At 43.1% G+C, this 443,432-nt stretch overlaps 4 protein-coding genes across 16 annotated transcripts; 2 read left to right on the forward strand and 2 right to left on the reverse strand.

The window, feature by feature from the left end:
- Positions 1 to 37,825: 37,825 nt before the first annotated feature.
- On the forward strand, positions 37,826 to 106,916 carry LAMC2 (laminin subunit gamma 2). The gene is made up of 23 exons (XM_061160883.1): positions 37,826 to 38,000; positions 59,409 to 59,597; positions 66,184 to 66,319; positions 69,272 to 69,370; positions 73,323 to 73,459; positions 74,260 to 74,382; positions 75,963 to 76,152; positions 79,396 to 79,508; positions 82,384 to 82,602; positions 83,241 to 83,423; positions 84,287 to 84,532; positions 86,829 to 86,974; positions 90,486 to 90,642; positions 90,942 to 91,147; positions 94,231 to 94,310; positions 96,063 to 96,212; positions 96,733 to 96,877; positions 97,568 to 97,717; positions 98,254 to 98,368; positions 99,775 to 99,974; positions 101,620 to 101,778; positions 101,872 to 101,971; positions 104,958 to 106,916. The coding sequence occupies exons 1-23, from the start codon at positions 37,922 to 37,924 to the stop codon at positions 105,209 to 105,211; spliced, it is 3,576 nt and encodes a 1,191-aa protein (XP_061016866.1). The 5' UTR covers positions 37,826 to 37,921; the 3' UTR covers positions 105,212 to 106,916.
- A 6,294-nt stretch (positions 106,917 to 113,210) lies between these two features.
- Positions 113,211 to 322,946, reverse strand: NMNAT2 (nicotinamide nucleotide adenylyltransferase 2). 6 transcript variants are annotated; one of them, XM_061160894.1, is made up of 15 exons: positions 322,809 to 322,946; positions 319,808 to 319,940; positions 318,308 to 318,391; positions 314,515 to 314,568; positions 269,320 to 269,465; positions 146,242 to 146,330; positions 145,367 to 145,434; positions 143,106 to 143,184; positions 139,353 to 139,479; positions 138,024 to 138,104; positions 136,843 to 136,887; positions 131,887 to 131,963; positions 116,416 to 116,517; positions 116,211 to 116,278; positions 113,211 to 113,564 (listed from the first exon to the last, which is right to left on the reverse strand). In XM_061160894.1, the coding sequence occupies exons 3-15, from the start codon at positions 318,328 to 318,330 to the stop codon at positions 113,462 to 113,464; spliced, it is 1,062 nt and encodes a 353-aa protein (XP_061016877.1). In that variant the 5' UTR covers positions 318,331 to 318,391; positions 319,808 to 319,940; positions 322,809 to 322,946; the 3' UTR covers positions 113,211 to 113,461. The 6 variants fall into 6 exon arrangements, with proteins under 6 accessions (XP_061016877.1, XP_061016878.1, XP_061016880.1 ...); XM_061160895.1 differs by lacking the exon at positions 322,809 to 322,946 and adding an exon at positions 321,244 to 321,485; XM_061160897.1 differs by lacking the exon at positions 314,515 to 314,568.
- Positions 322,842 to 401,401, forward strand: SMG7 (SMG7 nonsense mediated mRNA decay factor). 8 transcript variants are annotated; one of them, XM_061160885.1, is made up of 23 exons: positions 322,842 to 322,973; positions 362,675 to 362,706; positions 365,071 to 365,188; positions 366,785 to 366,917; positions 375,148 to 375,319; positions 376,464 to 376,535; positions 377,350 to 377,500; positions 377,856 to 377,991; positions 381,866 to 382,028; positions 382,381 to 382,537; positions 385,447 to 385,517; positions 387,156 to 387,216; positions 388,367 to 388,486; positions 389,167 to 389,593; positions 391,479 to 391,623; positions 392,094 to 392,476; positions 393,337 to 393,708; positions 394,450 to 394,599; positions 396,581 to 396,661; positions 397,129 to 397,288; positions 397,940 to 398,110; positions 398,226 to 398,371; positions 398,985 to 401,401. In XM_061160885.1, the coding sequence occupies exons 1-23, from the start codon at positions 322,945 to 322,947 to the stop codon at positions 399,096 to 399,098; spliced, it is 3,564 nt and encodes a 1,187-aa protein (XP_061016868.1). In that variant the 5' UTR covers positions 322,842 to 322,944; the 3' UTR covers positions 399,099 to 401,401. The 8 variants fall into 8 exon arrangements, with proteins under 8 accessions (XP_061016868.1, XP_061016874.1, XP_061016867.1 ...); XM_061160891.1 differs by having other exon boundaries at positions 322,844 to 322,973; positions 362,679 to 362,706; XM_061160884.1 differs by lacking the exon at positions 322,842 to 322,973 and adding an exon at positions 353,438 to 353,568.
- A 1,000-nt stretch (positions 401,402 to 402,401) lies between these two features.
- On the reverse strand, positions 402,402 to 433,936 carry NCF2 (neutrophil cytosolic factor 2). The gene is made up of 15 exons (XM_061160893.1): positions 433,523 to 433,936; positions 430,804 to 430,886; positions 424,295 to 424,403; positions 418,672 to 418,806; positions 417,761 to 417,868; positions 417,415 to 417,474; positions 415,731 to 415,774; positions 413,764 to 413,905; positions 413,475 to 413,543; positions 412,213 to 412,288; positions 410,082 to 410,107; positions 409,503 to 409,654; positions 409,280 to 409,391; positions 405,333 to 405,510; positions 402,402 to 402,879 (listed from the first exon to the last, which is right to left on the reverse strand). The coding sequence occupies exons 1-15, from the start codon at positions 433,694 to 433,696 to the stop codon at positions 402,776 to 402,778; spliced, it is 1,572 nt and encodes a 523-aa protein (XP_061016876.1). The 5' UTR covers positions 433,697 to 433,936; the 3' UTR covers positions 402,402 to 402,775.
- Between the last annotated feature and the right edge of the window lie 9,496 nt (positions 433,937 to 443,432).

Below are 443,432 nucleotides of genomic sequence, written 5' to 3' on the forward strand. Positions count from 1 at the left end.
CACGGTGTCCATTACAGCTGCTCTGCTGTTGCACCTGGAAGGAAGCCGGGGACAGTCTGTAAACAAGCGCATGGAGCCATGGTCCCGGATAACTGTTTACAGAAACAGGCCCGGGCCTGCGGGCTGGAGCTTACCCGACGCCCTGGTGTCATCTCAGTACTTGATTAAGTACTTGATTGATGACTATCGAGGACTATTTTCAAATTATTTGGGCTTCCTGAATTAGCAGATGTATATAAAGAGTTGTCTTTCCACCTTTCAAATACGCACATCTTCAGCTAAAGGTACACTCTTCAGACGATGAGAAACGCTGTCAAACATAAGGGAAGAAAGAGTGAGTAAGGTGCTGGACCAGCGGGCCATCACAAGGGTTGATGGAGCTGGAGTAACTGAAGACCAGGTGAAGAAGCGTGGAACCACAGAGACAGCGGGAAGCTTTGCTGTGCTCTTCGGCTCTTGTGACCCTGAGGCCCTGTGGATGGCATGCCGCCTTCCCAGTCATTTGTTGCTGTTTAGTCACTTAAGTCGTGTCTGACTCTTTGAGACCCATGGACTGTAGCCCATCAGGCTCCTCTGTCCATGGGGTTCTCCAGGCAAGAATGCTGGAGTGGGTCACTATGCCCTCCTCCAGGAGATCTTCTGACCCCGGGATCGAACCTGAGTCTCCTGCGGCTCCTGCATTGCAGGCGGATTTCCCAGTCGTATGGATCATTAAAACTGATAACCTGTGAAGGAGAACCTGTACTCTTCTCTTTAGACTTCTTCAGAGAGAGCTTTAGAGGGCACTAGTTACTAGCTTTCTTACATACCCTGTTCTTAACCCATTTGTATGGATATGATTAAGATGCAGACAGACTTTGGTAGTTGTTAGGTCAGAGTGATTAGAGGGATTTTTTTTTTTTTTTTTGGCTGTTCTGGGTCTTCACTGCTGCATGGGCTTTGCTCTAGTTACAGAGCCCGGGGGTGACTCTAGCTGCAGCGTGTGGGCAGCCTTCTCATCTTGGTGGCTTGTTGCAGGGCTTGGGCTCTGTGGCGTGCAGGCCTCAGTAGTTGCGGCACGTGGGCTCCGCAGTCTCCGTTCCCACGCTCTAGGGCACAGGTTCCGTAGTTGGAGCACACGCTTCCCGGACCAGGGGTCCAACCTGTCTCCTGCGTGGGCAGGTGGATTCTTCACCTCTGAGCCACCAGGGAAGCCTTGAGTGGGATTTTAAAAATGTGTTCTTACTCCTTTTGTTATTTCAGAGTCAGCAGTTTCTCCAAAGTTGGTATCAGCATAATCTGATTCAGTGAAAGTGAAAGTCGCTCAGTCATGTCTGATTCTGCGACCCGATGGGCTATGCAGTCCATGGAATTCTCCAGGCCAGAATATTGGAATGGGTAGCTGTTTCTTTCTCCAGGAGATCTTCCCAACCGAGGGATTGAACCCAGGTCTCCCGCATTGCAGGAGGATTCTTTACTAGCTGAGCCACAAGGGAAGTCCAATAATATTGGAGTGGGTAGCCTATCCCTTCTCCAGTGGATATTCCCAACCCAGGAATCAAACCGGGGTCTACATTGCAGGTGGATTCTTTACCAGCTGAACTATCAGGGAAGCCAATCTGATTCAAAATATCCCGAAAGCTTTATGTCTTCAGTAAGCATTCTAGCCCCTTAATAAATCTAAACTCACCAACTCCACTTCCATTAAGCTCAAAATAGAGTGAATGTCCAGAGAAGACAGGACTCCCGGTGCCTGGGAGAGTCATGAAGTACAGTAGTAAGTCAGGTGGTCCCTTCCACCTAAGGCGAGCAAGTTTCCACCCAAGGAAAGATCAAATCTCTTCAGGTCAATCGTTTATGGGAACAGAAATGAGACAGCTGTAAATGGCAGGTATTTTGCCTGTTAACACTAAGGAGTTTTAGCTGAAAGTTGATAGTTGGAGTGAAAAGTAAGGATTTTCCATAAGGAAACTCTCAGAGTCTCCAGTTGGTCAGGAGTCAACAACCAGAGTGTCTTCTGTTTGTATGGTGTCTCCTAGAATAAATGTAACAGCTCTATGTAGATAAATGAAATTCTAAATAAAAACCGTACACTTAAGAAGGGGAAATATTTATCCAAAGACCAAAGGAAAGCTGAAAGAAAAGTAACCTCAACATTTTGAGTCTTGTTGTAAGACCTCCATGTCTTTGTTTTAACTTTTCTCTGCCCAGAATGTTCTTTCTTTCCCCTCCCCAGTACAGGAAAGACTAAGGTCAAGGTGTTACCCCATCTGTTGAAACAGGACAGGCTTCCCTTGTGTCCACCACCCACCTTGACATAGTACTGGCTCCTGGTATGGCCCTCGGGCGTGTGTTTATTAGTCAGGGGTGTCTCACCCACCTTCCCCTCCCCGCTCTCTCCTAAGAGGGTCTTGGTTATTCACCTTCACATCTTCAGAGGTAGGAGGTGGACAATAGTCACTCGTGTTGTTGGACAGGTGCGATCAAATCAACCTTTCTCGTCCTGCTCTCCCACTGGTCACTTTTTCCCTGCTGTGAGCAGAGAGGGAGATTTATGGATACTCTCTTTCTCTTTGCATCATCTCTCTCTCTTTGCCCCTTCCCCATCCAGTAGCCTCCTACTCCCTCAACACCCCTACCTAAGGGTGGATTTGCAGAAAATAACAGAAACCACTGTTTTCACCAGATGGCACAGCACAGATCACTCTGGGCTAGACATTCTGCAAGCAGCTGGTGTGATCTGGTCCACAAGGCCTGGGCCTCTGCGTTCCCAGCCTCACGCTGGTCATTCGCAATGCCATGGATGTGTGTCTTTGAATTTACCCACACGCCCTTCTGTAGATATCTCTAGTCCTGGCCCAAGTTATAATGTAGATTTTTTTCTTTTTCTGTAACTCCTGGGGATGGTCCCAGTAAATTTCAACTGACAGGTTGGTGTTTTATTGTTTTGTAATATAGGCCACAGAGGGACTGCTTATGATGAGTTCAGTATAGTTTGTATTTATTTCTATAAAAAGTTGAGCTTCAGGCCCTTGATCAAATCAGAATGTAACCCTCTGTTACAGCATTTTTCCTGTGAATTTGTCCATGTCAGTGGAAGTGGTTCTCTGTGAAAGGCCCCTGGTCATACCTTTGAGGGTCCCCCTTCCATACACCTATGATCCTTTCCCACCATGATTAGTAACAGAAGGAGAAGAGAGAGTCAGAGGATAAATGGCTGGATGGCATCACCGATGCAATGGATGTGAACTTGGGCAAACTCCGGGAGATGGTGAGAGATAGGGAGGCCTGGCCTGCTGCAGTCCATGGGATCGCAAAGAATTGGATATGACTGGGTGGCCGAACAGCAACAAATAACAGAAAATTCTACTTGAGCCTCAGACTGAGACTTTTGGGGCCCATGAACATGGTGTCTGCTCTAACACCAAGATCATCTGTCATCTTGGTAACTAAAGGCAATCATCATCAAATTTTGTGCCATGGCAACTCGTGTTCACAATTTCTAGTGTGATTTCATGCTCAATATTCAGTCCCTGGTTTCTAGGATGTGAATGAGCCTGATTTTCTGAATTTCTGTTCACTGATCCCACTCACTTCTCATGAGCATGGTTTCCAAGCTGAGATTAGTACAGAGTAAGCACAAGTGCAGCCGGGAGCAGAAATGTCTGGAGAAGGTGTGCCGTCCTGATGTGGATTACACGTTCTTGGGCTGCTGAGCCAGCGTCCAAGATAAAGTCTCGGGAGAAACAGCTGTGATTTGGGTGATTACATGTTTAGCATGGTCAGAGAAGTTTGTGTTACAACTTGCTGATCCCTCTTGGCTCAGACAGTCTGCTCTCTGTGATGTCTCAGTTGGGCTGATACAGAGGCACAGACCTGGCCAGAGAGATGAGTTTTTGCTATGAAGATTTCAGACAGGCTGTCTGCCCTCTTTAGGTGTCTGAGGGCTCAGGCAAGACTAGTTCTATCAAACTAACTCACATTGCATACCATGTTTTAAAGGGCACTTTCATAATTGATTTCTTTCATTTGCCCCTCATGTGATGAAAGTCTCCATTTGACCACTGAAAAAATCCATGGTTTGCTGCCGCATCACCCTAGCCACTGTGTTAGCTGTTGCCTCATTTTCTCTCATAATTTTGATCCATTTTCCTTTTAAGAGCCTCTATTATATATAGGCATTTTATTAAAAGCTTCCTTAGATCCCTTTTTTGGAGCAATCAAGGCAGGATTTAAATAAATATATGAGTTGCACAGTATTAAGGAACCAGTCAGTGGCAGAATAAATACTTGGAACTTGATTGTCCTCAAGCAACCTGGGCCTTACTCACTTTGCAGCTCACACTTCTATGCTCTTGGCTTTTCCCTCCCTTTCCCCCACAGAGGCTCAGGGATATATATGTATGTATCATGAGTCACCTAACTTTACCCTCCCCTACCTTCCTAATGTTATTAATAACATCTGATATAACCACACTACACTTATCAAAGCTAAGAAATTAATATTGGATGAATACTATAAATAGAACAGTCTTTTGTCTACTTTTAAATACCTTTTCAAGACTCCATTTTTAAAGTAATGCTGAATTTTAAGACAGAGAATGAAAATACTCAATGATATCCAGGCTCTAGGGCAACAGGAGTATAAGTCCAAAATAATGGATTTTACCTTGATAATATACTCAAGACTGCCCAATACATAATCTATTCATAGTTAATGGCAAATAAGTCATTAAGCAACTTGCTAAAATGACCCTAATGTTTCAAAAGAGATTTTTAAAATATGCATCAGAATGAAAATATTATTCATAATATGACACGAATTTAAGTATTAATTAAAATAAGGAAGTTTACTCATAAAGACTACACTAAAAATTTTTGCCCTTATTACAGAATTTCGGACTTAGAGAAAAATTTTCAAATGCTCTTTGTTCAGATTCCACCAATGTTAATTTATTACATTTGCTTTTTCACTGCTCTCACTCTTGCTCTCTGTGGAAAGAGGGAGAAAAAGAGAAAGAACTCTTTCAAGTTGCAGACGTGATATCCCTTTACCCATAAATACTTCAATGTGTATTTCCTAAAGACAGGAAACTTTCTTACACGAGGACAGTACAATTGTCCAAATCAGGAAATTCCCACTGATGCGATGCTGTTAGCTAATCTACAGCCCTATACAGATTGCTCCACTGTGGTAGGCAGAACAACGGCTGCCCTAAAGATGTTCAGGTCCTAATCCCTAGACCCTAGGACTGGGTACAGTTACACAAGCAAAGTGGAATTAAGGTTTCTCGTGTAATTAGGTTGTGAATCAGCTGATTGTGAAATTGAGAGATATTCCTGGATTATCTGGTTGGGCCAAAGTGATCATAAGGATTCTTATAATTGAAAGAGGGAAGGCAGGAAGGGGGGTCAGAGTGATGCAATGTGAAAAGGCCGTCACTGCCAGCTTGAAGATAGAGGAGGTAACAGGAGTCAGGGTAGGTGGGTGGCCTCTAGAAACTCAAAAAGTCAAGGGAATATTTCTCCCTAAAGAATCTGCCTCCCAAAGCAGGAGACACAGGAGATGTGGGTTCGATCCCTGGGTTGGGATGATCCCCTGGAGAAGGAGATGGCAACCCACTGCAGTATGCTTGCCTGGAATATTTCATGAACAGAGGAGTCTGGCGAACCATGAGGTTGCAAAGAGTCAGACACAACTCAGCGTGTGAGTGTACATGCACGCACACACACACACATTTCTCCCCTACAGCCTCCAGAAGGGGACAAAGCCCAGCTGATACCTTGATTTTAACCCAGGGAGACCCCCATCAGACTTCTACAGAACTATAAAATAAGAAATTTGTGTTGCTTTAAGTCACTAAGTTTGGAGTAACTAATTACAGAGTCACAGAAAACGAATACACTATTTGTCTCAGTAACGTCCTTTATAGAAAAAGAAAATCTGAAATCATGTGTTCAGTTGTCACATCTCTTGCATATTCTTTAATCTGGAACAAATCTGAGTCTTTTTTTACATTTTGTGACCTTGATACATTTTGTAGACTGTTCCTCAGTTTGGTCTGTCAGATGTTTTCTTTTGATTGGATTCAGGTTGTGCACCTCTGGCAAGGAGATCATAGAAGTAATGCTGATTTTTTTTTTTAGGAGGGACCTAAGTAATTACTGGGCTTCCCTGGTGTCTTAGAGGTTAAAGTGTCTGCCTGCAATGCGGGAGATCTGGGTTCGATCCCTCGGTCGGGAAGAACCCCTGAAAAAGGAAATGGCAACCCTGGCAATATTAACTTTGATGTTTTTTATTTATTTATATTTTTAAATCAGAGGATGATTGCTTTACAATATTGTATTGGCTCCTGCTGTATATCAACACAAATCAGCCATAGGTATAAACGTTGATGTTTGATTGGGCTAGTACCCTCTAGGTCTCTCCACTATAAAGTTGCGCTGTTAACCTTGTATTGATAATTACCAAGTATCTCACAAGGAGACACTTTGAGACTATGTAAATATTCTGTTACTTCTTATACATTTACCCAGTGATGTTGGCTGCCAAGTGGAGATTTTCTAATTCCATTATTCTTTCTATATTTATTGGTTGGCATTAATATTGTGAGGTAGAGCATGTCCATCTCTTCCGCTTGTCTAATACTGTATCTATTTGTTGTTGTTCTGTAGTCATGCTCAGTCGTCTCCAGCTCTCTTGCAACACCCTGGACTATAACCTGCCAGGCTCGTCTGTCCATGGGATTTCCCGGGCAAGCATACTGGAATGATAGTAGTCATTTCCTTCTCCAAGCTGTCTTCCTGACCCAGGAATCAAACCTACTTCTCCTGCGTTGCAGGCAGATTCTTTACTGCTGAGCCACCAGGGAACCCCATCTGTATCTCTATTCATATATATTTCTATTACTTTATTTTTTTGGTCACATGATACTGCTTGCAGAATCTTAGTTTCCCAACCAGGGATTGAACTTAGGCCATGGCAGTGAAAGCAGTGTGTCCTAACCACTGTACCACCAGGGAATTTCTGATTTCTATTACTTTAGATTTCTGGATTCCTATTTTATTTAATATTTTGTTCTTGATATTTATTTTGATCTTAAATGTCCCTTACTTAGCCAATGGGGGTACTTGAAAGCTGGCCTCTTACTTTCTGACACATCCTCGTCATCCTTTGAGCATTGCCTTACTTTTGGCACATCAAGACATTACAGGCTCACCTGTACTTTCCCTGTCCTGATCCTAAACCAGCCACTTCTCCAAGGAGCAAAATTAGGTTTTTGTTCATTCTCAAAATGCCAATAGCCAACAATGATAACAAAAATAGGTTGCTCAAATGAATGCAAAAACACTTGAAAATGGTGCTGAATTTTAAGCAAATTGTCCATGAGGCTATTGGCTTTGGGATACATGGTCTGTTCTCTCTCTGTAGGTGGTTGCCTATTTTATGCATTATCGACAAGTATTTTTGGAATACTCATTGCTTGCATAGCCTACCTAGTACTGGTATTCACGGGTTTTATCATGTGACAAAAGCAATTATCACTACTTTGGGAAATTTATTTAAGTCAAGGAGGCAGCAAAAAGCAAAGCATAAACAATATAAGCAAAAATAGAGGAAGATCTATTTCTATAAAGTAGGAATATGTGAGGAATGTGGGCCGATGCTTAGGAACATTATATATGTGTGTTTGTGTGTCTGTGTGTGATCAATGAATGCTCAGGACCATTTATTATGGGAAGTCTTTGAAGGACAAATACTGTTTATATGAAAAGGTGTGTAGTTTTTAGCTGTGTTGGAGTGAATACAATCCAGAAAATGAGCTTGGGAACACTGACTCAAATATGAAAATGCAGGGACAACAAAGTCTATGATGTGTAGCTGCATAGTTGAGTTTTCTGCCCATCCATTCCTCTCTGTGTCTTGGAGATGTTTGGGAAGCCCACTATGGTCTCTAATTCCAAGGAAAGCTCATACTATGTGCTCGTTTTCCGTGTTCCAGTTTTTAATCGATTATTGTTGGCTACTCCCATGTGTGATGCTATCATTTCATAAGACCAACAACAACATGGCAAACTATTTGGTTATTTCGAACTCTCGCCTATTATTGGAGGCACTAAAGAAGTGCCTAGGGACTTCCCAGTGGTCCAGTGGTTAAGAATCCACCTTGCAATGTAGGAGACTCAAGTTTGATCCCTGGTCTGGGAACTAAGATCCCACATGCTGTGGAGCGCCTAAGCCCCCAGCCACAACTAGAGAACCTGTGCGCCACAACAAAGGATCCCGCATGATACAACAAAGATCCCACGTGCTGCAACTAGGTCCCAACACAGCCAGATAATTTTTTTTCTAGAGTGCCTAGTCATTCATCAGGGCCCCAACTAGAAAGACTTTGCCATATTGAGATCAAAAAGGGTAGATATCAAACCATTAGTAGTCTATTGATGTCTTATTAGATTCTAAGAAAAGGCCGGCAAAAACTGCTATGGGCTTAATCTTCTGTTGAGTGTAATGAGGGTTAAAGAAGTAATATGATGAAGTCTGTACTCACGTAGAATTATGGACTGCAACTGTCTCCTAGAGCAATGGTTCTCACAGTGAGGCCCTGGGACCAGCAATATCTACTTTGCCTGGTAGCTTCTTAGGAAAGCACATCCTCAGACTCTACCCCAGACCTACTCAATCAGAAACCCAGGGGTCGAGGGGTGGGGGATAGTCTGTGTTTTAAGCCCCTTCTAGGGGATTCTGGTGCTGTCTAGAGCATCAGACAGTGCTATGCACTGTTCTCACAGTTTTCCCCCTTGTGTTAACCCTTGTTCCTGGTATATCCTGAGTGTCTGTCTGCATATTGGAGCCAACCAAGCATCACCTTGACTTTCAGCTCTCCTTGCTAGAAAAAAGGCTGTAATTGGGGAGGGAGATGTTCAGAATAAGCCTCTGCTAATTACAATGTTAGAGACAATGTTAGCTCTTTTCTGTGCTTCTTAAAACTACTGAGAAACTCTAAGTTCTTTATAGTAATGCTGAACTGGTTGATTAATCAAGATTTTTCTCCCACAGAGTACAAAGGCCTTCTTAAAAAGTAGGCAGAGACTGATGTATCTATTTTTAAAATCCTTTAATATAAGAATTTATCTCACAATTGATTCTCCACTTTTCGTAAGATCTTCTAGTCATTTCCATCCACTAGGTGTGAATAGGCCAAGAGATTACAGGCTAGACTTTTTATGATTCATCATTACCATCAAATACCGTGAATGTGGTGAGCTTGTTCTGAATGAGTCTGCAAGTTATAAAACAAACAGAGCCAAGTCATTTAACATGAGTGATGCATTTGAAATTTGATAACCAAAAAATACATGTAAAGGCATCAAAAGAAGCTCAATGTAAACCTCAGGCCCTGCATAGTGGCCACAGTTCATGGACTGTTTAGCTGTGTACTCTTGCTAAGCCTCTCACCCTGCCAGTGTTTACTACAAATGGAGGCAACACAACGTTACAGAGTCATTCACATAGTGGGTAAGTATATGACACTATACAAATTCAGGATAATCAGGTAGGCTACATTTTTGTGGGACCTGAAGTGTGTGCAATTTGGGACCTTCTTATATCTATTAATATATACATTTATATATTTACATATTATATACATATGTGTGTGTGTTAGTCATTAACTTGTGTCTGACTCTTTACAACCCCATTGTAGCCCACCAGGCTTCTCTGTCCATGGAATTCTCCAGGCAAGAATACTGAAGTGGGTTGCCATTTCCTTCTCCAGGGAATCTTCCTGACCCAGGGACTGAACCCACATCTCCTGCATTGCAGGCAGATTCTCTACCATCCGAGCCACTAGGGAAGCCCATACACACACACACACACACACACACACACACACACACACACACACACACACACACACACACACACATATGTATATATGTGATCACAAATGCAAAAGTAAGTATAGAGCTGCTCAGAAGAGGCCTGTGAGCTCCCTTGCCTCCCGGGGAAAGCCACTCTGTGTGGTTACTGTATTTATTTTAAGCCAGGGGACGGCAGCAGTTGCTTCCTCTCTGTCACTGTGTCATGGGGCGTGTGCATGACTGTACTTCCCTTCCACTGCAGACACCTCAGCGACCGTCTGGCCAGGAGAACCTGTTTGGTGTGCTCACTGCATGACGGCAGTGGGTGCGGCTGGGAGGGGAGTGCCAGCCTCCACAATGTGCCCTGCGGCTGCAGAATCAGACTTGCCAAAGAAAGAAAGAGCACCCTGAGGCAGGTATTCGCTGAGGCCAGGGTGGACGGCTTGACGGGACAGAGCCAACACTATCTTCAGTAAACCTTTTAATCTCAGAGGTGGATAAGGCTGAACTCAGTTCTTAAAGATCACTTCTTAAAATAGAATTATGTCCACTTCCATCCTCAGGGAATTATATACCAGAGACAGTCCAATACTGGAGTCAGGCCCAAGCCTGCTCTAAGCATTCACCATACAGAACAGAACATGAACTCTGGACAACAAGGACTCAGACCTTGACGTTTCAACCAGGACTCGGTGCTAGGTTATTTTTATTAAAGCAAAATAAAATTGCACAACAAAACCAATGCTATTTTAATGAACTGAAAGATCTGAACTCCTAAGTTTACCCTTCTGAGCCTTTCTGGAGCCTGTGAGATGGTAAAGAATAATAATAGTGCCCTTCAAATTATTTAGGGAGCCCATTTCACTGGGGACCCCAGAGTATCCTGTGGATATCTGCTCACTTATGCGGCATTGTGAAGAATACTCTAATCAGAAAACATTGAGCAGAGCTTCAGTGTAGGACTTGGACACCTGTTAGTGCCCTTTTATCAAAGGAAAATGATTTTTGATGGTTATTGATCTAGTACTAAGATAGAACCATTGCACACCCACCTAGAACCCTGAAAGTCTATTTTGTAACTTTCTAAAATAATCTAGGAGAAAGGCTTGTCACCCGTGAGTGATGAACACAAATGTATCTAGGCCTAGATCAGCATCTGCAATCAGGAACTCTAGCTTTTGTTCATATGACATCATTAGGTTGGTGGTTTAGTCGTTAAGTCGCGTCAGGCTCTTGTGACCCCAAGGACTGTAGTCTGCCCAGTTCCTCTGTCCATGGGGTTCTTCAGGCAAGAATACTGGAGTGGGTAGCCGTTCCCTTCTCCAGGGGATCTTCCCAACCTAGGGATAGAACCCAGGTTTCCCACATTGCAGATGGATTCTTTACCAGCTGAGCCTCCAGGGAAGCCCTAACATCATTACATTAAGGAAATTTTTAGCAAGTTTTCCTCACTGACTCTTGAGTATCTCAGGAACTCATTGCACAGGTAGACAATGAGACCCAACTCTGGATGAGCCCCTGGACTGGGTGGTGGGGATGGAGCCGTGTACAAAACAGACAAAATGCCTCCCTTAAGGAACTCACCTTCTAGTGGGGGAGGCGTAATAAAGAAAAGGCGGATGAAATATGTGTTAGTCGACCACGGAGCATTTCCTATGGTCCAGTACCATTCTAAGAACTGTACAAATAGGAAGCCTACGACCTGATGAGGTGTGTACTATTAATATTCCCATTTTATAAATGAGAAAAATGGACAACAGCGAGATTTCATCTTGACTACCTGGTAAGTAACACAGCCTGACCTTGAACTCAGGCACACGGACCCCAAGGACATACCTGCATCTCAACCACCACATTATCCCGCCTCTAGGTGACACAGTGATGTCTAGTAGGGTAGAAGGGAAATGATTCTCTATGGAGAAAAAGAAAACTGGGAAGAGGGGAAAGAAAATATTTAGGAGATAGGGTGGAGCTTGTGGTTTTAGGCAAGCTGGTCCAGAAAGCCTCACTAAGATGCCTTTGGAGTAAAGACCTGGATTGCATGGCTTTCTGGAGAAAGCACTTTCTAGGTAGAGGCATGGGGGTGGGGTGGGGGGCGTGCAGAGGCCCCAAAGAGGAAGCAACTATGAGACTGCGGGTGAGTGAGGAGGGGGTCAGGGAGGGAAAGGGGATTGAAAGGTGGCCAGGATGCACTGTGTAGCATCTTGAAAACATTACAAGGACTTTGGCTTTCAGAGTGAGATGGAATGCCACTAGAAGCTTCTGTAACAGGGAGCAACGTGGTCTGAGTTATGCTGTAATAGGAGAAGGCTGGCAGTGGTGTTAAGATAGAAGAGGGCAAAGGCAAAAGGAGGGAGGCGAGATGGAAGGGGATCACAGTCATCTGTGCAAAAGATAAGGTGGCCCAGGACCACCCCTGGTGGTCTAGGGGTGAAGAATCCACCTGCCAATGCAGGAAGATCCCACATCCCACGGAGCAACTAAGCTCATGTGCCACAACTACTGAGTCCGCACACCCTAGAGCCCATGACCTGCAACAAAGAGAAACCACCGCAATGAGAAGCCTGTGCACTGCAACTAAAGAGTAGCCCCCGCTTGCTGCAACTAGAGAAAGCCTTTGTGCAGCACCAAAGAGCTAGCACAACCAAAAATAAATAAATAAAAAATTTAAAAAAGATTCGGTGGTCTGGGTTAAGGAAACTGCAGTGGGAGTGATGAGAAGTGATCCAATGCTGGTTATGCTCTGAAGGCAGACCAGGGCAGCAAGATCTACTGTGAGAGGAAGGGAAGAGTCAAGAATGACTTTAAGGTGCTTGGTGTGTGTGTATGGCAAGAATACTAGAGTGGGTTGCCATGCCCTCTTCCAGGGGATCTTCTCAACCCAGGGATTCAACCCAGGTCTCTGGCATTACAGGTGGATTCTTCACCATCTGAGTCACCAGAGAAGCCCTAAGGTGCTTGAACCGAAGGCCAAAAGGATGGGAAGACTGAGGCAGAAGGGGAGAAGGAGGCAGAATAACAGGAGCTCAGCTTTCTATTATGCCAGGGATTTTGCTATCTATCCCAAATGGAGATTTCAGTTAGGAAGTTGAAAGTGATCTTAAAAGTTCATGGGGGGCTGTTCAAGATGGCTAAAGATATAAACGTGAATGTCGTCAGCTTAGAGCTGAGACTAGCTGAGAAAACCAAGGGAGTGAGTACAGACAGAAGCGAGATGGGGAGCAAGACCTGATCCTTGGATGGTTTCTGCTCCATTAGGAGAGAACTTTCGTATTAAGAGGTCAGAGAGATGAGGAGCAATCAGCAAAGGAGACCAAGAAGGGGTGATCTGTGAGGCAGGAGAAAAGCCACAAAAGCACACAATGTCCTAGAAAGCCAAGAAAAATGTTTTAAGGAGAAAGAAAGGAATGGTCAGTTAAAGGAAGCTGAAAGACACAAGAAATGAGGGCTGAGAATTGGCCACTGAGTTTTACACCGTGGAGGTCCTGGCCTAATCATAGTGGTTAGAGAGGTTTCTTGAAATCTAACTGTTTCAAATGAGACTGGGGAGAAAAACCAGGGAAGGCACTGATGGACAACTCTTCTGTTGTCCACACGGGAGACAACTGTAAAAGGTAGCAGAAGACAAGGGCAGAAGCTGAATGTAACCTGGGTTCCAGGGACCTATTTTCAATATGGGAAAAATTCAGAAGAGAACGGAAAACCAATGACACAGGAGAGAGGATGAAGGTGGATGCGGTCCTTGATGAAGGAAGGGAGGAGCCCTCCTGCTGGCCTGAGATGGGGACCGTGACAGCAGGGCGGGGGAAAGAGGGCAGGTTGGATGCAGCAGGACAAGCGGTGGTACAGGCTATCTTCCAAGGGCTTCTCTTTGCTCCCTGTCCTAGGAAATAGGTCATTAGCAGAGACTGGCATGGGGAGGAGGTGTGAGAGGTTTGGAGAAGGAGAGAGAGGCAAATAGACTTCGAGGAGAATGGAAAAACCAGCAGCCTAGGGAAATGGAACCTGATTGCTCACAACCCCTTGAGGTTAATGAGCATGAATTCAAAATGTGACTGTAAAGTGTGCATGGAATTCTAGTGGGACTCTAGGGGAGGGATACTAATGACTGATCGTGGCATTTTACGTGGGTGAAAGGGACTGTGGTGGCAAGAGGGTGGGGGGTGGAGTATAAATGTGGTGGGTTCAGTGGATTACAGGTTCTAATGGGGTTGGGGTATTATTAGAGTCTGGCCACTGGAGAGTCTGACCTCCCAAAATCAGAGGCAATGATAAGGGACTGGTGCTTGCAACTGAGGCTCTGGAAGAGGTACTGTGACTTGGAATGGCAAGGTCTGGATGTGATTGCCGGAGAGAGCAGCTGAGTGAGCATGTTTTACTAGAGAGTTTACTTGGTTAAGCATCACAATTCTCTCTCTCTTTCAATCCTGTCCCAGTGGAAGGCACCTCACTGCATTGTGCAGAAGTTTACTTTTCAAGTGAAGCTGAATGAAATCTTTGTTTACTGGCAGTTCCTAAGCCATGAGTGAAAAATCACAATTCATAGATACCATGACTGTCTGAATCCTGAGCTTGGACACGTGACTGGGACATTTGGTAGAAATGGAGGGGTTTGAATCTCAAATGAATATTAGCGTACATACTTGGGGTTGATGAGGTATACTTGAGTCATTTCTGTGAAGCCCATGGTTTAAGTAGGGGTATTGGATTTGCTCTAACCAAATATCAGATTACTGCATTTCCTTTTGTGGTTGCCATGTGCATTCTGCAAACTTGCCTTCTTTGAAGTGTTCCCCTCTAGGCAAAGAATTTGAAAACCATTTATCCAGAAATCCTTAATCAGAACCCTTAATTGGACTGAATTTGTTTCAGCAATTGAGTTAACTGAAAAGAAAAATATCTCAAGAATAGAAGCTCATATCAATCATCTCATGAAAAAAAAAGACAGAACTATGAAAAATTTCCAAGTGAATTCAAAGGATGAGAAAAAAAATCGGCGTTTCACTGTCTATATTACCTATAGTGCTGAACAGTAAAAAAAATAAGGATTAAGGATGAACAAGATCCACACTGTGTGCCTGCAAGATGAAGAGTATAGAATGTCTTGTCCTAATAAGTCATGATTATTCCTGTTGGTTATTCAAACTGGGAGTAATGTTGGTGGTTAACCATATGTCCCCCCAGAGGAGGCTGCTGGGGTGGGGTTATCTATCAAAGACCATCAGGATGTGGCCCCCAAACCCTCGGGAGCTGACAATCTCCTGCTTGCTTTCAAGAGTGTGTAGTCATTTTTCAATTTTGTATGGATTTTTTAAAATAAAAAAATGTTATTGAAATATATAAAAAAAGAATGAATAAGATCCAAAATCTTCCAGGAAGATTATAATAATCATGCTTTAGGCAATGTGAGTGACACAGAGAGGGCACCTAAGTGTTTTAATGAAGCCATGAATGCCTTAATCTGTAAAGTCAAAGTACCAAACTTCAGAAAAAACTGTTAGCAGGGACTTAGTGAGCAATAAACCATATTCAACCCCACCATCTCCTTTCCTGAGCTTTCTATTTGATCAAGGATTCTCCATTTGCTGTGTATAGAAAATTGAGGAGGCTCTGAACTGACCAGGATAATTCTCTTAAAAAATCTTCACCATGATTACAGTAAAACTGTTCAAGGGCTTTTCCCCTTCTGCTCATCTGAATGGCCTGAGACACTAGATCAAAATGACGGCCTGTTTTCTGGAGTTTGTGAAAGCACATCAGAACAGGATAAGACAGGAACCCAGGCCTCCACCACTGGGCAACAGATGCTTCTATATGCCATGCAATGGGTGGGTTTCCAAAGAAATGTGTCAGAGCCCTGGAATGCTGTGAGTAGGGCTGTGCCTGACCTGAGCATGTTAGAGGTCTCTCTGTCTTGGGGCTCTGAAGTAATGAAAAAACTCACCTATTTCTGTCACAAGCTGGAAACAAGATTGCCTGCTGGGGAAATATCAACAACCTCAGACATACAGATGATACCACTCTAATCAGTTCAGTTCAGTCACTCAGTGGTGTCCGACTCTTTGTCACCCCATGGACTGAGGCATACCAGGCTTCCCTGTCCTTCACTATCTCTCAGAGTTTACTCAAACTCTTGTCTATCGAGTCAGTGATGCCATCCAACCATCTCATCCTCTGTTGTCCCCTTCTCCTCCTGCCTTCAATTTGTCCCACTCTAATGGAAGAAAGCAAAGAGGGACTAAAGAGCCTCTTGATACGGGTGAAAGAAGAGAGTGAAAAAACTAGCTTAAAATTCAACATTCAAAAAACTAAGAATGTTGAGTCCCATCACTTCATCCAGTCCCATCCAGGATCTTCTCAACCCAGAGATTAAACCCATGTCTCCCGCATTGCAGGCAGATCCTTTACCAGCTGAGCCAGCAAGGATACCTCTCTAGTCCTATCACTTCATGGCAAATAGATGGGGAAAATGTGGAAACCTTATAAACTGGTCCAACAATTATCTTTCCCCATTTTCTTTCAGATTAACCCCAAACATATACTTTTCAGTTTTATAAGAAGTCTTTCCAGGTGGGAGGGAGATTCAAAAGGGAGGGGACATGTGTGTGCTACACCAATGGCTGATTCACGATGATGTATGGTAGAAACCAACACAACACTGTAAAGCGTGTCCTCCAATTAAAAATAAATAAATTTTAACAATATCAAAACTATGATTCTATCATATAATAGCATTCTGGAAATGACAAAAATACAGAAATGAGAGGGGGCATAAATTAGGAGTTTGGGATTAAAATATAATACTACTGTACATGAAATAGACAACCAACAAAAAAACTATTCTCAGTGCCTTGTAATAACCTGTAATGAAAGAGAATGTAAAAAAAGAATATATATGTGTTTATTATCTATGTATGGCTGAATCACTTTGAAACTAACACAGCATTGTAAATCAACTATACTTTAATAAATATTTTTTTAATTTAAAAAAAGAAAAGTCTTTCCAAGGAGAAGTTCAAGTGGATTTTCAGCCACTCAGCCAATTATTCTAATTCTAAGACATGGAATTATTTCCTTTCTTTTTTTTTTTTTTAGAATTATTTTCAAGTTGTTTGGTGGTGTGTGGTAGGTGGTGAGGGGTGTGTGTGTGTGTGTATGATTTTTAAGAGCATGTTAATACTAGATCAATCTAAAGAGAAAAGAAGCTTCCTTCTGGGGAAGGGACAGGATTCATGCCCACAAAGGGAGCCTAATGGGGTGGAACACTGAGAGCATATTTTCAGGACATGCTGAGGTAACCAGTTTAAACTTGCCAAAGGATGCTTTTCCACTTGGCTCACAGCTCTTCATTCATATTGGCTCTGGCCATCCCACTCATTTTATTTTTAATTCCTTGTTCATTTTCAGATCTTTCCATATAGGGTTACTGAGGAATTGCTCATTCCAGACCTGCCCTTGGTGACACTCAACTAGAAGATTGTCAGCTTTTAGAAATCTTGTTTTTGTCACATTTCCCCCATGCCCAGGGTAAGAACACTCCAAATATTAATACTTAATTACAGAAAATGGTGACTTTTGAGAATATCAATTTGAAGGAAGTTGACTTTAGACTATTTTCAGTGGCATTTGGTAAAAATAATTCATTCGAATGAAGTCTAGACTGGAAAAATTAGTTGAGGAGGAAAAAATAAATCCCCACACAGAAGAATTCCAGATACCTCAAGGAGGTGAAGGGTAGCTCCCCACCCTTTATGTGTGGGCAGCATGTTGTGACTTCCTTCCAAAGAGAATGGCATGAAAAAGGGGGGAAATAATAACTTTACAGTGAAGAAACCTGCCAAATATGACCTCAGCCAGGTCATCAAGGTCAACATCAACAGTGATAAGTCATGTTGACAATGTGTATCCTTGATACAATTAAATGGCACTGGCCCTTGTGGTCACTCCCCCTAAAAACACACAAGCGTAATTTAATGATGAGAAAAACAGACAAATCCTAATGGAGGGACATACTACAAAACACGTAGTCAGTACTCCTTAAAACCATCAAGGTCATCGAAAACACAGATAGTCTGAGAAACTGTTACAGCCAAGAGGAGCCAAAAACTAAATGCAGGGTGGTGTCCTGGATGCTCTCCTGGAACAGGAAAAGGACACCAGGTAAAAACTTGGGAAATCTGAATAAAATATGGATGCTAGTTGAAAATAATGTATCAGTATTGGCTGGTTAATTGTAATAACATAACCCTTCTAATGTAAGATTTAATAGGAGAAACTGGATATATGGTTTATGGGAATTACCTAAAATATATACTAAATTTTTCTATAGATCTATAACTTTTATAAAAAATAAAATCTATTTTATTTTGACTGACACAAAAAGGAATGAAATAATGCCATTTGCAGCAACATGGAAGGACCTACAGATTATCATACTAAGTGAAGTGAACCAGACAAAGACAAATATCATATGATAATGCTTATATGTAGAATCTTAAAAAAATGATACAAACAAACTTAACAGAAACAGACTCGCAGACTTAGAAAACAAACTTTATTTTGTAACCAGAGGGGAAAGGTAGGAGGGGCATAAATTAGGAGGTTTGGGATTAACATATGCACACTACTATAAATATAAATACAATAACCAACAGGACCTACTATATATAGCACAGGGAACTGTACTCAATATCTTGTAATAAGCTATAATGGAAGGAATTATAAAAAAGAATATATGTATTTGTACATATATATGAATAACTGAATCGCTTTCTTGTACAACTGAAACTAACATGACATTGTAAATAGCTGTATTGCAACAAAGATATTTTTGGCTGAAAGATAAAACTCACTTCTCTCATAGAGTCAGTCTGGTGCAGAATGTCTAACTGAATTGGGCATTTCTGGGCAGTGGGAACCCTGTGAATATGATCTACAAAGGCCAGCAGTGCTGTGACGAGAAGTATATTCTGAGGCTCCCAACTTCCCCATTCTGCACCGCTCCCCTCATAGAGATGACAGCTGATACTTATTCTACCTACTCATTGCTTTCCACCTGCACAGCGGCCAACATGATGAAGTAGGTGAGTGCTACTATAATCATTGTTTTATCCATGAAGAAGATGAAACCTAACAAGTTTAAGGACCCAAGATCACCTTGCCTGTAAGGGTGAAGCTCGAGATGGGATAAAAATCCAGGCACTTGGGGCCCAAGAGCCAGAGTTCTTTTTTTAATTGAAATATAGTTAATTTATAATATTGTGTTAGTTTCAAGTATACAGCATCAATCATACATATATGTTTTTTCATATTACTTTCCATTGTATTAAGAGGTTTAGTTCCGAGCTATATAGTAGATCCCTGTTGCTTATCTATTTTATGTGTGGTAGTTTGTGTATTAATCTCATACTCCTCATTTATCTCTGCCCCCTCCCTTCCACTTTGATAACCATAAGTTTGTCTTTTTTGCTTGTGAGTCTGTTTCTGTTTTGTATATAGATGCCTTTGTGTTATTTTTCAGATTTCACATATAAGTGATATCATTTATTATTTGTCTTTTTCTGACTTACTAAGTATAATATTCTCTAGGTCCATCCACGTTGCTGCTGCTGCTGCTAAGTCACTCCAGGCGTGTCCGACTCTGTGCGACCCCATAGACGGCAGCCCACCAGGCTGCCCTGTCCCTGGGATTCTCCAGGCAAGAACACTGGAGTGGGTTGCCATTTCCTTCTCCCATGCAAGAAAGGAAAAGTGAAAGTGAAGTTACTCAGTCATGTCCGACTCTTAGCCACCCCATGGACTGCAGCCCACCAGACTTCTCCGTCCATGGGATTTTCCAGGTGAGAGTACTGCAGTGGAGTGCCATTGCCTTCTCCGCATGTTGCTGCAAATAGCAATGTTTCATCTTTTTAATGTAGAGCCAGTGTTCTTTTAACCTCTATTTGTGGACTTCCCTCCCCCATTCATCCCTTCTCTCCCAGCGACCCGGGGGCTCATACAATCTTCAACAAGAATTATCCATACGAATGGCCGAATTCGTTATGACCCAAGGTGTCAGCAATACCGTGGACTCGACAGAGGAATAATGGAGGAGGGGTGGGAGCTGGGAGCAGGGTGGAAAGCATTGCTCTCTGAAGTTACGCCTGGTTTCTAATTACCACGTTGGCTCCGATCCCATGCTCAGATCCCCCACACGGACACGCAGTGGTACTGAATCCCTTCCTATAGTTGATTCTAGCCCTAAACCTAACATTGTGCCCATCTGATGTCTTGGAAACAACCCAACCTTGGGGCATTTTCAAGTGGTTTCTGTAATAAGCATTAGTGAACCCACAGGTGTGCCTAAGTGAGGATTTGTGAGGCTGAGCCTACTTTCCCACCCTGTATTTCACAAAGGTTCCTTCCCTTTTATTTACCTAATAAGGTGAAATTGTATACACCAGCCCAAACGAAGAGCAGTAGGTGCTCTTTCATGTTTGCAAAAGCGCCTAAGACTCTGAGAGAGTCATTTAAACAGCAACTTCTCAAGCTCTGCTCTTTTCCATAAATTTCCTTAAATGGTCAGAAAGTTCAAAACTTAATAAAGACCCTTAGAAAGGCTAGTCAAAGAATAGACCCATTCAGTAAACTCCATAAATATAGGGAGCTAAAAAAAATAAAATATTCCACCATGACTTCCTGTTGGAAAAGTCAAAGTTAGTTCAGATCACTTAGAGTGAAGACCTCACCTCTAGAAAATGCTGTTTGTTTTAAAAGTTCCCTGGGGTGTGGGATGGTGACAAGTTTTCTTTTTTTTTTTTTTTTGCCCCCTATTTTGGTTATCTGTGTTTTCTAATGTTCCTCCAGTGGACTTGTATTGTTCCTGTCACAATAGAATTAAACAGTAAAGCTATAAAAAAAAGGGCAGATGGCTGTTTGGGCAGGAAAGGGCTCACCTGGACAATCATGATGTGAAGGTGCCCTGGAGGTTCTTCCTGCGGCCGAGCGGGCATTGCAAAGCAGTGCCCTGGTTTGAGGGAGGTTTTGTCTAGCGTGTCAGCACTCTGGGGAGTGCCGTCAAGCACTGTTGGCGGATTGAAGATCTGGTAGAGAGTTCAAACATTCTGGTTCCATGGAATGAACCAATAACTTGAAGACAACTCAGAAAACAAAACAAACAAAACCACACATGGCTGAGATCGGAACACAGACCAACATAAAGGCTTCTCCTAGGCTCAGTGGTAAAGAATCCACCTCCAATGCAGGAGACGTAGCAAGAGCCACAGTTTCGATCCCTGGGTCGGGAAGATCCCCTGGTGGAGGAAATGGCAACCCACTCCAGTATTCTTGCCTGGGAAATCCCATGGAACCTGGGAAATCCCATGGAAAGAGGAGCCTGGCGGGCTATAGTCCATGGGGTTGCAAAAGCATCATACATGACTGAGCAGCTAAACAACACTAATCCAACTGGAAGAGAGGAATGAGGTTAAATCAATGGACTTCAGAAATTAAAGCTTTCCTTCTGAAGTTAATGTATTGTTTTCTTGTTTAGCTCTGCTCAGAAAAGAACACGGGAAAAAATTGATTTAGATTGACATATGAGGACCTTTTATCAACCTCATTTAGTCCAAGTTTAGCTCATCGTATAGTTGAGTCATGATTTAGGGGACTGGACTCAGCTCCAACGTGGGCCCATGTTATCCAAGCCAGGGGTTGGCAAATTTTTTCCATAAAAGGCCAGATAGTAAATACTTGAGGATTTATGGGCCCTATGGTCTCTGTTAGCAACTACTGAACACTGCTGTTTTATGAAAAAGTAGCCAGGAGTGACTGTTCTAAAACTTTCAGAAACAGCTAGTAGGCAGCATTTGACCCACAACCATTGTTTGCTGACCCCTGGCCTAAGCCAATCATAGTCATCCATCACTCTTGCTAGTGATTTGGGTACCCAAGCTTAAATCAGTCAGCAAAAACCATTTTCCTGGTGATAGTCACTGGTTCAGAGAAAGACATATGACCTAAATTGGCCCAATCAGGGAGGAGAAAAATTTTCACTTGAGATCTGGGAGAGGAGAGACAGGTTTGATTCTCGAACACTCATGTGAATGAGGAAGCATACAACCCTGATTGTTACTGGCAATAACACCTATGACTCTACAACAACGTGGGGAGCCAGGCTTCAGATGAAGCGGGCTCTGGATGACAGAAGAGAAAGATAGAACTTGGATCCTTGATGGTATCATCAGCCACAGCATAATTTAACCCTTTTTCCCAACTGACCTCTGAATTTTCAGTTCTACATTTGTTTATTATAAAACCCACTTCGAGTTGGGATTTCTATTATTTACAGCTAAACACATCCCAGCTGATGGGGAATTTTAAAATAAGTATAAAGGCTCTCCAAGTTTTCAAACCCTGAAAAGACCTGACATTTTTTTCCTATAAAATTTCCTTTCTGTCTTTATAAATAAATGTAGAAAAATAGGGAATAAAACTACTATAAATCTTTTTAATTGTCTAGAGTGGTGATAGTGTGTCTTCCAGTGGGTTAGAGAAGGTTTACCTAAAACGGCCTTTAACTTATGGAACTGTGGCTTGTCTAGGTGGGAGAACACTTTCTCTGTTATGAGACTAGGAGGATGGATGCAGAGATGCCCTTAAGGATCTGTTCTTTCTCTCTGTCTTCCATTCACACCCTTGATTTTTTTTTTAATTTAATTTTTTTCCCATTTATTTTTATTGGAGGCTAATTACTTTACAATATTGTAGTGGTTTTTGCCATACATTGACATGAATCAGCCATGGATTTACATGTCTTCCCCTTCCCGATCCCCTCTCCCACCTCCCTCCCCATCCCATCCCTCTGGGTCTTCCCAGTGCACCAGCCCTGAGCACTTGTCTCATGCATCCAACCTGGGCTGGTGATCTGTTTCACCCTTGATAGTATACTTGTTTCAATGCTCTTCTCTCAGAACATCCCACCCTCGCCTTCTCCCACAGAGTCCAAAAGTCTGTTCTGTACATCTGTGTCTCTTTTTCTGTTTTGCATATAGGGTTATCGTTACCATCTTTTTAAATTCTATATATATGCGTTAGTATACTGTATTGGTCTTCATCTTTCTGGCTTGCTTCACTCTGTATAATGGGCTCCAGTTTCATCCATCTCATTAGAACTGATTCAAATGAATTCTTTTTAATGGCTGAGTAATATTCCATAGGGTATATGTACCACAGCTTCCTTATCCATTCGTCTGCTGATGGGCATCTAGGTTGCTTCCATGTCCTGGCTATTATAAAGAGTGCTGCGATGAACATTGGGGTACATGTGTCTCTTTCAGATCTCACACCCTTGATCTTAAGTGCAGATCTCTTCCCTTCTTCATCTTCAAACTCTGAACTTAAGAAAGTACTTTACATAAGTAACATCTCTTTTTGAAGTTTATGTTACTTACACCATTTTTGTTAAAGTTATTTAGGTAGCGCTAGTGGTAAAGAGCCTGCCTGCAAATGTAGGAGACTTAAGTGACGCGGGTTTGATCCCTGGATTGGGAAGATCCCCTTGGGGAGGGCATGGCAACCCACTCCAGTATTCTTGCCTGGAGAATCCCATGAAGAGAAGAGCCTGGTGGCTACAGTCCATAGGGTGGTAAAGAGTAGTATGCGACTGAAGCAACTTAGCATGCGTATTCATTTTAGCCTCTTTCATTTGTATGAATTTATAGCTTTGGTAATCTGTGAGATTATCTTAATAAAATAAGAGAACTTGAGTTTTAGAATTGTTTTTCTTCTAAGCAGGTCAAGTCTGTGTAGTATTAACTTAGTCATCTTCCTAACATTCTTAAGGAGTAATTTAGATAAGATATATTTAATTTCCCTCATTATATTAATATTTAAATTCAGATATAGAAAGGTGAAAGGTGAGCAAGTTCAGTCTCGCAAAATAAGTACTAAACATTATTACTCATTCAAAAATATATTGCTAAGAGCCTACTAAGAGCTAGGCACTGCTCTAGACCTTGTTACAACACAAAGTCCCTGAGGTCCTGGAGCTTGTATTTTAGGAGAGAGAGATGAAAAAACACATAAATTTTAAGTTAGGTGGTAATAAGTGGGAAGAAGAAACAGAAAGCAAAGGAAGAAATAGAGAATGATTGGGCAGGGGGGAGAGGCGGCATCTGATTGTGGCCATCCTCACGTGGGAAGGCTCGGTGCTGGTTGGGCTCCTGGTTTGAGATACAGCAGAGGGGCAGGATGGCTGGAGCAGAATGAAGGAAAAAGAGGACTACAGTGGACGGGTTGGAGGGTGGGGAGGGGCATAGTGTATGCAGACCTTAGAGGCTGCATAACCACTTTGGATTTTATTCTGAGAAAGATGGGAATTGCTAGGGAGGATCATTAGCCTACAGACACTTTGACAAACCTGTATGTCCCCAGCAATACCAAAACAGTACCATCAAGAATTCTTACTGTTCATCAAGCTGATTTAAAGTCTTTACAAGCAGTTGAGTAGCTATTTATTAGATAAATGGAAGGGATTAATTCATCACCCTCTTTCAGTGCCACTTATTCTACCAGGGTGTCTTTGAAACTCTACTTCATAATAATATTTTCCCTTTTGGGTCCCTTCATGCTTGGTAAATTGTATTTCTATAGCACTTGTCTTCTCATTCTTTTCCCACAGATTATATAGAATGAACTATATTATTTATCCAGACTGGTAAATAGTAAGTATTTACTGGTAATAAATAGTATTTACTGGTAAATAAATAGTATTTACCACCCTGCCTGGTTCATAGGAGATGCTCAAAAAAATTAATTCAACAAGTAAATGAAAGAATGAGCACAGAAAAATATTTTATTGTGGTAAAGGATTCGCTATATAAACTATTTCTATAAAATCAATTTCTCAGAGTTTAATATGAAAAATCTAACTTAGGATCACTGAAAAAGACAGATTACAAGCATTTCTTTCATCTTTCTTACATCATATTTTTTTCTTTAAAAAAATCAAATCATAAAATCAAAATCTGCATTGTGGTGACAGTTTTTGTAGGTAAATTCCATTTGTAGATGATGACAACACCTAAGTTTTCAAAAGTGCTCTAGAAACAAATTCAAAATACATTTTTGGGGAATTTTACACGTGCTATTATTTCATTTCCCATAGAGCATCCTTCAAATATAGCAATGTGAATACCTTACTTTACAATTGTGAAAACAAAAATATGTGCACTTCTCCAAATTTTAGACTCAAGAAGGTAAAACTAAAGGAGCATGAAACTTACACCCCACTTCCAGGCACCTAGTTTGAAAGTGTCATTCACTCAGTCATGTCCAACTCTTTGTGACTCCATGGACTATAGCCCACTAGGTTCCTCTGTCCATGGAATTCTCCAGACAAGAATACTGGAGTGGGTAGCCATTCCCTTCTCCAGGGGATCTTCTTGACCCAGGGATTGAAACTGTCTCTTGTTGCATCTCTAGCATTGCAGGAAGATTCTTTACCATCTGAGCCATCAGGGAAGACCATCTAGTTTATAGGATTTTATTAATATAAAAGTGATAGCTGCCAGTAGAAATGTAGGGTTAGAGAAGTTTAATAACACATAGGATAAAATTTCTTCTGGGTAAAATTTTAGTAGTCAAACAATGAATTACTAAATGTTTTCTTTCAAAGAAGTTTTTTTTTTTTTTTTCCTTTTCATCAGAACTGATTCTGTCCACTCCCTAATTTTGCAAGAACTCAAATTCTGGAAATACTGGCCATAAGATACAGCACTTAGGTACAAGTGACCACTGTGAAGGAGGTGCTTAGTGAGACATCCATTTTTTAAAAGGTTACCAGAGAAGGTCTTGGACCTGTGCTAAGTAGGCAATATAGTAGCCACTTGCCACATGTGGCTATTTAAATAAAATTAAATAAATGAAAAAATAAAAGAACCTCAGTTGCACTAGTCACATGTAAAAGGCTCAATAGACAGGTGTGGTGAGTGGCTTACCTCGTTAGGAAACTCACATATAGAACATTTCTATCTCTGCAGAACTTTCCACGTTTCTATCTCTGCAGAACAGCACTACCTTAGAAAGTGCAAAGAGAGGAGTCAGGCTGATGAAATCTTTAATAAAAGTAGGTGAACAACTCACTCTTTGAAAAGGAAACATGGATTCTGGGGAAAAGGTATCTTATCACACTGGAGTGGCTCTTTGGGAACAGACGAGTTTCCAGACAAGATCGAAACAACAGTTATAGAAACAACAGTTGTTTGTTTGGATGTTCAGAAATGTTACTAAAATTCCACACCAGAAATTATTTTAAAACTTTCCTTACCCTGGAACCAGAGGCAATATTTTGTTATACATAAGGAACTTTCTTAGAGACAAAAATAGGCAGCTTTTCAGATGAAAGAAAATGTGCTAAGAGCAGTATCCTCCAAAGATTGGTGTGGTCAGCAATGTTTTCTAAAATGATTGTAAGTTACCTGGAAGACATAATACATGGTTTACTCTTCCAGGTGGTATTTTGCTGAAGTTTGGTGCTAACTATCAAATCAATGGAGACAGAAGAAACTTTTTGGGGAAAGCTCACAGGAACTGGAGTGAGCAGAAAGGTGAAATGTGAAATTCAATGAAAACTGATGTTGATTATTGTATTTAAAGGAAAATAATGCACATCAGATGAACTAAATGATGGTCTCTGAATTCAGCTTCATATCTAAGCCAAAATCAAGAAATCATGTGGACTAATCCTTTGGTTCCCATTTTTTGCTTATGGCTAAAAGGAACCCCTCTGGGCAGACCGAGAAGAGAAAGTTTTCCTTCCTTTGGCTGGATGAAGGCCTGTGCCAGGGTATGTGGTTTGGCAGGAGAGGCTCTGTGCTGGATTGTAGTATTGTACTCCTTCCCGACCCCTGCACACTTCCTTTGCCAGATGCTGGTGTCTGAGCCATAACCATACAAGGTGACCCCCAAGGGGTTCTTCAGCCAAAACTGTTATGCTGCCAGTTTTGCAAGCTGTGATGTATCCAAATGTAAGATGCTTTTACAATCTGGTCTCTCTTTGTCAATGCATCCATGGGAAAGCTTGAAAATATCCTTAATAAAGCAACCAAAAGCATCACTAGGGAAGACTACTACATGAGCCTAAAAATGGGATTTTTCATCCAGGGAAAGCAAAGAATGTGTGGATAAAGCTAATAAAGTCATAAGGGATTGAGAAATGACTCCTGTTTAGCAAATCCTCAAGCTAGGAACAGTTGAGAGATCCCTTTAATAAAATAAAAGAAGGTTGATTTTATATGGCAGATCAGAAACTTCTAGAAAATACAGATATTTAAAAGAGAGAGTTGATTAAATTTACAGATGGTAATTCCATAGCATGCTAATAAATAAATTTTAGGAAATTTTGGACTGTTTTCCTAAATATTTAAGGTTAGTATTATGGAGGCAACCCACGCCCAAAACATCCACTGGTGCTCTGGTGAGGTCCAACCTAGCTCTGTGTGAGGGCATGGTGACCTGAATCAGCATGGCATTTTGTGTGTTATCATTCTTGGCTCTGTCTGTGTTCCAGAAGGAAAGTCAACTTTGTGGTTGACCGTTTAGACAATCAGTTCTGATCTGATTCTAAAAGGAAGCTCATTAAATTAATTTTTATTAATGTAATGTATTTATGAAGTTAGTAAAAATCCTTCAGAAAATTTTAGCAAGAAAGAGTAGAATGTAGATAATATTAGGACAGTTACCTCAAAGATGGGTTTTCTGTCAGGCCCTGAGGGTGGAAGGTTTGGAATTGCCGTTTTCTTAGAAATATCGAATGTAAGACTAAAACCTGAACACCAAACAAAAGCCCACACATTTTACTCCAAAGAAGATTTTTCTGGAGGAGGGCATGGCAACCCACTCTAGTATTCTTGCCTGGAGAATCCCGTGGACAGAGGAGCCTGACAGGCTACAGTCCATGGGGTGACAAAGAGCCGGACACACCTAAAGCGACTTAGCACACCACAGAGCTCAAGTAATACCTATCTGTGTGCGTGTGTAGAATTTTTAGCATAACTATAATCCATTTTAAATTTACTGAGACATGTAAAATATATTCAATTTCATATAAACAAGTCTGCTGCAAAACCAAGTAGCCATATGCTGCTTTTACCATGACTTTCTGACTTACTTTCCAGGGCTGACTTAATAGAGGACCCTGAGATAAGAAACTGACTCATCTCACAGGCTAGTAAAGTAATGCTCAAAATTCTCCAAGCCAGACTTCAGCAATACATGAACTGTGAACTTCCAGATGCTCAAGCTGGCTTTAGAAAATGCAGAGGAACCAAAGATCAAATTGCCAACATCTGCTGGATCATCAAAAAAGCAAGAGAGTTCCAGAAAAACATCTATTTCTGCTTTATGGATAATGCCAAAGCCTTTGACTGTGTGGATCACAATAAACTGTGGAAAACTCTGAAACAGATGGGCATACCAGACCACCTGACCTGCCTCTTGAGAAACCTGTATGCAGGTCAGGAAGCAACAGTTCGAACTGGACATGGATCAACAGACTGGTTCCAAATAGGAAAAGGAGTACGTCAAGGCTGTATATTGTCACCCTACTTATATGCAGAGTACATCATGAGAAATGCTAGGCTGGAAGAAGCACAAGCTGGAATTAAGATTGCTGGGAGAAATATCAATAACCTCAGATATGCAGATGACACCACCCTTATGGCAGAAAGTGAAGAGGAACTAAAAAGCCTCTTGATGAAAGTGAAAGAGGAGAGTGAAAAAGTTGGCTTAAAGCTCAACATTCAGAAAACTAAGATCATGGCATCTGGTCCCATCACTTCATGGAAAATAGATGGGGAAACAGTGGAAACAGTGTCAGACTTTATTTTTTGGGGCTCCAAAATCACTGCAGATGGTGACTGCAGCCATGAAATTAAAAAAGGCTTACTCCTTGGAAGGAAAGTTCTGACCAACCTAGACAGCATATTAAAAAGCAGAGACATTACTTTGCCAACAAAGGTCCGTCTAATCAAGGCTATGGTTTTTCCAGTGGTCATGTATGGATGTGAGAGTTGGACTGTGAAGAAAGCTGAGCGCCGAAGAATTGATCCTTTTGAATTGTGGTGTTGGAGAAGACTCTTGAGAGTCCCTTGGACTGCAAGGAGATCCAACCAGTTCGTCCTAAAGGAGATCAGTCCTGGGTGTTCATTGGAAGGACTGATGCTGAAGCTGAAACTCCAATACTTTGGCCACCTCATGCAAAGAGTTGACTCACTGGAAAAGACCCTAATGCTGGGAGAGATTAGGGGCAGGAAGAAGGGGACAACAGAGGATGAGATGGCTGGATGGCATCACTGACTCAATGGACATGAGTTTGGGTAAACTCCAGGAGTTGGTGATGGACAGCGAGGCCTGGTGTGCTGTGATTCATGGGGTCACAAAGAGTCAGACATGACTGAGCAACTGAACTGAACTGAACTGAGATAAGAAAATAACAAAGGCAGCTTTGATAAAGCAATTATATCTTGCTTTGTTGGGTCTTCCTGCAGTAAAAGGTAAGACATTGAAACAATAATTCAGATAATTCAGGCCTGAAATATATTCACCTAAAATAGCCAGATAGTTGGGATAAGTGTGTCATTTTGGTTTTTTGGTTTAAGTTGTCTGAATCACTGTATTAATTCTTCCATTTAATCTAAGTAGACACATTGAGGCTGTGAGAAATATTTAGCTTAGTGAGGAATGTCTCTAGATTTTTCTGTGATTATTTGTAGCTCTTCCCATAATTGCAGTGATCTCACAGTTTTACCTTTTAACCAAAGTCTAATCCAATCTTCAAGCTTCCCGCTAAAGAACCACCCAGGAATGTTTGGGGATTTCTGTGTAACCAGGCCCTAGGAAAGTTGAACCCAGGGAGACAGCTACTAAATTCTGGAACTCTTTCAGGCTGTTCAGATTCACTACACCATGCTGAAACTAATTTCCAATTATCCTAAGGAGTTCAAGAGTTGAGTTATTTAATAAAGAGCTCTTATACCTGGATTAAGGTATTAGGCCAAGAGAAGACCATCAAGACCCAACTGGAAGATACAAAAGGATTTTGCCTAAGAATTGGAAGTCATTCCACACTGAAGAGTTACAAAAGGTAATGTGTAATGTGAGGGAACCTGGGTAACCTCAATGTGAAAAGGAAAATATATCAGCAAACCTTTATTGCTGATCTACAGGAGGGGAATCTCTAGAATATAGTATAGTTTATAAAGACTAGGTATTTAGTAGGTCAATTATAGGGCTTTCATGGAGTCTCAGTGGTAAAGAATCTGCCTGCCAATGCAGGAGCTAAAGAGACTTGGGTTCAATTCCTGCGTCGGGAAGACCCCCTGGAGGAGGAAATGGCAACCCACTCCCATATTCTAGCCAGGAAAATCCCGTATTCTTTCTGGGAAAATCCCATGGACAGAAGAGGCTGGGAGGCTGCAGTCCATGGGGTCTCAAAGAGTTGGACACAACTGAGTGACTGCGTACGCATTCACAAATAAACAAACTCACAGGAAAAAAGATCAGATTTGTGGTTACCAGAGGCAGAGGTTGAGGGGAGGATGAATTGGATGAAGGCAGTGAAGATGCACAAACTCCCATAGTAAGATAGATAGGTACTAGGGATGTAGTGTACAACATGGTAAATATGATTAACTCTGCTGTGTGTTATGTATGAAAGCTGTTAAGAGAATAAATCCTAAGAGTTCTCACCACAAGGAAGAAAAAAGATTTGTTCTATTTCTTTAATTTTGCATCTGTACATGATGATGGATGTTCACGAAACTTATTGTGGTCGTCATTTCAATGGTGTATGTAAGTTAAAACATGCTGTACCCCTCAGACTTATACAGTGCTGCCAATTCTATCTCAGTAAAACTGGGAAAACATTCCCTCAGCAAAAGTGAAAATAAATAAAAAGATTAGACATTTCATTTTTTATTTGAAGCTTCAACTCAGCGTTTTGGTTTTTTTTTTTTTTTTAACTGGAGAAGGATGTGTTTATCCAAGGGGGAGGCTTAATTTGTTTTTACACTGTCATTGAATAATAACTCCAGAGTGAGGCATTGGCATGGATTTGTAAGGGAGCCTGGGTAACCTCAAATTGAGGATAATAATAGCACCTGCTTCAGAGGGCAGTGGTGAGGAAAGAATTCCAACACCCCTGCAATGCTCCCAGCACCGAGCTGGGTGCATGCAGAATATTCAGTACAGCTTTGCCGTCAGTATTGTAGTGGTCAAAGCTCTTATTAAATGTTTAAATGCATCCAAAATGTCCTAACTAAAGGTGGAGGATTAGATCTAAACGCTACTGGGTTTTTCAGGCTTCACAATTTAAATTATTAAAGGTGGGGAGTTCTAGACTGAAATTAAGAGGCACATTTAGAAACATTGTTTCTTGAACTTGCTTTTTGCTTCCACAAGGCAAGAGTGAGGACCTCTGATCCAATGTGGCCACCCGCCTCTTTGGACTTCTCTTGTCATGCCTGCAGCCCTAACCCCCACCAAGGCATTCCAGGGGAGAACGTCAGTGCAGGGGGCTCCTTCTCTCTCACTCGGTTCTGAATATCTTTGGTCCACATACAAGCAAGAGTGAGGAATCGAGGGTGGCATTTAATATGTTAATACTAATGGATACTTCACGCCTGAGTAGATGACCAAATTTCATGCACAACACAAGAGCTGTCACCACCCTCTGAATCTACTAGAGTTCCCTCACAGAATCTTTCACCCTTGCTTTTATTTTTTCTTTCTTTTTTGTCTTTTTTTTTTTTTTTAAGCATGTGTCCTTCTCCTCAGTCCTTTCCACTCTTTGTATTGGTTAAACAAATGATTGATGTGAATATTTCTGCCTGTGATAACTACATCAAAAAAGATACAAGTGAAGTTCCTCTTTGGGATCAGCTCTTGATTTCCCATCACTTCCCTGGTCCCAGGTGCATTACCAGCCAGCTACAGAAAAAAGGATCATCTCTCCTTAAAAGGGTTCCCTAGTAGCTCAGTCGGTAAATAATCTGACTGCAATGCAGGAGACCTGAGTTCGATCCCTGGATCGGGAAGATCCCCTGGAGAAGGAAATAGCAACCCACTCCAGTATTCTTGCCTGGTAAGTCTCATGGATAGAGGAGCCTGGCAGGCTACAGTCCATGGGGTTGCAAGAGTAAGACACGACTTAGTGACTAAACCATCACCAGCTTCTCTTTAAACAGCTAAAGGTGGGGAAGGGAGAGATAAATTAGGAGTTTGGGATTAACAGACACACACTACTACACAAAACAGATAAACAAGGACCTCCTGTATAGCACAGAGGACTGTATTCAATATCATGTAATAACATACAATGAAAAAGAATCTAAAAAAGAATATATATGTTTGTATAGTTGAATCACTTTGCTATACACCCAAAGATAACACAACATTGTAAATCAACTATACGTCAATTTAAAAAAGGTAAAAGGTATTACTTGAACTCTGGTCTGGCTTCTACTGCTTCCTAAAAACTAGCTGTGGGAACACCATATACATTTCTGCGTAAGAAGCAGCTTGCCACTTCAGCCTGGGTGCTTACTTCAGAGAACAATGTTCTCCTGGAGTCAGGCCAGTCTCAGAGAATCTACCCAGCTGATCCAGGAAACAGCGAACCATTTCCATTTATGGACATTTTCCTTTACCAATTAAGAACAAAGGGGAGTTGTTGGGATTTTTTCCACCTGATTGCAATATTTTGCCTTTAAAATTTTTATGCAAATGATGATGTAACTAGAACTATCTGCGGCAGATTATAGGCTTAGAACTGAGCCCAGCAGCCCTGTCTGTTGCTGGCATGTTAACAACCAGTGCTTCAGTTTTTATCATAAGTGAGTTTGAAATCGGGTGACATGCCAGACATTCCTTCTGAAAGTTAACTAAGGTAACCATGGAACTCATGGCAGAAAATCAACATGTCATCTGCAGTTCTATTTGGGAGGTTGGGGTGGAGAGATGACAGTTTTGTAAAGTGATTTACACAGCATTGTAACAAAAAAAAAAGTCCCCAGGCCTATGACAGTTGCAAAAGAAACAATGGACAAAGGGGACTTCCAAGGCTTCAGCCTTGCTGGCCACGCCCTGTGGGAATGCACAAGTACCTTTCCATCTCTGATCAGAGAACTTCTGCACAAAACTTTATCCCCACTGATACAGGGGTTCCACTCTAGATGAATGCGACAACTTTAGAAATGAAAAGAGGAAAATTAGAGGGCTGATTTCCTAGGACAAAAGTCCAAGACAGGCTTGACATTCATGGTCCTAAGCAAACGTTTCAGAAAGGCATCTCTTAGCTTTTGTCAACTGCTGAAACAGATCTCCAGAAAAGAAACTCCTAAATCAACTACACTTTAGTAAAATAAATTAATAACAACAACCACCAGAAGAGGGATATCCCTGCAATTCTTGGGTGGTATATGGGCCTGAAGGCCTGAGATGCCTTCCACTTGAAGCTCCTTGGAGAGTATCAGAAACAGCAGAACGTCAGGCTGAACTCTGTGCTCTGGCTTTGTCACTATTTACGCAGATGCTGGTATGTCTCTAGTTCTGGGTTTAAGTTTGCATATTTTAATTAAAGTATCATTTTAACTGGGCTTCCCAGGTGGTGCTAGTGGTAAAGAACCCGCCTGCCAATGCAGAGACAGGGGTTCAGTCCCTGGGTCAGGAAGATCCCCTGGAGGAGGGCACGGCAACCCATTCCAGTATTCTTGCCTGGAGAAACCCATGAACAGAGGAGCCTGGCAGTCCACACAGTCGCAATGAGTCGGATGTGAATGAAGTGATTTAGCATGCACTCACTCATTTTAATTATCAAATAGCTTTTTTTTTGAGATTTTTCTCTTATTTTTTAGTACTAGTTTTATTGAGGAATAATTTACATACGATCGAATTTACCTGTTTTAAGTGTTTGATTACTTTTGACCACTCTCATATTTCTGAATATGTCTTACATCCCCCAAAATTATCCTTACACACCATTGCAGTCAATTCCCTACCCCTACTGGTAACTACTGATCTGTTTTCTTTTATTGTAGTTTTACTTTTTCTAGAATTTCATATAGATGGAATCATATAGAACCTGGTCTTTTGTGCCTGGCTTCTTTCACTTACAACAACGCTTTGAAATTTATTTATGTTCCTAAGTATCAGTAGATCATCCTGTTTTATTGCTGAGTAGTATCAAGATTATTTTTTTACATTTTTGTGTAAAAATATACACAACATAAAATTTTCTTTCTGTTTATTGTCTGAAGTTGAGAAAATATTCATTTGGGTCACATGGAAAAGCAAATAGATTTTTGTTACTTTTTTGAAAAACACATGTTAATTGAAGTTCATCATAAGGATATATATTCAAATGCAAAATTTTTGAAACATTAGCCAGGTGAATCTGAATGTGAAGGAGATTTCCAGATAATGCAGCAAAAATACAAATTAATTAACAACTTCCAAGTAAGTGTAATCAGAACATGAACCTGGATTACACCAAGCATTTCACAGAAGTTTAAAATTGTGATGGAATAATCAATTAGTAGAAGGATTAAAGCAAAAAACAAACAAAAGAAACCCTTCTACCTTTCTCATATATTTTTTAAGATTTTTTTTAAAAAGTGGACCATTTTTAAAGTCTTTATTGAATTTGTTACAACACTGCTTTTGTTTTATGTTTTGTTGGCCTCAAGTCATATGGGATCTCAGCTGCCTAACCCAGGATCCAACCCACACCCCCTGCACTGGAAGGAGAATTCAACCACTGGACCGCCATGGTGTGTATGCTTAGTCGCTCAGTCGTGTCTTGACTCTGTGCGACCTCCTGGACTGTAGTCTGCCAGGCTCCTCTGTCCATGGGATTCTCCAGGCAAGAATACTAGAGTGGGTTGACATGCCCTTCACCAGGGGATCTTCCTGACCCAGGGATTGAACTCAGGTCTCCTGCACTGCAGGCAGATTCTTTACCATCTGAACCAGCAGGGGAGCCCAGACCACCAGGGACGTCTCCTCATATGTTATTTGTGACTAATTATAACAAGGAATAACTGATGGTGCCTAGTGACAATAATAGCAACAACAACAATTATTATTATCATGGCTTACTTGTGTAGTGCATATTGTGTGCCTGGTACTGCACTAAGCACTATATAGATGATTGTGATCGCTCACTTCAGTCTTGTCCGACTCTTTGAGACCCTAGGGACTGAAGCCCACCAGGCTGCTCTGTCCATGGGATTCTCTGGGCAAGAATATTGGAGTGGGTTGCCATTTCCTTCTCCAGGGGATCTTCCCCAACCAGAGATCAAAACCACCCACACCTCTATTATATCTCCTGCATTGGCAGGTGGATTGGCAGGTGGTAAACAATCTAGTGGATTGTTTACCACTGAAGTCACCTGGGAAGCCCATATCTGTGATTAACTCAATTTTCCCAACAAACATACTAGGTAAGTATTCTATTATTATTGCCATTTTACAAAAGTGAAAAAATGGAGACTTAGAGAAAACTAAGTAACCTGCCTAGATGAAGCAGCCAAGATTTGGCCCTGGGAATCCACTGGCTCCAGAGCCTTGACCTTTGACCTCTAGCACACACTGAACTGCAACAGTGTATTACAGAAATATTCAAATTGGCAAAGGGAGTTGGTATGGTCTCTGAGCAAGATATGAATGAAATAAAGCCAGAGCAGACTGATTGTTTAGATGTATGAGGAGACCCAGAATAAGGCAAAGAGAAGAGGGAGGAACTGAGAAACAGTGCAGTATTCTGTTCACATCCAAGAGGCTACTATTGGCCTGGTACCCAGGAGCCTGCTGCCCATTTTCTACCCCAGGTCCAGGTGACCCCTGGGGTCCTTTCAGAGCTAACATGTTAGGAAAATCAGAAGTATTTGTTCAGAGTTCATTGTGACTTGGCTTTATTGATGTGGGCCAAGAGTCCACAGTCTGGTTGGCTTAAATGGAGACGTTGATAAATCACCATGACCTGCACATTGAATTCATTCAATATTGTGAACTTGTCTATTTTTATGATGCTTTTTAATCTGGTCTAACAAAGGGTTGTGGACTTGGAACTAGATTGCCTGACTTTGAATCTTGGTTTTGCCATTTATAAGCAATGGGACTTTGGGCATGTTACTTGATCTTTCCATGCCTCTGTTTTCTCATCTGTGAAAGGGGAAATTAGTAATCCATCTGTTTTGTAGCATTGTTTTGAAGACTGAAGGGTTATGTATAAAGCATTTACAGCAGTGATGACAAACAGGTACTGTATTTTTGTTAGCTATTACTATTACTATCTAAAAATTATGATAGGTGGAAATATCTTCTCCTGAGATATTATGAACTTCTGAGATATAATAAACTATAGTAATCTGTACTAAAATGAAATTACCTTCAGGAGTTTATTTTGCAGGGCTCTGCTCCTTGTTTCTGCAGAGCATTACCTATCACTGATGAATAGATGCACAGGGAATAGACAACTCAGGGACATGATTTCAGCTGCTACAACGTACCAAATACTAGAAGGGAAAATTCTAGATACCTGATCTCTGTGACCTGAAACTTTAACAGTGATCAGATACAATGAGTTTGGGGAGAGAAGAATCTTTACATTATTTCTTTGAATCCTGGACAGAGTAAAAGAAAATCAAGCTTGGGATAAGAAAACCGGAGCTTCATTTCTAGTCCTCATTTTTTGTTGCTGGAGATTTTAGAGCAGGTGCAGTAATCTGCCTCGCTCCTATGGTTCCTTGGTGCTGTATTCAGAACCCAGGTATCCATGAACGCCTGGTTCATACTCCATGGTCTGCACAAAGTCATCCCTAGCTGTCCAGGCAGCCCACTCTGGTCTTGATTACCATAAACTGAAAATTCCTTTGATACACTCTTGCATTATTGGTTGCCTTATGTTGTTAATCATTTATCAAACTATCTATGTTGTTAATCATCTATGGAACTATCTATCTACCTCTGACAATTTAAAAATCTCTAGTAGGAACCAACGCCTTCTCCTTGACAGCCAACTCCTTGAATTATGGACCTCAGACTCCCTGGGGAAAGTGACAATATAAGATATACCACTTGCTGTTTCTAGACACCACTCACCTAGGACATTGAACTTGGGTGATACTCAAAGTTGGACTCAACATTTTCTAAAGGGCTTATTGAGAGTGGCACAAGAAATATGTTGTATGATGTAAAAGGCATATGAAATCTGGATCCTCTTATTCAATCCAACAGAACATCTACTGAGCACCAACTATGTGCTAGATACTATACCAGTTGTTATGGATACAAAGCGGTACTTAGCCTTCATAAGGGAGGCCCACCAGTCAACAGATGACTTAGTGATCAGGATGTTCTGGGGACCCAGGAGAGGAACCCTGGTCCAGCCAGGTGATGGTGAGGGAAGGAATGAGATGTCAGCAGAGTGGGTAGGCTGGGGTAGGGTTACTGTATTTCAGAGAGAGATTGAGCCTAGGCCAGAGGGTGAGGGGACCTTGTTGTGACTGTTGAACTGGCCTGTTTTCCTTGTTGACTTTTAGGCCAGGGCTGATCAGAGCTGCTGACTTATTTGAGTTTGCAGCACAGGAGACTGGGCCTCCCAGCTGGAGGAGGGGGCGGGCTGCTAGCTACCTCCCAGTGCTGCTCTGGACCACCCTGGGAGAGGAGGGCTCTGGGGGACCTGGCACATTCCTCCCGCAAGATCCCTGGCCGCAGCCTCTGCACCACGCCCTCGGCCTAGGCCAGGTGTGCGCCCTCCTTGCGGCGAGGGGGGGCCCGGCAGCCGGGGTGAGCGCTTTTACAGCTCCGAGTGTGCCGTGTGTTTGTCTGCCTCCCGAGGGCTGGGTCCTCCTTATTCACAGGTGAGTCACACCCTGAAACACAGGCTCTCTTCCTGTCAGGACTGAGTCAGGTAGAAGAGTCGATAAAACCACCTGATCAAGGAAAAGGAAGGCACAGCGGAGCGCAGAGTGAAAAGCTCCCAGCGGCGAGGCGCCGGGCAGCTCCCCTGCAGCGGCGGACGGCGCGGCCCGGCCCGGCCATGCCCGCGCTCTGGCTCAGCGGCTGCCTCTGCCTCTTGCTCCTCCTGCCTGCAGCCCGGGCCAACTCCAGGACGCCAGGTGAGTCCCTTCCCGGAAGAACAGCGCAGCCCTGGGCCGGGAACTGGCCTTGCCCTGCAGACCGTGATGGCTGCACGCACCTCCGAGGAGCCCCGCTTTGCAAGAACCTCCTCGGAGCGCCCTCCTCCTCCGCCCTGTGGGGCTCCTCCAGAGGGTGCTTCACAATAGTATTATATACTATTTACCAATACTATGTAAAGCTGTCTGATTTAAAATGTGAAGCCAATGGATTGTGCCAAACCAGGGTTTTCTTCCCTTCAAGAACCTGCCTTCTTGAGTGTTTATATATTTATTTATTTTTGATCAAGGGGCTCTGGTTTAATCAGTAACACGTGGGTATATAAATTCTTTTCCCACAGTGTGTCCCCACCCCCCACAGTGTATTTTTATTGATGGAATTTTGGTGGGAATATTTTCTGTGACCTTGAACCCCATGAAGGTTGAAAAGGCACCTCATCCCTCTGGAATTCCCATTTCTTTGGGATGGAAAATGAGCCTTAAGAGTCTTAACAATGCTTTTCCTTTTGCATAGTGTTACTTTTTATAGTATTTTCACATAATATTTATTCAACAGGCATTTATTGGGCACCTATGTCATAGACCATTTGATCTTATCTAGAGCACCCAGTGGCTGTCACGTCGTGAGAAGTTCAACTCCTATAAACAAAACTTCCTGGGCACCTAGCAACAGTATACTGTATGCATGCATCAGCCTTGACAACACATAATGGGTGTTTTTTTTAAGTTTTAGTTAGTAGTCACTGAATTTTACCAATGATATTTGCCTAATTACCTCAAATTTTGGGGTTTATTTTTGCTTCTTGTATCTGATGGCACTTTGAGAATTATCTCAATACAACCAATATCCATTTTCACACGTGTGAACATGAGATCAAGTTCATGGGTACATGGAATTATCTTAGATACTCCATGTATTACTTCACAGTCTGGGTGATGCTAACTTGAATTGTACTTGAATGGCACAAATGTTTTAGCATGTATTTGAATGCATTTGATTCAGTCTTTTTTGTCTAAGATAATCTTGAAATTAACTTCCAGGTCATCATCCTTGATTACCATTTTAAAATCACTTATGAAAATGACCATGTAGGTTAGATTCCCTTAGAATAAATAGCTTTCACCTAGTGAGAAATATCCTAAAAGTAAGAATAGTCTTTGAGTATAAGAATTCAGAGAGACTGCTTATGGATCAACTCTTAGAATCCCCTGACTTAATAAATGAAAATATGGAAATGGATTTGTGCAACGCTACAGAAGCAGCTACTAGCAGAGACACATCTGAAATTTGATCTGTGGGTTCTTAGACTGGAGCTTTGGGGACCATTATAAAAGTAATAAGGGAACAGGTACATATGTTTTACATAGTAATTGTTGATACAGTTTCCCTTTTGGCTATAGTTGAGTGTATGTGTGTGTGTGTTAGCATTAGATAAAAGAAACAAATATGTAGGGAGATACCAGTTGTTTTGTGCTCCTCCTGTAGCTCAGCGGTAAAGAATCCGCCTGCAATGCAGGAGCCATAAGTTCTATCCCTGGTCTGGGAAGATCACCTGGAGAAGGAAATGGTAACCCATTCCAGTATTCTTGCCTGGGACATCCCATGGACAGAGGAGCCTGCCGGGCTAGGGGTCTGAAAAGAGTTGGACACGACTTAGTGACTGACCAACAACAACATCAATTGTTTAATGAAATTAGAGTCAGGAGGACAGAGTTTAGACTCTAACTCCTCAAGTATGGAGAAGCTCAGAGTGTCTAGTAAGTCAGAAGGACTTAATGAATTGTTAAGTCAGAAGCAGTGTTTAGGCTCATTTCCAGACTTTCCCCTTTTTAAAAGACAGACCATTTAAAAATGTTAGGCTGTCTCCTCAAAGGGCTTCATTTGGGGTTCAACAAGAGTGTGAAAAGTTAGTGTTAGGCTAGAGCACACGGTGGCTCAGACGGTAAAGCGTCTGCCTACAATGTGGGAGACCTGGGTTCAATCCCTGGGTTGGGAAGATCTCCTGGAGAAGGAAATGGCAACCCACTCCAGTATTCTTGCCTGGAAAATCCTATGGATAGAGGAACCCGGTAGACTACAGTCCATGGGGTCGCAAAGAGTGGGACACAACTGAGCAATTTCACTTTCACTTTCAGAGCATACATGCTTTTCCATTTATGAGATGCTGGGATCTTGTGGGAGTTGGACTGAAAGTATGGTGCTTGCCATCTCCCAAAGTGACCCGCCTCTGTGCACCTCTGAGAGCCTAAAGCAAGAATATTGCTTCCTGGGTGCTACCTTGCAGGTGAAATTATAGTGTTAGATATAATCAGAGTTGGTTTCAGTTAAAGCACATGTTTTAGAGTCAGTCTGATCTGACTTTAAATTTTTGACTGCTTTGTTTACTAGTTCCTTATTAGTAACCATTCAGGCACCTCAGCTGCCTGGAGCCGGCTCTTTGCCTGTTAATTGGAGGCAATAGTGCTGTGTAACCTTGCAGGGATGTTGAAAGGAAGAGATGTTATTGTGAAGAACCTTAAAATGCCTAGAACTACATTTTTTTAATGTAGTTAAAAAACAGTGCAAGTGTAGTGAACTTGGATGCTTAGAGATCATTAAGAAAGTTAAAGATTCCCCCCAGGAGCTCACAGTTGGTGTGAATGTGGCTATAGCTCCAGTGGTCTGCATCATAGTTCCCTTGAGGAGGTGTGACTGGAGAAGGGAGGTAGGAATGCCACTAGAAATGTAGCCAAGAATCTGGTGGTGAAGAGCCTCACGTGCCAGGATCACGATATGCAGTTAGGTTAGTGCCCTGTGGCAAAGAAGGGTTGCAGAAGGTTTTTTTTTTTTTTTTTTTCCAGAGAAGGAAGGATTTATAATTTGCAGCAAGTAAGGAACACTTGATTTTCCAAAGCACGGTCACCAGGTTGCAGGTGGTTTCTAAGAAGAGTGGACGTGGGAAAGGTCACTCATTTAAGGGCTTAAAGGATGGAATTGAGCTAGGAGAGGCAAACAAATGGCCATTGAAATAATGCAAATGAGACTTGATGAGGGTTTTCTTCATGGTCATGAAACAGCAAAGAGGAAACAGATCACAGAGACATTTAAAAGGTGAAATTGGAAGAATCTGATGATCCAATGGGTGTGTGCATTAGGGATAATAGTAAGGGGAGACTGTGAGAAATAAGAAAGAGTCCAAGATGGGTTCAAGGCTTCAATTTCATGTAATTGGTTAGGCAGTGATGCCATTAAAGGAAATGAGGACTTTAACAAAAGGGTCAGATTTGAGAGCAAGGTTGGCAGTAGATGAAGAGAAGGAAGTGAGCTTCCATGGAGATATGTTGAGTTTGAGTTGCAAGTGGACATGTCCAGTGAACAGCTGGAACTATAATTTTGAAATTTAGAAGAAATTAAAACAATATAAAGTTGGGAGTCCAACAAAGCCTTGAAAATAGATGAGACTACCTGGGTTCAGTTCAGTCGCTCAGTTGTGTCCAACTCTTTGTGACCCCATGAACCGCAGTATGCCAGGCCTCCCTGTCCATCACCAACTCCTGGAGTTTACCCAAACTCATGTCCATTGAGTCGGTGATGCCATCCAACCATCTCCTTCTCCTCTTCCCTCAATCTTTCCCAGCATCAGGGTCTTTTCAAATGAGTCAGCTTTTCACATCAGGTGGCCAAAGTATTGGAGTTTCAGCTTCAACATCAGTCCTTTCAATGAACACCCAGGACTGATCTCTCCTTTAGGATGGACTGGTTGGATCTCCTTGCAGTCCAAGGGACTCTCAAGAGTCTTCTCCAACACCGTAGTTCAAAAGCATCAACTCTTCGGCACTCAGCTTTCTTTATAGTACAACTCTCACATCCATACATGAACACTGGAAAAAGACTACCTGGGAGAAAGAGGTAAAAGAAACATCAATACTTAACAAGGAGATGGAAGAATAGTGAAGGAACAGGAGGAAGGGGCATTGAGGCTAGGGGAGAATCAAGAAAGAGGAGAGTTTTTTTAGAGCAAGGAAGAGTTTCAACAATATCGGAGTCATACACAAATGAACCTATCTATGAAACAGAAACAGAATCAGGGACATAGAGAATAGACTGGTGATTGCCAAGGGGGAAAGTAGTGGGAGAGGGTTGGATTGGGAGTTTGGGGTTAACAGATGCAAACTATTATATATAGAATGGATAAACAACAAGGTCCTACTGTATAGCATAAGGAAATATATTCAATATCCTCTGATAAACCATAATGGAAAAGAATATGAAAAAGAATATACATATATATATATGTTTAACAGAGTCACTTTGCTGTTAACACAACATTGTAATTGCTGTTAACACAACATTGTAATTAACACAACATTGTAATTCAATTATACTTCAATTAAAAAATGTGAGAGTCATAAATTTCTACTTTAGGAGTCATAATTTCTACTCAGAGATAGAAATATGAATACACAAAAGATGAAGGCTAAGATGACACTATAGGATTAAGCCACTAGGTCAGTTTTGAACCACTTGTTCTAGAATGGTGAACTCAGAATCCAAAATTATTTAGATCACTAATTTAGTTTCTCCCATAGCCTGATGCTGGAAAAGAGGTACTTAGGATTGTGTTGTGATTAGTGGAAAGGGCCCCTGGAAAGATTTATACTCTCGTAGATTCTGTTATTTAACTTGTGGAGTGGTGGGCTTCCCAGATGGCTCAATGGTAAAGATTCCACCTGCCTATGCAGGCCGTACAGAAGACGTGGGTTTGATCCCTGGGTTGGAAAGATCCCCTGGAGAAGGAAATGATAACCCACTCCAGCATTCTTGCTTGGAAAGTCCTGTGGACAGAGGAGCCTGGCAGGCTATAGTCCATAGGGTTGCAAAGAGCTGGACACAACTGAGTGACTGAGCCCACACACAACTTGTTGGAATGGAATAGCATCCTGCATAGAGGTCCAGGCTCTATAGTAAGGTTGTGTTTATGTGTTCATGTGTGCTCAGTCATGTCCAACTCTATGTGACACCTTGGACTATAGCCCACCAGGCTCCTCTGTCCGCAGAATTTTTCAGGCAAGAATACTGTAGTGGGTTGCCATTTCCTCCCCCAGGGGATCTTTCCAACCCAGGGATCGAACCCGTGTCTCTTGCGTATCCTGCCTTGGCAGGTGGGTTCTTTACCACTGCATCACCTGGGAAGCCTCACAGAATGAGGTTCAAATCCTAGGTGCATCGTTTACCACTTAAGGGAATGACGCAAGCCACCCCCCATGTCGCTGGGTTTCCTCATCTCTAAGGTGAAGATAATGAATTGCTGTGATCATTGCATGTACAGCATTTTGCACAATGCCTAGTAAACACTCACAGTGTTCAGAATTACTATTATATAACTAATTGCTCTGCCAGTACCAAATGTCAGTATAATGCCTTCTGAGTTTTAAGTGGTAAAGTTTTGGAAGAGGCTCCTTTCATTAGTCCAGGAAAGGTGATGAGGAGTCCTCTGGCTCAGGCTGAAGTGAACTCTAAATTTTACCCAATGAAACAAACAGAATTCCTCGCAAGGAACCCAAAGCAGATTGGAATTTCAGGATTGAGTTTCATATCATTTCTTCTTACCTTTTGTCAACCATCGTACTTCATCACATACAAGTTCAGCATCTGTTACTTTCTGGAACATGCCCACGTATAAGATGACCCCCACATTAGATGATCTGTCACTTCTCAAATTCCATTTTTAGCATTCCTAAAGCCACTTTAATGCAGTTTTCCTCTATTTTGGATCAGGTGAATTGAGACACAGCTCTGTGTGTCTTATCTTTTGCTGCTGTCACTGAAAAGTATGCCATTTTCAGAAAACATGAAAAAGATTTAAAAACTATCCTGAAGCCCTCATTGTGATTATCACAGCATAATCATCTCAAAAGGGTTACTTAGCATAACTTTCAAGTGCTCGCAATTGTGGAATGATGAACTATTAGGAGAATTGTGTTTGATAACTTGGCCTCTTTCTTAATAAATATCTGAAACATTGGTTGAGGTCATTTCAGGTTAACATGTCTTCCCCAAATAATACTCTATTTTAAAAATAAAGTAACTGAGAAAGTGCTATGTAACAGAGATTTTGAGAAGACTTAAATGTGGCCTTATATTCATCTTATATTCAAGTATGTATAATAAATGGGAGTATAGAAATGCGTCAGAGTATAAGCTGAAAATTCCCATGTAGATTTAAATTCTGAGTGTCCTGAACTGGGGCAGCCACTGGTTTAGCTCCACTGATCCAAGAAGCTGAGGAAGAATGTGCAATCAGTGTTTATGGGAAAGTCAGGAGCATGAAATCAAGATGTTGAGGCCATCCTGGGAACATTTTTTCCCATTTAAGTTCTTAGTGGCTGAACTATTTTGACTTTTTTTTCTCCTAGAGAAATTTGCCAGGACAAGATTTAACAATCTATTATATTATAGACCAGTGTAGAAATAACACCATAGATTCTAGAATACTCTAGTCACAAATTAGACCAAATAGATTACTGAATCATACTGAGCTGTGTTCTAATATAATTCCCAGGTATATGATGTAATATTTGAGTCACACCCAAAGCCAAAAGCTGAGTCTTTTTTTGTGTCTGTGGGTGACTGTATGTCTGTATACATGTCTCCCCAACAAACATGGGCTTCCTCATGTCATAAAAGAAGAAAAGAATGGCAGCACTGATCAATGTGATGGACTTCCTCCATCACAAGAAGGTGGAGATCAATTGGGCAAATGTATATGTATCCTGGACTCCTTCAGTCCTCTTGACCTCTTTACAGAAACCTGACTGTGTCTTTTCCAGATTTTATTTTCTTTCATTGTGTGAATATGGATCTTCACACCCTAGAAAAAATTAAATTGCAGCCAGATCATTTCTCACACTAACTTAAACACTGGAAAAATGATCAGATCTTCAGCCATACCTGTATTGGGCATTTCTTATGAAAAGGTTTGCACGTTTCTTCTTTTATTAACAGCATCATGGACCTAAATGAGAATAACTCCTAAGGGTTTTCCACCAGAGCCTCTCCTTTTAAAGTTAAGGAAAACGACACTCAGGGAGGCAAAGTGATTGTCCAAATCCTCATCACTGGCTAGAGCAGAGCTGGGCTCCAGGATATGTGACCCTCATTTATAGATTGGAAAATTGAGGCACAGGACAGTGATTGCCTTGACCAGAGCCAGGCAGTTAGTAACAGGACTGGACTTCAGTTGCTAGTTTAATGTTCTTTAATAAGATACCTTCATGGCTTATTTCTAATTCTTTTAAGAATTTTCTTTTAAATCAATTTTCAGACCTGATGGACTCTTGGATCTATTATAACAACAGCCCTTATGTTTCTAGCTGGGACGTCTGTGTCCTGGCTTTTCAGAGCTCTGTGTATGTGAGTCCATAGTCCTTTAAAAACGGCAGTGAACAGCAGGGTAAAATCAGGCACAGACATGAGAGAAAATTTCAAATTACCAAGTTTCCTCTTCTATTTTTTTTTAAATTTTATCACATAGCTTGTAACTGACCAAGTGGCTCAAGAATCTTCACCACCACACAGCAACAGGGAAATCCTACCTCTCAATGTTTGGAAACTATAAAAGCATCAGTGTGTCCAGAGGCTATTTTTCTCTCCCTGGCTGGAGATTATTGGAATACGTTTTGAAGTTTTTCAGGATTCTGTCAGTTTCACGGCTAGAACACTGACCGCTCAGCTTTATACATACTTACTGTTCTTTCACGTCACGACTTATTTTGCTGTTGGTTAAAGGGGATTTCTAATGTTTAAAGATCATTTCTCATCTCAATAGGCCGGTCTACTCTGTGAGCCCAGTGGACCCAGTGGCATCCCAAAGCTGTGGTTCTTGTCTCTTCCGAGGGGTTGTACGTGGGATATGGTAGGAGGGGATCTTCACAGGCTGAGATCTTCAGGGACAGAGGCCAGGCCACAGCTGACTGGGCATGGCAAGTGACATCATTTATTTATTTATTTATTTTTATGTATTTATTTATTTGGCTGCATTGTGTCTTAGTCACGGCACGTGGGAACTTCACTGTGTCATGTGGGAACTTTTTATTGCATTGTGCGGGCTTCTCTCTAGTTGTAGCATGAGGACTCCAGAGCTTGTAGGACCATCTACAGGGAAGGTGGACCACTGGATCTTCCTTGTAGGAAGGTCTTAACCACTGGACCACCAACGAAGTCTCCATTTCATCCTTTAAAGTGATCTTGAATTTTACGGTTTTATGTATAGCTGCTTCTAGTTTTGGAGAAGGCAGTGGCACCCCACTCCAGTACTCTTGCCTGGAAAATCCCATGGACGGAGGAGCCTGGTAGGCTGCAGTCCATGGGGTCATGAAGAGTCGGACACGACTGAGCGACTTCACTTTCACTTTTCACTTTCATGCACTGGAGGAGGAAATGGCAACCCACTCCAGTGTTCTTGCCTGGAGAATCCCAGGGACAGAGGGGCCTGGTGGGCTGCCGTCCATGGGGTCGCACAGAGTCGGACACGACTGAAGTGACTTAGCAGCAGCGGCAGCAGCTTCTAGTTTTAGCTTCTTCAGGTGTGTCTCAATACGTTTTCTATTTAGAGCAAGAAACTGGAAAGGCACTTCCTTTGCTCACAGCTGGGATGTAGGACACTCGATCCTACTTTCTGCTGGAAGCTTCCTGGTCCAAATTCTTCTTACAATAACTGCTACCTCTCTTCGTGGATACATCAAAATGATTGGGTTCCTAAAAGACCATTTAATTCACTGTTCTCACTTTAAGCACCACAATTTTAATTTACTATTTTCAAGTGGATTTTTTTTCAGCAGTGAATTTTGAAGGAAAGTGCTATAAAATGCATTCCACACCTTTCCCGACATTGTAATGCACATGATTAAGATGGTCAGATAGCATCACCAACTCAATAGACATGAATTTAAGCAAACTCTGAGAGATAGTGAAGGACAGGGAAGCCTGGAGTGTTGTAGCCCGTGGGGTTGCAAAGAGTTGGACATGACTTTAGTGACTCAACAACAACAACAATGTACACAAATTACTATGTTCTTTTGGCAAAACTAAGAGCTCAAATGGTGCCTGCCTAGTAAGCATGCACATACCTAAATATGTATATCTTTGTTAAGGAATGTAGTGATAGCAAAAAAATCTGTGGCTAATCTCCTTGTACAAAAATATCTTGTTCATGAGAGCAATGAAAGGTTTAAAGAGGAAGAATCATTAGGTAACTTTTTTTTAAGGAGCCAAAAAGCGCAAATGTAAACAATAGAAAAACCACGTTTAATGTATACTCCATAAAGCATTTCAGGGCAAATCAGAATTTCCTTTTAAACTTTTCTTTATTCAGAGTCCTCATACATGATTTCTTTCCTTTTCACCCTCACTGCTTCAGGGGTCACCTCTAGCTGTCATGGACTCGCTAATGTCCTTTAGTTCAGACATTTCTTAAGGGGGCAGATGACACCTTTCACTGGGCCATGTACACTATGCTCATTAAGTAATAGTCAGATGTGCTTTCTGTATTGGGATGCTTTTCTTTGATGATCTCACGAAAAATAGAAATTCCTGCAGCAGTTGGCTCAGATAGTAAAGAATCTGTCTGTGATGCAGGAGACCTGGGTTCGATCCCTGAGTTAGGAAGATCCCCTGGAGAAGGGAATGGCTACCCACTCCAGTATTCTTGCCTGGAGAATTCCATGGACAGAGGAACCTGGTGGGCTACAGTCCATGGGGTTGCAAAGAGTCGGATATGACTGAGCGATTAACACTTTCACTTTCACAGCAATTTCTGTGGTCAGAAGGCTGTAGGGTAACAAGTGGTTGATGAACTTTGAGACAGAATCCTTACTGCGATCACTGTTGATCACACCATGTAGCTGACTCCTGCTGTCTTGGAGTCAAGCCCTTAAAGATACCATGTGTAAGAGAAGGGAGTCTCTTCTGTATCCTTTGTGTCCTAACCTTCTCTTCCCTCTCAGCTTTGCTAGTCAGACAGAAATTGGCCTCCCCAACCTTCCTGTTCACTGAGACCTCTCCCCCTGTCCCCGCTGTCTGCTGGGGCCCTGGTGGGGTGTTAGGGAAGACGTCTCCCTGGTCTAGTCCTCCCCAGCTGAGTCATCCATATCCTCCTGTGCCATTTCTAAGTCTAGATTACAATACAATGTGCTATGAACTTGTGATGAAAGTAGGTGACTCATTGTAAGCCCTAATCACTGAAAAGGAAAACGTGGTAAACTGAGTTTCATTGGCTCTCAATGACCAGACCGCTTAGAATCGAAAAGATTTGTCTGTACTCTATCATTCAAAATTTTCCATGGGATTTGAACACTGGCTACTGTCGGTCCTCTCAGAGCACTTCACGTTGCAGGCTTATTTGTACTGCCTGGGCATTTGCATGTCCTGGAAAACAAATGATCAGGCAGATTACAGCACCAGTGGTTCTGGCTGTGTTGGCCTAAAAGGAAGCTGTGAAAAATCTGAGGCAAAGAACTGAGTTCAGTTAAAAAGCTCTTACAGAGGGAAGTGCCTTTTGGGTTTTCTTATTTTAATTAGAAAACGTATTGCAACATACCTGAAGAAGCTAAAACTAGAAGTCACATATAAAATCGTAAAATTCAAGATCACTTTAAAGGGTGAAATGGAGACTTCCTTGGTGGTCCAGAGGTTAAGAATTCACCTGCCAATGCAAGGGATGTGGGTTCAATCCCTGGTCAGGGAACTAAGATCCCACGTGCTTCACGACACCTAAGCCCATTGTGTAGCAACTGCTGAGTTCTAGAGCCCTCATTTCACAACTAGAGAGGAGCCCGCACAGCGTCATGAAAAATCCTGCATGACACAATGCAGATCATGTGTGGTGCAACTATGACTCAATGCAGCCAAATAAATCAATAAATATCTTAAAATGAATAAATAAATGATGAAATGTTCAGATTTTGCTTGAAAGTATTTACCCAAATTGAGAAGCCTATGAAACCTTGGAAAGAAAAATCTCATATAGGAGATTTTAAACCTGGAAAATATGAGCATTTTCATTATCATCTTTTTAAAAATTATAATATAATAAAAATACTCATCTTGTCATCTTGAGTATCGTAGACACGAAGACTTTCAATTTTTGCAAATAGGATGATAGCTTCCAATGCCCTTGATACCAAACTGATAGATGTGTCAGGTTTTTCTTGCTTCAGACTTCGTAAGTAATGTGCATTTGGAGTATTTGTAGAAATAATTTAAAAAATACTTTATAATAGATTGCTACTTAAAGGACACCTGCTTTAATTGTTTTTGTTCTAAAAATAGGCATTTACCAGCTTTTTAAAGTGAGTATACTATTCTCTCCTTTACTTTTATTCACCATTTCTATATAGTTATTTATATTTGAACTTCTTGATGAAGACCCTCATTACAGCTGACTTCCCAGAGGTGATGATTGCTGTCTTTGAGCAGAAAAGGGTTGTCAGTACATGAGGCCAGTTCTTTGACTCAGAGGAAGGGGATGATATATAAATAATAATAAATTAAGATTGAATTTGTAGTGTAATTTCTTTGAACAAACAAAAGGGAGGAGAGTGGTTGGGATTGGTAGCCGCAACTCACATCTCCCCACTATGATGCTTTTCCTCTAAAGCAAGAATGTTAAGAAGCAGAGGAAGTAAAAACATAAAATGAAATATAAGTGAAATGAATGGGAGAGAGCTGAAATTAGGCTGGAAAAGTAGATAGGATTAGACAGTGCAAGTCTTTGTAAGCAATGTTTAGGAGTTCTGGTCTTTATCTAAAAATTTTTTAAAAGGCATCATAGAGTTTGAAACAGGGAGATATTGGTAAAATTTGTATTTGAAAAAGCTTTTCTGACTATACTGGGTGGAGGGAGGCAAGAGAATTTGCAGAGGATTCAGTTAGGAAGCTATGCCGGCAAGAGACGAGAGACCACTGGGATTTGGTCTCAAGTGGCTGTAATGGAGATAGACTTGGATGGGCTTGAGCTGTTTAGAGGATTATATTAATACAATTGGGCATTGACTAGAATATGGGCAAATGAGAAAGATAGAGACCCTATAAGGATAGCTCTCAGCTTCTGACTTGAAGGGATGACAAAGTTTGGTGGTGGTTGTTTTTTTATTTTTTTAATTGTGGTATAGCTGCTTGACAGCGTTGTGTTGGTTTCTGCTGTACAAAAACCAACTCATCTCTGTGTGTACACATGTCCCCTCCGTCTCGGGCCTTCCTCTCACTGCCCCCAGCCCACCCCCTAGGTCATCACAGGGCGCTGAGCTGAGCTCCCCGGGCCATCAGCAGGCTCCCACTAGCCATCGGTTTTATGCACGATAGCGTGCATATGTCAGCCCCACTCTCCCAACTCATCCCATCCTCCCCATCCCCTCCACCCCGTCCACGTGGCCATTCTCTACATCTGCATCTCTATTCCTGCCCTGCAAATAGGTACCATTTTTCTAGATTCCACATATATGTGTGAATACACGATATTTGCTTTTCTAACTCACTTCACTCTGTATGACAGGCTCTAGGTCCATCTTGGTCTCTAAAAATGACCCGATATCATTCCTTTTTATGGCTGAGCAATATTCCCTTGTATATACGTACCACATCTTCTTTATTCATCTGTCAGTGGACATTTACATTGCTTCCTATGGAGAACAATATGGAAGTTCCTTAAAAAACTGAAAAATAGACCTACCATATGACCTAGCAGTCCCACTATTGGGCATATACCCTAAGAAAGCCATAATTCAAACAGACACATGCACCCCAAAGTTCATCGCAGCATTATTTATAAGTTTGGTTTGTATATGTTTTCTGTAAAGAGCTTTTGAGACAACCAGTTGAAAATGTAAAGTGGATGGCTGGGCATGAGGATCTAATTGAGAATGAATTCTGGGCCAGGGAAGTATCTTGGTACGTCCACACCTGTTGTGGTTATTGAAGTCCTTGGCTTGGATGAGAGAGTTCTAGAGTTCTGTCATGAGAGGCATGGAGGCTCAGGACTCAGACTTGAGAACCACCAACACTTAACGTTGGGGCAAGGAGAGGATCCCACAAAGACTTGAATGGGGAGAGGTGAGAAGCCAAGAGGAGCCTGGCAGTATGGCATCATAGTATCCAAGGGGAGAGAGTCTCAACAAGGAAGCAGAAGAAAAGATTCGATGTCTCAGAAAGGGAATGAGAGGCAGAAAATACAAGAAAGGAAACATGAGGCACATACCTGTCTCATCCTCTAAATTAGGAAGAGAATTAAGCACCATCCCTAAGCGGTTTCTATGTGGACTTATCCCCAGGAGATTCCAGGTCACTTGTTCTAAACTTGCTGTTGTTTAAGTGATTCAGTACTAGTGCTCTTAGCAGCTGAAATGGCAACAAGAGCAGCGAAGCTCTACGTAACAGGAGCCAGCACACACTGTCAGGTTCAAACATGACGCTCAGATTCCTAGCTCCTGAGATAGTCCCACACAGGGGCCAAATACACTGCCTGTCAAGACTGCCTGATCACGGCAAACTGATCTCATGGTCTCACACCTGCCTCACCCCTGCCCCTCCTTGCACGCAGTCCTAGGCATGTTGCCCTTTGCGAAGGTAGCTTCAGGCTCACACGCAGAGGTCAGGCCATCCTGGCGCTGAAATGGTTCATCCAATGAAAGCTGCAACCTGGAAGTCTCATACGCTCCTTCCAGCAGAAGTATCACGCTCCTCTAGCAATTCTTGCTGTTCTCACCTCCCCTTAGTTTTTACTTTTTTTGGTACAAACATTAGCTTTTTTTTTTTTTTACACTGAATGCCTTATATGTAGACAATGAAAACTTTATGTCTTAATGTTGAGGAAATTTCATGTTGGGTCCCTAGAGTCCTGGGAAATTTCTCTATGTTCCAGTTCTTGTTCAGCTTTTCTAGAATCAGACTGCCTTCCTTCTTTCCTTCCTCTGTCTGTTCTTCCATCCATCCTTCCTTTCAGCCATCCTTTCCTCTAAAAGTCACAGTCGCAAGCCCTGTACTAAGTACGATGGGCTCTATCGACTGAAAAAAGTACGCACAACCTAAAAGTTGAGAGTTATGTTTTATTTGGTGGAATCTTTTAGAACTTAGGCCAGGAGGGAGCATCTCAAGTAACCCTGAGAGAACTGCTCCCAGGAGGTGGGGTGGGTGGGAGGAGCAGGTATATAGAAATTTTCTAACAAAGGGCAGGTAGCCAGAATGTCAAGGTTTTTTGTTTGTTTGTTTGTTTTGTTTTGTTTGTAAACTAAAGAAAACCAGATATCCCAAGTTAAGGAATTTAGCACTTTTCTATGTATGGAAAGATGCAAGAGTCGGGACTCACTGAAACCATTCCTTTGATGTGCACCTCATCTGTCTGGGGCCAGAATCCTGTGTTTTCACATCCTGAGCTCCCTTTCCTTAGGGCTCAGCCTAGGGAGTGACTACAGTCTGATGGCTTCTAGATGGCGGCTGTTCTTCCTGAGTTCCTTTAGAGTTCACTGACTCACGTTGGAGGGCCGTAATCTCTGATGAATGACTGTGACTTGCTTGTTTACTGATATGGCAAGTAATATTCCTTTTCTCAGATACGAAAGTGAGAAATAGAGGAAGTTAGTCATGTACACAAATAGGGATGACTCAGGATAGAAAGTGCTAAGTGCCATGAGAGAGATGGAGATGAAGACCTGTGGGCAATCAGAGAGGGAAGCTCTTAACCGGTTATCACTATGGACCAATGCCATCTAATTTTTGTTCCTAAGATTGCTCTTCTGCAGAGTGAGTTCAGAGAGGGTGGGAGCAGGTAGTGCCCAGGCAAAGGAAACAGCAAGCCTAAAGGCCTAAAGGGAAATAGCTTGTGCACCCCAGGATTAGTGCACGCCAGGGTCTATGTGTTGGAGTCCAATGAACAGGAGATAGAAAGAGGACCAAGGTTCAGGGTGGAGAAGTCAGCAGGGCCAGATCTAGAGGGTTTTGAGAGGAGTTCAGATTTAAAGTTTTGTTGTTACCGTTAGAGCACTAAAAAGCACAAGGCTCCATCATGCGAAGGTGGAAATTAGATCAGCTTGGTGAAAAGCAGAGCCGCATCTTTTATGTTTAGAACAATAGAAAGAGGACCTGCTTCTATACACATGGTCACAGGAATGCCAAGTTGTTGATCCGTTCTCCTAATTGCTTTCAACATTTCCTCTGGAGAATTTAAAATGAGGGCTTGATGAACTGCAGCCCCTCATGCTGATTATTCCAAGACCTTGCCCCAGTACAACCCTAGGAAATATTTTCAGTTTCCTTTCATTCTCTGAAGGATACAGCTTGGAAACAGCCTTTGGCCCCAAGCTTCCCGTCCCAACCGGTTGGAGTTGTGTGTCAGAGAGAGGGTGGGAGTGTTAGGTGGGCCGGAGGCGGTCTGCACACCTTGCTGCATTGTTTGCAGACGGACCGTGCTTCCTGGCGGGGAGCCTGGGGGGTGGTGGGCGGGTCAGCCTGCCTCTGGCTGCCCCGCGGGCTTTTCTAAGAAGTACCTTGAGGGTCAGCAATGGTGTGCTATTACAGTTATTATGATAATCAAAGCTTAAGTGCCAAAGAAGCAGCATACATCGCAGTCAGACAACAATTACCACCCACGTTTTCCTAGACTGAAAGAAATACAAAAATGTCCTGAGTGGCAGGTTTGGTTTCTGAAGTGTTTATGCAGGGCTTGAGGTGAACTTGGTGAATCTCCTTTCTTTAGCTTCTGGGGAGCATCCCTGCTGACAGGGCAAGGATTTAGGAGGGGTGGAGTGAGGGGATGGGGAGAGGATAGGACAAAACCTTAAAAAGATGTCCCTAATTTGGAAAGAGTACCATAGAAGTGAATAGTCAAATAAGGGTAGTGGGTAGGCCCTGGTTCCTGTGATACAGAATCAGTGAGACAGGGAGAAAGATTCTGCCAGTCTTAATTCCTAGACCCTATAAGTCTTCAGGTCTGTTCAGGGTTCAAGTCTGATTTGTTTCTGTATTTTCTGATACAGTAATAGCTTGATGCCTAATCCTGGACTTATGCCTGTCCATGGTAGAATGAGGAAAACTGTGATAACATGATGTGTATGAGACAAAGGACATGTCCAAGATGTGTATGTGACAAAACCCAATGTATATCAAATAAGTGTATATTTAATATCTTATTTGGAATTCTCCAGGCAAGAATGCTAGAGTGGATCTCCATTTCCTTCTCCAGCGGATCTTCCCAACCCAGGGAATGAACCAAGGTCTCCTGCATTGCAAGCAGATTCTTTACTGGCTGAGCCACCAGGGAAGCCCATATAAAACATTATGATTCCCTTTATTGAAATCTTGCTGGCTCGCAAAGCCCAGTGTCCGAGCACCAGGGCAGTGCCCCTGTTAGATGTGAAGTTATACTTACTAAATGATTGAAATAAATGTATGTCTTTTCCTCTAAGTCTCATGAAAACTCCATGAAGTCTTGGACATCTGTTGGTTTTTAAAAAAAAAAAAAATTATTTATGGCTGTGCAGGGTCTTCATGTGGGCTTTCTCTAGTTGCAGTGAGCCGGGGCCACTCTTCATTTCAGTGCATGGGCTTCTCACTGCAGGAGCTTCTCTTGTTGCAGAGCACAGGCTCTAGGTGTGTGGGCTCAGTAGTTGTGTCTCATGGGCTTAGTTGCTCCACAACATGTGGGCTCTTCCAGGATAGAACCCATGTCCCCTGCATTGGCAGGCAGATTCTTAACCACTGGACTCCCAGGGTAGTCCCATCTGTTGGTTTTTATCTACCACTAAATCCCTGGAAACAGGGTCTGGCACATAGATGTTTAGTCTATATTTGTTGGATGAATGGACTTGGACAAATGATTCCCAGTGGACCCAGGACATGTCCAGGATCCCCATCTTTATAGTTGTATCATTTGCTTTTGTGTCAAGGCTCCCTGATGGAAACTAGACAATATAGTTAAAAAATTTACAGCTGGCCCCAAATTTAGAAGAATAGCAAGTAGATTTCAAAACAAAAATTAAAAAAAAATTCTATAACAGATTTAAAGCTGAACAAGGCTAAACATAAAAAAAGGAAGTATAATAAAAAACATTTTTAGAGTTTCCTCTTGTTTTAAAATGTATTAAAGGTGTGTGTGCTCAGTCACGTCCGACTTTTTGCGGCCCCATGGACTATAGCCCGTTAGGCTCCTCTGTCCGTGGAATTCTCCAGGCAAGAATACTGGAGTGGGTTGCTATTTCCTCTACTCCAGGGAATCATTGAACCCATGTCTCCTGCGTTTCCTGCATTGGCAGGCGAATTCTTTACCACTGTGCCACCTGGGAAGCGTACATAACCCTGGGCTTAAAGAGAAGCCCAACTGAGAGAGGAGGGTAGCTTACAATAGGTTTGCAGCAGAGTTCCAGAGTGGAGAGATGCTGCCTAAAGGCCTCCTGTACTGGAATTATATGAAGGCGTCTCCATTGAAGGCTGTGAATTTTAAAGGAAGAACATCAGTTCTTTCATAACAGAGCTTTAAAGCAGAAAGGACAGAAGGAAAGGGAAATGGTTAAAAAAAGATTATAACGGGGTTTTCTATTTTTAAAATAATGCTCTAAAAATACATCACTTCCTAATGAAATTAACTTCTACGAGCAAAAAATTTGTTTTGAATGAAAAAAGACACAGTGATCGACTTCCCTGGTGGTCCGGGTAGCTAAGACTCCACACTCCCAATGCAGCGGGGTCTTGATCAGGGAAGTAGATCTCACAAATGCAACTAGAAGTTTGAATGCTGCAGCCAAGATCTAAGATCCTGCAAGACCCGGCGCAGACAAATAAATAAACAAAATAGACATAAAATAAATACAAAAAAAGAAAACGGAGACCACACAGAAAGCAGAAAAGAAAAAAAAAAACAATGAGACGTTTGAAATTATTTCGAGATTGTTCCCAAAGGTCATCCAGGGCAGGGAGGGCACTGGCTCAGTGTGGGATCCAACTGGACAGCCTCACAAGGATCGTTGGCTGGTGGATTTAGCTCTTGTTCGTGCCTAATGAGCTGCTTGGCAGAAATTTCACAGCACATGACAGTGGTGTGGCACATCTGTTGGAGATCCAGAAAAATCCGTTACACAAACATTCGTTGGGAAAGATTTGGCTTGGCATCAGTTCTGTGAAAAAGCCCTGGGAGTTTGAACTGAATGCAAACTTCTTGGGCTGTGCATTTAGTGAAATATTAGGCTCATCTGTGGAATTATAATATCTGGTCCTGCTTTAAGCTGAGCTGTTCAACCCGCACTTGAAGAGCTGTAATAAATTCTGCTCATTTAAAGAAAGGCAGTGAAAATGAGAGTTTGTTCCTAGGAGGGGAGTCCAGATGAATCTAGATATCGTGACCTGGGAAATGGTTGAAAGTTCTGGAGGTAACAGATCTTCAGCTTAACCTGAAGAAGAGAAGGCTAAAGATGAAGATGGTCCTATCTTCAGATACTCAAGGGCTTGGTTAATGCAGCACCTTGTAAATGTAAATGTGAGAAGTGTCTGATGAGTCAATAAATAGAGAAGAGAGTAGGTGTGTCTGTGTATGTGTTGTTGTTGTTTTCCACAGAAGAACAGAATGCATGATAAAATTGCAGGGACATCCCCGGTGGCTCAGTGGGTAAAAATCTGCTGCCAATGCAGGGGACGTGAGTTCCATCCCTGGTCTGGGAAGATCCCACATGCCTCAGGGCAACTAAGCCTGTGTGCCACAGCCTCTGAGCCCAGGCACCTAAAGCCTATGCCCTGCAACAAGAGAAGCCACCGCGATGAGAAGCCCACGCTCACTGCAATTAGAGAAAGTCTGTGCACAGCGATGAAGACCCAGTGCAGCCAAAAATAAATAAAATATCAGATGAGTAAGAAAAGGAGGGAAACCAATGAAAAATTATACTTTAAAAAATAAAATTGCATAAAAATAATTTGTAACAATCAGAGCTGTCTCAGGAGGGATGGGACATCTTGCAGATTAGGAAGAACTGGAGAAGAGGCTGAATAACTCTCCATGAGGGAGTCATAAAAAGAATACCTACACACAGTAGCAGACCAGAGCCTTGAGACACAAGAGTGACATAGAGAGGTGAGAGCATTGCAATTGGACACACCTGGAAGCGGTTACACCTTTGCCACTTGGCTGTGTGAGCTTAGGTGAAACACCTACCCCCTCTACGCATTCATTTCTTCATCTGTTGAATGAGGATTATTAAACCCATGTTAAAGTGTTATTGCAAGAATTAACTGAGCTGCTGAATGTAAAGTCCCAGAAACAGACTGGTCTCTGGATAGAGGTTCTTGACTTTGCTCAGATTAGGGGCACCCACAGGAGTAAGAGAATGATTTTTAGGAGCTACTACCAAGAAGTCCCTTATGAAGGTAGCAGCTATACTTAGTCACCTTTGCCACCTTTGTGCCTTCAGAGCTGACAAGGCCTGCACAGGCAGCTGCTCTGTACATGTTGGTACATTTGCTGACTTTTAAAATGAGTCCCCAGGGTAAGTCATGGCCCTGGACTTTGCCAGAGACAAGTTCTCACTAGGGTTGCATGGCCAGTAGAGACAGTGTCTCAGGGGGAAAGAAAGTGGGTTTTGGCAATAGACAGAGGTTCAAATCCCAGCTTTCCACTGGCTCAAGTTAGTTAACTTTTGTGAGCTGCATTTTTCTCATCTGAGGCAATACCTCTCTCCTGTGAGTGAGGGGTGAAATAGCATAGACCAAGGACTTGATCTTTTCTCAGTGGGATCCTTTTGACAACCAGGGAGGTAGAAAACGCAGTCTACGTTTATAAAAGAAATAAGATTCAGAGAGTTGAAGTGATTGCTTGAGGAACTAGCAGAACTGGTACTTGATACCTTCCTTTTAACCCCAAGGCTCATCATCTTTTCCAGAGCGTGGCTGAAACATTTGTTGGAGGTCTGCTGTGTGCCAGGTACAATACTAAGGATTTCCCCTGTTAACTCATTGGCTGTTCCGGTCCTGCATGGAGATGTTAGTCACCCCACGAGTCTCTTTAGAACATGCACAGCGTAAACTTTCCTAGACATCTGGGGAAAGTCCTTCTTAATGGGACTGTGGTTCTTTTTGATGCCTGGCTTTGGGAGAGACACTTATGACACAGTGAGAAGGGAGGAAATACCTGTCCAGATAGTCATATTAGCTCCTCAAGCAAAGGGAACCCTCCTACATTGTTGGTGGGAGTGTAAATTGGTGCAGCCTCTATGGGAAACAGAATGGAGGTTCCTCAAAAAACTAAAGTTGCTATGTGATCCAACAATCCTGTTCCTGGGCATATATCGAGACAGAACTATAATTTAAAAAGACAGATGTACCCTATGTTCATGGCAGCACTGTTTACAGTAGTCAAGACATGGAAACAACCTAAATGTGCATCAGGAGATGAATGGATAAAGATGTGATACACACACACAATGGAATACCACTCAGCCTCAAAAAGAATGAAATAATGCCATTTGCAGCAACACAGATGGACCTACGATTATCGTGCTGAGTGAAGTCAATCCGAAAAAGACAAATAGCATATGATATCACTTATAAGTGGAGTCTAAAATATGGCACAAATGAGCTTATCTATGAAACAGAAACAGACTCACAGGCGTAGAGCACAGATTTGTGGATGCCAAGGGGGCTGGGTCGGGGAGGGATGGATCGGGAGTTTCGGGCTAGCAAATGCAAACTATTACATATACAGTGGATAAACAGCAAGGTCCTACTCATGGCACAGGGGACTTATTCAATATCCTGTAACAAATCATAATAAAGGATATGAAGAAGAATATATATACGTATGTATAACTGAATCACTTTGCTGAACACCAGGAACCAATATAACACTGCAAATCAACTGCATTTCAATAAAGTAAATTAAAAAAAAATTAGCTCCTCATCCTTGATCATCACTGGAGAGACAGATGCTGTAGGTCTTGAACAGATCACACCTTCAGCTGTTTCACAGTCGTGCCAGAGCGCACGTCCTGGTGGTCCTCAGGTCTTCTCCAGCCCATAGACTTGTACTGTGGGGTTTCATTCCTTGCAGATATTTAAATCAGGACTTTTCACATAAAAATACGTAATAATAGAGCTTTGGTTTGTCTTGAGGTGTCGAACAGTCTGGCAAAACTGACCTCAGGTAGTTTTGTGTTCTCCAAGGCAACACTCCTCCTGCACCGCTTCCTTTAGGTAAACCAAGAACTCCCTCTATCATCCTGCTGCCAATTTCATCCCATTACCTTTTGCCACTGAGCAGTTTAAACTAGTATGTAGTACCCCGGGCATCACTTTTATTAATAATAATAATAAAACACCTAGGAGGATTGCCCTGACTTGTTTTCCGCTGACGATGTCTTTTTTTTTTTTCCCCTAATCCCTAGTCTGTGATTGCAATGGGAAGTCCAGGCAATGCATCTTTGATCAGGAGCTTCACAGACTGACAGGAAATGGATTCCGCTGCCTCCACTGCAGTGACAACACTGGTGGCATTCACTGTGAGAGGTGCAAGGAAGGATTTTACCGCCACAGGGAGAGAGACCGCTGTTTGCCCTGCAACTGCAACTCCAAAGGTAGCTGGATAAAATGGGGGGAATGGGGGGAGAGAATGGGGAGAGAGGGAGGGGGAGGGGAGAGAATGGGGAAGCAGGGAGGCAGGGGAAAAGAGAGAGAGAGCAGACCAAGAGGCAGATGTTCAGTTTTTTTGAACAGACGCTTCCCAGTTGGTCCGGTGGTTAAGACTCCACAGTACTCCCAATACGTGGGCACAGGTTCCATCCCTGGACTAGGAACTAAGGTGCCCCATGGCACAGCCAAAAGTAAACAAACAGAACAGAAAACTATATTGCAAAACTATAGTCCTTTCAACATAAGAACATATAATTCTAAAAATAAAGTATACTTAAAAATTTCTAGAACAATTAGGAATCTACTAGACACTGTTGTTTTTTGGTTTTTTTTTTTAGCAATTTCAATCTGAAAGGAAATACATTTTTCTTAAGGCTAGGTTGTAGGAACCAGCTGTGGTCCTCAGGGCACATTAGTTGGAATTCCAGCCCTGAGAGAGGCACATGATGACTTTTCCCAGTAGATGACAGTCTTTGACCTGGAGAAGGAAATGACCACCCACAAAGAAGCTTGTATTCTTCCAGTGATAGTTCTTCATTTCCATAACTATCTCTTCGACCAGCCTCTCAAAAATAAGAGATTAGAAAGAAACAGTTCTGGTGCTGTGCTGGGTGCTGGCAAGATAAAGTGAGACTAATGGAAGAGACAGACACAGAATAGGTAGATTAGAATCCTTCACAGGGTTGTGAGCAAGAGAAGATAGAACAATAAATAAGACCTAATAAGGCGGCTGGTTCATAGGAGAGCTTGTTTTTGTTGTTCTTGTGGTTTTAAGTGTATCACCCACTGCTGTATTCTCAGAACTATAGGTAGTTTATGTGTACACGGATGCACATGTCCTGCTGTAGTCATCATGAAAAGTGAAAGCATTAGTCGCTCAGTCATGTCTGACTTTTTGCAACCCCATGGACTGTGGCCCGCCAGGCTCCTCTGTCCATGGGGATTCTCCAGGCAAGAATACTGGAGTGGGTAGCCATTCCCTTCTCCAGGGACTCTTTCTAACCCAGGGATTGAACCGGGGTCTCCCTCTTTGAGACAGATTCTTTACCATCATAGCCATGGGCAGACAGTAAAGACAAGTTAGTAAATATAAAGAGGAAGAGAGAGAGAAATATTTAGGACTTAAAAAATTAAAAACAATTTTTTTTTGCCACACCATGTGGTACATGGAATCTTATTTCCCCAACCAGGGATTGAACCAGTGCCCCCTGCATTGGAAGTGGGGAGTCCTAACCACTGACCACTAGGAAGTCCCTAAAGTTGGGACTCTTTAAAGCTACCTTATTTGTCTATTGTCTTCCTTGGCTTATCTATTTCTCTTTGCCAAAAAGTGTTTAATAGTATAATGTGATCAATGTTAATTTACCAAAAAGGTATAGCCTTATGACTCAGTATAGTTCTGTGGAGCCAATTCTTAACAGCAGTTGAAAGAATCTAAAAATGGGCAGGCTTTGGCCTAACCATGACTTGCAAGTGGCGTGTGTCAGGGAGCCTTTGAAAACTGGGGTGACCCCATGGTGATACAGACCCATACACCGGCAATCATTCTCAGATTCACCAGACTTGCTGCTACCATATGGTTTGAGTCAGATTTGCTCAGTTTTGTGGCTTTGACTCAGCATCCAGAATCTTTGGGGTTTAGCAATTCTCCCTCTGAACCAAAGAAAAATTAAAAGAAAAATGATTTCACTTTAAAGGGCATTTTAACTTCTCTGACAAGCCCGTATCCCCTTAGGTGATGCAGCTTTGTTGTGAGTCACTGGAGTTGGGTCATCCCAGCAAAATAATCAGCGTGAATGTGATGAGAAATGTAATTGGCTCAGCTGGAAAGCCTGGCCTGAAGACAAGGCTATTAGTCTGGGAGTAGACAAGGAACCTGTGTCGTGAAGAGAGATGGTGAAGAGGCTTTACCACGCCATTGCTTCTTTTCCACTCTGTAGTTTGTTGCCACCCAGCAACAGTGAGCCCAGTTCTTTCTTTTCTTTGGGGAAATAGAGATCTCAGACTCAGGGTGAACAACCTAGTAGGAAGCGGTGGAGCCCAGGGATGATTTATGTCTTGTATGATATTCATAGTTAACATGAATTACACGCTTACTCTGTGCCAGGCACTTTTCTAAACACTTTCATCCACTAATTAATTTAATCTTCACAAATAACCCTGTGAAGACGGTGCTATTATTTTCATTTTACAAATGAGGTATCAGAGGCTTAGAGAGGGAGGTGATGAAACTTGTTGAGGGCTGAATGGCACATCGGTGGTAGGGGCTGTTCCCACTATGTGCCATCTCTGGCTACCTGTTGGCTGCACAGGTCACAAAATCAGTAGCTAGAATTTAATTCTCCATGTGATCTCTCAGTTTCCCCATCAGCCAGAGGGTATTTTTCACTTTCAAAATATAACTTCCCAAGGGAATTTGTTGTATATTCAATTTCAAACTCGGAAGAATTCATCTCACCAAAAGCTGCCATTGTATGCATGGCAAATGAAGCCAACAGCATTTATAAGCCCCAAAGTGGTCACAGATTTTGGATGTTACACCAGTTTCTTCTAAATATGCCAACTAAACTTATTTTTAGGTGATGATTTTAGAGGCTCAGCATCAGGGCTAAATTATCCTCAGTTCTTGTAACCCTGATAACCTTCTGTGATACTTTGAAATTCACTCTGTGTGTGTGTTTTCCTCCCCTGATAACTAAATTCTTGAGATCTGTACAGACTTGAATGATATTGGGTTTGTTCTCTTAATTTTATTTTTTTTTACATATGTATGAGCCAGGCAGTAGATAACTCAGACTATAACTCAGACTATAACATTTGAGTTGTTGTTTTGAAACATGTCTTAGATAATAATTTAATTATTATTAAATATAGTGATTGAATAATAATAATTCTATTTAAAAATGCAAGCATCTATATTTTTAAAGGATTCTCAAAAGGAAGCAAGCCCTCTTAGTTTAAATATTAGTCATTTCAGAATATGTTCCTGAGTCCTCTAACACATATAGACAGTACTAAGTCCTGTAGTGCTTTTTGGGGACACACACTTGAAACAAGAAGCTGTTCTTCATCTATCCTTTAAACCCAGTTGTTCACAGTCCCTAAGAGTAGCTCATGATATAGGAATTGGTACAGGTGTTTTTATTTTAATGAGATACTTTGAAAACCCAATGCTATTATTTTGGAAGTTTGGGAACATGAAATAAATCAGTCCTGTTTATAGTAAGAGCCTGTGTGTGTTTCCATGTCAACTTTGCAAGGCTTGAAGGAGGCCTAGAAGATACAAGCATAAACCACTTTTGTGAGCACTTACTATATGTGAGATGTTGAGTTGAGTTGAGTTCAGTTCAGTTTCTCAGTCATGTCCGACTCTTTGCGACCCCGTAGACTGCAACTCACCAGTCCTCCCTGTCCATCACCAACTCCCGGAGTTTACTCAAACTCATGTCATTGAGTCGGTGATGCCATCCAACCATCTCATCATCTGTCGTCCCCTTCTCCTCCTGCCTTCAGTCTTTCCCAACATCAGGGTCTTTTCCAGTGAGTCAGTTCTTTGCATCAGGTGGCCAAAGTATTGGAGTTTCGGCTTCAACATCAGTCCTTCAGGACTGATCTCCTTTAGGATGGACTGGTTGGATCTCCTTGCAGTCCAAGGGACTCTCAAGAGTCTTCTCCAACACCACAGTTCAAAAGCATCAGTTCTTCAGCACTCATCTTTCTTTATAGTCCAACTTTCACATCCATACATGACTACTGGAAAAACCATAGCCTTGACTAGATGGACCTTTGTTGGCAAAGTAATGTCTCTGCTTTTTAGGCACTTCATATGTTTTAGTTTGGGCTTCCCAGGTAGCTCAGTGGTAAAGAATTCACCTGCCAGTGCAGGAGACTCGAGTTTGATCCCTGGGTTGGGAAGATCCCCTGGAGAAGGAAATGGCAATCCTCTCCAGTATTCTTACCTGGGAAATGCTATGGACAAAAGATCCTGGTGGGCTATAGACCATGGACTAGTAAAAGAGTTGCTTCTGAAAAGCTATTTTAGGGAGGGTTTTCTTAAACTAAAAACATAATTTTTATTAATTTGAATGGAGAAAAAAATGTGTTTCTGGGTCCCAGATTTACTCATTTATGTTAAAATAATTAAATTGTATAAATTTAAACAGGAATTTACCTTCTTAGCTCTGTCTGCTGTGTGTCTCTAAACGCCAACCCCAGTGGCCTCCCTCTCATCTTAAGTGCTCTCTTGTCTTAGATACTGAAAACTATTCCATGTTCTTCCTCCCTTAACCCTCCTTGTAATTCTCCTCCCTTGGCTTCCACTATTCTGAGACTTCTCCCCACTCCAATCACCCTTTCCCTTTGCTTAATCAGTGATATTCTATTTCTGCCTGAGGCGCCTTCCCCTCCTCTCTCTATCTGCTCCTGGTGTGAGCTGTCTGATCCTCTGAGTACCCCCGATTATCCACAAATGGGTTTGATATCTTATCAGCTCTTAATTCACCAATAAATATGGTGAACTAATATATATAAAATGCTCAATTCAGTGACTCACACATAGCAGGTGCTCAAAAAAGGTTGTGTATGTTCTTATCACTGAGGGTCCTTTCAAGCCTTGCAAGGTTGACATGGAGGCTCTCACAGACTCTAACTGTGTATGTAACTAGTTTATTTCATGTTCCACCTTTGGCTATAGACACAGAGCCAAACACCTTTATTGATCTGACTTGTATCTATAAGTGAATTAAAAGTTCACAGACAAGTAAGAGATTAGGAGAAAGAAGGAGCAACTGGTTAATGTTCTGTTGGCTTTATAGATTATGAATAGCCTGGTTATCACAGTTCAGCTATAGGGATTATTTATAGTACTGCCAGCCTGAGGGAAATTATCAAGTAGGTGAACCACATTCTACCTCATCTTTTGGCTTCCTCCTCCTTTCACAATAACCATATCCTCCTTCCCGAGGGTTAATTAATCCAACGGACATCTAGAACTCTGCTTCGGGCACTGGGAATTCAGCAGGGAACACAAGCTGAAGGAGTTATCAGTAAGCAGGGCTAGGGACTGAAGGAGCAGTGGGCTGAATATTATAGACATGAGAGACAGAGAAGGTTTCTCTAGAGAAGTTAATCAAGACTTAAGTGCTGAGAATGGGCCAATTAGGGTGTGTTCTCAGGATAGAACATTCCAGGCTGAAGAAGCAGCAGGTGCAAATGCCCTGAGGAGGGAAGCAATCAGCATATTCCAGGAACAGGGAGGGGAGCTAGGATGCTGGACTTCAGTGAAGGAGCAAGAGATGAGGCAAGAGAGGTAGAGGCTTGTAGGTCATGGTACAGAGTTTGCACTTCATTTCACTCATAGCAGGGACCCATCAGAAGACCTAGACCCATCAGAAGACCTAAACAGACCAGTCATATGATTCAAACTCCATTGAAAAGGAGTACTTCTGCTTCTATAGAGAGAATGGAGTGTAGGGAGTCAAGGATGGAGGTAGGGTCCAGGTGAGAGAAGGAGGAAGCTTGAACTGGGGGTGGTTGAAGGGGAGGCGGTAAGGGTGGCTGGATTCCAGGGTGGCACTCTTTGTTATCCTGAGCACCTCTCACCTTTCAGTAACAGTCTGCGAGGTCATTTTATAGAGCATGTCTATAAGCAATTAATTGTAGGAAAGTACTCTAGTGCCCCAAACCAGGTAAGATGCTCAGGGTCTTCACTCTTCACAAGAGGTGATGCTCCAAGGGTGAAAATTTCCACCACTCCAGGTGGAGATATTTTTGGTTAAGAGGCTTTTTTGTACTCTTACAATCATACTGTATGAGCACTGACCCTTGAAAGATTTTGCTGTTTGCCTGCCAGAGATAAGGGCGAAGGCGACTCACTTCTGCATCCTGTCTTTGTGGAGGCTCATGTGCTCATTCACAAATGTTGCTTAAGATCTCAAGGATTTGGCAAATGATTTAATGTTGAAACCAGAGCAGATATACAAATAATAGTGCTTTCAGGAGTCATTTCCATTTCTTTCCCTGAAGAAGCCATCCTTGGTTGTCAGAATTTTCCCTAGTGGGTAGATGCATATCCCGATGACGTGAAAGAATTGCCCAAGGCAGCAGGTCATGGTGATTCAGTTCAGTTCAGTTCAGTTGCTCACTTGTGTCGGACTGTTTGCAACCCCACGGACTGCAGCACGCCAGGCCTGCCTGTCCATCACCAACTCCTGGAGTTTACCCAAACTCATGTCCATCGAGTCGGTGATGCCATCCAACCATCTCATTCTCTGTCATCCCCTCTCCTCCTGCCTTCAATGTTTCCCAGCATCAGAGTCTTTTCAAATGAGTCAGCTCTTCACATCAGGTGGCCAGAGTATTGGAGTTTCAGCTTCAACATCAGTCCTTCCAATGAACACTCAGGACTGATCTCCTTTAGGAGATCATTACTTAGTATTTATTGAGCTCCCATATGGTGATGGTTGCCCTCTAATGTCATATGAATGAAATAGTTCCTTTTCTTCTTTCCTTCCCCCTCCTTTGTGGTTATAGGTTCTCTTAGCCCTCGATGTGACAACGCTGGACGGTGCAGCTGTAAGCCAGGTGTGACAGGGGACAGGTGTGACCGCTGTTTGCCAGGCTTCCACACCCTCACTGATGCTGGGTGCACCCAAGACCGGAAGCTCCAGTAAGTGCCTTCGCCACCACTGCTGGTTCCACTGTGACTAATGGTGATCGTATCAACACTAGGGACCACTTACATTTACTGAGTAACTGTTACTAAGTAACTGAGTATGGAAACACTATTAAAAAAAAAATGTTTATTTATTTTTTGGCTGCACTGGGTCTTAGTTGTGGCATATGAGATCTTACTTCCCTGACCAGGGATCAAACCCAGGCCTCCTGCATTGGGAGCTTATAGTCTTAGCCCCTGGACCCACCAGGGAAGTCTTTTGGGGACTTTGTGTGGGTTATCTCATTTAACCCTCACAATAACCCTAAAAACTTTGGATTAGCTTTATACTTGTGTTAAAGATAAGAAACTTAAATCCTGAGAGGATAAATAAGGTGGCCAGTGTTGCTGGTGAGGGTGGACTTCATACTCAGGCTCAGAGTGTTGTCTGTGGAGGCTATGCTCATCACCCTGACAACTACCCCTCCTAGAGGTGAACTAGGGCGGAAGTTAAGAGTCCTTTAAGGTTTAACCTGGAACTTGTTTCAAATAAGCAGATTTAGAGAAGAACTTCCTGCATAATTTGAATCTCCTTTAGCTTGAAGCATTCTCTAGTCCTGCTCAACTTACTTTTCTGGAAAAAGTGAAGCGTACCTTATAAGTCACATGGCCAGCCTGCAGAGATGCAGAGCCAGCAAGGTGCTGGGCTGACTTTGGTGAAGAGGAGCTTGGCAGCGAAGCCATGGGCCAGAAGGCTGCCCACAGAGAAACCACTTCTTCATCACCCATGATTCCAGCCCCTTGTCCATGTGAGACCCACCCACCCGCCTTGCCTGCACCATCCTTATTACCACCATCCCAGATTCTCTTCCCCTCCCAGACTTCCCTGACCCCTCCCAGGCCCCATCTCCCTTGGTAATCCTTGTAAACTATGAAGTAGATGACATCATAGCTCTGCTCCAAACCTCCATTAACTCCGTTCCCACCTAGAATGAGATCCAAACTTCCCATCTAGGCAGCTAGGGCCCTCTAAGCCCCTCCTGCCCTCTCTATTCTCCACCTGAGGCTTCTACCCCATTTCTCACCCCCTCCAAGGCTTCCTTTCCTTCTTCAAAGGAGCCGAGTGTATGTGACCTTGGCCTTGGCCTGGAGTCCTCTTCCCTCCCACAGAGCCACACAGAGCTTCAGGGGTTCCATCCCCACCTTGTCCGTCTCCTCTCAGAGGTCGTCCGGACCAGTCCCCACCGCTCTGTGCTGACTCTTGTTTTACAGTCTCTTACTTTCTGTATGTATCTGTCTGTCTCTCCCACTAGAATGGAAGCCTGGTTTTGGTTCTGTCATGTTCACTGCTGCGGGGAAGAGGCCCGTGAGCGTGTTCCAGCTCGGCTATAGCTGCAGACGTGCTTTCTTGCCATTGCTGTTCATGTGTCTGCCCTGCCTTGAGACTCCTAGAGAGCAGAACTGTTTCCTACTTCTTACTATCCCCAGTGCTTAGCAACCAGTAGATGCTGAATATGTGTTTCTCAGAGGGTCCAGATAATAGTGTGGAGGGGCCAGGATAGGGAGGAGACCATGGCAACTGAGAGATGGAGATTGGGAAAGAAATCTTCAGGAAGCCCAATAGGACTTGGCACTGATTAGATGAGGAATGTGAAGGAGGAGGAGTCAGAGGCAGGTTTGGGCAGGATCTGACGGGGTCATGGGGCAGTCAGGAGGAGCAGGTCAGTAGGGAAGAGAACAAATTTGGTGTTAGATGCATGAGATAAATACATATGCTTATGGGGCAAGCTCGGTGATAGAGACCAGGGCTTTGGTTAGTCAGAGACCAGTCATCAGTCAAAGTGCTCGTTTGCACAAGACAAGGAGATTGTGCCAAAATTAAATAATGAAAATACTGATTTTTTTCATTGAGAAAAGTCTTGCAACCAGAAAAAAAAAAATCAGCAAAACTAATAGCAATTTCACTCCTAGATATACATTTGAGAGATATGAAAACATATCTGCACAAAAACTTGTATGCAAATGTTCACATGAATGTACGCAAATTATCCACTATGAATAATTAGCGTTCTTGGTAATAGTTAAAAAGTGGAAACCTAAAAGTACATTCTGATGAGTGGATGAACAAAATGTAGTATATTCACATGATGGGATTTTATTCAGCCATGCAAAGAATGAACTACTGATACGTGATACAGCATGGATGGATCTTGAAGACATACTAAGTGAAAGATGCAAAACACAAAAGGCCACACATCGTACAATTCCTTTTATAGGAAGCATTCAGAACAGGCAAATCTCCAGAGCCGAAAAGTTGGTTAGTGGTTGCCTAGGACTTGAGGGACGGCGATGAGGGTGATTCCTAAAGGACACAAGCTTTCTATTTAGAGTGATAAAAATGTTCCAAAGTTGGTTGTGGTGCTCTTTGCACAACTCTGAGGATCAATTAAAACCCAATGAGTTGTATACTTTAAATAATGAATGGCATGGTATGAATTATATGTGAAATAGAAGTGTTACCAGAAGAAAGAACTAAATGAACAAAAAGCAAATAGGTGGAGTCAACCGTGATGAAAGCAGACACCCCTGGATTAAACAATAGAGAAACAAATGATAAAAAAATTTTTAAGTCAACTGACGCAAACAGTCAACCAAACTAAACAGTTTCATGATGAGTTTGGTTTACATTCTGAGGCAAACCCCTGCTCTCTCTAGAAGTGGGTAGTAAACAGTTCTTGGACTGGCTGCCAGCCACGGACCACACTTTGAGTAGCACTAGTGCATGGACAGATGAATTCTTAAAGGGTCTGAGAGAGATTAGCATGGACAAGAATAGCTAAGAGAAGCCTCATTGAAGATGAAAGATTGACTCAAGTTGGTGACATTTGCTTATGAGTGCCTGATCTTCATGTGTATAGTTCAGAGCATTTGGAAACACAGCTCTAATTTTCTTTTTCTTCTTTCCAGAGACTCCAAGTGTGACTGTGATCCAGCCGGCATCTCGGGGCCCTGTGACTTGGGCCGCTGTGTCTGCAAGCCAGCTGTCACGGGAGAGCGCTGTGATAGGTCTGTGTGAACTGTGACCCTGTGGACACGGCAGGAGGTCCCCTGACAACCGGCATGAGTGTGGGTCATGGAAAAGGGACACTTAACCAATGTTGAGGACCTTCTTCCTGCTCCCTGGCCTCAAAAACTAGACCTTATTATTATTATTATTTTAATTTATCTTTTGGCCACACTGCATGGCATATGTGATTTTAGTTTCTTCGCCAGGGATGGAACTCAAACCTCCTATGTTGGAAGTACAGAGTCTTAACCACTGGGAAGTCCTGCAAAAACTAGGCTTTAAAAAAAAATACAAGCAAGGGACTTCCCTGGTAGTCCAGTGGTTAAGACTCCATGCTCCCAATTCAAAGGGTCTGGGTTCCATCCCCGGTCAGGAAACTAGATCCCACATGTCACACAGCTAAGAGTTTACATTGCCGCAATGAAGATGAACATCCCACATGCCACAGCTAAGACCTGGTGCAGTCAAGTAAATAAATAAATATTTTTTAAAAAATGCAAGCAAGGCCCCAAATCTCAGTGGGCTGCAAGCTTTTGCTCTGGGTCCCTTCTCTCTGTATGCTGTGACAGGGCCCTGGGGAGTCCCTGGCCAGCTGGCTCTCAGCCCCAGGTGCTCTATACAGGGTCTGCAGGGATGAGGCCTCATGACTCAACTCAGTCCCAGGGAAGGCCTGGCCTAAGTAAACATGTTGGGAAAATCTTAGTCAGTGGAAATACTGCAGCGTATGGCCATAAATAACCATTGTGTGCAGACGAGGACCTGCCCAGGGATGGGATGGTGGTTATGTGCACACACACGAACCAGGGGAGGATGTCAGAGCCATGTTGGGGCAGGTGGTACAGTGAGGCTGATCCACCCCCAGTTGCTGCTGCAGGAAATTCCTTAGATACAAACTGAGCCTGGACTTAAAACTCTTCACTCCCCTGAGACTGTTGTAAGCAGAGGGCTGTGAAGTGGGCCCCAGAGGTAAAACCTTCCCCCGTATTTCCTTCAAAGAAAGCAAGCAGTTCTTTGGCATGTGGCCAATTGCTTATACCTGGGCAGAGGCAATGCCAGGTACATTCCTGGCTTGTGTTTTCAGCCAGTTCTTTGCTGCCGGGGTGGGGGTAGGGAAACATAGCTTAAGTGTTACAAGAGGAGTCACTTTCTGAAAACCTTTTAAATTTCAAAATAGAACAGAGAAATAGAAAGTCTCATAAAACAAATGTTGTCAGCCGCACTGATTATATGAAATTCAGTTCAGTTCAGTCACTCAGTCATGTCTGACTCTTTGCGACCTCATGGACTGCAGCACACCAGGCCTCCCTGTCCATCACCAACTCCCGGAGTTTACTCAAACTCATGTACATTGAGTTGGTGATGCCATCCAACCATCTCATCCTCTTCATCCCCTTCTCTTCCCACCTTCAATCTTTCCCAGCATCAGGGTCTTTTCAAATGAGTCAACTCTTTGCATCAGGTGGCCAAAGTATTGGAGTTTCAGCTTCAGCATCTGTCCTTCCAATGAATATTCAGGACTGATTTCCTTTAGGATGGACTGGCTTGATCTCCTTGTGGTCCAAGGGACTCTCAACAGTCTTCTCCAACCCCACAGTTCCAAAGCATCAATTCTTTGGTGCTCAGCTTTCTTCACAGTCCAACTCTCACATCCATACATGACTACTGGAAAAACCATAGCTTTGACTAGATGGACCTTTGCTGGCAAAGTAATGTCTCTGCTTTTTAATATGCTGTCTAGGTTGGTCAGAACTTTTCTTCCAAGGAGTCTTAATTTCATGGCTGCAGTCACCATCTGCAGTGATTTTGGAGCCCCCAAAAATAAAATCTGCCACTGTTTCCACTGTTTCCCCATCTATTTGCCATGAAGTGATGGGACCAGATGCCATGATCTTAGTTTTCTGAATGCTGAGTTTTAAGCCAACTTTTTCACTCTCCTCTTTCACTTTCATCAAGAGGCTCTTTAGTTCTTCTTCACTTTCTGCCATAAGGGTAGTGTCATCTGCATATCTGAGGTTATTGATATTTCTCCTGGCAATCTTGATTCCAGCTTGTGCTTCATCCAACCCAGCGTTTCTCATGATATACTCTGCATATAAGTTAAATAAGCAGGGTGACAATATACAACCTTGACGTACTCCTTTCCCAATTTGAAACCAGTCTGTTGTTCTATGTCCAGTTCTAATTGTTGCTTCCTGACCTGCATACAGGTTTCTCAAGAGGCAGGTCAGGTGGTCTGGTATTCCCATCTCTTTAAGAATTTTCCAGAGTTTGCTGTGGTCCACCCAGTCAAAGGCTTTGGCATAATCAATAAAGCAAAAGTAGATGTTTTTCTGGAACCCTCTTGCTTTTTTTAATGAAATTGGCCTTTGCTAAAAATGTGCCAGCCCCATAATATCCTCCCTCCTTCCTAGAAGTGACCACTATTCTTCATAATTTATCTCCCAAGTACATCCTTAAACACTGTGTGTTTAGTTTTGCTGATTCCCTTCCTGCCTTCCTTTATGATTCCTTCTCCACCCTTTCTCTGACTTACCTCTTCTTCCTTCCCTTCTCCCTCCCCCCTTCCTTCTTTCCTTGTTTTTTAGTCTGTTTTAATCTGCAGGTTTCCTCCACAGAAACTATAATGAGTTTTTAAACCCTTGATCTATAGAGGGAAAAAAAGGTATTTATTTACTGCTGTTCTCTGTAGCATCTACAGTTCACAGCTAGTTTGCCTTTCTGCTTTTGCTCAATAAAGGAGAAGTGAACGTGAAAGTTGCTCAGTCGTGTCCAGCTCTTTGAGACCCGTGGACTATGTGCATGGAATTCTCCAGGCCAGAATACTAGTTTGGGTAGCCTTTCCCTTCTCCAGGGGATCTTCCCAATCCAGGGATCGAACCCAGGTCTCCTGCGTTGCAGGCAGATTCTTTACCAGCAGAGCCACCAGGGAAGCCCCTTTGTACATTGAACATATTCCCGAAGTATGGTCCAGTGGATAAGACCACATAATTTATCGGCAGATGTGCCTTAATTTGAATCTTGCCTCAGTCACTTATAAGCTATATGACCTTGAACAAGTTTCTTGACTTCTCTGACCTTGGTCTCTTCGTCTAAGAAAATTGGAAATAACAATTCCTATGTCATTGGGTTGAAGTGAGGATTAAACCAGGGAGCATATGTAAGGTGCCTGGAATATCGCAAGTGCTAAATAAATGATCATTGACACTACCGTTATTTTATGTAGAAGGATGTTGTTAACTTGACTGGAGAAGAAAACAAATCCTTCTTGGCTTCCCCTGCCCTCTTCTCTATGACCCCAGCATCTGGTCTGGAAATTGTCTGCCGGCTGTGGTCCTCAGAGGAGTCCCTGGAGGGCTTGAGCTCGGAGCAGAGGGGACACCAGCCTACAGTTTGCTTTTCCAGGGGGCCTGTAGTCATTTTTCTTTGGCATAACCTCACCTGCTCCCTCCCCTGTGGGTCAGAGCCCAGATCCAAGGGGCAGGTATGGTGGGCAATGCCAGGGACGGTGGTCCTGTTGAGGGGAGGGTCAGGACAGCTGAATGGGTACTGGGTCAGGAGCATTTGCCTGTCTTTTGCTGGCCCCCACTTCCCACCCTATTGCCCCCTTTAAACACTTGCTCTAGGACTGGGCCAACTCTGCACAGCCCTACCTGACCCCTCCCCATCTTGCGCACTGAATTCCTTACCAAAGATAGGAAAAGTCACCGTTTCCAGACCATCATGAGTTGCTGCTCTGCTAGAGCAAAAGAGAGTGAATATTCTTCATGCTTTTTTAATGGAGGGCTGTGATTTTCCATCAGGAGGAGTGGGAGTGGTATATGCAACCGAGTATTTCTCACCTCTGGGAATTAATGGGCTGGGTGGGAAAGAAAGTAGAAATGATCAGTCACCGTATTCTCTGTGGGAGAAATAACCTATAATATTGTCCCGATTTCTAAAACGCCCCTGCAGGTGCCGACCAGGTTACTATCACTTGGACGGGAGAAACCCTGAGGGCTGCACCCAGTGTTTTTGCTACGGGCATTCAGCCAGCTGCCAAAGCTCTGGAGACTACAGTGTCCATAAAATCATATCCACCTTCCATCAAGGTAAAGCATTCTGTTTTCTAGGTGTTTTGCTTTTATTTCCTGTTGTATAGGGCTTTGTGCTTGTAGACTTCTGTCCGCAGGATGGGGTCCTTGAGTCATCTTTAACAGGATGACTGTCTTCTAGCTTTAAATGTACATTATTTTGTCAGAAAGAGCCTGGTGTCTTGGAAAAGTTATAGCTGAACAGTTTGCTCAGACCAGCTTATGAATGACTTATAAAAATAACTAAAAAGAGAACAGATTTTCAACTCCCTGCATTTCCTATTAGTGTACTTTAAAACCACAAAAGAATCATTCTTTTGGATTGAGGGGCTTAACACAAGCCTTTCTGGAATTCACATTCACTAATAATACTGCTTTCACATATGCCAAATGAGTTAATTTATGTGAAATTAGTTACCAAGCTGCAAAGCACTCTAAAAATATGGGAGATTAATATGATCTCAACTCTGAGTTTCTCTCTGAACATACTGGACCCTCTTACCTCACTAAGGCCAGACCGTGTTTATGTAAATGAAATAAAAATGCAAATTACAGGCAGATGAAAACATGTTCTCTTATTCCAAGAGTCAGACTCAAAGACAAGAAGTTAAAGCAGGTGTAAACTGGAGTAGGTGAAGGTGAAAACCAAGTAGAGAGGTGCATAGGGAATTCTGAGGATGGTGCACAAATGTGGAAATATAAAGAAAGCCCACTTGTTGCTCACTCATTGCTAGTGAGTAAAAATCAAGTCTTGCCTTGTTTAACTCAACTGATGATAAGGTTTGTTCTAATGAAGAGTGGTTTTACTTATGTTCCAGATGTTGATGGCTGGAAGGCTGTCCAGAGAAATGGGTTTCCTGCAAAGCTCCAATGGTCACAGCGCCATCAAGATGTGTTTACTTCAGCACGACGATCAGACCCTGTCTATTTTGTAGCTCCTGGTACGTATGGTATTTTTCATGTAGAAGTCAACTTAGAAGACTAGGAAGTCAGGATAGAAGAATGGGTTTAGCAAATGTGAAAATCTTATCACTTAGTGTCCAGGGCAGTAGCATCTCCAGAAGACAACTGGGGCTTCAGTCCTACTGACAAAGTAACAGCCCAACAGAGTAGAACTGGGTGTCCAGGTGGTCACATCCCATTGCAGGTTCCTGCTTCAGTTAAAAGGCAAATTTCTAAGTTTCCCACCAACACAAGAAATAAGGACTGGGGTCAAATCTGTGGGTCTATCAGGAAGCAGATGAGAAAGTGACTCAAAGCTTTAAACCACTTGTAAATTTTAAAAATATAAAAATCAGAAAAGTTGAATAGAAAAGCTCTGGTTAAAAATTTTTTTTTATATTTCTTTTTTTATTCATGTGGCCCATTCTAAAGTCTTTATTGAATTTATTACAGTATTTCTTCTGTGTTATGTTTTGGCTTTTTGACCATAAGGTTATGTGGGATCTTAGTTCCCTGACCAGGGATTAAACCCACACCCTGTGCAGTGGAAGGCAAAGTCTTAACCACTGGACCACCAGGGACGTTTTTCTGGCTAGAATTTTAATCCTAGTTCATATTCTTAGCTAATATGTGATTCCTGGGCAAGGTGGCCTCTTAATTTTTCCAAACTTTAATTTCCTCTGTTCTTAAGTGGGAAGAATAATGACTAACTCCAAGAATTATTGCCATCAAATATGATGATATTTGTGCAAGTATTCTGTACACTAGAAAGCATTATGTAACAGATGGCACTACTGCTGATAAACCTGGGAATCTCTGCATATTGGTCTATCATAAGGGCCAACAAAGGTCCGTCTAGTCAAAGCTATGGCTTTTCCAGTAGTCATGTATTGATGTGAGAGTTGGACTCTAAAGAAATTTGAATGCCGAAGAATTGATGCTTTTGAACTGTGGTATTGGAGAAGACTCTTGAGAGTCCCTTGGACTGCAAGGAGATCCAACCAGTCCATCCTAAAGGAAATCAGTCCTGAATATTCATTGGAAGGACTGATGCTGAAGCTGAAACTCCAATACTTTGGCCACCTGACGGGAAGAAGTGACTCATTGGAAAAGACTCTGATGCTGAGAAAGATTGAAGGTGGGAGGAGAAGGGGATGACAGAGGATGAGATGGTTGGATGGCACCACCGACTCAATGGACATGAGTTTGAGCAAGCTCTGGGAGTTGGTGGTGGACAGGGAAGCCTAGTGTGCTGCAGTCCACGTGGTTGCCAAGTGTCGGACACGACTGAGCGACTGAACTGAGCTGATAAGGGCCATGCTGTGAATCATGTGATAGATGGAAGTGTCTTATAATGAGGCCCTTTTAGCATTTCCTTAACTAACCCTCCATCATAGCCAATAGCAGTATGGCCATGTCCAGTGCCATGAACTGGCTCTTCTGAAAGAGTAGCTTGTGGGGAGTGATGGGTGAATAATACAGAACTCCAAGAGAAATTGCCAACGTCTGTGCAAACCTGCTCACTCCTTTTCTTCTCTGGTCTCACAGCTGATCCCAATCTTTCTGATCTGTTTCACAGCCAAATTTCTTGGGAACCAACAGGTGAGCTATGGACAGAGCCTGTCTTTTGACTTCCGTGTGGACAGGGGAGGCAGACACCCATCTGCCCATGACGTGATTCTGGAAGGTGCCGGTCTACGGATCACAGCTCCCTTGATGCCGCGTGACAAGACACTGCCTTGTGGGATCACCAAAACTTACACGTTCAGGTAAAGAGAGAGACTACAAGTGAGTCAAATAGAGCAAACGGTGATTGAAGTCTGATTGCTTTGTTTATTCATTCAGTCATCATTCATTCATTCAACAAGCTTTTCTGAGCACCTTTTATGGACCAAATATGGTGTTATGTGCTGAGACAGGTTATGATTGCTGCCCACATGCTCCTGACAGGCTAATGGGGGAGAAAAATAAACTGATGATTACAGTGCATCTTGTAAGTGACAAAGTGGACACCAGTGTTTTGAATATATGCAGGAGGCGTCAGTAACTCGCACTGGAGTGATCTAGGAAAGCTTACTGAGAAGATGTGACAATGAAGAGTAGCTTTCTAAGGAAAGAAAAGGAGTGAAGGTTATCATGGCAGAAGAAGTGTGTTTGAGGAGGTTTTGTACATTTAGGAAATTCTAAGTGATTAGGCATGAGTGGAACATGGAGTGGGAGAGAGGAATACAGTGAGAACTGAGGTCAGAGAAGAGGCAGAGGTAAGGTCATGGATGGTCCTGTGTGTGTCTAAAGAAGTTACATGTTATCCTGTGAAATGGGAGATTTTTTGAGGTATGATTGACCTACAACACTATTTTAGTTCCAGGTCCATAACATAGTGATTCACTGTTTCTATACATTACAAAATGATCAAGACAACTCTAGTTACCACCTGCCACTAAACAATGTTAGTACATTCTTGACTGTATTTCCAAGGCTGTACATTTCATCCTTGTGGTTCATTTATTTTATAACTGGAAGTTTTTACCTTTTAATTTCACTCACCTAGTTCACTCATCCCCCACACCCTCCCTTCTTATGACTCTGTTTTTGTTTCATTATGTTTGTTTGTTTTTTAGAGTTTACATACAAATGAAATCATATGATATTTGTCTTTCTCTGTCTGAATTCTTTCACTTAGCTTAACACCATCTAGGTCCATCCATGTTGTTGTAAATGGCAAGAATTCATTCTTTTTATGGCTGAGTAATATTCCATCACACACACACACACACACACACACACCCACACACTCCACATCTTCTTTATCCACTATTGATGGACATTTTCCATATCTTGGCAATTGTAAATAATGTTGTAGTGAACATATAGGTGTATTTCTCTTTGATTTGGTGTTCTTGTTTCTTTCAGAAGAATACCCAGAAGTGGGCTTGCTGGATCATATAGTAGTTCTATTTTTAATCTTTTTGCACACTGGTTTCCATAGCGCCTGCACCAATTTATGTTCCCGCCAACAGTGCACAAACATTCCCTTTTCTCTACATCCTTGCCAACACTTGTTATTTGTTGTCTTTTTGATAATAGCCATTCTGACAGGTGTGAGATGATATCTCATCGTGGTTTTGGTTTGCATTTCTTTGATGATTAGTGATGTTGAGCATCTTTTCATGTGCCTGCTGCCCATCTGTATTCCTTCTTTGGAAAACTGTTTATTTAGGTCCTCTGCCCATATTTTAATTGGGCTGTTTGTTTTTTTGATGTTGAGTTGTGTAACTTATTTGTATATTTTGGATAATAATCCCTTATCAAATACATCATTTGCAAATATTTCTCTCTAGAATGGGAATTTTGAATGGTGGGTTCAGAGAGTTCAGGGGAGGGGATGTGCCTATCAAATGCTTAGTACTGTATCAGAGGCTGAGAATTCAAGATGAAGAAACATGGTCTTTGTCTTCCAAGAGCTCTTGTCTCATAGGATGTGTTATTATTTGTGCAAACATAATACAGTATAAAATCACTTCAGTGGTGGTGCATGCTCATGGGGACTTGGGAGGAAAGGAAAGAGTGTCTTAGTTCTGTCTGAAGAAGTCAGGAAAAGCTTCACTAAGAGGACTGTGTGGACTGGGAACAGAAATAAGCACAAGACTTTCCCAGGGACAAATCAGGACAACCTGCCCTTGTGAGTATATGTGGGAATGTACAGGTGTAGTAAAGGCCACTGGTAAGCAGTAGTTATGGCTGGAACACAGCTAGTGTAGGGGAGATGGGCAGATAAAGCTAAAAAGGCTGGGAAAAGGCCCAGCAGGGTGGCTCTTGGATGTCATGTCTAGGTGCTGAGATGTGGCCCATGCCTGCAAGATGATGGAAATCTATTGAGAGATTAGATGTAGAGGAGCGACACGATCAGATGTGAAGGCTGGTGCAAATCCTGTGTGGGGGACAGTTTGGGTAGAGTCTTTAACTGAACCATCAGATCACATTCACAGTGGTTCAAATGAAGGTTGTTGGGGGCCTACCTCAGGGTAGAACTAAAGGCAATAATGTACAGAAGACCCACAAGACACGCTGTGTTCTTAAGTAACCAATTGCAGCTTACTCTGATACACACACTTCGCTCTCCATGCTGGAACACCCATTCCCACATTCTTAGCTTGGTGAACTACTCTTTGAGATTCAGCTTACAGGTTTTTCCTTTCTATTAGCCTTCTCCGAATCCCAGGTAAAGTTACAGTCCATTGTGAATTTCTGTTCACGCATTTGTTGTAGCACTTTCCGCATCGTATCATAATTACAGGTTTACCTACCACCTTGGGTAGACATTGATCACATCACTCTACTTGTCTTTGTATTCTCTGTCCTAATACAGCTTCTAGTTCAAAATAAGTGCACAGTAAACACTTATTTCATGAATCAGTGGATGAGGCAAAAGGGTTAGGGTTGTTCCTGAAAGAGCTATTCCAGTAAAAACCAAAAAACAACATTAAAAAAAATAGTGCAGGGGCTGGTGATATGATACACCAAGGCAACATGATGCCAAAACTAAGAAGTATTAGATGTGGAAGAGTGTAAAAGGTGGACACTGATTTATGAGAAAAGGAGGTGAAACATGCTCAGATAACAAGTCATTTAAACAACAAAACCAAACATGAATGACAGCTCTTAAAAATCAGAGCTTCTGGAACTCAGAGATGTTTCTGCTATTAGGTTTCCTGTGACCAAGAATAGAAAGTGGTCTCTGAGGACTTGGACCCACACTGGACGCCATAACCCCTGGAGTTTGGCTTCCTACACTCCATCACATCCTGTGGGGCTTGCATTCCCCGTGGAGTGGGAAAGCTTCAGGCTTGTGCCTACAAGGATATGGCTACCTGTCCTTTATCTCCCTCTAAGCAGGGCTGTGGAGGGACTTAGTTGTTCCTGCATTCTCGGGCAGGAATTTGTATCAGGTATACACATTATAAGATTTGATAAGAGTTGGATTTTTCACCTTTTGGTTTTAAATCATGCAGATTAAATGAACATCCAAGCAGTAACTGGAGACCCCAGCTGAGTTACTTTGAGTATCGGAGGTTACTGCGGAACCTCACAGCCCTGAGGATCCGAGCTACCTACGGAGAATACAGTAAGTGACTAAAAGAAAGGAATTCCTCCCTTCTTAGGTTTTTGTTTAACTTGCTTCAGCTGTCTAACTTGGTGACAGTCTCCAAACAAGAGGACAAACAATGAATGGTTTTGATGTAGAATCTCTGATTGGGTCTACATTTTTACATTCTACAAGATGTTGTTAACACATTATTGACCAGAGATATATTAATACATCTTTTGCTACCCAAACGTTATTGACCAGAGTATTTCAATATAACAAATCGCCAACCACAAGCATTAGTTTCTGCAAAAATCTCCCAGTCAACAAAGAGTTAAGGAGTATTTCTTGAAAAAAGGTCACATCAATGAAGAATAAATGATGCTGTGTTGCTAGAAAGTCTCTGTATTTAGATTGAAGTCGATTATTTGAAGAAGGTAACCTACAGCAAAAGGGCACATTCCCTTAGCTCAGAAGTGGAATCTACAACATTCTTCTCTTTATTTCTTGAGTAGTTTTCCTTTGGGATTATACTTGGTGCTACCATGTTTGGACATCACCATGTATTCTGTAAATTCCTATTATTGGACTTTCTACATACTATGTACTATGTTGGGTTCTCCTTATCACAATCGGATTTATTTAAGTGAGACCACTTAAGTTTTTTAGCATTCATGTAAAAAGGATGCATGGCTAAAATGCACCATTTCCATGTCACTGATACAGTGAATAAAGCAGAAAGTGGAAAAGGTGTTTACTAACAATTTATTGAATCTTTACTATGTGCCAAGTACTCTATGGTACATGCATTGTCTCATTTAATTTCATGACAACCTGGGAGGTAGATACCTCTGTCATTTCTCTTCTATAGCTGAGGAAACACAGAGGTATTATGGAACTTGTCCAATTCACAGAGCTAGTGAGGGTCAAGCCAGAATTCAAACCCTGATTTTTCTGACACCAGAACCAGTGCACTCAGCGATGATGAAGTGCTATACTATTATGCATGCCAGAGTGAGTGAATGTCACCTGCGCTATCAATGAAAAAATTAATCAATAGTCAATCTATACTCCAATATAAGATAAAAAGTTAAAAAAAAGTCAATCTAAGAAAGAAATGAAAAATCTTATTCAAGCCAATATAAGAAGTAGAGCCTGGAGGTTGTCTCTTGGAAAGTTCTGAGAACTGTTCCAAAGAGGTGAAGGGGAAGCCAGTATGTATGTGATCTTCGAAGGGAGTACGTGCTGTCAAGCACACGTCTTGGTAGAAGGTTACTGCTCTTCCCAAGGGACGGATATCTTAATTAATGGTTTTAGTGCTTTTATAAGTATGAGAAGATGCAATAAACTGGATTCATAAAATTTTTTCCTGAAAATACCTGACTGAGGGCCGGTTTTATCAGGTTTCTGAGAGCACGGGGTGCTTCATCCTGACCTTTGTCTTGAATTCCTTTCGGGATGTGTTGCTGGTCATCGACCGCGGCGGCTGAAGACCTGATTGTTGTAGAACAGGGGAGTGGGCAGTGTTCTTTATTTTACAGTCCCTTTCCTTTCTGTCTTAATTTCAGTCATGGTTTGGGAGGTATTTTGTGACCATTTTGTCCCACGGTGCTAGAAATGCACATTCCCAAGTCAAGTGAGGACTTTTTTTTTTTTTTAGTTCTACCACTTTATTGCTACCAACCCATCTCCCTCCACCCTCGTGCACACATGCTCAGTCATGTAATTCCCATGGACTTCAGCCCACCAGACTCCTCTGTCCATGGACTTTTCCAGGCAAGAATACTGGAGTGGGTTGTCATTTCCTTCTCCATCAAGTGAGGACTTTTTTGATAAGCCACAGAAAGTGCCATTACTGGACCAGTTTCTGTTAACAGCAACCAAAAGTCTCTGGACCACCTGTCTTACTAGTCTGTTACAGTCCTCAGAATAGTTCCCTTTTGTTGCTTCTTCCCATATTATTACAATCACTATTGTTATTACAATTACAATATACAATTATTACAATACATTATTACAACCACTGATCTTGTAAAACTATATATTTGATCAAATTGTTTCTAGTCACCTAATTATCATTCATTTTATCTGAGGCTCAGTCACACATTTGGTGGGTTTCCCAGGTGGCTCAGTGGTAAAGAATCTGCCTGTCAATGCAGGAGATGTAAGAGACGTGGGTTCAGTCCCTGGGTCGGGAAGATCCCCTGGAGGAGGAAATGGCAACCCACTCCAGTATTCTTGCCTCGAGAATCCCATGGACAGAGGAACCTGGTGGGTTACAGTCCATGAGGTCGCAAAGAGTCGGACACAACTGAGTGACTGAGCATGCATGCATGCATGTGCAGGGAACTTTAATCTTGTAAAATAGGCAGCATATAATATAACTAGTAGCATTAATGAGGTCATAAACAAGTATTTAAACTAAGAACTTCCATTAGGTGTGGCCCAATCTCTCCAGGTCGTCTGACTAGTCTGTTCTGCACCAATTGCTCTCTTTAAGGGAAATGATATACTGGCATTGACATAAAGTTCACCAGAGATGTCTGCACATACAAGGCAAGTAGGCAGGAGGTTACTGTGACCCCTTACCAGGACTGACAAAGTAATGTTATGTCTAAGGAGTTACATGGCTGGTGCCAGAAAGAGAAAAATTGATCTTTGTGGTTGAGCAGGTATTTCTGCCACATGGGAGGTCTGCTTAACACATAAGGCAGATGCACAATGTTACATCTACTTAGAGGGGAAGAAGGAGGCCAAAGGGCGAGAGAAAGTTTTGTGTCTAAATTTTCCTTGTCTTGCCTTAAAATGTGAATTTCTTTTCATTGAGGAGTTAAGAAAAAATCCAATATGAGGCCTGACTTTAGATCCTTGGACCTTACCACTTGTTGCTTCCCACCTGTTGTCTCCCTTGCAGGTACTGGGTACCTCGACAACGTGACCTTGATCTCAGCCCGCCCCATCTCGGGAGCCCCAGCACCCTGGGTTGAACAATGTGTATGTCCTGTTGGGTACAAGGGACAGTTCTGCCAGGAATGTGCTTCTGGCTACAAAAGAGATTCAGCCAGACTGGGACCTTTCGGCACCTGTATTCCTTGTAACTGCCAAGGGGGAGGGGTCTGTGATCCAGACACAGGTGAGTGAAATGACACCTGAACCAGGCGGTTTGGGGTGCAGCCAGGTGACGGGGTCTCCCGTGGAAGAGAGAGCCGTGCAGGAAAGGCGGTGCCTGAACTCATTTCAGAGATGGGAAAGGATTAAGGAGAGCAGGGCTGGAGTTGAGGGAAGATGGACGCGGTGCTTTATTACATTCAATCCTTTTCATGATGGAAATGCCACAAGGTTGTGAGAAAGGTGCTAGGTTACAGGAAATGGCTGTCATGGTTCAATACTGGGTGGGGGAGCTGGTGTCAAATTGCAAGAATTGTTTGGGGAGATCAAAGGCAGTGTCAGGACCTGAATGAATTTGCTGACAAGTGGTGTAGTCAAGCCGTGGGGAAGAGGGGAGCCGTGTTAAGTTATGGACGGTGGTAAAAGGAGTGTGGGTCGGCTTAGCCTGGGAGAGGGAGGGTGAGATTCAGGGTCGTGGCCATGTTTAGAGTTGGTAGGAGGGCAGAGGGGAGGGCCAGCGATCAAGCACTCTGGGGAAACCTGCAGAAAGGGAGGCTTTGAATTACTAAGCTCTGCCTCCCACGTGTCATCCTCTGTATTAAAGGAAGTCGATAGTTTTACCTGCTCATTTCTCTGCCCCTCCATTCTCCCTCTTCCTCCCAGGAGACTGTTATTCAGGGGATGAGAACCCTGACATCGAGTGTGCGGACTGCCCCATTGGTTTCTACAACGACCCACATGACCCCCGCAGCTGCAAGCCCTGTCCCTGTCGCAATGGGTTCAGCTGTTCTGTGATGCCCGAGACAGAGGAGGTGGTGTGCAATAACTGTCCCCATGGCGTCACTGGTGAGGCCAGCTGCCCACCCTGTCCTCCTGCCACGCGTCTGTCCAATCCAAGGGATTTCCAGGGACTTCTCATGACTCAGGGTTATTCTCAATGGGCTCATTTTAAAGATAAGGAGAGATCGATGCCCAAGAGCTGAAGTGGATTGAAGAAGGGCAGGGTGTAGAGTTATGGGAGGACACATCTAACGCTGTTTTAAGAGGTTTGTAATTAGGAGGTGAAGTTGTCAGATGAAATATAGAGTTTAACTAAGTTTTTAAAAATGAACCCCAAGGAGGGACTTCTCTGGTGGCCCAGTTGTCAAGACTTCAGGTACCAATGGGGTAAAGATGGGGAGGGGTGGGGGTGAGATGTGGGGTTGCAGGATGGGTGCAGGTTTGATCTCTGGTTGGGGATCTAAGATCCCACATGCTGCATGGCCAAAAAACCCAAACAGAAACAATATTGTAACAAATTCAATATAGATTTTTTAAATGGTCCTTATCAAAAACAAGCAAAAAAATTGAACCAAGATAAAGAAGGGAAACTTAGTAACGTTATACATGTCACACCTCTCTGCTGGTCGGTCTCAGAGAAGAGCTTATCTTGAGCTGCAGTCTTGGTGGTTTGGTGCTCCATCTGACTTTTCCCTAGCCAGCTTGTTAACTGGCAGGAAGGCCCCTGGTGGTACTTGTGTTCTAGAATCTGTGACCACCGTGGCGTGGAAGAGTCAGCCTCTTGCTGTGGGTTCCTGCTCCTGAGCCTGCTCTTCTGGGGTCCCAGATGGGGGAAGCTCTTCTAGAGGGTGACATAATCTCAGCCTCTGCCTCTGGTTTTGCTGCTAATCGATGATCACGTGGGCAGCTTGACTCTTGGTTCCTTCCAGGCGCCCGCTGCGAGCTCTGTGCCGATGGCTACTTTGGGGACCCCTTTGGGGAACATGGTCCAGTGAGACCTTGTCAGCCCTGTCAGTGCAGCAACAACGTGGACCCCAGTGCCCCCGGGAACTGCGACCACCTGACAGGCAGGTGTCTGAAGTGCCTTCACAACACAACCGGTGCCCACTGCGACCAGTGCAAAGCTGGCTACTACGGGGACCCCTTGGCTGCCAACCCAGCGGACAAATGTCGAGGTAGGACTGCACCCCTAGGCAGACTGGCCAGGCTGTGTGTGTGTGTGTGTGTGTGTGTGTGTGTGTGTGTGCATGTACACGTGTGAGAACATATAAATGCGCAAGGCTGACAGCAGGTAATACTGTGATGCTCCTTTGACTTCTCTGACCTGCCTGGACCTTTCACTGACCAGAAGTCTTAAGACCAATTTCCCCTGCAGCAGGGCTCTGACAGTCAGAGCCAGAGGATGTCGAAAGGGTTAAGGCTGAGTGGGAGAAGTGAAAAGGGTCAGGTTTACATTCCAAAGTGGAAGAGGAGATAAAATGGGGCTGCCTCCTATGCGTAGTCCCCAGGCTGGCAGGCAGGCAGGCAAGTGGCTGCCAGACCCATAAGAGGAAGGTAATAAATGACTTGAGATGAAGCTTGGATACACTGAAGTGGGAGGGGAGTGGGCAGTAAAGTAGTTGGAGAGACCCTCTCAGGAAGTCTGTGTGATTGATGTATAGAAAGGTGACAGTCCACACGTCTACTCAGGAGGTCGGGCTTCAAAGCAGTAGCTCTCGTGGAGCATTCCTGGGCGCTGCTTCAGATCAGATCAAAGCATGAATGTGCAGACCGGGCCTCTTGCTCGGCCCTTCTTTCAAGCCATTGCACATGTTCTGTTCTAGAGGCAAACTCAGTTCAAGGGAGCTGGCCTGCCACTTAGACTCACCCCTCAGTCACCAGGGTCCCAGACCAGCCTGGTGCCCAGAACGCAGGAGCTTGCTTATTTTAAGGTCCAGAGTGGCTCTGGGGACCCAGATTGGAGGTTCCCCAGGAGGTCTGCAGGGCACCAAGAGCCCCTGATTCACAACAGAGTGCCCAGCCCTGGAAATGCTTGAGGCTCTGTGCAACTTAAGGCTTCTACCCAGGGGCACAAATTCCACCTGCCCTGACCCCAGCTTGTGGGATAGCTGTGAAGTTCTATGATAGGAAGCATTCACATGACATCAGCAGTATGAGTTTAAGTCCAGTTTTTTGGCATACCTCTTGTATTATTCTGATCTTGCCAATTAATTTCTCTGAGTCTCAGTTTCCTCATAGGGACGATTAACATTTTACTCAAAGTGGTTGCAAAGGTAAAATAGCATATGAGAAAGCACACGGTAAACTATATAATTCCATCTGAAAAGAAAAGTGAAATTGTTAGTTGCTCAGTCATGTTCAACTCTTTGCGAATCCATATACTGTAGCCCACTAGGCTCCTCTGTCCACGGGATTCTCCAGGCAAGAATACTAGATGGGTTGCCATTTCCTTCTCTGGGGATCTTCCCAACCCAGGGATTGAACCCAGGTCTCCTGCATCGCAGGCAGATTCTTTACTGTCTGAGCCACCAGGGAAGCCCAAATCTATAAATAGATTAATTTATAGATTTTGCTATTATTGCTATTAATAGAGATTTCACTGCCTTTAGACAGTACAATTTTTTCACTGAACTGTCTTATCAAGCTCTTACCATTTATGCAGTGTGGAGCTAGATACTGAGGTTATAATAATGAATAACTCAGCCCAGCTCACAAAGAGCTCATAGGTTAATAAGGAAGACACATAAATATGGAAGCAAATCATAACATATGCTCAGACGTTATTCCAAGTGTTTTGTGATCACTAAAGTTGGAGTACCCAAAGAATCACTCCATTTGAGCAGTGTCTCACCCACTGTTATATCCTCAGCTCCTAGAACAGAACATGACACATAGTGCTACTGAATCAGTTTGGCTGAGTAAAGGTTCTGCTTTATTGCATTTCCTACGTCAAAGGCAGCAGAGCAGAAGGAAAATAGCACTGGCTCTTTCCAAGTTCTCATTCTTGCCATCTTCTTGTTGTATGTCCTAGGACAGATTACTCAACCTCTCTGAGCCCATATTTCTCATCTGTAGTATATAGAGAGATGTCTACATCTGGCATATTATAGGCCCAGAAGAAATGTTACTCTCCCTGTGAGCAAACCCAGAGTGTCTGCAGAATATCCAAGAGACTTACAATTTAATGGGGGGAAGTAAATCAGTGTCTCTAGAAAGGATGGGCTGTTGAAGTGTCTCTTCATCCACACACACACACACCAAACAAACCTGCCAGATGATTCCCAAGACCTCTCTGTGTTGGGAATGTGCTTGGAGATATAGCCAAGAAACGAATCCAACACAACATGAATCAACAAGGGCAAAGAAGGGTTCTTTGCTCTGGGTAACTGGATCTTCCTTTTATCTTTGCTATACCTCCAGGTTCCAGAATTAGTTTGACATGAAAGCTTCCTGTTTGTCTTTTGTCTCTAGCTTGCAACTGCAACCCAATGGGCTCGGAGCCCGTGGAGTGTAGAAGTGATGGCAGCTGTGTTTGCAAGCCAGGATTTGACGGCCTCAATTGTGACCATGCGGCATTAACCAACTGTCCAGCTTGCTACAATCAAGTGAAGAGCCAGGTGTGCATGCTAGCCAGCCCTCACCTTCACAAGTAAAATCCTGAAGTATCTTTTGGGTGGTCCTGTCACAAACCCAGGCTCCTCCTAGTCTCCTGAGGACAGGAGTGGGGATTACTATTTCTCTCTTGAAAAATTGTTATGTTAAAAAGTTTCCCTGTAGTAGTAATAATACTTCAAAGTTATGTTCTTATATTTACCAGTTTTGAGAAATGTGTTATTTTTCAAAAGTCACATGGGGGAACTGAAAATGCCACCCATGTCCACTGAATCTGAATTCAGTGCTCTATTATAATATGCCACTTTCCAGATGGATTTTTTCCAAGAAATGTCCTTATGAAAAAAACAAAGGAAACCTAAACATGTAAAAGAGATGTCATGGATCACTGCCTTGTCATGGCAAAGGGGTTCGCATAACTCAATGAAGTTATGGCCATGTTGTGCAGGGACACCCAAGACAGGCTACAGTGAAGAATTCTGACAAAACGTGCTCCACTGAAGGAGGGAATGGCGAATCTCTCCAGTATTCTTGCCTTGAGAACCCCATACACAGTATGAAAAAGCAAAAAGATACGACACCGGGAGATGAGCCCCCCAGGTTGGAAGATGTCCAATATGCTACTGGGGAAGAGCAGAGAAATAGCTCCAGAAAGAATGAAGTGGCTGGGCCAAAGTGGAAATAGTGCTCAGTTGTGGATGTGTCTGGTGGTGAAAGTAAAGCCTGATGCTGTAAAGAACAATATTGCATAGGAACCTGGAATGTTAGGCCCATGAATCAAGATAAATTGGATGTGGTCAAGCAGGAGATGGCAAGAGTGAACATTGAAATTTTAGGAATCAGTGAATGAAAATGGACAGGAATGGGTGAATTTAATTCAGCTGACCATTGTATCTACAATGGTCTGTGCAAGAATCCCTTAGAAGAAATGGAGTAGCCCTCATAGTCAACAAAAGAGTCTGAGATGTAGTACCTGAGTGCAATCTCAAAAATGGCAGAATAATCTCAGTTTGTTTCCAAGGCAAACCATTCAACATCACCGTAATCCAAGTCTATGCCCTGACCACTGATGCTGAAGTTGACTGGTTCTGTGAAGACTTACAGGACCTTCTAGAACTAACACCAAAAAAAAGGATGTCGTTTTCATCATAGGGGACTGGAGTGCAAAAGTAGGAAGTCAAGAGATACCTGGAGTAACAGGCAAGTTTGGCCTTTGAGAACAAAATGGAGCAGGGCAGATGCTAACAGAGTTTTGCCAAGAGAACACACTGGTCATAATAAACACAAGAGATGACTCTACACATGGACATCACCAGATTGTCAATATTAAAATCAAATTGATTGTATTCTTTGCAGCTGAAGATGGAGAAGCTCTATACAATCAGCAAAAACTGGGGAGCTGACTGTGGCTCAGATCATGAACTCCTCATTACCAAATTCAGACTTAAATTGAAGAAAGTAGGGAAAACCATTAGGCCATTCAGGTATGACCTAAATCGAATCCCTGATGATTATACAGTGGTGGTGACAAATAGATTCAAGAAATTAGATCTGATAGAGTGTCTAAAGAACTATGGACGGAGGTTCATAACCTTGTACAGGAGGCAGTGACCAAAACCATCCCCAAGAAAAAGAAATGCAAGACGGCAAAGTGATTATTTGAGGAGGCTTTACAAATAGCTGAGGAAAGAGAAGCAAAAGGCAAGGGAGAAAGGGAAAGATATACCCAACTGAATGCAGAGCTCCAGAGACTAGCAAGGCGAGATAAGAAAGTCTTCTCAAGTGAACAATGCAAAGAAACAGAGGAAGACAATAAAATGGGGAAGTCTAGAGATCTCTTCAAGAAAATTGGAGACATCAAGGGAACATTTAATGCAAGGATGGGCACAATAAAAGACAGAGATGGTAAGGACCTAACAGAAGCAGAAGAGATTAAGAAGAGGTGGTAAGAATACACAGAAGAACTATACAAAAAAAAAAAAAAAAGGTCTTACTGACCCAAATAACCATGATGGTGTAGTCACTCACCTAGAGCCAGACATCCTGGAATGTGAAGTCAAGTGGGCCTTAGGAAGCATTACTAACAACAAAATTTCACTTCAAGGCAAATAGAAGGAGAAAAAGTGGAAACAGTAACAGATTTTATTTTCCTGGGCTCCAAAATCACTGTGGATAGAGACTGTAGCCATGAAATTAAAAGATGCTTGCTCCTTGGAAAGAAAGCTATGACAAACCTAGACAGCATATTTAAAAAGCAGAGACATCACTTTGCCAACAAAGGTCCATATAGTTGAAGCTATGATTTTTCCAGTAGTCATGTACAGATGTGAGAGTTGGACCGTTAAGAAGGTTGTGAGCCAGAGAATTGGTGATTTCAAATTGTGGTGCTTGAGAAGACTCTTAAGTAGCTTGGACAGTGAGGAGTTCAAACAAGTCAATCCTAAAGGAAATCAATCCTGAATATTCATCAGAAGGACTGGTGCTGAAGCTGAAGCTCCAGTACTTTGGCCACGTGATGTGTAGAGCTGACTCATTGGAAAACACCCTGATGCTGGGAAAGATAGAGGGCAGGTGGAGAACGGGGTGACAGAGGATGAGATGGTTGAGTGGCATCAGCAACTCAATGGACGTGAGTTTGAGCAAGTTTCAGGATATAATGAAGGACAGGGAAGCCTGGCGTGATGCAGTCTATGGGGTCGCAGAAGGTTGGACATGGTTTAGCAACAGGACAACAACAGCATAAAAGATATGAGGAATCTAAAGGTGTCAGGGCTGTCCAAACAGTAATGGCCTCCAGAAATTTCTCATTCAAATTCCAGAGAAGAATGAAATTGATGTTGTTATTGTTAATTATGAATTATTATTTTTACTGAAGTGAAGGACGGGGGAGGAAAGGGTCCAAACAGAGCCCAAATGTAGAACAAACTCAACTTGTTTTTTTAAATTTATCTATTTAACTGGCCTCTATAGCACTTCCTCTATTCCCGGCACTATTCTACAAATACTAACTCATTTAGTCCAAATAATAAGTCTGTGCGATATTATTATCCTCATCCTACCGATAAAGAAAGTGACTTGCCTAAGGCCACATAGCTAGTGAGTAGTGGAACCAGGATCCAGACTCAGAAAGTCTAGGCTCTAGAGTCTGAATTTTACCATGTCATGCCAAGCATTTCTGGACTTGTAGCCACTAGCCCCTGGACGCATGCATGGTCTCAGTCGCTTCAGCCGTGTCTGACGCTTTGTAACCCTGTGGACTGTAGCCCACCAGGCTTCTCTGTCCATGGGATTCTCCAGGCAAGAACACTGGAGTGGCAACCAGTATTTCCGTGCCCTTCTCCAAGGGATCTTCCCGACTCAGGGATCAAACCGGTGTCTCTTTTGTCTCCTGCATTGGCGGGTGGGTTCTTTACCACTAGTTCCACCTGGGAAGCCTTAGCCCCTGGATACCTGCCATATAATATTCCACCATGAACTCCATCCTCTGTTCTAATCCTCTTTCCTTCGTGGTTTCAGATGGATCAGTTTATGCAGCAACTTGAGAGCCTGGAGACCCTGATTTCGAAGGCTCAGGCTGGCGGAGGAGCAGTACCCGACGCAGAGCTGGAGGGCAGGATGCAGCAGGCTGAACAGGCCCTTCGGGACCTTCTGAGAGAAGCCCAGATTTCAGAAGGTGATGGGGGCCCGTTTCACACAGGAGAGAATTCAGAGGCTTAGAAAGCAGTTCCCTGGGTCATAGAATCTTTGGTGGTAACAGTTCAGCAGATGTCTCTGCCTCACCCTTGCGGAGGTGGCAGAACTGTCTGTGAAGTTCTCCTGAGATTTGAAATGATAGAGATGAAAGAGCATGCATTCACATACTGGGCTATTACTGTTTTGCTGAAAGCCAGTCAAAGTCACTTTTTCAGCCCTCTGTTTTTGATGACTTGACCCCTCAACGTGCTCATCCTCCCTTTCCTTGTTGGTATTCAGGTGCTATTAGATCCCTCAACCTCCAGTTGGCCAAGGCCAGGAGCCAAGAGAATAGCTACAGGACCCGCCTGGATGACCTCAAGATGACTGTGGAGAGACTTCGGACCCTGGGCAGGCAGCATCAGGACCGAGTTCAGGATACTCGCAGGCTCATCACGCAGATGCGCCTGAGCCTGGAGGAGAGCGAGGCTGCCCTGCGGAACACTGTAGGTGGTGCTGGGTTAGGGGGTGAGAGTCCCTGCTGAGCTAGGGGACCCACGGTGTGTGTCACGGGCTCACTTTGTCTCTCGGGTTTTCTGGTCTTTCTGGTAGTCAGTAGGACTTCTCTTCCTTGCAGCAGTCACAACTTTCTTTGGCTTCTTGCAAGTTCCCATTTTATGCTTTATGGCTTCCTAGGTGGCTCAGTGGTGAAGAATCCACCTGCCAAGCAGGAGATGTGGGTTCGATCCCTGGGTCAGGAAGATCCCCTGGAGGAGGAGACGACAACCCACTCCCGTATTCTTGCCTGGGAAATCCTATGGACAAAGGAGCCCAGCGGGCTGCAGTCCATGAGGTTACAAAAGAGTCAGACACGACTTAGTGACAGCCTTTCTCTTTCACCAGTTCATTTCTTGCTACCTGTAGCACAGTCTTCTCCCTTCTTTCTGCCTGTCTTTTAGCTTGTTAGCTCTTGGAGGGCAGGATTCAATTTTGTTCATCTTTACTTTCTCAGCTCATAACACCAAGTGTGGCTCTGACAAATGTTTGCTATATGAAAGAATGAATGAACAAAATGAAGAGGGAAGGAAAGAATTAGGAGGGAAGGAAGGAGACCAATAAAAACATGGTGATGAAAATAGGGAAAAAATTGTTACAGTATGATTTTCCTAACGATGTTGCTTGTGGTGTGACAGGAGGAGGAGATCTGAATGAACATTCTTGTCTTTCTGAATAAAGGAGGCAATGGTGACAATATTGTAAGATGGGAAGTGGATAAAGAAAGCTGGAAGATAATTCAAATATAAACCTGGGAAAATGAAGGATTTAAAAATAGTGTGTATTGATTTTCCTTTAGTAGAATATTCAGAAAATAAATGTCCCCTCTGATCTCACTGCTACGAAATAACTACCATTAAAACTTGGCCTATGTTCTGCTGGACTTTAAATATATATGAAGATATAAACATGCATATATTTTAAAATCCATTTATATATACAGACTTTTTTTGAACTTGGATTTCTATTTGATTCAAGTCTCTACTTTTTTTTTTTTTTTGATGTAATGACCATGGTAAACCAGGGACTCTTGATGTGTCAGGATGGAGAATTCTGTGTGACTGGAGGCCTTACAAATAGCTGTGAAAAGAAGGGAAGCTAAAAGCAAAGGAGAAAAGGAAAGATACTCCCATTTGAATGCAGAGTTCCGAAGAATAGCAAGGAGAGAGAGATAAGAAAGCCTTCCTCAGCAATCAATGCAAAGAAATAGAGGAAAACAACAGAATGGGAAAGACTAGCGATCTTTTCAAGAAAATTAGAGATACCAAGGGAACATTTTATGCAAAGATGGGCTCAATAAAGGACAGAAATGGTATGGGCCTAACAGAAGCAGAAGATATTAAGAAGAGGTGGCAAGAATACACAGAAGAACTCTACAAAAAAGATCTTGATGACCCAGATAATCACGATGGTGTGATCACTCACACTCACCTAGAGCCAGACATCCTGGAATGTGAAGTCAAGTGGGCCTTAGAAAGTATCACTACAAACAAAGCTAGTGGAAGTGATGGAATTCCAGTTGAGCTGTTTCAAATCCTAAAAGATGATGCTGTGAAAGTGCTGCACTCAATATGCCAGCAAATTTGGAAAACTCAGCAGTGGCCACAGGACTGGAAAAGGTCAGTTTTCATTCCAATCCCAAAGAAAGGCAATCCCAAAGAATGCTCAAACTACTGCACAATTGCACTTATCTCACACATCAGTAAAGTAATGCTCAAAATTCTCCAAGCCAGTCTTCAGCAATACGTGAACCATGAACTTCCAGATGTTCAAGCTGGTTTTAGAAAAGGCAGAAGAACCAGAGATCAAATTGCCAACATTCGCTGGATCATCAAAAAAGCAAGAGAGTTCCAGAAAAACATCTATTTCTGCTTTATTGACTATGCCAAAGCCGTTGACTGTGTGGGTCACAATAAACTGTGGAAAATTCTGAAAGAGGTGGGAATACCAGACCACCTGACCTGTCTCTTGAGAAATCTATATGCAGGTCAGAAAGCAACAGTTAGAACTGGACATGGGACAACAGACTGGTTTCAATTTGGGAAAGGAGTATGTCAAGGTTGTATATTGTCACCCTGCTTATTTAACTTATATGCAGAGTACATCATGAGAAATGCTGGGCTGGAAGAAGCACAAGCTGGAATCAAGATTGCCAGGAGAAATGTCAATAACCTCAGTTATGCAGATGACACCACCCTTATGGAAGAAAGTGAAGAGGAACTAAAAAGCCTCTTGATGAAAGTGAAAGAGGAGAGTGAAAAAGTTGACTTAAAGCTCAACATTTCAGAAAATTAAGATCATGGCATCTGGTCCCATCACTTCATGGCAAATAGATGGGGAAACAGTGGAAACAGTATCAGACTTTATTTTTGGGGGCTCCAAAATCACTGCAGATGGTGATTGCAGCCATGAAATTAAAAGATGTTTACTCCTTGGAAGGAAAGTTCTGACCAACCTAGACAGCATATTAAAAAGCAGAGACATTATTTTGCCAACAAAGGTCCATCTAGTCACGGCTATGGTTTTTCCAGTGGTCATGTATGGATGTGAGAGTTGGACTGTGAAGAAAGCTGAGCGCCGAAGAATTGATCCTTTTGAACTGTGGTGTTGGAGAAGACTCTTGAGAGTCCCTTGGACAGCAGGGAGATCCCACCAGTCCATCCTCAAGGAGATCAGTCCTGAGTGTTCATTGGAAGGACTGATGCTGAAGCTGAAACTCCAATAGTTTGGCCACCTCATGCAAAGAGTTGACTCATTGGAAGAGATTGGGGGCAGGAGGAGAAGGGGATGACAGGATGAGATGGCTGGATGGCATCACCGACTCAATGGACATGAGTTTGGGTAAACTCCGGAAGTTGGTGATGGACAGGGAGGCCTGGCGTGCTGTGATTCATGGGGTCGCAAAGAGTCGGACACGACTGAGCGACTGAACTGAACTGACTGAATGACAAGAGGTTCAGGCAAGACAGCTGTGAAACCTGCTTAGGCTCCATGGCTCCCAGCAAAGCCTTAACCATTTGTCCTTTTTCCACAGAACATTCCTCCCTCAGAGCACTACACGGGGCCAAATGGCTTTAAAAGTCTAGCTCAGGAGGCCACGAGACTGGCAGACAGGTGAGTGGTACTGGAGGGTACTCCTCCAGTAGTGGAGGGCCCCACCTCTGTGAGGCCAGACCTGAACAACTCTGCTGAGTAGTCAGGACCAAACTCCATCCTGATTACCTCCAGGCTCCTTTGCATCCATCCCCCTGCCCTGAAGCCATTTTTTAACCGCTTGGCTTTCAGTGTATGTAGGTGGCCACTGGGCCAGGTCATCTGGCAGGAGTTGGGGGTGGGGCGTTTCTTTTCCAGATTTCTCTGTGACTCATGGTATGGCTTCGGTGTATGTCAGATGTAATTCCTTGGGCCCAGTGAAATGAATCAGCCCTTGGAAAAGAGTACTTTGCAGCTTTGAGGGACTCCCAGGCTCCCACACCAAGCCTGGGAACAAGTAACAACGAGTTGTTTGCTAGCCTGTGGGGGCCAAGTGTGCAGAGGGAGAGAATTCCCTCCTGCAAACCGGCTCTGCAGGGCCCTGGAAATCACAGGCAGCTCCTTAGTCCTCGCTGATTGCAAATCCTACAATCAGGATTGATGTTGAAGAGGTTTGCTCCTGGCAGAGGGCTCAGCAAGGTGGCAGGCTTTGCTAATCCTAAATGGAATTTAGTCGGCAGAAGGGGGCTGGCTCATGTTCTCATAGTGTGAGCTGCCTCCTGGATTTGTTTTCATCAGTTTCTAGAACCAGGAGGATAAAAGCAACTGGGAAATTGTTATGGATGGGCTTTGTCCCCCTTAATGTTGGGCTAAGTTTAAAGATGCAGCAAAAAGTGGAGAGGGAGTTGGATCCTGGATAAAATAAAGCCTAGGGATTTCTCCTGCAGAAAACAGTTTATAAATGCAGTATTTATCACCCTGAGATTTCTCCTGCCCATCTCCATAGTTTCCCCTGATTATGCTATAAATGGAGTAGATCATCAAAAAAGTTTAGGACGTGAGACTACTTCTCAGAACACCTTCTGCTTCTTGATAGCACCTCTAATAGAGGAGCTCCATCTCATCTGGGTCATTTCTGTTTGTTTTTTTGAGTCAAAGCAGTTCTCTTACTCCTCTCCCTTTATTTAAATAAAAGGCCTAAAGGACACTCTTTGCATCCTTCCACATCATTTCTTTTTAGATTCCACATATAAGGGGTGTCATATGATATTTCACCTTCTCAGTCTGACTGACTTCACTCAGTATGACAATTTCTAGGTCCATCCATGTTTATGCAAATGACACTGTTTCATCCTTTTTAATGGCTGAGTCATATTCCATTGTATACATGTATCGCATCTTCTTTATCCATTCCTCTGTTGATGGGCACATAGGTTGCTTCTGTGTCTTGGCTGTTGTAAATGGTGCTGCAGTGGACACTGGGATGCATGTGTCCTTTCTCGTCATGTTTTCCTCCAGATATATCCCCAGGAGTGGGATTGTGGGTCATCTGGTAGCTCTATTTGGGAGGAAGGGGTAGTTAGGGATTTGGGGATGGACATGTACACACTGCTATATTTTAAATGGATAACCAACAAGGACCTATTGTACAGCATGTGGAGCTCTGTTCAGTGTTATATGGCAGCCTGGATGGGAGGGGAGTTTCGGGGAGAATGGATACACGCATATGTACGGCCGAGTCCCTTTGCTGTCCACCTGAAACCATCACAATGCTGTTCATCGGTTACACCCTAATACAAAATAAAAATGTTGTTGTATGGCCAAAAAAAAAAATTTAAAAAAAATAATAAAGGAAGCCTTTGCTATAAAAACTCTTCTTTTTGATCCTTTCAGCCACGTCGAGTCAGCCAATAACATGGAGCAACTGGTCAGGGAAACTGAAGACTACTCCAACCAAGCCCTGACCTTGGCGCGCAAGGCTGCTGCTGAAGGAGGCAGCAGCGGCAGCCTCCGTGGCTCCGTGGTGCAAGAGCTTGTGGGAAAGTACGTTTCAGCAGGTCCTCACGCAGGCCAATGTAATCCGCTCCCTCCCAGGGTACAATGCAAAGGTCTGAGGGATGCTGTGTTCCTTTAAATGTATCAATAGTAAGAAGGACACGAGAATGAGCATGTTACTTTGGAGGAAAGCAGATGCCTTTAAGACTGGAAGAAAAATATCAGTTACTCTAAGTAAAGTTTCAGTTTTGATTTAGAGATTGTGTATTTGTAGATATGGTACCATCTGTGGTGTTTAAAGGATGTGAACACACCCATCTGGTGGCATGGAGTGTATAAGCCTAATATATTCATGTGATTAAGAATTGGGAAACTTGGGTTGAATTTTTCTGACCTAACCTGTGTAAACCCTAATGTCTGTGTTTAAATTGTGGAAAGAGACGCATATCAGACATTTATGCTCGTCTGGGTCTTCGGATAATCCTGACGACATATTTTTAACAGAATGAATTTTTGCTTTTATTAAAAAGAGCGAATTTTCAAAGTCCACTGTCTTCACTCCCTTCAGATTGGAGAAAACTAAGTCTCTGGCCCAGCAGCTGTCAAGGGAGGCCACTCAAGTTGACACTGAAGCAGATACGTCTTATCAGCATAGTCTCCGCCTCCTCAGTTCAGCAACTCAGCTTCAGGGGGTCAATGATCAGTCCTTCCAGGTAAGAGCATCTAACTATGCAGTGATGCACAGAAGAAGGGCCATAATGCTTTCTTCTCAGGGGATTCCATTGAATTGTTCAATCATCCAGTTTTTTCCTCCATATTTACCTTTCTTGCTTTAAATTAGGAAGAGCATTTATACTCCTCTTATCTTTGTTCTTAAACTCCAGTCTTGATCCCTGATCGCACCTTGGTTCATATCCTGAGCCTATTTCTGTTAGTGAATACAAGTTTTCTATCTCTTGCCTAGTTTGGGGGACTGTTGAAACCTGTGGGAAATTACTATAGGTAAATTTTGGTATTTACCTTTGGGTCCAACCCATAGTGTATCTTCATGTATACCCACTTGGAAGGCTTTTTTTTTCCCTCAAAAGTTTGTGTTGTTTCTGTCATCAATTCCTTTAACTATTCCAAATTTATTGGATTAAGATTCAGCTTTCTACTCACAGCAAAAAGCATTCACAGTGATTTTCACACATAGGAAACAATAATAAAAAACGCAGAGCAGACATAAAATTCGTTTGCTAGTTGAGGGGTATGCTGCCTGACTTGCATGAGGAATGTTGCCTATTTCTGTTGGACTTTGGGCCTGGATTGTTCTTTTCAGACAATGATGGCAGGTCCTAGGAAGACTGGTGTGGCATCTGGTGAGCAGAAAGTAAGGCTTTTTCATTTTGGGGGACTCACAGGTAGAAGCGAAGAGGATCAGACAAAAAGCTGACTCTCTCTCAGGCCTGGTGACTAAGCGAATGGATGAGTTCAAGCGTGTGCAAAGCAGTCTGGGAAACTGGGAAGAAGAAACCCAGAAGCTCTTAGAGGATGGGAAGAATGAGAGACAGGTATCCTTTGTTACTTTGTTCCTTCAGCAGACCCGTATTGAATGGCTACCAGTAAGAGGAACCATCAAAAACTCTCAAAAGGTCATGGTATTATTGCTTATGGAGACCTTAATGTGATTACCTCGGTTCCACTCACTGAGTCAGCCCTCCAATGTAAGTATAGGACTGAGATCTCCTGGGCCCAATTTTGATCTAGCTCTGTCTACGAAGACATATGTCTATACTTCCTAGGTATATGTGACATATATCTATGAAGTATATGTCCATACTTCAGGAAGTATCTAGAGTTTAAAATGAAGATTTGCAAAACTGTTCTTGTCCCTGAGTAGAGCTTGAGACTATCCTCAATGTGGAATCCTACTGGGTCATCAGGTTATAAAGTTTGTGGTCTCAGGTTGTGGAGGGGTTTGCTACAGTACCCCTAGACTCCAGGAATCACAGTTCTCTGTTGTGAGTAGCAGTGTGTCAGAGTGACTATGCTCTGCCCTGGTGTGTGTTACATTTACTCTAATCTTGTTCTGCCTGCCCATTTACAGAAATCAGATCAGCTGCTTTCCCGTGCCAACCTTGCTAAAAGCAGAGCCCAAGAAGCACTAAGTATGGGCAATGCCACTTTTTATGAAGTTGAGAACATCTTAAAGAACCTCAGAGGTGAGTATTTCAGGGTTCAGATCACTTGAGTATTTTAAAGGTATAAACGTGACTTTGGTTTATTTTGAATCTTCATAAATCTCTGTAAGTGGCAGGCATGTTGAGGTATTAATAGACACTCAATATCTTTGTAAAGAAAAACATTTAAAAATATTTAATATAGTAGAAACAGTTGTGCAAACTGAAAGTGTTAATTGCACAGTTGCGTCTGACTCTTTGTGACCCAATGGACTGTAGCCCGCTAGGTTCCTCTGTCCACGGGATTGTCCAGGCAAGAATACTGGAGTGGGTAGCTATTCCCTTCTCCAGAGGATTTTCCCAACCCAGGGGTCCAACCCAGGTCTCCCACATTGCAGGCAGATTCTTTACCATCTGAGCCACCAGGGAAGCCCGTATTGTACTAAATGTCAAAGGGCTTGAGTTCTGATCTATGCTCAATCGTGTGATTAGGCTGAGCTGGCTGTGTGACTGTAGGCAAGTCACACAACCTTTCCAGACTCTGATTTTCCCATCTCTAAATGAAGAAATTTGAACTAAACTGCCTCGAAGGTCCTGCAGAGATCTGATATCTCACTACCATATAGATAATTTTCTTTTCTCTCCCTTTCTTTCTTTCTTCCTTTCTCTCTGTCTTTCTTTCTTTGGCCTGGTTGGTTCCAATACAGAGTCAGTGTGGTTGCCTTGTGATAAATGATATAGAAGAAGCTTTGTCATAGCATCTAGATTCCGGGAAATTTGGGTTTGTGCCTTGCAGTGTGTGCATGCTAAGGCGCTTCAGTTGTTTCTGCCTCTTTGTGATCCTGTGGACTGTAGCTGGTCAGTCTCTTCTGTCCATGGGGTTCTCCAGGCAAGCATGCTAGAGTGGATTGCCATGCCCCCCTCCAGAGGATCTTTCCCACCCATGGATTGAAGCAGACTCTTTTCTGTCTCCTGCACTGGCAGATGGGTTCTTTACCACTAGTGCCACCTGGGAAGCCTTGCAGAGATTTGGTTAAAGTTTCAGGCTTCTCCACTAAAGAACAACAATAAAGACATTTTCAAGTCTTGGGATTTTCTTCTTCACAGGAAGTACCTCTCTACCCATTCTATTCAATTGCTAACTACTGCCATTGGCAGCTTAGGGTTTAAGGCTCTGGCTTGAAACTTTGGGCTTCAAAGAGTCTACTTGCTTCTGATTCATTTGGAGGTTGACTTTTGCAAAGATGGGGACCCAGGGCAGGCTGATTGTTGATTGTCAGTTCAATACTTTCTCTTGGACAAGAAAGAGTCATGACCATAACTTTCCACTCTCTCATCCCTTGGGTGCTATTAACACTCTGATTTTTCTTAAAGGCCTCAGCCCCTCTCATCTTCAGTTGTAAGTTAATTTTCATCTTCATGGCAATGTTTTCTTATCTTCGTTTCAGAATTTGATCTGCAGGTTGAAGACAGAAAAGCAGAGGCTGAAGAGGCCATGAAGAGACTCTCTTACATCAGCCAGAAGGTTGCAGACGCCAGCGACAAGACCAGGCGAGCAGAAACAGCCCTGGGGGGTGCTGCTACCGACACCCAGAGGGCAAAGACTGCAGCCGGGGAGGCCCTGAAGATCGCCGGCAAGATAGAACAGGTAAAGAGAAATCGCAGGTCAGTGGGAGCAGCTTCCAACATACCATGTTTGAATGAGCGAGAGCGTTGGGCTCATTCTGACCTGTAGGACTCAGCGTCCTGTTATGGTCCATGGTGTTCCCAGATCTACTTGGCTGGCCTTTTGGTTGGTTGGTTCACAAGCCTGTCATTGACTGAGGGCTAGAGCCCCACCCCTGCCATTTTCAGCCCCCCCTTTTAGGACAACACCATGAGATGAACCATGCAAGATTGCTTTTTATTTAGACTTCTGTTAGTTTCCTGCTATCAAAAAGCAGCATAGACTGGGTGGCTTAAAACAACAGGAATTTATTCTCTCAGAGTTCTGGAGGCTAGAAGTCTGAAATCAAGGTGTCAGCAGAGCGATGCTCCCTCCGGGACTCTGGCTAGAAACCTCCCGTGCCTCTTCCTAGCTTCCAGTGGTGGCTGTCAATCCTTTGTGTTCCTTGGTTTGCAGTGGCTTCTCTCTAGTCCCTGCCTCTGTCATCAGCTGGGGTCCTTCTTACCTGGATTTCTCCAGCTCTTCTTATAAGGATGTTGGTTGAATTTGGGGCCCACTCTCCTCCAGCATGACCTTATCTTAATAAATTACATCTGCAACAACCCTATTTCCGAATTAGGTCACACTCTGAGGTATTAGGAGTTAGAATTTCAACACATCTTTTTTGGGGGGGACACAATTCAACTTTCAGCAACTATCCCAGTGTTTTGATTCAAGATTGTGAAATTCTGGAGTTCTGGGTCTAAGCTCCACTTACTCATTTTTCACTTTGCTCCCACTATGTGCCAGCACTGTGCTTGGTGCTGGGGATATGGAGATGGGAAAAACTCAGTCCTTCTCTTCCAGGAGCACTCGTGTAATGGGAAAGACAGGCTAGTTGCACTTACAGCCCAAATGTTAAGTGCTACAGTAGAAAGAGTGCTTCTCAACTGGAAGAGAGCTTCCTAGTTCTGATTTAAGCGTGACTTTTAGAAATCATAAGCAACTCTAGAAAGCCCAGAGGGAACTTTTGGTATCTAGACTGTGTGGCCTCACTCTTGGACCACTTGAAAACTTCCAAAAATAATCTCAAATCTTAGGTCCCTTGAGGGTAGAGAGCAATTTTCTGTGCCTCTCTTTATATGGCCTCTAGCACAGAGACATCTGTGACTTGATGCCTAATAGTAGCTTGTTGATAAAGATATTAAGATTCACTCATCCTAATAAAAACAAAACTCAAAGCTGTAGCCCATTCATTCTCTGCACCCCAAACCTCAGGTGTCTTGGGGAACAAAGCCATTCAAAAGATGATGGCAGCAAAGAAATATGACCGAGAAAGAGTTGAGTTTCTCACCCTCTGGGTTTTCCCAGCTGGTTCCTGTTTCACTCAACACTTGTTGAGCTTGACCTGAGAGGGAAGCAATGTCTCACTGCTGACCATCCTAGTCTCTGGAGACATACCCCCAAATTCACTTGTTTGAGGCAGAGCTTGGGGAAGGGGGTGTCTCCAAGTCTGACTCTCTCATTGTTCATCTCACTTACTCCATCGGAGCCTGGCTGCAGCTGTATTTTTCCTGCGGTCGTCTTTGGGGTGTTTCTGTGCCTCACCCCTCTCTCCTTCCGTCCCTGGCTCCTTTTCTTCTCCCAGGAGATTGGGAGTCTGAACTTGGAGGCCAACGTGACAGCAGATGGAGCCTTGGCCATGGAGAAGGGACTGGCCACTCTCAAGAGTGAGATGAGGAAAGTGGAAGGAGAGCTGGCAAGGAAGGAGCAGGAGTTCGACGTGGATATGGACGCAGTGCAGACAGTGAGTTCCCATGGCTTTCCACGGCAGAGTCCTTTAACCTGGCCAGTGTGGGAACACCCTTTCCAGATGGGCTTGTGTTTATTTTTCCCTCAGGTAATTACAGAAGCCCAGAGAGTTGACAGCAGAGCCAAGAATGCTGGAGTTACGATCCAAGACACACTCAACACATTGGATGGCATCCTACATCTAATAGGTATGTGGAGTATCCACAACCTTCCAACCTGTGTTCCAGGGCTTCTCCCCAGAAGATTAACTAGACTTAGTCCTGATGCGTGGGAATCTCAACTTCCCTTAAGGGTGTCAGGAAATTTGCTTTGTTTCCAGGCTCAGATACCTTAGGCAGATTGCTTTTCGTTTGCTGTGTTCTATTTTACCATCTCTAAGGTGGGTCACTGGGCATCTACCCATTGCCCTTGGAGATGAAAGTCTGTAGGTCAAAGAACTGGGTGTATTTGGGGAAGTTATATTGAGGCTCAGAGTGGTTAGTAATGTTCTGCAGATCACACAGTAAATTGTGGAGGTAGGATTCGAACTTCACAGTGAAAGAGAATACTGGATGGCTTGACAGCCCCACTAAGGATTCTGACCTTGATCCTGAGAATCTAGTGGACAGTGTCAGGCAGAGGGATAACGTCAGTGCTGTATATTTTGGAAAGATCATGGGGCAGCTGGGTGGAGGAGAGTTTGAAGGAGGCTTAAACAAGAGGCAGGATAAGATCATTTTGGAGACAGTTGTAGTAATTGAGAGGTGAGAGAGCTCTGAGGCAGTAGGAGTGGTGAGGGGGAAAACTCTCCCAGCCTGTGAGGTCAAGAATCACTTGCTGAGGGACTTGCCTGGTGATCCAGTGACTAAGGCTCTGTACTTGCAATGCAGGGGCCCAAGGTTCAATTCCTGGTCAGGGAACTAGATCCCGTGTGCAGCAACTAAGACCTGGCACAGTCAAATAAATACATAAATATTAAGAAAAAAGAATTACTTGCTGACTCTGCTGTCTGCCCCTCCCCAAGCCACAATTGGGACTTCCCAGGTGGCGCTAGTGGTAAAGAACCCACCTGCTGATGCAGAAGACGTAAGATATGGGCTCGATCCCTGGGTCAGGAGGATCCTCTGCAGGAGGGCATCACAACCCACTCCAGTATTCTTGCCTGGAGAATCCCACGGACAGAGGAGCCTGGTGGGATACACAGTGCATAGGGTAGCAAAGAGTGAGTTGAACGCTACTGAGCACCCACGCACACACACACGCAAACCACAGTTACACCTTGTTGTAACTGATTGTGGAAACTTGAGCTGCCTGGTAGATGATCCAGATGAAATGTCAAAGTGGTAGGTCCATGAGACACTGTAGAAATTTTAGGCTAAGATAGATTTGATGGCACCCCATGACAGCAGCTCCAGTTACCTCACAGCATCCCTCCCAAAAGAAAGTTCAGATAAATTAAAATCCTGGATTTGGGTAGAACTGATATCAAACCTCCTGTGGCCTGTTTTATCAAGCTTAGACCACAGCACATATGGAACTAGGGCTTCAGTCAGGGATGCCAGCCATAATTAGGAGAGCCACTTTCAAATCTGGTTTTTCTGTGGCGTGTCATCATCACCCCGAGAGACCAGTATTGTCTGCATTGTTTCCCTGATGGGTCTGCTTTGTGATCCAATGAGTCCCAAAGAGTAAAATACCCTCTTAAGGTTAAAAAAAAAAAAAAAAATCCCCAGCTGAGAGTTTAGCAGCTTTGCTTAGTGCTCTGAAAAAGGCAATGAAACTAACAGGGCCTTTAGAGGAAATGGGAGCATGGGAGGGAGGCTGGGTGAGAACTGTCAAGCATTTTCTGTGTGCCAGGCACTATGCCAGATTTTTTTGTGGTGAATGGTTGTATAACATTTGTAAAGGTTCTATGAGGTGGGTTTTAGGGCTTACCTGGTGGCTCAGTGGTAAAGAATCTGTCTGCCAAGCAGGAGATAAGGGAAGATTGCCTGGAGAAGGAAATGGCAACCCACTCCAGTATTCCTGCCTGGGAAACTCCGTGGACGGAGGAGCTACATAGTCCATGGGGTTGCACAATAGTTGGACATGACTTAACAACTAAACAACAACAAATGAGGCAGATTTTATTATTTTATTTCACAGAATAGTGAACAGAAGGTCAAGGAGTTTAATACTGCCCCACAGATCACATAGTAAATGGGGGAGCCAGAATTCCACCTGAGGTCTCCGTGTCTGATGCTCCTGCCGTTTGCAAGAAGCTCATGCTGCCTCCCCATGGACATTTTGTCTGCAAGCCTGCTTCACTTCTGCATGTCTTAGAACCCTGAATTCTAGAATCCTCCCCTGTCCCCAGGGGAAGGACTGATCTACTGGATCAACATTTGAGTTATTGTGCTGTTTCTACTCTGTCTGGTCTCTTGAGTCTTGGAAAAATTACAGTTTAATTTCTTTAGCTGGGATAAAACTTCTGCAGTCAAATGGATCTGACCTTGAATTGTCCACTCAAACCTAATCAGACCAAACGGGTCTTGCCAGGTGCCCTTAATGCTGACGTGTCAGATCATTTATGAGTAAAGCATACCTGAACAAATGTGACCACATTTCATATTGGAAATAAACTAATGTCTAGCCAGATCCCCACTGTTCCAGGCCAGAATGAAGTCTTCCATCATTTCATACAGCTGGAATGCATCCCTTAAATAGCAAAGCCTACCTTGGCCTCCCTAAGCCCTGACACCCAGCCAGTTTCTAAAGGTCTTCTAATAGAAAACAACAAGAAATTTCCTAAGGGTGATTCAGAGAGCAGAATTTGGAGTTGGTTCTGATCCTAGGGATGAGCTGTGTTGGGCAGACACCTTGGACAGTATTCAGTCCCTGTGACCTTCAGTCTTCATCTTTTCAGAGCAGAAGCTGTTGACTCTATCATGAAAACCGTAGTCCAAGCTTCATCTTGCTTAACTAAAGAGCCCAGATGCTTAAACTGGGCTTTTCAAAATCTAGTAACAAGGCTTGTGCTCTCAAAATTTTTTCTAGATTATTTCTAATTTAAAATAAGCCTTTTTAAAAGAATGGCATACTATTGGCTCTGAGCAGGTGAAAACAGAGATTAAAGTTACGGAAGGGCCTGCATGCATTCAAGGGCTTGCCACAGCTTTTTCCTCTGTTAACTCCTTTCTTGTCCTCTAAAAATAGACCAGCCTGGCAGTGTGGATGAAGAGGGGCTGATCTTACTGGAGCAGAAGCTTTTTCGAGCCAAGACCCAGATCAACAGCCAGCTGCGGCCACTGATGTCAGAGCTGGAGGAGAGAGTGCGTTGGCAGAGGGGCCACCTCCGCTCACTGGAGACAAGCATAGATGGCATTCTGGCTGATGTGAAGAACCTGGAGAACATTCGGGACAACCTGCCCCCTGGCTGCTACAATACCCAGGCTCTTGAGCAACACTGAAGCTGCCTTCGAGATTTCCCAACTGGGGTTCTTAGGATGGAGACCTCAGGCTCAGAAGCCATCTCACATGGGTGGGGCGGGATGGGGACATTTGAACGTGTCGATGGGCATTCTCAGCTCAACTGAACCTGGCCCCACCCCGAGACCTTGGCCAAGGTCAATGTCTTATTGTACCAGTGTGATGCTCTTTGCTTCCTGATGCAGGGCAAAGAGGCAAATAGCATTGAGTATGAGACTCATCAAGGGCCTGGACACCCAAAGGGTAGACCAGATGGAAGGACAAACTGCACAGGCAGATAGTCATAAACCAACTCCTGGCGTATGAACAAGTGTTGCCATGTCGTAGGCGGCTTATTCTTTGAGTAAATGTGACCAAAGGAAATTTTTTTTTACTTTGCCCATGCATAAAATTCTTCCTAATGTCATAACAGAGAGTGAATTGAAGTCATGCTATGGTCAGTAAAATACTGTTGCCTCATAGTGTTCAATGTGTTCTTGTTGATCAGAGTTCTTCCCACTTACTGACGATCCATGACATGTACTCCACTTTCAAGCTGGAAGAAGTGATAAACTGTAAGCCTGGCATATTTGGAGCATTGGTATCCTGCTACCTTTGAGTTCTTCTGGGCCTGGAAGTGACCACTTTTCCCCTGATGATGCCAGGCAACTTAGAGACAATGTTTTTATTAAAGCATTTCTTACCAGCGAAGCAAACATTGGGAAAGTATTTACTTTCGAGTTTCAAAGTGATAGAAAAATGTAACTTGGGCTCTGAAAGAGGTGCAGTTATCTAAGAAGATGTATTTGTCCTAATTCAATGCCATTTTCAAACACTAAAAATGATATGCCCCTATGGGTTTTGTTCTTACTCTCTCTTTCGATAACAATGTTCCTACTCATACTTGAACTGGGTAGCATCCATCCTTCCATCCATCCATCCATCCATCCATTCTTACAACATGTATTTATTGAGTACCAATTGTGTGCCAGGGGCTGGATGGGGTACAGTGGTGACATAGTCTCTGCCTCATAGAGTTGACTGAATAGTAAGGAAGACAAACCTTAAAAAAAAATTTAAACTTACAAATCCTGTTCCTCACAGGTCATTGCAATAACCCCTTGGTTTGCAACCTCATTTTTTAACGGAACATATGTTGCAAGACATTCCCATGGGGCACTTGGATTTTGGTAAATAGCTGAAATGACTCTGGATTGTGCACCCTTTCTTGCATTTCAGCTGTTGCTCTGCCCCTTTCCACAACTGATTGCTACAGATTGTTGAGTCATAACACCAGTGGGAATTTCTGGAAAACTCAGAGGCCCTTCTAGCCTCGGTATTGCCTCACCTCTGTATTTCCTTGGCTTTTCATGGACCTGTTTTTTTAAAATAAAGAACAATTTGTAGATGCCTGTGGTCAGTTTCTAATTTGTTTAAGCTTAAGGTGTAGGTACCAAAGCAGTGGAAACAAAAAATGCTTCAGAGAGAGATGTGAGCCCCCAGAATTAGCATCTTTAATTCCTTTTTCTGAGCACCTTGTTCACCCTTTCTAACCAGGCAAGCACTTTATGAGATTTAATTGGTTCTGTCTCCTAAGCATAAAGAAGGATTTATTTCTGGAACAACCTGAGCAGGGTGAGGGTGATAATTAATGTTTTGGCTTTTTTTTTTAATGGGCTATAAAAAAATAAAGGCAAAAATCAATCATTTGTGGTATATTGTCATGCTTTTTAATCAACTAAAATTTAGTAAATGGAGATCCTGAATTGACCATCTACCCAAGTGACTGAGGACAGAATTTTGCTTCTGCCTACACTGACCCCCCAAATTCTGATAGATCTGATCACTATGCTTTGCCTTCTCTGAAAGTGCATTTTTAATCCTGTCTTGGCATACTCAATCACATATCTTACAAATTTGACTCAATTAACTACAATATCACACAAACCTAAAAATATGCATAATTCACTCATGATTGACTTTTTCCTTGTTCTCATCACATACTGGATGGAGAGAAAGTTGGCAGAGTAGCCCTCCACATATTCATTTCAGAGGCCCTGCCATTTATAACATGACTTTTTAAGATTGCGCTAGTCAGCATCTCCCTTTCAGTGGGTGGAGAGGGAAAAAGGCATGGAAGAAGGAGGTCCATGGAAGTTTTCGTGGGGCAGGACTGGTGAAGGCTGAACATCACTTTCTATCACATTCCATGGTCCAGAACCCAGTACTATTATGACCACCTCTAACTTATAAGGTGTCTGGGAAATAGAGTCCCTTGGCAGGAAGCCAATTCTCTGACAGTTCTGTACTATGAAAGGGGAGAATGCATCTTAGTGATTGGCTATCTATTTCTGTCAAGTATACATATTCCAGGGAACTTGGTGGGGGATCCAAGGGTGCCTGCAATCATAAAAGGATTCCTTCGTGGGATTGACTGTTAAGAGAGTCATAAGATTGTCTTCCCTGACACAGGGGAGATGATCCCTATGTAGAGATGGGAAACGGAAAAGTGACTCATGTGACTCTATTTGGACAGAAATGATTCCCTCATTTCTGAGGTTGTGGTAGATTGTCCCTAAGATGAGGGAAGGAGCATGTGACTTAGAAATAGCCTCTTCAGGACTTAGACTCTGATACCAGTCTTGACCTGACCCTGCCAAGTTAAGGGCACTTTCCTTCCTCTTTCTTATCAGTATTTGTGATTTGTAGTAGAAACTCTTTTGTCCTTCTGAGAGTTATCTAATTGTGCCATTGGTAAGCTATCACACATATTTTCATCTATTTTGACTCATGGGGATTTCTGTCTGGAGAAGTGGGTAGAAATGAAATGCACGTGGACTGTAACTTCTTAGTCAATGTACTTCTGATCTTATCCCAGGATGTGGGCTTTTTTTCAGTACGTTTGGCAGGTTGGACAAAATGTAAGATGGATACTTGGTAATGTCCAATGTTTAGAACAAGTTTCAAGGACTGGGAATGTGTTTATCTTTTTTTTTTTTTTAATGTTTTGCATGGTCATGGTAATGTTGTAAATTCTTGCTGTGGCTCAGTTTTCCCACTTGGAAAGCAGAGGTTAGACTCTTTTTCCTCTGCTTTCTTTATACTATGGGCTACATGGAACTTTCTAGGAAATTCCAAGATCTGAAGTTTACTTACGGGTCATAAGGGAAAAAATGCGTTATGTACATGTCTGTTAACTTATAGATACAATATATATTTTGTAAGTTAGTATAAGTAAGCAAAATAAACCAATGTTTATACCCAATATTAAACAAGAGCTCATCATTACATACTCTCAGGACAGAGGGGAAAAAAGTGTTTCACTTTGTGGCTAAAGCAGCAAATATAAATACAAATCATCAATTTATAAGTCATATCAAGTACCATAATGATATGTCACCAAACCCACATAGCTGACTAATCTCAGTCTTAAACAAAAAAAGAGACCAAGAACCAAAATGATAAACACACACACACACACACACACACACACCCACCCCTAAGCTGACAAACCAGTAGCTAAACCTTAAGTGAGCTGGCAGCGTGGAGAATTGTTATTCTACCTTCTGAATCACCATTCAGACCTAAACCCATACATAACGTTTGTCACAGTTAAAAATTAAATAAGATCGAATAGTCACAGCAGGGTTGAACAATTAACTTATTCATTTTTAGCTTGTTCACTTTGCCAAACAAAACCAATCATGAGTTTAACAATTTCTGTCTTACTTAATATCCTTTATGTCAAGAAGCAAGTTTTTCAAGTTTTTAATTTTCACAAATACATTTTTAATTCACAAAGAACTAACTTCTTCAAGGATCCAAAGCTAACCAATACCAGACTGTGCAGGTTAGGTAGAACCAAAGATTTCATTAAAAAAAAAAAAAAGAGTTAAAACTTAGGCACAATTGAACAAATTTGCTAATTATTCTTCCCTTCTTATGGGTGTGGTTGTGTATACTTTCATACTACACATGCGGCATTAGCTAAACCAAGCAGAAAATCTCCTGCTCTAAGAGCATTCTTAACAACTGTTGGCTCCCATCAAGTAAGACTGTGAAGAAAAAGTGATTAATGCTGCAACTCACAGAGAAGATTCTAGACCAAGACACAAGGCTCTAGTAGTATCATCTTATTTATTAACGTAGTTGAACCATTTTGCTGATAAAACTTTTGTCTGTGACTATTCTAGCAACAAAATTTTACTCAAAATATTGCACTGTGAGATGTGGTGTTGCAGCTTCAATGTAGTATTTATTAATGTGTTGATTCCATAAAGCAAATCTTATTCTTAAAATGGCAGATTCAGTGACCAAAAAAGTGATTCAAAAAAGCTTTCCCCTTCCCATGCCAATCCTTGAGACTGCTAGGATCAAGCTGAGGTTTGGGCCCCAGATCTAGACTGAAGGAGGAGGGAGAGAGAGTAATTCATTCCTATCTGACTGTTACAGGCTAATAGAACATTCCAAACATACTCAACAAAGAAACCACATGAAAAATCGCATTTACTGGGCAGCTATAGGAAGGTGCAAACCAAATGAAATGGACAGAACACGTTCATCACCTTTACCATGATGCTATTCCTAAGGTGTCTGAATTGGATGAACTACAAAATTCATCCTTGGACCCATCCTTCCCCTCTTACCTGCCCGCCTTCACATTGGAAAAGATCCTGAGCTTTTCACATACTTTTGAATTACTCTTTTGATGAATAAAATATAATAACATGCTTCTCTCTCTTAATCTGAGAGAGAGAGAAAGAGTAAGGGAGAGAGAGAGTGTGTGTGTCTATCTGTTTGGGGGAGTAGATTTGGGCTAGTAAAATACAAGTCATTTCTCCCTGTAATTCTCTGCCTCTTGCTGTAGTTTGATTACAGAGTCTCACTTTCAATTTAATTAGAAGACCACGTTCTTTTGTTCTTTCTGAGAAGCTGGAGCAGGAGACTAGGGAACGTGGGAGAAAGGTTGGCCAAGCCGGGACAGGAAGAACCGCTTCTCTAGAAGCTCCAGTTCTGGGTTTCAGGCACTTCAGGAAGAGACTTTCCTCCCCTGTTCCCATGTACATTCAAGGAAAATGAAAGCAAGAAGGCCCCAAAGGCTGCCTGGGTGGGAGAAGGGAGGTGGTGAATGAGGTACCCGCTAGCAGCACAGACACCAGCCCCCACAGGGCCATTCCTTGAGGAGAGAGTCAGTGACACGAAGGGTTTCCCTTGTGCCTGTTGTTACATATCAGCCACTTTCATGCAAGCGGGAGAGACATTTTTATTGGTAGGCAGGAAATGGGGCTTCAGACCCCTTCTTGACACAGTCATTCTAGCCCATGCCTTTCTCACGATCTCTGAATCTTTGGGTCAGCCATTGTAGGAAGGAGCAGGACCTCAGGCTGGAAGTCAGGACCTGGAGGTCATCCTGTGGGCACCTGGGGGCACCACTTCCAACTCTGAGTCATCTCTCTGGTATTGGCCTTGGCTGGGTCACAGTCACGTGTCCTGCCCTGGATTGAAAGAGGGGATCTGACCTCTCTGTAGCAAGTGAAGAAGGGGGCAGGGCAGGAAATGGACGCTTCTATCCAAAAGGGGTCACTTTTCCTTGTATTAAAGGAAAGCTATTTTATCACGATCCTTGCCATCGATTCACCAAGACAGACTCTTTCTCATTTCATTCCTAGAAATCTACTTCTATCCCTGTTACTTTCTTTAGCTCATCTCACTCTCCCTACAAATGCGTTCTCCGCCCCCACACTGAATGCTGGAGAGTCAGCTCTGTTTCTTCTCATGGGTCATGAACTAAATGGGGTTTGACCACAGAGTCCAGCAAAGAAAGAGTGGACCAAAGAAACAAAAGACAGCTGGTTGTTCTCGGATCAGTTCACGTGGATCTTCAGAATAAACTATCCATAAACTTCATATCCTTGAAGATGTGTGCTTCCCCAGGAAATCCAGCTCCCTGATTTCCTTTGTATCATTTCCTAGCTTCTGACTGCCTTGCCTAGACAAAGGTACTTCTGTCTTTCTCTCCCCAGCACTAGTGCAATCTTGAGCACTTTCTGGGTCTTTGCCTTCCACAAAGCAAACCTTTCTTGGATTCAGATGTCTTCTAAGCCATTGCCATTTCTAGCAGTAAATTTCTAACGGAAACCTAGCTACAGCCTTCTTCACCATCACATCCTCCCCCCAGGACTAGCACACATAAGGCTGTATACAGGGAGCACCTGGGACAGACATAAGTTAAGAGAGAGATGCCAGGTAAAGACTGAAAGCTGCCATCTTATCTGGTATCATGGGGAACCAAAGGAGCAGAGATCATGTGGTGTGATGACCTAACGGTCAGGGAAACATTAGCCTTTTGTCAGGCTTTACATTTGCTGTGTGACCTTGGACCAGTCATTTAATCCAGTGGATCTCTGCTTCCTCATCTTTTAAAAGAAACTTTGGCTCAATTAATCTCTAAAGATCTTCTCAGATTCCATGATTCTTAGCTGAACACCGAGAGCCAAGACAGTATCTTTTGTCCTTTGGAGATTATTTCCATAATCCAAGAGGATAAGCCCTCCCCCTGCAACCATTTTCTGTTAAATTTATTTTCCTGGAGGCTACTGAAGGATGCTACAGATGTTCCTGGCATCAACCAATACCTCCCACCCAATACCTCCCGGGCCAGGGCTGGTACTAGATATCAACAAATTATCCTACAGTTTGGGGACCATTTCTCAAAGAATCAAAAACCTAAGAGCCAAGAGACTGGATGAGAGACACAGAGCAGAAGAGAGTCATTTCCTTCTGGTTCTCCAGGCAGGACCTGGATGAGATCTGAACAATTAGAACACGGTCTGTCAAAACTGTTTCCAGAGCACCAGAGGCAGGTGGGAAACTGGGGACAAAAGGGATGAAAGAGTTTAGTGGCTCTTGACAATCCCTCCAGATGTCTGTTCTGAGAATCCGTGGTCCTGCCAGGCACACTTCCTCAGGCTACGATTGTGGCTTCTGGGTTCAGCATGAGTCATAACCCTAAACCCACAAAGAAGGCTGAGGCTCTGCTTCTCAAGAAGGAACTGACCTCAGGCACCATCTCTGTTACCAAACTAGAGTGGGTGAGAATCACTAGTTCCCATTAGGAAATGGGAATCACTTTCTCCTAGGTCATCCTGGATTTACATTATGACAGAGACATTTCCCAGCCAAACAGGCAATAAATAATTCCAATTAGCAAAGATCTCTAACTTGAGTGAACTCTTAGCGTGTTTTATTTCAGAAATGACTGCATTTTTAGGACTCGGCCTTGCATATGTGATTCTTTTCAGATGTAGGAACGCGACTAAGTCTGGCCTCCAAGGGCTTTGATGGTGATCTGAAGGTCCCTTGGTAACGTCCGAGCCGTCAGGGAACAACCCACGCCCTGCCATCAGTCACAACTCAAATAAGTAACTGAATAGATGCCACCAAGAAATGAGAAGGAACCGGCTCTAGGTGACCGTTAAGCCCACAGCATCAAAAAAGAGTGGTCTTCGGAAACTAAGGAAATGGACTCAAATCCTTCTGAGCAACCCTACTACTCCCAGACTTGCGTCCCAGGTTTCAGAACATGAAAGTCTCAGTCTTGACCCCAGACTGCTGTGTGTGTGTCGGGCGGAGGCGGGGAGAAAGCGGGTAGGTGGGTGGGGGTTGTCTCGGCCTGGTTCAGCGGGCGTAGCCCTCACGCAACTTTCTGAGAGCTGAGGCTCCGCTGCGGTATCCTGTCAAAAGGGAAGGAATGCCGCAGAAACACAACAAGGCGACAGACATAAAGAACCGCGGACACGGATTTGATCCAAGTTCTATGAGGAGTGAACAACAACAACCAACAAACGAAACAACGGAATGAAAGATAAGAAAGAAAGGAAGAAGATAGCCCTTTGTGGTAAAGGGCATGCTGGGAAGGCGAGGGCCAGAGCCGCCTCCCCAGAGCATGCTGGGAGACGGGCACCCGCACATCTCCAAGGACCGCACTTCCCCCACCCCGACCCCGTCACCCACCCCCAACCCGGAGACGAGAGGAGAGTTTGTCCAAAGATGGCTGCGGAGGAGGGGTACGCTGTGGTGTTCTCTGCAGGTTCCCCCACACTGTGGAGGGTTGAGTCAGCAGGTGGGGAAGACAGTCAAGATGAGGAGACGGAAAAACGGAGGCGGGAGAGAAACGGGATGGACAGAGGCGGCAGGGGGCCGGTGTGGTGGCGGAGGACCCGGGGAGAGTGGAGCACGGCGCCCCGTGGCCGCTAGCCCGAGGCGTTGATGTACAGCTGGCTCTTGAGAATGTAGTCGATGACCGGCTGGGACAGGTAATCCACGACGTGGCCGTCCCCGTGCTGCAGAGCCAGTCTGGTTGAGAAGAGACGGTAATCAGAGGGCATGCTTTCCCGAAAGCGAGGCCAGAGGACTGGCCTGCCCATTCCCTTTTGAGGAAAGGGTTTCCCCAACACCCATTACCTGTCTTTGCTTAGGCTAAGTGCATGGCGTTCCTATCAGAAAAAAAAAAAAAACCCTCTTCCCCTCTAATTCCTCCTCCATCCTGACTCTGCCACTTCCTAACTGAAGAACCTCTGGCAAGTTGTTTAAACCCATCCATTCTTCCATTTCCTCCTCTGTAAACAGGGGTAAGTAATACTGGACCTGAGCTCACTTATCAAAATGATTACATGTCATACAGGTGGCACTTAGAAAAGCCCAAGCACACAGTAGGCATTTCAAGGTGTTAGCTATTCTTATGTCATTTCTTTGTGTTTCTCTACACCAAGGTCTCAGGAAAAGGAATATCATGATTGATTCCTTCTTTTCCTTCCTAAGGAAGCCCTGAGGGGAGAAGCGGCCCTTCTTCATGAGGCTCTTCTCACAAGCCCTGGTGAGGGGAGGCACCACCATGTACAGAAGGGCTCTCATCATACACTTCAGTTTCAGCACAGTTTTGCTCCAGTCTTGGCCTGGCTGCTTCCCATTCTCTACGCACATGGTGGTCTTGGGAATGTCAGGCCCCAAGGAACCATTTTTAAGAATTCAAACACTCTTCTGGACACCTAGATTTTAAAAGGCATCTGTGCCTTGGCTCTGAGATCTCCCCAGAGGCTGGCTCAGGGCCTTTCCAATGCACACAGTGTCCTGACCTTCCAGCAAACTAGATCCCCAAGTGCCTCCCCACACAGTTTATGGGGAGGCTTCTTGAAAAAGTGGTCTACACCTGTGGTTTCCAAATGCCAATCCCAACTTCATGAGGATCACCCAGAAAGCAGCTCCCCAGAGACCCAACTCCCAGAAATTCTGATTCAGTGGGAATGAATGGGACACTGAAATTTGTGTTGCCATGTAAGTTTTCACAGTAATTTTATTATACAGCCATGATTGGAACCAAAATCTTCCCCTCTTCCCTCGTTGGCCATTGCCATTGGGTTTCTGCTCTCACCTCATAGTTGATGCTACTGTTTCAAGGATCTGCATAATCACCTTCCAGGGAAGAAGTCCAGTGGGCCTTTTAAAATCCTGGGCTCACTTGATTTTTTGGAAACATACGACACAGATGACAAATGACAGTGTTCTCTCTCTCTGTACCCTCTGTTGCCTTTGTTCCAGGGCCACCAATGCTGGTGGTCTCTGCTCCTTGGTCCTCTTTTATTTTTTTGTGTTACTTTTTAAATTGGAGTATAGTTGATTCACATTGTTGTGTTAGCTTCAGGTATACAGTAAAATGATTCAGTCATACATGTGTGTATTAGTCACTCAGTCATGTCTGACTCTTTGTGACGCCATGGACTGTAACCTGCCAGGCTACTCTGTCCTTGGAATTTTCCAGGCAAGAATACATATATATCTATACATTCTTTTTCAGGTTCTTTTCCTTTGTAGGCTCTTAACAAAATATTGAGTAGAGTTCCCTGTGCTATACTGTAGGTCTCTGTTGGTTATCTATTTTATATATAGTAGTGTGTATATACATTAATATAGATACACACTACCATATATAGTAGTATAATATATTATAATCCCAAACTTCTAATTTACCCCTCAGCCTTCCTTTAAATGTTAATATGTTTTAAATGTTCCCATAGCCTTCTTTGCTTCTTACTGACTTTCCCTTACTGACACACCCTTAAACTTTAATTTACACTTAGGTGCTCATGGCTTTCAGTTTTATTATACTTCCAGACCTCTGTATTCCATATGTCTTATCCTTCCACTGGATATTTCCACTTGAGGAAACTGTTAACTGGCCCTTAGTATCCAGTCTCTCTTTCTTCTGCTTAGTAATAGAACCTCCCAAGTTTTAGCTGGACATATGGCTGCCAAGCCTCAAATTCTACTCCCAGCCTGTCTGGAGGCTAGGCATGGCCATGTGACTGATGCTGAGCCAGTGGGATGAAAGGGAAGTGATGTGTGAAACTTTGGGTCATCTTCTAAAGGCAAAGCTCTTTGCCCTTCCCCACTGGCTGAGAAGTCATTGCAGCAGCCATGGACTCAGAGAGGGAGGCTTCATGTTGAAGAGAACAGAGATTCAATCTGTTTTGACACTGAATAACATTTCTCACTTAAAATTCTATTTAGTATTTTTTGTTACGGCAGTTAACCTAAACCCTTACTAATTCTGTGGGTACCTCAAAGTGGAAGTGGAAGTGTTAGTTGCTCAGTCATGTCTGACTCTTTGCGACCCCATGGGCTGTGGCCTGTCAGGCTCCTCTGTCCATGGAATTCTCGAGGCAAGAATACTAGAGCAGGTTGCCATTTCCTCCCCCAGGAGACTTCCTCATCTCAAACTAAAAACAACCTCTTCCCCCCTCAAGTCACCTAAAACTAACTAACAACCTGTACCCCTTTTAAAAATCAAGGACTAGTGACAAATAAATGAGGTCTAAAAAAAAGGCTGCATATTGGGGTAGCCGGTGTTGGCCAACCTAACAGTCAGCCTGGACTAAGGGAGAGCTGTATGGGAACTTATAAGCCAGTTTGACCAAGGTCTCTCTGGTCGTTTGTCAAACGTACCTGCTCTTGGTTGAGCTGACGACAGACATGGGATGGTTGATGTCATCCTTCACCACCATGATGTTGTTCTATGGACAGAGCAGAGAGAGTAGGTTGCCAGTCCCTCACACTAAACTCCTTTTGTGTTCTCATGCCTCCAGCCCCCAGGCTTCTCAGAGAAAGGCCACATCACATTACTACACCAGCAGGGAGCTGGAGAACTCACTTTGTATTTGCGGAGTATTGAGGAGTGGTTCATGATTCGGTCTGTGTCGGCTGCGTCCCGGGGAACCACCACGATCCCAAAGTCCCCAACGATCACCTCCATCTGAAGAAACCGAAGAAGGGGAGAGAGAGAGAGGAAGTAGCCTTTGGTGAGACCTTGACTCCAAACCCCTACCAAGCAACTAGCTAGCAAGGTGGAGCTACCTCCTGTTGGAACCCTAAGCTTTAGTCCCAAACTTCAGCCCCATCAGTCAGCTCCTTCAAGTAACAACCTGTAACTGTGTTCGTGGAATGAGTGGGAACTTCACCTGGCACGCTTTAATAAATACCTGTAGACTGAATTAATAATGCGCTCCTGCATGTCTGGGCAAGTTCTCTTCAATTCCTGAGGCTCCCGTTGAGCTCATAATGTTGAAGGGCAGCATGAAACATGGTAAGTATCCTCTTGGGTGACACAGATCCCGTTGCTCAGCAACCAGGCCCAAGCCCCTGGTTGGTTTACTGAGAGGGGCTGGAAGACTCTCTGAGCTCACCTATGTCAAAACTGCTGTGGGACTCAGGGTGGTGACAAGGGGGGAAGGGCTTGGAAAGCCCCAGTGTGTGCACAAGCGGTGATAGGGGAGGACTACTATGGGGCCACTTCTGAAATCAGCCTGATAGAAGCCTGCTGCCATCATGAGAAATGACACCTTTTCATTTAAAAGTTAACCTCCCACCCCACCCCCCATTACAGGTACAATAGAAGCTTGGGAAAGTGAGAAAAAGAAAAAAGAAAGAAAGAAATCAGTCACAACCACACAATCCAGTTAACCATTGTTAGATTAACATCTTAGTATTTCTATCCAGGGTTCTCTTCTCTATGGGTGTATGTCCACAATTGGATTGAACTGCAAAATTAATCATTTTATTAAATACCTATATATATTTTTCATTTAGCATTATATTGTGAGAATTCTCTCATACAGTTAAAAATATTTGAAAGTGTGTTTTCTCCAGTTTGTGTATTTCATTGCCTGACTATACTGTGATATACCATGACATAGTAAGCCAAATTTGTATTATAGGAAATATAGAGTCACTTCTGATTTTTGCAGTTATAATAGCACTTCGTTGAAGATCTGTATACATAAATCTTTTACCATATCTCTGATTATTTCCTTAGGATAGGAAGTAGAATAATTGGATGAAAGGATATGAACTGGACATATTTCAAGCTCTTCAGACGTATTATCAAGCTGCTTTCTGGAAAGTTGTGCCAATTCTTATTTTCAAAGAGCCTGCAAATTGTAGCATTTAATAGACTTGGATCTAGTCTGGGCATATTACTGTTTAGATCTTGCCAATTAAGGATCCCAGATGGAGGGAGAAGTGGGGAGAGGCAGGTTTCTTCTAAGCATGCAGCTTATTGGGCAAGACCTGCTTTGGGGCAAAGAAACCAGGTTTTTCCTTGTAATTCTCCAGCCAAGTGCCACAAAAACAGACATTACAGAGCACTATGGCTCCTTCTTCTCTATAGAGGACTTCTTTTTAAAAAAATTTATTTATTTTTTAATTGAAGGATAATTGCTTTACAGAATTTTGTTGTTGAGGTTTTTTAGAGGATTTCTGTATCAGCAGAATTCCCCTTCTAAGCCTGATTCATTCGTTATGCACATGTGTGCCTGCACGGTGTGCACGTGTGTGCCTTTGGCTATTTGCAGCCACCTTCACCCTACTTCTCCCATTGCTTACAACTGGAGCTAGAGCTGCAATTAAAGATTGACTGAAGGTGCCCCAGGAGGGAAGTTGTGGATGTACCATGTCTGAGCCCCCACTGGATCATGACATTTGGAAGATACAGAACATTACACAATATGCTGCCTTTATTGGTGGTAGTCAGATCAGGAAGACTAGCCCCAAGTCTTTGTCCTATGAACCAGGAATGTTAGGGAGAGGCAGGGCAGGGAGTGGAGGGGGATCTAGCACCTCCTGCCATAGCATTTAGAATATTGCACCACTACTTAGAAGGTAATCGAAGACACTGGCTCGTAAATTTGGCCAAACATCAGAATCACATGAGGAGCTTAAAAAAAACCTCAAAGCCCAGCTCATACACAGATCAATTAAATCAGAATCTCTGGGAATGGGGCCCAGGCATTAGTATTTTTTTTTCACTCCCTAGATTTTAATATGTAACCAAGTTTAAGAACCAGTGATCTAAGTACTGAATTAAAACTCCAGGGGAATTATTACAGTAGAGAATGAGAGAGAAAAGAGAAGGGATGGAAAGAGAAGGGGAGGGGAGGGAAAAGTTAGAGAAAAGAATTCATCCGGCTGGTATACATGGAGATTCCTCAACTGCCTTGCTATGCAGTTTTGAGATATTTGGTGCCGATTGTATAACTTAGGATCTGAACTCACTTTGATTCTGAGAATCTGATGGATGTTTCATGTGTGATGTATGAAATAGTGGGTCTATTTAAAGTGAGCATTCCAGGAATTTCCCTGGTGGTCCAGTGGTCAAGAATCTGCCTGCCAATGCAGGGGACACCGGTTCAATCCCTGGTGTGGGAAGATCCCACATGCCGAGGAGCAGCTAAGCCCGAGTGCCACAACTACTGAAGCCTGCATGCCCTAGAGCCCGTGTTCTGCAGTGGGAAGCCACCACAATGAGAAACCCCCATACCGCAACTAGAGAGCAGCCCCCAGCTTGTTGCGACTAGAGAAGAGCCTGCACACAACAATGAAGACTCACCACAGCCTAAGATAAATAAATAAAAATTTTAAAAAACTAAAAAAATAGTAAGCCTTCTAGTTTAAAGCGTGAAAACAATGGCTCAGAATGCCAGTCAGGCCTCACAGGGACGGCCCTCTGGGTGACGTGAGTACAGCTGCTGCTTTCTACTCAGAAACTGATGACCTGAGCACCTAATCAATAACCACGCAGGCTGCGCAGTGCGTGGCAAGCAGATGGAGGCCTCACTGATTGAGATGGATTCCTTTTCCAGAAACAGGTGACAGATGTGCCCCCTGGGAACAGATGTGGTGGAGGAGACGGGTCTACCAGACAAGACACACAGCTTTACCACATCCCAGGACCAGACTGCAGACCTTTTCTGCTCCGTTGGCCAGACCCAAGGTCACGGGCTTGATTTTCATGCTGGAAGGTGTTATGTGGGTGTGTGTTTTGGGGTGATAGGAGGTGCCGGGTGCTAGAGCTGGTGAGGTTACCTTCATCCCATGGGTACCCGTCTCCCTCCAGAGGCTTAGCTGCCCTGCCCACCCCCACCCTCACCCCTACCCCTGTCTCCTGTCTTCATGTGGCCTCCGGGATCCACCCTCTCCTGTGTCCTTCTACCTTACTGGTTGCTCTTTTGGAGTTTCTCCCTGTGCTGTTCCTTTTTTTTTTTCTTCCAGCTGCTCATCATGTGCAATCTCAGTTCCCCAACCAGGGATCAGACCTGCACCCTGGGCACTGGAAATGTGGAGTCTTAACTGCTGGACCACCAGGGAAGTACCTGTGCTGTTCCTTCTTATCCCCCCGATCTCGAATGACTGGAGTCCCCCAGGCTCAGTCCTTGGGGGAAGGACTTTTTCTATCTACACTTGCACTTTTAATGATTTCATTCCATTTCAAAGTTTTAAAGACATACGAAGGCTCTCAAATTTATATCTCCAGCATAGACTTCTCTCCTGAGCTTCAGACTCATATATGCAGTGGCTCTTCAACATGCCCACTTAGATGAGGTGTCTCAGGAGTAATAGTCCATAAGCCCCTGAATTCTCTGATATCAGTCAGTCCCCTCCACTGCTATCCCATGCACACCAAGATTCTATTCCTTTCTCATTTCAGTAAATGTAAACTCTCTTTCTACAATTGCTCAGGCCAAAGCCTTGGTGTTACCCTTGATTCCTCTCTTTCTCTCACATCCCACATTTAGTCCATAAAGCAACTCAGTTGACTTGGTCTTCAAAAGAAATCTAAGAACCTGCTCATTCCTCATCATTTCCATCACTTCTACCCTGGTCCAAGCCTCTTCTGGTGGGTTAAACAATGGGTCCCTCAAACACCCAGGTCCTAATCCCTGGAATCTCTGAATGTTACAAGATGTGATTAAACTAAGGGTCTTGAAATTGTCCTGGATGATCTAGGTGGGCCCTTATGTAATAACAAGGGTCCTTACAAGAAGGAGGAGAGGGAGATTTACCTCAAGAGAGAAGATGATATGAAGGTGGAGCAGAGAAGATGCTACACTGTTAGCCTTGAAGATAGAAGAAGGGGCCATGGCGTGCAACAAGTGCAGCTCAAGAAGTCGGAAAAGGAAAGGAAACAGATTCTCCCGGAGGGCCTGAGGAGGGACTACGGCCCTTGACTATGACTTAGTTTTGGCCCAGTGAAACCCATTTCAGACTTCTGGCTTCCAGAAATGAAAGAAAATAAATGTGTGTAGTTTTAAGCCACCAAGTTTGTAGCCACAGAAACTGTCTGTCTCTATCAGCTCCCACTTGGATTGCTGTGATCTGTTTTTCTCTTGCCTTTTTCCAGTCTATTCCCAACAGCCAGACCAATGATGTGAAATATCAGTCAAATTATGCAGTTCCTTGGCTCAAAACCCTTCACTTAAATACCACCTTCTCACAGTGACTTCCACTGGCCACACTATTTCAACCTCCAACCCTTTGCATATAGACCCTCACCCTCCCCACACCCTCTCAGTCCCCATGTCCTAACTCTTCTTCATCTCCCCATTACATGTGTCTCTATCTAACACCTTGTATATTTTCTTTGTTTAACCTTACTTTTGCCTCTTTCTGTCTCCGCTATGAAGGTAACTTTCATGAGGGTAGGAAATTTTGTGTTTCATTCATTGCCATGTTCTTGGGTGAAGAGGATCATACATGCGCAATATATACTGTTGAGGAAGAGGCCTCCTGCAGAGTCCTCTCTAGGAGCTAGTTAGCAGATATATTCTCCCACTTTAGGATATGGAAGGCAGCCCCAGTGTACCTAATGGGAACTCTAAGAGGCTCCAGGAAGTGACTCTGAAAGTCTACTTTCAGGTCTCCATGAAAAGCCTGGATAATTTTACTTCTGAACGTTCCCAAACTTCATCTGATTGGTCAGTGGAATCACCTGGGGGAACTTTACAAAGAATAACAGGCCCAGGGATTTTGATATAATGTGTCTACAATCACCCAGAGCCTCTGTCTTTACAAAGCTCCCTAATCCTCCCGAGGTACACCCACTTTGGGATTATTGTCGCTTTTAACAATATAGACAGGGACTTCCCTGGTGGTGCAGTGGATGCGAGGGCTTCCCTGGTAGCTCAGCTGGTAAAGAATCTGCCTGCAATGCAGGAGACCTGGGTTCGATTCCTGAGTCAGGAAAAGAAAATGGCAACCCACTCCAGTATTCTTGCCTGGGAAAGCCCGTGGACAGAGGAGCTTGGCTACAGTCCATGGGGTCACAAAGAGTTGGACACAACTGAGTGACTCAGCACAGCACAGTGGGTGGGAAGCCACCTGCCAATGTAGGGTACACTGGTTTGACCCCTGGTCCAGGAGGATTCCTCCTGCCTCAGGGCGGCTAAGCCCGCGTACCACAACTACTGAAGCCCGCCTGCTGCAGCTACTGAATCCCACTTGCCCTACAGCCAGTGCTCCCCGACAAGAGAAGCCACTGCAATGAGGAGCCCCATGCACCTCAACCAAGAGTAGCCCCTGCTCGCCACAACTAGAGAAAGCCCTTGAGCAGCAACGAAGACTCAGTGCAACCAAAAATAAATAAATAAACACAAATTTACAAAACAATATAGGCAACTGTCTAAGCTGCTAATACCCTGGCTTGGTGTAGGATGAAGTCAAAATGAGATACCTGTGGGATGCGCACTCTGGGAACTCCAGCAAAAATGAGGCCATCCCCCTACCCCATGCCTTAGAGAGATGAGGGCAGACATCTGACCCTAGGAAATAGAGAGTTTCTCAAGCTCTCCCTGCCCACGGAGCCCTGGGATGGAGCTTCTATTCCAGCTCGAGTGGCCCAACACCTCCTGTGTCTTCACGGAGACGTCGCTGCTGGTCTTGGTCTTGCCTGGGGGAGGGGAGGTGGGTGGGCAGAGGCATTCTGATTGGCAAGTCCCTCTCCTGACGTGACTGCTGTGACCTCATTCTGCCACACTGCGGTGAGCAGGATTGGGGTATAGTCTTCTCCCCCGCCTGCAGCAGACAGTGGTCTCTCAGGGTAGCTCTGGCCTGTGTCCTGTCTCAGAGGTGGGGGGTCTGTGCCATTCATCCTGCTTCAACTTCCTGCTCACAGGCTCAGCTTTGATCATGTCTTTTCGTCTTCCGGGGCAAAGGCTCCCTGGGGGCTGCAGGGGTAGGGCTGGGGAGAGGAAGTGGGAGGGGGCAGACTCTGCTCCACCCCCATGTGGGGAATCTGAGGAAAGGATATGACACGTGTTGGGGCAGGAAGCAGCTTGGCCTTGGGAGGGAGAATACTCAGGGCAACTGGGCAGCAGATCTCTTGGAAGGAATGTGGAATTACCATCTTCCCTCAGGAGGCAGAATTTCCAGACCTGCCCTACTGGGTTCCATGGATACCTGGCTGGGAAGATGCCCTGTGGTCTTAGTTGGGAGCTTCCCAGCACCCCAGGGCTGAGTGTGACAGATATGGCTTCCTCTCTTGGCTCAATCACTATCTAGTGGGAGACATTAAACAAATGATGAATGATTTCAACAGTATTGCTCTGAAAGATAAGGTAGGTTACTATTAAGTGGTGCTACTCTTAAAATCTTGCAGTGGTTAATTGTCTTCTGGGTAACTGACAAAAATTTGGGCCACATCCCACTGTGGAGGCTGAACTCCTTCAACCAAGCTGGTTCCAGGTACTCTTACATTTTTTCATTCAAAAAACTTATATTGAGTGTATATGGTGAACCGGGCACTGTCCTGGTGTTGCCCAATAAGATGGACAAGTTTAGTGTGCCCACAGAACTCACCTACAGTCAGGAGAGATCATAAACAAATAAATATGTAAATAAGAAAACATCAGGTGGAGCTAAGTACAATGTTGAATGACATTGAAAACAAAATGACCTTGAAGCCCAAACCTAAATGGCAAGAAGGAGCCAGGCATAGGAATACCTGGGAAAAGAACATTCCCAGTGAGGCCACAGCTAGTGCAAAGGCCCTGAGGTGGGAAAAACTATTCAAACAAGGAAATCAAGTGTAACTGGAGCACAGAGAGGTAGGGGAAGTACAGAAGAACCAGATCATGATAAAGATGGGATTTCATTCCAAATGCAAAGAGAAAAGAAACCATTAGAGCATTTTAAACAGAGGGCTTGACTTCCTTTAGCAGCAGAATCCAATTTACATTGACTTGCCCAGGCAAGTTTAACTGGTAAGACCCTCTGTGGAATCATTCTGAGTTCAGAGTTCAAAATCCTGACCATCTCCCCAGACAGTCCTTCATTCTCAAGGGAGAGGACCTGAATCTCTTGGGCTCACTTGTACTTGTTCTCCAGATGAGAATATTGAGGGATGAACAGGGGACTACCAGCAGGAAGGGGAAGCAACATTTATCAGGGTACCTGCTATGTACCAGGCATAGTACTAGGAGATTTATTTATTAATGCATTTAATCCTTACAACAACCATTTTCTGAGATGTGTGCTTCAGTTCCCACTTTATAGATGGGGAAACCAAGACTCAGGGAGATACAGTAACTAGTCCACGCTGCACAGCTAGTAAGTGAATTTGAATCCACTCTTGTCCCCTTAAAGGCTCTTTTTACCACATCATGCCTAATTTAGATACATTAAAAAAAATTTTATGTTGTATTGGGGTATAGACAATTAACAATGTTGTCATAGTTTTCAGGTGAACAACGAAGGGACTCAGCCATACATAAACATGGATCCATTCCCCTCCAAGTTCCCCTCCCATCCAGGCTGCCACATGACATTGAGCAGAGTTCCATTGTTCCAGTAGGTCCTTGTTGGTTATCTATTTTAAATATAGCAGTGTGTACATGCCTATCCCAAACTCCCTAACTATCCCCTCTCTCCATCCTTCCACTCCCCCTCACCTCACTCTGGGCAGCCATAAGCTCATTCTCAAAGTCTGTGAGTCTGTTTCTGTTTTGCAAATAAGTTCTAGATCCATTTTAAGACTCGCAGTTTAGTGACTTGAAATTTTTTGGTTTGAAAATATAATCTTTTCTTTTCTCCAGGCTTATGGTGAGCTATGTCCTCAGTTCATTACTCCACATCGCCCCCTAGAGTATGTAATTTTGTGTACTTCTGAGTAGGTTAAACCAGATGCGAGAGCATCCAGCAGAAGCCACGCAGTAGGTGAGGGGCATCTGAAACATGCTCCTCCCATTTCAGGCAAGAATCCTCCACCCTTGTTCTGCACCCTGCTTCTCTCTGGAGGGAGGGCTGAGCAGAGGCTAGTGTGGGAATGCATTTTCAGGATGGCTTCCTTAGTGCAAATAAATGAATGACCCTTCCAGGGGATTTCCCAGAGGAACCCCACGCCCATTTCCAATCTGCCTGGGGGTGTGGGAAGGCAAGGGATTCCAGCCTCAAATCAAAAGCCTGAAAACCAAAGCAACAGCGCCTTTCACACGAGAAACCTATCTCCCAGGGTAGGGGGTAAGCGGCCTTTCCCTGGGCTGGAAACGCGGCATCAGGCTTATCAGTGCGGGGGCCTAATCCCCAGGGTGGAAGTGTCCATCGGGCTTCCTGGCTGGGGCGGGACTGTCTGATAAAAACCATCTGAGCCTGAAAAGCCAAATGTTTGTCTTTGCTCCATTTGTCCTGGAGCCCTGGGATTTCTTCTGGAGTGGCCAGTGCCCCAGGCTCTTCCTCTGTTTATTTTCTTTGGTTGTTTTCCCATAGCTGGTGGATGTAGGAAGCAGTTAGCCCATGCCTGGTTGGCTGGAAAAATGTAGAACACAGCCAATTAGAGCCAGCCTGTGGAATGCTGGGCTTTGAGAAGTACAAAAAGAAAGAAAAAGAAAAAAAATAAAATACAACCTTCCTCATTAGCCCATCTCTGGTGCCTGATGTTCCACCTCCAGGTGTTCATTCCTTTGAGTTAAATATTGACCCTTGCTTATTTAAAATGCAAATACCATTTTCAAGTGGCAAATACATGTAATCATTAAACTGAAATGATTTTGTCTGCTTGCTGAAGAGTCAGAAGCTTCCCAGGCAAAGACCAAGATAAACCTTCTGTTTCAGCCAATGAGAACTATCTCCCCAAAAGGTCTTATTCCTACCACTGGATCTTTGACAGCCTTCTCTCAACCCCCAAAGCCCCTCTCTTTGCACTCACTTAATCCAATCCTGCCCATCATTCAAAGCCCAGCTCAAGTTGCTGAAAGAAAGTAAAAGTGAAGTCACTCAGTCCTGTGGGACTCTTTTCGACCCCATGAACTGTAGCCTACCATGCTCCTCCGTCCATGGGATTTTCCAGGCAAGAGTACTGGAGTGGGTTGCCATTTCCTCTCCAGAGGATCTTCCCAACCCAGGGATCAAACCCGGGTCTCCAGCATTGTAGGCAGATGCTTTACCATCTGAGCCACCAGGGAAGTTGGGCTGCTAGGCTGCTATGAAATACATGTTATTCTCCCCACTTGTCTGTCTTACCTGCGTTAGGGAACTGAACATATGCAAAGTCCTGCTCTGCTGTTAATAGCTAAGTGGTCTTGGACAAGTCCTGTTTCCCAGGTGGTGCAGTGGTAAGGAATCCACCTACCAATGGAGGAAATGAGGGTTCGATCCCTGGGGTCGGGAAGATCCCTTGGAGGAAGAAATGGCAACCAACTCCAGTATTCTTGCCTGGGAAATCCCATGGACAGAGGAAGCTGGTGGACTGCAGTCCATGGGGTCGCAAAGAGTTGGACACCACTGAGCACACACACGCACGCATGCTCGGACAAGTCCAGCCGAAGTGAGCCCTGGTTTCCAAATCTCTAAATGGGAATCGAGATTCCACTTTCAGGAGTGTTCGGGGGTTAACTGAGATAAACCATCAGAAACAAGAAAAGTGTTTATTATCTGTCTCCCCCACAGAAAGCAAAGTGCACATGGTCGGAAGCTTGACGTGTTCTGTTTTCTTTGTTCCTTCAGCCCTAGAACAGTGCCTGGCACATGACAGGTACTCAATAAATATTTTAAAACCAATGAATAAATAACAGCCAACATTTATTGACTGCTTACTAAGTTCAAGAACTCTTTTAAACTTTCTGTATGTTTCATTTCATGTACTATAATGAACTAATAGAATAAAAACTGTAAGATATTTTTAGCAAGTGCTGCAAGGACAAATAAAGTACTTACATTCATACTGAGCACTCAGTATTAGCTGAAAGATTGATGGAAGGAAAGAATGCCTGAATCAGAATTAATTTGCCAGATTGCCTTCCATTATACTATAATGGAAAAAGCAGCTGGCAGCATAAGATCACCAGACGATGGGCTTTGTTTGAGGAACGGGAAGCGGGTAAGAGTTTCCTGTCACAAATCTGTCCATGACTTGACCCTTTAGGCTTTGGCCTTGACTTCTCACAGACCCTGGTCCATGCCTGGATACCTGCTTCCCTGCTGGTGTCAGGATGTGTTTCTGCTGTGGGCTTAGTTGCTCAGTCATGTCCGACTCTGGGACTTTGTTGTCTGCAGCCCACCAGGCTCCCCGTCCATGGGATTCTCTAGGCAAGAACACTGAAGTGGGTAGCCATTCTCTTCTCCAGGGGCTCTTCCTGACCCAGGGATCACACCTGGGACTCCTGCACTGCAGGTGGACTCTTTACCACCTGAGCCACCAGGGAAGCCCAGCATCAGGATGCAGCACAGCAAAGATCAGGTCTCCTGGGGGAGACTATTCTAATTAAAAGCTTGGGAATGGGATGGGCTGGAGGGACTGGGTCCCCATCTCCAAAAGCGGGTCCAGGAAACTGGATCTTGCTTTCTCTCGGGAATCAAGAATGAAAATGCCAAGTGCCAGACCATGCAGAAGCAACTCTTCTGTGTTCCATGGAGAGAAATGTGATGAATATGTATGGCATTTTCTCTCCATGGAATGTAAGGAGAAGGGGTGTGTCACTGGTCAGAGAAGGTCAGAATTCACTATGGGCGAATGGATCTTTGTGTCTATTGGGAAATGCCCAAGGGATGTGCTTGGGTTGGGGTGAGTGGTTGTGTAATTACATTTCTGGATGGAGAGCACAGGTTCAGGAATCCAAAGCAAAAGAGCAAGACTGACTCAATGGAGAGTCTGTGATTGTGCTGAGAGAGGCCTTGGCAGTCCTGTTGTGGAACAGACTGTCCCAGCTGCTTCCGACTGGGTGGGGACACTGCTGCTCCATGGCCTCTGATGAGCGTTCTTTACAGAAGGGTGGAGAGGCTCCTATGTTCCCCCCAGACCTGTTTGAACTAGTGGCTTCTCCCCTGCTTTGTTTGTGAGAATTCTGGAGATGACATGGGAGGCTGGAATGCGGAGCAAGGACCTAGGACTTTTCCAAGAAATCTGGCTCTCTTCCCCACCTTCCTGTCCCATCACTGGCAGATTCAGGGCTTCAGGCTCATGGTCACTGAGCACAGGTCTGCGGCCATCAAGTATCACTCAGGACACCGGGTGATGAAAAGAAATGTGTTCTGATAAAGGGTGGACTAAATGAATGAAACTGGGGGCAGAAGTGGGTCTCGCATATCTCATCCCTGGTAATCTCATAGTTAGGAACAGAGATCCCTAAAACCAGCTGCTTCCAGGCAAACTCCGGAGGGTAGAACAGAGGTAGGAGGTAGATGGAGCATGCCCCCACCCCACCACCACCACCAGAGGAAGCAACTGGAGTTCATTTCCTGTGGACAGAAACTCTAAAACATCAATAGCAGTACAATCAAGAGAGGAGGCTGAGCCCTGCCTGGATAAGAGATAAGAGACTACACATTTCTCATTCTCAAAGTCAAGGAAACCCTTCTGACTAGAAATCTCCTTAAGAGGTCAAAAGTGGAGTGATGCCAACTATCCATGGGCCTCTTGGGTGAAATCCATCTTGGCTGAGAGATGTGCATAGACATGGGAGGCTCCTGAGATATACCAAATACACACCCAGAACCAGAAAGATTGACATGATTGGCCAAAGGAAATCTGTAAGAAATGTCTCATAAAAGTGATTCAAACTATCATCAGGGCGTGGCTCAATGAATCCGCCCATGTGTCTATCCACACGTACTGTGTTCTTCTACTCCTAATAAACACTTCACTCGTTATACTCCTTGCTGTCTTTGTGGGAATTCTTTTCTGCAGAGTTGAAGGGCCAGGGTCTTGTTTCAGACCACTGGTCTAGCAGCTAGGATTTGGTGCTCTCACCTCCGAGACCCGGCCTCAGTCTCTGGCCAGGAACTGAAACCCTGCTTCAAGCCACTGTAGGCTGAGGCCACCTGAGATCAGAACTCTCTATTAGAATCAGGAGGGCTCACCTGAAAGAAAAACCTTTCTTTCCTAGACCGTGAGCTCCAACCTTCCCCCAGTAAGGACAGTGGGATAAATCACTGAGTTGCTAGTTAGTGTCATGCTCCCTGTGTCCACCTTTGTCCAATCCCCACCCTATTTCTAGCAGAAACCAGAGTCTTTACGACAGGAATTTGCAGGGCAGAAAACAGAATGTTTTGAAGTCACTGGCTTTAAACACACTGATGAGATGTCCCTTGAAGTCCTGAGGAGGGAAGAGGAAGTAGGGGCATTATTGTCAGAGGAGAAAGAAGAGGTTCCGCTGCCCCCTACTCCTTCCACACTAGAAAGAAGCCAGAGATCTGTGACGCCCACCCCCTGCCCTAAGGGCAAAGCCTCAGAAGAAGACAGGGGCAGGATCATAGGTGGGTGGGGTCCAGCACGGGGCTTCCAGACTCAGTCAGGAGTCCCATTCCCCAGGTGGGCACGGAGGGGAGGGCCACCCACCTCAAGGTCCCGATAGGGAAGATGGGTGTGGCAACCCTGGTGAAGAGATGCTCGTGTTCGGAGCCTCTCAGGTTCTGCGGGTCAGCAGTGACTGAGACCTATTTCCGATCATCCCTGGGGGTAGTGATTTGGAGTTGAATTTTCATTTGGTATGAATAAATTACATGTGATATTTCTGGCACACCTCTGTTGTGGCCTGAGAGTCACACTCATTGTGTAAGGAAACAGCTCCATGTTTTTTTCTGTTTTTTTTTTTTTTTTGCCTCTACCTCAGATGGCATGATTCTAAGGACCCCACAGAGTCTTCGTGGGTGCTTGAGGGTGGGGAGATTGGCACTCCAGGTTCTAGAAAATCCTCTGGAGTGAGCCCTGAGGGTCTGCTTCACCCAATCGCCCTTCTGCCCGTGCTGTGGACGGGCATCCTCAGCCCCTTCAGCCACACAGACGTGGGGTCCCCGCTTGGTCTGGATCTGCTACGCCTCTGGGAGTAGCCAGGCTGGGTGTGCTCTGATCCCCGAGGTGATGGCCAGGTGGGAAGACGATTGACTAAATGAGCGTCCACTCCGCCCTCACTGCCACAGCCCCAGGACATCAACAGCTTTTGGTTCCTCAGTTTTTCTATTTTAACCAACGCATTCCTCTTCCTCTTCCGGGTGGTCCCACTTCAGCATCAGGGCCCAACCGGAAGAGGAGTGACCTGGGGCTCTTTTCCCTGGTCTCTACAAGTTGGACCTGAGGAGGTCAGGAGCAGCCATTTCGGAGAGAAGCTAGAGGCCCTGCGGTCAGCGCAGAGGGGCTGGCTGTGCTTCAGGGGCCCCCAGTTGGGTCCGTTTCAGGCTCCAGAAAGCCCGTGTCTGCCCTTGAGAGGCACACGTTACCAGTCACATGGAGCAAGGAGGCCCCTGAGACGTCCTGCTCACGTGGTGGCCCTTCAGGCTGCTGCCCTGTCACTTTATCCCTGTAAATCCCCTCCCTGGCTGCCAGGGCCTCCCCGTGGGAAGGGGCCTCAGGCTACTGCCTGGATTTGCCTGGATTCTTGAAAGAGCTTTGCTGAAATTTTGTACAGAACTTCGCCCGCATTACTTTGTCCTTTCAAAGCAGCTTGCGAAGTAGAGAGAAAAGTAAAAGTTAATTAAGCCACTTAATCCAGAATTGAAAAGAGGTTTAAAATTTCACCTGCAAGAAATCGTTCAGGCGTGGAGAGGAAAGGGCTTACACAGTATAATTCATTTCCCCTGAAACTCTCCCTCACTGCTTGGTTATCCCACAGCGTGTTAGCATTTATGCCCTTCACCTTGAACGTCTATATGTTTATCGATGTGCCTATTTGGGTAGATTCACTTATTAGCAGATCTTGTATGTCACTGTGTGTCATGTGCTAGGCTGGGCACTTTACATGGACAATCTCGTTTAATTCTTCCCAAACCCTGTGAAAGGGGTACTCTTATGATGCCCATTTTTGAGATGGGAAAAACTGATGCTTGTAATATATCTCATCATGAGCTGTGCTGGAGCAGAACTAAGATCTTGAGTTTCACCCTGAAGGTTGTCTCTTTCTCTCTCTCTTCAGAGACATATAGGTACATGAAAAAATTTCATAAGCTGGCATCTCGCCACCCAATACTTCGGGGCAGAGACTGTATTGGATATTGCTTTTAAAATCTCAGAATGATACAGATAACATTCTTTAGGTTAAAAAAAAAACAACGAAGGCTCAAAGGAGTTGAGTGATTTGCATGGGGTCACACAGTAAGTAATAAAAAAAATGTACTAGGTCTAGAATATCTGCCATGAGAAACCCACTTTCAAAGGGCCATGGGCTTGGAAGCTAGCATTAGGTCTGACTATCAGATGAATGAATTCATGAAAGAACAAAAAAGAATGTATATATAAAGGGTGAGGAAATTATGAATTAGCTAGCTTAAGACCATCTCAGCCAGATCTGGTAACAACTTGTCCACTGAGCTTCTAAATGGTATAAGTTTCAATTCCTGGTTCCCTAAATCCCAAGTCAGTTGTCAGAAGGATCCTTCTGACCTTTTATCATTAACTTCTCCCCTCTTGACTCTTTTTCTCTTGTTAAGGAAATTCTAGGGTGGTATTTACCACCTCTTCAAAAGAACCAAAGGAAAACAAAGCACATAACAATTTCAAAAGGGCAAAGACTTTTTCTGTTTTTAAAAAGACCTCCCTCCCCCACCTTTCCCCACCAGCACACATACTCCAAGTGCTATTTAGCGAAGGTATTCTATGACTCAGATTGCTTTTTTCCCAGGGGCTTTCCAAGAGCAAGCATGAGGGGGAGTGAGTGTAAAAATACAGGAGGAGATAAAGCTTGGGGGTAGTGAGAATTTTTTTCCATCATGATGTGAATGGATTGCCCTCCTGGGAGCTCACAGGAGATGGGAGACTCAAGCTGGGGAGGGAGGCTGGGTGGGGAGGGAAGGCCAGGGGTCAGAGTTGAGTGCCCTTCCCCATCCTGCCCCACACCAGCTGTGCGCAGGCCATAACCCTGCTACTCACATCTGCCTCGTTCCACAGTCCTGGGATGCAGAAGGACTCCAGAAGGTCACTGCCACACAGCAGCAAGATCCGCAGCTCTGAGGAGGGGGGACAAGGTTAGCAAGGGGAGAGGGAAACGTTCAAATCTCAGCCTTCTTCCTCTGACCAGCACAGAAGCATCCCATCCTTGGGGCTCCAGAGCCCAGATCTTACAGGCACCGCGCTGTTTGCTGCACTGAAACCTCTGCTCACGCCTCCCCCAGGCTCATTTACAGACCACCCTCACTCCCTGCAGGAGGACCCTCTCTCCCGCGGAATGGAGCAGACAGAATAACTGTCCTGGTTTGCCGAGACTGAAGGATTTCCAGGACGGGTCTCAAGCTAAACCAGGGTGGCTGGTCACCCAGAGTCTAAGGCAGCCACATGCCTTGTGTGAGGTCTAAGAGACTCTCTTTTTTCTCTATATCAAACCAAAGTGCCTGTGGAGTTTGGTTTCTCTGCTGCTGGGCATCCTCTGGGGTTTGTCTTCCATCACGAGCGCGATGAGACGGGGGCAGGGGACATGGAGTGCACCCTCAGTTCACCAGCTGGCTCAGCTCATCAGACGTCCTCCATGTCCATGGCCACTGTCCTCAGCAAAGGGCTTGAGAAGCGAGGCTGCCCCCACCTTCCCAACTCCCAGGCACATTTCCAGCTTATCACTTGTTTTTCTTCCCTCGTTACGCCCAGTCTGAATTATCCCAGCGAGGCCACTGTCGCTTAAAACAGGCAGCAAACTGACTCAGGCATGAAAGCTGAGCAACGGGGGTGAAAAAGAACCCTGGGATTCTCAGAGCCACGTGGGGAGAGACCTCCATCTGGGTTGAGATTCGGGCCACGCGTTTGGTTCCCCAGAACCCCAGGCTCTTTCATCAGCTGCTGTGCAGTGCTCAGCTGCTCAGTCGTGTCCGACTCTTTGCAACCCCCATGGACTGTAGCCCGCCAGGCTCCTCTGTCCATGGGATTCTCCAGGCAAGAATACTGGAGAGGGTGGCCATGCCCTCCTCCAGGGAATCTTTCCCAACCCAGGGATCAAACCTAGGTCTCCCTCATTGCAGGTGGATTCTTTACGGTCTGAGCCACCAGGCTCTATCATCAGGGGGCTGTGACTGTGGGTATCCTGTTGGGACCAGTGACACAGCCCCACTCTGAGCCTCCAGAGACCGCTGCCACCCTGTCCCCTGAGGCTGAAAAAGGGCCGGCAGCTCTGCCTGCCTCAGACCCCGTAGCTAGCTCAGGGACCTGCCGAGGACTTTCAGGTGGTGAGCTCGCCCCGGCTGCAGGCTCAGTGGGAGACTGCTGGGCTGACGAAAGACAGGGCCAGGATCTCACAGGGCCAGGATCTCACAGTCCCGGGTCGGGACAGCCCATCCTCAGGGAAGTCACCTGCAGCACCAGGGTCTTCACTCCTAACTATTCCTGCAGCCTCCATGGTCACACTGTCGTCTGATGTTCCGATTACATCCAGGGACCTTAATAGATCTTTATATAGCAGAGTGACCTGCGCACAGTAGGTGCTCAGGATGTGCTGAATGGGCGAACGGCAGAGAGGCTGGCCACAGAGGCCATGCGGGCAGGCTGTCTCAGAGCCTTCTGGGTACCCCGGGATGGCAGGGCCGGATGGTGACTGTGGCCTCGGATCTTGCAGCATGGAGGCCCTGGTCATGGCATGCCTCCAGCCTCGGGATGGCCGAGAGGCGCCAGACCCGGTTGACTCTGGGCTTCCTGATGTTCCCTGTCCCCTGCTCGGAGCCTCCCAGAGTTCCAGGTCAGCTCTGCTGAAAGGCTGCAGCTCTATAACCGTGGGCCTAAAAACTTCGGTTAGGAGCGAGGCCGCATCCAGGAGACATGCTGGCACTAAGCTACCATGGCACTTTCTATATCAGTGGTTCTCAACCGGGGGCGATTCTGTCTTCAGAATCTGGCATGGTCAGGAGACGTGTTTTTTGGTCGTCAAGGCTGGAGAGAGAGGTGTGCTACCGGCGCGTAGTGCTGGGAGGGCAGAAACGCTGCTCGAAAGTCCACAGGGCACACAGCAGACCCCACACCTCAGGGTTATGCCTGTTTCCTATGACAACAGCGGCGAGGTGGAGAAACCCTGCTCTGCAGTCACGGAAATGAATGTCTTTTCTATTCCCGATCCAGAGACTCACTTTCTCACTCGAGTATAACGTAGGATTATTTTAAAAGCCAAAGCAGAGCAAGCTAAAGCGGGGGGTTTCCACCTTTGCTTGCAGCACTGGAACGGATGGATTTGTCACAGACCAGAGGCCCCGGCAGGGCTTGGGATTCCCACGTGTGGCCGCTGGAGGGCAGCAGTGGTTTCTCTGCGTTACCCTAGGAGATGAAGGCGCACGTTCTCAGCCCCAAGTCTTGGGTCTGGGGCAGGCCTGGTTAAAAAAGTGGAAATGGCGCCATAGATGCTAACTGAGGCAGGAGATAACGGCTTTTTCTTCTTGTGAAGCGTGCAAGGGGATTTCAGAAAGAGGAGGTGTGAGCCAGAGGGCCTCATGGCACAGGGGTCTGGTGGCCAGGCTACTCCTCTGGGCCCCACTTCCTTCCCCAATTCAGGATCCAGGGAGCCAGAGTCAGCCCTCCTTGGTCATACTCTCCTCCCAGGAATCCTGCTTCTGTGAAGCCCCAGGCCCCGAGGCCCTTTCCAGCTTCCATCACAGCCTGCGGTAGCCTCCCCCTGTACCACACCAGGCCACAAATCCATCCACACAGCTTGGCCACTCAGCTTTCCTTTCTCTGAAAGAGGGGGTCAGATGGGGCCAAGCCTCACAAGGAATGCTAGGAGCGTGGCCGTGCAAACACCAACTGCGTTGCCTCTGGGTCTGAGGGGGGGACTCCCCAGGTTGCAACCTGATACACGGGCCCTGGGTGCTGGGAGGTGAACGAGGTCCCAGGTGAAACTGGCTCACAATACATTCTTCCCGGAACAAAGTATGGGAGGAAAACACACACTGGAATACAGCTGAAAGTTTGAAGACTGCTCTGAGCGCAGCTGGTCAAGAAGACTTCGTCCCAGAGACGATAGTTCCTGGCCCAGGTGTGGAACCGCCAGGCAGGGGGAGTACAAGGCTTTTGGGTGTTTGTGGCGGTGGCACCTGGGGGGTGAATGCTCCTGCTGGCTTTGGGGAGCATCCAGAAGTACTCTTTCCTATGGCCTTCAGACAGCCATGTGCTGGTAAATAAAAGCTATTAAAACTTAAGGAATCGAGGAGTTTTGAGGACTTATCACCTGTTTTTAATACAAGGTATTTAACTTCTGTGCTGTGATTAGTCACTCAGTCGTGTCTGGACTCTTTGCAACCCCATGGACTAGGGAGAAGTCCATGGAATTCTCCAGGCAAGAATACTGAAGTGGGTTTCCATGCCCTCCTCCAGGGGATCTTCTCAGCCCAGGGATCGAACCCAGGTCTCCTTCATTGCAGGTAGATTCTTTACTGTCTGAGCCATCAAGGAAGCCCAAAAATACTGGAGTGGGTAGCCTATCTCTTCTCCAGGGGAATTTCCCGACCCAGGAATTGAGGGGTCTCTTGCATTGCAGGCGGTTTCTTTAACAGCTGAGTTACCCAGGAAGCCTGTTTAACTGCTACTTTGCATAATTTAATTTTTCTGATTGACTTGAGTTTAACAACCAGCTGGTAAAATTTCTGCAAATTTTCAAATGGTTCTAGTGGGTTGTTTGAGCCAACTCAGGTGCATCACTGCCGAGGATCAGAGGACAAGACCCAGAGAAGTTCCTTGAAATGATGTCACATCGGCTGGGCCTCCTGGGAGAACCCAGTGCCTCCATCCCTAGGAGGGGGGCCCGGAGTATCTTTGCAGCTGAAAGTTGAAGATTGAGCATGTCCGCTGGACACCCGGCTTCCCCCCAATCCTAGCTCCGTGGAGATGACACCCTGGTCCCCTGCCTCCCTTCCCCCTCGACCATCCCTATTGGTTCAAGGTTGGAAATTGGAAACCTGAGAAATGGCAGTGTGTGTGTGTTAGTCGCTCAGTTGTGTCCGACTCTTTGAGACCCCGTGGATTGTAGCCCACCAGGCTCCTCTGTCCATGGGATTCTCCAGGCAAGAGTACTGGAGTGGTTTGCCGTTTCCTTCTCCAAAATGGCATTAGTCGGCCCCAGAGTCAAAAGAACGAGGGCTAGATCTTCAGCTCTCCTGCAGAGTTGAATTTCGGTTTGTAGGAGAAAGAGACCCAAAGATGGGTATTCTCATCCTTGCTGAGTCCTTCGGGGACTTCCCGCTGTCACTGACCCTCCTTGTCACCCAGGGCCTGCAGCAGCTCGAGCTCCAGTCTCGTTGTCCATCTGAGCTTTTCTGGCTTCAGACACTTCTATCTCTAAGCTACTCTGGAACCTTGGGAAAATGTGCTTCCTGGCTTGTTTCCTAGGGTTGCTCAGCACTCATCTCACTTCGAGGGGAGTCAGTACCTTCCCATCCTGACAGCTCCGTGTAACCACCCTCCATCTGCTCTGGCCCGGGGTCTTTACTGCCTTCACACAGTCAGGGCCTTAGTCCACCCAAGGCTGTGGGGGAGATCGCAGACGTGGCTCCAAGCACTGGACCCCTCCGCTGAGGAAGGGAGGGGATCTTCTGCGGGCACGGTGTTGCGGGCAAGAGGAGAATCTCTGGCTGGCAATGAACTCAACTTCTGTGTCTTTTGGATGAGATAAAGAAGCTCTGAAGGAGAAACTGCCCACGGACCCCATCCTACCTCCTGGGAACCTGCCGGAGTCCAGTTGGGAGATGGTAACTCCCGACTGGAAGATAACTAAGACTATGCTCTTAGTTTGAAAGCAATTAATTACCCTTCCAAGAACAGACCCTGCTCAAACGCCCCCAGGGGTTGCAAGCCTCTCCCTTCCCCGACTGTGCCCATTTGGAGGCAGGAGGCCCCAAACGTTCCCGCTTTCCCAGCCCCACTCACCTATCTCTTCGTACCGCATCACCGTGCCCAGGTTGGCATTCTCATCTAGGGAGGCAAGAGGAAATGCAGAAGCATCAGGGAACCGGCCTCCTGGTACTGGTACCTGACTCTCAATCTGCCCGAGGGGCTTCTCAGAGGGAGAACGCGGCTGGGATGGGTGGGTACCAGTAGGGACATCTGAGTGGCATAAACGGGAGGGAACACTTCCTCAGGCTCCAGGGCAGGAGTCACTGTTCTGGGAATTCAGAACGAGACCGCCTGGCTGGGCAGCCAGTGACGGACATACACGCACTCACGCCGAGCGCCTTCTGTTTGCTTTTGTATTGGGGTGGGAGGAGGCTGGCCCCAAGAGCAGCATCCTCAAACCTAGGGAGGCAGTTGGCAGAGTCACAAGGAGGTGGGCCTCTCTTGTTCAGGGTTACCTGGCTCAGAGAATAAGCAAAACTGAGCAGGCTGAGATTTTTCATATGGCAGAAGGCAAAGCCCCAGGGAGATGCGAAAGAGATAGAGGCTCTGACGTGGGCACTGAAGGTGCGCCCCTCAGGAGGCCCACGGTAGGCACAGCACCACAGACGTGACACCCGGGCCCCCTGCCTCCCTTCCTCCTAGACCATCTCGGGTGGTTCAAGATTGGAAGTTGGAAACCTGAGAGATGGCAGTAGTCGGCCCCAGAGTCAAAAGAATGAGGGCTAGACCTTCAGCTCTCCTGCAGAGTTGAATTTGGGTTTGTAGCAGAAAGAGACCCAAAGGTGGATATTCTCATTCATGCTGAGTCCTTTGGGGAGCAGCCAAAAAAAAAATTAAAAAGGAGAAAATTAAGAAAAGGGCGTGTATGTTCTTAGCCTCTCAGCAGAAGTGCTGACATGGGCAGAGCCAGGAGGGCCTGGGAGGGGCCCCTGGGCCCCTGAGAACTCTCAGGTGGGAGGACACATTCCATGGAGAGAGGGACCAGCACAGCCCAGAGAAGGAAGGTGAGTGCGGGAGATCTCCGGGAGCCCCAGGCCAGGATGGTCGCATCCCTGGGCTCCCGTCACAGATGGGCTCTGCAGGCCTGGTGACATCTCCTATTCTCTCTCAATCATTGCGCTATAAGTGCTCAGGCCCCAGCAGGTGCTAGGGGTGCCTGCTGCATGGAAGAGGGAGGAGGGACAGAAAAGGAGGCGGGGAGTCTGCTCCCTTACCCACAAAGGTGAAGCGCTCCACTGGCGGGCGGACACAGCAGATCCTGCTCAGGCTTTCTCCCACCTTTCCCAGGATCTTAGCTAAGGGAGAGAGCAAGACAGACAGGGACAGACAGGGAGGACCACTCATAACTCACACTCTCATCAGCCCCAGCTTTGGGCCCCTGGAAACTACGGGGCTGCATTGAGTGATGGGGATTGGGTCATGGGGGTGCAGAAGGAGGGTGGAGAGAAAGTATAGAAATGTGACGGCCCCATTCCTGCTTCTCATTTCCAGTCCAAGGAACAAGCATTCTGAGCCCTAAATCAGAATCTATTTTCTGGTGGTGTTTATGACAGTATTGAAAAATTGGAAAATATAGAAGAAGAAAGTATATTAAAAGGAAAATAAGTATCTGTAATTCTACCGCTAGAGATAACTGCCACTAAAGTATTCATATATTGTTTATTTTTTTTCCATTTTTATATGTGTACTATGCAGGTATATCTTGTTGTTTAGTTGCTAAGTTGTGTCCGGCTCTTGCAACTCCACGGACTGTAGCCCACCAGGTTCCTCTGTCCAAGGGATTCTCCAGGCAAGAATACTGGCGTGGGTGGCCATGCCCCCTCCAGGGGATCTTCATGACCCAGGGATCGAACCCGAGTCTCCTGCAGCTCTGGCACTGCAGGTGGATTCTTTGCCGACGAGCCATGGGGGAAAGACCTTTGAGCTGTGTAACCGTTGGCAAATCACTTACCTTCTCTGGAGCTGTTCTCTCTGTAAGTGGGAATATAATATCTATATCACAGAATTACTGCATTAAATGAGAACCTGTGTAACGCATGGAGCACTGTGCAAGCAGACACAACTAGGTGCTGGGTAAGTGCTGGGGGCCCTTGAAGGGATGGCTGAAGGTGGCTGGGAGGCTGGGGTTAGGGGCTGGCAGTAGACTGCCTGGGTTTGACTTCTGTCCTTGCTACTTCCTACCGTGTGACCTTGGCAGGATGCGCAACCTCCTTGGAAAAGGCAGAGAAAAATGTTCCCTTTGGTACCTTTAATTCCCAGTTAAGGCAGTCATATTTATGTTAAAATACATACCATCAACCCCTGTCTCTCTCTGTTCCTGAATCTGTCTCTATCACTGTGACTATTTCTCTTTGAGGCTGTTTCTTACGGGTTCTCAAAGCATGGTCCCTGGACCATCGACTTTTTAAAAATGCAAATTCTCTTCCTTCTCCCAGACTTACTGAATCAAGTTCTGGGACAGCACTTAGTGATCTGGGTTTTAACAAGAACTCCAGGCGATTCTGAAGTTCGAGAGCCTCCGCTCTACACCAGCATTCCCCTACCTGCGGTGGGCTTGCTGGGCGCGTTGTTGTTCTGGTAGATGGGCTGGGAGGTCTCATTTCGGGGCTGTCCGATCACAGGTGTCATGGAAGGTGTGTTGACATTGGAGAGGATGCAGCCAGTCACCCGCTGGAGGGAGGAAGAAGAGCACAGTCAGTGAAGTCTTCTCCAGTTCTCCCCAAACGCTCTTCTGCTTGGCCATCATGGTGAGGTGTCCCAGAGCTGAGAAAGAGGACTGGGGGAAGGTTCTAGACCCTAGTCGTGCCCTAAGGTCACTCTAGGCTGGCAGGAGGTGAGATGGCTCCCTGGGAGATGCATTGGATGTGTTGTTGAACAGACCTGGGTTCAAGTTTGAGTTCTGCCCTCTTCTGGCTGCGTGACCCTGGATAGTTAACTTACCTGGTCTTGAACCTCAGCTCGAATGCTTCACTGACAGCGGCAACGAGAGCCGTCTCTCTGGGATGTGGAGGGCTTACATGAGCAGCCATACATGGAGCACTTTTGGAACATCTGGCACGTGGCAGAAACTGTGCCTATGTTGTAACCTTCTGTAGAAGGCACGTGCCTTTCCCGCCTGCTTCATGGGACTCAAAATGAGGTCATGTCTGCAGAAGGGCTGTGCAAGCTCGGGAAAAGGTCACACAAACACCAGGCGCTATCACCACCTGCCGCCTCTCCAGGCCAGAGATGCCAGCGACAGGGCCAGGCCAGGGAGCGGTGCCAGGCCAGAGATGCCAGCGACAGGGCCAGGCTGGGGAGCGGTGCTGGGCGGAGCAGGATGTCTGCGCTGCAGGAAGGGGGAGGCGGGGCTCTGGGAACTCTGCGCCTGCTCAGAGTGTAAATACACATTCCAGAGCCCAGCGGAAATGCTCTGTGTATTATCCATTGTCCTGTGTTATCTGGCCGGCTGCTTCTCCTAGTGCCACAGCAAACACAGACCTGATAGCGCAGCATTCTTCACAGCTGACCCAGAAACACCCCCCCACCCCCCGCCCTCCAGCCCATGGTGGGGTGGGAGAGCAGCTTCTGGGCAGCAGAAAAATAAAGGATGAATTTTCAATCTGCTGAGCTTCACAGGGCTGTTGCTTATTCAAGGTCCCTTCCCTGAGAGCCAGCTTCCCCTCATCCCTGGCCCACCACCCTTTCTGGATTACTGGGTCCCTCTGCTGGAGGGCTTCCCTGATGGCTCAAGGGTAAAGAATCCGCCTGCCAAGAAGGAGATGCAGGTTTGACCCTTGGGTTGGGAAGATCCTCTGGAGGAGGAAATGGCAACCCCACTCCAGCATTCTTGCTGGGGAAATCCCATGGACAGAGGAGCCTGGCGGGCTATTTATTATAGTCAACGGGGTCGGAAAGAGTCGGACATGACTGAACACACAGGCTGCCAGGGGACCCCCAGTTCCCAGGGCTGGGGTGACCCTCCAAAGGCATCTTCCACACGCCACCCTGGAGGCAGAGCGGCACAGGAGTCTTTCTGAGCCCTGGAAGGGCAGGCGTTGATCTCGTGGGCTGACTTGTCACTTCTGTGTTGGGAGACAGGCACGACAGTATCCTGCCGCATCTGGGGGCCAGCTGAGGTTGGGGACCACGGGATCATCTTAGCCTGCTTTGTGGGATTCTATGGCCGGCTGCAGCTGGTTGAGTGGAAGGGACAGCTTGCCTCCCTTTTATTATGATTTCACCTCCAGAAAAGAAAAATGCCACGTTCTCAGCCTGGGAGCCAAGGAATGTCTTCCTCTCGCTGCACGCATCATTAGTCCCATTTGACTTGTTCTGTGCTGGAGAAGAAACGTGCTGGCCATCTGCCCCGCTCTGCCCTCCAGAGGTTCCCATGTTCTCACAGCCTTGCCTCGCCTATTAAGCCCCGTGTCTATCTCTCTGACAGGTCCACTTTCCATGCCAGGAACACCGGCCTGATGCTGGGACCAGGGAGACTGGGAGCTACCAGCAGCTCCAAGCTCCCGCTCCTGCTCCAAGGCGGGGGAGCCATCAGGACTGACATTCTCTGCCGGCTTGTGACCATCACTCAACAGCTGTGGCTCCTGGCCAAGCATCTCAGGCCCAGACTGATGCCTCTGGGCATGAGTAACAGAGGGAGGGTTCGGGAAGCCCAGACGTTTAGACAGCAAAACAGCTGCCAGGCTTTCTGGCTGGGCAGAGCCAAGGCTCAGGAATGCCTGCAGGGTCCCTGATTCCTCATTCCATCATGCAGCCTGAAGCTCCCGGTGACTGAAAGGCGCGCAGCCCCCCAGCAGCGCCCCCAGCTGACCCGTAATGTGAGAAGTAAACTTCTGTGAAGCCACTGAGATCTGAAGGATACTTGTGTATCTTAGCCTGCCCTGATGGACACATCCTTATACAGTAAGACAGGACGTCTTTTGTTACTGCTGTTGTTGAGAGCAGCCCAGAGGAGCAAGTCAGGGCCACCTTGTCCTGTCGAGGGGACCAGGAAGGACTCAGGATGTCTGCGAAGGGTTCTCAAAGCAGAAAGAAGGGGGTTGGGTTTTCTTCAGCTTAATAGATGAAGCACCAGCCAGCTTGTCCTTTCTACTCCTCTTGCTCTTAACTCCCTGGATGGTCTGGAGTCCCAGGTCCATGTCTGTTCAAATAAGCAGGTGGAGTGGGGGTGGGGGGTAGTTGAGGCCGCTGACAGCTCCCCAAGGAGAAGGTTCTGACAGGCCCTCTGACAGTGAACGCAGATGGAATGGGGGCGGTCCCTGCGTCAGGATGATGCCACTCTGATCACTGTTTGGGGCGGGGGGAGGGCTCTGCATCAGGACCAGTGGAGGTGAGCAGGAAGCCCTGCGTCTTGTCTCGGTGGGCCGGGCTTCTTGCCGTCAATGGCACTGCTTTTCACCCTTTCACGGTAGAGTTGATGGGTTGGTATCCATCTGTGAAGGGTACTTTTCTGCACATGCCGACTGGCTGGCGTGGAACCTGCGCTTACCTTCGGTCACTGCACCCAGCCACAGGCCGCAGGCAGCTGTCAGTGTGGCCTAGGCAGTCACTGTGTGTCCTAAGATATCCTGGTTCACCTCTTTGTACTTCCTTCCTGTTGTTTAGTCACTAAGTCATGTCCGACTCTTTGTGACCCTATGGACTATCATCCACCAGGATCCTCTGTTCATGGGATTCTCCAGGCAAGAATACTGGAGTGGTTTGCCATTTCCTCCTCCAGGGGATCTTTCCCACCCAGGGATCGAACCCCCGTCTCTTGCATTGGCAGGCGGGTTCTTTAGCACTGAGTCAAGACGGAAGCCCATGCATCCTTCTACCCACAAATAAACCAGAGGTGAGAACACAGGGTGCGTGGACTCCTGTGAGGAGGAAAGTGTGCGCCTGATGTACACGGCCTGCAGGAGTGCGGTGCTGCAGCCCGGTATAGTTCGGGATGAGAGGACTGATGGGTCCTCTGGAGGTGCGGCGGGAGAACCTGGCCGCTTGTACCTCCACCCAGCGCTCCTCTCTCCTTCTCTCATCACTTTCTGAAGTTTCCCAGCTGCGGGCTTCTGAATCCTGCCCTGAACTTGCTGCCGGGAGATGAAAACTGCCCCAAGTCATATTCAGGAGGAGGACGAGGCAGGGAGCAGGCTCTGGGGCTGCTCTGGGTTCCCAGTATCACTGCCCGCCTGGATGCTGCTCAGAGCCTGGTCTCCCCACGGCTGGCGGAGAAGCTGGAAACGACTGGGGCAGTCCACCTTTCCCAGGCCCCCTGGCTTCTGTGGGCCACCAGCCCAAAGCCCGGCCCAGCTCACCTTCATGAGGTCCCGATGGTGTTCGAGGACGCTGCAGGTCGTTTGCCAGGTGTCCTGGTAGCACTCCCACGGGTCCACCCTGACGATCAGAAAGACAAATTTCCCTTGGTTTTCATTCTCACACTCTTCGCTTACAGGTTCCTTCCAAAGGCATAGCTCAAAAAGCTTATGCAGACTTGGTCATAGCGTGTACTTAGATCTCGAATCAAATAAAACATGAGCTTGAAATACCTTCCTGAGTCTCAGTTTCCCCTCTGTAAAATGAGAGGAAAATGCTACAGGCTTACATGAACTGATGCTGGCACTGGTCTGGCCAGGTTTAACACCAGTACCAGACCCTCCCAACTGTGGGGCTTTGCGTAAGTTATGTGATTTTTGGTGCTCACTTTCCCCATTTGTAAAACGAGAATAACAACAATAACTCTCCTGTGGAATTATTAAAAGAGGTCAGTGAGTTGTACATGCAAAGTGCTTAGAATAGCATCTTGCTCTCATTCTGGGTAATTCTCTTCTGGGCCTTATAGGATTCTGATAAGAATGAAATGAGCCAGGCCCTCATCAAGTGGTGACTGCAGTTACCTGAACTGGGGAAAATGCCCGTGTTGGCCATTGCGTGCAGCGGGGTGCCCGGTGGGCATGGAGGTGGGTGCGGCAGCCACACCGGAAGGCACAGTCCCTGGACTGGCCACTCCTGCTGCACGCGGGACGTGAAGTGAGCCGGGACCCAGGCCCAGAGAGAGGCAGCAGTCGGGCTTCATTACCAACTTAATGAGCTGCTAAACTGGGACGTTTCTCAAATACGTTCTTAGCAGTTGAGCATTCTGTCACCTCCCACCAGGCGGCACAGCTAGGGTTCCCAGAGATGAGACCTCACGAACTGAAAACCCTCAGAGACCTGGCTTGCCCTGAACCTGACCCCCTCAGATCCCTGACCTGAGACGGGCATCCTCTCTGAGATGAGCAGACCCCGGACCTGGCTGAACAGCTTCCCCGGTGCCCAGGGGCTTTGCGGGCCCAGCCCCCATCTTCAGAGCTAGCTCCGACCTCTCTGGCGACCTCAATTCTCAAAATTCTGATGTCCCCAGCCCCTGGAGCAGCACAGTATGTGCTCAGTAAATATGTGTTGAAGCAAAGACGGAATTATTTCAGAGTCTTCTAATCACAGACAAGCAGGAACTGTCTCCTGTCCCACACTTCCCCCACTGGACCCTTCTTTCCCCTGAGATCATGCTGGGCAGAGCTAAGAGGCTTCGCTTCTACACAGACTTGACCACAGATGTGCTTTCCTCTCAAGCTCCTTGACTTCTCCTGAGCTGTCTCCCGACCTCACCTCTATCTCAGGGCGGTGGGTGGGTTGGGGGGGGATGAGAAAGTCTATAAAGGGCATGCACTGCTCCCACAAATCACTGCACACAAATGGCACAGATCACCGTTTAATTATCATCTTTGCTTCCCTTCACTGCTCTCATTTCCGCCCACCCCATCTCTCCCCTGCTAACTCTCCGCAGCCCTCATTCTGAGGTCAGCGGCCCTTCATTTCCCTCCTTTCATGGAAACCTCTAGGTGCTGCTTATTCTTTCATGAGGGGGAATTAGGGGACACATGGTGTGTCGTTATTTTTATCGTCATCTTCTCATGCAAATTATAACTGTAGGAGCTTTGGGGAGCATAATTAGCATAATTAGTGGAAGTCTGCTTTAATTACACCACCAGCTCAGCGGATAATGGTGTCTGCCATCTTAGCGAGGGGACCGTCTAGGGACCCTCTGAGGGAAAGGCCGTGTGCACTCATATCCCACCGACACACACCTCTGTCCTGACCTCGGCGAGGGGCCCTAGGGTGCCTGAACAGAAGTAGAAAACAGCCGAGGCCGGGAACCTTCCCTGAAAGGTAGTGAAGAGTTCATGCAAGTGAGTGGGGATGGAAGTGGAGAGGCATTTTGAGTTTTCTGGCCCTGCTCCACCCCAGTCCCCATGATCTTTTTGGAAACTCTGAGCAGACTCTTGAGTCCACAGGTGCCAGAGCAGATGAAACACTGAAAGCTCCCTCTTCAGTTTCACTGGCTCCATGGCTTGGTTAAAAAATAAGTCATCAGGCCACCCCAAAATGTTTATGTAATTATCGCCTGCATGGGGCTAATATCTTCCCCATGCTCTGCACTCCTGCGGGGTCCAAACTGCTGTGGGGACCCTTCCTCTTTCCCACCCAGCCCCAGAGAGCCCCAGGGCCGCCCACTTTGGCACCCTCAGGCAAACCCTACCTGATCCAGTCGGAATTCTGGACGGCCAGCTGACACATGATGAGACGGTGCCGGCTTGACACAAGACCCTGAGAAGCACAGAGCGATCGCTGAGAGGCTGGCCTGCTCCCCACAGGCTCCCCAGGACGCCAGCCCACGTCTGCCCGTTAAAAAGCGCAGCATTGCTCAGGGCTGACAGAGTGTGAGAGGGAGCCCTCCACGCGTCCGCCCGCCACATGCAGGCATGGAGTGGAGGTGCCGGGCGGGGAGCAGAGACAGAAGGGAGGGTGTGAGCGTACGCTCCCCTCCCTGTCAGAGTCGGAGGTGAGCCTCCACCGACGGATGAAGCGGCCAGGGTGCGCCCAGCACAGAGATGAGGGAGACAACATAGCAAGTGCTGCCTGGTCTCCCGGCTCCATCGGGCTGGGTGACTTCCCCGGAGCCCACCAGGTTGTATCTGGGGGAGGAGGTGAAGGACTGGGACAGCATCCAGATTTTCTGGGATGTGGGGCAGGGAGGGAGGAAAAGGGAACATGTATTGTAAGGCAGATTACTATAAGAGGCAGATGTCTTTTCTCCTACAATCCCAGGAAAGATTGCCCAGCCTATAAACAGCCACCAGTCTGGCATCCTCGGCCCTCAGCGGGTGGACCAGCTCCTCTTCTAACGCGTTCTGACTGGGCCTGGGCATGGGCAGCTATTTTTCCCAGCTGCTGCCCAACTCCCACTGGCTCAGGTCTGACTGTGGTCCAGAGATGGGAAGCAGGACACTTGCTACCGGGTGTTCTGTGTTTGTAAGAATCGCAGCAGAGATGGCAGTGGGGCAGTTTTACGCCAGTGGCATCATTAGGTCAAGAAAGGGGGTTAGGGAGGATGGAGACAAAGGAGAAACCCACCTGTTTTCCATAGGAGTCGTGGACAGGAGAGACGATCCCACCAATGACAATAAACCTTCCAGTTTTGTGTAGATAATCCCTGGCTCTTTCTAATTAAGAGAAGAAAACCTCACATTATAAAGAGGAAAGGTGTGGGTTAAAGGTGATCGTTGAAATCAACACCTTCAGCTCTGTAAGGCTTATTTCCCATCTTTCTTGCCATTTTAATGGAAAGTGCCAACTTTCAAAGCAAACATGGGTGGTTCAAAAGGTGCTGGAACCAGATTTCAGCTCCCAAAGCAAAATGATTTAGAACTCAAGGGGATTAATCCAGGTTTAAAGGTCCAGTGCTGGATGAGTTTAGAGAGATTTAAAACAAGCACCTCCCTCAAAGCAACTGATTGGAATTTACCATTATGATCACTAGCAGAAATTATTCCAAAGCGGAGGAGTCATTTTTAAAAAAGAAAAAAGAAGAACCTTCTTATAATATGAAAGGTGGGCTGATTGCTTCATCTAGTTATTCAGAAGAGGAAATCCATCAAAACAAATTTCAAGGGCCTTCTACGTGATTAGGGAGAATTAACAATCAAACCAGAAAAACTGTCATTACAGTTGGTTGAGAAAAGTTCAGCCAAAGAAAAGCTCCCCCCTTTTTTTCTGCTGAAAATAATCTGTGATGTTGCTTTTTCAAATTTACCAGACAAGCCCAATTTCATTTTCATGAGCCAATACAGCTAATTAAGAAGGGATGAAGGTTTTTGGTTCTATCTTTCTTCTAGGGCAGCTCATTGTACAAATCCAATAGCACTGAGCATCTAGAGCTGAGGGAAGGTGGCATGGATTTACTGAACAGGTGAGGGAGTCTATAAGGGACCAGGGGCTTGGGTAGCAGAACTGGCTGTGTAGTTTACAAGCAAGGTTCCCGGATTACCTTGCTGGCTCTCTTACAACTTAAAAATAAGTCGTCTCATCAGCCCGCACGCTGCAACTACTGAGCCGTGCACTCTAGAGACTGCACTCGGCAACTAGAGAAGTCTACACACTGCAGTGAAGACCCGGCTCAGCCACCCAGCCCCCCACCCCCACCCCCACCAAAAAATAAATTGTATCTTCTTTGTGGTCTCTTTAAAAAAAATAATAATTAAAAAAAGAAGTCTCATCACATTTGCCTTTTCCTTTTTTCAACGTGAAATCTCGGAGCTTTTTTTAAAGAGATCTTTTAAAAAAATAATAGTAAACTTTATTTTTTGGCATAGTTTTAGATGTACAGAATAACTGAGCAGATAGTACACAGAGTTCTATGTATTCAACCCCCCATCTTTTGACCTCCCCCACACCCCATTTCCCCTATTGTACCCCTATACAACCTTGTGCTTGTGTGGTATAATTGTTACATTTGATGGGCCCGTGTTGACCCATCATTATTAACTACAGGCCATAGTTTACATTGAGATTCATTCTTTGTGTTGTAAGGTTCTATGGCTTTTGACAAATGCATAATGACACATGTCCATATTACAGTTTCGTGGAAAATACTTTCTCCCCCTGAAAATCCATTGTGCTGTGCCTATTCATCTCTCTCCCTCCCCACCACCGCTGGTAACCACTGATCTTTTTACTATCTCTGTAGTTTTGCCTTTTCCAAAATGCCAAACAGTTGGAACCATACAGCATCTAGCCTCTTTAGACAGACTTCTTCTACTCAGTGATTTGTATTTAAGCTTCCTCCAGGTCTTTCCCTGGTCTGATAACTCATTTCTTTTATTGCTGAATAATAATCCATTGTCTGGACATACCACAGTTTGTTTATTCATTCACTAACTGAAGGTCATCTTGGCTGCTTTCAGTTTTCGTGGATTATGAATAAAGCTGATGTTACAATCACATATAGATTTTTGAGTGAACATACATTTCAACTCAGGTAAATATTTATAAGTGTGATTGTGGGAACATATGGTAAAAGTATGTCTAATTTTGCACGAAACTGCCAAAGTATCTTCCAAAGCGGGTGTGCAATTTAGCATTCCTGCCAGCAATGAACGGGCCTTCCTGTTGCTCCACCAGCATTCAGCATTACCAGTTTTGTCTTCCTATATGAACCATTCTAACAAGTGTGCCACTTTTGCCTTTTAAAAGATGACTGATATTATTTCACTAATTTCCAAATCTTACTTCGAGGTCAAGGATAAACTGAAGACCCTGTAGCAAAACCTTTTTGATATCCGAATAAATTCTTTAGCCTCCCCTCTTCTCTTTGCCCTTTACACCCCAGTCTTCCTTAGGATCATTTTCGTATGGCCTTTGGCTATCACGGAGCCTGTGCTGCAATAAGCCAGACCTTCCTTCCTCTCCCTGTCTTATAGAAAGTGTTCTCTTTTAACTCCCCACTTGCCCAAGCTTTGTGTTTGAAGCTCAGCTCTACCCCACGTCCGGCATGCCTGCCTGGCAACATCTCCCTTTGCTGATCACCCTGTTCAAGGGACCTGGTCCGGAAATTGTTTCTGAAAGTGTATATCTTTGCTCCTCTTCTCTACAGAATTCTTCAAAGCCAGGGGACTTTGCTGTAGAGAAGAGGTCCCAAACTCATAAGAAGATGTGCAATTAACATACATGTGAGAACAAGCTGAGAATAAGATGATTTACATTCAAACAACAACCTTGGCTTGTTCCATTGCCACTGTGCAGGCTTAAGAAAACATATCCGTGGTCCGAAAGTCATTCAGTCTGTCTCCCATGCCAAAGACTTCCTAGGCTCTTAAGCACTCAATACAGTGGCTTGTTCATTGAGCGATACATGTTCAACAAGTGCTCATACCTAAAAGGCTCATGTAGCCACCTTCCTTTAGGGGTGCTTTCCAGAGGGCCATTTTGATCCAGAGAGTCATCCACTCTATTCCTCAGACTACACACAGGAATTTCCAAAAGAAATAGGTTGCACCAAGCAGCCTCACTGCCTTAGAAAATGCTACCCTTTTGCTCTGGCCAATAGGAGTGGTCACTTCCCCTGGCAATGCTCCCTTGCTCACAAAGAAGCAATTTCTGAAAGGAACAGCCCCAACCCTAATCCTGAAAAAAGAATTCTTGATCTGAAGTAGTTAAGCCCAGAAAAGTCATGATGGTGATCATGCAGGCAATTCAATTCATTTAACATTTATTGAGCACAAAATACCATGACGGATGCCAGAGGGATAAGAGTGGCTTTATTCATTATTCTCCACAGGTTCACAATAACGGAGAAACAGAATGCTACGCTGATGGCTCTAATGAGAGACAAATTGGGTGAGTGCTATAGCCGTGGCTTTCAATGCTGTTGTCGGTGGTAGTATTTTACTATAACTCACAGTAAGAAACACATTTTATGTCCTGACACAATACATACATATGTATGTTTATGCATAATTAACGGAAACAACTGTTACAATATTGTCTAGTGTATTTTATTCTGGTAGTCATAAATTTAAGTAAAAAGCTGCTCACAACCTAGGTATGTGTGGCAACCTACTGCTTGAACAACTCTATGACATACTAAGGCAAGGGGAAGAAGGTACAGGAGAGATAACTTTGTCTTTCCAAGGAGAATGAGCAGTTCCAGCAAATACCCAGAAATCGCACAGTGTAAAGAAAGCTCACCCACTAGTTTAGTCTTAAGCACTAGGGTTAGGCTGTGGGGGGCTGGTAGGGGTGGGGTGAGGGTGAGGGAGGGATACTGTTGGCTAAGCAAGTGGGCATCAAACTTGAGAGGGCCCTGAAAGCCAGGCCAAGGAGTATGACTTCTATATCACTGATTGGCCAACATGTATTCTGTGGACCACTTGCGTCGGAATCACCAGGGAAAGGCTATTAAAATGCAGGTTTTTCCCACTGAAATGTTGTGAAGTAATTAGCCTCCAACTAATTAAAAAAAAAAAAAATGCAGGATTTTTAGGTCCTGCTCAAGTTCTGAGTCAAAATCTCTGGGATTAAATCTTAGTCTAGGGCTTCCCTGATAGCTCAGTTGGTAAAGAATCTGCCTGCAATGCAGGAGGCCCTGGTTCGATTCCTGGGTTGGGAAGATCCTCTGGAGAAGGGATAGGCTACCCACTCCAGTATTCTTGGGTTTTCCTTCTGGTTCAGCTGGTAAAGAATCCACATGCAATGAGGGAGACCTGGATTCGATCCCTGGGTTGGGAAGATCCCCTGGAGAAGGGAAAGGCTACCTACTCTAGTATTCTGACCTGGAGAATTCCATGGACTGTATAGTCCATGGGGTTGCAAAGAGTCAGACATGACTGAGCGACTTTCACTTTAAAATTAGTATCCGTAGGTGATGCTTCTGATCGCTAAAGTTGGAGAACAGCAGACATATATTGACAACAACCATAAGGTTGAGAAGTATAGATAATAGGGCATCACTGAAGGCTGTTTAACATGAGGAGTGATATGCTCTGAACTAGAAGAGAAACTCACAGAACAGATAGTGCAGTGGTGAAAAATCCTACCTTAAAGGAGACAGTCATTCCTGGCAGGAAGTTTTGGGCCAGGTGGTGAGGAATAAAGGAAGAAATGTGTGTGTGACTGCTTAGTTGCTCAGTCCTGTCTGACTCTGTGACTCCAAGGACTATAGCCCGCCAGGCTCCTCTGTTCATGGAATTCTCCAGGCAAGAATACTGGAACGGGTTGCCATTTTCTTCTCCAGGGGATCTTCCCAACCCTGGGATCAAACCTGGGTTTCCTGCATTGCAGGTAGATTCTTTATTGTCTGAACCACCAGGGAAACTGAAAAGAAGACCCATCGAAAACTTCCCAGGGAATGTTTAGGGACCATGGATTTCCTCCTCTCTCTAGACATTTTGTTTGCTTTGCCTCTGGGTCCCTGCAGTTGGACGTGTCAATGCCATGTCATCAATCTTTCAGACCAGACATTTGTGACTGTACTAATAACACTAGGTTTTATACTCTGCAATTCACCTGTTGCCTTATTATCCTTTAATTTGAATGGAATGTCAGGCAAGAAAAAACTGGAACCAAGCTAAACAAAAATGGCCAGGAGCAGATAAAATTACGTTGTTTTTTTTTTTCCCCATAGAGATTTTATATGGCGAAAAAGTCTATCTATTAGTAACTCAGGAACTATAATACTGTAGAAACAACACTGAACTTGGGTTCATAAGACTTCTGGATCTTGGGTAAGTCACTGAATTTCTCTGAGCCTTAGGTTTTCATATCTGTAAAATGCCTTCTTTGCAAGGTTGTTATGAAAATCATATTAAATTCTGAATATAAAAGATGCGTAATGCCCATGTGGTTTCATTGGAGAAGTTCAGCAAACATTTAAAGAAGAATTAAAACCAATGCTACTGGGACTTGCCTAGTGGCCCAGTGGTTAAGATCTGCCTCCTAATGCAGGGGACACTGGTTTGACCCCTGGCCCAGGAAGATCCCACATGCAATGAGGCAACTATTAGTAGGACCATGCAACACAACTACTGAGCCAGTGTGCCCGAGAGCCTATGCTCTGAAACAAGAGAAGCCAATGCAACAAGAAGCTCTCACACTGCAACTAGAGAGTAGCCCCTGCTCCCACAGAGTAAGTCTGTGCATAGCAACGATGTCCGAGGGCAGTCAGAAAAACAAACAAACAAACCAAAAACCCTAATGCTACAGAAGGACCTAATGTAAAACATGGCGGCTATAATTGATTGATAAGTAAAATGATTCTAGGGCTTCCCTGGTAGCTCAGCTGGTAAAGAATCCACCTGCAGTGCGGGAGACCTGACTTCGATCCCTGAGTTGGAAAGATTCCCTGGAGGAAGGAAAGGCTACCCACATCAGTATTCAACTCAGTTCTGACACCATCAACCTGGAGATAGCATCAGATCCCACAGGTTAAGGGTTCAGTCTTATAAGACCGCCTCCTCCCTTTCAGATGTCAGATTCTAAGCTCACATGTTACTATGCTTCTGATCGACCAAAGGGCTACAAACTGGAGTTACCCATGACATAGTCCTTGGACTTTACATGCCAGTCACAAGTCAAGGTCGTTAACCTGTATTTCTGACCAACTGGCTATAAATTAGAAGCTCCCGTGATGGCCTCCTTTATTTGATTAGTTTACTAGAGCAACTCACAGAACTCAGGAGATCTGTTTACTCACTAGATTACCAATTTATTACAAGGGATATTAAAGAATACCAATCAACAGCCATATGAAGAGATACATGTGGTGAGGTCCAGAACAAAGGAGCCTCTGTCCTCATGGAGTTTGGGGCTTCATGGAATGTGGCACATGGTGCGGTGGTATGTGGAAGCACTGTTTCCCCAACCTAGAAGATCTTTGAACCCTTGGCTTCTTGGGTTTTTAATGGAGACTTCATTATTTAGGCATGATTGATTAAATCATTGGCTATTGATGATTGATTCAGCCTCCAACCCCTATCTCTCCCCCAGAAATCAGAGGGTGGAACTGAAAGTCCCTGCCTTCTATTCTTACTTGCTTTACAAAAGTCACCTCATCAATAGCAGCCTAGTTGTGGTGTAAGGGAACGAAGGCAAGAGACCAAGTATTAAAATAAAAGACGCTCCCATTGCTTCTATCACTCAGGAAAGCCCAAGAGTTTTGGGAGCTGTAAGAAAGAAACTGTGCACAAAGAGCAAATATATATGAAAAATGTATATGGGGACATCTGAATGACCCCACATTTCTTATAAATCACTGCACATCGCAATCACTGCATGGCAATAACACTGTATTATATAATTTAAATTTGCTAAGAGTGTAGAACTTAAATGTTCTCACCAAAAAATAAATATGTGAGGTGACTGACAGATATGTTAATTAACTAGATGAGAGGAATCTTTTGATAATGTATACTTAAATCACCACAATGCACACTTTATCTAAAAATTGCATATGTCAATTATACCTTAAAAAAGCTGAAATGAAAAAAAAATCCTAGCATTTCTCTAGAAAATAGAAAAAGGAACTCTTTCCAACTGATTTTATGAAGCCAGTATTGCTCTGATATAAAAATCAGGCAAAGAGAGTACAAAATATGCAAAAATCACTAGCAAAGTATTAGCAAATAGAATCCAGTTGTATATAGAAAGAATTATATACCATGACTAAGTGTCATGTAATCCAGAGATAGAAGACTGTTTCAATATTTGAAAAATCATTCAGTGTAATTCATCACGTTAAAAGGCTAAAGAAGAAAAACCACAAGATTATATCAATTGATGCAGAAAAAGCAGCTGACAAAATTCAACATTCGTTCATGATAAAAACTCAGAGAAGTAGGAATAGAAGGAACTTCTTCAACATGATAAAGAACATCATCATACTTAAAGATGAAAGACTGAATGCTTTCTTCCCAAGATCAGGAACAAGGCAAGGATGGTTACTCTTACCACTGCTGTTCAACATGGTGCTGGAAGTTCTAGCTGGCTCAGTAAGGAAAGGAAAAGATTTAAAGACTAAGAAATCAAAAAGAAAAATATCTATCTCTGTTGCATATGGCATGAAAGTCTCACTTAGAAATCAGGAGAGATCTATAAGAAAATTCTAAGAAGTAATAAGTGAGTTCTATAAGATCATAAGATAAAAGATCAACATAAGAAAGAAGGCTTGGGAAAGAACATCAAGAAAAAAAAGGAGAGATGGAGAAAAGCTTTTGTATACATACATATAAATAATATGTATAATATATACATTTTAGAAAACTTATGAATTTTTGCCTAACTTAAAAATGTATGACATTTTGACTCTACTTGTTTGACTTAGTATGAATAGAATTTGAGGCACTTCTAATTAAAAATATATATATATATGTGCAAAAGCAACAAAGGTTTACTGTATAGCAAGGGAACTACAGTCAATATCTTATAATAACTTACAATGGAAAATAATTTCAAAAATAATATATGTGTACATATAAAACAGAATCAGCTTGCAGTACACCTGAAACACTGTAAGTCAACTATGGCTCAATAAAATATATGTATTAAGAAAAAATCAATATGAGAAAATCAATTGCATTTCTCTATGCTAGCAAAAAGTTCATGGAAATTGAAATTTAAAATACAAGATGACTGGGACTTCCCTGGTGGTCCAGTGGTTAAGAATCCACCTTCCAATGCAGGGCATGCAGGTTCAATCCCCGGTGGGGAAACTGAGATCCTACATGCTTTGGGGCAACTAAGTCTGTGGGTGCTAAGTCTGCTGAGCCCGGGCGCTCTGGAGTCCATGTGCCACAACTAGAGAGAAGCCTGCTTGCTGCAACAAAGATCCTGTGTGCCACAACTAAGACCCAACGCAGCCAAATAAATAAAAAAAAAAAAAATAATAAGATGACATAACCATTCAAAAATAAAATACTTAGGAATGATATAATAAAACATATATAGAATTCTGAAAGACACATGTACTCCAGTGTTCACCGCAGCAATATTTACAGTAGACAGGACATGGAAACAACCTAGATGTCCATCGACAGATGCATGGATAAAAAAGTTGTGGTACATTTATACAATGGACTATTACTCAGCCATAAAAAGAATGAATTTGAGTCAACTGTAGTGAGGTGGATGAACCTAGAGCCTCTTATACAGAGTGAAGTAAGTCAGAAAGAGAAAAACAAGTATCATACATTAACAAATATATATGGAATCTAGAAAAATGGTACTGATGAACTTAGTAGAGAACAGACTTATGGACACGGCAGGAGAAGGTGAGGATGGGATGAACTGAGAAAGTAGCATTGACACATATACATATCACGAGTAAAACAGATAGTGGGAAGTTACTGAATAACACAGGGAGCTGAGCCTGGTGCTCCGTGATGACCTAGAGGGGTCATATATATATATAATTATGACTGATTCACATTGTTGTATGGCAGAAACCAATACAAAATTGGAGAGAAATTATCCACCAATTAAAAATTAAACAAAATTTAAAAAATACATAGAACTTGTATGCTAAAAGCTACAAAATGCTGATGAAAGAATCACAGAAGATCTAAATAAATGTTGCATCATACCACATAAAATGACAAACTACTCTGAAAAATAGTTTATGGACTAAAAGACTCAACATAGCAAAGATATTAATTCCCAAAATTTAAATATAAATTTGATGCACTTCCTATCAAAATCTCAGCAAGGATTTCTTTTTGCATAAATGAAGACAAAATAATTCTAAAATTTATATGGAAAGGTAAAGGAGCTAAATAGTTAATACTTTTAAAAAAAAGAATAAGAAAGTGGGAAAATCAATCTATCCAAATTTTAAATACTATTATATAACTATAGAAATCAAGTGGGAGGTATTGGCAGGGAGTTAGACACAAAGGTCAATGAAACAGAACAGAGAATCTAAAAATAGCCCCATACAAGGAAGGCCAAGTGAATTTGACAAAAGCACAAAAACAATTCAGTGGAGATAGGACTGTTTTTTCAATAAATGGTGCTGAAGCAACAGGACAGCCATAGACCAAAAACAAAATAAAAACAAACTGAACTTGATGTAAATCTCATATACAAAAGTTAGTTCAAAATGGATCATACAGTATTGTAATTAGCCTCCAATTAAAATAAATAAATTAATTTAAAAAAACAAAATGGATCACAGATTTAAATTATAATTGTAAAATGAAAAACTATAAAACTTCTAGATGAAAATGTGGGAGAAAATCTTTGGGTCCAGGGCTTGGTGAAGACTCTTCAACAAGACACCTAAAACAGGATGTATAAAAACAAACCACAATAAACTGGACTTTAATAAAATAAACTTTTTTTTCTATGAAAGACCTTCTTAAGACGATGAAAAAACAAGTTATAGGCTGGGAGAAAATGTTTGCATCCAAATGTCTTAAGATTCATATTTAGAACATAGAAAGGACTCAAAACTTGGCAGTGGAAAAACTAACAATACAACTAGAAAATGGGTAAATGACACGAAAAGACATTTCACTTGACTAGGACAAACGGTGAAGATGGTGAAGATGGTGAGGAAACATATGAAATGGTGTTTACTATCTCTAAGCATTAAGAAACATAAATTAAGACCAGGAGGAAATAGCCCATTCACTAATAGAATGGCTAAAAGAAGAAAGAACAACAATGCCAAATGGTGGTAAGGATGTGGAGAAACTGGGTTCCTAACATATTGATGGTGGAAATGTAAAATGGCAAACTACTCTAAAAAACAGTCTGGTAGTTTCTTAAAGAACTAAATATCCACTTACCATATGACTCAGCAATTGCACTCCTGGGTATTAATCCCAAAGAAATGAAAACATGTCTACACAAAAATCTGTATACGAATGCTCATATCAGCTTTACTTACAATAACCAAATACAGTAAACAAGTAAAATAGCCTACAATTTTAGGCTAACAGTTTAGGTAAACGGTTAGACTGTGGTACATCCATACCGTGGAATAGTACATAGCAACAAAAAGGAACAAATTGATTTGAAACAAACAAAAAGGTAAAAATTGTAAATGCAACAATTGAGATAGATCAACAGCTTATCACATTGAGTGGGGAAAAAAAAGCCTATCTCAAAAGGTTCCATACTGTATGATTCCATTTATATAATATTCTCAGAAATTATATAGATTAGTGGTTGCCAATGGTTAGGGGTGAGGGTACAGAAAAGGGAGGTGGGAGTGACTTTGAAGCTATAGCTCTAGTCCAGAGAGATCTTTGTGGTGATGGATGAGTTCTGTATATTAACTGTGTTGGTTGCATGAAGCTACACATGTGATAAAATCACGTATAACTTTATAATACATACACTTTATACCAATGTCAATTTCCTCATTTTAATATTGTACTATAGTTCACAGAATGTAAGTGTTTCGGGAAACTGGGCAGAGGGTACATGGGACCTCTGCATACTATCTCTGCAACTTCTTATGAATCTATAGTTATTTCGAAATAAAATGTCGTTAAAGAGGTCATGCTAAACCACGAAACACTATCATTTTAAGGTTCAGTTCAGTTCAGTCGCTCAGTCGTGTCCAACTCTTTGCAACCCCATGAATCACAGCATGCCAGGCCTCCCTGTCCATTACCAACTTCCAGAGTTTACTCAAACTCATGTCCATCGAGTCGGTGATGCCATCCAGCCATCTCATCCTCTGTCGTCCCCTTCTCCTCCTGCCCCCAATTCCTCCCAGCATCAGGGTCTTTTCCAATGAGCCAGCTCTTTGCATGAGGTGGCCAAAGTATTGGAGTTTCAGCTTCAGCATCAGTCCTTCCAATGAACACCCAGGACTCATCTCCTTGAGGATGGACTGGCTGGATCTCTTTGCAGTCCAAGGGACTCTCAAGAGTCTTCTCCAACACCACAGTTCAAAAGCATCAATTTTTTGGCACTCAGCTTTCTTCACAGTCCAACTTTCACATCCATACATGACCACTGGAAAAACCATAGCCTTTACCAGATGGACCTTTGTTGGCAAAGTAATGTCTCTGCTTTTTAATATGCTGTCTAGGTTGGTCATAACTTTCCTTCCAAGGAGTAAGCATCTTTTAATTTCATGGCTGCACTCACCATCTGCAGTGATTTTGGAGCCCAGAAAAATAAAGTCATCACTGTTTCCACTGTTTTCCCATCTATTTGCCATGAAGTGATGGGACCAGATGCCATGATCTTAGTTTTCTGAATGTTGAGCTTTAAGCCAACTTTTTGACTCTCCTCTCAGTTTCATCAAGAGGCTTTTTAGCTCCTCTTCACTTTCTGCCATTAAGGGTGGTATCATCTGCATATCTGAGATTATTGATATTTCTCCCGGCAATCTTGATTCCAGCTTGTGCTTCTTCCAGCTCAGCATTTCTCATGATGTACTCTGCATACAAGTTAAATAAGCAGTGTGACAGTATACAGCCTTGACGTACTCCTTTTCCTATTTGGAACCAGTCTGTTGTTCCATGTCCAGTTCTAACTGTTGCTTCCTGACCTGCATATAGGACCTGCAAGAGGCAGGTCAGGTGGTCTGGTATCCCCATCTCTTTCAGAATTTTCCACAGTTTATTGTGATCCACACAGTCAAGGCTTTGGCATGGTCAATAAAGCAGAAATAGATGTTTTTTCTGGAACTCTCTTGCTTTTTAAGGTGGCAGTGTGCAAATCCAGGTGAATGGCAAGCAAACTCAGGGGTTAGATGCTTCTGGAAATTTATCTCATCTCTTTCTAGTTTTGTTGTTATCTGGATTCTAAGATTTGGGTTGTTATAGCCAAGCAGGTGTTGTTGAAAGCAGTGCTTCTCAAGCTAATGTCCATGTGAATACTCTGGGGATCTTGTTAGAAAGCAGATTCTGATTCCAAGGGTCGGGGTGGGACCTGAGATCAGGGCCAGGATTAAGAAGAGGTGCAAGGGGGAGGATCGTTCAAGTGCGAGGTCAGATCCTGTCTTCATTTCAAATTATGATATTATCTTCATCATGGATTTTTGCATTAAGTTTTATCTTTAAAAAACATTATTTATTTTGATTACTCAGTTTGGGGGTAGCCCCTTAAATTTTGCACTGGAGGGGGCCATCCTCCTCGGTCTCATCCTATTCCAGGTCCTGCCTGAGATGCAGTGTTTCTAATAAGCTTCCAAATGGGATCAATGCTGCTGATCTGTGGACTATATTTTGAGCAGCAAGGGACCTGGTGCAGCGGTAACGAATCCACTTGCCAATGCAGAAGATACAAGAGACCTGGGTTCAATCCCTGTGTTAGGAACATCCCCTGGAGAAGGAAATGGCAACCTGCTTCAGTATTCTTGCCTGGAGGGTTCCATGGACAGAGGGGCCTAACAGGCTACAGTCCAGGGGCCACAAAGAGTCAGACATGAATGAACGTCTGAGTATGCACACACACACACACACACACACACACACACATACACACACACACAGAGGTAGAGCAGTCCTTCAGTGGTAGGGTACCCACTACAGTCCTCCCTCTTCCACTCCACCGCTACATCCACTTTGCATGACAAGGGCATTTCTGGACATTGGCAGGTAGCCTACTGGCAAAGTTGTAACTAGGGCCCTGGAATTTAATTTCATGCCAAGCTTCCCAAGATGTGGTCTATTTTTGTCCATCAGCTCTGTCCCAGGGACACAGCCAATTCACTCTCACATTTTACACTCAGGTCTGACCCACCCTCCGTTTGATCCACCTTTCTTGCTCCTATCCTCACAGAGGAGGAGCCGAGGCGGCCAGTGCATTGTCATGTCCAGTCCTCGGTACCCAAGGATCCACTGTGTCTCACAACTCATTCCAGGCCACCTGGAACCAGGTAAATCTCCCTGACAGGTTGTTCTGTACCCACCAGACAAGGATAGACACAACACAGATATTTGCCCATTAATAATAACTCATGAGACAGACATGTCTCGTCTGCCTCCTGGCTGCTCAGTGAGCCTGGCTGATGTGCAATCTACTCTCCTCTTCTGGGAAGTTAACGGAGGAAACACTGTGGTCAGGATATCTACGCTAACCTGATTTTTCCTTTTCAGCTGCAATCAGAAATGACCCCTTCTGAGCTGTATTCACAGTTGGAGCTGCCTGCATTTGCCTTGTTTGTGAATTTCAGAGAGGCAGTCTGGATTTGTAAACATTCTAAATCTGAGAAAGCTTTGGCTAATAAAGGAAGAAACCAAAGAGTGAATCCCTTTAGGCAGAGTTATTCCTGATCAGGGGTTAAAAAAATGTAGTTTTTAAAGGAACCATCCTTGTAGCCTAGCAAACTGAACCTTAGGCATTCCCTAACAAAAGTTTAATGAAGTGTTTATTACGTTCAAGGCTCTGTACCAGGTGCTGTACAGAACATGGAGAAGTAAAAGACACAATCCCCATCTCCAGGGAGCTTAGGTTTCCAATGCACACAGCATCCTTTGCTTAATCAATACCAAAATGAACAGCAGAGACCTTAAGTGTTATAGGATTTCGGGTGGGGGGGGAATCCCTATGGAATGCAGTAGCCTTGAGACGGGCCTGGGACCTCGGACCCTTCCCTGAAGTGCTGCAATGCTTGCATCTGGCTCAGATGGTAAAGAATCCACCTGCAATGAGGGAGACCCGGGTTCAATCCCTGGGTTGGGAAGATCCCCTGGAGAAGGGAATGGCTACCTACTCCAGTATTCTTGCCTGGAATTCTGTGGACAGAGGAGCCTGAAGACCTACAGTCCCATGAGGTTGCAAATAGTTGGACACGACTGAGCGACTAACACTACCACTACTATACTTCTGACGGAGCAAAAAAAAGGAAAATACAAGGAAATTGTATGGGACTAAAAATAACTGCCTGCAAGCACAGTTGGGGCAACTTCTGGATGCAAAAGATACAAAGTGATCAAAAAACCCAGCTGGCACTTTTGAAGAGCCTGGAGCAAAAACATGGTGTTGAGAGCAAAAGCCGGGTACTGTGCATGCCCCCTACACATAACACCACCTGATGGGTGGGCACACCACCTAAGTCACCCCTTGGTCTTTCCCCTCACACTCCCCTGTATGGGATACCACATAAGGAAGACGTTCACCCCCACCTTGGAGAGAGAGCAGCAAGGGAAACTGTTGTTTGCTCTTGTTCCCTGCTGCTGCAGCAGAGGCCCCAGAAAAGCCATGGCTGAATCTCTTGTCTGGCCTCTGATCAATTTCTATTGATTGGGCAAGGCCAAGAATCCTGGTTGGTTAACAACCTGGGAATGTTCTAGAACAGATGAGAATTGAGCTGGGTGCTGACAGCAGAGAAGAGAATTATTCACTCTTTATTTTCTGTTTTCTGATGCTTTAACATCTGTAGTCTTGCTGACCTTGGAAGGGCCACCCTCCAAGAGTTCATCAATTCTTAGAGATAATAAACAACTTATCCTAGAGATAGAAAACTCTAGATTGCACCCATACCCTACTACCTCCTCCATCTGGTTCTCACACTCAGGGCCACTATTCCCCTGCCCTAATCACCCCAAGGGCTTCCCGGGTGGCTCAGTGGTAAAGATTCTGCCTGCAATGTAGGAGATGTGGGTTTGATCCCTGGGTCAGGAAGATCCCCTGCAGAAGGACATGGCAACCCACTTCAGTATTCTTGCCTGGGAAATCCTGCGGACAGAGGAGCCTGCTGGGCTGCAGTCCACGGGGTCACAAAGAGTCAGACAGGAACTGAGGGACTAACACACACACACGGTCAATCCTAAGCCTGCTTACCCAGCTCCCCGCCCCCGACATTTCTTCCTACAGAAACCACAGTAAAGGCTCTTACCCGTGTTCCCCCATCTCTCTGCCTCCTGATTGGCCCTGGTGTTTCCCTGAGTGGCCCCCACCCTTCAACATGTCATGTCCTCTCCTCTTGGGATCTGTGAGCATACGTATCTTTTCAATGGCTGCTGCTGCTGCTAAGTCGCTTTAGTTGTGTCCGACTCTGTGCGACCCCACAGACGGCAGCCCACCAGGCTCCCCCATCCCTGGGATTCTCCAGGCAAGAACACTGGAATGGGTTGCCGTTTCCTTCTCCAATGCATGAAAGTGAAAAGGGAAAGTGAAGTTGCTCAGTCGTGTCCAAATCTTCGCGACCCCATGGACTGCAGCCTATCAGGCTCCTCCGTCCAAGGGATTTTCCAGGCAAGAGTGGGGTGCCATTGCCTTCTCCACTTTTCAGTGGCAATCATCTCCTAATCTGTAGGTCTTGCCACATCTAAATAGTAGTGAAGCCTACATTTTGAAACAGAAGGAAGGCACTCATTCCAGGGGCACAAGGCAATGTGAGCAGGTGAACCGAGTCAGGAATGGAGTCTGCAGGCTCTATGGCTTGGCTTCTTTGAAAAGACATGATACCCCTTTCATTCACCCACACTAAGCATGTCTGATCATCCCTCAGCCTGGGCATCTTTCTGGATCTTTCTCTAGTCCCAAATCCTCCAGTCTCAATCCATCTGGGAAGCAGGGGCTGGGTGATCACATTCCCCTGGCCGAGTGAAGACAGTCAATCATACCAGCTCCTCTCCGAGCCATAGGACAGATGTCAAGTGAGATTCCTACTTGAGTCTGAAATGAGTATGAAAGGGTGGCATTGTCTCTGATGCTGATCCATGGGTGGGACCACAGGAGCCCACTGTGCCGTCCCTGGGTTGAGAGCCCCTGTAATAACTGCAGACTAGTTAGTTATAGACTGACCTCCCGCAGGGAGCGATTAGCTTCAGTTCAGTTCCGTTCAGTCACTCAGTCGTGTCCAACTCTGCGACCCCATGAATCGCAGCACGCCAGGCCTAGCTCTTCTTAAATCAGCCCTGCCCTCACCAGCCGTCTACAAACGCTTGCCATCACGCCTCAGCAGAACCAGGGGAGAGGATGTGGATTTCCCAGGACAGGGGTCTCTCCCTTCCTTTGCCTGCAACCCTAAGAGAAGCAATGAAATACGAAGCCCCTTGAGGTCATGAGAGCATAGATTTTTCCTCACAGTGAAAGACAGCGTCTTAGTCTTGCCACTCTGACTCAGGAAGGCACGTGATGGAAATTACATTTCCCAAGGGGATGGTAGAGGGCCCAGATCCAGTGCATTCTTCTGCTCAGTGTCTGGCCAGCAGAAGGGGTGGTCTGAGCTTGGACGCACATGGAGATAAAGCTGAGCTCCCTGAGCAGGCTCATGTGCAGAGCTGCCTTGCAAACGTTGAGATGCTCCCCTGGACATAAGAGTCTCCTGGTGACCATCTGTCAACTCGCACCAGCCACCCCCACCCCCACTGTGCATGCGTCAGGTTGAACGGACCAAGGAACGTAACCAGTGCTTTCCAGCAGTCCTTGCATGCCTGACTTTCCTCTAGTTCCTGGATTTCCATCCATTCGTCTGGCTTTTCCATCCCTGAACTGGTTGTCAGGGAGAAACAGAGTAGCACAGTTACCCTCTCATCCCTACTCATCTTATTGGCTCCACTGCCTCTAGCTTGGGAGGACTTTCGTCCCTCTGCCTTCACAGCTGGGAAATGACTTATGATCCTCACTTCCTCAACTGTCACTTCCGATGGACCGTGCGGGTGACCCTCTCATACTCCACAACTGCCACGTGCCACCCCAGGACTCCCCGTTCAAATCCTTTCCACTGGAAACCACCCCCTCCCCTCCCAGATCGCCATCGGTCACCTTCTCAAACTGGGCTACAAGCTTCTTGGAATTCACCTGTTATTGAAAAAGACTCATTTCTATTTATTTCCTCAGAAGCAGAGAGCTAAATATATACATAAAAATATGGCATGAACCGGCCTCCCCTTCAGTGAGACTCATAAACACATGAGAGAATTATTTCAGAAACCCACAGACTGTAACACTAAATATAACTGGGTGGGTGGATTGGGGCGGGGGGAGGGTGGGTAGACTGGAAGGTGAGGGGGAAGGAAAAAAGGCAGGAAGAGGACACATGATGTAGAAAACCCGCTGTGGCTTCACATCCAGGAGACGAGGCTCTGTCATTTGCATGAAATCAGGCTCTATTTTTAACTAGAAGTCTGTTACTCCACACTGTATGAACCATTAACCTTTTTGAATGTAAGTTCGGCATACAGGCTTCTTATTTAGGGATAATCCAGGCTTTGCAGTGGAGTTCGTTGAGCAAATAGCTTTGCCTTTATCAGGTAGAACTACTGGAGGGGACCTCCCTGGTGATCCAGGGGCTGGGGCTCTAAGCTCCCAACGTGGGGGGGCCCAGGTTCAATTCCTGGCCGGGGGGCTGGATCCCACATGCCGCAACTAAGACCCAGTGCAGACCAAAAAACAACTAAGTGGAGACCATCTTTTTTTAAGGGTGTGGTCCTGCTGAGGTTGTAGTGCAGGGTGAGATTTCTTAAAGGTTAAAGGTTGCTTTTGTCCTAAAGAACATTACTGCGAAAATGCTGTTACCTTTACAGCTTATCTATGTTCACCTTCCCTCTCCACTTCCCCAAGAGTTAGTAGAAATATCTTCAGGAACCAAGGGCGCGCTTAGCTAAGGGCAACTGGCTGCCCAGTTTTGCCCAAAACTTTCCTGATTTTAGCACTAAAATTTCTATCATCAGGAAGACCATTTGGTTCCCAGCAAATGGCGATGGTTGGTGTGCAATGCTAAATCAGGGCCTTCCAAAGATGTCCACCTCCTAATTCCCGGAGCCTGAAAATATGTTACCTTATTGTAGCAAAAGGGATTCTGCAGATGTGACTAGAATCTTGAGATAGGGAGATCATCCTGGATTATCCAAGTGAGTCTGAGGAAATCACAGAGGGAAGGCAGGAGGGTCAGACTCGGAGGAGATGTGACAACAGAAGCAGAGAGCGGAAAGAGGTTTGAAGATGAAGGAAGGAACCATGGGGCCAGGAGTGCAGACGGCCTCTGGAAGCCGGAAAAGGCCAGGGCGCAGATCTCCCTCAGAGCTTCCAGGAAGAACACACCTTAATTTTAGGACTTCCAGACTATCAGGTAATACATTTGTGTTTCTTTAAGCCTATTAGTTCGTGATAATTGATTACAGCAACAGAAGTGAATTAATACAGTTGTCACCCTGCCCCCGCCTTGACCAGGGTGCCCGGTCAACCTCTGAACCATGCCATCTTGTTCCTTTCATATAATGGGCCAAAGAACAAGTATCAGCTCCCACAGATGTGGAGAAAAGAATTCGGCTCACAAAAAAATGTACGTGTTGGACTTTTCCAGGGTGACAGAAAGGACACAATCTTACAGCAATTCCACTGTTACTCTGAATTTTCTATTTAAAGACACTTATAAGTAAAGAAATATCCAATACCGTATAAACACCCCAAAATAAAGCCGTTATAATTCCCTAAATTAAGACACAGAGCCCACCTAGGAGGCAATAGAACACAAGTTTATAGGTTTTAGGTTCAAATCCCACTCCAGGCATTAATAGCTGGGTGATCTTAGGTGAGTTACTCAACTGCTCTGGCTGCCGACTCATCTCTAAGCTGAATATAATAGCATTATCCAGCTCATGGGGTTGTTAGACAATAGGTGCAGAGAGCTTAGGAGAGCACCAGGATCAGCAAACAGTGGCCAGGCTTTTCTTGCCTGGGGAAGCCTGACAATTCCTTTGGGGAGGAAAGTGTGAGATAATAGAAAATATATATATTGGTTTGTGCCCCCCATTCCTGGCACAGAGCTCCTAAAACCCTTGTAATTTTTTAAGTGATGAGAAAACTAGGAGCATCTATGGTGCTATTGGGTTGGCCAAAAAGTTGGCTTGCGTTTCTTTGTAAGCTCTTTGTCCGTGACCCTGTCCCTGACACTGGGCTCTTAAAACCCTCGTAAATTCCTAAGCAATAAGAGCACAAGTAACATCTTCTGTTCTCCACCCCCACCCCACGCGGGCTTCTTTAGCCGTGGTGGGCGGGCTCTAGAGTGTGGGGTTCAGTGGTTGTAGTGAGTGGGCTTAGTTGCCCCTACGAGAGATCTTAGTTCCCTAACCAGGGATCGAACCCACATGCCCTGCATTGCAAGGCAGATTCTTAACCACTGGACCACCAGGACAGTCCCCATCTTTTGTTCCAATGAGGTGACTCTAGTCCAGATGAGTTCTCAGATGACTCCTGGGTTGGGGCTGATCACCAGAAAGACCAAGCCATGATTAAAAGCTTAGAAAGTTCAGTTCCACCCCAACCCTATCCTCCAGAGAGGGGGTAGGGGCTGGAAACGGAGTCAATAATTGATTGTGCCTTGGTGGCTCAGACGGTAAAGCGTCTGACCACAATGCAGGAGACCTGGGTTCAATCCCTGGGTCAGGAAGATCCCCTGGAGAAGGAAATGGCAACCCACTCCAATACTGTTGCCTGGAAAATCCCATGGACAGATGATCCCGGTAGGTTACAGTCCACGGGGTCGCAAAGAGTCGGACACGACTGAGTGACTTCACTTTCACTTTCACTTTAAGTGAAGAAGCCGCCATAAAAATCCCAACAGTAGGGGGTTCAGAGAACTTCCAAGCCAGAACACATCACTGGGAGGGTGTTGCACTCAACTCCATGGGGACAGAAGCTCCTCTGCTCAGGACCATCCCTGATCTCGCCCAATGTATCTCTTCACCTGGCCGTTCATCTGTATCCTTTATCGTATTCTTTCATAAGCTGGTAAACATTAAGTAAGCGCTTCCCTGAGCTCTGTGAGCCGCTCTAGCAATTAATCAAAACTGAGGAGGGAGTTTTTAGAACCTCCCATCTGTAGAGTTTGGTCAGAAGCACCTGAGCTTTCTACTGGTGTCTGAAGTATGCGGGGGCGGGGGAGGGTTGGGGCTTGCAGGGAGGGGACACTCTGGTGGGACTGAGCCCTTAACCTGTGGCATCGGCTTTCTCAGGACAGGCAGCCTCAGAAGCGAGATATATTGTAAGATACCAGGCTGGTGTGGCAGGAACTGCTTGTTGTGGAGAAAAGCCTGTAGACATTTGGTCACCAGAAGTGGCAGAAGTGTGTTTTGTATAAGGAGTAAAGGTTCACACAAGGAAGGAAGGAGTGGTCTCATAGCAGCGAAGAATCGGATTTTCCCCTAAATAGGAAGGTGGAAAACTTAGATTTTTTCTTATAACCAAAGTGAAGCTAGGACAAGAAAAATTCAAAAACTCTAAAAATATGTGGTTTGCCAACGTGGGAGCAGGAAGTCTAAGAAATCTTCCTTTTGACCTGCAGTGCTGGTCGGTGCCCCCAGTTAGATGCTTTTCTTGGTGCTCACCACCTCTCTTGGGCAGATTTTCACTCAGAGCATTAGCTGAGTTGCCGGGTGTGTTCGGATGATAGATGGGAGAGGGAGCTGCGTGCAGGAAACGTCAGGCTGGCCCACTGCTCTCCAGGTTATTGATTGAGCCCTGCCGGCGGGGAGGACAGAGACTTCTGGTGCGATGGATGAGACTGTTCTAAAAGGTTCAGAGGTCACAGAGATTTTTGCTGCTTCTCCCTGAGCTGACTTGGAGGCATGACTCCAGGGGACACCAGCACGAAGCAATCTTAAAATGACTGCTGTTAGGATTCTGATGTGAAATAAGACACCATTGCTGTATGTCCCTCGAGGCAATTTAAAAAAATGATAACTAATTCGTGTCAGGGAGGATGAAGGGAGGTGTGCATTCTAACACACTGTTAGTGGGAGGATAATTTAATAAAGCCTTTTAGGAAAGCAATATGGCAGTCAGCATCTATCAAAAGGACAAATGGGCATAACCTTTGACCTGACAATTCCACCTCCAAGAACCCATACTATGGAAAAAACTTGCACATGTGCACAGAGATTTGTTCAAAAAGATGTTCCACTTTAGCAGTATTTGCAACAGTAAAAAATCAGAAATCTGTATGGAAGATGTTAGACAAATTGTGGAGGTGGAGGTACAGTAAAAGGAATACTATGCAGCTGTTTAAAAGAATGAAGTTGGCCTATCCAGTCTGACATGGAAGGTCTCTAAGACACATTGTTGTGGGTGGGGAAACTAAGGCACAGAATGATCCCTCGAGTATGGTGACATTTGAATAAGACTCTAGGAGTGTAAACTAAATTCAGCTGATGATAAGGAGAGAAGGGAGGAAGATGAAACAGAGAGGGTATGGTGCAGGGCGGCTTCTCTGCAGAAGTGACCACAGGGGCAGAGAAGCGAATGACGAGGCATCTGCCACACAAAGATCTGGAAGCAATGTGTGGCAGAGTAGGGAGGGCAGCTGGTACAAAGCCCTGGAAATGGAACAGCCAGGCTGTTGCTCAAGTCAGAGAGGTTTGAGGGAGACCCACGGGGAAGGGCCTTGTAAGGAGGGAAGACATTTGGGCTTTTATGCTAACTGCTTGCAGGTCTGTAGGCAGGAGGCCTGTGGGCAGGAGGACAATCTGAGTCACATTTTTGAAAGTTCACGATCGGCTGTTGGGTGGAAAATGAATAGTGAGGGGGCAAGAGTGGAGTCAGTGAGACCAATTAAGTGACAGCCACAGGAGTCCAGGTGAGAAATAGACATGAACCTGCCAATCACCAGGGTTCCTGTCATGTACTTCTGGAAGAGATATCTTACAAGGCTGCTGCATCTTACAAGGCTGTTGGTAACTACAATATTAGTTTTAAAAGTAAAAAGACCTATGTTAAGTGGAGAGAAATATTATAGGAGAATTATAGTAATAATTATAGGAAAATATTATAGGAGAATTAAATTTTGTTAATCAACTCTGTGGATTATTTTGTTAGGACCCTATCTTGATCTGGTCAAACCCGTTCCCCAGAACACAGCAATTTATTCAACAACCTGATATTATATTGTTAGTTTATGAAATGGGTAGCAGGACTGTTTCCCCAACCCAAGAGTCAAAATGGACCCCAGGGGACTTCCCTGGTGATCTAGTGGCTAGGACTCCATTCTCCCAACACAGGGGCCCGGGTTTGATCCCTGGTCAGGGAACTAGATCTCACATGCTGCAGCTAAGACCTGGTGAAGCCAAATAAATAAATATTAAAGACAAAACAAAACCAAAAGGAGACCCCCAGGAGTTAGGAAAACCTGTACAAAATTCTTAAGTCCCACAGTCTCATGCTCTTAAACTGCATGCACTCTGTATGAGCTTAAGCATACTTCTCTGGTTTCTGTTCCTTTTTTTAGCTAAAGTTACAGTGCCCCCTAGAAGGCCAGACTATGTTTTTTTTTAATCCTAATTTTAAGCATAGCCAATATTTTCTCTTGGATGAACCTTCTCAGCACTTTTCTGAAAATATAAAGCAGACACTCGAAGAATCATAGAAATTCACCCCGGGTGGCCCATAGCTGTGTTCTTGGAATGTAAAAGATGAGTTTCATGACCTTCCACAGAGAAGTCAGCTCTAATTAGAGAGGAAAGAGCCCATCAGAATCAGGTAAGTCTGCAATCAACCTAGGTAGGGTTCAGATGAACTCTCCCAGACATTCTTAAGATGCCATATTTCTGATTATTCAAAACCCTTGACCTGGCAATCTGAATCTCAGTATGTCTAAGTCAGCTTCCCATACTGCCCTGCTCCCAGGACCTCTTTCCAAAACTGTGCGAATAGCCAGTGCAGAATATGACACAGCCCTAATGCTTTAGAACCAGCATTCAGTGTCCTGCAGCAAACCCAGACTTCCAGAATGCCTCTGATATCAAGTCACAGCCATTTCTCTTCCCATTAGCCCAACCTGGAATCAAACTCCCTCCAATTTGCTCCCGTCCCTCTCTTGTTCCCAGCAGTTTCCCAAGAAGGTCAGAAAGACCCCGATTCCTATGGAAGTTTCTAGATTAGTTGTTCACAACTGGGGTTGATTTTGCTCCCAGGAGACATTTGTTGATCATCACACTTGGAAGGTGTGACATAGCTAAAGCTGTGGTTTTTCCAGTAGTCATGTACAGATGTGAGAGTTGCACCATAAAGAAGGCTGAGCACTGAAGAATTGATACTTTCAAACTGTGGTGCTGGAGAAGGCTCTTAAGAGTCCCTTGGACAGCAAGGAGATCAAACCTGTCAATCCTAAAGGAAATCCACCTTGAATATTCATTAGAAGGACTGATGCTGAAGCTGAAGCCCCAACACTTTGGCCACCTGATATGAAGAGGCGGTTCCCAGAAAAATACCCTGATGCTGGGAAAGACTGAAGGCAGGAGGGGAAGAAGGTGACAAAGGATGAGATGGTTGATGGCATCACTGACTCAATAGACATGAGTTTGAGCAAACTCTGGGAGACAGTGAAGCACAGGGAAGCCTGGCGTGCTGCAGTCCATGGGGTCGCAAAGAGTCAGACATGACTGAGCGACTGAACAACAGTGGGAAAGAGGGGGCTGCTGGCTTGTACTTGGCAGAGGCCGAGGGAGCTGCTAAACATCTTGCAATGCACAGGATCGCCTCCTGCAACAAAGAATGATCTGACCCAATATATCAATAGTACCAAGGTTGAGAAACTCTTTTCTAGATAAACAAAACAAGCCTCTGTTTTGATAAAGTAGAAACTAACAATGGTAACCCAGGTAGAAGAATTACAACCCCAAGAGGCAAAAAAAAAAAAAAGGCGATGGGATTTCAGAGCCTGCCTTTCTGCTGGTTTTAGCACAAGGGACTCTTAGTGGAAAAAACAACCAAGTCAAATACCATTATGACAAAATCCTGCGTGACAAAGGGATTTCCAAGCCATTCAGGAGGGTTTTGTGTGATTAGGCCTAAGATTCCTGCTCACCCCAAGAGTCTGCACATGGAGATTCGTCCCTGCTAGAGTGAAGGACAGGGATCTGGGACACGCTTTGTTCTGTTCACCTGCCTTCTTCCTCTCTATTAGCTCCATCTCCTTTGCTCTCATAAACTGAATTCCTCTAGGGAGTCCTGCATCTCAGCATCAAATATCCCCTTGAGCTGACAGACGAATGGCTTCTGTGCACAGCACTTAAAGGGCACAGGATTTTGGAACAAGGAAAGATTTAGGGACTCCCTGGCTAGAGATCAAGGGAGAGAGACCCTTGCTCCTTGCAAGCCCTAATTAATTAATTGGTTCTTTATGAAACGTTGTGAGGGAATAGTTCAGACAAGCAGCACGGAAAGGAATTTTCAGCAACCTATTTTCTAGACTGAAAATAAAATTATATAATCATCAGGTTAAATGAATTGCACTATTTCCTAGCACACTCCTGGTGACGAGTTTTTCTTTTGAAAGTTCAAATGACATGAACCTCTTAGCACCCTCTTGGCAGGAGTGGACAAAGAGGCCTGTCCCTAGGGAGGCTCCCTGGAAGGACCTGCTTCCTGCTTCTCGGGTTGGAGGACAGAAGGGGCTGCTTTATAACCTGATGACTAACAGCCGTGAAATGTAGTTATGACTTTTCTTTTGTCACAAGGACCCCAAGAAGTGGGCTGCTGCCCAGATCAGAGTAAGCAGTTGTGTGATACATCTTAGACTTCAGGCCCCCTACGTGCATACATCACCATCATCACCACCATCATCACCATCACCATTATGATCTTGGTGTTCTGCCCTGTTTGGTTCAACCAAACACATTTAGAAATTCATGAGCATTTTATAAGATAGAAAAAGACAGAAGTGTTTTTTCTAGGCATGTTAGTCACAGGCTTTTGTTGTTTTGGTGTAGTTTTTAAAATTTTAATTTCAGACTTAGAAACAAGTTGTAGGAATAGTACAATAAGCTCCATATACCATTCACCCAGATTACTTATTTGTTAATATCTTATCACATTTGCTTTATCATTTTTTCTTTCTGTATATTCATAGTATTGCTGTTCAGTTGCTAAGTCGTGTCTGACTCTTTGCAGCCCTATAGACTACAGCACGCCAGGCTTCCCTGTCCTTCACTATCTCCCAGAGTTTGCTCAAACTCATGTCCATTGAGTAGGTGATGCCATCCAACCATCTCATCCTCTGTCGTCCCCTTCTCCTCCTGTCTTCAGTCTTTCCCAGCATCAGGGTCTTTTCTAATGAGTTGGCTCTTCGAATCAGGTGGCCAAAGTAGTGCAGCTTCAGCTTCAGTCCTTCCAATGAATAGTCAGGGTTCATTTCCTTTAGGATTGACTGGTTTGATCTCCTTGCAATCCAAGGGACTCTTAAAAGCTCCTCCAGCACTACAGTTCAAAAGCATCCATTCTTTGGCACTCAGCCTCCTTATAGTCCAACTCTCACATCCATACATGACTACTGTAAAAACCATACTTGAACTGCACGGACCTTTGTCAGCAAAGTGATGTCTCTGCTTTTTAATATGCTGTTGAGGTTTGTCATAGCTTTTCTTCCAATGAGCAAGCATAGTATTATTACTTTTTAAACTTTTTGATAGTAAGCTGCCTTTTTGCTCCTAAATACATTGGTGTCTATTTCCCAACAAAAAGGACATTTTAGGGACAATTAATTAAACTCACTGACTCATTTGAAAAGACCCTGATGCTGGGAAAGATTGAGGGCCGGAGGAGAAGGGGATGACAGAGGATGAGATGGTTGGATGGCATCACCGACTCAATGGACACGGGTTTGGGTGGACTCCAGGAGTTGGTGATGGACAGGGAGGCCTGGTGTGCTGTGGTTCACGGGGTCGCAAAGAGTTGGACATGACCAAGCGACTGAACTGAACTGAACTTTCCTGTTGAAGGAAGGCTGAATGTGGTTTCAAAGACTGACCCTGCAAAACAGGCTTTTCCAAGGATCTCCTGGAACATCTGGGTCCAAATCCCGGCTTTCCTACTCTCCAGGAGTGTGACTACTTTCTTAAATCTCAGTTTCTTTATCTGTAAAACGGAGACAGTGCCAGCAGCTCTTCCACTGGTTGCTGTGAGGATCAAATGAACTAAGCCACAAAATAGGACTATAGTGGACAGGATGAGCATGCAAATATTATTGAGAAATAATCTATTTTAAAGTGACACAATGCTCAATAACAATAGTGCTTTTGCTTGTAATTATTCAGGATGGTTACTTGCCAACATTTCCCCAACCAGGGTCCTTGCCTATGAAGCCCAATCCCAGTTTTCATTGATGACACTGGCAACAAATGTATAACTGCTCTAATTTCTCCCTCTCCACTGCCAACGACCCTCCCCCAACACACACACACACACACACACATACACACACACACACCCCATCAGTGCTCTGTTCAATTTACCCACGACAAATTTAGAAATTTATGAGCATACTATAGAACAGAAAAGAACAAACTCATTTCTTGTAAAGTTACAAAAATACTGTGCTTTAAAGTGGGACAGCCACAGAGATTCAAGCATGTCTTTGATCACATCTCTTAAGGAGCAACAGACAGCAATTTGAGTAATTACCACCGAAGAGACTGAGAAACCCAGCTTCTGGATATTTGGGTAACTAGCGGTACTGTCTTTCTCTAGGCATGGATAACTGGGTAGTTGGTTAGGAAGGAAAAAAGAAAACTAATGTTCAAAATATGGGGCTTCCCACACAGCTCAGTGGTAAACAAGCTGCCTGCCAATGCAAAAGACACAGGCGAGGAGGGTTCAATCTTTGGGTCGAGAAGATCCCCTGGAGAAGGAAATGGCAACCCATTCCAGTATTCTTGCCTGGGAAATTCCATGGACAGAGGATCCTGGCAGGCTATAGTCCATGGGGTTGTAAAGAGTCAGACATGACTGAGTGCACACATACACACACACGCACACACACACACACAGTGTTCAAAACATACTGTGTTCCTGCCACTTTCATAAGATACTTGGATATTTCTACTTTCAAGCATTTCCTTTTGAGAAACACACCTCTTAAAATCCAACAACAATGCACATATGAATTAATCACTAATTATTACCAACGGCAGCCCCAAAGGGGAAGGCTGGAAGAAATGCCTTGAATCGGAAAGCTATGGTTTGGCGCCAGCCACGGCTGGGTTTTCTCTCCAGGGCCCTGCTGGGTGAGTAACTATGGGGAACGGGTGGTTTGTGCTGAGCTACAGCTCTGGGCCTTCTGTTTATGAGGCGGATTCTGCCAACAGCAATCTGGGCTGAAAGTCAGAAGCTGCCTACAGGGTGTCCCACATGGAACCTTCTTACAGTCTCCAGGGTCACCCATTCAGCCTCAAGTATGCCTTCAGACTTTTCACAACTTGCCTGTAGGATGAAGCCCAGGCTCCCAAGTAGAGTGTATCTGGCCCTTAAATCTGAACCCTCCACCTCTGCTTCTGCTGCAGCCTCAGGCATGCCCTCATCCCCAGTGACGTGGATCCGTGAACACACCCCCTTCAACCCTGTGTTCCTTCTGCCTCAGATGTCCTTCCCCTGCCTAACACCTACCTGCCCACCCTTCAAAGACCAATTCACCTCGCCACCTCCCTGGGCCTTTAGTAGCAAAATTCATTCTTTCCACAGCTCTGTGTATATCACCAGTAACAAGTCTGATCCCATTTTCTTTGGTGCAACTGTAGTTTAGGGCTATGGTTTACTTCTTTTTACATCCCTATGTACCTGGCCCCTTCTTACCAACTAAAACACTTGATAATACTTTTAGATACTCATCATATACACAGTTCTGAGCTGAACTGCAGCACAGACATAGATAAAAGTGCAAGCATCTAAAAACTAGAATTTCCAGTCTGAAAGTGAGTTTTTTTCACGTAGTAACTTGTCAGCCAAAAAAATTAACAAAGCTCTATACTTTGTATATGCTAGTTTTGAGAATTTAAAATCCTGACATTACCTCATATGGATATTAAGAGATTAAAAACTATAATAATAAAAAAAAAATAAAAAAAAATAAAAACTATAATAATTCAGTCAAAAGCTTAAATTAACACCCTATCTTAATATTCTATCCAAGTTTTTTTTCTTGTTATCTGGAACATTCGCCTACCTCAACAAAAAGATGCTGTTTATGATTTGAAAAAAAAAAACAGAAGAGCACATTTAGTGGACTATCCCTCATACCATGATGACCATCTGTACCTGGCTGAAATCACTCAGGGCAGACAGAAAGATAGAAATAAAATGTTTTTGCACATGCTTTTCAAAGGGTCCATTTATATTTCAACTGTTTTAACAAAATAAAGGATAAGCACCAAGTTCCCCACTGACACAGCATCTCCATGTGAACACGAACATGCATCATGCGTGTTTGGTAGCATGTGTGTGACTAGTCCTTTGAATATGAACTTGCATCATGCGTGTTTGGTAGCATGTGTGTGACTAGTCCTTTGAATATGAACATGCATCATGCGTGTTCGGTAGCATGTGTGTGACTAGTCCTTTAGTGGGTGCTATACCACTGAGGTCAGCTACTATGTGTGTGTGTGCATTTAACTCAAGGCAAATTAAAGACATCACATCCAAATGGCTTTTAATATATGAGAGGAGCCTATGAACTGAGTGAACCACCAAATTCAGAGTAACCAGAGCCTTTAATCTTTGATACGTGGAGGTTTCTTCTCCTGGTGATTAGTGAAAGAAGGCCCACTCTGGGGGAGGATTGAGCCTGTTTTCCTCTTCCTGGGTTCAGTTTCCGCCCATCCTGACACCATCTGCAGGTGGGGGGCTGGAGGCAGCTTTCCTTGGGAACGCTGGTGACATCACAGGCCCAGAGTCCCCTCTGACACCATGTGCTCGGGTTCCCAGGGACGTCCCCCTTGGAATCTGGAATTCATTATGACACAGGTCATGGAGAGCCATGTGAACAACCAGGAGGGAGTGGGCGCGGGCTGAGCGTCTGTCTCCCTGACCCCTCCCTGAGACCGGCAGCCCCACTGTGGAATGGGAGCGGAGGGGAGAGGGGAACGGGGCTGGCCCCTTCTCTCCTGCAGGCTCTCCAGCTTGAAAAGGGAGTGGATTCACACCAAGCGCATTCCTCCTGACCCATTTTTCTCTTTCGTGTCTGTGAAGATCATGTGCTGAGCCAAACAACAGCCCCGGATTTCTTCCCAGGCTGCTGTTAATATCAGCTGCAGACCCAGGGCAGGCCAGCTCTGCCAGGCATCCTGGGCCTTGGAGCTGGTCAGCCGTGGGTCTCCGATGGACTGTCCAGGACCGCTGACACTGCGCTTGCGCTCTGGAGGGCAGGACTAGATCTCATCGGGCTCTCCGCCTTGCCCACCCACTCCCCAGCCCTCAGCAGATCATCTTCAGTATTGACACTCAACACTGAGGGAGGGAGGGAGGGAATAAACGCAGGAGACGAAAAAGATGCAGGTTCAGTCCCCGGGTTGCGAAGATCCCCTGGAGGAGAGCAAGGAGAATACCATGGACAGAGGAGCCTGGTGAGCTACAGTCCATGGGGTCACAAAGAGTCCGACATGACTGAGCGACTTAGCATGCACGCACCCCATGGGGATACAGTATATTGTGTGTGTGTGTGTGTGTGTGTGTGTCCTCATTCTGTCCAACTCTTGGTGACCCCATGGACTGCAGCCTGCCAGGCTTCTCCATCCATGGAATTCTCCAGCAAACATACTGGAGTGGGTTGCCATTCCCTTCTCCAGGGGATATTCCCGACCCAGGGATTGAACCTGCGTCTCCTGCATTGCCCACATCGACAGGTGGATTCTCACCACTGTGGACCTGGGAAGCCAGTATATTGTATACTAGGCAGCATTTGTTGGAAATAGCGCCCTCACTGATCCTCTTTCCTTCCACTTGAGGAAACAGGTTTTTCACAGCAGCACCAGCTTCTCACACTGGGCCCTGGCTCTGCGTGTTGGAATTATATTCACCTCCTTGGGTGGGCGCCATGATCCAGACCTCAGAGCCTCCCTCCAGGCCTGGCTAGTGGTCACCCAAGATTCTGGCACTGCTAATCACGAGACAGGTGTGACTTTCATAAATGTTACCCGATCCATCTGTAACACATACGTTTTAACAAGGGCTGCCAGGCATCTCTCCCTGGAAAAGTGACTCTAAACTGGGAATTTCAGGAACCTGTGTCAAGGTGGGGCAGCTCTCTCCAGAAATTGGGGCCCTTGGGTCATATCTCAAAAGTAGCAGCCACAGGGCTGTGTGGTCAGGCTGGTCAGCCCTTTAACTACACACAGTCGTCCCAGCTTCACCCTGCATCTCCCAGCTTCACATCCCAACCCCAGCGTCAGCCTGACCCCTGGTTTTCTAAAAACTCGGGGGTCCCCTGCCCTCACAACCTGCAATCAAGTCACCCTCAGACAGTCTCTGGAAGCAAAAAAGCCCTGCTAGAGTTGATTCAGTTTCCCCACCTTTCATCAACCCCAGAAATTTTGTCACTCGTCAAGGGACAGGCCTCTGCCCAAGTCAATGCTAAGAGTTATTCAAAGAGTCTTGACTAGTGTCCAAAAACAATTTTTTAAAATTAGTATCAACTGTGAACTGGATATTCTGCTAAGCGCAAGAGACACAAACAGAGCACCCAGTGTGGGCAAGAGATATGCAATAAACAAGCACAATAAGTATTGTAAGAGTCATGACAACAGGCCAGGTTTCCGAGTGCTGAATATGTGCCCAGCGCTGTGCTACAGGCTTTCCAATCATTAATTTAATGACAGAGGTAAGCTCCTCCAGCTATCGGAGCTGAGTTCCACTGACAGTGGGGAATTGAGCCTCTAATCCCGGGCACTGGGCCCAGGTTAACCCTGTTGCTGCCTCACCTACCCTGCAGGCCCCAGGGCCCCAGCCCTGGATCCCAAGCGCTCCCCTCACTCTGACCTTCTGGGGCCTTCTGGTCCCCCGTCGTGAAGCTCTCCTACCTATCTGCAGATGCTAGCTGGGTCTGTGAGACTAAAGCCGGGGTCAGATGGAGAATCAGGGCCAGTCTTTGGAGCGGGCTTCTTCCTGTAGCAGGGGGCAGCGCATGCAGAGGCAATGCCCACAGGAAAGGGGCATTTGCGTTGAGTTATGTGTTTAGAAGTCAGGTCAGCTCTGGAAGATTTATTCCCACTTGATTTTGGAATTCCAAAACTGGAGCGAGGTCATCTTGCTTTCCTTGAGAAAGGAAATCCCCCAAAGAGGGTGGAGGGGGAGGAATTTCTAAGGGCCGGGTGTCTCCTGAACAGCAAAGGGAGGGCTGGGGAAAGAGAGGGCAGCAGAACACAGTCCAGCCTCCTCCCCCTGGGAAAAGGCCTAAGCTCATCTTGCCTTGGGTGAGCCAGAGGCCGCGGGCTCCATCTGCTGAGACCTTGTAGATACACATACCACCGAAAGAGCCCCAAACTGCTGATCTCTACTTTTACCTTCACTGGACTCTCTAAAATCAGATGTGGGAACAGAGGGTGTTGGTGATCTAGACACAGTGTGGTCTGGGGTCCAGGTGCCTGGGGCAGGAAGGAGGGAAGGGCCAAAAAGTGGAAAACTACTAAGGATTTTTGTTTTTTTAATAATTTTTTTTTTGGCTGTACTGGGTCTTCATGGCTTTGCACAGGTTTTTGTCTAGTTGTAGTGAGCATAGCCTGCTCATTGTTGCAGCGCGTGGGCTGTAGGGCACATGGGCTTCAGGAGTTGCACGTGGGCTTCAGTAGTTGTGGTGCATGGGCTTAGTTGCTCCGAGGCATGCGGAATCTTCCCAGAACAAGGATCAAACCTGTGTCCCCTGCATTGGCAGGAGTATTCTTAGCTACTGAGCCACCAGGGGAAGTTCAAGATTTTTTAAATATTTATTTATATTCATTTGGCTGTGCCAGGAAATGTTGCCACATGCAGGATCTCTTAGTTGTGGCAAGTAGGAATTAATTTCCTGACCAGGGATTGAATCTGGGCCCCCATGCATTGGGAGTCTTAGCCAATGGACCACCAGGGAAGTCCTCTGCTAAGGATTTTTAAAATCACCTTTTTGTTGTTACTGTTTATTTAATCATCACATCTGCTCTACTGGGACAGGTATCATTAAGCACAGTTTACAGATGAGAAGCTAAGGACTTGCTTTAAGTGTCAGAGTCAGGAATCACACCAAGTCTGGACTGAGAAGCCCATACACTGGGACACAGGTGTGTGCACACCCCTACACAATATGACCCAGCCTGAAACTGGTTGGTGGTTCTGGATTTTAGTTGACTCACTTAAAAAATATTTGCTCTGCTTACTTTCATTCCACCAGCATGGAGCATCTACTATTATGTACCAGTGCACTAGGCTGAGTGCCAGGAATGCAAGGATCTACAAAATCAAAGTCCTGCCAAGAGTAATTTATATACCAGTGTGGAAGAAAGATTCATCCATAGATCACCTCAGTGCAATGTCTACACAATGCCCAGGTGGTACTGAAGTTTAGATGAGACGATACAGGCAAGTGTTGAGCAAAGCCAAGGGTTACCCTGATTTCCCCGAGGCTGAGCCAGCTCTCTTAGGAGCAGAAGGAAAACAAGAACAGGATGGGAAACTCTATCTCAAGGCAATTCTTCCCTCTCAGCAGTGCCTCCATCCACCTAATATGGTGACAGGGCCATCCTTTTCTTCCCCTTTTCTCCTTCCTCCCTTCCTTCTTTCTTCCGCCAGAGAGGTCCTTGGTAGAGGGACCCATCCGACAAGAGTAAGCAACTGGGGAACTTCCCAGCTGGGGAGTTGAGGATGGTATACAACCTAAGAAGACCTCAAAGGGAGTTTTCCACTATCTGCTCTGTCTTAGAGTGTCTGCGATGTGAAGGAGTTCCCATGCTCTCGCGTTTTCCTGGATGTGTCCCAATGTGATAGGAAAATCATTACTCAGCTCTAATAACAGCCTCTCCTCTTCTCTGCCTATCACGGAGAATTCTGGGACACCACTGTATTCTCTGCTGAATTGGGATAAAGGGAAAGGAGGGAATTTAGAGAAACCAGACTGGGTACATTGATTTCCTCTGGAAAGTAACTGTGTTACTGGTGGGAGAGGAATAAAAAGACCCTGAGAGTGAGATAAGAAAAGAAAAATGTGAGCACTCTGGGCTTAGGGAGAATTTTAGGAGCATGGAGAGAGGTGATGGTACTTGAGAGAGAGGGTTATATCTGAAATGTACATGGTGAGACAGATTTTTTAAAAGTGTTGCTCTATTTTGAGCTGAACGCAGTTTTGGTCTTCTTTGAGGGATTTCAGCTGAGACTAAGATTTCTTTGTGAATTACTTTTTGTCTATCTGACAGTTGTTTCTCTGAGTACATCACCACTGTGTCAGGACTGGGTCACGAGGCAGCCTTGCTTTCTGTGAGTTACACCAGTGTTCACAGAATTCAATCCGAAGTCATCAGTTCTAAGCTCTTCATTTTATTACAGGTAAAGATGCAGAGAAAAGCCAGATAGATCCCAGTTCCTTGTTTCGCACCTAATTTCCTAACAAGGCAGTGGAACTGCCCCTGTCCTTCTGCTACTGAAAGAATGAGGGGACACTGGCAAGCAGAGGAGAAAAGGGAGAGCAGAAAGAGAGAAACTACCTCCCTCCATTTCTTTCATTGGAACATCCCACATCTGAGCCACCTGCATACTGGCATGCAGTGAGAGTCCTCTCTCTCTGCCATTTTTTAAGCTACGTGGCTTTGGGAAAGCCATCTCCTATCTGAACCTTAGTTTGAAATGGGATTGGATTAATAAGTGTAATTAACCTGCAGGGTAGCTGGGAATTGTGAATGAGAGTAAGTAAGTGTAATTTGACCTGTAAGCTACAAGTCGTGATGATGAAACAAACATGTACCTCCCTTCATCCCACCAAAGAGAATCCTTTTATTTCAACCTAATTCCACAAACCTCTTTCTCTACACTAAAAACAATGATGCATTCTTTCCTCCTAGGAGAGAGGTCAAATCATAATAAAAGGTTGAGAGAGAGGGGAAAGTTCAGAGGCTGGGGTAGAAGAGTTTATCTAGGGGATAGGTTTGAGAATGTTGGCGCCAGAGCAGCTTTAGGGTGAAAACTATCTGAATAGAAAAATAAATAAAATTTTAATTAATCTTGCTGGGACCGTACATTTGAGTGCCTTTAACATCCCAGACTCTTGAGAGTCCCCTGGACCGCAAGGAGATCAAACCAGTCAACCCTAAAAGAAACCAACTCAGAATGTTCATTGGAAGGACTGATGCTGAAGCTGAAACTCCAATACTTTGGCCACCTGATGAGAACAGCCCAATCATTGGAAAAGACCCTGATGCTGGGAAAGGTTGAAGGCAGGAGAAGAAGGTGATGACAGAGGATGAGATGGTTGCACAGCATCACCGACTCAGCGGACATGAGTTTGAACAAGCTCCGGAAGATAGTGAAGGACAGGGAAGCCATGGTTTGCAATCCACGGGGTTGCAAAGAGACATGACTTAGCGACTGAACAACAACAACATCCTTGACAATAAAGATGGAATTTCTTTTAAATTATAGTAAATGTGGAACTGAGTTTTCTGAATACGATGGCCCTCTGAGATTATACTGTCTGGGTTTATGCAGGATATAAACATGAGGGATTACAGTAGCATATGCCTGAGAGACCTTTGAGGGAAGAACACGTCCAAGCGTGTGGTCCCAGGTCTCCTTAGACCTGAGTCCATTGGGCCTTGACCTCTGCTCCATCAGGTTCCTGTGCTGCACCCACAGCCCTGGGCTCAGTGAACCACCGCCACCATCTAGGGTGAGGCTGCTCCATCTCATCTAGAAAGATCCCCTCCACCCCCTCCATCCAGCTGGGCAGACCGCTCCCTCCTCCTGCCCTTATTCCTCAAGAGCTGGACGTATCCCAAGCACTGTCCCCAGCTTGGAGCTCTCACCTGTCAGCAGACTAAGGAGAGTCTATAGAGGGAGCAGCAGCAGCCGTCAGGGGATCACAGAACCACCACCTGGCACCCCAGGGCCCCTGGAGCAGCCACTTGGAGACAAAACTCTTCTTATCCAAATCATGGGATGGAAACTTCAGGACCTCACAGTGAAGTCTAAGCCTTCCCTGAGCACTTGAGACTATTTCGTGTCCATTCTCACGATTTTAGCTTCCCTGGTGGCTCAGTGGTAAAGAATCCACCTGCAATGCAGGAGACCCGGGTTCTATTCCTGGGTTGGGAAGATCCCCTGGAGAAGGAAATGGCAACCCACTCCAGTATTCTTGCCTGGAAAGTCCCATGGACAGAGGAGCCTGGTGGGCTACAGTCCGTGAGGTCGCAAGAGTTGGACACGACTTAATGACTAGACCACCAGCACACTCACAATTTTAAAAACCATCTGTCTGCTGGCACCTCCCAAATATCTATCACTTTGCAGACTTTGCCTCTGAACTCTAATCTCAGAAATCTAATTATCTGCTTGGCATCTCTCCCTTGACTGTGTCTCACAAGCATCTCAAACTTGATGCTTACAACAGTAGATTCTTCGTAGCCATTCCCAAATCTGAGCCACCGCCACTCCCCACCTGCTCCCTCCCTGCAACAATGACACTGCCCAGGACCTAGATGCTGAAGCCAGAAACCAGGGAGGTATCTTTGGTTCCTTCCTTTCCCTTAATTCCCATATCTGATCCATCAACAGCCTCTAAAACCCACCAGCATCTTTCCATCTCCATTGACCCCACCACACTCCAAGTGACCCTTCTCTCTTGTCTGTATGACTGGGGCATGGAGCTTAGAAGAGGAGGGGGTTGAAAAGGAGATACTTTATTTTTTTTAATTAATTTTTATTGGAATATAATTGCCTTATAAAGTTTTGTTCATTTCTACTGTACAGCAAAATGAATCAGTCATTCGTACACATACATCTCCTCGCTTTTGGACTTTGTTTCCATTCAGGCCACCATAGTGCTTTAAATGAGTTCCCTGTGCTCTATATCACGTTCTCATTAGCCATCTATTTTGTGCTTAGTCGCTGAGTCATGTCGAACTCTTTGTGGTCCCATGGACTGGAGCCCATCAGGCTCCTCTGCCATGGAATTTTCCAGGCAAGAATACTGGAGTGGGGTGCCATTTTCTACTCCAGGAGATTTTCCTGGAGTAGAATCTTCCAGGGATTGAACCTGTGTGCCCCGCACTGGCAGGCAGATTCTTCACCACTAGCGCCACCTGGGAAGCCCTATCTGTTTTGTACATAGTATTAGTACTGTATACGAGTCAGTCTCAGTCTCTACATTCATCCCTTGGTATCCATACATCTGTTCGCTATGTCTATGTCTCTATTTCTGCTTTGTAAATAAGGATCATCTATACCATTTTGCTAGATGTCACATACATGCATTAATATATGGTGTTTGTTTTTCTCTTTCTGACTTACTTCACTCTGTATGACATTCTCTAGGTTCATCCATGTCTCTACAAACGACCTGATTTCTTTTTTACGGCTGAGTAATACTCCACTGGAAAGGGGGCACTTTAAACACAAGGATAGAGCCTTGCTCCCTTTGTCGCACCCCTCAGTACTGTTGTGTGAGGTCAAAATTGGAAGTTTGAAATTTTGAGAATGGAAAGAACTTGGGCCTGCTGCCCTCTGCAACTTGGGAGGGAGACAGAGATTCCAGCACCGGCAAGGGGTGCCCTGTTAATGCAGATGAGCAGATCTAGGCAGAGAGGGCCTGAGATACTACCTCCCCCACAAATTTCCCCCTGCCCTACTCCATTATCTTGGCTTCCTAGAAGATGGACAGTAGATCTGATAAACCCCTGTGTACAAAGTAGGACAAAGGCTATCTAGGAATCGAGAGCTTAGGGGCCTGATAGGGGATCATCAAAAAGGGGGCAAGGGGCCCCAATGTGGGAAGCTTCAGGGTGGATGATCAAACTGGAATCCAAGGAGAGGGCACAGTGGTGAGCTGAGATGAGGGTAGATTCATCAGCAGTCACTTCCTGTTGCCTGGGGCAAGGGGACAAATGACAAGGTACATGAAAACAGCAGATACCAGCCAATGTGGGTCAGAGGCGTCTCCCTCAACATCGGGAAAGATATAACAAGCCCCTTGGAATTTTGAGCAAATTCAGAGAGAAAGGGAGAAGGAAAAGGAGGGAAAGACTTCTTTCCTTTTTAAAAATTTACTCTTTTTTGTTTACTTTTGGCTGTGCTGGGTCTTTGTTGCTGTGTGTGGGCTGTCTCTAGTTTCCGCTAGTGGGGGCTACTCTCTAGCTGCGGTGGGGGGGCTTCTCATTGACTTCTCTTATTGCGGAGCACAGGCTCTATATACCAGCGACTCAGTAGTTGCACCTCATGAGCGTAGTTGCTCCGTAACATGTGGAATCTTAGATCCTGGACCAGGGATCTAAACCGTGTCCCCTGCATTGGCAGGTAGATTCTTAACCACTGGATCACCAGGCAAGTCCGAGGGAAAGAATTCTAAAACCTCTGAAAGAGTGTTCAAAAGAGAGTCTCAGAACTTACTCTCATCTGCATAGTACCCCTGCACAAGAAGGATGTGCACTCAGTAGCTAAGCTTCATCATAGACCAAAATTAAGTGTTTGCAGTGGGAAATTTTACATCAGTGAAATGTGGGCCCAATCACAGTTTGCTTTACTTAAAATAATCTAGCCCCCTTGCTTTGAGCCCTAAGGTCCTGCATGGCCTGGCTTCTACCCTCTTACCAGCTTTATTTTAATGTCCTCTTCCTGGACCATTAAATGCCAGCTGCCCTGGCTTTCTTTGAGTTCCTCCAATACCCTAAGCCTTTTCCTGCCTTTGGATGTGTGCTCTATCACCCCGCCTCTTTTTTGATCCTTCAAAAAGACAGCACCTTCTCAGGGACGTCTTCTCTGGCTACTTTCTAAATTATTTTCTTTATGTCATTCTCTGCCTCTGTACTGGGTTCCATATTCCTCACATAGTGCTTCTTTCATCCTTTCTTTCCTTTCCTTTCTTTCTTTGTCTATTTCATTTCTGTTTTTGAATTTTGGCCTTACTGTATTTTCAATTGCAGTGTACAGGCTTTCTCTAGCTGTCATGCACATGGACTTCTCTAGCTGCAGTGCATACGTATGGGCTTGGTTGCTCTGCAGTACGTGGGATTTTAGTTCCCCAACCAGGGATGGAACCAGCATCCCCAGCACTGCAAGATGGCTTCTTAACCACTGGACCACCAGGGAAGTTCCCTCTTTCTTTCTCTCTTGAGTTATAATTAACATACAATATTTTATTACTTTCAAGTGTATAACAAAGTGATTCAATATTTTTATATTTTATGAAGTGATTACTATAATATGACCAGTTAACGTCTGTCACCATACAACGTTACTCCAGTGTTATTGACAGCATTCCCCATGTTGTACATTGTATCCTCATGACTTACCCATGCCTGGAAATTTGTAATTCTTGATCCCCTTTCACCTACCCCTCCCCTCTAGCAACCAGCAGTTTGTTCTCTGTATCTGTGTCTGTTTCTATTTTGTTTGGTTTGGTTTTAGGATTCCACACTGAAGTGAAATAATAGTATTTGTCTTTCTCTATATGAATTAACCTAACACACTACCCTCCAGGTCCGTCCATGTTATATTAAACGGCAAGATTTCATTAGGCTGAATAATATGAATATTCCAGATATTTTATTTATATGTGTATATATATTTATATTCTTTACCCATTTATCTGTTGATGGACATTTAGATTGTTTCCATATCTTGGCTATTGTGAATAATACTGCTATGCACATAGGAGTGCATATTTCTTTTCAAGTTAGTGTTTTCAAATTTTCTTTGGCTAAATACACAAAACTGAATTGCTGGATCATGTGGTAGTTATATTTTTTAATTTTTTGAGGCTCCTCCATACTGTTTTCCATTGTGACTGCACCAATTTACATGCCCTAAACAGTGTAGCAGGGTTCGCTTTTCTCCACCTCCTCACCAACACTCTTTTCTGTGCCACTGGCTTTCTTTCTGGCTTGCTGCCTTTCTCCCCACTAGGGAAAGTCTCGGCCTAGAGTCTCTGCACCTGCTGTCCCTCCACAATACTCCCCAAAGACAGAGACTTAGACATTCCTTCCACCATCATTATGTACAAAGCTCCTGGCACTGTGTGTAGTAGGTACTTAATAAATCTCTGTTGACTGAATGACTCTCTGAGCCCCTAGAACACACCCAGTAGAGTGTCTAATGCAGGGTAAATGTGGGTTCAATGACTGTGGTCCAACCGAGCCGTCCCTGAGGTCACACGGGAATCACAAGTCATACCACGCCCCTCTCTGAATACAGAGTATGTGACTAGGGGCGCCTGGCTCAGGGTTTCCCATCTCACCATCATTCATCCGGACCCACTGGAGGGAACACCTAACTGGCCTTCCAAGTGAGAAACTTGAGGCCCATTGAGATGACTGACTTTCCAGTTATTTCATGATGGAACTGGATCAGTCTGAGCCTCTGACCCCTAGTCAGTGCTGTTTCTCCCACATCAGACAGCTTTATCCTAAATTCAATTTCTTCCTCAGTGTAAGTAAAGGAATTTTATTCCCTCTCCTTCAATAAAATGCCAACATGGCCAACTTGTAAAAAGACTAAAATTCATGAATACTCTGGAGAGATACACACATTTATCTGCATGAAAAAAAGGAAAAGTGTCATGTTCTTTAAGAGACTCAGGGAAATCTTTAAGGTTTTCTTTAAACTACTTTAATGCTTTGATGGTTTGAAGAAAGCATATCAGAAATCTCTGGAGAAAATGGCTAAATGGGCCTCAGGTATTATACCTGGGCTGGAGCTGCTTTAAATAAAACCTTCTTTCACCTCATATTGTTTCCTGAATAGAGCAAAATAGATAAGCCTATTGTTACTATTTTGGTTTTGTTAATGTAATTTCAATGTGCTTTGGATATTAACAGAGCCATCACCTTTACTCCCCTCACACTCAAATAATAGTTAAACCATGGGTGTTACAAACATCAGCTCTACCTGGGTAGTCTGTTTTATTTCTTCCCTATTTGCCCAGCATATATTACAATTCTTCATATGTAGCAGGTGCTCAAAAAAGATGTGAATAAAAATTTATTGACCATCTGCTATAGCCTGGGACCCAGCCTGTGTGCTGATGGTCAGAGGTGGACCAAAGACACATGTCCCTGCTCTCATGGAGCCTGGAGATGGGAGACAGACAAGACAGGTCTTTATTTTAAAGCATACATACAAAGAAATACACATTGAGAAAAAAGTCATGAACATAATGAACAGACTACAGTAATCAGGCACACACGAAACAAGCGAACAAAGCTACTTAGATATGGTTGTCAGGGAAGGTATATTGGAGAAAATAATTTTTCTTTGAGGCATGAATGAAGAGGAGGGGCAGGGGCAGAGACTCAGGTTTAGCACTCCAAGTGGCGGTCTAGCAGGTATAAAGACTCTAGGACAGGATGAAGTTCAATGTGCTCTAGACCATGAAGAGTCTCGTCATTGCAGTTGTTCAGCAGGCGACATGTCACATGTCATGTTGGGCATACTCTAAGGGAAATGTGAAGTAATTGATGGGATTTAAGAAAAGGAGTGACATGATCTCACTTATGTTATAAGAAAAGCACTCTGGGCTGTGAGGAGAAAGGATTAAGAAGCTAGAGGACCAGTATTGCAATGATGAGGTGGAAGTGGGTAAGGGAGATATTAATAGATGGAAAGGAGATGATGGGCTCAAGATACATATTGGAGGAAAAATGACCAGATTAGCTGAAAATTTGGCTCTGGGGGTTAGGGAAGGGCTGGGATAACCAGGTGGATGGGAAAAGACTTCGGAAGGACCAAGATAAGGAGAAGAACAGAATTAGTCTGCAATTGTATTCAATAGGGCTTCCCTGATGGCTCAGTGGTAAAGAATCTGCCTGCAGTGTGGGAGACCTGGGTTCGATGACTGGGTTGGGAAGATCCCCTGGAGAAGGAAAAGGCTACCCACTCCAGTGTTCTGGCCTGGAGAAATCCACGGACTGTATATAGTCCATGAGGTTGCAAAGAGTTGGACACAACTGAGTGACTTTCACTTTCATATTCAATAAGGGTAAAAGGGCTAGAATGGCCATTACCCTTACCATTTCCCAATAGTGCTCATAGCTTCATCCTTTCCATAATAGGAAAACAGAGACAAAAGCCAGTGAGATTTCAGTTCATGTGTGAATTACGAAGATGGGTTGGCACAAGAATGACCCATCTAGCAAACCTAATAAACCATATTTCCCTGCAATTCTTCTTATTAGCTGAGATGATAGTTCATAGTATATCAGGGCCTTGCACGGTCGGTGTTCCAACAGCTATTCCCAGTTTGAATGTGGGCACATAGCACAGAGACTAGTATTCCCCAGAATCGTTCAGCATGGAGTGGGTGGCAGGGCGAGTGGCCAAAGAAGAGAGGGATGTTCATTTGGCAGCACAGAGCTCTCTGCGCCCCCAAACCAGGTGATTTCTTGGTGCACAAGGACATTCATGACTCACTTGGGCAGACCTCTTGGGAGTGGTGCCTGAAGAACGGAAAATCAAAGTAGTGCTCTTGGCTGTTGGTTTTCTTCTGTTGTCCCGGGAGGCCCCTGCTTTCCCTGGCTGCTCCTCCCTGCCCCCGTCTGCTCCCTGGCTCCCCCGGCTTTCAGAGGAGCTGGTACTGGACACTAACTACCCTTTCTCACTTGACATCTTCTCCTGCAGAGCAAGCTACTTTCTTGCCAAATCTCTAGGTTGGTGGCTCATCGGATGTCAGCTGCCCCTGCGGCTTCCAGGGCTAGCTGGGAGGGTGCTGCAGCCAGTGCTCAGGGCCAGAGAGGAAGGTGTCATGTGAGGGGCTCATCAACTGGTCCCAGAACTGAAGACCACAGAGCTCTGAGGCTGGACCCAGCCACTCAGACCAAGTTGGCAGGTCCCTGAAGAAGGTGAGAGGCCAGAAATACCACAGGACAGGACCCTGGCTTCCTCCCCACCCAGCTGCCCCATCCTGACTCCCCTCTAGAAACTGGAGGGGCTGTGCTTTCTTTGGACATAGTCTGAGGCTGAGATCAGCAAAATCTGAACCCTTCGAGAGCATTCCAGAAAGAGCCTCTGCTGTGCTAACCTAAAGGCTAATGAGCCTTTCTAGGAGGTCCTCTTCTCTGATTCACCAGCTCTGCCTCCCCGCCACTCTGCTGATGTCCTTGGGCAGTGGCCCTCTGTCCTGGAGCCTTTCTCAGAAAGAAGGAGTTCAGTGCCGAGCCCCAGGCAGCCCTCGCAGTGAGCCGGCATGGCCAGATCTGGGCAATCCTCAGTTTGTTTTCAGAGCTAGCCGTTCTCCCAGATCTGGCCTAGGTGACTTGTCTCCGGGTGCCCTGCCTACTGTCCTTCCCAGTCCCAACACTTGGTGCTGTTGGCATGATCTTCTGCAGTAGTGGAAGCCTGCCTCCTGCAAGGGAGATCTTCCGGAACATCTGCCCAATTTATACTGACCCAAGGACCCCCAGGGACAGGAAGCTGGCTGCTGCTTTATGAAATGGGACCCTATACTCTGACTCCACTCACGGTTGATTGGATGAGACGGGCCAATAGGAATCTTTATCCTGTTATTAGGATTAGAGGCGAGAGAGACAGAAAAACACAGAACAGAGAGATTTGGTCCTTCCGTGAAGCTGTGGTTTGCCTTTCTCTGATGTGACTCTTGAGATGCAGAGGCAGCAAGTCAGCAGAAAGAATGAACAATGAGTTGGATACACAGAAAGGGGCAAAGATGAGAGATAAAAATACTTCAAAGATTCCCCACAGCATTCCAGATTTGGGTTTTTAGCTTCCCTGAGGCTCATTCTTGCCCACAGGGGTTCATGACTATTCAAATAAAGTCTCTCTTCTTCCTAAAGTGATTTCTCTCCCTACCACCAACATAGACTGAAGCAATAATAACTCTATTATATTTCTTTAATTTTAACATGCACCATCAATTTGAATAATGCTTGTGTGTCTGTCTGTTTATGTGTATGTGTTGGGGGAGAAACACAACATTAAAAATAAATATTGTCTGTATGACTTATTCCAATTTCAAAAATATTCAACATGAAAAGCATGCATCTTAACATTGAGGAAATAGGACACTTCACTTATACAGTCTCTGGTCCTGACTCTTAATTAGGTAAAATGGTCCATTTAAATGCAATTAAATTGTGTACATCTCCAAGTCATTAAGGAGTTGCTGGAATCTATGTGTTATGATTTACACGAGAGCCACTTGAGTTAGCGTTTAGCTGGTCAGGAACAGCCTTAGGCAGTTTCCTACAGACCCTGCCGTGGGGACCATAACCATGATCATAACTGCGGGACTCATTATGGATCATAATCATAAGAGGATCCCCCTGTTAAGAACATTATCCAAGCTCTTATTGTCGCTCTCATGGAGGGACACAGTCAGAGAGTCACATTAAGCTGTCCATTTTTCCCAGGGAGGCTGCCCACCCACTGCCTTTTTGCCGAGTGTGTTCACTTTCCTCCCTGCCTCCAACTTCTTCTGGCAACCCCCAAGATGAGGTCCAGATGGAGGCAGGAATGGTTCGGCCCAAGCATAACTGAGCACTCTCTGGAGGCCTTGCAAACACTCAATCTTAGGGTGGTTTGGAAGCCATCGAATCCCCTGCCTCCTCTGCCAGATGCAGAACTCTGGCTCAGAGTTTGAGCAAGTTGCATAGGGTCACTTGGCCAGATGGCGGCACAACCCAGACTAGACCTAGGCCCATCGACCTCCCATGCTGGGCTCCACTCACTCTTATCACCACGCTATGCATGTGTGCTAAGTCGCTGCAGTGGTGTCCGACTCTGTGCAACCCCATGGACTGTAGCCTGCCAGGCTCCTCTATCCGTGGGTTTCTCCAGGCAAGAATACCAGAGTAGGTTGACATTTCCTTCTCCAAAGGATCCTCCCAACCCAGGGATCGAACCCATGACTCTTACATCTCCTGCATTGGCAAGCAGGGTTCTTTACCACTAGCGCCACCTGGGAAGCCCTACCGCCACCACTCCTCTTCCCTCCCAAAGCAAGGAGGCTGGGCATCCAGCATGGGTACATGAGACGAAGTCTGACAAGTGATTAAGAGCTTGAAGCTGGAGCCAGAGTGCCCAGGTTCAAATCCCAGCCCCACCACTCTCCGGCTGCCTGTGCTCAGCCCAGCTACCTAACAGCTCTATGCCTCAGTCATCCTATCTGTAAAATGGAGATAAAAACAGTATCAATTGCATAAGATCCTTGTAGCATTATTAAGTTAATGAGTAAAGCATTTTGACCACTGCCTGGCACGTGGCACACTCTATATGTATGTTTTCTAAATAAAGTCAAGCAGCCTCTGATGCCCCGCGGTCTGAGGAGTTGTCTGGAGGTAGAGCCATCCCAGGCCATCGGGTGGACAGAATCCCTCAGCCCCAGGCTGAGAGGCTATGTTGCAAAAGGGGCCAGGAGCAGACCCGAGGAAAGAAGGAATAGGACGGGTGCTGCAGCTGGGGTAACCTCAGCGGATGCCCCATCCCCATTCCTCCCAGAAGCCTCCATGTCCTTTCTAAGTGCGCCTTAGCTAGTGGTGTCCCCCCAAGAACACTGCTGCTGGCAGTGAGGCTGCCTGCCGAGTGGCCAGTTCCCTCCACCTCCCGAAGCTGGGCTTGGGAGAGGAGAAGGTTCCAGAGACTCCTACTGAGGAGGCGGTGACCGCTTCCAGAAATCTGGGTCCACCTGCTGAAAGCTCTTAAAGTGTGGGGCAGGGTCACAAAAGGAACTCCTAAAAAAGGAGGCGTTTCTTATTGGGGTTTTTTGGTTTGTTGTTTTTACCAACTCGCATCTTTAAGGGTTAATTCAAACAGGAACAGTGAGGTGAATTCCATTCCAACTGGCAGTTCTTCTCCCTTCAAGGTCCTCTCAGAGGCTCATGGAAAATATGCAGAGAAAGGTTTTCACCTCCTTCAGGGCTCAGAGTTCCTCATCCCTGGCTTCATGATCCTAACAGCTCCTTCAGATCTTCACGCAACCTCTCAGAAATGTGGGAAGAATCTTCTCTTGTTTTTTTTTCCTGAGCGCGCTCTCTCTCTCCCCACCCCCTTCCTTCCTTTCTTCCCTCTCCCCTCACTTCCCCAGGTTTATTCAAGGTCCAGGCTTGATGTGCAGGCAGAGACACCATCTGAGACTCAGCTGGGGTCCCCTCCAACCTGAACCCCTCCCAGTAATTCCAGGGAGACGACAGAGGAAGTTGGAATTGGGGAGAGGGGCAGCGGTGCGCTGAGCACTCGTTCTCTCGGTGGAGAAGGCAGCCATCAGTCACAGCTGCTCTCATAAAATACACCTCGAAGCCAGGGGAGGGGCCTGCCTCAGGCTGCCAGGCCTGTATTCCAGCTCACAACTGGGGACTTGAGGAGAAGGAGAGTTGATGGGGAAGCCTGAAGGGAAGAGAAGGAAGCTGGAGCGGGAGGAGCTGGCAGGGGACCCTGCTGGACAGACAAGATGAAAGGAAAGGGGATACCGAGGGGCTGAGTGACTGAGGGAAGCGGAGGCAGGCTGGCCCAGGGGTGGGCCAAGGGAATTCAGGAGCCAGCCGGGAAGGTAAACACCTGCTTTCTCCTAATAGAAAGCCACCAGTTTCCTTTAAGAACCGCCTTCCTCTCTGGAAGCCTCTGCTGCTCTCTCTATGGGGCCCTCCTGCTGTAGCCTCAGGCCTGAGTCCTTCAGAAAGTGAGACACACAAAGCCAGTAATTCAGGGCTCCTCCCCAGGGGGGACACAATCGGCCCCCCCACCCCCACCCCCAGCCCTCCAGGCAACCCTCCCACTCAGCATGCCCACTTTGCATCCCGTTTTAATCCTCCAGACTGAACCAGTGTCCTCAGATAAGAGCTCTGCCAAGGCACCATACGTACCTCTCAGGCCCAGCTTTCTCTTAGAGAACTGCTTCTGTTAGCTAACAAAGGGCCAGTGGGCCTTTTCTAGATTTGTATGCAGGGCCCAGATTCACACAGTTAAACCTACTTCTGTGTTTTCTGATCTCACCAACATGGGATTTTTTTTTTCCCAGACAACTTTATCTTATCTGTCTGTTGGGGAAGTAATCACCCAAGATGCACTGCAGACTTAAATTGTAAGAGGCAGGATATTATATTAATCACTGAGAATACTCAGCTTTAAAAGCACCAAATGCTGAATAAATTAAAGCACTCAGTCATGCAGACCAGACCAAAGGGAGGGGAAACTGAGGGCAACTACAATGCAGACGAGACTTAAAAGGAGCTTTGGGATTTGCCTGAGCACGTGGATAGAACTGAGATGCAAGCAGACGCTGCCACCAGCCAGCCCTGCGCTGAGTGGGGGAAAGGGATTCTAAAATGTCAAAAGGACGGCCTTTGAGTCTGAGCGACAGCGGACTAGCTAAGCCCACGAGGACCCACCCCAGGATCACTCTTAAATTACTCTGGACCAGAAGGAAATTCCACAACTTGCTTGGATCTCACCATTTCTCTGGGGATGCAAACTCGCCATGGAAAATTCCCAGCCTCACCCAGGTCTGGGCACCCTGCCCTGCCACTCTCCCCGCTGGTTTCTGGGCCTTGAAAACCTCTGCACATTTCCCTCGTCTTGTTGGCAGCAGTGACAACTATCCACTTGTTGGGAACCAGAAGGTGGTGGCAAACTTGGAGATGATGATCAAAGGAAGTTGCCACTGGACCTATGGTGTCAGCGTCACCAGGCAGGACCCCCTGTCCCGGTGCAGAGCTGGAATGCATGGGTTCCCACGGTGAAGATCCCAGAGAGAAGGCCTCCATCCATCTGTCCAAATTCCTTTTTGGGGGAAAGAACAAAACCCAGGAGGAGGCCAGTGCCCAGAGAACCCTCTAGGGGATACTCAGAGTTGGTAAAATAAGTTCTGGCTATCCCAGCACTCAGAGGTGTTACTGAACATTTCTAGATAAACACAAAGGAAGACTCAAAATGCAGGGGGGTTGAGAAGGTCACGTCTGCTGTGGAGGCAGAATATCAGCACCCCCAAATGTTGACATCTTAATTCCCGGAACCTGGGCATGTGTCACCTTGTATGGCAAATACGACTTTGCAGACGTGATTAAGTTAAGGATCCTGAGATGGGGAGATTATCCTTGATTATTCAGTTAGACCGAGAGTAATATCTGGGTCCCTCTAAGAGGGAGGCAAGAGGGCCAGAGTCAAAAACAAGATGTGACAAGGAAAGCAAAGGTCAAACGGGTTCCATTCCTGGCCCGGGAAGACTCCACATGCCTTGGGGTAACTAAGTCGGTGCACCACAACTGCTGAAGCCCGTGCTCTGCAACAAGAGAAGCCACCGCAGTTAGAAGCCGGCAACGAGAGAGCAGCCTCCTCTCTCTGCAACTAAGAAAGCCAGCACACAGCAATGAAGACCCAGCTCACTCATAAACAAAGAAATAAATAAAAAATTTTAAAAAGAGAAAAAAGATGGAATAGGCAAGGAAATATATTCCCTCACAACTTCTAGAAGAGGAAGCAGCCCACCTGACCCATTTTAGACTTTTGGCCTTCAGAAGTGTAAGGTGATGCATGTATGTTGATTTAAACCACTCCGTGTGCGGTAATTCACTATAGCAGTGAGAGGAAACCAATACTCTTATGAGCTACTTGACTTCCTCACGACCCAAACCATTTCCGGGTGAGCCTGAAACATGGCGCCCCTCTTGCCTCTCTCCACAGACGACCTTTGCCTGATGCTCCCCTCTCCTGACTTATTAATGCTGCCATTCATTCTCTCGTTTCCAGCTATGAAAAAATTTGTTCTCCTCAGCTATCTCAAGGACCCACCAGTGCCATCTCATTGTTCCCAAAACAGAGCTGGAAGGAGAAACACGAGTCCATGGGCTTTGAGGAATGTGCATGATGCCTTTTCCTCCCTGACTGAAGAAGACACTGGGAAGGGTCCCTCTAGCAGAAGAGTCAGTCATAGGTTTCTCCACTGGCCCTCCCAGACACACCCAGAGAGATGTATTGCATGTCTGGGTCATGTAGACTGCAGCTGTCTGTCATCCCTGGGGATGGCCAGGGCCTTGGGCCTCCCCTAGAGGTGTGCTGGAAGGCCACAGATTATGTGTCCCCCTACCCCCACCCCAACTGTCATCTGGGTAATCTGTTTAGACAAATATCCAAAGAGACATTTCTTGGCCTTCTATATAGCCTCCTCCAGGGAAAGGGGTTTGTCTCTACTTCCCGCTGCACAGACACAAGCCCATTGCAAGATCCTCTGAGCCCCATTTGGCACAAGCCACTCACTTCTGCTCCAACTTTCACACCACAGGCAGCGGCTCTCAGGCCTCAGGGCCCCGACAACCTTTGATGTAAATTCTGTTCCATTTCAGCACACTCTGTGCGCCCCATGAAAGCTACATTCAACTGAATTTATTTCACCCAAGAGTCTGTTTGGGCCTTACTGAATAGGTACTGTGGTGGGCGTAAGAATACCCCACCCAGTCTTCCTGGCCCCAACTCAGATGCCCACGGACAGCTGAGCACTGGTGTGTGGGAGGATACCAAGGTGCCCTAGGGAGGTGGCTCTGGGCCCACTTCCTGTCTGCTCTGGTCATTGAGTCAGAAATAGGTTACACGTTAAGTGGAGAGAATTGAGGAACTAGAACACAGTTTGGGATTAGGTTATCACTTCTCCCAACTCCTCACCATGTTGATTAATAGTAATTATCCAGTGTAACTTCCCAGGCACTTTAGAGATGCCTTCTCATCCAGTTCACTCAACTACTCCATGATTCTACTGGGCTTCTGTGAAGTCACCAGCTTCAACCAAAATAACAACAAGCCCCACCCAGGAGTTTTCCTCCTCCTTCTTAAGATCCTGTCTCTGTTGACACCAGATACATCCATTCAGACACCTAGACAGAAATGTCTGGTAGAAACCACAGGGTCTCATCCTATTCTACATGTGCCTAATCCATCTCCAAGTCCTGGAAAACCGACATCTCTGGCTGCAGATGTGGGTGGGAAGAAGACAGCCCTTCGGGCGTGAATGTAAAATTGGAATGAAACACCAAAAGACTATCCACTACCCACCCCTGAGACCGGTGGTTGGGGGTGAAGGGGCTCTTTTTTGATCCATGGCTGCTTTCGCTGCAGTCGGGCTTGAAAATGTTTCTGCTCAGGTCATCTCCAGTTACAGCTTGGCTTTGTCTCCTCGGGCTGAACATTTCTCCCATCTAATATGATGCCTTCCTGAAGCTTAAGGAAAAATACAACTTCCCAGAAGGGACACATCCGTTCCTTTGGATGCCATCTCTGTGATCCAGGGTGAAGTAGAGCAACCTTTCTCTGTGCTCCTATGTTAACACGGGCATGCCTCTTTTTGCAATTATCCCAAGTACTGTCATTTATTTCACCGCATCCTTTTCTATACATGGTTCTTCAACTAGATTGTAGGCTCTTGGAAGTCAGGACCATGTTTATCTTCTAACTTTCATCCTAATTAAAGCTTGGCACATTACAGATGCTCACCAGTTTGTTGGACAATCTCTGAATGTAAGAGGCTGGCCTATTCTTTGTGTACAGGATGTTCTTAGGAGATGAAGATGTTTACAAGGAGAGTAGGAGGCAGAGACCTTCAATGGCAAGAGTGTCTGAACTCTATGAAATTCTTTTCCAGGAAGAACTAAAGCCAAATCAGAAATTACTCTCTGACTTTATGTGATTTCCTCTAATACCAATTTTATTCCCTGGCAACAGACTTTCATGACTTCCTATTTCAGGAATCTATACTATTGTGTCACTAGAGTAGCACCATGATCAAATGTAAGCCTAACAGAGTAGATTAGGAACGAGGCTAGGAGGACGAGATTAAACTTGACAGCTATTAACATCATGAGTCATTGTCTCCTCCGCTTTCCTTTGAATCCTTACATCAGGCTTCTGTTACACACGGCAGTCTAAATACATGCATCTATTGCCACTCTCTTGAAACCCCACTAAAATGATGTTACAGGAATAAAAAGGTAAAACTGTCAAGGACAGAGAAACTGGGAGGGGAGACAAAAGATGCCTACACATTTTTTGGAAGGTCAAAATACATGCGTGAGTGGTAATTGACATGGCAGAGTGGAGAAAGCCAAAACTTAAACATCTAGCGATAATTTGCACCGTTGAACCTAAGGATGACTCAGGATCTGAGACACCATTATCTTGGAAAGCATGGAGCTGAACAGAGAATGAGTAAAAGCTGATATAATGGGCTGTTACACCTGCACAGCCCCTGGCCGCTGTGTAGCGGGTTTGTTGCCCCTCCTTGACCCTGGCAGGAAATGAGAATACTATTCTCTGGACATTATTATTCTCTGGATATTATTATTCTCTGGATTATTATTCTCTTTTATCCTAAAAGGTTCTAGACTCTGGGAAACTGGACACAGTGAAGGGCAGAAGGAAGGTGCTTTCTGGAACACAAGGGGATGAAGGGGAAGTCTCCATGCTGAAGAGTGACATCCACAGCTCCCTTTTTTATGAGGCTCCCAGAACTCTGGGGGATGGGTTCATGTTCTTCAAACAGAAGATTGAGGACTCTTAATTTTTTAAAAAATGATGTTTTTATTTATTACTATTTAATGTTTATTTATTTTTGACTGTGCTGGGTCTTCCCTGCCGCATGGGTCTTCTGTAGCTGTGGCAAATAGGGCCACTCTAGCTGCAGCTCACAGACTCCACAGCACAGGCTTAGTTTACTTCCAGCCTGTGGGTTCTTCCCGCATCAGGGATCGAACCCGTGTCTCCTGCATTGGCAGGTGGATTCTTTACCACTGAGCCACCAGGGAAGCCCAGAAGATTGAGAACTCTTCTTTAGAGAAGCTGATGGGCTCAAGAGAACCATGGATTGATACTGATGGAACCAGCCGTGCATATCCTAAAGCCCACTAGTCAACAGGCTCCATCTGGGACTCAACAAGGCCCAGCTTATGGATGGGCAGTCAAGGATCACCAGGAAAGCATTCAATATAAAGGCAGAAAATAAAAACAAACAAATGAGGTTGGGGGGGTGGGGCTCAGAGAAACAGAGAAAATGCAGAAAATAGGAGAAAAAAATTAAAGATGTAGTATCCTCAGAGAGAGATAAGATCTTGCTTTCATGAAATGAGAAGAAAATTCTATACCAAACAATCATTCATTCATTCATTAGATATTTACTGTGCTAATTTGTGCATGGCAGTATTCTAGGTCCTAGAAACACAGAAACAGCACTAAAAGAGAAAACGTTTAAACATCCCTGTCCTCATGGAGCTTTCATTTCAGTGAGAAAGAAAGACAACAAAAAAAAAGAGTAAATAAAATATAGCATGTCTTATTATGTTATATGCTATGGAGGAAAAAAAATAGCAGGGAAATAAGTTAGGAAGAGCTAGCAGAAAGGGATTATATAAATTTAACCATGATGATCAGGGAAGACCTGAAGGAGGAGGTGACATTTGAACAAAAAACTAAAGGAAGCTAGGTAGCAAATATGAGAAAGAAAGACTCGTGCCAATTAAAAATATTATGGCCAAAATTTGAAACTATAAGAAAAGTTAGATTAGGTTGAAGAAATCACATAAAGTAAACCATAAAGACAAACAGCAATAGAAGAGAGGGAAAAAAAGGTATAAGGTAAAAGATGAATCCAGGAGGTTCAATCTGACTAGAAGATTTCCCAGAGACACACACATTTACGGTGTACTAATTCTCACTCTGGAGAAGGCAATGGCAACCCACTCCAGTACTCTTGCCTGGAAAATCCCATGGACGGAGGAGCCTGATAGGCTGCAGTCCATGGGGTCACTACAAGTCGGACAAGACTGAGCAACTTCCCTTTCACTTTTCACTTTCCTGCATTGGAGAAGGAAATGGCAACCCACTCCAGTGTTCTTGCCTGGAGAATCCCAGGGACGGGGGAGCCTGGTGGGCTGCCGTCTATGGGGTCGCACAGAGTCAGACACGACTGAAGTGATTTAGCAGCAGCAGCAGCAGCAGCAATTCTCACTAAAAGCAAAGGAATGGGGTAAGAAACGTCTTTAAAACAACTACTGAATCTACGTGCTGAAACTACTGGATAAATGTGTAAGGAAAAAAGAACTTCAACTCCTATCTAACATTCATAAAAAGTTAATCTGACATAAAGTTTAGCATATTTATCTAAATATACAGGCTTAAAACCATAAAGCTTCAAGAAGAAAATTTAAGATAATAAATTTGTAATTTTGCAATAGTCAAAGATTTCTCAGGATAGAAAAAGTACTAATTATAACAGAAAAAATGATAAATTGAACTTCTGACAGGTCTTAAACCTTCTGCTCATCAAAAGATACTTTTAAGAAAATGAATAGGTAAGCTGACCAACTGGAGAAAATATTTGTAATTTATGTTACCAAGGACTTCTATCTAAAATACATAAAGAACTCCTACAACTCAATAATAAAAAGTTAAACCAATGAAAAGAACATGTATGAAAACTTGAATATATACTGAATACATATTTTTAAGCCTTTTTTTATTTTGAAAATAATTATAGATTATAGGAAGTTGCAAAGAGAGTATAGAAAGGTCCCATGTACTCTTCACTGACTATCCCCCATTAGTTATATTTCATATCACTTTGTAACATTTTGAAGACTGACAATTTAAAAGACTGACAGTGCCCAATGTTGGTGGTGATGTGGGAAAACTGAAACCTTCATAAATTGCGGATGAGATTGTAAAATGGCTGTCACTTTGGAAAACGATTTGAAAGTTCTTTATAAAGTTAAACAGATATGTATTGTGTAACTCAGAAATTCCATTCTTAAGCACTTACCAAAGAGAAACAAAATCATATGTCCACAAAAATACTTCCACAAGAACGTTTGTAGCAAGTGTATTCACAATAGCCCCAAATCAGAAGCAACCCAAATGTTAATCAACAGATTATACAGTATTCATATAATGGAATAGTACTCAGCAGTAAAAAAGGATAAACTGTGCTACTCCCAAGAATACAGAGAAATCACAATAACATTATGTTGAGCATAGAAAGCCAAATGCAAAACAATATATAAAGTATAATTCCATTTACATGAAGTTCAGGAATGCAAAACTAAAATCTGATGATAGAAATCAGAATGATGGCTTTGTATTGAGGATAAGGATTGCCTGGAAGGGGGCATGAGGAAAACTTTCTGGGGAGATGGAAATTGTCTGTATCTTGACTGAGGAGTTAGTTACACAGGTGTATCTATTTATCAAAATTCACTGGATTGTACATATAAACGTCATTTTATGTAAACTTTACATCTGTTTTCAAAAGTGAAAAGGATGAGGGGAAAAAAGACTTCCACAATGAGAAAAAGAATGAGATAATGAAAGGAAGGAAATAAGGGGAAAAAACACAAATTAAGTTTTTAATTTTTAAATCCTCATATCACTTTTTGATATATTATTTAGTGTTATTATTACAACATAGATGGTATTAATAAAAACCCAAGACATAAAGAGGTAAGTAATTTACTAAAAAAAAAAGAGTCCTGGATCTAGGTTTTCTCACTACCAATAAACTTAACCACCTCCTCTCTGTGGCAAGAAAAATACCATATGTTTGAGAAGCATCTATAATTGAGAGCTGCCATCAGTCTGTGGGCTATTATAATTATCCCTTCAAGAGTAATGGACCAAGGATTCAACTGAAGCCTCTCTGTTGGCAACAATCATTTCCTGCTCCATTTTTAAACTCTTAATCACTTAGATACCTTAAGCCATCAATATTCTCTATCCATTTGCACTATTACTGCCGTTCTCCAAAGATCTAAACGCCTCGTGGATGATGCTGGAAGATGTCACAAACCAGGCTTCTCTGCGCAGAGAGCAGCCGTGCTGTGCTCAGAGCTTTCACGCCCAAGGAATGGGGTGGCTGGAGCATGCACACACTGATTCCTTATTCGCTCTCCAAATCTAAGGAATAAACTGGTAGCTCTCTTATTACTGATTTCATCTAGGTCCCCTTCCTGAAGAAAGTATATTCTGTTATATTTAAAATAGATAACCAACAAGGACCTAGCATAGGGAACTCTGCTCAAAATTCCTAACAACCGAAATGGGTGAAGAGTTTAAGAAAGAAAAAATACGTGTATATGTATCACCAAATCACTTTGCCATATACCTGAAGCTAACATAACATTGTTAATTAAGTATACTTCAATATAAGATTTTTTTTAAAGTTTTTAAAAAAGAAAGTGTATACTGTGAACCAGAAAATGAAAATGTTACAGGATACAGATAGAAGAGTAGGAATACATCTGAAAGCTTATAACCCTGATACAAGTATCAGAACTCTGAGTTCTTCAAATGAATAACAATTCATCAGAAAAAGAGCTAAGAGGGTTCTCAGAGATCATTTATTCCAAATGCCCTCTCTTTACACATGAAAAATATTGAGGTTCGTTTTGTGTGCGTGTGAAGGTGGGGACGGGGAAAAGAGAGACAAAGGGAGAGAGGTGATAATGTGGAAATAGCATTGAAATCTCAATTAGGAAATCTTGGTTTCACGTCCTGGTTTTCACTTGGAAGCACAATCTTGGCCAAGTGCTTAACTGAACCTCTGGTTCTCTCCATAAACTGACCATAAGAGAATCTGTCCTGATTACTCTCCTGGTCTTATGAGAATCAAAAAATAAGGTCTGAGAAACTGTTTTGTCAAGCCTGTATTAATGCTTGTTATTACTATTGCCTGAGTTGGCAAACGGGAAAGTTACAAGTAGAAGTCAGGTCTCCAGAGTGCATTCCGATCGTCTGGAAACCGCCCCTCGACTTAGCTGACCTCGGGGAACTCGGTGTGATTAACCTCATGGCTTCGGAGGGAGCATTTGGCTTCAGGGGGTTGTGGGGGAGGAGCAGGGGCAGCTGACTGCTAGTGAGACAGTGTGGCCTTGGGAAAGAGCAGGAAGTAACTAGAAACTGTCCCATGTCAGAGGATTTGGCCAGGCAACCTTTTGGAAACTGCCCTGCCCCCTCTCAGGCAAAGAAGACCGATGGGGAGGGCAGAATTGCGAAGACAGAAGGAAATGTCTGCGGGGATCAGGACCAAGGGCCTCCAGGGCCTCTCGTTCCCTGCTGGCTGAGTTTGAAGGGTCCCGCCAGTTGCCCCTTCTCTGCCAAGTTGTCCCCAGCCCTCTGCCAGGGTCCCACGAAGGGCAGGCGCAGCAGCTCCCAGAAATCGCTGCTTTAAATCTTCAGGGATTGACATCCAGAGTACGTGCTTGGAGAACATTGCTGAATCCCTTTCGGCATTTTTGAAAAGAGTTTAGAGTTAACAGCTTTCCTGTGGGAAGAAGCCCAGCTCAGAGAAACCCTGGATGCAAATCCTGAGCCATCATTCACAAGCTGAAAGTCCCTGGGTAACAACAGATTCACCTTGTCTGAACTCCAACGTCCCTGTGCTTATAGTTGGGATAATAACAATACCTTCTTTTTTTTTCAATTTTATTTATTTGATTTTTTAAATCTTTTTGGCCATGCCACAAAGCATGTGGGATCTTAATTCCCTGACCAGGGATCGAACCCACCACCCCTCCCCGCGTTGGAAGCGTGGAGTCTTAACCCACTGGACCGCCAGGGAAGTCCCAACAATACCTTCTTCATGGAATTATCATGAGGAAGGTAATGATAATGGTTAATGCTAATTGAACTACGTGCTGTGCATTGTTCTAAGCACTTGACATGGATTATCTCAGTTGTCACACAGTGTGTTTTTGATAACTTTTCTGGCACCTGGGAGCTACCATGCTCACAAGTAAAATGAAGCTCTTTTTGAGCAAGCATCTTCGTCTCTGTCTTCAGCCGGTGAGAGGCTGCGAAGGGGATGTGCCTGCCTTAGGGAGAGGGTGGAAGCATTCAGTAACGCCTGAACTCACTGTCATGTCCTGGGAGGTGAGGCCATTATTATCATTAAAAATCAAGACCCTGTAAGCACAAATACATGAAAGGGGAGTGGTCCTTTGAACATCAAGAGAGCCAGCTGGACTGATCAGAATGATTACAATGAGTAGCAAGTCTGGCCGTTCCCTCCATCTTCCTTAGGGTCCACTGCCAATCAGCCTTGCAAGGGGCCTCAGCCCAGTGAATCAGACTCTCTGGCTTCTCCCTTCCTGGGTGCTGGCGTCCCAGTAGGGAGTGCTGAAGAGCAAACAGTTGTGCTAGCAAGCCAGCCTCTTACATGTTACCACTGGAGACATATCCTCAAGTACACACAGCTGACTGATTGGTACCCAGGAGGTGAAGCAGCTGGTGCAATGGCCATTTGGATCCTGACATTGTCTCCTCTGGTTAGCTGCTTCTTGGGGAGAGCTGGACTGGGAAGTCTTTCCAAACACCTGGCGACTTAGGTGTGAACATCCCTCCTTGGATGCTGGCAGGTATTTGTCCTCCAGGCCAGCCAAACTGGGCTGAGGTAGACTAACCCGAGGATGACCTGCCAGGTTGCTGTTTAATTACCGCACCCAGAAAGTGCCCTAATGGTGAGGGAGGAAAATGATCATGACCCAGAAGCCCCACCTAACAACATGAATTTATCCTAAGGGTGGGTCATGGTTATTAGAGTATTATCTTTAGCTAAGGTGGGCTGGAGTTCACCAAGGCTGCAAATAGGTTATTACATTAGATCCTGATGACAAGCTATGAGCTAAAGCAAGATGGGTCTTCATTTTACCGACAAAGAAACTGAGGTTCTCTGCCCAGCTAAGGGGCTTGCCCAAGGTCATATAGTTAATGGGCAGCTGAGCTGGCATGCTGCTTAGAGCCAGCACTTAGTAGGTGCTTTAAGAATGAGAAAAGAGTGGATTAAGGTAGGTTTTCTCAGCTGCAGCACTGCTGACACATTGGATCGGATGATTCTTTGATACGGGAATTGTCCTGTAGGTTGTAAGATGTTTAGTCGCATCCCTGGTCTCTATCACTAGATGCGGGTAGTTCCCTATTCCATTCAAATGTGGGACTTCCCCAATGGCCCAGTGATTAGGACTCCGTGCTGAGACTGCAGGGGGGACAGGTTCTATCCCTGGTTAGGAAACTAAGATCTTACATTTCACACAGCAAGGCCTTAAAAAAAAAAAAAAAAAAGTTAAATGTTCCCCAGAAAAGAAAACTGCCCCAGACTAAGAACCAGGGAGTTAGGGGAGTAGTAAGTGAAAGTCAGCTGAGGGCCCAATCCCAGGACTTCCAAATGTTCCCCAGGAAAGAAAACTGCCCCAGACTGAGAACCAGGGAGTTAGGGGAGTAGTAAGTGAAAGTCAGCTGAGGGCCCAATCCCAGGACGTCATCTGACTCTGCAGCCCAAATTGTGAGCCACCCAGGATCTGGTGAGGACTAGCTTCTGACTGTGACCATGACATCAAACTAGATCTCATAGTTAAGAAGTAATTCTCTCCTGCATGCCAATCCTAATGAAAATGGAATGGATCTCATTTCCCTTAAAATTCTACTGCTACCTACCATTAGTAAAACGAAACCTCACTTTCATCTGGCCCTCCTATTCCTGAAGGAATCTATCAGGGCTGGAGATGGAACTCCTTTAGTCTACTCAGACTTCCTTTTGAGAGAATAGAAAACATAAATAAGCTCTGGAAACACTTCCTGACAATACCGAATAAAATATTCAGAGTATTTAGAGCCCTCACTAAATACCAGGCACTGTACTTAGCACTTTATATGCTGTCTCATTTAAACATTATTTTCTAGATGTGGAAACTGAAGCTGAGAAAGTCAAAGTATCTTTCCCAGGACCCCAGAGCTAGCAATGACGAAGCTAAGGTTTGAGCCCAGGCCTGACCTGGGCAGCGCTTCCTCCCATCCTAGGGCCACTGGAGCTCCCCCAAGCTCTTCCAGGTCTCCTCTCAGGTGGCTCAGAACCCCAGAATGGAGAAAGAATGTGGGAGCTGTCATCCAATCCCATCCTCCCTCCCAAGGCCCATCTCCTGATTCCATATGGTGGACACCTTCCCCTGGATAAAAATGAAATTGTGAAAGTGTTAGTCACTCAGTTTTGTCTAACTCTTATGACCCCCATGGACTGTAGCCCACCAGGCTCCTCTGTTCCTGGGGAGTCTCCAGGCAAGAATACTGGAGTGGGTTTCCATCCCCTTCTCCAGGGGATCTTCTCAATCCAGAGATCGAAACTGTGTCTCCTGCATTGTAGGCAGATTCTTTACCATCTGAGCCAATGGGGAAGCCCTGCATTGGACAGCCTATGGTCAATTAAAGCTACTCTCCCAATACACCACCTCATCCTCTCCCCACCCCCACCCCCACCCTTCACCCTCCTCCTGGCTGACTTGTCTCCATCAATAAAATAACTCAATTTACCAAGTTATTAAGCCCTTGAAATCATCTTTGACTCTTCCCATTCACTCCCTTCTCCCCAACTCCAATCATTCGCCATGTCTTATACCTGTCCTGATTCCCAGTCCCAATTCTATCTCTAGACTCAGTTCTCTTTGCCTCTCACCTGGACTTTTCTCTCTCTCTCTCTCTTTTTTTTTTGGCTGTTTCGCACAGTTTGTGGAACCTTAGTCCCCAATCAGGGACTGAACCGGCATCTTTGGCAGTGAAATCGAGGAGTCCAAACCTCTGGACCACCAGAGAATTTCCCTACCTGGACCGTTAATGGCCTCTCACTGTGATCCCCTCCAGGCCTTTAACCTTCAGTCCCACTGTACCCACTGTCACCAGACTAAACATCAGCAGCTAACTCTGATCTTCACCTTCAGTGGCTCCCAAGGTCAACATGGTTGAGTCCAGACTCCAGATGTGCCTTGACTTGGCCCTCCTCTAATTTTCTAGCCTCTGTCCCACTGTTCCCCAGACAAATGAACATCTTGTCACCCCCAGTGTTCTACAGCTTCTGTTTCTACCTACTGTCCTCTGTCTGGAACATTCCTGCAACCCCACACTCACCCCAGGAATAGTCATTTCTTTCTCCCTTTCTTCTTGTGACAAAGCAAAGAGTCAAACATATAGAAACCTTCTCTACCCTTTAAGACCAAGCTCAGAAGCTACCTCCTCCATGAAGCCTTCCTTGATTTTCCCAGTTGGAAGTGACCTTTCCTTCCTATTTATATATATATATATGATATATATACACATATATAATACATATGTATTATAATACATATATAATGTAGTATATGTATTATATATATAATACAATACAATTCTATTATATTGATGTTTTTTAACTGTGGTGCTGGAGAAGACTTTCGAGAGTCCCTTGGACTGCAAGGAGATCAAACCAGTCAATCCTAAAGGAAATCAACCCAGAATATTCATTGGAAGGACTGATGCTGAAGCTGAAGTTCCACTACTTTGGCCACCTGATGCAAAGAGCTGACGCACTGCAAAAGACCCTGGTGCTGGGAGAGACTGAAGACAAAAGGTGAAGAGGGCAGCAGAGGATGAGATGGTTAGACAGAATCACCGACCCATGGATATGAGTTTGAGCAAGCTCTGGGAGATAGTGAAGGACAGGGAAGCCTGGTGTGCTGCACTTGATGGGGTCACAGAGAGTCAGGCATGACTGAGTGACTGAACAACAACAAATATGACTTACTACAAACTACCATAATATATCCCTTGTGTCCTTTCCCCTGGCATTTTATCAATTTCTCTATGAGTGTTCCATCCTTACTGCACAGAAAAACTCCTGATCCATAATCTGTAAAACAGGGATGAAAATAATGGAAATTCTCTCATGGAACTGTTGAAAGGATTAAATTAGATAAAAGAAATCATTACATGGAAAATGCTGAGGAAATTCAATACACATTAAACATTCTAAAAATGCTTGCTATTATTACCTTTATATCTTTGAGGCACTTAGTGGACATAGGAATTATTTAAAAATATTTTTGAACATATGAATGACTGTAATATCACTGTTCTTTGAAGATGCAACACAGCTGATCAGCATGTAGCCAGGGCTCCAATTACATCCCAGATTTGAACAGAAGCGATTCTTTTCTTGAGTGCTGCCATTCTCCTCATGGTAGATGGACCCCAAAACATCCTTTTCTTTTAGACCAGTTGACTTGAACCTTTTATTTTAAAAATCCCATGCCGGTGCCCTGAGAGATAGCATAGTTCACTTAACCAGCAACTCAGGCCAACAGGAGTAAGTGAGGTGTACACAGAAAATCATCCACAAGGGAATTCCTGATACACCTCCCTCCATCTCCTGTTGCAAAACATCTGTCCTCATCTGCTTTTCTTGAAAAGACAGGACTTATAAAGAAAATACCTGTTCCTTCATTTTCCCAAAAGGGTGATACATTTTCTCCTTTTCAATTCAGCCTGAGGTTCCATTAACACAGTGGGAACCCCAGCAAAGACATCTTTTAGAGCAGGGGTCCCAACTTCCAGGATCTGAAGCCTGGTGACCTGAGGCGGAGCTGATGTAGTAATAATAGAAATAGAGTGCACAATAAATGCAATGCACTTGAATCATCATGAAACCATCCCCTCCCCCTACCCCAATTCGTGGAAAAACTGTCTTCCACGAAATTGGTCCCTGGTGCCAAAAAGGTAGGGGATCACTGTAGAGGTTTCTCAGTCTTTTGAAATAATAAGCAACATGGCTTGTTTGGCCCTAATCTGCATGTGCTCACATGTGCTCACATGCAGGAGTACTTGAGTGCACATATAGGCAGCAGAGGGGATGGAAATAATTTATGCTGGCGATGCTGAGTGAGTTACTGTTAACCATTTCTGTCTTCCGTCACCATCAATGTCCATCTATGTGATCCCCTGTGGACAAGCAGCTGAGCCCAGCATAGAAAATATTAGAGTCACAAAGATATTTATGTTCTTTGCCCCTAAGACCTTTGTACCAATATGAGTATTATAGAAAACATAAAAGGAGATGAGCAGAGCAGTGAAAGAGAAAATGTAAATGTTTTTGCATAATACCTCATGCCAGCCTTGCAGCCCAGACGATTTGGAGATTAGCTGGAATAAAGGGTCTTTCATGGCACATGTAAGATAAGGGGCGTTTCAGCAAGGTTCTTTTGCTTTAAAAAAAAACAAAAACCCAAATCCCTCTCCTTCATAGCTCCTGCTCTCAGATATATCTAAGGAAGATATGCTTTCTGAAATGCCTTGGGTTTTGGTGAGATCGTGATGCTTGACTTATTGAATTCCCTATTTGAGCCCTGATCCTTTCATCAGCTCATAAGCATCACTTTTCCTTGAAATGACAGCCTCAGCAGAGCACCAGGAAGCTTATCTGTGGAAGTTGCTGGAGTTTCTTCTCACGTCATGCGTAGGAGAGCCTGGGACATAGGTCAGGTCCTTGCCAGAAGAAAGGAACACTGACGTGAACACGGTGAGGACTCGGGCTGCCCACAGTACATCTGCTGCAAAGACCGAGGCAGACAGTGAGAGCAATGTGACTGAAACCCCTGCCAAGTGGCTCCTGACCCACGGGGCCTGGCTCACCTGCTTTCTGACCTACACTGTCCTGGGCGCTGCTTTCTGGTGTTCAGAAATAGCCCACATGAAATCTGTCATACGGGTTATATTTCTCCCAAAGGACAGAGCTCTGCTGGTTTGCAATCCTGAATCATCAACTCAATGACACCTTTCCGCATGGTAGAACTGGAAGCAGGCTTGGCAACGTTTGCTCCCGAGTTCAGGTGCCTCTGCTCCATCGGGCAGTCTGGGAGGAGCCTGGAAGAAGGGTCCACAGGCAGCGTCAACATCTCAAACTCCTGGCCTGCTCACAGAAGGGCCAGTCATCCTTAAATGGTCACACAGATAGAGAAGGGGCAGGGCAACTCTCCGGCAGCTCTGATGCTGAAGGCAAGGGAAGAGAAAGAAATGGAAAGACTTTAAAAGCATTCTCTTTCCAGCCCCCGCTGAGAATTTTAAATGCCTTCTACCCTGACATGTTTGAAGTCTGCATTTTATTGTCTGTTTAACTTAACCAGCAAGCTTCCAGGGCGGGCGAGAGCAGTGCGGTTGTATGTTTGTGTCTACAGCTGAGGATCCTGGTGACAGAAAATAACCATACAGCTAACATCCACCGCAGCAGCGGGGAGCCTGGGTCCAGAATGTAAAAGCTAAAGGAGAAATCGCCTATCTGGATGGTATGAAGAGGGCATGAGATTTCCAAAACTGCAAATGCAAACCCCGGCGACGGAAAGAAATATCAAACATTGGGTTGGCCTAAAAGTTCATTTGGATTTGTCTGTGGCATCTTATGGCAAAAACCAAACAAACTTTTTGGCCAATCTTATACATACTGAATTCCTGCTGAAAATTACCTTGACCTTGCTGCTTTGGAGCCTGGCAGAGAGAACAGGGAGGCTCATCCGTCCAGGGAAGAAGGTACAGAAACCATCCCTCCTTAGAAGAGGCGTGTGCTAAGTCGCTTCAGTCGTGTCCGACTCTTTGCAACCCCATGGACTGTAGCCCACCAATCCCTCTGTCCATGGGATTCTCCAGGCAAGAATACTGGAGTGGGTTGCCATGCCCTTCTTCAGGGGATCTTCCCAACCCAGGGATCCAACTCTTATCTCTTACATCTCCTGCATTAGTAGGCAGGTTTTTGCCACGAGCACCACCTGGGAAGCCCCAGAAGAGGCATAATTCAATCCTTGCTGTGCCTGGCAGAGTGTAGTTGGAGGTTCCTGAGCATAGCTCTTTCAAGACTTGCCTTGTGACCTTACCCCACTAGCCTACAATCACACACATCCATGCACTCATCTACCCTTCATTTATAGAATTCCTCCTATGCACCAGGCATTGTGCAAATACCTGAGCACATAAAGGTATACGGAATAGGCATAACTCCCACATGGAGCTTGCTTTCTGAGGAGGACAACTACAGCGGATGACAAGTGCTATGAAGAAATAAATGGAAGGACAAGACAGCTGGGGTCCTCCTGCTTGTCCCCTCCCTCACACAGCAGGCAAGAGCCATGACCCAGAGCATCCAGGAAGACAAGGGGTTCCCTGTTCTCACCCACCGACTGAGACCAGAACTATCGTGGTCAGCCTCGGTTAGTTTGGGAGAGAAAACTGAGATAAACTTGATACCCTGTAGGCTGGAGGCCTTGATGATAAAGGAAGGAAGGAAAAGAGAAGGAAGACAGAAGGAAAGAAAAGGACCCTCTTTCTATTACCACAGCTTTGTAACTTGAAGTACATGTTAATAAGGTGTCTTTAGTTAGAAATATTGGAGAAGGCAATGGCAACCCACTCCAGTACTCTTGCCTGGAAAATCCCATGGACGGAGGAGCCTGGTAGGCTGCAGTCCACAGGGTTGCTGAGTTGGACACGACTGAGTGACTTCACTTTCACTTTTCACTTTCATGCATTGGAGAAGGAAATGGCAACCCACTCTGGTGTTCTTGCCTGGAGAATCCCAGGGATGGGGAAGCCTGGTGGGCTGCCATCTATGGGGTTGCACAGAGTTGGACATGACTAAAGTGACTTAGCAGCAGCAGCAGTAAGAAATATACATGTCTGACTTGCTCTATTGAGAAATTCTGAGAATGAACCACCCTGTAGACTAGTTATAAAGACTGGTTTCTTTTCTTTTCAATTTAGGTAAACTTAACTATTGTCCTTTAAAAAACATTAAAAAGCAAATCATTAAAAAGAGAAAGAAGAAAGAAATATGCACGTTTGACTTTCAAAGCTCAATGCTAATGTGTCAGAATTCACTTGCATTATAAGGCTTGATCACAATTCAGCTCCCGGAATAGAGTGAACGATTTAAAATCTAGATAAAGACCCTTGGGAGCAGAGTAGAAGGAGTTCTTGATGGACACATTAGAGGGAGTGACTATAGGAAATGAAAGGAGAAAGGATAATTTCCATTGATTGCATGTCTACCACATGCCACACAGAACATGTAATTTCATTTAATCTTCACAAATAGTATGTATTATTTTCTCTTTCTTATAGCAGAGTGAACTAAGGCTTAGGGAAATTAAATACCTTACTTAAGATCACAAAGCTATTAAGTGGTACAGCTGGGATTTGAACCGTTCATTGAGTGAGCTCGCTCAAGATGCATCGGGAGAGAAAATGTCTCACTTTTAGAATTGTGTCAGCAAAAATGGCAATGAAATCTCCCCATGGAATCTTGTACTGAGGGTGGGGGAGAGGAATGTTCTTGAGAGCCATGTTCCATCATTATTACCGGCTGACCTACCATCACGCAAAATTTCTCTTCTTCTCTTTAGAACAATGTGTCATACTCCAAATCAGTGCTCGAGCACCTGGGGCCCACTTGCTTTGGGTCTTGCTCTTTGCTCAGCCACTTATGTTCATCTGCCACAGACTTCATTTAAAATGACTTGCATTATAATAGAAACTTTTGGAGACAATACTATAACATGGTGGGACTTTCAGACATTCTGACAGCCTCATGGGGCCCCGCGTGCTAAGTTGTTTCAGTCAGACTTCATATCATAGCAACGCTACGGTAGCCCGCCAGGCCCCTCTGTCCTGGGATTCTCCAGGCAAGAATACTGGAGTGGGTTGCCATGCCCACCTCCAGGGGATCTTTCTGACCCAGGGATCAAACCTGTGTCTCTTATGTCACCTGCATTGGCAGGCTAGTTCTTTATCACTAGCGCCACCTGGAAAGCCTCATGGGGCCCTAATAGCAGACTATTCTCTCCACGATAGGCCCAACCTTGCTCTCGCAACTCTTCACATGGGCTACATGGTTCAACTCTTTTCATCAAAGTGGCAAGCACACCGAATCCCGGATAGACAGAAAATGGTGACTAAACAAGCTCCAAGGATGCTGAGGATTCAAAGGGCTGAATCTGTGAAAGTCTGAGCCTCCCTTCCCTGTAGAACTTTAGAAACAACCAGCTACCCATTCCTTTTCCTTTTTTCTTTGTTTGGCTGCACTGGGTCATTGTTGCAGGTCTTGGGTTTTCTCTAGCTGCAGCATGCTGACTCTGTATGCCCTGGGGCATGTGAGATCTTAGTTTCCAGACCAGGGATTGAACCCACATCTCCTGCTTTGGAAAGTGGATTCTTAACCACTGGATCACCAGGGAATCCCCCAGCTACCCATTCCTGGTCTCACTTCTTCTCTCATATCCCCTGCAGCATCTAGGAAAAAAAAAACCTTACCCACCAGGCAGGCGCTAGACACACAAGTACACTGATAGTATCTTCTGATTGGTTTAGCCCTTTCAGTCTGGGGTCTTGGTTGAAAGGACTGAGCCCCCAGAAGCTGGTGACTTCCCTGCTCTTGGCAGCATTCAAGCCAATGAGGGCTGGGAATGGAGCATTGGGAACTTGTGTTCTGACGTGTTGGACTGGAAGAGCTGCTGGTCCTTCTACAGTTGTGCAGGAGGCTCTGTGCGTGCACGTGTGTGCTGCCACTCAGTCGTGTCCGACTCTTTGAGACCCCATGGACGGCAGCCTTAAAGCCCACCACTCTCTGTGAATAGTGCGGTGGGCAACGGGGAAAGACACATTATGAGATGGTGCTTCCAGGGCTTCAACTCCAAGACCAGATCACCATGTGGAAAATCATCTGAAAATCTATCAAATGCCCAGGAACCATGGTATCACAGGCATTTCCAATCTGAGACATGAAAATGAAGAAATACAATAAGTTTTCAAAGCAGCAGTTGACTCACCCCCATATTGCTGGGTTACTGATCTCAAAAAAGAGGTGGCATTACCATTGCTATGGGAACTTCCAGTTTCACTCATTGGTATTCAGGCCTCCAGCTGGGAACATCCTGTTCCGGTCCCTAATTGCAGCTCATGACCTACTTCTACTTGCTTGAGCGAGAGGCCCTGGTGAGATACCTGGGAGTCAGGATGTCCCAAACGCTCACTCTGGAAGTGGCTTCATTCCCCTCCCCGGAAGACAGCAAGACACATTATTCCATGGTTCAGTGTTGTCATAGTGAAATAAGGATGACAGTGTCAAGCAGTCTGGTAAATGTTTCAAGCTAAAGCTTGAGAGGGTAGAGCAAGCTCTTCTTTCTTCCCACTAGGTTTGCCAAGCTGGGAACCCAAACTTGATCAAACTTGCCAGAGCCTTGCCTTCATCTTCAAATAGTCTACTGTCCCAGCACATAGCTTAACTAGAAGAGATGGATGGGTGTAGACTGGCTTGAAGATAGAGTTGTGAGAGGAAAAGGGGGGAGGAAGGCTGAGGGGGGTCAAGTTAAATAACTGTCCATTGGTGTGAACACAAAATTCGCATCCCTTTCTCAGGAAGATCATCAGAACCGTCCCACTGCTCTTCCATCCCACTTAACCTCGGATCATCCTTAACATTTTCCTTTCCTCCTCTCTCTCCCATCTCTAATCCTTCACCAAATGCTATCAATTTTACTTCCAAACAATATCCCGGATTTACTTCCTCCTCTTCACACAGTGGTAATAAGTTACATTTTAAAACCCTGAATCAGAACATATCATTTTTCTGTTAAACAAAGGCTCCCTACTGTACTTAGCATATAACCTACAGCCTTTCTGCCCGTCCACCAGGTCCTATGACCTCTCTTGGCTCCTGCCCCTGTGGCTTTGCCTCAGCAGCTCTTGCACCACCCACTGTGCCCCAGCCACGCTGGGCTCCTTGCTCCAACTCACCATGCACTATTCCTCCTCACGGCCCCCAGATCGACCCCCCACTCTTTCCTTCCTGTTCACCTTCAGATTTCAGTTTAAATGCCCTTTTCTCAGAGAGGACTTCTAAGACTCTTCCAGTCTGAGTGAAGACCCTGTACTTGACTCTCCCAGAACTCCCAATATTTCTCCCCCAGAGAAAGTATCACACTTCGTCATTATGTACTAGTGGTTCTCTAAAGGTAGTTTCTAGGGACTTCCCTTGTGGTCCAATGGCTAAGATTCTACACTCCCAGTGCAGGGGGCACGGGTCTGACCCCTGGTCAGGGAACTAGATTCCACATGCTGCAACAAAATATCCCACATTCCACAACAAGGATAGATCGCTTGTGCTACAACTAAGACCTAGTGAATAAACTAAGACCTAGCCAAATAAAAAACAAACAAGCAAAAACAACCACAAAAAGAAAACAAACATAGCTTCTAGACTGACAGTGTCAGCATTGCCTGGAAACTCATTAGAAAATGCAAATGATTGGGCCCCACTCCAGACCTACCAAATCGGAAACTGAGGGTGGGCCTTGAATCTGTGTTCTACCAAACCCTTCGTGGGAGTCTAATGCACACTAAGCTTTGAGGGCCAGAACTCTGGTGCTATTCCTGTGACGAGGTGATTGACATCTGTTTCCCCCACTTGACTGAAAACCACATGAGCTCAGAGCCTGGCACAGAGAAGGTGCTTAATACAACTTTGGTGAATGAATGAATTCATAAATGTGTGTTATATGGATTGGCTGGGAGGGGTGCCAAGAAGGCCCAGATCAGAAAGGTAGCCCTGGTCTGGACTCCCACAGCTTGCTCTGTCCACAGACCTCAATGGCGAATTCACCAGCCAGGCCCCAGCTCGTGTCTGGCTCACAGTGTTTTGGGACCCATCGAGGTTACAGTGTTCTAACCGATGGAGTCCCTGCTGTAGACACAACACATCCGCTGATCTTCTTCCAGTCTCAGGTACTTGAAAAGACTTTGGACAACATTTTTCTCTATACATTTTTTGAAAACAAACTTTTTTATTTTATATTGGCGTATAGCCGGTTAACAATGCTGCAGGTGGAGAGCAAGGGGACTCAGCCATACACACACATGTGTCTGTGCCCCCTCAAGCTCCCCTCCCAGCCAGGCTGCCACAGAACATTATCTGGTAGCAGCTCCCATTCACTACACATTCTAAATCCTTCTTTTGGAAACCTCAGAGCTCCCCTGAGGGTAAAGTGGGTTGAGCTTAGTCTTTTGAGAGCACTGCTTCCTGCCTAAAAGGCAGAACCAATGAAGAATTGCTTCCAGAGAGGCTAAGTATCTATTATGAAGCACATGGGACGGTCGACTCCCAAGAGCTGGCATGCGCAGAGCACTTAATACATGTCCGACACTATCAAGAGATGCACAATTCCATACGATCCTCAGAACGATGCAGTGAAGTGGGCTACTCCACTTTACTGATTTTTAATGAACCTTAATGAGATTAAATACCTTGTTTTACATCACTCCTTTAGCAGTGGTAGAGCCAGGACTTTAACCTAGTTCTGTCCAAACACTCCTCTTTCTTAACCCATTACATGACACAATTCCCCGTAAGTCAGAGAGAGCCACAGACTCTTAGAGCCACTTCTGCTGAGCAACCAGCATGTTGAGTGCATTTCATTGGCTCCAAAGGCTTTCCAATTAGTAACACTAGGGAGTGCCGCAGGGCGCCAGGGTACCACCCAGCCAGTGTGTAGTTAGGCACGTACCTGCTAAATTACAGAGTACACAATTGTAGCATCATCACCATGGGTATTTGACCCAGATCTCAAACATTCTGATTAAACTTGTGCTCAGACCAGACTCCCATTAGACCACAGACCCCACTAAGCCCATGCCAGAGACAAGACCCGCTGGATCAACCTTGAGCCTGAAAGAACTGGTTAAGGCTATCTGTGTTCACAGAATACACACAAGCAGAGTTAACTAGCAAGGAGGTGAGAAATGTTCACCTTTGGAGGGTGCTAAAATTCCTTCAAGCTGCCAGGGGGCTATTTATGGCAGTGGATGATGGCATCTTCTAGATTAAACTGGACGTGTCTGAAATTTGGCCTCTAAAACCCAAGCAACTTCTCACTAACAAAAGTCAGGTCTATGGTTACAATACATAGCCAATATTCTATTCAGCTTTAGTGCCCTGAGTGGTCTGGGTCTCTGCCACGTGCTACCGATAATATAAAAATGAATAAGACACATCCCTGCCCTCATAAAGTTTATGATTGACGACATGTGATGTTTATGGGGGCAGTGGGCAGAACAGAGAGTAGAGGACATTGGTGAGGACAGAACAAGTGCACTGAAATAATCGCGGTACCAGAACCTAGGTGCCCAGGCCATGTGCTTGGGTGGCCAAGGGAGGAGAGACATCAAGTGTAACCGAATGTTGCAGGGGAGCCCTCATGAAGAACGTGACTTTCTGAGCTGGGCTCTGAAGGAAGAAAGAGGAAAAGGCTCAAGCAAAGCACAAAGGTGAAGACACTGCAAACATACTCTGCAAGATCTTGAGCTGAGGGCCCTGCCTGAGAACAGAACTGAGAACTGGAGAGCAAGCCAGAGCAGAAGGGGAGCGGATCAGAGAAAATAGCAGGGAACACCTGCCCTGTCATTCTCTGCCCCCATCACTTGGTCTGAGATTTCAGTTTCCTAAACATGCTAGGTCTAAACTGTTTCCAGAATCTCCCAGCATGCCAAGAATGCACAGTTTTCTTCTTTTTCTGCTGTCTCATGTTCCTATTCTCCTTTCTGGATGGCAGCAAATTGAAAGATTAAGGGAACACACTCAAGCTCATGCATGCCCCCTGCCAAACCACTGCTAACTCACTCAGGCGTGAATGAGCCAAAGACAGCAGCATCCAATGATGCAGGGGACGGGGAATGAGCAGACGTGACATCGGCTGTCTCGGCCACTAGCTCTGTGGAAGCTTGGGCAAATGACCTAAGCTTTTAGTTCTCAGTTTCATCAGTTGTAACAGGAGGGTTAGATCAAGTGATTGTGGAGGTCTTTTCCCATTATGAGATTTTCTGGCTCCTTCCATTTTATCATTTGCAGTCTCTTTAAGGAGGACCAATACCTTCTTCCTGAAGTGAATTATCACATAATCAAAACAAGATTAATAGCATAAATAAAATGCCTAAGGGTTGGGAATAGAAGGGAAGAGCTCAAATGACTTGAATATAATAGTAGCGGGTCAGTCCATAATTGAAGGAATGTATGTGCATCGTAATACAGAACTATGCAAGTGTCAATACGAACAGACCTCATGCAAGCAGGCTGGCAGAAAACAGCTGGACAAATATGGTACGATTAAAGTGGCATTGTTGGTCGAGTTGTTCAAATATAGAATTTTCTTTCTAACTTGATTTTTCTTTGAAAAAGGTACACCTGTTGCAGAACAGTATTGTGATTGCCAAGGGGGAGGGGAGGAGGAAGAAGGGGAATTGGGAGTTTGGGGTTAGTAGATGCAAACTGTTACATTTAGAATAGATAAACAACAAGGTCCTACTGTATAGCACAGAGATTTATACCCAAATCTCCCGGGATAAACCATAAAATGGAAAAACAATAATAAAAGAGAATGCATATTTGTGTATAAGTGAGTTGCTACTGTATAGCAGAAATTAGCACAATACTGTAAATCAACAATACTTCATTAAAAAATAAAAACAAAATGAAAATGTACAACTATTAATGGGGTTCCCAGGTGGCTCAGTGGTAAAGAATCTGCCTGTAGTACAGGAGACACGGGTTTGATTTCTTGGTCGGGAAGATCCCCTGAAGGAGGAAATGGCAACCCACTCCAGTATTCTTGCCTGGAGAATTCCATGGAGAGAGGAGCCTGGTGGGCTACAGTCCATGGGGTCACAAAGAGTTGGAAACAACTGAGCGTGCCCTCACACACACACAAACACACACGATTATTAATATCAATTATAGATTATATGAAACTGACTTTATCATGAGGTTCATTTTATTATACAACTTTAATAGTTCTATAACATCTCCCCAAAAGGCCCTTTTTTTGGAAGTGGGAAGCAGGGCATATCCTGGGTCCCTTCAGGCCTCTCCAACGCCACACTTATGGACACACCACATTAGTAAAATGAGAACTTCACGACAAACATACAGTGCCGCCATTCAGAACCTTTCCATAAGAAATTGTGGAACTCTCCGGAACTGGAAATCCCTTCTTTTCCCCATCACCCACCCAACAGACAGGAAAGAGAAGAAGACACAGTGGTATGTGAGCCAGCAGATTTGTTCGTCAGCGGGAAAGACACCTAAGCCCATCGCCCTGTCTGTGTGCTGTGAGATGAGAACGGAAGGCCCTGCAGGTGCCAGCCGTTTTTGTCTCTTCATTTCTTGGATCAGTTTATATCTTGAACCATGTGAGTTCTGAACTCTGCCCTTCCCCTGTGTGAGGCTGCGCTGGCCTTGGGTGAAGCTTTTTTCAAGCAGAGGCGAGCAAGACAGAAGGCATCTGTGCCGTGTGTAAGGGATATGTGACCTGGAGCCAGCTCAGGGCTGGTGGGAACTTCCTCCCTCCTGCCCCTTGCCAACATCTGGCTCAGCAGTGGGAGAGGAGAAATGGGGAGATGCGTGACCCAGAGGCCAGCTTAGGTGGGACACAGCTGTGGTTTATCGGCAGGAAGCACTGGGAGGCGTTTGTTCTCAGGACTTTAGCCTAGATACAAACATCTACTGGTTATTCTTCCCTGCAGAGAAATCTGCAAGATAAAGAGTGGGTTTTTAAAATATATATATATATTTATTTATTTGGCTGTGCCAAGTCTTAGTTGTGGCATGTTGATATTATAAATAATAGGCTGTTGTCTCCTACTGACACCACACTCCTTGCACCTTAATCTCTGTGAGAGATATTAAGATTATTTGTATTGAGTGATGTATCTCATACCAGAGACAAAGGAGACATCTTTTTGTTACAGTTATTGTTTACTATTTTTAAAAAAATTTTTACTGGCGTATAGTTGACTTACAAAGTTGTGTTAGTTTCAGGTGTATAGCAAAGTGAATCAGCTATACATACACATATATCCACTCTTTTTTTCTTTTTTTAGAGTCTTTTCCCATATAGCCCATTAAGAAGCATTGAGTAGAGTTCCCTGTGCTATCCAGTAGGTCTTTATTAGTTATCTGTTTTGTATCTAGTAGTGGGTACAGATCAATCCCACTCTCCCAGTTTATCCTCCCCTCCCTACTCCCTGGCAACCAGAATTTTGTTTTCTACATCTGTGACCATTCTTTCTTTTTTGGCTATTTATCAAGAATTCCACTTGCAAGCGTGTCACATATGGACACTCCCAGCAAGTGTCCTATTGGTCATTTTATTGTTAAATCCTAAATCTTGGCAGCATGTGCCCAATGAGTTAGGGTTTTTCCAAGTATGCTACCTGACACTTGCTTAAGCCAATCTGGCCTCAGATATATATTTTTACAACAACTTTATTGAGATGTAACTTGCTTACCATGAAATTCACTCTTAATTTTAAAGTGTACAAATCAGGGGGTTTAGTGTATTCACAAAGTTGGGCACCCATCACCACTATCTAATTCTAGCAGCTTTTCATCACTGGGAAAAAAAATTCCATACTCCTCAGCAGTCACTCTCCATCCCTTCTGCCCACTAACCCCTGGCAGCCATTCATCTATTTTCTGTCTCTGTGGATCTGCCCATTTTGGACACTTCATATGAATGGAATTGTACAATATGTGGCCTTTTGTGACTGGTTTCTTTCATTTAGCATAACGTTTTTGAGGTTCCTTTATGATGCAACATATAGTAGTATCTCATTTCTTTTATGGTTGAATAACATTCCATTATATAGCATAATACCTTTATTTATACATTTATCAGTTCAGTTCAGTTGCCCAGTCATGTCCAACTCTTTGTGATCCCATGGATCCCTAGCATGCCAGGCTTCTCTGTCCATCACCAACTCCCCAAGCTTGCTCAGACTCATGTCCATTGAGTCCGTGATGCCATCCAACCATCTCATCCTCTGCCGCCCCCTTCTCTTCCTGCCTTCAATTTTCCGCAGTATCAGGGTCTTTTCTAATGAGCCAGTTCTTTGCATCAGGTGGCCAAAGTATTGGAGCTTCAGTTTCACCATCAGTCCTTCCAATGAATATTCAGGACTGATTTCCTTTAGTATTGACTGCTTTGGTCTCCTTGCAGTCAAAAGGACTCTCAAGAGTCTTCTCCAACACACAGTTCAAAAGCATCAATTCTTTCGCACTCAGCCTTCTTTATGGTCCAACTGTCACATTCATACAAGACTACTGGAAAAACCATAGTTTTGACTAGATGGATCTCTGTCAGCAAAGTAACATCTCTGCTTTATAATATGCTGTCTAGGTTTGTCATAGTTTTTCCTCCAAAGAGCAAGCATCTTTTCTTTTAGCCATTCTAGTGGGTGTGAAATGGGATCTCACTGTGGTTTTGACTTATATTTTCCAAATAACTAGTAATGTTGAGCATATTTCATGGGCTAAATGGCCATTTGCATATCTTTGGGAAAATGTCTATTTAAACATTTAAAATGTGGTTTATTTGTTGGCCTCAGGTATTTTTGTAACAGCTGTTGCATGTATGCAAGGATCACAGGTTTACCTGTGTTTGACCTATACTTGATTCTGACTCCGTCATTTACATATGTGAGCTCAAGCAAGATTATTTCATTTCTTTGACGTGTAAGTTGCTCAGTTGTGTCTGACTCTTTGCAACTCCATGGACTGTAGCCCATCCACAGAATTTCCCAGGCAAGAATACTTGAGTAGCTTGCCATTTCCTACTCCATTCATTTCTTTCAACCTTAGCTTAATTATCCATAAGAAGGGGATCCGCATTTCTCTCCCAAGACTGTTTTGAGGAGCAAATGAGATGTAGAAGCATCAAGCAAAGATTGGGGTACCCAATAGACACTCAAAATTTGTTAGACCCTTTTATCACTCCACCCGCATCTTAGACATATTTTCCCTTAGGAAGATAATATTTGACCTTGATGGAGTTTGAGTAAGCTCCAGGAGTTGGTGATGGACAGGGAAGTCTGGCGTGCTGCAGTCCATGGTGTCTCAGGGAGTCAAACATGACTGAGCAACTGAACTGAACTGGACCAAGTTCAGCATGGTCAGTGGAGTGGACTGAAGTCTAAAAGGCAGGGCCTCCAGCTGGAAAAAGTCAGTGAGTTTTCTATGAGTTTTCTATGTGTTTTTAACACACACAACAATGTCTCCACTTTGGGGTAAGGGGTGACATGGCCTTGCTGACCTCTGCATGAGATAATCTGAACAAATATAAGCCATCTCAGTAACCTAAAAAATAAAACAGAGACAGTTATAAAAGAGGGATTGTAAACCCTTTGGTCAGCACCAGTACTCTGTAAAACCATCCTAGTTTTGAATAGTAAGAGTTTAAGAACGGGTGGCTTGAGAGGTTTGGGTAACATGACATTCAGAGTCTGCTTTTTCATAAGAGCAAGTCTGACTCTTGCTTATTAACAGTCTGGTAATGCACAAGGCCTGTCATTTGTTCTTTCTCTAATGAATGGATAGACTGTTTAATTTCCTGATGGGCAACCTAGTAATTTTAGTCTCGCGCACCAAGTCTTTGTCTGGCTTGTTCCATGTGCATAAAAACAACCTTCTTCCTCTTGCTATCATGTGCTGTTTTTCTTCCCTTTATAGTTCAGCTCAAAGGCCATTTCCTGCAAGTAGTCTTCTCTATGAGGGGAGTATAAGTCCTGAAGGAGTGGTCAGGCTGATAAGTGCACTCTGTTATTAATCCTGTAGTCATTGATTGAGCATGTATTATGGGTAAGACATCATGCTGTGTCCTGGGAAAGGAATATGGTATAGTCTGTGCCTTCAAAGGCTCACAATGTGTTGGATAAAATGGATGTATAAACAGATATTTACAAATAACATCATGTTTCAATGATTGCCACAAAGTGATTTTTATCACCACAGCATAGGGAGTAGAGTTTACAAGAATAGCAGACTCTAAAGTTTCATCTTTGTTTAGATGTCCTTTGGGCAACCCCTTCATTGACACACAACCATTAGCAGGGAAGACAAAAACGTATACACTTTTTCATTTTTCTGTGTCAAAGCATACTTTGGAGAAAGGAACCCACAGAGAAGAAACAAAACAAAATAGATTTTAAATATTATTTCTCTAAATAGAAAAATAAAAGGAGAAATCACAGGAAAGTATTACAATTGATTTATGGTATTGTTTTGTTATGTATAAGTAACAGCTGCAGGGAGAAATTTAGGCAAGGAGAGAACAATGTCATTTTCAACGTCCCCCAGAACCTGACAGAGGTTTTCCTGTAACCCCGTGTACAGGGGCCTCAGCATTCTCTAGACTTCCTTCTGCTCATATTTAAAATGAAGAGGTTGAACCAGCAAGTCTTGACAATTCCTGATGGTTCTGAAAGCCTGTGAATCAGAATGGGCAGCCTATTCATGGGTTTATTTTTAGATGGGAGAAAGGAAGAAAATATGAATAGCAGGAAAAATGGAGGTGTCTTCATGTTTATTTGGATATAGAGGGCAGTGAAGGAGGAAGAATGACATGTTCGTTGCTTTTCTTCCTGAGTGGTGGGTCAGAACCACAGAACCGGAACATAGAGCCTGATGGAAACAGAGAGGAAGCTCAGGAAAATGAGGAACTGAGGAAGACAGGCATTGGGTCGAGGCAGCATCATTTTTCTAGATTAGGAAACATTCAACCGATTGTAGTAACCAGGCTCTACTGTGATAGAAAAGATGTGGATATCAAGAATAGTTTTTTCAAAAAAGAAAAAGAATAGTTTTTTCTAAATTAAAGGACAATGGCAGGTGGCCAGCAGCCCCCGAAAGATGTCCAGGACAATGTGCTATATAAACCCCGGGAAGCAGCTCCCTGGGGGATGCTGGTCACGATGTTTGTGTAGCAAGGGCTGGATGAGGCAGGATGCCAATTGCACTCTGCAGGCAGAGACTGAAGACAAACCACCCCTGACTCATATCTCCAACTGAAATAACACCTTGGGCCAGCCAATCCTTTCCCTCTCCACTGAGAATGTTTCATCCTCTTATGTCTTTTGATCACATACATCAGATTCTTATTCTCTCTGCTGCATCACTACACCTGGGTTAAAGTACAACTGTCAAAACAATTAGTGTCCCCTTATAAAGATTCTAAAGAAATACCTCCCAGTCTAACAACTACAAACATGGCACACAGTACCGTTTTATGCCCTAACCCATCCTTCTGGCCTCATTGATTTATTCTCCCATGTAAGTTTTCATTCATTTATTCATTCAGTAGTGAGCTTCTAAAGCTGTGGACCTTGGGCAAGTCACTTAACCTCTCTGTATCCCAGCTTTTCATCTGCAAATGGAATCACGGTAGCTATATTATAGCTGTTAGAATTAAGTGAGTTATTATATGAGTAGTGCTTAGAACAGTGCTTGGCACACACTAAGCACCATATAAGCATTAGATTTTATCATTGTTATTATTCATTCATCTTACTACTATGCAACAGGCTAGCTAAGCACTGTGCTATCTTAGAGACTCCAAAATGTGCCTTCAAAGAGAACACTGTGGCCCAAAGTAGTAGCCTTGTAAAAAGTAATATCATTAATATTGAAAGGAAATGTACTTTACACATGACCAGGAGAGAGAATTGAATGGAGAGTAACAGAAGAGATATCAGAGGTGAGAGAGGGGAGAGACTGGTGTGGGCACAGGGATAGATGAGGGTGCCATTGATACATGCAGCGTGAGCTGATGGAGAGACACTCGAGTCAGACGGATTCCCGGATTCTATGCTAAGATGAGAGACCTGGAATAAAGACATCAACTTGGGAGTCACTGAAAGGTAAACAATAGCAGGAGGGAATGAGAGACAGCAAGAGGAGAGAACCCCAGATGGGACCCTGAGAGGGATGGGTAAAACATCATGCTGTGTCCTGGGAAAGGAATATGGTATAGTCTGTGCCTTCAAAGGCTCACAATGTGTCAGCCTTCATGAAAAGACAAATGGAGAAAGAGAAACCTTCAGAGGACACTGAGACGAAACTAAGAGTAAGTAGGAGGAAAACCCAAAGAGTGACAGCAAAGAGATCTCTGGAGAGGGGAGTTTCAACGAGAAGCGTGTGATCGGTAGTGTCAAGAAGACTGAAGAGTCCATGGGATTTAGCACCAAGGAGGCCACTATGAGCCTTCCACCTTTGGGGAAGGTGGAGGGACCACATCCATTCCTGCGTGAGTCCAGATGTGGGTGGAGGTGAAGTGGCTACAATGAGGTATGACTCTCCTAGAACCTGGCAGCTCAGGTAGGGAGGAAAAGGAGCGAGCAGCTGGAGAGGGAGGCAGGCTAGAGGAATCTCACCTCCCACCTCTCCTTTCTTCCCTCCTGACAGCTCAGGGTCCAGCCACAGTGAAGAGTAGAAAACGCCGTGCTCTGAACATGCTGTGTCATTTGTAACTTCATGCATTTTTCAAAGCATTGTGGTAAAATATATATAACATAAGATTTACCATTTTGACCATTTTTAAGTGTGCACAGTTCAGTGGCATTAAGACCACTCACATCATTACACAACCATCACCGCCACTCACCTCCAGGACGTTTTCATCCTCCCCAGCTGAAACTCCATCCCCATTAAACAGGAACTCCCCACTCCCTTCCACCCCAGGCCCTGATAACTACCAATCTACTATTTGTCTACAGTTTTGACTACTCTAGGCACCTCACATATGGGCTTCCCTGGTGACTCAGACAGTGAAGGATCTGCCTGCAATGTGGGAGGCCTGGGTTCAACCCCTGGGTGGGGGAGATCCCCTGGCACCTCATATAGAGTGGAATCATACATCTGTCCTGCTGTGACTGGTTTAGTTCAGCACATCTTCAGTGTTCATCCATGTCATAGCATGTGTCTGAATGTCTTTTTAAGGATGAATAATATTCCATTGTATGTATGTATACACCACAATTTGTCCATTAATGGACACGCTGTTTGCTTCCATCTTGTTGGTTCTTGAAAATGCTTCTATAAACATGGGTGTACGGAGTACCATTCCTGTCTCCTTTTCCTTTTATAGCTCTCACTATCCCAATGATCCCCCACCCGGAAGGAACTTACAAACCGGGAAATTAAGCTCCTCACATGGTTATTTTCCTTATGTTCTTAAACTGTAGCTGTTTATAGTCTTAGTACAAAGGGTCTAATATTTACTTTTGTTTTTAAAAATGGGTGTACAAATATCTGTTTGAGTTCCTGATTTAGCTCCTTTGGGTATACACCTACAAGTGGAATTGCTGGATCAAACTGTAATTCACTGTTTAATTTTTGAGGAATCATCATACCATTTTCTGTAGCGGCTGCACCATTTTACACTCCCACTGACAGTGCAATTCCAAAAAGCGTTCTGATTTCTCTATATCCTCATCAACACTTGTTATTTTCTGTTGCTTTTTTAAAAAATAATAGCCATCTTGGCAGGCATGAAGACCTTTGTGCCTTTTTGTGTGTTAATATTAGCCAAAATATCCTGCCTCCTCCTGTCATCCATGCAAAGTCTAGTTATTCACCAGTAACTTCTCAGTGCCTTTGAGTGGATTCTGAGAACCACTCCCAACAGAGTTAATCACTCTCTTTAAATTTATTTATTTATCTGTCTGTGCCAGGTCTTTTAGTTGTGGCATGCTCATCCTTAGCTGTGGCTTGTGGGATCTAGTTCCCCAACCAGGGATTGAACTTGGGCCCCCTGCATTAGAAGTGCAGACAGAGTCTTAGCCACTGAACAACCAGAGAAGTCCCTTCACAGCAATTTAACTAGGTACATTCACGTCTGCTGGACATCCAAATTTTACAAGTGGCCTTGTATTATGTACTCTTTGCTTCTGATTTCACTTGTCTAATTTATTATTTACTTATTAAATACATTTACTAATTAACCTTTACTGTATTTTATAAAAGTATTGAATATTCACAATGGCTTGGAAATTAAAATCAAAACATAAACCTGGCCTTTCACCACAGAGAGCTTGGGAAGCACTAGAATAGATGGCAAATCTCAGGGCCCTGAGCTAAAGGCCCTCCCCAGAGAGCTGTCTGTGCAGGGCTCAGAACTCGGGGCGCAAGGTGGATGCCCTGGACTAGGAAGGGGCCCTTGTCTCCTGACTGCTCCCTGCCCCGGCCTGGGTTGTCTGCTCCTTCTTGCATTCCCAGAGGCCTCTGTACACCACACAATAAATGTTACTGTTCTGAAGTGAACTGGGGAGAATTACAGGTGAGGAGTCTGAAGGGAGGCCTGTCCCCAGATCCAGCAGGACACAGGGGCGTCCAGGGTGCATGTCTGCTTTCCCTCCTCTGTTCCATGACGTGCCACTCTGCTGTTCTCTGCTCTGAGCACTCCGCATTCTCCTGTCACAATGAACACTCCATAAATATTTGTGGGCAAGCCCAGTGAAAACATTAAAATACCATTCTCTTCTCAGACATACTGTGTTGATGCCATTTAATTGAATGTTTTCGTCCCCAGGTTCGCAATTCTTTTGTTCTAACTTAACCATCAAATTTAGCTTCGCGTCAGAGCCCGCAGCTCCTGGCGTGAGTCTGTGTGAAATGGGGCAATTTAGTAAGCGGTGTTCCATTTATAATCCTGGTGCTTGACCTGGGCAGCGACAGCTCTTCCGTTAACAGAAGTCACCAGCCCCTGTCCTGATGCAGCCGAACCACAAACTGCTTCAGACCGGGTGTGAGATCCCCTTGTCACCGCAATCCTGAGCCAGGTCACAGGCGTGTGCTTGCAAGGTTCTGCCCTTGGCTCTGCAGACTTCCCCGGAAAAGGCCAGGGCTGGGGCATGGAAGAGCTCCCGTGTATGGAGCATTTACTATATGACTCTGCTAAGTGCTAAACAAGCACCAGCTCATTCAATTTTCCCCAAAATCCTTTGAGGAAGGTACCTTTTTTTTTTTCCCTGTGGTAAAATATAAGTAACATAAAACCTAATCATTGTAACCATTTTCAGTTCAGTGAGATTTAGTATACATTCACATTGTTGTGCAACTATCCTCACCACCCATCTCCATCCAGCATTTTTTCATCTTCCCAAACTGAATCTATATCCAGTAAACAGCAACTCCCCATTCGCTTCCTGCCTCCACTCCCTGGCAAAAATCATTCTACCTTCTGTCTCTATGAATTTGACACCTCTAGAAATAAGGACAGTATTTTTATTATTACCCCCTTTACAGAAAAGGAAACTAAAGCACAGGCAGTGTAAGTCACTTGCCCAAGGTAACAGCTGGCAAACGGAAGAGCAGGCAGCCTGGCTCTGGAGCCCATTAAGCTCCACGTGAAAGTGAATAGAAGTCCCTCTGGGGAGGCAGCCAGATACCTCATTTCTTAACGTCCCAATCGTCCGTGACACGTGGCTGTACCCTGATCAGAAGAGCTGCAGGATACTTCTTGGGTTCAAGACTCAAGGTGGGAGAAAAAGATACTGGGATGATTCTTACCATTCAATTTATCCTCTCCCAGTCCACTCCACCACACACATCCGCATGCATGTGGACACACATACATACATGTACACACACACACACACACACACACACACAGGCTGTAGTGGCAAGAATCTGACTTTTGGATTCAAACAGATCTGGGTTCCAGGAACAGTTCTGTGATGTACTAAATATCTGCTCTTGGACAACCTGTATGACCATTTCTGAATTTCCATTTCTTCTTCATTAATGTGGGAATGACACTATCTACCTTATAGGTAAACTGAGAATAAGGGTTAAAAGAAATGAATTTAGAAAACCATCAGGCACAGAATCTGACACAGGCAGGAAGCTCAGTCATTCTAACTTCTATCCCCTTCCCTTCACCACTTCACCCTTCCTTGAAAAGAAAACTGGAAAAACCTCCATGAATGTGCTGGAGTCTGGCCAGTCTTTCGCTGTTCGAGTTACTAAGGGCATGGGGAAGAGAAGAGTGAGGAAGAAGAAGAGGTGTGGTTGAGGGGAAGGAAAGGTTGGTACTTGTTCATCTTGGAGGGGGGAATGAAACGAAATCCCCAGAAAAAATGTGCTGCCTCTTTCATCTCAAATATTGGCAGGAAAGTTAGAACAATGGGACTGGTGGGCTCACAATAAAACTAATGCTATAAAGACCAAATCCTTGCCTGAACTCCCATCTCCCTGGCCAGCAGGCAGGCTGGACAGCTCCTGCAGAGCCCAATGTACTCCCCAGAGCCTCCCAGCGTGCCAGACACACAGGAGTGTGCAGGAAACACCCACTGAATCAGTGATGAGAGAATACATGTCACTTGACTACAGACCGTAGAGTGTGTTTTTACTTAGGAAGAGCAAACTGCCTGGACAAATGTTTCAGGGTGGATTCCCCTAGGCCCTCCACAAGAAAAAAAGTAAAGTTTGGAGAAAGGGTTGATTGATGGCGTTCAGCCACCCGAGGCAGGAGACAAACTTCCTGAAACAGTAAATCTAACTAGTTTAAAAGGTCTGAAACTCTGGGGTGATCTAAGTTCTGCTGAGATTGCTTGTAGCTGGAGGGCAAGGAAAGGGGGAGCTGCTGTGCTCCCCAAATTTCTTCTCTTCTTTTCAATGACCCATGCTATTAAAGAAACAAAAAGTGAGCCATGGGGACCTTCCTGGTGGTCCAGTGATGGAGAGCCCGCCTTGCAATGCAGGGGACGCAGGTTCAATCCCTGATTGGGGAACTGGGATCCCACAACCATGGAACAACTAGGCCCGTGCCCCACATCTACTGAGCCGATGTGCCCACACCTCGCAACGAAGATTCCACGTGCTGCAACTAGGACCCCACACAGCCAAATAAGTAAATATGTTTTTTTTAAAAAGAACCAATGAGATGGTTCTTTTAAAAAATTATCTTAAAAAAAAAAATGAGCTACACATGCTACGCCTGCTTCTCTGGAGAAACAAGGGGCGGCTTCAGGAGAACATCTGAAACAGATAAAGGGCTCCAGAAACAAAAGCATGTTTCTCAAGGAACTGGGCTGCTGGGCACTTGTTAGTGAAAAAAAAAATAGGAGAGAGATAGTTAGCAAACTAGAAACACAGAGACACAGACAAGAAAGAGGGAAACAATGATGATAGAGAAATAAACTCCACACTATGGAAAGCCACAGAAGAAAGTCAAGGAGAAGGGAACAGCAAAGACAGGGGGTGGAGGAGACAGAGAGGGAGTGAAGACAAGGCTCCAAGAAGGAGCTGGGAAAGGAGACAGAGAACAAAGCTCGGCCTTCAGCTACAGAAAATGAAATATTGTCTGGTGGAGCCACCTGTGCGAAACAGCAGATGAAAAGCCAGGTTCTTCCTGTGCCTCAAAATAGACTTCTTAGTAAGACTAAAATTCAGTAACTCACTGTAAAATTGCTTGGTCCCTTGTCCTCTTCTTCGATGTTTTGCTTCTACTGACAAAACAGTAAAAATGCCCCCCATCCTTTAACAACTAGATAATTTCCAAGGAGATTTTGGAAATGAAAATCTCAAAGTGTGATCCTGGAAAGTGACCAAGCAGAATGGCTGGGTTTAAAGGGATGTTGTTATAAGCATAAGACACTCTGTGACAGCAGTCCTCAGCCTCTTTGGCATCAGGAACCAGTTTCATGGAAGACAATTTTGTCATGGACCCGGAGTCAGGGAGGGGGGGTGGGTAGGGGGTGGAGGATGGTTTCGGGATGACTCAAGGACACAACATTTATTGTGCACTTTGTTTCTAATTTAATGCTGCCGCTGATCTGACATTTTATTTCTAATCTAATGCCGCCACTGATCTGAACAGGAGGTACCAGTATGTGGCCTGGAGGTTGGAGACGCCTGCTCTACGACCTCTAAAAAAATTTGGCCCTGATGCCATCTGAGCAACTCAGCCTGGGAAATGGGGCAGAAGTGAGTATCAAAGTTTAATCCCTCAGGTTCCAGAGGTGGGAGAGACCCTCCGTGGATTCATTCTCCTTGTGAACCAGGGAGTACAAATGTCTTTCATTTTTTGGGTTCCATGAGGAACCCCAGGGAGCCAGTCCAGGCCCAGATGTCCCATCCCTGGAGCTACAGGCTCTAAACAGAGCTGCAGGGCCAAAGTGCCTGGGATGCTTCCTGAGGCACTGGGCCCCAGGTTGGATGAGGGGAGCCTGGGTCATCCCCTCCAGCCAAGAGTGGCTTCCCTGCTCACCTCACTGTGCTCTTCAAATGGTCACTTCTGGTAACGCTTGAAAGGAAAAGTTCAAACACTGCCAATGAAATGTCTGCCTCTCTTTAAAAATCAGTACTGTCCCTGGGGCAGGCACCTGCAGTCCCATCTGTGAGGCGGATTGCAAACAACCCCTTTGGGTGGGCTTAACCCACCACCAGATTCTTCTCCCCTCTCCTCCCTCAGGAACGCAGTGGTCAGAGAATGAGGACAGCGGTAACAGTGTCTGACTGTCGTGGGGCAGCCGTCTCTCAGGTCTAACTGGGCCCTCTTGACCCTCTGGGCCTCTTCTGCAACCCCTGGGGGAAAAGCTTTACAACAGCCATGAAATTCCAGAGTCACCAAGGAGAGAGCAAGCATCCACAAGTGTCTGTGCTTATTCTAAGACTTCCGACTTCTTTGAGATAACTGGACTTTACTCTTTATCAATAATAACTGAAGTGCTCACCAGGCGCCCCTTTGCTAAATGCATTTTATATATTATTTCATATAATCCTGATGCAATACTCCAGGTCTTGGATGCTACTGTCCCCAAATTATAGGGAAGGAAACTGTAGTTCAAAGAATCTAACGCATTATTGCAAAAATCCTCTGGTCAATAATATGTTAACTAACTCTTCCCAAGGACATTCGCATAGGGATGAGGGTCTGAACTAGCTCTCTCTAACTTTAAGGCCACACTCGGAATCATATACTATGACACCATTTAAGAATTTTAGGGACTTACCCAGTTGGTTAAGACTTTGCCTTCTAATGCAGAGAGTGAGGGTTCAATCCCTGGCCAGGGGAACTAAGATCCCACACGCCTTGGTATCAAAAAACCAAAAAGTATAAAACAGAAACAATATTGTAACAAATTCAATAAAGACTTTAAAAATGGTCCACATTAAAAAAATATTTTACCTATGTTTTGCCTAAAGGTACATAGGCAAAACACTCTCCGACATAAACCACAGCAAGATCCTCTATGACCCACCTCCCAGAATATTGGAAATAAAAGCAAAACTAAACAAATGGGACCTAATGAAACTTAAAAGCTTTTGCACTACAAAGAAAACTATAAGTAAGGTGAAAAGACAGCCTTCAGATTGGGAGAAAATAATAGCAAATGAAGAAACAGACAAAGGATTAATCTCAAAAATATACAAGCAACTCCTGCAGCTCAATTCCAGAAAAATAAATGACCCAATCAAAAAATGGGCCAAAGAACTAAACAGACATTTCTCCAAAGAAGACATACAGATGGCTAACAAACACATGAAAAGATGCTCAACATCACTCATTATTAGAGAAATGCAAATCAAAACCACAATGAGGTACCATTACACGCCAGTCAGGATGGCTGCTATCCAAAAGTCTACAAGCAATAAATGCGGGAGAGGGTGTGGAGAAAAGGGAACCCTCTTACACTGTTGGTGGGAATGCAAGCTAGTACAGCCGCTATGGAAAACAGTGTGGAGATTTCTTAAAAAACTGGAAATAGAACTGCCATATGACCCAGCAATCCCACTTCTGGGCATACACACTGAGGAAACCAGATCTGAAAGAGACACGTGCACCCCAATGTTCATCACAGCACTGTTTATAATAGCCAGGACATGGAAGCAACCTAGATGCCCATCAGCAGATGAATGGATAAGGAAGCTGTGGTACATATACACCATGGAATATTACTCAGCCGTTAAAAAGAATTCATTTGAACCAGTCCTAATGAGATGGATGAAGCTGGAGCCCCTTATACAGAGTGAAGTAAGCCAGAAAGATAAAGAACATTACAGCATACTATCACATATATATGGAATTTAGAAAGATGGTAACGATAACCCTATATGCAAAACAGAAAAAGAGGCACAGAAATACAGAACAGACTTTTGAACTCTGTGGGAGAATGTGAGGGTGGGATATTTCAAAAGAACAGCATGTACACTGTCTATGGTGAAACAGATCACCAGCCCAGGTGGGATGCATGAGACAAGTGCTCAGGCCTGGTGCACTGGGAAGACTGGGGGGAATCGGGTGGAGAGGGAGGTGGGAGCGGGGATCGGGATGGGGAATACGTGTAAATCCATGGCTGATTCATATCAATGTATGACAAAACCCACTGAAATGTTGTGAAGTGATTGGCCTCCAACTAATAAAAAAATAAAATAAAAATAAAAAAATATTAAAAAAAATTAATAAGGTGTTTTAACAAAATTTTAAAAATACAATGATGGGTTCATCAAAAGGAAAAATAGACTCTCTATTCTGTTTTCATCCCCACATCCCGGCTCCAGGCATCCTCACCTGGGCACTTGCACGCTTGGCTCTCTGCCCTTGAGAGGCTGTATCCTCAACACTCCTACCTCAGGGAGGAGAGCCTTGCTCCCCCGACTTGTAGGGGATCATCTGCTTAAACTAGGCCACAGCCAGAATCATTCATTCCAGAAGGGGCTGTGATTCATGTTTGAGCTTTGGAAAATGGTGTTGGTTTAATTTAAAGGGGAGAAGAAAGCAAAATAAAATGCTCAGATGCTGACAGATTTCTTTGGGGCTTAATTTGCATTCATTTTGCTTCCAGAGCATTTGATTTGTTTTTTTATTTTCAAACTGTGTTGTACCACATGCAAGGAAAATAGATTTACTTAATCTGGATCCTGCGATTTCATTGTTTATTGATATCAATACAGAACAGACGAGGAGTATGAAGAGAGGAACATCAGATGGTTTTCCATCTTCCCTCTGCGAAGCAAGGGCCAGAATCACCAAGCCCAGGACTTCCAGAGGCTTCGACAAACTTCAGGGCTGCAGCCACACTATGTGTCACCTCCCCAGATCCTCCCTGGGAGCCATGTTAACCTTGACACAAGTCAGTTAGGAGACCTTATTCCTCTCCTTAGGAATAGGGTATGTGTTGATGCTCCCAGTGTGTGTATTTACACTCCACATGTAACCTGAGTACTGACATTCACTGACCCACAGGTATTTCAAAAGAGGGACGCATTTGAGACTTGCTTTTTACAGAGGCAGAGAATCAGGCCTTCTGGGATGATGGGGAGTGGGGGGCAGGGCAAGGAGTCCATCATTTAGGACGCTCACCATGGTTTCTTAGATCATGTCCCTGCCCATGGTTGACCTCATTCTCCACAGAGCTAGCATCATAATACAATTATACCACCTTCTTTTTTAAACTTCACCATTTCTTACCAAAATAAATAAACAAACAAAACAACACCCCATGTCTGATGCTGCCATTTACCTATGCAATCATTTGACAATTATTTATTAAGTACCTGCTCTGTGCCAGTACAACCTAATTCTTTTTTCTAATCTTAAAAAAAATTTTATTTATTTATTTATCTATTTTTGGCTGTGCTGGGCCTTCACTGATTTGCATGGGCTTTCTCTAGTTTTGGTGAGTGGGGGGCTCCTCTTCGTTGTGGTGCACAGGCTTCTCACAGTGGTTGCTTCCCTTATTGCCGAGCACGGGCTCTAGACGCTGGCTTCAGTAGTTCCGGCTCAGGGGCTCTAGAGCACGGGCTCAGCAGTCCTGGTGCATGGGCTTACCCGCCAGCATGTGGAATCTTTCTGGACCACAGATCGAACCCGCTGTCCCCTGCAACGGCAGGTGGATTCTTATTCACTGCGCCACCAGGGAAGTCCAGCACAACCTAATTCTTACAGGCTCTCCAGGCATGTCTTCTCCTCCCCTTTCCCTCCACACACCAGCACATTCCCCCTCTAAGCCTTCCTCCAGGCTGTTCCCTCCCCCACACCTAAGAAACCTTCGCATCCCCCCCACCCGCCCCCCTCCTTGGGTCAGCATTCATCACTTCTCTGACCACCTGCCACTCCCCCATCCCAGGAAGAAGCAGCTGTTCCTCTCTCTGAGCTCCTGGACCATCATGCTCTTTCCACACCCCTTTGTTCTTTCTTCGTGACTTGGCAGTATTTCTTTACTACTGTCCATCGAAAGCAAAGTGCATGCTTACTCTTCTCCCTCCACCTTAAGAACAGAATCAAGCAGCCATTCAGAATATCCTGAGTAAACGGCCACAGGAACACTTTCTGCTCAATTCCCATGCCCCCCATACTCATAATTAGGTCATTGATCACACTCTGCTTAATATTATAAATACCTGTGTACATAATAATTATAAACCACTGAAGGGATTATTCACCTCTTGATTTATTTATCTTTTTATCTCCCACAGCATCTAAAAAGAAACTCCTTTCTCAAAGTGGGTATTCACTAAATGCTACTGAAATGAAAGAAAAGTAAATTCCTGTTCTTCCAGGTAGGTTTAGGGAGATGACCTAAATAGTTGGGGGGGGGGGGGGCGGTGCAAGCCAGATTATCAGTTCAATTCAGCTAACATTTATTAGCTACATATATATATGTACAATAATATAGTATGTTATTAATAATTAATTTAATGATTAATATTAATCATTATTATTAGCTGAACACCTATTAAGTGGGCTACATTCGAGGGTCAAGTTAGAAAAACAAAGGTGAATGTGACATGACTTTGCTTTCTAGGAGGTCACAACAGAAATACAGAAGACAGAACTAAATGACAAGGCAACCAAACTCTACAGCAAACCCATGAGTGCTAGACTGAGGGCTTCTGCTGATCCATAACTAAGTATCCAGGATCTATGATAATAAATACAAAAAATTAAGCTCACTTTATTGAGCTTTTTAATATGGCTCAATTCATTCCAAATAAAAGGATTGTTCACTATTCCAACAGTACATTCTGTGGGAAAGGGGCAGATATTAAACATCCTTTCACATTGAAATAATGGATAGTAAATGGGTGCTATCTGGTCTGAGAAAGAAAAAGCTGAGAACCTGATGTTGATCCTCCTAACTATTTTTGTCTTAATTTTGCTGTTTCGTGAAATCCATACCTGGGATCCAACATATTGAACTTCATAAATTTGAAGGTGCATTTGACTGTGTGATGGGTAGACTGAAGACAAACCTTGAAAGACATTTTCCAAGAAATATCATGGCCCTGTCTACAGGGGCTCCATCAGTCCCCTGCATACTGGGGTACAGTGGTCATAACTTCAGCCTGAGAACTGCTTGGAAACCTTAACTTTCATAAGAGTCTGATTCTGTTCACTGGATTGTCAGAAAGAAGGCTCTCTTTGCAAATTTTTCCTCCAGGAATCCCGTCAAAGGTTTTCAGCGAGGATCAGGGAGAAAGCTCCCTTCATGGTGCTAGTTGGGAGAGAAGAGTAGCCAGTGTTAAAACTCCATCTCCCTTCCGCTCTCCAAGGAAGAAAATACTCAGGAAGCAAGACAACAGAACAATAGTCTGGTAGCACTGGTGGGAACTTACTGAAGCTGAAGTAACAGATTAGGGGGGAAAAAAGAAGAAAAGCTCTACGTGGAATGAAGGGGCAGAAATGCATGCTATTTACAACCCTGCATTTGGAGGGAGGCTAAGAAGTGAAGAAAGCTGAGCGCCGAAAAATTGATGCTTTTGAACTGTGGTGTTGGAGAAGACTCTTGAGAGTCCCTTGGACTGCAAGGAGATCCAACCAGTCCATCCTAAAGGAGATCAGTCCTGGGTGTTCATTGGAAGGACTGATGCTAAAGCTGAAACTCCAGTACTTTGGCTACCTCATGCGAAGAGTTGACTCATTGCAAAAGACCCCGATGCTGGGAGGGATTGGGGGCAGGAGGAGAAGGGGATGACAGAGGATGAGATGGCTGAATGGCATCACCGGCTCAATGGACATGAGTTTGAGTAAACTCCGGGAGTTGGTGATGGACAGGGAGGCCTGGCATGCTGCGATTCATGGAGTCACAAAGAGTCGGACACGACTGAGCAACTGAACTGAACTGAACTGAAGAACACTTGAGAAAGCCACTTCCTGAGTTCCAGATTGATAGTGCCTGCTTACAGCTGAGACAGAACATCAGAGAACGGCCTCTCACACACCTATCTTCTCCACACTAGCAAGTATCAAGTAAAAACAACATGGGCATATAGCTGGGAGTGCTGCAAAAGGCACATTCTCTCTGAGTAGCAGTGCAAATACAGATTCAAATTCAATCAGAAAGATTAAAAGTCCAGCAGAGAACAGACTTTGACAAAACCTTCTTGTAAATTAGTCTATACCATAAACAGAAGTCATCATTAGAGGAATTTGAAGATTTTGGTGCACTAAGGGTAACCACAGGAACAACAAACTTCAAACACAGCCCAGCTTCAACTAGATTAACATGAACTTCCAACACTAAAGGTCTAAAAGGAAAGGAGTGGTTGTCTCCAAGTGTTAAAAAAAAATTTGGACTCATTATCTACTGTACTATATACATCTGGCCTTCCACAAAAAATTATAAGGCATACAAAAAGACAAAGAAAAACAGAGCCTGAGGAGAAAAGCAATCATTAGAACCAGATTCATAAGTGATACAGATGCTGGCGCTGTCAGATTAGTAATTTAAAATAACTATGATTAACGTGCTAAAGGCTCTGATGGAAAAAAGCAAACAACATGGAAAATCAGATAAATAATTTCACTAGAATGCTGGAAATGATGAGAAAGAATCTAATGAAAATACAAAAAATCAAAAATGTAGGAGCAGAGATAATGAATGTTATCAATGAGCTCATCAGTAGACTTGACATAGCTGAAGGAAGAATCAGCAAATCAGTAAACCTGAAAATAGGTCAAAAGAAATTATCAAACTGAAACACAAAGAAAATGCACAAACAGCAGAAATAAACCCAGCAGAAATAGCTTTCAAAAGTGAGGGAGAAGAGAGTTTCTTAGACAAACAAACAAACAAACAAAAAAAAACTTAGGAAATTCACCACCAGCAGACCTACTCTAAAAGAAATGTTAAATCTTCAAGCAGAAGACATATAGTATAGTTCTTAAATTTGAATCTAAATAAAGAAATGAAGAAGGAAAATAAAATTTTCCTAATTTTTAATTGTCCTAAAAGATACCTCACTGTTTAAAGCAAAAAGGGTAGCAAGGTATTATACGTTTGCAGCATAGGTTAAAGTGAAATAATAAAACTACAATGACACAAAGAATGAGAAGAAGGAGTTGGGAATATAGTGTTATGAGGGTCTTTACATTTCACTTGAAATGGTATAGTGTTATTTTAAGATAGACTCAGATTATTTTTAAATATGTATTATAGCCCTAGGACAATCACTAATACAAATAATACATCAATAAAGGAGATAAAAGTAGAATTGTAAAAAAAATTCTAATTAAACATAGAGAAGGTAGAAAAAGAAAATGTAAGCAGAGAATAATTGGAACAGACAAAAATCAAGAAGCAAGATGGTAAGTTTTAGTCCAACCATATAAATAACCACATTAAACATGAATGGTCTAAATACACCAGTTAAAAAGGCAGATATTATCAGACAGGATTTTTTTAAAAAGACCAAATTCTATACTATATTCCAGAATCCTACTTTTAATATAAAAACACAGGTTAAAAGTAAAAGGATAGAGAGAGACACACATGCAAACACAACCAAGAGGAAGATGGAGTCACTATATCAATTTCGCGTAAAGTTGACTTCAGATCAAGGAAAACTGTCAGATAAAGAGGGACATGACATAATGATAAAGGGGTCAGTTCAACAACATAACAGTTATAAATGTGTATGCATCTAGCAACAGATTTTTCTTTGTTCAAAAACAAAGATCTGTTCTTGATTGGTAACAGAAGTTACTTGCACTCTAGGATCTGGCCACAGATCTTATAGCCTTGAACTCTCAAGCATTAAAAAAAGATATATTCATATAGATTCAAAGAATTTCTTGAAGGATAAGCAGCCTACTCATTTCTATAGTTATTTTAAATTTTATATCCTAATCTAGCCAAACCATTAGAAAGTTGTGCTCTTGAGCTGCACTATTTTAGTTCCTTGTGGAACTGTTTTCTTAATCGTACTTTGATGTCCTGCCAGCGACTTGAACTTAGAGATGTTATAAGAAACGGCCCTATAAAAATCCTTACTGGGTTTAATATAGGGTTATTGTTGAGAAACCTATCCTTTACAGCACATAGTATTGTCTTCATAGGGTCCCCTGAAAGAGAATTTTTTTAGGTTTAAGAACTAGGAAAATCTCTACTTCTCTGGTCAAAATTCTCTACTTCTTTTGGCTTCTGGGAAATTTGCTCAAAGGCAAATTTTAGCCCATGGAAATTGATAGCATGCTTTTTTATACTAACTTTACCCCTGAATTTATTTTATTTTCCCATCATCCCAATTTTCCCATCTGTTTAATTTTCTTCTGCTATTCCTTTACTGTACTTATCTTTTAAAATCAATTTTATTGAGGTATAATCTGCATGCAACAAAATAAACCCATCTTAAGTGTACTGTTCAATGAGTTTTGACAAGTATTACCATTTTGTTATTGTTAGCCATTTAAAAGCAATTTTGAAATAAGCAAAACTAAATGTCACAAGGCAGTCTGTGCTAAGCATTATCATAGAGATATAAACACATTACTATGGGAGTATGAGAGAGGATAAAAAAATTCTGACTGGAGGAATAGTGGGGTGAAGAATGAGGGATCTTAGAGACAAAATCTCATTTTAAAAAAAGTAGTATCTCACCTTAAAATGGAAAGATGGAATTGAAAAGATCAAAGTACCAGGAAAGGCAATTTTGATAAGAAAATGTCTGAGTAAAAGAATCACGTGAAAGATACAGGCACTGGTTCAGTTTGGCTGGAGTGGAAAGTGAGCAAGAAAGGAGTAAGGGGAAGGAACCTCTAGCCATGTGGCAGGAGGTTCTAAAAGCCACATGTTGTCTTCTTATATTATTGTGCAGGTGATAGGGAGCCACTGGAGGTATCCAACAGAGAAGAAACATAATGAGATATATTTCATTTATTTTTTAAAAATATTTATGTTGTGGCCGCAGTGGGTCTGAGCTGCAGCATGTGGGATCTAGTTTCCTAACCAGGGAACAAACCCAGGTCCCCTGCATTGGGAGGGTGGAGTCTTCACCACTAGGCTACCAGGGAAGTCCCTGAGATGTGTTTTAGAAAGATCACTCTAGAAGCAGTCTGAGAGCTAGATGGGAAGCTTTGATGGGAGATAGATAGGGCAGCGGGGAGGCAGCTTCTTCACTGGTCCAGGAGAGAGAGAAAGAGGACCTGGAGCACCCGTTATGAGAGCGAGAGATGGAATGGGGTGCCCGATAACAGGAAACCTCTAGGAAGGGTCAAAGAATTCATTGTGAGAATGAGTGAGAGAGACACTGACTATTCAGGTGAATGAGGGCCAGGCATTTGCATGATTCCTGCTCCAGAAAGAAGATTGCCAGGCCCTGGTGTCTTCCTTCTCCCAACCTCGGCCAGCAGAGAGTTAGTTCCCAGCCCCGAACTAACCCCTACTTTGCTGGTGGAAGTAAGAGGGATAACCCAGTCGGTGCTGGTCATGACAGTCAGTTCCTTTACAGTTAACCAGAGCCAACAGCATATATAATAATAATAGCTAGCTCTTGTTCAGTCGCTAAGTCATGTCTGACTCTTTGAGACCCCATGGACTGCAGCAGACCAGGCTTCCCTGTTCTTCACTATCTCCCGGAGTTTGCTCAAACTCATGTCCATTGAGTCAGTGATGCCATCCAACCATCTCATCCTCTGTCACCCCCTTCTCCTCCTGTCCTCAATCTTTCCCAGCATCAGGGTCTTTTCCAACGAGTGATAGGTGAGTGGTAAGCCATCACAAAACCAAAGTCACACAACTTAAAAAAGTAGACTAAGCTTGGATTTTTTTTTTTTTTTTTTTCAGAAAAGTCTCCACATTTAAGCTGTAGGCAATACCTGTCCTCCTTCTATCACCTCACATATGAGATTTGGCCACCCATACATTTAAGCAACAGATGGGAACTATCTGAATGTGTGCACATAGTTGCAATCAACAAATATTAAAGTCTGCATGTGGCATTATTTGAAATTTGTACCAACTCTCTAAGATATTGGAATGACTCCTTATCACAGAAGACTGTGTGGTTATTTATTCATTCATTCCTGTAGGCATTGGGCCGAGAACTGAGGGAGTGAACAAGACATACTCTAAGAGTCAGCCCTCAGGATACCTAGTGTCTAGTTAGAGAGTCAGGTAAGTGAACAGGTGCATATGAGGTCAGCTGATGAGGGCCCCAGGGTCGCTGAGAGCACGTAAGGAGGGACACTGAGCCATGTGTCAGGGCAGCTCTGGGGAGGAAGGGACTTTAGGAGAACCCAGGAAGCCCATTGGGAGAACTGCAGTAGGGAATTAAACTTTCTGTGTTCTTTCCTGTTTGTCTAATTCTGCTATAACATTTTGTTACCTAAAGGACTATCCTTTAAGGGGAAAAAAAAAAGGTCTCCCAGGGGATGAAAAAAAGGAACAAAAAGCTAGACTGTGAGGAAAGGGATAACAAGACTAGACATTGCCAACAGAAGCAAAGAGATCACATATGTGCAAACATAAGTTGTCCTAAAAAATTCCCTCAGGAAGGAAAGGGCCATCCCATGTATAAACTTTCACAAAATCTCTAATATTTTGAGGGGCCCTTTCAATTAGTTTGAACATTAAAACTGTGCTATTGAGGGAGGTTGTGCTGTGTGCTTAGTCGCTCGTTTGTGTCCTGCTCTTTGTGACCCCATGGACTGTAGCACTCCAGGCTCCTCTATCCATGGGGATTCTCCAGATAAGAATACTGGAGTGAGTTGCCAGGTCCTCCTCCAGGGGATCTTCCCAACCCAGGAATCAAAGCAGGGTCTCCTGTATTACAGGCAGATTCTTTAGCAGCTGAGCCACCAGGGAAGCCCTTGAGGGAGGTTCAGTTCAGTTCAGTCGCTCAGTCGTGTCCAACTCTTTGAGACCCCATGGACTGCAGCACACCAGGCCTCCCTGTCCATCACCAACTCCCGGAGTTTACTCAAACTCATGTCCATTGACTTGGTGATGCCATCCAACCATCTCTCCCACTTTCATCCCCCTCTCCTCCTGCCTTCAATCTTTCCCAGCATCAGGGTCTTTTCCAATGACTAAGTTCTTTGCATCAGGTGGCCAAAGTACTGGAGTTTCAGCCTCGCATCAGTCCTTCCAATGAATATTCAAGACTGATTACCTTGAGGATGGATGGGTTGGATCTCTTTGCTGTCCAAGGGACTCTCAAGAGTCTTCTCCAACACCACAGTTCAAAAGCATCAATTCTTTGGCACTCAACTTTTTTTATAGTCCAACTCTCACATCCATACATGACTACTGGAAAAACCATAGCTTTGACTAGGCAGACCTTTGTTGGCAAAATAATGTCTCTGCTTTTTAATATGCTGTCTAGGTTGGTCATAACTTTTCTTCTAAGGAGCAAGCGTCTTTTAATTTCATGGCTGCAATCTCCATCTGCAGTGATTTTGGAGCCCAGAAAAAGAAAGTCTGTCACTGTTTCCATTGTTTCCCCATCTATTTGCCATGAAGAGATGGGACCAGATGCCATGATCTTAGTTTTCTGAATGTTGAGTTTTAAGGCAACTTTTTCACTCTCCTTTTTCACTTTCATCAAGAGGCTCTTTAATTCTTCTTCGCTTTCTGCCATAAGGGTGGTGTCATCCTCATATTTGAGGTTATTGATATTTCTTCCAGCAATCTTGATTCCAGCTTGTGCTTCATCCAGCCCAGTGTTTCTCATGAAAACAACCACAATCTATGCTAAATCTTGGTGCTTATCCAAAACATCTGATGAAATTGGGTTGGATGTTGTACATGAACTTTTTTAAGATCACTTTTTGAAAGTGACAAAAGGACTTCCCTGGTGGTCTAGTGGTTAAGGCTCTGTGCTCCCTGGTCAGGGAACTAGATCCTGCATGCCACAACTAAGAGTCCATATGCCATGACTAAAAGATCCTGCATGCTGCAACCGAGACTTGGTAAAGCCAAATAAATATTTTTTTAAATTACAGCAATATAATTGTTTTGAATATTATCTCTTCATAGGTAAAGTCATACTATATTTACATAATTACATATCTTGCCTTTTCCACTTGATATTACAGTGTCAATATTTTCCACAAAATTCAAAACTCTTTAAAAATGAAAAAATATCCAGGTAGTACATAGTCATTTGTGGAGATCATGAATAGCTAGCAATAGAAAAAATGAAAAATCCAAACTGTTCTTATGTTATGCAAATAGGCACATAGCTTAGGATAAAATTTTATTATACATTCATGCAAAAAGGGCTTTATATCAAACAACTTAGACAAATGTGAAAATATTATGCTTTGAAAAACTATTAGATGATTCAAAAATTCACTTCAGTAATGACAAAGACATTGATGCTGATATCTGCAATGAGTTTAATAAAACTGATGAAATGTACATGAAGAAAGGCAATATTTATAAATTTATATACTATGCCATAGAATATATACTTTAAATCTTCAAGAGTAAATATAACATGAATTAAACATTACTTTAAATGTCACCTATAGCCCCAAAAGTAAATATATCACTCTCTCTGGTAGGAAAACCCTATTTTTTGTTATCTTCTTATTGAGAAAATATGGAATTCCCTTGATTTGGGATAAATAATTCATTTAGGCTTTCTTGACCAATCCCTGTGGAATATCTAATAAATACAAGTAGTAAAAAAAATTAGTTAACTCAAAAGCTTGTAGTAGCTTTGGCTCATTTAACATTGGGGTAAACAACTCTTACACCTATATGCCTTCATTATAGCAGAGGACAGAGTTGGATGCCTGAAAGTCCACAACAGTTCCCCTGTTTGCCTACAGGGTAAATGGAACACCAAGAACTCAACATTCACGTGCCTCCACAATTTGTCAGCTGATCTTACATGTTTCCACATCTGTCTTTCAGCCTCAGTCTCATCCATTCCATGTCCAGACAAATGAAATCACCCAGTATTTCAGTGCCGGTTCCAAAGATTCAGCTTCTGTTCTTTTGCTCACGTTGTCCTCTCTGACTATAATGACTTTCCCCTCCTACTCCCCAGCATTTCCAAATGTCTACATCTTTTCCCTTTCCAAGGTCCATCTCAAATACCTCAGCATTGTTTTACATGTCTTGAATAAAAGGAGGCTTCTGTTCTGTAATCCCAAATCCTGATCCCAAGGGCTCTGCACCAGTGGCCTCTCTGCTTGGATGGGGGTCGAGAGGTAGATTCTCAGCAGGAGTGGTCATGAAGGTGAGTGAGGTCAGTCCAAGTAATAATAACAAGCACTTAGATAACACCAGATTGATAATAGCTAACTCTAACACAAAATTTGCTATGCGTTAGGCACTCTTAATTATTTCACATAGATTAATTCATTCGATCTTCACAAGAATCTCAGGAAGCAGGTACAGTATCATCCATAGTTTATGGATGAGGAAACTACAATCCAGTGTAAGTAACTTACCCAAGGTGGCTGGGATACAAGTAACAGAGCTGAGAAAATATGAACTTGACCATTATGCTTTTCCACCTTTGGACTATTAGAAAAAAAAAGAAATCAGTTGTGGGCGGGAAGACAGATGGTAACTGGATGCTTTGGAGGCCATTTATTTAGTTGGGTGAAAAAAGGGACAAACAATAAGCATGCAGGGAGATAAAGAGTGAGGGAACAGAGTGGGATCCATCCAGGGCATTCTTCCCGCTCTGGACTAATTTCAGGATCCTAAAGAAATACTCTCCTGCTAGCTGTATTGGAAGATGCATAGCATTTTAGGTACCTCATTACTTTTTAAATCACTAATAAGCCTGTCACATTGCCCCCATTAACCAGATGCTCCTTGAGGATCCATGTTCAATTCACTTACTATAGTACCTAAAACTATACGTTGCACATGGTAATTAATCAATAAAATACTGTTAAATATCACAAACCATTAGTCCTCAGTTCAGCTGGCTCTTTTTAATAAAGGGAACACATGTTAAAAGTAATTTAGGAAGATTTATATCCAACACTTTAAAAATAATTCCTAATTATATTTTTTCTTTATCTTATTTCCTTAGTTTTTTTTTTTTTTTTAATTGTTTGTCTCTCCCAAGTAGTATATAAGCTACACAAGGGCAGAGACATCATTCTTGCTTATCACTGTATTTCTGGCATGCTAGAACAAGGCTTGGCACTTTCAAAAGAACTTGATAAATACTCATGAATATTTGAAAAAGAATGGACTTTGGAAATGTTTGCCAGATCTTTGTTGGGCAGCTTTTATTCTTCTCAACCAATCCTGACGTCGTGTATCAATACTATTCCAATACCCCTAAAGCAAGCACATGCCATGAGGTACAAGGGAAAGAAAGGGTATGGCTGGAGTGGGCTGGGAGGCGGAGGACAGACACGGTCTCACACGGAGCACAGCGTTTTGTCCCTTTTCAAATCTCCACTGCGCATCTCTCTCCACAGCAAGCTCCAGGCCTGCCAACTGGTCATGCCTCCACCCTCTCAGTCTGCTACCTCTGTCACGGCCGGTTCCCAGGTGTCCTTCTTCCCAGACTCTACCCTGCCACTTGGCCCTGAAAAATTCAGGCTCTCCAGTTCACCTCTTCACACCTGTGGTCCCTCAGGATCCATTCTCCTTAGAAGGAAGCATGGGAACTAAAAGAGAATTTTTCTCTTTTATAAATAGCTTCATTTTTTTCCTACCACTCACAAAGACCTGAATTTGAATTCAAGTTTTTCCGTTTCATAAGTGCATGCATGCTCAGCCACTTAGTCGTGTCTGGCTCTTGGCAGCCCCATGGACTGTAACCCATCAGGCTCCTCTGTCCATGCGATTCTCCAGGCAAGAATACTGGAGTGGGTTGATCTTTCTGACCCAGGGATCGAACTCGTGTCTCATGTGAGTGTGTCTCCTGCATTGGCAGGTAGATTCTTTACCACCATGCCACCTGGGAAGCCCAGTTTCCTGATTATGAGGTGGCTACAGATGGTGACCGCAGCCATGAAATTAAAAGACTCTTGCTCCTTAGAAGAAAAGCTATGACAAACTTAGACAGCATATTAAAAAGCAGAGAAATTACTTTGCCAACAAAGGTCCATATAGTCAAAGCTAAGGTTTTTTTCAGTAGTCATGTATGAATGTGAGAGTTGGACCATAAAGAAAGCTGAGCACTGAAGAATTGATGCTTTTGGACTGTGGTGTTGGAGAAGACTCTTGAGAGTCCCTTGGACAGCAAGGAGATCCAACCAGTCCATCCTAAAGGAAATCAGTCTCGAATATTCATTGGAAGGACTGATGCTGCAGCTGAAATTCCAATACTTTGGCCACCTGATGCGAAGAACTGAAAACACTGGCAAAGACCCTGATGCTGGGAAAGACTGAAGGCAGGAGGAGAAGGGGACAACAGAGGATGAGATGGTTGGATGGCATCACCGACTCAATGGACATGAGTTTGAGCAAGTTCAGGGAGTTGGTGATGGACAGGGAAGCCTGGCATGCTGCAATCCATGGGGTTGCAAAGAGTTGGATGCAACTGAGCGACTGAACTGAGCTGAACTGAGCCTGAGAAAGCATCCCATTCTGCCTTTGTTGGCAGACTGTTAATGCCAAGTGCATAAGAACCATCACAGCACAGGATGATTTTCGGCTAGTACATCGTAATTGCCTCACAAATACTTGTCAGCTGCTTGATTCTAATGGTAGTTATACAAATTATACTTAAAACCAAAATTGAAGACTCTTGGCTGCTGTCTAAAAGGTAGTTGTTCGAGGCAGCACTTAAGAATTTGTGGAAAAAAAAAAAAGATAACTCAGGTTAGGAATGCCTAGCCAGATAAACCAAAGTCACTTTGGCAGGGAGAAATGTAAAGGAGAGGACATTTATCCAAAACAAAAGAAATAAAGAATTCCTATCCCAGGCCAAGATGGCTCCCTAACTAATGACGTGAAGGAGAAATTAAGCCATGTGATGCTACATAGAATTTGGAACATTTGAAAGGTCAGCTTGGATCAGAGCATAACATTTTTTCTTTTTACTTTTTTTTTTTCTTTTTACTTTTTATGAAGTCAGTTTTTGCGGAGACATGACAGTTCTGATAGCTCCTAAAGCTGGAATCATTCAAGTGATGCACAGGTAAGTTTTAAGTTTTCATTTCAAAACTTATGCCTAAAAATCCATTAAAATCTGACTAAGAAATCTTGAAGGAGGGACAGAGACATCTGATATTTGGCACAGAGATGGCAGTGAGGAAGTTCTTTCACATGCAAGCACAGGGCCAGAGTCCTTAGAGAAATACCTCCACCACCTCAGTCGTGTTCTGTTCCTGCTCCTTTGGCATATTTCTCTTCTCTTAGCACATCCTCCCCCACCTGACGACCTTTCTCCCTATTTCACTGAGAAAACAGAAAGTCTCAGAAGAGAAGTTCGCACGCTTCCACCACCACGTCTGTCCACCCGCCGGCTCAGTGACTCAGTATCCTGCACTTCCTCCCCTCTTCCGATGGATGGACTTCCGGCGCTCCTAGACAAAGCCAACTCCCCTGTTTTGCCTTGACGCAACCCCTCTCGCCTATTCAAGGACATCCTTCCAAGATCTATTTCTTCTCTTTCTTGCACTAGCAGTTCGTCATATCCATTGGCTGATTCCCATCAGTCTAAAAATGGTATTATTTCTCCCATCTTAAAAATAAACAAATAAAACACAGAGAACTTCTCCTGACCCATGTCCCCCTCCAACCAACACTCCTCAAAAGAACCTGAATTTGCTCTCTCCAATTACACTCCTCTTTCTTGCTTATGTTCATTCCAGTCCAGCTGCTGCCCCCACCGCTGCAGCAGATCTGCTCTTGTCAAAGTCTCCAATGGCCTCTGCTTCGCGAGACCAAGCATCAGTTGTGGTGTTCATCTTAGGTGACCTTTCAGCAACATGCATCATGGTTGATTTTGCCCTCCTTGAAGCACCAACTTCACATGTCTTCCTGGACGTCATAGTCTCCTGATTTTTTAAAATTTACTTTATCTTATTTTTGACAGGGCTGGGTCTTCGTTGCCTTGCGAGGTCCTTCTCTAGTTGTGGCTAACAGGTTGCAGTGCACCGGCGTCTCACTGTAGCAGCTTCTCTTGTTGCAGAGCATTGGCTCCAGGCGCATGGGCTTCAGTAGTACAGCATGGGGGCTCGGTTGTTGTGGCTCATGGGCTCTAGAATGTACACTTAGTTGCTCCAAGGCATGTGGATTCCTTCCTGGACCAGGGATCGAACCCATGTCTCCTACATTGGCATGTGGATTCCCATCCAACGCACCACTAGGGAAGTCCCACACCCTCTCTGATTGTTCTCTGCCTCATTAGCTGATGTTTCACAGTCAATGGCTGCTGACTTATGTTCCCCATCTTACCAGTCCCTGAACACTGCAGCATCCTGAATGCCCAGTCCTTGATCTCTGCTCCATCAACGCTCACTTCCTCAGTATTCTCAGTCAGTCTCGTGGCTCTAAATACCAACTCTAGGCTGATGATTCCCAAGTCATTTTTTTTTATCTTTTATTTAGTAACAGTATATGCTTAGTCAACATGCCCATCTGCATGTCCAACCATCCTCCCAGAGGTAACATGCCCAAGACTCAGCTCCTGCTAGTCCCTCCTGTTCACCCCACATAAACGGTGATTCCATCTTTCCAGCATCTCAGGCCAAAAACCTTGGCTCACTCTTGATTCCTTTTCCTTTTTCACTAAAACAGAACCATTAACAAATCCTATTGGTGCTTCCTGCAAAATATATCTAGAATCCCATCACTCTTGTGCCCTCTACCTCCCTGGTCCAAACTGCCATCATTTCTCCTCTAGAGCACATGCTCCCACCTTCTAAATGGCTTGCCTACTCCTATAGTCTCAGTCCCAACGGTCTATTCTTATCATTGCAGTCAGAGTAAGTCCCTGGAGGTCAGATCATGTAGCACTTCTCTTCAAGAGCTTCGAATGCCTCTCCTTCCTTGGAGCAAAAGTCAGTCCTAACAGTGTCTTGGGCGGTTCTATACACTCTGTCCATCAGTCATCTCTCTAACCTCACCTGTCACTCCCCCTCTCTCCCTCTATTCCAAACACACTGGTTTCCTTATTTTTGTCTTGGGCCTTTGAGGGAAGTGCTCAGTTTAGGACTTCTGCAGTTGCCATTCCTTCTGCCTGGAATGCTTTCCCCCCAGCATCCATATGGCTAAGTCCTCATCTTCAAGTTTCTGCTTAAGTGTCAGCATCTACTGAGGTTTCTCCCAAAGACCCTTTAAAATTACAGCCCCCACCTTTCGAACTCCCTATTCCTCTTTCTTGCTTTTTTCAAAAACTCCCTCTCTCTCTCTCTGTTATATTCTTTGGCACTTATAACCCTAACACACTTATCGCCTTCCTGCCTCCTATAGGCTGTAAATGCCACGAAGGCAGGGAATTTTGTCTGTTTCGTTCTCTGATGCACCTCCAGCAACTGGGCTAGTGCCTGCACATAGCAGGCAATTTAGATAAGTACTGGTGGTGGTGGTGGTGTTGGTAAGCAGACTCATAAAAAGCATCTCTGGAAAACAAGTACTCTCTCGCTGCTCCAGAAATTAATTCACCTCAGGTAGAAGATAAATTCATTCTCAGGCTAAATATACTTTTGCTGTACTGAGATCACACAACATCAGTCACGGTAACAGCAGTTGTAACGCTCATGTTGTGCTTCCCACTTTGCAGCGTTCTTTCTCCCATACAGCTGTACTTTATCCTCAGAAAAACTCTGAAATTGAACAGGGCAGAGTGTGTCAATCCCATTTTACAGATGGAGAAGATAAGCCCCAGAGCAGTGAAACATGCCCCTTAAGGGTTACCCAGGCGATGAGTACAAAACTGGGAGGAAGCCTGGTGCCCTGACTCCAAGATCAGGACTATTGTTGCTATACCAGTCAGCTTCCAAAGAAATAACTGGTCCTTCCCTGAGTATTCAGATGAGTCCTAACAGGATCTGGGGCCATCACTGTCCTAACTTGGGTCTTGATTAATTCAACAAGTATTAACTGAGCCCTTCCTATGTTCCAGCCTTGTTCTAAACACTGGGCATACAGTACAAGATAATACAGAGAAGGACAGGTTATGCTCTCACAGAGTCTATATTCCTTTTTTTTTTTTTTTCAATTGTACATCTTATTTATTTATTTATGGCTGCACTGCATCTTTTTTTGCTGCATGGACTGCATGAGCTTTTCTCTAGTTGCAGGGAGCAGGTGCTACTCTCTAGTTGCAATGCACACTAGTTTCTCACCGTGGTGGCTTCTCTTGTTGCAGAGCATGGGTCTAGGGCACTCAGGCTGCAGTAGTTTCGGCATGGACACTCAGTGGTTGTGGCTCCAAGCTCTAGAGCACAAGATCACCAGCTGTGGCCCACGGGCCCAGTTGCCCCTCAGCCTGTGGGATCTTCCTGGACCAGGGATGAAACCCATGTCTCCTGCATTGGCAGGTGGATTCTTCACCACTGAGCCACCAGGGAAGCCCACAGAGAGATGTCAATAAACAAATAAACGTCACCTAAAATATGTTGGGGTGAGAGCACTATGATGAGGAAAGGAATAGAAACTGATGGGGAATGAAGGAGATGAGCTATTTAGAGATGCCCAATAACAATTTATTAACAACCCACAAATTCTTCCTCTGTCAGTGGGGTGGACAAAAAAATGCTTCAGATTCTCTGGTGGAAACACGACAAAATGTTTGAATAACAAAGATGTTCAAGATTCTCTTTCCAGATGCTAGGAAACAGGGGTGATAGAAAAGCTAAATAAAATAGCCTAGTGGACAGTTTGAGAAGATGGAATCAGGAGAGACAGCCCCAAGTTACAGGAATACAGATTTTGTTGAAGACAGAAGAGCTTTCTAACATATGAAGCTGCCCAGCAATCAAACAGCCTTGACGTGAGCTCACTGTCATTAAAAGTATCCAATAAGTGACTGAATGACCTCTGGAGCTTCTTCCAAGTGCAAATCTGATTATTCCCCATTCTGTGGAGCCTCTCTCTACTCGAAGCCACCATTAGCTCTGCTGGGCAATGGGGTGAAGGCAGGCGCGAAAATCTGGCCCCAAACCATGGTTCTCTTGCCAGCCCTCCCAGGGGATGAGCAGTCACCTGACTGTTGGCCCTAGATCCTTCCAGCAGCAGCTCAAGCTGACAGGGGCAGACTCTTCTAGCTGTACCCTGTAGGATTTACCAAGGACTCACAGCTAAATGAGGTGCTCTGCCTGGGTCGTTTGTCTTTGCCAGTCACTCTACACTCACTGACAGTTCAGCTACCAGTGATTACAAAAGGGAGAATTATAAATTGTCCCAGACAGGAAGTCTTCCTCTCTGATGTTCACTTAGCAATGTCCACCCCTGCAGGTTCGAGATCCCTACCTGCTAACAACATCCCTGGATGACAATCACCCACCCTCCTCTGCCTTTCAGTCATTTCCCATTTCCCCCACTAATCCTGGCAACCAGACCTCCAGGGATACTGCATGCTGGCCCAGGAAAAACATCATGGGACAGACACTGGCAACAACTACTAATATTACCCCCATTTATCCATCACTTCCTGTGGGCCAGAGAGTTTGCCAAAAACTCTGTATGTGGCAGAATGGACTATAACCTCTATCTGAGAGCCAAAGAATTGATGCTTTTGAACTGTGGTGTTGGAGAAGACTCTTGAGAGTCCCTTGGACTGCAAGGAGATACAACCAGTCAATCCTAAAGGAAATCAGTCCTGGGTGTTCATTGGAAGGACTGATGCTGAAGCTGAAACTCCAATACTTTGGCCACCTGATGGGAAGAACTGACTCATTAGAAAAGACCCTGATGCTGGGAAAGATTGAGGGCAGGAGGAGAAGGGGACGACAGAGGATGAGATGGTTGAATGGCATCACCGACTCAATGGACATGAGTTTGAGCAAGCTCCGGCAATTGGTGATGGACAGGAAAGCCTGGTGTGCTGCAGTCCATGGGGTCACAAAGAGTCAGACACAGCTGAGCAACTGAACTGAACTGAACTGATGTGGCTGGGACATACTTAGAGAACTCTAGCTTGGCAGAGTCTGACTAGCGGTGGTGGCTTTTGCTTGCTGAGTGGGATATACCAACCGAGGGACTTAAGAGAGGTAGGAAAGGGAATGGAGGGGCTGGAGGGGGAGCTGGGCCAGGGAAGCTGAGAACAGTGAGGGGAGGACCATGGCATTTTGTAGGGAGGACATGGGGAGGTAGAAGAGTTGTTGTTGGAGGAGCAGTTGTTGGAAGAAGAGATATGAACCTGCTGCCATAAGGGGAAGAACCAAATTTCTCCCTGAAGTTGCATGGAACATTTTGGAAATTGTTGGTGATTTACACTGTAATGCCTGCTATCTTTTGGTAAAATGTTTCGTAAAATCTATGTCAGTTAGTACCTAGAGACTGGATCTGTGATTTTCAGGGGGTACAATTAATGCACTGGGGTCCAAGGTGAGAGTCAAGTGGTCAAAAAAGGTGGCATTACAATATATTCACATTATCTCATTCAGTCAACAGTCCAAAAAGGTAGGCATTATTATACTCATTGTACAGTGTATGGGAGGAAGAAGATTACTGAATAATTATCTGTAGATGCCCTTGCCAACTACAATGTAAAAGAAGGGAGACAATTTTATACTTATATCTGTCCATTCTGACTCTGTGCCGGTAAGTAAGGAGAATGGTGAGTGGCGATACTTTATTCTGTTCATGGTCATTGCCCAGGCCCTTCTTTTTCTTTTTAATTTTTATTTATTTATTTATTTGGCTGTGCCAGAGTCTTAGTCGTGGCATGTGGGAATCTAGTTCCCCAACCAGGGATCGAACCCAAACTCCCTGTATTACAAGTGTGGAGTTGTAGCCACTGGACCACCAGGGAAGCCCCAGGCCCTTCCTGATTTGCTCCAGATCTTCTGTTTCGCTCTAGTGTCTCCTCATTCTGGGCCAGGTCCGTCTCTTTGCTCCTCACTCTGCCCTGTGGACTGTCCACAGGTCTCCTTGGTGGCCTCCAGAGTCCTGTGGCCTATGCGCACTTGGTGGCCTCAGGCAGGCTCCCCAGAGCAGTGCCAGCCCCCCTGCACACAACCCTGGCTCTGGACCACACAGGGGAGGCAAGTGCTAGATGTGACCTAGCCCCTGTTTCTGCATGTCACAGCCCCTAACCCAGTGCTGAGTGGCCCTTTCCACACAGATGAGCAAGGCAATGTCTTGCCGTTGTTAAAACAGTAATCTCCAAAGTCGGAGCACATGGGTTTATCATTTCTGCCCACCATGCCCTTACAGCGTGACTTGACACAAGTTACCCAACCTCTCAGATCATTAGCTGAACGGGAATGACAATAGGATCTTTGTAAGGATTAAATGAGGCAAGGCAAGGCCTGGCACAAAGTCCGTGCTTGATAAATGGTAGCTCATGTGTTAGTTTGCCGTGATTATTTATTGGAGGTGGACAGAGTTGGTCACGACACAAGTCAGAGTGTCTATCGATGGTATCATCTTCCACAAAGGCCTTTGGGCAAATGCCCTCTGGAGAGAGTTCAAGCAGACAGAAAGGGAATGGAAAAGGAAGCTGAGATATCACCTTATTGTCAAATTGGGGTGTTTTTTTTTCTTCCCCATCCCTTTAATTTATAAAGTTCAAACTTTCCCCCACAGCTGTTGCCATATAATAAAACAAGAGCACTCATAAGCAATCTCAGTGTTAATCCTTTTCCCTTTGCCAGCCTTTTCAAACACAATGTGTTTCTGCATTTCTTTAAACAAACAAACAAAAATTTTTATCACAATAGACTGAAATAAACCAGTTTGCATCTAAAAAAAAAAAATGTGTGTGTGTGTAAATGACCGTGGGTTGTACTGAGTGGGGGATGGAAGCAAGGGAAGCAAAGCAATGACAGAAAGACTACATTGAATGTTCATGATGGGTGGCCCGCTCAAGAGACAGGGCTTCCCAGGTGACGCTAGTAGTAAAGAATCCACCTGCCAATGCAGGAGACTTAAGAGACGTGGGTTCAGCCTCTGGGTGAGGAGGATCCCCTGGAGAAAAGCATGGCAACCCATTCAGTATTCTTGCCTGGAGAATCCCATGGACAGAGGAGACTGGCAGGCTACAGTCCATGGGGTCTCAAAGAGTCGAACTCAACTGAAGCAATTGAGCTCGCACACACTCAGGAGACAGTCTTTACCAGGTCCCCATCATTCCTGCCCCACCCACTGTTAAGAGCTCAAAAAAACCTCGCAGGAAACCACGAAGAACCCATATTAACAAAACAAATGCAGCTGGGAAGAGCAAATTCCATATGGAGAAGTCACTCAAGCCTCTTATATGAATATTCAGAGCCATAAGATTTACTGGGCAAACTGGGATATTAGGCTTAAACATCTCCCCTCAATACCCCCACCACCATTTAGAGCTTCAGCTGGGAGATCTTTATTCACTACATTTAAATGCAAATGATAACACAACTGCATGACAATACACTTTTTGAAAAGCTGATTTAAAGCAGCACAGGGGAAGGATTAAGAGACCAATAAGAAGGGCTTTATTTTAATTTTTCTGCAGAGGTTAAAGGCAGACCAAATAAAGACCAGAATTCAAATGCTATAGTGGGAGACAAACTTCTCCCCAGACAGAATTCATTTAATTATTTTCCTCCTCTTATGAAGAAATAGAATTTTTTTTTAATCACTATTTTTTTTTTTTTTTGGCTCATGGAAAACATCGCGAGCTACCAAGCAGAACTCCTGATCATTATGAGATGATCTCACCAACCTAACAATAATATTAATACAAGCAGAAATACAGAAACTTGATACATAGCCTACACCATATTGAGGGTGATTACACACTTAGAGATACTGAAAACAGTCCCCAGACCCTTATTCTGGTCTATGAGAAACCCTGGTTGTTCAGAGTCCCCAGTTTGGGAACCACTGATGTGAGAAGGAACATCTAACACAGACATTCACGGCTCTGAATGACAAGGAATAAAGAGCCGAATGCTGCATGTCATGGAAGAATGGCTCATTGTGCCTAGTGGGAGTTCCACTCTGGAGGGGAGACTTGGAGGCCCTATATGATGTGAGAAAGATGGGAGAGGCCATAAATCCCTTGTAGTAAAGCAACGCCAATGCTAAAGAGTCACTTACTGTTTACTGGGGTGAAAGAATTATTATGTCTGTTCAAAGATGGAAATTAGACATTGTCCCCATATCAGCCCTGTCTGCAACTGAAACTGTCAAGCAAACAAACAAGAAATGAAGAGGAGAAAGAGCCAGTCTGCACACGGAGGTCATATAGACAGAGAAGTAATTGTGTGTTAGTTGAAAGGACCTCACCTTGAAACAATAGGATGTCTGGGATTTGCTTCAAGAGAATATAGGGCAGGGGTAGGGGTAGGAGTATTAATGAATCAAGACTGGCAATGAATCTGTAATTATTGAAGTTGGGTGACAAGTACTTTGGGGGCTTCCCTGGGGGCTCAGTGGATAGGAATCTGCCTGCCAAGGCAGAGGACATGGGTTCAGTCGCTGGTCTGGGGAGATTCTACATACCTTGAAGCAGCTAAGCCCATGTGCTGTTTACTCTGGCATATTTGGAAACTTCCATAAGGAAAATGACTTATTTGTTATATATACATATTTTTAAGATTCCATCTGCCCAATTTAAATGTGTCACTGCCCACCTCTGTTGGGACAAAGTCACCACTGCAGGGAACAAGAATATTTTTTCACTCTCATGGGAGCGCTGGGAATAGGGGAGTGCCAATGACACAATCATGAGGAGGGGGGCCGGACAAGACAGGGAAAAAGTTAAGAGTTCAGCCTCCAAAACAGGACTTTGAAACGTGGACAAGAGTTGATTTGGAACTCTTGATAGAACCCATTGAAAAAGTAAGTAATAGCCCTTACAATGAAATACTAAGAAACTTGGGACTTCCCTGACCATCCAGTGGCTAAGTCTCCATGCTCCCAACACAGATCTCACATTCTGCAACTAAGACCCGGTGCAGCCAAATAAATAAATAAAGTTGATACATCAGCAATTTAGAGATGTCTACTGTCAGCCGGGGATTCCTGGTGGCTCACATGGTAAAGCACCTGCCTGCAATGTGGGAGACCTGGGTTCGATCCCCGGGTTGGGAAGATCCCCTGGAGAAGGAAACGGAGAAGGAAATCCCCACTCCAGTACTCTTGCCTAGAAAATTCCATGGATGGAGGAGCCTGGTGGGCTACAGTCCATGGGGTCGCAAAGAGTCAGACACGACTGGGTGACTTCACTTTCACTTTCAGTGTCAGCCCAGTCCTGGAACCTGAGAAATTTCTTCCTTATCCTGAAAGGAACATGTGACTCTCAGCATGTGGCTGACATCTCACACAACCAAGCATGTGCACTGACCTACGAAGTTCCAGAAGATACCCATCTTGTTGCTGTACTAATCAGTTTTGTTTTACCAGCCAGACTTTTAAATAAATTGAACTAACTGCACTAAATAGTTTTGTTCATCAAACTGATTATTCAGAGTGTCAGGACATTTCAGCATGAAGCTAACCATAACTTGTCTTACCTGATTCCATTAGAGAGACACAGTGCCACCAATAAGGGGAACATCCCATAAGCTACATTCAATCATAGGAAAGAGAGCTCATTGCATCAGAAGGCTGTATCACAAGCTGGCAAGACATTTAAAGAGGGATATAGGCAATGAAGACATGTTCAAAGAGGATGAACCAGAACGTTATAAAAACTAGAAACAGTAATTGATGTTCAGCTGAAGGAACCTGTTAGCCTAAGGAGAAGACTAGTGAGGAGGGCAAAGTAACTATCTTCAGCTATCTGAATGTCTCACAAGCAGAGCAAGACAGATTAGACCTGTTTCATGAATCTCAAGGAAAAGAACTAGGGCCAACATGTGAAAGTCTCAGGAAGGTCAATGTTGGCCCAATAGAAGGAATAATCTTGAAAAAAGTAAAACTGTGCCAAGAGCTGTTTGGCTGCCTCCAAAAAGAGAGCTTTCCCTGGCCCTGGAAGATCTTAAGCCAAAGTCTGGACAAATACTTGCGAAGATGTTTTAAAAGGGATTTTGGGACTGGGTGAGTGGTTTTGAAATCTTCTCTGAATGGAGATTCTGTGATGTCTGAAGCGAAATCTTACAATTGACAAACCAAAGTTTTTTGTTCATTTTGCTTATCTGAACTAAAGTAAATAATGTACAAAGCTCCCCTGTGTCAAGTGCCATGTACACAAAACCCTTTTCAAACCATGACTAAATAAAATTTAACTCTCCCTCATTCCCCAGCCTATTTCTGCCTCACTGAGAAACCACTGCTGGATGTACCCAAACATCTGACTGTAGCATCCAGTGAATAGTTTGAGGACTCACCTTCATCCTTGACCCCACATTTTCCATTCTTGCCAAGTCACAAACTTAATAGCTCCCAAACATGACTTGCAGGTTCCCTTGTGAGTGCCTGGAAAGGCTATACTCACGGATAGGGTTCCCCTCCATGACACATGAGCCTTCTTACCTTGAGGCAACAATCCATCTCAGTTTTGAAGTCACTAAATGTTTGCTGTTTCTCCTGTTTTCTGACTCTGGTAGACATGAATTTCTGTTTTCCTGTGTTTCCTGATTTCCAAATTCTTGTCTGATTCCTAATCACCTATTTTGCCTAAAATTCGAGATTCTGAATATTGCCAACCATTCAATCATTCATTCATTTGCTAAATATTTATAGCACCTTCCATTTGCCTAGAGCACTTTAGGAGATACAAAAAGCCCTATGACATAGGCAAGAGCCTAAATCTGGTAGAGAATATGAAACATGGACTGAAATAGCTACAACCCACAGCAAAATGTGCTAAGTGCTATAACTGAGGCACAAACCAAGTGCAAGCAGAGTTCAGAAAGAGGTGAGATCCTGCAGAGAACCGAGATGTGACTGTAAGAGCAGCCTGGAAAAGACCAGTGCAACTGATGTGCTATGCTTTTAAAATCCTCAAATATAAAGTATATAAAATATTAGATTGAAAGAAGGAAGTAGCTGTGAATCAGGAAAAGGATGTTCTGGGAAAGTACATCAAGTGTTCAGCAGCAAATAAACGTCCGACATTAGCCAGAGGGGCTAATCAATGCCCAATGTAAACCAAACACCAGAAAATCATCCCCATTGTGAACACAGTCATTTACTCAGTCGGCCAGAAAAATTACAATTATGAAATTGAAACTACATTTGCTGCTTAAATGAGTCCTTTCAGAGATTTAGTTTAGACTGAAAATTGTTCATTAAAGAGTTCCACTGGGTAATGAACTTCAACTTAACTTTATATTTTTAGAACCCTTCAAATTCACTCCCCATTCCAACCCCCAGAGGTAGGTTATATCAGGGATAGGCAAACTTCTTCTGTAAACAGTCATAGAGTAGTAAATATTTTAGGCTTTGCAGTCTAAACAGTTTCCATCACAATTACTCAACTCTACTGTTGCCATATGAAAATAAGCAGAGACAATAGTCACATGAAGGAGTAGGGTGGGATGAATGGAGAAAGTAGCATGGACACATATACATTGCCATATGTAAAAGAAACAGCCAGTGGGAATTTCCCGTATAACTCAGGAAGCCTAAACTGATGCTCTGTGACAACCTAGAGGGATGGGATGGGGTGGGAGGTGTGATTCCCTGGTGGCACAGAGGGTAAAGCATCTGCCTGCAATGCGGCAGACCCGGGTTCGATTCCCAACCCAAGCCTGGTGAGCTATAGTCCATGGGTCACAAACAGTCGGACACAACTGTGTGACTTCACTTTGACTTTGGGTGGTGGGAGGGAGTTTCAAGAGGGAGGGGACATATGTATACCTATGACTGATTCATGTTGTTTGTATGGCAGAAACTAACACAATATTGCAAAGCAATTATCTTTCAATTAAAAATAAATACATTAAAATCCCCCAAAACCCCACTTTATTTATGAATACTCATATTTAAATTTCAGAAAATTTTCATGTGCTTCAAGTATCCTTCTTCTTTTATGTTTTCTCCAGCATTTAAAAATGTAATAGCTATTGTTAGCTTGAATGCTACATTTGTCTGGCAGGCTGGAGTTTTGCTGACCCCTGACTTATATCAATTACCCTATTCGCAGATGATAAAACAAAGGTTAAAGGAGACTAAGTATATTCTAAAATCAACAGCAATTCAGTTTATTATGTTCCATATACAGAGAAATAATGAAGCAATAGGAAAAACAGAGACATTTATCCACTCTTTATCCACGTGACTCACAGCGTGGGAAAATCATGTATTATCTACAAACTTTGATTCCCTGGGGCATAACAAGTAAATAATTTTTAAACTGTGCTTAGCAAGATTGGTTCATGGTAAATGAGGCAATTATGTCTTAAATTTATATATATAATACTTTATTGTCTTTCTTAATTTTAATTTATAATGGGTGACAGTCTCTAAGTTGAAAAAAAAAGTTGTCTTATTTTAAAGATATTGTAGTTCTTCTGATAAGCCACATGCTGCTAAGTATTTATCGGCACATAAATGTCTCAAAAAAGATGTAAATAATTATTGATGTAATTTAATCTCAGTACTTTGTGGAATGAGGATCCCTCTATGGGTACCAAGATGAAGGCTTGGAAAAATATTCATGAATAAAGCAATGGGAAACCCAACACTCACCACACCCCCCCCCCCCCCACCAACACATACACATACACACTGGAATGTCACTTATTTGGGGCTTTAAAATCATATAATAATAAATTTAAAAGTCACAAAAACCCATAGCTTTGAGCAAGAACAGATATACCGTATACTTATTCAAGACCTCCTGAAGTCATTACAGCAGACAACCAGTGTCAAAGAAAAAGATCACTAATGGTCCTCACTCCTCAGACAATTAAGCCTAGAGAAAAAGAGAGCAGGCACATAATGCAAATACTACAAAATCATGGAAGATCACACTAGGGTGAACGGAGGTCACCAAACCTGAAAATACAACAGCAATGAGGGGACCACCCCACTGAAGTACAGAAGGGTCACCTTTAGAACCTAGGTGAGAGCAACTTCTATCAGAGAAGTGATTGCTTGATTGTTTATCTGCTTAGGTGTGTTGTACAGCAGTATAATTTCCCACTTATTTATTCCTCAGTAGAATGGACAATGGTTCCATTTCAGAAAACAAAAATTAAAAAATAAATTTTTTCAATCGTGGGGGAAAAAGTACTCCATATTTTTTTAACTTCTTAATTTTTTGCCCACTCCATGTGGCTTTTGGGATTTTAGTTCCCCAATCAGGGATTGAACCCAGGCCCTCAGCAGTGAGAGCATAGGATCCTAACCACTGGCCCACCAGGGAATTCCCCTTCCATATTTAGAAGAATGATAAGGAAATAATAACTTTAAAACATTTAGATAAAACCATGGTGTCAGAATCCTAATAAAGACAACATTGACATTTGGGAGGTAGGTCCCACATCTGCAATATACTCCTCTGCCTGGGTAACGTCTAAACTCTTTGGTGTCCACTCCCTACCCCTGCCCAGACCTGTTTTCTGGCTGTCTCTTCTCCTGCCTTTTCCTGTCCCCACCCACACTCCAGTCACCTAGCAAGCTCTCTGGAGTTCCCTTCATGTGCGATGCTGTTTGGGGCCTTTTCACATACTAGCTCTTGGCCCAGAATGCCATTCTCCATCCTGTCCATTGGACAACTCCTACCTTCAAGCTCACTCTCACTACACCTGCCCTGATGATCCTCCCACCATACCTGCAGGGATCACTTTTCCCTCTGTGTTCCCACTTTACGTCATTCTCCCCTCTTTTAAGTCACTTTGACTTGAATGGCTATGTATAGCTTATCTCCTTTACAGAAGATGGTCTCCCTGAGGCATAAGAAGGAATGCCTTTAACCGAGGCCTAGCACACTGCCTGAGACATATTCATAACTCAATAATCATTTGTTGAATGAATCAATGCTTACCGATCCCTCGTAAAGACTTTATCCTCTCTGCCACAGAAATAATCTAGAACTGAGGCTGGGATGGTAGGTAATTCTAACATTTCATTCTTTCACTCATTCAACAGACATTTATTGAGCATTATGGCTAGGCAGTCTTTGAGGAGCCTGAGATATATGAGTGAGAAGAGTAAATGAAGATTCCCTACATTTGAAGAGCTCACATGCTAGCTGGGGATACAGACATTAAACAATAAAGGGTGAAAGAAAACATCTATCTCTGTTAAAGCTATCAGGGCTTCCCTGGTAGCTCAGTTGGTAAAGAATCAGCCTGCAAAGCAGAAGACCCTGGTTTGATTCTTGGGTCGGGAAGATCCACTGGAGAAGGAATAGGTTACCCCCTCCAGTATTCTTGGGCTTCCCTGTGGCTCAGCTGGTAAAGAATCTGCCTGCAATGCGGGAGACCTGGGTTTGATCCCTGGGTTGGGAAGATACCCTGGAGAAAGGAAAGGCTACCTGCTACAGTATTCTGGTCTAGAGAATTCCATGGACTATACAGTCCATGGGGCCGCAAAGAGTTGGACATGACTGAGTGACTTTCATTTCACCTGACTTCATCTTTGTTAAAAGGGGATAAGAGAAAAAGATATAAGTAGAGTATGATAAAGGGGATTGGGAGTGTATGAGCTGTGATTTTAAATTATGTGATCAGGGAAGCAGGACCTGTCAAGTAGACATTAAGAGGTTGCATTTGGACAAAGACTTAGAGAGTGAAATAGACATGGGGGTATATGAGGGAAGGGCATTCTAGGCAATGAGAACATTCAGTGAGGCTCTAAGGATAAAACAAGAGGTCAGTGAGGTTGGCTAAAAGTGAGATGGCAAAGAGATGTGTTGATGTAGGAAGACGAGGGGGAAAGGTGGCAAGTCTCAGAAGCCTTTGTAGATCACTAAAATGGCTTTGACCCCAAACGAAATAGGGAACCGTTGGAGGGTTTTCAGCAGAGGAGCAATATGATCTAACTTACATCTGACTTACATTTTACAAGGATCACTCAGCTATTTTGTTGAGAATTTAATACTGGGCCAAGGATAGAGAAAAGCTATAAGCATTTAGTCTTATCTAGGGGCTAGATTTTACTCACTTTCCTACTGTCTGGTAAATATTAAATGAGGTCAATATGTCTGAGCATAGTTACCCATGTGGAGGCAACCTGATGAAGGAGAAAGAGCAGAAAAAGCTGCTACCACTTTCTGGGTTAGCCTCTGAGTCTTGCTCCTTTTCTACCTTTTCCTCTTACTCCCTTATCACCAAAATTACAAGAATTTTCCTGGTTGGCTCACTTGTTCAGAACAAAAGAGAATTATGCCATAGATTTAGTGGAAAACAGTTTAAAGGTAGTAGAGTTTCAGTTCAGTTCAGTTCAGTCGCTCAGTCGTGTCTGACTCTTTGCGACCCCGTGAATCGCAGCACGCCAGGCCTCCCAGTCCATCACCAACTCCCGGAGTTCACTCAAACTCATGCCCATCGAGTCGGTAATGCCATCCAGCCATCTCATCCTCTGTCATACCCTTCTCCTCCTGCCCCCAATCCCTCCCAGCATCAGGGTCTTTTCCAATGAGTCAACTCTTCGCATGAGGTGGCCAAAGTATTGGAGTTCCAAAGAGGCTCAAATAAAGTTAACTCCATTATTAAAATGATCATGGGGAAAACGATGATGCTGGTAGTCTTTATAATATTTGGCTTTGCTGCAGAGTTCGTAGATCATTGAGATACTGCACAAAAGGAGGAGGGAGCCAATGCCAGGAAGATGGCCTTAGTCATACCACGTAAGCCATTGAACATCTTTTTTAGTCTAAAATATTTCTGAGGCTATCTGCCAAACTGCATTTTTTTTAAAAAAGCAAATGTGATCCACGCATTTGAATGCTTATAATTGGAAAACCTATGGCAATGGAAAATTGCATTCTTTGTAAACGGACGCTGCATTTACATATATTGAGATAGGGAACACATATCCATAAAGTTGTATAACTCTCTATAAAATGCATTCCTATATCCCAGTTCTTAGTTTGTTACATCAGATCCTTAAAAATTATTTTAAATGCCTTTGTTTAACCAAAATTTGGTGTGCTGATTATTTTTTTTAAACCAGTGTTAAGAAAAAATATTTAGGGAGTTCCCCAGTGGTCCAGTGGTTAAGACTCTACCTTCTAATGCAGGGAGTGTGGGTTTGATCCCTGGTTAGGGAAGTAAGGTTCCACATGCTGTGGGGTGTGGCCTAAAATTAAAGAAAAAAATTAATGCATTCCTTTGTTCCTTTAGAATCTTTCTTGAGCAATTCAGGATGATTTGAACACTTTAAAAATGAATGAGAACTCTACTAGAAAGTGTGTATTTCATAGTATCATTAAGTATTAAGTATCCACTACACATACAATACTGTATTAGTAGCTAAGAGGACAATGATATGATAAAATTTAGATTTGACTCTTTTTAAAGAAACACTTGCAAAATGGGGTCCTGGTCATGCATAGTTTACTTTCACAATTATTGCCTATCAACAGAAAAATAACAGAAAATAGAGATTATTCACCTAGTTGTGCATTTTCCTCTCATGTCTGAGGATCTTTCTAAAGCAGAGGGAGATCCAGACTTGAAGGTTGACAGGCTATGTTTCCAGTTGAGTTTGCCTCTGCACTTCAGGCTGTTCATTTGACTTGGTCTAAAATCGGAAATTTGTGTCGAAGTGTTTCTCTCGAGACTTGCAACATTTTAAAGGATGTTCCTACTAAGCAGTAATGCAAACTAAAAGTCATAGAAACCTCTTAATTCTGATGGTTCTAAGCATAATCATTTGGATATGTAGAATCAGGTCAAGGAAAATGAAAAGAGAAACTTAAAATTAATATTTCTTCATTTCAAAATTTTTAGCACATCAGCCTTCTGGGTTATATCCTGTTCCTTGGTTTGAGATGTGTTCTAGATGGGAGAGTTGCCTATCATAATTAGCATAATTATGCCCACTCAGGGTTCAGTCAATCAGTTCAGCAGGAGAAAGTAAACCTGTTCATGTAGGCAAAAATACCTACATTTTTTTTTCAGCCACTATTCTCACGTCATGAGCAGGCACAGCCCTTGCCAATGAAACTACCATGAGCGATGCATGAGTTTCCATTATTGAACCTTCAACTTATCAGTGAATTAGAATTTCCAATCATCCACCTAAATGTATTAGGTCAGCCAAAAAGTTTGCTTGGGTTTTTTGTAACATTGTATGAAAAAACCTGAATGAGATTTTTGGTCAGCCTTATATTATGCTATTACAGCTCTCATCACAGTGATGGGCAAGTTTTGGAATGGCCTTTTGAACTGCATCAACTGTTTTCAGTTTCACAGCCTCAACATGACAAAGAGAGTCAACTTCAGGGTTATAAAAAAGCTAGCCAACTCTTTATCTTTTTATTTCCATAATGTTAATGAATTTCAATACATTTCTTGAATGAAGAGCTTTGAATAATCCAAATGGAACCTACTGGGAGTTTTCATTTGAAGTTTCAGATGTCCCAGGCTACAAAGAGCCTTTGAATTTAGGTATCTCCTTTTGCATTAGGCTTCCCTGGTGGCTCAGACAGTAAAGAAATCTGCCAACGAGGCAGGAGACCCAGGCTCAATCTGTGGGTTAGGAAGACCCCCTGGAGAAGGGAATGGCAACCCAGTCCAGTATTCTTGCCTGGAGATCGCAAGGACAGAGGAGGTTGGCAGCCTACAGTTCACAGGGTTGCAGAGGGTCAGACATGACTGAGTGACTTTCACTTTCTTTGGCATTAGTATTAATACTTTGTTGGAATGCATATTCCCAAAATTTTACAGTTGGAAATATGAATCTTCACTTTACTCACCAAACCCAAACCTGCTTCTTTTCCAGTGTTCTTTATTCAGCCACCTTGGATGGAAACCTGCCAATTACACTAGACTATTTTGCCATCACCCACCCATCAAATCACAAAATAAGGATCTTTTACCTTCTAAATATTTTTAAATACACACTCACTCTCCATCCCAAATGCCACTAACCTGGGCAAGGTAATAGTCTTTTCTGACTTGAACTCTGTACTGCTGAAATAGGTTCCTAGCTGGTTACCACATCTCCATCCTTTCCCTTCACCAATTTATATTCAAAATTCAATTAAATCACAGTTTCATGAATATGATTATAACATCCCTTTTCTTAAAAAATGCAATATTTGTCATTGGCATTGGCATAAACTCTAAATTCTTTAATAGGACTTAAAATCTTCATGATTGATCAGAATTCCACCTAACTTTCCAGTCTTATCTCTTCAGTTCAGTTCAGTTCAATTCAGTCGCTCAGTCGTGTTCCCGACTCTTTTGACCCCATGAATCGTAGCATGCCAGGCCTCCCTGTCTATCACGGACTCCCGGAGTTTACTCAAACTCATGTCCATTGAGTAGGTGATGCTATCCAGCCATCTCATCCTCTGTTGTCCCCTTCTCCTCCTGCCCCCAATCCCTCCCCACATCAGGGTCTTTTCCAATGAGTCAACTCTTCGCATGAGGTGGCCAAAGTATTGGAGTTTCAGCTTCAGCATCAGTCCTTCCAGTGAACATCCAGGACTGATCTCCTTTAGGATGGACTGGTTGGTGGGGAGCCTATTCCATGTTAGGTACTAGTAAGTAAATCAATAATTAAACCAAGCATAGTTTCTGTCTCAGTAAAGCTTATTGTCTAGCATGAGAAATAGTCATGAAACAAAGAATGAGATTAGAGTTATGACATGGAAAATATAAAGTTATGCAGGATCAAACGTCAGGTAACCATACTTAATACAGGAGTCAGTGGAGGTTCCCTGAGGAAGTTCTGTTGAAGCTAAAATCTGAAGGATGAGTAGGAACTAGTTGTGGTAACAGAAGAGTCGAGAAGGAGGAGAAGAGGTGGAAGAAATGTTCCAGCCACACAGTTAAATGGACAATACACAAATACTGAGAAAAGAAATAACTTGTTCTCAGTATAAGACTTTCCTGGTGGCTCAGAGGGTAAAGAATCCACCTGCAATGTGGGAGACGTGGGTTGGGAAGATTCCTTGGAGAAGGGAACAGCTACCCACTCCAGTATCCTGACTTGGAGAATTCCATGGACAGAGGAGCCTGGCAGACTACAGTTCATGGGGTTGCAAAGAGTCGAATATGACTGAGAGACTTCCACTTTCATTTTTTCCTTATTATAAGCATAAGATGTTGGGAACAGATATCTTTATTGAATTTTTTTGTTGGTGGTTTGTGTTGCAAAGGAAAACAATTTATAAAGTTCTCATTACCCTTTGTTGATAACTAAGTTCAATGGCTCCTCTTTTCATAAATGCTGTTGCAATTAAAGGAATAAAAAAGCATCTTTGGTGAGATACAGAGTCTGTATATCAGGAACTTGATTCTATTTGACTTTTGCTTTATGACTGTGAACAAATGACCTACACCTGTTCCTCTGCTTTGCTGTTTATAAAGGAGTGATGATAACACTATCCAGTTTCACTTACAGGGTGGTATCAAATAGTGGTGCAAAAGCACCATTTAATAAGCCACACTGCTTAATGAGCTTTTTTAAAATATTCATTTCAAACACATTAAACAATTTCTTGATTGTAGACTGTTCTCTATATATTGGTAGCAACTCAAATTTATTTTTCTTATGATGCTAGCTGTAGCAATAGGGGCTGCAATTCCAATTTCACAGCAAGTAGAAAGCTGTCTTCATTAGCTTTCAAGAGAAATAGAATTGGATTATGTCTCTTTTCAAAAAACCCAACTGTTCAATTCAAAAATATTTTCAAGCAGAAAAACTGGAAAATCCAGTTACTTTGCACTTATCAAATAAACAGGACACATTTTTTCTGTGATCAAGTCCCTCAATTCCTTTACTTTTCATGGAAGTTAATCTGATCAGTCCTTTCTTACTTTTCTGTTTAAATGTACTATCTGATCTCCCACTAGCATGCATGCATGCATGCGGCCAAGTTGCTTCAGTCATGTCTGACTCTTTGCGACCCCCTTGGACTGTAGCCCGCCAGGCTCCTCTGTCCATGGGGATTCTCCAGGCAAGAACACTGGGGTGGGTTTCTGTTGTCTCCTCCAGGGGGTCTTCCTGACCCAGAGATCTCTCCCACTGTCATATTTATTGACAAACATGGCAATACAAATGCAAAGAAAGTTTTACTGAAATATAATCTCTCATGCTTAATAACTAAGACTTTACAGTTTAAAAAGAAAAAGAGAGACTTTCTAGCCTCATGTTACTTTTGTATGTAATAAGGCAGACATGAAATAAGACACCATTGGTTTATGGGTCTACTCTGCCACAAACTTTTATTCATCCCTGAAAGCATTTTAGTTACAGTTAAGTATATGGGTGTCAAATATCTCTATCACAAATACTGATCTTTTCTTACATGTTTCCATAGTCATAAACAAGAATAATATCAATTCCCCTTTCAGAATCAAAGGACAAGTTCATTCTGAAATATTTTACAAATATTGAGAACTGTACAAGTACTACTTTACAGAGATGGAGAGTGAGTTTTTAGTTCTGAACGTCACTTTTTTGTTATTGTTTACAGTCTCTTTTTTCTTTGGTGAGCAATTGTATTTCAAAATATAGGAGCTCTATTAAAGGTGTCTAATTTCAAAGTCCTATTTGGGTCTTTAATTAAATTTATCTTTTGCTATTTGTTGTTTAGTCTCTCAGCCATATTCAATTCTTTTGCAACCCCACAGACTGTAGCCCTCTGTCCATGGATTTCCCAGGCAAGAATACTGGAGTGGGTTGCCATGCCCTCCTCCAGGGGATCTTCCTGACCCAGGGATCGAACCTGCAGCTCCTGTTGAGGCTCCTGCCACATCTCGTGTACTGCAGGTGGATTTTTTTTTACCACTGAGTCATGGGGAAATCTTTTTTTTTTGTTTGACTGCGGCAGGTCTTATTTGCAGCATGTGGGATTTTTGATCTTCACTGGGGCATGCAGGTTCTTTTAGTTGCAGCATGTGAACTCAGCTGTAGTATGTGGGATCTAGTTCTCTAACCAGGGATGGAATCCAGACACCCTGCATTGGGATGGCAGGGTCTTAGTCACTGGACCACCAGGGAAGTCCTTGTTTGGGTCTTTTAAAGGTTTTTCTATTACTAATTTCAAGAATCTTTAAAAGGTTTGATCGTTTTATTGCATTAATTAATTCTGTATTGTTGGGGGGAAATTTTTTAAAGTCATTTAAAAAGAGAAAATAGATCATGAATGATTGGTTCTTTAGAAATGGGGAAGTGCTCTTAAGGAAATGCATATTTAGGAAACTTAGTTGATGGCAAATTTAATTCTAATCTGTTAGTATATGCTTGAAGAAAATAGAGTTCATGTAATTATACAGTCAGAAGATTAGTGAGCACTTCTTTCTGCTTTTGGTACAGTGCGAAGGCCTATTCAAGAGGAATCTGAAATGTGGGGTTCAAGTCTCATTTCTGCCACCCACTCTCCATGTCACTTAAGCTACTTAAGAAAGCCACTTGGCCTCTGAACATCAGTTTCTTGTTTGTAAAATGGAGATAATGATGCCTTTCTTATAAGCTTCTTATTAGGAATAAGAGACATACACAATGAAAATGCTTTGTAAATCAGAAGCTGCTTTACAAAAATAAATTAAGAAAACTTATCACTAGCTCAAAGATTCCCATAAGAGATTCTACAAAAAGTAGCTTAATATGTACTTTGGGTTCTTGTTCCCTTTTCAATGTATATGTGCTAAATCCTTCATTAGGTTATAAGCTCCTTAAAGCCACAGTGGGCACACCATATCCTCTTTCATGTTGCTCTCTGGACTACACACAATGGACACTCAAAAGGCTTTGTTAACAGATATTCTCTCCTCTTCCTCAGTCCCACTGGCAAGCAAAAATCACTACTGTCAAAAAGTCTAAACCTCTGTGGTGTAATCCATTTTTATTTCCTTATATTCTCTCCTCTAAAGTTATGGAGAATTGGCAGGTCAGCAGCAACTTAACAAAACCTCAAGGCAAAATCCTTTGTTCTCAATCTAAATCTGCCCCTCTTGCAATACAAAACAAGTGGAATTAAGTACATCCTTGGCTCCAGGAAGAAAGGGAGAGTACCTGTTGGCCCACTAAAGATTTCTAGAGCCATGGAATTCCACAGGAAAGTCCCTCCCTCTCTGGGTAACAGAGGAATAAAGTATAGCAACATAAAATGGTTAGAGGAAAGACTCACAGAGAAGGACAGGGGTGAAGACACCAAAACCAAAAGAAGGTGAAAAGAGAGTGTTCCCAGGGCACTGATACTCTCTAAGAAGGCTGATGACATGCTCTGCTCTACCCTCATGCTTGAACAACAGTCTTTCATAGGTAAGCTGGCACCAGCTCCTGACCCAACGCTTTTAAAAGTGAAGGTACCGCGGTGAGGAAGGGATGGCTACCTCAGTCTCCCTCCTTGGATCCTGTGAACGTGCCTATCCGATGCACGCTCTGCTCAAAGTATACCCTTTTCATGAGGTTTTTATTAAGGGTGCCTAGTTCAACTCATCTGTTAGGTTTAAGAGGAATATTTTTCTCCGAAGCCACCTTCTCCTATCTTTACCGATACATCGTAGCTTTCATTAAACAGCCCTTAGGAGGGCCCACGCATTCCTCAGGCTCGGGGTAAACACGTGTGCCGGCGGGCAGCTCTGGCGCGCCCTGCCTTTCAGCACCACCGTCTCCGGACAGCGCCTCGCTGGCCCGCCGGGTTGAGGCCTCCAGTCCTTCACTCATCCACCCCCGGCCCACTCGCTTTCCTCTTTTCCCTCAGTGCCAGAAAAAAAGCACCCCAACTTCTAACTTCTCAATCCTTGCTTCTACAGTGACCTCCGCGTCCCTTCCTCGGGGTCTAAACGCGCACGCCCCCGCACCTTCGGGTCCTCCGGCACCAGCACCCGAGCAGCATCCGTGGCCCGAGACCACCCTCGGGCAAGGATCACCTTTCCCTCGCCACTTCTGAATCCCAACCCAGCAGCCAGGAGCCCCGGCTCGCTCCGTCTCTCCGCCCCAAAGCCTCTGGAAAAAAAAAAAACAAACGCGCGAGGATGCCCTCTCTCCCCGCCCCAACATACACACAGACACACAGACACACAGACACACACACACACACACACACACACACACACTCATACAGACACTCGCACGCCGCAAGCCTTGCGGGTGCCATCACCGCCCTGGGCAGAGGCTCAACCAACTTGGGCCCCATCCTTCAACACCGGTTCGCAGAGGGCCGCCCGCAGCGACCGCCCCGCCTCCTCCCCTTCCTAGGCGACTGGTCCCGGCAGCGGAGCCCAGGCCCCCGCCCCCTGTCCCCCCACCTCCACATTCACTAAGCCATCCGCCTCGCGAGGGCAATACACGGTCCACAACCCTCAGACATTTGCCCCGGGCCGCCCCCCAAACCATCAGCCAAACCGTAAACGAATCTCCTTGAGCCCAGGCCAGTTCCTGGTGTGTGGTGTGTGTGTTTGTGTCTCTGAAGCCTATACATCATTAACTCCTTCGAGCTTTCAGCCCAACCTAAACAAATTTCACGTTATCTCCGACCCCCTTCTCCCTTCTCCGCGCCCCAGCCTCTTCCCCCATCCGGATCCTCACCCGCCAAGTCGCCAAACCAACCACCGCACCCCAGCCCTCAAACCTCGACCTCCCACCCAACCCATAACAACACTCGCCTCCAGCCCCTCCCCTCCCCCACCCCATGGCCCCCCCCAGCAAGCCGGGCTGGCCCGAGCGAGTGACGCCTCGAAAGAGCAGCTGGCATCCCCTGCCGGGAGCCCAGGATAGAGGGGCTGACCTCCCACCAGCTGGATCAGCCAGCACAGCTCTCCGGATGGGCAGTCGCCAAACCGTCACACGCCCTGGAAAACACAGGTGCCGGGGAAAGGAGAGAGGCGGAAGCAGTCTCCGGGGGTGGGCGGGAGGACTCACCGAACATCTGAATGTGCCCTTTGGTGATGGGATTGAAGCTGCCGCAGGCGAGCAAGATAACGTGCGTCTTGGTGGTCTCGGTCATGGCGCGGGCGGGTCCCTCGCGCTGGCCCAGGGGTCGCCTCTCTTTTTGTCTCTCGATGTGTCTGCAGAGGGAGAAAGGAAGGCGAGGCTCCGGCGGTGGATGCTGTGGACTCCGAGGAGCCGCTCCAGACGCAAACCGCGTCACTCCCCGCCTCCCTTTAACGCTTGCAGCTCCGGCAAGATCCGAGGCTGCTTTTGTATATGCTCAGCTCCGCTCTCCTTTCCTTCTAGCTTCTTTCGCGTCTCTCGAGCTGGTGTCCGTCTCCTCCCTTTCTCTGACCCTACCCCACCTCACCCTCTCCTCCTTCGTGTTTACCTACAAATCAAGATGTGGTACCCAAGCCTAACCCTGAACACTCCAACAGGCAACGATCAGCATGGTGTGACCCCTTTCTCTTTTCTCCTTCTGAATTAGTTTTCCTCCCCAAATTGAACATTTTTTTTCTGTCGACATCAACTTTCTCTAACATTTGCAGCTCCAAAAGTGTTTGATTTTAAGAACTGTTTTCTTTCTCTCCCTCTCAAAATTTTAAGTGAGAAATGACAATTGATCAATTGGGGAGTGTTCATTTCTGCCTGTCTTTCCCCTCTTAATCTCATGGTTTTGAACTACTGAACTGAGTCCAGAGCTTGACCAAGTGGTTGCCAAGATATAGGAGGAAGCTGAATCCTTCTCCTGGCATACTGCTCCTTTTGTGCGTTGAAGCAATGAGAACACGGATGTCACAGAGTTACTAAAGCTGTGTTAGAAACTACTGTGATCTTACATAAGCTATCAAAATTCAGACAAAGATTTACCCATTCATAAGTGTTTGAGTGCCCACGATGTGTTAGGCTCTGATATAAACCCTGCTGATAAAGCAAAGTCTCAGTCTTCATCAAGTTTACATTCTACTGGAAAGAGACAATAAACAAAGAAGGAAAATATTAGATGGTGATTGTGCCATGCACAATAAGTGAATGCATTTCACTCTCTGACAGAACAAAGGGTGAATGGAGGAGAGGGGACTAATTGAAATGAAGAAGTTAGGGAAGGCCTCTCTGGGGTGGTGAAATTTAAACTGTGACCTAAATGACAAGGAGTTGCTAGTACAAATATTCTGGGGCAAGGAGGGGTTCATTGTCCTCCTAGAAATGAAAGGCCAAAGAGACTTGAGTGTATGAATAATGGGGAAAATGCTAAGAGAGAAGACTGGACTGGTGATCAGGACCAAATCAAGTAGGGCTTGTAGGCTAGGGTAGGGTTTGGATGTTTTTCTAAAAGAAATAACTTAGAGAGGAATAACAAAAGGAAACCACTGAAGCTTTTAGGCAGGGAAGTGACAAGTAATTTACATTTTTATAAGATCACTCTGGCTTCTCAGTGGAAAATGGGAAGATGAGGAAAGCACTTAGGAAATCCCGCTGGTAGTTTGGCAGGTGGAGTTGTCCTTGGCCTAGGTTTTATAGAGGTAAAGCTGATGAGAAGAAAATGGTCTCAGGATAAGTTTTGTTGGTAAAGTTTACAATCTTTGCAAATGAACTAGATGTGAAGGAAGGGAGAAAGAACAATCCAGAAAAGTGTCTAGAAATTTGGCTTAAGTAAATGAGTGGACAGAGAATGAGAAAGATGGGGAAAGAAAGTTTCAGGGATGACCAAGTATTCTAGTCTGATACAAAAAATAGACCTAATAACTCGAGATTTTTTTTTAAATGGCATTAAAAAATTGAGATATAATTTACATATACCATTGTATTAGTTTTAGTTGCACGTAATAATTCTGAACTTAGAGATCCATAAGTACAAATATTTACCTTTCTCGGGCTTCTAGATTCTTAGGTAAATTTCTACCTATTTTAGTGGGTTGGTCATTGTTTCTTACTTAAGAGCATGTATGTGTGGTGTACAGTAAACATTTGTTAAATTATGCTGAACAGCAAATCAATCCTAATATGCGTAAAATTTCTAGTTTAAAGACAAGTATCAGAATCTATGTATATTTTAATGCTTTTGTATCTTTCCTGATATGGGATGCAGACTAGTGCGGTAGACAAGCAGGAGATATTAAGGGGAGCCTGACTTGGGTTTGAAACTGATACTTACTAGCTGGACAACAAATATTCACTGAATGTCTGCTTATGCCAGGCACTTGATTTAGGGGCTGTGAACAAACCAAAGTTCCTGCTTTAATACAGCTCACATTCTAGAGGGGAAAACAGATCATTAAAAAAACAAAATAAACATAATGGTAATAGATACCATAGGCTTCTCTGGTGGTAAAGAATCTGCCTGCTGATGCAGGAAATGCAGGTTCGATCCCTAGGTCGGGAAGATCCCCTGGAGAAGGAAATGGCAACCCACTCCAGTATTCTTGCCTTGGAAACCCCATGGACAGAGGATCCTGGCAGGCTACAGTCAATGGGGTCACAAAACTTCAAACACAAGTTAGCAACTGAAGAACAGCAATGACAATAGACATCGCAATGGGAAAAAAGAAAAGCTAGAAGAAAAAGAAAGGGAAATCCTTCTTTATTGAAGTGGTCATAGACAGCCTCTCCAGTAAGATGGGATCTGAGCAAAGACCTGAAAGAAGTGAAGGAATGTGTCATTTGAATATCTGGGGAAGAACATAACCTGAAAGAAAGTGAAAGTCGCTCAGTCGTGTCCAACTCTTTTGGACCCCATGGACAATATAGTCCATGGAATTCCATGGAAGGGAAGTAGCCATTCCCTTCTCCAGGGGATCTTCCCAACCTAGGGATCAAATCCAGGTCTCCCAACATTGCAGGTGTATTCTTTACCAGCTGAGCCACCAGGGAAGCCCAATGCAAAGAGCCTGAGGAGCAAGAGTGTTTGGGAGTCTTCAACTAGCACACCTGTATGGCTGGAGAAAAGAAAGTGAGTGGAAAATGGTGGGAGACAGATTGGAAAAGTAGGACAGATCAGATAGGGCCTTACAGGCCCTTGTTAGGGCTTTGGCTTTTTCAGAGATAAGAAATCACTGGAGGGTTTTGAATGGAGAAGTGACATGAGCTGACTTACACTTGAAAAGTATCATTTTGTCAGGAAATATAAATTTTGGAGTCATCAGTATAGTTTTATATTTAAAACCATAGGAGTAAATGAGGTCACTTTGGGAGTAACAGATATACATAAAAAGAAGAAAAAGAGGTGCTCAGATTCAGCTCCAGGACACACCAAATGAATAGCTAACATTCACTATCAACAGAAGCCCTGGCACTGTAAGCCATTTACAGATGTTAATTCATTTAACACCAAAATTCTGTGAGTTCAAATAATTTTATCCCATTTTAGAGATGCACATAAGGGAGAAGACAGAAATGAAATAACTGGTCGGAGTAAGTATGGAGCCAGATTCAATCTCAGGAAGTTTTGATTGAAGGTCCTGCTGTTGATCCAAGGCTATCTCGTCTTGTTTCACTGCTACGCTATACAGGCATACCTCGTTTTGCTGAACTTCACAGATACTGTTTCTTCTTCAGATTGAAAGTCTGTGGTAACCCTGAGTTGAACATGTGTACCTATACTGTTTTTTCCAATAGCATTTGCTCACTTTGGGTCTCTGTGTCACCATATTTCAAGCTTTTTCATTATTATTATATTTATTACAGTGTTGTGCAATCAGTTGTCTATGGTAATTGTTTAGGAGCACTATGAACCACACCATGTAAGACGGCAAACTTAAATGATAAATCTGTGTCCTGAATGCTCACCTCCCTCCCTCTTCTCAGGCCTCCTTATTTCCTGAGACACAGTGATATTGAAATTAAGCCAATTAATAACCCTCCACTGACCTGTAAGTGTTCAGGTGAAAGGAAGGGTCAATTGATGTAGCAAACTCCATTGCTGTCTCATTTCAAAAAATTGCCAGAGCCACCCCAACCTCGGCAATCACCACCTTGATCAGTCAGCAGCTATCAGCATCCAAGACCCTCCATCAACAAAAACTTTATGACTTGCTGAAGGCACAGATGATGGCTATCATTTTTTAAACCAAAGAAAGCATTTTTTAAATTAAGGCATGCACATTTTTTAAGATATGATGCAATTTCAAAGTTAACTGACCACAGTACAATGTAAACATGAATTTTATATGCTTTGGGAAACCAAAAAAAAAAAAAAAAAAAAATCCATGTGACTCACTTTATTGCCATATTCCTTTATTGTGGTAGTCTAGAACCAAACTTGCAATATCTCTGAGGTATGTCTGGACATTTTTATACATTCATAAAAATGAGGATGACTATACCCACACAAAGCTACAAAGATGTGAAGGTTACCAGTAATGTATGTAGAACACCTAGCATATAGTAGATGGTCAATAAGTGATACCCATTTTATAAATGAGAGAATGGAACTTTGTAACAGAGTTTGAAGAACAGAGAATTGCCTTACCAAGTCTTCAGACTTTCCCCTCCTCGATAGAGGAAAAATGGAAAATTAGGCAACAAAATACTTGCTGGAATGACCGGGCACTCACTCTACAAGTTAATTTTAATAAAAAGAAAGAAAACAATGTCTAATTCAATATTCCCACACAGAATAGTGGTCAATAAATATTCACTGATGAATTAAATACAAAAGTCTTTTTACCAGCTCAGTGCTCAGAGAGTAATAATGAAACGTGAATTTGTAATACAATGCAATAAATATGTCTCAGTCTTGTAGGTTATGTCTTAAGGCATAGTTTAAATTCTATAGACTAGATTAATTGGTTGTGATTCTAATTGACTCTTGTAATTTTCTTTGCTGCTGATCTCTAATTTGTGTATCCCCAAAGAGGGCTTTGGAACTGAAATAGAAAAACACTGAAAACAAATCTTGGTTCTGCCACTTGCCAATTGTTTGTCTTTGGGTCATTTATTGCTAAGACTGGAGATACAGTGCTCCACCCTCATCTCTGGTTTCAGCTACTTATGGTCAAAAATATTACTACTACTTATTGGTCTGAAAATATTAAATGGAAAATTCCAGAGATAAACAATTCATAAGTTTTAAATTGCAAGCTGTTTTGATTAGCAGGATGAAATCTTGCGCCCTCTGGCTCCATCTTTCTGGGACCCCCAACCACCAACAAAATCTGTTCCTGACATCCAAACATTGTCATAGCTGGATGATCCAGGCTCATCCAAAGCAGACAATCCTTCTTTGGAAAAATCCTCAGAATGTCAATAGTAGCCTAATGCTATGTCATTCACCTCACTTCATCTCATCATGTGTTTCATTATCTCATATCATCACAAGAAGGGTAATATAATACAAGAAGAAATTTTTGAGAGAGAGATCACATTCACATAATTTTTATTACAGTATATTGTTGTAGCTGTTCTATGTTATTATTGTTAGTAATCTCTTGCTGTGCCTAATTTATAAATTAAATTTTATGATAGGTATTTACATATAGGGTAAAATATAGTATATATAGGATTCAGTACTATCCTCAGTTTCAGGCATCCACGGGGAGTCTTGGTACATATCCCCCCATTGATAAGGGGGGACTACTGTACTATAATACATGTCCTGTTTATTTACAGGGGTTCTATATGGTTTAAATAAGACCATGTGAGAATAAATGAGTTGTTTTTTTTTAAAGCATATCATCAGCTTTAGGCCAAACTCTGTAGTTGTTATATACAGAATACCTATTGTTTTTGAGCATTTAATTATTCTGTTGATGACTTTTATCAAGGATGTTTCTGAAAGTTCTAATTTTACAGGGTAATGACTTTGAGAATGTGCTAATGTGCTAATAGTGTATATATATCTCAACCAATGAAAACAAATACCAAAAAACATACTAACAACAAACTTATTCTCAGGGAAGATTCCAAGGCTTGTTCGCAAGATATAGAAATATTAATAGGAATGTCAATCCTTGCATAATACATGCACCTTAATATATATCATGATCTATTCTCAGGAGTGTTTAACTTAGGTAATATAATTTGGTTCAATATTTCAACTTTCCAACAGCTGGGTAATTGCTTTAGGCTGAAAAAGAACCTGAGTCATTCTCCTACAGCCTAAACCTTGCAATCTGCTCCAGCCAGTTCAGTTTCCAAAAGGCTCAAGGCAGATAGTTCAACCCAGAACGTTCCTGGCAATAAATATCTATTCTGATGGGCAAGCTAAAGTGTCTATTGGGTCTGATTTGAAATGTGCATATGTAAAGTATAGCAGAGTGGTTATGTATGCTCACTTGATCTCCCTATTTACTTAGTCTGGGTTAATCGTCCATGGTGGCTCAGATGATGAAGAATCTGCCTGTGATGCAGGAGACCTGGGTTCAATCCCTTGGTTGGAAAGATCCCTAGAGTAAAGAAATGGCAACCTACTCCAGTATGTTTGCCTGGGGAATTCCATGGACAGAGGTAGGCTACAGTCCATGGGGTCCCAAAGAGTGGACACGACTAACACTTTTTGTTTTTACACACTTACATCAAAGTCAGGGTAAAATGATTCCATGTTTATGAAGCTGGGTTCCTAAGTAACATTAGGAATCATCCTTTATAGGAAGTGTACAAAGTCACACACACAAATGTAGCTCCCTAGTTCCTGGGATCATGTCAGATATTGAATATTTATTTCATGTTTCTTGGTAAACATGTGATTATGAGAAAAAAAATATTATGAGAAAACCATGACTCCTTGGGATTCTTTTCACTTCTCTACATTTGTATAGTTCTCTGTTTTCTCCACTTCTCTTCAAAATATACATCTTCAGGGACACAGCTAAAGTGACTGGTTTTATTCTCTCATTTTCCTTACAAGAAAATATTTTTATATCTCTGGGGTGAAAAATATCCTAAAGATTAAGATCCCCCTTTCTCCAGTAAATCCCCAGACTCTTACTCAGACTTGTAATTTCTTTAATTATTCTAATCATGTTTCAAAAACAAAAGATGTTTCCAAATTTTAAAACCTGATTATCAATTATAAACATACCAATTCTTCTGGCACCACAGTGAAAGAAAAAAATGTACATGGGTCTTTATAACCAATAAGCATTGTATACCATTAAAAATAAAAAATTTCTTCAACTAGTTCAGAAATTTGCTGCTTTATTTATCATGGCTTCTTTCAGATAATGGGGTGAGGGGCACATAACGAATCACTGCTTTCATCTTGAGACCAAAGATTTCACTACTTATCATAAAATTTTCCCAAGAGAAATGGGAGATAGGAAAATCAGTTCTAACAGACTTAGCAAGAAGTATAATTGATTAAGAAGTAAAATAATTCCCTGAAATGACATCTGAGACTATCTCTGCCTCCCTCCTTTAAGTCACCCAAATGGAAAACACATTTGGCTCAAGAGAGCATTAAATAAAGGATAGAGGACTTAAAATACAAAATATTTTTTCCATTACATCAATACCTCACAATTTGGTTAAGTCAGATATAACCCAGATTTTCAATCCCATCATTTCTCAAATTTAGGAGATGTAGAAAACAAGTGGAGGTTCCACTTCTAATATCCCAAACACCCCAAAATTAAACTCCCCCAGGAAAAACAGGTGTAAGAACTAGACAAGGAATGACAAAGATGGTGTGATATGATACTTTTTATTACCTCTATGATGGCTCTAGAGATGTAGCTCAGATTAAAGATTATCCTGGGATGTGACAAATAGCACGGTAACTATAGCTAACAATAATGTATTGCTTATTTGAAAGCTGCTGGGAGAGTACATCTCAACAGTTCTCATCAAAAGAAAAAAAAATTTTCATAACTATGTATGGGGACAGATGTTAACTAGACTTACTGTGATCATTTTGCAATACATACATATAATCAAATCATTATGTTGTACAGCTGAAATGAATACAATGTGTTTTTTCGGTCTGTTGTTGTTTTTACAGGATCTTAGTTCCCCCAACCAGGGATCAAACTTGCACCCCCTGCAGTGGAAGCACAAAGCCCTAACCAACCACCAGGGAAATCCCTAATATAATGTTATATGTCAATTATATCTCATTATTATTATTATTTTGGACACACCATGCGACTTATGGGATCTTAGTTCCCCAACCAGGGACTGAATCTGGCCCTTGGCAGTGAAAGCATGGAGCCTTAAAAACTGTACCGCCAGGCAATTCCCCTTTATATTTCTCTTAAAAAAAAAAAAAAAAAAAAGACTATCCTAACAAGAGAATGGATGGTGATCACTAAACTATGCTGCAGAGTTTGAGGGTCACCAAAGCAAAAGTCAAATGCAAATACAGGCCCCATTCCATCTTTTTTTTTCCATGCCCTAAATTTTCAATAATAATGTCTCCTATGTTAAATAACTAGCATGGGTTATCTGCACATGGAGACCACTGTTACAGCACTGATCTGTTATCTAAGAAAATACGTTTGCTAAAGTGTTTTTGTTTTCCAATTTGATTTTTTTGATTTGGCTGCGCCCGATCTTAGCTGGGGCACACGGCATCTTCACTGTTCGCTACGGCATCTTCACTGTTCGCTGCGGCATGTGGGATTTTGTAGTTGTGGTGTATGGGATCTAGTTGACCAGGAATCGAACCTGGGCTCCCTGCTTTGGGAGCACGCAGTCTTAGCCACTGGACCACCAGGGAAGCCCTTGTTTCTCAATTTAAATGAACAAAGAAATGAATTAAGCAAGACAAAGGAAGATACAGGAAAAAAAAAAACCCTGTATATCTTACTTTCCAGCCATACTTACTTTCTAAACATCTCCAGAATTGTTCCATTTTTCTTTACCTTTCTGCTACTTTTCAGCTTCAGGCTACCTCTCTCTCTTTCTCTTTAATTATCAAAGAATTCTGGCTGGACTTCCTGCCAGTAATCTTTCCCTTCCCTAAGCCATCTTTCATATTCCAGCCAAAGGGATATTTCTCTAAAATATAAATCAAACCGTATCAATCTCTAGCTTTGACTCCTTCAGTGGCTTCTCATGGCCCTCAGAATACTATCCAAACTCTTAAGCATCTAACAAGTCCTCTCAGGGCCTGGCTCCTAATTGCCCCCTCTCCACACCCTATTATTTTTACTCTGGCCATATGAAACTTCTTTTAGGCTTCAAATGTAGCATGTCCTTTCTTGGCCAGGAGACGCAAACTTGAATCTACTTAATCTACTTCCAGAGCCTTCTGTGAGTCCCACAGGTGTGAGTGAACGCCTCTCCTCAAGGTGCTGTTTTTCTTGTATCACAGCATTACCACTGTGTCCTGCATTGTGACTGCTTTTTGATTTGCTCACCTTCTTCGCCGATGTTTATTCAGACCCTACCATGTACCAGACAGTATGCTTAGCACTCTGCATTCACTATACCACTTGATTTTCATGGAATCTCAGTTAAGTAAGTTCTTTGATTATACCTTACAGATGAGGTAATTGAGACTTAAGACAAGTAACCTGTCCAAGTTCACACAGCTAAGTTGGGGAGGTAGGCTTTGAACATGGGTAGTCAGTCTGATGCATCTATTATCCAACTTGCCGCAAACTTCCATAAGAACAGGAACAGCTTTTGTCTTGTTCACTGTTACACCCCAGTGACCGTCACAGTCTGGGACATAGCAAGATTTCATAAGTGTGGGACGTTTTTGCTTATGGCTGGCTCCACTCTGTAGTTAAATTTTAACTCCTACTCTGAGTTGGATGTTTTAAGAACGAAGAAAAGGGTTGCCCCAAATAAATCCGAACAGGTATTTGTAAAGCCCATTAGCTCTAAGATTTGTGCACCTTTTCTTCCCCTCTCCTCTCAAGATCTCTTTAGACCATGGTTGCATTGTTCATTCTGGAAGGAATAGAGTCACTCCCTGGGACAGGTTATTGCCAGCTGGAAGTAGAGATCCGTCCTCAAAGCCCTCTATGTATGTTTCTGAATTTTAGGGCCTGGAAAAAAAGATATGACATTTCTTAGACTCCCTTGAAATAAGACTTCTGGATACTAATTACATTCTATCAGGGGGATGTCCTGTGTGGGATTTGGAAGGCAAAAGTGATGTGAAAGCCATCTTATTACTGCTCTTGCTGCTAAGCGACAGAGTTGATGTGTGTTTGAAGCCAGAACCCACATTCAGTGGTCCGCAAATTCTTGTCACCAAAGTGAAGGATGTTGAGGGGCAGTTTGACAGCTTCCTGTGGACTACAGCTGTTATGGTGTGCCCTTGAAATCTACAGTCATATGATAGCCCCTAACTTCAGCTTCTTTAGCACTCCCAGAGAATTTTCTAAGCACTTAGTCCCTTGTTTTGAATCCCTTTCTGCTTGAACTACCTATTGTTGTTTCTGTTTCCTGAATTGAAACCTACCCGACACATTGCCTTAAATGCCATATCTAACTGTACCCACTTTTTGTGTAGGCAAGAGCAAATTACATATAAATGCAGTTATTTTGGAAGTGTAAATATGCAATGAATACTAAATTGATTGACAGGAATTAGAATAATGGGGAAAACAATTATAGGGTTTGTGTGTGTGTTTCACGAGTAGGGGAAGGGAGATGATAGAAGGATGAATCAAACAGAATGAAAGATGATGACCAGGAAAAGAGAAAGAAAAATGAGCAGAGAACCCTAGGGTTCTATGAGGGAACAGCAGAGCAGAGTTAATCATCAGTTTTTGATGAAGAACTTGATCCCATACTTGTTTACATGTGTGGAACCACTTACAGCTCACAGTGCTTTTGTGGGTATTATTCTACTTGGTTCTTGTAGTAAATGATGTTGTGAACCAAGCTTCTGCAGGTCTGTGATGGGTTTTTCCTATAAGGAGATAAAGCGAGGCTCAGGGAGTTTCAGCGACTCCCTCGAGGTCACAACTGGCGAGCGAGGAGGCCAGAGCCTTGATTCCACACTCAGGGTCGGACTCGAGGCTGCTGGCTACAAGAATCACTTTGGCTTAACAAAGAGGCAGAACTGAGGAATTCAGGCTTCAAGGATGATTGGCATACTATTTTAAATCTGAATATAAAAGCTGCAGAGCCCAATCATAAAGACATTTGCCTTACTCAGTATTAGGACATGCCTTTCTTTGTTTTTTCCCAGTCACTATTGGAGAAGGAAATGGCAACCCACTCCAGTGTTCTTGCCCGGAGAATCCCAGGGACGGGGGAGCCTGGTGGGCTGTCGTCTATGGGGTCGCACAGATTCGGACATGACTGAAGTGACTTAGCAGCAGCAGCAAGCCCTGAGAAGTAGGGCCCCAGTGGCCTGGTAGCAGAGTTGAGGAGCAAAGTGAGCTCAGTTTTCTATGCTGGATAGGTAAAATTTGGTATTTTGTAAACAGTCTTGGCTTAATGGTCCCATACTGTAGTAAAGTCATTCTTCTGCTTAAAAGTCTGACTGAGTTCTCATGACTTATCATAGGGAAAGACACTGAGGCAAAGTAAGAGTAAGTTTTGGCTCTAAGGTCACGTTAAGGACAGGACCCTTTGAGTGCTCCAGCATGCCTCATGGTGAATGGGATGCCTTCTTTGCAGGGGTCTCTGATGTCTGCGTCTACCTTCCACACAGTCCCCCTCAGCTCTCACACTTCCTATCATCTCTGTCAGTCCTACTCTAAGGGAAGATAGGCAAGAGGTCTTGTTTGGGGTGCAGAGAGAGCTATCTCCACCAGGGCAGTGTCACATACGAAGAGCTACCCAGAAGTGGCAGGGGAGAGGGAAGGATGAACAAGCAGTCATTCAGGGGAATCTCAAGGAGCTGTTCTATTACTTATTCCTTCTGCCCGGAGGACACTTCAGTATCTGGTCAAAGGATGACCATCCTCAGTCCCGGGGTAACTGGCCTGCATCTGGCCCTGATTTTGGAATTGTGCGGATGAGGACAGTTTCTTGTAGTTGCTCCCTTGATTAACCACTCTTCCACCCTACACACATAAAAGATGCACACCTTAAACAGGATTGCAGGAGGAGTACAGAAAAAAAAAAAAAATTCTTAAGAAGCTTGGTAAAGCCATTTGGGTATAAAGACTACACTTATCCCAGGTGCTTAGTGTTCTTTCATTAAAGCCTTCTCCGGAGGATTAGCTCTTAGCCTCTGGTTAGCCCAGTCCTCACTGAAAAGGTGCTGTTTAAAGTGATAGACATTCAAATTACTAAAATTATTCTATATTTTTATATCAAACTATCAGAATCTGCCTTCAGTGCAGGAGACCTGGGTTTGATCCCTAGGTCAGGAAGATCCCCTGGAGAAGGGAATGGCAATCCACTCCAGTATTCTTGTCTGGAGAATCCTGTGGACAAGCTGTAGTTTATGGAGTTGCAAGAGTTGGATACAATGAGCAACTAACACTAACTCAATTTATCTTCTTTCTAATTAGTCAGAATGAGTGTGATAATATAGAGATTGCAAAGTTGTTTAAGAAAGAAATTCCAGAGTTAAAGAAGAGAGTGGTTGAGACTCTTTTTTTTAAAGCTCATCAGACTTGGAGGTTGCCTTTGAAACAGATGGTAGGAAAGATACTTTTCCTTTCATGTGTGTGGTAGACACTGTTGTTTGCCAATTCTCCTCCTCCTTTTTTAGACTGTCATTCCCAGCTCTCTTGGAAGCTAGTGTGGCTATGTGACCCAGTTCTGGCCAATGATACATGAGGGAAATTAGGCTGGGGTGGGAGGAGCAATTTACTCCTGGGAATGATTTCTATTTCTAATAAAAACAGAGATGGGAGTTCAATACAACTGTATGAAAATGTGATGTTGGAGCTGCAGCAGCAATTTTGTTACCATGAGATGAAAATCTGAGGATGAACACTCAACACTCAAGGATGTAAGAGTAGAAAGAAATATATATATCTTTAATTGAGCAGCTTCCCAACCCTGGAATTATCTATCTCCAAATAAATGTGTTAATTGCTTAAGCCATTCTTTGTCACTTATTCTGTGATTTGCAACAATTTGTATCTGACTGATACAACAGAACCAGCAAAGAAAAGGATTCTTCAAGTAGAGTTCCCATTACGCCATTTGACACCTCTGTGTCAATTAGATAAGGTGCTTCTTCCTCTAGATGGATTTCAAGTCCTAATTATTTCCTTTGCCAAGTGCCCTGGTGCCTTATAGATCACCAACTTGCCTCCTTAAGTACATCATACAGCTGCCTCTGTTCAAAGGGTTTGGGTGCTAATTCCAAATAAGAGGGAGAAGGCAAGGAGAATTCCTTTTGCTTGCGATTTAATTTACTTTTGAGACTGACTGACTAAAATTTGGGCTGTTGCTATTGTTATTGCCTTTCATTTTACACAATGAATTTGTTTTTAACTCCAAATTCAATATTGGATTTTTCCATTCAATAGTGTACCCCAAGACACAATTCTGGGAAAAATACTAGTTAGTACGAAATTCTTTAAGTTTGTACTATCACACTTCTGCCAATAATCTGTTAAGACTGAGCTGACGAAAACTGTATCAGAGGAATATAACCATCTGCAGTATGAAACAGTTACATGTAGATTATTTAATTCTCTTACTCCTCTGTTAAAACTGCTAGAAGCATTACTTTTGTATAATCAGCATGATACCATTTATCCTTCACCTGATGCAACTAAGCTTACATATTAGGTCAGTGGCCACTCATTAGTTGGCACTGTGTTATTTTCATCATGTCCAATCAAAGTTTCAAATTATTAAGTTAGGCCAAAGTACTTTTCTGTGAAAATACCTTTCCAGTTAATGTTATCACTACAAAAATCTTAGTTTTGCCTACATAACTGGTAAAATTAATCAATATGAGCATAGTAATATATGCAGAATAATTATTATCACTTTAAGAGATGCAAATTAACAGGAATTTGACCTGCTTTTCCACTCATTTAATATTACATGCCACTACTTTAGGTATTCATTAGTGCAAACTCACCCAGAAACAAACATGAGTACTAACATATGACAAGACTGAGAATACTCTTAGATGATCATAAAATATAAACACAACATTTAAAACTTCTCTTTGAACTCCTAGATATGTTTGAAAATTTGGCCTGAATAAACAAAACAATCATCATAAGTAGACTCAGATGTTATAACTAAACAGGGTAATATATATATTATAATATATATAACAGGTAGGACTTTCCTGGTGACTCAGAAGGTAAGGAGTCTGCCTGCAATGCATGAGACCCAGGTTTGATCCCTGGGTCGGGAAGATCACCTGGAGAAGGAAATGGCAACCCACTCCAGGATTCTTGCCTGGAAAATCCCATGGATGGAGGAACCTGGCAGGCTAAAGTCTATGGGGTCGCAAAGAGTCAGACACAACTGAGTGACTTCCCTATTCACTATAATGTATATTATACATTGTATATATGCACTTATATATATATCAATTTATGATTTACCATAAAGCTAGAGTAATCAAGACTGTGTGGAATTGGCAAAAGGATGCACACATAGATCAATGGAACAGAAGAGGCCAGAAATAATCAACTGACTTTTAACAATGTGCAAAAGCACTTCAATGGAGAAAGCATATTCTTTGTAATAAACGGCGCTGAAGCAACACAACATATATATGCAAAAGAAATAAAGGGGGAGAAAAGAACCATGTCATAGACGTCACACCTTATGCAAAAATTAACTCAAAATGGACCATATAGCTCAATGTAAAATAGAAAAAACAAGTTTCTAGAAGAAAAATATAGAAATTTGCATCATCTTGGATTTAGTGATAAGTTTTAGATATAATAACAAAAGCATAATCCACAAAAAGAAAAAATTTATAAACTGGACTTATCAAAACTACAGTGTTTGGGTTTGCAAACAAACAGACAAGAAAACAACATGGTTAAGAATGACAAGACATTGGGGAGGAGCCAAGATGGCGGAGGAATAGGAAGGGCAGACCACTTTCTCTCCTACAAATTCATCAAAAGAATAACTGAACGCAGAGCAAACTTCGCAAAACAACTTCTGATCGCTAGCTGAGGTCATCAGGCGCCCAGAAAAGCAGCTCATTGTCTTCGGAAGGAGGTAGGACAAAATATAAAAGATTAATAGTGAGACAAAAGAGCTAAGGACGGAGATCCGTCCCGGGAAGGGAGTCTTAGGCGGCATTGCTTGGGGTAGGGTCCAGGCCTGAGTGCCCTGAGGACAATCGGAGGGAGCTTCTGTGAGTTGCCAACTTGAACTGTGGGAGACCAAAGGAGAGAGAGTAAATTAACCGGCCCGAACACACTGCCGGCCGTTCGCAGAACAAAGAGACCGAGAAAATCCAGAGAAGAGCTCGCAGGCTGCGGACCGGCCCAGCCCCGCCGGAGGCAGGAGGCAGAGGGGGAGGGGAAGGTCGCGGCGAGACACAGGGCGCAGGCACCCGACCGGCGCGGGCGGGGACTGGGGCTGGGGACGCGGAGGGCAGAGGGCGCAGGCACCCGACTGGCACCAGCGGAAACTGAGACTGGGTCCGCGGAAGGGAGTGGGTGTGCCACACCTGGGGAGAGTGCGCCCACCGAGCCCCTGGCTGCCTGGACCGCTCTGACGGGGAAGGCACAGAGAGCAGGCGCAGCTTTTCGTTCCGCTCTTTTGTGGAACACCCGAGGGCTGGAACCTCGCGCAGCGCGGGGAGCGCTCCATATAGAGCAGCCGGGAGCCTGAGCAGCGCAGACGGAGAAAGCAGCGCCAGCCCCTCCCGGCAGCGCAAGCCCGTCCCCACAGCGCCAGCCCCTCCCTGCCCCGCAGAGCGACGGAACTAGCTACCTGAATAAGAGTCCACCTCCGGCCGCCTGTGTCAGGGTGGAAATGAGGCTCTGAAGAGACCAGCAAACAGAAGCCAAATAAACAAAGGGAACCGCTTCAGAAGGGACTGGTGCAACAGATTAAAATACCTCTAGGAAACACCGACTACACCGGAAGGGGCCTGTAGATATCGAGAAGTGTAAGCTGGAACGAGGAGCTATCTGAAACTGAGCCGAACCCACACTGACTGCAACAGCTCCAGAGAAATTCCTAGATATAATTTTACTTTTTTCTCTTTTTATTTTTTCTTTTTTATTATTTTTTCTTTTTTGTTCTTTCTCTTTTATTTTCCTTTAAAATCCCCTATTACTCCCCCATTACTCCTTAACTTTCATTTCCATAGATTTTTACGATTTTTTTTTAATTAGGGAAAAAAAAAATTTTTTTTTCTTTTTTTTTTCTTTTTTTCTCTTTTTTTTTCCTTTCATTTTTCTCTTCTATTTTCTATTTTTCTTTTTCTCTTATTTCTTTTAAAGTCCTCTAGTACTCCTCTACTACTCCTTAATTTTCATTTTCAATACACTATAACCTTACAAAAAAAAAAAAAGAAGAGAAGCCCTATTTTTAAACCGAAGATTATTCTCTCCCAATCTTGACTCTCTGTTTTCTACCTCAGAACACCTCTATTTCCTCCTTTCCCCTTCTCTTCCCAATCCAATTCTGTAAATCTTTGTAGGTGACTGGGCTACAGAGAACACTCTGGGAACAGACAGCTGCGTAGATCTGTCTCTCTCCTCTTGAGTCCCCCCTTTTCTCCTCCTGCTTATCTCTATCTCCCTCCTCCCTCTCCTCTTCTTCATGTAACTCTTCTTCACCCTCTCTGGGTGTCCCTAACGGGGGAGAATCTTTTCGCCATTAACCTAGAAGTTTTCTTATCAGTGCTGTATAGTTGGAGAAGTCCTGAGACTACAGGAAGAATAAAACTGAAATCCAGAGGCAGGAGACTTAAGCCCAAAACCTGAGAACACCAGAAAACTCCTGACTACATGAAACTTTAAGTAATAAGTGACCGTCCAAAAGCCTCCATACCTACACTGAAACCAACCACCACCCAAGAGCCAATAAGTTTTAGAGCAAGACACACTACGCAAATTCTCCAGCAACGCAGGAACATAGCTGTGAACGTCAACATACAGGCTGCCCAAGGACACACCTAACACATAGACCCATCTCAAAACTCATTACTGGGCACTCCATTGCTCTCCAAAGAGAAGAAATCAAATTCCACGCACCAGAACACTGACGCAAGCTTCCCTAACCAGGAAACCTTGACAAGCCAATCGTCTAACCCCACCCACGGGGTAAATCCTCCACAATAAAAAGGAACCACAGACCTCCAGAATACAGAAAGCCCACTCCAGACACAGCAATCTAAACAAGATGCAGAGGCAAAGAAATACCCAACAGGTAAAGGAACATGAAAAATGCCCACCAAGTCAAACAAAAGAGGAGGAGATAGGGAATCTACCTGAAAAAGAATTTAGAATAATGATAATAAAAATGATCCAAAGTCTTGAAAACAAAATGGAGTTACAGATTAATAGCCTGGAGACAAAGATTGAAAAGATACAAGAAATGTTTAATAAAGACCTAGAAGAAATAAAAAAGAATCAATTAAAAATGAATAATGCAATGAATGAGATCAAAAACACTTTGGAGGGAACCAAGAGTAGACTAACGGAAGCAGAAGATAGGATAAGTGAGATAGAAGATAAAATGGTGGAAATAAATGAAGCAGAGAGGAAAAAAGAAAAAAGGATCAAAAGAAATGAGGACAACCTCAGGGACCTCTGGGACAATGTGAAACGCCCCAACATTCGAATCATAGGAATTCCAGAAGAAGAAGACAAAAAGAAAGGCCATGAGAAAATACTCGAGGAGATAATAGCTGAAAACTTCCCTAAAATGGGGAAGGAAATAGCCACCCAAGTCCAAGAAACCCAGAGAGTCCCAAACAGGATAAACCCAAGGCGAAACACCCCAAGACACATATTAATCAAATTAACAAAGATCAAACACAAAGAACAAATATTAAAAGCAACAAGGGAGAAACAACAAATAACACACAAAGGGATCCCCATAAGGATAACAGCTGATCTATCAATAGAAACCCTCCAGGCCAGAAGGGAATGGCAGGACATTCTGAAAGTAATGAAAGAGAATAACCTACAACCTAGATTACTGTATCCAGCAAGGATCTCATTCAGATATGAAGGAGAATTCAAAAGCTTTACAGACAAGCAAAAGCTGAGAGAATTCAGCACCACCAAACCAGCTCTTCAACAAATGCTAAAGGATCTTCTCTAGACAGGAAATGCAGAAAGGTTGTATAAACATGAACCTAAAACAACAAAGTAAATGGCAACGGGACCACACCTATCAATAATTACCCTAAATGTAAATGGGTTGAATGCCCCAACCAAAAGACAAAGATTGGCTGAATGGATACAAAAACAAGACCCCTATATATGCTGTCTACAAGAGACCCACCTCAAAGCAAGAGACACATACAGACTAAAAGTGAAGGGCTGGAAAAAAATATTTCATGCAAACGGAGACCAAAAGAAAGCAGGAGTCGCAATACTCATATCAGATAAAATAGACTTTCAAATAAAGGATGTGAAAAGAGACAAAGAAGGACACTATATAATGATCAAAGGATCAATCCAAGAAGAAGATATAACAATTATAAATATATATGCACCCAACATAGGAGCACCGCAATATGTACGGCAAACGCTAACGAGCATGAGGGAGGAAATTAATAGTAACACAATAATAGTGGGAGACTTTAATACCCCACTCACAACTATGGATAGATCAACTAAACAGAAAATTAACAAGGAAACACAAACCTTAAATGACACAATGGACCAGCTAGACCTAATTGATATCTATAGGACATTTCACCCCAAAACAATCAACTTCACCTTTTTCTCAAGTGCACATGGAACCTTCTCCAGAATAGATCACATCCTGGGCCATAAATCTGGTCTTGGAAAATTCAAAAAAATTGAAATCATTCCAGTCATCTTTTCTGACCACAGTGCAGTAAGATTAGATCTCAATTACAGGAAAAAAATTGTTAAAAATTCAAACATATGGAGGCTAAATAACACGCTTCTGAATAACCAACAAATCATAGAAGAAATCAAAAAAGAAATCAAAACATGTATAGAAATGAATGAAAATGAAAACACAACAACCCAAAACCTATGGGACACTGTAAAAGCAGTGCTAAGGGGAAGGTTCATAGCATTACAGGCTTACATCAAGAAACAAGAAAAAAACCAAATGAATAACCTAACTCTACACCTAAAGCAACTAGAGAAGGAAGAAATGAAGAACCCCAGGGTTAGCACAAGGAAAGAAATCTTAAAAATCAGGGCAGAAATAAATGCAAAAGAAACTAAAGAGACCATAGCAAAAATCAACAAAGCTAAAAGCTGGTTTTCTGAAAAAATAAACAAAATTGACAAGCCATTAGCAAGACTCATTAAGAAACAAAAAGAGAAGAACCAAATTAACAAAATTAGAAATGAAAATGGAGAGATCACAACAGACAACACTGAAATACAAAGGATCATAAGAGACTACTACCAGCAGCTCTATGCCAATAAAATGGACAACTTGGAAGAAATGGACAAATTCTTAGAAAAGTATAACTTTCCAAAACTGAACCAGGAAGAAATAGAAGATCTTAACAGACCCATCACAAGCAAGGAAATCGAAACTGTAATCAAAAATCTTCCAGCAAACAAAAGCCCAGGACCAGATGGCTTCACAGCTGAATTCTACCAAAAATTTAGAGAAGAGCTAACACCTATCTTACTCAAACTCTTCCAGAAAATTGCAGAGGAAGGTAAGCTTCCAAACTCATTCTATGAGGCCACCATCACCCTAATTCCAAAACCAGACAAAGATGTCACAAAAAAAGAAAACTACAGGCCAATATCACTGATGAACATAGATGCAAAAATCCTTAACAAAATTCTAGTGAACAGAATCCAACAACATATTAAAAAAATCATACACCATGACCAAGTGGGCTTTATCCCAGGAACGCAAGGATTCTTTAATATCCCCAAACAATCAATGTAATACACCACATTAACAAATTGAAAGATAAAAACCATATGATTCTCTCAATAGATGCAGAGAAAGCCTTTGACAAAATTCAACACTCATTTATGATTAAAACTCTCCAAAAAGCAGGAATAGAAGGAACATACCTCAACATAATAAAAGCTATATATGACAAACCCACAGCAAGCATCACCCTCAATGGTGAAAAATTGAAAGCATTTCCCCTGAAATCTGGAACAAGACAAGGGTGCCCACTCTCACCACTACTATTCAACATAGTGTTGGAAGTTCTGGCCACAGCAATCAGAGCAGAAAAAGAAGTAAAAGGAATCCAGATAGGAAAAGAAGAAGTGAAACTCTCACTGTTTGCAGATGACATGATTCTCTACATAGAAAACCCTAAAGACTCTTCCAGAAAATTACTAGAGCTAATCAATGAATATAGTAAAGTTGCAGGATATAAAATTAACACACAGAAATCCCTTGCATTCCTATATACTAACAATGAAAAAACAGAAAGAGAAATTAAAGAAACAATACCATTCACCATTGCAACAAAAAGAATAAAATACTTAGGAGTATATCTACCTAAAGAAACAAAAGACCTATACATAGAAAACTATAAAACACTGATGAAAGAAATCAAAGAGGACACAAACAGATGGAGAAACATACCATGCTCATGGATTGGAAGAATCAATATTGTCAAAATGGCTATTCTACCCAAAGCAATCTATAGATTCAATGCAATCCCTATCAAGCTACCAACGGTATTTTTCACAGAACTAGACCAAAGAATTTCACAATTTGTATGGAAATACAAAAAACCTCGAATAGCCAAAGTAATCTTGAGAAAGAAGAATGGAACTGGAGGAATCAACCTGCCTGACTTCAGACTCTACTACAAAGCCACAGTCATCAAGACAGTATGGTACTGGCACAAAGACAGAAATATAGATCAATGGAACAGAATAGAAAGCCCAGAGATAAATCCAAGGACCTATGGACACCTTATCTTTGACAAAGGAGGCAAGGATATACAATGGAAAAAAGACAACCTCTTTAACAAGTGGTGCTGGGAAAACTGGTCAACCACTTGTAAAAGAATGAAACTAGAACACTTTCTAACACCATACACAAAAATAAACTCAAAATGGATTAAAGATCTAAATGTAAGACCAGAAACTATAAAACTCCTAGAGGAGAACATAGGCAAAACACTCTCCGACATAAATCACAGCAAGATCCTCTATGACCCACCTCCCAGAATATTGGAAATAAAAGCAAATCTAAACAAATGGGACCTATTGAAACTTAAAAGCTTTTGCACTACAAAGGAAACTATAAGTAAGGTGAAAAGACAGCCCTCAGATTGGGAGAAAAGAATAGCAAATGAAGAAACAGACAAAGGATTAATCTCAAAAATATACAAGCAACTCCTGAAGCTCAATTCCAGAAAAATAAATGACCCAATCAAAAAATGGGCCAAAGAACTAAACAGACATTTCTCCAAAGAAGACATACAGATGGCTAACAAACACATGAAAAGATGCTCAACATCACTCATTATTAGAGAAATGCAAATCAAAACCACAATGAGGTACCATTACACGCCAGTCAGGATGGCTGCTATCCAAAAGTCTACAAGCAATAAATGCTGGAGAGGGTGTGGAGAAAAGGGAACCCTCTTACACTGTTGGTGGGAATGCAAACTAGTACAGCCGCTATGGAAAACAGTGTGGAGATTTCTTAAAAAACTGGAAATAGAACTGCCATATGACCCAGCAATCCCACTTCTGGGCATACACACTGAGGAAACCAGATCTGAAAGAGACACGTGCACCCCAATGTTCATCGCAGCACTGTTTATAATATCCAGGACATGGAAGCAACCTAGATGCCCATCAGCAGATGAATGGATAAGGAAGCTGTGGTACATATACACCATGGAATATTGCTCAGCCGTTAAAAAGAATTCATTTGAACCAGTCCTAATGAGATGGATGAAGCTGGAGCCCCTTATACAGAGTGAAGTAAGCCAGAAAGATAAAGAACATTACAGCATACTAACACATATATATGGAATTTAGAAAGATGGTAACGATAACCCTATATGCAAAACAGAAAAAGAGGCACAGAAATACAGAACAGACTTTTGAACTCTGTGGGAGAATGTGAGGGTGGGATATTTCAAAAGAACAGCATGTATACTATCTATGGTGAAACAGATCACCAGCCCAGGTGGGATGCATGAGACAAGTGCTCAGACCTGGTGCACTGGGAAGACCCAGAGGAATCGGGTGGAGAGGGAGGTGGAGGGGGGATCGGGATGGGGAATACGTGTAAATCTATGGCTGATTCATATCAATGTATGACAAAAAAAAATAATAATAATAAAAAAAAAAAGAAAAAAAAAAAGAATGACAAGACAAGCTGTAGAGCTGGAGAAAATATTTGCAAATCATATGTCAACTAAAGGACTTAAAGTCTGAATATAAAAAACTGTTGTAATTCAACAAGAAAACAACCCACCAAAAGGCTACTTTTCCAAAGAAATTATACAAATGGAAACATAAACATATGAAAAGATGCCCAAACTAATCAACAGGAAAATGAGAATGAAAATCACAGTAAGATACCTCTATTCAACTACTAGAACGTTTAAAAATTTTTTTAACTGAGCAATTTCAAATGCTGGTTAAAATGTGGTGCAACAAGCACTCTCAGTCATTGCTTGTGGGAATACAAAATGGTACTAGTTTGGCAGTTTCTTAACAAAGAAAAACATGCGGGTACAATATGGCCCAATTCTAGGTAATTACAAAAGTGAACTGAAAACCTTGTACATATAGGGGTCTGTAAATGAATATTTATAGTAGCTCTATTCATAATCACTAAAACTGGATGCAACTGAGATGGCCTCAGAGGTAAACAGATTCACAAATTATAATATATCCATACAATAAAATGTTACTCAGCAATTTTTACACAATGAACTCTTGATTCACACAATAACATAGATGAATCTTAAATACATCTGTTACGAGAAAGAAGCCAGACCTAAAAGCCTACCTGCTGTATGGTCCTATTTCACTAGCATTCTGCAAAAGGCAAAACTGTAGAGACAGAAACTACAGATCACTGGTTGCCAAGAGTTGGGAAGAGATTGACTGTAAAGGGGCTGGCACAGAGCACATCTTAGGTGTTGGAAATCACTGCGGTAGTGGATATGTGATTCTATGCATTTGTCAACACCCACAGAATGTTACACATAGTCTAAGAAGTCTGTAAATCTAAGAGTGAAATTCAATATATGCAAATTTGCAAAATCAACCACAATGGTGGCGGGGTAAGGAGGGGAGGGTCCTAGTATATAAGACAGATTAACAAATCCAACTGTATTACAAATACGTGACATAACCTAACTGAAATGGATGGGGGAAAATGAGTTGACCAAAGTAATTTTGGAAATGTGTTCTGACTGGCTATCACAAGGCTAAAGTAAATGCAACTGTACATGAATTCCTTATTTCCATTGGTAAATTTGTTTCTCACAGGGGTGTAAGTTAGCAATTCTGAAACTACTGTGGGGTTGAACAAATAAGGAAATAAACTGTAGCTAATTAAAGCCAGGTTTCTTACTGTCAAACAAAGAAGTTACAAATAAGCAGAGAGGGCTAGAAAGAAATCTGTAGTTCTAGATGAAAATTGACTCTACATGTATGAATTTACATGTGTATGTATTTACAGGTAGAAAGATACAGAAGTAAATATAAATGTGTGTGTACATATGAGTTAGCAAACACACATACATTTCACTTTCTGTCTGCTCAAAGGGCCTAGAAGCAATGGCATCCCATTACCGATGAGTACCCAGATCTTGGTAGAAACCAAGATTACTATCATTCTCAATAAAGAAACAAAGACTCTGAAGAAATGGTTGATTCTGTCTGGGACAAGGAAAATACAAGTCTGGAGCTTCCTATAGTGCCATAAAGGAAATGTAAGGAAAAAAAAAATAATAAGGGATAAGGCATGTTGCTTAAGGATAAGGTCTTTGGGGCATCCCAAACCTCTCACACCTTCTGTGGTATGCTAGAAGGACTTCATAGGACTCAGCATACCATGCACTAATGACTAAAATTTATTACACTGACAAAGTAAGGTTACATATCAGATGCTTAAGGGCAAAAGGCACACTGATCAGAGTCCAGAGAAATCCACACACAGGCTTTTTATACTTTCCCCTTCTGGGCCAGGAGAAGACACACTAGGTGTGCTTCCCTTGTAAGCAGTGAAAATACAGTGGCACCTGTACAATGTTTCTTTTGGGAAGGCTCACTTAAGACTCAGAGTTTAGGGGTTTTACTGGGGACTAGTTACGTAGGCACACTCTGGCTGGCATCTACCAAAATCCTAGGCTCTCAGAAGGAAACAGGTACTCAGTGTCTTATGTGAGCAACAAAACCTTACCAGTATAGAGAATTTTTCACGTCAGTGTGGGGAATTTTCACAAGCCAAGTTCACACAGGCCAGCCAAGGGCAACCCTGCAAACAGGCCCTTCTAAAGACAGAAGCTCTGGCCTGCTTCCTTAACTCTTTACTGTACAGGACATATCAAAAGGACACAGGACCCATGGCCAAAATGGCAACAATCTGAACAACAAAATAAATAATTACAGTACTGGATTTTAATTCAAAGAATAAAACAGATATCTATGAGTATATATAGCTATAAATAAGTGAAACAAATAAATTAGGTGAGGGGACAAGCCTGTGTTACTGGATTATTACCAATAATAATATAGAAGGAATTAAGAAAATTGAAAATCACCCTTAGAGCACCACAGTGAGAACTGTTGCAAGATCCCCTAAAATTAGTAGATGAAACTAAGAAGAAACAGAATATTTGCATAGTTTCAAAGTATCTCACCAAAAAAGAAAAAGAGAGAGAAAATTAATTATTATGGTGGTTTATGTATTTGTTCACAAATTCTTTCATAATCAACCTTCTAAAAAGTGAAGCCTAATTCCATTTTCTTTGAGTATGGACTGGACTTATTGACTTGTTCTAGCAAATAGAGTATGGAAAAGGAAAAACAATAACTTTACAGTATAGAAAATGGCAGACCCCAGCTTAATAATGTGATCAAAGTTAACATCATCAGTTATAAGTCATGTTGATACCATGTACTCCTGACATGATGTAATCAGAAGGGCACATCCTTCTGTGATATCATTTCCAAAAAATCCGTAAGTTTAGTCATGAGAAAGCATCAGAAAAATCCCAGTTTAGGAATATTCTACAATATACCTAATCAGTCAGTAGTCTCTAAAATTGTCAAGGTCGTAAAAAACAAGGAAAGACTGAGAAATTATCACAGATTTAAGGGAACTTAGATGCAATGACTAAGTGTAACATGGACTGGGTCTTGAAAACAAAAAAGGACATTAATTAAAAACATTAATAAAGGACATTAAAAACCTGTGAAATCAGAATTTAGCTAGTAGTTAATAATATTGTACCAATGTCAATTTCACAGTATATAACTATGATTATATAACATGTTAACATTAAGGGAAGCTAGCTGAAGAGTATCTATGAGCTCTCCGACTACATCTACAACTCTTTTGTAAATCTAAAGTTATTTCAAAACAACTCAAAAGAATTTTAAGCACTTAAGCTGGCATGTACTAGCTGCTACCTGATGCTAGCTTCTCTGAGTTAATTTACTTGCTAATCATTCCCAGAATGATACTGATGGGAAAATTTATCTTGTTGCCTTGTGTGTGTGTGTGTGTGTTCAGTTGCTCAGTCATGTCTGATGCTTTGTGACCACATGGACTGAACCCTTCAGGGTCCTATGTCCATGGGATTTTCAGGCAAGAATACCAGAGTGGGTTGCCATTTCCTACTCCAGGGGACTCTTTCCTATCCAGGGATTGAATCGTGTTTCTTGCATGTCCTGCTTTGGTAGGCAGATTTCTTTACCACTGCACCACCTGGGAAGTCCCTTGTTGTCTTTACTCCAAATAAAAAGTGTATTTCTTCCTTTTTATTTTTTAAATTATGAAAGTATGATAACACATTTACAGGAGACTTTAAAAAATACAGAACAGAGTTACATATAGTTCCACTATATATTACCATTATTTTTTTAAGTAGATAAATTAAATTTTTAGTTGGAGTTTCAATATAAAAGTCTCAAAAATTAGTAGAAGGAATAGAGTAGAAAAGTAGAAGGATAGAGCAGATCTGAATAGCACTATGAACCAATTCAACATAATTAAGATTTATATGAATTAAAAAGTGAATTTCTAAGGATGAGAGATTTTAGTGGCATTTATAAGCTTGGAGAATTTCATTGTCCTTTAAAAGAACAATATCATAATGGAAAAATACCAGGCTGACAGTTCTAAATGTTAGTGCATGTGCATGCATGCTGAGTCGTGTCCAACTCTTTGTGACCCCACAGACTGCAGCCCGCCAGGCTCCTCTGTCCATGGAATTTTCCAGACAAGAATACTAGAGTGGGTTACCATGTCCTTCTCCAGGGGGTCTTCCTGATCCAGGGATCGAAACATCTCTTGCACCTCCTGCGCTGGCAGGTGGATTCTTTACAACTGAGCCATCTGGGAAGCCCTAAATGTTACTGCTTTTGGTCAGTTTTTGAGCTGCTGGGGACACCTTGGCTGTGCCATCCTATCAGTGGAGATTATTGTCCAGAGTGCCAACATGGCTGGAGAATTAGGTCTGGACCTGTGACCACCCAGGGGTAAGACGAACTAGCTACATATACCACTATAGCTGGCCTCAACGCTCCTAGCCCAACTGTTCAAGCTTGTGTTTTTGAGGCTGTTTGGAAATGTATGACTCGGGATGCCAGAATCAAACTAACACTGAAGCCAGACATACTTAAAAATTGGACAGTGTGAAAAAACTATGGCCAACATGGGCCTTACTGCTGGCCCCAAGGGCTCCAGATAGTACTAACGTCAGTAGCGGTCAGGTAAGAGACTGGAGAAGGGTGAAGAGACAGTTTTGGAATACTGTACGTTGTATTGTGTTCTGACCTGTGCTTCATCTTACATGAAAATGTTTTTCTTACATGAAAATGTTTTTCTCCCATTGGAAGAAATGAACTTTGTGGTTCTACCTGCCTAAGCTCTTTCTTGCTCAGTGGCTTTTGAAAAATTACAGTGGGAAATAGTTTTTGCTTATTATTTATGCTCCCACCTACTTCCAAAAGGATATAAGATCCCCAAACAATTTTGCTAACCCTCGGCCTTCATTCTCTCCCAGACCATCTGTTCCTTTTCACCATGAAGTCACAGTACTAAATTTGTGACAGTATAATCATTTCCATGGCAACAGGATATGGTCCTCACCACCGAATCCTTATTTCACTCTGACCAAGATCAAGTAGCAGGAAGATCAGGAAGTATATGCTGACATTTTCTGTTCTTTTTCAAGTTTCGTTTCTCTCTGAAGAAGTTCTTCCTTTTGATTCTAAAATCTTATACTCAGCCTAGATAATGTGTTTCTGCATAGCTTACATACAAAATATTCTTCCAGTAAATAATCAGATATGCAAGCCAAAAAAGAAGTTGAGAAAAATCACACAAGCCCACACACACACACACACACACACACACTAAGATGTATAAACTGGTTTGACAGTGAGATGACTAGTAAATACGTTTCTGGTTTGTACAGAAGCAAAGAGAACACAGAATCCGTTTAAAAGACATGAGACTTTGAAGCCTAAGAAATTTGCTTTGATGACTGTGATAAGCAATGGAAGGCAGCTGACCTAGTTCCTACTCAGTGCTTTCCTTATCTTGCTGAGCACAAATAAAACATCAGAGGGTCTTCCCAATGTGAGCTCAGGCTGTCTGACCAGAGGAAGACAGATAGATGTTCAATTTTATTTATGGAGATGACTAATACCTGGGTATTTTGTCCAATTGTTTTAACCACACTCAGCTTAATTACACAATCTTTGGAGAGACTCCTTAGAATACCATTTGCTACACCATGAAACTGAGTGAAGGGCATGAACTCTGAAAAGAGAACTAGTTACTGGAATATCAGAAAATACCTGATTGGGGCATTAAGTTAGCAGTCTTACAGGACAGATGGCAAGGTGTGTTATAATGAGGTTCTGCTGGACAGTCCACATAACATTATATTAATATATAACTATATGCGTAATATGTCATATTATATAATATACACAACATATTAAATATGTGGGATTCCCTGGTGGCTCAGATGATAAAGAATCTGCCTGCAATGCAGGAGACCCAGGTTTGATCCCTGGGTCGGGAAGATCCCCTGAAGAAGGGAATGGCCACCCACTCCAGTATTTTTGCCATGGAGAATCCCATGGACAGAGGAGCCTGGTGCACTACAGTCCATGGTGTCGCAAACAGTCAGACACGACTGGGCGACTAAGCACGAAGCACAGTTAAATATGTACCATAACATATACCATGTGTTATGTGTATTATATGTACATAAGAGAAGAAAAGTGTAACATGTAAGAACTGTCTTCTCTTTTCTATTCTTCCCAGCTTCCATGCAGACAGGGTAAGTGGGGGAAGGCAGTGGGAGAATGGGTGATAAGGGCTAGAAAGAAGAGCTGGAGGAAAAGCTAAAGTGATTTATATTAATTTTTTTTTTTGGCCACTCCATGTGGCCTGTGGGATCTTAGTTCCATAACCAGGGATTGAACTTGGGCCCTTTGCAGTGAAAGCATGGAGTCCTAACCACTGGACTGACAGGAAATTCCCCTATATTAATTCTTTAAAAGGTAAAAAATCACCTACAGTGGAAAAGATTTGGAAGGAAGAGGAAGTGAAAAGACAAAGTAGACAGTGAGAGAGAAGGGAAGTGACTGAAAAGCTGAGGAGCCGTATTTTGACAGCAGTTCCTCTGTGATATAGGTGCTTTGGGGGAAATATATAGGAAAGCGGATTAAGTTCTGTTGTCTGTTATATGATTTACCATTTTGCTACCTCTCCAAAATTTCAGTGAAGACAAATATTTTTCAGAGCTCATTATAGATGAACTTGTAATTCTTCTGAATGAGATAAAATGTTCAGATGGACACTAAGGCTGGACTAAGCCCTATCCTAATTTTACAAATATGTATATAATAAGACTCTCTTGAGGAAAATGACCAGCAGGGCCACCATTACTGCTATCTTTTACCCTTGGGAAATATGTCCCACTGCCAAATCATGTCATATTCATAGTAGGTACTGACTGGCCAGAGATGGGTGGCATTCTACGATCTGGAGTTTTTAACTCTAATGAAATTCAATTTTAGCCTTAAAGAATCTAGGGATTTAAGATGATCAAACATGGAAGAGTGGGGGAAAAAGACACTATGACTGCTTTAGGGAGGCCTAAGGCCAAGCCTTAAACCTAGTCTTTAAGGACTGAGAGAAGGCAAGACCAGACTCCAGAGAGCACCATGATGCCTGAAGGGCAGGCCTCACTGACAACGAGGTGTCACATTCAGGCTTGCTCCAATCTGACAGTGATCTCTCTGTCTTGTTACGGATGGTGACGGGTTGGAAAATGCAGAATCTCCTGCTGCACTCATGCATAGGATTATGGTAGTGAGTGGTAAGGAAACCTTTGCAAGAACGTCATCGTCACTCTTGATGACATCAACATTTTCTAAGCATAGACATCGTAACGGAGAATATGCAATGATTCTGGGGAAAGTAAGGTAGAACAAGATGGAAGAGATCATCAGGATAGAAATGGGAGGCCAGGGCAGGAATACGAAGGCTCAACTATTCCCTGCTCTCCTGTATAACATGAATTCATAACATGTGCTGTGATTTTTTTTTTTTTAAGGTTCTGTGGAAAGCTAATTTGGGACATTGCATAGTTTTTTTTTTCCCTTGGGGAAATACATACTTGCATGTGATAGGCTCTGAGATGTCTCACCAAGGGAAAGAAAAAAATCTGTTAAACTATTGTTGCCCAAACTTATTTGGTCATGTGATGTGTGTGCCAAGTTTCTTCATTTGTGTCGGACTAATTGCGACCCTATGGACTGTAGCCTGCCAGGCTCCTCTGTCCATGGTATTCTCCAGGCAAGGATACTGGAGTGGGTTGCCATTCCCCCCTCTAGGGGATCTTCCTGACTCAGGGATTGAACCTGGGTCTCTGTAATTTTCAGAGAAGAGTTTTGCTTCACAAAAATTGTGTGGAGTTTATGTTTGTTTTCCCTATAAAGATACATGCTTTCTCCATTTCTCCTAAATGCTCAGTGCCTTTTTAAAAATGTATTTATGGCTGCGCTGGGTCTTTGTTGCTGCATGTGGGCTTTCTCCAGTTTCGGCAAGTGGAGGCTACCCTTCACCGTGATGTGCAGGTTCCTCATTGTGGTAGATTCTCTTGATGCAAAGCATGGGGCTCTAGGGTGTGGGCTCGGTAATTGTGACACATTTGCTTAGTTGCCCCGCAGCATGTGGAATCAAACCGAGGGATCAAACCCATGTCCTCTGCGTCAGCAGGTAGATTCTCAACCAGTGAACCACCAGGGAAGTCTGCTCACTTTATAATGCCTGTTACCACCCAGAAACTATCATTTGGCAAATCTCTAGGACATTAACTTTTCTTTGTAGAGTTGCATGCACCAGAGTTTTTTTTTTTTAAACTCCCTCTCACCAAAACTAACTTGATTCCTCAGGAAACTGCTTTCTCCTAGGGAATCCACTTTAACGTTGCTGTTGTTCAGTCACTAAGTCATGTCCAACTCTTGGCAGCCCCATGGACTGTAGTAAGCCAAGCTCCTCTGTCCTCCACCATCTCCTGGACTTTGCTCGCATTTACACCCCCGAGTCAGGGATGCTATCTAACCAGCTCATCCTCTGCCATGTGTTCTCATTTTGCCTTCAATCTTACCTAGCGTCAGGGTCTTTTAAGAATCCCTTAAAAGAAATGGAGTAGCCCTCATAGCCAACAAAAGAGACAGATGCCAGCATAATATACATCCTGCTGTCTACCTTGATTTTTTTCATATATCAATATATCATATTCTTCCATATTAGTACATGGAGAGCTAGTGCCTCGGTTATTTAACAGCTGTGTGGTACTCACTGAATGCCTGGGTTATTTTATTTCATGATTCTATTGAGAGATATAATGTTGCCAATCTTTCATATTATTAACAATATTAAATTAATAGACTCACTGAATAAACACCTAGAAATGGAATTTGTGTCCATGGGTATGTACATTTTTACTTTTGAAAGATATTTCCCAACTGCTCTTTATCCCTATATACTCATCAACTACATATGAGCAGTTACTTCCTTAAATCTGTATTAAATCAGTATTTTATCAAATGTTTTGATCTTTGACAATTTGATTGGGGAAAAAATGTACATATTTTTATAACTTGCGAACCAATGATAGAGAAGTCACAACTCAGGATTAAGTGTAAAGGGCATTTACCTATCTTTTCCATTTGTAATTCGAGACAGAATTCCTCATCTTACTGAACTCAAGAATTTGTTCCTAAGCAGAGAGGTATTAGATTAAAATAATTAACTTACCTTAAATCAAAAGTGATTGATATTTAAGCAGGTTGCCTCAAAAAGTTAGATTTTTTATACTAAGATGTCCTTACATACATATAATTCTGGCCTTGACACTTTGGAGGTAGTGGGAAGACTACAACCTCTCCAGGGTTTTCTAGTTTCATGACTCTCTGATTTCTGTAATTCTGCAGATACATGAAATATTAAACAATGAGCAGAATACTTTAACCACCAGCCCATTCACAATTACAGTCTATAAAATAAAGAGACAACCCTTTCTTTTATACGTCACCAAATATAAATCAGGAGAAAAGGAAGGAGATCCCAGCTGTTTCCACCTTCCCTCTCCAAGTCCTATAGTCACACCCAGTTGGAGCCATTCAGCCTCACATACTATAAATTAACACCTCTCTCCAGAACACAGCTCCTGGCCTTCCAGTTACCTCATTCCATTATTGTTGCCACACTTATTCTCTCAATGTATCAGGCCACCTCCCTTGCCTTTCCCAACCCGAGACAACCCACTCTTCTCCTCAATGAGAAGTTTATTTACATCACTATCCATTCTTGCTTTCTTCTTTCCTAACATAAAAATGAGCCACTATGGAGAATAATATGGAGACTCCTTTAAAAACTAGGCATGGAAGTACCATATGACCCAACAATCCCTCTACTGGGCACATACCCTGAGAAAGCCATAATTGAGAGAGACGCAGTACCCCAGTGTTCGCTGCAGCACTATTTACAACATTAGGACACAGAAGCAACCTAAATGTCCATCGACAGATGAATGGATAAAGAAGTTGTGGTATATATAGACAATGGAATATTAGCCATAAAAAGAACACATTTGAGTCAGTCCTAATGAGGTAGATGGGCTTTCTTGGTGGCTCAGCTGGTAAAGAATCCACCTGCAATGCAGGAAACCTGGGTTTGATCCCTGGGTTGGGAAGATCCCCTGGAGAAAGGAATGGCTACCCACTCCAGTATTCTGACCTGGAGAATTCCACGGACAGTACAGTCCATGGGGTTGCAAAGAGTTAGACACAACTGAGTGACTTTCACTTCACTTCACTTCAATGAGGTAGATGAACCTAGAGCCTATTGCGCAGAGTGAAGTGAGTCAGAAAGAGAAAAACAAGTGTCACATATTAACACATATATATGGAATGTAGAAAGATGGCACTGATGAACCTATTGGCAGGGCAGCAACAGAGATACAGACATAGAGAACAGACATATGGACACAGTGGGGGAAGAAGAGGGTGTAATGAATTGAGAGTAGCACTGAAACATATACATTACCGTATGCAAAATAGATAGCCAGTGGAAATTTGCTATATGATGGAGGCAGCTCAAATCAGGTGCTCTGTGATAACCTAGAGGAATGGGATGGGGTGGGAGGTGGGAGGGAGATTCAAGAGGGAGGAGGCATACTATATCTATGGCTTATTCATGTTGATGTATGGTAGAGACTAACACAATATTGTAAAGCAATTATCCTCCAATTAAATTTTAAAAAATTCAGCATAAACTCAATGTCCATCCTGACATTGGCAGAAATATAACCTAGGTCAATTTTCTCCCTTTCTCTGGGTTGGATCTAAATTTCAGTGTGGGTACTGCGTTTATGCTATGAGCTGGGGTCAGGTGTGGACATGGTTTGGGGACCCATGGGATGTAGATGGCAGTCACCATCTTAATAGCACTGGCAGCCAGTGGATCACCCTCATAAGCCATCTATCAGCCCATGCTGGGTACTGCTGGGTCGTCAGTTCATTCAAGTTTTTAAGTGCTCTTAAAGTCATTCCACCGAAGCATGAGACTGGCTTGGGCCCATCTTCCTAGACACTGTTCAGTCTTTCTTTGCCCTTCTTCCAGGAAAACACATTTTTAAAAGTACGTTTGATGAAGTTATGGTTGCTGTGGGGAAGGATGGGGGAAGGCATAGTCAGGGAGTTTGGGACGGACATGTACACACTGCTATATTTTAAATGGTTAACCAACAAGGTCCTACTGTAGAGCACAAGGAACTCTGCTCAATGTTATGTGGTAGCCTGGATGGGAGGGGAGTAGGGGAGAATGGATGCATGTACATGTATGACTGAGTCCCTTCGCTATTCACCTGAAACTATCACATCATTGTTAATTGGCTATGCGTGTGGTGCTAAGACGCTTCAGTCATATCATGATATTCAGTCATATCAATCAACTCTTTGTGACTCCACGGACTACAGTCCACCAGGTTCCCCTGTCCATGGGATCCTCCAGGCAAGAATATTGGAGTGGGTTGCCGTGCCCTCCTCCAGGGGATCTTCCCAACCCAGGGATCTAACCCATGTCTCTTATGTCTCCTGCATTGGCGGGTGGGTTCTTTACCACTAGTGCCACTTGGGAAGCCCTGTTAATCAGCTATATCCCAATACAAAATAAAAAAGCTTTTTAAAAAAGTATATTTGATAATATAAACCATCCATGTACTTATCCAAAATGAACAAATGTCACTCTCTCATATTTCCCTTCAGTAAAGGGGAAGTCCCCTATGTGCCCTTCCCATCTTCACTCCCTATCTCCCTCATTCCCCAGAGACAACCAGCAACATCAATTTGGCACAAATCTAGTCCATGTTGCTATGCTTTTGCTTGATATATTTATAGCCAAAAACAATATCTGGCATCTGTATTTTAAAAGTTTACAAATAGGATCATACTGAATATAAAATTCTGCAATTTGATATTGCAGAGTATTGTTAAGACTCATTCATGTACTGATACTAGTTATTATAACTTCTGTATTGTATTTCATCAAATGAATATATCTTACTTTGTCTGCACTCGAGCCATTCATCCTTGAGGGTATTTCCAGTGGTTTTTTAATACCAACAATACTGTAGTGACTATCCTTCCCTGCCTCCTTTCACCACCTGCTACTCCTTAATTATTCCTATCTTCGTAAATGGCTTCACCAGGCACATTTGCCAAAAACCTCAGTCGGCCTTGAACCGTTTCCCTCACACCTCAAATCCCCATCACCAAGCTGTCTGCTCTGTATCCTGAATCCAGTCACTTTTCAATACTTTACTTTTGGTTGTGCGGGGTCTTTGTTGCCGTGAAGGCTTTTCTCTAGTTGGGGTGAGCGGGGGCTACTAGCTAGTTATGGTGCACCGGCTCCTCATTGCACCAGCTTCTCTTGTGGAACATGGGTTCTAGGCATACGGGCTTCAGTAGATGGGGCACATGGGCTCAGGAGTTGTGGCTCCTGGGCTGCAGAACAGACTCAATGGTGGTGCTGCACTGGCTTAGTTGCTCCACAGCACGTGGGATCGTCCTGGATCATGGATCAAACCCGTGTCTCCTACACTGGCAGGATTCTCAACCACTGAGCCGCCAGGGAAGCCTTCTCAACACTTTTAAACAAGCCTCAACCACCAATGTCTCTCTCCCACTACTACAATAGTTTTCTACCCTACCCCACACACTAATTCCACTTTACCTCATGAGCTTCTTTCTTCCAATATTCCAAGTCATTTCTGCTTCAAAGAATTTGTTTGCCATGGCTTCTTTCCTGAAATGTACTTTCTCAGACCTTAAACATAGACCTTGTTCCCTCATTTCTCTGTCTTTCCTCAAATTCACCTTCTCAGGAAGGTCTTCTCTGTCCATCCTTCCTAAAATAGCACCTCCAGCCCCCACCCTTTCATCCTGCTAAATTTTGCTTCAAGGTACTCAATCCTGTTTGAACTGATACAGACTATTCTTCTAATAATAATACTTTTAATATCATCTGTTTAATATAAATTTTACTAATGTCTTTTAATATAAAATAGATATTTTATATTTAATACTTATAAAATATCTATATGTCTATATCTAATCTATATATCTCCATAAATGTCAGTTTCACTTAGTTTCTTGAGAGAAGTCTTATCCACTTTTTTATTCCCAAAGCCTACTATGATTCTAGGTTCAGGTAGGAACTTAATAAATATTTATTCAGTCAATGAGTTAATGTTATCTCATGCATTTTTCACCATTTCTTTTAAATTATGTATCTGGAGGTGGAGTTTTGGATCACAGGATGTGCAAATTTTCAACTGGGCATTTCTAAATTGCTCTCCTAAGTGGCCTTACCAATTTACACTTCCACCAGCAGTAGGTAAGATTTCTCGCTTCCATATAACTAATAGTCAACACTTGGTATTGTGAAATTTAGAAATAGTTCCCAATCTGACGGATTCTTTAATTTGTATTTCTCTAATTACTAGGGAGGTTGAGCATATTTTCTTTCCCCATATTTTTCTGTTAGATTGTCTTTCTCTTATTTATATAAGAAATTTATATTGTGTGAATATTAATCCTTTGTTTTATAGATACGCTACAACTATTTTCACCCAGACTGTGGCTTTCCTTTTAATACTGTGTGTGAGATATTTTGAGCTTCTCTGGTGCCTCAGGTGGTAAAGAATCTGCCTGCAATGCAGGAGACCTGAGTTCAATCCCTGGGTTGGAAAGATCCCCTAGAGAAGGGAATTGGCAACCAACTCCAGTATTCTTGCCTGGCAGGCTACAGTTCATGGGGTCGCAAACAGTCAGACACAACTGAGCGACTAACACACATACACACACATGAGATATTTTATCAAACAGAAGCACTAAATTTGGAGTATTCAAATTTATAAAGTTTTTCCTTTATTATAATTTGTGCTTTTGACTAACACTTAAATAATCCTTTCTTCCCCTGTGGCCATAATGTGTTCACCTATAATTTCTTTCAATAGTTATAAAATTTTTATTTTGTCCCAGTTTTAGATCCTTAATTCATCCGGAGTTTAGTTTATAGCTGTGGTTCTCAAATAGTGATATGGGGATATCCCAGGGGTCCCCCCAAGACTTTTTTAGGAGATTTGGAAGACCAAAACTATTTTTGTAATAATATTGAGACATTATTTACTTTTTTTCACTCTCATTTTCTTATTGAGCCCGGGAGTTTTCCAGAGGCTACATGACATGTGACGATGTCATCACTCTGATGGCTAATGGAATGTGTGCTTATCTGCTTATGTGTTTTACACATTTCTTAATTTTTATTTCTAATATAGTGTCTTAGTTGGTTCAGGCAGTTATAATAAAATATCCCAGACTGGGTAGCTCATAAAGAGCAAATATCTATTGCTCACAGGCTGGAAATTTGAGGTCAGGGTGCTAACATGATTACTTGAGGCCCCTCTTTCTGGTCACAGGCTTTTCATTGTATTCTCACATTGAGGAAGGGGCTATATAAAGCTTTGTGGGGTCTCTTACAAGGACACTAAATTCATCTGGGAAAGCTCCACCCCCTGACCTAATCACCTTGCATAGGCCCCACCTACTAAGGCCATCAATTAGGATTTCAACACACCAATTTTGGGAGGACACAAACATTCAGATCATAGCATATGGTAAATATCAACAGATACAACCCACACATACAAAAACTCTGACATCTTCAATAATTTTTAACAGCGTAAATGAGTTCTGAGACCAAAAAATTTTAAGAGCTGCTGGAATAAGGTATGAGATAGTGATCTAATCTCATTTTTTTCAGTACAGAAAGTCAGTAGCCCTCAAATTCACTAATGTTTCCTGTGTCATATGCCAAGGTCCCACATGCACTTGTGTCTACTTCAGCGCTCTCCTTCATATTACAACACTGCTTCATCTAATTACTATAGGTCTATGAGGAATCTTCCTTTCAAAGGAAAAAAAATCACACTTCCTTGGGTTTTTAGAATTTTTTTGGCTCTTTTTAGACCTTTTCTCTTTATAATTATCTTTAGAATTAGTCTGTCAAATTCCACAAAAAGTTTTGTTAGGATTTTGATTGAAATTCCATTTAATTGTGGAGTATCATAATACTTGAGGTATTGATTTTTTTTGTGAATTTAGTATGACATAATTTTTATTAAAATCTATTTTTTTTTTTGCCATTTGGCATTTTAGATATTTTAGCCATAAAGATCTTGCACATTCTTGTAAGATTTATTCCTGAGAATCTTATTATTTCTATCACAATTGTAAATGGGATGTTTACCACCACCACCACCATCACTCCATTATTACATAGGTGTATGAATTTCCTATTAGGTATATAGAATTGATATTGATTTTTCACATTGATTGTGATTTAGCAACACTGTTGAACACTTAGGCTGTTTTTTTTTTTTTTTTTCCTTGAATAGTTTCTTGGAGATTCTACTTAAAAAAATGATACCTGCAAATATTTTGCTCTCTTCCTTGCTAATGACTGCACATCTTTTTTTTTTCTCCTCTTAAATATAAAGGAGTAGAACTGGTAGTATTATGTTTAATTACAGAGGTTATAGCAGGCATGTCATGTTCTCGAATTTAATGGGACTACTTTTCTAGTCTCATAATTAAATATGATGTTCGTTATAGACTCGGTATAATATTTTTTGTTATGTAAGAGATTTTGTTTTTAAATTATAGTTCTTGACATTTTAATGCTTTTTTGTATCTACTGAGTTAAGCGTATGGGCCTTTTCCTTAATCTGATAATAAACAGATTACAGATGCATTTTAAATTATTGTTGTTTAGTCACTAAGTCACGTCCAAGTCTTTGTGACCCCATAACTGTAGCCTGTCAGGCTCCTCTGTCTGTGAGATTTCCCAGGCAAGAATACTGGAGTGGGTTGCCATATCCTTCTCCAGATCTTCCCATTGAACCTATATCTCCTGCATTGCAGGCAGATTCTTTACCACTGAGCCACGTCTATATTTGAGGTAAACTTTATTTTTGCCTGATATATTGCTTTGAATACACTTCTGGATTTGATTTTCTAATTACTTTTCATTATAATGTTAAAAAAAATGAGATTCATCTATAATTTCCTTTGCTTGCAGAGTTCTATTTTGGTGTTAACAGCTTAGTAACTTCATGAAATAAGCTGGACTATCTTTACTTCTATTGTCTGGAAGAATTATATAGTATGGGATTGTCTGTTCCATTAAATATGGTAAAACTTACCTATAAAACCATCTGGCATTGTTTATTTGGCAACGGATATAGGGATGGGTTGGGAGACTTTGGACTACTGATCTATTTTGTTGATGATTGATTTATTCAGATTTTCTATTTCTTCTTAAATAAATTTGTGCTCTTCTAGTAAATTGTAGGTTTTTACCTCAGCTTTCAATTTATTGACATAGAGCTGCTCAGTATTATAAATTGTATAGCATAAACAATGATATTCTTAATCTCTACTAAATCTCTAATTATGTCCCCTTTTGAACGTATTCAAAAAATTCTATTATTTGAAAAAATAATATTGTTTATTTATCCTATCTTCTCTTCAGTGTGGCTTGCTAGAAATGTATTTCATTGGTCTTCTCAAAGAATCAAGTTTGGATTCATTGATGAGTTATATTTTGGGGAGGCTGACTCTATTCACTTCCCAGGTTCTTGAAATGGATGCTTAGCTCATTCATTTGAAATAATTTGTAATAAGGGCATTTAATGCCATAAATTTCCTTCAATTTACCTGCAGTACTCAAGTATTTTTTATTTTATTTTTTAGACTTGCTTTTTATAATATTATGTTTTATTAACTTCACCTGTAAAAATGTTATTATTGGAATATAATTGTTTTTCAATGTTATGTTAGTTTCTGCCATACAAGAAAATGAATCAACCATATGTACACACATATCCCTTCCCTCCTGACCTCGCTCCCACCCCCCAAGTCAGGTTAATTTAAAGCGGTAGTTCTCAAGGTGTTGCATTAGCCAAGTTTTATCATGTATTTTTCTTTGCTGTTGTTGTTGTGCTCAGTCACTCAGCTGCATCTGACTCTTTGCGACCTTACGGACTGTAGCCCACCAGGCTCAATTGTCCATGGGATTTTCCAGGCAAGAATACTGGAGTGGGTTGCCATTTCCTCCTTCAGGGGATCTTCCCAACCTAGGGATTGAACCCACATCTCCTCTGTCTTCTGCATTGCAGGGAGACTCTTTACCACTGAGCCACCAAGAAAGCCCATTTTCTTTTTTATTCATCCCATAATAGTGTGTAAATTTTATTTAAAGCACGAGTTATTCAGGAATGTGTTTTTAAGTATTCAAACATATGAGAATTTCTAATTTAATTAAGGTCTGATCAGAGAATGTCTATATTCTATAGTATAGAATGGTCTATACTATAGTAATTCATTAAAATATCTAGCCTGGTCAAATTTTTAAAAGTTTTATGTGTGTTTGAGAAGAGCGTGAATTCTCTATTTGTTAGGTGGAGGGTTTTTATATACATAGGTATATAATATTATTCTCCAAAGAAGACATACAGATGGCCTATAAGCACATAAAAAGATGTTCAATATTGCTAATGCAAATAAAAAATGAGAGAGAAGTGCCGATCAAAACTACAATTAGGTATCACCTAGCACTGGTCAGAACTGCCATCATCAAAAATTTTACAAATAATAGGGTATGGAGAAAAGTGAACCCTCCTACACTGTTAGTGGGAATGTTAAATAGGTACAGCTACTATGGAAAACAGTATGGTGGTTCCTTAAAAATCTAAAAATATAATTATTATATGATCCACTCCTGGGCATATATCCAGAAAAGACAAAACTCTAATTCGGAAAGACATGCATCCCAATGTTCATACTACTATTTACAATAGCCAAGACACAGAAGCAACCTCAACATCCGTATCAACAGATGAATGGATAAAGAATATGGTGTACATATACAAAAGAATAGTACTCAGCCATAAAAAGAATGAAGTATTACGATTTACAGAAATATGGATTTACCTAGAGATTATCATACTAAGTAAAGTAAGTCATACAGAGAAAGACAGATATATGATATCACTTACATGTGAAATCTTTAAAAAATGATACAAATGAACTTATTTACAAAACAGAAATAGACTCACAGACATGGAAAACAAACTTACGGTCACCAAAGGAGAAAGCGGAGGAGGAATAAATTATGAGTTTGGGATTAACAGACACACACTACTGTATATAAAACAGATACACAACCAGGTCCTTATGGAGAGCATTCAAAATCTTGTAACAACCTATAAAGGAAAAAAATCTGAAAAAAAAAAAAAAAAGACAATCATTTTTCTGTACACTTGAAACTAACACAACAGTGTAAATCAACTCTACTTTAATTTTAACAATATTGTTTAAATCTCTGTTCCCTGAAGATGATCCATTCCCACTGGAAAAGAAGTCCATATTGGCAAGTAATCTTAAACTGACTTTACAATAAATACACTCAAAGAAATTAAAAAAAAATCTAAAAGAAACCCCAAAGCTTAAGAGACAAACACAGAAGATGTGAATTAAGTAAAGATGAATATGAAAAATAACTAAACAGAGAAACAAACATTTGATAAAAAAAAATATTCAATGAGATACACTCTAGACAGAGAATGAATTCTTTTAGTTTTGTCAGAGCTTTAACTGACAAAATCATAAGACATTTAAGTGTACATTGTGATGATCTAATATACACACACATTGTAAAGGGATTACTCTCATCCAGTTAATTAAGAATTATTGAATTGGAAGATTAAGGAATGCATGCAGAATGCAGAATCTATTTTGAACTGTACTGTGGTAGTTTAAAATTGTAGCCACAGGTTCTCTGAGATGCCTTCTATTAAGAGGAGGGTCTAGCCCCTGCATTCCTCCCATCTGGGCAGGTTTATTGCGTGCTTAGCGGGTCATTCGTTGTCTGACTCTGCAACCCCACAGACTGTAGCCCGCCAGGGTCCTGCCTCCATGGGATTATCCAGGCAAGAATACTGGAGTGGGTTGCCATGTTCTCCTCCAGGGGATCTTCCCAACCCAGGGATCGAACCCACATCTCTTGCATCTCCTGCATTGCAGCCAGATTCTTTAGCATCTCAGTCACCTGGGAAACCCAAGTAAGGTCGAAGGGATACTATATGATTTCTGAGCCTAGATAATGAAAGTCTATATAGCTTTTGCCTCATTTTCTGCAACAGTCACTATTGGAGCTCTGAGTTGCCATTAAATAGTATGATTACCATGAGGAAATCATACTATATTATGAGGAAATTCAAACCTCACAGAGAAGTCATGTGTAGGCATCCCAGCTTATAGTTGCAGTAGGGTTCTGCGTTGCTCACTGTAGCCTAGATACGTGAACCAAAAAAACCCACCTATTCAAATGATCACCAGCTGGTCACGTCTTCTGATCTTACACCCTGAACATCATGAAGCAGAGTCTAGCTATCCCTGAAGTACCTACCAAATTCCTATCACACAGAATCTTGGAGATTAATAAGGTGGTTATTGTTTTATGCCACCATGTTTTGGAAAGGTTTGTTTCACAGCCACACACAGAATACATGAAGCATGCTCTAATCAGTAGTTTTAGGAAGAGAATAAACAGTATGGTGGAAGTCATATTTGAAGAGACAGTATACACTGAGAATTTTCTAAAGTTCTTGAAATAAAAGCAGATGGTAAAGAATCTGCCTATAATGCAGGAGACCTGGGTTCAATCCCTATGTTGGGAAGATCCCCTGGAGAAGGGAAAGACAATCTACTCCAGTATTCTTGCCTGAAGAATCCCACGGACAGAGGAACCTGGTAGGCTATGGTCCATGGGGTCGCAAAGAGTTGGACATGGCTAAGCATGCACACACTTCAGTGTAGCCTCCAGGTAGATCTGGAAACCCCTTTGTCCAGAACTAGGTATCTCAGGACTCCTGACCCTCAGGGATACTGGAGAAGATAGCAGATCTGTCTGTTAGGCAGAAAAGCAGGCAGACTGGGTGCCCTGATTTCTCTTCTTCCTTTCACCACTGCAGACAAGCCGCGGCTTGCTTTGTTCGTTTTTTAAAAACTCTAGGTCAGGGTGGAAACCATTTGGAAGGTTTTCCCAAATCCCAGTTTCACAGTGAGCCTGACTAAGGTGCCATACCCTATATAGGATGCTGTTGATTCCCACTACTCTGAGGAATTCAAACTCCTAACCAACTTCTACTTGCTTCCAGACCTAGCAGACCATCAGGGCCACAGCTCTAGGTTCAGTAAACTAGTGGGGCTGCTTTTTCACTTCTGATACCTAGAGATGATTGCCTTGTGACTTAACCTAGAGACATCTTTTAATTTAAAAAAGAAAATGTTTCTGTGATTGGAGTTCTTGGAGAAGATGTGGACATTCAAAGCATTGCTCACAATACCATTTTGACTATTTTCCTCTGCCTTTCTGGGTGTGAGGAATTCCGTGGTGTTGTTACCTTCTTTGGCTTTACTCAGTAATGGGGATTGAGCTTTCCTCTGTTCTCAAACGCCAGAAACATATTCAGAGTCTCTGTAAGTCTCCTCGGGATCCTGACTTGGGATGAAGGGAGGCAGAGTACAAAGTCCCTTTGTTTCTTGCTCCCCTCTCTGGTTTTCTGTATATATCAATTTGAAGAACTTTTAATACATTCTGATGCTGAAAGCCTTGCCCTTAAATCATCAGTCTTTGTCCCGGTTCTTCAGAATCTATGCGATTTTATAACCTGAAGTTTTAAAATCCTAGAGGGCAAGGGATAAAAGAAAATACTGGGGCTAGGGGGAGAAACTCCATAATTTACCACCTCATTATTATTCTATCAGAAAAAAGGTTTCCATCTCTGCCATTGTGCCCTGAAAGTCTCTCTTTCCATTTCTTCAGAAGCTGCATCTCCCATCTCCCCAGCCTCTCTTATCTCTTATTTTTCTATCCTGGATCCTTTCTGCTGAAGGCTCTCACCTCTCTGTAAGACAAAACCTCTCCTAGCTCTCTTACTTTATAGACAAGCTTTTTGAAACCACTCAGGTATCTTCAGTTACATCTACATGTTGATGACTCCCAAATTTACAACTTTAGTCAGATTTCTCTCAAGTTCTCCAGATCACAAGATCTCTCAACTCCAGACCACTCCAGTTCAACATGTCCTCAAAAATTCATTATCTTCACATCCACACATCACTCCAAACTATTTCTTCCCTTATGATTTCTATTTTCATCCAGTTTCTCAAGCAGAAACCTGGAGTCTCCTGGATTTCTTCCTCTCCAGTGCTCACATCCAAGAAGTGACCAAGTCCTGTCATTATGTTTCCACTTAGGGATTATTTATAGCCAAGTGTTTATTATGTATCACTAGAACCATAACAGTATAATGAATTAAAGATGAGGTTAAGGTACTAAAATTTAAAAAAAAATTTAAGTGTCATTGGATTCAAAATAAAAATAGTTTTGGTAAAGTAAACATGATTAGTATTACCCAATAGAGCAGAAAGCTTAAAAGAATGAAAAACTTACAAGAGAGTGTCAGATTTAATTAGAAGGTTCCAAGTGATCTTAAAACCACCTGAGGGAAAAAAGAGAATTTTCAGCAGAGTGTCTAGTAGTTTTAACAACTGTTTGGACTGCGCTACTCTGTACTTATATGGTGCTTTCACCATCACAGGCGTAAAAGGTAAGAGAAGGGTAATACTCTACATTGTACCTGCAGGCCAAATTCAAATGATATATTTTGTTTTGGGGAATATCTACTTTTAAAATGGCAATATAAAGTTTCTCATGGTCTATACCAGCCTCAAAAAGGATCATTAAATGGAAAACATCTCAAACTTGTCAGACAGCAAGAATCAGAGATGTCCCACTCAGCAGATAGAGATCACTGGGTCTGAAAGTATATTTCAGAGGTTGCCAAGTTCCTTTCTTGTTTTTAATTTGGACTGGGGATCTAGTCATTTCTTAGAGTCTCACAGAAAGTAGATTCTAATAGGTAAGTGTCTAACAACTGTTACTACTACAAGCTAGTGTGGTTCTTTGCTCATCCATCTCTTCTTTCGCTTCCTCTAGACTTTATAGTTTTCCTTTTCTCTTTCCGTGATCTTCTTTCTCAATTCAGTTTTCCTCCCTATCTTTCTTTTTCCCACTAGGAAAAAAAAAAAGAGCAAAGCAAATGTTGAGTTTCCTGACTGGTCACATTCCAGAGAAATGAGGAAATGCAGCTTGTTACACAACTGGGAGGGGTCAGGTGTGACCTAAAGTTGAGGGATGAGAAAAGAATTTTAAAGAGAAGGCAAAAAGGTTCAGTAAAGGTTTAATGGTAGACTGTTATTGTATAAAATGATCCTTTGTGACTCCCATCTAGGGCATTTCATCCTTCTCAGGCTGTGATGGTTCCCAGTAGATCCAGAATTACCAAAGAAGGTCAGCAATGATATATTCAAAGATGATCACCCTCATCAACTTTTGTACAAAAGTATCAGTACCTGATATTGTGTTACAGTGAGCCTTAGGACATGTCTTTGGGAATGGCCTCTAATAAGGTTTTTTTTTTTTAATCACCAGTATGCAAAAAGCTATTACATTTATTTTTAACTCCACATTACTTAGGCTTCCGTAACTTGGCAGATAGTCCAGACATTCTTTAAAAACAATGACAAACAATGAAACTCCTAGCAACAAGAGCAACCACCACAACAATAAAATCTACTTTACTTTTTGGTTGGTGGGAGATCAATAAAAGCCTCCCATAAATAATCTGCCTCACAGAAATAACTTCTCTTAGTATTGTGTTTTTGGCCATTTTCTGTGCAAGTCTATGTCATAGTTAGACTTTACATCTACTTAGTATATAACTTATATAAGCTATATTAACCTAATATAACTGTGACATAGAATTACAAAGTTTGCATCCTTCAGCCATATTTTAGTCTAGAATACTTTTACCTGTGGTTTGCCATCACTCTATTGGTAGCTGAATTGTGAATATTCCTCTTCCTTCTGGGAAATAGAATTTGAAAAAGTTAACTCTGCAAAACCTCATTCTGAAAGACTTTAAAGCTGACTGGAACACTTAAGGACCATTTGATTGCATGTCTGTCTGCACATGATCTCAAGACGGAATGGTTCCAAAGACCTCTAAAAGTTTTATCACTGTATACTACAACTGCCCCATAATTCTCCTCTAAGCTTTAAACACTTGAGAGCAAGACTGTATTGTTCACATTTGCACTCCAGTGACTAGCATATGACCCAACACAGAAAATTCTCAATATGTTTTTGAGGACTGAGTGAATGAAAAAACTGAATAAATAATTAAACACTAAAAGTCTAGAGGATCCATAACTCATTAAGCTTTCTCCTTAGTATTAAATACATGCAGATTAAGAGAGAAGTAAAGGATTGGTTTAGATTTGTCTTTAAAGAGCAGAGAAAGATAGAAAGATAGGATCCCTATGGACTCTAACATCTTTACCTAAAATTCCTATTGCACTTTAATGCTACAATATAGCTGTCCAACAAATACTTACAGAAAAAGGACTTCAACTTCGCTTTCTACAAGCTGATTGCCTTCTGTAACATCTAGGCCACTGCTGCCTACATTTTGGAAATGCTGGTATTCCAAGAGTTAGCATGCCTTATAGGTTTACCACAGGGTTATTTTTCAAGAAGAACTAAACCTTTGAACATCTTCTTGGACAAAGGGTCAGATCACTTTGGATACCATAAAGGAAAGCTCACAGCCACTGGCTGAGAGGGAGCAAGACAATGGGAGAGGGAGCCAGAGAGCCTTCCAGAAATGTCAGTTTGAAAGAGGGCAGGGAAAGCACCAACAGGTGGCTCTGCTCCTTATAAGCCTCCTTATCCTCTTCAGTTTTGACAGATCTTGGATCTCATCTCATGCAAATATAAAACTCCTAATGAACTGAGACATCCTCTGTAAGTAGATGAAAGCTGTTTTCTCTCTTGGCAGTTTATACTTGGCCACGTGATACAACTGGTCATAGACTTTCAAGGCAGCGTACCTCTCTCTCTCCCCAAATGCAATTTTACAACATTATTTTTTTTAATCTACATTATTTAGAATGTGAAGTTGAGTATGTGAAGCTCTGACTCACCTTATATGTGTAACAAGAGCAGTACCACCTGCTGAGTGCCTGCTCAGTGCCGGACATTGCTAGGTGCATTATCTAGCTGTCAGGCCACTAGTTGTTTAGTCACTAAGTTGTTTCCAACTCTCTTGCAACCCTGTGGACTGTGGCCCACAAGGCTTCTCTGTACATGGGATTTTCGTGGCAAGAATACCAGAGTGGGTTGCCATTTCCTTCTCCAGGGATCTCCTTGACCCAGGGATCAAACCCGCATTTCCTGCATTGTAGGCAGATTCTCTACCACTGAGCCACCATGAACTTAGATAACATGTCTGCCTCTAGAAATATAACTTAAATATATTATAAATATCTCATTTACTTTGAAATTGCATATGACCCTCTCCTTAGGAAACATACATTAAATTTATTTAGCCCTATCCTATTACAGGAGAAAAAAATAACAATAATGCCAGAATTTATAAACATCTTTCCAGTGAGCAATACAAAGACCACTGAGTTTTCTGTTCTACACTCTGACTCAATTTTCTTTCTGAATTTTTAAATCTAATTTTTCTATCCTATTTCCAACCTAGCTGATTGCCTGTCTTCTCTTTTGCCATCTTCCCCAGAAGTGCACTTTTCTTTTGTCACACAATAAGAGGATTAACTGGTTCCCCTATCCCCAAATTAGAAAATATAAAAGTTAAATAAAAGTAATTTGAACAATGAAGACCTTTTTCCTACATTGAAGTACGAGACTTTGCTGTTAGATAATTGATGAGTTATCCATAACCTTGTAAGTGTGCTCTTTACTGGCTGCCTAAGTAAATTACATTTAATAGTAATTTCTCAGACAGACTGAAGGCCCAGAAAATTTCTTCTCTTATTGCTTAGTAATGCTTCTCTTATTGCTTAGACTTCGATATTCCATAGAAAAGTGGTCAGGAATTTTAAGCATTTATATGAAAAATCAGGGTCCAAATTTCAAAATTTTCCCAAGATTGATTGATTCTACAAACATTTATGAGCATCCTTGTATCAGCATCCTTGCTTGGGGAATAATAAACAGCAGCAAGCAAAAAACAGGTAGTGTCTACACTTACAGAGTTTATAGCCAACTGGAGGCAACAGACATTGAATAAAGAATTACAAATATGACAAATGCCATGAAGAAGACGGGCAGGGTGCTATGGGAGTATGTAGTAGATGTAGCTAATCTAGCTTGATGGGGTGTGGGGCAGAGAAGACTTTTCCAAGATGTTCCAGTTTAGGCTTGAAGCTTAAGAAGGGAGAAAAGTTACATAAATAAGGAAACAGCTGGTGTAAAGGCTCTGAGTAGAAAAGAATACCACTTATTTAAGGACCTAAAGGAAGGTCACTGGGGCTAAAGTGCTGACTTCAGGAAATGTTAGAGAAAAGGCAGGCAAGGACCAGATCATGTAGGTCATCCTAAGGACTGGGGACTTTACTCTAAGAGCAATGGAAAGCCAATGGAAAATTCAAGCCAAGAATTTAAAATAAAAACTTTAAAGATTAATATGGCTAAAATATAGACTATAAGAATACATAAATTCACTAATTTCTTCTGGAACATGCTCTCATATCTTGTAATCCAATGATATTAAGAATTTTTATAAATGTGAGACAAACTATCTAGGTTTATAACATGTAGAATTTTTCTGTGAATAGAAAAGATCCTAGGATAGTTAAGCAAAGCAGAACAGTACTTGGGTACCTATCGATAGTAAGCCTTGAAGTAACAAATGCATATCGTGAGTTGCTTTGCTTTTCATCTATATCACATTTTAACTTCAACTGAAAATGGAAGTGGTAAAATAATAAAGGTAGGGAAAAGAGGACAGTGTGCATGTATGTATGAGCCTGTGTGCACACATGTGGTTTCCTATGGTTTTGAAGAAGAGCAGATTTATGACAGCATCAGTTTCACATTCTCTGTGCTCAAAAATAGTTGTCTATGCTCCAGATATAAGGAAAGAGGTGACTATAAAATAGAGAAAAAATTGTTTTCCTTTTATTTGGGTGTTTTAAGAAAAAAAAAAGGCAGCTTCTGGGTAATACAACATATTTTGAGAAGAAATACATTAATTTTAGACTAGGGACCCCATCCTGGTTTTCGTAGTACTGTTCTTGGAGTAGTATAAAGGCCTTTGGACAACATAAAGTACAAGAGGCCAAGGTTTTAATTTTCTTTAATACTCTTCAGTGTTCCCTATGGGCATTTCTTCCTGTCTTCTCCAGATGGTCTACGTCCATTAAAACAGCAGATAGGATTTTAAGGTGTAGTTCTTTACCAGAAGTGTTTTCTTACTGGAAGTTAAGAGAAACTCTTGAAGATTAATAAGGTTTCCTTTGGGAATTATTAGGAGAGTGGAGAAGGAGAGAGAGCAAGCTCTGACTACCACTGTCATCTCACTGTCTCCCAAACCAGAAGTTTCTTCTCTTAAATCTTGAACTGCAATGCTTCCTGACTGTTCCAGAGGCTCAGGGACTATTCACAGTGTTTGAGAAATAAATGAACTGTTTGAGAAAGGCTGCCAACCCTTGATCTAAGAAATCTTGAGCAACCAGCAACCTGAGTTTAATCAACTTGTATCCAACTCATTATTTGAAGAGAACAAATTACTCACTTGATTGAATCACTTAGTTCCATGTCTGAGGTGTGGTACTGAAGAGAACACGGGCCAGCTTCCTATATGTTGTGTCCTTGAGTACTGCAATTGATAAATCACTCTCATCAAAATAGAAACACATTTATGAAGTATCTATTGTACACATGATTTGTAAACAATCAGAATATGTAGGTTAATTATTAAAATAAATTAGTACTTGTTAAGGGTTCATGGAACAGGTGAGATGTGTATTATTAGTAAAAGGGAGGAGGTTTCCTATATATTAATTATCAGATTACCAAAGCTCTGAGTAAACTCAATAGCAATGTTAAGAGTAGCTTCTTAGCAAGTACTTGGTGTCTGGTTGAAAACTGGCCACTCTATTTACTTGGGCAGAAGTGTGGCTATATTAAGCTGTTTTTAGTGGTAAAAGGTTTGTGTTTTTTTAAAGTTTCAACCCTCTGGAATCTGACTCACGTTGTCCTGATACTGTATTCTTTTCTGTAATCAGACTCGAGGACAAAGAAATCAATCTTCTAGCACTGAATGAGAATAAGTTTGGGTGTGTGGTCAGATTTATGAGTGTTAGAGACAAAGACTGGATGACCAATTTAAAAAAAAATAATTTTATGCTGTAGTAGTTCTATATTACTAGTTTTAGCTTGATAAAAGAGCAACAGGTCAAAAAAATTAACATTTATCAAATGCCAGTGTTGTATGTTAGGCACTCATATATTCATGTAAGTAAAACATAAAAGTCACTCAGTTGTGTTCAACTCTTTGTGACCCCATGGACTATACAGTCCATGGAATTCTCCAGGCTAGAATACTGGAGTGGGCAGCTGTTCCTTTTGCCAGGGGATCTTCCCAACCCAGAGATTGAACCCAGGTCTCTCACATTACAGGTGGATTCTTTACCAGCTGAGCCACCATATATGCATACAGTTATCATTAAAGTTCACAGAAAGCCTGTGATAGGTAATGTTTCCTTTAATCAAGGAATAAAGTGAAGTTTGAGAGACTGAGATGGCAGACTTCGGATGCACTCAGATCCGCTCACTTTTTTTTTCCCATAAAATCACTTAGGCATAAAGTGAAGAACTTAAGATCAGGTAGGATGAAACAAAATGAAACAGCTTGTCTTCTCTAATTTCTTTTAGTTTCAATGTAACCTTTTCCAGCAGGGGGAACAAGGTGAATAATATTGCAGGAAGATGGTTGTATTCTACAAACCTGTTGACGGGGGCCAGTAGAAAGAAATGAAATTGGAAAATGTACATTAAGCAATATATAAACTTGGATCATAATATTTCTGAATCCCACTGACTTTAAAGTTACTTTCAAGATGGGTATCAATGTTCTATAAACTGTAAAATGTAAATATTACTATTCTATCTGGTTTGTAGACACTAAAGCTACTGAAGAGTCTTGAAAAATTCTTAGGAAAACTGCTATAAAATACAAACATGGCTTATATGTCTGAACTTCATCAGCACACTTAAAGCACTTTCTTCTTACCTTAACTGCCACACCCATAATATTGCATCCAAATCACATCTCGATTCTCTGGTATCTCTACCAAAAGGTGGGCTCCTCCCAGACAAGGAACATGTCTCTTCCACAGTGGTATCCATAGTAACCTGGACAGCGTCTGAAATATAATAAATGCTCAGTAATGTTTATTAAACAAACAACACAACAAAAAGATTCATTTTTCCGATCCCAGTTTTCAAAACGAGAAGATCCTAATATTTTTCTAGATTGCTTGTTAGGTGTCATGATATGTGCCCATATACTGTTGACTGGACATAGGAGACATAGACATAAATGGTGTTATTATGTTAATTACTAAGGGGGTGGTTATTTTACATAATATAAAATTTTTATTCTGACTAAGATCTTTTAAAAAATCTAACCAATAAATTTCAGAAAGGAAATCTATGGTATTTTAGGTACTGTGTGCCTATGTGCTCAGTCGCTTCAGACTCTGCGACCCTATGAACTGTAGACCGCCAGGCTCCTCTGTCCATAGTATTCTCCAGGCAAGAATACTAGAGTGGGTTGCTATTCCCTCCTCCAGGAGATCTTCCTGACCCAGGGATCGAAGCCATGTCTCTTATGTCTCCTGCACTGGCAGGGAGATTCTTTACCGCTGAGCCACCGAGGAAACCCATTTTCGGTACTGTGTAGCAGTAATCTCCATCCTTGGGCTCGCAGGTTGAAGAAAAGTCGGATTCTAAACCAGAGATGAGAACGATCTTTCACTAGGTGTCTCTCTTTCCCATGAGCGGGCGGCCTCTCGGTGGGAGGAGGGACGATAGGGGGCATTGTACAGCCGCAATCAAACCGCGTGTCACACCACATCACGGTAGACGCTTGCAGCACAAGGGGGCATAGTTCAGTTTCTATTTTGTTAATGATAATCTGTCCTTGGGACTTAATTTCAAGCAGCTTGCACTTTCATTTCCTCCAAACTTACACATAAACATTGGTCCAGTCTTTTAATAGGTGAGGTGCGGTCTCGAACGGATTTTGACAGTGCCTCTTCACCCAGCATTAAAGAATCAGGTATCCCAACCGAGTCAAAAGAAAATAGCCCCTTAAAATTCTGATTTTAACCATGAAATGAGGCCGGCATTCCTGGAGGGCTTTATCCGTTACACATCCTAAAGTACTTTGGGACAGCCCCATAATACCAATGGAAAATATAATTTGTAAAATGCTAAATAATTCTTTCAAATCACTAGGATGACAACTTCTCCAGCTACTTATCACACTTCATATTATGAAGAACCCATTCGTTACTGTGCTTTTTTTTTTTTTTGCCTCAAACCTGAGATAAAATAAACATAATAATCATTCAAAAAGATTGGGTCTAAGAATGAAAATCCATTTCCTAGAAACCTTTCATGGGAACTTCGCGTAAGTATCTGTTTTTCTTGACACCATCTTACCCAATGCGTTCCTCTCCAACCCAAAAGATACACAGTGACGAGTTCTAAAACACTGCAGACAGACGAGAGAAGAAGGAAATTTGAAGAGGAGCAAGGAAATGGGACGTCTGCTTTTCATTAGCAACGGGGACTCCCACTGCGGGGAGGGGTGCCTCTCAGAGGGATGGCGGCCCTGAACTTCGCACCGTGTCCCCTGCCCTAAGTGCTGGAAAAACCACTTGTCAGCCTTCCAAGATGAGTTCCCACCCCCACTCCGACCTCCTCGTGGCAGGAGATGCTCGTGAAGGCCGCGCGGGGAACTCCCGAGGAGGCTCCGTCGCCGAGTGCCATTGTGGGGTGGGGTCTGGGGGATTTCTGTGAGGGGCCGACCCGCTGGGAAAGTCGGATGTCCCAGTCGGCAGAAGAGGGATCTCGGCAGTCGTGTGCCGTTCTCCTCCCTCAGGGACCCCGTCCTGGCGGGACCCCGCCTCCCAGAGCCCTCCCGGTGATGGGGAAACCCCTGGCCCGCCTCGCAGCCCAGCGCCGCCGCCTCGCCCAGTCGGCTCCAGCCCGCCGCCCACCAGCCTTCAGGCCCGGCTTCTTCTTCGTAGGCCCGGCCCTCCCCGCGTCCGTCACGGAGAGGAAAACTATGGAGGCGGTTCCCGCCCGCAGGCGGGTGGAAAAGCCCACGGTGAATGCCTCGGGGTCTCCCCCATCGCTGCGGGAAAGGGAAAGGGAGGAGAAAATCAACCTCACTGCCCAGGAGAACTATCCGGATTCCCAACCTGGGGGAGGCCTTTAAGATGGAAGGGAAGCCGAGGGGAAACCCTAGGCACTTTTCGGGGAATCCACTAAGCCAAGGGAGGGTCATTCAGCCTCACACATTGGTTACTATGACAATACAGCTACAGCCTCCAGTTGCCTTGGCAGCTGCTTATCCAATCCGATTGGTTTCTTTTCTCTCCATCCCTGGGCTCCACCCTAACCCCTACAATAGTGTCCCTGCGTGCAGAGGGAGGGGCCCCAGAAAAGAGGAGGGGGTCCTTAGCGTCACTCTAGGGCGCGAGGGCGGACCAGAGACGAGGGACTGGGGGGCCGGAACTGTAAGAGGAAGAGGCGGCGTTTCCGGTCGGGAAGAGTGGAGGAGTGGAAAAAAGGAAGAGCGAAATCTGACGGAGTGGAAAGACGGGGGAAGACTTTGAGTGTAACTCCCGATTGATTTGGGCTCGATGTTCCCGGTGAGGCTGGGGTTGCCCCCTCGCGCGGGAGGAGAGAGGTGGGTTGGCCGGAAGCCACCAAGCGCCTCCAGTGGGCCACTCAGCAGCCGCACAAGCGCCGCACAGCTAACTGATCCCAAGAAGGAGCGCTACAGAGAGGCGGAAATCACCCGGAGGGACCGGCGCCGCTGAAATCTCGCGAGAGACCCCCCCCCCCGCACTTCCTTCCTCTGCTGTCCCTCTTTCCCCCGCCCCCATCCCTACTCCTTTTCCCTCCCCCCTTCCCGGGTCGGAGTGTCCCTGCGCCCCAAGGGCCGGAGCAGCAGCGAGAGCAGCTTTCCCCGCTCCCTCCCCCCTCGCCTCACTCACCCCCACCCCCGCCGAGCGAGGAGGAGCCGGAGGAGAGGAAGATGGCGGCGGCCGCCAGCACCCGTGGTGCCGCGGGGCCGCTCCGAGGAGCCTGAGAGACGCGCAGAGGCTTCGCGGGAAGACGCGGCGGCGGAGGATGAGCCTGCAGAGCGCGCAGTATCTCCGGTGAGTGTGGAGGCCGGCCCTGTACTGAGCGGGGGAGCGGGCCGAAGGTTGGGGGCATGGAGCAACAGACACAGAGGTGGTACGTCCGGGGTGGCGGGGGAGTTGCTGTATCCTCTCTTTTCCCGGCTGGGAGGCGGGGGCTGCGGGAGGCTCGGCGGGAGGGGGCGGAGCGGGCACACACTTGGGTGCCTACTCCCCTCCGCGGGCCGGGCTGAGTTCCCGCGGAGCTGGCTGGTCTCGGTGCGGGGAGGGAGGTTAGGGAAGCGTGAGAATGTGTATGTGTGCGCGCGCCCGGGGTCGCGGGCTCGCTGGCGAGTCGGGGCGGGGAGGCGCCCGGGGAGGCGGCGGCGACCCCGAATGGAGGTGGGTGTGGAGGAGTCTGATGTGTGGAGGAGTCTGATCCCGGTGGCGGGGAAACGTGGTGTGGTTGTGGAATTGGCTGGAGCGATGCCTGGGGAAAAGGCCAGGTGGAAGTCTGCACACCTGGGGTGTGTGGGGAGGCCGGCGAGGGAGGCCTAGAGGAGGGGGAGGCCGCCGGAAACTGGAGTTTGTTCATCGTTCTGGGGTTGGAAGTACTGAGAAACAATGTCATCTGTAGTTAGTTGGTGGGGTGGGGGTAGGGGGCATAAAGAAGGGAATGGATGAGGAAGTGAGGAAACAGAGAGGTACTACGGCCGGGGTTGGATTCCCCGGAAGAAACTGGGTTAGAATTCGTCGGAAGATACCATTCGGAGAGTCGTGTAGATCCATTAAGAGTGGTGTAAAGAACTTGTATGTCTTGGTAGAGTGACGCATGGGTGCAGAGTGTGAGAGAGTGTGATGTGTATCAGGGGAGGGTTAAGGGGGCGATTAATACACAGTGGAGAAGGAAGATGCAGATTGGAATCAAGTAAATCGTGTCGAGAGTGTATTGCACCGGCTGTTGTGCAGCTTGGAAGGTTCCATGGAAGCAGAATAAGAACTTGAAGGTAGAGATAAATGGGGGTCAAGATCCTGATGGCACAGGAAAAGAAGATTGTTAAGAGCCTAGAACTAAGTGGGGAGTTGCCACTGCTTAGAAAAGGGGAAGGACGACCCTGAAACAGGTCATTTTGTCTTTTAGTAGCAGAACTAAGAATTGCAAGCTTATGGTAAAATGATTTTAAAAGTGGTTTCATACCTCGTGGAGGAGGGAATTGGATGGGGTAGTAGTCTGAAATGAGCAGAAAAGTCATTTTAGCCATTTAGTGAAGTGAAAGTATTGGTGTGTGAGTGGATCCCTGCAAGAGAAGGTTTATAGTTAAGTGCTACATGAGGGTAGCTATTCTACTTTTGAAGGTAGTAATCGTTTTATTAAGCAGTGTGTGTAGAGTAGAGAAGGATGAGATCTTTGAAGTATGGTGGAATACCTGGGTTTAACTGACAGCATGTATGCCCAATGACTGCGTGGTAGGTAGGTGGAATCATTGGGATATTTCAAGGTCCTTTTTCTCTTTTGTTATCCCTTTGTTGTTTAACATATCAGATAAGCTTAATAAATACAACTACGGTGAAGATGTATGATAGATGCTGTAGAGGAGAGAGATGGAAACTGTCAGGACAGTCCTTAATTTTAAGGAATTTGCAAGTTAGTATATATTAGGCAAGTAAACTATGGTAAGGATCATAGAAGATACCAAGTGTATGAGTCCAAAGGCAGATTACAGGAGCAGTTGGGGTGAATCAGGAAAAGCTTCCTTTATTTCCTCATTCATACACATGATTCATCAGTCATTTTGGTGATCACCTATATGGGAGGCATTGTACTAAGACTATGAAGGTAAGACTCCACCCTCCTCTTACAGAGTTTGCAGTTTGCTAGGCTTCAAGGAGAAAACAGCACTTAAATTGGACCTTAAGGATAAACAGTATTCTGAGAAGTGTGGATTGCGAAGGAGGAATCCATATGAAGGAAACTGAGCAGAGATACATAGAAAGGAGGATTGGGCTCTGGGGGAAGTATTCAGTCCAGTTAAACATAAGTATAAGGTGATGCAACTGGAAAAACTTAACAGTTTCATAGATTAAGTTTGACCCCTTCTTTTTACAGATGAAGAGAGCATAACCCCCAAAAGTTAAAATTATTGTGGATCATACAGTTGGTTTGTGGAAGCAAAAACTCAAATATAGGTCTTCTGACTCTAGACCAGCTATGCTGTGTGTAGCATGTCTCAATTCACCCATTCTTCCCACGAATACGTCTTGAGAGATTGCTGTATTCTAGGCACTGAGGATTCAGTGGTAGACGATTAACAGTGAACATGGGAAAGTATTTTCTGATGGAAGGTTGCAACAAATAAACATAGGAACAGATAAATATGTTTACCAGGTGGTGATAAGTACTAGCAAGAAAAGTAAGACAGGGATGTGCTGTTTTATATAGATAGGGTGATCAGGGAAAGTCTATTTGATTAGGTGCCCATAGAGAAAAATCTTGAATACTTTGACCTATAGTGTGTGGGTAAAATGAGTGGACAATGGGGAATCTGAGACCGTTTGTTTAGAAGGGAAATCACATGTTCATAGCTTTGTATTAGAAAGGTGCATCTGTGTGGTGGGCAGTTAAGGACCAGAAATAAGGTGGTGTCAGTGATACTAGAAAGGTATGATGAAAAGCAGATCAGGAGAGTGGTGGTATTTTTTTTTAGATGATGATGACTGATGTTTGAAAAGCCCAGTTTTTAAAAATATTTATTTATTTGGCTGCACTTGGTCTTTGTTTCGATCTTGTTCCCTGACCAGAGATCTAACCCAGGCTCTCTGCAATGGGAGCTTGGAGTCTTAGCCGCTGGACCACCAAGGAAGTTCTTTGATGGTATTTTTAATGGGAAGATCAGTTGGCTTTGAGAGGCTTCTATGTTAAAGTATCTTGTGTTTTTAAAGTTAGCATGGTAAGGAAGACTTATCCTTGGGTTGTGAAATCAATAGTAGACACCTGGCAATGAATTTAGCTTTTTAAAGAAGGAAGAAAAGAATAAGAGTGAACACATGTTTAAATAGCCTAAATTTCCCAGCTAAAGTTGAACAGGCAAAATTGAATAGGCGTAGAACCTGGAATCACATAAAGATTCCTGAAAGCCAACCTTTTCTCAGCCTTGCTCATCTGTCTTAAGTAAATAAAAGCAAATCTTAGGGCTAATAGTCAACAGAGATGGGAAGAGGTGATAAGACTTGCACCAGCCAGAATTTCTCTCTTTCTCTTCTTTAGATACTCGCTCCTTTTGAAGTGTGCTATATAACTAGTGGTTACCAGTGGGGACAGAGTGGGATGCAGTATAGGGGTGGAAGAGTGGGAGGTATGAACTGTTGGGTGTAAGAGACTCAAGGATGTACTGTACAACACGGGGAATATAGCCAGTATTTTGTAATTACTGTAAATGGGCAGTAACCTTTAAACATTGTATTAAAAATTAAAATCTGCTGTGAGAGTCTAGAGAATGTCTTCAGGGAAGCATTATATTCACTTTCTTTCCTTTGATGAATATGGAACCATTGGTTTTTATAGACAACTTGGGGAGGATGCTGAGTGAGTGTGGTTGTGGGTATAGCAGTTATTCTTCGTGACTTTCATTTTAGTAACACTGTTGTTGTCTACCTTTGTCAGTGGTGTAAGACCATGACTGGGCAGTCTTTAGACTGTACAGCTACAGATCTTCCTCATGTAGATGAAAATTAGTTTTGTCTCAGCTGACTTAATTCGTCAGTAAGTGAGCTGGGGTGTCCGGTGTTGAAATGGGTGGTGGCAAATCAGGGAATAAGGTGGCAGTTTCGAAAGAGTGAGAAGTGAGGATATGAGGTAAGAAGCCTCAGTAAGGCAAAGAGAGGGAAGTCAGCATCACGGGGACTGAATTAGTCTTGAGTTGTAGAAATTGTATGCAGATGAAAGGAAAAATAAGCCTATCCTCTGTATGGGTGATGTTCTGGGCAAGAAAGAATGATGACTCTTTTGTTGTTAAAAGGGGAAGGGGGTGTCACTTTTTAAAATAGACCAATTAGAGTCCTATCTAAATGATTAAGTTGAGAATACATTTTTATATTTTATAAAAATAAATGGTTTTAAATATGGGGCTTTTAGACTGAATAACACTGGAAATTTAATACTCTAAGAATTCAGTGTTTTCTTTTTTGATTTATGACAAAATGGAAAGATTTTTAAAGACTTCGCCATCTTTGTTGAATAAAAGAAAAAGGTGTATTGAATATAGTTCATTTGAGAAGGGTAGGAGAGGGTGGGAATAGGCCATAGCGGAGACAATAGGTGAGGTATAATATCATGCTTTAAAAGAATAACGTTTAAAAAAAAAAAAAAGAATAACGTTTGAAAGAATAGAAATATGGAAATTAACATGTCAAGGTTGGAAAAATGGAGCTGGGTAAGTATTGAAGTACCAGACAGGGAGGACATCATTGAAGTTGTTTTGGAAGATGAGAACTTAGAATGATCATAGCCATAGGGAATATCAGACAGGTCAAATATGGTTGTAAAAGGTGGCCACTGGTGCTTCTGAACAACACCTGCTGTGGTTGTGGGAGGCAACTGTTCATACCCCACTCCGTCTTCACTCCAATAATCTCCTTTTTTTTTTTTTTCGTCTTTAATTCTTTTTACGCTGAAGGTTTTCCAGTGGGATCCACTTGAAGTTGATCTCTGGTGTTAGACCACTTCACAGGAAAGGACTACAATTTATCTGTTTTGTAGAAATTTTCTGCATAATACTTCTGTGGGTGGAGAGGTGCATTCCAGTAGCGTATTCTTTGTCAGAAACTTTGTTACCAGAAGGAGAGAGATACAGCAGCCCCAAGGTTTTTTTCTGAGATAGCAGAAAAATGATTGTCATTTAAATACTAATTAAAATATCCAGTGTGTTGTAAGATCAATTTTGTCACTTTAAATCTTGAGACAGAGGGCAATAAAGGGAGGGGATGGGACTGAATAAAGTAGCAAGCAGAGTCTTTTTCTCTCCTGGAGAGAACTAGGTCATGGGATCGTTTTGGGGAAATACAAATACTAAATAGGGTGGGCTCCAGATTCTGGAAGAATCTGGTAATGCAGAACTGGGTATTCACTGTCGCTGAAAGGTTCAAGAAGTCCTCTAGCATGTACTGATGCTAATTGACATGGTCAAGAAGTCTTCTCCTTACCCATTCACCCACCTCCCCACTCTGATGCTAAAGATTTAAAATAGCACTGGTCCCAGAAATACAATCAAATGTGGCTGATTTACCAAACCTGGTAAAATTGTTTGAAAAAAATTACCCTCTGTTGTGGCTTGTAAGTCTTGTTTTTTGTTGCAGTAGTGTTAATAGCATTTTACCTACTTGGATATTAACTGGCTAAATTATTTCAGCAGTTAATTTCTGCTTCACTTGTTTCAGTTGGACTCAAAATGTATACTTCCTGTTCCATCCTGTGTTTCATTGCTTTCTAACAGCTCTTCTGTTATTACCTTCATGGTCGATGAAGCACTTGCTGAGTTTTTGTTTTGTATTTTAAGATATGTTATATTAAGATCTGGACCCTCTAGTGTAGCAGGTTTTTCATGAGGCAATTTTGGGATGGATGAGAGTTCAGACTTTAAAAGGGCTGTTTTGTTGTATGGTGGAGAAATACTATTTGCAGCCCGCAACTACATCTCTAACCCTGGCTAGCCTTTCAGATTTTTTTTTTTTCCATTTATTTTTATTAGTTGGAGGCTAATTACTTTACAATATTGTAGTGGTTTTTGCCATACATTGACATGAATCAGCCATGGATTTACATGTGTTCCCCATCCCGATCCCCCCTCCCGCCTCCCTCTCCATCCAGTCCCTCTGGGTCTTCCCGGTGTACCAGCCCTGTGCACTTGTCTCATGCATCCAACCTGGGCTAGTGGCCTTTCAGATTTTTGTTACTGGTGGCATGAATAAGCACCTGAAAGTTTAGGTGGGTTTGTTTAACTGATTGATCTTTTTCAGAGAATAGACTATTAAGCGAATGTCTTCTGGATAGTGGATTGTTCATCTATATGTGGGTATTTTGGTAGGTGGTTATCACATACTGCCATTTAAAATTTGTAATCAAGCTGTATTTGAATTGTGAATAGACGTCAATGGCCTGAGAAGTTACAACTTAGAAGGACTTAATCAACAGTTACAGAAAACTACCGTGGTGGCATTTTCACCAACATGTCACACGGAAAGGGAGAACTTGTAACCAACTCCTTTCTTGTTAACACATAAGAGGAGATGCTTAGACAGGTTATTTTCACCTTCCCTGAGGCCCACTTTTTAAGTGTAGGTGACTGTGGTAAGAAAAACATCACGATTCTCCAGTAGACTAGGTAAGTTTTGCTCAGGGTTTGTGTTGTAGATAATTCCTTGCTGTGGGGAGCAGTTCTGTGCATCATGGGATGTTTAACAGCATGCTTGGCCTCTCCCCACTAGATGCCAGTATCATTCAACCCCATTCGTGACAACCAAAAATGTTTCAGCACATTGCCAAAAGTTCCCTGTGAGTGCAGATTCACTTAGGTTTATTTTTTTACCACCTCCTTCAAACAGCAGGTTACAAATAAGGCTAAGGCTTCTCTTAGCAGTTTGGTTTTAGATAGTAATAGGCTAGTTACCATGTTTAGATTTTATCTATATAAACCTGTACAAGTTTTAAATGTATTTTTTTAATTGTGTTTTATTTTACTGGCTATTACTGAATACTAATGTGCAGATCACAATTATAGGGGCTTTGCCTAATGGGAAATTCAGAGATACTAGAGAAAGGTTATTAGTGAGTGAATTGGTAAGTGCTGTGATAAACACGTACTGTGCAAGTTTAAGGGAAAGGAACTTTATTCAAATAGAGTTGGGATGAGGAAGGTATCTGGAAGGAGGTGAGATTTGGTCTGGGTTTTTAAATATGGTTGGGACTTTTAAAAGTAGATACTGGTTAAATTGACATTTCAGGCAAGAAGAACATCTCATGTCTCCTTTATTCCAAATACATTTAAAAAAATTTATTAACTTATTCATTGTATAACATTGGAATTCTAGCCAGGCCTTTCTAAGTTTTCTGTTATGGACAGAGAATTAGACATATGTGAAGTGTTAGTGCTGAAGACTTGGTGGCTGGTAGAGGTCTTGAAAAGGGAAAAGCGGTTTGGCATTGGGGTCCTGCAGAATCCCTTCCTTGACTCTGTTCTTGATTATGTATTACTCCCTCTAGAACCTTATTTCAGATGTGCTGTGTTCCTTCTTTTAATCTTTTTAATCACTGCCTATACTAGTTTTCTCTTTCATGGACCAAACTCAGCTTTCTCTTAAAAGTTCTTGCCTGTTCCCATTTTCCCTTTAAGCTCTGTCCGTCCTTGCTTTTCTTTAATCTAACAATTTCAAGTTTGCCCTATACTATGTTTTTCCTTTTATTTACCATCTTCTTTACTTTAATCCCTTGTAATCCAGCTATTTTTCCTTAGCACTTTATTGGATTTGACCTTTCCAAAGGTGCCAGAGACCTAATGTCCAAATTCATCCATTGGTGGTTTTCCTCTCTCACACACTCAAGACTCTTGCTTTCCTTTTCCGCAGTCTTTCTGTGTTGTTCTCATATCCGTCCGTCCATCCCATCAGTAAACATTCAGTTTGGACCAAGATATATCCCAGATCTCTAGAGGATGAGATGAGAATACACTCCTAAGTAGTTTTACCAGGCCCCACAGGGCCTTCCCAGGTGGCGCTGGTGGTAAAGAACCCATCTGCCGATGCAGGAGACACAAGAGCGGTGGGTTCAATCCCTGGGTCGAGAAGGACGCCTGGAAGAGGGCATGGCAACCCAGTGCAGTACTCTTGCCGGGAGAATCCCGTGGATTCAGGAGCCTGGTGGGCTACAGTGTGTAAGGCTGCAAAGAGTCAGACACGGCTGAAGCAGCTTAGCGCACACAGGCGCTCCAGGCCCACAAGTAAGTGCATAACGAGCACCCGGTTCAGAGCCACCGTGATGCACACTCGGGCCTGCGGGGGCTTGGTGAGCTCTGTTGTTGGTAGTGCTGCGCTGGTAATTGCCCTGCCTCTTACTTTACCTTCCTGGCCCACCTCACCCCACCTGTGACAACGAAAGGCATAGCCCTACTCCTCTGTTTCCTTTCAGCGTTCTTTCCCCCCTCAGAAGTCGCAGTGCTTGTGCATCTTCCATCATCATTATTTAAAACCTATCAAGCACCTGCTTAGTACACTCCTATGGAGATAGATTGGTGAAAGAGACCACGCCCACCGTTCAGAGAGCTTATACACTAATGCAACAGGCATAAACGCAAAATAATACAGAACAAAGTGCAGTTGGGTACAGTGGTTTAGTGTGGTCTCTGGGACACAACCGCCTGTTTTCAGAGCACTTACTAGCTGTGCTGCCTTGGGCAAACTGTTGAAGTTTTCTGTATCTCAGTTTCCACATCTGAAAAGTGAGGATAGTAGCAGCATCTATCCCTTGGAGTTATAAAGGTCAAGTGAGTTCACGTGTAAAGTCCTTGGGATAGTTCTGACATACAGTAAGCATATAAGTTTTAGCTATGTATGATGCCTGAAAATTAGCCCCCAGTGCTGACTAATCTGATAATTTTTCACCACTGCCTTCTGGACATTCCTAATTTTAGAAGTCTTTCTGTCATAGCAAACTGAACACTCTTAAAGGTAAACTCTTAATCCTCACCCTTCTCTTCCCCTCACCCCCCATGTTTTCTCATTTTTCTACATTCATGCGCTATTCCTCATCTTCCCATTCAGGTTTAGAACCTGACAGTCATCCTTGAGTTCTCCCAGTTTTCCTCACCCTCTTCCATACATAAACCACTTTGGAAAATGTTGCCTTCCTGTTGTCTCTTCTTCCTTCATTTCCAGCACTGTCAGTTTATATGCATACTCTTGAAACAGTCTTCATCTGATACCGAAGCCTGCTATTCTTGCAAGTAGTGAGAAGAAAGCACTGACTTCGGGTTTTTAAGCACTGCCCACTGTTTTCTGCTTTTGAACTAACAGCATCTCTGGTGGTTGATTTCTTTGTCTTTAAACTGGACATTGATCTCATAAGATTGTGGTCAGTGTTTTTAAAAAGCAGATTTACGTATGTTTACTAAATTATGGTTCTCCTTCAGGCCCTACCACCTGTCCCCTTGTCAGTTAATCTTTTGCGTTGCTTCTGTGTTATTATTCCTGAAAAGCATTTGTATGTGGCTTTCCCTTGCTGCAGCTCCTAGTTCAGCATTCTTGGCCTTCCATAAAGTGACCCTCATCTACCTCTGCCACATGGTGTCTCCTTACGTTTTGAAAAGAATCAGCCACCGGAAGCCAGAGTAATCTACTCATTGTCTTTTAAACATCCTTTATCCACTCCTGATTTAATCTGTCTTCCAAAGCCATTTCACTTGTAGGAGGTACTATCTATCCTCCACTCTCAAGTTTCACCTTCTCTGTGAAGATTTCTTGTCCACCCTGGTGATTGCTGCAGTCATTGACTCTTTGTAGCATTTCATGTCTTTCAGTCATCTGGTACATATAATTTCTTAAATTTGTAACAACTTTTTTTTTTTTAAATGTAAGTGAATTGTCTTTGCGGTTAGACATAGATAGGGATCATGTCTCAGCAGTTTTTGAATGCACAATGTACATAACGGGTTTTAAATAGAGTTTTTATGCTTCTGTTTCATTTTTGCAAAACATTTATGGAATACTTATGAATGCCAGTGCTAAGCTCTAAGAATATAAAAGCAAATAAACTGAATTTTGATCTTGAGGCTAGTGGTCTCCTGGGGGAGGATGTTGCACAGGTATTTCGGTATACAGTTGGTCCTCTGTACCTGTGGGTTCCCCATTGGCAGATATAGCCAACTGTGGATGGAAAATATGGGGGGGGGGGGGGGGCGGAATTTCAGGCAGTTCAGAGAGCAAAATGTGAATTTGCCAAGCACAGCCAACTGTGTACATAGTATTTACATTGTATTAATAGCTATTGACATAGCATTTGGGCTTTCTTGGTGACTCAGTGGTAAAGAATCCGCGGAGACGTGGCTTCGGTCCCTGACTTGGAAAGATCCCTTGGGGAAGGAAACGGCAACCCTCTCCAGTATTCTTGGCTGGCAAATCCCATGGACAGAGGAGCCTGCTGGGCTACAGTTCTTGGGGTCACAAAGAGTTTAGCGACTAGACAACATAGCATTTACATTGGATTAGGTATTCTAAGTAATCTAAAGATGATTTGAAATATACATGAGGATGATGTGCAAAAGCTGTATGCAAGCACTATACCGTTTTATTAATATATAAGTGACTTGAGCATCTGGGGATCATTCTCATCTGATACTGAGGGGTATTTACATGTGGTAAATACCAAGGTAAATGTTTTCAAGGGATGCCGTGAGTATGCTGAAGGTGAAAGTGAAGTCCTTCAGTTGTGTCCGACTCCTTGCGACCCCATGGACTGTCGCCTACCAGGTTCCTCCGTCCATGGGATTTTCCAGGCAAGAGTACTGGAGCGAGTTGCCATGCTGAGGGAGGTGGAACTTTTACTACCTGGGAGTTCAGAGAAAGCTTCTGTAGTTGAGCCCTTGAGCTCAGTCTTCAAGGTTGAGTAGGGCTAGTCAGGGGAAGAAAGAATGGTAGAGTGCAGCAGGAAGAGGAACAGAATGAGTAAATCCTTGGGAACAGTGTGTTGGAGGAACTCTAAATCTCATTCTGCGTTTCCTTTGGGAGTTTGATGTTCTCTTTCAATAAACTTGGTCATTAGTCTTGCAGGAGTAATTTATATTTAGGTGGCTGGTGTTTGTTATGTATGTTTCTACCAGAATATGAAGACAAAAGAGAAGTTTTTGTTATGCTTCTAGTACTTCCTTTGATATACATAAAGATTTAAATTTCCTCTCCATATTTTTGAAAGTAGCCTCATCTTAGGCAAAATTTAGTTATGTGGAATATCATTAAATTATTATGTAGGGGAAAGTTTTAATGAATACATGTAATTCTGAAAATAACTTTGGGTCAATAGGAGTTACATTATAGACTCCTCACCTGTTGAGATCAGACTTGGAATGGAAGTGAAGGAGAGGGAAAGAGTTCTGTAGCATTGGCAGGAGGGGGGTGCAGGTAGAGATCGGAATATTAAGTAAAATGTTGTTGGATTTAAGTTTTTCAAGTCTGTCTTTAGAAAAATAAGGTAGACCCTTTTTGATGATTAACATTTTGTTCTCACTGTTCTTAATGGCATTCCCCTTCTGTAGTGTTTGTCTTAAGTGAGAAGCATCATTCTAAAATCCATTGTATTTAAAGAATTGCTGTGTTGATGCATTAATATTCTCAGTCTGTTCCGAAAAACTCCATGGGTTCACTGACTGCACTGAGTCCTTTTTCCATCCCTTCTCTTCCCAAAGGCCTAGTATTTCAGTGCTTAGTTGGAATGCAGTATACTAGAATGTGTTTTGCTAATACTGCCTCTTAATTATTTAGTTTTTCATCAGGCAACAACTTAACCCAATTTTCTTTGAGATACTCTGTGGTGAGTGAGATGTAAGATAATCAGTAAAGTGCAACTGGAAGATGATATTCCAAGAAAAAAACGAGTTAGAGGTATGCTTCAAAGGGAAAGGGAATTAGAGGTCTGCTTACTTGAAGACTTATTTGTTGTTGATGGAAAAAGATAAAAATCGTAGTGTTAAGAGAACCACCATAGGATGAATTTGGGTTTAAAACGTTTCTTAGGGTATCTGTAAAGTTTTGCACTTCCACACACATACACAGTTTGAGTTCTTTTGTTGCAGGCACACAGTCACCCTATCATGCAGGGTTTTGTAGCCTTTCAGTTTATCCGTATATTAACCTTCACATACTTGTATATACATATGTATGTATATAGTTTTAATAACAGGGATTGGGCTAAATCATATAGTTTTATAATTTTTTTTCACTGAACATTTTATCAAAGACATGTTCATATAAAATCTGTAACATCATTGGAAACCTCAGCATGCTGAAAATTATAGGAGTACCATAATTTTCTAAGCTGATTTCCTAACAATGAAAATGTATGTTGTTTCCAGTACTTTATTATTATTAAAAAAATACTGTAATGAGCATCCTGGTACACACCTGCTCTTGTGTATGCTTACTTGAATGACAGGGTATGCGTGTTTTAATGTATTTTAAGTGTGGTAGGCAGAATAATGAGCCTCCCAAAAGATATCTACATCCTGATCCCCCAAACCTGAAGAATATATTATGTTATGGGGGGAGGCGGGATTGAGATTGCTAATCAGCTAGTTTTAAAATAAGGAGATTATCATGGATTATTTGGTGGGCCCAGTGTAATCACAAGAACCCTTTAACTGTAGAAGAAGGAAGCAGAAGAGTCAGAACCAGAGAGCACATCCTGTTGGAATGAAGCAGGTCACACACCAAAGATGCAGGTAGTCTCAAGAGCCAGGAAGAAGCACAAACTCAGGTTCTTCCCTAGAACCTCCAAAAAGCTGCATAGCCGTGGTTATACCTTGACTTTGCTTTACTGAGACTCACTTAGGCTTCTAACTTTTGGATATTATATAAGAGAATAAAATTTGTGTTGTTTTAAGCCACTAATTTTGTGATAATCCATTACAGCAGCAGTAGGGAAATAATACATGGTAGATAGTGCCAGAAAGTATCAGAAAGGTTTGTACAGTTTGTGTGTGTGTGCTCAGTCATGCCCAACTCTTTTCAACCCCATGGACTGTAGCCCACCAGGCTCCTCTGTCAACGTGGAATTCTCCAGGCAAGAATAGTGGAGCGGGTTGCCATTTCCTTCTCCAGGGGATCTTCCAGACCCAGAGATGGAACCATAGTCTCTTGTGTCGCCTGCATTGGTAGGTGGGTCCTTTACCACTGTGCCACCTGGGAAGCAGTCTATTCTGGCGCTTCCCAGAAGGTAACTTTTTCTGTACATGCTCCCCAATATTGAAGATTTCATGTGTTGATATTTCACCTTTTTTGGAAGCACATTCTCTGATGTCTTTATATATAGAAAGGGCTTCCCTGGTGGCTCACGCAGGAAAGAATCTGCTTGCAGTGTAGGAGACCTGGGCTCAATCCCTGGGTTGGGAAGATCCCCTGGAGGAGGGCATGGCAATCCACTCCAGTATTCTTGCTTAGAAAATCCCCATGGACAAAGGAACCTGGCGGGCTAGAGTCCGTGGTGTGGCAAAGAGTCAGACACGACTGAGTAACTAAGCACACACATAGACAAGCCTATCCAGTATGCTAGCATTTCCCAGAGTGTGTTCTGCTGAATGTGGCAAATTCATGTGTGTTAGGATTCTCAGTATTTCCAAGGCAAAATAAATTAAGAATACAGAATTAAACTGGATTCTTTATTTAGGACTTCTCATAGCTTATAATATGCTAATATGTATTATGAACCTCCAAGAGGGAGATAGAGATTGGTGTTTCCAAAGCTACGTCACATCTCATAGGACTGATGTTTTCTTGGAACACTCATTTAAAGTACAACACTCCTTTTCCTGTTCTTTGATCTCTTATTTCTCTTTAATATAGTAACCTTCACGTATGCCCATATTATACCTTAGACTTTGTTATTCTTCAGAATTCTTCTACTTCTAAAGTTCTACATTTGACCATTTCACTTTGACCACATCCTGACATGCTCTAATCCAGCTGCTTCTGTTCAGGACTTGCAGTGTAGATTCCAAACTTTTTCGCTATTAGTCACTTCCTGGTTTTTTCTTTCCTTTCTCCTGTTTTTCTCTTCTGCCCTTTTATAGATATTACTTTAACTGTCTTACCAGTGTCCTCAGTCTGCCTGTTCTCCCAGTCTAGGAAAATTCACTCTGAATGATTCTGAAAATAAACTTCTTTGGGTATAATTGATAGCGTTGCTGGGAAAAACAAAATTACAGACTGGCCAATTGTTGTTGAAATGCATAGACTTCCACTTTAATATCTATTCATTTTTCCCCTCTGTTTTGCTAGTTTCTTCACAGTACTTTTAATTTAAGCTTTAAGTATTTTTTCTTGAAGTTTTACAACTTTTAGCAGATGGCCCCTGTGTGAACATAACAGCAAGAGCCTTCTGGTGGTACTGATCTGCTTCCTATTCCTTCTTCTTCTAGTTCTTGCTTCTGCCCCTCTTAGAAAGGGAAAGGTTCTCATCCTCCTTATTTTTTTTTTTTTTTCTTTTTTTTTATTTTTATTTTATTTTTTTTTTTTTCTCATCCTCCTTATTAAGGTGGCCTTTTGTGTGTGTGTGTGCGTTGGATATCATCAGCTTGTTTTTATATCCAACCCTTTCCCTCTTTACTGGAACTTTGTTTTATTGTAAACATTGGCACAAGCTTCCCTTAACCTGTCCTTCCCTAGCATTTGTTCTGTCATTTATCTTCCCCATTTATCATCGTAAAACATGATCTATGCTGACTTCCTCAGCCCAGTGTTCTCTGGTCTCTACCTCTACCTTTCCACTGAAACCGTACTTGGTCAAGTCACCAAAGGCTTCTCTGTTTTTAACTCCATAGACTCTTTTATTTACTTATTTTTTAAATTGAGCTCAGGGACTGTTTGGCTAATAAGTGTATCCCTGAGGCCTCCATGGTACCTGACACATAGTGGAATCTTTGCATGTGTTTGATGAATGTTCGTTCAGTGAATGTACTTCAGTCTACTGCCCTCTGTTGGACTCTGCTCTGGCCTTGTTCCTGTGTTAATATGTTTCTTGTTTATGTGTTTCCGTGGCTGTGTTTTGTTTTTTAACTCTTGTTTGAATTTGGTATTTTTTCTGCTTTTTCTTGTTACATTAAGACTGATTCTTATATTGAAAGGTGTACCTTATCAGTGTGTTACTTTACTTTTAAAATGGAGCTGTATTATCAGAAAGTTTAGCCTGATACTCCAAATATGAGCATTAGCCAAGCATAGCACTTAACGGTGTGGTGATTTAAGAGCAAGGCCTTTACTTTCTGGCAGCCCTGGGTTTGAAAACTGGGTGTATGATCTTAGGTAAGTTACCTATTGTTTTGAGTCCAGTTTTCTCGGTGGAGTGGAGATAGTATGTTTCTTAGGGTTTGAGAAGGAATAAATTAGATAACATAGTAAAAGTTCTTAGCATGGTGCCTTATACCTGGGTTTAAAAAAGAAGCAGTAAATTGTGCTATTAGTAATTAGTAGTAGCAGTACATTATTTGTTATATAAAAACCACACATTCTTACGGAGTTGTCCTAAATTATCTTTAATGAATTGCATTAGTGTTTTTTTTTTTTTTCCTTTATTTGAACTTACATATACCAAGTTCTGGGCTTCCCCAGTAACTCAGCTGGTAAAGAATCCACCTGCAATGCAGGAGACCCCAGTTTGATTCCTGGATTGAGAAGTTCCCCTGGAGGAAGGGATAAGCTACCCACTCCAGTATTCTTACCTGGAGAATCCCCATGGACAGAGGAGCCTGGTGGGCTATATTCTTTGGGCCACAAAGAGTCAGATAAGACCGAGCGACTAAGCACAGCACATACTAAGTTTTGAGACTATGATGGATTACTGGATCAGGGACAGTTCTGTGAATACAAGTGCACTGGACTTATGGCCACTTTATAATTTTATTATTTAATCTATTTATTTACTTTTTTTTTTTTTTTTGGCTGAGCCATGACGCTTATGCCTAGTCTCGGTGGAGGGATTGAACCCATGCTCTTGGCAGTAAAAGCTCTGAGTCCTAACTATTGGACCACCAGGGAATTCTGGCCATTTTAATCTTCTCAGAGAACTAGAAACAGAACTTAATTGTAGCAGTTTATTTAGATGATTGGTTTTAAGGAAATGGAGTTACTGAGGATACTATGATGGGTGTTATAAACTGTTTTATGGGGAAAATTCCAAGAGCCTTGAAGACTCTTCATAGGATCATTTCCAATAAAAGGTACAGTTTTGCAAAGGTATTGTGACCTACACACTAATGTGAGGGGTGTATGTGGAGAAATGGCAGGACGTAGGCTAGGTGGTCAGGTGGCAGATTATTATGAGTTACTTAGACCTGAATGTGGACATAATTTCTTTTAAAAGGATTTTCTTTCTTTCTTTCTTTAAGACTGCACTGGGTCTTCATTTGCTGCACTTGGTCTTTCTCCTTTTGTGCCGAGCAGGGGCTACTCTCTGGTTGGAATGCACGGGCTTCTCATTACAGTGGCTTCTCTTGTTGCGGAGCACAGGTGCTGGGGCACACGGTCTTCAGTAGTTGTGGCACACAGGCTTAGTTGCTCTGAGGCATGTGGGATCTTCTCAGATCGGGGATTGAACCCGTGGTCCCCTACCTTGGCAGGCAGATTCTTACCACTGGACCCAGGGAAGTCCCATAATTCCTTCCTTTATGTTAGTCATTTCAGATCCCCAGATTCCCAAGTGAGGTGAAATGAAATGAGAGAAAAGAATCTGAGAATTATAGTCATGTACTATAAAAGGAGTTTGGAAATGTTATAATGTAATACCACGTTAATAAAATAATCTCCAAGTTTCCTGCTTTCCTATACCTGTTACCTCCACTGTTTTTTCATACCTAAGATGACAGTCTTTCCTCTCCAGTATTTTTGGCAGCTGGTGTGATGCTACAAGTGATTGAAGTGCTCAAAAATTTATTACCATAAATATCTCTCATTTTAAATGCTAACAGGGAATTGCTTTCCTTTGTGTGAGGATTTACTTGTGTTTGTGTTGTGCTAATATTTAGGAAATATGTACAGTCTATCCTGATTTTTGTGGCTATATAGGTATACCTTTTATTGTTTTTGTTATTTTATGATTTTATAAAAAGTTTTTAGAAATCATTTTGATCTGTTTGTTGTTTTTGAAGGGCATCTTAATGATCATGCAGGCTTCCTGATGGCTCAATGGATAAAGAATCTGCCTACAGAGACGGGTTCGATCCCTGGGCCAGGATGATCCCCTGGAGAAGGAAAGGGCAGCCATCTCCATAAAATCCCATGGAGAGAGGAGCCTGGTGGGCTACAGTCCATGGGGTCACAAAGAGTTGGACACGACTTAGTGTCAGAGGTTAATAATTATGCCCTAGACACTCTGCCTTATGGGTTCTGGATTAACTTCCTGTCACCTGTAATCTAGCAATGCTAATGTACTTTTTGTTTTTTCACCTTTAATGTTGAAGCTTTCATAGAGTAGCAGTAAGGTGTGATAACTTTATAGAGAGAGGCTGTTGGTTTGTGCTTTTGACCTGATTAATAATAAGCCGACAATTTTATTTTGTGTTAGATACTATTCCAAACATTCTCAGGGCAACCCTGTGAGGTATATATTATTAGCTTCATTTTATAGCAAATCAAAGAGAGAGGCAGAATAGTTAAGTCGAAGGTCATACATAGAGTAGCAGAACCATGATTTGAACCCAGGAATCAGGCTTTAGAATCCATGTTTTTAACTATGTATCATACAGACTCTACCTCTATAGTTTTATTTTCCTATTTGCCTGGGATTGTAGGATTTTGCTTTTATTTTTGTTTTATTTATGTTTATTATTATATGCTTACATAAAAATATGCATATTTTATATATGAATATATAGTCTGAACAAACTGATCTCATCTATCTCAAGCTTCCTAATGCATTTATTTTTTTGTGAAATAAAAGAAAAGAGGGTAGGGTAATTTCTCAGCTTACTAAGGGGAACAGTAGGGGAGATTGTTTTCTTCTATATTTGAAATAAATTTATTAATTTATTAATAAACTAATGAACTAGGACTGACTAGTCGGTCTGCCACTCTTCTCTCAGTATAACTGTTCTTTCTTCAGTATTGCTACTTAAATACAGTATTTCCCAGGACCTTTGGGGATACTGAGAACCAGCTATTATGGGTAAAAATAGTTCTGACCCACCTGAGCTAATCAGACAAGTGGAAAATGACTTGCCAGTTTTTACAACTAAAGTACAGAAAATTGGACTTGCCTTTTCCCTGTTGACTTTATAGAGTTGTTACATAGACATATTCAGATGTTAGCTTCTGATACTAAAGAACACAGTTTTGCATGTATGAAATTCAAATCTTGGATTAAGGTACTTTAAAAGGAAAATTCAGTGTGGCTTTTAAAAACAGTAACAGATTACTAAAGATGTCATATGTGGCCTGACATCTTTGAATTAACCATTTTTCTTCTTAAACACATAGTCACCTGAAAGTAAGACTGGTTTACTCAAGAAAAAGAGCAGCCTTCTCCATTAACTCAGTCTTAACTTTTTCTTTCATGTGACTTCACATTGTCTTTGAAAAGTCCCTTCTTGCAGAAAATCTTTGAGTCATCTTAGAATTTTGTCAGATAAATGACAAGATGTTTCTTTTTATTCCCAGTCTCTTTCATTGATCAGATTACTTTGTTCACCATTCCCTGATAGCATTTGAGGGAAGGGCTTTCTCTTAATTGTCCTGGTACAACTTTAGAGCAATACCAACATTCAGTAAATGTTAACTAGTAATGTATGAGATCCTGCTTATTACCAACATTTAGTTTTTTTATTGAGGTGTATTTGATTTGTATTATATAATTTCAGGTGTACAACATTGTGCTTCTCAGTTTTTAAAGTCTATACTTCATGTACAAAATATTGACCATATTCCCCATGCTGTATAGTATATCCTGTAGTTTATTTTATGCATAGTTGTTTGTACCTCTTAATCCCCACACCTATCTTCTTCCCCTTCTCTTCTTTGGTAACCACTAGTTTGTTCTCTAATATGTGAATCTGTTTATTTTTTGTTATATTTACTAATTATTTTGATTTTTAGATTCTGCATGTAAGTGATAACATACAATGTTTATCTTTCTCTGTCTGACTTATTTTACAAAGCATAGACTCTCCAAGTCCATTCATGTTGTTGTGAATGGCATAAATTTCATTCTTTTTTATGGCTGAGTAGTATTCTAATGTGTGTGTGTTTATACTACATCTTCTTTATCCATTCACTTGTTGATGGACACTTAGGTTGCTTTCATATCTTGACTATTATAAATAATGCTGCTATAAACATTGGGATGTATTTATCTTTTCAAACTAGTGTTTTTGCTCTGTTGGGATATATACCCAGGAGTGGAATTGCTGGATCCTGTGGTAGCTCTGTTTTTAACTTTTTGAAGAGCTTCCATGTTGTTTTCCACAGTGGCTGTACCAGTTTACATTCCCACCAGAAATGGGAATGTACATTCCTACATCCTCACCAACTTTCATTATTTGAGGTCTTTCTGATGAGAGCCGTTCTGACAGATATTAGGTGATTTCTCATTGTGGTTTTGATTTGCATTTCTTTGATGATTAGTAGTGGTGTTTGTGGAGAAGGCAGTGACACCCCACTCCAGTACTCTTGCCTGGAAAATCCCATGGACGGAGGAGCCTGGTAGGCTGCAGTCCATGGGGTCACTACGAGTCGGACACGACTGAGCAACTTCCCTTTCACTTTTCACTTTCCTGCATTGGAGAAGGAAATGGCACCCCACTCCAGTGTTCTTGCCTGGAGAATCCCAGGGACGGTGGAGCCTGGTGGGCTGCCGTCTATGGAGTCGCACAGAGTCGGACACGACTGAAGTGACTTTGCAGCAGCAGCAGTGCTGTTGGAGCCTCTTTTCATGTGCCTGTTGGCCAGCCGTATCTCTTCTTTGGAAAAATGTCTATTCAAATTTTATGTCCTTTTTTTAGGTGTTTTTTTTTTTTTTTTAATGTTGTATGAGCTGTTTGTATATTTTGAAAATTAACCTCTTGTGGCTCACATCGTTTGCAAATATTTTCTCCCAATTTCTATGTTGTCTTTTCATTTTGTTGATGGTTTCCCTTGCTGTGCAAAAGCTTTTAACACATTGTTGACCAGGGGATTTTTGCAGAAGCTAACACCTGTAGCTGGCAATTTTTTATATTAAGTGAATATTGAAACACTCCAATAAGCGACATTTGGGTAACAAAAACTGTATTAATATGTCTCTGGTCGATAATGTGTTAAGTTTAATTAGATCCCATTTTACTTATTTATGTTTCCTTTACCTTAGGAGGCAGATCTAATAAAAAATATTGCCATAATTTATGTCAAAGTGTTCTGCTTATGTTTTCTTCTAAGCATTTTCTGATTTCCAGTCTTACATTTTGGTCTTTAATCCATTTTGAGTTTATTTTTGTATGTGGCGTAAGGAAATGTCCTAATTTTATTCTTCTACATGTAGCTGTCGAGTTTCTCCAGCACCACCTGTTGGTTAATTGACCGTAAGTGTGTGGGTTTGTTGCTGGGCTCCCTGTTCTGCTCCATTGATCTGTGTGACTGTTTTTATGCCAATACCATACCGTTTTGATTACTGTGGTTTTGTCATATAGTTGAAGTCAGGGTGCATGATACCTCCAGCTCTGTTCTTTCTCAAGATTGCTTTGGCTTTTCAGGGTGTTATGTGTTTCTGTACAAATATTTAAGTTATTTGTTTTAGTCTTGTGAAAAATGCCATTGGTATTTTGATAGGGATTGCATTGTATCTGCAGCTTGCTTTGAATTGTATGGTCATTTTAACAGTACTAGTTCTTTCCATCTGTTTATGTCGTCTTCAGTTTCTCTAATCAGTTTTTTCAGTTTTCCAAGTACAAGTCTTTTACCTTCTTGGGTAGGCTTATTCCTAGGTATTATTCTTCTTGATGCAATTGTAAATGAAATTGTTTCCTTAATTTCATTTTCTTATAGTTCATTGTTAAGTGTCTAGAAGTGCAACAGATTTCTGTATATTAATTTTGTGTCCTGCAACTTTATGGAATTCATTGATGGTCTCTAGTGGGTTTTTTGGTGGTTTCCTTAACGTTTTCCATGTATAATACCATGCATGTTACCTGCACAGTTTTACTTCTTCCTTTCCAATTTGGATTCCTTTCTTTTTCTTGTCTGATTGCTGCAACTGGGACTTTCAATACTGTGTTGAACAAAAGTAATGAGAGTGCTTTTAGCTTTTCATCATTGTGTGTGGTGTTAGATGTGGGAAGGAATTATAGAAGTATAAGGGTATTAGGGCTAGACACTTAGGGAAAAGGTGCCAAGTGATAGTGAAGCTTAACTTTCATTGTAATGACTTTCTTAATCTAGATAGGTGGAAGCAGAAAGAGGCAAGAAATGACCTATCCAAAGGTAGGAAGGGTCAGGAAAGTGTGAAGAAGCAGAAGAAAGAAGAAAGCAGAAGAAAGGTCAGTTAAGTGTGCAGAAAGCTTTAATGAAGACTTACTCTAATAGAGTAGTTCTCAAAGAGTGGTCCCCAGATTAGGAGCAGCATCATTACCTGGGAACTTATTAGAAATACAAATTCTTGTGTGCTTTCTTAGACCTACTGAATCAGAAACTTTGGGGATAAGGTCCAGCAATCATTTTCAAAATCTCTTGAGTGATTTTGATATGGGCTAAAGTTTGAAAGAATGCTGATACAATATACTATTGAGAAATACTACAGAGTTCAGCAAACGTGAGGACTGAGAAAAGGCTCCTAGATTGGGCAAAGTCATTGTTAACTCTGGAGAAATGTGTTACAGTGATAAGGATGGACACCTAATTGAAGGTTTAAAAGTGATGGGATAATGAGAAAGTGAATTCAGTACTTACATATTGTCTTTTAACAAAGTTTAGAGGCAAGGATTAGGGTGGATGCTTGAGGGGAAAAGCAAGATCAAAGGAAATTTAGATTGGAAGGAATGAAATACATTTAAACCTAATGGGAAAGGATATTTATTTATTAGAAATTATTTTAGTCTGACTAGTGAAAGCTTTCTATGCAAAAAGCATTCTAACCTTAAAATATTTAATAATTGCTTTATTAGGACATTGATATATTTAGTAATCATTTATTGTTAAATGACTTGTTTACAATTATTACAATTGTTAATAATTGTACATGGTACAATTGTACATTGTACAATGTAACAAATAATTGTTACATTGAGTTAAATTAAAATATTGCAATAAAAAACTGGAATATTAAATTGCCACCAGCACTATTCACACAGTCCAGTCTTTTTTATGAATATATGATATGCATTTTATGCATATACAGGTAGTGAATTTAGTCAGGTTATGATCATGTGGTGTAAACTGTTTTAAATCACATTAATTGAGGTAATCATTATATATAATGAAAATACATTCATTTTAAGTGCACAGTCATGAATTTTGATGAACATATACCTCTAACCACTGCCCTAGCTAAGGTATAGAACATTTCCAAATCCTAAAATAAGTTCACCCCGGCCCCTTTGTAGTCAGTCCTACCCCTACCCCTGCTTGTTTCTCTATGTCTCAGGCAATCATTATTCTAACTTTTATCACAAAAGATTACTTTCGCTTGTTCCAGAACTTCATAAATGAAATAATACAGTACATACTCTTATTATGTCCAAATTCTTTTGCTTGATGTAATATTTTTGAGAATAATCCTCTTTGTTGCATGAATCAATAGTTTGTTCCTATTTATTGTTGAGAAGCACAAGCTGGAATCAAGATGCTGGGAGAAATATCAATAACCTCAGATATGCAGATGTTACCACCCTTACAGCAGAAAGCAAAGAGGAACTAAAAAGCTTCTTGGTGAAAGTGAAAGAAGAGAGTGAAAAAGCTGGCTTAAAAAACTAAGATCATGGCATCACTTTATGGCAAATAGATGGGGAAACGGAACAGTGACAGACTTAATTTGGGGGGGCTCCAAAATCACTGCAGATGGTGACTGCAGCTATGAAATTAAAATACGCTTGCTCCTTGGAAGAAAAGCTATGACCAACCTAGACAGCATGTTAAAAAGTAGAGACATTACTTTGCCAACAAAGGTCCATATAGTCATAGCTGTGGTTTCTCCAGTAGTCATGTACGGATGTGAGAGTTGGACCATAAGGAAAGCTGAGCATTGAAGAACTGATGCTTTTAAACTGTGGTGTTGGAGAAGACTCTTGAGAGTCACTTGGACCTGAAGGAGGTCAAACTGGTCCATCCTAAAGGAAATCAGTCCTGAATAGTCATTGGAGGGACTGATGCTGAAGCTGAAACTCCAATACTTTGGCCACCTGATGGGAAAAACTGACTCATTAGAAAAGATCCTGATGCTGGGAAAGATTTAGGGCAGGAGGAGAAGGGAACGACAGAGATGAGATGGTTGTATGGCACCACTGACTCAATGGACATGAGTTTGAGCAAGTGCCCGGAGATTGTGATGGACAGAGAAGCCTGATGTGCTGCAGTCCAAGGGGTCGCAAAGAGGCCGACGTGACTGAGTGACTGAACAACTGTTTCATCATGTGACTGCCACAATTTATTTATCCATTGACCTTTTAATGGGCCTTTCGTTTGTATCTGCTTTTCTGCTATTGTGAATAAAGCTTTAGGAATGTAATATGAAAGTCTTTTCATGGACATGTTTTCATTTCTTTTGGTAAATACCTAGGAGTGGAATTGATAGGTCATATAGTAAGTACATGTACAACTTTATTAAAAATTACCAAGCTGTTTGCCAATGCGATTATAACATTTTGTTACTCTTAGTAGCAGTGTTATAAGGGTTCTGGTTATTCCATATCCTTTCCTTCAGTATTTGGTATTGATAATCTCTTTGATTTTCACCATTCCAGTGCACATGCATTGGTATCTCGTAGACTTGCATTTTCAGACGACTGAAGATGTTGAGCACCTTTTCATGTGCTTATTGGCCATTTGTGTATCTTCTTTTGTAGTATCTAAATCATTAGCCCATTTTTCAAATTGATTGTCTTATTACTGAGTTCTCTTTAATATTTTGAACATAAAGCCTCTGTATGTGTTTGTATATACACATTAGCTTGCTTTCTCACTTTTTTTAATGGTTTACATTGAAGAGCAGAAGCTTTAAATTTTAAAGCTATTAAAAAGGAAAGCTCTGAATAAAATCAACAATAATATATTCATAATTTAACTTTGAATATGTGAATTGTTGAAAATTGAGATCTGTATTGTATTATGGAATAATGAATAAGTGAAGTTTAGGTTATCAGATAGGCAGATGATACCACTCTAATGGCAGAAAGTAAAGAGGAACTAAAGAGCCTCTTGATGAGGGTAAAAGAAGAGTGAAAAACTGGCTTGAAACACAACGTTAAAAAAGACTAAGGTTGTGGCATCTGGTCCCATCACTTCATGGCAAAAGGAAGGGCAAAATGTGGAAGCAGTGACAGATTTTATTTTCTTGGGCTCCAAAATCACTACGGGTGTGACTGAAGCCATCAAATTAAAAGATACTTGTTCCTTGGAACCTATGCCAAACCTAGACAGTGTATTAAAAAGCTTTGCCAACAAAGGTCTGTATGGTCAAAGCTATGGTTTTTCCAGTAGTCATATACGGATGTGAGAGTTGAACCATAAAGAAGTCTTGAGTGCTGAAGAATTGATGCTTTCACATTGTGGTGCTGGAGAAGACTCTTGAGAGTTCCTTGGACTGCAAGATCAGACCAGGCAATCCTAAAGGATTTTGCCAACATCCGTTGGATCATTGAAAAAGCAAGATGGGTTCCAGAAAAATATCTACTTCTGCTTTATTGACTATGCCAAAGCCTTTGTGAGGATCACAACAAATTGTGGAAAATTCTTCAGGAGATGGGAATACCAGACCACCTGACCTGCCTCCTAAGAAATCTGTATGCAGGTCAAGAAGCAACCGGTAGAACATGAACAACAGACTGGTTCCAAATCAGGAAAGGAGTATGTCAAGGCTGTATATTGTCACCCTGCTTATTTAACTTGCTTACAGAGTACATCATGCAAAATGTCGGGCTGGGTGAAGCACAAGCTGGAATCACAATTGCCAGGAGAAATATCAATAACCTCAGATACGTAGATGACATGACCCTTATGGCAGAAAACAAAGAAGAACTAAAGAGCCTCTTGATGAAGGTGAAAGAGGATGGTAAAAAAGTCGGCTTAAAACTCAACATTCAAAAAACTTAAATCATGGCATACAGTCCCATCATTTCATGGCAAATAGATAGGGAAACAGTGGGAACAATGACAAACTTTATTTTGGGGGGCTCGAAAATCACTGCAGATGGTGACTGCAGCCATGAAATTAAAATATGCTTGATCCTTGGAAGAAAAGCTATGACCAACCTAGACAGAATATTAAAAAGCAGAGATATTACTTTGCCAACAAAGGTCCGTCTAGTCAAAGCTATGGTTTTTTCAGTAGTTGTGTATGGATGTGAGAGTTGGACTGTATTGAAAGCTGAATGCCGAAGAATTGATGCTTTTGAGCTGTGGTGTTGGAGAAGACTTCTTGAGAGCCCCTTGGACTGCAAGGAGATCCAGTCAATCAATCCTAAAGGAGATGAGTCCTGAATATTCATTGGAAGGACTGATGCTGAAAGTGAAACGCCAATACTTTGGCCACCTGATATGAAGAACAGATTCATTTGAAAAGACCCTAATGCCGGGAAAGATTGAAGGCAGAAGGAGAAGGGGACGACCGAGGATGAGATGGTTGGATGGCATTGCTAACTTGATGGACATGAGTTTGAGCAAGCCCTGGGTGTTGGTGAGGGACAGGGAAGCCTGGCATGCTGCAGTCCATGGGTCTGAAAGAGTTGGACACAACTGAGCAACTGAACTGAACTGAAACCTAAAGTAAATCAACCTTGGATATTCGTTGGAAGGACTCAAGCTGAAGCTCCAATACTTTGGCCACCTGATGCAAAGAGCTGACTCTTTGGAAAAGACCCTGATACTGGGAAATACTGAAAGCAAAAGATGAGATGGTTAGATAGCATCACCAACTCAAATGGATATGAATTTGAGCAAACTCCTTGGAGGACAGAGACTGGCATGTTCATGGGGTTACAAAGAGTTTGGACACAAGTTAGCGACTGAATAGCAACAGCAAGGTTCTGAAATTCTGATACACTTGGATTTGAACCTCAGTCCTAGCATTTACTACCTTTGTGATCTTGGGCAAGTTTCCTAAAATCTCTGAGTCTTTGTTTCTTTGTTTTTAAAACCAAAAAAATAGTAGTTACCTCAGGTTGCTATGAAAGTTAAATTGAGAATGGTTTCTGTGATCCACTTGCCATTCACCCTAGTCTCCACTGATTATTACTTGTCTTTCTTTATATTATTCGCTTCAAGTTTTATTCTTTCATTCAGGAGTGTTTTTGCCTTTTAAACTGTATTATATTTAAAGAAACTTGTATAACCCCCCTCTGGCATTCATGAGACTTTGTTTTCAGCCTTTTTTTCCCCTCTCCATTGAATTCTTCTCTTGTTATTTATCCTATTCCATTTCATTAAAAAGACATATATTCCATCTTAAAAACTTTTGACCCTCACTCTATTGCCTCTCCTTCCCAGAAAAAGGTATCTAAACTCAGTTTTAGTCTCCCTTTCCTCCTGTTTTCCTTTAAAGTCAGTCCATGGGCTGATGCTCCCACTTCACTGCCCACATTGTTCCTAACGAGATCCTCAGTGACTTCCACGTACTGAATCCAGTAGTCAGTTCTGAGGCCTCATTTTACTTGCTGCATGAGCAGCGCTTACTGATTCTACCTTCTTTTCTTGAAGCTCCTTCTTCATTTGGCTTCCACTACACCACAAAACTTCAAGTTTCCCTCCTTTCTGTATTGTCATTAATTGTCTTTTTACTATTCCCTTGTCATTTCTTGCCTTGTGCTGATGACTCCCAAGATGGATTTCTGTGGTTACATGTCTTTCCTTTAAATGATTCAGGATCATTTAAATGATAAAGGATCCTTTAAATCCTTCAGATTCTTTAATAACTGCTAGTATACATTCACATGGTTGTATAATATCTTAAAGTTACCATCATCGTAAAAAACAGTAGCAAGTGGTTTATATAACACCATGTGCCAAGCATTGTTGTCCAGAATGAACTCTTTACCCTGCGCCTACTTTTATCTTTAGCTAGTAAATGACAAATCCTCATGAATCGTTTTTGATTCCTGTCTCTTTGTGTGTTTAAAATTTGACTCCGCAAACCCTGTAGGTCAAAATCTGATCACATTTTATTCTCTCCATTGCTGCCTACTGGTTCAAGCCAGTACATTCTTGACATAGTGGCTCAGTGGAACATGTTAAAATCTAGGTAAGGTCATGGAGCTTCTTTGCTCAACATATCCAAAGGTGTCCCCTCTCTCAGACTATCTAGGTCAAGTTGGCTAACTGGTCATCCAGTGACTCAGTGTCCTGAAGGGTCCAAGGTGGCCTCACTTAAATGTCTGAACTGTCAACTGGGATGACTGTGATAGGTGGGAAAATGGGGTCTCTTTCCAAGTCGTCTGTCTCCTCTGCTTTATAACATTGTGAAGGCGTAACAGCAGGGCAAGCCTAAATGCACAAGTGCTTGTCCAGCTTCCATTTGTGTCACACTTCCTGAAGTATTGGCCAAAGTAAGTCACACAGCCAACCCAAGGTCACTGTGTGAAGAGAGTTCACAATGGTACAGATGCCAGGAGGTGTGTGATTCACTAGGGGCCACTAATGTAACAGTCTGCTGTAGGCCCTCTATGATTGGTATCAAGTGTGTTAGATTATTTTATTATAATGCATCACCCCTTTCTTTAGACAAATAGGTAAATAATAAAGAAAAAAGGAACCTGACTAAATAAACTGATGTCTGGAAGTATAGGTTAAATAATGGTTCCTGGGTGGAAAAGTCAGATTTGACTTTTTTTTAATCTCTCTTAAATTTTGGAGACCACAGAAGTAGAAATTTCTGTATATACCATAATAATGTACAGATTGTTTTATTCAGTTAAATCAGACAGTATCTTAATATTGTTGCTGGCTGAGTTAATTAACTTGTCCATATCCCATGTTATACTCCAAATTGGGAAGTTGTACTTTTCCCTAACCTAAATTTATATGGTGTTTTACATCATATAAAGGACTGTTTACTGTTTCTTTTTCCAACCTAATGTTAGTTTCCTACTTACCTATCAAGGGATATAGTCACACCCTTATTTTCTTCAGGTCAGCTCTTTATCCTTTGTCTTATCATGCTGTCCCCATGTCAGGTTATTTTTCTCTTAGCATTTCCAGTAAATTTGATTTGCTGTTACTTACATTGAAACTCATTTTAATTCTAATATCTACTTAGATTTTTACTTTCATTTTCCTGACTTTGGAATTCTGTTAGCCTTTTCTTAAAAGTATCTACAGGAACTCCCTAGTGGTCCAGTGATTAATTAAGACTTGGCACTTTCACTGCCACCAACCCGGGTTCAGTCTCTGGTCTGGGAGACTGAGATACCGCAAGCCACATGTTATGCACAAGCACTGATAACTTCATTATTTCTTAAAGAATAGTCTTACCTGACCATTTGATATTGTGATACTAGTTTTATTAAAAATTTCTTTCTTTTTATTTTTCCTTGTAGAAGGCATTTATTCATTTTAATGTGTTAAATAAATATATCATCTTGTATTTTATTTCAGGAAGATAAAAGCATTGTTGCAAAGAATATCCTTTTTTTTAAGCATTGAGTCCAATAGTGTTGAGAACCGCCATCCTAGCCTACATCATCTAATAGAATAAATAATCTCTAGTGCAGGAAACGTGTAAGTGAATAACTTCACCATAGTGCTGTCAGAGCTAAAGAAGTGGGCTTTAAGATTCACTGGGAGTGCTTGGCCAAGCTGAGTCACTCTTAGAGGAGTTGCTGTTAAAATACAAAAAGGGGTTAACCAGACAAAGGAGGACGGGGAAAGGCATTTTAGGTTGAGTGAAAGCATGAATCAAGATGCAGTGGGGCAAAAGAGCAGGGAACTAAAAGTAATTTGGTTTATTGGGTCCTAACATATATAGTTGGAAGCTGTGGGACTTAACATGCTGTGCCAGTGAACTTGGGTTTTGTCATGAGGTATTTTCTCCTAGTCTTTTCCACTAAAGTGCAACTAAAATCACAGGTGATTAAATATGTGTTGAAAGTATGGAGCCAGAGTCCACATAGACCTCCTGCATGTTTGAAATTTCTCTTAATATTGATGTTTTATTATTTAAAATTATGAATAACTTTGTTTTCTATTCTAGAATCAATTAATGTGCATTCTTAGCTTCAATTTCCTAATTTTAAAATGAGGATAATAATAGCATTTACGTCTTAGGATTGTTGGGCAGAGTAACAATACCTATAATGATAATAATGACAATAATAGTTTTTGAGGGCTTATATAACAAGGAACAATCCTAGATGTTTTATTTCTGTTACCTCATTTAATCCTCAAAATATGTCAGTGAAGTGGGTACTTTTGTTGTCTCCTTCTTACTGCTGATAAAATTAGGGCATAGAGAAGTGATTTTCCTAAAGTTACACAGCTAGTAAATAGCAGAGCTAGGTTTGAACCCAGGCAATCTGAATATGATACTTAACTGCGACATTTTATTTTCCCATTCTGTGAGATCAATGTGTAAAGCATTTAGTATAGAATCTGCCACGTAATAATTTTAAGTGTAAGTGGTTATCAGTATTTAATAATAATTACTCAATTTATTTTGCCCAAATCTTTAAGTTAAATTGGTGTCTGAAAGAAATTGTGCAAGTGGCTTGAGTTATTCCCAGCATGCCCTTGAGTACAGTGTGATATCCAAGCCCATGCCTTTAACCACTACCTTCTGCTGCCTCCTCTTTACTGTTGGGCTGTCTCCACGTTAGAATTTAAATCTGGTAGGAGCTGTAATGTTTTGTTTACCATTGTATACCTAGTCCTTAACACTCTGTTTAGTGCAGAGAAATAACCAAATTATTATTCAGTGGGGCTTCATAGGTGGGGCTAGTGGTAAAGAACCCATCTGCCAATCCAGGAGACATAAGAGACGCAGGTTCAATCCCTGGGTCGGAAGGATCCCTTGGAGAAGGGCATGGCAACCAACATTCTTGCCTGGAGAATCCGATAGACAGAGGAGCCTGGTGGGCTACAAGTCCATAGGGTCGCAAAGAGTCAGACATGACTAAAGCAACTTAGCATGCATACGTTGTTCATTGAGTGACTGAAAATCTAAATACCTGCCTTTTAGCTGGCCTCAGAATATAAGCTTTTTTGTACCTTCTATAATTGTGGTTTAATTGCTTTACATGGTTTTCCTTCCATACATAGTCCTGTTTGGACCAGCCATCTATCTGCTCCTGAACCTTGGTGTACCACAAGAACCCTTCTGGGTAACCGATTTAGAGATCACTCAGGTTTCAGGCAGGGAGATTAGAACAACAGTTGGATCCCAAACTAGAATTTTAGATATATACAAAACAGAATTTTAAAATGTGTACTCTCAGAAACTAAATATAACAAGGAAAAAAGCCATGATATCTTTCCTTTTGCCTTTGACATTGATCATTTTAAAGAGAAAATAATTTAACTTTCTTCAAGGGGGTTCTCTGTTATTGTGGGTTAACTCATATTTTCCTCCTCTCCTCTATCTAGAATGTCTTAAACCATTCTACCTTATGAGAAATTGGATGTTCTTGCAGATAGTCATTGTGGGAGAAAACATTTCATTTAAGTCCCAGATGAGGACCGGAAACTTGAAATCAGAGGAGCATCTGAAATCAAGTAATATTAGGTAGGATAAAAATTACAAGGGATTTCTACATGTTTGTATTCCTTTTAGAGATATGTTAAAGTATTCACATACTATGAACACTAGTAGAAGAATTAGAAGCTTTCTGAAGCATTTGATAATGGCCGGGATGGGGGAGGGAGTGCTAAGGGTTTTTTTGTTTTGACTTATGCAGCCTCATAAGAACCTTGTGTGTTTACTTTGTCATGAGCATTTATATCTTACAGTCCAAAGAAAATTTTTAAACATTTAGTAGCGTAAATGTAAATTTTATGTTTGCACATGTGGTCTCTGAATATTTATGGCAAGCATAGGGGCATGCGATTTATCTTGTGGTGGACTATCCATTAGAATAAAAATTCCTGTTTTGGATTACATATATAGCAGTTCATTTGGAATACAGGGAGCCTCAGTTCTTGCTTCTGTATGTTAGTCTGCATACAGTCAGGCCTTCTAGATGCCTATAGAAATAGGTGTATGATGGTGTGCAAGAGAAGCCCTCTCCAGCCACACAGTGAGCTGGTAACTCTTCTCACTGTAGCTTGTATCAGTTTAAATGATGGTGTGAAGGTGCTTGGTGTCAGAGATGAGACTTTTAAGTGTGAAGTGCTGGTTGTCCTTACAAGTTGATACCATGACTGTGACACCTAGAGCCAGGCCATTCCAGAAGCCTTGCTTTATTGTATAAAGCTTATGAGCTCTGGAACCAGACTGCAGGGTGGAACCCAAACTCTGCCACTTCCCAGTTGTGTGATTTGGGGCAGGTTGTTTAACTTTTTCTTAGTCAGAAAAATGGGAATAGTATTGTTACTTACCTGATAGATTTCTTGTGAGAATTAAAGGTTTAATAATATGTAGTAGCACATAAACAGCACCTGGCAAATAGTAAATGATCAACTGTATTATTATGTAAGCCATTGATTAATTCTTAGGAGATGAGCTTAGATGGCATTCTGTACTTCATAGTTTGCTTGATGTGCTGTCAGGTCCAATTTTTAACTGTATTTGCCTAAGCTGTGTGATCAAAACTAATGTTTGGAGAGGAGAAAAATGTGTTCGTGGATCCAACTTTAAACTGTATTTTTTTAAGTCTTATATAATCAAAACTAATGTTTGAGGAGAAACAAAAAATACAATAATGTAAGTCCTTTGCAATTTTTACATATTAATCTCTTGTTTTTATTTTCTGTGCATACTAGAATGTGGTCATTACGACATTTGGGTTCTCTTTTGTTACTCAGCATTATGTGGTGATAGATGACCCAGGATTTTTGACCTCCACCTTGGAATGTTGCCGTCTTCAATCTAGTTTGTTGCCTCAGAAAGGATCCTATATCAGTGACCCAGTTAACAAAAGTAATTTGGTGGTCACTGAAGTTTTCATGTCACAGGTTAACCTTCTCTCTTGGAGTTATCTCAGTGGACATGAATTTGAGCAAACTCCAGACGATAGTGAAGGACAGGGAAGCCTGGCATGCTGCAGTCCATGGGGTTGCAAAGAGTCAGACATAACTTAGTGACTCAACAACAAGAACTTGGAGTTATCACCTGTGTTCTTTTGTGAAACTTACCTGTTTTGTTTATTACTGATAGCAACTCTGAAAGGGAGCTTGTATCCCTGTTTTGTAGATGAGGAAGATGAGATTTCTTAAAAAGAAACTCCAAGGTAGCACTATTAATATGAACCCAGATTCAGACCTAAGTCTTTTTCTTCTGTATCATTTTGTGTTACATAAAATTGCCTTAGTATGATACACATTTTACCATTCATTAATTCAGCACAATTTTGAACGGCTGTGACATACCAGGCATTGTTCTGGGTGCGGGGGGTATAGTCCTGAACACCATCTTCTCAGGTTTTTTCGTTGTGTGTGATCCATACTGTACTCATCACTTTTTCTCAGTTCTTTTGCCTGTTCATTTTGTTATTATCCCATAGGTTCACCAGTCTCCTCAGTTAATCTCCCTCTTACTTTTAGACACTGATCTGATCTCCTGCTTTATCTCTGAATTTGAGGCAGTGTAGTGGTGAATTCTCTGGACATCTCTCCACCGTGCCCTACTCCCAAATTTTCCTAGCACAATTCTTTGTAATATTACTTTCCTTCAATTTCATCCTGTCTCTTTTCAAAGCCAGTCTTGCCTCCTGTCTTTTTCACATTCTCATGTCTTTCCATCTTTTCCAGAACCATGCTGTATCACTCTTGTTCTTTCCTATATCTTCAACCTATTCATTTCTGCTCGCTTCTTTTCTTCATTCTAAACATGCTGAAGTCTCTCCCATTGGAAAAAAAAGAAACTTTTACTTGTGGCCCCCTTTTATTTCTCTTCACAGCCCAGTGTCTTAAGAGTTGACTGAAATGCCTCCCTCTTACTTGTTCCTCATTCTCCCTACAGTTTGACCTTTTTTCTTTCTCTGATGAGGCAGTCGTTAACCCTTATTGCACTAAATCCAACACACCCTCCAGTCCTTAGAGTCCTTATCTACTGCCTGTGATACTGTTGACTACCCTTCCTGTTTATCCTCTTCTTTTGCCCTCATGTGCTTGTGAGTTTCTTCTTGGTGTTCTTCATTCTTTTATCTGCCTTTAGGGAGCTCGCACCACCCTTCTGCCTTTCTGGGCAATTACAGTTACTCCCGTGGTTTTAACTGCCATCTGTGTGCTGATCACTCCAGCATTGTGTCCGTAGTCTTGATGTCTCCCCTGTGCTTGACACTCATCTCTTAAGTGTCTGCTTGCTCACCCCCACTTAGTCAGATACCCAGATGTGTAAGGCAAGAATTTGGGAATGATTTTAGATGGTTTCCTCTGCTTTATCTTCTGCTGATTTTGCTTCCAAATATTTCTTGAATCTAGGCATTTCCATCCATTCATGCCTCCACTTCATTTCCATCCATTCATTTCCTTCACTTCCTTACCTCCAGTCTTGCCCTTTTAAACCCCATCTTCCGTGCATCTTGTTGCTGTAATCATTTAAAAAGGCAGTTCTGACAATGCTGTACCCCTGCTTAAAACCCAGCATTGACTTCATAGTAGTTAAAAGACAGAACGTGAGCTCCTTAACATGTCACCCACGGCCTCACAGTCCGCAGTCTGCTGTGATTCTCCAGCTCATCTGTAGCTTCCTACCCTGCATTTGATGCGTCAGTCTACCTCCTTCACTGGCTTAGCTTTGCTTTTCTTTTGTGATATTTTCTCTGCCTGGAAGAGAAATTCCTTCTCATGCTTTGAGATTCCTAGACCAGAATTGGCCCTTTATAAAACTAGGTACACATGTTCAAATAGTATAGATTATTGAATGAATGTCGTAATACAGAGCAGTGGAGTGTTGGGAGATTTGAAAATTTGTGCCAGACTGTGAAGTGCCATAGAGAGAGAAAGCAAGTTAGTAATTTTATTATCTCTTACTGAGAAGCTCCTTTAGGAGCAGCATTTCCCTAGATGTTATTTTTCTATGTAAAATTCAACAGTAGAGCAACACGATTTATTTTTTTCTGATTAATACCTGAGACTTGGTGTTACCTTAAAGATCTCAGGAATGTCCATGAGATTTGATGTTACCTTAAAGGTCTCAGGAATGTGTGTGTGCATGTGCATCTGCATTTGTAAGCACATACTCGCCTTCTAGTGTCTATTCTGTGACCTGTTATTTAACACAAATAATTATCATCAGGTTATTATGTTTATGGTCATAACTGATGGCTGCTCATATCCTGAATACTCCTTAGTACTTTATGGAAATAAGTAAATTATCTTGAAATAAGATGTGCTGTGGCTTTTATTTAAATTAAAAAAAAAATTATGTTGCCTCCCAAAACAAAAGAGACTAATTCACCTCTCCTCAATTGTGAGTTTAGAGGACATTAGCTTATATTCCTATGTTCTTCTCATAGATGGAAGGGGGTTGGTCCAGGTGAAAGGAATCCTCCACAGTATTTGCCCCTTACTTGGAAGTATCTTGTATATTTTTAAGCCATGAATATAAATGTGTCATCTTGAGAGATTATTCTGTATTTGTTACCTTGCATTGTTGTATCAGTGGTATGTATAATCAAGCTATTTGTTAAAGAAGATTACCATTAACTAGTTTTTTCCTCTAGTGACATTATAAATTACTGTAAAATGTTTAATTTTTGAAAGCCCCGGTTCCTTGAGCTTTTATTATCAAACATTCCTGTCTGCCCTGCACCCCCCTTACAATCTTGTATAGGAGAGGACCTGTGATGCAGTGCTTAGGAGTTAGCCTCTGGAATCAGTGTGTTAAAATGCTACCTCTACTACTTGCTACCTTGATGACTTTGGACATGTTACTTAACCTCTATCTCCTTAGGCTTCTTTAGCTATAAAGTGGGAGCCATAATAGTACATAGCGAGGGTTGAATGATTACTTTATGGCAACCCTTACTTTAGAACAATGTAGCAATAATAAGTGCTAAATATAGTGTTAGCTATTTTAGTATACCTAGTGCATTAGAATGTGTTAAATGTATTTATAGATCTTGATGCTCACCCATGGTCTCCAAGAGTATTGCTTCAGATGGTTGGCTTTAAACATATTTGGTTATCACTGAATGTTTCAGATTTTGTTCAGCCTTTAAATGGCTTTTTCTTTTTTCTTGTTTGATAGAAGTGCTTGATTTTTATTATTTACAAACAGACAATATATTTAGTATTTTGAAAGCTTTTTATTTTAAATAGTGCTGTTTTATTATTGAAGGCATGATGATTTTAATTCTTGGATTCTTTGTTCATTCTTTTTATTAATTCCTTCAGCTTAAAGTAAGAATAAAAAAGAATTCATGTGGCCACACCTTCTAGAAGCCAGGAAACTTTTGAAAACTAGTATCTCTTTATATAAGCATTGTAGTATTAATCTTTAATAATATTGATCTTTAACAAAACCAGTAGGTTGTTGAGGTACAGTATTTTCTCTTTATAAAAAAAGTAAAACAATCAAGTAGCGAATTTTGTGCTAATCTTTGTGAAAGCAGTTGGTTTAATAAGATTCACGTATCTGTTGATTTCTTATATATTATACACCATCTTAAAAAATTTATTTTCAAAGTCTTCTTTGTAACATTATGATGTTAACAAATTAAAAATAGATCTTTACTCTGAGGAGACTATTATTGATGATTCTTCATATGGGAAAACTGTTTGGTTTGGGGATTTATACATATTTGACTTCTTGATTTTGATCAAATACTTACTCCCTGGAGCAGGAGAGCCAAACCTTTTCTGTAAAGGGGCCGATAGTAACTGTTTTAGGCTTGATGAGACATGTAGTCTTTATCTTAACTCTTCACCTCTGCCCTTGTAGCAGAAAGCAGCCGTAGATGATACCTAAATGAATAGGCAAGACTGTTCCAATAAAATTTTACAAAAATTGATCCATTGTGAAGGAGGAAACTTCACCCCCAGTCTGACCACTGCACGAGAATATGAATTTTACTTCTTGTGATCTCTCTGGTAGAAATCTCAGGTATTTATTTCCTAATACGAACTGATCTTTTTTTTGGTTTGTTTTTCATTTTTTGTGAACCGATCTTCAATTTAGACTAGTTGGCTTAAATGTTAAGGTTTAATCAACAGCACGAAACTGAACCTAGATCAGTCTGTGTTAGCTTTTTATGTCATAGGATTTTTAATTCCAACTTGAAATAAAAATAACTTGAACGTCATAGTCAGAAAGAACTAAGTTTGTACTTAATTGTACTTAGTTGCTTTGTGATAATGGACAAATTATTTCCACATTTCAGAGTTTCAGTTTCCTTGTATATGGGATGGAAATCATAGTCGCTATCTCCCACGGTTTTCTTTTCTGTTTAACTCTCTTTACCATTTCAGTTTAGCAGTTATTTTAGTCATTAACATGTGTCTCTTTCAGAACCTAGGAGAGAACTGTGCTCAGAGGTGAGCGTCTCTTCCCTAGTCATTCTTGAGGTATCAAAACTCTTGAAATTTCAAAATGCTTGAACATTCATATCATAGTTTTTGTGACATTTTTGCACTTTTGTTTGTGTTTAGATTTTTCATTTTACATATTTCTTGGACAGGTTATATAAAAATGGTATATAAAAATGTATAGTGATATTTTGATCTTTATCAGTGGAAGCCTGTTCCAGAATCTGTTAGAATTATAGTTTTTCTCTTACTGATGGCCTATCAGAGAAGCAGATTATTTGGAAATAGTTCCTGTTATATGCTCAATATACTCTTCATTTGACTGGAAATTGGTATCCTCATTAGGCAGATCTTAGCATACCAAAATGGTATTTCTTCATCTTTACAAGCAAATCTTGTTTGGAATGAGAAAACAATCTATAGACACATGATTCTCAGTGTATCTTGTATATACCAGAGTATGTGTTTTTAGGTAAGATATGGATACATTGTAAAATATATCCTTCCTAACTTGGCTACTCAGAATGAAAGGTTACTGAATCCAATGAAGATGCATAAGTACCTCTGGTTGTCTCAGTATAAAGTTCAGAAGTTAGTACTCTAATTAGGTTCGGGCGAGGGCAGGAGAGGAGGTTGTGACACTGGTAGGTTAAGAGGTGAGGTATTTCTAAATATGATCTTAGGTTTTAAGGACGTAAATCAACTACTTTGTGAAGTTTTGTTTTTTTCTTTAATGGCAAAAGTTTAGCACTCAAAGCAAACAGTAAAACTAGGCTGAATGGACAATGGAATTTGATGTGATATTATCTTTTAGGATTAAGTATAGCTGTGTATTTGATATTGTTCAATTATAGTGATAGTTCTTATATGGCTTGTGGTTTTTATAGCGTCCTATTGTGCTTCTATTTGGAAGCTTAATTTTAAAAAAATATTTTAAAAATTTTTTGAAAGCTCAGAAAAAAGATTGATGTTATATTTTGATGAAACAAGTTCACAATTGATATTACATAAACATTTACAGTAAAAATTTTAGAGTCTCTGTTCTCTAGCTTTTATGTCAGATTTTGTTTTTAAAAATGGAAGTCTCTTAACTTTATATTCTTACCTTTTTATAGTATATGACTGTTACTTAGCCTTTTTCCTTTCTTCACTTAAATATTTGTTGAATGCCCACTGTGTAGGCATAGGAGTTGTGATGGTAAGCATTAAAATGTGTGATAAGTACTATGAAGAAAAAAATACAAGTGCTTTGAGAACATGAAACAAGAATATCCTTCATGTATGTAGTGTTCAAGGGCTTCCCTGGTGACTCAGATGGTAAAGAGTCTGCCTGCAGTGCAGGAGACCCAGGTTCAATCCCTAGGTCGGGAAGATCCCCTAGAGAAGGGAATGACAACCCACTCCAGTATTCTTGCCTGAAGAATTCCTTGGACAGAGGAGTCTGGCAGGGAATGACAACCCACTCCAATATTCTTGCCTGGAGAATTCCTTGGACAGAGGAGTCTGGCAGGCTACAGTCCATGAGGTCACAAAGAGTCAGATACGACTGAACAACACACACACACACACACGTATCCTTGGACAGAGGAGTCTGGCAGGCTACAGTCCATGAGGTCACAAAGAGTCAGACACGACTGAACAACACACACACACACACACACACACACACACACACACACACACACGTAGGGCTTTAATTTAGTAAAGCTTCCTTGGGAAGTAATGCCTCTGACTGGGACAAAGGATGAGTAATTAAGTAGACAAAGAGGGGAAGAGGTATTTCTAGCAAAGGGACTCTTCTTTACAAAGGCTTTGAGTGTGAAGGGAGCCAAACACATTGGAGAATCCAGAAAGAAGTCCAGGGACTGGAGCAAAAAGATCAAGGAGAGAACAGAATAATGGTAGGAGTAGAGTACAGAGACTCTCTTCAGAATGCAGAGGGCTTTGTAGACCACCTTACTAAAGATCTTGGTTTTCACCCTAAAAGCAGTGACATCATTAAAAGGGACATCATTAAAAGGTTTTAAGAGGGCAGCTGATGAGGTCAGATTTGCATATTTTAAGGATCCCTCTGATAGCAGTAGAGCAAGCAAAATGAAAGCAGACAAGAGTGAAGTGGAGAAAAAAATTTGATGGCTTTGCAACAGTCCAGGCAATGGATGGTTATAACTTGAATGATAGTATCTGAAAAAGAAGTAAAGGGAGATTTACAGGTTAAAGACGTATTTAGTAGGTAAAATTTTTTGGCATTGATAGATTACCAGGTATTTGAGAGAATGTTGTCATGGATGACTTCCATGACTTCTGCTTTTCACAGCTGGGAAGCCATGATACATTTAGTAATGTACGAACACTCGAAAGAGAAACCAGAGGTGAGGGTGGGGGTGGGTCATGAGTTCAGTTTTGGACCTCTTGGATACAGTCAATTCTTGAAGAATTTGGGAAGAGACAAAAGAAGCAGCGGTTAGAAGAGAATATAGGATAGAAGATTTTAAAGTCTGTGAAAGTGTAGGGCATGTTTAAATACTCTGTGAGAAGCATCCAATAGAGAGGGAAGTTTTTGAATTATTGAAAGAGGGGAGGTGGTAATTAAAGGATCAGATGTCTTTACAAAGGCTAGAAAGAGCATACCTAAGTGGAATTACTAGTCTTAAACAAGATATATGCTTCCTCTAGTGTTTTAACAAGAGTAAGGAAGAAGAGGGTTCTGTGAATGTACTAAGCCTTTAGTAAGGGCTTTGTTTTTCCTGAGGTATGGAACTGTCCTTTGCCGAAAATAGTTGAGACTGAGGAAGAGGGCAGAAATCATCTTGAGGATGGAGAGTTAAAATAGTTATAGTGGCTAGTGAATTGAGAAACACAGAATTTCCTGGCCTCATTGACAGAAAAATTTTAGTTTAATTAATGTCACTTAAATGTTATCTTTAAATGTATCAGATTTGGGGGTGACCAGTAAGAAAGTGAACTCTACTTGGTAGAAGAGTTCATGATGACCCTGTGAACGTCTAAGCAATGACATCAGTTTGCTAGAATCTAATACTATTCTGGATGTTAAAGCAGGGTCACTGCAGTGCCACAAATAGAGCTGCTATATGTTTTCTTTTTAATTTGCATTCTTATCGTCGTATAATTTTACTTTTAGTGTTACTTATGTTGGGTAGGCCTAGTTTGTTTCTAACTGACGTTCTTTTTCCCTTTTTCAGGCAGGCAGAAGTCCTGAAGGCTGACATGACAGGTACTGTCTGACTCATTTGTTTTTCACAACTTATTTTATACCATTAAATTAAGAGAAGTGTGTCATCTTATTATACTACTTGTAGTACTGTCCTGGTTGCCAGAGGGTTTTAAAAATATTTATTGTTTTTATACTTTGAATTTTTACTTAGATGGCTCATCAAAAATTTTTATAATCTGTGCTACATTGACTGGAATATTGCTTAGTTGATGCATATAATCATTTAATTTTGACATTCTATATTAGTGATTTAAGAGATACAGAAAAAAATAATTCCTCTACCATATAAACACAAGTACCTTATGACATTAGGTTTATATCTTCCTGTTTATAATTCCCCAAACCTAAATAGTAGATGAGCCTTCAGAGAAAAATGCTTTCAGGAAAACTTTTGCAAATTGAAAGTCCTTGAAATTGAATGAGCTACCTTACCACTTTTCTTTCTTTTCTTTCTCACCTTTTTGTTTTCAACAATAGCCAAGGTGTTTTTGAAAGAATAATTGGACTTAGCCACTAAAAGGAGCAGATGACTTGAACTCAAAATTAGGAAATACATGGCAGCAACTATGTAGTGGTCAGAATGTTCTCTTTACAGCATAACAGCAACATGCTTTCTGTGTAACTATGCTGAAATGTTTTAAAAAATATAGGTGCTAGTGGATCTCATCCTAATTTTTGAAGATTTTAGTTCTGCAGTGAAACCCACAAAGAGAGTTAAACTTGTTGTAAACTGCATACCTGCTAAAATTTACAACCAAGAGGAAATGGACTATTTGGATGTGTCTTTCTTAATTTCCAGAGTTGCAGGCTAATATTTTAAGGATTTTGAGTAATCTCACTATCATCTTGTTCAAGGGGAAAAAAAGCCTAAACCACTTTTTCTTGTTTTACAGTTCTTCCTATTATTAACATAGCTGTCATTATCCGCCATACTGTGGCTACCGGGGTCAGCTCTGAGCTCTGCTCTGTTATTCCTCTTTGTGTTGGCATTGTAATCTGCATTGTGTGATAAAAGTTGTGTATGGAGCAATCTCAGGCAGTCTATATACCTTTTACATTTTCTTAACTCTTGAACACCCTCAGTAAGAAGGGTTTGACTTTTGTAGGGAACATCTGTTGTGCCCAGAAGGTGACTTGTCCCTAAGATATTAAGTCTGCTCATTCAAATGATAGTCTCTCTGATGGGTCAGAGTTAATGATACCTTAAAATCCTTTGCCTGCTGTCGATGAGTTGAAGCAGAGTTGAATAAATCTATAAATCTATTTAGTCATTAAAAGCTTAATAAGGGGCCAAGAACCTGATACCAAAAAAAAAGACCCTATTTTTTAGTTTCTAGCAAACTCTCGTGAGGATTAACTCTAATATCTGGGAGAGTCTGTGTGCAGAATAGGATTATGGTGCCTGTAGATACTAATAGCAAACCTAAAGAGGAGTGAAGATATTCCGTTGCAAAACCTTGCAATGCAACCAGACAGGCTAACTAGCAGTCAGAAATATGTAATTGAAAAGTCCATTATTAAGTTCTTCTATCGAGGCAGCTCACTATCTGTTATTGCACTCATGAGCCTAGTAATAGGAAAGGCTAATGTGCCTTGTAAGACTCTGGCAGACAATACAGCTCCAGTTTGGTATTACATATAGTCATAGCCTGACTTCTGACTTCATCTTGCACCCAGTCTCTCATTTGGCCTCTTGAGCAGTTTAATCACTTCACTTGTCTGATTCTGGCCCTCATTTACATTAAATAGCAAGTATGCATTGCTCACAAAAGTGTCTTGACAAGCATCCTACCGATTGGTAAAATAACACTCACTGTCAAGACTTTATTGGCTTGACATATATAGGAAAGTAGGAGTAATAGCAGAATGCCCAAACAACTGCTGGGTTGTGAGCTGACAGGCGGCTTCTGTAAGGGCAATTGTGAGAATGATTCAAAAGAAGAAAAGCTTCTTTGAACAAAGAGATACAGTTATTAATGTAAGAGTAAACAGATCAACTTGGCAGTCCACCATTCCAAATGGGGTGACTTCTTATGAGGCATATGACTTCCTATGGTATGAATACTTAGATATCCACACCAAAATCAAAGGGTGAATCATTCTCTCTCTCTTTTTTAGGCCTTTTTCATTTCATGGTGTTATTTCAAAACTAAAAGACAAATACAGAAGCATTTTGAAAGATTCAGTCATTAGCCAAAAGGTGAAAGTTTCATCTGAAATGTAGTATAAAACTTTTGGAGCAATCTATGATGTATATTTAAGCAGGTTTTTGCTTTGGTGAATGGAGAGTGAAGGAATTATTTGTGTGGCATAATGGCCTTAACAATCTGTTTATCTATCTACTGTTTTTGTTTTGTTACTCAGATTCTAAGCTGGGTCCAGCCGAAGTCTGGACATCCAGGCAGGCTCTGCAGGACCTGTACCAGAAAATGCTAGTTACTGATTTGGAATACGCTTTAGACAAGAAAGTAGAACAGGATCTGTAAGTATTAACATTTGGGATGTCCCTGTAAGATCAAGAAACTCACCAAGACTTTAGAAGAGAACGATTTGGTTGTTTCTTTTTAACCTGTTTCAGAGTAAGCTATCTCAATGGATAAAAAAAGAAATTCTAATACTTGTGATGTTTTGAACAATCTGTTTGACCTTTGGTGTAAAGAGGAGAAATGTTCAGAGTTGAGTTTTATTAAGGTATTTGGGGCATATCATAAAAACAAATCTGTATATATTTCAGGTGCTAAGAAACAGTGTTTGGATTCTCTATATTCAGTCCTGTATTTAAGCTATGATTTAGAAAAGGAAGTGTTCAGGGCAGGCTTTCTTTGATAAATGCGATTCTATAAATCTCTCCCAAAGGAAAATATATTTACATTGTAAGGAAAGTTCTTCCTTTTAATCAAATAGATATTTCCTTCCCCTACTCCCCAATAAGACTAAGAAAAATTTTACATATTTAGGCTATTCCACTCATTCTTTCTTTGAGCTGTGAAATGGCAGATGACCAGATTCCCAAGTGAGTAAATAAATGCCTTTCATGGAAAGCCTTGCCTTATAAATTGAAACAAGGACATTAGCCTGGTGGAAAATTAAAAATCAAGAATATTCTGTTTACCTAAGTTGTGGTGAAAATTAGTTTTTCCTAATCTAATTTTCCTGATTTTTGCACACCTGACCTTTATATTGTTAGAAGACCTAGTAATAGAATTTAATCACAACCACTCAAACACGTATTTTTGATATTAGAGTCATGGATAAGATGACATCAAAAATGCTGAGGGAGTGATTGCCCTCAGAAATCATTAAAAACCCCAGTGCTTCAAAAGAGTCTCAAAAGCTGCCGTTGATAAAGAATTAGGTACTTTCCAGGTAGGTTGTAAACCCTTTATCTATGTTTGCATCCTTTAATGAAGCCAGTATATCTTCCATCCTAGTTCTTTTTTATTGTTTGTTTCTTTTCCCCCTGTGATTTCCAAATTAGGGAGCAACTGTACTTCACCATAACTAAATTTAAAATGACTCTCTGTACAACTAGATTAATGAATGAAAGGCATTTTATAACAGGAGTTATAGAACCAATAGAACAGGAGAATAGGAGAAATAGAACCAAGTGTTGTGGGAAATAAGTTTTAGAGAAATAAGAAATATGGCTTAATATTCATAAGGAAACCCCCCCCCCCCCCCACCGGCATTCCACTTGATAGAAGACATTTTGTTGGTGCAGTGATACAATGTATGGAAATTTGTTAATAGCTTACTTTTACTTTGGTTTACCACTGTAGTTCTAAGTTTGTACCGGGATTCCTAAATAGGTTCTAACTCTAGTAACCCTAAAAGATAAATAACTGAAGCCACAGTCTGATTATTCGAACATTTGGTAAGTGTTTACTAAAGTCAGTTGCATTCTGCTGCTTGTCTAGTCTTGTTCAAAGGGGAGCGTAAAGTCATTTAAATGAGTAACTTGAATGCGGGTTCACTGCCCTAGTGTGTTATAACAAACAGTTCTTTCTTGTTCTCAGGGGGACCAGTGTCTGCCCAGTGAGTCACTGCTATACCAAATAGAATTACATTTTGTTTTCAGCTGGAATCATGCCTTTAAGAATCAGATCACAACACTACAAGGCCAGGCAAAGAATCGAGCAAACCCGAATCGGAGTGAAGTTCAGGCAAACCTTTCTCTGTTCCTAGAGGCAGCTAGTGGCTTCTATACTCAGGTGAGTTTGGCACTACATACCAGTTTTCCTAAAATCAGTGGTGAATATTCCCTTTGTGCACATCTTACTCATATAGGCACTCTGTGTGCCCGTAGTGTGGTGCATCTAGGAGTTGATCATCTGTAATCTCAAATTTAAAGAAATGTCCAAAATTATTTACCATAAGACTTCTAAAACAGTAAAGACTCTGCTCTTTAGAAGGCGATGGTTCACCTCAAAGGTTGGAGGTATAACTGTGTGAATAGAAAAAGGGCAATGAGAGCAGTGCCTTAGTGAAGCAGCAGCGGTGCAGTTACAAGTGAGAGACGTCGGTCACAAGTCACAAGTCACTTTGCTTCATTAGAGCGAATGTGAATGTGTGGGTATAATCATTAAGAACGTTTAACAGCCATGCTGTGCCAGGTAAGAAAGGCAAAATCTGTGATCTCAATGAGTTCTCCTAGTATTAAGTATATAGTAGAATATATCTGGAGCTTCAAATGCTGTTAAGCTACCTAAGAGGTAGAATAGCCTTTCCTCAGTTTGAATAATAAGCTGTTATTTACTGTTCTCAGAAACTTTCCCCGCCCTTAGTTACATCTTGATATGACTTCTAAATCACATGAGGTAGAATAATTCTTTTTTGGACAGTGAGTTTTATTTAAGCAGAATTCCTTTGAAAAGTTCATCCCATCCACTTATAATAGCATTCATAATTTAATAAAATATGTATAAATTCTCATCCTACAATGACAAGGCGAGATTTTGAGGAGCTTGCACCAAAGAAATTCACAGAACCTTCTCTCTGTGCTACTGCTTGACCATTGCTACCTATATTTTGTCTGTTTTGGTTTTGCTGTTTAGAAAAGACTGTTGAAAGATATCAAATAGCCGCCATCTTATAGATTTACTTAGACTAAAAAATTCATCACCGTTCATCACTGAAAGAACTCAAGTATGATTCTTGTTCTCACACTTCACTTTTAAATTGCTGCCAGCTTTTAGCAAAAGTTGGTATTTCTGGAGAGAGGGCTTGTGGTTTGCCACTTGGCTAATCCTTAGGGCAGATGTTAAAGGTTAATTCATTCTGCAAGTAACTGTTAAAAGTTTGTTCTTTGTAACACACAATACTAGACACCAAGGATTGGAGGGAAGAGAGACTGTCTTTAACTTTCAAAGGACTATCCAGTCTAAATGAGGAGATGGCTATATTAATAGATACTTTTTTTTTGGGGGGGGGGGGTTTCCATTATAAAAAATGCATACCAGTGCCAAGAGATTTGAAAATTATAAGAAGTCCAAACATTTTTCCTTACCCTCTCATTCAGGATAAATTACTGATGAGTAGAGTTTTTAACACTATTGATAGTCACTTTTGTTTTCCCAGAAAGTTCTCATTTATGTTTTTAAATTTCCATCAACAGTGTATACAGTGTCTATCTTGACATATACTCAACAGCATTAAGTATTTCAGTAAAGGTAAATGAATGATTAATTGAATAACATACTTGATAGATGGAGAATAATTTAATGTCTAGTTACTAGTGATGTTGAACTTCTTTCATTCTTTATTAGATATTTGTATTTTATACAATCAGTTTAATCATTTATTTTCCCCATCCATTGTTCAGACTCTAATTTTTTCCGTAGCAATCTGAGCTCTTTCTGCATAGGGATGTTGATTTTTCTTCCTTTTTTTTTTTTTTGACAATCATCTTTTTCTCCAATTTCTTCTGGTCCTTTCATTTTGTTTGAAGTTTTTTGAAATACAGAGGTTATGTAGTTTTTGTTTTTACAGTACAGGTTTTTCTTTGTGCACTTGTCCATAGATCAACAGATATTTAATAATAATAATAATTACATTTAAAGAAACAAATAGAAAAAAAAAATAAAAAAAAACAAAACAAAAAAAAAAAAGAAACAAATAGGTATTATATTGATATACTAAAATTTGGAAACACCACCAATATCCTACAATAGAGTAATGGTTAAATAAATTACAAACCATCTATAAAATTATGAAACTGTTATAAGTGGTATTTATGAAGTTTTTTTATTGAAGTTTGGCTGATGTACAATATTATGTAAGTTTCAGGTGTACAACATAGTGAGTCACAGTTTTTAGAGGTTATGCTCTGTTTATGCCTGTGTGCTTGCTAAGTCACTTCAGTCGTGTCTGACTCTTTTTTACCCTGTGGACTGTAGCCCACCAGTCTCCTCTGTTCATGGGATTCTCCAGGCAAGAATACTGGAGTGGGTTGCCATGCCCTCCTCCAGGGGATCTTCCTGACCTAAGGATCGAACCTACCTGCCTGTCTTATATCTTCTGCATTAGCAGGCGGGTTCTTTACCACTACTGCCATCTGGGAAACACTTACTCTGTTTATAGTTATTATAAATATTGGTTATATTCCCTGTGCTGTATAATATGTCCTTATAGCTTATTTGTTTGACACATAATAGTTTGTACCTCTTCATCCCCTACCTCACCTCTCTCCTTTGCCTTTCCTAACTGGTAACCACTAGTTTGTTTTCTTTATCTGTGAATCTGTTTCATTTTTTTGTTATATTTACTACTTTGTTGTGTTTTTTAGATTCCACATGTAAATGATAACATATAGGCACTTATCCTTCTCTGTCTGACATTGCATTTAATATAATCTCTTCCAAGTCCATGTTGTTGCAAGTGGCTAATTTTCATCCTTTTTTACGGCTTAGTAGTATCCCATTGTATATGTATGTTTGTGGGATACACACACACACACCCGCCCCATCTTTTTTATCCATTCATCTGTTGATGGACAGTTGGGTTGTCTCCATATCTTGGCAGTTGTGTATAATGCTACTGTGAACACTGAAGTGCATGTATGTTTTTGAATTAGTGTTTTTGTTTTTTTTCAGTTATATGCCCAGGAGTAGGAGTGAAATTGCTAGGTAATAGGGTAGTTCTGTTTTTATTTTTTTGAGAAACCTCCATACTGTTTTCCACACTGACATTTCCACAACTTACATTTCCACCAGCAGTGTATGGGGGCTCCCTTTTCTCCATGTCTTCATCAGCATTTGTTATTGGTGATCTTTTGTGGTTTTAATTTGCATTTTTCAGATGACTAGCAATGTTGAGCCTCTTTTCATGGGCCTATTGGCCATCGGTATGTCTTCATTGAAAAAGTGTTTATTCAGATCTTCTGGTGTTTTTTAATGCAGTTGTTTGTTTTTTTGATCTTAAGTTGTATGAGCAGTTTATGTATTTTGGATATTAACCCCTTAGCAGTTTTCTCTCATTTGGTAGGTGGGGTTTTCATTCTGTCGACAGTTTTCTTTGCTCTGCAAAAGCTTTTAAGTTTAATTAGGTCCTGTTTATGAAGATTTTTTTTTTATGATGAGGAAATTGTGTTAAATGAAAAATCATGATATAAAATTATGGATACAGTTGGACTCTAAACGGTAGTTGAATAGTCTCAGCTCAATGGGCTATTAACAAAAATGGTATGTTTCCCTGTTACTAGCACGCCCCTCCCCCATCACTACTTTAAACTCTACTTCTTTGAATTCCAGATTCCCATCATAACCTTTTGGACAGATTCCTACCATTCTCACTGCTCTTAGGTTTTTATAATAAACAGTCTAGTTTTAAAACTCCAGTCTCGTCTCCAACTTAAATCTCTTCCTTCCTTCATGTAGTGGAAATCTAAACTGTGAATACAACTGAAGTTGGGAGGAGCAATAGACTTGGTGGAGGTATTGGATTGGTCAGAAGATCTTATGGAAAGAGTATCCACCTTCTGCAGTACATTTTTATATTAGCCATGACACAGATACATTTATCTTGGAAAATGATTCTTAACCTTTTTTTATGTTGTGACACACATGTAGCACATTTCCAAGGGTTTGATTGGACACTAATAAATCCAAACACATCTGCAAGGAAGTATAGCAGGAATCATTTTTGTTGAGGTAGCAGGTTATTTGCAAAAACATTTTATAAGCAAGTCAATAATAAAATATTAAATGTCTCATAATATTGTTTTATAAAGGAAAATATTATTTCTGAGGTAAGCATTGATCTTTCCCCACTGCATTCCACAGGCCCTGGATGAGTGAGTACACCAGTTGTAGAATGAGCAGCAGTAAGCTTTTTTCAGATCTCAACATTAATAGAACTTGATAGTAACATTTTTTGGGTTTTCTTGATAATTGAAACAGTTAAATGACGTGGTGAACAATAATGTTCTGTACATCTTTTTTGATGACGTGAGGTACAGATTAAGCTACCAGACTGGGAAAGTACACCAGGTCCAAATCATTGTACAGCCTTATAGACTAAGATGAGTTTTGAATTTTAATCTGAAGTGTATGTAGTTGCAAGTCATTGAGAAGTAGACAGGGGGATAATAGCATGATAAAATTTGTATTTTTAAAAGATTCCTTTGGATATTGCTTGGAGATTGATTTAGCAGGGGTCAAGAATGGAAAGTAGTAGTGTGCTGCTGTGGTAATGGAAAGATATTGATGGATTTTTTAAATGGCCAGGACTTCCTAATGGATTGGATCAGATGTGTGGAATTAGGATAGGGGAAGAGTCAGAGATAACTTAAGTTATCAGATTGAGTGGCTAGTTGACTGGTTGTACCATTTACTGAGATAGGGAACACTGAGGAAAAGACAGCTCTATTCATGTTACACTAGGGAGATAGATGCTTGTTTGCCATAGAAGTGGAGAGATCAAATAGGTAATTCGATAAGCTAAGCTAGGAGCTCAGTGAAAAGATCAGAGCCAGAGTAAAATTTATGATTACAATAAAGTACCCTGACTTAGAGACATTAGAATTTTGCATTTAAAACCATAGAGCTAGGTGAGAACAGGTTTGGCAGAGGAGGAGCCACATTTCAATAGGAGTAAATCAGAGTGATATCTTAGAAGACAAAGAGAAAAGCATTTCAATAAGAGGGAGTGACCAACTCAGGTGAAAGTTGGTGCTAGAAAGAAATCAAGTAAGGTGATTAAAAAGGATCAGTTGGATTTGACACATAGAAGTCATTAGTGAAATTAATGGATACCGTATTTCCTCATTTCTAAAACATGTTTCATATTTTAACACCTTTGAGATAGGGAAACATTTACAAAAGATGGTCAGTTCACCATTTAATTGGCAGTTTTTCTGTTACATAAATAATAGTTCATCTTACAATTTATGGTATCTTGGATTTGATGAAATGTGACTTCAGTTGAGTGGCCAAGATAGAAATCTGATTGGAATGGATTGAAAAGAGACAGATACATGATTATGCTCAGTTCTGTTTTCTGTGAAGATGATTTTTTTGATTTAGATATCGTTTTGTTAACTATTGGTATTTAAAGCATGGCGCTTGAAGCCAGAACCAAATTGCCAAATGAAGTAAACATGTAACATCATGCTGTGTGGGTTTTTTTAAAACATCAAAAAACAGAACAATAGAGTGGTCCTTACTCTTAAGAAAGGTGAGCCAAAAAGAAAGTATTAAGTATCTGTAGTAATTAAAAGATATTCTGTGTTCATAGTGAAAGGGAAAAGTGAAAGTCGCTCAGTCATGTGCGACTCTTTGCGACCCCATGACTGTACAGTCCATGGAGTTCTCCAGGCCAGAATACCGGAGTGGGTAGCCTTTCTCTTCTCCAGGGGATCTTCCCAACCCAGGGATCAAACCCGGGTCTCCCACATTGCAGGAGGATTCTTTACCAGCTGAGCCACAAGGGAAGCCCAAGAATACTGGAGTGGGTAGCCTATCCCTTCTCCAGGGGATCTTCCTGACCCAGGAATCAAACCAGGGTCTCCTGCATTGCAGGCAGATTCTTTACCAACTGAGCTATCAGGGAAGCCCTGTGTATTCATATTTAGTTCTAAATTCTTAGGGTAGATTGAAGAGCTAAGGAGCAGTGGAATAGTATAATAAGAGTTTTCACAGAATAATTGCCAAATATAGTTTTGTTCAGCTTATTAAACATCTGTTTCTCTTTAGTCCCACCTTGTTTCTGCCTCAGCTCATGCTTTCTCACCTGGAATCCTTTGAACCAGCAGGAATTTTTCCAGTATCTCTACCTACAACTCCTGGGTTCAGACAAAAATTTTATTATAAAACAGCCACATGAAGTTTCAACCATATTTTATTTACTTTTCTTAAACATCCTTTTTTTCTTCTAGATAGATATTCAGCTGTGCCTAATTTTCCAGTCTGTTCTTTCAGTACCTGTAGAACTCAATTGTTTATTTATCCTCTGTCCTGTTTCTTCTTGCTGTCCTCCACAGAATCTGTTTTAGGGTTTTTCCCATTTTTTGTTCCTTTTTTTGTACTTCTTGCTTTTTTTCTATTTCCAGACTCTATTCATTCTGGGCACTAGTTTTGTTTGCTCAATTTTATGTCAGAAAATTTCTTGCACATTGCAAATGTACAGGTATAAGTACAATTGTAGATAACTCCTGTGTTTTGTGAAAAGGGAATATAGGATTTTATATTTGGTTATAGAGGTGCTTTTTATCTTAGGAAAAGGGTGAGACATTATATATCCTGAGTTGGGTCCCCCAAGGTGTCTTGTTTTGTGAAATCTGTACTTATTAGAGAGAGTGGTGTTAGAATCAAGATATTTCTAATTCTGTAATCTTAGTCAAATAACTCTATTTTTGTTGCTTTCATACCCTCATCTGAAAAAAATGGAGCTTTAAACTGTGTTGAAGCAACATATTGTGTTGCTACTAGTTTATCTCAAGGATTAAGTGAGACAAACACATAGCCCAGAGAGTGAAGCTTATTATAAGCGTAGAATGTTCCATTGGTTATGCTATCGTTTGGGATATCTCTCCCTCTCTTCCTCGTCTCTCCTGCTCTCCCTTCCCTACTTTATGTACCTGTCTTGCTCATTTATCTGTGAACTCCTGAACCACACAGATCTTTTTATCTATCTCTGTGTCCCTGTTGTTTTCCATGGGCGTGTGATAAAATGACCAGGTATTTGAATGATCACACTTGTAAGTAAGTGTCTGAGTGACTGGGAGTAGACTGAAGAGCTGCGGAGTGCCGGGAGTAAGTGCTTGAGGCTGTCAGCGTGGGGCAGCGGGGGAGATGTTAATGAAGGATGCTGAGAAGAAATGATAGGCAAGAAGAAAAGAACTAGAAAAGCTTAGCGATCAGTCATAAAATCAGCTGTTTTCAATGTGGCAGAGAGATCCAGTAGGATGATGACTAGGAAACACCCATTGTATTTGCTTATTTATAACCAGATGTCTTTGACAGCAGCTTCAGTAGGGTGGTTGTGGATGGTGGGATGGGGAGAGGAGAGGTTGTGTGAAAGTCAGATCATGATGGACTAAGGAGCGACTAGGAATTGAGAAAGCAGATATGATACTTGTGGACTCCTTTGAAGGAATTCTGTTGAGAAGAAGAAGAGATATTAGAAGCTTGCTAAAGGAGAAATCTAGATTCAAGGGAAAGTGCTTCAGTTCTGTGTGTTTTGTTTTATAGTAATAATTATTGTTTATTTTTTGTGGGCAACATTTCATAGGCCATAGCAAAGAAGCTTGATAAGTTGAAAGTAGATTTTAAAAATGAGGGGATGAAAAAAATAAATAAATAAAAATGAGGGGATGACAGGCAGGAGGCAGAAAAGAATGAAACAGCATGCTCAGACAGAGAAGTTATTTCTCAGTGGGAGAAGGAACCCTCTCATACCATAAAACTAGAGAAGAAAGGAAGAAAGAGTGAATGTCTACATAATGTCAAAAGTTCCTTCCAGATCTCTACGGATGTATAGAGATCAAGTTTGTGTGCAGAGATCCAAGTTTGACCTCAGGCTTAAGGAAATAAATCTCAAGAAACTCCTGAAGTCTGCCAAATATGTTGGTTTGTATTTAAGTCAAATTTGTAACCAACTAGTCTTTAATGAGTTTTGTGTGTTTCTAAGAGGAAAAGAAAATAGAAAGAGAGGTAATTTCATGGAGTTGCTTGCTGAATGAATCTGAATAGCCTACTCAGGTAAAATCTTTTTTTTTCTCCTAAATTGCTGCTGTTCCTTTTAGAGGTACATCTTGGATTGCTCTAATACTTGGCAAGTCAAATGATATGATTTGTAATGAATGTTACTAGTTATCCTTTGAAAGGTTGTCCTATCTTAGGTCTCAGCAGTATGTAATATTAGTTACACATGTTAAAGTATACCAACTTTACTGTTAGAGCACTTCTGACTTAATACTAACACTTGCTCGTGTTTTCCTTTCAGTTATTACAAGAACTGTGTACAGTGTTTAATGTAGATTTACCATGCCGTGTGAAGTCTTCCCAGTTGGGAATTATCAGCAATAAACAGACGCATACCAGCGCCATAGTGAAGCCACAGTCTAGCTCCTGTTCCTATATCTGCCAGCACTGCCTCGTTCACCTTGGAGACATTGGTGAGCCCTTGGTGTGAAGGAATTGATAATACATTCATGCTTTTCTTTGGAGTAGTCATAGAAAGATTATTTTCTTTTAAACAAGCCTACACATAAAACTTAGATTGTCATAAGAGAGAACTATAAAATGTATTTTAAGAAACTTTGATTTTCTGAATGCTTTGGGATTGGCAAAGGATCTTGAAGGAAGTAACTTTCATATTCAGATTTAAATTTTATTCAGACTTTATGCAGATGTAGGCAAAAAATAAACCAGCACAAATGTAATCAAAGCTTAATTTTTTCAAAGTGATGCCATAATATTTTCTGAAAAACTGTACTCCTTTGAAATTGTGGAGTTTATAAAAATTATTCCTTCTGAAGCTGGGTTGCCTTTTTCTTCCTACCAGTGCATTAAAAGTTCATTTTTAATTGTTTCCTTTTTACAGTTCAATTTGTGTTTCCATTTTATATATTTTATCTGGGAATGTTATGTAATATATATATTCTTGTTCATTCCTTTAAGGTGACCTTAAAAGGGTTGTGAAACAAATTAACTATAGGATTATGTTTTGACTGTCCTCAGATAACGAGTGGATTAGAGGTCACATCAAAGTAAGCGCCAATTTCTACAGGGAGATTCAGCGAGTAGTAGTATATCTAGATTGCTTTTGCTTTCAAAAGTGTATTCTTTGCACACACACAAATAATATTTCAATAGGTATAAGGCATTTTTCAAAATCACTTTATAAAGATATTAAAGAAATACATAAATTTCAGATCATATTGTATAGTGTTTTTTGTTTTGTTTTGTTTTTAAGTGCCATATAACTCACCCCTTCTTGTGGGCCGGCCCCAGGTCACCAGCATAGTCCATAGTGGGAGCTGGTGATGGCATGACACTTGGAGGACCTGGAAATGGGGCTAGGTAAGCTTTAAAGTTGGTTACATGCTGAGTGTCCCAGATAGGGAAGGCCGGATGGACACTTCACACGTAATCCTATAGTTAATTTGTTTTAAAACATTTTGTCTTTAATCATCTTAATTTAATTTTAGTGTATTTATTAACTTTAAATGTTCAAACTATAGCTGTTTTGGAATTACCCTAATGGTTGTTTTTATCTGTGTGTTTTTAAATTGAGCTTTTTTTTTTTCCTCCTCTTAGCTCGATACAGAAACCAGACCAGCCAGGCAGAGTCCTACTATAGGCATGCGGCTCAGCTTGTCCCCTCTAATGGTGAGTTGGTTATGACACTTTACTCTCAGTAGAAAAATGGAAAATAGTTCAGGGCTCCTCTTTTAAGTGGTAAGAAGTCCAAAGATATTTTGAGTTTTGGTATTGATTATTGTATTTTTCCTTTTAACTGTACATTCTGTGTAATTGGAAATAAAGTTTTTAAAATATTATTACTGTTGTCAGTAAAGCAATATGAATAGAAGATCCTCTAATGTGATCTAAAATTGCTTCAACAACTCTGGCTTCCCTAATAATAATTTTCTTTTTAATACAATGATTCCCCTCCTAGAAAAATTCTCTCTTATTACAAAAAGATAATGCTTTTGTCTTTTGATGACTGCCTAAATGGGCGTTAGGAGTGATTCTTGAATTAAATCACTGTAGGTGTTTGGTGATAATGCATTCTTGTTAAGCTACTTTGAAAGTCCTTTAGATTCTAAAGGAGTCACTTGAAAGGAGGGATGGCATTTGGACATACTGTTTCCTGTTGTCTGTGGCTATTTTCCCACTACAGTGGCAGAGTTGAGTAGTTGTGATAGAGACTTCGGCCCACAAAGCAAAAAATACTGTCTAGCCCTTTCCAAAGTCTTACTTGAACTTAGAGTGCCCTCCACCCTAATCATATGACTTTTTAACGTATGTGCCATCACTAAAGTGTGCTGCTAGGCTATTTTTAATGAACTAGTCATGAGATTTACTTTATAAAATGCTCCCCATTTTTAATACAGCGATTTAAAAACTGCCCTTCTGCGTTCTGTGATAGCAAGACTTCATGCATCTTGGATTACCTTAGAATCTTACCTTTCTCCTCTAGGTCAGCCTTACAATCAGTTGGCTATCTTAGCTTCTTCCAAAGGAGACCATCTGACTACAATTTTCTACTACTGCAGAAGCATTGCTGTGAAGTTCCCTTTCCCAGCTGCCTCTACTAATCTACAAAAAGCACTTTCTAAAGCACTGGAAAGGTAGGGTCGACTTTTCCAAGTGGACTCAAATTTGGGCATACAAGAAATAACGGCCAGCTGCTCATGCTTCCTGTCTCTCCTATTTGCTTAAAATCTAACATATGTATTACAACAGTTTTGCATGTAGTCACCACTGAATTTCAACCAGTTGGTCTCTGAGTTGTTCCCAGTGGAGTAGCACAGGCTGCTGAGCACTAATTCATCCGAGTGTGTTACAGTCGAAAAGTCATTGAGAGCAGTCCGCTACCTGAGTCACAGGTGCTCAGATAATGCGTTTCTGCAAATCAGAGTCTCCTGTAAGAGGTTTTAGGCGTTTTGTTGCTTAAGATTCATGGAAGTTTTTCTTTCATTTCAGCCGGGATGAGGTGAAAACCAAATGGGGTGTTTCTGACTTCATCAAGGCCTTTATTAAATTCCACGGTCATGTGTACCTGAGTAAGAGCTTGGAAAAGTTGAGCCCTCTTCGAGAGAAGTTGGAAGAACAGTTTAAGGTTAGATTTTTTTTAAACAATTTTTTCTTGTCTAAAGGAGGAATCGTACGATTTGGAGGAGACTCACTCCCAGTTTTATGTCGTTACTTAATTATGAAATGTTGATAAAACAGCAAACCGCATTCCTTCAGTTTAAACTGAGGTGCTGTCTATATAAAGAAATAGAGCAGACATGTTTTCACTAAGTAGCTGCCATTTGCAGAAAATATCATAGTGGGAAAAGAAATTTTCCTCCTTCCCTCTCAGACCGAGCACCTTTCCTTTCTCAGTTTTGGAAGTCCTGCATCTGATTTTTCTATGTTTAGATGTGATTTGGTTGCCTGCTTTATTGATAGTAATTCCATTCTGCAAACTGAGCTCATGGGTCTCACTGTGCTTTGATCCCAGGACTTGTGATTGACTGAAGGGAAGTAATGAGAATTTCATTCAGCAGGCATATATTTCACTAATTTGTATAAGGAGATAAAGTTAAGGAACCTTTTTTCTAGTTATATGTATGAATATAATTTTTATTAGTATATTAATTTAAATGATGTAGTGTAAAATATAATATTGGAGGAGTCAAAATTAACTTTTATTTTTAGTTCATTTATTCAAAAAATATTTGACTAGTATGTATCAATCACTGTTGTAGTCACTGAAATCAACAGTGAACAAGACAGTCTCAAAGAACATATTTTTAGGTTACTTTTGAGTGTCTATACACTTGGAGGAATTGTTTGTAACTGAGGAATTGTCTGTAACTGGGAAATTGTCTATCAAGTATTATACAGGTTTCGCATTCCAGAGATTGTAGAACTTAGTTAAGAGACAGTCAATTAGGCAGATACAGTCAGTGTGAAATAGTTTTTACAGATGATCATTTTTTAGTTGATTACTTTTTATGTGTAGGAGATTATACCGAGTAACTATAATAGAAATAGTTTGTTTTTAAAATAAGCTTCTAGAGTCCCCGCTGTTCTATGCTTCTGTTAGTGACCTATTTAAACTTAGCCCATGATTTATGGGGTTGGGTACATGAAAGAAACAACCAACTTTTTAAAGCCCTAGGCTGTTCAGCCTAGAAAAAGAAGTCTATTATATTATTCATTGTAAGTTTTCAGATATATGAAGGATTATTTTAAAAGAGCACATTTTTGTCTTCCTGAGGTCAGAAATAAAATCTTAAAATTTAAGTAGAGACCTGTAGGGGGTTACTAAAAGGTCTTTCTTTTGAGAGCTTAAAAGTCAGATTGACAGCCATTTTTCTTGAATGGTTTAGTTGCAGTCTCATTGACTAGCAGGGTGTTGGACCAAATGATCCTTTGAGATTGCTTCCAGCTCTGTTCTATTCAAGATATACTCCCTAAATGGGGAGGGAGGAGGGACCTACCTTCATGAGATCTTCTCTAAGTCATTCTCGTATAGAATCTAGTCAGTTTTGTCTTTGGTTCAACCTCAAACACTAATATTGTCTTCAGATATATATTTCTGCGTGTGAAGTTTTGGTGGATGTATGTAGGCAATTGCTAAAATAACACTTTAAAGTATCATTCCAACACTCTGAAGTTAAACATAGCATGAGGCAGATCTATTTTAAACCTTAGCCAGTATTGAAATGTCAGAAGAACATTGTTGGAGTGAAATTTTAGCATAGTTAAGTATTTCTAAAGCCTTTACAGATAATTAGTATTATCCACGTGTAAACCTCAGTGTATCTGTCTTACCAGCAAGTCTTTATGTACTAAGCAGAAACATGTACCAACTTGAGGTCCATTGGAGGACTTAAGATCTTGGTTTAGGAATTGAGATCCAAGGCTTTTCTATATCTGTTAAATGTGTGCTGTTTCTTAACAGTATTTAGTTCAATATAATCCTTAACTGCTGTTGAAAGTGTCTTTGAGTAACAAAAAGTCAGTCCTGGTTTAATCTGTTACTAAAATGCAATCCAAATGTTATGAAATTACAACTTAATGGTTATATATTTCTAAAAGTATGGGTTATTCCTTCACTAAGTGTTTGAGTACCTGTTGTATACTCCGCACTTCTCTCACTTCTCTAAGCTCTTGGAGATATAGGGGAGAACAAGATACAGTCTGTACCTTCATGAACTTTCATTATCATTTGCTAGTACTAGGCTGCTCTCGTATGCTATGTTTCAAGTTTTTAAATTTCATTCAGTAGAACATTGCTTTCTAAAATAAATGCCACTGGATTTATAGATACAAGGGATACATTACTATAAATTATACTCATAGAAAAGCACACTTCTTGAAAAAATATTCTCATGCCAATCTTATGTATTTGTGTAAATAGTCAGCTGATCTATAAAGTTGGATGTAGAGAATGAAAGAAGAGTTTTATGGTAGCACTCTGGAAAAGAAATAGCATTTCAGGACATTCAGAGTAAAGGCAAGAGAAATGGTCAATGCCATTAGAAAAGGAGTAAGCATTCTTGATGTATATACTGGAAAGACAGATGGCAAGATGATAGGGAGAATAGAGTTAAAGAGAAAAAAAAAAGAGAAAGAAAACTGTGTTTTTTCCAGTGATAATGTGAAAGATCTTGTTAGTAGAATTATGAAACTTATTCTGGATGTTTCATATTCTTTATGTTAAAAAAAAAATCTCAGAATAGGCTGGACACAAGCAGCTATAAATTTCTGAGATGGTAGGATCTCTTGTCACTGCTGGTAGAAGTGTAAGTGACATAATCCATTTCCCATCATAAGGCTAGTGACAGTGAACTCCACTTTCTCCAAAAGTTTTGCCTGGGGAGGGAGGGTATTTGGCCATCGCTGAAGTGTAAGGTGAAACCAGGATGTCATCTCTAATAGCTATCAAGTTTATTAGGAACTTGTGTTGGAAAACTATTTTATATAGGAGTAATCTAAACTACTGCAGATATTAAGGTAGAAGGGTAATGAAGTTAAGGCAGCTGAGAGCATGTAGGTGAATTTTTCCTTACAGTGATGTTTAGCAGGTCACTGTGAACCCACAGTTCTTAAGTAAAAGAAATTTGGTAGTGAAGGCTGTTGCTTTTCTGATAGAGGAACGTGTCAGTATAATAATTTGTACAAGTGCATATTCAGTTCAGTTCAGTCGTGTCCGACTCTTTGTGACCCCATGAACCGTAGCACGCCAGTTCTCCCTGTCCATCACCAACTCCCAGAGTTTACCCAGATTCATGTCCATTGAGTCGGTGATGCCATCCAGCCATCTCATCCTCTGTCGTCCCCTTCTCCTCCTGCCCTGGCATCAGGGTCTTTTCAAATGAGTCAGCTCTTCACATCAGGTGGCCTATAATACTTGTTAATGACTGCTTTGGTTTATCATTTACCCTGTGTTTCAGATATGTTTTTGCTATATATCTCATTTATAAATAAATTTCTTTAAATGTGTCAAGCCTTTGATAGAGTAAACTTTATGACCAAGTTTGGAAGTCATTTATTATGTGCCAAGAGTTCAAAAATATGTATTTTGCCTCTTTTTACTTGAAATTTTGATTTTCACTACGTGCGCCTATTTTGTTGTCAGTGGTCCTGGTTTCATGTTTTAGTATGTTTGCATCTCTTATAAAACAGCTTCTAATGAATTTAAATGTATAAATTTATTAATAGTCCTCTAAAAAGTTTTTCTCAGATCATATTAAAAAATACATAGTTTCTTGTGGAAAAAAGTATTGTTAAAAAAAACCAGCTCTGTGGTGACTGGGTTAAATCTTTTCAAGGCAGAAAGTCAACATGAGAAACATCAGACCACATCATATTCAATTAAAATACTCATCTATAAATGTTACCCTTGTGGTTTAAATGCAGACTGCCAGTTTAATTCTTGTGCTGAAGACGGCTTCAGTTCCTGATAACGTATTCAGTATTCCTGTCTTCTCTTTCAGAGGCTGCTATTCCAGAAAGCTTTCAACTCTCAGCAGTTAGTTCACGTCACTGTCATTAACCTGTTCCAGCTTCATCACCTTCGTGACTTTAGTAACGAAACGGAGCAGCATAGTTACAGCCAAGATGAGCAGCTGTGTTGGACACAGTTGCTGGCCCTCTTTAGTGAGTATTAAATCATTTAACTTCCTGTGCCATCTTTTTTGGGAAGCATGAACTTTGACGTTTTCATCATTGCAACAAACCATTAGTAACATGGAAAAGTGTGGTTTATTTCGTAATACTGAATCAGGAGGCCTGAACCCTAAGTTCTCTCCTTTTATCTGCTGACCTCCCTCTCATCAACTGTATCTGTGACATTTCCAATGTGGAAAAGAAAATGTCTTTTTAGAAAGAAGCCGTAAGGTATTTAAGTGTTAAGTAGCATATAGCCCCAGTCTCGTAATAATATTTTTAATTTGGACTGGTACACAATTTCAAATATCTTATTCTTTGTGCACACGTTTTTTTCTTTAAGTGTCTTTTCTTGGCATCCTGTGCAAGTGTCCTCTCCAGAACAAGTCTCAGGAGGAATCCTACAATGCCTATCCCCTCCCTGCCGTCAAGGTGTCCATGGACTGGCTGAGACTCAGACCCAGGGTGTTTCAGGAGGCAGTGGTGGATGAAAGACAGTAGTAAGTATCATGGAATTTCACATTAGCTGTGTGCTTTGTTTGTTTGATATCCATAGATACGTAGAAACTGCCTTCTAACACAATATTGGAACAGTGGAGGACTTGTGTTTTCCACCTACTCTCTAGAAATTGAACTGAAGACGTCTTTGTATGCTTTTCACTTACTTGTTTGAATTCTCCATGGGAGGCACAATCTTAAGGATTTCTGACTCGCTGTGTGCTCCCGGGTTCCTGGTTGCCATCCTGGGGAAAAGGCATTTTTCACATTGCAAAATGAAATAGTTTATTTCTTATTCATTACAGTACGCCCCAATTTTCTGTTTAGGAATTGAAGGGAAGAGATTTCTTTACCTCTTCCGTTCTTTTTTTTAACTAAGCTGTTTGATGTTGACTTTCAGTAACACCCAATTTGAGTTATATTTGTTTTAAGCATAGAGGGTTGGATGTTATTTTGGCTCTCATGATTTTCCATGTAATCTCTACTCATAATATTCCTGACAGTTCTCAGGAATTATTCATTATACAGTGACAGATGAAAGCTTTCAGCTTATCTTTGGCCATAGGAATAAATGGGCTTCCCTGGTGGCTCATCGGTAAAGAACTCATCTGCCAATGCAGGAGTTGCAGTTTCAATCCCTGGTCAGAAAGGTCCCCTAGAGAAGGAAATGGCAGCCCACTCCACTATTCTTGCCTGGAAAATCCCATTGTCAAAGGAGCCTGGCAGGTTACAGTCCGTGGGTTCACTAAAGAGTCAGACATGACTTAGCCCCTAAACAACAATAGAATAAATACTTCCAGTAAGGCTTTGCAGTGAGTGGGAAGCTTCTCGCCTGCATATTTTGATGATGGATATTGGGAGAGTCTCTGAAATTTCTACTTCGTGGCTCAGCATCTACATATTGACCAAGGTCACAACCTGAAAAATGTCCTAGCCACATTCAGGACCCCATGATCCCTCTTACCTTGTGCTTGTCTTACCTCTCCTCCCCTCAAATCTCACTTTAAGCCCCTTCATTTTTGGTATTGTCTTGAACGGAGTTTAGCATCATAAGCGCAGCATACTCCACTTCTCTTTTTCATGCCAACATAGCTCTTAGTAAGTTACATTTTAGGTAGTGTTTTCTTCCGCAGAGTTTCTTTTCTTAACTAGAAGCTATACCTTTTTCCTTCTCATGTCTACTTCAGAACTTGTGTTTGGTTCAGTGTGTTGTATTAGTAATGTTATGGAAAAGGCATTGATATTTTTATTTTGTTTCTTTTTTTGTTCCTGTACAGTGAGTGAGCTTTTAGGCCCATTCTGTGCGTTCCCACTTCTTTTCTTTTCTAGTTGTTTTTCGCTGTGCCACATAAGTTGCAGGATCTTAGTTCCCCCACCAGTATTGAAGCTGGGTCACAGCAGCAACAGCCCCGAGTCCTAACCACTAGGCTGCCAGGGGCTCCCTGTGCATTCTTACCATTGCAGAGGATATTCAACCAGGAGAAATAGCTTTATTTTCAAACTTTTTTCCTTTTTCTTCCATATCCTTTACTCTTCTCCCTCCCTTCTCTCAGATTTATTGGGATCTTTAGAATTATGTCCTTGCAGGTATTAGGTATTTTATTTTATCTTAAATTATGTTATTACTGATTTTCAGCTAGTTTGGGATATTTCTCTAAAACTGAAGATTTTCCTAATGGGTCTGATACATCAAGGTGTAATAATCGTCATATCTTTTAAATGAGGGAAAAAACAATTTTCTGAACTTCAGGTAACCTTCAGTTTCTTGCTTTTGACCATTATCATTTCTAGAACTTGTTTTCTTCTATACGTTTTTGAGAACATGTTCTCTTAAATTGATAAGTGCATGAAAGAGTGGTTTTTTCTTTTTCCTTCGTAGAAAGCAGAGTTAGACTTAAGTAACCCACAGTGGGGGAAAGCAGTGTATAATTAAGTCATTTTTTATTCTCTTTTTTGTCTTTCTTTTGAGATATCATATTTGTTGCATAGAGACATTGTTCTAGTCTAGCATTCCTTTTTAGGTTATTAACCTTCCTTTTCAGCTGTCTCTTAATTTGTTACATCCCCAGAGGCTTGTAGCAGACATTTATTCTTCAATGTTTCCTTGTATATTTTTTCTGTATTATTCACTTATATATAAAGTAGCATGTTCCCATATTTTAAAGTGTACAGCTGTCAGCTTCAAGGTTTTTTCTCTGATGTGGTGATGCGCATCCAATCTCTCTATCCTGGGCAACTCACCCTGGGCTTTTTTTTATTTTTTTAAAGCCACACTTTTTTACCAACATTGGTGGTTACATATTTCTAGAAAATCTTAATATTATCTTAAGTAGATTGTAATTATTTTTAATATTTTAACTATTAAGAATATTTTTTAATATTTTGCAAACTTTGGCAAAGGTTTGGTGTTACGAAACAGAGGTAAGGACATTACAACAATGTGTGAACTTTTTTATACCATAAAGAAAAAGGCATATTCATCACTTTGAATGTGATTTGACTATGATGTAACCACATCCCCTGTCACAGATTAAGAACGAGTAATGGGTTCCATAACTGATAATGTATGTGAAAACTATAAAAACATAATGTGCTGTTTCTCTGGTCAAAGGTTTCTCAGTAAATATCCATTTTCAATGAATAAAACTGACAAATCAGTTTTTATAATTGTTAAATTAGGAACCTGGGGACCGATCTGCAGTAGTAGTTCTCTGTTACGGAAGTTTGGCCCTTCTGGTGTATCTTATCTAGACACATTAGGGATTACATTTTAGGAAATCATACAGCATTTAAAATGCCAAACCAAGAGAAAAATACATTGTCTAGGTCCTATTGGTAACATTTTTGTGGCTTATTAGCATTCTGGTTTCTCATGCAAAAATAAAGTCTGAACTATCTGTTTAATTTACAGCATTTGGCCATGGCTAATTTCTCTTCTGAACAGTTTCCATCCCCATGAAGAAGATCTTTCAAGTACTAATGGTAAGGGCTCCCTTAACCTTGTGTTGCTGACATTGTTCTCCATCACTAATAGTGGGCTTAGTGAAAGTGAAAGTCGCTCAACTGTGTCCGACTGTTTGCCACCCCATGGGCTATATAGTCCATGGAATTCTCCAGGCCAGAGTATTGGAGTGGGTAGCCTTTCCCCTTCTCCAGGGAATCTTTCCAACCCAGGGATTGAACCTAGGTCTCCCACATTGCAGGCAGGTTCTTTACCAGCTGAGCCACAAAGGAAATAAATAGTGGGCTTAAGGCCAGAGAAAAATAAGGTTTTGTTCTTAAGTGTTCAACTTTAAATTCAGTATCTCAGAGGAGACTTTGTGCTTTGCATTGGTTAAGTGGGTGGAAATAGAGGTAATAATCCTCTTGTAGTTCTCTCAGCTTATTCTCCTGTTCTGCTTCATTTGAACAGAAGTCCAGAGATTAGTGTTTTCAGATTCTTTCCATCTTCCCTTCTTCCTCATTCTTACTAGTTATTTTTTTGAGGAATTAATGTGAACATTACTCTGTCAAAATTATACTTGCTTATCAGGACATTTGGGACATACAAACATAAAGAACACAAGTCCCCCTTAGTTCTCTCATACATAAATACTCTCTGTACTATTCATGATACTGTATTTTCTTTGAGGCTTTTACATATGTGTACATAAACATACCTGCATGTGATTGACATCACATCGTTAGAGCTATGTGATATAGTTACAGCTTGGACTTCCCTATAGCTCAGAGGGTAAAGAATCTGCCTGCCATACAGGAGACCTGGGTTTGATCCCTGGGTCTGGAAGATCCCCTAGAGAAGGAAATGGCAACCCACTCCACTCTTCTTGCCTGGAGAATCCCATGGACAGAGGAGCCTGGCAGGCTACAGTCCCTGGGGAGTTGGACACGACTAAGCCACTAACACACACACACACACACACACACACACACACACACCTGCTTTATAAATTTAATGAGATACTGTTAGCATTTATCTTCGTCATTTAAACATTTTGGAACATGATTTTTTAAAGGCTGTTTAATATTCCATCCTGTGGCTATGCCATAATTCCTTTAATCATTATCCATTTGCTTAAAACCTTGCCCCGTTGTAAGCAGCACTGCACTGAACAAAGTGTAGTGACCCCTTTCTGATTATCTTTCTTCCATTAGATCAGTGCCCCTCAAGTGTCATATTTGCAAATGAATCACTAGGGATCTTGTTAAAATGCAGATTATGATTCTGTAGGTTTGGGATAATGCCCAAGATTCTGTATTTCTTACAAGCTCCTGGGTGATGTAATGTTGATATTCAGTGCTTTGAGTTAACAAGGAGATAATCTAAACATTGTGATTAATGGATTGAGCTATGAATTTTTAAGGCTGCTAGGGGAAAAAATAGCCTTGAGTCGTAGGTGAGTATGAGGGCAATGTCACGGGCTCAGAGGCCACAGGTAGGGGCTTGACAGGTAAGTTTTTTTTAATCACAGTAACTATAAAGAGGAACACAGAACTATGAGCATTAATCTTTCTTTCTATCTAGAAAATATTCTTTTTTTAATATAGGAAGCAATATCCTGCTGAACAATAATATTTTAATTAAAATATTTACAAGTCTTGATTTCTGCCCTTCTCTAGCAACACCACTTCCAGAGGAGTTTGAGTTACAAGGATTCTTGGCTTTGAGACCTTCTTTCAGGTAGGTGGCCTTCATCACTATTTACCTAGAGTATAAAAAAGCTTCCTAATGTGCTTCCCTACTTAAAAGTTCTCTCCTTACCTAGTCTGATTTTACTCTGCTTCTGCAATTATAAAGTACAGATTTGATGATGCCCCATTACTAGTACAGAAAACTTCAATTTACACATCCCCAGTTGTTAAAGTATCTTTTTCATCTTGATGTCCAAAAGCTTAGTTTTTCAGCCATATTTCCTGCAGCTTTCACCCCCTTCCCCTCCAATAGTTAAATGTTACACATAAACTGTGACCTGTACTTGAATAGCTCTGTATTTTTATTCCTCCAAAACTTTGTTCATGCTGTGCCTGGAACATTCACATTCCTCTTTCGTCCTTCCCTTGCTAATCTGTAAGCTCTTAACCATACTTGTCCAGGGTCCAGGTCAGGCATCTCTTACTTTGTGAACCTTTTCAAAGCTTATCAGAAGACTGTAATGTTTCTTTTATAATGCTTCTCTTATTCTTTGTTTAGCTTTTATTGCTTTGGATTAAATCATAATTATTTGTTCCTTAAGGTAGGGGGACTTATTTATCTTTGTATCCTCGGTTTCTGACCTACTGCCTGGAAGTTCTTCGATACTGCTGCTGCTTTTTTTGTTTGTTTTTTTTGAGATAGCTTAATGAAAAATTTGAAAAACCCTTATTTTTTAGGTTGACTTACTTTTCTAATGTCAATGAGTTTTTTGCTCTGTATACTTTATGGTATGTGTTCATTTTTTTCTGATTTAGATTGGGCCACCTTGAGGTTAATAGATAATACTCTGTTAGACTAGATACCTCAGAGACTTTAGCATTGCCATGGTTGTTTGAAATAAGTTACTTACAATGTGAGCTTACTGTTAAACGAAAACGTTATTCTTCTTTAAAAAAAAAAAAAGTCATCCCTAATAAAACATTGTGATTTATTTCAACTCCTCCATGATAAAGTGAAATATAAATAAAAATATCACATTAATATTGCTTTGTTTTGTGGTATTTACAGTCTTTAGGAGTATAAATAAGTTCAAGCAAATGCAGCTAATTACAGCAAATAGCGAACCTATATGGAAAAATCTGAAGCCATTGCAGTTCATTAGGTTTAATTTTCTATAATTTGCTTATGTCAATTTTAGGAACTTGGATTTTTCCAAAGGTCATCAGGGTATTACAGGAGACAAAGAGGGTCAGCAACGACAAATACGACAGCAGCGTTTGATCTCTATAGGCAAATGGATTGCAGATAATCAGCCAAGGTATTCCTCATCAGATATATACACATACCCCATATGAGTTTTACACTTCGGTATAAAGCTATTGATTATAAACTTTTTCTCTTTTTTTAATTATAAACTCTTAAGTCAAAAGGTTGGGAACACAGCGTCAGATTATGACCCTAGTGATCTTTGGAATCTCTTTAATTCTGTCCTCTCATTACACTGCCTCTTTTAGAGGTCTCCCTTATTTATCATGAGCTGCTTCTCCAATTTATAAACATCTATATAAATCTTAGCTAAATTGTATATTCACAGTTATGGTGATTTGTGTTGACAGGGGCATGCATGGTGGTCAGTTTCAGTCAGGACAGACCAGGATGATGCTTGTGGCATCTCTGAGCTTCAGTTTTCACACCTATAAAATAGGAACTTCAAGGGCCTAGTCTAGTGTCTTGTGCTTAAAACATGCTGAGCAAATTTAGCTATACTTACTAGAAAAACATTAAAAGGGCCTAGGCGTGTGTTATGGTGATGTGTGGTGGGAGGTGGGATAATGAGAATGTGAGTTTCTACAGAACTGCTGTTTATGTTCCCCAAATCCACGCTATTGCATCCTGCTGTTTCCCACATTTTAAGGCTGTGGGACCCATACAAAGTTCAGCTTTTACTGTTTTTTAGATTTATGTTTTTCATATATGGATTTATTTTTACTTTTTTAGGCTGATTCAGTGTGAAAATGAGGTAGGGAAATTGTTGTTTATCACAGAAATCCCAGAGTTAATACTGGAAGACCCCAGTGAAGCCAAAGAGAACCTCATTCTGCAAGACACAACCATCATAGAGTCCCTGGCTGCTGATGGGAATCCAGGACTGAAATCAGTGCTGTCTACAGGCCGAAATCTAAGCAACAACTGTGACACAGGAGAGAAACCAGTGGTCACCTTCAAAGAGAACATTAAGCCACGAGAAGTGAACAGAGACCAAGGAAGAAGTTTTCCTCCCAAAGAGGTGAGAAGGGACTGTAGCAAAGGAGTAACTGTAACTAAGAATGATGGAAAGAAGGACAACACCAAGAGGAAAACAGAAACCAAGAAATGCACCTTAGAAAAGTTACAGGAAACAGGAGAGCAGAATGTGGCAGTGCAGGTAAGCTGTATTTGAACTATAAAGCAGGTAGAGGAAGGCTCACACAAAAGGCAAGATTTTTCATTTCGTTCCTAAACCCTTGAGAACTGGCTATTCTGGAAGCTTCAGTGCACTCTAAGAAGGCTGCATAGTAAGGTAATATGAAGAACTATGGTAGATCTATATTCTTGTCAGTTCACAGAAATTGTAATGTGAGTGAAAAAATCTTAACCTGATTGGACATCTTTGTCAGTTCTCTCCAGTTTAAGTGGTAGGAAATGAGACCAGTTGCAGAACTATCAATTTCACAAATAATTCCATTTTCTTTGGGAGCTATAACTGCGATTTTTTTAAAATTTGAGATCTGTCTAGATCCCACAGAGCTGAGTATGTTAAGGCTTACACAGTGGTGTTTTGTTTTGTTTTCCCAGATTCACTATACAAAATGAAATACATTTTTGGAAAAAGATTTTCCTTGACATTTCTATCTGCCCCATTCAGTAGCATCGTATAACCTCAGTGTTATCCTGGCTCATGGGAATTTGTAAAGCAAGAATCCAAGTCTCCTACTGGGGAAAGATAAACACTACTCAGTTATTTGTGACTTGTTTATATATATATATGTATGTATCTTTCCAAAGAGATACAGATGATTTCATATAAACAAAAAGGTCTTTACTCTGTGCTGGTCTTATTAATACCACCAGTGTTTGTAGCCATTTGATTCATTAAACACATTTTGGCAAATGTATTTATTTACAGTAGGCATGAGGAATCTTACATTTTTGAAAGCTACTTTCAGATAAACAGTATCTATAGTGTATTTCCCTTACAAGGTTTTTTTGGGGAAAGAACATAATAGTTCCATTTTAATATTAATAGTAGGGGGAGAAACAGAGAAAAACATGGTAGAAATTGAGGAAAGGCACAGAGAGAGTGAGATGTGTCGGGGAAAGGCAAGGAAAAACTCCAAAAGAACTGTAAAGCCAGAGATCAGTGTTTTAGGGGTAAAGAGTTCAGCTATTTCCTGCCTGCTCTGCCTTCATTCTCTGAAACTGCCTCCCAGAAAGGTCCAGGAAAATGAAATCTCTTCCAGTGTCTCATCCCTTTTAAGCCTGAGTATCTATGATTTAAAAAAGCCTGACAATAATCAATGTATCACCACCCTCTGTACCTCATCCTAAGTTTTCTATTAAATGCTGCCAGTTTTCCTCATTTTACTCATCTTTGTATTACTTGAGCAGTGCATATGGCATCTGCTTCTCTGGCTCCACATGTGGGATCTCAGGCCTGATTTTTTTACTGCTGAAAGTATCCTCATTTATTCTAGGGGTGGTAGGGTTGCAGGGTGGAGGGTGGATGCTTGACTGATACCTTTAAAGCCTCCCCGATGAAGTTACACTGAAGCCACCTTTAAAGCCTCCCCGATGAAGTTACACTGAGGCCACCTTTAAAGCCTCCCAGATGAAGTTACACTGAGGGCCAGAGTGTCTCATCTGTGAGCTAGTGGTTATTATCAATTCATGTATGTTCTTAATGAATGAGAATACATGACATTGGCTTATGATAATAGGCAACTTTTTCAGCCTGTTGGCATCGGGTGTCTCCTTTGTAAAACAAATGAGTTCTCAGGCCTTTTCCATATTTCATACTTATGTGATTTTGTGAAAGCAAAATAACTATATGAGTAAAACTAAGCCCTTACAGCTTTTGGGTCTATTTAAATAATTTGATTTTCCCATTTTTAATTTAGGTGAAGTGAATTATCTTCAGCATGTACTTTACTCTTTTTTTTTTTTTTTTAACATAGTATAGGGTTTTAAATCCTTTGTTAGAGTAGGTGCTGCTTTCTGTCTCATTTGAGTTTCAGATTATTATAGATAGTCTTGCTTCTGGTTGGTCATAGGTAAAATCTCAGACAGAGTTAAGAAAGACTCCAGTGTCTGAAGCCAGGAAAACACCTGTAACTCAAACCCCAAGTCAAGCAAGTAACTCCCAGTTCATCCCCATTCATCACCCTGGAGCCTTCCCTCCTCTTCCCAGCCGGCCAGGTAAATACATGTTTTGTAATGTCGTCTGTTGAACTCCATCTGTGTAGGAGTGTCTGTTCACCTGCTGAGAAATTCTAGACTCTGAGGGACATTACTAAACCCCTAATATTAGAAAGTATAAAGAAAGTTCTCTTTTCCCTAATATTTCAATTATTTTTAAGCCATTTACCTGTAGTTTATGTACAAATGCATGCTTGTTATTATGAAGGAATTCCTGTCACTAAACATGGCATCTGAGAAACCTTTAGGATATTCCAGTTGCCTCAGTGGATAGAAGTAGCAGGCAGTAATCTGTATTTAATTCTTGAAATCAGGTTAAAGGTTGATACTTGATGAGTCTTACTTGATGGATCCCTGTCTTTCATGATTTATTAGATAACCTCTTCTCCACCCCAGCCCCAAATGACTAATTTTTGTCTTTCATTTTCCAAGTTTCCTTAGAACTAAAACAATGTTCTTCTATTTTGAAGGGTTCCCGCCCCCAACATATGTTATCCCCCCTCCTGTGGCATTTTCTATGGGCTCAGGTTACACCTTCCCAGCTGGTGTTTCTGTCCCAGGAACCTTTCTTCAGCCTACAGCTCACTCTCCAGCAGGAAACCAGGTGCAAGCTGGGAAACAGTCCCACATTCCTTACAGCCAGCAACGGCCCTCCGGACCAGGGCCAGTGACCCAGGGACCTCAACAGCCTCAGCCACCTTCCCAGCAGCCCCTTCCACCTCTACCAGCTCCGCCAACAGCACAGACTGCAAGCCAGCTGCAGGTTCAAGCTCTAGCTCAGCAGCAACAGTCCCCTACAAAAGCTGTGCCGGCTTTGGGGAAAAGTCCGCCTCACCACTCTGGATTCCAGCAGGTGAGTTACAGTTGTGTGTACTTCCAGCTGAGGTGAGGAGAGGAGCACCTGAAATCATTCAGTGTCAAGTTAACTAAAAGTACTAGTTAATCCACCTCCCTCAGTAAAATAGAGAGCTAATGGGAAGTTGCTTTGTAACACAGGGAGCTCAACCTGGTGAGGGTGGAATGAGGTGGGCAGGTAAGATGGGGCGGGGCGGGGCGGGGGTGGGACGTGGGAGGGAGGGGACGTATGTATACCTACGGCTGATTCAGGTTGTTGTATGGCAGAAAGCAATACAACAGTGTAATGCAGTCATCCTCCAATTTAAAAAAAAGCATTCAGCTACTTTTTGCTTAGACTTGTAATGATTATGGGAACACAGCAGTCTTTGCTGTTTAGGAAAGTTCAGTTCTTTTTACTTTTGTAAAGGAGAATAGATATTACCTACCATACCTTGCTGCTGCTGCTTGTCAGCTTTATAGAAAGGGATTTTCTGTAAATAATTTCCCATAAACCTGAACTACAGAAGGGAAATAAAATCGTGCTCTTGATGAGAGGAGAACTGTGACACCAGTCTTAAGTATTATCATCCTGCAGCACTTGGAGCAGAAGGGGAAATGGATGCATACCCGGCCACCCACCCACACTCAACACCCTCATTTATTAAACCTCTTAATTTTGGAATTGAAAGAGAATATGAACTCGGTGCCCTTAATCTGTTCCCAGAAAGCTCTATATTGAGAAACCTAAAGAACAAACAAACCTGCATGACCCAGAGTTTTGTTGGCGGTAAAATCTCTCAAGTTCTCTCTGAGTCCTGAGTGAAGTAACATTGCATTTTATCCTCATCTTAGTGAACCAGGCATCTCTTTTTTTAGTATCAACAGGCAGATGCCTCCAAACAGCTGTGGAATCCCCCTCAGGTTCAAGGCCCATTAGGGAAAATCATGCCTGTGAAACAGCCCTACTACCTTCAAACCCAAGACCCCATAAAACTGTTTGAGCCGTCGTTGCAACCTCCTGTAAGGCAGCAGCAGCCTCTGGAGAAAACAATGAAGCCTTTCCCCATGGAGCCATATAACCATACCCCCTCAGAAGTCAAGATCCCGGAGTTCTACTGGGACTCTTCCTACAGCGCGGCCGATAACAGAGCTGTGATGGCACAGCAAGCCAGTGTGGACCGCAGGGGCAAACGGTCCCCGGGAGTCTTCCGTCCAGAGCAGGACCCTGTGCCCAGGATGCCATTTGAGGTGCGTGTCCTTCCCTGTCCCCAGGCACTTCAGAGATCTCACGTACATGTTTAAAGGTCCCTCTGATTTCATTAGTGCTACAGAACGCCACTGAGTAAGTGGGTGCAGCTCTTGGTCCCTTCTTCACACCACATAGATTTCGGGAAGCTGAAGAATGCTGTTCCTGATGTTGACCCGTGATGGTCTGGCAGAGAGACTATGTGCAGAAATCGTTAAGGCAGCATGTTAGAGAATTCTGAGACAAAGCTCCTCTCAGTTGGGCTGAATCATCTAAATTTAAGAATAGGTTTTACTGCATATTTAAGCAAGTGGCTTTCTGAGAGGAACAAATTTAGCCTATCATCTTTGATAGTGGAGTTCCCTGTCTTTGCCCTTTTTACTCATGAGAAACAGGTGTGTGTTGGTAACTTTTTAAAAAAAGCTGTTTCTCTGTTAGCACAAGATACGCTAATCTCTTTGCTCCGTTGCATTGTTTCACTGGCTCTCCACATTAACCTTTTATGTTCTGCTGTTTGTCACTGTCTTTACTTCTTTCTGTTCTCTTGATCTTTCCTTCCCATTGTCCTTGTGTCACTTTGCTTTGGTGTTTCGAAGCCTTTTCCTCTTTGCATAATGCTGTCTTACTATTCCTTATAGCTTCCTCCTTGACTTTAGCTGCCTTCATCTCCCTAATGATGCTACTACTCCACTGTGCTTTTGTCATCCCTGATTGCATCTCACTGTGATCCTTTCTGTCACTAGGACCCCAAAGGCTCCCCTCTGCTTCCTCCGGACCTGTTAAAGAGTCTGGCTGCCTTGGAGGAAGAGGAAGAGCTGATTTTTTCTAACCCTCCTGATCTTTACCCAGCTCTGCTGGGGCCTCTCGCCTCTCTTCCTGGACGAAGCCTCTTTGTATGTATTTGATGTAATTCTTTTTCTTGCTATAACCCCTACCTTCTCTTCTGAGATTTTGTAGTAGAATAGGTAGTTTCTTCTTTCTAGGGCTTTCCTTTTTTTAACAGAATTTTAAAGCTTATTTCCTGATTGCCCAAACTAACATTCACATGACAGTAAAATGTGGCAAAACTTTTCTGTCCCATAGTTTCCCCAAATCTTGTAGCTTTGTAATATATGTTATCCAGAAAGCATCCTGCAGGGCTGGGCACACACAGGATGTAATGCTGGGAAATTAACTTCCTTTTCAGGTGTCATTTCCACCTGGACCCAGGAATTTTAGGTGTCATTTAATCTTGCTTAGGAACAGTGAGATTTTTCCTCATGTATTCAAAATATGAAATGAAATAATGTTCCAGATGTTTTACTGAATAAAAAGATTCTAGATTGATTTTACTAAACAGTAAGTGGTTCTTTTCTGTTTGTTTAACTAAGAGCCCTGATCTAAATTCAGAGCCAGATTTGTAATATGAAGAGGACTCTTTAAAAATATGATTGAAGTACCATCAATGAGTGAACACAAAGATAAGGTCTAAGAATTGATTAGTAGTATCTTTTAAAAATAATCTTCTATATCCCAGTCTGTATTTCAAAGGATGCCGTTATTTCCATGTTTTACTGAGGTCGAGAACTGCAAGAAAGATGTATGCTATGAGGTTTTTTCTTCCCCCCTCCCTGCACACCATCTTAATAAAGTGTAAAACATTTCTGAGTTCCACTTTCTTGCTGTTTCTTTCCCATAAACACGGGGTAAGAAAATGTTCACAAGACTAAAGTGCACCGATTTTAGTGTTAGAAATAAAAGCTTAATGGCTCTCCTGACAGAAAGTGCCATCTCTAGCACTTGAAATTCCCTTAAGAATTTTTCTGAGTGAGTGGCCACGCAGACCTCCCGCTCCCCGCCCTCCCCGAATTAGCAGAGATAAGAGCTCTCCCAGACGCCCGAACAGCAGTGGTGCAGCGGCAGCACCCGGGGCTCGTGGGCAGCCCGGCGGCCGAGCTGTCCATTCTGCAGGTTGCCTCTCTCGCTGGTTCTTCTTTTTTTTTTTTTTGCTGGGGTGGCTTAAGGGCCTAAGGGCAGAGCACGTTTCTGTTCACTTGTTTCCTAATCCCCTAATTCTTGTTGTGCTTACCTTCTCCATTAGAAATGAACCTAATGGTGAAATAAGGGGGAGGGTCTTGTAGGGGGATTTTTTCAGGGTAAAAAAAAAAACCTTAACTATAGCCCTTCCTATATTTAACATCGTTAATGATGTCATGTGTGTGGCAGTGCCTTGCATGTAGCAAGTGTTTAATAAATGCTTTGTTGACCAACAGTTCAGTGATAGTGAGCATCAGAGATTCAGCTTTTTTTTTTTAAACCAATGAGTTTCTTAAGGACCAGTAAATGTAAACCTGACTTTAGCAAGTGTTTGAAGACATACCACAAATAGAGTTGCTTAGGAACCGTGCTAACAAAACCAGTTGTCAAATGGATCTAAAGGCTTTTTTAAAGTTATTAATGTCAGTGTTTTTAAAATTCTAGCAAGGGGGAAAAATTAGGAAGAAAATAGTGCTTGATCAGCTCAGCATCTTGTTTTGAGAGTATTTTCAATACAGCTGGTGACAAAGGGATTCCTGAGATTCTTACCTAGTGAATACTCGGTACTGCCAGTTTCCAGGGTCCCTGCCAGGATCTCTGTGCTTAAGTTAGAAGTACTGATCAGGAGGGTTCTGTCTGACTCACCTGTGACGACTGGCCCTTAGCAGGACCGTGGTATTAATAAAAATTAATCCGAGTTGAATTGATACTTGCTAAGCTTTAATTTGTACAAGAGATGAATACAGGTATTCTTAAATTGTGGTCTTTTATTTTGCTTGTATGGTATCTTAAAATTAGTACTGAGAAAATGGAAGGCATAATTTAACTACCTTTTGTTTTCCCTCTGGGACTATGAAGAAATCCTTACTGGAGAAGCCCTCAGAGCTCATGTCACATTCATCCTCTTTCCTGTCCCTCACCGGATTCTCCCTCAATCAGGTGCGTAGACAGTGAGGCATCCTGCTGTGGGCTAATATTTTCTTTCCCAGTCTATCTCAATACATCTGTTTTTCTCTTTCTTTTCTTTTCCATATATTGGTATTTTCCAAGTATCTGATTTTACCCCCTCCACCTCCTCACCCCACCCCTCCCCCACCCCGCTTTGATTAGGGTATACTGGAGACTTTTGTAAATTTGAATTGTTTAACTTCTCATTAATAATAAAATCTTTGGGGCTCTCTTGTTCAGCCATGTAAATTATTAATACTTTTTAACCTGGGCGATTTACATAGAGCAGGATAAAGCAAATGAATAAAAAGAGGAAAACTGAAAGAAACAGAAGTAAAAGCCTTCAAAAGTTTGTCTTGCAAAGAAAGTCTTAAGATCTATCAAGCATCCACGTGCATGAACACTACATTTTCTTTCATTGGAGTGAGTTTGTTAAGTTGGTGGTCATTGTATTTCAGGAACGATACCCAAATAACAGTGTGTTCAATGAGGTATACGGGAAAAACCTGACAACCAGCTCCAAAGCAGAACTTAATCCCTCAATGGCTCCCCAGGAAACATCATTGTACTCCCTTTTTGAAGGGACTCCGTGGTCTCCATCTCTTCCTGCCAGTTCAGGTATTGACTAATCTTTAAATTATAGACCTTGCATTATTACCCGTATACTCAAGAGATAGTGTGGTTTGGTAATTTTATGTATTTGGTGGTTTTTGTCTGTTACTACTATTTTTGTTGTTGTTGTCGTTGGTATTTGTTTTTTAAAGTAACTTCTGAAGGAAAATGGGGTGTAAAAAAGCCTGGTGAGCTGGTTCACATAATAAATGCCATTAGAAAAGCTGTTTTACATTCTCAGTAATGAGCACAGTTGTAAGGGAGAAAAATAGGAGTTTTATCTTAAGGTTTGCAACTGTTTCTTAGTTTTATTTGTAGATATTCATTCTTTACAGGAAAATTCTTAAGGTTAGGCAATTCTGCTCTGATAGAGAAGAACAGTATATACTTATCTGAAACAGGCACACCAAAACAATGCATACTTTTGACAGAAACGTCTACATTTTTATTTTTAAGGTAAGGAACGTGCCTTAGACATGTACAGTAAGACAGGCTAGTGCATCTGGTAGGGTCCCTCTGGGGGCCTTTATTTTGCCTTTCTCCTGAAACCCTGGAGTTATTTTTAAGAGAATTTAAGTGATCAAATCTACTGGAAACTTTCATTCTTGGTGTGTTTGTGAAAAATCTCTAATGTCCTGCATTGCTGTTATTCAATAGATCATTCAACACCAGCCAGCCAGTCTCCTCATTCCTCCAACCCAAGCAGCCTGCCAAGCTCCCCTCCAACACACAACCACAATTCTGTCCCATTCTCCAATTTTGGACCCATTGGGACTCCAGATAACAGGGATAGGAGAACTGCAGACCGCTGGAAAACTGATAAGCCAGGTGAGATCCAGTCTTTATTGCTTAGTAGAAGTGAACTAACTTACTCTGTGTCCTTCCTGGACCTTTGGCAGTGATAGAACATCTTCTTGAATTATTCTTTTCTCTTCATTCCTAGCCATGGGTGGGTTTGGCATCGATTATCTCTCAGCAGCATCATCCTCTGAGAGCGGTTGGCATCAGGCCAGCACTCCAAGCGGCTCCTGGACAGGCCACGGCCCCTCCATGGAGGATTCTTCTGCTGTCCTCATGGAAAGCCTAAAGGTGAGTGGACAGGAACAAGAGCCATAAGCGATGTCTCTGCTTTCATTCACGTAAATAGCTAGTCTTATTCTTAAGGCCCTTAGGATTGTTTGATTCATACTATGTATCTGGCAAAGTCTTAGAAGCATGGTCTGCATTATAAGATTCTTTAAAAGGATTTTTTTTTTAATTCACTAGTGATAAACCAGTATCCTCAGGGGGACAGACATGAAGCTTTTAGTTGGATTCTAAGATTTAAGAAAATTCTGACTCATCTTGAAATATTTTCTTTACTCCTTTTCTGAACAAGTAAAAAAAGGATATCTAATTTCATAAATGTTTTGTTTACCTAAAACAAACAGTGTCTGTTCTCACATGGAGCTGAGTTTTAGTAAAAAGACTTTATAGAAAACATACTTTCACCTTTTCTGGTTTAAAGTGATCTTAATGAGAACTAAATAGCCAATCTTGAAGGACCTGGTCTTAGAGCAACTCCTTGTAATAGCTGGATCTTTTCAGGGTTTGGGGACCTTGGGACGTACATGCCTTTATGTTTGGCTGGGATTGAAAATCCGATCCCTTTCAGACAGCCAGGCATCTGACCTCTGCTGACAAGCTCTGGGCTGTTTTTCAGTCTATCTGGTCCAGTTCCATGATGCATCCTGGACCTTCCGCTTTGGAGCAGCTGTTAATGCAGCAGAAGCAGAAACAGCAGCGGGGACAAGGCACCATGAACCCTCCACACTGAGGCCAGAGTGGCAACCCTGGGAATGAAGGCTCCATAAACCATGGCATGTTGGGTTTGCAGGACTGACCCACACAGTCCCCTGCAGGTGGCAGCCCTCTTTTCTGTGTCTCGCTGTTGAGAGGGTGTAAGTATTCCACCAGCCCGCTGAGTGTGCACGAAATGTCCGCAGTGCAACAAAAAGAAAAAACCATCAGGAACTCTCCGTCCCCCCGGGGCCTTCCGGAGGGAGAGAGGAACTGCTGTTTGTCTCACTCAGCTACCTGGTATCACCGCCTCTCACCTTCTCCATCGTGCATGTCCCCAGCCACGTGGGAAGTGAAAGCTGAGAAGGGAAGGCAGATGGGAGAAGCCAATGGGAACTTCTCAGTCCTTTTTTTTTTCCTCTTTGGGGAATAAAATAGGAATCCATTAATGATTGCTTTGCTGACTGAGAATGTAGTTGAAATTACTCCTGAACATCTTTTATTATTGTTATTACTCTCAGTAGTAAGATATCACACTGAATTCTTCCATACACAGATGTGCTTCTTCTAGTCAGTGTGTAGCAAGGAAAAACCCGTGCACTGCTCCTGTGAGAGGTCGGTGGTGACAGGATGGGGAAACCGACCTCTTCAGCCCATGGAAACGGTCCATAAGGGAGAGGACGCGGCCTCCACTTTGACTCAGAAGGTTCTGGTGGGCCCTCCTCTGGCCTGGAGACTCCAGCCGGAAATGCCCTTCACTCTGTAGGTGCTTGAGCCCCAGTTGAGGATGCCGCGTGGCTGGTGGTGCTGGGCTGGACTAGCCAAGAACTGCCGTCGGGCTCTAAAGGAACGCTTGTGACTGCTGTCCATCTTACGGTAGTGTCGCAGGAGTCCCACAGCAGGCAGGCTAGTCCATTCATGGCCTGACACAGTTTAATAGGTAGAAGCTTTCAGTGTGGTTACTTTTTGTTTGGTTGGTTTTTGTGCACCCATCCTACTTACCACCCACCTCCTCCTGTCCCTACCTCCACCCCCTTTCCACCCTGTGCTGTGTGCTGTAATTGTTTTTATTCCTAATGTGTACAACATCTCGCCAAGAAGCAACAGCATGGGGGCCAGCAGTTGGGGCCCAAAAGACCGTCTGAAGAGGAAGGAAGTGGCGGCGTGCGCACGGCCCGCCGAGCGGCCAGGCCCTTGCCCGGCTGTGGTCTCCCAGCCTCCACTTCCAGAGTGAAATTCAAGGCGACACAGACACGTGTGCATCAGGCACAGAAGGAAAACACAACGGAGTCCATTCTGGAAAAGGCGGAAGAAAGGAAAAGAAACTTTTTATCTGATATTTATTAGAAGGAAAGAGGACTGAAGATTTTTCTTGTGTAGAAACAGGACAGCATTTCTGATAGTCATTTCCTGGAAAAGTAATATTTTAAGGGGAAATTATGGAAACAATCTAAATGTCCAATTGCTGTGCTAGTGGTAGGGTTTGTTTTCTGGGAGGGCTCTCCTTCGCGTGCGCGTGTGTGTGTGAGTGTTTGTGTGTGTGCACACTGGCCCATCTGCTCCCTGGAGGGGAAGGGTGGTGCGTGTGAGTGTATGGAGCTAGCGTGGGACTCAAGAGCTGCAAAACAGCTACAGAGCGAAGCACACCCAGGAGCCCCAGTCGTCACTGGAGTCTGGGCAGCCCCAGCAATGAAAAGGGGTGAGAGATTCATGCTCATTGCTCTTCCGAGAGAGTGGTTGGAGTCCCGAATGCTTACATTATTGCTCTTTTAGTTTGACATGGTGTTTGGGGTTTTTTGTTTTTGTTGTTTCTTTTTTTTTGAAAGGTCTGAAAGGGTGAAGTCCCCCACCCAATGGCAATATGAAACCCTTTGTGCTTCTCACCAGCCCCTCCTCCGTGACCACCGTCCTCCCGTCCCCTCCCTCCCGAGCCTCCGTCCCTGCTGCCTTTACCCACTTTGTGTGTTTGAGCTCTGCATTCAGGCAGCTGCAACATTCCAGTGTTTGAACTGTCACCGACTCTTGCACCCTCGACATGCCCACCAGGTTCGCCGTCTCTCGCTCCCGCAGTGCCCACGTCCTGTCTGCAGCCCCATTTCTGCATGAGAATTTGGTGTTTGGAATGTTTTTTGACTCTTGGGGCGGGGTTCCTCGCCTTATCATCCTCAGTGTGGAGTAATGAGGAGGGAAAGGAGAATCTTCATCAGAAACTGGTTCTGTGTAGCAAACTTTCTTTTGTGTTTCTTTTTGTTTTTGTTTATTTGTTTTGGTCTGTCTGTGCAAGACCTGCAGCTGCTGAAATCAGCTTTGCCTTTAATTAAACCATGTTCTCTCCAACCAGATCTGTGTAGAGATTGTTTCTTTCCTATCCTAAAAGAAAATCCAACTTAACAAATTTAAACTACTCACAAGTCATCTAGGGGAACTAAAGAAGGTCAAAAATTGAATATGCTTCAGGGTTATTTTTGCTTTTAGTAATATTTCAAACTGATGTGCAGGATTACAAAAAGGGATGGGTTCTAATAAAGAATGGCTTATGCAAAGGAGTTAACAACTCAGCATTTTTATCCTTACTGTTACCCTTAATAAGCCAGCTCAGAAACCGTGTATCCTATTGGCCCAGTAAACTCAACTCATTGTGATGAGCAGCAACAGTATTTGGTGTTCTTTGCTGTGGAGTTGTATTTCCCCAAGTTGTGTTCCCCGACTTCCAGCAGTATCCTCCCAGCCTTCGCTGTGTGAGGGAGCCAACACCGCACCTCACCTGTGTGTGTGCGTGCACACCCACCAGCTGCGTTTTCACATTGATGTTGATTCAGTCTACAGTTTGTCTCCTAAGTGTACTTTTCATAAGCACCTACACACTTGAAAAATTATTAGCAGAATATTCCGCAAGAGGAAGGGGAATTAAGGCCAGGCCTTTTGAATTTATGGAAACTCACCCAAGTTAATCCTGAAAAACAAACGTTACCTAGTAGGATAGTACTAACCAACTGGCTTCCTGAGCATGGCCGCTTTTCATCTCAAGTATTAGTGGCATATACTCACTGTTGAACTCTTTAACAGATGTCCTCTATGAGAAGAAATCAAGGGATGTAGTTCCAGTATTTTAATTTTCTGTAAAATTAAAAGCTATATTCCAGGGGAACATAACTCAGTCTAGGTTCTGTTTAAGCAGCGAGACTTTTAATCCCGAAAATGTTAGCTTCGTGTGTGTAGGCGTGCATGCGCACATCTTCTGAATTACCTATTAAGTTACCTCGGTCCCTGGGAATTTGTGATAGTAATGATGTAGGAGTGGGGATTTTTATACTTAGGTCTTGGGCCTGCACTCTGGGTATCATGTTTTTGTAAGTTTTTTATTGAGGCATCACATATGTAGAGAGAAGTGTACCAACAGTTAGTATACAACTCGGTGAGTTTTCACAAACCAAACACATCTGGGTAGCCAGCACTCCGAGCAAGAAACAGATTATCTGCACCCTAGAAGACCCTCCTCTTCTAGACATTTCCGACCACCACCCCTCCCTGTCTTGACGGTAATCATTGTAAGTTCTTACATCATCGTCTAATAGGTTAAGTTTTAACGGAAGAGTAGATGAATTAATGCTTCCAGAGGGGTGTGTCGAATGTATGGCAGAGGCATGTCAAATCTTGTAAATGATAGTACTTCCTTTTCTTCAACGTTGTAGGTTGTGAAACATCCTAGACTCCTCAGGGCGTGCTTTCCAAGTCTGTAGTTGCATGTTGTTCAACAAAAGCTTTGGGGAAAATGCCAACCTTCCCTTTGCACTCCCCTTCCAGCCATTCTTCATTCACTGATAAAAGGAAAAATATACGTTGACTTCTAAAATGAGTATAGGAGAATTCCCTCACCCGAGTAGTCCACATTGAACTTTTGTTGGTTCTTCTTCACCCCCAGTTGTGCTGACAGGGAAAAGTCAGTGTTGGAAAAGTGACTGGTAAGAGTGAACATAGGAGCTATCTCATTATTGGTTTCTGTAGAGAAGTAAAATGCAGAAAAAGTAGAGCCTTCAAAAAATTACCAAAGAAATTGAACAGTGAATCCTTATGTATGAGGTGGTTTTTTTAACATAGAGTTTTAGCTTTGTTGGGAACCTTTGTTTTGATTACAGGACAGGGATATGCCATTGGTTAAATAGATTAATAATGACTGTTCACTAGTGAATGGTCAAAAAATTGCGAGTTGGAGCAATGATGGGTTCAGTCCATGTTTGTAAAATACAAGAATTTTCATAGCCCCTCTTTTGAGACTTTAATAAAGTATGTGCATAGACTTCATAACTCAGTTATAGATAATCAAAAGTGTATCAAAGTGAAGTCACTCAGTCGTGTCCAACTGTTTGTGACCCCATGGACTGTAGCCTACCAGGCTTCTCCCTCCATGGGATTCTCCAGGCAAGAATACTGGAGTGGGTTGCCATTTCCTTCTCCAGGGGATCTTCCCAACTCAGGGATCAAACCTGGGTCTCCTGCACTGCAGGCAGACGCTTTAACCTCTGAGCCACCAATATCCCCATTTTAAATTTTCTGTGGAGTTGAAAGCTACATTCCAGGGGAACGTAACTCAGTCTAGGTTCTGAGAAGACACGAGAGATTAATAGCTTGTTTGGGGTCATTCTGCCAATAAATATCAGACACCTTAGGTAGCTATGACCTATTCTAGAGCCCATCCAACAGACTGTAGAAGCTGTTCAGATCAGAGGCTCATCTTTGGATGTAACATGTCTCCATCAGACATTACAGCAGCACCATGTAGTACTTGGATCCTGTCCCCAGAAACTGTCCATTAGTGTGGAGTGTGGCTGGGCATCCGAGTTCACCCAAGGTAATTCTAATTGCAAACTGTTGTCATGATTCTTCCTTCTATGATACGAGTATCAGCATTTGTTGTGCTGGATCCTGGGAGCTTGTTAGAAATGCCAAATCTCAGGTCCCACCCCAAACCTGATTCAGAATCCATTTTAACAAGTTCCCCAGATGGTTGACATTTAAAATTTGAGAAACTTTTGGAATGAAACTATCTCATAATTGTTGAATACAACTGAACTCAACCTCTTAGCCCTACACAATGTTTATGTTGAATTCTATTTCCCTGTGTGTTATAAAAGTTTCAAAATCTTACATAGATACTTCCTGAATTAAATCAACTTAGACTTCTATACAAATCCCAGTAAAGAGTATACCACCTTCTCTCCATATCTACCCAGAAGACTTTTCAGAGCATTTGTTCATCTTTATCTCATCCCCACCCCTGAAAAAAAAATTTAGCCAGTTGCTTGGTATTGACACTTTAAAAATGGTGTGGGGAGTTAAATCCAACTCTTAAAACAGTTTCCATTCTCCCTTTTAGAATATACACATTGATCATGCACCCTGTTTGTTTTTCATTTCTTATATTGTTGCTACAGTCGTATACTCACTCTTCACCCCCATTAACTTCAAAATTTCACCCTCTCATTTCTTAATTTTCTGTTATAATTGATAATGGTGTTCTGTTTTCACTGTTTTGCATTGCTAATGTACAAGATTTCAGCCATGTGAGTGAAACTTTTGCTCTGACTCTTGTTACCAGGTAAAGAAAAAGAGTGTCAAACCATGAGTTATTAATAGAATGCTGCTTCTCAGTATGGTCAGTAGACCAGCATCACCTGGAATCTTGTTAAAAATGCAAATTAGTGGGCCCCACCCCAGACCTGAATCAGAATCTTTGGAGCTGGGTCAGAGGAATTTAACAAATTACAAAAGATGCATGAGCATACTTAAGTTTGAGAAGCAGTAAGTTAGAACCCTCACTTACTTTAATTTTTACTGTGTTTGATTTCTAACAACCTGGGAAGTCACCAGAGAGAGCAATTCTGAATCGTTTTTTTAAGGCAAAATATATGCTCTTTTTCCTTCATCTTCAAAAAGTACATCAATTTAAAGACCTATAGTTTGCAAAACATCAGTATGACATGGCTCAGTGCAAACACAAAGTGGTTGAAGCCCCCTTCCAATTCATTAACTCCGGTGTGAGAACCCATGGCTTTAATCTGTGACCGAAGTCTGCCATTGGTTGCTTCCCTCCCCAGGAGAGCAACAGATGGAGAGGTGAACACTCAGTTTTGCTCCCTCCCACTAAGAACTGGGAAGGAAATTGAAACCATTGGCTAAAGTTTGTAGCTGACTGATGTTTTCTTCTCTCTGTCCTTGTATTTATTGCTGCTAACATGTACGTTAGTTTCTATATTCTGGGAGTAGCACTTACCCGTTGATATCACCAGGATTACGTCCCCTTCCAGGAACTCCAGGTCTTCTGGCTGGGTAGCCTCGTAACTGAAGAGAGCGACCACTTTGCTCCCTTCCTTAAGCTCAGGTTCTGTTGTCTGGTTATTAGCACCAGGTTTTTTGCTTTCTTCGGGTTCTTCTGGAAAGCCCTGGTCACCCTGAAATAGTAAAGGTACTATTAGTTTTCCTAACTTCCTGCCATGAACATTGAACATCACTGAAGGAATCAATCAGCAAAATGTCAATGTAGCACCTGGGATATAAACTCAAAGCCAAGTTTGTGATCAGTGCCTAGCATAGACCTGGTGTGTGCTTTATGAACACTGTATGGTTGGGTAAGTGAAACCAAAAGGTCTACAGGACCGTAGATCCTCTTAAAATGCTAGTGAAACCTTATGTTAATCCTGAAAAAGGTAGAATAGGTACAACTGTTAATTTTTCTCGGATGGAGAAACAGGTTGAATCACAGGTAAGGGACAGAACCCAAAGTCAAACCTAACTCCCAAATCCAACACCCTTTCCCCAGCACCCATAACACTGAGCACCTTGTTATAGAAAGGCAAATTTGTCTGCACCATCCCAAATCTGTTAATCAAGAACTCCCTCTGGAAGTTAACAATCATTAACAAAAACAACAAAAAATAATTTAAAACATCAAAATCAACCTTTGCAGTGAAGTAATGCTGAAGCTGAAGCTCCAATACTTGGGCCACCTGATACGAAGAGCTGACTCATTGGGAAAGACCCTGATACTGGGAAAGATTGAGGGCAAGAGGAGAAGGGGGCAGCAGAGGATGAAATGGTTAGATAGCATCACCAATTCGATGGACGTGAATCTGAGCAAACTCCAGGAGATGGGGAAGGACAGGGAAGCCTGGCGTGCTGCAGTCCATGGGGTTGTACAGTCAAACACGACTGAACAACAAATTCACATTTAGAGCTGAACTAATAGGAATCCTTTCAAGACAGAACTGAAGGGGTTAGTCCAAACACAGATCATTGGAAAACCTAAAGTGACCTTTCAAACTTTCAAGGGACACCTTGCATGGACACTCACTCACTCCTAGGGTCCTGGGTCTTTCAGCCAGAAGCACCCGAAGTCTCAGCTCCAGTGGCTCCACTTCCTGAGACAATTTTCTGAACCCTGACCACTAGGTTTACTTTGTGGGGTTTACTACAGGGCCTGTCTCCAGATCCATCCTCCTTAGTTCTTCCCCTCCCATTTCCACCCCCCGCCCCCACCCCTGATCAAACGTTTATTTTTGGTTTGAGGGCAAAGGAGACCCTTCCCTAACTGAGCAGTAACCCCTACCCAGCTGTGGGGATGAGGGTTTGGAGGAAGGACTTGCTGGGCCCGCGGCCTACATGTCTGGAATAGCTTTCCTGCTGTGGGCATTTGTATGGTCTCAAAAGTCCATTTGTGGCTGAAAACTAGTAGTTGACCAAGGATTCCCTTAGGAGCTATTTAGTTTTATACCCCCTAGGCAGATAAAACTGCAGATGCCACAGCTGACAAAGGCTAAAGCAGGAAACAGGTGAGAAGAGGAAGAACCGAAGTGTCAGTGGGACCCCACTTGGCAGCTTTGGGCAGTGGGAACTGCAGATTCATGGTCTCTGTGTCAGGAGTCCCCAGCCTCCCAATTGTGGGTCGGGAGCTCCTTACTCAGAGGAAGCCCACCAGCCAGCCTAGCTGATTTCCCTGCCTTGCTCATGTGCCCCTTAAATTACCAATAGAGAGCAAGACCTCACTGTCTTCTTGCCTGCTCACAGTATCAACCCAGCACAGTGGTGTCCAAGACTACCCCCATCTGGCCCTGTGTCTTTCCAACATCTTTCCCACCACTGTCCCTGTCCAACAGCACTGAGCCCCCCTTTCCCACTGGGCTGATTCTTGTGGTCGTCCCTCTGGTTCTTTCCATCTATATAATACATTCACCCTAACCTCCTCCACCTTGCTAATTACTATGCACCATTTTCAGACTAAGCTTCAAGACAATTTCAGCATCATTTTCTCTAGGAAGACTTGTCCCACTTCCCTCCAGCATTTTTGGGTGAGAAACCCTCCCGATGTTACATAAATTCGTACAAAACAGAGTAAAGCATTTGTGCGTCTCCATCAGTTTACTGCACATACGCTTTGTAGTCATCTGCTTGCCCTTCCCCTTATGAAAAAGGGCCTGTGTCCTATTAGTTTTTATATCTCCAGTACCTATCTAGAGAGCAGTAAGTGCCCAGCAAATGTTTGTTGAAGAATTAATGTCACTAGACAAACGCTGGAAACAACCCAAATGTGCACCAACAGCTGAATGAATAAGCCAGTTGTGGTATCCATACAATGGAATACCATTTAGCATTCAAAAGAAATGGACTATGAAGACACAAAATATATATACTGTACAATCCACTTATTTGAAATGACATAAAAGACCAAAAACTTTGTTGACAGAAAGCAGATGGATGATTTTCAAGGACCATTGTTGGGAGAGAAAATTAACATCTACAGCAAAAAGAAATGGCAACCTTTCCTTGGGAGACTAAGGGACAAAGCCGAAGAGTACTAACGTGTAGCTGCTACTTCTAGCCTCGAACTTTGCTCCTGACTCCCTTCATTCTCACTGGAGAGTCAGTTAACTCTTCTAGACCCCAGGGCCTATGGATAACCTGCCCTTTTACTGTCAGTACATCGACGTGTTCAAGAGCAGCAGTCCCCAACCTTTTTTGGCACCAGGAACCGGTTTCATGGATGACAGTTTTAACACAGACCTGGGGTTAGCGGGGTTGGGATGCTTTCGGGATGATCATTGTAAGGAGTGCACAATCTAGTTCCTTCACATGCACAGTTTACAGTAGGGTTTGAGCTCCTATGAGAATCTAATGCCACTGCTTATCTGATAGGAGGAGCGCTCAGGTGGGCTTCCCTGATAGCTCAGTTGGTAAAGAATCTGCCTGTAATGCAGGAGACTGTGGTTCGATTCCTGGGTCGGGAAGATCCACTGGAGAAGGGATAGGCTACCCACTCTAATATTCTTGGGCTTCCCTTGGTGGCTCAGCTGGTAAAGAATCTGCCCCCTGTGGGAGACCTGGGTTCGATCCCTGAGTTGGGAAGATCCCCTGGAGAATATCCCACTCCAGTATTCTGGCCTGGAGAATTCCATGGACTATAGAGTCCATGGGGTCACAAAGAGTTACATGACTGAGCGACTTTCACTGTCAATTTCAGAGCTCAGGTAGTCATGCAAGTGATGGGGAACACCTATAAACATAGATGAAGCTTCCCCTGCTAACGGGCCGCTCACCTCCTGCCGTGCAGCCTGACTCCTAACGGGATGGGAGCCCTGTTCAAGAGTACAGGCAGGCTCTGAGTAATGTTGGCCAGGGGAGCCTCACTTTGCCTTGTCACCCACGTTATAAAACAGGATAACAACACGTACCTCAGAGTTACGGGGTTTTAAGAATTCATACACAGAGTGCGCTTAGCACAGTGTCTGGCACACAGGATCTTCTCAGTAGATGTTTGCTGTTAGTAGAAGGTTGTTACGCAAGTCATCTTCATGAAATAAATGCTCGCTAATTTTTTTTTCACTCCCAAATGTCCTTCCCCATGGAAACTTAAGGTGAAGAATGGCTGTGAACTCGGCCTCACGCTGCGACTCCATTCTAACCTTGCTTGATCGAGCCTAAACCTTAGGTGTGGCAGCAGATGGAAGGGCCCTGAAGCGTTCTGTGGGCTCCTGGGCCTGCTCTGCTCTTGTGGGAAAACCTCTCCCAGCTGCACCCCGGGTGAGGATGCCAGAGCTGCAGCTTGTTACCTGCCATGTTCCCAACACTACACCTGGGCTAGGCACCCAGCAGGCACTGGGGTGAATGCTATGTGGTGGAGGAAGTGGCCTGTTGGAAATCCAGCCTTCCGTGCCCCTGGGCACTCACCACGGTGTTCTCACACCACAGCGTCAGGCAGTAGTTTTTCACTTGGTCCCAGGCATCCTTCATGCTGAGTTCTGAAAGGGGCGCCAGCTCATTGCTGTCCCGAGGACGGTAGCTGGGTAGAGGTAATGAGGGAGAAGCAAGTCAGACAGCAGCAGGGCAGGCCCATCCTTGGCCAGCAGTGGGCGCCCGGCTGTACCCTCACGTCTCCCTGTGTGCCGCTCACCTCAGCTTCGTGTGTTCCGGCAGGAGATCCAGCTTCTTAGCCACCATGTCCCGGACCTGGCTGTAGGGGAGCCTGAACTGAGTCTCCATGACCACCGTGTACTTGTAATGCACCTTGAGTGTGTAGGACGCGGGGACACTGAGCTTGACTTCCTGCCAGGAGAGCCAGCAAAGGGAATCTGTGAGTGCCTGAGGCGTCCTCCGAGCAACATGCTGCATCCCAGGGAGTAAGGACCCCATGGCGGAGAAAGGCCCAGAAGTGCCTGGTTTCACACTAACATGAGAGGGCCTTCAGAGCCCTGTCCTCCAGCTCAACTCACACTTGCATAAAAATTCCTATGGGTGGTACCTGGCCCACCAGCCATGGGCCAGCAGGCAGTGTGTGCATGGAAGAGGGAGAGATTGTCAAATGGGAGGGGGGGTGTCCCTGGTCCCTGTATGTATGGTAACAACTGGTATACCCCGTCCTTTGGGGCTCTTTCTACAATCCAAGGAGACCACCCGTAGAAATGGTTAGGTGGGCAACCTAAGCTCTTCCTCTCTGTACCCCTTGAGATAGTACAGGAAAAAAAAAAATTACCTTGGGCTCTTCTTTTCCTCTCTGACCTAAATGGAGAAGGTGAGAGTAAAATAAAGGAAGATATTGAATGAACACTCTTGGCTAGCCCCTGCCATACACAAGATGAAACCACTTAGAACCAGGCACCCAACCTCATATGCTTTAACCTGTGGGGTGATTATTAACCTTAATAAACTGTGGGGGAAATCATTGGGTAGCTGTGAAGGGCAAAGCCATGAACACACAAATGAACCCAGTCTCTGCTTCTAGGGAGCATATAGGTAATTACCAAAGGACCGTCACATCCTCACCAGCCCATGGGGTTAGGGAGGGATCCCAAAGGACAGCTAACCGTAGTGCTGCTGGGGTAGTGGTATGCAAGATTCCCAAAGGTCAGTTAAAGCAGTGGGCTCCACCAAAACAGAATCAGGGAGTATGAGATCAGCCAGGGGCCACAGGAAAAAATAACCACTTATTTTTAATTTGTCCTTTATCTTTTGTATGTTTTCTAATGTTTAAAATATATTAATGTAGCAGTACATATATAATTTCTGGGGTTTCCCTGGTGGTTCAGATGGTGAAGAATTTGCCTGCAATTCAGGAGATCTGGGTTCAGTTCCATGGTTGGGATTGGTTGGGAAGATCTCATCTTCCCAACCCAAAAAGTGAATGGCTACCCACTCCAGTATTCTTGCCTGGAGAATCCCATGAACAGAGGAGCCTGGTGGGCTACAGTCCATGGGATTGCAAAGAGTCAAACATGACTGTGACTAAACACATATAATTTATATAAGAAAAGTATGTATAGTGATATTCACCATGGAAACAGCAGTGCCTGCTTGAAAAAGACCACTGATCTCAAACCCAGCTGATCATTAGAATCTCTTTGGATTTTTTTTCCTAGAAAAACAGGTTTCTAAGCCTGATTCCAGTCCTAAAAAATCAGAATCAAAAGCCTTTGATTCTACATTCTTAAAATCTTCCTAGGTTAATATGTGATCCTTGATGGGCCCCTAGAAAATATAAATTAAAGAAAGCTATTGGGATGGGGAATACATGTAAATCCATGGCTGATTCATGTCAATCTATGACAAAAACCACTACAATATTGTGAAGTAGTTAGCCTCCAACTAATAAAAATAAATGAAAAAAAAAAGCTGTCAAGGACAGTGGGGGATAATAGGAGAAATTTGAATATGAAATATATAATCTATATTATATAATAACATATACTATATTAACACTATCCTAGATATAACAATTATATTGTGCTTATGCAGAAGAGCATCCTTGTTCTTAGGAGACAGATGCTGAAGTATAGGGTGAAGTGTCATGAGTCTGTAATTTAGTTTCAAATGGTTCAGCAACTAGAAAAAATATTATATTAACAAGAGGAGCAGCCCAAGTACATGATGCAAAATGTTAATAATTACTGAATTTAAGTGAAAGATATTCTTACGTTCATATTGTACCATACTTTCAACCTTTCTGTAGGTTTAATATTTTCAAAGTAAAAATAGGGGTGGGGAGCATCCCGAGTGATTCTGTTGATCAGGTGGGCATGACAGTCATTGATCTAGGATCTGGACAGATCACCTAGTCAATGCATCTCTACCAAGCACTTACTCAGGATCTGCTTAACCCACGTTAGTAACCAAAAGTCCATGACTTCCCAGGGCAGCCACCTCCACGTATCAGGAGAGTATCCCTCTCATGTCTGCACCTTGGTTCTTGGTCCATCCTCCGGGGCTCTGCAGAGTTTCTTTTCTAGATAGAGCTCCTCAGTCACTTGAGAAGAACCACTCCACCCCGCTCTGAGGTCAACAGGTATAATTACTTGAACCTCTCCTCCTGGGATAAGGTCCCACTACCTAATGACTGAGTTGGGATGCTCACAGCCCACCAGAAAGCAGCTGCCTTTACCCAAGCTCCATGCATGTTCTGGAGCAGGCAGGGAGGAAGGATTTCTGTTTTCCTGTGTTTTGGGTGGGTGAGTGACACAGGAGCAGGGGTGGCGCTCTGGGGCCTTGTAATCATAAGCTGGGAGTACAACAAACCAGATTCTGTCAGGCTGAGAGAGCAACCCTTGGTGGGGAGGCAGCCTGGAGCACTTCTGCACCCAATCCCGGGATGGTCCTCCAGAGACACTAACCTGGTGACAACTGGGGTCTTCCAGGAGCACTGGAACTCGGAGGAGCTGGGATATCAGACTCCGGGGAGGTTTCTTCCTGGAGGGGACAGGGAGAGAGGGTGAGAACCTTCATGCAGACACAGTTCTTAGGCAGGGGTAGGAATGGGGGAGACCCTGCAGACCACCGTGGAAGGGGGCCAGATGCAAACAACTTCCTAAAAGTTGGAGTGGTGATGACATTTAGTGGAGACTAAGGGCTGGGAATGATTGAAGGCGGGAGGAGAAGGGGACGACAGAGGATGAGATGGTTGGATGGCATCACCAACTCAATGGACATGAGTTTGAGTAAACTCCAGGAGTTCATGATGGACAGGGAAGCCTGGCATACTACAGTCCATGAGGTTGCAAAGAGTCAGACACAACTGAGCAACTGAACTAAATTGAAGGGAAGTGTTGGTTCAGTGGGAGACAGAGTGGGCCTGGTGAAAACAATCACAGTAGAAATAATGAGAAAATAAGAATCCTAACCCCCCAGCCACAAGGCCCTTGCTGCCTAATCACCTCAATTGCCACACTGGAAACCCACTGGAGGCAGGGTAGGACCCTTGTCTTAGCTCAGCCTCTCACTCTACACCTTGCCCCTTCAAAGGAAACATGCCACTTCTCATCTACATGGCATTTAGAACTTTTCCAGTCATCTAGACATCGTGACTCTGATCAGGGAAGGCCAACCCCACAGAGAATAACTGGTTGCACAGTCTAGAGAGAGACAGGATCTGTTGCCATCAGGCATCTGCACAGATCCAACAAAGACCACTCCCCAGGCCTGGCAGAAGGGCAGGTCATCAAGACAGGGTGGTGGGGGTGGCAGCAGCATCGGAAGCAGTGGCTGGCAAGGTCCGCTCTGACTCAGTGCTCTAAAGCAGATTTCCTATGGTGAGTGGATTTCACCAGCCGGCACGTTGACTATTCTTCCGGGTGAAGAAGATCTCCTGGGAAGACCTAAGTTGTCACCTGCTGTAGCTGTGGTCAAGTCACCCCTGACCAGGAGGAATCACAGAGCTGGGGACCCAGTAGGACCTGCTGATGCCTCCACTCAGCACATCTGGGATTTTTCTTTCATCCCTAGGTTCAGCTCTGGGCGGCTGGTACCAACTCAAGGTGGGCTCAGGACTAGTGAGTCCCCAGTGCCTCTTCCTCTCTGCTCTTCTCCCCTCCATGGTCTGTCGGTGGCGGGGTTCAGGGGTGGGAAGGGAACAGGTCAGCCCTTGGCGCTCCGTTACCTGAGGCTGCTGCTGAGGATGGATCCGCAACTCAACTGGTTCGAGGTAGTTGCAGGGAACGAGCCCCTTCTGCAGTGCAGCATCGCGGAGCCAGAAAGGGGGAAGCAAAGATGCACTTGTCAGTAGCCACAGTGCAGGACACCCAGAGATGTGGGGAGGGGTGGGGGGACAGGAGAAAGAGGGGGCAGCTGGCCTGCATGTAAGGCAGCAGATGCTGCTCCTCAAAAAGCTCTGCCATGTGCTGCCAGGATCCTGTGCCCATAAGCCCACCGCCCCATCCTCTGAATACCTGCCCGTTGAACATGACCGTAGCCCAGTTATCATTGCCCTTCTTCAAGACAAAGACGATGTTCCCTGGCATGACCTGTAGCTCCTCTGGTGTCTCAGGCACAAACCCAAACAACACACGGTGGGCTTCCCCTTCCAGGGCCCTGCGGGATGGGGGTGGGGAGAAGAGGAGGGGTAGACACAAGATTCGAGATCCCATCCACCATCTAGCCTGGACCACATCTGCTCCCATGATGCTGTGGATCAGCAACTGTGGATCCGGAGCCAGGAGCCTCACTCCCACCTCTAACTGCCCAGGTGACCCTGAGCAGGGAGTTGCCCATCTGAGGGCCCAAGAGGACTCTGCATGTGAACATGCTGCGTAACCACACATGCAGTGGGGCAAGAGTAAAACAAAACATAACGCAACACTTGACGATGCCTTGCAACCCCCATCCTCCCTTCCCTTCTGAAGAGGAAGGATCCCAGCTGTGCTTGGCCAGTGGCCGAGTCTGGGCGGGGCCCAATCAGATGCCAGGGTGCAAAGTAGAAAGTGGGTGAGAACCCGCTGGGTGAGGAGATGAGTGGGGGACGGGGGAGGAGAAATCCTCTAGAACAGCAGTCCCCAACCTTTTTGGTACCAGGGATGGGTTTCATGGAAGACAGTTTATCCATGGACCAGGGTGGGGGGATGGTTTAGACATGACTGCATTTCTTGTGCACTGTGTTTCTATTTGGTGGCAATTTCAGGATATTCCGCCTTGACTTTAGGGTTAGGGTTCCAGCTCCTATGAGAACCTAATGCCGCTGCTCACCTCGCAGGAGGCAGAGCTCAGGTGGTAATTTGAGTGATGAGGAGCAGCTGTAAACGCAGATGAAGCTTTGCTCACTCCCTGCCACTTGCCTCCTACAGTGCGGCCCAGTTCCTTAGCAGGCCACAGACTGGTACCAGTCCATGACCCAGGGGTTGGGTACCCCTGCCCTAGAGCCAGCTGGGGCTGTCCACGGGGGAGGGACAGAGAGTAGGAGAGATGGGCCGGGAGGCAGTGGGGGGATGTGAGGCTGCCTTACTCTGCATTATGTAATGTCGTTTCCCCTTTACTGTTTCCTCAAGGCCTGCTCCGCTCTGGGGCGTCCCATCTGAGCCACTTCAGAATGTGTGACTGCAGCCGGCTGGCCTCTCCAGGCTGCTTCCCTCTCCCTCCCACTCTGCTACCTTCCCTTCGGCCCCTCCTTTTGTCTCCAGACCCTGCATTCATCTCTGTAGGGGAGATGGCCTCCCCCAGCACATGGGGAGCTTAGGGGTGAGTTCATAGGCCTCTTCCTTTTTTCTAGTTGCTTTGGCACTCTCTGCACTCCTTGTTACAACCTTCCCTAGTTGGGAGGGGGAAGCTGGGCTTGCTTCTTCACTTAGAGATAACTCTGAAGAAAGCTGTAGGTTTTGTCACCCGCGGCTTCTCCTCTTACAGAAGAATGACTTCTTTTTCTCGAGTCCTTCCTCTTCCTTCTTCAGAAAACATGTGCCAACAGGGAGTGAAAAACGCGCCCACACAGGAAAGGACACGCCGTTCCGGCCTCCCACTCTGCTCTCCCAGCTCCAGGGAGCCTGGCCTCTCAGGGGGCTCCTCCTGAGAGGAGGGCACCCTCTTCTCCTCTACCCTGAGGTCTGTGTGCAGCCCTCAGAGGGTGGCGTTCCACAGACACTGCGGTCCTTCAGCGACAACCTCTCGCTCTCTGGGTGCACGCTGGCGTGGGGATACAGGGCCACCCCGCAGCTGTAGCCAGGTCACCGTCAGCCTCACCGTGTTGGAAGCTCCATTCCCACCATCATTCCACTCTAGCCTTGAAAACAGGAGGAGCCTGATGTGCCAGGCTAAATTCCTCACAATTTGGACCCTGACCCCAGCTTCACCTTCTTCACCCCTTTGTTGCCCTCAGTTCAGGCTTGGGAGTTTGGATATTCTGCATTTTGGTCTAACTCTAACTTACCTGAAGATCTCTGGGGTTTTTGGCCTGGGTGGAGGCTCAGCTGCCTATCAGACATTCAGGAGAAATAAAGGAAGCCAGGATCACAAGGGAAGAAGGGGAGAGAGAACAGACGGTTAATAGTAATTTAAGCCTCCTTCCAGACCAGAACATTGAAGACTGCATTTCTGGCTCAATTAGAACACTCTCGAGGGAGAAGGCAATCGTGTACCCTGACTAAACACTGGAAAAAGAACACCTCCCACCAGCTCCCTGGGCCCAGATTTCACCAGCACAGCAATGCATCTTGAGCCAGACTTGGTTTCTGGAGTTTTAGCTGTCACAGAGCAACATGGCATCATGAGGGTGCTTCTGCCCTTGAACTCCATCCCCCTCCTAGGACAGTTTCTCACAGCACTGCTCTATAATTAACATCTGCTCTATCACATGACATCCGTGGGTAGTTAAAAACCAACTCAGGGGGCTTCCCTGGCATTCCAGTGGCTTTCTGTGCTTCCAGTGCAGGGGGCGAGGGTTTGATCCCTGGTCAGGGAACTAGATCCCACATGCCATGTGGCCAAAAAAAACCTCCATGCCTGTGATGATAGTTACACAACTGTAAATATACCCAAACTCATTCAGTTGTGCAAGTGAAGTAAGTGAATTGTATGATATGTAAATTATAACTTAATAAAAGTTTTTAAAAATGAAAATCAACTCAAGGTCCGCTGGTCAGGTAAGAATCTCCTTTTGAAGTGTGATCCCTGTTCTACCCTGAGAACTGTGGAGCCCAGTTATCTGGGCTTTTTCCCCTCTGGGAGTCCCCTGGGTGCCCCAAAGCCCAAGGGAGTCCTGCAAGGCTTTCTTCAACTCTGGTGAAGAGACAGTTCAAAGAATCTCGCCTCTCTTGCTCTCCTCCTCTGTTCCTCTTAGCCTCCTGTTCCCCAGCCTTGGTGGCCTTCTGGGCCAGTGGTCAACTCTCTGACCCTGGGAGGCTGTCAGCGCGGCCCTCAGAGTGGCCAGGTGTGTGCACCCTGGACCATGGGACCACCACACTCAGAAGCTCCTTGCTGTGCTCGCGTGGACCGACGCCCCTGCCCGTAACGGTTCTGTTGCCACAGAGCTGGAACTGTCCTCAGCCAGCACTACCCGCTTCCCTTCACACGGAAGCACCACCTTCACATTCCAGACCCACTGGCATCTAATCTATCTGGAACCGTCTGTGAGCCCAGCTTGGGGGGAAAGATGGCTCGCCCTGGGGACCCCCGCCCATGTTCCCGAGGGAATCGCTGCATGCGGCCGATGGGTGCAGCCAGAAGAGCTCCCCCCACTGTGTCCTGTGTCTGAGAAGGGACAAGAAGCAAAAGCCTTCCACGGCTGTTGTTTCAGTTTTCTGAGCGAATGGTCAAGGCTTCGGGAGAGACGAGGCACGCTGAGCTCTCCTGGAACTTTAGAGAAGTGAAGGCTGGCATTTGAGGGGGAAATGGAGGGCTGGCTCCTGAGGACTTGAGATGACGCCCAAGCATATGATCTTGTTCCCCTTCCAGCTCTGGGATCCCTGACCAAGCATGGCCCGGCAGACACCCTCCGCAGACTGAGAGCTCAGCTTAAGGAGCCCTGAAAACGAGGCCGCTCAGCACAGACACTCTGCCCGAGTTGGCTCTTTCCCAGACCTGGAGACGCGCGGAGAAGAGCAGGACCACCTCACCTGTGGCTGCAGGGGGGCAAACCCCGAGAAGCTGTCCTGGTCTACCACAGACGCCACGACCTGAAATTGGGACAGGGAGGTGTGAGGGCTGCGCCGGCTCCGTGTGCCCGTCCTTCTTGGGTCTCCCCAGGACCCCTTCCTTCCTCGCGCCCTGGGTCTGTTCTCACAGGGACTTGGTTCCCGAAGTGGACGGTGGCTAAGGATGGGCTTGCCGACCCTCGGGTGAGAAGCTGCCTCCCCAGGGCAGAACCAGAGGCAGGCGCCCCTTCCTCCAGGGTCCCCTCGCCCTCACTCCGCAGGGCTCATGCAAGAGGGGACTCGGGGGACTCCGAGCGGCCTCACTCACCGTGGCCTTGCCTAGGTAATCCTTCTTGACCAGCTGAGCCACTTGCCTCTCATTCGGCCGAAAGAGCCTGCCCACAGGGATCACTACCGGCTCATAGAGCTTCTGTTTCTAAAACACAGAGAACAGAGTCTTTTCCAACCTGTAAAATGGGGGTGACGATCCTGGTCCCTCACTGAGCAGATGCGCGGATCCATTGAGAGAACCTCGCAAGGGCGCTTTTTCTCCACGTGCAGGGCTGGACTTATTGTGTCAGGGAGGACTGTTTGGTTTCACTGTCCCCTTACACCGAGACATCTGCGGGTGCTGTTTGCCCAGCACCCTCTTTTCCGAGAGGGGCTGCCCTCTCCCATTCTGTGTGGCTCGAGCGGGGCTGTCACTCCCGACGTGGGTGGCCCAGGACCCGAGCAAGGCCCACGACAGTGCTCTCTGGGGGCTGCAGCCATGGACAGATATGTACAGACTGACCTAAGCCCCCTTGTTCCTGGTGTTTAAAAATATGATTTAGAACAAGCTTCATCCCTACATGTGCTCAGACTCAACTTCCCATCGTTTGTTCCTATAATCAATGCATTTTTTCTTGAGAGCTGTTGTGTGTCTGGCCTGGAGCCAGGCTGCGAGAACCCAGGGGTGAGCGAGCGGGCACAGCCTCTGCCCTTGGGTGCTGCCCCCACGCCCCCACCAGAGCCCCCTCAGAGGGGCATGAGGAGGGCGTCGCTGTCTCTTCCTCTAGGCCTCAGCTTCTTAGACTTCCACATTCAAGATCCCACAGGGAAACAGACCCCGAGATCAGTGTTACCTGGAGCTCAGAGGAAGGGAAAGCACCACATTTTTGATCCCCAATCGGCATGTCCACAGAAACAAATCCAAACCCAAGCAGACCCTCTCGCCACCTGCTTCGCCAGCACACTCACCCAAACGCTTTCCATGGCTCTGTCAATTTTGGAATGTCTCGGCTCAGACTTCATGCTCACAGCCAATGCTAAATGTTCTTCAGCCTTTTTCCATTCCTCTCTCTTGGCGTACATGAAAGCAATGTTATATAACACCTAGAAAAGCACAGGCCACAGCAGAAAGCTTGAGGCTGCTCCGAATCTAGGGACCAGGCAGGGAAGAGCTCGCACTTTTTGCTCCTGGAATGTTGCCTGGTGACCTTTCTCCCTTCCCCAGCTCTCCTGGAGATATCTACAATACAGTACAATCAGTATTGCTCCTGAGTATATCTAACACAAGGGTGGTGTGAAGAAAACATCATGTAATGCAAAACTCCAGCATCGTGTGCATTCCTTCAACAACCAAGTAGGTCATGGGTGGGCTAGAGCTGTTGTGTGGTTTTGGTATGGACAGCAGTGAAGTGTTCAAGGCCCCTTGCAGAGCTGGGGGTAAAATACATGCTTGTGGCCTCCCAGACCAGCTCCTGCCACTGGTCCTGGGCTCAAAGACTGGACAGATGTGGGATGGAGAGACAGAGGGTTCTAGATGCATCGTCCTGCATCCACAGAACCCATTCTAGAACCTAGGAGTAACAAGATGTAATGTAGTCATATGGGCAGGAGGAAACTCTATGGGCAAGAGTTCACTGAAGCTGGAAAGAGACCCAATACAGACCCAGGGCAACACTTCACCTGGAGTGGAAGGAAATCAAGATGGCAACTAACAGGCAGGGTTTACTTTACTTTTTTTTTTTTTTAAGATTTTTTTTTTTGCACGTGGACAGTTTTTAAAGCCTCTATTGAATTTGTTACAACATTGCTTCTGTTTTAGGTTTTTTTTTGGCTCCAAGACATGTGAGCTCTTAGCTCCTCAACCAGGGATCAAACCAGTGCCCTGTGCATCAGAAGGCAAAGTCTCAACCACTGGATCACCAGGAAAATCCCTAATTTACTTGTTAATGACAGTGTAGCCAATTCTTAGGGCTCCTCGCATCATGTATGGAGGATGACTAAATGGCCAGGAACTGCTGCAGGCTTCTCACAGGTCAAAGTGATAGGAGTCACAACCTGATGCCCTGGGGTGGGGTGTGGGTGGTTCTCCAGGGCTTCAGAGGGGAGGTATAGCCTGTCACCTGAGGCCTGGTCAGAGAAAGGGACTGTTGGCTTTCTAAGTTGTAACGCATGGAGGCAGTGCCGTGGAGGGACCCTAGGGCTATTTTCTACTATATGGCCTCAGTTTCATTATAAAATGATGATAATGCTTCCTGCCTACAGATTTTTGTAAGAAATGAAGAATTCATATAAAGCACTGAGTTTCATTGTTTGGCACGTGGTGGTTGCTTTAGAACTCTTCATTACTACCACCACTGTTATCTGCAGAACTATCTTGGGACTTGCTTGGGAGGCTGAGCACAGAGGCCTTGCCCGCCTTCTCGGGGAGGGTGACAATGCCCATGTGGTTTGGGGGAAGACCACAGGACTGAGTTTGCTGACTGATACCATCTGGGGATTCTTTGTAGTCAGAAAGCTAAACCTATGAAGAACTCGGGGCTCCTGGAAATCAGTGCTGTCTGTTGTCTTTATCATCATCTATTGCTATGATTTACTGACCATCACTATGGTCCAGGCACTTTATCTGCATTATCTCTAAGCCACACAATCACCATACAAAGTAGGGGCCTCACTTCTGTGCTTCCAGAATCCTTCCCTACACTTTTCTCCTCCTAACCCGATCACCTCACATTATACGTGACGATGAACGTTTGGCTGCTGACACCTTGTCTTATGGCCCCTTGGACCTCTCATGCCTGACCCTAGCTGGCATTATGTGTGTGCTCAGTCATGTCCCACTGTTTGTGGCCCCATGGACTATAGCCCGCCAGGTGCTCCTGTCCATGGGATTCTCCAGACAAAAATACTGGAGTGGGTTGCTGTTTCCTCCTCCAGGGGATCTTCCCAACCCGGGAATCTAACTTGCATTTCCTCTGTTGACAGGTGGATTGTTTACCATCACGGAGCCACCTGGGAAGCCCCAGTAGACATGATAAACATATGCAAAAATGAATGATAGCAAATGTGTATAGGGTAAGTACTCAGCCTTTCTTTATAGATGAGGAAGAGCCCAAGGCTCAGAAATGACACTGAATTCACCAAGGTTTATTAGACTAGGAAGTGTTGGGCTGGGATCTCTGATCCCAAAGTCCTTGCTTTAGTACAACCAGCTTTCAAGACAGCACCAATGATTTCACGTCCTGGTACTCCCCCATCTGCATAGTCCCTTCCACATCCAAGGGAGCTGACGTGTGTAGTGAATAGAATATTATGGAAATGAGAGGTTTCCATAATGTGACATTTGAGGTTAAGTTATAAAAGACATCAACACTCTGTATCAATTCCTCTTGGATCATTATCTCCTCTGGGGGAAGTCAGCCACCATATAATGACGGGACTCAGACAGCCTTAGGGAGAGGTTTAAGTGGCGAAGAACTGAGGCCTCCTGCCAAGAAATAACACTAACTCGCCAAGTACCTAAGTCACCTTGGAAGAAGATCCTTCAGCCCTGGTCAGGCTTTCAGATGATGGCGGCCCTACCAACATCTCTACTGCAACCTCCTGAGAGCCTCTGAGCCAGGACCACCTAGCCAAGCTTGGGTTCCTGATGCCAGAAACCGTGAGAGAATCGTTTTAAGTGAAAGTCACTCAATCGTGTCTGACTCTTTGTGACCCCGTGGACAATAGTCCATGGAATTCTCCAGGGCAGAATACTGGAGTGGATAGCCATCCCCTTCTCCAGGGGATCTTTCCAACCCAGGGATAGAACCCAGGTCTCCTGCATTGCAGGTAAATTCTTTACCAGTTGAGCCACCAGGGAAGCCCAGATTGTTCTAAGCCACTCTGTTTTAGAGCAATTTGGTATTCAGCAGTGGAAAACTGGAGAAGGAAATAGCAACCCACTCCAGTATTCTTGCCTGGAGAGTCCCTGGCGGAGTACAGTCTATGGGGTTGCAGAGAGTCGGACAGGAGTGAGCAACTAACACACAGTGGAAAGCTATTACACTTCTCAGTACCACTCTGCCGCCTACACTGTGATTGGCCCCGGGCCTCACCCAGAATAGAAGAGAACTGTTTTTAAGGCAAGTATGGATGTGAAATTGGACCATAAAGAAGGCTGAGCACCGAAGAACTAATGCTTTCAAACTGTGGTGCTAGAAAAGTCTCTTGAGTTTCCCTTGGACAGCAAGGAGATCAAACCAGTCAATCCTAAAGGAAATCAACCCTGAAGATTGATTGGAAGAATTGATGTGTAAGCTGAAACTCCAATACTTTGACACCTGATGCGAAGAGCTGACTCATTGGATCATTGGAAAAGACCCTGATGCTGGGAAAGATTAAGGGCAGGAGGTGAAGGGGGTGACAGAGGATGAGATGGTTGGATGGCATCACCGACTCAATGGACATGAGTTTGAGCAAACTCTAGGAGCTAGTGAAGGACAGGGAAGCCTGGCGCGCTGCAGTCCACAGGGTCATAAAGAGTCAGACATGACTGAGCGACTGAACAACATGGATGGTGGCAGGGCTGGTTTTCCCATAGAGTTAGTTGGCTGGTGCTGAACGATGGGGACAAGGACCAAGCCCAGAAGTGGAGATCTAGACTCCCTTCCTGGGCTCTTTCTGAGCCTCAATGAGCTGTTGCCACCTGCAAACATGCTTGACTGGCCTGATCCTCCCCCATGAACATGCGTGCAGGAAGAAAGGAGACCTTGAGGCCATTTAAAACTTCCTGCTTAGTTCTCAGACACCTACTCTTAAGACCTTCTCTAGCAACAGGTTTTTATGACTCCATGACCGGGAAAAGCCTGAGACTCTTTTTCTGGTATGATTTCTCAGAATTCTGGTGGGAAGGGAGGGGTGGTCTTATAATTAGGGACGTGACCGGAGTGTCGCAGGTGGCAGACGGGGCCCTGAAAAGCCCAGCCTCCCCGGCAGAGAGGCCTGCACAGCCAGTGTTTCCTGCCCCTGAGCTATTTCAACTCCAGCTACAGGGGGAACACTCCTCCCATGGAGTTCTGCTTTGATGCCACTATTCTAGGGTGCTTTCTCCAGAGCTTCTTGGTCCCTCAACACGTTAATTGGCATAAATGATTCTCAATCAGGGGTGATCCTCAATGTCTAGAGATATTTTCGATTGTCACCCTGGGAATGGGTTGCTACAGGCATCTAGTGAGTAGAAGCCAGGGATGTAGCTCAACATCCTCTGAGGCAAAGGCCAGTCCCAAGAACAAAGAATGAACTGGTCCAACGCATCAAAAGGACCACAGTTGAGAGACTGCACTCTGGAAGCTGGCCAAATGCCAGCCCTCCAGAAAGCCTCATTTCCCTAGACAAGGAGAACTGAAGTTGTTATCCTGCGGCGGGGCTGGATGGAGACACGTGTCCCCAGGGGCGCAGGCAGCTGTGGACTCTATTATTAGCCCTGAGTGACCCTGGGAACACTGGGCTTCTTCTCCCTGAGAAACTCAAGCAAGGGGCTTTCTTTCACTGATTCTGCCAACTAAAAATCTACATTTGCAGGGATTTTAGTTTTAAAGTTACTGGTGTATATTAGGGGTTTAGAATGAGAGTGGGGAGGGTTGGCTGGAAAAAGTACATGAACCTGTAAAGTCAAAGCCAGTCACGCATCTCCATCTTGGTGATACAGAACATGTAACCCCTCTGTGAAGACCTTTCCTAACTGTGGGCTCTGAGCTGTTCTTTGACCAGGAGGGTACAGGTTGGTGCTAAATGATCCTTACTCTTTCTTTGGGTGTCAACCAAGTACACAAGGCCACACCATTCATCGTAAAGTGTGTGAACTTGGGAACCAAGCCAGGGTAAAGCAGTTTCTACATGGCGAGTGAAGCTGTGATTTTGGTTTATTTTGTTGTTTTGTTGTTGCCTTTTGATTTGCTTTGGTTTTTGCTGCAAAGGAAGCTTCGCTAGGGCAGAGACCTCTGTGATTTTGGATTTGTTAATATAATGCTGAGAAAACACCCTGTCAACCTGAATCATGCAAATTATTATGAATGTTTTCGGGCTTCCCTGGTGGCTCAAATGGTTAACACTCTGCCTGCAATGCAGGAGACCTGGGTTCAATCCCTGGCTTGGGAAGATCCCCCTGGAGAAGGGAATGGCAACCCACTCCAGTGTTCTTGCCTGGAGAATCCCATGGACAGAGGAACCTGGTGAGCTACAGTCCATAGGGTTGCAAAGAGTCAGAGACGACTGAGCAACTAACACACATACACACGAATACTTTCACAGACCAACACACTCATGTCCAGCCAAGCTTCCCTTCAGAGAATCCAGCAAACTCATTTCTACATGGTCCTTTGAGCCTCACGTTAACAAAATCCATGCACTCAGGTAACTGAAGACTCCATTAGGAGCCCCAAGCAATGGTTCTGAGTTTTTTCTTAAGGGTAAATCTGAGTCCCAAGGGAGGGGAGGCAAAATGCCTTCTCGGGCTCCTAGAAGTGTCAACAGATGGCTGTGCATCTGAGCCGTCAGCTTCCCCTCGGCTGCCCAGGCTTCCACCACTGCCCAGGCTAGGCCCTCCTCTCCTCACCTCACAGGCAAACAGCTTGAACTGTAGCCCCAGGATCTTGTAATCGATCAGCTGGTTCCCTCGAAGCTGAGTCAAGGCCTCCTTAAGGTCTTTAATGGCGGAATCATATCTGCAGGAAAGAAGCCAGTTCAGGGAAAGGAGGAAAAAAAGAATGAAGTGGGTGTCTGTTTCCTTTCGTCCATCTGTTTCACTGGGACAAGAAGTCTTTTCAATCCTTTTTGACCTGCTCTAGTTTTTCGCCAACCCTGACCCCAGGATTCTGTAGAACCTGGTGTAAACAGCGCCCCGGGGTTGTGCATCCCAGCAACACTGCAGGCCTTCCAGTCTCAGGCCGCCACAGGGATCTCTGTCTCTGTTGACTTCACACCGCCCCCACCTTTCTGACAACCAGCTTGTCACTTTCTGAAAGAGCCTCGATCTCCCCAGAGAGCTCCAAGCAGAACAGCACCTGCCAGCCCCATCTCTCTGTGGAGCTGGTCCACTCCCCACCAAGCGGCCAGGCCAGCCTGATGCAGCTCCCAGGGGCCCTTCGTCATGGCCACTGATGTCAGCCTCCTGCCCAGAGCCTCCTGTTTCAGCTTCTTTTGAGTTCAATTTAGCTCTTGGTTTGTGGCTGTCCCCTCCCTCCTCTTCCACATACTTTAGGTAAAAAGACAAACCATCACTTAAGCCAGAGAGCCCTTTTTTTTTCTTGGTAAATAGTTAAGAATAAAAATGTTTCAGATTTTTGTGTATTTAATTTTTGGCTGAACTGGGTCTCTGTTGCTGCACACGGGCTTTCTCTAGCTGCAGTGCACAGGCTTCTCATTGCAGTGGCTTCTCTTGTGGAGCACTGACTACAGGCATGCAGGTTTCAGTAGCTGCGGCTCTCAGGCTCTAGAGCACGGGCTCAGTAGCTGTGACACACGGGTTTAATTGCCCCATGGCACGTGGGATTGTCCCAGCCTCAGGATCGAACCAGCATCCCTTGCATGACAAGGCAGATTCTTAACCACTGGACCACCAAAGAAGCCTCCAGAGAACACCTCTAACCCTGCTCCTGGCACTGGCCTTCAGCTCCATTGGGTTGGCGTTGTGCTGACTGGCTTGAGGTGGATCAGGACTGCCGTCATTGGATTGGTAGCAGAGAATAGGGCTGACCACACCAATAGTGCCCACTGGGGTGTGGGCAGGACCTGGGCCAGGCCTCTTTGGCCTGCCTCTGATCTCCACAGAGGCCCTGGTGGGAGGGAGCCATTGCTGAGCAGCAGGGGATAGAAGCAGCCCCAGCCCAGCCCCTGGTCTGGCAGGAACAAATTTGCCTGTCTGTGGGGCTCCCACCAGGCAACTAAACCAAAAGTCCCTTGGCCACCATCTGACCCAGAGCTGCCACTTGTGGCTTCTCTTGGAGACAAGCCTGGAATGTGGACACAGGCTGGTGGGGACCCTCGAGAGGTGGTGTGGGTAATGAAGGTGCCCGAGGACAGCAGCCAAGGGACTGGGACCAGGCCCACCAGTCCTGCTACTAACTGGGAGACCCTGGCAAACTGCCTCCCTGGCCTCACTCCACACTGATATTATAAGGAGTGCATTGTGTGCAAGGGACGTGTTATATTCAGGGAGCAGAGCACATCAGGCGCTTGCTCGCATGTGGTCCTGGATCTAATTTCTGAAGTCCAACCCACGTGGACCGGAGTCCTGCTTCTGCCCCTTACTAGCTAGTGACAAAGGGGTGTGCTGTATGCTTAGTCACTCAGTCATGTCCGACTCTTTGCAAGAAGCAAATTACTTAATCCTCTCTTTCCTCATCTTCAGTATTAGAGCATAATAGCAGCACAAACCATTCAGGTGCTTAGGACAGTGCCTGGCATACACAGTATATTATTATTAATATATATATATATTTCCAGCTCTAAAACCAGCAACTAAATTCACATACCAATCTTCTATTACATGCTTGCGTGTGTGCATGCTAAGTCACTTCAGTCGTGTCCTACTCTGTGTGACCCCTCAGACTATAGCCCACCAGGCTCCTCTGTCCATGGGGATTCTCCAGGCAAGTGTCCTGGAGTGGATTACTGTGCCCTCCTCTGGGGGATCTTCTCCATCCAGGCATGGAACCCACATCTGTTATGTCTCCTGGATTGGCAGATGGATTCTTTACCACTAGTGTCACCCGGGAAGCCCGTATTACATGCCTACTTAATACTACATACTGTATTAACTGTTATCAGGAGATAAAAATACAGTTGTTGGGACTTCCCTGGTGGTCCAGTGGCTAAGACTGCACACTCCCAATGCAGGAGGCTGGAGTTTGATCCCTGGTCGGGGAACTAGATCCCACTTGTCACAACTAAAGATCCCACATGCCATAGTGAAGATCAAAGATCCCACATCCTACAATTGGGACCCGGTGCAGACAAATAAATAAATGAAACATTTTTTTAAAAAGACATGGCTGTAGAAGCCAGAATGCTTATGTCAGGGAATCTGGGAGCTGACCAGGAGGGCGGCTTGGCTGAGAGGTCCCAGGATGGCCGGGGGAAAGCTGGACATTCTGTCATCATTTGGTTGAAAGTGACTCCCACAGTCACAGGAGTGACGGGAGCAGACAGCCTGGGTTGGAAACAGAAGGATGGCTTCCTCTAACATACTTTTTTTAATAAGTGAAGTTGCTCAGTCCTATCCAACTCTTTGCGAGCCCATGGACTGTAGCCTGCCAGGCTCCTCAGTCCGTGGGGTTTTCCAGGCGAGAATACTGGAATGGGTTGTCATTTCCTTCTCCAGGGGATCTTCCCGACCTGGGGATTGAACCCAGGTCTCCCACATTGCAGGCAGATTCTTTACTGCCTGGGCCACCAAACCTTTCACAAGCATGCAGGCCATTCCTTAAACATCTCACGTCATTTATACACCCTTTTAGGCATTTCCTTGAAGGGGGAGAGGGGAAGCATTCCTGTTCCTTCTAAGCTGGAACGTGGTGGGTGACTGGCTCTGATTCACTGAGCCATGGAGTGGGACGGGGTGTGGAAACACGGAAAGAGGTGTCCTGTTTCCTGAGCAGATGGAATTTCCATCGTGTCCCACTGCCTGTGTGAGTGCACGGAAGGTCCTCGGAGGGCCCGTGAGGCTCTCTGCAGTCACCTGCGGATGTGCCCGCCTCCCTCAGCAGATGAGTTTCAGCTGTGAAGTAACACCGCCTGGGTCTACCTGGGATTGAGTGAGCCCAGCTCCTCCTAATTCTGCCCAGCAAGATGGCTAAAGATCCGGGCCCAGTCGGAGGGAGAAAGGAAGGACTGACGTTATTCAAAGGCTTGCTTTGTGTTTAAAACACTCCTGCTAGGTGTCTGTTTTTAAGCGTCTTAGAGAGCATCGCCCTGAAGGCCTCTCAGCCACCTGGTTTACCCAGAGCAGCTCCCCTGGGGCGTGTACTCTGATGCACAGCTCTGCTTCCTGCTGCCCAGGGTCTGAAAAAGCTCAGTGTGAGAAATCCAAAATAGCCTTCAGCCCCGAGCGCCGGGGGGCAGGCAGCACAGCCGCTGCCTTTTTCCAGCCCTGCCGCAGGAGACTTCCTCCATGCCATTTGGAGTCCACAGCGTCCAAGGAGGCCAAGGAGCTGGCATCCTCCCCTGGTTCTGCTGGGCAGCACCTGAGCACACACCTGGAAGTCACTGCCTGCTGTCTTCTCAGCTCACCAGCACAACTGCCGACCGGCTCGTGCTTCTCCCCAGCTCTGAGCCAGAGAGGGTTTATTATCCTCGTTTCTGTAACACTCCCTGGGAAGGTGTTTTTCCTTAGTAACCACTGATGTTCCCAACTAGTCCCGCACTGCCAGTGCCCGCCTGTAGACTAGAATGCTGCAGTCCACATTTGGGTAATGGAGAGAGACTGAACCGGCTGAAAGGAGTTGAAGCATCACACACCTCCATGCCAGAGCCTGGGGCCATGCCCTTGCCCGTTTCAGAAGTCAGGGAAAAGACTTTACTGCATTGCCTCTTTGAGCAGCTCCATCTAAAGGGTCTGGCCATATTTTCAGGGCCCTAAAATGTATAAGGGGCTGCCCAGGTGAATCAGATGGTAAAGAATCTGCCTGCAATGCAGGAGCCACTGGTCCAATCCCCGGTCAGGAAGATCCCCTGGAGTAGGAAATGGCAGTCCACATCCAATCCAATCCCATGTAGAGAGGAGCTTACAGTGGACAAAGCATCAAGAGCTGAACCTTGGCCTTTCCTGGTGGTTTAGTGGTTAAGTATCCACTGGCCAATGCAGGGGACACGGGTTTGATCCCAGGTCCAGGAAGATTCCACATGCTGAGGGGCAACGAAGCCCATGCATCACAACTACTGAGTCTGTGCTCTTGAGCTCAGAAGCCACAACTACTGAAGCTCACGTGCCCGAGAGCCCGTGCTCCACAATAAGGGAAACCACCGCAATGAGCAGCCCACACACTGCAGTGAAGAATAGCCCCTGCTCGCCGAAGTCAGAGAAAGTCTGCACACAGCAACAAAGACCCAGCACAGCCAAAAAGAAACAAAAATTTTAAAACAGAGCTGAATCATGTGGAGGGGAGGACACCAAAGCCCATGGATTGAGCAAAAGAAAAAAAGGGCAGCTCAGGGCCCAGACTCGTGTCTCATGTTATTTCCTCAATAAATAGTTGTTGAATTAAAGATAAAATTTGATAGATTTCTCTCTTAGATTTAACAATTACCAGTCACAGACTAATTGAATCCTGAGTCTGATTCCTGGATCTTACTAAGATTGTTTTGACTCGCTCAAAATACGAGGCTTTCAGGTTCTGGGATTTCTGAGCATTTCATAGAGAAATGTCTTCTGGGAGTCTCCCATCTTGGCCATCCGTCTCTCCTCATTTTAGGCTGTTAGAGGTGATTCACGAATGGCCTGAGAGTTTATCCTTCTAGAGATCTACAAGAGGATTTATGCTCAGACCTGCCCACAGGTCCTATATATCCTGAGGCTGGTGGGGATTGGGGGGGGGGGGCACTGAGAAGGAGAAAAGGGATAAAAGGGAGACAGGCATGATGCCATTGAAAGTAAAGGCCTGTGTGTCTTCTCTCCATTCAAGGCTTTCCCTTCCCAGACTGCCTCCGTGTCTGTTTGGGAGACTTCACTGCTGCTCTTAACTCGTTCAGGTAAATGACCGCATCTACATCCCAGAAGTCCTCTGAGTGTCTGGTAGTTGCCCATGGCAACGGCTCTGCACAGTGGCCTGGCAGGCTTGGTTTCTGACTAAACCCGAGGATCAACACCTTTCGGGGTTCCAGAGGATCAGAGCCCAGCCTACCCCTTCCCCAGTGCCTGGACATTCTCTGTCGCCTCCCCTCTATCTCACCAACACCCTTTCTCATCTGTTGTGCACACACCTGCACATACACACACACCATGCCCCTGCTGACATGTTACTGTTTGAACTGTTCTTCTTTAGCCTGAGCTGAACCGTCTTCTTTGGAACTTGTGCACACTCAGAGAACTATTTCTATGAAAGGTCAGTTAACCATTCCCTACATTTTAAAGGAATGCTTAGAATACATTTTGTTATTTGAATGTTTTTAGGGCGTTTGGGGGAGGGGTGTGGGACTCGAGATTAACTTTCATTTTCTATTTGTCTTTTTACTAATTATTTCCTGTTGACTATAAACACGCCAAAAATACAGAAAGGCTGACAGAAGAAGATGGAAATCTCTATAATTTCACCAACTGGGGAGGACTGCTGAAAACATTTTGGTCTATGGCCTTTGAGACTATTCTGCGAACCGGTAATGGGATTATGTGATACTATTTTGAAATGTTTTAAATTTAGTATCTATTGTGAACTTCTTTCTATAGTAAGACAAACACTACTCATCTGTGTTAATATATTCTGGTACATACAATATTAATTGTTTATGTTCTCATTTTAGTGACTGAATTATATCCCACTGAATGCATTGGGTTTTGGAAAATACATTCTGCAGGAATGTATTTTTTTGTTAAACCAGATCTAAGTCAATCACCTAGGAAGCTTTTACTTATTTATTGGCCACACCCATGTGACCTGTGGGATCTTAGTTCTCTGACCTGGGATTGAACCCAGGTCCTCAGCAGGGAGAGTGCGCAGTCCTAATGAGTGGCCCACCAAAGGAACAAAGGTTCTGATGTGGTTTCCTGATCGTTGTCATTGTGTGAGAGCTCACTACCTCACAGCAGTAGGCAACCACGGGTGCTCCCTTGATGGCTGCCGTATTTACAGCCAGAACCGCCCAGGCTGTGTCCCTTCAGGAAAAGGTGGGGTGCCATCCCCAGCCTGGGATGCTTCTGCAGCCTTGTGGTGAGTTGTAGCTGGGCCCGCCTTCCCTCCCCAGAGAGGGCTTCTGCCTCGTGCTGATTGAGTAACTGCCCAGAGAAAGCCCAGGCATGCCTCCCCGCAGAGGCTGAGCAGACACGTCTCAAACACCACGTCTGGCAGCACCAAGGCCCGCTCTGGGTTTCTCTGCACATTTCCCCAGCTTGTGCAACACTGGACCACTTACTTCTCCATCTGGTAGTAGAGCATCCCTCGTTGGAAGTAGGACACCGCCAAATGCTTGTCTCGGTTTATGCTCTTGGTGAAGGCCTGCGGAGGGAACAGCCAGGCAGTAAGTAGGAGTGAGATGAGCCAGTGGGCGAGGCAGGCAGGCAGGGTCCGGAAAACCGTTGATGTCTTGGAGATGACAAGAGGCTTAGGGGTCAGAATACTTGGTGTTGTCACTTCCTAGCCGCATGGCATGAGACAGGTTGCCCAATCTCCTTGAACTTTAGTTTTCTCCTCCATAAAATGGGGATATGCATATCTCCCTTTCATGATTACTAACAGGGTTAATAAAAGTCATCACGTTTGAATATAATCTAATTAGAATATTATCTACAGCATTTATTTTACAAATTTATTATAGGGATATTACACAACTAAGATCATTATCGATCTGTGTGTTCCTATTGCCATTTTGTTCACTGTTTTGAAATCTCATATGATTAAAATAGTAACAATAATAATGCCTTTAAAATGCCAGGAGTGAGGACTCAAGCATAAAACCAAAGAAAGGCAGCGAGAATGAGATGCCAGAGCAGAAGAAAGCAAAGTGAAGCCTAGAGCAGGGGGAGGAAGCAGAGGCAGGGGAGTGGGCGGCTGGGAGGTGAGCAGGGCGCCACAGCCTCGCCCGGGAGACCCGAGAGGCCGGAGTCCGCATCCCCTGCCGGCCGGGCTGCACTCAGGCCCTCCGCCTGGCAAGGCCGGAGTCCGCATCCCCTGCCGCCGGGCTGCACTCAGGCCCTCCGCCTGGCGTGCCGGCCGCTCCTCCTGACAGTGCGCGCTTTGTTTCTAACAGCCCCTGAGATCTGCGGTTCGTTTGCTCAGTCCCTGGGCGGCAGCAGCCCCGAGGAGGCGGGGGCCGCTGTCTTCCCTCCAGTGAGATGTAGAGGGTCCTCCCATGCTCCCATCTGCCCACTCTGCAGCCTGAGGCTGTGCGGGTATTCCACAAAGCTCTCTCTCTCCCTCTTTGCCAGGGCGAGGATGGCTGTGGGGGCCCCCTTCAAGGTGCTGGGGAGTCAGTCATCCAGCCACACCACCTTGCAAAGACTTGCAGTGGAAGGTAAAAATAAGGACTAACATTTACACAGTGGTGTGAAGTTACGCAGTACTTGAATAGTCTATGCCCCCTTTATGGGAAAAGAACCTTTTAAAAAAGAGTGTATATATATATATATATATATATATATGTATATATATATACACACACACATGTATAACTGATTTACATCATTGTATACCTGAAACTAACACAACATTGTAAATCAACTATATTCCAATAAAAACTAACTTAAAAAAATAGTTCATGCCTCGCTTATCGTCAAGATGCTTAACCTCTCCAGAAGCTGAAAGCCCGAAGTCTGTGACTTCCCAAGACCAAAAAGCCCAGAGAGAGGCAGAGCTAGGGTTTGATCCAAAAGTCATACCCATTCCAGCTTACCGTGACCAATATGAAAAAGTGATTGTTGGGAGTGCTCAACCCCATAGTAGGGAATATGAAAGAGAGAGAAAAACAGTGGAGAAATATGACATTCCACACCTGTCCTAAAATCACTGCAGATGGTGACTGCAGCCATGAAATTAAAAGACACTTGCTCCTTGGAAGAAAAGCTATGACAAACCTAGACATCATATTAAAAAGCAGAGACACTACTTTGCTGACAAAGGTCCGTATAGTCAAAGCTATGGTTTATCCAGTAGTCATGTATGGATGTGAGAGTTGGACCATAAAGAAGGCTGAGCACTGAAGAATCCATGCTTCCAAACTGTGGTGCTAGAAAAAGTCTCCTAATAGTCCCGTGGACAACAAGGATATCAAACCAGTCAATCCTAAAGGAAATCAACCCTGAAGATTCATTGGAAGGACTGATGCTGAAGCTCCAGTACTTGGACCACCTGATTTGAAGAGCTGGTTCATTGGAAAAGACCTTGATGCTGGGAAAGATATAAGACAGGAGAAGGGGATGACAGAGATGAGACGGTTGGATGGCATCACCAATTCAATGTACATGAGTTTGAGCAAGCTCCTGGAGATGGTGAAGGACAGGGAAGCTGGGTGTGCTGTAGTCCACGGGGTCTCAGAGTCAGACTGAACAACACCTGTCCTCAGTAAACATCATTAATCAATCACCATCTGCATTCCTTCCACCAGCCGCAGACTCCTTTGGAGAGTGTCCCACACAGTGGATCAGAATTGTCCCTTGAGGGAAAACCTGTTTTTCTTAAGTGCCTCCTCTTGATCTCTTGGGCAAGGAGAGCTCACTCACAGAAAGGTCTTAGAAAGCCAAAAGAGGTTCTTGGAAATCAGACGTGAAGCAGTAAGAGGGAGATTCTGTGGCTAGCAGTCAATAAAGGAAAACATAACTAAGGGGGGCTTTCAAAAGTGTTAAGGAAAGTTTCCAGAATGATTTGAGTGTAATCAATGGAGAATAAAGGAGAACAAAACCCTCAGCGAACAGTTTCCAGCGGGGCTGCCTGTTAGAACCACCTGGGGGCTTTTCAAAGCGGTGGCTGCCCAGGCTGCTCTGCAGGCCAATTGAATCAGAATTTCTGGGGCTGGGTGGTGCCGGGGCAGCCTTTGTTCTTCTGAAGCTCCTGAGAGGGTTCTAAAGTGCAGCCTGGGCTGAGAACCAGTTTATACAAAGGCCCCCGGGGGAGGCAGGGGCAGAGATACCTCCACTCACCTTCTCTGCCTCCAGCAGGTTCCCCAGAATCGTGTGTATGCAGCCCATATTGAAGCAGATCCTGGAGTGGGGGTCCTGTACCCCGGTGAAGGCGTCCAGGGCTCCCTTCCAGTCCTTCTTGTCGGCTGCCAGCACCCCTTCATTCCAGAGGCTGATGGCCTCGGCCAGGGACATGGTCGGGTGCAAACCGGGAGGGCTGCCTGGAGACCCGGGAGAGGGCAAGCCCGTGTCTCCCCAGCCAGGCCGCCCCCAACCACCTTCACTTTCCTGGCCTGGAGCTCAGACTGGGGCTGAGGCTCCTGAAGACAACTTCTCAGTGTTGCAAAGGTGGCAGGAAGTGTCCCCACGTTTTGGCAACTGACGCACAGAGCAGTCAGTTCTGTGAGAGAAAAGGAAAGAGAAGGAGCGAGAGGGCAAGTGGGGCGGAGTGTGGAGGAGAGAGGAAGTACATCAGATACTGCCCCCGAGGCCGCAGTTCCCCAAAATGCTTCTGCTCTGTCCCCCAGCTCCTCCCCTCCGTCTCCCACCGCTCTGCGGGGCAGCAGCTTTTGGCCAGGGCTCTGACCCCAGGTTCAAGGTGACTTCTGGCTGCCTGTCCAGCGAGGGTGTTGGGTGACAGAAGAGTTCTATTCAGTCTAGAATGAATTCTTTGCTCACTTCCTCACACCCTCGTTGGAGTAGGAAATGGCAACCCACTCCAGTCTTCTTGCTGAAGAATTTCATGGACAGAGGTGCCTGGTGGGCTACAGTCCATGGAGTGGCGAGGGGTTGGACATGACTGAGCGACCAACACTTTTCACACCCTCACAGACTGTCTTGATGTATTTGGTTTTTTATCTCGGGATAAAATTGGCAATCAGATTCCCGAGCAGGACGGTCTTGGGTGTCCATCTGGGTCTGAGGTACTTTTGTGAACACTTGGGAAGCTCAGTGGGGACCAATCTCCTGCAAATGGCAAAACTAGGAGCCAAATATGACAGTGAATGACTTCTCCTATCCTGTGAAAAACTGAAGAGACAAGGGTTCTCATTGATGACTGATCTGTTTACTAGTCCCCTAAAACACAGATTTACAACTCCTTCCCTGCTGCCCTGAGAAAGTATAAAAATCAGTAAGATAATTGGGAGGAGAGGGTATAACGAATTTGATTTACTAAAATCCTGACTTCTTGTTAATCACACTCCAGAGTAAAGGTAAAATGCAATTCTGAGGGTCAAATGCTTAGATGGCAACACTCGCTCTGTCGTTATTGAAAGCACCTTCCAGGTATCACCAAACTTCCCCTAAGAGCCCAAAAATAAAATTTAAAAATGTGCATTCTATAAGGCTTGTAGGATTGAAGATGAGAGAATTGGGAAGGTGTGTGTACACCTTTGTAGGAAGCATGCCCTGTGTTTGGAAGGTCTTCCCATCTCACTTTGTCTGGCAAACTCCTACTCATCCCTGAAGGCCCAGTGAAATATCACCACTTGCCTGAAATCTAGTTCCACATTCCAGATAGCAGAGACTCCCCCCTCCTTTGTAGCACCTCTTCCCAAACAATTGTATTTGTTGCCATTTCTCTTTTCATTTGCCCAAGCTCTTAGACTCCTGAATATCTGGGCCCATGCCTTTTCAATTCTAGGATTCCCAGCTCCTAGACTGGGAACACACTCAATACATGATGAAGGGATATATTCCAAAAAGAAGTTAGAGACCCTTGACAAACGACCGGCCGATAGCAGTGATGGAAGGGAGAGAGAGATACTGCTATTCCACCTGGTAAAAAAATACAACTCAATCAGCACGTTGATTATTCCTAGGAAAACCAAGTGGTTTCGTAACTAGGCTAGACTTTAAGCTTTCTTTTCACACTATTATCTGAGTCTGCCACACAAAACTCTCTGGAAGCTGATGCCTATGAGTTTCCCAGTCTTATTTTCCCAGAATGTCCTTCACAGGCCCATACAAACTCTACCACTTGCTCCTCTTCCCCCCTGGGTCTTCATTTCCTGCCTCTCTGCGCTTCCCAATGTCTGCTCCTTCAAACCCACCTTGCACAGACATGGGTGCCCTGCTCAAATACCCACTTCCTCCAGAAGCTGTGCTGAATTCAGGCCCAGTCTTAAGCCCCTAAACCCGTGATCTCACCTTCTCCTGAACTCCCACGTGGTTCTCGGTCACTCTCACATGAGTAAAGTGTGTGCATGTGTGTCTTAGCTCCTCAAACAGACTGCCCCATCCTTGATTCCCCCCAGAAACCCAGCAATGCCATGCACACTCATTTCTGTCCAGTTTCCCCCCTGTCCCCACGCCACCATGAGCCTGTGGATGAACGTATCGTCTAACCTCTTGTCACACATCCATCTATTCGCTACAGAGTAGCCAAACTAATTCTTTTTTACAGCATAAACTCTTTATATCTTTATAATTTATTTCTTTTTAAAGAAATAAGGATGATTGCTTTACAATGTTGTGTTGGCTTCTGCCGTACATCAACATGAGTCAGCCATAGGTATACACGTTTCCTCCGACTGGAATATGTACATTACCATGTGTGAAATAGACAGCTAATGGGAAGTTGCTCTATAGTGCAGGGAGCTCAACCTGGTACTCTGCGACAATCTAGAGGGGTGGGGTGGGAGGTGGGAGGGAGGGTCAACCGACTAATCTTTTAAAAATAGAGGTTGGCTCACATCATGCCCCTGCTTTAAAACCTTCAGTGCCTTAGTTATTACTCCTAGGATACAAACCAAACTCCTTCTCACGGTGCAGGAAGGATCCTCTCTACACACCGCGCCCCCTCCCCGCCAATCCCTGCCACACCATTTCCCATCCGTCCCTCCCTCAGCCCTTCCCAGTGTTTCCATGCAATGTCCTATTGTCAAATGGTTTCCTCTGCTTGGAACACTCTTCCCGCAACCCTCTGCCCGGCTGGTTCAGTTCCGACTCGTCTTTCACTCCTTCAGGAAGGCCTTTCTTGATCCATGACCTTCCTGTGTTCACCCTTTCTCTCTCTCACAGCACACAGTTCTCTTGGGTCACGGTGTTTGTCATAATTTGTAATTGTGTTACAATAGTCATCGACACTCTTAGTAGATGACCTTCTCAACCACCCCTTCTTCCCCATTTTTCCTTTGGTAGAACCCCCATTCTGTTCAAGTCTCCACTCTCTGGAGGCCAAGTGCCTCGGGAGAGATAAACTCCCAACACTGCCCCGAGGAATGGGGTTCTGACTGGTTCAGGCACAAGTGTCAGATAGAATTCTAGTTAATAAGACATTAGGAGAAGGGTGCTGAGGATTTCTGGGCAAGATTATTCCCCCTGCTGATTTAAAAACACACACATGGGAAGAAACGAGACACAGTCCTTATTTTTCCCCTAGACAGTATTATGAAGCTGCGCCTGGAGCAGTGGCAGCTCTCTTGTGACCAGGAGGAAAACCAGATAAGAATAAGCCATTGTTTTGAGGAAAAGAGAATGAAAAACTAAAAACCTGGGTCCTTAATTATGTTGATGAGCTCCTAAGTTAACCCATCTTGGAACTGATTTTCTCAGAATTCCTTTGTTGGTGAGATAAGTCTGTTTATTGTTTAAGCTATTTGAATAGTGTCTTCTGTTCTTTATCATTTGAAACATTCTGAGAGACATACCACTATATTTTCGATTCTTGGCACAGCACTCAGTATTGTAGGTGTTTAGAAAACTCTTATTGAGTAAATTAAGACACTGGTTGAATCTCACAGTTTTAGCTCAATGTTTGCAAAATTATTTGAAAGCTCTGTATAAGCAAGATTTGCATTTGCTCTGCTCACAGATCATGCACTCATTCAATGGGAAGCTAAGAATACTCCTAAGGCTTTCCTTTTTCTGGAGGGAGGGGCCCCTGAAATTAAACTCATTGTTCTCGTTATTCCTTGGCAGTCAGCAATTACCTTCTCCTCCCTACCCACTCCAGTATTCTTGCCTGGAAAACCCCATGGACAGAGGAGCCTGCCAGGCTACAGACCATGGGGTTGCGAAGAGTTGGACATGACTGAGCATGCATGTGTGCCCCACTTTTAGAGCTTAACGTTTCATCATTCAACTTTTTCTAACTTTTTTGCGGCTTCGCTCTCAAACTCCCCAAAGGGTGGAAACAGGTCTCAGTTTTCCCTCATTCTTTCACGCTCTAGGCACATAGCAAGTGTTCTGTAGACCACTGATTGGTTAAACGAACCAAAATGAAGAAACTGGAACCCTACTTGAAAAAATAGTTTTATGGAATTTGTCATTATCACCCTTATTTGCATAGAGTGCGGTAGATTTTCAATAGTAGGGAGAGTGTGTACATCCTGTATCCTCAAATCTAACATCAGTAGATACTGACATTGGATATGAGACAGGGACGCTTCAGGAGGTTGGTAGGGAGACCTCATTTATTACATGTGAACTTGGCCTGAGTTTCACAGGGAGGACACAGAAAACTCAGGGTCTCCTTAGTCAGCAAGGCTGGTTGAAACCCTCAATGCTAAAAGCCTTCCTTCTCCAGGAAGACGTCATAAGTTAGCCCTATCTAGCCTACCAGGTTAGTAGGTTATTTCTGCATAAAAAGTCATCACAAACTTAGTGACTTACAATGATATACATTCACTCTCACGGGTTTCATGGAGCAGGCTTCTGGGCATGGCCCGGCTAGTCCTCTGCTCGGGTTCCACCAGGCTGAGATCAAGGTATGGGCCGGGTTGCATTCACCTGGAAGCTTGACTGGGGAAGAGTCCGCTCCTAAGCTTCCTCCTATTGTCGGCAGAATTCACTTACCTTGCAACCGTAGAATATACGAGGCTTGCTTCTTCAAGACCAGCAATGGAGAGAGCGTTTCCACGTCGCCAAATCTCTGATCCTAGACCCCTTTTTAAAGGGCCTGCTTGACTAGGTTAGGCCCACCCAGGATAATCTCTCTTTTGGTTAAAGTTAGCTGTCTAGGGTCTTTGATTACTTCTGCAAAGTCCCTTCACCTTTGCCATAGTCTGTGGGTAAGAAGCAAGTCTCAGTCCCTGCCCACACACTGGGAGGGGATTATACAAGGGCATCTGAGGATTGGGATCATCTTAGGATTCTGCCTACCACCACTATAGAGTTCCAGTCTCCTCCTTCCCTGATTCACCAGCTAGGTCATTATTCCTGCCCTGTGCTCTCATAGCGGCTTCTCCACCTCCCCAACCATGTGTCAACCACACCTGATTGTAATCACTGTTTAAGAGGCTGTTTCCCAGCTGGGCTGTAAGCTCCAGGAGTAGAGGACCTACATCTGAGTTTTCCAGTGTTATCTTTTGTGCCTATCACATAATAGATTCTCAAATTATGTGCTAAATATCAGTGTTGTGGAAGGTGTGTTTAAAGTCACTGTAATTTTTTTAGTTTGGTTGGTTACACATACCCATCTTATCATCCAGATGAGGACATGCATAAGGCTATTCTTTTAAAGCATCCTCATATTAAGCACACTAGACATGAGGATCATTGCCATCTTTGAACTTTTATACACAAGGTACCTGGGTTTCCCTGGTGGCTCAGCGGTAAAGAATCTGCACGTCCATACAGTAGGCAGAGGTTCGATCCCTGAGTTGGGAAGAGCCCCTGGAGAAGGAAATGGCAGCCCACTCCATTATTCTTGCCTGGGAAATCCTCTGGACAGAGGAGCCTGGCAGGTTACAGTCCATGTGGTCGCAAAGAGTCAGACAGAGCTGAGCATGCACAAACACACCACAAATTTGAAAAATGAAAAAGAGCCTTGGCTAACAAAAAAAATGAAAAATAGATGTTTGCCCCTTGCCCAAGATTCTAAAATGACAGATTGCTATAGAGGGATGGGAGATTCTCAGAAATCAACACAACCACCTAGTACACAGAGATCCGAGATGAAGGAAATGGAGAGGCATTGGGATCCCACAGGGAATTCTCTCCAGAGGTCAGACACACACAAATGATAGATGATGTGGCTCCTGAGCAATGAGAAATCCAAATGCTGGCAGCGATCAAAGAAGGTGTACGGGGAAAGCTGAAGCCCAGAGCGAGTTGAAGCTGCAAAAAGCACTAAGGATGACACAAAGAGCTTAGTGTCAGAGGATGAACAGAGAGGCTCACTGCTTGGTGCAGATGACGTCACATCAGCAGATGCTGGCCAGAAAGCAGAATCCTCGGCTCCGACTTTGTTCCTGAGTCACACAGGGAATGAAGACCCAGACAGAGGATGGTGAGGAAGCTGACAGCTGGTCTAAAGAAACTCCAGTCATCTAATCCAGACTCACCAAATCCCAGGAACAGAAAGATTTCGTTTGTATGATCCCTAAAGCCTTGTCAGTTGAAGCACCATGAAGACTGGGATCAGTGCTAGAAAGCCAGGATGGATGGGTAAATGTGATTCTAGGTGTCTAAAAGTCATAAATTCTTAAAATGATACCAAAGACTTACCAGTTGATCCCTGGAAAGAATTCCAAAATATAGATTATTAAACAAAGGCACTTAGAAACAAAAGGGAATTGGAATTTTAGAAACTAGAATGAGTTTACTAAGAACAAGTTGGCCCAAAGCAAACTCTTTACCTTTTTTTAAGAAGGTTTTCCTGATAGGTGAACCAGGATGGTGCATATGCAAACATAAAAGGGTATTTGGCCAAGATAGTCCCTAGACAAAGTAATTTAGATGATTTAGTTGGCCTAATTTTATGTCCCTAGAATCTTCTTGAGGTATCAATGTCAATTTGTGCTTTTAACCTTTTTATAAACAACTTGGATCAGATTTACAAGTGACTCAAAGCTTGGAGAGACTATCAACATGTAGAATAACAGAATCAGAATTCAAATATTGCCTGACTCATACTGAATCACAAAAACTCCAAGTTGTAATTTAACGGGAGACATGTAAAGATTTACTCCTACGTTTGAAGATTCAATTGCCCCAATATAGGAAGGCAATTGTTCTTTAAGAAGGATGTATTTGAAGACGTCTAACCATTTGAGCTGACTGCACACTCAACATGAGTCAACAGAATTGCATGGTTGCCAAAACAGCTAATGCAATCTAAACTAACAGAAGTGCAACCAACTCTTGTGTCAGTTGGCTCTTGACTCAACCACCCACCCAGAAACCTGCATGATCTCTCTGTTGACCAGTGCAGGAGATGGCACCAGCTCCCTGAATTGGAAGATTCTTGGACACATCCTCTCCTATCCACAGTGCCTGTCTTCCATCAGAAGGGTTCCCATTCTGACCTGGCTGGTGTTCACGTCTTTCTCCAGATCGCTTGGCTCAGATAAGAAGACACTGTCTAGAATGCCCCCCATTGCATTCAGTCCTTTTCCCCATCTGATCACATTTCAACAGCCACAGCAGACACAGCTCATATTTCCTTCACAAGGGACACAATTCCTCATCTCCGGGCTTAGCTTCTTTCCTAGGCCTCAGAGCAGTCAGCAACAGGGACTTGATCAGCATCTAATGACTCAAGAGCGTGGCTTAATGATGGGCTTCTTCTGTGTCCTTCTCAGTATTCAGGTTGACACACCTGTCCAGGAGTTCACCTGCTTGACATAGGTCTACCAAGGCCATCACTCCATTCATGTGAGTCAAACCCATCAGAGCCATATTCCCCAAGTAAGGATACATGCATACCGCCCATGGCTCATGAGATGATTTTAGGCAGTATGTAGACAAACAGTTCTATCATCATAATTATTGTATTATTTTAATTCACTAAAACTTTTGGACAAGTAACATGCTCACGTGGTTCAAAATGGACAAATATGAAAAATTATTCTGATCACTGCCAAACACTTCCCACCCACCAGGAACCACTTGTGTTAACTTATCGGCATTCTCTCAAAAGAGGTTTTAAGTATATACAAATGTAAACCCCTGCATGCGTGCATGTGTGCTAAGTCACATCATTCATGTCTGACACTGTGACCCTGTGGACCATAGCCCACCAGGCTGCTTTGTCCACGAGATTCTCCAGGCAAGAATACTGGAGTGGACTGCCATGCCCTCGTCCAGGGTATTAACCTCTTGGTCACTCCCCTTTTATGCACATACCATTTGATACACAATTCTGCACCTTGCTCTTTTCTCTTAATATTAAGGTCTATTTCTCCGTATCAGGACATAGAGCACTTCCTCCCTCTTTTATGACTGTGTAGTTTTCCATCTTCAAACTGGTTTCCCACTGAAGGACAGACAGTTAGGTTATTTATAATTACGTCCTCTCATGACAATGTTGCAACGGATGTTCTTGTGTACTGTGGGCGTCATTTCACACATCTGTGAACATATCTAAAGGACATATTTATAGAAGTAGAATAGATGGGACAGAGAGTTTATTTTAATGTATATTAGAGAAAAAGTATAGCTAGCATACTAAACCCACAAATTCACAGTTACATTTTATAATGAGGCAGTTTTTTTAAAAAGTGAATTAATGAAAGAAAAATGCCATAAATAAGAGCATGGGTGAAATTAATATATGGCTAACAATTATGGAAGTGATAAAGAGCTGGAATCTGATAAACACTGACCTCGAGTGGAACTATCGGCTTTCTTGGCCAGAAGCCCCTCAAATCTCCATTTCTTGCCAGCTTCAAAGGCAGAGGCAACGCACAGAAGTTGGGAGAGCAGTGGGTTCGAACCTTAACTTTCCTCAGTGGGTCTTACAGCCTCTCACAGCCTCCCTTTTCTTGGGTGGAAAAGTGTATTGTGGGGGAGGAAAGATAGCCCAGTCAAGGGCGTGGACCACAGTGCCTGCTTGAGGTTGTTATAATTCAGCTATTTTGAGTGAATTTGGGAAAGGAGACGGCAGAATCCTTGTTCTGCATTGCACGTCTCCCTCTCGATAATCCTCTGCACAGACATTGATCAGGGCAGTGAGAAGTGAAACCACGTACAATGTATAATAGGATGTATGACCTGTGCAGTCACTCAGAGCCCCAGGCTTATAAGGTTCCCACGCTTGGTTTAATTCTCCGCTGTCACCGTCTTGGCGTGCTTAATGATTGTGAACAAGAGGACACATTTTCACTTTGCACAAGGCCCTGCAAATTCTGTAACCAGTTCTGTACATACTGCCAGTCACCCGTGGCCTCCTCCCTCTTACTGCCACCCGTGACAGATGACCTTCTGTGGCTCCTGAATGTTACTGTGGGGAGCCCATCCGATTGGACATCTACAGAGGCTAAAACCCGGCGGCTTCTCTGTGGCCTGGGTAACACTTTCTGTCTTAGTCTACCATCCGTAACAGACTTCTCAGCACATTCCTAAGCATTCCTCCAGGGGCAAGTCTTTGGGAGCTGCTCTAAGTTCCCCTAGGTTTCCCAGGGGACCTGAGCTGGTCAGAGCCAGGGTTGAAGATGCCTCAGTGACTTCTGTCCCATCTACACCCCTAAGTTCTATAGAAGCACTCAGACACGGCTGGCCCTCTCTCATCCTGGGTTTTCACCAAGAAAGCGTTGTAAGGTCAGAAATCCTGGATTCAAACCCCAGCTCTGTCTTGTACTACCTAAGCCAGCTTTCCTAAGTCATGCCAATTCTCAAGAGCCTCAGTTTCCATATCTGCAAAACGGTTCTAAAAACAATGCCTTAGAGACTGAAATGAAATTCCATATAAAAGTGGCACTCAGCTGCTCATAGGCGGTGGGTGCTTTCAGATTTCCAGATTCATGATAGAAAAATAAACAAACAATCTTTGCTTCGTGAGGTCCTGATCCCCTGTTGTGACATTCCCACCTCCCATTCCAGGCTGCTGTGAGCAAAAGCATGCTCACAGTATGGACTCAGCTGGCTTGGTATGCTGGCACCACCTCCCTGGCTGGACCCTTGGACACCCAGTCCCACTTCTGTCCCAGCTCTAAGCGATTTTCTCTCAGCTTCTAGTTTGCCGGCTCTCAGCTCTGTAGCTGTG

The sequence above is a fragment of the Dama dama genome, chromosome 14 (assembly GCF_033118175.1).
Source record: "Dama dama isolate Ldn47 chromosome 14, ASM3311817v1, whole genome shotgun sequence".
Lineage (NCBI taxonomy): Eukaryota > Metazoa > Chordata > Mammalia > Artiodactyla > Cervidae > Dama > Dama dama.

Bases quoted from the DNA above. Each gene is read 5' to 3' on its own strand.
- NCF2 (XM_061160893.1), bottom strand. From the start codon at position 433,696: ATGTCCCTGGCCGAGGCCATCAGCCTCTGGAATGAAGGGGTGCTGGCA. The intron at 415,775-417,414 runs GTGAGGTGGTCC...AATGTCTGATAG, and splicing joins TTGCCCCCCTGCAGCCACAG to GCAGCTGAGCCTCCACCCAG. The intron at 402,880-405,332 runs GTAAGTGCTACT...TCCTTTTATCAG, and splicing joins AATCCTGGTGATATCAACGG to TGAATGAAGAATGGCTGGAA.
- NMNAT2 (XM_061160894.1), bottom strand. From the start codon at position 318,330: ATGGAACTAAGTGATTCAATCAA. The intron at 269,466-314,514 runs GTAAAAGTATTC...CTCCCTCTGCAG, and splicing joins AGAGTGATGGCAAACCACAG to ACACATCGAGAGACAAAAAG. The intron at 146,331-269,319 runs GTGAGTCCTCCC...TCTCTTAATTAG, and splicing joins AGGGCACATTCAGATGTTCG to AAAGAGCCAGGGATTATCTA.
- LAMC2 (XM_061160883.1), top strand. From the start codon at position 37,922: ATGCCCGCGCTCTGGCTCAGCGGCTGCCTCTGCCTCTTGCTCCTCCTG. The intron at 66,320-69,271 runs GTAAGTGCCTTC...TCTTCTTTCCAG, and splicing joins ACCCAAGACCGGAAGCTCCA to AGACTCCAAGTGTGACTGTG. The intron at 74,383-75,962 runs GTACGTATGGTA...TCTGTTTCACAG, and splicing joins TGTCTATTTTGTAGCTCCTG to CCAAATTTCTTGGGAACCAA.
- SMG7 (XM_061160884.1), top strand. From the start codon at position 353,453: ATGAGAAATTGGATGTTCTTGCAGATAGTCATTGTGGGAGAAAACATT. The intron at 385,518-387,155 runs GTAAGGGCTCCC...GCCCTTCTCTAG, and splicing joins AGATCTTTCAAGTACTAATG to CAACACCACTTCCAGAGGAG. The intron at 387,217-388,366 runs GTAGGTGGCCTT...TGTCAATTTTAG, and splicing joins GCTTTGAGACCTTCTTTCAG to GAACTTGGATTTTTCCAAAG.